The following is a 573,443-nucleotide window of genomic DNA, read 5'->3' as shown; positions in this document are numbered from 1 at the left end:
GAGCCACCCAGGCGTCCCCTGAATGACGCTTTTAAAAGGAAGAACACAACTCATTGGTCACCTTTGGAGGATGCATTTTTTTTTTTTTAAGAGTTTATTTGTTTATTTGTCAGAGAGAGAGAGGGGGAGAGAGCGAGCACAGGCAGACAGAATGGCAGGCAGAGGGAGAAGCAGGCTCCCTGATGATCAAGGAGCCCGATGTGGGACTCGATCCCAGGACGCTGGTATCATGACCTGAGCAGAAGGCAGCTGCTCAACCAACCGAGCCACCCAGGCGTCCCATGGAGGATGCATTTTTGAAGCATCTTTTCTTGCCTGGATCACTCCAACAATCTCCTACAGCCCTAGCTTGTTGGTCTTATGTCATGGGACTCTCCTGCTGCACAAGGCCATTTCAGTTACCACACAGCAGCTCCCACATCCTGAACATACCTTTTTCTGTCCCTCCATCTCTCTCTAGCCCCTGCTCCTGTCTCTCCCCGTGGAGGATGTTTTATTCTGACAACTAGCAACTGAAAGTAAAGAATTAAGCATGTATCCTGCCTTTCCTATATGAAAATGACCAAGTAAGTCAAATGGTTGATGAAGGAATGTTTCCCTTTATAGACATATTCCAGCTAAGAAATGAAGGGGGGAAAAAAAGAGAGAATTAGAACATCACAATTTTACAACCTCTAGGGAAATAACCAGTCTAGGCTATGATCACCAACAGCTGCTAACATCACAAACTGAGAGAGGGAGACATTATGTGACTCCTGAGGGATGGACTCAATATCTGTTTTGAACTAGTTGGGATTGAATTCCAAATAAATAGGGGCGCCTGGGTGGCTCAGTGGGTTAAGCCTCTGCCTTCCACTCAGGTCATGATCTCAGGGTCCTGGGATTGAGCCCTGCCTCCAGCTCTCTGCTCAGCAGGGAGTCTGCTTACCCCCTCTCTCTCTGCCTGCCTCTCCAACTACTTGTGATCTCTGTCAAATAAATAAATAAAATCTTAAAAAAAAAGAATTCCAAATAAATAGCAAATAAAGTTTAGTATAAATGTATCTCAAATAGGGGCGCCTGGGTGGCTCAGTGGGTTAAAGCCTCTGCCTTCGGCTCAGGTCATGATCCCAGGGTCCTGGGATGGAACCCCACGTCGGGCTCTCTGCTCATCGGGGAGCCTGCTCCCCTTCCTCTCCCTCTGCCTGCCTCTCTGCCTACTTGTGATCTCTGTCAAATAAATGGATAAAATCTTTAAAAATATATATGTATATCTCAAATATTCCATGAGACATAACAAAAACTATTTATTATTTCTCTGAAATTCAAATTTAACTGGGCATCTAATATTTTTATCTACCATAACTGGCAACCCTAGAAGTTGTCTAGCCAAAAAAAAAAAAAAAAAAAGAAAAAGAAATCAGACCTAAATCTGAGTAAGTCTTAAAAATCTAACTAAGGAGATAGAAGAATATGTTAAAAACTACACCACCATGGCAGTGTCATCAGCAGAATGCAGTGGGTGAGGACAGACCACCTAATTTTTTCAACATAGAGAGAGAGACAGAAAGGGGGGGAGGAGGGAGGGGAGCAGGGGGTTTTGTTTGGATTCTGGTTCAAAAGATCAAGGGTAGGGGCAGCCTCTACAAAAGCTGTCTGGCTTCCAAGAGCCATGTGACTCTGACTCCAGGCTTCCTCCCTGGTCTCCCACCTCCTGCCTTACACTTTGCTGTCCTGCAGACTCATTGGATCAAGACTCCCCAGTAGCAATCTTGAGAGACACTTGAAGTCAAGTCCTGTTTCACTAAGCCAGGTTGCAAGCTGGGGGATATTGTGGGGAGGAGAGAAAAGGCTAAGATCCTGCTTTCAGGGTGATGTGATGGGGCAAGCGGCAAGTGCAAGGCGAGCGGCACTTCAGAAAGCAAGCAGAGACACTTAGAAAGGAGGGTGAGGGGCACCTGGCTGGCTCAGGCCATAGATCGAGCGACTCTTGATCCTCAGGATCGTGAGTTCGAGCCCCACATTGGGTGTAGTCCATACTTTAAAACAAACAAACGGAAAACAACAACAACGAAATAAATAACAAGAGGGTGATTAAGGGGGCACCTGGGTGGTTCAGTGGGTTAAGCCTCTGCCTTCGGCTCAGGTCATGATCTCAGGGTTCTGGGATCGAGCCCCACATCAGGCTCTCTGCTCAGTGGGGAGCCTGCTTCCCCCTTCTTTCTCTGCCTACCTGTGATCTCTCTCTCTCTCTCTCTGTCAAATAAATAAATAAAATTAAAAAAAAAAAGGGTGATTAAGAAGTCTTGTCAGTGATGAGTGGTGTGTGCCTCTTCTTTGTCTGCTCGCGGAATGCTTTGCAGTGGGTGATTTGAATGCTGGGCTAGGTCTCCAAAGCATAGGAGGGCTCCATCCACTGAGCCGGCCAGGTGCTCCACCATAAAGGAGTATTTTAGACTTAGAGAGCTCACTGGGGCAGAAAATGGAGAATTGTTTTCCCAGGCATCTGGAGACATTTCTGTCCACGGTGGGAAGCCCAGCTTGCTTCTGGTTTTGATTTGTAGCTTCAGTTCTGAGTGTCTGCCATGTGCACGTCTTGTGACGTGTTATGGCAGCTGTGATGAGGTTTGCATCACTATCCTATCACCACCTTGGAAGGAGATCCCTGGTCAAGTTGGGCAATCCAGTGTCTCACTCTGTTTTTGAAAGACCTGAGCCTGGCACCATCTATTTACTCAAGAGTAAGATCAAAAGAGAGAAAGAAGAGATAAGAATCTTGCTCCCTCAGCTGTTCCCCTCTCCAGAGCAAAGAAAAAAAACAAAGAAAGGCAACTGAGTAGAGATCTCCGGCTTGAGTTGACAGGGTCTCCCTATATGAATAAGACATTTTATTTTATTTTATTTTTAAAGATTTTATTTATTTATTTGACAACAGAGATCACAAGTAGGCAGAGAAGCAGGCAGAGAGAGAGGAGGAAGCAGGCTCCCCGCTGAGCAGAGAGCCGGATGCAGGGATCCATCCCAGGATCCTGGGATCATGACCTGAGCCAAAGGCAGAGGCTTTAACCCACTGAGCCACCCAGGCGCCCTGAGTAAGACATTTTAAAAAACATTATTCTTCCACACCATCATCTTTTTTTCTTTCTTCCTTTTTTTTAAATTTTAAGGTTTTATTTATTCATTTGACAGACAGAGATCACAAGTAGGCAGAGAGGCAGGCAGAGAGAGACAAAGAGGAGGAAGCAGGCTCCCCGCTGAGCAGAGAGCCCGATGCGGGGCTCGATTCCAGGACCCTGCGACCATGACCTGAGCTGAAGGCAGGACCCTGCGACCATGACCTGAGCTGAAGGCAGAGGCCTTAAACCCCTGAGCCACTCAGGTGCCCCTTTTTTAAGATTTTATTTATTTATGGGAGAGAGAGAGAGAATGGGCGGGTAGAAGGGCAGAGGGAGAGAGGCAAGCAGATTCCTTGCTGGACAGGGAGCCTGATGCAGGGTTTGATCCCAGGACCCTGAGATCAGGACCTGAGCCGAAGTCAGACCCTTAACCAACTGAGCCACCCAGGCATCCTGCCACACATCATCTTATAAGTTATAAAAGTATCCCATTGATATTGCTGTTAAAATATTTTGGAATTTTTTTGGTTAGGTTTTTAGAGGAAAAACAAACTTTATTTTATTGTATTGTATTGTATTTATTTTTTTCAGCTTAATCACATGTCTTATTTCCCAGACATGGTTCTGAAGGACTCTGGGTGGTCCAAAAACTCGTGTCTTCCTTCAAAGATGGAGGTTTGTTAGCACTGGGAATATGCCGTAGTTAGGCCAGCGTTACTTGGGGAGGAGGCCTGGTGAGGTGTAGAGGCAGCATTGATGTAGGTGGAGTCGGGGAGTGGTGTGAGGCTGTCCCTAGGCTGGAGGCCCAGGGAGGCCAGAGGCCATGGCTGTTCGTCACTGACACGCTACAGGTGTGTGGTGGGGTTTGCTGAATGAATGAGCATGAGAAAGACTGTCAGTGCATAGGAAAGTTGTGAAATGTGTGTTAACAATTAGAAAAAAGAAGTCTAATTTTTTCATTGATTCATTCTCACCAAGAATCCGGCGAAAATGGCATTTCCAGCTGCTTCTCAAGGAAGCTGAGTCCACATCACAGGAGGAAGAGGTAGGAGAGAGAGCTCTAGATTCTCAAGAATAGCACCAGAGTCCCAGGAGATGTGACAAATAATTTTTATGGAAACAAATGCCAAAGGCTGCCCTTCAGATAAAGACTACAGGCTTTTTGTGCACACCGATAAAACCTCGGGCTTGGGAGTCTGTATGATTAGTTTCCTGGGACTGCTGGAAGTACCACAAATCTGGTGACTTGAAACAACAGAAGTGTATTGTCCCAGAGTTCTGGAGGCGAGGAGTCCAAAACCAAGGTGTCGGCAAAGTCATGCTCCCTCTGAAACCTGTAGAAGAGTCCTTCCTTCCCTGGTTTGTGGGGGTTTGTTGGCAATCCCTGGCATCTCCTGGCTTGCAGCTTCGTCTCTCCTCCCATCTTGGCCTCCAGCCTTCATATCGCCTTCTCCCCATGTGTCTGCCTACACATGACCATCTTCTTATAAGGACACCAGTCATATGGATTAGGGGTTCTTCCTACTCTGGTATGACCTCATCTTAAATAATCACATCTGCAATGACCTATTCCTAAATAAGGTCAGGTTCTGAGGGACTCAAGTTAAGATTTCAATGTAACTTTTTGAGGGGAAAATAATCCAATTCTTAACAGGGGCAGTTTGAGAACATGTCACAATTCAAACAGGATTCAGTGACCCAGTTGATGCAGAAAATCAAATTGTTGCCTGTTTGGTTGGTACCTTCTGAAAGTGGATAAGAAGCAGCAGGCTCCGGTTGGCCAAATTTCCCAATGTGTTAGCCAAGCCTGTCTGGCCAAGCCCTTCTGGCCGGGTGTTTTCTAGAACTCGAGTCCAAGGGTCATGCTAACTCTGGGTAACTCATTTCTGGGACACTCATTTCCTGCCTTTTCTTTCGGAGCAGAAGCTCAACAATCATTAGATGCATCATTAGGACAAAAAAGTTCTTTACTCATCAGCCGCTGGCCCTTCATGAGCCCCATGTCTACCAATGCCATTGCTGCTAAATTAAAGCTCCTCATTCCTATTTCTGTCATGGCACACGGAGGGAGAAAAGCTATCATTTGGAAAGCACTAGGGTGAAGGGACAGGCCTCCTCTAGTTAATCCAGGCCCTTCCCAGCTTTGTGAATGCTAAGGACATCACCATCTCAGTCCACCAGACACCTACCTACTGGGCCCTGGGAGGGATGCCTAGAGCTAGATGATTGTACCCAACCTAGAGGTAAGACTCTGACTCTACCACCCCAACCCCCCTTCAGTGGATCTCCACTTGGTGACTCTGGAGGTTTTCCTCACATACACCCAATTCACCCGTATGAAAGGAAACTACCAGCCTAAACTGGATCATCTCCATGAAGAACAAGCACAGTTCCTATTCCTTAGGAGAGGAAACTCTCCAGGTCAGGTCTAGAATAGATCTAAAGTGTGTAAGATCACAAAGCAGTCCAGAGACTAGTCCAGGATCAGAGATAAACCCGGGATCACAGTCTTTACCGGGTTCAAGTCCTTCCTCATGGAAGATGAAGGTTTCAGCCTAAGGACAGATGGCTGGCTTGTGAGCAGGGAATGGGCTCTTGTCTGGCTCTCTCTTGGGTTACCTGAAGAGATTTAACCAGCTTCCCGAGGTTGCAGTGTCTTGAAATGGTAGCATCTCCTCAAAGGCACAGATTCTTCTCAAGTACTTCCTCCTCCAGGCAGCCCTTCTTGACCACCTAGCATGAAAGTGGTGACCCTACTCTGTGCTCTGGCACCTACTTTCATCATTGCACCTACTGTACTATGGAGTAACTTACTGTCTGTCTGTCTTCCCAGGCTGCAAAGCTCTTGGCTCTTAGTCTCCTTTTATTGCCCATGGCTAGCACTTAGTAGGCACACCAGCTTACTGAATGAAACGAAGGTCACAAATCACTTTTTAAAAATTTATTTACTTATTTATCTGAGAGCAAGATCAAGAGAAAGAGAATGAGCAGGGGGAAGGGGTAGAGGCAGAGGGAGAACAGGGAGCCCCATGCAGGACTCAATCCCAGGATCCTGGGATTATGACCTGAGCTGAAGGCAGACGCTTAACTGACTGAGCCACCCAGGGGCCCTATCACAAATCACTTTGAAGACAATGGATGACTACTTCCACAAGTCACACACAATTTCTGCTCGGTGCCCTTACCATCTCCTCTGCTCCCAGCTGGTCCCAGGCGGTTATCAAATGTGCTGTGTTTTTTTCACTCAGGCAATATCCTGGTTGCTCCTCCTACTTTCACACCAATCCCTCTTGCTCAATTCTGGTTTCCTCAGTGTTCATGCCTTGCCACCTACCAGGATCTTCCCACTGACAAGGGCTAAGGGGCGTTGGTTACACTTCTGCCTGTGGGCGTCTCCGGATTGTTCTTCACTCCTTCCTTAGCAGCTTGTGTGTGGGCCAGGTCTGGTCACCCAATCCAGGTCAATACCTAGAGCCCCGGGCTCCTACTCATTAGGGAGAAGGGATCTGGTTCTCTGTGACCTTCATTCATTCATTTATTCACTCACTCACTCACTCATTTATGTCCCTCTTAACTTATTTATTTACTGTCATGGATTATTTGAGATAAAATTCACACCATAAAGTCCACCCTTTTAAAGTGTACAATTCAGGGTGCCTGGGTGGCTCAGTGGGTTAAGCCGCTGCCTTTGGCTCAGGTCATGATCTCAGGGTCCTGGGATTGAGTCCCACGTCGTGCTCTCTGCTCAGCGGGGAGCCTGTTTCCCTCTCTGCCTGCCTCTCTGCCTACTTGTGATCTCTCTTTCTGTCAAATAAATAAATAAAATCTTTATAAAAAAAATAAAGTGTACAATTCACTGGTTTCAGTACATTCACAGAATTGTGCAACCATCACCACTATCTAATTCCAGAACATTTCACTGCGCACCGCCCCCATAAGAAACCTCATACCCATCAGCAGTCCCTCATCAACCCCCCCTTGTCCTGGGCCTTGTCAACCATGAATCTCCTTTGTGTTGCTATGGATTTGCCTGTTCTAAATATGTCATATAAATGCAGTCATCCAATATGTGGCCTTTTGTGTCTGGGTTCCTTGACTTAGTGTAATGTTTTCAGGGTTCAGCTATGTTGTAACATATATCAGTAGTGCATTCCTTTCTTAGGGCTGAATAATATTTCATTTTCTGAACATACCACATTCTATTTATCTATTCACCAGCTGGTAGATGTTTTGGTTGTTTCCACCTTTTGGCTATTTGAATAATGCTGCTATGAACGTTCTTTTACATGTTTTTATGTGAATGCATATTTCCTACTATCTTAGGTATATATATAACTAAGAGTGCAGAATAGCTTTTTGTTTAACTTTTTGAGGATCAGCTGACTTTTTTCAAAGGAGCCGTACCATTTTAGGGCCCTACCAGCCCTGTATGAGCATCCAGTTTCTCCATATCCTTGCCAACACTTGGGGTTTTCTGTCTTTTAATTTTAACCGTCCTAGTGGGTGCGATGTGATATCTTGCTGTGGCTTTGATTTGCAATTCCCTGCTAGCTGATGATGTTGACTATCTTTTCATGTGCCTGTTGGCCATTTGTATGTCTGTTCAATTCCTTTGCCCAATTTAAAAACTGAGTTGTCGGGCGCCTGGGTGGCTCAGTGGGTTAAGCCACTGCCTTCGGCTCAGGTCATGATCTCAGGGTCCTGGGATTGAGTCCCGCATCGGGCTCTCTGCTCAGTAGGGAGCCTGCTTTCCCCTCTCTCTCTCTGCCTGCCTCTCTGCCTACTTGTGATCTCTGTCTGTCAAATAAATAAATAAAATCTTTAAAAAAAATAAAAAATAAAAACTGAGTTGTCTTGTTATTGAGTTGTAAGCATTTTTATGTATTCTGGCTACAAGTCCTTCGTCACATACAGGGTTTGCAAATATTTTCTTATAGTCTGTGGGTGGTCTTTTCACTTTCCTAATGGTGTTCTCTGAAGTACAAAAGTCTTAATTTTGGTGAAGTCCACTTTATCTGGTTTTTTCTTTTGTTGTTTGTGCTTTTGATGTGATATTTAAGAGACTGTTTTCTAATCCAAGGTCATGAGAATTTGCTCCTGTTTTCTCAAAGAGTTTTATAGTCTTTAGCTCTTACATTTAGATTCGTGATTCCCCTCTCTTATTTTTGGTTTATCATCTCCCAAGGTCAAAAGCATTTCATGGCAGTTTGTTTGGTACTCTTTTCTGCATTACCTGTTGCCTTTACCCTGGGATGGGACACTTCCTTAAAGAAGTTCATATTTAGTTGTTCTGTGAAACAGACATTTACACCTCCAGCAACCTTGGGCTTCTATCATGCCAAGAACAGACACTTATGTAATAAAATATGCTTTTCAGACTCCAATCAGGCTGGTATTCCAGACATTGACAATTTTGGAGGTGGTTTGAAGCTTGGTACTTTAAACCAGTACAGATAATCTGTGACCTCAATCCCAATCCCAAGGAAGGAGGAATATAACTGCAGAATTTGTCAGCGGGAGACCTTGATGCTTGGCAAGCTGTCACCTCGCCACAAGCCGGACCACCCAGGTCCCTTTCTACATCTGTGTCTTATTGTTCCTTTGGTTTCGGTTATTCAATTCAGCTATTGTCTGAGCCATTGTCTGCAAAGATGTTTGGGTTGGAAATCCTTCATTATGCCTCTGAGCAAATGATACCCCATTTTCTCTAAGCCCTGCATTCCTTGGTCTTTGAAAGTTGATGACAAAATTATTCTTAGTTTCCTTGGACGTTGGTTTTGTATGGTTGTTGGTCCTCTCCAAATGGTATGTTTTTTCTCCTATTTGTCAGCCAATCCTTCAGCTTTCTATTTATTTGAATCTCTTCCAAAACAAGAAATAAATTCATTTAAAAAAATCAAACTCTATTTTTCATCTGGCTAAGTTTCCTAGGATTTAGATTTCCCACAACTGGAAGAACAGTTACAGAGAGAGATAGTTTAAATCTGATATAGCTTTATATATGAAGCCATTATTTTATCCTTTTTTTGAACCAAACCTCCCCAAACAATATAATGAGCAAGGGCTACATTTATAACTTTATACAATGAGGTAGTCACCTTTCCTAGGGAGAAGCAGTTAGAATCTGGCCATCCAAAATCTTCACTTTCTAGTAAGCTCCAGGCCACACAATATACTGATAGACAGCTCAGCCACTCTTCCAAGAGAGATTCTGAAGCTGATCTGTGATCATCTTTTGTTATCCAATAAAGGGAAATCACATCCACCCTCCAGGAAGCCACTGTGTGGGGAAACCTACAAAAGATCACGGAGCATATAAGCTCTTGGCCGTCAAAACTCCATGCTGTTTAGAGGTGTCGATCCAAGGATGAGCTTGGCTTTCTGCGCTGCTGATTTGCTCCATGACACGGCAGGCTCTTGTGGTTAGACAACTTAACCAGAACTTAAGCCCAACAATGGCATGGGGTCTTGACCCATCTCACTCACTGTCAGAATGGCTACTTGTAATGGAAATAACAGGGTTAATAACATATATGTAAAATTCACTTAAAATTGAGAGTTTAAGAGGCGCCTGGGTAGCTCAGTGGGTTAAAGCCTCTGCCTTCGGCTCGGGTCGTGGTCTCAGGATCCTGGGATCGAGCCCCACATTGGGCTCTCTGCTCGGCGGGGAGCCTGCTTCCCCCTCTCTCTCTGCCTGCCTCTCTGCCTACTTGTGGTCTCTGTCAAATAAATAAATAAATAAATAATCTAAAAAAAAATTGAAAGTTTAAGAGATGGTTGAGATCTTATTGATCTAAAAAGAAGCAACTATAAAATGGTATCATGGCCCTGTTGGTAAACTGTTTATACGTGGTTTTTAAAATTATTTATTTATTTATTTATTTATTTACTTTTTAAAAGATTTTATTTTTTATTTGACAGACAGAGATCACAAGTAGGCAGAGAGGCAGGCAGAGGTGGGGGGCGGGAGCAGGCTCCCTGCCAAGCAGAGAGTACAATGCGGGGCTCGATCACAGGACCCCAGGATCATGACCCGAGCCAAAGGCAGAGTCTTTAACCCACTGAGCCACCCAGGCGCCTCTGTTTATACGTGTTTAAGTCTGAAAACGAGATATGTTAAAGTGTTTCTCCAAATAATAAAACTATAAGTCTTCCAATTTATACTTAAAAAATTAATAAAACAAATAAATATATAAGTAAATAATTGTAATGAATAGATTTTATTTCTTAATAAATAATTGGACAAATTCTATTTTTGGAAAAAAAAGAAAAAGAATTATGTCTTACCCTGAATTCAAATGCATGTTCTGAATTTTTAAAATAGGTAGCCAAGAGTACATATTTGAATTGGCTACTCTGCAGGAAAACTTAAAAATAATAAGCCTTTAATGGTGGAGAAGCAGTTGGCTGCTGGAGAAGGCTGGCCCAGCCCTAAATGCCAGGTGGGTCTCAGGGCAGCCGGCTCACGGTGCTTCTGCCCCCTGCTGGATAATTCTGGAAAGTGCAGGCTGTGGCCCCCGTGGTTTTCCCCGGAAATCCTGAGAGATGATGAGTATTTACAAATCGAGGGACCTTTAGAAAAACTGGCCTTATTGCTCAAAACTATTCCGAAGGTCTTGCCACAAGGACACTACTCCTGTAACAATCCTTTCATGCTCCCTGCCCCTTTTTAAAGACATATATTTGTTTTTTAAATGTCCCAGACTTTTGGGCATTTACATATGGATAGAGAATACAGATAAAACCGATGTTTTGGTGCCACCATCCCCGCCCCCCCCCATTTATAGTATAAATTGTATTGTATTGCGCTTTGTAAATTAATGCAATCATTGTATTCTCTGACCTACCGTTTTCACCTGTTGATATCTCCTGGCAGGTCCAGTAGCCAGGTGTGACAAGAGGGACCCGCATGACATTGAGAACGGCCTTCCTGCATTTTGTGGCCTTTGTCATTACCTCCAGGTCGGCCCCTTTCTCTGTGACCTCTGAATAGCGTTCCATTGTATGAATAGGTCACGATTAACCATTTCCCTTTCAATGCACCTTTAGGTCATTTCCAGTTTTTAGCTATTATTAAAATGCTTTGTTGGAATCCTTACAGATGCCTCCTTGGGCATATTGTTAAAATTACAATTTCATACATTTAGTTTGTGTCTTTTTTTTTTTTTAAAGAAATTTTTGTCTTTTTTTTTTTTTAAAGAAATTTTTTTTTAAAGAAATTAATTATTTATTTGACAGAGATCACAAGTAGGCAGAGAAGCAGGCAGGCTCCCCTCTGAGCAGAGAGCCCGATGTGGGGCTCGATCCCAGGACTCTGGGATCATGACCTGAGATGAAGGCAGAGGCTTTAACCCACTGAGCCACCCCACTGAGCCACCCAGGCGCCCCTAGTTTGTGTCTTTTACACTACCTGTTTAAGAGGGCTTCCCTACTCTGAAGTTATGATAGTGTCTTTCTATATTTCCTCCTCCTCCTCCTCCTCCTCCTCCTTCTCCTTTCCCCCTCATTTTGGACCTCTGGTGCAGAGCTGAGTTAATCACACTCCTTGGCTCCTCAGTATGAACTTTACAGAATCATCATGGGTCCATGTAAGACAGTTTTTGCTTTTAAACTCCCTTTTCCCTCTTCCATTCCCCCTGCCCACCATGGATAATCACTCTGATGTGTTAGGTATGATAGTATTTGTATGTTTCCTTATGAAGTACGTAGTATATATATGGAATATTTTTTATAGAATGATGCTGTGTCATAGACCTTATTGTATTTCATACTGTTTCCATTCAACATTGTTTTACAAACTATCCACGTGACCCTGGTACATATGGTTCTTGCTAACTGCCTCTCTCATCCCTTCCCCTGCTGCGGAGCTCCTGGAGCCTGCAACCCCCATAACCACAGTCGTGCAGTGCACAACCTCAGGGACTGTCAGTCCTATGTGAGAAGCTCTGTAGGGTGTGTTTCCAGGTGGCTTACATTTTCTTCAAGTACTTGCATAGGGTTTTTTTTTCTATTTATATGCCCGTCTACATCTGATCAATCTCAACCAGAACATTGAGCTTTTGCTATGATCTTGACTCTGTTCATTTTTGAGATTTTCTTAATTCCTAATTTCCATTTTGACTGTGTTTTTTCAAACACTATTTGAGCTATGGTTTGGGCAGGGGTTAGGTTTTTTTTGTTTGTTTGTTTGTTTTTTTGGTTTTTTTTTTTTTTGTATTGTTGGAATCTCAGCTCCCAAGTTCATGTTAGATGATACTAATATAACTTAGTTTGGACTCCTCAAGCGGAACTGAGGCGAGGACTTGGATGACAATCATTTATTGGTGAGGCTATCCCAAGAAGACAATGGAGAAGAACGGAGAGTGCCATAGGGAAACGCGGAAAAGCCCCCGAAAGATGCATTCCTGAGCTGGTTATCACTGTGGACAACTGACATAATCTTCCGAAGGCCCTTTGAAAACCCACATAAAAAAGCCACCTAGAAATGCCCCTCTGAAGTGTGGGAGGTTGGGATTTGTATCCATCCACTATCATCCTCCGCGGGTTGAGAGTTGCCCCTGGGTGGCACCCCCACACCCACATGTACCATACTCTCCTGCTGTGGCCGCCAGCAAGCCGACTGAGCAAGCTTCCAAGCTGGGAGAAATCCTGAGGCAAAAAAACTGCCTGACTCGGGGGTGCTCGACAGAGAAGCCGTCAGCGCGCATAGGAGCCATTGGCTCTTGGCTGCCCTGGGAGATGCCCATCCTTGTCTGCTGGCTGTTTGTGGTCTGACCAGCCCACTTCTCCCCCCCAGATCCTTACTATTTCTATTCTGACACTCCACCGACCTCTCTGTCTCTGCCGGGAGAGACCTGCCCAAACCTCTTCCTGGGCTGGACCTAACCTAGCTCCCACTCTGCTCACCCCTCAGGCCTGCCCGCCACGGCTCACCTCTGGAAACTGGGCCTTCTCCTCCCGCACAGCAGATGCGCTCCTGTCTTGTCTCTCTTTTGGCTTCAGCCCTACTTTCTTTCCCTCTTCTTTCGTGTCTACTGTCTACGCTTTAAGCCTCCATAGCATCACCGAACCCTGCTGAGATCATCTATTTAACTGTTCTCACAGAAGTGCCCACACTGGGCTTTAAATAATAAAAAGAAACAGAACCCTTCCCAGGGGCAAGCATGAAACGCAGCTCAGTCCTTTCCATACTGTGTCTTCACAACAATCCCATGGATTAAGTTCGCTTGTCATGTCAGTTTCACAGAGGAAACCAGCTTGGAAAAGACGACTCTCTGGTTGATGGAATTCGGCCTCAAGCATGTCCGGTCTTAAGGATTTCCTTTTCACCCCTCCAGGTAGCTTAGCCATTAACTGCCAACTGACCCTTGGAGAAGGCGGCTGACCCTTGAGGAAGCATCACCTCCTGTGTCTGGTTTCTGACCTTTCACATAAAACAGCCTCTATGGCTTTCCTTGTTTTCCATAAAAGATTCTTGAAAGTATGAGATAAGATTTTTTACAAAAATACTAAATGTAGGGGCGCCTGGGTGGCTCAGTGGGTTAGGCCTCTGCCTTCAGCTCGGGTCATGATCTCCGGGTCCTGGGATCCAGCCCCGCATCGGGCTTTCTGCTCGGCAGGGAGCCTGCTTCCTCCTCTCTCTCTCTGCCTGCCTCTCTGCCTACTTGTGATCTCTGTCTGTCAAATAAATAAAATCTTTAAAAAAAAAATACTAAATGTAACATCTCAGCTATATTTCTTTCGTTTGTTTTGTTGTGGTTTCGGTTTTCCGGGGTTTCGTTTTTTTGGCTCATGGCCTTACTGCCACGTGACACTTTTAACCCAGGGCCAACCCTGATGGATTTCTCCCTCAGCCTCCAGATACCTAAAATTCTACAGTTAGAAATTAATTCATTTTATGTCAGTTCACAGTGCTATGGGAGAGTCTTCACAGTACTTTTCAGCCATTTTTGTACCTTAGCATGAAGGAATGTATGATCTTTTCTGAGAGCTAGTTTTGAAAGAGGAGACAGGGGAAGTACATGAATATACTAAGCCTAGATTAAGAGGAAGCCACGCCAGGTCATCGCCCTAGAAAAGCTCTTGCACATGTACACCAGGGTTTATGTGCAAGAATGTTCTCGGCAGCATTGTTCATAATAGACTCAAACTGGAGACGACCCTATCCACCAAGAAGAGAAGAGAAAGACATGTTGTGGTGTATTCATATAAGGGAATACGATACAGTGATGAAAATGAGCGACCTCTAACTACACCAACTGACTCATTTGAATCTCACAAACACAGTGTTGAGGGAAATAATGTTGACACAGAAGAATGTATTCAGTGGGAACTCATACATGCGAAGTTCCGGTAGGTGGTGAAAGTACAAAGAAAATCAATATTCTGAAGGACAGGATAATAGTAGTGAATTCTAATGAGGAGGGAGAGGGTTGTGATGACTCAGGGGACCCACTAGAGGCTTCTTGGATCTGATACTTGCTACTTTTTTTTTTTTTTTAAAGATTTTATTTATGTATTTGACAGACAGAGAGCACAAGCGGGCAGAGAGGCAGGCAGAGAGAGAGGAGGAAGCAGGCTCCCTGCTGAGCAGAGAGCCTGACGTGGGGCTTGATTCCAGGACCCTGGATCATGACCTGGGTTAACCCACTGAGCTACCCAGGCACCCCGATACTTGCTACTTCTTGATCTAGGTGTTGGTTACACAGACGGTGGCTTTGCAATTATTTGTTACACTCCACAAATATGTTTTATGCAGTTTTATGTGTATATGTTTTACCTCACTCTTTTGAAAAAAACTAAAAAGAAGGGAGGAAAGAAGGAAGGGAGGGCAGGGAAGCCAGTCCCTCAAACTAGACCTCATTTCTTTGCATAGCTAATCCAGTCCAGGCCCAAGGATACCTGGAAGAGAGGGGGCTCAGATTTGGGACAGGTGGCACAAGGCTCTGTGCGTAGCATCTGGGGATCTTCATCTCTAATAGATACTGCCAAACAGGTTTCCAAAGTGATTGAACCAATTTTTTTTTTAAGATTTTATTTATTTACTTGACAGACAGAGATCACAAGTAGGTGGAGAGGCAGGCAGAGAGAGAGGAGGAAGCAGGCTCCCGGACGAGCAGAGAGCCCGATGCGAGACTCGATCCCAGAACCCTGAGATCATGACCCGAGCCGAAGGCAGAGGCTTTAACCCACTGAGCCACCCAGGTGCCCCTGATTGAACCAATTTATCTTCTACTGGAAGTGTGTGATATAGAGTTCTCATTGCTTTACATGTTCACTTCCATTTGATATTGTCAGATTTTTAAATTTTGCTGCTTTTATAAGATGTGTCGTGGTACCTCATTATTATTTACATTATCCTAATAATTAATGAAGTTGAGCATCTTTGTATATATTTTTTGTCTTTGTGAAGTGTCTGTTTAAGTCTTTTGCCCATTTTTTTCTACTGGGTTATTTGTCTTTTTTTTTTTTTTTTAAGATTTTATTTCTTTATTTGACAGAGAGAGACAGTGAGAGAGGGAACACAACCAGGGAGAGCAGGAGAGGGAGCAGCAGGCTTCCAGCTGAGCAAGGAATGTGATGCAGAGCTCAATCCCAGGACGCTGGGATTATGACCTGAGTTGAAGGCAGAGGCTTAATGATTGAGCTACCCAGGTGTTCCTGTCTTTTTTTTTTTTTTTCTTTGAAGTAGGTTCCACTCCAAGAGTGGAACTCAACATGGGGCTCGAACTCATGATCCTGAGATCAAGACCTGAGCTGAGATCAAGAATTGTTTGTCTAACTGACTGAGCCACCTAGGCACCCACCGGTGTCTTTTTCTTATTCATATAATGGAGTTTGTATACATTTTTTTAAAAAGATTTTATTTATTTATTTGACAGAGATCACAAGTAGGCAGAGAGGCAGGCGGGGGTGGGGGGAAGCAGGCTCCCTGCTGAGCAGGGAGCCCAATGTGGGGCTAGATCCCAGGACCTTGGGATCATGATCTGAGCTTAAGGCAGAGGCTTTAATCCACTGAGCCACCCAGGCGCCCCTGTATACATTTTGGATATATTTTGGATATATTTGTATACAGTTTGGATATTTTGGATATTAGGGCTTTGATAGTTAAAAATATCTATTCCCATTCTATGGCTTGTCACCTGCATTTTTGTAGGTGGGGGGGTGGTGGACAGAGGCAGCAAGGGTTTGCTGCCTCTGAATTCCTTTGCCGACTGCTTGGGTGCCTCAGGGAATTTGCTCAGCCTTCATGGGCATTGGCTGCCCTTTCTGACCCAACTTGGAGTTCCTGGCTCCACAACCACCGGCCCTGCTCTCCTCACCAGAGGCAAGCTGCACAGGGAGCAGATGAGCCCCCATGAGAATGATGATGTTAGCCCCAAGCAAATGGAATCTGTTTTGTGTTTTCTCTTCTCCTACCTTCTTGCCATTAGCAGAGAAAATGGAGTCTTGGCACTGTCTCAACCGTACAAACTTCTACTTCACACAACAGTGCCAAAAAGAACAACATGGGAGAGGACCCAGAGGTTGGCCAATTTCTAAAACCCTTTATACCAGCCTGGACTTTACTGTCTGGACGAGAGTCAGTGCTGCCTGAGAACTGTGAGCCTGGCTGGACCAGGGCAGACGGAGAGTGTGCATGGTGCCAAGGGACAGGTCACATCACCCACATCAGCGTTTCAAGCCAACAGAAACCACGCGGCTAGTAGGCTTGGAGGTCCTTAGCAACCCTTCCTGCAATACTTACTTGAACTCGAGACTAGCTTCCAGGGGAAGGGAGAGGTAATTAGGTTGTAGATGTGGTGTTACACTATGCTAATTCTTGCTGAGAGGAGGCCTGACTCTCCGGTGGGGAGGGCGTGGTGGATCCTGAATTATGGTCAATTTAAACGGTTCATTTTCACAGGTGACCTGGACAAAACTTTTTGAAGTACAGTTGGTCTGTCTGCCCCACCCCCAGCCCTACCCCTTCACTCATCCCAACCTCTTCGAGGGCAGTCTTGGTTTGTGTGAACATGGCTGGTGGGCCAGTGCATGCCGCTGCCCCCTGCAGCAGCCGGGAGCCTTTGGAAAACTGAAGATTTAGGCAACACCTTACAGGGGGGTATCTCTGGAGGCGGAAGAACTTGCAGTTCCTGGAACATGCTACCCCTTCCTCAAATGTCCTCTCTAGGAGATGTTTTATGCTAAAGGCATAGTGGCTTTTAAGGCTGCCTGGAGTCAGGCTTGAGTTTCTTTTGACCAGGACACAGTGTAAGGTAGGTCTCAAGGAAGGAAATGGGGGTGCGTGAGTCTCTCTGGGTCACACTCACATGCCTCTCTATCTGCACCAGCAGCATCCTTTGCACAAACAACACATACTACTGGATAGTTGTACGGGGTATAAAAGTCTTGAAAACCGGGGATCCTGGGGACCCCTGGACTTCCCAGCAGACATGATTGACAGCTGCTCTGGGGGCAGCCATGCTGGAGCAGTGATCAGAGTATCTCCCCTGTAGCCACTGAGATGTGGTTTTTGAAAATCTAGGACATGGGCACATGGGTGGCTCAATCCGTTAAGCAGCTGTCTTCTGCTCAGGTCATGATCCCAGGGTCCTGGCATCGAGTCCCACATTGGACTCTCTGCTCAGCGGGGCGTCTGCCTGCTTCTCCCTGCTGCTCTCCCTGCTTGTGTATTCTCTCTCTGTGTCAAATAAATAAAATCTTTATTAACAAAAGAAACTTAACAGGTTCAATCCATTCTTCCATCCAGTGAGGTCTGTTTTAGGTTGTTTTCTCAGAGGCCAGCCAGGGATGATTTTAATGCAAATTATTCATTTGGGAGCCATCCGGGGAAGCACCAGTGGAGCTGAAGGAACTGTGGGCCCAGCGGCTGCTCCCCAACCCCGCGAGGTGACCTCAAAGGTCCGTAAATGACCTCCAGAGCCTTGGGACTGCCGCTTCGCTTCCGCCTTCTGCCTTCCAAATCTCACGCGATCTTTCTCTTGTGGCTAAGCCCAACGACCATATAGGGGAGGGAGTTCTGAAAAATGTAGCACCAGTGACACAGTGAAAACCCTCTACAATCCTCCCAATGAATGTGCAGAGAAGATGATTCTCGGTTTACAAAGTCTGACTCGCAGCACAGCATTTTCTTTGTTTTCCACATCAATCGAGTTTCTGCCTCGAGCCCCATTCTGACAGACAGTCCTGCCTGGCTTTTCCCCTCAGGGATCTCATGAAGATTTCACAATCTTCCCCAATTCTCAGTTGGCGGTGCCTTCTGGCACTGGGTCATTCGTGATGGATGAGGTTTACCGTAGGACAGACATTGTGTCATTCCAGGCAGCACCCCCAGGTCCGGTGACACCTTTGCTTCCATGACCCAATTGGGATTTGTTTGACAGGCTGAGGGCCCCAGTGCTTTTCTTCTCTGGAGTTTGGTCACATCTCTGGGGCCTTGCCACAAAGCCAAGACTGAAGGGGGTTTGTTCCCTTCAACCTTCTTGGAGACGTTCCACTGTAAAACTGTCGAACCTTTTTCTTTTCTCTTCATTCTACTTCTGCCACAAACCTGCATTCTTCTAGGCCCTTGGTGAATGAGAAACCAAAGTCTCTGCTTTCTGCCATTTCATATACTTTCTCTGCGGCAGAAGAGCGTTAAAGCTCCCTGCTTATTGGGAAGAGAATATACCGAAACAAAACAAAACATAAATTAATCTTTTAAAAGACATACTGTCCAGGCACCTGGACCGTGGTGGCTCTTCCTTTGTGTTGGATGAGGACATTATGCGGGAACAGCAGCTATAGCTGGAAGCCAGCGTCCCCCTCGGCTGTCACCACACTGTCTGCCTGTCCCCTGTCCGGGCTACTTCTTCTAGTTGTGCTGAGGCGTTGTGGGCAGGGAGTGGCACCCCGTGGGGCCTTCAGCCCACAGGAAACTTCTGGAAATGCTGAGAGGCCAAGAGACACACGCTGTTGAGGACATGATGCATTTTGTTGCCCGTAGCAGTAGTCCAGACTTCCACCGGTGTGGCACGCTTTCCTGCCTCGGTGACCACCCCACCCTGAGACCTGCTGACCACTTGGCTTTGTGTTCCTTCCAGCAAAGAAAATACAGCCACTCAGTCAGCCACCGACTCAGGGCTTGGCAGAGGCGAGACCCACTAAGTGAAAAATGTGTGTGCAGATTATATGTGACAGAAGCATAGAGAAAAAAGATGAATTAAAGGGAAAAAACCATCTCAGTGGATCTCATACCAGTGGATACCTGACCCACCCAGGCCAAGCCCTGGATTAAGACAAAGCAGCTGGATTTAAGACAAGTCCGGGCAGACCTTACCTAAAGGTGTGGAATTAAAGTCAGCCCAGGGAAGACTCCAGGGGAAAAAAAGCAGCAAGCTTTCGGGTATTCTAATGATACCAGCATGCAATGAGCTGGATGTTACGCGGTTTACAGTAAGAGGTGATGCACTGTATTTACATATGTGATGTATTTACATATGTGATGTATTTTCACATGTGATATGTGGAGACTGTGTACATGGGCGTCTCAGATAGCAACCCTAGGAACTCTAGCACTGCGTGCACCCCAGAGCCTAGAGACCAATATGTTATGGCTACCTCATGTACTGACAATTAAAGAGCTACTTAGTTTCTTCTGGCTGAACCTTAAAATAGTCATTCATTCATTCATTCATTTAAGCAATCCCTCATGACCCAGAGATCAAGAGTTGCACGCTCTTCTGACTGAGCCAGCCAGGCACTCCTAAAATATAAAATTCTTCCTAATTTACACAGAATACTATCACTTCCAACACACAATGTTTAGGTCTTTATTTCCAGTTCACCTATCCACTTTTACTGTGGGTCTGTCATCTAGCTGTTGCTCGGGATGATGTGTACTCTGCTGCTTGGCAGTCCTTTTCCAACCGGAGTCTGAAAATAGTGGCTTAATGGAGTGTTCTCCCTGAGAGTAATTTCATACCGCGGCCAAGGATTTGGTTGCACGTTGTGTTTTAGACCAGTTGCCCATGGCACTCCTTTCATGCTATTTTCACCCCTGATTTTATTATCCACACCCTTTCCCCTTGCCCTTCCCTAGGTGTGTCCCCCACCCCACGCACAGCCCAGCCCATCTGCTCATGGGCATGGCGCTGTCAGAAGGGCTTCCCGTAATGCTGGCTTCCTGATTTTGCTCTCAGGCTGATTAAATGCTAAAATCAGTTAGAGAAGGTAGGTTTTACTAGTGGTATCAGGAAAAATGGGGGATGGCTGTAGTTGTAAACTGATAACTGATTAAAAACTCTTGAGTTTGCCACTCGTGTGATGTGCGGTTCACCTGGGCACAGTCAGCATCTCCTGCTCCCAGATCTTTTTCCCTCTTTTTTTTTTTTTTAAGATTTTATTTATTTATTTGACCGAGAGAGAGATAGTGAGAGCAGGAACACAAATGGGGGAGTGGGAGTGGGAGAGGGAGAAGCAAACTCTCCACCAGGCGGGAAGCCCAATGTGGGGCTCGATCCCAGGACCCTGATCACGAGCTGAGCCGAAGGCAGATGCTTAATGACTGAGCCACCCAGGCGCCCCACAGTTCCTTTTCCCTCGTGAATGATAATGTGCACCTTTCTAAAGAGAAAGACACTCCGTGATAACTTGAATACAATTGTCAACCATTCTTATTTCCCTATAATCTCGCCATCTTTACGTCTTTTAGGAAACCATCTCTTGCTGTGAGAGACACCGAAGCAGAGCGTTCGTGGAAGCACCATTGCGCCTGGGCCCAACGCTGCAGCGAGCAGGTGCTGATGTGTGGACCCGCAGCTGTTAGGGCAAAAGCCTGTGCCCGCCATTCCTTCAGCCGCCAGCGAGCTAGGAGGACTAGCCGGGGCCAGGGATTAGGAAGTCTTTTCTGGGGTATTGGAAGGTCCCTAAGAAGAGCCTCATAGGATTTGTGGAGCAGGTGGGGGAGAAATGAGAACCATTTAAAAGAAGTGTTCGAGGCTCTCTGACGCTGGGCCTCATCTTCTCCTAGCTTCTCACAAATTGAACGTGGAAATAGAAAAGGGAAAAAGATTATGCAAGCAAAAGCAATTAAGGTTGTTTGCAGAGCCTGTGCCTTTTCTCTGAAGGTCTCTCCTCTAGGCAGTAATTCAGCCGAACTCCCCGTTTTAAGATTCTTGTGAAAATGACAAAATCGCAGCGAGGGTGTTATCACTGCAATCACGTATGCTTCATTTTTCCATTACTGAAGGAGAAAACTCCCCGGGGAATGAAATTCAACACTCAATTTAACAGTAGCACTGCATACTAATTCATGTTGAAATGTAAAACCAATCCAGTTAAAACAAAACAAAACAAAATCCGGATAAAATGAAATGGGCCATGATAATGGTATGGGCTTTCGATTAGATGGATCTCATGTTATAAGGATTACAAATTCTTTTCTAAATTAAGATTCTCAATGTCTCTGGTAGTAAAGATAAAGGTGGTCACTCCGTGGCTGAGAAACTTGAGCCAAGAGGCTCTTTGACTGGCCCAGGGTGAACGAGAAGTTGCAGGGAGAATGCACATCTTGGATTCCTGGTTTCAGCTCTGGTCCTTGACTGCTTACCGGAAGCTTCAGACTCTGACCACAGAGTTTAAAGGTTTGGCTGAGAGACTAAAGACAACTTGAATTTGGAAGACAGCCCTCTAGACCTTTTATTCAGTCATAAATATATATTACACCTTTATATATGTCAGAGGCTATGCTAACCCCTTGGATTCTCAGCGTGAATAAGATACAATTTCTAGGTTCAAGAAGGTCAAGTCTAGTAGTAAGAAAGACATGTAAATAATTGTTAAATGTGCAACAATACTCTTATACAGGATGGAGAGGCCACAAATGCATTTTTCTGGTAATTACAAACAAGTGTCAAAAATTGGTACCATCTGTTTGCTCTATTACTGCAATCACGATTCATCATGCCATGAAATACTGTCACCAAGATCACCAAAGAGGTCCCTGTGGCTAAATGATCTGTAAGGGAGGAGCATTAATTTCCCCTCTATTCTTCTGGTTCTTAGCTGAGATGCCTGTAATAAGATTAACAAGAAAAAAACAGACAGAAGTGTATTATCCTGTATACCTCATGTATACTTAGAAGATGCCCAGGAAAAATGAGTAACTCTCCAAGATGGCTTAGAATTCAGGATTAAAAACCATCTTAATAGGGAAAGGAGAGAAGGGTCGTAGGTCTCTAGGGAAGATGAACGGGCCCTTAGACCAACAGATGGGAGGTATGATGGTTTGTGACAAAGTTTGTCTTGGTGTGGTGTCAGCTTCTAGTCTCCTCTCCTGTAATAAGCATCCGTCTTCCCTGGTTGATGAAACTCCAAGGGCGGGCATCTACAAGTCAGTTCCTTTAGAGGATCTGTCTTTAGGCATACAGGGGAGTTCAGAGAAAGGCCTTCTCTACATGTGCTCTTTTTCAAGTGCCTACAGCTCAGAATAACCCATAAACCAAAGGAGCCTGTTTTGCAGTGGCATGTGCTAAGCTCCTTTGGTCATATTTGGGGGTGACATATTCTGTTTCAAGCCCTTCAGATCTGAAAGTCACAGCTCAGTTTTCATGCACTTGGCTTTTCTGCAACCTTGGACACTGTTGACTTTGTCCTTTTTTTTTTTTTTTAATATTTTATTTATTTATTTGACAGAGAGAGATCACAAGCAGGCAGAGAGGCAGGCAGAGGGCGGGGTGGGGGGGGGGATGCAGGCTCTCCACGGAGCAGAGAGCCCAATGCGGAGCTCGATCCCAGGACCCTGAGATCATGACCTGAGCTGAAGGCAGAGGCTTAATCCACTGAGGCACCCAGGCACCCCCAAATTTGTCCTTATTTTTGAAGCCCTCTCTTCCCTTGACTTTTGTGGCATTTTGTTATTTTGGTTTTCCTTCCACCTCTCTGCTTCTGAGCAGACTCTTGCAAGCCTTTTCAGGGCTCTGTAGTGGGCTTTCTCCCTATATTTCTGTTACTCTTGTTGAGCAATCTTACCTCATCCCAGGAATCCTGACCATCTACTCTCTCTCTAGTTTAGTTGTCTGTTTTAAACTCCAGACAGACATGTGTTTCTCTACCTTTTGGCTATCTCCACTTCAATCTGTTATCAAGTCCTGTTGGTTCTAACTCCAAAATGTCCCATTGTCCATGCTTTTCTTCCCATTTCCAGAACGATTACCTTTATTTAGGTCACCACTATCTTTTATTTCGACTTCCTATCTCCAGTACCCCGCCATTTAAAATCCATTCTCCTGGGGTGCCTGGGTGGCTCAATCGATTGAGCTTCTGCCTTTGGCTCAAGTCATGATCTCAGGGTCCTGGAATCAAGCCCTGAGTCAGGCTCCCTGCTCAGCAGGGGCCTGCTTCTTCCTGCCTGTGATCTCTCTCTCGATATCTCTGCATCTCTCTGTGAAATAAATAAATAAAATCTTAAAAAAAAAACAACCATTCTCCTTCAAAATGTAAGTACAGGGGTGCTTGGGTGGCTCAGTCATTTAAGTGTCCGACTCTTGGCTTCGGTTCAGGTTGTGATTTCAGGATGCTGAGATCCAGCCCTGCGTCCCGTCAGCGTAGAGTCTACTCGTCTCTCTCCCTCTGCTTCTCCCCTTGTCTGCTCTCTCTCTCTCTCTCAAATAAATAAATGAATAAAATCTTCAAAAAAATGCAAATACAATCAGGTCCAAATCTTTAAAACAAAACAACAAATCTGTAAGAGTTCCTCCGTTGTTCTTAGGATAAAATTGAAATCCCTTAACACAGCTCACATGATCCCTTTTGGCTTCTCCTACTTCATTCCTTTCCATGCTCTCTCCTCAAACTCGTTCCCTTAGTCATACTAAAATTCTTTAAGTTCCCTGAATATGCTTTGTTGTCTCTTACCTCCAGACTTTAATGTGTAGTATTCCCACAGTTTCCATTGATTCCCATGGACACCCCATCCTGCTCTCCACCCACTCCTGGCCAAGATCTTTCCAATTTCAGTTTAGAGAGCTTTCCAGAAGCCTCAAGTCAGGGATTAGTTTTCCTCCTATGTGCTGCCACCGCATCCTGCCCTTCCCCAACGTTCCCTGGGCAGTGCAGTATTGGAAGTGCCCAGGTTACTTGTCCTAGTCCCCTCTAGAGGAAGCTTGGTGAAGGGAGAGTCTGTGCCGGGTTTTTCACCATTGCATACCACAGCACCTGCATGTAATGGGTGAGAAAGAAGTATTTGCTCAATGGATGAATGAGTGAAGCATTTATTGCCTAGCTCACTCCATGTGGCTCTTATCCTACTGCATATACTGTTACTTCCCTGCTTCCCAACTGGATTGTAAATTTCTGTGGGTCAGGGACTTGAACTTGCATGAGATGATAGACCATTTAGCACCTAAGTAGTGTTAAGCAGACAGTGGGCATCCATTCACTTGTTAATTAATTTAACAAGTATGTAGAGTGTGTTTATAATGTTAAAGGCAAATGTGAAGTTTGGGAGGAGGGAAGTCAGTGAGGAGAAAGCTGGAAAATAAGTCTGATTTAAACCCGCTATAACTATTGCAATTTTTAATATCATATAGTAGTTGTAAATATGGCCTTAATCACAGGGAAAACCTTATCTATTACCAGCTTAGTAAAGGAAATTTGTTATTTCCAGTTGCCAAGGGAGCAATGAACCAAGGTTTAAAAATAGATTAAAATTTTTTTTTAAGATTTATTTATTTATCTCAGAGAAAGAGAGGGAGCATGGCCAGGAGGGGCAGAGGGAGAGAGAATCCTAAGCAGACCTTGCGCTGAGCACACAGTGCCCGACTTGGGGCTCACTTCCAGGACCCTGAGATCATGACCCGGGCTGGAATCAAGAGTTGGTGGCTTAACTGATGGCGCCACCCAGACATCCCAATAGTTTAAGAAGTCCCTAACATAGAGGAGAAAAAAGAAGGGAGCAAGAGAAAAATACTAGGACTAAGTAATCCAAGGGGCCAGCATCTCCAGCCTGGAAGGAGCTCCCTCTGGTATTGTGCAATTCATGTGGTTTGGCAGAAATGAGGTAAAAGAGCCCTCTTCCCTCCAGTTAAAGAATAATTATTTTTTAAACGTAAAATCATGGGCGCCTGGGTGGCTCAGTGGGTTAGGCCGCTGCCTTCGGCTCAGGTCGTGATCTCGGGGTCCTGGGATCGAGTCCCGCATCGGGCTCTCTGCTCAGCAAGAAGCCTGCTTCCCTCTCTCTCTCTCTCTCTGCCTGCCTCTCCGTCTACTTGTGATCTCTCTCTGTCAAATAAATAAATAAAATCTTTAGAAAAAAAAAAAAAAAAAAAAAAAAAAACGTAAAATCATGACTCATAGAAATATAAAATTAACAGGTGTCTAAAATTTGATTTAATGCATCAGTTAATGAAAGAACCAATAAGATATTACAACTGATTCGAAAGATGCTCCGAAGAGCAGACACATGTATAGACAATCAGCAATGCTGAAATTAATTTGCTTCATAGACACAACACTGGTTTCTTGGGTGAGGAGGAGAGAGATCCGTTGTACTCTAAGAACACCTGGCATTTGCATTTTTATGGGCAAGAATCATCTGCATCGGTATCAGTTTTTTTGCAACCCAGAGTGGTAAAATAGCTCAAAGACAGTGAAAGGTGAAGATAATCTGCTAGACTGGGCATCCAGTCATCCTCTTCACCTGGTCTTTCCAAGTCTTTCACAAATTTTCCCGACACTGGAAGACCCTTCAACCTGTCCTCCAACGTAAGGGTTCATTGTGTGAACGCTGAGTGTTTTCCAAAAAAAGGGTTAAGGGGGAAAAAAGGGTTTTAAAAATTAACCACACAAAAGTGAAGTCTCCAGTCTCCTCAGATAAGACATTGAGTGGAGGGAAAAAAAAAATCTCAGTTCTATTTAGATGCTTGTAAGCTCCAAAAGTCAACTTGATCTTTTTCTTTGAAATGTAACTCTCATGGGACGCCTGGGTGGCTCAGTTGGTTGGACGACTGCCTTCGGCTCAGGTCATGATTCTGGAGTTCCAGGATCGAGTCCCGCATCAGGCTCCCAGCTCCAAGGGGAGTCTGCTTCTCCCTCTGACCTTCTCTTTGCTCATGCTCTCTCTCACTGTCTCTCTCTCAAATAAATAAATAAAATCTTAAAAAAAAAAAAAGAAATGTAACTCTCATGTCCTCCTTAAAAAAATACATCTGGGGGGCGCCTGGGTGGCTCAGTGGGTTAAGCCGCTGCCTTCGGCTCAGGTCATGATCTCGGAGTCCTGGGATCGAGCCCCGCATCGGGCTCTCTGCTCAGCAGGGAGCCTGCTTCCTCCTCTCTCTCTCTCTGCCTGCCTCTCTGTCTACTTGTGATCTCTCTCTGTCAAATAAATAAATAAAATCTTTAAAAAAAATACATCTGGTATTTAACTTTTTTTTTAGTTTGTTTTCATTAAATCTTTGATAAATACACAGTTTTTAGAATGACATAGCGAAGATCGAGATACTCACCACTCAGTGTAAGAAATACAGTATTTGTCTTCTCCTCCCTCATCTTATTTCTCTCCCTCTAGAAGTGACCATTCTCAATATGTATTGGGAGGTGTGTTTATGCTTTTACAATATACATTTTATTCATCAACAATACACAGTATTGTTTTGCATGTTTTTAAGCTCTATGTAAATGAAATTATACTGTTGTTTCCTTCTGTAACTTGCTTTTTCTGTCCATTGTTACATTTTTGAGATTTTAGATCTAGTAATGTTTTTGCGAAAAATGATGACTTAGAAACGAGCCCTTGATTGGTAACAAGAATGGGAAACCAGCATAGTTTAGATCCATTATTTATTATTATAAAAGTCCTGGTCATTGTAGCCATAGCAACAGTACATGAAAAGAAGGACAGCGGTGAACAACTGATGGCAATATATTTTTTTAAAGATTTATTTATTTATCTTAGAGAGAGAGAGAGAGCCGGAGAGAAAACTGGAGCAAGGGGAGGGGCAAAGGGAGAGGGAAAGAAATCACCAAGCGGATTTCCTCCTGAGCACGGAGGCTAACATGAGGCTAGATCCCAGGACCCCAGGATAATGACCCCCAGCTGAAATCAAGGACACCCTACCCAACTGACTGAGCCACCCAGGTGCCCTGAATTTAGCAAAGCCTTTAAAGCAGCTGTTATAAATATGTACAAAGAACTAAAGAAAACCGTTTAAAGAATTAAAGGAAAGTACACAACAATGTATTGACAGAAACAGATTCTCAGTAAGGATATAGAAAATTTTTAAGACAAAACCAAGTGGAAATTCTGGAACTAAAGAATACTATAACTGAAAAATTCACTAGAGGCCTCAACAGCAGATTTGAGGTGGCAGGAATGAACTGGAAATAGATCAGTAGAAATGACCCAATCTGGGCGCACCTGGGTAGCTCAGTCATTTAAGTGTCTGACTTGATTTTGGCTTAGTTCATGGTGTCAGGGTCGTGAGATCGAGATCTTTGTCAGGCTCTGTGCTTGGTGTGGAGTCTGCTTGAGATTCTCTCTCTCCCCCTCCCTCTGCTCACCCCTCAAATCTAAGAAAAAAGAAATGACCTCTCTGAATACAGAGAGAAAAAAAAAAATCAAAGACAAATGAACAGAACTTCACAGACCTGTGAGGTACTAGCATACTAAACATACATGCAATGGTAATTCCAGAAGGAGAGGGGAGAAGGGGGCAGAAAACAATATTCGAAGAAATAATGGCTGAAAACTTGAATTTGATGAAAAAGATTAATCTATACATCCAAGAAGCTCACTAAGGAAGTATTAAGAAAAATTTTACGTCAGAAGTTTCCCCAATCTATGGTGACCGGCATTGACTTTCTTTCTTGGAATAAAAGCCTTTATACTTACTGGTTGAATCTGGTTTAAGAAAAATTCAAACATGGGCGCCTGGGTGGCTCAGCGGGTTAGGCCTCTGCCTTTCGCTCAGGTCATGATCTCAGGGTCCTGGGACCAAGCCCTGCATCGGGCTCTCTGCTCAGCGGGAAGCCTGCTTCCCACTCTTTCTCTCTGCCTGCCTCTCTGCCTACTTGTGATCTCTCTCTCTCTCTCTCTCTGTCAAATAAATAAATAAAATCTTTTAAAAAATTATCAACACAAATGGGACGCCTGGGTGGCTCAGTTGGTTGGACGACTGCCTTCGGCTCAGGTCATGATCCTGGAGTCCCGGGATCGAGTCCCGCATCGGGCTCCCAGCTCCACAGGGAGTCTGCTTCTCTCTCTGACCTTCTCCTAGCTCATGCTCTCTCTCACTGTCTCTCTTTCAAATAAATAAATAAAATCTTTAAAAAAAAAAAAAAGAAAGAATCCCTCTCCTTACTTTAAAAAAAAAAAAAATTATCAACACAAAAATAATCACATTAAGATTAAAAGTCAATATGTTTGATTATATTCCATGCTCTGTGTGTATCTAATATCTTCTTAAAGAAGAGTTTTGTTTGAAATTTTTTTTAAATTTTTTAAAAATTTTAATTTTTTAAAAATTTAAAAATTAATTTCATTTATTTATTTGGCACAGAGAGAGAGATCACAAGTAGGCAGAGAGGCAGGCAGAGAGGCAGGCAGAGACAGAGAGGGAAGCAGGCTTCCCGCTGAGCAGAGAGCCCGATGTGGGGCTTGGTCCCAGGACCCTGAGATCATGACCTGAGCCGAAGGGAGAGGTTCAACCCACTGAGCCACCCAGGTGCCCCATGTTTTCTTTTTTTAAGATTTTATTTAGTTATTAGAGAGAGAGAGCATGAGCAGAGAGGTGGGGCAGAGGGAGACAGAGAAGCAGACTCCCCACTGAGCAGGGAGCCCCACATGGAGCTCAGGACTCTGGGATCATGACTTAAGCCAAAGGCAGATGCTTAACTGATTGAGCAACCGAAGCATCCCAATAAATGTTTTCTTCAAAAGATGACTTTGGGCAGCTTGGCTGGGTCGGTTGGTGGGGCATGCACATCTCGATCTTGGAATAGTGGTTTCGGGCCCCATGTTCGGCACAGAGATTACCTAAGAAAAAAGATAACTTAGATCACTTCTGTATCTAATACTTATACTCTACATCTAATACAGTATTTTGTAGCATAGTTTGAAATATACTGTAGTATACTTGATCATATCTAGAGCCGTTCAGTATACACCTGTCCTTCACTGGTGATGTTATTTATTTTTTTTTAAAGACTTTATTTATTTAAGAAAGAGAGAGAGCACAAGAGTTGGGTGAGGGGCAGAGGGAGAAGCAGACTCCCCGGTGAGCAGGGAGTCCCACGCAGGATTCAATCCCAGGACTCCAGAATTATGACCTGAGTGGAAGGCAGTCGCTTAAACAACTGAGCCACCCAAGTGCCCTGGTGATGTTAATTTTGATTACCTACTCACATTATTGTTCAATTTTTCTACTTTATGACCATGCAACTATTTTGTTCCTCAAGACAATGTCCTTGTTGTGTTGTGATTTATAATAAAAAATATATATTTGATCTTCTTCCATTTCTGGCACAGAGTTCCTAAAACCCTTGAACTTCCCAAGTGATGAGAATGGTCTAGGTGTTTACTGTTATGTTAATGAGGTAACTTCTAGGGGAGCCTGGCTGGCTTAGTCAGTGGAGTGTGCAATTTTGATCTCAGGGTCATGAGTGAGCCCCATGTTGGATGTAGAAATAACTAAAAATAAATAAATAAACTTGAAAACAGGGTGCCTGGGTGTCTCAGTCTTTGGGTGTCTACCTTTGCTCAGGTCATGATCCTAGGGTCCTGGGTTTGAGCCCAGTCTGGGACTCCCTGCTCAGTGGGAAGCTTGCTTCTCCCTTTCCCACTCCCCCCTCCTTGTGTTCCCTCTCTTGCTGTGTCTCTCTCTGTCAAATAAATAAATAAAATCTTTTTAAAAAAATGAGGTAACTTTTAGAAAGCCCCTAGGTAACCTAAAGATGAGAACTGGTTGCCAGGGCAACCACTTAAGTGATTAGAGGGTTGGAACTTTCAGTCCTCCCTCCACCCTACATCCAAGGAGGGGAGAAGGGCTGGAGACTGAGTTCCATTACCAATGGCCAATGATTTAATCAATCATGCCTTTGTAATGAAGCCTCCATGGAAACCCAAAAGGATGGGGGTTTGGAGAGCTTCTGGGCTGGTAAACGTGTGGAGATAGAGGGAGAGTGGGGAACCTGGAGAGGGCATGGAAGCTCCACATCCTTTTCCCAGTCTTTGCCCTATGCATCTCTTCCATCTGGTTGTTCCTGAATTATATCATTTCATTTTGTTATTTTTTATTTTTTAATTTTATCTTAATTAGGCGCCACACCCAGTGTGGGACTTGAACTCATGACCTGAGATCAAGAGTTGCATGCTCCACTGACTGAGCCAGGTAGGTGCCCCATGAGTTATATCATTTTATAATAAACTGGCAACCTAGTAAATAAAGTGTTTCTCTGAGTTCTGGGAGCCACTCAGAGCCCAGAGCCACTGGGAGCCACTTAATCGAACCCAATGTAGGGGCTGTTAGAACCTCCAGTCTATAGACATTTGGTCAGGAGCACAGGTCACAACCTGGACTTTCAATTGGTACTTGAAAGTGTGTGTATGGGAAGGGGGCAGTCTTGTAGAATTGAGCCCTTAACCTGTGGGATCTAATGCTATCTCCAGATAGACAACGCCAGAATTGAGTTGAATTGTAGGACAACCAGCTGGCGTTGGAACATTGCTTGATGGTGTGTGGAAAGTACCCATCTACCATTTGATTGGGTTCAGAATCTTAGTCCTCTAGATTTACTATCTGCTGATAATTCTGATAATGTCTGATCCAATCTTTATTATGAAAGCTATAAAATGATTTTCTTTCTTTTTTTTTTAAGATTTTATTTATTTACCTGACAGAGACACGGGGAGAGGGGGAACACAGCAGAGAGAGTGGGAGAGGGAGAAACGGGCTCCCCGCAAAGCAGGGAGCCCGACACAGGGCTCAATCCCAGGACCCTGGGATCATGACCTGAGCCGAAGGCAGATGCTTAACTGAGCCACCCGGGCGTCCCTAAAATGATAATTTTCCAACTTGAGGACTTTCCTTTACATTTATTAGCTGGCCCTCAGCATTCTGCTGTAAGCAAGAACTCTCCAGTCTTTCTTTTTTATTATTATTACAGATTCATGAATTTCTAGTTCTATGATTGTTTAGAAATCATTAATGTACTTAATTTTTTTTTTTTTTTTTTTTTTTTTGGTGCTCAAGTTGTCCCAGATTTGGCCAGTAGGATCCCCTTCAAGCTGGCTTCTGTGTCCCTGTGACATGCTCCATCATTTTTTTCAACACTTCCTTAATTTCTAGTAAAATAGATGTTCTAGGCTCATTTGGTACCTATCCTGCCCCAACCCTGGGCTCAGCGATTTCTTTAAGAGACCCTAATTCTCTTTTAGTGGGCAGATTAGTTATCTACTGCTGCATAACCAGCTACCCCCAAACTTAGCAGCTTGTAACACTAATTATTATCTCATACAGTTTCCGAGGTTTAGGATTTTGGGAGAAGTTTAGCTAGGTAGACTTGGGGTAAGTTTCTCTCCTTTCATGAGGTCATAATGTATGTATTTGTTCATTTATTTTAATATTTCATTTATTTGAGAGAGAGAGAGTGAGAGCATGAACCAGGGGAGGAGCAGAGGGAGAGGGAGAAACAGACTCCTCGTTGAGCAGGGAGCCTGATGCAGGGCTCAATCCCAGGACTCCAGGATCCTGACCTGAGCCACACAGGTGCCCCTATTTATTTATTTAAAAAAGAACATTTTATTTATTTGTTTATTTTGAGAGAGAGAGAGAGTGTGAGGAGAGGAGCAGAGGGAGAGGGACAAGGAGACTCAGTGCTGAGTGTGGAGCCCAATGTGGGCCTAGATGACACCATCCTGAGATCATGACCTGACCTGAAATCAAGAGCTGGATGTTTAGGGGTGCCTGGGTACTCGGTCAGTTAAGTGTCTGCCTTGGGCTCCAGTCATGATCCCAGTGTCCTGGGATTGAGCCCTGAATTGGGCTCTCTGCTCAGAGGGGAGTCTGCTTCTCCCTCTTACTCGCCCCTCCCTCCTGCTCATGCACCCTATCAAATAAATTAATAAAATCTTAAACAAACAAACAAAAAGAGTTGGATGCTTAACAGACTGAGCCACCCAGGCACCCCTCATGAGGTCAGAATTAAGAATTTTGGGGAACAGGAACTCATTCTGGGGAGAGAAATCACATTAATTACAAGGAGTTCACAGGCCCTAGAATCAAGAGAGTAAAAACTAATTTAATATTGTAGGGTTTCTTTTCTACTTTGAAAGATTGTTTCCTGGGGCACCAGGGTCTCTCAGTCAATTAAGCTTCTGCATTTGGCGCAGGTCATGATCTCTAGGGTCATTGCATTGAGCACCGTGTCCTCGGCCCCCTGCTCAGCGGAGAGTCTGTTGTCCCTCTCCCTCTGCCCCTCCCCCAACACATGCTTGCTCTCTCTCTCTCAAATAAATAAATACAATCTTTGAAAAAAAAAGTATTTTTTTAAAAGTACTTTTTTTTTTAAAAGATTGTATTTATTTATTTGACAGAGATCATAAGTAGTCAGAGAGGCAGGCAGAGAGAGAGGAGGAAGCAGGCTCCCTGCTGAGCAGAGAGTCCGATGTGGGGCTTGATCCTAGGACCCTGAGATCATGAGCTGAGCGGAAAGCAGAAGCTTTAACCCACTGAGCCACCCAGGCGCCCCAAAATACTTTCTTTAAAGATCAAATTCTAGACTACGTTTACTTTGCGCTATTACTTTTAGTCTGTTTGAGCATTTTTTAAAAATAAGGATTTTATGTATTTATCTGAGAGAGAGAGAGAGAGAAAGATCATGAGCAGGGGGCGGGATAGAGGGAGAAGCAGACTCTCTGCTGAGCAGGGAGTCCGATGTGGAACTCCATCCCAGGACCCTGGGATCATGAACTCAGCCAAAGTCAGATGCTTATTGGCTGAGCCACCTAGGTGTCCAGCATTTTCTTTTTCATTAGTTGGTTCAAGTTATGAAAAAAAGGTTTATTGAAGACCGAAAAGAGATAAGCTCCTGCCTGAGTTTGCAAAGTACTATAATCTTTCCAGTTCTTTCCTGAAACTTTCTCAAAGAAATAAAAGATTTCCGAGATGAGAGCCTGGGTGGCCCGGTCAGTTAAACATCAGCCTTCCGCCTGGGTCATGATCCCAGGGTCCTGAGACCAAGTCCTTCCTTGGGTTGATTCTCTGCTCAGTGGGGAGCCTGTTTCTCCCTCTTCTTCTGCCTGCTGCTCCCCTGCTTGTGCTCTGTCAAATAAATAAATAAAATCTTTAAAAAAAATTTTAAGAGAGAAAGCTACTGGAACCGCCAACCTGTTGAATGATTCTTACCCTCTTGCTCACTACCCCAGTCATCATTCTGCTTCTGAATAGCATGATTTATACTGAGCTATTAGCTTTGACGTGGATACAATATAAATAGCAATTCCTTCACGGCCTAATTCAGCATGGTCTCTCTTGGAGTTTATTGAAGTCCCTGGGGATCCAAGCTGTTTTAGGAATAAGGCTTGCTCAACCCAGTTCAAGACAAAAGGCAATTAACAATTAATGAAATTGAGAAATCAGTCCACACTGCAGCAGGGGCACGAGAGTATAAAGGCGCCTGGCTCTGGGGATCCCAGACAGACCTGGTTTGGCCACTTGCTGCTAATAAAATCCAAAGGCAGAGAGACAAATGGTTAAAGGAGAAAAGCATTTTATTTCAGTGAGGCTAACTTGGAAAACAGTGGACTAGTGTCTCAAAGACTGCCTCCAAAGTGCTGAAAATACTTCCAGGTTTATATAAGGAAAATGTGGGGCAGAGGTCATGGGTATATGCAGGTGGGAGGTAAAGGTCGTATCAGTCATTGAGGTCAGTCACTGGGGTCTTGCTGGTTCAGGGCAGTCCTTATTGCTTGAGGGGATGCTTTGCCTGCAGCATCTTCTGCTTGAGTTAAGAGATTGACTTGAAAGAATTTAATCACTTAGAAAGTTTGAGGTCAAAAAAGGAAGCAGTTGAATTCCTCTTTCAACATTGGGTAATCCATCTTTGAGGAAGCTGGGATTCTTTGTGAAAGAAAAAAGACAGCCCTGTTGTAAGGGAAAGCGTCCTAACTCAGCAATCTGGAGAGGCAATTTTAACCCCAGCATTGCCCTGAATCAGCGCAAAAGTGGGTGGTCCAACCACATCAGCTCTCCGAGTCTGTTTCCCTGCCTATAAAACCAGGGACAGGCTTCATGGCCTCTGTCTCGCTGTAATTTTCCAATCAGGCTTAGAGAGAAGTCCATGTAGCGAATTAAATTCCTTCAAGGACAGCTGGACCTGAACTCCGCGGTCAAGGCTGAACGATTTGCTCTTTGGGTCCAGGCAGTACACCGAGGCCATACGGTCAGATTATTACACAGTCTGCCCAGGGGCGCCTGAGTAGCTCAGTTAAGCCACCCACTCCTGATTCGGGCTCAGGTCATGATTCTCAGGGTGCTGAGATAAGTCAGGCCTAGGCTCCTCGCCTGCTTGAGACCGTCTCTTTCCCTCTGCCCCTCCCCCGTCAACAACAACAAAAACCCACAACACACTGCCCAGACAAGGGAGGATCCTTTAACACTCCGCAGCTTCCCCTCCTCTAGAAACGTGGGAACCCAGGAGTCCAGCCTAAACTGTAAAAGCCCGCCCCTGGAGGGGAGGGCGCGGAGGCGAGGAGCGGAGGTCTAGCAGTGCGCCTGCGTACTGGGTTCGGCGGGCTGAGATCGCGCGGCGCGCCCCTCGCCGGCTCCTCACACCGCGCGAGATTTCCTCCGCAGCTGCGTGGCGGTGAGTGCCGGGAGAGGGGCGGCCGCGAACCGGGAGCTGGCTGGCGTCTTCCGGGTGTGGGAGGATCTAAGGGCCGGGGTGACCTCCACTTTTTCTCCTGGAGCTGCGGCGACGGTGGCGTTATTGCCTAGGTCACTAGGTTAGGGAATGCTACAAAAGAAACAGAGGCAGGTTATTCTCTTTTTTGAACTGTGGGGATTAAGCAACCTCGAGTGTGGACGTAATTGTGTTTTTAAGGTGCGTCTGGGACGTTCGTTTAGCACATATTTATTGGGCATCTATCATGTGCCAGTCAGAGAGTGAACGTAAATCATTGACACAAATCCCTATCCTCTCGGCGCTCACAGGGGAAGCCAGTTTGAAATTTGGGCTGTGGACACAGGTTCTTATTCACTTCCATGTGAATGGTTGGTAGTGGGAGCCGGAGAGGACGGTGAGGTCGGTGGGATGGGCGAAGAGCCAGGCAGGAATCCCCACAGATTCGACTTGGGCAGAAGGTGAGGGAGCGACCAGCCAGCCAGAAAGAGTTAAGGATAGCCCAGAGATTTCCACCTTTTACAAGGCCGTGGTCAGCAGAGCCCTTTATGGCAGGATAATTGAAGGAGATCAGGATAGGGAAGTGTTTCTTTAGAAAGATATTAGGAAGCTCATGATTCGGAACTGGGATGTGTTGTGTTCGAGTGTCGGTTCCAGTGTCGGTCTTTACCAGTTGTGCTAACATGGGCAAGTTATTCGACCTCTCTGTTGCTCCCTTTCCTCGTCTAGAAAATGGGGGTAAAAGACAGTACCATCCTCACAGAGTTGTTGGGTGGAGGGGTTAAGCGAGACGATTATAAAAACTTTAGCCCAGTTCCTGGCACTTAGTAACATTCGGAAGACTGGGGGAGAGGAGTCTTTCCTAAGATCCCATGTGATTAGAACCCGGTTAGGTGATTAGAACCCGGCCAGGTACTTTGTCTTAGTTCAGTGCCCTTTTCCTAATACTAGGCTACAACGTAGACGGTCAGATGACACACTCTTTATGACCAGCACGGGAGTGAATCTTTCTTTCTTTCTTTCTTTCTTTCTTTCTTTCTTTCTTTCTTTCTTTTTTTTTTTAAAGATTTTATTTATTTGACAGGGAGAGAATACAAGCAGGGAGAGTAGGTGAGGAAGAAGCAGGCTTCCCTCTGAACAGGGAGCCTGATGTGGGGTGGGAGTGAATTTTTCAGTTGCATTGATCTGGTGTTATTTGGGATAATACTTAACATAATTGGAAACCCACTTAATATCATACCAAACAAACATGGTATGCTTAATGTGAGTCAATCAAGAGTTGAGTGTCTTCCCTACTCCTCTACGAGAGATGAATGTAATCACCAACACCTCTCTTTTCAGATCTACAGCTAGGTATGTCATATTTTAAGATTTTGATTTTGTGGGGCGCCTGGGTGGCTCAGTGGGTTAAGCCGCTGCCTTCGGCTCAGGTCATGATCTCAGGGTCCTGGGATCGAGTCCCACATCGGGCTTTCTGCTCAGCATGGAGCCTGCTTCCCTCTCTCTCTCTCTGCCTGCCTCTCTGTCTACCTGTGATCTCTGTCTGTCAAATAAATAAATAAAATCTTTAAAAAAAAAAAAAAAGATTTTGATTTTGTAACTAAATCAAGTTCTTTATATTTTAAATGTTTGTTGTGCTACCAAGGGATATTGTATCTTAGTTAATTTTATCGTATCTTAGTTAATTTTAGTATGTTTTAGTTGAAAACGTTGAAATTTAATACAGAGGGAGAGAAATTTGATAGTGTACTTTTCATGCTGATAAACAGTATTTGGACAAATCTGCAGTGTGCATATTTTAAAGAAAGCATGCACAAAGTAATCAGAGAAGAAGGCAAATATGAAACTTCATTTGGGAAGACTGAAAATTATGGTGCTGTTAGTAATCACTTCAGGGCAGTTATCTGTGGATACAGCCTCAAATTGGAAAATTTTGTTTTTTAATTTTCCATAGTTAATGCGTAAGGTTATTAAATGGAAAATTTCCTTTTAAAAATATGTTTAGGGGCACCTGGGTGGCTCATTGGGTTAAAGCCTTTGCCTTCGGCTCAGGTCATGGTCCCAGGGTCCTGGGATTGAGCCCCGCATTGGGCTCTCTGCTCAGCAGTGAGCCTGGCGCCCCACCCCCACTACTTGTGATCTCTCTCTGTCAAATAAATAAAAAAATCTTAAAAAAAAAAAAAAAAAGTTTAGTCCCACAAGACATTTTGGACTTCTTGACGTGATGAGATAGGATGCACATAGCACCACCTTTAAAGATTTTTGTCTAAAAACTGAACCTGCATCTAATCAAATCTCTAGATCTAACTACTAGTCAGGGATTGGGGTTAAGGGGTGGATGAGTAAGATAGAAGAATGAGGTAAATGACACATGAGGGAGCAGTCAAAGGGTATTTCATAGACAAAGGAATTAAGCAACAAATGTTTCTTCAACAATCAATGGCATCAAATAAAAGAGAGGAGACTCAAAATGGAGTATGTGGACCTTGAATCCTGGTTCTAATGAACCAACTGTAGAAGGACGTGTTTGACTGAGGGTTGCTGGAGGGGAGGGAGGTGGAGGGATGGGGTAACTGGGTGATAGATATTAAGGAGAGCACATGATATAATGGGCACTGGGTGTTACATGAGACTGATGAATCATTGATCTCTGCCTCTGAAACCAATAATACATTATATGTTAATTAACTGAGTTTAAATTAAAAAAGGGGGGGAATAAACTAAAAAAAAATAGATTGCCTGTAATTGGCAAAACAAAACAAAAAAAGACTTGTTTGAGACAGGGAATTTAAATATGTACTAGGTACTAGATAATGTTAAAGAATGATCTATATTGCCAGTTCTGTCGGGTTAATGGTATAGTGTTTGTATTTTAAATAATCTGTTACCAGAGATGCAAACAGAGGGATTTTTGGCAATAGGATGATGTCTGGGATTTGTTTTAAGGGGAAGCAGGGAAATGCAGTCTTTTAGCAGGGAAACATGCATGAAAGAGAGAATGGATATTGAGGGCTGCTAGCCATTAATGTCACAACCATTGAGATTGTAAAAACATACATTACAAAAAGTAAGAAAGCAATGTTTTTTCTTCTGTCTTACTGAATGTTCCTAACATCATTTAGTTAATTGGGAGTAGAATTCCCTTCCTCTAGGAAAGAGTACCTACAGGAGAGTTGGACATCATTATGTGGCTGTATATGTAAAAACTCTGTTTGGGGGAGAATGTGGGACAATAGTGCATAGAGTGAGGCATGTGAGATCTGGGATGAGAAGAGTATATACCTGTCCCAACTCCTTTGCTTACCTGCTGTGTGATCTTGGGTACTAACTGTATCTTTGCTTCCCCATAAAATGAGAATAGTAATACATTTATCTATATAACTTTGTTTTAAAGAATAAGTAATGGAATGTATGTGAAAGTTCCATATAAATTATCTCCATTTAAATATTATGGAAGCAAGATTTGGGGACTACCCTGTGATGATTATTTAACATACTTTGGAGTATGTATGAATATCAGGTTTATATAGGATACTCCGGTACCTTATAAGGTACAGAGAAAAATGAAGAAATTGAAATATCGTGCAAATTTAGAAACTGGATTAGTGGTAGAGTCATGCATGAACAAAATTACCCAGTGATACAAGGCAAGGGATTATTAAATGTCAAATGGATTTATAGATGGTTGTCAAATTTCTAAATGTGCTGCTGTATAAAATCTTTTACAATATAAAATAAAAAATTAGAAATGTAAAGAGCTAAATATGTTGCAATTGTTATAAAAAATAAGTGGTTGATACAGTTGTTTTCCTTTGGGCTTCTCAATGTTATGTACTAAAGATAAAATATCTAAGGAGAGAAGACAGAAGTGGTAAATACGTATATTGACTTTAAGAAAGATAATGTTTGCTTAGTATTTTAGAAGTCAAACAACTTAAACATACAGGATGGAAATTTTTATGTAGTAGTTAAGAGATTGGCTCTGGAATGTCAGGCAGGTTGGGTTTAAGTCTTAGCTCCACCACCTTAGGAAGGTGCTTAAACCCTTTAAGGGCCAGTTTCCTTCTGTAAAATGGAGATAATAACACTACTTAATATGATTGTTAGGAGATTAAAAGAGTATATATTTGGGGTGCCTGGCGGGTTCAGTCAGTAGAGCATGTGAATTTTTTTTTTTTAATATTTTATTTATTTGTCAGAGAGCGCGCTCGAGAGAGCCGCACAAGCAGGGGGAGCAGCAGGTCAAGGGAGAAGCAGGCTCCCTGCTGAGTAAGGAGCGGGATGGTGACCTGAGCCAGAGGCAGACCTGACTGACTGAGCCACCCAAGTGTCCCAAGCCTGTGACTCTTGATCTCCGGCTTATAAGGTCGAGCTCCACACTGGGTGTGGAGATTACTTAAAATCTTTGAAAAAAGAATATGTACGTTAAATATTAAATGAATGTGTGTGTGTGTGTGTGTGTGTGTAGATTTCATAGCACTCACAGTAGTACTTGGCATATAGTAGCATTCGCTAAGCTCAGGGCTGTTTCCCCCAAGTTAGATAGTGCCAGCGCTGGAACCTCATTTTGTTTCTTTCATTAGCTCAAATTGAAAATCCAGAATAAACTGATCCTTTACCTTCTTATTTTGCCATTCTGTATTACAGAATTTCCTATAAGGTGAGGATTTCAAATCTTTTAATGTTTTACTTTTTTTTTTTTTGTTAAAGATTTTATTTATTTATTTGAGAGAGAAAGAGAGTGAGAGAGAGAGAGAGCGAGCATGAGAGGGGGAAGGTCGGAGGAAGAAGCAGAACTCCCTGCAGAGCAGGGAGCCTGATGCAGGACTTGATCCCAGGACTCCAGGATCATGACCCGAGCCAAAAGCAGTTGCCCAACCAACTGAGCTACTCAGTCACTCTAGTGTTTTACTTTTTAAAAAAATGTTTGTTCCAACTGAGCCAGCCAAGCACCTCTGATGTTTTACTTCTTCTTCTTCTTCTTTTTTTTTTTTTTAAGATTTTATTTATTTATTTGACAGAGAGAGATCACAAGTAGATGGAGAGGCAGGCAGAGAGAGAGAGAGAGGGAAGCAGGCTCCCTGCTGAGCAAAGAGCCCGATGCGGGACTCGATCCCAGGACCCTGAGATCATGACCTGAGCCGAAGGCAGCAGCTTAACCCACTGAGCCACCCAGGCACCCCATCTTTTTTTTTTTTTTTTTTTTTAAGATTTTATTATTTATTTGAGAGAGAGAGAGTACATGAGAGGAGAGAGGTCAGCAGAAGAAGCAGACTCCCTGCCGAGCAGGGAGTCCAGCGTGGGACTCGATCCCAGGACTGTAGGATCATGGCCTGTACTGAAGGCCTGAACTGAATTAACCGACTGAGCCACCCAGGCACCCTGATGTTTTACTTCTATTATAAACAAAACTTAATTTCCATTTTAATGAATAAAATCATTTTTGAAAATTTGGTTACATTTCAAGCAGCTAGTGTTTTTATTTTGCTACTAGATCAACTGTTTAGTTCTAGAGGAATATATCTTGTTTTCATTTAATCAAGCCACAGTGGGAGGCGTAATCATAATGGTATAAAGATGAATGTGCTTGAATTACGAGGCCAAAAACATTTTGTCTTAGTCTTTTGAACTTGTTCCTGTTAGCCAAAAATTCTAATTAGATTTGGTCTTCCTTTATATATTTGCTTTAGGAGGCAAACTCTGACAGGAGATTATATCTTTTCTGGATCCTGAATATGACTTTCCCTCTCCTTCAGAAACACAAATATGCTCTTTTTAAAAATTGTTAAACATTTTTAGACTTTGTGATTTAAAAAACATTTCTGTTTATAGGAGTTATTTTATACAGAAATCTTCTGAGACCACTGTACATCGAGGTGATGATTGTACAAAGAGTGGTATTGAATTCCCGACCTGGTATGTATTTGTGATGAATGAACAGCTGTGGTCTTTGATAATTATTATTGTTATTTTTAAGATTTATTTTTTTAAAGATTATATTTATTTATTTGACAGAGATCACAAGTAGAGAGGCAGGCAGAGAGAGAGGGAGAAGCAGGCTCCCCGCAGAGCAGAGAGCCTGATGTGGGGCTCGATCCTAGGACCCTGAGACCATGACCTAAGCCAAAGGCAGAGGCTTTAACCCACTGAGCCACCCAGGCGCTCCATTTAAGATTTATTTATTTATGAGAGGGAGAGAGCAGGGGGAGGGGCAGAAAGGGGGGGAGAGAATCTCAAGCTGACTCCCTGGTGAGCAAGGAGCTCAAGGTCAGGTGAATCCCGTGACTGAGAGCAGGCCCTGAGCTGAAATCCAGAGTGGGACACGGAACTGACTGAGCCACCCAGGCACCCCAGTCTTTGATGATTATTAATGAAAATGAAGGAACAAAAGTAACAGTTGGGCGCCTGGGTGGTTGGCTCAGTCATTAAGCGTCTGGCCTTTAGCTCAGGTCATGATCCCAGTGTCCTGGGATGGGGGACCACATCGGGCTCCCTGCTCAGCAGGAAGCCTGCTCCTCCCTCTCAATCTCCCCCTGCTTGTGTTCCCTCTCTCCCTGTGTCTCTCTCTGTCAAATAAATAAATAAAATCTTAAAAAAAAAAGTAATAATGTGGTAAATTAAAGTTAGGAAGATATTAACCCTACTAGAGATGTTAGAAGAAACTAACTCAGTTTTTTTTAATGTATTTTTTTTTAAGATTTTAAAAATTTATTTGACAGAGTGAGATCACAAGTAGGCAGAGAGGCAGGCAGAGAGAGAGAGAGAGAGAGGGGGAAGCAGGCGCCCCACTAAGCAGAGAGCTTAATGCGGGGCTCCATCCCAGGACCCTGAGATCATGACCTGAGCCAAAGGCAGAGGCTTAAACCACTGAGCCACCCAGGTGCCCTGTAATACTCAATTTTTAAGTAATTACCTATCAAGGCCATTTGTTGAAGAAGAAAGTTATTTTGGAATTATTATATTTAAGAGGTTATATTACAAATATGGATGGCTCTTTTTCTTTCATTGTAGCATACATTGTCGATTCTTAAAACTTGCCTTTCTGTTTTATGTGAAAAGCCCTGACCTATGTCTGTGCTGACATTTAACCTGAATCATAGAAACTTAGGTGTGGAACTAACCTAGGAGCTTTGGGCACATGCTGCGTTGATTTTACTGTTTAGTGTGTGGCCTGGGGAAACCACTTACCTTGTCTGTTTTTTTTCCCCCCACTTACATTTTCTAACTTCAGTTTTAATAAAGTGAGTTGTTAGATTAACATTTTTACATCTATTCCCACCTTACACGTTTGATGATTTAATCAACAGAAAGTTTGCCTATGTTAAACATAACTGAATAAGAATACACTTTTAGTGATGGCGTTTTTTGCTTATAAATTTTTCTTTTTTTTTTTTTTTTAAGATTTTATTTATTCGACAGAGAGAGATCACAAGTAGGCAGAGGGGCAGGCAGAGAGAGAGAGGGGAGGAAACAGGCTCCCCGCAGAGCAGAGAGCCCGATGCGGGGCTCGATCCCAGGACCCTGGGATCATGACCTGAACCGAAGGCAGAGGCTTTAACCCACTGAGCCACCCAGGTGCCCCAATAAATTTTTCTTTTCAATCCTCCAATTTTCAAACTTTTAAAATTTATTTATTTATTTTAAAGTTGGCTCCACACCCAGTGTGGAGCTTGAACCCACAATCCTGAGATCAAGAGTTGCATGCTCCACCAACTGAGCCAGCCAGGTGCCCCAAGACTTTACTTTTTTAAAAAATTGTATTCATTTAAGTTTCCATTTCTTCTTAAAATGAGGAAGGAACGTTTACTTAAGTATTTATTTTGGCTGATGTGGTGTTTCTGCTACGTTATAAATTTTGAATTTTCGTAATTTAAACTGGCTGTGAGTTTTCACTTTTTGAAATCCTATAATTTTAAAACAGATGAAATGATTTATCTGTAATCATCTTTAAAAAGAAATTTTGAAGTTAGCAATATTCCACAGGAACTTCTTGGGGAAAATCAAGAGCAGTTGAAACTATTTAAAGAGGGCGCCTGGGTGGCTTAGTGGGTTAAAGTCTCTGCCTTCGGCTCAGGTCATGATCTCAGAGTCATGCGATCAAGTCCCACATGGGGCTCTCTGCTCCTCGGGGAGCCTGCTTCCTCCTCTCTCTCTGCCTGCCTTCCTCTCTGCCTACTAGTGATCTCTGTCAAATAAATAAATAAAATCTTAAAAAAAAAAAACTATTTAAAGAATTTATACTCTGTAACAGAGAAATTACAAAACAATGTAGACTTATTAGTGTCTGTATTAAAAGGGAGTTATCTGAATCCTCGAGTTACCTTCTAAAGAATAACAAATAATTACATGGGAAAGTAATGTTCTGATTTTATATTTTCCATAATATTTTAGGAAAAAATGGTAATCCAGTGGCAGAAAATTTCCTAGTAGAAGAAGTAAATTTATCAGACAATATTAATGAAGGACAAGTACAAGTGAGAACTCTTTATCTTTCTGTGGATCCTTACATGGTAAGAATCAGGATTTTGTGATTTGGTGAAAATTAATCTTATTTTCATATTTTTCATGTTGCATTTTAATATTGTGCAATCCTTATGATTAATAAACACTTGAGCAATTATATCTTGATACCTGGGAATTACAGATTGCCTTTGCTATTCACTAGTGTTCTGAAGGAATGTTGTAGAAGAATGTTTTCATAATAGTAGTACATGTGGTTAATCAGGTTTTCAAATGTCTAGATCACTTCCCAGTAGTAAATAAAGCTTGATGATAGTAGATTAAGATTGGAAATTCTCTCAGATTGATCGAGTTTACAGTGCAGGCTCTGTATAAGACCTTTATTCTAGTTAGTCTCTCTTTTTTTCTTTTTTAAGACTTACTTATATATTTTAGAGCAGTGGGAAGGGGCAGAGGGAGAGGGAGAGAGAAATTCAAGCGGACTTGAGATTGAGGCCTGACACGGGGCTCAGTCTCATGACCCTGCGATCACAATCTGAGCAAAAACGGGAGAGTCGGACACTTAACCAGCTGCACCACCCAGGCACCCCTCCAGTTGATCTTGTTTTGAAGGAACGACTCCTTTTTAGAGAAAGGAGATTTGTTGAAAGATACTGTTTAGGACTACAGCTGAAAAGCCCTCAGGCATATGGACTTAGACTCAATACAGAAATAGTTTTGCTTCTCCTTTTCCTACACAAACGCTTTTTATTTCATTTTCTTGCCTGATTAGCACCTCCAGTACAGTGTTACATAGAACTGGTGAGAGTAGAATCTTTGTCTTGTTCTTAGATCTGAGGGAGAAAGCATTCAGTCTTTTACCATTGAGTATGGTGTAGGATTTGGTAGTTGCCCTTTATCAGGCCCAGGAGATTTCCTCCTGTTCCTGATTTGGTTCCTGGTTTGTTGAATGCTTTTATCATAAAGGGATTTTGTTTATTGTGATAAGATACATATAACAAAATATGCCATTTTAACAATTTTCAGATGTATAATACAGCAACATTAGGAACATTCACAATGTTGTGCAGCTACCGCTTTCCATTTCCAGAAATTTTTCATCTTCTAAAACAGGAATTCTGTGCCCATTAAATAATAAAGTCCTCCTTACTCCTTCCCCCCAGAAGCAGTTTTAGATTTTGTCATATGCACTTTCTGCTTCTCTTGAGATGATCTTGGGGTTTTTGCTTTTTAATCTCTTGAAATGGTTTGTTACATTAATTAATTTTTAGATGTTAAATCACTCTTGTATTCTTCAGATAAATGACATTTGTCTCAGATGTATAATTCCTTGATATGTTGTTGGATTTATTTATTTATTTATTTATTTATTTATTTATTAAAGATTTTACTTATTTATTTGAGAGAGAGAGAGACAGGTAGTGAGAGAGATCATAGGCAAGGAGAAGAGGGAGAAGCAGGTCCTCTGCTGAGCTGGGAGCCTGACTCAGGGTTTGATTCCAGGGCCCTGGGATCACGACCTGAGCCTAACAAAGGCAGACGCTCAACGAACTGAGCCACCCAGGTCCTCCTGAGATTTCTTTTTTTGAGATTTATTTATTTATTTATTCGAGAGAGAGAAAGTGTGTGTGTGTGTGTGTGTGTGTGTGCGCGCGCGCGCGCGCAGATGGAAGGAGGAGCAGAGGGAGAGGGACAAACAGACTCTATGCTGAGTGCGGAGACCCATGTAGGGCTTGATTTGGGTGACTGAGCCACCTCTGTGCCCCGATATGTTATCAGATTTAGTTTGCTACTATTTTGTTGATTTTTTTTGCATCCATAAGGTTATGAGACTATATTCATGGTCTCTTGTTTTCTTGGGATGTGTTTGCCTGACTTTGGTATTAGGGTAATTTGGGCCTCAGAATGGGTTGGGAAATGTTCCCTCCTGTTTTTTTTCTTTTTTTTTTAAACTTTTTAAAAAAGATTTTATTTATTTATTTGACAGAGAGAGAGATCACAAGTAGGCAGAGAGGCAGGGAGAGAGGCAGGCAGAGAGAGAGGGAGACGCAGGCTCCCCGCCGAGCAGAGAGCCCGATGTGGGACTGGATCGCAGGACCCTGAGATCATGACCCGAGCCGAAGGCAGAGGCCCAACCCACCAAGCTACCCAGGCTCCCTGTTCTTCTTTTTTTTTTTTTTTTTTTAAGATTTTATTTATTTATTTGACAGGGTTCATAAGTAGGCAGAGAGGTAGACGGGTGGGGGGAAGCAGGCTCCCTGCTGAGCAGAGAGCCCAACGTGGGGCTCGATCCCAGTACCCTGAGATCAGGGTCTTGATCCCAGGACCCTGAGATTATGACCTGAGCTGAAGGCAGAGGCTTAACCCACTGAGCCACCCAGGTGCCCTATTTCCTCCTGTTCTGTTTTTGGAAGAGTTTGTGAAGAATTGGTATGCTTGAAAAGACTGGTAGAATTCACCAATGAAGCTGTGTGGCCTGGGCTTTTCTTTCTGGAGAGTTTAAAAATTACTAGTTCAATATCTTTGTTTTAGGCCTACTAGGATTTTCTGTTTCTTCTTGAGTCAGCTTCAGTAGTTTGTGTCTTTCTGGGAATTTGTCCATTTCATCTAAGTTGTGTAATTTATTGGCATACAGTTCTTAGTATTTCCTCATAATCCTTTTATTTCTGAAAGATAGGTAGTAATACCCTTTCTTTCATTCCTGATTTTAGTAATTTAAAGTTTTTTTTAAAAAATTTATTTATTTGGGAGAGAGCGAGAGAATGAGAGAGAGAGAATGAGAGGAGAGAGGTCAGAGGGAGAAGCAGACTCCCTGCCGAGCAGGGAGCCAGATGTGGGACTCGATTCTGGGACTCCAGGATCATGACCTGAGCTGAAGGCAGTTGCCTAACCAACTGAGCCACCCAGGCACCCCTGATTTTAGTAATTTAAGTCTTGTCTACTTTTTTCTTGGTCAGTTTAGCTAAAACATTGTCAGTTTGTTAATTTTTCGAAGGAACAACTTTTGGTTTTGTTGATATTCTGTATTTTTTCCTATTGTCTATTTCATTAATCTCTGTCTTTTGTACTAGTTTTACAGCTTCCTTTTGTTTATGTAAAATAAGTTAAAAGGAAATCAGGATAGCCTATTCAATAAGCTGTTGGATCAGTTGACTGTATACTTTTGGGAAAAAATTACGTTTTTAGGTCAACACTTCACTAGAATAAATTCCAAGAGATATTAAAAATTTAAAGAAAAAAATGAAACTATAAAGGGGCACCTGGATGACTCTTGTTATTAAGCATCTGTCTCTTGATTTCAGGTCATGTATTGCCTCTGCACTGGGCATAGAGTCTGCTTAAGATTCTCTCTCTCCTCCTCTGCTCCACCCCCGCCCCAGCACATCTTGAACTCTCTAAGAGATATATGTATATGTCTGGGTTAACAATTGAATGATGTTGGGGAATGAAAGACTTTATAAGAATGACAGTAAACCCAGCTAATACGAAGAAACATGATTGATGAATATGACTATTTTAAAAACACTGTCTTTTGTAAAACATAATAAAATAGCATGTACAAAATCAAAAGATAAATGGCAAACATAAACATTTGCAATATAATTAGGAAAAAAAAGATGATAATGATTGACATGCAGAAAGTTCCTATACATTAGTCTGTGAAAAGTAGAAAGTTGGCCAAAGAAACAAATAGGCAATTTTATAATCTCTTTCTATATTACTGTTTCTGTACTGTCTGCTTGCCTCCTTCTTTTGGCTTTTAAAGTGCCATAGTAAAGGATAAAGAAAATCCTGCCTTACCTCTTCTCGGGCTTCATTTACAGTGGATACCCCATGACAGTGCCATTTTCTGCCAGGAGAGTTGTAGCTTTGGGAAGGCTCCTCTTCTCTCTGATCCAGGAGTACAATTCAGCCTCTTTCAATGACACCAATCACACTTGATTGTACTAATAGTGGAAAGCAATTTGATGACTTCATTCAAGATTCTTCTCTGGTTAGGAAGAAATTTTTCTTTGTGGGCTAGGGAAATGAGGTGGTGATTGGTCTAGGACATTCTAAATAGACAAATGTTCAAGTTGATACAGAGGGTTAAATTAGGTTGCTGATTTCCCACAGACCTAAAGATGCTGCACCTTTCAGTGGCAGTTAAGACAAGCTCAGTCAAGCTATGGCCCTTGAACTCTAGACTGTGCTAAGCAAATCACGTGAGGAGAATAATTACCATTTTTCAGGAGAAAAATGACAGTGTGCTATTTATTTTTTTTTTAAAGATTTTATTTATTTATTTGACAGACAGAGATCACAAGTAGGCAGAGAGGCAGGCAGAGAGAGAGGAAGGGAAGCAGGCTCCCTGCTGAGCAGAGAACCCGATGCGGGACTCGATCCCAGGACCCTGAGATCATGACCTGAGCCGAAGGCAGCGGCTTAACCCACTGAGCCACCCAGGCGCCCCGACAGTGTGCTATTTAGTACTCAGAGTCAATTCTTGATGATGACTGGCTTGGATTTCTTAAGACTTAAACACTTCAATATGTAAGACCTAGCTCAGGGCACTAAGGATTATAAATGCCCTGATGAACAAAATGGAAAGCATATCATTGAAGCCCAGGATAATAAGTACAAAGTAAATTAAGAGGAAAAAATTCATCAAAGTAAAGCCAACGTTCAAGGTTAGAAGGGTTTTAAAAATCAAGTAGAGCAGTCCAAAAGGAATAGTTGAAAACAAGCAGAGAGGATGTGTTTTTCACAGTATTCTTTAAGTTGGAACAAACTTCCTATTCAGCAGAATTCCCTCTGAGAGTCTTATAGTGATAGAAATTTATGACCCAACGATTTTTTCTTTAAAGGTTTTATTTATTTATTTGACAGAGATCACAAGCAGGCAGAGAGGCAGACAGAGTGGGTTGTGGGGGGAAGCAGGCTCCCCGCTGAGCAGAGAACCCGATGTGGGGCTCAATCCCAGGACCTGGGATCATGACCTGAGCCGAAAGCAGAGGCTCTAACCCACTGAGCCACCCAGGGGCCTCTGACCCAAACGATTTTAGGAGAGATGATGAAACACCTAAGATTATAACATGGATTAAATTCATGACCACTTCTGAATACCCCAACCTCAAAACAACAAAAACAGAGAATGCCTGTTTCCTCCAGGGAAGTACATAGCTTCTCCATCCACTCATTTCATGCTACAAAACTGACTTTATCTTGAGAATTTTGTCTTTTCATTCTCAGTCAATCTCAAGTCCTGCGGGTCCTACTTCTAAGTACATCTCAATTCAGTCCACTTCTCCGTAAACTCCAAGGACATCTCTTTAGTCCAGATCACCATTGTTTCTCTCCCATTGGGGTATCCTTGCATATACTCCCGCTTACATGGTCTTTCATACTGCAGCCAGAACGATATTTTACAATAGTAACTAATCATGTCACCTTTATGTTTAATGGCTTTCCTTTAGTCTTGAGATAAAGACTAACTTTCTGGATGTGGTCTAAGATGCTTCATAGTCTGGTCCCTGTTTGCCTGCCCAGCCTTACCATCCCCTACTTTACTTCTTCCCCTTGTACCCTGGCCACACTGGGCTTCTTACTTGTGTAACACACCAGTGGTCCTTTTTGCTTAAGCTTTATATTAGTCATGTTTCTCCTTTTCTGTATTTTTTTAATTTGCAATTATTCTGTGCAGAATTTACTCCTGGGCCATAAGTTTTTGTTTTCTTCAGTTTCTTCTGGGATATCTTTTTCTTCTGTGCAACCTCCTCTTCTGGTTTAGGGACAGTTTGCTCTTTTTCAGGAGGGATCGTCTCGATGGGGCAGGGAGAGCTCCTGTGTGGGTTCATCTCACCAGGAGTCCTGTAAGTTTTATGCTGCGTCTTGGGGACTTTGCTCACCTGGCTGGGCTCAATGACCAGAGAATCGACATCTAAACCCTTACGTGCAGCATTACTCTCTGCATTGTTAAGCATGTGTAGTAAAAATGCATCACTCTTCTTGGGCCACCGACCCTGTGTCCAGCCCCACTCTGTAGCCTGGACACACCTACCAGCTCCACCACTGTAGCGACAGAATGGCACACACGGCTTCAGCGAAGTGACATCTTTTGGATACTTGGTGGCAGATACGCGTACGCTTGATGGCCTGGGTGGTTTCATGTGTGTTCTTAAAGTGAACACAGAGATTTGAACCTCTTGATTTGCATGATTTTGTAGCCTCTTTTGGGTCAAGCAAATAGCAAACCGTTTTCAGAGTTCACCTCAGGCTGCTTAGGGGAAGAGCCCTTTTCTGTATTTTTTAATATATGCTTTCATATCTTAGGGGTCTTCCCAATCTTGGAGAGACTGCCCCTACCAGCATATTTTTAGAGATAACAAACATCTTGCCTGAAACATAGCAACCACCTCCTTCTTCTAACTCTTACACACCAAGCTAATATTTTCCCTGGCCCAAATCCCCAAAGGGTCAGGTGCCAGACAACTAGGGACCACCCCTATAATCAGAGCCCACAGAAATTTTCCAACTGTCTAATCCTAAACTTACTCAAGTTTGTCCAGTCTCTCTTGCCTGTTTCTTACCCCTGAAACCACAGTAAAGACTCTGGGCCGTTTAAAAAAACAAAAACAAAAACAAACAAAAAAAACCCCTGGGCCATCCTGTCCTGTTGCTGCTTTTTCTTCCTCATTAACTCTAGTGCTTCCCCGTGTGGCCCTGTGTGGTATGGTGTGCTCCTCCTCTTGGGAATTATAAGTGATAAACTCTTCCTTCAAGAGTTTGTTGGCAGTTGGCCCTATGTCTGTCGTTTAACTATACCTGACTAAAAATCCTGAGTACAGATTAAAACAAGCCTACAGGGGGCGCCTGGGTGGCTCAGTGGGTTAAGCCGCTGCCTTCGGCTCAGGTCATGATCCCAGGTCCTGGGTTGGAGCCCCACATCGGGCTTTCTGTTCAGCGGGGAGCCTGCTTCCTCCTCTCTCTCTGCCTGCCTCTCTGCCTACTTGTGATTTCTCTCTGTCAAATAAATAAATAAAATCTTTAAAAAAAAACAAAAAAAAACAAGCCTACATACATATTCTCCCTCTGTCTTCCTCTCTCCCTGGCCAACTCCTGTTACTCCCTCAAAGCCTGCATTAAAAGGATTTGCTTTGGTAAATTACCTTGAACCCTCGGACTAGTCCTCTCTCTGTTACATTTTCTCAAAACAAGACCTTGATCTATAGCATTTATCCTAGTTGTAATGAAGAATTATTGGGGTAGTTATTAGATGTCTGTCTTTCCTCCCTTTTTTTTTTTTCTTTTAAAAAATATTTATTTGTCAGGGAGAGAGAGAGAGCACAAGCAGGGGGAGCAGCAGGCAGAAGGAGAAGCAGACTCCCAGCTGAGCAAGTAGCCCGATGTGGGACTTTATCCCAAGACCCAGGGTTCATGACCTGAGGTGAAGGTAGACGCTTAACCAACTGAGCCTCCCAGGCATCGCGATGTCTGTCTTTCCTAATACAGAGTAAACTTATGGAGACAGAGCTCTTATTTATCACTATATCTCCAGTCACTAGCATAGTGTTAATATTAAGTACTAATGAAAGGAAGGAGGGAAGAAAATCATCTTGGTTGCTTTTATTAGACATTGTTCTTAAAAAATATATATTCAAGTTCATAACTAATTTTAATCACCAGTGTACACAGTATTAAATGGTTGTATTTAATGTATATATACTACTTTGATTTGATATTTAAGTGACTTTATATCCATACTTAGATATGAAAAACCAGTCAAAATATCATTATTTTGGTGGTTATATAATATTCTATTGTGTTGACATCATTTGTTTACCTATGGAGAGTTACTTGCTCCTCTTTTCTCTGTTAGCCTCTTTTAAGAGGTCCTCGGCGGGCACCTGGCTGGCTCAGTTAGTAAAGCATGTGATTCTTGATCTTGGGGTTGTTAGTTCGAGCCCCACATTGGGTGTAGAGATTACTTTAAAAAATAAAAGCAGGAGCGCCTGAGTGGCTCAGTGAGTTAAGCCTCTGCCTTTGGCTCAGGTCATGAACTCAGGGTCCTGGGATCGAGTCCCACATCAGGCTCTCTGCTCCGCAGGGAGCCCACTTCCCCCTCCCTCTCTGCCTGCCTCTCTGCCTACCGGTGATACCTGTCTGTCAAATAAATAAATAAAATCTTAAAAAAAAAAAAAAGCAAAAAAAAAGCAAATTACCTTAAAAAAGGAGAGAAAGAAGGTCAGGTCCTTGGTCTGGCAGTATTCAGTGGCTGTTGCATTTGCTTTCCATGAATACTTGGGAGGGGGACACCAGGAGAAGTGTAGTAAGTATATTGTCATAGAAGTTTCTGCCTCAGATCCCTGTTTGGTCCTTTTCCCTGGTGAATTGAACTGTACCACATGAGGCGCCTTAATGAAGTACCGATCTATCTTTTCAGTCTCCCACACTGCCTCTACACCTTGGCCTTCATGAGTGGGCAAGAGTGAGCCACAGAGAAGAAGAGAGTCTTAACTGCTTCTCAGAGATATCTTTAGCTCTATTCCTGTGGAAAGGTGTGGTGCTTCTGTGACATTTTGTCTTCGTAGAATAAAGAGAACATCTACCTGAGGTTAGGCGGTATGATGTAATGCTTGGTCTGACTTGTAATGAACAACCGTGTAAAAATTGTTTCGTTTCTTCTTGGGTTATTTCCATGGAGGAAGCAGAATCGCTAGGTCAGTAGAAATGAGTAGTAATATGGTCTATATGTTGCCGGTTTGTTTTCTAGAAAAAATGTAAAGTTTTATAATAGCAACATGTAAGTGTATGTAATTTGACACAATCCATTGAAAGCCCTGATGCAGTATTTAGTATTATGTTTGCTAGTGTAATGTAATAGTACCTACTTTAATTGTTTAAAAATTTTAACAGCTTTGGGCGCCTGGGTGGCTCAGTGGGTTAAGCCGCTGCCTTCGGCTCAGGTCATGATCTCAGGGTCCTGGGATCGAGGCCCGCATCGGCTCTCTGCTCAGCAGGGAGCCTGCTTCCCTCTCTCTCTTTCTCTGCCTGCCTCTCCATCTGCTTGTGATCTCTCTCTGTCAGATAAATAAAATCTTAAAAAAAAAAAAATTTTAACAGCTTTGTTGAAATATAATTCATCTGTCATACAGTTTATACATTTCAAGTGTACAGTTCAGGGGCATCTGCCTGGCTCAGTCAGAAAAGCATGCAGTCTTGATCTGGGGTTCATGAGTTCAAGCCCCATGATGAGTGTTGAGATTACTAAAAATAAGTAAATAAGTAAATAAACTTAAAAAAAATAAAGTGTACTATTCAGTGGTTTTTAGTCTGTTCACAAAGTTGTGGACCTTTCTAATTATACTTCTTTACTGATTAGAGAAGGGGATACATCCCTTTTTCAGGATAAAAAATAACTGAAAGGAAGATAGAATTTAAGATAAATATAATTTGTTTGACTAAGACTTAATTTGACATTACTGACTATATACCTTTCTTTTAGTCATGAGGTAAATTAATAAACTGGCTGGTATTGCCAGGCAGAATTACCATAATCGTTTTTCTCTTTTAGCGTTGCAGAATGAATGAAGACACTGGTACTGATTACATAAGACCTTGGGAGCTATCTCAAGTGGTTGATGGTGGAGGTATTGGGATTGTCGAAGAAAGCAAACACATTAATTTTACCAAAGGCGATTTTGTGACTTCCTTTTATTGGCCCTGGCAAACCAAGGTTATTCTGGATGGAAATAGCCTAGAAAAGGTGATATATAATATGCAATATCTGGATTCTCTCCATCCCCCCCCCCCCGGTTTAATTTTTACTTTGTGCATTTGGCATTCAGTTTGTTATCAGGGAAAAATAATAAAAGCATGTATTTTCTTTTAGATAGCTTCCAAAATGTGGAAAACCTTTGTTTCTTTTCCACTGTTGGCCGTAACTATATGACAGTTCTTAGATTATTAGCGGATGGTGGTGTTTTCTGTCTTTTATTTCTCAAATTTTGCAACTATAAAATAAAACCTGAATTGTAAGCATCAAAAAATATTTTATGCCAAGAACCAGCAGGCCCCTTAGAGTTGTGTGCTTTAAAGTTTCCTGAGGGGGCGCCTGGGTGGCTCAGTGGGTTAAAGCCTCTGCCTTCTGCTCGGGTCATGGTCCCAGGGTCCTGGGATCAAGCTCTGCATCGGGCTCTCTGCTTGGCAGGGATCCTGCTTCCTCCTCTCTCTCTGTCTGCCTCTCTGCCTACTTGTGATCTCTGTCTGTCAAATAAATAAATAAAAATCTTAAAAAAAAAAAAAAAGTTTCCTGAGAAATTGCCATTTAACTTAAGAAGTGCATTTGGTTTGTTCTTGAAATGACTTTTTCTATCAAAGTCCTGAGTTCAGTCTCTGCTGTTACTTGAATCATGTGAAATTACCAATATTTGTCTGTTTTTCCCTATGAAACCTGGTAGCTTCATGTAATTCAACCTAATATATGTCATCAGGGAAGTTACTTCATGCCTCTGGCCCTTAGCTTCCACATGTGGAAGAAGAAAATAGTGTAGCTCTCTCACAGATGAGTGTGGACATTAAATGCTATGAGAAATATGACTAGGACTTTCTTAAAAGTTTTATACAATTTTAGTACTTTTTTAAAAAGAGTTTTTAATTTTTTAAATTTGAGAGAGGGAGAGCACAAGCGGGGCAGGGTAGGGGCACAGGGAGAGGGAGAAGGAGAAGCAGGGAGTCTGCTTTCTGAGTATCGTTGACTTTCACATCTCAATTACCTTTATGTATACAGTAGATTTAACTGGTAGTCGATTAAGACTACTGAATACAAACTGCCATTTTATTTATGACAAATCAAATCAAATTTATGACAAATCAAATTAAAGTACAAATCAAAATAATGTAGTGAATCTTAATTATTTTTGGTGAATAATTAAATTTTTAATTATTTAAAAATATAATTATATAATTATATATTATATATTGTTATAAAATATATTAAAGTATTTAAATTTTTATTTTAAATAATTAAAATATTATTATAAAATTTTTATGGTAGGGAGTCTTTCCATATCTTTTCTTTTTATCCAAATTCCCCCTAACTTTACAGATAAGAAAATAGACACAGAGAATGTAGAAGTATAATTAACTATTGAGAGGGCCTGGTAAACATATAAACATAAAATGCTAAAAAGTTGAGAGCCCTCATTTTATTCTGTAATTAAACTAAAAGAAATTATATTTTATGGTACATTTTAAGCATCAACAATGAGAACTCTTGGGGTTTGAGCTGATTTTTTTTTTTTTAAAGATTTTATTTATTTATTTGAGGGAGAGTACAAGCAGGGGGAGGAGGAGAGGGAGAAGGAGAACCAGGTTCCCCACCAAGCAAGGAGCTCAATGCAGGACTCCATCCCAGGACCCTGGGATCATGACCTGAGCTGAAGGCAGGCGCTTAACTGCCTGAGCCACCTAGGTGCCCCTGAACTGATTTTTTTTTTTTTAAGATTTTATTTATTTATTTGACAGAGATCACAAGTAGGCAGAGGCAGGCAGAGAGAGAGGAGGAAGCAGGCTCCCTGCCGAGCAGAGAGCCTGATGTGGGGCTCGATCCCAGGACCCTGGGATCATGACCTGAGCCGAAGGCAGAGGTTTTAACCCACCGAGCCACCCAGGTGCCCCCCTAAACTGATTTTTATATAGATAAATGCTTACTTTGGAATTATCAGAGATTTTATTTATTTATTAATTTATTTATTTATTCTCAGAGATTTTAAAACCTTCCAATTCTGCCTAATGTTTTCCCCTTAAATATTTCTTCTCTAATTTTTATATACTTGGGGCACTGATGAGAAAGAATGCTTAGTGTCTTTCATGTGAGAACTCCTTAAAGTTTTTGTTTGTTTGTTTTGCCATAAAGAGAAGTAATATTCATTTCTTTTTTACTTTGTACAAGTAAATTATAGAATTTTAGCAAGACCGAAGAATGGCTTACTGTTGTAAAAACCATATTGGGTTGTTTATTAGTCTGCTTGGAATGCCATCACAAAATACCATAGACTGGGTGGCTTAAACGACAGAAATTTATTTTCTCAAAGTTCTGGAGGCTAAAAGTCTGAGATTTAGGTGCTGGAAAATTTGGTTTATAGTGAAGCCTCTCTTCCTGGCTTGAAGTTGGCTGCCTTTTTGCTGTGTCCTCACAGGGCATTCAGCCTTTCATTTGTGCACACGCAGAGAAAGAGCTCTGGTGTCTCTTCCTTCTCTTACTAGGAAACAAGTCCTTTTGGATTAGGGTCCCTTCCCTAGGACCTTATTTAACTTTAGTTATCTCCCTAAAGGTCATGTCTCCAAATATAGTTACATTAAGGGTTAGGTCATCAACATAAGAATCTGGGGGGACACAACAGTCCATTAACAGGTTGTCTCTACATTGTTGACTTAAAACAGGAATTCCTAGTATTATTTTTTAAAGTTAATATTTTTTTTTTTTAGGTGGACCCACAACTTGTGGACGGACACCTTTCATACTTTCTTGGAGCTATAGGTATGCCTGGTTTGACTTCCTTGATTGGGATACAGGAGAAAGGTCACATAACTGCTGGATCTAATCAGACAATGGTTGTTAGTGGAGCTGCTGGTGCTTGTGGATCCTTGGCCGGGCAGGTAAAATTTCTGAGAATTAATTTGATTTTCTAAAATAAGTGGTCATAATCAAATTTCTGGATACATGTATATAGTTTAAAATATAAAATTGAACAAATTTATAATATTCATTTTACACATTTGGGTAGAAATGATGTTATTACGTGCTTAGACTCTCTTCATAACAACATGAAAAATGTAGATTTTTTTTTTTTTTAAGATTTTATTTATTTGACAGAGAGAAATCACAAGTAAGCAGAGAGGCAGGCAGAGAGAGAGGAGGAAGCAGGCTCCCCGCTGAGCAGAAAGCCCGATGTGGGGCTCGAACCCAGGACCTGGGATCATGACCTGAGCCAAAGGCAGCGGCTTAACCCACTGAGCCACCCAGGCGCCCCAAAATGTAGATTTTTGTATGTTGTTCTCTATTAACAAAAACAGACATGGTAAATTCTAGAGCATTGCTTTAATCAATATGAGGAAGAAGCTCATAGAGTACCTATCTGGAATTCATGAATTAAAAGGCAAACTCATATTTTTTTTTTTTTTTTAAAGATTTTATTTATTTATTTGACACAGAGAGAGAGATCACAAGCAGGTGGAGAGGCAGGCAGAGAGAGGGGAGGAAGCAGGCTCCCCGCAGAGCAGAGAGCCCGACGCGGGGCTTGATCCCAGGACCCTGAGATCATGACCTGAGCCGAAGGCAGCGGCTTAACCACTGAGCCACCCAGGCGCCCCCAAACTCATATTTTTGAAAAAAATCTTCAAATTAGCACTTACTGGGTTCTAGAAATATAATAAGGATTATGATAGAATTTTTAAGTAAATTTATGTTTTATTTATTTATGTTTTATGAATAACAGCCTTTATGGTGTGAAAACCATTGAAACAAAACATTTTATCATAGTAGTGATTTTAATTCCTCAGAGGCCTGAAAAATAATGAACTGCAAGATAGTGATGTTTTGAGTCTATTTCTTTTATGAAATCAGCTTTGAATTGTGTGATTGTAACATTAAAACTAAGTCTCATGTTAGTCAGTCTTCATTTTTTTAGGAGTGACCTTATATCTGGTCTCAATTCTTTTGGGTTCAAATTCCTTTAAGCCAGTAGCTCTGTAATCAAACCTAATTGTGATGAATACTGTCATATACTTGTCATATCTTGTGTGCTTTCACATTTTTACACTTAGATGTGGTAACAGAAAATTGTTTGATTTTTAAAATCTCCCCCTTAGATCGGCCATTTGATGGGCTGTTCCAGAGTGGTGGGAATTTGTGGAACACAGGAGAAGTGCCTCTTTCTGACCTCAGAACTAGGTTTTGATGCTGCAGTTAATTATAAAAAGGGGAATGTCGCAGAACAGCTCCGTGAATTTTGCCCAGCTGGAGTGGATGTTTACTTTGACAATGTTGGTGGTGTCATCAGTGATACAGTGATAAGTCAGGTTGTGTGCCGATTTGTTTGTTATAAATTTGAATACTGTATTTTATTTGTACCATCTTCTTACCTGATATCGAGAAAAAAAAATCTCTATAAAATTCTAGGGTTTATTGTGAGAAATAGTGTGATGGTCAGTATTGTAATTAAATGACCAAAAAGCTTGCTACAGCTACTTCCATTTGCTTGCAGAATTTGCACGTGAGTATCAGTTTCAGTTCTTTGCTAGCAGTAGTATATTTTCACCTGCAATTTATTTTTGTCAAGAATTAGTTGTAGGGATGCCTGGCTGGCTTGGTTGGTCAGGCATGCAACTCTTGATCTCAGGGTTGTGAGTTCTAGCCCCATCTTGGATATAGAGATTACTTTTTTTTTTTTTTAAAGATTTTATTTATTTATTTGATAGAGAGAGATCACAAGTAGGCGAAGAGGCAGGGAGAGAGAGTGAGAGGGAAGCAGGCTCCCTGCTGAGCAGAGAGCCCGATGTGGGGCTCGATCCCAGGACCCTGGGATCATGACCTGAGCCGAAGGCAGTGGCTTAACCCACTGAGCCACCCAGGCACCCCGGATATAGAGATTACTTAAAAATAAAATCACATTTGTATTGTTCAAATGGTGAAGTTTTGACCCTAACTCCCTATCACTTAAGTCACAGCCATGGCCTCTGGCTTTGGGTAGGGAAAGGATTTACATAGATTACAGGTATTTACATATTTTTATTGACAATGTTATAAAATATGAACATTGGCTATTAACACCGCATTGTCTTTTACTGTATATAAAATTATGTGCAGTTGAGGTTAAATTATTTATTTATTTATTTAATAAAATTTTTAAAAATTTTTTTTTTAAAGATTTTATTTATTTATTTGACAGAGATCACAAGTAGGCAGAGAAGCAGGCGGAGATAGGAGGAAGCAGACTCTCTGCTGAGCAGAGAGCCCGATGCGGGGCTCGATCCCAGGACTCTGGGATCATGACCTGAGCCGAAGGCAGAGGCTTTAACCCACTGAGCCACCCAGGCGCCCCTAAAGTTTTTTTTTTTTAAGATTTTATTTATTTATTTGACAGAGAGAGATCACAAGCAGGCAGAGAGGCAGGCAGAGAGAGAGGAGGAAGCAGGCTCCCTTGCTGAGCAGAGAGCCCGATGCTGGGCTTGATCCCAGGACTCTGAGATCATGACCTGAGCCGAAGGCAGCGGCTTAACCCACTGAGCCACCCAGGCGCCCCGAGGTTAAATTATTTAAATCCAAGGAAATTCTTTACTGCTACTACTAATAGTAGCAACAACAATGGCGACACAAGTGTAATTCTTGTGCACATTACCAAACTTTCATTTACCTCTATGTTCCTTTGGAGGGGACTTGTTTCCTAGCCAATTAAAACTCTTAAATACATATCAGGCATAAATCTTCAAAGCAAAAGCAATTAATTGCACCAAATGATTAAATAACAATAAGCAAGGAGGCATTCATGGCATTGAAGCAGCCATAAAATCAGTAAACATAGCAAAGGCATGTATCTTAGGGTATAATCCTCAGTTTTCTCTGAACAGATGAATCAGAACAGCCATATCATCCTGTGTGGTCAAATTTCTCAGTATAACAAAGATGTGCCTTACCCTCCTCCACTACCCCCTGCCATAGAAGCAATCCAAAAAGAAAGAAACATCACAAGGTATGGTCTCCGCTTTTCCCCTTATTACCAGATTCATGAGTTTAAAGATCATAGATGTATATGGAATGCATTGTTCTTCATATATAACTTTTCCTTATTTTTAAAAAAGATTTATGTATTTTAGAGAGTGAGAAAGCATGCTTGTGCACATGGTGGGGAGGGGCAGGGGGAGAAGGGGGAGAGAAGCAGACTCTCTGCTGAGCATGGAGCACAGTGTAGGGCTTGATCTCATGACCCTGAGACGATGACCTGAGTCTAAATCAGCAGTCAGACACTCGACCATCTGAGCCACCTAAGCGTCCCTATAATTTTTTCTTATTAAATAAAGCTTGAAAATATACATTTTAAGCCAGTTCAATATTTAGGTTTTTGCAAAGTAGCTCCCTAGCAGAAAAGTTTTTCTTTCTTTTTTTTTTTTTTTTTTGGCAAAAACTTTCTAAAAAATGCATCTGTCCTATCAATCTTTTGCAAGTCTTTTTTCCCCAAGTAATAGAAACTCACATTGGCTTCAATGCAAAGGAAATTTATTGGCTCATGTTTCTGAGAAGTCCGGTATTAGCATTGACTTCGATTTGGCTGGATAAAAGGTTGGCATGGTGGCATCACCACTCAGTTTTTCTCTACCTCTGGGCTGTTCTTTATTTTGGGGTGGCTTTGTTCCCTCGCAGGCTCTCTTGCAGCACAGCAAGAGGATGACTATTACCTCTAGTCCTATACTGGTTAGTAACCCAAGCAAAAAAGAGAACAGCTCTCTCCCGTTTTGTTAAGTCCCAAAGCTGATACTTAATTGGCTCAGACTGGCCTGGCTTTGGTCACAGGAGGGTAGGGAAAGGATATTACCCACAAAGTAAAATCACAGTGCTAATTACCAAACAGAGTTCTGGATGCCGGCCAGACAATAGAAGTCCACTATACTTACACCTGTAACTACACCAAAAATAACAAAACTGTATCTGACCAGACTCTGTGTGATTAAGTCCTAATGTTTGAAAGATTAACAGATATTAAAGTTCTGGAATGGTTTGGTGTTGGACTATTTCACCCTCTATAATTTCTGATCATTATCCTTTTCTTCTCCACTACAGAGAAAGATTTCTGGTGTTGAACTATAGGGACAAATTTGAGTCTGGCATTCTACAGCTGAGTCAGTGGTTTAAAGAAGGAAAACTAAAGGTAGAACTTGCTTCTGTTCTTTATCGCTATCATTTGTCTGCTACTTAAGATACTTTTTTTTTTTAAGATTTTATTTATTTATTTGACAGAGATCACAAGTAGGCAGAGAGGCAGGCAGAGAGAGAGGGAGAAGGAGGCTCCCCACTGAGCAGAGAGCCCGATGCAGGGCTCGATCCCAGCACCCTGGTTTCATGACCTGAGCTGAAGGCAGAGGCTTTAACTCACTGAGCCACCCAGGTGCCCCTACTTAAGATACTTTTATGTTATTTGAGTTTATGATAGCAAACATTAACTTCATAATGAAAATTACTACAAAATTGTACTAAATGTTGTAAATTAAGTTTTATTCCCAGGTGAGTATAACCTCCTAATTGAGAAACTCTCTCTGGTTAGTCCCTTTATCTAAGATTTCATTAACCTTTACATTTCTTAGACTGTATTACAAGATAAATATGTGTTTTTTTTCCAAATTTTAATATTCATTACTTTAACAAATATTTATGGAATGCTACTATGTGTTAGAAGCCATGCTTTCTCAAAAATCTTATAAGCACCTCTTTGTACCCCTAACCCTCTACCACCATACTTCTTTTGTTCCCTCCCCGATATTCTGAAAAATCTTGGTTGGTGGCTGAAAATCAAGAGTTATTAATCTGGGGTCTAGACCCTGACCTAGGATGTTCTTGAAGCTTACAAATCATAGGCAAAGTTATATGTGTGTGTGCTTATGTTTATGTACTTTGTTTTTTGGAAAGAGGTTGTATAGTTCATGATATTACCAATCCAAGATCAGACAATGGGAAAAGAGGATTTTATTTTTTAAAAGATTTATCTACCTATTCAAGAGAGAGAGAGAGAGAGAATCTCAGGTAGACTTCCTGCAGAGCCCAGAGCCTAGAGCTAATGCTAGACTCAATCCCATGACCCTGAGATCATGACCTGAGCTGAAATCAAGAGCTAGATGCTTCACTGACGGAGTCATCCATGAGCCCCAAGAGGACTTTATTTTTAAAAATCATTTTATAGGGAACTCTTCTGTGCTACCTCCAAGAAATGAAGAATGTCTATTTTTAGACAGAAAGTGCTAAATAGTATTGCTGCCCTTTGCAAAAATGAAGAATATTAAAATTGACCCTGAGCATCTCAGGGTTTAAAGGTGCTGACACCCTCCCCCTCCATGCAGTTGAAAATCATAGTGTATCTTTTGACTCCCCCAAAACTACTAATAACCTACTATTGACCAGAAGCCTTACTGATAACATAAACGGTTGATTACCATATGTTTTGTGTGTTACGTGTAATTTATACTGTATCCTTTTTTTTTTTTTAAGTTTATGTATTTGTTTGAGAGATAGAGAGGGAACACAAGCACGGGATTGGTGGGGGGTGTTGCTGGAGAGGGAGAAGCAGGTTCCCTGCTGAGCAGGAAGCCTGATGCAGGGCTCATGACCTGAGCCAAAGGTTGACGCTTAATGGCTGAGCCACCCAGGCACCCCTATACTGTATTCTTTATAATAAACTAGGGAAAAGAAAATGTTATTAAGAAAATCACAAGGGAGGGGTGCCTGGGTGGTTCAGTGGGTTAATAAGCCTCTGTCTTTGGTTTGGGTTGTGGTCTCAGGGTCCTGGGATCAAGCCCTGTGTCGGGCTCTCTGCTCAGGAGGGAGCTTCCCCTTCTCTCTCTGTCTGCCTCTCTGCCTGCTTGTGATCTTTCTCTCTGTCAAATAAGTAAAATCTTAGAGAGAAAGAAAGAAAGAAAATCATAAGGGAAAATACATATAGTACTGTACTGTGTTTATAAAAAAAATCTGTATAAATAGATATACACAGTTCAAACCCATGTAGTTCAGGGTCAACTGTAAATAGATACATTGAACTTGAGAATACTATATGTAGCTGTTTTGATTTACAGATCAGAGAGACTGTGACAAATGGATTGGAAAACATGGGAGGTAAGATGAATGTAGATTTATTTATTATATGCATGAGCTTAGCACAAATACTCCCTTTTTTCCTTGAATGCTACTTCCCTGGTGTTTTTTTCTTTTTAAATCATTTCTTTCCTTCTTGTAAAACCATTCTGCAGGTTTACTTAATATCTTAATCAAACTCCCATTAAAGTTCAGCATAGTGGTATTTAAGAAGTATTGTTTTCACATTTCAAATAATAAATGTTTCTTTGGTTTTGAAACAATTTATGAAAAAAATGTAACAATCATGAAAGTCATTTAGCTTCTAGGTAACTTTTTCAGGTTGAATGGTTTTATTTACTTATTTATTTGAGAGAGAGAGAGAGAAAGAGAGAGGGCAAGCATGCAAGTCAGTGAGCTTGAGGGATGGGGAAGGAGCAGAAGAATAGGGAGAAGCAGGATCCCTGCTCAGCAGGGAGCCCCAACCCTGGGCTATCCCAGGGTCCTGAGATCTTGACCTGAGCCCAAGGTAGACAACCAACTGAGCCACCCAGGTGTCCCCAGGTTGAATAATTCTAAGGCATCGTGAGATTATATTAAACACATTTTCAATATTTAGATTTCTTTCTTTTTTTTAAGATTTTATTTATTTGAAAATGAGAGTGAGCATGAGCTGTGGGGCGGGAGAGGGAGGAGAGACAGGAGAAGAGGCAGGGAGCAGGGAGCCTGCCCTTGGGCTCAGTCCCAGGACTCTGAGATCATGACCTGAGCCGAAGGCAGAAGCTTAACCAACTGAGCCACCCAAGCACCCCAGATTTCTATTATCTTTAATAGTTTTTTTTTAAAAAAGATTTTATTTATTTATTTGAGAGAGATAGAGAGCACAAGTAGGCAGAGGGAGAGAAAGCAGGCTCTCTACTTAGCAGGGAGCCTGATGTGGGGCTCGATCCCAGAACCCTGGGATCATGACCTGAGCCAAAGGCAGCCGCTTAACCTACTGAGCCACTTAGGCACCCCTATTTCTTTTTTTTAAAGATTTTATTTATTTATTTGACAGAGATCACAAGCAGGCAGAGAGGCAGGCAGAGAGAGAGGGGGGGAAGCAGGCTCCCTGCTAAGCAGAGAGCCTGATTCGGGGCTCGATCCCAGGACCCCGGGATCATGATCTGAACCGAAGGCAGAGGCTTTAAGCCACTGAGCCACCCACGCACCCCAGCGCCCCTATTTTTTTTTTTTAAGATTTTATTTATTTATTTGACAGAGAGAGATCACAAGTAGGCAGAGAGGCAGGCAGAGAGAGAGAGAGAGAGGGAAGCAGGCTCCCTGCTGAGCAGAGAGCCCGATGCGGGACTCGATCCCAGGACCCTGAGATCATGACCTGAGCCAAAGGCAGCAGCGCCCCTATTTTTAATAGTTTTTGAAAAATTGTTTTTGCTGACATTTTATCCTCATACTTACTTATTCTAGTCTTCAGACTCTAAACAGTGAATATTGAGGTAGATATGAACATTTCTAGTTTGGAGTAAAAAGCACATTTTTAAGATATAAATTGGGTTAGTTTATCTTGTAACTTTGTCAGTGTTTCACTTGAGGCTTCTTTTCATGACAGTTTCCTTCTAAATATTAAAATTATTCAAATTAATGTATGCATTTGTACTGATAAACATGTATGATAGCGATATTTATGTTTTCATATAATCTAGGTTTTTTTTTTCTTTCTAGCTGCATTCCAGTCCATGATGACAGGAGGTAACATCGGAAAGCAGATAGTTTGCATTTCAGAAGAAACCTCTGTGTAATCTGTATAAGCATCTTCATCAAGGAAATACACAGATTTCTTTCTGTTTTGTACACAGATTTTTTAAACTTTTTTTTTTAAGATTTTATTTATTTACTTGACAGAGATCACAAATAGGCAGAGAGGCAGGCAGAGAGAGAGAGAGAGAGGAGGAAACAGGCTCCCCGCCTAGCAGAGAGCCCAATGTGGGGCTCGATCCCGGGACCCTGGGATCATGACCTGAGCCGAAGGCAGAGCTTACCCACTGAGCCACCCAGGTGCCCCTTACACAAAGATTTTTAAGATACATTAAAAAAAAAATCTTAGAATACAGATAGCTTTTTATTTAAATTGATTATTGGTACTATCATCTAGTTGCATAACATAAACTTTTCCTATATCTTCAATATCATGTATGTTCTCTATGTCCAGCATGATTATTTACAGTAATAGATTGAAGTCAACATGACCTGTTTTTCTTTCTTTTACTAAAACTGAGACTATATTTGATATTTGATCAGATAGTCTGAAACCATTTGAGATTTGATACAACTGCTTAATGGATCATACTTTATAAATCAATTTTTACAATTAATAATTTTTATTTAAAATAGAATGCTTGAGAAGACGCATAGTAAATCTATGTTGACCTGAAAATGCTTTACATAATTCTTGAACTGTAACTTGGTGTAAGAATAGAATTGGGATGGCTTTTCTATATTGTAGTTCTATGGAAAAGGGATTTAATGGCAGAGCATATGTTGGGACTTGGGGTAATTCAGAGCTTTTGGAGCAGTTTTTAGGATAGGAGAGCAGAGGCTTTGTGTTGAGAAGGTACATAACAGGTCAGTCAGGTTGATGAAGAGACTAGTTTATCACAGAGGATTATCTGTGTTTTGCTAAATAATTTACTGTATAGCCTAAAAACTTAAATACATATTGATAAAAGTATGTTTGTTTTAGGGTAGCAGTTAATGTACTGTCAAATAGTGTAAAGATTTTGAGGGCAAATAGGTAGGTACAAATATCACTTGAAGTGTTAGGTGATTAGAAAGATTTGGCAACAAAGACAGCTTTAGAAAATGACAGGACTGACTGAGCAAATTAACAAATGGTTGTAAACATGAATGTTCAGTATCTAATGTACCTCTAAATAAGAGGGTTTGCTTCATGATTATAATCAACCCTTTACAACAATAAAATTGAGGATATTTTTCAAGTGTTGTGCTGGTTTCTGGTCACCTTTTTCTCCCTGTTGTATACTTTTGTCTGCAACATTTTTTTTTTTTTAAGATTTTATTTATTTATTTGACAGAGAGAGATCACAAGTAGATGGAGAGGCAGGCAGAGAGAGAGAGAGGGAAGCAGGCTCCCCGCCGAGCAGAGAGCCCGATATGGGACTCGATCCCAGGACCCTGAGATCATGAGCCGAGCAGAAGGCAGCGGCTTAATCCACTGAGCCACCCAGGCGCCCCCGTCTGCAACATTTGTAGGAAGTAGATTCAAACTGTTAGTAATCAGTCACTCCAGTTGACCTATGTCCTCTTTTTTTTTTTTTTTTTTAATAAAGATTTTACTTATTTGAGAGAGAGTGAGAACTAGAGAGAGAGAGCGCGCGCACAGAGGGAGAGGGAGACAGAAAAGCAGAGTCCCCGCTCAGCAGGGAGGCAAGCCTGGACTCCATTCCAGGACTCTGGGATCATGACCTGTGCCAAAGGCAGACGCTTAACTGACTGAGCCACCCAGGCGCCCCTCAGTGTCCTCTTCTTGCTTTATATACCTTTCCTGGACCTTTTCATCTCCAGAGAGCCCTTCTGTCTGTGGTCCGTACGTTGGTAACTCCCAAATCTGCATCTCTATTTCTGACCTCTTACTTGAGCTTAGGACCTCCCAAGTAAAATATCCTGTTGGCATCTAGGATAAACTGTTTTATCTAAAGAGGAATTACCTTCCTCTTACATATTTCTACTTTGTTTTTAACTAACCATTGTTTGCGCACCCAAACTAATACTCCCTCACTCATTCAGGTGCCTGTCATCAAGGCCTGTGTTTAATCTTGAAAATGCCTTTCTTAGTGAACTCAGAGCTTTAATTCCCACTGCCACTGTCTTAGTTGAGTTCCTCATCCTGTGGCACACAGCAAGTATTTAAAAATTAGTAATTTCAAAAAGTCTCAACTGCATAAAGCTCTAACATGTGGTGGCATCCAGCCTGGAACTCAGGAGTTCTAGTCCCCAGTGTGGGTATTCGAGAGCTCTTTCAGTCCTAATATAGGGAACCCAGACTCTAGGGAGTTCATTTTACAAGAAAAGTTGTACACCTGAGTTTCAATTCTTACCCCATCCTGATTGCGGCGCAGAACTAGATTCTGCAAGTTCCTTTCTCAGTGAAGCTTTAAGGTCCTCTTCAGTGAGAACGTCGATAAATGTTTCAGTAGTTCTCTCTTTCTCCATGGCCCCCACTGTAACTAGTTCTCATCTCAGCTGACAGGAAAAACTACCCCATCTGCTGCTGCAAGGAAGCCGTGACGTCACGGCTGGGACGAACTGACCCGGTTTTTTGGGTTTCGCAGACCGCGGGGCTCCAAGTGATGGAATGAACAGGAGACGGTAGACCACAGCTCCGGGGGTGCAGGGGCCCAACCTCGCCTGGCCCCCGCCAGCCCTGCCCTCTACGCCTGGGGCGGAAGCCCGCGCGGGCGGGGGAGCCGAGTCCAGCCTGCGGCGAGCGAGTGGGTGTGAGCGTTGGGGGCCGGCCAAGCTTCCTGTCCCGCGCTGCCGCTGCTTCCGGCGGCAGCCGGAAGACGCTGTGTGTGGACGGAATTCGGGACCGCCTGACGGCTAGCCGGCTGCCCGGGACGGGAAGGTGAGCTCGGGCTGGGCCAGGCCACACCCGCGCAGCTCGGTGGTCCCCGAGAGGGAGGGAGCCGGTGCGGGCTCCTCGGCGGCTCGGGACGAGTTCGCCTCCGGAGAGGACAGGGAAAACGCACCCCCACCCCTGACACCCTCCTCTCAGATCTGGCGGGCCCGGGAGCGGCCGGTCTGAAGCCCTAGGGCTTCGGCCCTAACCCTCGCGGCGTTGGGGCCGATGTTTCTGCTCTTTGCTTGGTTTTGGGGGCAGGGGCTTAGGAACAAGACAGTCCTGAGAAAGCTGGAGTCAGCAGCAAGTCCCTAAGGGCGGGGGCTGCTGGACTGCACCCGCACCCTGGCCCTGCCCGCGGGCTTTGGGGCCTTAAACTAAGGCTGTTGCAGAGGGAGAAAGAGGATGCCAAGAGGACTGTGCCCTGGCGATCTCGGCCCAGAGCTGCCGTCTTCTTTTGTACGTCCACTTACTTCCTGGGGAGGCTACGGGCTCTGAGGGGCTTGGCTGCTGGCTTCTCCTTAGCCTGTCATTGCAAGTCGAGGCTGTGGGCTGTGTTTACAGCCTGTGCGCATTCGCTGGTTGATTTTATCCTTTGAAGTTTCTTCGGAGAAAAGAATGCAATTAGTTTATTAAAGTTTATCCCACTTGCTCGTGAGGCCCTGAAATGCACCATTTGGAAGTTAAATATTACTAACCTGGGACTTAAGAATTTGTACTTTTTCACTTTGGCACATGGATCAACGTAACTTATTTGCAAGGAGAGTAAAAGAAACATTTTGAAATAGAGTCCGTGGCATTTTGTTGTTGTTAGGGAGTGGAAATTCCACATTGTGTTATTTTAGTGTAGACGGAGTAGAGTCAACCGAGCAGAAGATTTAGGTTCTAATTTTTAAAAAGTCTGCATTTAAGTAAATGTCTGATTTTTGACAAGTTACTTAATCTCTGGTGCTTTTTTTCCTCCCGTGTGGGTGAAGAGGCTTACCTATTTATTCAGCAGATAAATCCTGAAAGCTTAGTTTGTTCAAAACATCATACTAGGTTAATGAGAGTTAGAATGAATAAATTCAGCTACCTTAGTCAGTGAAAAAAATATGCAAGTAGACAACTACCAGCCAAGGCAGGATGGAATAATTGCCAAGGAGAGGTGAAACAGTGTGTTGGGAGCACCAAGGAAAAGACAGATTTGTTTTGCTTGGAGGGAAGGGACAAGTATCTTAGTGGAGGATAGCATTTGAATTGCATTTTTTTTAAAAGATTTTATTTATTTATTTGACAGAGAGAGATCACAAGTAGGCAGAGAGAGAGGAAGGGAAGCAGGCCCCTTGCTGAGCAGACAGCCTGATGTGGGACTAGATCCCAGGACCCTGAGATCATGACCTGAGCCTAAGGCAGAGGCTTAACCCACTGAGCCACCCAGGTGCCCCTTGAATTGGATTTTAAAGGCTGGAAAGGATTTCAGAAAATCGCAACTGGATTGGAAGTGTTTATTACTGGTCGAAGAACTATTCTAAGCAAAGACTTGAGCACTGAAATAGGCTGATGTGTTCATTCCAAAAGCCAGTCCATGTGGGCTGGAGTAAAGGGTTAATTGAAGAATACAGACAGCACTGTAACTGGAACAGTATTTGAGGATATATTGTAGAATATTTGAAATGCCATGCTTAGGAATTTGACTAGTGTTCTGAGGCGCTGAATTTTGAGTGAGCGGAGAAACACAAGCATTTCTGTGTTTTGGAAAGATAACTTAAGTGGCTGCATAAAAAGGTGGATTGAAAAGGGGAGTTTTTAGGGCATAGTGACCAGTTAGAAGCCTTTTTTTTTTTTCTCTTCTTTAAGATTTTTTTTTTTTTTTTTAAGATTTTATTTGTCAGAGAGAGAGGGAGAGAGAGTGAGCACAGGCGGACAGAATGGCAGGCAGAGGCAGAGGGAGAAGCAGGCTCCCCGCCAAGCAAGGAGCCCGATGTGGGACTCGATCCCAGGACGCCGGGATCATGACCCGAGCCGAAGGCAGCTGCTTAACCAACTGAGCCACCCAGGCGTCCCTCTTCTTTAAGATTTTATTTGACAGAGATCACAAGTAGGCAGGGAGGTGGGGGGTGGGGGTGGGCGGTAGGAAGCAGGCTTCCCGCCAAGCAGAGAGCCCGACATGGGGCTTGATCCCAGGACCCTGGGATCATGACCTGAGCTGAAGGCAGAGGCCTTAACCCACTGAGCCACCCAGGCGCCCCAGAAGCCCATTTTAATTGAGTAGTTGAAAGACAATGAGATCTAAACAGGGTATTACAGGAGGATAAGTTTAGGGGAATCATAACTCCTGGGATTATTTAAATATGGAGAATGAGAGACATCATTAAAGACCTAGAATTTGTGGTTGAGTGGGTAGAAGATTGGGCAATAATTGAAATGGATAATACAGGAAGAAGAACAGGTTTGGTGGTGGAGATGATAATCTGGATTATGGACATTGTTAGGTTTGAGATGGATATCCATGAGGAGATACTCAGCAAGCGGTTAGAAATAAAAATTTGGAGTTCAGAAGAGAGGTCAGGAGTAGAGACAAAAATTTTGGTATTATTTGCATGTCATTCATTCACTGTACAGATGTTTCTTCAGTGCTTACTAGGTGCTTGCAGGAAGTTTGTATGGAATTCCTTAAATCTCATAGTAAAGCAAACCTTAAGAGTGTCACAGTATCAGAAATGACTATGGAGACCTAAATTCCTTATGAATTACATACAGTATTTTGCCAGGCACTATGATAGGTAGTGGAAGGTAAAGTTGTGAAGAAGACAGATTAGTTCCTGCCTTTGTTTATGGAGCTTACAACATACAGGGTAGCCAGACAAAGAATGAATACTATATAAGACCAAAGGAATTAGAAATAGCAAGACGCCTAGGTGGCTTAGTCAGTTAAGTGTCTGCCTTCAGCTCAAGTCATTATCCCCGGGACCTGAGTCCCACTTTGGGCTTCTTGCCCAACTGGGAGCCTGCTTCTCCCTCTGTCTGCTTCTCCCCCTGCTTGTGTTCTTTCTCTTTCTGACAAATTTTAAAAATCTTAAAAAAAAAAAAAAAAAGGAATTAGAAACAGCAGAAAGCTAGAAACAGCAGAAATAGAGAAAAAAGTTGGAAGTTTGGGGAATCTTCCTTGGATAAGGTGATCAGACAAAGCCTTTCTAAATGAGTTAATAGTTAAACAGAACCCAGGAGAATGAAAAAAGAGCTAATCAAGTAGATAGAGGTGAAAGTGTTTCAAGGTAGAGGAAATGATATGTACACATCCCTAACATCAGAAAGAGCTTAATTTGTTCCAAGGAACTAAGATGGCTGAAGCTTGGTGAGCACATAAGGGAGACTGACTCTGGAGTGTGGTTGGAGATGCAGGAATGGATCACATAGTTCTTAGAGGCCAGGATAAAGAGTTTGGATTTTGTCTAGGTGCCTTGGGAAGCCACGTAGAGTTTCAGGCAGGTGAGTGATATGATAGGACTTGCATTTTAAGGTGATATTTACTCCTGTCAAGAGAATGGAATGGAGGGAAGCAAGAGTAGAAGCAGGGAGACCAGTGAGATGGCACTACCAGTAGTTTAGGAGAGGTACTGATAGGGCCTGCGACAGGATTGTGACAATAGAGATAGAAGTAGCTGGGTTTGCTGTCTCCATAGGACTTGCAGCTGGACTGGATATTGGGAGCAAAGGAAAGAAAGTAGTCAAAATGACTCCTAAATGGGGTGAATGGTGGTCCCATCTTTTTTTTTTTTTTTAAAGATTTTATTTATTTATTTGACAGACAGAGATCACTAGTCAGAGAGGCAGGCGGCGGGGGGCCGGGGTGGAGGGCGAGCCGGGGGCGGGGGGCGGGGGAGCAGGCTCCCTGCTGAGCAGAGAGCCTGATATGGGGCTGGATCCCAGGACCCTGAGATCATGACCTGAGCCTAAGGCAGAGGCTTTAACCCACTGAGCCACCCAGGCGCCCCATGGTGGTCCCATCTTGAGTGGAGGGGTGTAGTGAGTGGGGCTGGCAGGGCGTGATGGGAAACACGCTTGGGAGAGAATTCATTTTGGACATGTTAAAATTTGAGATGTCAAGTTAAAATGTTAAGTAGAGATGTCAAGTAAGCAATTGCATATATGTCTGCAGTCAGAGGAGCTATCTGGGCTGCAGATAAAAATTTTGGTGATGAACACGAGGTATTGCATGGAAGCGTTGAATAACTACTGTATGCCTGAAACTAATATTGCACTGTATGTTAACTAATTGGAATTTAAATAAAAGCTTAAAATTGGAGACTGTATCAACTAAAGCCGTAAGTTTGCACTAGGAAGAGAGTGTAGCAAGAAAAGAGAGCCTGAATACTATCCTGAGAAATAGTAATATTTAGAGGCTGAGCGCAGGAAGAGTACAGGAGCTGACAAAGAAAACTGGAGGTGTGGCAATGAGGTAAGAGTAAAATGAGGAACGTGTATCTTAGAAGCAGAGAGTGTAAGTGAAGTGTTGGAGGAAGGAGGCAGTGCCTCTAAGGGTTAATGCCACTTCCGGCTCTGGTTGCAAGTGACCAGTTTGCTTCAGAAGAAGAATCTGTGTAACAAGGATGTGGGCAGCCATGAGATCAAAGGAAACGATGAAGACCCTGGCTTCATCAAGGTCAGGAACGTGAGCAGCCCCAGGGGAGGCTGCAAGCAGCATTACTGGCATGAATGGGCCACTGCAGCCTTTTCAGCCCTTTGTTACTTCTTTTAGAATTCACATTCTGAGGGAAAGTGTCTGATTTGTTCAATAAAGGTCAAGTGTCCAACAGTTGGCCAGTGAAGAAAAGAACACCTTCATCTACAGTCTCACTGAAGGATGTATCCAGTGGGGAGAGGGGACAGACCCCCAGACAGGATGTCAGTCTGTCACCCGAGCAGGGGAACATGAATGTGGGATAATTGAACACAGTAGTTGTTCATTGCAAGGGTCAAGTAAGATGAGGGCTGCAAAGTGTCCCTTGGATTTGGTAACATGAAGATCTTCGGTGACCTTTACAAGAGACGTTTTAGTGAAGTGATGGGATTGGATAGTGATTAGAGCTTTGAAAGTAGAGACAAATGCAGAGAAATGCGGAGATGACTGGAATAAAAATGGGGGCCGTAGGAATGGAACACCTAAGCAGATCTGAGAAGGAAGAGGGAAGGCTCAGGGTGAATCCTATAGTTTCTTTTTTTTTTTTAAGATTTTTATTTATTTGACAGAGAGAGATCACAAGTAGGCAGAGAGGGAGAGAGAGAGGGAGAGAGAGGGAGGAGGAAGCAGGCTCCCCGCCTAGCAGAGAGCCTGATGCGGGACTTGATCCCAGGACCCTGAGATCATGACTTGAGCTGAAGGCAGAGACTTAACCCACTGAGCCACCCCAGGCAGCCCAATCCTATAGTTTCTAAGATTCATTCTGGTTTCACAGTTCTCCAGTTCTCCTCCATTCCAAATTTCTTTCACTAGTACCTGTTAACTGGTTTGTTAGAATTTAATCAGCTTCCATAGTATGCTAGATATGGATATAAAAAGTTATTTTTTTAAAGAGATTATTCCTTTGTCAGAGAGAGAGTGTGTGCGTGCATACAAGTAGGAGTGGCAGGGAGAGGCAGGAGCAGGCTCTCCACTGAGCAGGGAGGGAGCCTGATGCAGGGCTCAGTCCCAGGCCCCGGGATCATGACCTAAGCCCAAGGCAGATGCTTAACCCTAGTTGTCCCTAGTTACTTTTTCTTTTCCTAGGACTTTTTTTTTTTTTTTTTTAGATTTTATTTATTTGACAGAGAGAGAGAGAGAGATCACAAGTAGGCAGAGAGGCAGGCAGAGAGAGGAGGAAGCAGGCTCACCGCTGAGCAGAGAGCCCGATGCGGGGCTCGATCCCAGGACCCTGAGATCATGACCTGAGCCGAAGGCAGAGGCTTAACCCACTGAGCCACCCAGGCGCCCCAACTATTCTTTTTTTTTAAATTTTCATTTTTGATCATGGTAATTCTCTACCATTGGTAGAATTTTTGTTTTAGTTTTTCATCTTTAGTGAAGCATTGTTTGGGTCTGTATTTGTGGTCAGCCGCAGGTAGATATGCAAGGAACTGAGAAGTGGATTGGTTACTGACCGGCAGGACTGCAGTGTTTCTCAGTTTCTTCCCTCTTTTTTCTCACCCACTCTTCTTTCTGAAACTGGGTCAAGGTCAAGGCACTTTCTACCTCTCTAAAATAAGAGCAGTGTTGATATTCTAGGCTTTGTTTTCCTAGGGTGGAATCGCATTGCTTTTTAGAAATTGACACAATGATCTTCTGTTTCTTTCTTGAGGCAGAGCAGTAAAAGCCTCTGGTCATTTTTCCCTTTGGAATATACACCCTTCTGTATGGCAGTCAGGACTGAGGCAAGCTACACCTGTACCAGCTCTGTTCTCTTGCTTGTTTAGTTTATTTTGCCTTGGTTGTCCTGCCCAGTATTTCTCCTTGTAGCTTGCATTAGTTTTAGGCCATCTCTACCCTCCTAACATGGTGTTACACTAATTCCTGTCTTGTGTGAGGATTCAGGTAATTTCAGTTTTCCCAAGACTCTGATCAATGATAATTGCTGATTGTAATATATATTTATGGCAGGTTTATATCAATGGCTTTACGTTTTATGTCTGAGTATCTGTTTAACATATACATTTGAGACTTTTGAAGATACTTTATACTGTTTTTCAGTCTTTGGGATATAATCTGTTAAGTAGCTTTTGAGATCAGTTTAGTAAGTTTTATTTTTAAAAAATTCAGAGTGCACAAGATTAGTATAGACTAATTTTGTTTCATGAAAATGTGTTCTTTGTCTCAGTGAGTATTTCATTCTCTGGGGTATGATGGCAAATGTATCTTACTGTGATTTGCAGTCAAAAATGTTTGAAAACCACTGCTTTATAGGAAATTTGGACCCAGTAATAAGAAAATAAAATTTTTTTTTAAATTTCTTTTTTTTTTTTTTAAAGATTTTATTTTAAGTAATCTCTACACCCAACATGAGGGTCGAACTCCTGACCCCCAAATCAAGTGTCACACACTCTACCAACTGAGCCAGCCAGGCGCATTTCTTAATCTTTTAGAGTATACAAAGCATTTGAAACATTTACTTGTTTCTTTATTAAAAAGATATTTATTTATTTGAGCTAGAGAGCGGGAGTTGGGGGAAAGGGTGGAGGGAGAAGCATACTCCCCACTGAGCAGGGAGCCCAGTGAAACTTGATCCCAAGACCCTGGGATCATGACCTGAGCTGAAGGCAGATGCTTAACCAACTGAGCCACCTAGGCGCCCTATTTACTTGTTTCTTAAGCACTTATGCAGAGCCTTGTTTCTGAAGAATTTTGTAATTATTTCTATTGACTGATACGTAAATAATCCTAGGGTAAATTTGTTTCATCTGTATTTCAGATGAATTTCCTAGGGTCCAGAAGATGAGTAGCCTGCCTAGGTCTCAACCAAAAGGTCAGAGGCATAATTTAGACTTCTGTTTTAGAGACCTTGGATTTTTTTTTTTTTTAATATAGCTCAGCTTCCTTATTTACTTGTTCAGCTACTTAATGTTAATGCATAATTTGCTGGATGATATTGAGTGTACTGTAGAAGAAGAATGCAGTTAATCAGACTTCAATTCTCAGGATTTGTTTATTTGGTTAAAAACAGAAGGAGAATTGTTCTCAGGATGGTCTAGATCATAGAGATTGCTGTTGTCTTAAATCTGCTTTGCTTCTGTTACGAGTTTTTTGTTACCAATTTATAGAACTTTTCAGGGCTTTCTGTGTTCTTAGCTTTGGTTCATTGCCAAGATTTGTATTGCCTGCATTCTTTTTAACCTTTAGGTTGACTAAGGGATAACATATTAACATTTTCTTCTATTATTAGCTATTAACATAATAGCATTGTCAGGGTCCGTGGATTTCTAAAAAATAGAATTTCTGCTAGACCAAGGTTGTTTTTGTAAGCAGTCTAATGTGCTTTTGGTGGCCATAGGGAACCATGTACACAGTAAAAATTCTGTTGTTGCCAAGAGTAGAGGGAGAAAAGGGTCTGACTAGAACTACTTATTTCATATTTATTAATAATATCTTTTAGACCAATTGCTGAGTGTCTGAGATCATTTTGTTTTGTTGTGAGCTCTTTATCCGGAGACATGATGCCTTATTTATGATTTGTGGAAAGTATGATTTGATGGGCGTACCCTTGGTTGCTGACTGTTAAATGTCATTATCTTTTTTATTATTTATGGGGCTAAATTAGTAATTTTTCTAATTTGAAAGCAAATAAGGATATAAATTTTGCCTACCAGGTAAAGATACAAAAAAAAAAAAAAGAAAGAAAGAACAACTATTAGTGTTCACGTTAAAGAACTTGGGGTGACCACTCAGTATTGCATTTCTAGTCTCTTATCTTAATAGCATAAGAAAGCCTGGGAAGAAATATCCTTGAGATCCATAATTATTTAAAAATAGCTTCCTTCTGAGTAAGAGCAGAGCCTTTCACTCCACTGTCATTCACATTGCATTTAAAGGAAGAACACTGCATTGGACACTATATTGGTCCCCATACTGGCAATTTTTTATTTTAATTACTCTAAATATACTTTGACATAAAGCTAAGTAGTAATTCTTATCCTTCCTGTGCTGAAGCCCCCAGTAGCTCTTAATCAACTACAAAATCAAAACAAATTTACAAATAATTCAGTAATAACAGCGGTAGGGTCAGTGGATTTTTAAAAAATTAACATATGTTGAACCAAGATTGTTTTCTTTAAGCAGTCTAATATATATTTCTTTTTAATCCATGAATAACTGACATACAATGTTAAATTAGTTTCAGGTGTACAACATAATGATTTGACAATTTGATACATTACCACAATTTGAGACACTACTTAGTACCCACCAAGATAAGGGTAGTTACCATCTGCCACCGTACAAATTTATTATAATATTAGCAGTCTGATGTTTTGATGGCTCTAGGGAACCATGTAGGTAGTAGAATTTAGGTTATCAGGACTATATCAGTTGTTGCCATGGATTTATATCTTTATGAATAAGTATACAGTTGTAAACCGCACCCTAAAACAAAATTCAAAATAACATTCATATTATGGGGTAGAGATGTCATTCTACTGAAATGCAGTACTTAATGTAGAACTTAATAGTGGAAAGATTTAGCCTTGGGTTCAATAATATATTTCCTGTTTCTACATTTTAACTTGAGTAATACTATGCAGAGAATATAATACAAGGTATGTATTTAAAGTGTCAAGACATTGTAGCAGTGTGTGATAATGGGACCTCACATGTAACCAAAACTGACTAAAGTCCTTGAATGCCAATTTTAATGAGGTGTTGTTAGAGAACAGCAGAGTTAGAGTTGCCTTGTTCAAATGAAGATGAGATTTGTGTTGTGAATGAGAAAAACATACAGAATAGGAGAAAGTTTGTGCAAGTTGTATATCTGATAAGGGGCTTGTATCTAGAATATAAGAAGAACTCTTGCAAATAAGTAATAAAAAGACAACTCAGTTTAAAAAGTGGGCCAGTGATCTGAATAAGTATTTCTTCTGAAAAGACGTGTAAATGGTCTATAAGCACATGAAGAGATGGTCAGCATCATTAGTCACCAGGTAATGCAAGTCAGAACCACAGTGAGTTACCATTCACACCTGCTGGGAGGGCTGTAATAATGTGTTGATGAGGATGGAGAGAAATTCACTGCTCGTGGGATTATGAAATGGTGCAGACACTTTGGAAAATAGCCTGGTAATTCTTCAAGAGGTTAAACATAGACTTATCATATGACCTAGCAATTCCACATCTAGGTGTATATCCAAAAGAGTAAGAACATACGTCTACTCGGGGCGCCTGGGTGGCTCAGTGGGTTAAGCCGCTGCCTTCGGCTCAGGTCATGATCTCAGGGTCCTGGGATCGAGTCCCACATCGGGCTCTCTGCTCAGCAAGAAGCCTGCTTCCCTCTCTCTCTCTCTTTCTCTGCCTTCCTCTCCATCTACTTGTGATCTCTCTCTGTCAAATAAATAAATAAAATCTTAAAAAAAAAAAAAATACATCTACTCAAAAACTTGTACATGAATGTTCATAGCAGCATTATTCATAATAGCCAAATTGTAGAAATAATCCAATGTCCATTAAGTGATACGTGGATAAATAAAATGTATATCCTTACAATAGAATATTGCTGGTAATAAAAAGAAATTATGTACTGATTCATGCTACAAGAGGGATGAACCTTGGGAGCATCATGCTAAGCGATAGCAGCAAGCCACAAAAGATCACATGTATAATTCCATTTATGTGAACTGTTTAGAATAGGCAAATCCATAGAGACAGGAATTAGTGGTTAGTGGTTGCCTAGGCCTGGTCGGGGAGGGTTTGGGAGGAAATGGGGAGTGCTTTCTGATAGGTACAGTGTTTCTTTTTTGGTGTGATGAAATTGTTGTAAAATTGATTGTGGTTGTGGTTGCAAATTCACAACTGTGAATATATTAAAAATAATTTAACTGTACTCTTTAAATGAGTAGATTGTATGGCATATGAATTATATCTCAGTGAAGCTGTTACTTAAAAATTTGCATTGCGGTTTTTGAAACCTGTGAAATGATAATGGGAATTGAGAATAGAAACAAATTTAATTGCGTATTTGCCATCACACTTCCAGCTAATATACATGGTGAGTTGCTGTGTTAAAGATGAGGGTTACACAGCTTGATAAGGTACTGAGTGCCCCAGTGTCTTGAGGTCAGCCTGCCTATGCTTCTCTGTCCTACTAGTGTCTCTTTAGTTCATATAGTGCACATACAAACCACAAACATGGGCAGCAGATTTGGGCAGAACTCAGTTATAATATGGATACCCATTTGTTTCAGAAAATGCTCATGTTAACTTTTTGAAAAATTACCGCTGAAATGACACTAAAATAAAAAGATACCATAGATAACCACGGACCCTTGAGAAGTGGTGATCTAGAGGTGGCAGCTTTCTTCTTTAAGTTGTTATTACAGCTTTGCAAAAGTATCTAAGAACCAGTATATGATTTTTCCCTTGTTCGGTGCACATATTCATAATATTCGTAAACTTCATTTTTTTTTCATTAGGTGAGGATAATGGAAACGCAGCCAGTGTCATTGATTTCTAAGAAGCCTAACAAATATAAAGGGCAGCAAATTGTTGTCTAGTTTCTTAGAGATTTTACAATCTTGAAACTTAAGAGTTTGAGGAACCTTAAGAAAAACCTGAACAAATATTTGGTTATTTCTTGGCTTCTTGAGATGAACTGGAATTGGGGAGAAGTAATTCTTTTTTTTTTTTTTTTTTTTAATTTATTTGACAGAGAGAGATCACAAATAGGCAGAGAGGCAGGCAGAGAGAGAGAGGAGGAAGCAGGCTCCCTGCCCCGCAGAGAGCCCGATGCGGGACTCGATCCCAGGATCCTGAGACCATGACCTGAGCCGAAGGCAGAGGCTTTAACCCACTGAGCCACCCAGGCGCCCAGGAGAAGTAATTCTTAAACCCTGGTGTTTCAAGGTCAGATGTAGATAGATGTAAGTAGATAGATGTAATCGCTATTTATGCCAGCTGCTCTGTGGGTGGGAGTCCAGATTCTGCAGCTTAATAACTTGAGCACTGAGCCTTGGTTCCTTCCTCTGTGAAAAAGAGGGATGAATAAACAGCATTGAACTAGTATGTGTAGGATTAGAATAAGAAAAACATATGAGAAAGGAAAAGTCAGAGATTTATGATACTTGATTTTATGTGGGAAACAAAGGACACTTTCATTAACGTCTTGTGAATTGTTATTTTTTTTTAATAATGAAAATGAGGATTTCTGGAAGCCAGCAAGGGGGAGAAGAAGGAACCAACAGAACAATAAACATTTATTCAGGAACTTCTTAAATGCCTTTTTTGTAGAGTAAACCTACCTTAATCTAACTTTCCAGTCAACTTTGGTATTAATTGAAAACTCCCATCCTGGGTGCATTTTACACTGCACAATTATTTTGTGTATGGTAGTGGTCCCAATTTTAGCAACAATTGTACAAAAGATAGTGAACTCTTTTGTCAAAAGTCTGAAAAAAAATAAAGTGATAAGAAGGTAAGAATTTTAATTATGGGGTGAAAATAGCTACAGCAGGGGTCCGAAGGGTCCTACTTTTGGGAAACACATTCAGATTTTGACTCTGTAACCACTTTTAGAAAGATGAGGAGCTTGAGAAAAGAAAAATAAGTCATACCAGCCTGCCACCTAATATAGCTACTATCATAGTTGTATTAATTTCCTTTTATTTTTTCCTGTTCATATCTTAACTAGTTTTAATAATAACAAGTATATAATTTTGTATTTTGTTTTTGTAATTTAACATGTCATTAGCACTTCTTGTGGTTGCGTTATTTTTATAACCATATTTTTAAGTGACAGTGCTATAATCTAATTAACCATTCCCTAAGTGTTGGGTATATATGTGTATTTATATCTTGCTTGCAGTTGTTTATTATTATAGATGCTAACATGAAATTCTTTAGGCATATACTTTTTCTACTTTTAAGACCTTTTCTTAAAATAGGTTAGTAGAAGTAGAAATTCCACAAAGTACAACTTTTTTTCTTTTTCAAAGTACAACTTTTAATGGGTTTTGACATCTGTTGGGCTTGTTCTATTTTAAAACAAGTGTTTTGGGTTGAATTCTTTATTTGCTTGCTTGTCGTGATTTTCAGATATGTAGACTTACCTTTGTTTATTTAGCTACATTTTTCTACTCCTCTAATTCTCTCTCTCTCTCATCCTTTTTTAGGCTGAATTGACTACCCACCCAGCACAGCATCTTACAGGAAAAGAATAGCATTTCCTAGAGAATATGAGCATAACAGGAAGGTGTCATTGACTGAATTAAATTTTTAACCTGTCCCCTGAACAGCTACAGGATTTGGAAGCTGAATCAATGTTATCAGATGAGTTAGAATCCAAACCAGAGGTGAGCCCAGGCAGTGCTATTTATCTATCTATTTGTATTTTTTTGTGGGCTATCTTCCAAGGTTTGTCCTTAAGTCAGGAAGTCAGTAAACTTCTGTAATGAGCCAGATAGTAAATATTTTAGGTTTTGTGGGCCATATGGTTTTGGTCGTTAACTACTAGTTTATTATTTTTTTCTATCACTAAGTACTTTCTCAAAGATTTAAAAACTCCTTTTACCTATCGCTTTTTATGTTTCTTTAAGTAAGTATAAGTTATTATACATCTAGGTAATTATGTAATGACAGAAATTTTATATAACATGTGGATGTATATATACATATATAAATATTTACTACCATAACCATTTTTCAATTAATTTTATATATATCTGAAAGGATAATTAGAGGATTTAAACAGTATTTATTATTTATTTTATTTATTTTTTTAAGTGGGCTCCATGCTAGGTGTGGAGCCCATCACAGGGCTTGAACTCATGACCCTGAGATCAAGACCTGAGCTGAGATCAAAAGTTAGACATTTAACTGGCTGAGCCCCCTGGGCGCCCCTAAACATTTTTTGATTTTTATTCATTTCTCTTGCTTTAATTTTAGTATATCTGTGTCACATAGTGGAAAGGTCAGTGAATTTGGAATCAGATGATATAAGTCTGAAGACTTACTTCCCCTATTAGTCACATGACCTTAGATAAGTAGTTTGATGTCTTCAACTTGATTCTTTGTCTTTATTTACTTATTTATTTATTTTTGATTCTTTATCTTTTTTTTTTTTTAAGATTTTATTTATTTATTTGACAAAGAGAGTTCACAAGTAGACAGAGAGGCAGGCAGAGAGAGAGAGAGAGAGAGGGAAGCAGGCTCCCTGCTGAGCAGAGAGCCCGATGCAGGACTCGATCCCAGGACCCTGAGATCATGACCTGAGCCGAAGGCAGCGGCCTAACCCACTGAGCCACCCAGGCACCCTGATTCTTTATCTTTAAAATATGTGTTCAATCTTACTGGGTTATGATGAGGATTAAATGAGCCACTATAAGATAGCTTTTCTTTAGAACAGAGCACTTGATAAAAATAACTTCAAGTGTTATTTTGTAGTTAATGTAGTTTTTCTCTGAATGTGCTTGAAACTAGTAAGCAATAAAGATTTAATTACGCTGTGAACTTGTTGTAAATTCAGAGGTTTAGATTAATTCATAACAACTTATATTTTTCAATATTGTCTCTTCCTCCCCCACTCCCCAGCTCCTGGTACAGTTTGTTCAGAATACGTCCATCCCATTGGGACAGGGGCTAGTAGAATCAGAAGCTAAAGACATTACTTGCTTGTCCCTCCTTCCAGTGACTGAGGCCCCAGAATGCAGTCGGCTAATGTTACCAGGTAAAAATGAAGCATACAAGAAATAAGATAAGCAATTTTTAAGAGCTTAGCCTGCTCTATCATACTGGTGGGATGGGATAAATGACTTTATAACTGACTGGTAGAAACTGTAAAAACTAGGAATTATGGAGAATAAGCAACCACGGGAGTTACTTAATTACCAATTACTTAATTGGTAATTTAAGCCACAGTAATGGATAGGATCATTCGTAGAATGTGAGAGTGAGAAGAAAAGATCAATGTGGAGCTCCCTATTCAGGGTACAGGGTAAAGCAGGAGAGCCTATGAAGGAGGGAAAAAGGAAAGGCTAGAGTAGTGAGAGAAATATTCCTATAGAATGCGGGCATAGAACTCAGGAGAATAGTCAGTGTGTCAGATGCTTCTAAGAGGCCCGTGGGATAGGGACTGTCCCAATGAGAAAGGGCCAACAAAGCCATTGTTGACAATGGCAGGACCTGTTCCATGGAAAGGGAATGGAAAGCCAGGGTGTAGAGGGTTGAGGCGTCAGTGTAAGGTAAGGGTAGTTGAGGAAGGAACTACACTTTCTCAAGGCTCTCCTGCTATGGGAAGGAAAAAGAGAAGGACATAAGGTTGATGGCAGAATTCTTTTTTTAAGATCTGAAATATTTGAGGATGGTTTTATGCTAAGAGGAAAGAGCCAATTAGAGAAGCTGTGAACAGAAAGAGAGGCTAATTAGTGGGGAGGCTCCAGGAGAGGTAGGAGGAACTAGAATGCTAATCATGAGTTGTGAGATTAACTTTGGATGGGGAGAGGATGAGTCCTATCCCTTGACTGTTACCAAGGAGAACATTATTTTTGGGTGCAGTGAATTCTTTATTTTCTGGAAATTGGAATATTTAAAATTTGGAATATTGATGTTAAATCGGGGGAGGGTCACCACCTATTGGTGACTGGCGACAGCTCATAATAATGTCTTCTGGGTACTGTCCTCTATTGGAGGTGATTTTGAAGTGACTTTAAAATGTTTTTCAATGTTTAAAGATTCAAGAAGGCAGATGCATGCAACCAACCAGTGTTGACTTAAGGCTTCCCTGTCTAGTTCCTAGCTTTCACATATCTTCTGTCATTCAACTCCTGTTTTTCTACTGGTATGTTGGAGTTTTCCCAGATCCTTATGGATTTTCAGTATGTGTACATTTCCATGTGTTAATAAATTTTGATTTTCATTGGGCTTAAAATTTTCTCTCCCGATTTTAATTTGTTAAATAAATATTTTAACAGTATTGAAGTAAAAAGAACAAAATCATTAATCTTCTTTTCTACATTAACTTCAGTTGTAATTTTTAAAAAGATTATTTATTTATTTGACAGAGAGACAGCTAGAGAGGGAACACAAGTTGGGGTGGGGGGAGTAGGAGAGGCTGAGCAGGGAGCCCCATGCAGGGCTCAATCCCAGAGTCCTGAGATCATGACCAGCAGCCACCCAATGACTGAGCTATGCCGGCGCCCCTTTAGTTTTAATTTTGATTAAAAATATTTTATTTTAGGGGCGCTTGGGTGGCTCAGAGGGTTAAGCCTCTGTCTTCGCCTCAGGTCATGATCTCAGGGTCCTGAGATTGAGCCCTCATCAGGCTCTCTGCTCAGCAGGGCGCCAGCAGGCCCCCATTGTCCCCCCAATTGCCTCTCTGCCTACTTGTGATCTCTGTCAAATAAATAAAATCTTTTAAAAATATGTTTTATTTTATTTTTAAAAAGTTTTTATTTATATATTTATTCATTTAAGTAATCTCTACACCCAGTGTTGGGCTCACACTCACAACCCCAAGATCAAGAGTCTTGTGCTCTTCTGACCGAGCCAGCCAGGTACCCTGATTAAAAATATTTTATTTGGGGCACCTGGGTGGCTCAGTGGGTTAAGCCGCTGCCTTCGGCTCAGGTCATGATCCCAGGTCCTGGGTTCGAGTCCCGCATCGGGCTTTCTGCTCAGCAGGGAGCCTGCTTCCTCCTCTCTTTCTGCCTGCCTCTCTGCTTACTTGTGATTTCTCTCTGTCAAATAAATAAAATCTTTAAAAAAAAAATTTTTATTTTATCTTATTTTATTTCTTTTAAAGATTTTATTTATTGGGGCGCCTGGGTGGCTCAGTGGGTTAAAGCCTCTGCCTTCGGCTCAGGTCATGATCTCAGAGTCCTGGGATCGAGCCCCACATCGGACTCTCTGCTCAGCAGGGAGCGTGCTTCCTCCTCTCTCTCTGCCTGCCTCTCTGCCTACTTGTAATCTCTGTCTGTCAAATAAATAAATAAAATCTTAAAGATTTTATTTATTTATTTGAGAGAGAGAGCATGAGCACGAGCGGGGTGAACGGCAAAGGGACAAGAAGACTCCCCATTGAGCAGGGAGCCTGATGTGGGCTTGATCCTGGGCCTTTGGGACTGTGGCCGAAGGCAGACGCCCAACTGACTTAGCCACCCAAGCATCCCTGAAAATATTCTAGATATCCAATTATCAATAATAATAAATGAAATTATTTTACCAATAATAATAAATGAAATTCACATCCCAGCTCATGAAACATAATATTACAAACAAATGTATCTGCACATCTTTCTAACTTTATTCCTCTCCATCTTAAATATGTGTGTATCATTCCATGCATGGCGGGTATGTTTCCTTTTTAGTTGATATTTGTGATAGATATAGAAAAGTATAAGATCCTGTGCTTATACATTTCAAAGAGTTATTATAAAGGAGATACCCATCACCCCATCAAGAAATAGAACCTTGCCAGCAGCTAAGCCCCCATGGGGTCCCTCCCTGATAAAGACAACCTCTGTTCTTCACAGGTCACCACTACCTTCAATTCTCTGACCAATATTTGTTCCCTAAATTTCATCACAGAGATCTAAGCAATGCAATTTAAACTTAAGTGTTTTTAGACCTTGGAATCATACGAATGTATGTTGCTGTACCTTTCTTCTGTTACTGTATAGTTGTGAGATTCATCCTTGTTTGTGTGGCTGTGCTTTGTTCGGTTTCATTGCTGTGTAGTATTCTGTTACATGTCTGTAACCACAGCTTCTTTGTCCGTGACACTGTTGATGAATATTTAGTTATATTCATCATAGTAAAAACTATGATTTTTTTTACTATGATAAACAGTACTGCTATGAACTTCTTTAAAAAAATTTTTTGTGTATGATAATATAAACATAACTAAGGATTTGCCATTTAAACCAGTTAGCCATTTTAATAAATGTACTCTTTAACCAGTTCTGTGACATTAAGGACATTCATATTGTACTATTGCATTAGACTTTGAAATGGCAGTACTATCCCTAGGCATCTACTTTCATTCCTATAATCTTATCTGTCGTCTTACTTAAAAAAAAGGAAAACAAAATTATCTGCCTTTTATAAAGATGACTGAAACCCCTGCAAACATTGGATATGTTAGCTCTGCAGTTCAAGTCCTCATTTTACTGCAACCAAAATCTTTGGAATTTCATTTCTCCAGGGACACCTGGGTGGCTCAATGGGTTAAGGCCTCTGTCTTTGGCTCAGGTCATGATCTCAGGGTCCTGGGATCGAGCCCCGCATCGGGCTTTCCACTCAGCAGGGAGCCTGCTTCCCCCTCTCTCTCTGCCTGCCTCTCTGTCTACTTGTGATCTTTGTCTGTCAAATAAAGAAATAAAATCTTAAAAAAAAATTCATTCCGGGGCGCCTGGGTGGCTCAGTGGGTTAAGCCGCTGCCTTCGGCTCAGGTCATGATCTCAGGGTCCTGGGATCGAGCCCCGCATCGGGCTTTCCACTCAGCAGGGAGCCTGCTTCCCTCTCTCTCTCTCTCTCTGTCTACTTGTGATCTCTCTCTGTCAAATAAATAAATAAATAAAATCTTTAAAAAAAAAATTCATTCCTCCCTTTAGAATAAAGTTCTAGAGAGCAAGTCTTCCAAATTATTTCTTTACATTTCATTGTAAACTCATAAGTATAATGAAACATTTATGATTCTGTAAAATTTCAGTGATTTCTCAGGTTGTGGTTTTTTTTCCCCCAGTGACTCAATAGAACTGTCACATACATGCTATAAAAATTAAAGGGAGGGAATCTTTTCCCAAGACAAATAATTTAAAATTTAGAATCCTATTCTTGAGTTAATATTTGTTGTATAAATATATTTTTCAAGGGAAAAGTACTGATTTCTGGCCTTGAAAGGACAAAAGCCAATAATGTCCAAATGTGGATGGTTGGTTGGTTGTTACTGCCAAGTGTCAAATGAATCTGTCCCTCATATTTTGGCCGACTCCCTTTAAAACTTAAAGTTATCACTCTGTTTTCTTCTGAGGGAAATTTTGTATTTGTAAAATAAAAATGCTGCTGCTCCTATAAGGGCTCTTTTAAGGGTGCTGTGTATCAGAATGGTGAGCTCTGGATATAGGTGCTACATCAAGCTGTGATATTTTTCCCTTTGCTAGATGATACTCCAAGTCATACAAACTCCTCCAAGGAGGTCCCTTCCTCAGCTGTGTTGAGAAGCCTTCAGGTGAATGTGGGCCCAGACGGAGAGGAGACGAGGGCTCAGACTGTACAGAAGTCCCCGGAGTTTTTGTCCACTCCAGAGTCTCCGAGCTTGTTGCAAGATCTCCAGCCGAGCGACAGCACTTCTTTTATTCTTCTTAACCTAACAAGAGCAGGTACTCTATCCTTTTCTGAACTCTGCTCATGCTTGAGGACAAAAATTGGGGGTGGGGCATACCTAACTTAGTCATACCTAAAATGGAAAGAAGCCTTATTATTTTATAATTTTAGAGAATTGGTATAGTCTGGTGATAAGTTGAATGTGTAGAGGGAGAAGGCAGACTTTAGGATGACTCAGAAGTTTCTCGTTTAGGAAATTAGATTGTGCCATTCAGCAAGATAGCCCAAGAACTGGGTTGGGGGGAGGATGATTAGTTCCAGTTTCTGCTTGTTGATGTTGGGATTTCAGAGGGACATTCATGAGGAGGTGTCCTTTAGACAGTTAGAAACAGAGTTCTAGAAATGTCTTGTGGGAACTAAGTTGTTTTGGTGCTTATCAGCATTCAGGAAATGTATGAAACAGTGAGCATGGATTCTTTGATTCAGAAGCATAAACAGAAAAGAAGGCAAATCTGGGACCCTGGAAAAAACATTTAAGAGAGGAGCAGAAGAGTGAGGAGGAACTGCTAGAGAGGGATAAGGAAAACAGAAGGAGAGTGAAATGGGAGAAGCCAAGAGAGGGAAAATGTCTAAAAGAAGAAAAAGGTCGTTAAGTCATGCCACATACCACAGGAGAGGCTAGTGAGGGGAGGACTGGGAAGTTTATGTCTGGTGACCTGAGCAAGAGCAGTTGTTACTGAGGTGGTAGAGGTCAAGGCCAGGGTTCTAACCGTGACAGATGATAAAGTGGATACAAAAGTTGGGAGCTACACTTGGCAGGAAACTTGACTGTCAGTGAATAGCTAGAGAAGTACTTGGGATTTTCTCTTCTTTTTTAAAAATGAAGATGGGCGAGACATTTAAAGGCTCTGAGGGGAGGTTGTGAGGTGGCCAGTAGAGAGGAATGGCTTGCAGATGGCCGAGAGAAGATGACTGATAGGGTCAGGATCCTAGCTTGCTTGCCCTGGGGGGACAGCTTTGCCTCTGAAACCAGAGGAGGTAAGAAAGATAAGCCTGTCTGGGAGTAGAAAGTGAGAACCTCATGTAGTAGGAGAACAGAAGCTTGAGGTGAGAGGTGAAAATCTACAAGAGCGGATTCAGCTATTCCAGATACGAAGTATCTGAGCCAGGGCCGGTAAAAGGGTAACTTGGTGGGTAACTTTCACATATCCCCTTGTTTCTTCCAGGTCTGGGCTCTTCAGCTGAGCACTTAGTATTTGTACAAGATGAGGCAGAGGATTCAGGGAATGATTTCCTCTCCGGTGAGAGCGCGGACAGTAGCATTCCATGGTTCCTGCGGGTTCAGGAGTTGGCTCATGATAGTTTGATTGCGGCTACTCGCGCGCAGCTGGCAAAGAATGCAAAAACCAGCAGCAACGGTGAGACCCTGTGATGTTTGTCATTTCCAGTATTCTGTATGGGGATTTTGTAATGCAATGACTGTAATCGAAGTCATTTTATTGGTGAGAGCAGACAGCCAGAAATGTGTACATTGTCTTATTTTCTATAAAATAACTTCGCTCTGGCAGATTCACATGCAAAATCAACACCACTAGCATTCCCAGTCGTCAGCTTTGAATTATGTCCAGAGCATTAAAGGGAAAACATTTTCACGGATCAAGATGTTACCTTGAGTTGTTTTTATTGTACTGTTCCCTACACTTGGAGCTTTTATACCATTATAAAATCAAAACAGTATTACCAATTAATAGAAATAAAACTACAAAACCAGTGAAAATAAAGTTAATATTTTATTTTGGCAGACGATGGTGTTTTGCTGAAACTGAATTGCTACTCAGAGCAATTTAGCAATTTCAGTAGCTACCACTGCTTTTTTTTTTTTTTTTTTTTTTTTTGGGGGAACCCTTTCATCATATGACCTTAAATATCCAAACAGTCTGTAGTGCTGTTTCTTTTGAGTTCAGCATGCCTGTACTAACTCTGTCCCACTTTTCTCTGTCCAGTAGTTTTCAGGTGTAGTCGTTGGGTCATCAGCATCATCTGGGAACTTAGAAATACAAATTCTCAGGCCTCATCCTACTGAGTCAGAAACATGTGCTCTTTTAGTAAGCCCTCTCAGTGGTTCCAATACATGTTAAAGCTTTAGGACCACAACTCTATTTAAACCACCCCTAAAGCATGCACAACCTTTGCTTATGTAACATGCCATAATACTTTTTGTTTTAGAGCAGCTTCTATATTTTCTCTTTAATCTGTGACAGTTAAGGTACTACAACAAGTTATTAAGGTAAGATACACATTATCATTATCACAAACCAAGTTTAAAGTACTGAAATTTTATGTTGGTACATGACTGTTTGCAGCACATGTGGATGATCTAGAACGTGCTTATGACTATTCTGTGATTACGATACAAGTGAAAATAAAAAATTAGAAACTTTCTCAAGGATCCCTGAGAATATTTCAGAATATTCCAGTTTTAGAAACATTAACCTAAATCTTTTCTACAAGGGGAACTCCAGACTTCTTTTTTTTTAAGTTTTTATTTAAATTGCAGTTAGTTAACATACAGCTGAATTACAATATAGTGGTTCAACACTGGGTGCCCATCACAGGTGCACTCCTTAATCCCCATCACCTGTTTCACCCATCCCCCCCACCCATCCCTCCTCTAGTGACCATCAGTTGTTTTATATTGGTAAGAGTCTATATCTTCATTTGCCTCTCCGTTTTTTTCCCCCCTTTGCTCTTTTGTTTCTTAAATTTCACCTGTGAGTGAGATCATATGGTATTTGTCCTTCTCTAACTGACTTATTTCACTTAGCATAATAGTTTCTAGCTCCATCTATGTCACTGCAAAGAGAACTTCAGACTTTTCTTAGTTTCAGAATAATTAGTTCTGCTTTGACAACCATAGTGCTCCTTAGAATGGTCAGTTCTACCATTTTGGGGAGGCTGTAAAGTTCAGATTCTTCCTGAGATGCTTTTGCTAATCTCTGGATCCTGAAACCGTCTACATCTCCACTTTGCATTAAGGAAGTAGCATTGCATGTGCCAGAAGAAGCTGTGCAGGGAGGGAACTTAGGGCTTGGTGTCTTGAGATCTGGGATCCAGAACTGGTGCTGTCATGAACCAGTCCTCTGCCTAGGAGATTTAACCTTCTTAGCCACAGTATTCTCGTGTTTAGAACACAGAGATTGAGTAGTTTACCTGATGGGGTTGTTTTGGAGATTTAAATGAGAGTGTCTCTAGGAGAGCTTATAACCAGCAAAGCATTGTGTGGGTGTTTTTATTACTCTCAAAATATGTTACCTTACTACCTAACAACTACCTTGTATACTTGAATATAAAATGAGCCCAAATATATGAGAGTCTTCTATTTTGTCAATGAAATGATTCCATAAAACCTTTTCAGGGGGCTAACTTAGATATATAAACTGTTAGCCATTTAGATAAAAGTAAACACTGTAAGTTGTTTTTGAAAGTTTTATTATTTTGATTCCACACACATTTTTAAATCATGAAATACTTTAATATTGCTTTTTGCCCACTAACATAATGATTTTATCCAGTATTTAAATGCATCTTTTTTTTTTTTTAAAGATTTTATTTATTTGACAGAGAGAGAGAGATCACAAGCAGGCAGAGAGGCAGGCAGAGAGAGAGAGAGGGAAGCAGGCTCCCTGCTGAGCAGAGAGCCTGATATGGGGCTCGATCCCAGGACCCTGAGATCATGACCTGAGCCAAAGGCAGAGGCTTTAACCCACTGAGCCACCCAGGCGCCCCATTAAATGCATCTTTAACATAAATATCTTTGTTGTTACTAAAGCCATTTTGTGAGTCTTGCAGCAGTTTCTCAGAGCACATCTTCACCTCTATCTAAGTTGACTGAAATACGGATATATTTAAATTTTGTATATGATGCTTTATATAAGGGGTTAGCAAAGGGCCAAATAACCACCTGTTTTGTAAATAAAGTTTGGTTGGAATACAGGCATATCCATTCATTACAAATTGGCTGCTCCAGTGGCAAAGTTGAGTAGTGACAGAGACCATATGGTCCTTTAAGCCAAAAATACTTAGTATTTGGCCCTTTACAGAGTGAGTTACTGACCCATACTATATATGATACTCTTGCTGGAAATTTTATCCTGAATGCAAAGACCTCACATAACTGTGGGATCTTTAAAGTGTTTACAGTGTTATACAACATGCACCATATAAAGTGTTGAATTTCTTTGTCTTTCTCTTTTTGGGGGGAACCAGTTTGTCAGATCTCTAAATATCCAAAACTATCGTTGCTTGATGTCATTTTAAGCTAATCTGTCTTCGGCAAACAGTGCTCTGTGTTTTTTTAAGGACTAGTTTCATAAGGACTCAAATACAAAGCAATTCACTATTTTCTGAGCGGTTTTTAAATTTCATGATTATATCAGTGTTCTCATTGTATCTACAACATTGAATACACAAGGTCCCAAATGTCAGCTGTTTAAATTTCTATATTAATTTCTACTGATCTTTCATTAGAAATTAATTAGCTGGAGCTCTGGAGTTGGTGGGAAATTTCCTTTATGGTATATATAGTTTTGTACTGTTTAAAATTCACCTATGTGCAGCTGATTTTCAATTAAATAAAAACTGTGTGGGACGATATTAAAAAAGAAAAAAAATTAAAAGTAACAAAAGGCATCTTAGATTCTACTCTGACCTTGGAGCATTTAGTTTTATGATTAGCACTTGGTGACATGTACAGCAAGGAACATGTAGGACAGGAAGAGAATTAAGATTAATATTCGAGATGGAAACCTTGGTTCCAGGAAATATGATGGGTACCACATTTATTGTTCCTGTTCTTGGCTTTTGAGAGGGAAATTTGGAAATACAAATCTTATTCCTGAGGTATATGTCTTAGAAAGATAAACTCCATTTGCTTGTAGCAAAATTAAGTAATCATAAATATTTTTCTTTGTTGATGTCCAACTATATCTTTAAGAAAATTAAAGAAAAGGCGTATTACCTGCGAATCTGGGATTTTTATATAAAGCTTTAATTAACTGATTTTACTTAAATTTAAGGGAGGCACATGCTCTTCTTCCTTTTGTTCTGTTGAACAAAAAACTTCAGTTGATGTTGTTTCTAGCTTTTTAAAATGTGGTTAGAAATTATAAAATCAGATGAGCTTTTGCATTTTTAAAGAGAAATGGCACAGGAAATTGGAGGGTTGTTCTTATTCTCTAAAATGGTAGAAATAGCCAGACTGCCCTCAGAAGATAGAAATCTAAGAATGATCATTTAGCAGAGAAGTCACAACCATAAGCTCAGAACTAAGCCAGAATGGCTGCCTCTCCTAGAATAAATATAAGTTTACTAATACCTAGAACAAGAAGCCATCTTTAGCATCCCTCTCCGGGTGTTGACATATATGCTTCCCTGCCAATTTCTGTAATGCAGGATAGGTTTAACTCTTCTTTTTTATGTGAAACCATTGTGGACATTTCTTACATTGGCCAGAGAGGCCTGGTCTTGTGAAACGAAGCATGATGGCTTTTGATAATTGTCTGGCGTAAGGGGATGGGAACAAATTGTGTGCTCACTTCTGTTAAGTGGATATAAAGAGAGCGAGGGAAGCTGAAGAGAGTTCTCTGCTTACTGATCAGTAGGAGTAAAATATAGGAGCTTTATTGTTTGAACCGAAGTACCTCAGCAGCTTCCTTTCCTGGATTACAAATATGTGACTCTGTTACAGGAGAAAATGTCCACCTCAGTTCTGGTGATGGGCAGCCCAAAGATTCTGGGCCCCTTCCTCAAGTGGAAAAGAAGCTCAAATGTACAGTTGAAGGCTGTGACCGGACATTTGTGTGGCCCGCTCACTTCAAGTACCATCTCAAAACGCATCGGTGAGCATATCTGAGGTGCCATACTTGGAGCTCAAGAATGTTGATGCTTCTGGAAGAGCTTGTCCCCAAGTGGACAGATTAAAGGAAAGCCAGGGCTCCAGTTCACTAGTGATTAAGATGTCTTTTGTTTTTTTTAATAGAAAGGTTTGCATTGTCTCATTTACCTCATTTTTCATAAATATTTAATAAGACATTTGGCACCTAAGCATCTTAGAACAAGAGTTCTGGAATCTCATTATAAAACATAATTTCTTGGAAAACTTAAAATACATAAGCATGGGTGTCACTCATAAACCTGTGAAATCAGTATTCAAGAAGGTGTGGGGCACCTGGCTGGCTCAGTTGGTAGAGCATGCAACTCTTGATCTTGGGGTCGTGAGTTCAAGCCTCACGTTGGGCATAGAGATTATTATTTTTTTTTTCATAGATATTACTTTAATAAAAGAGGGTGGGGAGTAAGGCCTGGGGCATCTGTGGTTTTAATAAGCTTCAGATGATTCTGGTATATCCAGCTTTGGGATTACTGTCTGCTTTAAAAGGCAATACGAGATTTAATTTGTCCTTTCTAGAAAAGAGCATTTTCAGGTATTGTTGCTTATATGATGTTTTTCCCCCCCCAGAAATGACCGCTCTTTCATCTGTCCTGCAGAAGGTTGTGGGAAAAGCTTCTATGTGCTGCAGAGACTGAAGGTGCACATGAGGACCCATAATGGGGAGAAGCCCTTTGTGTGCCCCGAGTCTAGCTGTGGTAAGCAGTTCACTACAGCTGGAAATCTGAAGAACCACTTGCGCATCCATACAGGTGTGTGCAACCCCGCCTTCCTGTAGACGGTCTGCCCCTGGGCTCGGGGTTTGCGTGCCTGTCCTCAGGAAAGGCTTGGAGCTGGGAGTAGAAGTGAAGGTTTAGGTTTGTTGCTAGAACTCTGAAAATGGAGTTTCTTTTTTTCACATGCTTCGTGGCACTTTTCAGTTAATTCGGTAACCTTTGTTAACCTTTCACCTGCGTGTGAGGAATGGACAGTGTTGATTCCTGCCTGTAGGAGCCTAAAGTGTAGGAAGGGATGAAAGACCTTCTCTGATAACAATGATATGGTGAGATATGAACAGAATCAGTATTTTCAAATATCTTCGACAATTACATGGTTGTAATTTTGATCAGTAATATTTATTGCATCACACAAACCCTACAGAGCCTCTTCTAGCCACTAAGTGGGGTAAGGTGAGGGAGGAAGTACAAAAGCTGAGACACATCCCTGACTTTGAGGAGCTTGCTTTTTTGATGGAGCCTCAAAACATGAGAAGCAGAATGGGAAAGTGACTTGACAGGGTCAAATAGCATGTTAATATCAAAGGAACCAAATAAAGACACCCTGACTCTCATTCTAAGAGTTTAAGGGTGACTTACCAAGCCACTTGACCTAAAATGTACCAAGTTTCTTATCAGAGCTTAATCACTGAACCAAGACCAGTCTCTTAGGATGTGTAACTGTTCTTCCCCACTTTCTTGCCACTTTCTTTGTCTCTTCTTTCTTCTTGCATTGCTAAAATGACAGCAGGTATAATTAAAGGGCATTAAAAAGTGAACACCCCCCCTCCAAAAAAAAGTGAAACCCAAGCTGAGGCCCCATTCATTCCAGGTATCTCCCTGTGATACCTGCTAGATGGACATTACCACTGAATATGTTTTAGGGCAGAATAGCTCTTCCCAGCTTTTACTTGAGAGACTGAGCTATACTTAGTTCATCTCAGATGGCAGAAGTGACCACAGATCTTTATTAGTAGTGACAACAGTAATTAAAGCTACTGATTTTGGTGGCTTACCATGAGGGCTGACTGTGCCAGACACTATGCTGAAAGTACTTAACTTATAGTGTCTCAATTCTCAAAATAATCTTTTGAGATTGTATTATGTTAATTTAATTTTTTTTAAAGATTGATTTATTTCAGGGGCACCTGGGTAGCTCAGTGGGTTGAGGCCTCTGCCTTCGGCTCAGGTCATGATCCCGGGGTGCTGGGATCGAGCTCCACATTGGGCTCTCTGCTCGGCGGGGAGCCTGCTTCTCCATCTCTCTCTCTCTGCCTACCTCTCTGCCTACTTGTGATCTCTGTCTGTCAAATGAATGAATAAAATCTTAAAAAGAAAAAAAAAAGATTGATTTCAGAGACAGGGATAGCACATTCAAACATTGTGGAGGGGCAGAGGTGAACTCCCTGCTGAGCAGCATGGGGTGGGGGTGGGGGGACCTTGGTCCCAGCACCCTGAAATCATGACTTGAGCCAAAAGCAAAAGTTGGACACCCAGCCGACAGAGCCACCCAGGTGCCCCAGAATTCCTCCTTTTTCTGAATACTTAGCACATTTTTTTTGTTGTTGTTTTGTTTTGTTTTGTTTTAAAGATTTTATTTATTTATTTGTCAGAGAGAGAGAGGGAGAGAGAGCGAGCACAGGCAGACAGAATGGCAGGCAGAGGCAGAGGGAGAAGCAGGCTCCCTGATGAGCAAGGAGCCCGATGTGGGACTCGATCCCAGGACGCTGGGATCATGACCTGAGCCGAAGGCAGCTGCTTAACCAACTGAGCCACCCAGGCGTCCCCTTAGCACGTTTTTGTACAGGAATTTATACTAAAGTTATTTATGAATACATTTATTTCTCACACTAGTCTGTGACCTTTGGATAGGAACTACATCTCTGATTTTTTTTCACTTTTTATTTTGAAATAATAGTCTCATGAGAATTTGCAAAATAGTACAAAAAGTTATGTGCCTTACCCAGCTTCTCCAAAAAAGGGACATCTGTCGCCACAGTACAATATCAGAACCAGAAAGTTAATAGTACTCTCAGTTAGTCTACGGGCCTTATTTTTTAGTTTTTACCATGCATCTTTGATTTTTAAAATAATAATGTAATATTCTAGACAATAAAAATTACAGAGAAATACAAAGAAGAAAGGAAATCATAATGCCACTATCAGGCAGTAATTACTTTTAGCATATTATTACAGATTTTTCTTGTACCTCTGACTGAATATCTGTTTTTGTTTGTTTGCTTTAGACAGTGGAACTATGTAAAACTTATTTTATAACCTTTAGAAATCTGTACTTTTTAGCGGATTTAGAAACTGAATCATGGAAAGAATTAATATAAGATAAAAATCCCAAGAGCATATGTGGTGTTAATCTTGATACCCTCAAAAGGGATGGGATCACTGAGGAGGTAAGTCAGTGTAGCTGGGATCAGCGCTTGAAACCAGGAAGGAGGAGGAAGTGTGATGCTCAGAGGTACCCTCTCTAGAGAGGAGGGCAGGGCTGTCTGGCGGGTTGTTGGCTGGGAGACCACTGAGAGGCGACACCTGCTGGATAGATAGCCCCGCTGAAACTACACAGGCTGAATTCAAGAAATCTGAGCAAGTCATTGGAAACTGGATAATGTTAATGGGAAAAGAGAGTAATAGATCGTCATTTCATCAGAACACTGACTCTTTATCTCATTTTCTGTCTCTAGGAGAGAAGCCTTTTCTGTGTGAAGCCCAAGGATGTGGCCGTTCCTTTGCTGAGTATTCTAGCCTGAGAAAACATTTGGTGGTTCACTCAGGTACTAGAACCCATCCCAGTCACAGATTTCAGGGAAGGTGGAGAACCATAAGGGTAAAAGGATGGTGGTGGGGGGTGGGGGTGGTGTAAAGACCCTGGAAAGAAACAAGCTGTTCAACATAAAGTTTGCTCCTCATGACAGAATCAGAAATCAAAGCTATTGATAATTGCATGGGAATGCAAAGCAATTCAGTGGGAGTGAGGGAGTTAGAGAGGTGTAAGCAAGCAGAGATAGGAATTTCAGAGTTGAGCTCTTACCTGCTGACAAGTTCTAAGCAGAAGGTGACAACTAATAACCTGTGGGTTAGATGGGGACTTCAGGTACATTTTGGTTGGTTTGTAGAGTGTTTTTATCTTACTTAATTTTATTATATAGGGTACCTGGGTGACTCAGTGGGTTAAGCCTCTGCCTTTGGCTTGGGTCATGATCTCAAGGTCCTGGGATTGAGTCCCAGCTTTGGGTGAGCAGGGAGCCCCGCTTCCCCCCTCCCTCTGCTGCTCCCCCTGCTTGTGCTGTCTCTTCTTTTCTCACTCTCTGTCTGTCAATAAATTCTTTTAAAAAAAATTTATTATATAAAATTATGTCAGACGTACATAAGAGAGAAAATAAAGACATTTTCTTAAATAACAATACTGTTATCATACCTTTTAGAATTAACAGTTCCTTAATTTTATCTCATACCCAGTCCATGTTTAGTTTTTTTTTGCAATTGTCTCAAAAATGTCTTTTTTTTTTAAGATTTTATTTATTTATTTGACAGAGACACAATGAGAGAGGGAACATAAGCAGTGGGAGTGGAAGAGGGAGAAGCAGGCTTTCCCACTGAGCAGGGAGCCAATGCGAGGCTCAATTCCAGGACCCCAGGATCATGACCCAAGCCGAAGGCAGACGCTTAACGACTGAGCCACCCAGGCGCCCCTCAAAAATGTCTTTTACAGTGGATTTATTTAAATCAGGATCCAATAAGTTTTAATTATTATACTTGGTTTAATTTTTACAGTTAAGTCTTTATTTTATTTTTTATTTTTTTATTTTTTTTTAAAAGATTTTATTTATTTATTTGACAGAGAGAGATCACAAGTAGGCAGAGAGGCAGGCAGAGAGAGAGAGAGGGAAGCAGGCTCCCCGCCGAGCAGAGAGCCCGATGCGGGACTCGATCCCAGGACCCGGAGATCATGACCTGAGCCGAGGCAGACGTTTTAACACACTGAGCCCACCAGGCGCCCCTACACTTAAGTCCTTTAATCTAAATCTGTTTATACTCACTTTTTTTTTTTCATGCCATAGACTTACTGCAACCACAGAGTTAGTTGGTTTTACGGAATGTCTCACATTCTGGATTGGTTGGTTGCTTTCGTTTATGTTATTTAACTTGTTTCCCTAGATGTCCTATAGAAGAAAGTCAGCCCTAGAAGCTTCAAAAGGTTCAAAGACTTGGCAAGGATGTGTTATAAATGGTTGTATGTGTTTCATTTTGTATCATCATATCAGGAGGACACACAGTGCTTGGTTGCAGAATTTATCATGGGTTCAGATGGTAACACCTTGATCGTCACATTGTAAGTTCCCTAGCATGTTTTGCCGTATCTATGAGTGAGTGCCTGAATTAGTTATTTCATTAGATTGTAAAATGGTGGTTTTCCTAATTCTATCATTCTGTTCACATCAGCTGGAATTCTTCTGTGTATAATAGGTCTCTTCTCTATCCAGTAGGGCTGTTTGGTAATTTGCACAGGAAAGGCAGAAAAAAAAATGTGTGATCCTTTTCTTTCATTTCTTTTAATTATGAGTCTTCAAAATAAGAAATTAGAGCTCTTGTTTCTTCTGGTATAATTCATGGGTTTTCTGTGTAGGTCATTGCATATAAATCCATTGTAGTTCTCTTTTAACAGCTTTTTTGGTGTAATAATGCATATACCTTAAAATTCACCTATTGTAAACATACAGATCAGTGTTAGAAAATATGTAGAATTGTACAGTCATCACCACAGTCCAGTTTTCAAACACTTCTGTCACACCAGGATGTTCCTTTGTGCCTTCTGGTTGTCAGTTCCTGCTTCCACCCCCAGATTCAGGCAACCACTGGTGAGTTTTCTGTCTCTATAGATTTTCCTTTTCTGGAAATTTTCTGGCCATTTCACTTACTCTGGCCTCCTACTGATCTCCTATAGGCATGTGTTTCTGACCCCAGCTCTAATTGTGGTTGTCTGAGTAGTGGAAAGACGACTGAGAGCTTTGGGACTTGAGGGTACAGAGGATAGTTCAGATCACTGTGTAGAAGACCCACCAGTGTAAACACTGGTGACTCTGAGAGTGGTGGCAGGAAGTGGTGGGATAAGGGGGTATTCTGGACCCAGGGTTGGGATACTTGAGGATGGTACATGTTCCAGAGCTCCAGGGAATACTGTATCTGGAAGGGAAGGAAATATTCTGTGTGGCTGCCATGATCTGATACCAAAGAGGTGAAAGCAGCAGTATAGTAGGTCTGGAAAGAGTAGGAGTTGGGAGCAATGGCATGCTAAGCCCTCCTGGTGAACTCTTCCTGCCTTCCCTGGTGTATGAAGGTTCTGAGGCTGGGGACCTCCAAGGCTGGGTAGAGAATGGAGAAGGAAAAGCCTCTTCTGTTTAGTTGAATGTTTTGTGAGCTTCTCTCTCCAGGTCTTTTTTTTTTTTTTTTTTTTTAAAGATTTTATTTATTTATTTATTTGACACAGAGAGCGAGAGATCACAAGTAGGCAGAGAGGCAGGCAGAGAGAGAGGTGGAGGCAGTCTCCCTGCGGAGCAGAGAGACCGATGCGGGGCTCGATCCCAGGACCCTGGGATCATGACCTGAGCTGAAGGCAGAGGCTTAACCCACTGAGCCACCCAGGCGCCCCTCTCTCCAGGTCTTGAGTCCATTCTCTTGCAGTCAGAAATGTACCCTGTTCTTTGGCCATGCTGTTGTAACCTGCTCTGTTTCAGGAGAGAAGCCTCATCAGTGTCAAGTCTGTGGGAAGACCTTCTCTCAGAGTGGGAGTAGGAACGTGCACATGAAAAAGCATCACTTGCAGCTGGGAGCAGCTGGGAGTCAAGACCAGGAGCAAACCGGTGAGGAGAGAGAGTAGAGTGGAGGGCTGTATCTTCTGGGTTCAAAAAGCCAAATAACTGGCCTACCTGGTTATTTAGGAATTATCAGATTCTGTGTTGTGGGAAGAGACCTAGTCTCATTTGATGGGACTAGTGGTTTCCAAGTATAGCTCTACAGTGGAAATCTGTAAGCTTTCAAAATGTGCATGTTTGTATTGCCTGTCCACCCCTCATCCCCAAATAAAACAAAACAGTACAAACTGACAACTGAAATTATTGGGGAGTAAGATCCCCGAATCTGTATAGTTTCCAAGTTTCCCTAGTGAATTTGATGGTAACTTATGCTGATCCCTTAACCAGCACTTGAGTATTGTGATAAAGACTTCTTTATATCATAGAAGGGGAGGGTTTAAAACATTTTTTATAGTCAGTCCTGACTCCCTTTTTACCCTACTTAAATTTGATAACTCATTTTTATTATTTTTTTCATGTCTCACACTGTGATCAATTATTTCATTCCAAATACTCCTTTCCAAGGATGGACCCATCCCATTTCATATATTAATTCTCCACACGCTGCTCACAGGCAAAGATATTTATCTATGAGGCTCTGCCCTTCCCTTCTAGGGTTATCTTACTCCCCAGAAGTAGATAGCATCCAAGATACAGGTTAAGTTCCAGTTCTGAAAGGAAAGGCCAGCTTCCTGTGAAGGCAAATGGGGACCGCAGGCACAGCCTTGCCTGCTGCGTTTCTCTCACATCCTGTTCTCTGTGCAGCTGAGCCGCTAATGGGCAGTAGTTGCTTGAAGAGGCTTCAGGACCAGTAAAAACCTGGGGTCTATGAACTCCCAGCCCAGCCTTGGTGGAGAGTCCTTGAACCTACCAAATACCAATTCTATCCTAGGAGTTGATGATGGTAAGACTTTCAGCTCTCCTTTATTTGGGGAAAACGGGCTACAACTAGTGACTAAGGAATGGGGTTGTCTCCATAAGGGAGGTTTTATTAATTCATTTCTTGTGAGTAGCTGTGGTATGATTGTGTAGCATTTGTGTTCTTTGTCTCTGGGATGGATAAGTGAATCTGTTAAAAAATATGTATATATTTTTGTTGTTGAACAGATGATGTAACAAAAGAATAAAGAGAAAATAATTTTAAGAAGAAATTATCCATATCCTAGCATCTTAGCCCAATTATTTCTATCTTTCCTATTGCAGTTATGGAAGAACTTAACTTTTAAAAACATTTAAACAGAACATAACCAGGTTTTACAGAGGAGATATAAGCAATTTCTCCATACCTTCAAAAGCCATATCTTCTGGAGAAAAGAAAGGGCTGTCTAGGAAACAGTTGCTCCTCTCGGTATAGAAATTTCACCCAAGTACACAGGCCAGGCCCTCTTCTCTGAAAAACTTAACAGGTGAGGTCAGCATGCATTTATTCAGTGCCTACTGTGTGCCTGGCACCGTGGGAAAGACAAAAGTAGCAAACAGGGACTTTAAAATCCAGTTGAGATGTCAAAATTTACATATGGGAGACAACATGGAGTGAATAGAAGATAGTATGTGAGTAAATGCTAAATTACATGGTACTGTCTGGAAGAGCAGTATGTATTGAAAGCCCGGGAGAAGAAAGTTTTGATTTATTAGAGACCTAAGTGTATAAACTATTTCTAGAAGATTTTTACGGTGATTCCACTGATGAAGTCCGAGATCCTGTGTTTTAGTTACTCGTATCCCACTCAGTTTTGTGTATAAGTGACCATGTTTGTGTAAACTTCTGTGTGGAGCCTACAGAGCTCAGAATGTGCTTCCACAACACGCCTCCTCGGTTGCATAGTAGGATCCTAGTGGACAGTTGAAGTGTAGGTATGAGCCACAGCCGTGGCATGGAACTGCTTTGCCACTGTTAAGGAAGAAAGTCTTATGGGAGGAAGGGACACTGTATAAGAACTTTGAAGCCAGATTTAAGTTCCTGACTTCTGCACAGTATGCTGTTTATGTCGCGGCTGGCTGCTTTAAGTGTTGGCTGAGGTCCCCGACCTCCCGCTGCCGCAGCTCTTTTGCTCCATTTCATGCACAGCTAATTCAGCTGACAGTGCCAAGGCCGTACTGCTCTCTGAATTGGTACTTTGAAAACTGGTCAACTCTTGATATATATCTCAAGACTTCTTACCTTTTCTTCCCATCCCCCTTTTGTAATACTTTCCAGATCACTGGTAATGATTATCCTCTTCAGATGGGAGCTGATTTGGAAGGAATACAGGAGGTGTGGGTTTCAGGGAGCAGTTGTAGTGTTCTTCGTGAGAGGCTTGATAATGCAGGTAGGTTATCTGTGGATTCACTCTCCACTGAAACATTTTCTGCTGTTTCAGAGGTGCTTGCTGAAGGATCCCCGCGTCCCCTGTCTTCAGTGCCTGATGTGACACATCACTTGGTGACCATGCAGTCAGGGAGGCAATCCTATGAGGTTTCTGTGTTAACTGCTGTAAATCCACAGGAGGTAATTCTCTCTCTTGCCTTTACTTTCTTTCTGTGGAGACTAATGTGGACAGTGGTTGGGAATCTAGTTTAGATTATCTGAATTACTCGTTTCCCTTTCCTGGAAACCTTGTCTAGAATATCTTCCTTTAAGCTAAGCATGGATCCAGCTTAACTTAACTTAACTTAAGCTTGATTGTTAGGGTCTCCTGCATTGGGAGATTGGTCACTCATGACTGGGTCTCAGCTTTGATTTCCTTCATATACATACCTTACTGAATGATAGCTGCTCCTGTGTTCTCTGCCTATAACATGAGGATGCTGCTTTTATTTATAAAGAAAATAGTATCCTGGACAAAGTGGTCCTTGAGCAAAAAAGATAGTGACAGAACTCACTGAAAGTAATCATTGTTCATTTTATTAGGGTCATATGTCTGGGAGATACCAAGCTGAACCAACTGGGCCTTCAGGAATGTGTTCACTTGCTTGTTGATGAGAGCCATCATCTAAATCGGGGAAAGGTTTTAGGTTGACTCTAAGCATTCCCAACTCTATGGTCTTGGCTCTAACCCAGAGGAACAGAATGAAAACCAGTCAGGCTTCTAGAATCTAGGATATTTTATTGGCTTTTGTCCTGAGAGTAGATGACTTCATCATGAGCTCATTGCATATGCATGAACTTTTGCCAAAACCCATGTATCCTGGATCCCTTCGAATTACAGTAACTCTTTACAGTGCCTTCCCGGTCTTTTCCCTTGACCTTTTCATTATAACCTCATCCCACAGATCAGCTGTTCCAGTGTTCTGATGACTGCATCCCGTATAAATATTCTGTATTATTCTGTAAGACTCCTGGGGATGCCAAAATCACGGGTGCTCTGGACATGCATGTTAATGATTTTGCCAGAACCTTTCCTTGTATTCATTCATCATTGTGTCCCATTGTCTGAGCCTTGCTTATATTATATTGAATTTTTTTTTTTTTGCTATTGGTTTCATTGGTTCTTTGCTAAATCACCTTCTCCTGGCTACTGCTTTGGAACATATCTCACCTGTGAAGACTTCCTTTATTATTTCCCCTCTTCATTTATGTATTTAAAATTTTTATTATGAAAATTTTCAGGGGTGCCTGGGTGGCTCAGTTGGTTCAGACAGCTGCCTTTGGCTCAGGTCATGATCCCAGGGTCCTGGGATTGAGCCCCGCTTTGGGCTCCCCACTCAGTGGAGTATCCCCAAGAGGGGGAATCCCTCTCCCCCTGCTTATTAGTTGTCTGTCAAATAAATAAATTAATTAAAAAAAAGATTTATTTATTTACTTGACAGACAGAGATCACAGGTAGGCAGAGAGGCAGGCAAGAGAGAGAAAGGGGAGGAAGCAGGCCCCCCGCAGAGCAGAGAGCCCGATGCGGGGCTCCATCCCAGGACCCTGAGATCATGACCAGAGCCGAAGGCAGGGGCTTTAACCCACTGAGCCACCTAGGCGCCCCTAAATAAAATCTTTAAAAAAAAGTTTTTCAGGGGCACCCCCACATTGGGCTCTCTGCTCAGCAGGGAGCCTGCTTCCTCCTCTCTCTCTCTCTGCCTGCCTCTCTGCCTACTTGTGATCTCTGTCTGTCAAAGTAATTAAAAATCTTTTATAAAAATAAATAAATAAATAAAGTAGAAAATAAATAAAATAAAAAACAAATAAATAGGGGCACCTGGGTGGCTCAGTGGGTTAAGCCGCTGCCTTCGGCTCAGGTCATGATCTCAGAGTCCTGGGATCGAGCCCCGCATCGGGCTCTCTGCTCGGCGGGGAGCCTGCTTCCTCCTCTCTCTCTGCCTGCCTCTCTCCTGCTTGTGATCTCTCTGTCAAATAAATAAATTAAAAAAAAAAAAAAACCAAATAAATAGAGTGTAGTGAGAGAAAGTATAGTATAATTAACTCATGTACCTATCTCCTCAACTTCAACAATTAACTTTCTACTATTATTTATCTCTTCCCGCCTACTTCTTGTTGGTGCTGTTCTATTTGTGCTGGAGTATTTAAAAGCAAATCACAGATGTACCATTTCATTTGTAGATATTTCAGGACATACCGCTAACAGATAAGTATTTTTTCATAGCTATAATATCTTCATCATACCCAACAGAATTAACAGTCATTTATTGATATCCTCGAATTTTAGTCCGTGTTCCTTTTATTTTTTTCTCAAAATGTCTTTTAATGGTTGGTTGGTTTAAATTAGGATTCAAACAAGGTCCATTCACTCCATTTGGTTAATAATTCTCTTTATTTCTAACAGTCTTCCCCACCCCCCACTCTCTATTTCCGTTTTTTTCAGAATGACTTAACTATTTAATAAGAACTTCCCACATTCTGGTTTTGGCTGATTGACTCCTTTTGTTGTTTAATACATTTCTCTATCTACAGATATCCTCAAAACTGGTCGTGAGGAGCTTAGATCCATGTTTGGTTTTTTTTACCTCTCGGCAAGAACATGCTGTAGGTTCTGTTCTTGCTTTTCTGTGACAGCTCACAGCAGACACGATGTTTAGTTGTTCTCCTCTTACTGAGCTTAATGATTGACCAATGGGTTACATAAAAATTTTGGCAAACATTACTGATCATGGCTTAGATCAATTTTTTTATTAAGGCTCGCAAAACGGCGATATCCTAATTCCCTTTTCTTTCTGCTTTTTTGAATTGTGATTCTTCTGTAAAGAAATATTTTAGAGAAAATACTCTCATCAACTATCAGATTGCTCTGAAATAGTTCAGAAAGATCATCTTTTTTACCTAGTGGAAATTATTATTCTATAAACCAATCCACAACACTCAACCTTTTCCTTTTCTATATTTGAGACCTTGGAGCTTTTCTACCCTGTACTTTTACTTTTTATTTTTTTTAAAGATTTTATTTATTTATTTGACAGAGAGAGATCACAATAGGCAGAGAGGCAGGCAGAGAGAGAGGAGGAAGCAGGTTCCCTGCTGAGCAGAGAGCCCGATGTGGGACTCGATCCCAGGACCCTGGGATCATGACCTGAGTTGAAGGCAGAGGCTTTTAACCCACTGAGCTACCCAGGCGCCCCTCCCCTGTACTTTTAAGTGCCTTTTTTTTTTTTTTTTTAACTGAAGCATTTCAGGTTTCCTTAGATAAATGCCAGATGTATAAAAACTTAGTCAACAGATACTATGTACCTAGTGCAAGGCCCTCTGTTGGGTACTGAACAACAGTCTCTGCCTCAAAGAGCTTAGAGTCAGACTTCAAACCTCTGCCTTTTATAACTGTACAAAATTGTGCCCCCTGATTTACATGCTAAGAGAGAATGGGAAGGGGGACAGGCAAATAAACAGGCAATTTTTATACAGTGTAGTAAGTACTAGTGTTGGGGGACATCAGCGAGTAAGTTTCAGAGTTTAAGTTGAGGCCTAAGGGATGAAGAGCTGTTATCTTGATGAGAGAAGTGGAAGGGACTGGAAGAAAGTAACAGGCATAAAGGTAGCAAGGTGTACAGCGCAGAAGGTGTGGGAGCGGGCACAACTGTGGAACCACAAAGGGTTGAGGAGGATGGAGGGTGGAATGGAGAGTGGGAGCGGGGAAGAGAAGCTGGTTTCTCTGTTGAAGGCCTCACTTCAAGGACATGATTTTATCCTGGGACAGTGGGGAGCCACTGAAAGGTTTTCAGCCAGGTCTGACATGGTCAGATTTGTGCGTGCAGAGTCCAGTAACAGCACATTTGTTCTCTTTGGACCTAGCCACGTGGGTCTTGGAATTGGCTTCAGAGTGTCCTTGTCCGGATGATGCTCACTCACAGCCTCAGACGGACACGGTACCATGGACCACCTATAAAAAAACAAAACCTCGGCCTTCCGTCCAGGAGGACACTAAAGGTGTACAGGCCCTAAGCACCCAATTCATGATGGAAGCCCAGACACTCTTAGAAAAATATTAACAGTACAGGAGCGCTGGGTGGCTCAGTGGGTTAAGCCTCTGCCTTCGCTCAGGTCATGATCTCAGGGTCCTGGGATCGAGCCCCGCATCGGGCTCTCTGCTGGGCAGGGAGCCTGCTTCCTCCTCTCTCTCTCTGCCTGCCTCTCTGCCTACTTGTGATCATACTCTGTCAAATAAAGAAATCAAATCTTTAAAAAAAAAGAAAAATATTAACGGTACAAAGAAGAAAGTGCTGCCCTTAGTGTAGCTGAAAGTCCTGGATGATTACTTTTCCCGCATGGGTCATTACATATTTACAAACTCACCTTCTGTCCGAACCTCACTTCTGTTTCCTTCACTGTTACCTCTATTATTTTTCCTCTTACCACAGGCATTCCTGCCTGATCATCCCTCCTTTTCCTTATCATGGCAAGCTGACCACATCCTCTGATACCTTCATTTTTTTAACCTACCAGCCCCTCAAGACTCCAGGTTTAGTCCTCTTTCTCATCTAAGCTCCTGGTACTAACTGACCTCCCTCCATGACTGAGGAATGTTGGATTCTTCAAGGATTCGCAGAATAGAAGAAGGCTATTTCAATCCTTTTTTTTTTTTTTAAGATTTTTTTTATTTATTTGAGAGAGAGTTAGAGAGAGAGCAGGGCAGAGGGGGCAAAGTGAGAGAGGATCTTAAGCAGATTTACCTGAGTTTGAAGGGGCTTCAGTCTTTAGAACCCCGAGATCATGACCTGAGCCGAAACCAAGAGTCAGATGCTTAACTGACTGAGCCACCAGACATCCCGGCTGTTTGCAGTCTAACCAACACATGTGCATTTCAAACTCTGGCTTTGGAGATAATCACACATTGTAGATCAGACCTGAAAGAATTAATGATGCTCTTATACTTGGACTCCTGTAAATATGCTCTAAAAATAAGCTTATCAAGAATATCAGAGAATAACCAAAGCAAGCATCAGAAATTATCATGGGAGGGCACCTTGTTGGCTTAGGTCGGCAGAGTATGGGACTCTTGATCTCGGGGTGGTGAGTTGAGCCCTATATTGGGTTGTGGAGATTGCTTAAAAAATAAATAATGATTTTTTTAAAAAGCCTTATCCTCTTAAAAAAAATATCATGGGAAATATATCAAAACTACATCTTGTTCAGGTGGTTCAGATTAGACAATTTTTATTTTCCCTTCAGTGTTACACCGGTTCCTGCAATCAGACAGAGAACTTAACTGTGCCAGCCTAATTGGGACCCCAGGGCTTTCGGACCTCTGCTGACTAAAAGGCATCCCAAATGGGGTTCTGTAGTCACACTGTGCTGACATTCTTGAACTCAGGAGGCAGTGTAAATGATTGTCAGCTAGGCTTGAATATATCAGAATTTGTCCCCCCAAAAGATGAAAACAAATGACAAATTCAAGATTTTTCATAAAGTGCCATTACTAAATTTGAGTGTGAGCACCTGGGTCTTGGTGTAGATTAAAACGACATCATTCATACATACATCCCTACCACACAGCATCACATGAAATTCTGGTTTCTTTAAATTTTTAAACTTTTCTTTAAATTTTGTTTAAATTTCTTTGTATTCTGTCTTATTAAATTCTACTGTATAATAACCTTCATCCAATTGAGATCACCAAGTAAATCTATCATCATCACAGGAATTTATCTGGATATATTTTACTAAGCCAAATTGTTATTCTGAATTTCACTGTGTTATTCTTATCTCATTCTCATAATAAAATGGAACCGAAGTTTATCAGTTATTGTACAGAATCACCTGTCAACAGAAAGCCTTGGGTGTAGAGTAGAAAGGTCTGTTTTAGCTGCCGCCCTCTTGAGACTCCAGAGGTATCTTTTAAGCCCTCGGAATCCCTGGATTCCTTACAAGTGTATGTTCTAGCTCTTGTATGGAAACTCATTGGGAGCAGCTTCCCATTCCTCTTACTTCTGCTTGAGCGAGCATTCCGCCTGTACTTTGGACTAACACTGATTGACGTAAGATTTTTAGTTCCACCATTCTGATGAATGATGAATCTGTAAGTATGGATGCCTCCAGCACAGACAAGCAAGGACGTGACCACACAAACAATAGTTTGGCTTATGGACTCAGGATCTTCTATGCCATAGTGGAATGCCAGCATTGTGAAGTGGCCAAACGCTGTCCCAAGGCCAGGACATGAAGGAGATCTATCAGTCTACATGTGTCTCTTGCTTTGGAGCTAGACAGCCTTGACTCACCCGGCTGTGCATTTCCCCCCTCCCCACCTTTTCTGTAGTACGAATTCTTTTTTCCCGTTAGTCATTGGTAGCCTATTCAGATTGGTTTTAATACTTTTACAGTTACTAAACCAAGGAGAATTAACTGAAAGCCGGACATGAGCATGGACACCGACTCCTGGAAGAGGAGCTCTCTCTGATCCCAGAGTGCACATAGTGGGAAACAGGATGCTTCTGGCTCGTGGGTCTGCCAGAACTGAATGAATCTGTGAAGGACAGGACCCCGCTTCTGCCGTCTGTTCACCTTCCTGGACAGAGATGATGAGTGTGGGAGCGCTTCTTTTCAAACCACATCTGATCCAGACAAGGACGAAAGCAGTGAATGTGGGCTGGGTAACTGTACCTACCTCTCTTCCCACTATGAAATTTTGGGATGGACTTCTCCCAAAAGGGAATTTGATTATGTGTTGGCTGAAATTTCTTCGGTATGACTCTTAGAAAGGGATTTTCCTTTGAAGAATTTACATCCCAGGCTCAGCTGTCTTTTCATATGGATGAACTAAGTCCTGCCACCAACCACAAAACTTCACCAAGAAGTTGAGCTTTCAAGATGCCTTGTTGCTTTCGAGAAGGGAGGGATGTCAGTTCTGCTGTGGCATTCTCCCTTTAGCAACCTGAGGTAAGAGACTCTCTGCCCTGGGCTGCAAAAAAATAAATTACTTGAATTCCTACCTGGCCCGGGCTGAGGTACTATCTTGTCATATCCACTTACTTGGTCACTTTGCTTTGTTTATGGAATATACAGTAGCATGTTGAAGGTTTTTTGTTTTTTGTTTTTTTGTTTTTAAAGTTAAATACATGATTCACAGCTTTAGTTGTTTTCCCTTTAAATAAACAAGACAGCCCAGTCAGTTCTTTGGTTCCTTGTTTTGGACAAAACATATTTTCTTAGGAGATTAAGAAAATAGTTCAGGCTTTCCCTTTAAGAGAGGGCATTGATTGTCCCTTTGGATTCCATGCAGGAAAAACTGAGCCCAGGAGTCTTGGGGAACGGGACACGAGCAGCTTCCTCTCTAACTAGAAAACCTAGGTAGTAGTTATCATAGTACCGCTCTGTCGTCACCAGAAGGGGCCATGTCTGAGTCTAGAAAAATGGCAATAACAACAGATACTTCTGAATTTTTCCAGAAAGCTAAACAAAAACATGAGAAATGTGCTTCTTTTATGAGTAGGCACTCTTGCTATCATCCTGTCTCTACAGCTGATAGAGAATATCAATCAATCATTGGTGAGAAGAGTGTTCCAGAGATCACTTACTGGTAGAAAATCATGGCTGTCAGAGAATTTTCACATTTATTTAAAATGAACCTCATGCTGACACTTACATACCATGCACACAGTGGCATATTCTAAGCAAATAACAGGACAGAATTAACTGCTTGTAATAATATAGTTCTTAATTTGTTAATGACATGCATAATCATCCTTTGTTACGTAGATTGAGTTCATGTCAATTTCCTGTATTCTTAAATTACCAGTATTTACTTCCTGTGGCCTTACTTTTATACTATAGCATGGTTCTTAACTGGGAATATTTTTGCCTGCCCCCACATGTGGCAATATCTAGACTAGACACTTTTGTTCGTCACAACTAGGGGAGAGGGAGTTACTGGCATCTTGTGAGTAGGAGCCCAGGATGCTGCTAAACATTCTACAGTGTAAGGACAGCGCCCTCTCCCAACGCCCAACACAGACTCCTCTGGCGCAAAATGCCAAACAATAGTACTGAGGTTGAGAGACCCTGTAGCAAAAGTTGCAAGCGTGTCATCCTGCAGGTGTTTTGTTACTCCCACGCAATATTTCTAAGTAATTTTTAAATTAGTTGTCAACATGCAAATTTCTGGCTTCTGTTGAAACTGGGTTGATCTGGCAATTCTGGGCCTGTGTTCTAGCAGAGACTCTGGTCTCTACTGACTCCTACTATCTCATATGCAGCGCATGTGATCCATTGGTTTCCTAACTAGCCCCTTGTAGGCATTTGGGCTTGTGCCCTTTTTTTAAAGTAGGAGGCACAAATCAAGAATACTTAACTCAGCTCTGGTCCTCTGCCCTGAGGTTTTTTACTTTGATTTACTTAAACCATTCATTCCCTGTTTGTTACCTGCTTTCCCCCCTGCTATTTCTCTTTTCCCCATCCTCCAAGAGTAGCCATTGACTCAGAAGCCAAGTTTTGCCTGCCTTGACTCAACTCCCAAGTTAGCTGGTTAATATTGAAAAGCAGTAATTTTAAGTGTTACTGATTAAGCAAGTGATTTGCAATTATCTAGTAGTTCGTAAGACAGCTCTTCCAGTTCTTTCTTGGGGCTTGTAGGCTCTTGTAGAGATTCTTCTAAATCCTGCTGTGGATTTCTGGTGCTGAGTTTTGTAGTTTCATGGGTGCTACAGAAGAAATTAAAGCATTATGAAATAAAATGTTTTTAATTAAAAGCATTATGTAAGGCTGAAGGATGGTTTCAACATGTTCATTATTTTATATGGGGTGTAAAGGGAAATTTCTAGGGGGGAAAACTGGGATAGGAATTAAGGGAGGGGCCATTAGGATTTAAGAAACAAAACAAAGTTGAGAATAATGGTGATAGTATGCTTTTCTCCCCTTCACTTATATGATACCAAAGGAGGGGTGCTACTAATGAATTACTTTTTTTTTTTAATGAATTACTTCTTTAATGAGTGCTAGATTTTTAACAAGCCACGATGACCATGCTGAGGGGAAAAGAAAGGCTTTGATTGTTCAGGACAGTATAGCTTTTATTGTGGCTCAATACAGGTTTTACCTTCAGTTATCCAAACAAAATAAAAAGTGCTAGGAAAATAGTTTTATCATTTTATAGTAAGTAAAAATAAACATTGGGGCACCTTGTACACCCACAGACACCACATAACGTTTGTCCCTCAAAAGTAAGTGGAGATATTTTTGACTAATGGCCCTGGAAGTAGAATTGGAAAATGATCTGTTTCAAATTGAAGGAATCTACAGCCCATATAAATGGTTATATTTTATTCACAACTGCGCTATTCTCCCAATTTAAATGTGTTATGTGGGGATCTCTGGGTTAGTATTCCATATATACAGGATTGTGATCTCAAAACACATGAGTGGTGGCATCGGGAGGGATGGCGGTTCAAGAGCTGCGGATAACAAGGAGGATCTGAGATTACCTGGGACAATCACTGCTTTCTGACTGCCCCCGCCGCTGTTCATCCTGGCTGCCCTGACCCTTGCTCCTCACAAAGTCTTCATCGAGCCCAGCCTGCGTCAGGGTGTCTCGATACCGTTGTTCTGCAGCTTTTCTGGCAAGGTCCTGTGGAATGGAAATTAATCTGCTGTAGCTGTCTTGTGAATTATCAGGTAATTCGAAATCACTTGCTTAATCCGTATGCCTATAATTGCCCCCTAACCCAACCCCCCATTAATGCTGGGCACCAATGTGCATGAAAATTTCTTAGAGCTTTTTCTAGCCTTAAAAGTGCACAGGAGAGATGCCGGGTGGCTCAGTTGGTTAAGCAGCTGCCTTCAGCTCAGGTCATGATCCCAGCCTCCTGGGATCGAGTCCCACATCGGGCTCCTTGCTCAGCAGGGAGCCTGCTTCTCCCTCTGCCTCTGCCTGCCACTCTATCTGCCTGTGCTCACTCTCTCTGTCAAATAAATAAATAAAATCTTAAAAAAAAAAAAAAAGTGCACAGGAACTACCTGAAGGTCTTGTTATTAATGTAAATTCTCATTGGGTAGGTCTCAGATAAGGCTGACAGTTCTGTATATCTAACACTCCCAGCAGATGCCAACAGTTGATTTGGGACCCACCTTTCAGAAGAAAAGATTTAGATTTTTGGAAGATCAAGTGAGACTCAGATGAAAACATGGACTTAAAACATTTTAAGATTTGAAAACACCAGGGGTGCCTGGGTGGTGTAATTGGTTAAGCGTCCAACTCTTGGTTCTGGCTCAAGGTCATGGTCTCAGGGTCCTGGGACTGAGCCTCGAGTCTGGCTTCACACTCAGTGCAGACTCTACTTGAGATTCTCTCTCCCTCTGCCCCTCCTGCTCGTGCTCTCTCTCTGATTAGAGTAAATAAATAAATTAAAAAAAAAATAAAAACAAATCATCAACACTAAAATACATATGTAAAAAGAAAAACCCACTAAAATATAACAAAACACTCTTCAAAAAAAAAAAAAAAGATTTTATTTGACAAAGAGAGATCACAAGTAGGCAGAGAGAGTGGGGGACCAGCATCCCGCTGAGCAGGGAGCCCGATGTGGGGCTTGATCCGAGGACCCTGAGATCATGACCTGAGCCGAAGGCAGAGGCTTAACCCACTGAGCCAACTGGGGGCCCCTAACAAACACTCTTAACAGGATAGATCTGTTGTGATCTGAGGGTGAGCTTTGCTTGAAAAAAATTAACATAAAGAGGAAAGGGCATTATGAGAGATTTGAGCAATGCTAGTTGCTAAGTAAACCCAAGACCATCCAGCGTGTATGAGTCTGTGTGGTATATATGGTGGGGGGAGGAGTGTACCCGGGAAATGCCTAGATAAGATAACACACTGGCTGTAAGATGGGAGATGATGTCCAGCTGCTGGAATCAGGTCACTAGGAAACCCCAACTTTTATCTGAAACTGGAGAGAAGAGGGATCTGCAGAGCCTGATAGAACCCCAAATCCCTGGGGATGGCAGCCTTTCTGAGGCCGTTCATCCGAACCAGCTTCAGACACTCCAGAGCCTCCTTAGGGAGACCAGATCTCAACTGGGTGCAACTTCCCTAAAGGTCTAGAGAACACCTTAAATGATTCTTCTATCCTGAAAGCCACTTAATCTGAAAAGGACTTTCTGGGGTGCTGGTGAGCATACCAATGTCTGGAGACCCATAAATGGGCCACAGCTCTGGAGGTTGGGGATGCCCAGGGTAGCAGCACTGCAGGGGGAGAGACGCTGTTAGCAAGTTAAAGATCGTCATCACTGACAAAGCCAAACTGTCACTGGGTATGTGGGATTTAGCCCTCACCATTATTCAAACTGAAAGCCAGACCGCAGCAAACATTCCAGGAAGTGAAATCCTTTATAGATGCCTCTGGAGTCCTGTCTTGGATGAAATCAGTCCCAAGCAGCATTCACCACTGCACTATGTACTTGGGAGGGGAGGGGGATGGTAGTTAATAACAGGCCTAATTTAGAATCTTCCTGAGCCCAAGGAAATGTTTAATACCCAGATATTAAACTGTTCCATCATGGGGATGCCTGGGTAGCTCAGTTATTTAAGTATCTGCCTTTGGCTCAGGTCATGAGATCCTGGGATCGAGTCCCGCATCAGTCTCCCTGCTCAGAGGGGAGCCTGCTTCTCCCTTTCCCTCTAACCCCGCCCCCACTTGTGCTGTGCTCTCCCTTGTCTCTTTCTCTCTCTCACTCTTTCTGATAAATACAGTCTTTAAAAAGAAACAAAAAAACTGTTCCATCATTTTGAAGAGCCCTTTCATCCAAAACTGAAAGAAAATGAACGATGGTTTAGTTTTACCTTGCTAACTTGTTCAAAGAGGTAGGGCCTTGTCTGTATTCTCTTCTTCATTTCTTCCAATTCTTTCTTATACTCTTTTGCTCTTTTACGGTCATTGTTCCTGGAATTAACAAGGTTCTTAGAATGAATTGTTTTTTTTCCAATCTGGAATAGCCTTCACTCCAATTACGCAGAGTAATTCCCAAGGTCATTGTAAATTCCCAACTGTGCCTAGCAAAATCCTTGACTGTGTGCGATTATAGGAGTCTAATAACTCCATTTTGCCATTTTTCAAGGCTCATGAGCTACTGGGTCCCAAGACAGGCACCCTTTGACACACGGAGGACACTGACCGATTCTCTTTCAGCTTTGCTTTGAACACTTCCTCCAGGCTTTGATGGGGATCCATGGCTTTGGCACGCAAGGTCACGGATTTAGACATCGCTTGACACTTCTTTTTGTGCATCTCCAACCACTGAGTACTCTCATCTGCTTTGTCCTTTTTTTCAAGTGAACTTCTAAAGAGAGGAGGCAAAAAACCATACAGATGACCAACTTGAGTATATCTGAAAGCAATCTTAGTAACCTCTCTGGAAAGGAAAATGGTTGTTTTCCTATGAAGGGCATTTCAGAAAGAATAGGATTCTGAGATTGGCAGATGAAGCCTTCCCAGCACTATGGACACAGTAATCTTCTGCCCCACGAGAAGTTCATTAACTGAACTGAAAAGACATATGAGATTAAAATATCCTTGTACTCATGCTTCTGGCATGTCTGGAAATGAGATGATCCTGAGAGCTGCCGTTTGCTGAGCTCTCTACTCTGAACCGGTGGAGAAAGGAATCAAGTGCTTTATAATCCCTTATCTTCCTAACTGCCCTATGAGGTGAGAACTGTAAGCCCCTCTTTTTATAGGGCGAGGATATCGAGGTCAGAAAGGGTAAGCCACTTCCTCAAAGCCACCCAGCAAGCCAGTGGAGAAGCCAAGATCTGAACCAGGATGTCTGACTCCCAAGCCTCTGCCCTTGACCACTGTGCTCGAAGGTGCCTGGATTCATGGGCCCTTGGGAATACAAATCTGCATTTTCACAGAGAACTGAAAATAGGCCTCTTTCCCTGCAGTTGGGGTTAATTTACAGCACTTAGTTTGTGTAAGTATCATTTGACAAGGTGCTATGGAGAGTTCTAGAAAAGAAAAACAGTCAAGACTCTTGCATTTGGCTATTTACATTCAAATGAACAGATTAGGAAGGAAGGCATGAAAGTTGAGTCTGCCATGGTATCAAACTCCCTGTTGCTGGGAAGTAAATACAGACATCCCCTAGGGGTGTGAGCTTCCGTTCATAAGGCTTATCTTACTGGGTGCCTCAGGATACGGATGCACGTAGCCTTCACTCAGTAGCCCTAAGAAATCTGAGGAAGAAGGGAGTATCCCTTGGATTCTAAATACATTTCTTTCTTTCTTTTTTATTTTTTTTTTTTAAGATTTTATTTATTTATTTGACAGAGAGAGATCACAAGTAGACAGAGAGGCAGGCAGAGAGAGAGAGAGAGAGAGAGAGAGAGAGAGAGAGAGGGAAGCAGGCTTCCCACCGAGCAGAGAGCCCGATGCGGGGCTCGATCCCAGGACCCTGAGATCATGACCTGAGCCGAAGGCAGCGGCTTAACCACTGAGCCACCCAGGCGCCCCCCCCCCCTTTTTTTTAAAGATTTTATTTATTTATTTGACAGAGATCACAAGCATGCAGAGAGGCAGGCAGAGAGGGTGGAGGGGGAAACAGGGCTCCCTGCTGAGCAGAGAACCTGATGTGGGGCTCGATCCCAGGACCCTGAGATCATGACCTGAGCCGAAGGCAGAGGCTTAACCCACTGAGCCACCAGGCGCCCCCTAAATACATTTCTAAGATCACTGTTGCGTGTCCTAAAGAGCCAAGTAGGTCCCGAGTACTCCTCTCTGAGCCCCACAGGAAAGCACTAAGATGCTAGTCCTCTCCCGGAGCTCAGCCATGTGCGTGTTATTACCATGACCTTGCCTGCCAACTTCAGCTCAGAGGTCTAGCAGAGGAACTCTTGCCAGGGTGCTGGTCTGATGAGAGCAATACTACGACAGAGTCAGGTCAGTTAAAGAATTAAAAAGTAAGGAGGCTCCTGCTTCCCAACCAACTTCTGATAATTCCCCAAAGATGAACCTCAGACAGTTAAAGCTGCGTGGTAGATGCCTTCTCTTTGTGACCAGGTCCACCACCTGCCATCACGCTTCTCTGAATTCCTGTTCCTAACGGCTCCCTCTTTCATCTGTGGGTCTTCACCCATGTTCTCCTCTCTGGAACCTTCTTTCCAGCCTTTGGCTAATTCCTCATTCTTCAGAGATTAAAGAGACCCCTGCCCCAGGCTATCCAGTGCTCCCAAGTTTCCCTGTGTTTCCCCCACCAATGCATTTCTTACAAAATATGGTAACAACTTTGCTTTTCTGTATTTCATACTAGGTATACTAAACTAGAGGTTCCGGGTGCCTGGGTGGCTCAGTAGGTTAAGCCTCTGCCTTCGGCTCAGGTCATGATCTCAGGGTCCTGGGATCGAGTCCCGCATCGGGCTCTCAGCTCAGCAGGGAGCCTGCTTCCCTCTCTCTCTGCCTGCCTCTCTGCCTACTTGTGATCTATCTCTGTCAAATAAACAAATAAAATCTTTAAATAAATAAATAAATAAATAAATAAATAAATAAATAAATAAATAAATAAACTAGAGGTTCCATAAGGCATCTCCAGCCTTAACATTGTAACTGGCACAGAGTAAGTTCCCTGTGAGTTCCTGCTGAGTGATGGCCGGGTGTTCTCCAGCACTGCGTGTGGAGGGTCACGTGTATTCCTGTCCAGATCAGCGTTCCTTCCACCCCATAGGTCTCTCTGATAACCAGAGAGGAGGCCCAGCAGCAGGATGGTTTCTAGCACTAGGGTCAAGATCCAAGCGCTGACCATTGATCTCCATCCTAGGCCAAGGTCTCGGGCTCGAACACCTCACCTGACCGCAGATTCCCTCTCCTGGTGGCATCTGTGATGTGCACAGGGAGGGTGTTGGCAGAGAGGGAAGCAAGGCCACTCAGAGAACGGCTCCTTGGCAGGGGTGTGGCTGGTGGCTGCGGAGAGTCCTAGAAGAAACGAAGGTTGGTATTGATGGGACAGCAATGTGTGATGAGTTTCTATTCTAACTATGATTCATTTTCAGTGAAGGACTAGTCAGACCGAGAATCCTTTTTCTTCCCCCTGGGATTATGGAAAGAGTAATGAGTTTATTACTAGGCCTAGAGTTGGATATCATCCTAAAGTTTTAAGATCAGATGAGAAGTGAGGGCACCTGGGTAGCTCAGTGGGTTAAAGCCTCTGCCTTCAGCTCGAGTCATGATCCCAGGGTCCTGGATCGAGCCCCACGTCGGGCTCTCTGCTCAGCAGGGAGCCTGCTTCCCCCTTTCTATCTCTCTGCCTGCTTCTCTGCCTCCTTGTGATCTCTGTCAGATAAATGGATAAAATATTTGAAAAAAATCAGATGGGAAGAGTTCTTTATAATTGATATAGGGTTGTGAGCAATTGATCCCAACTCCCTACTTTCTAGACTTTCTTGGACTTATTTCTGCAAAATTTCTCTAGAAAAGTTCCCTCTCGGAAGGCAAGGAAAGGAAGTATTATTATGGTTCTAAGTTTATAGGAACTGTGGAGCTTACAGCGGTGCCAGTGTTTTATTTTAATTTTATTTTTTTTAAGTTTTTAAAAATTAAAATTCTATTGATTAACATATAATGTATTATTAGTGCAGGGGTAGAGGTCAATGATTTATCAGTCTGTTAAAAGGAGCCAGTGTTTCTTTATAATTTTTTAAATTTATTTTTCAAGATTGATTGATTTATCAGAGAGGGAGAGCGCGCTTGCACACATGCTCAAGCAGGGGGAGCAGCAGGCAGAGAGAGAAACAGACTCCCTGATGAGCAGGGAGCCCGATGCGGGACTCGAACCCACGACCCCGGGACCATGACCTGAGCTAAAGGCAGTTCCTTAACTGACTGAGCCACCCAGGCACCCCGAGCCAGTGTTTTTTAAAAAAAAAAAAAAAAAAACAGGAAAATGTCATGAGAAGTGCCTCCTATCGAGACTGGCCTGTGTGCTGGGTCCCAGGCCCCGACCCTCCTGCAGCTGCCTGGGCTCTCACCCTTCTCCCTCCAGATGTGGTGGCATCACAGGACCGCGGAGTGCGACGCAGGCTGCCGGTCCTCAGCAAGAAGGGCTTGTTGCGAGTCCCCTCTCTGGTGTCCCTTCTCTTGGCAGCTCTTCTCTGGAAGGCCTTGTAAAGGCCTTCGTAGTCAGGGACGGCAGGATTCACACGAGGCTGGAATCCAAAGTCCGTGTGCAGAAACGCAAGCTTTTCTTCTGGGTTCGGGTAGCTGCACGCAGCTGTGGGCTCGCCCGGCCGCCGGAGGGGGCGATAGGGGAGGCGGCCTTCTGGAGCATGTCTAGGGCTCTCATCTGGATGCGAATTTTCCTGAAGAGTTCCGCTTCTGTGGAGAAGAAGTCAGGGTGGTGATGGGTGAGAGGAGACCTGCCTGGGCTTGGAGAATGTTCCCTGTGAAACCCCAGCGGAGGGTGCCGGAGCCGACCGACAGCTTCTGCAGGCATTTCGGGCAGCAGCTGACTCCATACCGGAAGCTCCCTGTCGGCCAGGAGAGCTGTGCTTACACGACGGACAATGGCAAACACTACAGATCAGCTTGCTTTGTCTTTTCTGGAGAGTTTGTTCATAAACGTTGGCCAGAACACGGCTGCCAGGTACCAGCCAGCCGCAGAGGCAGCCACCACGGACACCATGGGTACCGACTGCTTTCTGTGGTTCCTTCTTCAGAGGTGGAGCTGGTGAGGCGGGCCGGTCACCCCCTTCTCCCAGGTCCCCCAGACTCAGGCCAAGTACCCGCTATCCACCCAGAGGCCCACACTGTTGCCCAAATCACTCTCGCCTGCTGTCTCTGGTCAGTCCCAAGTTCTGCAGTCTCTGCTCTTTAACCATGCTCCAGCCTGGCCTCTCCTCACCGTCCCTGCTCCTCATTTCACAATCTCTCCACTGAACTGTCCACACGGGGTCCTGCAGACCAACACCCTCCGGGGCTGTCCCTCCCCCCTTAACCGTCTCCACCACCGCATCTGAGTGGTCTTCCTGGGCTGCGGATCTGATCCCAAGCCCCTCCTTAAAGCCCTTCAGGGGTTCCCCAGTGCCCTTGGGAGGAAATCCAACCTTCTCCCACCGCCTACAAGCCCCCAGGTCTGCCCGGGGCCTGCCTCTCCCTCCCCACTCCTGCTTCTCTCCCCTGTCCTGTGACTGTGTTCTGCTTCTTCTGACCTCTGCCCTGTTCTCTCTGGTTCACTCTTCCTCACTCTTCCTCCCTCTCCCCTTCCTTCAGGGGTTGCCTCAGTGCTCTCTTTCCCCGGGACCTTCGCTTGCTGCTCCCACCGCCTCACCACATCTGAAATGAGGTCCCTGTGTCCTGTGCTCCGTGAGGGGGAAGGCTTTAAACCTTGTAAACCACTCACCACATCCGTGCGTTCTGTTACCTGGTATCTGGCTTCCTCGCGTGCGCACCAACTCCACGTCTGTCTATTCCACACACAGTAGTGCCTGGAGCTTGGCATGTTACTGAATGAATAAAGCCTGAGTCCTTTCACCGAACCTCATTTCTTGAAATGAGGCAGCGTGGGAGCTTCCCTCAGGAGCAGCTGGTAGAGGCACTGGCCTAAGCTGGCCCTTGGGTGTCTCACTGGTTCTGCCGATGCGTTAGTGTCCTGACAGCAGCTACAGGACCAACTTAGGGCATGCCAGGCCACCTCTCACACTCGCTCCTGCCAGGGCTCCCCCACGACACAGAGCCAGCCCGTGGCCTGCCCTGAGTGTGGCCTGGAGGCCGGGCCTCCAGAGCAATGAGTTCATCTCCCAGCCAGGCTGACCCCCGAGCCTAAGTCCCCCCAGCACCCCTTGGCAGCCCCAGGCAGCAGGCAGCATGGTGGGAAGGAGGTCTTTACCTTGGAGTTTGTCCCCGAGGGCTGGCTCCAGAATAGACTTGGGAATCCTTCTGGTGGCCTTCTGCTGGGGGACCTTGGCCTTGGCTGCGGCGGCCAGCTCCCTCTGTTTAGCGGCTTCCTTTCTCTGCTCCTCCTTCACTAGGAAGCTGAAGGGCTTCAAGGAGGAGAGGAGCAGTTCCTTCCTCTTCTGGATCCCCGCCTGCCTGCGAGCCTCGTTGCGCTCCGTGATCTCCTGGTAGAGGGGCAGGTAGACGTGCGCAGGCACCGGCTGCGCCCGGAACTGCCGGTGGCACTCGGCCTCCTCCTGCCCCTGCCGCTGGGCCTGCTTCCTCTCCTGCTCAAAGGAGGCAGGGGAGGCCAGCCACTGGGCCTTCTTCTGGGCCTCACGCAGTGTCATGCGGAACGGCCGGGGGACCGTGATGGAAGACACCCAGGAGCTGATGCTTCTGTGCTGCGAGGGGGGCCTGGAGCCTGGGGGTGGCTGGGGCTGACTCTTGGGATCATCGGAGAGAAGGCTGCTCAGGGAGCTGCAGCGCCTCGTGGAGCTGCACCTGGGGGGAGAAAGCAGCTGCATTGGGGGACACATGTAGGACACGTGGAGGACTGTGGCAGACGGGAGGCTGGCCCCTCCTCCTGCTCGTCCCTGTCCTCCCTCCCAGGAGGTGGCAGCTGGCTTCTCAGCCTGACATCCTGGCCCCACAGGCCTCTGAGCCTTGCCTCTCTGGACTGGGCCTCCCTCCTTTCCGTCAGGCCTTCTAGCAGCCCATTAGGAAGTCTTTTCTCACAACTGATTCACGAATTACCACTTTGCATTCTAATATTTTCTGGTTTTTGTTTTTTTTTCCTTGTAAAGATTTTTTTTTAAAGTAATCTCCACACCCACTGCGGGGCTCGAACTCACATCCCTGAGATCAAGAGCTGCACGCTCCACTGACTGAGCCAGCGAGGCACCCTGCATTCTGATATTTTCGTATGGGCAGGAGAACAGTGCAGTGGTACAGAGCCCGGCTTTAGACTCAGACCCAGGTTCAAATCTTGCTTCAAACAATTACCAGCCATGTGACCTTTAGCAGGGTTTGCTTGGAACCTCGATTTCCTCATCTGGAGAATGGCAAAAATAGTATCTACTTACAGGGTTAGTGGGAAGAGAAAATAAATATTAAATATTATATAAATGCAGCGTACACGCATATAGAAGGGCTTGGCCAACGTCAGTGTACCTCGTTGCTATTCTCGGGAGTGAGAAGGGCATCCCTTTAATCAATCCCAGTGCTTCGAGTGACTAAGGGTAACCAAAGTGATTTAGGATGGCTAGATAGGAATCAGAACACGTTTGGCTCCGAAGGCTGATTCTAAGCTGGAGCCTGGGTAAGGGACAACTTGCAGAATGGTCTTTACTGAGGAAGAGGATGAGGCCCAGAGTCACAAGGGACTTGGCCAGAGTTGGGCATGAAGTGCCTTACCTCGGAGACAGTGGGTCCTGGACCTGTGGCTTCCCCCTGCCTTTGTCTTGGAAGAAACTCTCCAGGTCCTCCTCATCTTCGGAGAAGTTCTCACCACTGTCTGGGTCAGACTCAAAAAGGGATTCCAACAGGCACCACCTGCCTTTCTGCTTTAGTACCTCCAGGGTCTCGGAAAAGCTCCCAGTTGAGTCGGAATCCGAAAGCGTCAAGTCCTCTGGGCTGAGGAAGTCATCCAGTTTGCCAGCCCTGGGCAAAACCAGTCCATCCCCAGACAGCTCCTCTTCTGTCTCCGAGTCCGAGGAGGATTTGGGGGGAAACACCTACAGTGAGAGAGAATAAATGGTGGGTCAACTATCATTTCAAATTTACTCAAAACATAACTGCTAACTTCACTTTGAATAAGTCTCTGTATACTAGGGACTGGGAAGGAAGAAAAATAAGATGTGTTCCTCGCTTTAAAGAAATTTCACAAATTGGTATATGGGGTATGCTTGGTTGAAGGGCAGGGAAGAGAAGCAGACAGGTGAGCAGTTACGGAGTACCTGCCCTGCGGCGTGCACTCTGCCCCGGGCACTCCAGGAACCCCACCCAGACCTTGGCCACACTCTGGGCCTTGCCCTATTTGGTTTTTACCTACTTGTTGCCAATCTTTTTCCCGCTCCTCCTGTCTGCACCTCTGCTTTCCTCCTATTCTACCTAAGATCTACCCCTTTACTAGGAATGAATAATTAACTGGACAGACAATGTGTTCAGGCTGAAAGAACAGTGTCCTAGAAAGTGGATTTCGATACTCCGTTCCTTTAGAAAATCTTTATTTGATGCCTAATGTGCACTGGGCATTAGGCTGAGAACGAGTCAAACAAGGTCCCTATTCACGAAGCTTATGCTGTAGAGAGGGGAGACAGACAATATAAGGTGATAATATAGTCAATAAAAGTCATAAACTGAGAGATTTATGCGGTGATGAAGTGGTTTGGGAAGCTGTTCTGTTGATAAAAGCCCGTCAGATAAAAATCACTGGGAATAGCACCTATAATCAGAGCTAGGTTTATTAATTTGTTGGAGTACACCATGAAAAATTAAGGGAACGTGCAGGGTGGGGGGATGGGGTGGGGGCTTTCAGTCAGAGGGTGGGGGAAGGGCTTTTCCTGGGGCTGGCTTGTCCCAATGATCCTGGGGAGGAGAGTGGATCCCTCTGTATCCACTCTGAATGGATGCTGTCGTGAAGAGGGCGCGGTTCCGTGAGCGAGTGAGCACTTTTGATTCCAACGGTAACTAGAACAAAGTGGGGCTGGGTAAGTAATTGATAGGTAAGCATCATCATTTAGAAGGAGGTCTTAATCGTTTTGCAGGTATGCTGTGGCCCGTGAAAAACACTGTTTTCTGCTCATCTGGCGGCTCACCTTAGCTGTGTCTGTTACAGTCTGCACCGTAGTTTCTCGGTCTTGGGCTGACTTTTACTTTCTCACTGAGGAGGGGTTTTCGACTGAACACCTCATTGATGAGAGGGAGCCAGCCTTGCTAAGAGCTGGGGTAGGAGGGCTCTGGGTCCAAGGAAAAGCAAATGCAAAGGCCTTGAAGCAGGAATAAACTTGGCTCTTGGAGAGAAAAAAGGAGGGCCAGGGTGGCCGGAGGACAGTGGTATGAGATATCCTTAGAGAAGCAGGTGTGGGGCCAGGATTGGGCGGGATAAGATGACTGCTTGCACCTGGAGCACAGGCTCCTACAGGCCTCCAGGTGACACTTGGGGATGATTCTCTAAGGTCCAGCTCTAATACTGAAAAGAACACTGGATTCTGAGTCAAAGAATGTGCTCCAGCCCTTGCGCTGCTACTGAGGACCATGTGATCTTGGGAAAATTTTTAAAAAATGACTTTATCCAGATATAATTCAGACACCATACAATTCAAACAATTCACTTACGGAAAGAGTACAATGCAATGGGCTTTAGTATATTCACAGAGCTGTGCAACCATCACCACCATCAATTTTAGAGCATTTTAATCACCCCAAAGAAAGCCCATACTGGCAGGATCCTGGGTGGCTCAGTGGGTTAAGCCTCTGCCTTCAGCCCACGTCATGATCTCAGGGTCCTGGGATCAAGCCTGGCATCTGGCTCTCTGCTCAGCGGGGAGCCTGCTTCTTCCCCTCTCTCTGCCTGCTTGTGATCTCTGTCAAATAAATAAATAAAATCTTAAAAAAAAGAAAAAAGAAAGAAAGCCCATACCATCTAGTAGTCACTCTGTATTTTGCTTAGTTTTTCCAACCCTTCCCTCGCTGCCAGCCCTAAGCAACCACCAATCTACTTTCTGTATGGATTCCGTGGCAAATTTCTTTTTCTATTTTTTTTTAAAGATCTTATTTATTTGAGAGAGAGAGAGAGAGAGCGTGCGCGAGAGAGAGCACACGAGTTTGGGGGAGGGGCAGAGGAAGAAGCAGACTCCCCGCTGAGCAGGGAGCCCGAAGTGAGGCTCCATCCCAAGACCCTGGGATCATGACCTGAGCGGAAGGCAGAGGCTTAATTGACTGAGACACCCAGGCGCCCCTCTAATTGCAAATCTCTTAGTCTCTCTATGCCTCAGTTTTCTTTTCTACAAAATGGGGACAACATCGGACTATCAGTTCTAGGGTAGTTGACAGGATAAGCGAAAACCAAGGGCCATCGCTGTGGTTCTAGGAAGGGCCTGACGTAAGGCTCAACCCCTTCGGGAGTCCGCCTGCGGGGCCTCAAACGCTGCGGATTTTAATCCCACGCCCCCCTGAGACACGCCCCTGCCGCCTGTCTCCAAGGCAACGTCAAGCAGTTTCCTCTCTTAGAGATTCCTTTCCGGGGCGCAGACCCAATTCCTCTCCTTCTCTCCTCACCTGACGGCTCCACTGAGCGCCTACACTGAGGGCTCCTGCAGCCCTCCCGATGGTCATCTTCTCCGCGGGGCAGAGACCGAGGCGGCGGTGACAGCTCTCGCGACGCGCTAATGCGCGGACGGTACTAGCTGCTAGATTAGGTTCCGCCCCCTTCTGGCTTTGGCCTCTGATTGGCTCCCAGGCGGATGCCTGAGCCAGTCCCTCTTCCCAGGAAGCCTCTGATCTTTCCCGCCCAAGTTGGCAAGAGTCATTTTCTGATTGGCCTAGTCTTTGCGCGTTCTATTTCCGGCTCTGAGGCCGGGGCGGAAGCAGCTAGTGATTGGAGAGCTCTGTTCCGGAAGAGCAGCAAAAGGAGGGCCTAGTGGTGCGCAAGTACGTTGCAGGTCAGCACCATGGCGGCCCGCCTGGCTGTGAGCCGTTGGAGGGCTGCCCCTGCAGCGGCTGGGAGAGGCCCGCTGCTGTCCTGCCGGAGGTGGTCCGGCGCCAAGGCAGACACACTGTACGATGTGGTGGTGTCGGGCGGAGGCCTGGTGGGTACCGCCATGGCCTGTGCCTTGGGTAAGCGGAGCTCCAGGCAGGTATTGGCGGGGAGGGCGGCCGTGGAGCAACTGTGAGGACCGTGGGAGCCCTGAGCTCCTGTGCTCTTTCCCCTGCCGAGAGGAGCCCCACGCCAAGCGCTTGGTCCTTCTGGGTTCCGAAGGGTCAAAAGTGGGAGGGTCCTTAGGAATCATGCTAAATCCCGCCGGTTGTTATTTAGGAACGGACACAGTTGTAAGTTATCAGGCATTGTATCGGGCTAGGCGTTTCGTTTCTTTCTTTCTTTTTTTTTTTTTAAGGTTTTTATTTATTTATTTGACAGAGATCACAAGTAGGCAGAGAGGCAGGGAGAGAGAGAGGAAGGGAAGCAGGCTCGCTGCTGAGCAGAGAGCCCGACTCGGGGCTCGATCCCAGGACCCCGGGATCATGACCCGAGCCGAAGGTAGAGGCTTTAAACCAATGAGCCACCCAGGCGCCCCAACGTTTCGTTTCTTTTAGAAAATAACTTCCTTGAGATGTAATTGCATACCGTAAGGTTCACCCCTTTAAGCATACAGTGGTTTTTAGTATATTAACAGGTTGTGCATCCATCACCACCATGAATATTAGAACATTTTTATCACCCCCTAAAGAAACAGGAACCAATTAGCATACACTGCCCATTTTCCCCCAAACCTCCTCAGCCCCAGGCAACCACTTGTGAACTTTTCGTCTCTACAGATTTGCTTCTTCCTGACATTTTCATATACTTGGATTCTGCTTAATGTCTTAAAGGTTCATCCAAGTTGTGTGCACCAGTGCTTTTTACGGTTGAGTAATTCTGCGTTGTGTGGATGTCCTACATTTGGTTTATGCGTTTATTAGTTGACGGATGTTTGGGTTGTTTCCACTTCCGGACTGTTTCGAATAATGCTATTAATTTGGTACAGGGTTTAGTGTAAACATACATTTTTGGTTACTTGGATATATCCATTTCTAGGAGTGGAATTGCTGGGTCACATACCTGGTAACTCTGTGTTTGGAAGAACTGCCAAATGGTATTCCAAGGTCGCTGCACCATTTTACATTCCCACCAGCTGTATGAGGGGGCCAGTTTCTACATATCCTGCACAGCACTCACTCTTGTACTTTTGTTTATAGTCATCCTGATGGGTGTGAAGTGGTGTCTCCTGGTTTGATTTGAATTTCCCTAATGACTAATGATGTTGAATATCCTTTCATATGCTTATTTGTTTTTCTTTGAAGAAATGCCTGTTCAGAACCTTTGCCATCTTATTTTGATTTTTTTTAAATCTTTTTTTTTTTTTAAGATTTTATTTATTTATTTGTCAGAGAGAGTGAGTGAGCATAGGCAGACAGAGTGGCAGGCAGAGGCAGAGGGAGAAGCAGGCTCCCTGCTGAGCAGGGAGCCCAATGTGGGACTCGATCCCAGGACGCTGGGATCATGACCTGAGCCAAAGGCAGCCACTTAACCAACTGAGCCACCCAGGCGTCCCTTATTTTGATTTTTTAAAGTAATTTCTTCTCCATTGTGGGGTTTGAACTCAGGAGCCCACGATCAAGAGTTGCATGCTCTGTCAACTGAGCCAGCTAGACACCTCCCTTTGCCCATTTTGGGCAATTTGTCTTTTTATTATTGAGTTCTAAGAGTTGTTTTTGTTTGATTGATTGTTTAATCTGGGGAGAGGTCCTTTAACAGCTAAATGATTTGCAAATATTTTCTCTCATTTTATGGGTGGCCTTTTCATTTTCTTGGTGGTGTCCTTTGAAACAGAAGTTTTTAGTTTTGATAATGTTCAACTTGTCAAGTTTTTACCACTTACACTTTTGGTGTCATATCTAAGAAATCATTAGCTAACCCAAAGTCATGAAGATTCATTCTGGTGTTTTAAGAGTTTTGTAGTTTTAGCTTTTGGATTTAAGTCTGTGATCCACTTGGAGTTAAACTTTGTAAGGTGAGGTAAGGACTTTGCTTATACTTGTTTACTTTAGTGTGGTTCACTTCGCTGTGATATAGATACTGTATTCATATTTTATGTGAGGAAACTTGCTTAGCAAGGTTAAGTAAGGACCAGAGTGTTTCGTTTTTGTTTGTTTTTTTTTTTTAAGATTTTATTTATTTATTTGACAGAGAGGGAACACAAGCCAGGGGAAGTAGGAGAGGGAGAAGCAGGCTTCCCGCTGGGCAGGGAGCCCGATGCCAGGCTCCATCCCAGAACCCTGGGATCATGACCTGAGCCAGAGGCAGACGCTTAACAACTGAGCCACCCAGGCTCCCCTAAGGACCAGAGTCTTAACAGCCAACTGGTAGCAGACGGAGAACTTGAGCACAGGTCACCAAACTCCAGATCTTATGCCGTTTTCAAAAAGCGTTTGCACGCATGGGATAGGGGGCGGATGTGGGGAGAGAAGAGGCAGAGGAAGAGGGAGAAAAGGAGATTTCCCCCTGAATGCAGAGCCTAATGCGGGGCTGGATCCCAGGACCCTGAGATCATGACCTGAGCCAAAATCAAGAGCCAGACGCTCAAGCTACTGACCCCACTCAGGTGCCCCCAGATCTTTTGGTTTTAACAATTGTATAGTGACTTGCAGAAATTGGATCTGAATTTTCTGACGTCACAAATTAAAGATCACTAATAATATAAAAGTCTTTGTTGGCTTAAGAATAAGGTGTGACAGCCACATCTCCCCTAGGGTGGCTCCCTTTTGGGATACTGGTGGGAAACAATGCTTTGTAGGAACTAATTGGCTTGAGTCTCAAAGTCATGAGAAACATCGTCATCAGTTATTGAGTACTTGTTATGGATAGGCATCTTTTAAAGTATTTTGCATAGGGGCACCTGGGTGGCTCAGTCGTTAAGCATCTGCCTTCGTGTCAGGTCATGATCCCAGGGCGCTGGGATCGAGGCCCCGCATCAGGCTCCCTGCTCCGCGGAAGCCTGGTTCTCCCTCTCCTACTCTGCTTGCTTGTATTCCTCTCTCGCTGTATCTCTGTCAAATAAATAAATAAAATCTTTTAAGAAAAAGTATTTTGCATAACATTTTTACTTAATCCTCATAATCTTTTTTGGGGGGTACAAAAAAGTGGTTTTATTGAAGCACGGGGACAGGACTCCTGTGCAGAAACAGCTGCACTGGGTCATAATCTTTTTTTCTTTTTTTTTTTTTTTTTAAAGATTTTATTTATTTTTTTGACAGAGAGATCACAAGTAGGCAGAGAGGCAGGCAGAGAGAGAGGAGGAAGCAGGCTCCCCGAGAGAGCAGAGAGCCCGATGCAGGGCTCGATCCCAGGACTCTGAGATCATGACCTGAGCCGAAGGCAGCGGCTTAACCACTGAGCCACCCAGGTGCCCCCATAATCTTTTTTAATTGAAGTCTGATTGACACGTGTTGCATCCACTTACTCTCTACAGTCTTGATTGTAAATTGTGCAGACAAGAACGTTAAAACTCAGGTTAAGTAGCTTGCACGCAAAAGTTAGTAATTGGGAGATCAAAAGCCTTTTTGAGACGCACAGCTCTCTGGCAGGTATACATACTTTTGCTTCCTGACAGCCATTTTGGTTGTACCTACTGGCCACTGGGCTAAAACAGTGGTTCTCAAGCTTGAGTGCAGTTAAGAATCAGCTGGAGTTTTTGTTTTCTTTGGAGGTGTTGAATAAGGCACGTACAGAAAATTCAAAGGGGGTTTTGTGTTCTGAAATACCAAGGGTATAGGGCATACACTGTAAAGGATATAAAGTGAGACTTCCATTTTTTACTTTTACCGCCTGGTTCTCCTTGAAGACAGTCACCCATTACCAGTTTGCGGGGCATGTTTCAAAAATGAGGATTCCAGGGGTGCCTGGGTGGCTCAGTGGGTTAAGCCTCTGCCTTCAGCTCGGGTCATGATTGCAGGGTCCCGGGATCGAGCCCCACATCGGGCTCTCTGCTAGGCAGGGAGCCTGCTTCCCCCTCTCTCTCTGCCTGCCTCTCTGCCTACTTGTGATCTCTGTCTGTCAGATAAATAGATAAAATCTTTAAAAAAAAAAATGAGGATTCCAGGTTTGGGTTTATCGAGGTGGGGCCCAGGAGCCTGGACTTCCGACAGATACCTGCAGAATGAATGCCGGGAAGCCACACTTTGAGAAAGAGAAGCAGCAGAAAAACTGAATTTTCTTATAGTGACTTGACTTCTTAACTTTTAAAAAAAATTTTTACCTATTTATTTGAGAGAGAGAGTGAGAGAGATCATGAGAGGGGGAAGGTCAGAGGGAGGAGCAGACTCCCCATGGAGCTGGGAGCCCAAAGCGGAACTCGATCCTGCGACTCCAGGATCATGACCTGAGCCGAAGGCAGTCGTTTAACCAGCTGAGCCACCCAGGTCTCCCCAACTTTTTATATAATTTTGTATGATATGTACCTGGAAAAATTTCTAGCCTTACTAAAACTTTAGTGTTAATATTTGTATTTAACTTTATTCCTTGTTTGTTCTTTTTTTTTTTTAATTTTTAAAAAAGATTATTTATTTATTTGACAGAGATCACAAGTAGGCAGAGAGGCAGGCAGAGGGGTGTGGGGGGGAAGCAGGCTCCCCGCTGAGCAGAGAGCCTGATGTGGGGCTCCGTCCGAGGACCCAGGGATCATGACCTGAGTTGAAGGCAGAGGCTTTAAACCACTGAACCACCCAGGCGCCCCCCCTTGTTTATTCTTTATCTTAATGCTCTTCAATGCCTCAAGGAGGGAGAGCAGCAGTGCTTTCTTTTACAAACTCAGAGAATTCTGTACTGCAGTTGTTCCTTTTTTCCATCTCTTCCACAGAAGTATAAGTCCTTAAAGTCAAGACTGACTTTTAAACAGTTATAATGCAGACTTCTTGGTATAAGTCTACAAAAGAAAAGTCAGGAGCCGGAGTGCACTGGGTTGGGACAGTTTCTGCTCTAAGTCAAAACTACCAAACACAGGTTAACAAAAGAAAATTCACACACGGGCCAATTTCCTTAAAAAGCAGAGAAAATAATAAATGTTAAATGTGAAAGTTAAAACTCTGGAAGGTTTGGAATCTTTTTTTTTTTCTTTTTTTTTTAAGATCTTATTTATTTATTTGACAAAGAGACAGAGGGAGCGCGCGAGCGAACACAAGCAGGGGGAGTGGGAGAGGGACAAGCAGCCTCCCCACTGAGCAGGGAGCCTGATGTGGGACTGATCCCAGGATTCCGGGATCATGACCCAAGCCTCCCAAGCCGGAAGGCAGATGCTTAACGATTGAGCCACCCAGGTGCCACTGGAATCTTTCACATGAATTATTCAGTGAGCAGGCCTCGCTTTTGTCCTGTAAAGCATCTGGGACCTTGGGTGGATCTCAGCCTTTCAGATTTCAGAGGCAGGTGTGGCATTGGGAGTGTTTTCTCTTGAGTCAAGTAAACTCTGAGCCCGAGATATTGTGTGTGTAACGTTTCCCCTTGATCATCACAGCCTGTATCCCAGAGAATATTGTCAGTAGTTTATATAGTGATCAACCTTACTTTTTATTCCAATGTCCACTTTATTTATTTTTTTAAAGATTTATTTATTTATTTGACAGAGAGAGAAATCACAAGTAGGCAGAAGTAGGCAGAGAGGCAGGCAGAGAGGGAGAAGCAGGCTCCCCGCCAGGCAGAGAGCCCGACGTGGGGCTCGATCCCAGGACCCCAGGATCATGACCCGAGCCGAAGGCAGAGGCCTAACCCACTGAGCCACCCAGGCGCCCCTATTTATTTATTTTTAAAGATTTTCTTTGACAGAGGGAGAAACAGCGAGAGAGGGAACACAAGCAGGGGAGTGGGAGAGGGAGAAGCAGGCTTCCCGCTGAGCAGGGAGCCCGATATGGGGCTCTATCCCAGGACCCTGGGATCATGATTTGAGCCAAAGGCAGATGCTTAATGACAGCCACCCAGGTGCACAGTCAGGGAGCACTTTAATTTTAGCAGCTGCTTTAAAAGTGCAAGTTTTTCAGTAGGCTCTCCTCATTTCCCCTTAAGTCAGTTTGTTTCCCTTGATTCTTCTACAAACCCACAAGAGTTTATGTTTCAGGCTTGAAACATCTGTATTTCCCTCTCACACTGTTACCTGTAAATTGCATTCTGTAGTATTTTTTCCTCCAGCTGAGTTTTCTAAAATGTTAAATAGCTAAAAAATAAAATAATTGAACCTGATTGTATTTGTCTTGTTAGTTCCCTTGTCTCTCATTTAACAAAAATGTCCGTTGGGTATCTCCGGATGGAGGAGATCGAAAGTTTGAGGCTGGGAATATTAGCCAGAGCAAAAGAAATGGTTCCTGTCCCCAGGGAATTTACAATGTAGCAAAAGAGATAGATTTGTAAATAGCCCCGCTGGGGTGGGGAGGAGTGAATGAGTAGGATCCAGAGGGAGGCGGAGGTCTGGAGGGCGTTCGGGAGGAGCAGACCCTGGAAGGGAAGAGGTGTGTGACGGACCAGAAGGCAGTCCTCTCCGGGGGGCGCGGCTGTTCCCATCCTCCAGCGCAGAACGGCGGCGCCGCATGGCGGTGGGGGAGGGGGGCATGTGAACATGGTAGTCTCGGCGCAGCTCACCGCCTGTTCACCAGAGTGACCTTGACTTTCACACTCCCTAGTTGCATCTTAAAATAATGCCACTCTTCTTTAGGTAACAGAAAATGTGGGGTTGTCATCATTACTAAGTAAAAACCTACATCGTTTCTCTCTAATAATCCCGTCACATTTTTTTTCTCCCTTCTTGGCTGCGGCACTTCCCTGCGTACCGTGTCCGCGTCTTTCCCTGGGACACGGTGGAGGGACTGTGTCTGGGCTGCACGCACCCAGTAACGAAGTCCCCAAGTCCCCTTTTTACTTCCCTATAGCAGTGTTTGAGGACCAGATTTATAGGTACAATTGATGTATTTGGGGGGCTCCTTTTCTTTTACAAATAATTCTTTATCTTTGATTCAATCTTGAGGCCACAACAAATTTTGCTTATTAAATAGTCCATTTTCCTGTTGAACACGATTTGTAATTTTTAGTGACTTAACAGTTTAAACATTAGAAATATCTGGTGTCCTGGACACTGGGCCCTGCCCTTCCCCCACTGTCTTCCCCCATGGCCTGTACCCTTTGGACAGGCCTCCCCTGAGAACCTTTGCTCGCCAGCAGGGCCTGCAGCGCAGGTCAGGCGCAGGTCAGTCTGCCGTGGGCCCAGGCAAACTGCGTGTCACTGGTCACCTGTTCGGGGCCTGAATAAACAGTTGGCAATTAAAAAAAAAAATCTGGTGTCTAAATACTTAAGCCTTTCACTTTTACTTCGTTCTTCCTTTCTAGGGAGTTCTGGCTCCTTGTGTTTTGTCATTATTTGCTTCTTTGCACATGGCCGGTGTTGGACTGTTAAGAGAAACCTGGGCAGGTTGATTCACATGGTTGAAACAGTGGTATAAGCTACTGATGAAGTTCTAGAACCTAGGTGAGGTTCGGTGGGCTGAGGTGTGGAGCCGATGACCAAGAAAGAATTCTTGAGACATCTTGGTGCAAAATGGTGGTTTATTAAAGCACGGGGACAGGACCCTCGGGCCGGAAGAGCTGCTGTCCCGGGTTGTGAGGGATGGCAGGTTCTGTACCTTGCGGTTGGGGGAAGGTGAGGGGAAGGGAGGTTCCGACGGAGCTTTCATATGCTAAAGAGGGCCTACAGGGTGCGGGGATACTGGAGGCCTCGCGGGCCTCATCAATGTTGTCTTTTGGCCAGCCATTCTGTTTCTGCTATCAGGCGTCTTTGTTAGTGAGATTTAGGTTCAGAAGAGATTTAACTATATTTACATTTCCTTCTAACTCAGCCTCCTTCAGTTTTGTTTATGGAGGGGAGGGTGACATTAGGGCTTGAGGAACTGAGTTATTTGCCTCTGGAAATTGTGCTATTGATAAGGTAACTTATTTGTTTGTAGATCTTCTAGGACCGTTTGTAAACCAAGGGAGACTCCTGTCTTGCAGGATTGTGATCTCTGCAAGTTAACTATTTGTTTCTCAATTATGGCAGTCAGGGGTGCCTGAGGAATGTACACACGTTACCGAGGGGAGCGGGTGGAGAGGGGTGCAAGGTGCCAGCTTTGCTTTGTCCTCAGCCAGCTTCCTGCTCCCTCATCACTACCGCTTAGGATTTTGTGTGGTGTTTCTTTTTGTGTGCCGCGTGAGAAACTTGTATCCTAAGGACGAAGCAATTAGTTAATCTCGTGCTTCTCTTAGAAGTGAGAAAGGGGGGACGCCTGGGTGGCTCAGTTGGTTGGACGACTGCCTTCAGCTCAGGTCATGATCCCGGAGTCCCAGGATCGAGTCCCACATCGGGCTCCCAGCTCCATGGGGAGTCTGCTTCTCTCTCTGACATTCTCCTCGCTCATGCTCTGTCTCACTGTCTCTCTCTCAAATAAATAAATAAAATCTTTAAAAAAAAAAAAAAGTGAGAAAGGGAAGAAATTCTAATTTTCCCACTATGATATAAAATGTTGATTCTCTCTCTCTTTTTTTTTAGGACATGATATTCACTTCAGTGACAAGAAAATCCTGTTGCTAGAAGCAGGTCCAAAGAAAGTATGGGAGAAATTGCCAGAAACTTACAGCAACAGAGTCAGCTCCATTTCCCCTGGCTCTGCAACCCTTCTTAGTAGTGAGTAGATCTTTAATAGAACCAACTTCTTGTCTCTCCTGGCTTTCTAGTGTGTCCCACAGGGCAGAAGCTCTGGAGCATCCTGTGAGGAGGGGGTTGGTGTGGTAATCTAGTACATCGTTGAAGATGAGGACCCCATTACAGTGTCCCCTCCCAGGCTGAGGAAGATGTCCTCGGGACATGTGGGTTCATCATGTGGACTTTGTTTGTGATGTTGGGTCATTATAAATTGGTGGAATTGAAACTGTATGAACTAATTATGACCATTGGTTTCCAGTAGGAGTACCCTCTTTATTCCCAGACTCAGCCCTCTTGGGATTTAGGGAGTTTGGATGCTAAATGCTTTTGAGTGTAAATCAGTGTGTGGACATGGAACTCATTAGAAAACTGTCTGTAGGTTTCTGCCGGAGGTTACTCCCCCGGGCTCTCCTATCTAGATCCGCCCTGTCAAAAATTAGACTCTTCCATCATTTTCAGCCCCTTATACTGCTTTATTTTTCTTTGTAGCACTTAGTACTAACTTGACAATGTATTACGTCTTTGTTTTTTTTTTTTTTTTTTTTTTTTTTTTACTGTCTATCTCTCCAACCAGAATATTAGCTGCAGAGGGGCAGGAACTTTGTTTGGTTTCACACTTTATGCTCCGTACCTAGAATTGTCTGGCCCACTAAATGTGTCCACACTGAATAAATCTGTTCAGTGCTGTTCAGGGGTTAAAAAAAAAAAAGTTAAAAGACTGTCTTCTAAAAAAAAAAATTTAAGATTTTATTTTTAAGTAATCTCTCCACCCACTGTGGGGTTCAAACTCAGAACCCCGAGGTCAAGAGTTGCTATGCCCTTCTGACTGAGCCAGCCGCGCACCCCAGAGAGTTTCTAACTTCTGTAGGATGATGAAAAAAATGTGGGTTTGGTTTCCTTTTTTATTTTCCCTAACTTTAATGTGATTTGACTTTTTTAAAAAAATATTTGGTGTGGGGGTGGAGGGAGAGAGACTCTCAAGCAGACTCCCCATGGAGTGCAGAGCCTGACGTGGGGCTCAGTCTCTCGACCCTGAGGTCACGACCTGAGCTACAACTGAGTTGGACATTTAACTGACTGAGCCACCTAGGCGCCCCAGATTTGACTTTTTGATCACGAAAGCTGGGTCTGTTTTCATGCTGTATAATCTGAACTTGGGAACAGAGTAGCTTAACTCCTAGCATCAAACAGGAAAAAATGAGAGAGTATTTTCCTGTCATTGGAGGATGCTGAAAACAATCTCTTACTTCACAGGTTGGAGAGACAGAGCCTAGGAGGGCTGTGTCGCATGAACTTGCTCTGGCCTATACATGGATCCTTTCTTTTGTAGGTTTTGGTGCCTGGGACCACATCTGCAACATGAGATACAGAGCCTTTCGGCGAATGCAGGTGCCTCCTTTATCACTTTGCCAAGATATCTTGCTTGTCCATCTTCTTTTCTGTATCTTGGAATCCGTATTCTCCACATTTCGTGTGGAAGCAGGAACTTCCCATTCAGTCTAAGGAAGTGGGGGGAAGCATTCTCAAGAGAAGTTTCTTCTCACCTTCGGTCTCCTACCGGGGGAACTGACATTGTGATTTTCCTGCTTCTGTCACTTGGGGAAGGCAGTGCTGTTTCTGATCGGAGCAAGACATTTTCTCTTCCTTGGGCTATAATACAGACTTTCCTTCGGTGTTTCCAGGTGTGGGATGCCTGCTCAGAGGCGCTGATAATGTTCGATAAGGATAATCTGGATGACATGGGCTATATAGTGGAGAATGACGTCATCATGTGCGCCCTCACCAAGCAGCTGGAGGCCGTGTCAGGTGAGGCTTCCACTTCTTACGTCTTCTTTTACCCTGCATGGTGAACTGCTCTAGAATTTTTCTGGGACTTACTGGAAAAAAGAATCCCTTTTATGGAGATTGAATATCCACTGTAAAGGAACCCTCTGTTAGATATCTTAGGGTTTTTTCTTTTTTTTAAAATTCAGGAATAAAAATAACGGTTTTATTCAGGAATAATTTATATACCATAAAATTCACCCATTTTAAGTGTACAATTCAGTGGTTTTTAGTATACTTACAGAGTTAGGCCACAGTCACGGTGTCATTTTAGAACATTTCTGTCACTTCAGAAAGAAATCTTAGGTCCGTTTACAGCATTCCCCCTTCCCAACCGCAGCCCCTGGCACCACTGATCTACTTTCGGTCTCTTGGGATTTGCCTCTTCTGGACATTTCATATAGATCGAAACATACACAGTGTGTTCTTTTATGTCTGCTGCTCTCACCGAGCGTATCTTTGATATCTATTCATGTCGCCGCCTTTGTTAGTAGTCCGTTCTTTTTTATCACCAGATGGTATTCCTTCCTGTGAATACACTGCATTTCGTTCATCTGTTCATCAGTTGACGGCCAGTGGGTTGTTCCCACTTTCTGGCAATTGTGAATAACGCTGTGAACACTTGGTACAAGTCTTTGCAGGGACGTAGGTCTCATTTGTTCTGGGTGCATACTTAGGAGTAGACTTGCTGGGTCATGTATTCTATGTTTAACATTTTCAGAAACTGCTGAACTTTTTCAGAGGCTGCAGCATTTCACTTTCCCACCAATAATATATAAGGTCACCAATTGCTCCATATCCTTGCCAACACTTACTTTCCTTTTATTTTTTTATTATAGCCATCCCAGTGACAAATAGTATCTTATTATAGTTTTCTTTTTTTTTTTTTTAATACTGTATTTATTTGACAGACAGAGATCACAAGCAGGCAGAGAGACAGGTAGAGAAAGGGATCGGGGAAGCAGGCTCCCTGCTGAGCAGAGAGCCCAAAGCGGGGCTCGATCCCAGGACCCTGGGATCATAACCTGAGCCGAAGGCAGAGGCTTTAACCCACTGAGCCACCCAGGTGCCCCTCTTACTGTAGTTTTGATTGTATTTCCCATCTTTTCCTGTGCTTGTTTGCCATTTAGTGAAATGACTATTAAGAGTCTTTTGCCCATTTAAAAACTGGATCATCTTTTTCGAGTTAGAAGAGTTCCTTATATATTCTGAATATAAATTCCTTATCAGATTATTATGAAATCTCTATACCCAGCATGGGGCCTGAACTCACAGCCCTGAGATCCAGAGTCCTGTGCTCTAATGACTGAGCCAACCAGGCACCCCACTTAATGTGCAACTTTAAAGATAATTTAGACCGAATATTTAGTCACTTAGAAACATGTTCCATAACATTGGCGGAAAAAGTAGGTCATATCCTGTGTGTGCATATGCATCTATATGCATAGGAAGTAATCTGGAAAGATATATGGAAAAGCTTTAATTGTAGTTGCCTCTTGAGTGGTATGATTAAGGGTAATGTTTTCCATCCCTTTTAAATCTTCCAATTTTAGTATATGTGCTGCCGAAGCGAGCACCCTTTTAAATCTTCCTTTGTTGGGGCGCCTGGGTGGCTCAGTGGGTTAAAGCCTCTGCCTTCAGCTCAGGTCATGATCTCACGGTCCAGGGATCAAGTCCCACATCGGTCTCTCTGCTCAGCAGGGAGCCTGCTTCCCCCCTCTCTCTGCCTGCCTCTCTGCCTACTTGTGATCTCCGTTTGTCAAATAAATAAAATCTTTAAAAAAAAAAAAATCTTCCTTTGTTGTTCATACTTCAAAAGCATATCATTTTTACGATTAGAAAAGTAAAATGATTTCCAATGGCAAGAAAAGTCTTAGGAAATCTAGAACTTTTTTGAGCCCCTGGCATTCCCACTCTGTTGATTCTGAAAGCATGTGGAGTCACTTAGGCACAGAGTGAACCTAGAAGAGCAGTAGTGTGGGGATGAGAAGAGAGAATTCCTGCCATGGGCTGGTCATTCAATGAAGGCTGAGTATTTATTTATTTGTGACACTGACTTATCCCTGTGGCCCTGCCATTTATCAGCTCTCAGACTGTAGCATTTATTATGGAGTTATTTTTTTAGATTTCACTGTTCTTGTTTAGGAGTAAACGATGAGAGACCATTATCCTGAGAGCCTGCTTTAGATTTAGGTACGATTTTTGCCTCAGCCCGTGTGGGGGGCCTTTCTGATGTTTTGTTTTCTTTCTCTGACCTCCTAGACCGGGTGACGGTTCTCTACAGGAGCAGAGCAGTCGGCTATACCTGGCCTTATCCCTTCACCATGGCGGACTCCAGCCCTTGGGTTCTTATTACCCTAGGTGATGGCAGCACCCTCCAGACTAAATTGTTGGTAGTTGAAAATTCTTGTTTTGCCAGGGGTCTTGAGTATCCATAGCTTATCCTAGACTCTAGGGTCTTTCGTTTTAGATTTAAGCTATAATTTTGGGCCAAGCTCTTGGTTATTAGGACCAGTACCCACTCAGGCCAACTCAAGGTGGTCTTTTAAATCTGGTATAGAGGGGCGCCTGGGTGGCTCAGTTGGTTAAAGCCTCTGCCTTCCGGCTCAGTCCTGATCCCAGGGTCCAGGGATCGAGCCCCACATTGGGCTTTCTGCTTGGCAGGGAGCCTGCTTCCCCATCCTCTCTGCCTGCCTCTCTGCCTACTTGTGATCTCTGTCACATAAATAAATAAAATCTTAGAAAAAAAAAATAAATCCGGTATAGGAAGCAGTCTCCTGGACCATCTTAGGTCTTGAAAGAAAAGGGACACAGGAACAGCAGCAGAAGTGGAGGTGGCTCTTGCCCTCACAGGGGTCCTGTAGTCCCTTCACCTCCCTACGTTTCCCATGTCTGTCTCTCTGTTCGCCAGCTTCCCCTTCTATTGAGCAGCCGTTCCTAACCTTCCAGCAGGACTGTTCAGCTCCAGTGCCTGCCTTGTTAACTTCTAGGTCAAATATCAAGAGAATCTGGCCAAGTTAACCTATGACTGGCACCTTACGGGGCTGAGGTCCAGCTTTGGTCCGTTAGTTGACACTGGGATTACCTGGGTAAGGCCGCCCGCTCCAGGGCCTGTGAGTGAGGTGGGCGCGATAACAAGTTGCCTGCCGCCGATGAGCTTGTGAACGAGAGTTGGAACTAGAGAGAACTTAAGGAGACAGAGACACGCTTCTGGAACAGTTTCAGGTATTAAGGAGTTGTAAGACTTGACAGACCCGTTTCCACGCAGATTGGTGCAGATGGTCACAACTCAGGAGCGCGACAGGCTGCTGGGATTCAGAATGTCAGCTGGAACTACGATCAGTCTGCTGTCGTGGCTACTCTGCATTTGTCGGAGGTGAGAGCCTGAGCCCACCAGCTGGGGCCCCGCTCGTGTTTTGTGGGTCCTAAGGACCTTTCGTGAGAACTCTTCCTCTGTCGTAGGCCACAGAAAACAGCGTCGCTTGGCAGAGGTTCCTTCCCTCGGGGCCCATCGCTCTGCTCCCGGTAAGAGGCCCTTCCAGCTGCTCAGTCTGCTTCAGCACGCCCAGCCTTCCTCTCTTAGGGCTTCACTTTCTCTCAGTCTTTTTCTGGTTTCGAGGGAATATGTCCAGGCTAACTTTGTTTCTCCTTGTTCCCTGTTACTCCCTTCAAGCCTGAGAACTTCCAAGAACAGAAGTCTTGCCCTTAGTATTGATTTTTTTTTTTTTTTTTTTTTTTTTTTGGAGCTGGCTGCTTGCAAGTGAGGGGAGGGGTGGAGGGAGAGGATCTCAAGCCGTCTCCCTGCTGAGCATAGAGCCCTGCCTGGGGCTCCATCTCCCAGCCCTGAGATCATGATCTGAGCCGGAATCATCTGACTGAGCCACCCAGGCGCTCTACTATTGATGTTCTTTTGATGCAGCTCTCAGACACCTTGAGTTCCTTGGTGTGGTCCACATCCCATGAACATGCAGCGGAGCTCGTCAGCATGGATGAAGAAAAGTTCGTGGATACCGTGAACTCTGCCTTCGTGAGTATGAGCATGTCCAGCTGATGCTGGGTTGCAGGGGAGATACAGAAAGGTGGTTTTGATGAAGGAAAAGGAATAACCAACCAGCAGCCCCTACAGTAACTGTAGGGTTTGATCTGGGCTACGTGGACGCGAGGGCATTCAGGGAAATGCAGAACAGTGCAAATTATTAACTTCTATGCTTTTTTGACGATTGTGGGCTGCTGCTGTGCTGACTGAAACAGGTCCCTGGGCAGTAGTTAGCATTGGCCCTTTTTTTTGAAGCTGTAACTACTTGGCTAATTCTGAATAGCTGTCCTAGGTTTGAAGTACCTGAACCTTTGAAGCCTGATTCATTAGACATGTTCTTGGAGGAGCTGAGCACAGTTTAGCAGGGAGCTTAAGAGAAAGTCTTGTAGACAGACATGGGTTCAGTACTGCTTCTGCCTGTTAATCTCCTAGGAAATGGAGATAGTATCACCAGCCTCTCAGGGTTTAATAACAGTAGTAAAAGTCTGAAGATTTTTTTTAAGATTTTATTTTTATTTATTTGACAGAGATCACAAGTAGGCAGAGCAGCAGGAAGAGAGAGGGGAAGGGAAGCAGGCTCCCCACCCAGCAGAGAGCCTGATGCGGGGCTCGATCCCAGGACGCTGGGATCATGACCTGAGCCGAAAGCAGAGGCTTTAACCCACTGAGCCATCCAGGCACCCCGAGTCTAAAGATTTTTCAAATGAGAGAATTGATGTAAGATGCTTGGAGCACACCTAGTACATTAATAGGTGCTCAACAAATGGTAACGATTATTCCGGGGTAGGCACAGCCTTCAGTGTTGGCAGCACTCATTTCGGAGCTTAAACACCACATGCATCTGAATTCACTAATAGTAACAATCAGTAAGATTCACTGAACGTTTACTGTGTGCCACGCACAGGTGAAGAGTCGCACCTGTCCATTTAATGCAGTGACCCGTCGAGGAGGGCACTGTTACCATGCTCGTAGCTATCTGCCCAAGGTCAGAGAGCCGGGGGTAAGGCTGGGTTTGGCAGTCAGGCTGGCCCCTCGAACCTGTGGTTTTAACCACCAAACTGCCACCTCACTAGTGACTTCCATTAGTTTCGACTGAAGAACTTAGGCTTCCCTGCTCTAGAGCAGCAACAGAGTGACAGGAACTGAACACACTAAGTGGCTTCCAAGGTAAATGGTGAAGGCTGCCCCGCCGGTCAGTTACATGTACTCCTGCCGCGGGCTTCTGCGGGGCGATCACGGACACGTCCCGCGCGCCTTCTAGGTGGGAAAGTCTGGAGGCAGACAGATGAGACACAGTCCTGCTTTCAGGAAGCTCACAGTCTAGTGAGGGAGGAAGCTACTGAAGCAACGATTGGTGAAAGTATTCACAGGATGTTAACGGAAGCACAGAAGAGGGAAACAGTGGAGGGTTTGGAGGGAGGATCACAGCTTCTTGGTGCTCCAAGGGGTCATCCCGGTGAATTAGAAGGATGTTCTAAGGGGCGCCTGGGTGGCTCAGTGGGTTAAGCCGCTGCCTTCGGCTCAGGTCATGATCTCAGGGTCCTGGGATCGAGCCCCACGTCGGGCTCTCTGCTCAGCGGGGAGCCTGCTTCCCTCTCTCTCTCTCTCTGCCTGCCTCTCCGTCTACTTGTGATCTCCCTCTGTCAAATAAATAAATAAAATCTTTAAAAAAAAAAAAAGATGTTCTAAGCACAGGGAGGAGTGGCAGGGGCGAGGATGTTGTCGAATGAGCTACGCTGCGGCTGCTGTATGGTTTTGGAGGGTTAAGGTGAAGTGCAGGGTGGACGCCCACAGGTAGGCAGGGGCCGCTCAGGGACAGTTTGGCTTGATTCTCAAACCTGTGGGGAAGGGTAGGAAGTTGTGGTTTTTTGCCTTTGTTTAGGGGGTGTGCCACCTGTGGTCTACATCAGTCTAGGCATGTTAGGTACTGTTAGTACTTGGCTTTAGTGATAAAATGGGTTTTCTTGCTGATTTGTTTACTTTTTAATCACTGGTGAATCTCCACTGTTTGCGGCTGACGCGGCTCAGTGGAGTGATGCCAACCACACGGACCTCGTTGACGCGGCGGGCAGCCTGCTGCAGTCCGCTGTTGGCTTTCTGAAGCCCACGAAGGTCTCCGCTCGCCAGATGCCCCCAAGTGTAGCCCGGGTGGATGCCAGAAGCCGCGTGCTGTTTCCACTTGGCTTGGGACATGCTGCTGAGTACGTCCGCCCGAGGCTGGCTCTTATCGGGTAAGATGACGACAGGGCAGGGCTGTCTTCTCACTGTGCTGCAGGCGGCCATACCTGAGCTCTGCTTTCCTCTTAGGGATGCAGCCCACAGAGTCCATCCACTTGCAGGACAAGGTGTCAACATGGGATTTGGGGATGTCTCCAGCTTGGTCCGTCACCTCAGTGCTGCAGCCTTCAACGGGAAGGACTTAGGTAAGGATTCAGGTGCCTCAGAGAAGTATCCGGAGGTCATACAGTTAGGGAAGGTCGGGCTCCAGAATGTCTCTCCATAGCCAGATGTGGTAGACATCAGTATGTCTGGCTTACTGGGAAACCACTTCATTGTAAGATCAGAGATTTACACCCTTCCTCCTTCCTCCAGGCTCTATGAGCCATCTCACAGGTTATGAAACAGATCGACAGCGTCACAACACTGCTCTTCTGGCTGCTACTGACCTACTGAAAAGGCTCTACTCCACCAGGGCTACTCCGCTGGTGCTGCTCCGGACATGGGGCTTGCAGGCTACAAATGCAGTGTCTCCACTCAAAGTAAGGTCACTCATGGCTCTCTAGGAGTCTTGCTCACTGAGGAAGGACTTGGTCAATGACTCTTAATTTCTTTGAATTAATTTTCTTGGCTGTAAAATTACCTTTTTAGGAATATCTCCCCCATTGGTTATGAGCAAAAAAGTCCTTGCTGGGCTTGTGGGTAGAGCCCACATCTAAGCAGTAACTTTACATGAGGGAGGACTTAAAATAGTGAATAGGAACTTTTTTTTTTTTTAAAGATTTTATTTATTTATTTGACAGATCACAAGTAGATGGAGAGGCAGGCAGAGAGAGAGAGAGAGGGAAGCAGGCTCCCCGCTGAGCAGAGAGCCCGATGCGGGACTCGATCCCAGAACCCTGAGATCATGACCTGAGCCGAAGGCAGCGGCTTAACCCACTGAGCCACCCAGGCGCCCCGTGAATAGGAACTTTTAAAGATAAAGATTGTTTAGGGGCAGCTGGGTGGCTCAGTTTGTTAAGCTTAGTGTCCCAACTCTTGACTTTGGCTCAGGTCATGATCTCAGGGTTGTGAGACCAAAAGCTCTGCATCAGGCTCTGCACTCAGTGCAATCTGCTTCTCTCTCAAATAAATAAATAAATACAATCTTTAAAAACAAACAAAAAAAAATGCTTAAACTCCTTTTGCTGCTTGGCCAGCTTCTTTCTTGAGAGGAGCATCTGTCTGGGACTTTGGGTATTTTATTTTTTTTTTAAAGGTTTATTTATTTATTTGACAGAGGGAGAGAGGGATCAGAAGTAGGCAGAGAGGCAGACAGAGAGAGAGAGAGAGGGGGAAGCAGGCTTCCTGCTGAGCAGAGAGCCTGATGTGGGGCTCGATCCCAGGACCCTGAGATCATGACCTGAGCTGAAGGCAGAGGCTTAACCCACTGAGCCACCCAGGCGCCCCTGAGTATTTTAAAGTAGGCTCCACTCCCAGCATGGAGCCTTGAACTCACAACCCTGATACCAAGACCTGAGCTGATATCAAGAGTTGGACACTTAACCAACCGAGCCACCCAGGCGCTCCTATATATTATTTTAAAGTATTTTTTCACTTGCCGTCACACCTTAACAGGGTCCAAGTATCATTCATTTTATTTCATTTTTCTCCAGGAACAGATTATAGCCTTTGCAAGCAAATGAATGCTCCCCTTCTGGACATTGTGTTGAAGAAAAATGAACATCTTTTCTGAAGACTATCACATATTTTCAAGATTTAATAAATTCGCTTTACATTAGATTTCTCTAGTCTCTTTTTCTTTCTTTTTTTTTTAAGATTTTATTTATTTGTCAGAGAGAGAGGAGAGCGAGCGAGCACAGGCAGACAGAATGGCAGGCAGAGGCAGAGGGAGAAGCAGGCTCCCCGCCAAGCAAGGAGCCCGACGCGGGACTCGATCCCAGGACGCCGGGATCATGACCTGAGCTGAAGGCAGCTGCTCAACCAACTGAGCCACCCAGGCGTCCCTCTAGTCTCTTTTTCTCCTCTGCTTTATGGGCCTGTGGACCCCCAAATCATGAGTGATAGATAATTTGCTGTGAGGAGGGCATATCAGTCAAGCTAACAAAAAAACCCCAAAGGAAGACTATTGTGATTTGGTTGAAAAGACTTTTTATTACTGAAAGAAAAATTGCTAAGGTGCTGTCTCATTCATTTTTGAGGGAGGATTTATAAAAGAGAAGATTTCTAAAATTAAGTTACTATCAACTTGAAACAGACTGTTATTTACATCACATATTTTATGTGAACCTCATGGTAACCACAAGGGGAAAATGTAAGTACACTAAAGAAAATGAGAAAGGAATCTGAACATAACACTAAAGAAAGCCATCAGAACACAAGGGAGAAGTGAAAGAAGATCAGAGAACTAAATAAACAGAAAACAATTAACAAAATGTCAGTAAGAATATACCTACCAATAATTAAATGAAAATGGACTAAATTTGCAATCAAAAGACAGAGAGTGGCTGGTTGTGTGGGTAAAAACATCTATGACTTATAAGAGATACTGCAGGACATACCCAGACTGAAAATGGAACGGACAGAAAGATACTCCATGGAAATGAAAAGAAAGCTGGATTAGCTATACTCCAGTCAGACTTTAAAACAAAGACTAGAGGGCACCTGGGTGGCTCAGTTGTTGGATGTCTGCAGATACTAATAGACCTAAAGGGAGATAAAGCAACATGGTAATAGTAGGAGACTTTAATATCCCACTCTTGTCAATAGATAATTCATCCAGACAAAAGAATCAATACAGAAACACTGGACTTTATACCACATGGACATAACATACATACTCAGAACATTCCATCTAAAAGGCAGAATACACATTCCCAAGTCTATGTAGAATGTTCTCAAGAATAAGGCCAAAAACCAAGACTCAACAAATTAAAGAAAATGGAAATTCTATCAAGCATCTCTGGTATGAAACTAGACCACAATGGTATACAACTATAACTTAATTACAAAAAAATGGGAAAAGGCACAAATATGAGATTAAGTAATGTGCTTTTGAACAACCAGTGTGTCATCAAAGAAATCAAAGAAATAAAAAACCTAGAGACAAAACCAAAATATGACACCAAAATATATAGGATGTAGCAAAAGCAGTTCTACGAGGGAAGTTCATGCCCACTTGAAGAAACAAGGAAAATATCAGATTGCCAACGTAACTTTATATCTAAAGGAACTTTCTAGAAAAAGAACAAAGCCTGAGAGGAGTGGAAGGTAGATTAAAGCAGAAACAGAGACAAAAGACAATTACAAAAAATGAATGAAACTAAGAGCTGGTTCTTCAAAAAGATAAAATCTACAAATCTTCAGTAGACTAACCAAGTTAAAGTAAGAGCAGACTCAAAATCGGAAATTAAAGAGTAGTAGTTAGTATAACTGATACCACAGAAATCCAAAGGATCCTAAAAGACACTGAGCAATTACATGCCAACAAGCTGGACAACCTAGAAGTGAATAAATTCTTAGAAATGTACAACCTTCCAGGGACGCCTGGGTGGCTCAGTTGGTTGAGCAGCTGCCTTCGGCTCAGGTCGTGATCCTGGCGTCCTGGGATCGAGTCCCACATCCGGCTCCTTGCTCGGCAGGGAGCCTGCTTCTTCCTCTGCCTCTGCCTGCCACTCTGTCTGCCTGAGCTCGCTCGCTCTCCCTCTCTCTCTCTGACAAATAAATAAATAAAATCTTTAAAAAAAAAAAATGTACAACCTTCCAAAACAATCATGAAGAAACAAAATATGAATAGACTGATTACTAGTAAGGAAATTTGAAACAGTAAATTAAAAATTTCCCAATAAGCCAAAGTCTAGAAACAGCTTCACTGGCAAATTCTACCAAACTTTTTTTTTTTTTTAAGATTTTATTTATTTATTTGACAGAGAGAGATCACAAGTAGGCAGAGAGGCAGGCAGAGAGAGAGGAAGGGAAGCAGGCTCCCTGCTGAGCAGAGAGCCCGATGCGGGACTTGATTCCAGGACCCTGAGATCATGACCTGAGTCGAAGGCAGCAGCTTAGCGCACTGAGCCACCCAGGGACCCCAAATTCTACCAAACTTTTAAGTAAGATTTAATACCTCTCACAATCTTCCAAAAGAAGGATTAGCTTCCAAGTGCAATTTATAAGGCCAGCATTACTCTCATAACCAAAACCAGGCAAAGATACCACAAAAAATGTATAGGCCAATATCCTTGATGAACACAGATGCAAAAGTCCTCCTCAACAAAATATTAACAAATCTAATGATACATTAAAAAGGATCATAGAGGGGCACCTGGGTGGCTCAGTGGGTTAAAGCTTCTGCCTTCAGCTCAGGTCGTGGTCTCAAGGGTCCTGGGATCGAGCCCCGCATCAGGTGCTCTGCTCAGCAGGGAGCCTGCTTCCCCCTTTCTCTCTGCCTGCCTCTCTACCTACTTGTGATATCTCTCTCTGGGTCAAATAAATAAATAAAATCTTTAAAAAAAAAAAAAAAAAGATCATACACCATAATTAAGTTACTCCAGGGATGCAAGGAACAGTTCAACCTACGGAAATCAATTAGGTTAACAGAAGGAAAGACAAGTCATTTTATCATCTTTTTTTTTTTTTTAAAGATTTTATTTATTTATTTGAGAGAGAGACAGTGAGAGAGAGCATGAGCTAGGAGAAGGTCAGAGGGAGAAGCAGACTCCCCATGGAGCTGAGAGCCTGATGTGGGACTCGATCCCGGGACTCCGGGATCATGACCTGAGCCGAAGGCAGTCGTCCAACCAACTGAGCCACCCAGGCGTCCCATTTTATCATCTTAATAGATGTACAAAATCATCTGACAAAATTCAATATCCATTTATGCTAAAAATTCTCAACAAAGTGGGCACATTAGGGAATGGGGAATGTACTTCAACACAATATAGGCCATATATGACAAACCTTTAGCTAGCATCATACTCAAAGGTACAAAGCTGAAAGCCTTTCATCTTAAGAACAGGAACAAGACAAGAATGCCCTTTCTCACCTCTTCTATCCGTCATAGTACTGTTAAGTCCCAGCTACAGAAATTAGGCAAGAAAGAAAAATAAAAAGCAGCCAAGTCAGAAAGGAAGCAAAACTCACTATTTGCAGATGACATGATACTATATATAGAAAGCCCTAAAGACTCCATCAAAAAACTGTCGGAACTAAAAGTAAATTCAGTAAAGTTACAGGATATAAAATTAATACACAGAAACTGGTGTTTCCAAACTAGTGTTTCCAAACACTAAGAACAAAGCGCCAGAAGTTAAGAAAACAATCCCATTTAAAAAACAAAATGAAACAATTCCATTTACAACTGCATCACAAAGAATAAAATACCTATAAATAAATGTCATCAATGAGATGAAAGAGCTGGACGCTTAAACAGCAAAGACACTGAGGAACTGAACACACAAATGGAAAGCTAGTCTGTGCTTATGGGTTGGAATAATATTACTAAAAACTCCACACTACCCAAATCTCTAGACTCCCTGCAGTAGTTCTCTAAATTCCAACAGCATAGGACACAGAATTAGAACAAATGATTCTAAACTCTGTATGGAACCACATTAAATCCTGAGTAGCCAAAGCAGTCTTGAGAAAGAAGAACAAAGGAGGAGATGTCACACTCCCTAATTTCAAACTATACTACAAAGGTGTAGTACTTAAAACAGTATGGTACAAAAACAGACACAGAGATCAAATGGAACAGAACTGAGAGTCCAGAAATAAACCCACACATATCAACGCAACTAACCTACCACAAAGAAGCCAAAGATCACATGTAATAGAGAAAAGTCAGTTTCACTTACATGGGGAATGTTCACAAAAGTCAGTTCACTTTTACATGGGGAATCTCAACAAAAGGACAAACAAAACAAAAACAAAACAAAACAAAAACCACCTCACAGAAAACAGACCAGTGGTTACCAGAGGAGGAGGTCAACTGCTTGATGACTAGATTTGTGGTGGTGATCATTTTGTAGTGTATACGGATGTTAAATTATAAAGCTGTACACCAGGAACTTATATAATAAAAAAAATTTATGTAATTCTTTTTAATGCCAGTCATAAACTTACACAATTGCCTTCTAGTGAAGATAAAAATTAAAAATACCAAATTCATGCATTTTTGTTAAAATTGCTGTTTTAAAATTCCTAACAATGCAGATGAAACATAAATTACTTTAACCTTTGTTAAAGTTGCACATGGGACTTTCTGGAAAAAAAAAATCTTATTAATGTTAATTATTTCCTTATCACAGCACCAGGTTTCAATTTTATTTATGGTTTCTCTCTAGGACACTATTGGCTGTTCTGTAATAAAACAATAAATTATTTAATTGCACAGGTCTGACAAAAGGAACCAGGTCAAAAAGGAAATTCAATTAGCAGCAGAATCTGTTCACGTGTGGTTGCAGACGGGTGGCTGACTTGCAGGGGAAGGGGTATCTTGCTTTGGGTTTTTGAAAAACCTCACCTCACAGTAGTAGAGAATCCTTTTAAAGAGATTTGCGCATCCACTGGATTTGTACACTGTAAAAAACACCTTGTCCAAAAGTCTGATTTGAAGATGAAATGAGAAGAAACAGTCTGCTTTTGGGCCAAACTAAGCTATTTTTAGAATAATTTTTGAAGGAATGAGAAATCTGTTACCACAGGGGTAGCTTTACAGGCAAAAGCAGAATATTTTCAAGATGCTAAAAAAGTCATGACAGTCATGAACCTTCCTGGGATCTCAGAAGAAATGTGCCCAGAATGGAATAGGGCAATTACCGTGAAAAGCCATGTGAGTACAGGCAGAGTCCAGAAAGGTCACTGTAGGGAAAAAAAAAAGGTAATTTTTAACAAAATATGGAAAGGTAGCCCACCGAGGTACGGATATCATGGACTCCGCAAGTACGCGAACCAAATCTGGCAAGACAGAAAGAATTTAAGGCACACCTTGCAAGGACCTCCACGACCCAGAGAGGATGTTCTTCATACGATAGTGATGGTAACAAAAACAGAACATCCACTCATGCCTGGCCATGTCCTTAGTATTAGAAACATTAAAAACACATTTACAGAGAGGGAACAACCAGCAATATTAGATTCTGTAGGACCCCTTAACAAGAGGCCCAAAAGTACACTAAGGGGAAATAAGGACAATTATAGAAAAATTGTTTTTTCTAAGAAATAAAAATTCTCATTCCAAACTGCTCCTAAAATGGATAAATTAATTCTCTAGATGTTCTCATCAAGATAATCAGAATATATGTAGATACACTTCTGGATTTTACTGCATCTACCCAAGATTTCTGAAGGTACCTGGGATGATCAAAGGAGTTGCTGAACAATACCCGACCCGTGTTCATAGGCTTCAGAGACAAGCTGTGCTGGTAAACGCCATGGGATCTTAGCTGTCTGGGCCCATCAAGCAGGACGAGTCCAGTGAACACAATTTACTTCTCAGAAAACAAGTTGGTTTCTACTAGAGGAAATGGTCTCTCTCTCCCTGATCATATGAAACAACATTTAGTGTATGATGACTAGTTCTAACACCCTATTTTTTTTTGGATAAAGATGGTTCTAGAAGCCATATGATATGTTAAAGAAGAGACTATAAAGGACTTGGGAGCTTTCTCAAAGGACTGAAAGGCTAAGGAGGGATTAGAGCAGAACTAAGACCACTAAGAAGATAGGTAATTTGAGCTCAATATAAAGGGGATTTTCTTTTAAACATCAGTGTAGTCTAAAAATGGAGTGAGCTTCTGAACACATCCCTAAACAGCAGCTGAATGATAACCAGTCAGATATGTTAAGGGAATTCTTCAATGGGCATAAGATTGGGTTTGAACTTTGGCTGTTCCTAAAGATTCTATTATTTCATTATGTAGCATTTTTGAGAAAGAACAGGTATTTTTTTTTTTTTTAAGATTTTATTTATTTATTTGACAGAGAGATCACAAGCAGGCAGAGAGGCAGGCAGAGAGAGAGGAGGAAGCAGGCTCCCCGCCGAGCAGAGAGCCCGATGCGGGGCTCGATCCCAGGACTCTGAGATCATGACCTGAGCCGAAGGCAGCAGCTTAACCCACTGAGCCACCCAGGCGCCCCGAGAAAGAACAGGTATTAAAGGTAACCTCAGTATAGTAAAAGTTGGAAGAATCTGAAGAAATTCCACAATGTATTTAAAAATAACTAAAATCCGGGGGATGAAGATATGGAAATTTGCCTAGTTACCTGCACATACCAGATGTCAAATACTGACTCAATGGAAAGACTAAAAAATAAGGTTCCCCAGGAGCTGATGTGAGGGCCAGGTGTATTACCATCTTTTTTGAAGGATCTGAAAGAGTCTACTGTGAAGGCTACAAGTTTGGGGAGATTTATATAAACTGTACTGGGAAAAAGCTGGAGGCAAGGAGCCAAGGCAAAAGAGCCAGATTTTAGAAAGATCTTTCAAGTCAAGAGCACTCGAGTGGGTAGAGAAGCAGCAGATAATGGTCATGTTAAAAAAAAAACAAACAAAAAACAAGATAATGACTTTTAGGGGAAATAATTCACAGAATCAAGAGTTCTGAGCACTCAAATTCAGAAAGAGAATCCACCGTACTGATGTGGGCCCAAATGTCCAACCAAATCAAACGTTAAGTACCACCAAGAAGGATCTCAGAAACTGTGGAACTAAGCAAACTATTTACAGGAAGTTAGCTAAAATGATCAGCACCAGGGTAGTAAGAGGTACTGCTAAATAATGGAGAATAAAAGGACAACCTGAAAGGAGCTGTGACCCAAATCTAGAGGCCAGATCTTAGAAATACAAAGAAAACACGTTTAGGATGAGAAATTAAATACATTAGCCTGGGAGGAGGTATGGGCGCTGAACACACACACAAGTCCTGTGAAGTTGGATGTGTTAATCCCAGGGTGTCTGATTAAAAGCTGATTAAAGAAGGTGGTCTATTCAAGGGAGCCACCCCTCCCAAACCTTGTCCTTAGAGACTGGCTGTCCTCTGTTTCTAAGATGGGGTCTGCACAGCTAGGAGCCGTTCTCCCATCTCCCATAGGACGCCTCTCAGCTGTCTGGCTGGAACTGGCAGAAAGCAGCATCACATGATTTCAGATTCGTTACATTTTTTTCCCCCTTGAGTTACACATGAAAAGCAAAACCAGGTATTTTTTTTTTCTTTCTCTTTTTTAGGGGAGGTGGGTGGAAATAAAGGTGGGACACAGCAATGTGTAGGGAGGGGAAAAATACTGGTGTTGACGGCTCATGAGACTGCAATCAGTGGGCTTAGTTTAACATGGAAGAGGAAAAGAGTATGTTCAAAGGAATGAGGCACTCAAAGGGCTGAAATGAGATTTTTCTTTGGTTCCCAAGGACCTGTCCCTAGGCTCTCCAAGGTTAAGTTCCAAAGCGCTTCCTTTTGGCTTTGTGACACACGAAGAATCTCAAAGCTTTAGATTCTGGTGCCAGCTGTGCAAGCAGAGTGGTTCGGTCAACAGTTCACATTAAATGTATAAAATTAATGAGTCCCAAATCTCTAGACTCAAGGGCAACACTTGCGTCCAAAAGCCCCTTCTACCTGATGAATCCAGCTGCGGGGCTTCAGGCCAGGCGATCCTCAGACTGGCTCAGAACACGATTGAGTCCTTTCTCCTACTTTTAGAAAGGTTGTTGGAGAATGCAGTCCTCAGAAGGGCTTGGCCTCAGTGGGAGATGCCCAGGGACTGCAGCAGGTGGAAGGTGGCCCCCAAGGCCCAGCCTGTCTCTATGTTGTTCACTTTCTTTGAGAGCTGTTGAGGAGGAAAAAAAAAAAGTTCACATTTTCATCAATTTTCAGCTCTAGCAAACACGACACAAGCAGAGAGTATCTACAAAGATCATCCACATGGCCAGACCAAGGTAAAATTTGGGGTGGCCAGTCTTGGGAGACTTCCCACTACCCACAGCGTAACAGTTTCCCTCCCGCCGTGGCTTGCACCTGCCAATCTGCTCTCTGGATCTTCTGGCCCAGGAAGGGGTCTCACCCAGGCCTTCCTGACAGAGGCGTCTGAATTCTTTCCCTACCCCAGAACTGAATACATGAGGAATTGGGAATAGATTTAGGGGTAGCAAAGGACATACAAAACTTCTCAATTCATACTCTGTAAATAACCAAAATTTCTTAAGCATTAATTAAAAACCAATCAAGGCATTTAAGGCATTCTAGCCAGGTGGTGCCTCAATTAGTTCAGCGACTTCGGGCTACTGTTTAGACCTGATTTCCTCCACCATGTAACAAACGGATTAGGTTAGTGTTTATAAAACTGTTTTCTTTAGAATCCTAGGAAATCTTGGAAGTGCTTTGAAAGAGTAAGGGAGGCCAAATGCTAAAGGAGTTCCAGGCCCCCTTTCTCGGCTTCCACCAGACAGCAAAACTTTGATCAGCTTTACTGGCCTTCCGTGTAAGCTTCTGTTGAACAATGATGCCACCACAGAGAACACCACACATGAAAGAGTCTGGAAATCAGTGAACTGGATTTAGTCTTTCTTTCTAGGACTAATTTCCTATGATACAATACTTCTGCTTCTGTGTTGACCTGATGAAATCTACACTAGGCACTGTGCCAAAAACTGGGAAGAAAGGCAGTGAACCACCATCTTGAGATTTAGTCTGTGACATGTGAGTCAGATTGGGAGTGCCCCCCACAGCCCCCAATGCTCCTCTGCCTTCAGGCCTGGGCTGATGGCCCAAGGGTGAAGAAGCTGAAATAAAGTGGCCTCTGGGCCAGAGAAATGCCTGTCACTGAATTTAATTCTGCCACCATTGAAATAACAAAGACTAAAAGGATGGCAGCACTGGAAATGACAGAAAACTGTCTTTAAATGACACGGTTAGGGCGCTTGGGTGGCTTAGTGGGTTGAGCCTCTGCCTTCAGCTCAGGTCATGATCTTAGGGTCCTGGGATCGAGTCCCACATCAGGCTCTGCTCGGCAGGGAGCCTGCTTCTTCCTCTCTCTCTCTCTCTGCCTCCCTCTCTGCCTACTTGTGATCTCTCTGTCAAATAAATAAATAAAATCTGTTTAAAAAATAAATAAATAAACGACACAGTTATTGTTGATCCTTAAGTAGAGGAAGTTAGCTTTGTATGTATTAAGGACTTAGGATAACCTTTCTTATCCACAAATCTATCCCCAACTGGTGTGAAATGCCTACACTGATAATACCAATATTAATAACTTTCTATGTGCCAGGCATTTTGCCTTACATACAGTATCTAAATTTTCATAACAGCCCTAGGAAATAGGTAAAGATCCCTAAGTTTGGATGAGAAACCTAAAAGTTAGAGAGGGGAAGTAAATCACTTAATGTTACAGAGGTGGTAAGCTTGCAGACACAGAACGTGAGCCCAGATTTGATGGACAATGGAGCCATCCTTTAAATACTACGTGATACTGACTCTTCTGGCAAGTAATTCTTTGGTAAGCACCTTAAATGTTGATATTCCTGTCAGATGCAACGCGTTAAATCCAAATACCTTTAGTGCAAAGTTCAAAGTTGCCTGTGCCATAGTTCTATTTCTGTCACATCTCTTCTAATAGACTATCTGCTATTTGAGGACAAGATTTTTTTTTTTTTTTTGAGGACAAGATTTTTTATCTTAATTATCTTGTAACCATAATGTATAGTCATTCAACTACGGTACAGGAGACAAGAAAGTAATTGGGATGGATGAAACATTAAAAGACGTGTTTAGAATAAATCACTTCCTACAGATAAAGCGGAGCCTGCACATGCTGAAACAAGTGGATAGAACAGGAAGACAAAGGGGGACCCACGATTCAAGAGACACTAAGTATATGCGGCACATATGAAGTAAGACATACTACATATACACAAGGCATTCAACGCCAATGAGAACCGGAATAACCCACTCACTGAGGACACCCTTTTGTCCTCTGCCAATTAAAACCATCTGATGGGCTAATAAGCGCATGAATGCTACCAGCCAGTGAACCTGTCCCTGTGCCTCTCCAAACTGAGCAAATTTATGTGACAGCCACAGGCATCTCCTGTCCCTGGGTCCCCCTGATCAGCTCTAGTACTTATAACCATACTGTCAGCAACAGAGAGAGGCAGGAAATATGAACCCAGGGTTTAAGAGTCCGGCACTTCCAACACGCCTGTACCCTATCCTATGTGTTCCTAGCCCATTGCCTTCCCTTTGCTTCTTGCCCTTGCCCTCTGAACTTGCTTTAATAAACCATGTGACTTGGGCCCCTTAATTCGGGATGCAAGCCTTCTGCTCTGTGACCCCTGGGATAGCTTGCCTGGGAATATACTTAGAAGCTACCATTGCATCAAGCTAATTTCCCACATTCATGATGTCTTGCACAGCGCCTCGCCCACAGCCTGCATAATTCCACCTGCAGCTACTCTGATTACCACACAAGTCCTTTTCTTAATTCCCAAGTCAGCAGACTGTTTTATGATCCTCTCTTACCTGTAAGACGGTGCTGTCTACAAAGCCAAAGCCGTCCTTCAACAGGGCTGTGATGTAACTGAGATCCATGCACAGGAACGGACTGCCTGAGGTGAAGTTTTCCAAGTTATCACACACTGAAAGGGAGGGAGAGTGAAGAGTGGAATTTAAGCTTGCCGCCATGTGGCAGGTGTACGATTTTCTCTCACTAGAGACTTAGGATAAGCAAAGCAGAATTCTCCATGTGGTTGATGCCTGGGAGTAGTGGAGACTGGAGCTGTGCGCACTGACGGAGCCTCTTGCAGGGTTAGGATATCCCATCTCACCCCCTCAAATGGACCTGGGATCATAGTTTACTTAGTTTTTAATTTATTTTTTAAAATCTTTTAAGATTTTATTTATTTCTTTGACAGAGAGAGACACAGCAAGAGAGGGAACACAAGCAGGGGGCTTGGGAGAGGGAGAAGCAGGCTTCCCGCTGAGCAGGGAGCACGATGTGGGCCTCGATCCCAGGAGACCCTGGGATCACGACCCGAGGTACAGGCAGGTGCTCAATGACTGAGCCACCCAGGCACCCCACCCCTATATATTTTTAAAATTTTATTTATTTATCAGAGAGGAAGAGAGCACAAACAGGGAGAGTGGCAGGCAGAGGGAGAAGCAGGCTCTCTGATGAGCAAGAGCCGGACACGGGACTCGATCCCAGGACCCTGCGATCATGATCTGGGCTGAAGGCAGACGCTTAAGCGACTGAGCCATCTCAGGGTTGTAAAATCGGGCCCCGCATTGGGCTCTGCACTGGGCATGAAGCCTCCTGCAGATTCTCTCTCTCCCCCTCTTCCTGTGCCTCTCCCTCTCTTCCCTCTCCTTTCCTGCCTCTGTCTCTCTCCCTCTCCCTCCTTCTCTTAAAAAAAAAAAAAAAAAATTAAAACAGTAAAATTTCTTTTTCTATGTTTTAATATTTCATGCAAAGTTGTACAAAAAAGTACAATTTGTTGATATTATCCACTGTAGGAAATAAATCTTTACTAAAGTATTTGAAAAAAAAAATGGGCGAAGGACCTGAACAGACATTCTCCCACGGCAAACTTATGGCACCCAACAGGCACAGGCAAAGAAGCTCAGCGTCACTCATCATTGGGGGATGCAAATCAGAACCACAATAAGGGGTCACCTCACACCCATCGGAATGTCTAGTGTCAAACAGAAAAGAAATAACAAGTGTTGGTGAAGATGTGGAGAAAAAGGTCCCTGTGCCGTGCAAACTGGTGCAGCCTATGGATAAGAGTACAGAGGATCCTCAAAAAATTAAAAACAAATACCATATGATCCAGTAGTTCTACTACTGCCTACTACCCCAAGAAAATGAGAACAGTAATTCGAAAAGATATAAACACCCCTGGGCTTATAACACTATTTAGAAGAGCCAAATTATGGAAGCAGCCCAAATGCCCACTGATAGATGATGGATAAAGATGGGGTGCGTGTGTATGTACACATAATAATATACGTAAACAATGTACATTATACATACATTATGTATTATGAGCACACACACACACACATCTTCTATATATATGTATTCATAATATACACACACACACACACACACAATGGAATATTACTCAGCCATAACAAAGAATGGTACATTGTCATTTGTTATGATGTGAATGGATCTAGAGGGTGTTATGCTGAAATTCAGTCAGACAGAGAAAGACAACTACCACACGATTTCATTTATATCTGGAACCCTCCCCCAAAAAACAAATGAACAAAGAAAAAAACAGACTCTTTAATAGAACTGGTGGTTGTCAGAGGGGAGATGGGTAGGGGGATGGGACAAACAGGTGAAGGAAATTAAGAGGTAAAAACTTCCAGCTATAAAATAAATAAGTCACAGATAAAAAGTACACCACCGAGTGTACTGCAACAATGTTGTATGGAGACAGGCAGTGACTATATTATTACAGCAAACACTGGGTAAGGTACAGAATAGCCCAATCTATATGTTGTATACCTAAAACTGATATAACACTGTATGTTAATTATACTTCAATAATAGAAAAAAAAAAAAGGAAGGAAGAAAGAAATGTAGAAAAGAAGAAAAGGTTTTCACCATCTCCCCAAAGCCTCTTGTATTCCCATGGATTTTTATGCCACTTAATGCTTTTAATTCTGGGCAAAAATGGGAAACTAGGCTTTCTGCTGACTGCAGTGCTCTGGGTCACTTTCAGGTCACTGGAGTTCACAGGCACAGATGCACAGACTTGCCTTCACGGCTTCCACTGGCACTTACCTTCCCTTGCTTTTCTTTCAAAATCTTCAACTTTTAAAACACCCCCCGTTTCATAATCTACAATGAAACAGTAGCTAATGTCAAAAAGCCTTCAAGGAAACAAGGAAATTCATCCTAGTGATATTTATAATAATGAAAAAAACCAAAAGTGAATTTTCTAACATTATAGAATGGGCTAAACAAACATGACATAGCCATACAATATAATCTGTGTAGTCTATTTTATTAATAATTATTCTATGTATATTTAATCACAATAAAAAACCTGACCTGCTAAAAAAAACAGAAAACAGGAAATTAATTCCTGTCTCAGGCCATCACAGAGCATACATACATTCACAGAGCTAACAAAAAGCATTACTATTGTGATAACGAAATAGAAGTTACCAAGGGGGAGGAAGAAACTTTTTGGGATAATGGATGTTTTATTTTGAATTTGGTGATGGCTTAATGGTATATACCTAGTCAAAACTTAGTAAATTATACAATTTAAATATTTGTATTTTATTTTATATCAATTATACCTCAACAAAAATGTAAAAAAAATAGACTTCATATGTATCTCTTTACACCACTTTCTAGCAAAAGGTTTTAAATCATATTCACCCTTCCAGTGCAGCAGCTAATGTCATTCAACAGCCAGCACTGGAGAAGAGTCGTCTGAACACTTATGACAAAGCTTTCCAAATACTCCTCTTCTCCCTTTCCCTTCCCCAGGACAGCTTTGCCCAGTCTCCTCCCCAGGCTGATTCCCGGAGTAAACTTACCGATCATGTCCGTGTCCACAGCACGATCGTAATAGTAAGAGAAAGCATAGAAGGAGCTCTTCCGGACCTCGTCTGGCTGGTGAAGTTTTCCTCGGACCACCCTCAGCACTTCAGCATAGCAGGGCTCGAAGCCCATCTCCCCTGCCAGGGAACCATGAGGAAAATGAGCGCTGGTTGGGGCACCTGGGTGGCTCAGTGGGTTAAGCCTCTGCCTTCAGCTCAGGTCATGATCTCAGGATCCTGGGATTGAGCCCCACATCGGGCTCTCTGCTCAGCAGGGAGTCTGCTTCCCCCTCTCTCTCTGCCTGCCTCTCTGCCTCCTTGTGATCTCTGTCTGTCAAATAAATAAATAAAATCTTTAAAAAAAAAAAAAAAGAAAGAAAAGAAAATGAGCACTGGCTGAGGCAAGCTGCCAGAGCCGACAGACAGCAGGAGGATCAAGGAAAGCAGCACGCTGAGGCTCAGGACAAAAGGCTGACAGATGAACGAGCTTGCACAGCCCTGTCACTCTGCAGGAAAGGCACCTGCTTCCCCACGGCAGCTTCCCTCCTGAACCTGTTCGCCAAAAATTGTCTTATCCAGCTTCAAGCTGCTGCCTAGCCTATGTTCCTTGGTATTTATGAGAAGCATCCAGAAGTCTCAACACTGGCTTCACTGGAAACACTGAGATTTTTCCTTGATTTTAAGGTCTTTGCTTTTTATAATATCTAAGATGAGGTATTCTTTCTAATGTCTCAGTTTTTAGTGTTTCTATAATTTAAAAAGCTAAACATTAAGGGCACCTGGGTGGCTCAGTTGGTTCAGCGTCTGCCTTTGGGTGAGGTCATGATCTTAAAGTCCTGGGATCAAGTCCCACATCGGGCTCCCTGCTCAGGGAGGAGTCTGCTTCTCCCTCTCCTTCTCGCTCTCTCTCATTATCTCTGTTTCTTTCAAATAAATAAATTTTTTTTTCTAAAAAGCAGCTAAATATTAACAATCTAAAATTTCTAGATAGAGTTTCTCCTTGCAGAGGTCAGAGACCCTTAAAGCATTAGGCCCAGGTTAAGAAGAGGTTACTAATGGATCCGCAGAGCACTTGGGCAGGAAAGAGCAGGACAGAGGGACAATTGCCTTGTTTGCTGTCATTTCACATTATTCCTTTATGGCATACCAAGATCTATCTGGAATGAGTCCCTGCAAAAGACAAGCTTCTCTTGAGTTCTGGAAAACATTTCCCACAGAACTTTTCCAGACTTCTACTGCAAAGGTAATTTCAACCAGTGAAAAAACATCACTTGCCTTCTTTGTTGCCACCATACTGGTATTTCACACCCCCAAAGATCCACTCTGCTTCCAGCCATCTTGGTAGACAGGCACTTCGGAAAGTGTGTCCATCAATCCCTGAAAGAAGCCAGACCACAGAGTAAGAGGCAAGGATGTGAGAGCGTGCGCGAGAGTAGAGACACGCACGCATACACACATGCAAGCGAGAAGCCAATCAAGCTGAAAGGAATTACCAAAAAGTAGGTAGTTCTGTGACTTCATCCTACAACAGGAATTCTTAACTCAGGGTTCACAGATGGGCTCTGTGGGGTTGGTGAACCCTCTGTAACTACAGATAAATTTTTGTGCATCTGTACATTGGGCAGAGGGGTCCATGGCTTTCAACATGTCTCAAAGAAATCCAAAACCTATAAGGCAATAAGTTCCCTCCCGCCTCAAAAAAAGGGGGAAAAAATACTGTTCTACTTTTCTCATTAGTTATTGTGAGGCTTAAATGAAATATATTTGGAGATGTTTTGTAAACTCTGAAATGCTATATAATCATTACCACAGTAAGAGTTTACTGTGAGCCAGGCACTGTAAAAAGTACATTAAATGCAAAATCTCATATAAGGTGAGGAACAGGGAAGAGAAAGGTTAGCTAACTTGCCCCAAATCACAAAGCGGGACTGAACCCCGTTCTGCCTGTAGCCGCTCGACCACGTCTGGAGAGAGGAATAAAGCTGCTCAGTCACCCCACCTAGCAAGCTGCACCGCCCATGAACAACGAAGGGTCTGAGCAAACTCCTGCCAAATTCACTCTTGGAGCTTTGAATTCTGCACACTGCAGCCTCCTGGTCACAGGTGTTCGCCCTACATATAGACTTCGTTCTAGAAATGGCTAATAACGTATGCCAAAACAACAGAATGCAACACGAAGTAGAAAAAGAATCTGCTATCATGTCCATTATACAACACATGCTACCTAAATGAGCAGAAGCCTTTCATCCACAGAATCACCGTCAAGGAAGAGGAAAGGCAAGCTGAGTATGGGGGTCACTCTCACCAACCAGCACAGGTACCCAGACGAACCTTCTGTTTCCAGGGCTCCCAGGGTTGCGAGTCTTGCAGCTTTCAATCCAAATCCCAAGTAACTGTAAAACACAGGATTGACTAATTTCATGCTGGTCCTGAAGTTCCCCAGCCTAAAGCTAACTCTTTCAAGAGCAGTGTGGATTCTCTCTCTCCCTCTGGCGGGAGGAAAGCCTTGTTCTCTGTGACCTCTTCAACTTGTGTGGACAAATGGTAAGTTCCGTCCAGTTCAGATCAAGGCCATCCAGAACTTTCCATGCCTATGATTTAAAGGCCAGAGACAGTGATGCTTTTTAGGGTCTCACCTTGGGAACCATATCCAGAAAAGCTCTCATTATTTTAGCTTCCAGCCCCACTGGGATCAAATCTAAGGATGGATTTTGAACATCTGAAAACAAACTCAAAAGGAGTTGGCACCGAGTTTTACCTGAAGATCCTTCAAGTGTCCTCTCTCTAGAGAAAACTTTTTTTTTTTTTTTTTTGGGAAGCATGTGGGAGGGACAGAGAGGGAGAGTGAGAGAGAATGAGTGGGCAGGAGCGACAGAGGGAGAGGGAGAAGTGGGACTCCCTGCTGAGCAGGGAGCCTGCTTGGGGCTCAATCCTAGGGCACTGGGATCATGACCTGAGCCAAAGGCAGACGCTTAACTGAGTAAGCCATCCAGGCGCCCCTCTCTAGAGAAAACTTTTGACTCCTTAAGTTATATACTTTTGAGACCAAGAATGGAGAAACCTCTTGGGTCCCTGGGCTTCGGTAAGTGGCTTTGGTTTCAGTTACCAGACCTCTGGGGGTTGGCAGAGACTTTGTAAGGCTAGTCAGATGCAATAACAGATGTGAAAATGCTTTGAAAAGTTAGAAGAATCATACAACAGGAAATATTACTCCGCTTTGTCCCCCTCCTCACCTGTGTGTATAGAGCTTATAAGTGCTGTTAAACATTTCAAATGAAGTGAGGTAGCCACTAGGGGTTTGTTCCAGGGTTTTCTGCAAATCGGAAAAAGCAAAAAGACTATTCAGGATCTGCAAATGTCTGGAGATGTTACCACCACCATCCCTGTCCTTCCCCCCAAAAAAACAGAGATGAAAGAGACAGACTAAGCTGCTGATCTCACAAGGCTGGAGGAATCAAAGGGACTGTGAACAGTGAGGGGACAATACCCAGTCATTAACAGACTCCACTCAACCCAGCTGTGGCAGAGCTGCTGTCTGAAAATGGGCCACCACTTTCTTGGCACCATGACATACCTGCCAAGTGGGCTGCCAACCAGGCCTTCATGTAAACAACTCACCTCAAACTGGGGTAGGAACGTAATTTGGGTGGAGGCCCCCCCCAGGTCCAGGGTCCCCACAGTCTCCTGGCTGTGGCCATGCAGCTGACCTGTGAATGAGAGCCAGCTCTGAATATCTTCTGCTTCCGGGAGAGCCCAGCACTCCTCTGTCTGCAATCTCTCTCCTGCTCCTGCATACGGCAGGTGTCCATAAACACTCCACTGCTCCCCAGCCCCGAAGGCTGTTATGTGTGCTAACCTATAAGGACGCCTGTGGCAGCTGAGGCCTTGAAGACAGGTTATAAACATTAACTTCCTAACTCTTCCTTTTTTTTTTTTTAAACACAATACAAGCAAACAAGGATATTTACCCTTTGACCCCGTGTGAAACCCAGTTAACGTCTTAGAATAAACTTGAGAATACATTACCTGTCAGAAAATTCACAGTAACCCAAGCTAAGATGCCTGAAAGAGAGAGAAAAACAGAGACTGTAACTCAGAGCATTCCCCCCTGATCTTCCTTGACCTCATTTTTGTTCTTTTTCTCTAAAATTTTGTCTAAAACACACATTTTCCTTTTCCCTATCCTTCCATTTCCTCTTAGCCCATTCCTCCTTATTTGTTTCTCCTTGTTTAGTTCCTTTTACTTCCACACCCTCATCCCCGTTCCCAGTTCTTTTATTCACATCTTTTATTAACTCTAGCCCTCTCCCCCCAGAACACGTATTAACACTTCTCCCACCTTCATAAGATCCATCCATGATGCTAACACTGTCATCTGGTACCAGGAAAGGTGACTTCTTGAAGATTTCTCTTACCTAGAGAAAAAGGGAAAAACTCTGGATTCCCCAAGGCAATAAAGAAGATTTCCATATTTTGGCTGTATCTTATTAAACCTTAGAAAACTATACTCTTTATTTCCCTAGATAAAATTTAATTTTTTTTAATTTTTTTTTAAAGATTTTATTTATTTATTTGACAGAGAGAAATCACAAGTAGGCAGAGAGGCAGGCAGAGAGGCAGGCAGAGAGAGAGGAGGAAGCAGGCTCCCTGCTGAGCAGAAAGCCCGATGTGGGGCTCGAACCCAGGACCTGGGATCATGACCTGAGCCGAAGGCAGCGGCTTAACCCACTGAGCCACCCAGGCGCCCCTCCCTAGATAAAATTTTAGCAGAACATTCCTTTTCCCTAAAAAACTAGAGAAGGAAAAAAAAAAAAAAACCTAGAGAAGGAACCACAAAAGCCATTCCTGGTTTCTTGTAAAAACAAAAAACATAGGGATTCCTCTGACTTTAAAATAAATCTCAACCAACTATTGAAATGTATAGGTGAACTGGACCTAGGAGAAGGCACATGTGACCCCCTCCAGCTCAAATCAGGATCCTGTCATTTTTTTTTTTTAAATACCTTATTAATACTGCCTGGGCAATGAAGCTAGGAGGACCCTTTCCCACTTGATTTCTTAGATGGCAAGATAAACGGATGGTAGAGAAGAGTTGGGCCTAGGCAGCTCCTGAGGCTACAGAAACATTTCTTCTACTTTCACACCAAATTCTTCAGGTCTTTGGCCTTGCTCATAAAGGGGGCTCATGTCCATAGGCTGGAGTACTCTGCTGTCAGCCCCTGCTAGATTCTGGCACACGGCTAAGGCCTCAAGAGTCCACAGAGATCCCAGTTCTAGATTTATTTATCCTGTTTTAGAAGATGGGAATGGACATCTCACCCACTCTTGACTCTCCATAAATATAGGTCAATGACATGGGTGTTATGTCTTATTTTTTTATATGATTATCATGAGGCGGGGGAGACTTTCCAAACAGAAATAGAAGAACTCTGGTCTGCTGGCTGTTCTCATTCCTGACAGGATGAAACAACTCCTGTGAGGACCTCTGGACCCTGTTTCATCCAGGAAAAGCCAGTCAAGTGATCTATAAATAAGCTTTAGAAGAGAAGACAGATAAGCAAACGGGAATAAACACAGCGAGAGAGTTTCCGCTCTTGCCCTCTCCACTCTTCTCCCCCTGCCCACAGTTTATTCTTAATACAGAAGCCAGAGTGGTGCTTCTTTACTTTTTTTTTTTAAGATTTATTTTTATTTATTTTAGAGAGAGAGAGTGCCCACGTGTTGGTGGGGGAAGGGGAGAGGGAGAGAATCTCAAGCTGACTCTGCACTGAGCATAGAGCCCAACGCCAGCTCAACCCCACAACCCTGAGATCAAGACCTGAGCTAAGAGCTGGACCCCTAACCAACCGAGTCATCCAGGCATCCCCAGAGTGGTGCTTTTAAAACAGATGTCATATCCTGCCTCTCAGCTCAAGACCCTCCAGTGACTTCCTTCTTAGAAAAAAACCCCAAAGTCCTTACACTTGCCTTTAAGATCCTACATGATAAACCCCTCATGTCTCTCTGACCTCATCATCTACTTCCCTTCCATCACTCACTTCCCCTCCAGCCGCAATGACCTTCAGGATGCCCTTCGTTGAACATACCATGCACATTCCATGCTTTAAGCCTTTGCACCTGCTATTTCTTTAGCCTGGAATATTCTTCCTACAAATGTCTTATATAGCTTGCTTCTTTATCCTTCTCAGGTCTCTGATCGAATGCATCTAATCAGTGAGGTCTTCCTTGACCATCCTGTTTAAAGCAGTATCCTTCCACACCAGCACCAGCACTCCCTAGCTGACATTCCCTGCTTTTTCTTTCTCCAAATCACCTACAGTACCTAACATACTTTGTAATGAGTTGTTTAATTTCTGTCCGCTTACAAGTAGAATGCGAGCTCTCTAGGACACAGACTGACTGTCAGTTTTTGCTCCCTGCAGCATGTCCCCAGGAACTTCACCAGTGACCAGAACATAGTAAGCACTCATGTGCTGAATAAATGAGTAAATGAATGGGGAATCAGGACTCAGATTCTCATGCAGACACAGTAGGCAGCTTGTCCTTGGATAAGGGACTTAAGCCCTCTGTGCTGATAGTCACAGAAAAATGGATTTTGAATCAGCACACATAATAATCAGTTTTTGCTGTTCTTTTAAAAAAAGATTTTATTTATTTACTTGAGAGAGAGCACACACACATGGGGAGGGGCAGAGAGGGAGAGAGAAGGAAAGAATCTTGAGCAGACAGACTCCCAGCTGAGTGCAGAGCCTTACTCAGGGCTCAATCCTATAACCCTGAGATCATGAGCTGACCTAATACCAAAAGTTGGACTCTCAGCCAACTGAGCCACCCAGGCATCCCCACTGTGATTTTTGTTATAATGGGATCCCACCTATAAATATTCTTCACAACATGTAATTTAAATCTTATTGTTTACATGGTTTTTTTTGTGAAATAAATGTTCAGTAATGTTAAAAATTTTGAGTTTAAAAAAGCTTTTGACTTAAATTTTTTATCTGAACAAGAAGTTGAAATGGACAAATGGCCAACAGACATATGACAAGATGCTCAACAACTCTCATCATGAGGGAAATGCAAATCAAAACTACAACGAGATATCATCTTGTCCCTGTCTGAATGGCTAAAATAAAAAAACACAAGAGGGCGCCTGGGTGGCTCAGTGGGTTAAAGCCTCTGCCTTCAGCTCAGGTCATGAAACCAGGGTCCTGGGATGGAGCCCTGCATTGGGCTCTCTGCTCTGCGGGGGGCCTGCTTCCCCCCCCCCCTCTCTGCCTGCCTCTCTGCCTATTTGTGATCTCTGTCTGTCAAATAAATAAATAAAATCTTTTTAAAAAATAAATAAATAAATAAATAAATAAATAAAAACAAAACAAAAAAAAAACCCACAAGAAACAAGTGTTGGGGAGGATGTAAAAAAGGGGGGGGACCCTCATGCACTATTGGTGGGAATGCAAACTGGTGCAGCCACTGTGGAAAACAGTATGGGCATTCCTCAAAAAAACAAAACAAAACAAAAAAACCCTACCCTACAATCCAGTAATTGCACTATTGGGTATTTACCCCCAAAATACAAAAAACACTGATTCAAAGGGATACAAACACCCTTATGTTTATTGCAGCATTATCTACAATAGCCAAACTATAGAAGTAGCCCAAGTGTCCTTTGACAAATGAATGGATAAAGAAGATGTGGTATACATAAATGATGGAATATTACTCAGCCATAAAGAATTAAATCTTGCCATTTGCAACAACATAGATGGAGTTAGAGAGTATAATGCTAAGCATAATAAGTCAGAGAAAGACAAAACATATGATATCTTACTCATATGTAGAATTTAAGAACTAAAACAAAGAGACAAACAGAAAAACATACTCTTAACTATAAAGAACAAACTGATGGTTACCAGAGGGGAGGTGAGGGGGCATGGGTGAAATAGGTGATGGGGATTAAGGGTGCACTTATCATGATAAGCACTGAGTATTGTTCAGAATTGCTGAATCACTATATTATACATCTGAAACTAGTATAACACTGTATCTTAACTATACTGGAATTAAAATTAAAAATTTAATTAAAAAAAAAAACTTTATGATGAGGCATCTGTGTGGCTCAGTCATTAAGCGTCTGCCTTCAGCTCAGGTCATAATCCTGGGGTCCTGGGATCAAGCCCCACATCGGGCTCCCTGCAGGGAGCCTGCTTCGCCCTCTTCCACTCCCCCTGCTTATGCTCCCTCTCTCACTGTCTCTCTGTGTCAAATAAATAAATAAAATCTTAAAAAAAAAACCTTTATGCTGAGAGGAAAAAAACACATAAATAAAGGAACATACACTGTGTAATTACATTTATATGAAATGTAAGAACAAGCAAAACTAATCTACAATGGTAGAAAGCAGATCAGTGGTTGCCTGACTTCAGGGGAAGGGAAAAACGACTACAAAGGGGTATAAGGAAACGTCTATATCTGTCAAAATTCATTTAATGGTACACTTAAAACATACACATTTTAAGTTCTACCTCAATAAAGTGGGCTAAACATAATTTGTGATTCTGCTTTAACAAGGTAGGAGAATCAAGAATATCATGGACAGAAAGTACTTTAAACTTTAGGAAAAGTTGTATAAATTCAAGAGCAATATTTAAATATGTAAATAAGCAGCTAGAATAAGAGCACAGTTACCCCAGTGCCTTAGCAATGGTGGAATACTGAAGGCAGCCGTCACACACTAAAGAGCTAAAAACCCACAAATAAAATATTCACACGGGGAAAAAGAATCATCCAAGATGCAAAAGACTTCAAAAGTTACCTCAAAAAGCAGAGCCTGGGCTTTTTGTTCAGGCAGTAAGCGCAGTCCTGCTGTTGCCTTCAGGACCACTGGGGTTCTTTTCCAGTGACTTCGGGGGATTGAGTCTTTCGCCACCTCTAGGAGTCCTTGAACAGTCTCAGCACCCTTCAAGAGAAGTGACCTACTCATCCAGTGAACAGTCATTTAGGGGCACTTGTCTCTTCCCTTAACATGTTCTGGGGGTATTAAGAGTGAGGCAGCAGAGGGCTCCAACCACTCTCTGCTCTGGAGGAGAAGAAACCCAGAGAAGTAGGCTTCTTTGACGGAAAATCCATTTAATTTTGAGTAATAACAAAAATGATTCTGTTACAGCATGGTCATTTTAACTGTTATTTTGTGTCTCATAAATTAGCTTGAGGCCAGAAAGTTGGGTATAGTAAAGAAAACACTGGATGTGGAGTCAGAAGGCTTGCTTGTTAGCCCTGTGGCTTAACAAAGGGGCTTGGTTTCCTCCATATATATATATGTGTGTGTGTGTGTGTATGTATGTATATATATATATATATATATATATATATATATATATATATGTATATGTATATGTATATGTATATATGAGGGAGATACACCTCAGACCACTACAAAACCGGTGAATGCATTAGATGAGGCAGGGTGTGTGTACTTGCCATGCAAATGCTGGTGTACAGAACACGTCAGGTTCATATCTGCATCACTAGTACCTACACGCACAGTACACAGCAGATACTCAATTTATGAAATTAAAAACCATTATTTTAAATCCACTGTTTCCCTGACTGAACATCTAATCTGACAACAGGCTGCCTCTAAATCATTCTAATTATTAGCAACCACAACACAATCTTCTCTAAATCTCAAATCAGTTTCTGATAATGTAGTTTGCTTTCAACAGCTCCTAATTTTCTGATGCATTTACCACTTCATAACAGTATGCTGAGAAAATAAACTTCTTCTCAGTTCTTCAAGTTCAAGCCACTTTTTCTTAGATTATATTCTTAAGTAATCTTTACACACAACATGGGGCTCAAACCCACAACCCCTGAGATCAAGAGTTGCATGTTCTACCAGCTGAGCCAGCCAGATGCCCCAAGGTATTTTTCCCCCCCAAGTCATTTTTAATATAAGGTTTTCCTTTGGTCAATGATTATGCTTGTAACACAGAACGATACCTTCACATTTGCTTCCAAACTTCAATATTCTGCTTTGTTCTATTTCAGTGTGGCCTCTGACACAGTGGGTGTAGCACATTATGGGTGCTCGAATGTGAAATACAGTGATGACAAAACTCTCCATTCATCTTCTAATACCAAAGATTTTTGCTTTCATGAGTTTTTTGCCTAATTTCCAGAGTTCAGGCATGCATGGTCTGCCCAGATCAGGGTACTTGGAAACGAAGTTCATTGGGTCCACGTTGCCTCAACCACCCTGCTGATACCTCACACTCAAAGAGAATTCCATGTCCGTCTTCTGCATCTACACTCATCAATGCAGTTGACAGCTTCAACTCAAAATCTTACACAGTGAATACAAAGGGAGCTATCTCTAAAAAGATGGTGTCATCCCTGCATGTCCACAGTCTATTCTAGCCTCCTTCTGCCTAAGCCCTGGTGAGCTTGGGGTGTATAATTTCTAGTATATAGCCGAGGACAGAAAACTGTCTTACACAGGGTCTCAATGTCAGCAGTGAACAGCACGAGATATTTAACAGCAGCTGTGCGGTCAAGTTATCAAAGGATTAAGAACCTAAACATCTAATTGTAAAAAACTCACCTGCTTCGGTTGATCTACAAAAGCAGAAAGTCCTGGCTTCACAGATTCAAAGATTTCCCCTTCCAGAATTGGAAGCTGTCCTATTTTGTCCATGGAACAAAACAGAAGTGAGATGGCTAATTTCCCAAAGTTAGGCTGCTTTTGATAGTGGGCTCTGTATCATATGACCCACTAGATTAACCTGCTATTCCTCCAAGCCATCCCAAGTAATCCCACCTGTGGGGAGTGGCTTGCAAGAGTACTGAGTAGGGGGACAGAAGATGACAGGCGATTCTCAAGAGTCCCTCTGGCATTTCTCAGGATGAACACCCAGCTCCTAATGCTGCCCCTAGGCTCTATGTGTAACTTGAGAACACTGGAAATTCAGAAAAAGTTCATCTTCAAGGTCCCCTCATCTCCAAGGATGGCAGTGATCCTCTCTCAAGACCACTTATAATATTCTCCATACTCTGACCCTAGAGCATCAACCACCTTTAAAGAAAAGGACAAATTAAAGCTATATTTCTTGGACATATGGGTTTCAGACTACAGGCAACCCAGATCTAATCTCACACTGAATTAAACCATATATTCAATGACAGCCCAAAATCTTCTCTGAAGAAAGACATTCAGTAGCTGTAAGTTACCATAATTCATATCACATTCACTCGGCACATTTATTTCTGGAAGGAGATGCTGAAGTGTGGATTAAGAGGCACTGGTGAGGGTACCAGTTGAACTTACCTGGTATTTTCTGCACAAAGGTGTAAACATGAATTCGCGTTCCAGTGCTCCCTGCATCAAACATAATTCCATACAATGTGCTGGCACTGACATTGATGGGGCACATGGAAGACAGGAAGACACCCTCAAACCAAGTCTGCTGGTCTTGGTGGAAGACAGTGCTGCAAACACAGGATGCCACCAGCATGAAAAAGGCTGCCCCCCAGGTAGTGGCCATTCTCTTCCCAAGATGTGGTGAGTCCAGGCTTTTGTTACAGAAGCAGTACTGGTCATTCACCTGCAGTGGCTTATAGGACAAAGAAACACATGGTTAGGCCAACTGGTCTTTTGTTTATACCTGTAAAGGAAGAAACACCCACTACAGAAATCCCACCCCTTCCCCCAAGGTGCTCCTTTCTCTATTTTTCCTAACCAGCACAACAAGCTAGACCAGGGTAAGAGGCTCCTAACACCTTGTTCTGAAGAGTATCTTGTTGCAAAAAGAAAAATGGGATTTAAAATATATTTCCCCATTCTCTCCTTTCAACTGTAGGGTGGGATCTCTCATACTCAAGGCTTTCTCTGCCACTCTGCTCTTATTGTTGAGTCTAATTGTCTTCTTTTCCATTTTGGCAATTTTGTCTCTAGATCATACACTAACTCTCCCTCCCTCTTTCCCTCACCTTTTTTTTTGTTTTTAGATTTTTTTTTTTTAATTTGACAGAGAGATCACAAGTAGGCAGAGAGGCAGGCAGAGAGAGAGGCGGAAGTAGACTCCCTGCTGAGCAGAGAGCCCGATATGGGGCTCAATCCCAGGACCCTGAGATCAGGACCTCAGCTGAAGGCAAAGGCTTAACCCAGAGCCACCCAGGTGCACCCCTTCCTTTGTTTTTGATTGATATAAGATGTTTCAATTTCTGAATTAAAGCCATAAAGTCACAAAGAAGTTAGAAAGTCACTAGCATTGGGATGTCTACAGCCTCTAAAATTCCGGCTACTGGACCACTACCTGTGACCAATAATATTGCCAGTGGCTTGTACATGCAATCGCATTTTAGGGAAATCAGCTTAATTTAAAAACACTTAAATAGACCATTGTGGGTTTTTTGTTTTTTTGTTTTCTTTTAGTTTATTTATTTAAGTAATCTCTACATCCAACATGGGGCTTGAACTCACAACCCACAGATCAACAGTTGCATGTTCCATCAACTGAGCCAGCCAGGCTTTTGGACACTATGGTTTTAAAAAACATCCTTCACAGGTTTCAGGCCATGTTATCCCAGTAAGAACTTAAGGCAGTTGGGGGTGCCTGGGCAGCTCAGTCAATTAAACTCTTAATTTCAGCTCAGGTCATCATTTCAGGGTTTTAAGACTGGGCCTGGCATCAGGCCCCATGTCTGGCGTGGAGCCTGCTTAGGATTCTCTCCCTCTCCCTGTACCCCATATCTTTCAAAAAAAAAAAAAAAAAAAAAAGACAAAAAAACAAAGCAACAACAACAACTACAACAAAAGCCCAAAAAAACACTTAAGGCAGATGGGCAAATTAAGCCAGAGAGGTTCAATGACTTGCAGAAAATCCAAAAGCTGGTCAATAGTGAAATCTTGATTAGAAATCAGTCTTCACTCTTGCCAACCTTTCTTCTTCTCTGATTCCAAAAGCCTCCCTTGTGGCAAGTTACTACTGCCTTTATTTCTTAATATGTTTTTAGCAAAGACAAAAATCTTAGCATTAGTGCTCGGCTTTAATTTTGATCTGTGTATGATGGTAGGCTGGATACAAATGATGCTGAAAACCTAGAGTAGGGTTACATGAAAAAAAAAAGTCTCCTGGATGAGCTATATTGTCTTTGCTCTAAGCTTCATTGCCTTTTGGTATTCATAAAGAATGCTACACCAATCCTCTAACATTTAAGGCTTCCTTAATTGCCCTTTATGTACTTTGTTCAAAACAGTTTTGAGTGTCCTGTTTGAGCTTTCATCTCTGGACTTCTCCTCATGTAAACAGGTGGTTAAACAAGATCTAATTCCAAAGTTCCCACTATCCAGTCCCTTGATTTCCAACAGAATAACTGAGTATATCTGGAACATAAACTGAGGATTCTCAGTCATTCTCAAGTTTGTCGACGTCCTTGGGTTCATTTTATCAAAATGTTTCTCTTCCCAAAGGTGAGATATTATATAAAATAATGTAAATGAAAGTTAATTGCATTTGGAGTTTAAACTATTTAAAATAACTACAGTAGTTCTGAGGGAGTAAAAGGCAGAGTTAGAATAATCAGTTGGAACACAATTCAAGGCTGGACTTCTACTTGATAGTTAAGAATAAAGGTTTTGGCTAGGAAAAAAACAAAAACCAAAAACCTTTTATAGAGTCTCAAAGGAAACTTTATCCCAGCAAAACAACACTGAAGTAGGGGAGCTGCTTGGGCAGATTCATACTCACATTTTATTTTATTTTTTTTTTTAAGATTTTTTATTTATTTATCAGAGAGAGAGGGAGAGAGAGCAAGCACAGGCAGACAGAATGGCAGGCAGAGGCAGAGGGAGAAGCAGGCTCCCCGCCGAGCAAGGAGCCCGATGTGGGACTCGATCCCAGGACGCTGGGATCATGACCTGAGCCGAAGGCAGCTGCTTAACCAACTGAGCCACCCAGGCGTCCCTCATACTCACATTTTAAATCACTCCCTTTGGCTGATTCTTCTTTCACAGCAAACAGGCTGGTCATGTAGATCAATCTAAATAACTGAAAACAAAAACTGCCCTTTCAGATTCTCTGAGTATTAATGGACCCTTGCTTTGTCCAGAGGTCAAGACATACCCAGTCTTTGGTCCCTTTCTCTCTCGGGAAGAACAGTTAAGGCCTTCCAGTCACCAACCTTCCTCTACCTGTGTCTAGTTCCACACAAGCTTCTCAGGGCTCACTCATATTTTCTCTATTATTGTGGTTTCTGAAAAACCTCTCCAGCTTCCATTTCCATTAAGCAAACATTTGTTTTTCTTCCAAAAGAGATTTCAAGGGGGAAAAAATGCATGCTAGGTATCTGTTTTCATGGAGTGAAAAAGTGCAGAGTCATACCAGGTGTTCAGAGTAAAATAAACAGTAGATTTTAGAGAAAGCAAAGGGTGAAAACATCCAGTACCTTCTGCTTTCAATCCCTATCTTCCAACACCATTTCTAATGTTATTTTTCTTTAAGATTCACTAAGAATGGTATTAGAAAGGCTTACAATTGAGAATATATAGAATGGCATCCCTTTTCATGTGACCCCAGCCCACAAAGTTTGCTCATTTTGTCAGTCTTTGCTCTAAATGTCACCTTCTAGAGAATTTCTCTGTCTACTTTATTTAAAATTGCAACCCACCGGGCCACAAGCACTTCTACCTTCCTTCCCTGTTTATTTTTTTTCCATAGCACTTTCCATCTTCTGTATAATTTATACTTTAGTGTTTTTGTTTTTTTCAGATTCCCTGCTCCCTGCCATCCTCAAGTGAGCTATCTATGGGTGGGAATTTTTGTCTGTTGTATACGCTGATGTGTTCCTGGCACTGGAACAGTGCTAGCACACAGTAGGTATTGAATAAATACTCTGAAAAGATGAACAGTGACCCAATAACTCAGGCACTGGCTCCTATCCTATCCATTTAACAAGAATATAATAGCTAACTTCTTTCCAACAGGAGATTAATTACCGACCCTTTGGAAGATCACGATTTCAAACTTCCACAAGGCAGGATTGTTTTCCCAAATGTGTCAACTATATGTTTTCTATGCTACTCAAAATAAAGCAGCTAGTCAAATTTACTTCCTACAGACTGGGGAGCATACACATTCGTGTACTGAAATTCACTCCTCTCAGAACTGGTCTTCTCAACATCTCTTGCTCACTTTCATCTCTTCACCCGAACAAAGTCCCCTCATCAATTCTTTTGAGACCTTGGTGCCAGCTACTGTTTGTCACTGTTCTCATTTCCTTCCAAGGTCTTTTCAATATACCTTTGTCTCTAGAGTAAACACTAATACTCCCTAGGCACCCTCCCTAGAGCTTCACACTCTGGAGTCCCTTCTTCGTGTCACCCACAGACAGACAATCCCACAGAACCTGGGTCCCATTTGGGTGCTCACCTGCTCATGTCTGCCTGTTCCCCCATGAATCCTTGCTTTCACTGTTGGTTGCCTTTTGCTCTTTGCCCCTATTTCAGCCCTTCTGAATCAAGCTAGCTTCATGAACCACATTCACCTTTGTGCTAGTTTGCAAATAACTACGTGGCGTTTTGTTAACTCATTCCATTCTTGATCCTTCACTCCTCCCTTAGTCACTTTTTTTTTCTGGGTACACATGATTGTCTGGTTCATCTACTTTTGTGAGAGTTAACTGCCAACTAGTAGCATTATTGCTTGTAGGGCCAAAGTTGCTCAGGAACTGAATTCTGTGTTTTTACACAGGACATTGATTATCTACTAATGTTTTTATATTATTAAATAACATTATATTTATAGTTACAAAATATGTAACTACATAATAATGTTATCAATTCCCTACTATTTCATGTTTTTACAACCTTAGCCCAAGAGAAGAAAGTTAACTGCATTCCTCGATAGCTTCTATCCTTGTGATGAATTTAGAAAGCTGGGTATTAAACTAATTAACAAGCATTTACTGAATGTCTAATGTACACCAGACACTGTGCTAGCTTAGATACAAAAGAGGAATCAGATACAGGCCCAGCTCTTGGGGCTTCAGCTTACTAGAAGAAAAAGACAAGTAAACCAACAGCTATAATATACATACTATGAGAAGTTCTCTTATGGGAATATGCAGAATATTACAGGATTGGACTTAAGAGGAAAGTAACTCATCTCAGAAGGGGAAGGGTGGAGGTAGGAAGGGAGAGGGCGGCTCCTTAAGGGATAAGAGGCCTAAGCTGAGTCCTAAATTAGAGGTAGGAATTAACCTGGTGAAGTGACACAAGGAGAACCCTGAGAAACTTTTAAGTATTAAACAGATGGAGTATAGAGGACCAGAATAGAGCACAAGTGTGAGAAAGGACCTGAGGGCACTGAATCAGACTTCAAAAAAGAGTGGACTTAATTTCATTTAACAGTTCCATGGTAACACCTGCCTGTTAATTAAATCTTTCTATTCCCTCCCAAAACAAATATTAATATTGACTGAACTGAATAAGATGACACAGTATTTCTCAACAGTTTAAAATAATAGAATGGGACAGATGACTTGAAAGTTCCACCAGAAAATCTTAGGGAAGCTCCCACTGCCAATTCTCCTGAGCCCCACAGAGAAGTTGGTTTTTAACAAAGTTAAAAATTAAACATAATTCAAGTTTAAAATGTAACCAGAATGAAAATTTTAAACAATAAGCTGAGCTACAGAAATGGATTAGCTAAACAACACAGAGCATAAGTTAGTCAAGCAAAGCAAAACCACGACTGGTCTAATTAGTTAAGTCTGAAACAGATTCAGCACAGTGAGGAATGCCTCATTTGGGAATATAAGTTAGGACCTACATACCCAATACCAGGGACCAGGGCCCTGGAACACTCTGCTATCTGAATGGTGACTAAGGTGAAGGTACATGATTGCTATCTTTTGTATATTGTATATCAATTGTATATCAATCAAACTCAAGTACTAAGCCTGGAACGTGTTAGATATCAGTAAATTTCTCATGAATAGACTTGGTACAATTGAGTTAATAATATCTGGAGACAAAAGCATCAGGGAAGGGGGTACCGCCTTCCCCAGTGTCTTACTATGGCTATGTATCACATACCCAGTTCCCCATTTGAATCTTATTTATTCACATATTCATTCATTTAGCCATTCCAGAAATTATCAGTTGCCCAGTGCTACTTACAAGTATGGCACGCAAAGATGAATCATCTTAGACCTGCCCTTTAAGAGAATACAGTACACAGGAAAAAAAAAAAAAACAAAACAAAACCATGTGTCCATTAACTACCTCTGTAAAGTTAAAATGTGACAAGTAGCTCAGTTACCACGCTCTGAGACTTCAAAGCAGAGAGAGATTATGTCTATCTGGAATAACTGAGAAGGCTTTGCAAAAGAAATAGCATTTGAAGAGGGTCCTGAGAAGGGGCATTAAGACAGGAGAGGAGTGGTTTTCATGAAACAATGATTTAAGACATGAAGGTAGAAAAGGGATGGAGGCCTCTGGGGAATAGCGAACATACCAGTCTGACTAACTGTGACAGGAAATAAAGTTGGAAAGGCAAAGTCAGGTCAGACAGTACAGCACACCAAATACTTGAGTTTAGACAAAACTCTGTAGACAATGGGAAGCCACTGAAGACAGTGAGTAAGGGAGTGTCACAAATATGAATCTGGCTGTTAGATGTAAGAAAGACTGAAGTGGGGAGACTTAGTAGGCTCCATTCCAGTGTCTAATTCTACAAATGTTCCCTGCTGCCCACTAAGTGCGAGGTGATGGAGAATTAAATGTGAATAAACGGACGTTTTGATTCAAGATGCCCAGTCTGGCAGGGGTGACATAGACACAAACAACTACACCTTCTTAAGTTAATCATAAAAACACTAAAGGAACCCCAAGTCTTAAAGGACTAACTACCTACAGGATTAGGAAAGGCATCATGAGATGACATTTGAACTGATAATGCACAATGACCAGAACTACATAAATAATACAGACATGTGGATAAAGACCAGAGGGACTACAAAAAGATGAAAAGAGGTAAGTACACTATGGATGGTTTGATTTCATTTTTTGATTTCCTCAAAAATTTCTGTCATACGGATTTCAGAAACAAAACAAAAACAAAAAGTAGAGTGTAGTGGAAAAGTATAGAAGAGAGGGTAAGCATTTAATGCAGAGGAAAGACTGTGGCCAAAGGAACACAGACTGAGCTAATAGTAATAGCGGCTGTGACCTTAATGCTTGCCAAGCACTGTTAAGTATTTTATATATATTATCTCATTTAATCTTACAAAACCACTCCGTGAGGTAGGTTCTGTTTATTAACATCCCCGTTCTAGAAATGAGAAAACTAAGGCATAAGAAGCTAGGTAAGACCACATAGTAGCAAGCAAAATTAGTCAGAAATCAAACCCAAACAGTGTAATTCCAGAGTCCACAGTTTTAACCAGTAGATCAGCCAGGGAAGGGTTATCTGGAACGACTCCAGAGAAAAATGGATGTGGGGATGGGAGAAGAAGGTAGAGCAGAGAAGAATGATCAGAGATGAAGCTGAGAAGTGAGACCGGCATTGAAATGCAGAAGTCTTGCAGTAGTTTGATCTCCTGCCTATACACGACCAAAAACTTTTGATCTCTGTTCTGCTGATTCTACCTTCATTACATTCCCAGAATCTGACCATTTCTTTTTTTTTTTTTTAAGATTTTATTTATTTATTTGACAGAGATCACAAGTAGGCAGAGAGGCAGGCAGAGAGAGAGAGAGGAGGAAGCAGGCTCCCCGCTGAGCAGTGAGCCCGATGTGGGGCTCGATCCCAGGACCCTGAGATCATGACCTGGGCCAAAGGCAGAGGTTTTAATCCACCGAGCCACCCAGGCACCCCAGAATCTGACCATTTCTGATCACTCATTGCTACCACCTTGGCCCAAGCCACCATCATGTCTCATGTGATATACTCTAATATTGTCTTAACACTTCTCTGCTTTTATTCTCACTCTCCTGAGTCTATTTTTAATAAGCAACCAAAGCCATCCTTTTAAAATGTTACAGCAGGTCTCTCCTCACAAAATCCAACAACGTCTTCCCATTTCCCCCAGAGGAGCAAGATTCTAACAACAGCTTTCATGGATCCACTTATTCTGCCTCCCCTGACCCCCCATTACCTCTGACCTTATCTAAGTTTTCACCTTATTCACTCCCCCAATACGGACATCTGCATGCAAGTCAAACTTGCTCCTGCCTAGGGTCTTGCCCTAGCTGTCCCTGCTGTCTGAAACATACATCCACTTGATGAATTCCTGCAATTCCTCCAAATCATTGTTCAAATGCTACTTTCTTATTGAGACCTAGCTTTAATACTAACCTCCCTCCCTCATGTGTCCCTTACCTCTGCCCGCTCTCTCAATATTCCTTACTCCCATCTTTTTCTTCTTTCTATTGTACCTTATCACACTCTAACATGTTAGTTTATGTATTGTCTATTATCTGTGTTCCTCTGATAGAATATAAGCTACTAGAGAGTAGGAATCTTTGTTTACTGATATAGCCCAAGCATCTCACTTACTCAATGGAAACTGACAATAGGAATAAATTGCAAAGTGACATAAAAAGGAAAAAATGGGGCACCTGGTTGCATCTGTCTTCGTCTCAAGTCATGATCTCGGGGTCCTGGAATCAAGCCCTGCATCGGGATCCCTGCTCAGCAGGGAGTCTGCTTCTCCCTCTTCCTCTGTTCCTCCCTCATCCTTGTACTCTCTCTCTCTCAAATAAATAAAATTTTTAGAAAAGGGGGAAAATAATATATACTTATATAAATAGATTTTAAGAGAATTAATGAATGTCTAATCTAGTCATACTGTTTTGGAGAAACTATAATTTTATTTTTCTGAATCTATTAGTTTTAAAGCTATATTGAATTTCTTTAATCAAATACACTTTATTAAAATTGTGATAAGCTGAAATAACTTACCCCCCCCCCAAATCTAAAGGACACTAAACATCATTTACACTGTCTAAGTTCTCTGCTATTTATCAAACCAGTAAGTATTTGGGATGCTGCACATTGTTACCTACTGCAGCACAACAAATAATCTCAAAACTTAGTTGCTTAAAACAATAATATACATTAATTATCTCACAGTTTCTGTAGTTCAGGAATTTGGGAGCGACTTAATTGGGTAGTTCTGTCTCAGGGTTTCTCACGATATTAGCGTCAAGATGCAGGCTGGGGCTGCACTCAACTGAAGGCTTGACTGACACTGAAAGCCCACCTCCGAAATGGTTCACTCAATGGCGGAGAGCTGATGCTGGTTGTTGGAAGGAATCCTCAGCTGCTTTCCAAGTGGACTCTCCAAAGAACCTTGAATATCTTTACAACATGGTGGCTGGCTCCTCCAGAGTAGGAAATCCAAGAGAGAGCAAGGTAGAAGCAGCGATGTTTTTTTATGACTTAGCCCTATAAGTCATACATTATTACTTCCCCCATATTCCATTGGTCCTACAGACCAACCCTGACGAAATGTGTGAGAGGACAGGCATGAATACCAGGAGGCAAGGATCAGTGGGGGCCATCTGAGAGGCTACTGCAAGTTATAACCAGTATTTGCATAATATTTTGTGTTCATCCCTTTTTTTTCAGTTTATAAGTATTTCTATTAACAGAGCTTATACTCTTCTTGTTTTAGGAACTACATGTTATTCTAATGATATTAACTCTAAAAAATTAAAAACAGAATAGACTTAATTTCTCTGAAAATATCATATCCTACCACTTGATGCTTTTCATTTTTTTGTTATAGACATGATTTTTTTGCAAAGATTTTATTTATTATTTGAGAAAGAGAGTGCGTGAACACAAGCGTGGGGGGCGGGCAGAGGGACAGAATCTTTTTTTTTTTTTTAATTTTTTTTTTTTAAAGATTTTATTTATTTATTTGACAGAGAGAAATCACAAGTAGGCAGAGAGGCAAGCAGAGAGAGAGGAGGAAGCAGGCTCCCCGCCGAGCGGAAAGCCTGATGCGGGGCTCGAACCCAGAACCTGGGATCATGACCTGAGCCGAAGGCAGCGGCTTAACACACTGAGCCACCCAGGCGCCCCTTTTTTAATTTTTTTTTAATTTTTTTTAATTTTTTTTTTAAAGATTTTATTTATTTATTTGACAGAGAGAAATCACAAGTAGGCAGAGAGGCAAGCAGAGAGAGAGGAGGAAGCAGAGAGGGACAGAATCTTAAGCAGACTCCATCCACTCTGAGCCTGATGTGGGGCTCGATCTCATGACCTGGAGATCACAGCCTGAGCCAAAACCAACTGAGCCACCAAGGCATCTCTCATCCCAATATTTTACTCAAGGAAAAGCATTAAAGTCAGAAAAACTACAGTTCATACAAGATCCTGCTTGTTCCTAAGGATAAAAGGAATCTAAATACTTCAAAAAAGTCAGATATATTTAGGAAAGAGTAGGGAGAAAATAAACGACCCACTATATTTGTTAAGATTTTAACCATCCATTAATAACTGAATAATAGGGGCGCCTGGGTGGCTCAGTGGGTTAAGCCGCTGCCTTCGGCTCAGGTCATGATCCCAGGTCCTGGGTTCGAGCCCCACATTGGGCTTTCTGCTCAGCAGGGAGCCTGCTTCCTCCTCTCTCTCTGCCTGCCTCTCTGCTTACTTGTGATTTCCCTCTGTCAAATAAATAAATAAAATCTTAAAAAAAAAAAAATAACTGAATAATAAACCTAACAGTGAAATGAAATGCTCAATCAAGGAAAGTATAGAGTGAAAATAATTAACAGAATAACAACTTTCTTCATGCTATATATAGAAAGAAAATTTCCAATGAGACAATGGTAGCATTAATACTTAGGTACTGAAGAGATATCTGGTAGAAAGGGATAAGACTGACAACTGGCACAGATACGAAAACCACTGAAAACCTTTATAACAAGTATTTTCCGAACATCAACAAAATGAAAAGGGGTTACTAAGTAATCAACTTGCTTTAGAATGCTGCCAAAGAGCTGTAATAAGACTTGTAAGCATGGAAACTACACGGGAAGAGGTGGAACAGGGAGAACTTTCCAACAGCAGGAGTTGTGCTGGCGGCGAGGAGAGGATTCTCGCCCCAAGGGCCCAGCTCAAGTCTGACGACATTGTCCCAGGCAGATTCACAGATCAGAAGGCTGGTTGAATGAGATCTCTTTTAAGGTCTCTCCAATCCTAAGATCAAATACTCCCAGTAAAGGAATCAGAGTTGGTACATTGGTAGTTACCAAAAAATATAAAATCTTTCCTATAAACAGATCACTTCTTTCTGTACTTCATTCCATTTTAATCAAAACATTAGACAAGTGTTGAAAAGGCAGATTCTATACAATGAAACTATTTGGGTGTTATACCAAAATGAGATCAGGCAGTGCCTGACTTCATTCTTCATTGTTCCAGGCTTGACTTAGCTACAATAATCACTGCCTGGGGAAAGAAAGCTGTTGCTCTTGCTATCTCTCTCTCTCTTCACAAGTCACAAGGCCTTTTCTTACCCATTCATTGGGTAAGAAATTCATTTTCATACCCTTTACACAGGAAGAAACTACCAGTCAGGAGAGGGTTAACATAGCTCCAGTGAGCAAATAAAAACCTAAAGTGACAAACTATTTCTGCCATCAAACCCGTATCTATTGTGGGAGGCATTCATGTGCAGAAGAGTAATTACAAGGATCAGCGCCCTTTGTCACTGTTTACACTGGAATTTGTGGGAAGAGAAGTGAAAACTCATTTTCCCTTTCTTGTTACCAACTGAAAAACGTCTACTGCTTCAAATATGTTAAATCAAAATGACAAAAGAGAAAGACTGAAGTATTATGATGATACCTGATATATAAAGCAAGGAATAGAACTACCACATAAGTACATTTCTTCAAATGTGTCTAAAATGCTTCCCCTTAAAATAACATAACACTTATTTTAACAATGTTGGCTACAAATACTTCTAAAGTGACTTATGATTCAGGGTGATGATTATGATCATCAGTTATATTTTTCTGCAAACCTGGGATGCCTTTAGGGGCTACAGTTCTATAGGACTATTTGCCTGTCTGCCACCAAATGGTCCCAGATTGCCACGCTTTCTGAGCTAGTTTTCCCTGACATCATGCTATGTTATCACTGATGAGTGTTGTCATACACTTTCTTCAACAAGCTGCCATCACGTACTTTTTTTAAATCTTTAAAATCAATGGGATGTAAATCAGAGAGCCATAATTATTAGACTTATGTCAACTTATGCAAATGAGAGCCTCTCCAAAAGAATAAGGGGTGTAGACCTTGTGACAGGTCTTTTAGTGGCTCAGAGATCCCTTTCCATTGACTATGAGCTCTCAGGAATAAGAGAGCAGAATGTGCAGAAATGTGACCTCTAGAAAAGTGGGGTATTACTTTATATTAGCTACTTACCAATATCTTCTTTTTCTTCTGGGCATTCCCCTTTGTTTCTTTCAACTAATGTGCCATTTTTTTCAACCTACAGAAGATGGACATGGATAATTGTAAGAGCAAAGTTCTCTCTTGTCAGTATGCTTATTTTTGAGGTAGTATTCTCTTTCCACATTCATTTCTAATCTGTTCAGTCTCTGGAAACCAGATCACCACACTCATCTCCTGACTGACAGTCTAGTACTCTTGGCCTCTTTCATACTTTCTTCTCATTCAAACTACGACCACAGCCACTCATAAAATGACTTGTTTATAAAATCAGTAACAGCAAAAGGAGGCAAGTCACATGTCCTCTAAAAGCTAGTGTACATTTTTGTATAAATGTGCATGTGTGTGTCAATGTATGGGGCGCAGTGACTAAGGAGCTAATCCATAAGCAAAGTGGATAAAATCTAGTTTATGCACTTAATGGGGTCTTTTTTAAATTTTTTTTTTTGGCTGTGAAGAACTCATATAACAAGTTGCATGTTCCACAGTGTGATCAAGAGGGGCCATTTACTATTACATGTATGAGTACATGGTTAAAAGGCACCAAGCCAAATCCTAGTCCTAGGTACATACCCAGAACAACTGAAGATAAGGACTCAAATTTATTTCTGCACCGATGTTCATTACAGCATTATTCACAACAACCAGCGGTGGAAACAACTTAAGTGTCCATCAATAGGTATGTAAACAAAATATGATACATATATTCAATAAATATTATTTAGCTATAAAAAAGGAACGAAGTTCTGCTGTGCCTGGCTGACTCAGCAAGAAGAGCATGTGACTCTTGATCTCAGGGTCATGAGTTCGAGCCCCACACTGGGTGTGGAGATTACTTAAGTTAAACAAACTTAAAAAAAAAAAAAGGAATGAAGTTCTAACACATGCTATAATATCGATGAACCTTGAAAACATTATGCTAAGAAGCCAGATACAAAAAGATATATGATTTCACTTATATGAAATGTCTAGAATAGGTAAATTCATAGAGACAGAAAGTAGATTAGAGGTTACCAGGGACTGGGGGTGGGGAGAATGGGAGTTATTGCTTAACAGACTGAGTTTCTGTTGGGGTGATGACAGAGTTTTGGAAATAGATAGTAGTGATGGTTATAAAACACTATTAATATAATTAATATTACTGAACTGCACACTTAGAATGGTTAAAACAGCAGTTTTTATGTTATATATTTTACCATAGTAAAAACTTAAAAAAAAAAAAAAAAAAGCAGATGCAGGGGTGCCTGGGTGGCTCAGTGGGTTAAATAAAGCCTCTGCCTTTGGCTCGGGTCATGATCCCAGGGTCCTGAGATCGAGCCCTACATCAGGCTCTCTGCTCAGCGGGGAGCCTGCTTCCCTTCCTCTCTCTCTGCCTGCCACTCTGTCTACTTGTGATCTCTATCAAATAAATAAATAAAATATTTTTTAAAAATAAATAAAAAATAAATAAAATAAAATAAAAAAGCAGATGCAGGGGGGAGCCTAGGTGGCTCAGTTGGTTGAGCACTGGACTCTTGATTTCATGAGTCATGATCTCAGGGTTATGAGACTGAGCCCCACATCAGACTCTGTGCTCAGCAGGGAGTCCGCTTGAGATTCTCTTTCTCCCTCACCCTCTGTACAGCCCCCTTGCACGAAGGTGCTCTTTTTATCTCTCTCTCTCAAATAAATAAATAAATCTTAAAAAAAAAAAAAAGGCAGATGGGGCCACCTGGCTGGCTTAGTCGGTTGAAAATGCAACTCTGGATCTCGTGGCTGAGTTCAAACCCCACATTAGGCATAGCGCTTACGAAAGAAAGAAAAGAAAGGAAGGAAGGCAGGCAGGGCAGGCAGATGGAAACAAATGTAAGATCATAAGAGGAAACACTTTGGCTATGATTTCAATGAAACAATGGTTATGCCAACACTCCATCCTTTGGATATCTAACAGGTACACAGCCAATTATGATTTAAAATCTGAAGGTAGTACTGACACTCAGAAAATATCTTTAAGCATTTGAACTTATACAGTATCTTCCATTCTCCCAGAATGTTAAACTTACCTATGCAACATAGATCTGAAAATTACACATCCAAGAGAGGATTCAAACAAGGTTATAAATTCTAACTATGCAGCCCCCAAAGCAAACATTTTCAAAATATTTTGTTCATTACAAAACACACTTCTCCCAGTATACCTTTGGAATTCAAGGATGGAATGAGTAATATCTACCTCTAAGCATGCAATCTTGACATTTCTATTAAGTTTTCCTTTAAAACACTTAATATTGTATGTCAATCATTGAACTCAAGACACTTTATTTTTTCTTTTAAAGATTTTATTTATTTTACAGACAGAAATCACAAGTAGGCAGGGAGGCAGGGAGAGAGAGAGAGAGGAGGAAGCAGGCTCCCTGCTGAGCAGAGAGCCCGATGCAGGGCTTAATCCCAGGACCCTGAGATCATGACCTGAGCCAAAGGCAGAGGCTTTAACCCACTGAGCCACCCAGGTGCCCCTCAAGATACTTTAAACTAGCATCTCCAAATGTCCCCTTTTCCTTGGCACCCATGCCCCCCAACGCACACACACATACATACACAAACACACACACACAGGCTAAATGGATTCTCTTTTTTATTTCCTGTTTCTGTAAGTGGCATCACAGAGTCCCTAATTCGTAACTCCAAATCCTTACCATCTTTGAATTCTCCACTTTCATACCTTCTGTATTCTCATCTGTTACCAAGAACAGGTGATTTTTCCTTCACAGTATCTTTCCCATCTCGTTCTTTTCCCACCCACCCCACCCCAGTAACCTATTAGCCCCTAAATCCTGGCCTTTATTGCTTCAGACTTGGACTGTTACAGCTTTTAAATGGTCTTCCAATTACCAATATCTCTATTCTCAAATCCATACACAACTTTTTCCATCATTCTCCCAGTAGATTTTAACCCAAAGCATGTCAGGAATTCATTTATCTTTGAACACTGTACAACCTGCCATATATGTTTAACTAATGTCTGTTGAATGAATTAATGAATGCATAAATCACGTCACTCTCTTTAAAGCTTCCATCAATTTGGGACACCTGGGTGGCTCAGTTCATTGAGCATCTGTCTTTTGATTTCAGTTCAGGTCATGATCTCAGGGTTGTGAGATGGAGCCCCATGTCCAGCTCCACACTCAGTGGGGAGTCTACTTGAGATTCTCTCCCTCTCCTGCCCTTCCCCACTACTCGTTTGCTCCCTCTCTCTCTAAAACAAATAAATATATCTTTAAAAACAAAATAAAACTTTCATCAATTTCCCAGTGTTCGTAACAGAAGGTACAAACTCAAATACCTAACTACTTACTGGGGCCAAGCAGGAAATATAAGTGAGTAAAGGTGTAAACCAACAGGAAGTGGTGGGGACTACGGCAAGCTAGAGTACATATCCCACCTAAACGGGCAGTTGCTTGGTGCTGCCACAGACTGCGGCTGTGATAAACTACAGCCCCAGTACTGCCAGGTCTTCTGATTTTTTTTTTTTCAAGACAAACTGAAAGCACAGATTCCTGTGTGGAATCTGGTTTTTAAATAGTGACAACTAATTCCACTTAAAAAAACCACAAAAGCCACTGTGTACACTGGCAAAACACATCTATGAGTCAAATCCAGCCTTCAAGTTTCAAGTTGGTGTCTCTGCTTTGTAGAACAAAAGACATACTCCCTGCCCAACATTTGAAGTCCTTCACTGTGAATTCCCAGGCTACCTTAACCAAAGCTTTTTTGCCCACAACTGCATTCTAGACTAGAATTGCTCTAGTCTAGCAATTCTCAAACTTCAGGATGTATCAGAACCACCTGGAGGACTTGTTAATACATAGGCTGGTGGGCCTCAATGCCAGCATCCTGATTTAGCAGGTCTCCAGTGGGGCCTGAGAACCTCCATTTCCAATTTGTAACAAGGTCCCAGGTGATGTTGATGCTACTGGTTCATGGACCACACTTTGGGAACTACTGCTCTAGTTAAACATCTCCTTGTCTCAAACACACACTGAATTTTGCTCACATGATTCTACCTTTCCAGAAAGCCTTCCCTCTTCCTTTCAGCCCACCTTCTATAAGCTTTCTCTATAAGAGCCTTTCATGTCCCCAAATTCCTGCAGCACTTATGCCATCTCCCCTTTATCCATCACTGCTTGGTGTTTTGTTTTTTTTTTTAAGATTTTATTTATTTATTTGAGAAAGACTGAAAGAGGATGAGACGGGAGAGGGTCAGAGGGAGAAGCAGACTCCCTGCCGAGCAGGCAGCCTGATGCGGCACTCAATCCTAGGACCCCAGGACCATGACCTGAGCCAAAGGCAGTGGCCCAACCAACTGAGCCACCCAGGTGCCCTGTTTGGTGTTTTTTATTGTAAACTGTTTGTATATTGGTGTAGTGAAGCTGTGCATTCTCACAGATCAATGCTCAGGTCAGTACCTTATATGCCTGACTATAAGCCACTTGAAGGCTTGTACTCCTCAAGCTGTCAGGTAGCATGGTATACAGATGGTACTCATTGACCTTTTTTTTTTTCAAGATTTATTTATTTGAGAAGAGAGAGCGAATGAGTGAGAGAAGGGGCAGGGGAAGAGAAGTAGAGAGTGGGAAGCCAGATGTGGGGCTCAATTTTACAACCCTGAGATCAAAGCCTGAACCCAAACCAAGAGTTGGACACCTAACTGACTGAGCCAGCCAGGCGCCCCCCTCACTAAACATTTCTTAAATGAACATCTGACAGATTCATGACACCGAAGTGCAAATATATGGGACTGAAATTTGAGTGTGTAATTTTTCTTAGAGAACTTTTAGTCCTGTGTAAAAGTTTTGTCAGAATGGACAGATAATAAAAATTGGATACCTTGCAAATAAATTGCTAGTGGTAATAATTATCTTATTATATATTAAAAATAAAACAATTAATGTTTTAAAAAAAACCATAAAACCCTACTTTTAAAATTGATAACAGTAAACCCTTGATCTCCAGGATTTCTTATCCCTTGCAGGGGTGTGAACTAGTCAATATCACAATATAATACCTATTTAAAAGAATTCTGTATTTGTACCAAGGACAATAAAAAGGAAGATGAAAGTAACCAACTCTCCATGATATCTGGAAACACTAATTAGTCCCTTCAGATACTGTTTGGATAATACATTTGTGCATGATTCAAAACCCTTTATGAAAACAAAAATCAAAAGTTGTTCACCTACTTTCCTCCACCTATAGAGTTGCATCTGCGATCAGGTGATTTCAAGGATGATTTATGAGTAGAAACTTGAGTCTCCAGGTGGAACAAGAATAGAGCCACAGATGACTTTACAGAGTAAACCCAATTTGGGAACTACTAAAAGAGACAATTAGAAATACTATATACTATGAAAAAAAAATCAGGAAATATATATTTTGATATGTAGTCCTAAGTTATCTGGCTTTTTGAACAACTCTACACTTGATATTACAATCAATAGGACAAGAGAAAAGTCATCATTTGGCAAGGATAGAGAATCCAATTCAGAAAAAAAAAAATCAACAAAATCCCCCCAGGAGCATATGAAGTACATTTAGAGCTTTAAGCTAGCACAGATGTTACCTTATATCAGGTTACTTGTCGTACCCAGGAGGACCATAACGACCTTGTCTGCATGAGGATTCAGCCAAGATACTCCACATTTCTATGTTGACCGGGAACTATACAAACTGGGGGGAAAAACAATTGTAAAGCCAAGTCAACAAAACACTTAAGTGGCTTATTCCCAGTTTTAAAAGCATTAGCATTCTAAAAAATAAAACAAAGCATATTCACTCAGCAAGATAATCCTGAAACTTCACAGTAAATTTACCTACCAGAAATTATGGAAGGAAATGTTATCAAATGAATTGCTAAATAGCAACTTCCTACTCTACTATCTGTATCATTAGCTGTTTCTCGCTAACAGATGACTAAATAATAATATCCAGTTCTTTGGCAGAAAATGTGAGGTTCAGAAGACTGCAAATTCTAGAACCCCTCTACTATAGTATAAATATGGGCATTTCTCTTAGCCATAGTCATATCACAACATTTTTAATTACAAATCAAACTTATGGTCAATATAAATGTATGATAAAAAACTATAAAGTATATGTAATTTAAAGTATTATGTGTACATTAAGAAATAATCTTGTTACAATCAAATTTTCATGTTTATAAATGAGTCTATAGGCCTGTGTTCAAACAAGGGAAGTCTTGGACTGACTTTCATATTATATAATAACCAATTTTAAGCATTCCAAATATATAGCCTGTATAGAAAATGCCTAACCTCTCTTTTCTGCAAGTTATCAATAGGGTGTACTTTCAGAACCTCAGACAAAAATCAATCCTAATTTTATGGATCCCGTATCAGAAGAAATTCTTCAAGTGTATGGTGATTCCACCATGGACCCACCAGAGTGTGACATACAAACAGAGGGTAAGTGCATCAGAAATACAGTAAGCCACCAGAGGGGAGGGGATGGAGGGTTGGGCAAAACAGGTGAAGGGGAATAGGAGATGCAGGCTTCTAGCTGTATAACTGATGTGGGAATCAAAGGCAAGAGAAAAAAATTAAATTTCCTTACTACTTACAGCCCATTGACAAGTCCTTGAAACAGGCAGAGTGACATTCCTCTAAGAAATCAGCTACTTCAATGTTGCTAAGGGCAAAAGGTAATCTTAGCCCAACCCCCCAGGATCCTGTGGTCTACTTTAATATATAAAAATTCCTTTGGAAACTTCCTTTATCTCTACTCCCCCACTAAGATGTATGTTGGCAACCATCCCCCAAGGATATGGCCCACTGATATACATCTGAAGGGTCTCATGACTAAGGGTTTACTAGATAGTAATAAATGACTTTTCCTAACAACATCTAGCCCCCTCAAGATCCCGGAAAGCTTGCTTCTGAAATTCCTTAGAGACTTAAGCTATCCCTAACCCCCTCCCAGCTTGAAAATAATGGGCCACTTCTCACAACTCCAGTGCAACTTTTTCTGGCCACAGGTCCTGTCCCCGTGCTTTAATAAAACCACCTTTTTTGCATGAAAGATGTCTCAAGAATTCTTTCTTGGCCATCAGCTCCATACCACAACATTTTCCTACATCATTTGATGTCTAATGTGAGCCTCAGTGCAGACTTGCTAAGTACTTTCACTTCTCTTCTACTTTCATTCCAAGGGCTTTTCAAGGGGTATGGTCTTCTTGGAACACTTTCATGTCAATTACTCAGGCTGCAATCTTCTAGCCCGTAGCTACGCTACGGGGAGAAGAAAGCCTGCCTTTTGGCTGAAAGTTAGTACCCTGGCTGGAATGGTAATAAGACCCAGAAACCTGATGCTCTCTCTTTATTCCTGTCCTTATACAAAGTTGTCTGTCTTGGGCACAGGACAGCGACCTAAGAGACTAGTATGGCTGCTGATCTTAAGACTCCAGCACCAGGTTTCCTTCTCACTGGTCTGTGATCTCTTTCATATCCCTGGTCTAGCTGCTTTTGGCCACTTAGAACTGGCCAAAACCAATACATATTGAATTAAAGTCCTACCGGGGATGGTTCCTAGAGAAGTTGGTGGTAAAGACTATATTTATTGGAATGTTGTTTAGACCATGATGGACTTCTATCTTTACTGTTTTTGATCAATATCCTCTAATAACTACGTAAGCTACAAGATTGGGTAACTTCCCCTTGTAAAACTTTCCTAATGTTTCCCATCAGTTAAAAACGGCAGGTTCTTCAAGGTAAAATAAAGCATGTCCTTCCTGGCATGACCTTTAAGACAAGGTAAAATAAGGTATGGTCCTTATAGCATGACCTCTAAGGCATGATATCTTGGTCCATACACTGGCACCCATTTTGCAGTCCAGAATATGATGGCGAAGAGGGGGGTGGGGGAAAGAACTCTAGCATCCCTCCTCCCAGGCCTTTTAACATCAGGGCAGTGATCATACGGATTGTGTTCAAGGGACATCTCAGGCCACTTTGACACCAGGAACATCTGATTCCACCCAGGAAACCAGGGGGGAAGAGGTATTTTCTTGGTACTGGATCTTCTCTCTTCAGTTCCCAAGGACTCTCCCTTGGGATCCCTTTTAACCCACTGGAAACAATTCAGATTGCAAAATTTAGCAAAGGACTGGCTGTCTGTAATACTGCATGGCCTCAGGAGGATCTCAGATCTGTTCTACAGGCAACAGGGCAAATGGAGCAGAGATACCCTAGGTCCAGGCCATCAAGGCTCTAAATCAGGACCCGGACCTAAGGGCCTCTTGCAGAACATGTTTGGTCAGTAACCAGGCTAGTAAACTCCCTTCTGATATATTAAATGATAATTATCTAAATAGGCCTCCTCCTGATAGAACCCAGGTTGCTAGAGGAAACACAGGCCATTCTTAATGAAGGGGACTGACTCTCTCGCTGTTCCCCCTCCTAATAAGAGGTAGAGGCTTCTCCCTCGTTTCCCAGGTTAATAGCTATAATTAGAGCCAGCTATGGACAGTCTACCTTAGTACCAGGACTTTAAGGAATATTCCCAAATAGCTCCCCAAACTCCCTTTGTTTTGGGGAAATTCCCTATCTTCTGTGGCCTGACATGGACTGCATATTTCCACTTTGGTGGGGAAAAAAACATGGTGTCAGCTCATCCCCTCCTCCTGTTTCTACACCATCTTGGGTGCCGCCTGGTTCCTATACCATCCTCAGTGCCTCTGGCATCACTGGCTCCTTTTCCTCCCCTCACTGCCAAGGATAGAAGAGCACTTCCCTGGAGTTACCACAGCTCACTTCAGATTTCTCCACCAGTGCCCCAGGTAAAAACTGACAGTGGGGAACAAATTGACTTTTACAGTGGACCCAGGTGGAACACAAATCGGTATTTAACTGATTTAAGTTCATTGGCTTAATTAAAAGACATGTCTTTAGAGTCACCAGCATTAAACATGCAACTTTCATTCTACCAGGGATTACTGAAGGTCAAATAAGCCGTGTTACCTCTGTTGCAATTTGTTAGCAAATAGATGACTTAAAATGGTTAATTTTGTCTGTCTCAAAGTTTTCAGGGGTAATTGTTAAGATAGCTTTCAAAGTCCTTCGGTAACCTGAAACTTTAATGTTTTGCTTGGATGATAAACTGGGATTGAATTCATTGGACATCTAGGTATTTTCCAAATAGGATAAAGTGCTAAAGCACTGATTACCAAACGTAGGTTTGTGCTCTGGATTTCTTATTGCAGAGAAACTATAAGAATATATGGGTCTGTGGTGCCTGGGTGGCTCTGTCGTTAAGTGTCTGGTGTCTTAAAAAAAGGATATTTGGGGGCGCCTGGGTGGCTCAGTGGGTTAAGCCGCTGCCTTCGGCTCAGGTCATGATCTCGGAGTCCTGGGATCGAGTCCCGCATTGGGCTCTCTGCTCAGCAGGGAGCCTGCTTCCTCCTGTCTCTCTGCCTGCCTCTCTGCCTACTTGTGATCTCTGTCAAATAAATAAATAAAAATCTTTAAAAAAAAAAAAGGATATTTGGGTCTGTTGGAAAACATGCTTTGTGCTTAGCTGATTCATAAATTCACTATCTAAAGAATTCTGGTGTAACAGTTCATGATTGGTTACTACTTAGTCTTCACTGGAGACTAAGTTTCTAAGAGTCAGAATTCTGCAAAATGTAATTAAGACTGAGAAATAAAGGAAGTAACTCTGTATGTGTAAGAAAGATAAAAGGAATAGAAATACATTTTTGTTGAAGGTAAAAGAAAGTAATTTTTTCCTAAAATGACACTGGTTGTTCGGAGAGACATGTCTTGGGACAAAATCTGAATGCAAGGGAAAGCTATAGAAGGGTTTCAAGGGAAATCTTTGAAAAGGAATTTTATGTGTGGTCAGGATGAACTAAAGTTGAAATGAATGGATTTTAAAAATACCCTGGTATAAGATTGAAATTCTGCTTTCCTCTGTTAAAAAGACAAGTTTTCTTGGACTGTCGGTCTGCCTTTTTTTTTTTTTTTTTTAAGATTTTATTTATTTGACAGAGATCACAAGTAGGCAGAGAGGCAGGCAGAGAGAGAGGAGGAAGCAGGCTCCCTGCCGAGCCCGATGGGGGGGCTGGATCACAGGACCCTGGGATCATGACCTGAGCTGAAGGCAGAGGCTCTAACCCACTGAGCCACCCAGGCGCCACGGTCTGCTCTTGATAAGAAAATATAAACAAAGTTGTTTTCTCTTTTGTCCGTCCAGACAAACCGTCCAGACAAACTGGTTTCTAGGTTTTGTCTTTATCAGGTCTTTAATGATCTGTAATCCTATTTAGGCTTGTGCTTTAAAATTTTCTAAGGTTTTAAACAAGATTCCCCAAGAATTAAATCATAAATGAAGTCTCTGACTAATTAGGCTTCTTTATATGGTATGTTGGTTCTGGTAAAAGGTTATCACTCGGGGCACCTGGGTGGCTCAGTGAGTTAAACCTCTGCCTTCTGCTCAGGTCCCCACTCAGGGTCCTGGGATGGAGCCCCGCATCGGGCTCTCTGCTCAGCGGGGAGCCTGCTTCTCTGTCTGCTTGTGATCTCTCTGTCAAATAAGCAAATAAAATCTTAAAAAAAAAAAAAAGGGTTATCACTCAATATTCTGATTATTGAAGTGTTCTTTGTCACAGAAATAACTGAATTTCCTTGTCAACTGCATTATAATGAACTCTCATCAGATCATTAACAATGTCCATTTCTGAGTTTTTGTCATTTCTAATTGTTCTTATTCTCTTGAAAAATAAGTTTTGGGGCACCTGGGTGGCTCAGCTGGTTAAGCGTCTGCCTTCAGCTCAGGTCATGGTCCCAAGTTCCTGGGATTGAACGCCACTTGGGCTGCCTGCTCAGCAGGAAGTCTGCTTCTCCCTCTCCCTGCCACTCCCCATTTGTGCTCTCATGCTCACTCTCTCTTTCTCTCAAATAAATAGAATCTTTAAAAAAAAATGAGTTTTGTCTTCAAGGAGATTCATATAAAGGACTTTTTTGACAAATAACAGATATTTGATATCTTTACAATCATAAAACTGAAATGGATTAAGAATTTACAGAACTAAAAAGCTAGATTCAAACTAAACAAGAATTGGTAACATGGGACTAAATGAACTGAAAAAGATTATGGTTTTATGATTCTCACTTGAAACTGCTGATTAATGTTTACTCTTCTGGATTAAGGAAACTTTCTCTTAAGATATCTATGACTTACAGAAATATGATAAAGTATTCATTTGTGAACACATTGAAGCATTTAACTTTTCTCTCTACCAGAACCCTGTGAAATTCAAAGGTCTCACTAAGTATTCTTTCTTTCATGGCAAGCATAGTCCTTTGCATAAGTTCAGTAAGAATCTATTCTCCTTGTAACAGAACACCAATGGAAACATTGGTTATTTTACAAAGCCTTTTAGAAAGGCTTTGACCAGAATGTCATATTTGAGAGACACATTCATAGACTCAGATATGACCAAAGAGTTTTCAGGAATTGAGGCTGACTTTATGAAACATGGAGCCATAAAGCCCCTTAGAAATGCTGGCCTGGGGGCGCCTGTGTGGCTCAGTGGGTTAAGCCTCTGCCTTCGGCTCAGGTCATGATCTCAGGGTCCTGGGATCGAGCCCCACGTCGGGCTCTCTGCTCAGCAGGGAGCCTGCTTCCCTCTCTCTCTCTCTCTCTGCCTGCCTCTCCGTCTACTTGTGATCTCTGTCTGTCAAATAAATAAAATCTTAAAAAAAAAAAAAAAAAGAAAGAAATGCTGGCCTGATACCTTGCTTACAGAGTTCCCAGCAGTCTTACCAGATGACTAAAGAAAGTCAATTCGTGGCAGTTGCAAGAACCTCAGGATACTTTGGGGGCCTCAGAAAGAGAAATTCACCCAAACCTACAGATATTGCAGGCATGTCTGATAGCAAGAACTTGGCTTGGCTTCTGGCCTAGAGAGTACTAAAAGTTCAATCTAGACTCCTTATGAAAAGTTTCAGCAGCAGATTTTAAAGATCTATATGGCCAACCGCTATTCTTGCTGAGCTTATGAAAATAGACCAAATTTGTTAAAATTGAACTTGTTTTACAAATTAACCTCAATGTATCCATCTCTGGAAATAATGGTGATTTTAGAGAGAAAAATTATTTCAATAACCCACCTTGTTAATCTTGTTAAATTCTAGTTCTGATTGTCTTTGAATGTTTGTTGTTTGCCTAAGCTAGACAACTTGAAGTAACTTCAGAGAAATTGCCACAATAGCTCATGTATAGACAATCCTTCCTGGTTATTCTGTGGGAATAATAACAGGATCCCATGAGCATATGATTATTGGAACAGCTGCCAAATGGGATTGATTCCCCAACAACTCCATAACTCAACTATCTCCCTGACCAATTCTGTGTGGCAGGGGTGACAAAATCATTCCTTAAAAGCCAGAGAATAGGGTGCCTGAGTGGCTCAGTTGATTAAGTGACTGCCTTCGCCTCAGGTCATGATCCTGCAGTCCTGGGATCCAGTCCCACGTCTGGCTTCGTGCTTGGCAGGGAGTTGGCCTCTCCCACTGACCTCTCTCCTCTCATGCTCTCTCTCTCATTCTAATAAATAAATCTTAAAAAAAAAAAAAAAAAAAGTCAGTGTATACCCCACTCTACAGGCTTAACTATGGACTTGTGGAGATAATGGATGACCCCACCTTCCCTATGACTGGATTAGGTGATCTGCTGCTCTCTCCCGAGACAACACTTCTCCCATTTGCCAGTGACTCCTCATAATTCAAATACTGTTAAGGACATACCTCAAACAAAGAGGGTTTCTAGATGGTTTTATTCCTTAGTTATATTTATCCCATGAGTTACCCCTATTGATATAAAATTGCAAATAAAGGCTTTAGCTGAGCATAGAACAGCTACCTTTAACCAGACCCAACTTGTAGTCACCCACAAATTCAAAAGGTGTCCTTCCAAAACCAAATGGCCCTTGATATCCTGACTGCAGAACAAGGAGGCCCAGAATTAGATGGCTGGCTCCTAACAGGGCCCACAGGCTATGCGGCTCTACCTTGTGTCCACAGCTTCCCCCGGGCTGGATAGGCCACAGTACCCTGAGTTTTGCCTGGATGCACAGACGCGTTATCAAAACCATTACCAACCCAGTTAACCTTCCAAATCTTAAGCAACAGTCAATACATTCTGCTATTTCATTGGTATGACCACCTAGCATCCATATTTGTTCCTTCTTTGGAACTAAGGGTGTTGTTTGGCACATGGAAGCTCTTAATAAATACACAAAGCCCTAAATGACCCTCAAAAATGGCATTTCTCTATTAAATACTCAAGTAACATAAATGCATAAAGCAGTTTTACAAAGTAGAATGACACTACATGTTTTAGTGCTACACAAGGTAGAACTTGTGCTGTTGTAAAAACAGAATGCCGTGTATACATTCCAGATAACCACAAATTTAAAATTTAAATTTAATTTCTGGGTTTCTGATATGAATACTCAAATTGGTGCTTAGAGACACAGTGAGAGAGGGAATACAGGCAGGAGGAGTGGGAGAGGTTGAGGCAGGCTTCCCGCCAAGCAGGGAGCCTGATTTGGGGCTGGATCCCAGGATACTGGGATCATGACCTGAGCTGAAGGCAAATGCTTAACAACTGAGCCACCCAGGCATACCTCAAATTGGTGCTTTAAATGATCCCTCTCTTTCCTTTAATGAGCCCTCTTGGACTAGAGAAGGATTTTGTCAACTGTCAAAGGACTCTTATTTGGGCTTTGTTATTCTAATCACATTTTGCTGTTTTCTCCCATGTCTCTCCACCTGATACAGAGACTCCATCACTGCCCAAACTTCAAGCCGATAGATGATCCTGTCATCAGAAAGAGACTCATACATGCGGTCTCCCTTGGATTCCGCTGCCTCTGCCTTTTGTAACTTCTCTGTATATAAGCCCAATGTTGGCCCATAGGTAGGGACAGCTCTACTTCTCTATTCAGCTGGAAGAAGTTACAGAAGATGAGACCTTCCACCTCAGGAACCTTAAAGATTTAAGGGTCAAAATTTTCCAGGGGGGAATGATGTAGAAAACAAAAGCAGAAAAAAAAAAAAAGAAAGAAAAAGAAATTCTCAAACTGCCTTACTACTACTTACAACCCATTGACAAGTCCTTGAAACAGGCAGAGTGACATTCCTCTAGGAAATCAGCTACCTAGATGTCGCTAAGGGCAAAAGGCAATCTTAGCCTGACTCCCCAGGATCCTGTGGTCTACTTTAATATATAAAAATTCCTTTGGAAACTTCCTTTATCTCTACTCCCACACCAAGATACATATTCGTAATCATCCCCCAAGGATATGGCCCACTGATATACATCTGAAGGGTCTCATGACTAAGGGTTTACTAGACAGTAAGTAATAAATGACCTATTTCAAACAACATCTAGGCCCCTCAAGCTCCTGGAAACCTTGCTTCCAAAATTCCTTAGAGACTTAAGCTATCCCTAACCCCCTCCCAACTTGAAAAAATCAACCACTTCTCATGACTCCAGTGCAACTTTTTCTGGTCACAGGTCCTGTCCCTGTGCTTTAATAAAACCACCTTTTTGCATGAAAGATGTCTCAAGAATTCTTTCTTGGCCATCAGCTCCAAATCCCACCATTTTCCTACATCGAATGAATAAATCATGGGAACAAAGGGGACTTAGGGAATACAATAACACACAGAAAATACAATGGTACTGTAATAGTATTTTACAGTGACATATGGTAGCTACACTTGTAAACACAGCAGAGCCTATAGAGGTGAATCACTATGTTGTACACCTGAAACTAATTTAACACAGTGAATCAACTACACTCAAAAAAAGCGGGGGTTGGGGGTGCCACCTGGCTGGCTCAGTCTCGAAGCCTAGGTCTTCCTCCCTGGGGTCATGATCCCAACGTCCCAGGACCGAACCCCACATCCGGCTCCCTGCTTGGCAGGAAGCCTGCTTTCCCTCTCCTACTCCCCCTGCTAGTGTTCCTGCTCTGGCTGTCAAATAAATACTTCTTAAAAAACGGGGAGGGGGGGGTAAGCTAAAATCATGCTAACGCACGCTGTATCTAAAAACATTTTCAGGGGCACCTGGGTGGCTCAGGTCATGATCTCAGGGTCCTGGGATCGAGCCCCACATCGGGCTCTCTGCTTAGCAGGGAGCCTGCTTCCCCCCCTCTCTCTGCCTGCCTCTCTGCCTACTTGTGATCTCTGTCAAATAAATAAATAAATAAATAATCTTTTTTAAAAAAGGCATTTTCAGCGCGCATTAACAAGTCAGCATGTTCTATCCACAGAATTAAAAAACACAAGCTACACAGCTAGAGGGGGAAAAAAAAGGAAGGGGGCATCAGGACAAAGACCTGGAGAAATGGAGAGGGAAGATGTACAAGGAAGTTTTCAAGGAAACCTTAAATTCAATTTGAAAGGTAGGATAACGCACAGCAGAGTTTCAGTCGCAAGTTTCCTAAGGCACCCAGAATTCTGTCACAAGTTTCCCAAGCATTGTTCTGGCACGCAGAATTCCCTCAATGACTAACTCTCACAGAATGAAGGCATAATCACAGAACTCCTCCTCTGAAACAAAAGAACAATACTTCTGAGTACGCCTTTTCACAGGTGTGCTCAGGGGAAAAAAAAAAAACAAAAACAAACAAACAAAAAAACCAAAGAACCAAAAACCGGAAAACCAAAAGGCCAAAAAGTTCCAACTTGCAGACCAGGGGGCTGTGGGCGAGTCAGGTATCAGCAAATGGGACTCCGGGGGCCGTACTGGGCGGGCAGCGTCGGACACACAGGACAGAATGGGCCTGTCCCCAGAGCTCTTCTCGTGGCCCCGCCGCCTTTCCCACCCCAGGTGACGACACTTTTGTCCTCGTCGGAGCCCCCTCCGACCCCAGCCGACAGCACTTTTCTCGGACGCCCCGCACGCGCTGCCCAGAGGAGGCTGCCAGCCGCACGCCCAACCACCGCTCTCGGAAAAGTCCTCCACGGCCTCACGAGAAAGTGTTTGGCCTGGCAAGTCCGCGGAATGCGCCATCCCTTCCAGAAGTAGCCTGAGTTAGAAACTAGGAGAGGGAGGCGGAAACCAAAAGAGTCAAGAGGGCAGCTTCGGGAGAGGACGAGGCGGAGCAGGGCAGCCTCGGCCACGCTGGCTGCGGCGTGAGGCAAGGGGGAAAACGCTGCAAAGTCGGTGCAGGGGGCGCTCGGCCTCCCGCGGCTGGGCGGCCGGACTCTCAGGGAAGCAAGCCTCCTGAGGCGAGGGCGTCCCGACCATCGCGCCGCCGGAAACGCCCGGCCTGTAGGACGCCGCGCCGCGGCCTCGGACCGGGCGGTTTCGAACCCCCACCTGCCAGCCTGCCCAACCGCGTCCCCGCCGCCCTCACACTCACCGCGCGCGCGCGCCGCCACGGCGCGGCCGCCCACCGCCCTCCGCCCCGGGCGCGATCTCAGCCCCGCCCCCGTGCCCGGCCCGTGGACCGGGCCCCTTGCGGCGACGGCGTCGGGGCTACGTCACGGGCGCGTGCGCTCTCCGCGCGCTCGGGCAACGACCGGGACGGAACGTTACCCGCTGGGCGTGCTGGTTTCCTTAGAAACGGAGCCGCCCCGGAGAGGCGGTGGAGAAACGAGGGCTAGCTTCGGGCCCCTGGTGAAGCCAGGATGCCGTCCAAGGGAAAGGATAAAAGGAAAGGCAAGAGTAAAGGCAAAGGCAAAGACAAGAAGTAAGGAGAAACCACGCTGGGGTCCCCTTTCCCTGAGCCTGCCCTTGGGGACTCGGGGCTGGAACAGGTGGGGCGCTGGGGATGGCCGGCTGGTCAACTGCCCTTCTCTTGCTCTCCTGGCTTCTGAACAGGACAGCCTCGTTGTTCCAAAATTCCCCAAATGCATACGAAACTGTACTGCTTCGATCTATACAATGGAGTGTGAGATTTGGGACCCTGAATAGTTTAGACACAGCCCCTGCCTATGTGTATGCATTAACTATGGAGGCAGATAAGTTCCCAAAGAATAAAATACAGGAGCAAATGAAATAGGGGATCGTGAAAAAAAACCACAGAACTGGGAATGGGGAGGAAGAGTTGGTTCTGACACTGAAGAACAGAAAGTCAGCATAACATTTCTTGGTATAATGAAGGTCCTCTAGACCAGCAATGTCCTGTGGGGTGTTGATCGGCATGTGTGGCTATTAAATTAAAATTAGAATTAAAAAATCAGATCTTCTGTTGTAGTAGCCACATTTCATACACATTTCAACATGTGGCTACTGTTTACTGTATTGGACAGCCAAGATATAGTACATTTCTGTCACCACAGAAAGTTCCATGGGACAGTACTGCTCTAGACCAGTGGTTCTCAACTGGGGGCGATTTTGGCTCCCGGGTACATTTGGCACTATCCAGAGACATTTTTGGTTCTCATCTGGGGATATGTACTACTGGCATCCAGTGGGTAGAGACCGAGGATACTGTTAAACATCCTGCAATGCACAGGACACCCCCTACCTGCCCTCCAAACAGAATCATTTGGCTCAGGATGTCAGTAGAGTCAGGGTTGGAAACCCCTGCTCAAGATTGTAAGCTTCTCTAGGCACTAAGCATATTCACCGTATCTCTAGGACCTAGCAGAGATCCTGGAACATAGTAGATGCTTATTATTTGTTAAATAAATTAAGGGGTCTGTATATGCTTCAACTTGAATCTTCTCTTTTTTCCATGGGAACTATGCTCTGGGTTCATTCTTTACCCTCCCACCCCAGCCTGAGAGATCACTGTGGTGTAGTTGAGAATATCTTAAACATCTAGAGAATGTCTGGGTGATTGAAGAAGTAGTTCCTTGGGTTTTTTGAAGGATTCCTTTTGGTTCAAAGGAAAACCTAAAAGATGTGAACAAATTGGGTAATTGTTCAGGTTTCCCCAAGCTGGTCAGAACATTGGCATTGCTCTAGCACTAACCCATTCCACGCTTGGAGTTGCTGCTAGATTGCCACTGAATCTATTGGGTGACTTTCGGGGTTTGTGGGAATCCCACATGGTGTCCAGCATCAATCACTATAAATGGGACCAAAAGGAAATCCCCCAAACTTGTAAAGTTTATAAGGTAACTTGTTTAAAGAGAGTAATACATGCTCAGTGCAGAAAGTTTAGGAAACATGGAAAGTCAAAATAGAAAACAAAAATCACCTGTAATCGTATCATCTAAAGATAACCACTACTATCATTTGGGGATATTCTTTTTCTTCTTTATAAAATGATAGCCCAGTGTACCTATTTATTTTTAGCTCCCCCCTCTATTAATATAAGTATTCTTCTGCAGTGTAATTTCTTTCTTTTTTACATACTTGCATAGTTAAGCACTTTTTAAAAAAAGATTATTTGAGAAGGAGAGAGAGAGCATGAGCAGAGTGAGGAGGGAGTGAGAAAGAGAGAATCCTTCAGCAGACTCCTCAATGAGCATAGAGCTGGGACCCTGAGATCATGATCTGAGCCAAAGTGAGATCATGACCGGTGCTGGGTTAGACAGTTAACCAACTGAGCCACCCAGGTGCCCCAGTCAGGCCCCAGTCTTGCACTTTTTTAAAGTGTCAAGGGCTTATCACATTCTCGGAACTCACTAACCTATGTTTTCTATTTTTGACCATGTATCAACAGTACATTTATCAACAATGAGGAACATTGAGGGTAACAGACCTTGTATTCCTTGGATTTTCCATGACTCATAGTTTGAGAAATCCTGCTTTGTTTTTACAGTCAGTGTTAGTGGTTGCTTTATGAGAAATCCTAGGTGCATGAACTATTCTGAGCAGCTTAGACCTGATACCTTCAGGGAGTAATTGGATGATTATAGCAAGGCAGCCTATCACTCCTGCCTAAATCATGCTGGAAAGGAAGGTCAAAGCTATAACAGGTTAAAGGGTTGGAGGTGGGGCTGGCCTTAATTTGAAGAGAACAGAAAGGAAAGGGATGGAGAACCAGGAGTTGGTGGGGATGGAGGGTGAGAGTATAGAAAGATCCCCACAGGGATGCCTGGGTGGCTCAGTTGGTTAAGCCGCTGCCTACCGCTCAGGTCATGATCCCAGTGTCCTGGGATCGAGTCCCACATCGGGCTCCTTGCTCATCAGGGAGCCTCCTTCTCCCTCTGCCTCTGCCTGCCATTCTGTCTGCCTGTGCTTGCTCTCTCTCCCTCTCTCTCTCTGACAAATAAGTAAAAATAAAATCTTTAAAAAAAAAAAAAAAGAAAGAAAGAAAGATCCCCACAAATCTGTGTGTGAAAATATTTAGAGTTCAAATACAGGTAAAGTTCTTATTATCTAAATATTTATGCATCCAGTGCCTATCATATATAAGGGACTTTTTTTGGTTAATCCTCATATAATAAAGCTTTTTTTTTTGAAAAACTTTCCTTTTGTCACTTTAATCCTTGAAGACATACTTTACTATTATTATTTTTAATTTCTTTTTACCTCTGTATAAATGATAATGATTTGTTTCTCAGCCATTCTTGAAGCTTGGTACATTGTGGCACCAGCCAGTAAAGCATTTAACATACTCGTCCTAGTGACTTGATCTTTTGTCCAAGGTCTAGCCAGGAAATCCACCCCCATACACACACACAACCTAAAACAAAACACAACTGGAGTTGGAGTACATGGAAATTACAGAACAATGGACTTAAAGTTACACTACAAATGTAGTATCATGCAGAAGGGGAACTAAGGTAATGGATTTGCAGGAGTGAGAACTAAGGTCTAAAACTGAGTGAGTAGGAACAGAAGTGACAGTTCAAATATGAGAAAAAGAAGTAAATGAAAAGATGTGAAAGATTTACGAAATGAATGTGACTTATGCCTCCCCTCCTTGTTTTTCCAGTCCTTTAGAGTAATGCTCCAAAGCTCCCCCTTCCAAGAAGTCGCCCACTTAACTCCCTTATCATAAACGTGTATTTCTTTTTTTTTTTTTTAATAAATGTGTATTTCTATTAACTCATTCACCCAACAATATTTGATCATATGTGCCAGGCAATGCCAACCAAACAAATAGTAGTAAAAGAAAGGTATAATTCTAATATAGTAAAGAAATGGTTATATATTGTCAATGTCCTCTTCCCATGCAGGAAGATAATAAAAGCTGATGAATCTGCAGTGGACAGAGCCAAGGCCAATGCCTCCCTTTGGGAGGCCAGGCTGGAAGTCACAGAACTCTCTAGGATTGAGTATCGTGATACTTCACGGAGACTGGCAAAAAGTAATGAGGACTTAAAGAAACAGCAGTATAAAATGGAAAAAGACACCATGTCTGTATTAAGTTACCTGAAGAAGCAGGATCAGGAAAAAGATAATATGGTAGGTAGGTAGAAACTCTCCTGAGCATCAGTAACTACCTCTGTCATACGTGAAGCAGTATGTTATTTCTGAATGGCTTTACTGTTAGAATTGGCTCTTTATTTTCAGCCCTTATCCCATTGTTTTCTTTTTTTTTTTTAAGATTTTATTTATTTATTTGACAGAGAGATCACAAGTAGGCAGAGAGGCAGGCAGAGAGAGGGGGGAAGCAGGCTCTCCGTTGAGCAGAGATGCTCATGCGGGGCTCAATCCCAGGACCCTGAGATCATGACCTGAGCTGAAGGCAGAGGCTTAACCCACTGAGCCACCAAGGCACCCCCCCCATTGTTTTCTTGTCTGAAATAAAGATTGATGGTCATAAGGGAACATTATGATCCATTTTATTTTAAGAAGAGCATAGGTTATGACCTATATGGGTTTTTTTGTGTTTTTTTTTTAAATTTTATTTATTTATTTGACAGATAGAAATCACAAGTAGGCAGAGAGGCAGGCAGAGAGAGGAGGAAGCAGCCTCCCCGCGGAGCAGAGAGCCTGATGCGGGCTCTATCCCAGGACCCTGAGATCATGACCTGAGCTGAAGGCAGAGGCTTTAACCCGCTGAGCCACCCAGGCGCCCCATACCTATATGTTTTTTAAAAGATTTATTTATTTAAGGGGGGGTGGAGAGATGGAGCGCTCACACAAGCAGTGGGGAATGGTCAGAGGAATAAGGAAAGAGAATTCTCAAGCAGACTCCCCCCTAAGCGCAGAGCCCAGACACAGGGCTCCATCTCACATCCCCAATATCATGACCTGAGCTGAAATCAAGAGTCCCAAGGCTAAACTGACTGAGCCACCCAGGTGCCCCTGACTGATATGTTTTTGTTTTTTTTTTTAAAGATTTTATTTATTTATTTGACAGACAAAGATCACAAGTAGACAAGAGAGGCAGGCAGAGAGAAGTGGGAGTGGGGGGAAGCAGGCTCCCCGCTGAGCAGAGAGCCCGATGCGGGGCTCGATCCCAGGACCCTGAGATCATGACCCGAGCCGAAGGCAGAGGCTTTAATCCACTGAGCCACCCAGGCGCCCCTGATATGTTTTTTGATATTGATAAATACTTTTTATGATTTATAAAGCAATTCATTAAAGACTTTTATTTTTTTATTTTTTTTAAAGATTTTATTTATTTATTTGAGAGAGAGACAGTGAGAGAGAGCATGAGCTAGGAGAAGGTCAGAGGGAGAAGCAGACTCCCCATGGAGCTGGGAGCCTGATGTGGGACTCGATCCCTGGATTCCGGGATCATGACCTGAGCCGAAGGCAGTCGTCCAACCAACTGAGCCACCCAGGCGTCCCCATTAAAGACTTTTAATAATCCCATGTAGCTACTATTATCATTGCCATTTTATAGATAATTGACTTTCCAAAGGACAGATACCAATTTATGCTTTACCTGGGTGACCCAAAGTCACACAGCTTATGGGTGTGAAAGTGGAATTTAGGTGCAACTCCAAATTCTTCTCTTTCCCATCTGCCTCTATGAGCTGCATGAATATTACTTATATATTTGCTTATTGTCTCTTTTCCTGATTAGAATGAAATCTCACAGAAATAAAGGATTTGGAGGCTTTATAAACTGTTGTTCGGTGCTACATCTCCAGCACCTAGCACAGGCATAGCACATAGTAGGCGCTCATTAAAATATTTTTTGCATGCATAAGTGAAAGGCTTGTGAGTGTACTGATACTTTGGAAAAGTTAATACCAATCAAAACTTAGTTTAAGATGAGCGTGAAAGCATATTACAGAAATCAGGTAACTGAACATTTGTTTTGATGTGAGTTTTGTTAAAGTAATTTTTATGCACTACTGTTTTTTTTTTACCTTCTTTTCTAGGCAACTTCCATTTTAAAAATTACTCTTTCAATAGTAGGCATTATTAAAATTGTCTTCTATAAAGTATTATTCTAAAGTAAGCTTTTAGGTCAAATAATTTTCCAAATACATAGAAGCTTTGTGGCCTGCATTAGCTGATTGTTCTTCATTTATCAGTGTCACTTGTATTTCCTGATTTTCATCTGCCTTCATATATCAGAAGTCAGCATCTGGTTATAGCAAATAACATAATTTTCTTATAATCGCAGATGCCCATTAAAACCAAAGAGACTATCTTGGAAGGCAGATGTAAAGTAGATTCAATATATCCTGTTTAACTAGCTCTCCTATACTTGTGTTACTCATTCTACTATATCCTAGAAATGTGTCATTAAGTTTTATTTAAACTGTTTATAGTCTTATGTTAATTATAGAAATATTAGAAATGAAACATGTTTTGGAAACATATCTTGAACAAAATTAGTGTTTTTGCATTTAAGGCTTTGTTCATGCACAAAATCTCATATTTCATACATGACTTACATGACTTAGAACTGTCACAACTTATATCTTAGAATTTTTAGGTTTTCCTTAAACTAGTCTAATTACAGCAATATTTCACTTATGTATCCTCTGATTCTATAACCATGTCAAGGAATTGTTAGTTTCAAAAGCTACTCAGGTTTCCTACTAAAACATACTAGGAGCCTTGGACAAATGATTGATTCCATGACCGGAGCAGGGAAAGTAAAAGATAAGCCTGGAATCATGTATGTAATCACCTGTGTAAGAGGTGAGTAAGAAAATTAAAAGGCAGGGTAACTGGCTAGCTCAGTTGGTGGATCATGTGACTCTTGATCTCAAGGTTGTGAGTTCGAGCCCCCATGTTGGGTATAGAGATTACTTGAAAATAAAATCTCAAAAAAAATTAAAGGGCACAGGTACTAGCTTGAAGGGGCTCCCACTGGCCAAATCTGAAACAATCAAAATAAATGATGATAGTAAAAGATTATAATCCACTGAATGAAATAAGTCCATGAGTGCACAGTGCTAATAAAACATACCTTAGTAAATAAATAAATAAATAATAAATAAAATTAATAAATACATTCTACTGCTTACAGTAGAATGTAGTAAATTATTAAATTTAAAGAATGGGGGAGTTAGGTACTGGCACAAAACCAGACACATAGATCATTGGAACAGAATAGAGAACCCAGAAATGGACCCTAAACTCTATGGTCAATGAATCTTTGACAAAATAGGAAAGAATATCAAATGGAAAAAAGACAGTCTCTTGAACAAATGGTGTTGGGAAAATTGGACAGCCCCATGCAGAAGAATGAAACTGGACCATTCATTTCCTCACACCATACATAAAAATAGACTCAAAATGGTTGAAAGACCTAAACATGAGATAGGAATCCATCAAAATCCTAGAGGAGAACACAGGCAGCAATTTCTTCAACCTTGGCCACAGCAACTTCTTGCTAGTCATGTCTCCAAAGTCAAGGGAGACACAGGCAAAATGAACTATTGGGACTTCATCAAGATAAAAAGCTTTTGCTTAGCAAAGGAAACAGTCAACAAAACCAAAAGACAGCCTATGGAATGGGAGAAGATATTTGCAAATGACAAAGGGCTAGTATCCAAAATGTAAAAAGAACTTATCAAACTCAACACCCAAAGAACAAATAATACAAGAAATGGGCAGAAAACGTGAATAGATATTTCTCCAAAGAAGACATCCAAATGGCCAACAAACACATGAAAATGTACTCAACAACACTTGGCATTAGGGAAATACAAATCAAAACCTCAATGAGATACCATGTCACACCAGTCAGAATGCCTAAAATTAACAAGTCCGGAAACAACAGATGTTGACGAGGATGCAGAAAAATGGGAACCCTCCTACACTGTTGGTGGCAATGCAAGCTGGAGCAGCTACTCTGGAAAACAGTGTGGAGTTTCCTGAAAAAGTTGAAAATAGAGCTACCTTACAACCTAGCAGTTGCACTACTGGGTATTTACCCCAAAAATACAAATGTAGTGATCCAAAAGAGGCACCTGCACTCCAATGCTTATAGCAGCAATGTCCATGATAGCCAAACTATGGAAAGAGCCCAGATATCTATTGACTGATGAATGGATAAAGGAGATGCAGGACACACACACACGAATATTACGCATCTATAAAAAATGAAATCTTGCCATTTGCAACAACATGGATGGAACTAGAGGGTATTAGGCTAAGCAAAATAAATCAATTAGAGAAAGACAATTATCATATGATCTCACTGGTATGTGGAGTTTAAGAAACAAGGAGAGGACCATAGGGGAAGAGAGGAGAAAATGAAACAAGATGAAACCAGAGAGGGAGACAAACCATAAGAGACTCTTAATCATAGGAAACAAATGAGGTTGCTAGAGGGGAGGAGGGGTAAATGGATGGGGTAACTTGGTGATGGACGTTGGGGAGGGTATGTGTTGTAATGAGCACTGGGTATTATATATGACTGATGAATCACAGACCTGTACCCCTGAAACAAATACTACATTATATGTTAATTACTATAATTTAAATAAATTTTAAAAAAAAGAATGGGGGAGTTAAGTCACCATTTGGCATCATGGTAATAATTGATATCATCAAGAATCTTCAGTGGATGCTGAAACTAATGGTAAAAGTTTGATGAGCAGAAGGGTACTTGCATCATCTAAACGTATCTTTCCATAAATTACTTAATAATTATAAAAGGAAAAGTTGTAACTTTTAAGTGGAAAAACCTAGAAGACATAGTCTAACCAACCGATGAAAATTAACATCAATTACCTCAGGATGTAATGCACTGAAAAGCATACATCATCACTTAGACAGTATATGCCTGCCAAAAATGCATAATCTGAATTCGCTCATGCAGAGACATCAGACAACCCCAACTCTGGCTGCTATTCTTCAAAACTGTCAAGACCCTAAAAGACAAAGTCTGAGAAACAGTTCCAGATTAAAGGAGACTAGGATACATGATAACTAAATGTGATGCATAATCAAGGATTATATCCTAGACCAGAAAAATATAAGTTGCAATACAGGACACTACTAGGACAATGGGCAAAATTAGAATATGGACTATATATGAAACAATAGTCTTATATCAATGTTAAATTTTCTGATTTTGATTACTGTGCTTCTAAAAGAATGTCCTTTTTCTTAGGAAATATATTCTAAGGTATTTAGGGGTAAAGAGGCATGATGTCTTAAACTTAGTCCAGGAAAAAATGTGTATCATTTATATATTCATATATTCATATTTTAGATAGATCTATCTATGCATACATAGAGAGGGACAACACATTGGGCAAAACTGGGTGAAAAGCATATGAGAAATCTTTGTACTCTTCTTGAAACTTTTTTTCAAAATAGCTACCCAGATAAGAGAAATGTAAATCAAAACTACAGTGAAGTATTACTTCATGCCTCTTAAGATGGCTACTACTGTCAGAAAAATAGAAAATAACAAGCACTGGGAAGGATGCAGAGAAATTGGAGCCCTTGTGCACTGTTGGTGGGAATGTAAAATGGTGCAGCCATTATGGAAAACAGTATGTAGGTTCCTCAAAAAATTAAAAATAGAATTACCACATGATCCAGCAATCCACTTGTGGGTAAATTTCCAAAAGAATTTAAAGCAAGATCTTGAAGAAATATGTGTGCACCCATGTTCATTGAAATATTATTCACAGTCAAGAGGTGGAAGCAACGCAAATGTCCACCAACAGAAGAACGGATAAAGAAAATGCGGTAAATACATAAATAGAATATAATGCAGACTTTCAAAGGAAGAAAATCCTGTTACATGCTACACATGGATGAACTTCAAGGGCATAATGCTAAGTGAAATAAGCCAGTCACAAAAGGACAAATACTGTATGTTTCTACTCAAATGAAGTATCTGACACACTCAAAATCATAAAAATAAAAAGCAGAAAGGTGGTTGCTAAGGGCTGGGGAGTAGGTAGGAGAAGAAATTAGCGTTTCATAAATATAGTGTTTCAGTTTTGCAAGAGGAAAACGTTCTAGAGATCTGTTGCACAACATTGTGAATATATGTAACACAGCTGAACTGTGTACTTAAAAACAGTTCAGATGGTAAACAAAATGTGTTTTTTAGAAAAGATTTTATTTATTTATTTGACAGAGAGAGAGATCACAAGTAGGCAGAGAAGCAGGCAGAGAGAGAGAGGGGGAAGCAGGCTCCCTGCTGAGCAGAGAGCCCGATGCAGAGCTCTATCCCAGGACCATGAGATCATGACCCGAGCTGAAGGCAGAGGCTTTAACCCACTGAGCCACCCAGGTGCCCCTGTTTTTGTTTTGTTTTGTTTTGTTTTTTAACACAAAAATATTGGTTATTCAAGCAACTCTGATGATAGCCAGGTTTTAGAACTGGCAATAGCAGGTTGAAGGCATGGAATATGTCCCCTTTTCTCTTCTCTCCAACTAAAACATAAGTTTTAATATCATGCAAATACTAGGCTACTTAATAAAGGTAAGATACAGGGCAATTTCTTTACCTTCCTGACTCTGTATTTCCAACTTCTACAGATTGAAAAACTGAAACAACAATTGAACGAAACAAAAGAAAAAGCCCAAGAGGAGAAGGAAAAATTGGTGAGTATGTAGGTACATTAATGCTTTCACTTACTGGGTGGTCAGGTTTCTGGCAAGCTCAGATATTTAAGGCACAGAAGAGTAAGGGAATAGGTCCTCCGAGTAGTTCAGTGACTTTAGCGCTCACACACTTTATTGTATAGAAGCTCAAAAATAACATAAAATTATGTTTTTGTAAAAAATGATCTGGTAGTAGTGGTGCTACTGAGTTTGTCCATTCTTTCTATGGCTTTTCAGTGGACAGAGGTAGGAAATATGTACTTTTAAAAGATTATATAATGAGCCCATACCAATGTTTTCAATTCAGATGCAGGAGTACAGGATTTATTACTTGATCTGAGTCTCCTTTCTCCCTCACCAAAGGTCCTGTTTTTTTGTTTTTTTTGCAATACAGTGATAGCAAATTAATTTATTTAGTACTTTTCCATTCCATATTACCAGGAGAATTGATTTCAACTTTCCTTTTGCCTACATCAGACTGGTTGGTATTCAAAACTGTACCACCAGACTCCAGAAATGATTTGATCATGGCACGTTTCACATCACCAGAACCATCTGGATAGATAGGCTGAAATAATTTGTTAAAAGCTGTGCCTCCCTCCACCTTCTCAATTTTTCTTCTTTGATCTCACTGACCAGTTTATCCCAATTTCTTGCATAATGAGATGATGATGGATATAAATTCCTTATGTCTGCTATGAACTGTTTTTGGTTTAGACACATCTCCTTGCCCCCTTAGCTTTTCCCATCTCACAGCCTCTGTCTTGATTTCATTTTAATTTCTTTTTTTTAAGTACTTTAAATGTGCTCTGTTCTGGTATTATAGGATGAAGAAGTCTCAGTTTCAAACTGTGATCCTCTCCAGAAGGGCGTCTCATCAAAGCAGACACCTCTTTTTTTGAAAATCCCACATTCATGTTATTCTTCTGAACATTCTTGATTTGACCATTCTTGATCCCAAGTGTAATGATTACTTGAGCTATTGTTTGATACCAGTCGTACTTGATTTTTGACTGATGAATCCTCTGGGACGCAGACACCTCGGATTGATCCATTCTGAGCTTCTTGACACCTTTTAATCCAGACAGCAAAATCAGGATCTGCCCTATCTAATTCCTATTCTAGAAAAGTTCTAGAACAATAGCATAGTTTTTTCATGGTATTCGCATATCCCTTTTCTCAGCATAGCAGTGGAATTATTTGGATTAAGTTCAAGAGATTCCTTTGCCTCAGCAACAACATCATGGTAATTCCCAAGAAGAGCGTGATAATAAGTTTGTTGACAATAATACTGTGCATCATCTGGTTTATGTTCCAAAGCCTTAGTCAGCTTCTCTAATGCTACCTGGGGGTCCTTATCAATCAGAGGATCTGAGAAGCTCCAGAAAAACTTCTGGGCTGGCAGGTCCTGTTGCAGCTGCTGCCATCCCTAATAATCACTGTTGCTGTTAGAGCTGCTACCCACAAGGTTATGAGCTCCCCCACTGCCCAAGGGGGATGCTTTTCCAAAACTCCTATTCTTAATGATATTGGTATAATTGAGTAGTTGCTTCAAACCTCAATACACCTAATACCAATATTACCACTAACATAGACTAGTGGAAACAGTTTTAAGATTTTAGGGGGTGCTTTTCCCCCTTAGGATATATACCAATAGGGATCTATGATCAAATTACATTACCATTTGAAATAATTCCTGTGAGGTTATGCCACCAACTCAAGAACACATTTTGCTTTTGACTTTTAGAATCACATTAAATTGTGCATCTAAAATTATATAATTACATAAACTATTTATATGGCTCCAAAGTCGAAATCTATCAAAATGCTGTATTCTGAGAAATCTAATTCCTATCCATGTCTTCACAATATACCAGAGTATATTGTCAGAATTGATTTTTGCCAGCATGATGGGTGAGAAAGGGTATTTCAGTGTATTTTAATTTGTATTTCTCTTATTATGAACTAGGTTGAGCATTTTTTCAGGTTTGAGGGTCATTTGCCTTTCTTTTTGGTATTTCATTCATTTTAAAAATTGTTATTGACCCTTTCTTCCTCCACTTCTTCCCTCCTTTTTTTCTCTCCTCTCCTTTTCTTCCTTTTCTACCCTTCCTCCCCATTCTCAGCCTTCTCTTCCTCCCTCTTCCCTTCCTTTATTTTTTCCCAACTTCTCCTCCTTTGTTGATTTATTAGAGATATTGTCCCTTCCTTTATCTCTTGGTTCACTAATTTTAATTTAGGGTTAGGGATATTATTTGTCTTACAAATTAAAGATGTTTTTAATCTTCTCACACCTCTTTTTAATAATTACCTGCATTTTCTGTGTAAGATCAGCTCATTTAAGAATTTTTTTCTTATTCAAGGCACTTGGGTATCTTCTAACAAAAAGTGGAACTTTATGCAAAAATAAAAAGGGAACATTTCTTCAAAGATAGACAAATGGCCCAAGGCTTCAAAGGGAACACAACTCTGTGGGGTTTCTGTTCTTTTTCCTAACTCTTTTATCTAACTCATTTCCTAATTCATTTTTGCATGCAGGAACAAAAGTATACTGTGCAAATAAATGAGCTGGAGGGACAATTCCATCAAAAAGCCAGAGAAATTGGCATGATTCAGACAGAGCTGAAAACAATAAAACAATTCCAGAAGAGAAAAATCCAAGTGGAGAAAGAATTAGATGACGTAAGTTTCTTTATTTCTTTAAATAAAGGCGATTAGCATTAACGACAAGCATACCTCGGAGATATTGCAGGTTCACAATAAAGTGAGTATCACAGTACTATACTTACGTGTGCAAAAGCCTTCATAGGCATTTACTCCTGTGAGATGGTAAAGGACTCCCTTTGACATTTTAGAGGTTATCTGAAAGTGGAAGACAAAATGAGTGTAGCACCAGGAGCAAGTCTTATTTCTAAGACTTTTCTTTTTTCTTTTTTTTTTTAAAGATTTTATTTATTTATTTGATAGAGAGAGAGATCACAAGTAGGCAGATAGGCAGGCAGAGAGAGGGGGGAAGCAGGCTCCCCGCTGATCAGACAGCCCGATGTGGGGCTTGATCCCAGGACCCTGAGATCATGACCTGAGCCGAAGGCAGCGGCTTAACCCACTGAGCCAGCCAGGTGCCCCTCTAAGACTTTTCTAAGCATTTTTTTGTGACTTTACCAAATCTTAGCCAACACACCCTTCCACATTAATCAGCAATTAAACTTTTGGAGTGATTTCAGTAAGAAACGAATTACAGGGGCACCTGGGTGACTCAGTCAGTTAAGCCTTTCTTTGCCTTTGGCTCAAGTCATGATCCCAGGATCTGGGATCAAGACCCAAGTCAGGCTCCCTGCTCAATGGGGAGTCTGCTTCTCCCTCTCCCTGTTTTCATGCTCTTTTTCTCTCTCTCAAATAAATAAACAAAATCTTAGAGAAAGAAAGAAAGAATGAATGAATGAAAGAAAGAAAAGAAAAGAAAAAAGAAGGAAGAAAGGAGGGAGGGAGAGAGGGAAGGAAGGAAGGAAGGGAGGAAGGAAGGAGTAAATTACTATCTTGGGAAACATTAGGGGCATGTAGCAAAGTCCTAAAGAAAAATAGGTTTAGACTGATGAAGGATGATTTTAGAACATTTTAGAAGACTCAATAGGTACTTTCTGAAAGTTTCTCTGACCTTGCTGTACCTTTTCTCTTTCTTTCCATCCACTCAGCTCAGAATATAGTTTTATTGCACTAATACCAATGTAATAAATGGCACATTTATGCTGGGGATAGTAGCTGAAATCAGCTTTGTGACTTTGGGCAAGTTACTTAACCTCTCTATACCTTGGTTGCCTGATCCGTAAAATGAAGATAATAAGGGTTACTCATAGGCTCATAGGGTTGTTTTAAGGACTAAATGAGTTCATATATTTAAAGTGCTTAAAATAGTGTATGTCATGTCATGAAAATTATATTTATAGTGGCATGTAGCTCTTTGCGGACAAAAGTCCTGATTTGTAGCATTTGCTGATTTCCTTAGTATAAATGCTTTTATTATAGCCAATTCCAAGCTACCAACACTTTAACAACATGCTAGCAAAATTTCTGGTATGAGCCTGCTCCAATGTGCAACTGAACATTGCTGCTATTACTAGTAATAGTAGTAATATTACCACCTAAGATAACCATATTTCATGTAGTGGAGGGGCTAAAATTTGGTGCTCTGAAGTCAGATGGCTAGAGTATACTGCGTTTACTCCTTGGATATCTTGTTAAATTTCCTCATCTAAACCATGGAGGTGAGAATAATGGTACCAACTTTAAACGGTCATTGTGAAGACTAAATGAAATAATCTGTTTTAAATTCTCAGCAATGTGTGGTAAATATTACTTGTTGCTGATCCTGCCACATTATTAGTATTGCTAAAATTATGATTATAACCATGAGTATTATTTAAGGCCCTTCCACCATCCCTTTCAGTGCCTCTCACTCTTGGGCATGGTGTTCTCCAAGCATGCACTACCTCTCAAGCCTCCTTGAGCTACCCAGAGCCCCATTTAACAAGAAGAAGCTTTGATGGGAAACCAGAGTTCCTGCATCATTTCTGTTTACCATTTAACTAATTGTCAAATCAAAAGGGTATATGAGAGGGACGCCTGGGTGGCTCAGCTGGTTAAGCAGCTGCCTTCGGCTCAGGTCGTGATCCCAGCCTCCTGGGATCGAGTCCCACATCGGGCTCCTTGCTCAGCAGGGAGCCTGCTTCTCCCTCTGCCTCTGCCTGCCACTCTATCTGCCTCTGCTCACTCTCTCTGTCAAATAAATAAATAAAATCTTTAAAAAAAAAAAAAAGGGTATATGAGAAATGAATAAGTCAGATGAGGCAATGTAGTATTTGAAATTGTGGACTTCGTGTCCTGGTTCTGCAGCTGATAGCTGTATGGCTTTGAATAATCTGTTAACTTCTCCTGGGTCTCAGATTCTCCACTTGTAAAATATAGCTGTAATATCATATGTCTCCTTTTAGAATGTTGTATGGAGGGGCGGCTGGATGGTTCAGTGGGTTAAAGCCTTTGCCTTCGGGTCAGGTCATAATCCCAGGGTCCTGGAATCAAGCCCCGCATCGGGCTCTCTGCTTGGTGGGGAACCTGCTTCCCCTTCTCTCTCTGCCTGCCTCTCTGCCTACTTGTGATCTCTGTCTGTCAAATAAATAAAATCTTAAAAAAAAAAAAGAATGTTGTATGGATTAAATAATGTAATATGTGTGAGATACTTAGCACATTCATTTCCACTAACCCTTGGTTAGAGTAGTAGCATAGTAGTTATGATGTTTATTTGTTTTTAATTACATAGCTTTAAAAATCTTAGTAGAGGGATGCCTGGGTGGCTCAGTCAGTTAAGTGTCTGCTTTTGACTCAGTCCCACATTGCATCCAGTTCCTTGTTCAGCGGGGAGCCTGCTTCTCCCTCTCTCTGCTGGTCCCCCTGCTTGTCTGCTCTCTCTCTCTCTCTCTCTCTGACAAATAAATAAAATCTTAAAAAAAATAAAAATCTTAGGAGAATACTCTTAAAAACTCTAAAGGGGTGAGTTGGCACATTAAGGCAAGGTAGGAAAGGAGAAGACACTTTCTTAGACTGGAGGAATGTGTTTTAAACTCTTTCTGTCATAATTGCAAAGTTATCTCAAAACCTTCCCATTAGGGCTTTGTTTATGAACTTGATAGCTTGTTGCTTTGTAACTGTTCTTTTTTTTAAAATATTTTATTTATTTATTTGACAGACAGAAATCACAAGTAGGCAGAGAGGCAGGCAGAGAGAGAGAGGAGGAAGCAGGCTCCCTGCCAAGCAGAGAGCCTGATGCGGGGCTCAATCCCAGGACCCTGAGATCATGACCTGAGCCGAAGGCAGAGGCTTTAACCCACTGAGCCACCCAGGTGCCCCTGTAACTGTTCTTATAACTGTTGTTTTAAAATTGTTCTTAATTTCTTTTTTTAAAGATCGTATTTATTTGGGGTGCCTGGGTGTCTCAGTGGGTTACTGCAGAAAGTCTAGAGCTTAAAACCATGATAAACATTTGTTAAAAGCACAGTTTCCACGAGTCAGAAATTTGGGATCAGTTTAACAGGGCAGTTCTGGTTCGGGGCCCTTCATGAAGTTGCAGTCAAGATACCAGCTCTGGCTTCAGTCATCTGGAGGCTTGATTAGAGCTGGAGGATCTGTTCCCAGGCGCCAATTCACACACTGTCAGGTTGGAGCCAGTAATTACTGGGTGGCCTCAACATCTTCCCATGGGGGCCTTACAAAGGTGCACTGAGCGTCCTCACAATTTGGTCGATGACTTTACCTAAAGCGAGTAATCCCAAAGAAAGCCAGACAGAAGCTATCCCTTTCTTGACCTAGCCTTGGAAATCATAGAAGTTGCTGATATATTTTAAAACCACCACAGGACCACAGTCCAAGGTATGTATTGATGCAGGAATGTTCTGATCACCTCTCTGAAGAATCTTCTTTAGTACTTCTCTATTGTAAAACCCAGTATTTTCCAGATGCCTTGGTGTTAAAGTCAAGACCCCACACCTACTTTGGAACATTAATTTTCTCCTTGTACCACACCTCCCCATGTGCACACCCTTTAATCCACCCAAACTGGATATTAACTCATACCTGAAGTCTTTTTTAGCCATTTCTACATAGTTCACAGTGTTTCTTTTAACTGGAATATATCTCAAGTAGATCTTTATCCATTAAAATTATCCATTAAACTATCCATTAAAAATTTACTTTATCCATTAAAAATTATTAAAATAAAAGCTCAGATCAAATTCATGTTCTCCTTAAGGTGGTCCCGAGAGTCATGTTTAAAAGTATTAACTTTCTTAAAAAAAAAAAAAAAAGAAAGGTTGGGGCACCTGGGTGGCTCAGTGTGTTAAGCCTCTGCCTTTGGCTCAGGTCATGATCTTAGGTTCCTGGGATCAAGCCCCACATTGGCTCTCTGCTCAGAAGGGAGCCTGCTTCCCTTCCTCTCCTCTCTGCCTGCTTCTTTGCCTACTTGTGATCTCTGTCAAATAAATAAAATCTTTTAAAAAAATTTTTAAAAAAGTAATGCTTTCGGGGCACCTGGGTGGCTCAGTGGGTTAAGCCGCTGCCTTCGGCTCAGGTCATGATCCCAGGTCCTGGGTTCGAGCCCCACATCGGGCTTTCTGCTCAGCAGGGAGCCTGCTTCCTCCTCTCTCTCTGCCTGCCTCTCTGCTTACTTGTGATTTCTCTCTGTCAAATAAATAAATTAAAAAAAAAAAATCTAAAAAAAAAAAAAAAAAAAAAAAAAAAAAAAAAAAAAAGTAATGCTTTCCTTCCATTTATGATAGCTTGGATGAAACTTGAGGGTATTATGTTAAGTGAAATAAATCAGAAGGATAAATACTGTGTGATATCACTTATATGTGGAATCTAAATAGAGCCTAACTCAGGGAAACGGAATAGACTAAAGGTTACCCCAGCTGGTAGGGAGAGGGATACAAGGAGATACTGGTCAAAGGACGTAAGCTTTCAGTTCTAAGATTGATGAGTTCTCGGGAATCTAATGGACAGCATGGTGATTACAGCTAATAATCCTGTATTATATATTTGAAAGTTGCTAAGAAAGTAGATCTTAAATGTTCTTACCACAAAAAAGAAATGACAATTAGGTGACAGTATGGAGGTGTTAGCTAATTCTATGGTGGTAATCATTTTGCAATATTTAAGTGTGTCAGATCAACACATTGTACACTGTAGATTTATACAATGTTATATGTCCCATTTACCTCATAAAGCTGGAGAAAAGGGAAAAAATAAAAAGATTATTAGCAAAAAAAGTAATAATTTTCTTTGTGTGTTTCCAAGCATTTTGTATCTCTTTTATACCCCTTAGCCCATTCTACCTTGATATATTTATCATTTGTCTTATCTCCCCTGCTAGGGTACAATCTTTGAGGCACGAACCAGGTTGTTTCTTTGTATTCATTGAAATGTAAGATACACAGTAATGCTCCATAAATCTTTGTTAAATGCTGAGTAGGTGTTTTCATTAAAAATGTAATTAAAGGAATATCAAGTTTTCTACTAACTAGATGGGAAGAATCCTTTCATAATATATATGCATATCAAATCATATTATATACTTGAAATACTTTACTGTTGATAATTCCTCAAAAAAGCTTAAAATTTGGGACGCCTGGGTGGCTCAGTTGGTTAAGCCGCTGCCTTCGGCTCAGGTCATGATCCCAGTGTCCTGGGATCGAGTCCCACATCGGGCTCCTTGTTCTATGGGGAGCCTGCTTCTCCCTCTGCCTCTGCCTGCCACTCTGTCTGCCTGTGCTCGCTCTCTCTCTCTCTCTCTCTGACAAATAAATAAAATCTTTAAAAAAAAAAAAAGCTTAAAATTTTTCTAAAAGGAATATAAAAAAATTATATGAAAATGTTGAAGACTGAATCAAGTTAAGATCCATAACTTTGTTTGGAACTCTCAAAATAGCTATCAGAAGTATAGGTATAGGTATACATTCTGAATCAAAGTGAATTAACTAGTGCATATTCTAGTGGGCTGCTGGTATGATTTCTTTTTTTTAAGAACAATATTGCCACCTAATGGAGAAATAGATTTTGGACTTTTCAAAAAGGGGCACAGGCCTGGAAGATTAAAAATTCAAAGGCAAAAGATACTGGGCTATGGGAAAAAATAAGGTGGTTCTCTGGAATCCCAAATATGGAAGAATTAAGGCAAGTATAGGGACGTGTGAACTTAAAATGGGAAGGAGGTGTATACATAATGGGAGAAAATTAATTATAGTGTATATATAGAATTCATTATACAAATTAAAAGAGGCTAATTAAATTTAGATTATCACAAGTTATTCAAAGCATAAATTTTAAAGAAAAAATGATTTCTATGTGATTAACAGAAGGAGTATACAATGGTAGGTTGCAGTTATTTTTAATAATTTGTTTTAGTTTTTTTTTCTTTTGACAAATCTAGCTGGTAAGAAAAAAGAAAATTAAGCCCTCCCCTGACAATTATGCTACCTAGAGATACCTGGTAAATATCTTGGTTTATTTTCTTCCCCTTTTTCTTCCTCTATTTAGAAACATTTGAAAATTGGAGTGCCTATGTGGCTCAGTGGGTTAAACGGCTGCCTTCAGCTCAGGTTATGATCTTGGAGTCCGGGGATCTAGTCCCACATTGGGCTCCCTGCTCAGAGGGGAGTCTGCCTCTCCCTCTGTCCCTCAACCTGCTCTCATGCTTTCTCTCTGTCAAATAAATAAAATAAATACATAAACAAATGAGGTCATTATGTACAGTTAACTCTTTTACTTTAATTGTGAACATTTTTCAATGCCATTACATATTTTTCTTTCTTTTTTTAAAAAAGATTTTATTTATCTATTTGACACAGAGAGATAATGAGAGAGAGAGAGAGAGATCGCACAAGCATGGGGAGTGGCAGGCAGGCAGGCAGAGGGAGAGGGAGAAGCAGGCTCCCCGCTGAGCAAGGAGCCCGCTGATATGGGTCTGGATCCCAGGATCCTGGGATCATGACCTGAGCTGAAGGCAGCCGCTTAATCAACTGAGCCACCCAGGTGCCCCAATGCCATTACATATTTTTCTATAAAATCTTTTGACTAGGTGCATAGAATTCCACTGGGTAGATGCATCATGATTTTTTTTTTATTTTTTTTAAAGATTTTATTTATTTATTGACAGAGAGGGAGATAGAGAGAAGGGGGAGGGGCAGAGGGAAAGGGAGAGGAGCAAATCTCAGCACAGAGCCACACACAAGGCTTGAGCCCATGACCCTGAGATCGTGACCTGAGCCAAAATCAAGAGTCTGAAGCTCAACGAACTGAGCCCCCCAGGGGGCCCAGTGTATCATGATTGGTTAATTGGTCCCTTGTTTTTGGACATCTAGACTGTTTTCTTTTTTCTTTTTAAAGTAACGTAACAATCTTTTTTTTTTTTTTTAAGAGTTTATTTATTTATTCGAGAGAGAGAAAGTAGGAGAGGTGGAAGGGGGCAGAGGGAGAGGGAGAAGCAGACCCCCCACTGAGCAGGGAGCCTGATGTGGGACTCAACCCAGGACGGTGAGATCATGACCTGAGCTGAAGGGAGATGCTTAAGTGACTGACTGGCCCAGATGCCCCTGGACTTTTTAAAATTTTCCACTATTATACACCGTTATGAACATCTAAGTAACAATATTCTTCTCTATCTGTAATTAGCATTTAGGATAACGTCTTAGAAATGGAATTTTAAAAAAATAATTATTTATTGGGGGTGCCTGGGTGGCTCAATCGCTAAGCGCATGCCTTTGGGCTCAGGTCATGACCCCAGGGTCCTGGGATCCAGCCCTGCTTGGCAGGAAGCCTGCTTCTCCCTCTCACACTCCCCCTGCTTGTGTTCCTGCTTTCCTGTATCTCTCTCTGTCAAATAAATAAATAAAATCCTTTTCTTTTAAAGATACTAACTAGCCTTTATATTAAATGGTTACTATTCTAGGTACTTTATGTGCATTGTTTGTTATTTAATCCTTCCCACACCCTATGAGCTAGTTACTATTATTATTCTTTTAATTCCTGGAAACCTGAGACTTAGAGAAGTGAAGTGATTTGCCAGGGTAAAACAGCTGGTAAGTGAGAAAGATCTATCTCATGGGGAAGCTCTTCTCTACTGCCTTTTTTTTTATGGCATTAAGATTAGATTGAGTATGCCTGTTTCAGCCTGACTGCCAGGAAATGTAGACTATAGCATCATAGCTTTAAATTCGTTAACCTTTCTTTGCCTAGAGAGTTTTATGTCCTTTTTATTACATGCATACACGTTTTGAGGACAGAAGGCTCTGTCTGTGGGAATCTTAGGGAAGTGTGTTTTAGATTAATTCTAGGAAGAATTTTCGAAAAATGGGAACTATGAAATACTAGTCTAATGAATTAATGAGATTTGAATTAGTGATACTTCTGTCTCTAGATATTTTTCTCATACAAGGAATCCTATATTAAGTGTGACTCTTAAGATCTCTTTCTATTCTAAAATACTATTTTTAAAAAAGTTTATTTATTTAAGTAATCTTTACACCCAACATGGGGCTTGAACTCATGACCCCAAGATCAAGAGTTGCATTATCTATCCTCTGACTGAGCTAGCCAGGTGCCCCAATTCTAAAATATTATGATTCTATCAGTCTACATGATATTTAAAAAATATGATTATGAGAACAACTTGTCTTGGGAACGGTTGCTCATGAATAGCTTTTATAAAAACTCAATACAGATCTTATAAGTCTGTAGAAGATTGGTCTGCAAGATGGTACTCATGAGCAGGGACATGGAGTTTTTCTGTGTTCAGGATTAAGAAATAATGTCTAACAGAAAATGTTTCTTTATTGAGACTTTTCCAGGAATGTGCCTCAATCCCCCCATTTCCTATTGATCTTTTGTTGTTTTAATTATAGCTGAAGGAGAATTTAAGGAACACAGAGAGGAAACATCAGGAGACACTTCAAAGACTGGAGGGCAGGTTTTTTGAAGAAAAGGTACGACATTTTGAGTTAATTAAGAAATATTTTATTTAAAAATATTTTGTTTACTAAAAGGATATAAGTATCTATATGCATTCTGAGACATGTGAACCTTTCCTTTGGATCTTATTAGAGAATTGTTTATCAAGTCACAGCAGAATTTAAAAAAAAAAAAAAAGGGAAAATAAAGCCTGTTCAGGATATCTCAATGTTTAGTCCTTTTCCCCCCTCTAGTTAGAGATTCTTTTTTTAAAAGATTTTATTTATTTTTGAGAGAGAGAGAGAGAGGATGAGCATGAGTAGGGGAAGGGGAAGGAGGAGAAAGAGAGAGAGAGGAAGATAGGGGAGGAGGGGAGAGTGGGAAAGAGTGGGAGGGGTAGAGGAAGGGGATAGGGGAAAGAGGCGGGAGGAAGGGGAGAGGCAAACTCCCTGCTGAGGAGGGAGCCCAGTCCAGGGCTCAATCCTAGGACCCTGGGATCATGACCTGAGTTGAAGGCAGATGCTTAACTGACTGAGCTACCCAGGTGCCCCTAGTTAGAGATTCTTGAAATCCTCAAGAGGGATTGTCATCTTACCAAGATTTCAGGACACACCCCCTGCAGCTTGGTGTTCCCCTGATGGGAGCCCCGTGTACCACATTATATAGGGGGGCTAGGATGGGAGAGGTCATTCTGGTACACATGAAGGTGTTTCCCTGGTTAAGCCAAGCTAAACTAAGGGTGTTAATAAAAGGGGGCTCAAAAATGTTCCTTAGCATATCACAAACTGCCATGTTTCTCTGTGCTTCTGATGTTAATTCTCCGCATTGTGGAAGTGCACTGGAACACTTCTCTTCTACACAGGCTTTTCAAAGGGACCATGGTTTTTCTTTAATTCTTCTAATTTTTCATTCTTGGGAAGAACTGAAGACATTTTTTCAGAAATCCGTAGGGATGTAGCAAGTTGAGAGTGGGGCTAATAAGTACTCATATCAGGTTTAGATAAAGGATTTGCTTCAAAAAGTGGCTCTAGATACCCAGTTGATGTAACCTAGGAGTAGGACAGGAGCAGAATCTTGGTGCTTCCCTCTGGGGCACTTCCTGGCACTGTTAGGAATGGAAGTCCTCAGGCATGGGCTGCTTTCAATTGCCTTTTCCAAAACTCTGTCCCGCCCTAAGCTTGATCTCTTCTCTGCTAACTGTAGCATTCTACAAACAAAGGTTAGGAGTGCTTGGTCAATTTATAGCATACCTGACTGTCAGTGCTTATATAAATAGGATGTTTATGTCTGGAAGTAGGTGGCTGCTGGCCTTTCCTTCATACATGCAAGATGGTTAAGGCAGCTCTAAGATTTGTCTGTGTTTAAGGCAGGAAGAAGGGGAGGCTCCAGCTGTTGTAGCTTTTCTTTTTGATCTGCAAACCAGAAAAGCTTTCCCAGAAGCTCTTAGCAGATTTCTTCTCACATCTCTCTCATTGGCCAGAACCATGTTATATAGGATGCTGGAAAAGTGAGTGTGTTGTTTTTCTAAACCCTAGTGGGAACTGGGAAGGAAAAGGGAGGATGGGAGTGAGTGCTGGGATGGCCAGCTGCAGCAGTAGCCATCTCACCATGTCAGGTGTAAACCACCTGATTAAGTATGGACTCCTGAGCTGGCATGAACCCCGTGCTGCTGGCTTATGGCAGCCGGCTTTCCAGTAAGCTTTTCAGACTGTAGCGAGCTCCATGCTCCACATGGTCATATGAAAGACTTCCCTCAGGTTATTGGTGTTTTGTTTTGTCTCCCCATTTAATCCTTTCTGTCCCCTGAACCACCAAGCCCTTTCCCAATGGCATATTTTTATACTTTGGTTTTCCTTTCTGGAATATTCTTCCTCCAGCTCTGGCTCTTCTCATTCTTCAGAGCTCAAATGTTATTTCCTCAGAGATAAAGTCCCTAAACCCCAATCTGAAAATCCCCCTCAATTACTGTCTGTGTCATTAACTCACTGACTGCATTGACAGCATTTATCACAGTCTATTCTCTTATTTGTTTACTTACTAGGGAGGTGGTACAGCGTCACCTTGCCTGCTATGAATCTCTGCTCTGCCACTTACAAGCTATCTGACTCTGGGCAAGTCACTAACTTCTCTTAACCCCTTTTGTTTCCTCAGTCCTTGTTTTTGGATAATAATGGTGTCTAGGGACGCCTGGGTGGCTCAGTGGGTTGGAGCCTCTGCATTTGGCTCAGGTCATGATCTCGGGGTCCTGGGATTGAGCCCCACATCAGGCTCTCTGCTCAGCGGGGAGCCTGCTTCCTCCTCTCTCTGCCTGCCTCTCTGCCTGCTTGTGGTCTCTCTGCCAAATAAATAAATAAAATCTTTAAAAAAAAATAATGGTGTCTAATTCTTAGGGTCGTTGTGAGAAGTAAATAGTAAATGTGAAGCTCTTAGAACCATGCCTGGCACATAGTAATGCTCAATGCATTTTAATTATTATGGTTGCTTGGATATCACCTAGAATATAAGGTGAGATTTTATCTGGGACTTTATCTGTTTTTTCACCACAGAGTCTCCAGCATCTAAAAAATCTGGTACAATATTAGTGACCAGTAGGAGTATGTTGCATAAGTAAATAAATGACTCTTGCCACTTGGTATTTAGCGGAAATTTCTCCCAGCTCTGCTTTCCAATACTGATGTGGAATTTTTGTTTGTTTGTTTGTTTGTTTTTGTATTTTCTTGTCATGTTGCTTCTTCAGCGGGGAGACCTGGAGGTACCCTGAGGTTCCTGTGTTCACTCACACGCTCCTCTCTGCTAGCTCCTCCACTAGTACTTGGAGTTCTCCACACTGGGTTATGTGACAGGAGTATTTTATTTCACATCATGAAATCAATACTTCACTTTTTGAACTCTGTGTTAAAATAGCCTATTTTGTTTTTTAGCACCGACTAGAACAAGAAGCTGAGAAGAAGATAATAATGCTGGCAGAGAGAGCTCACCATGAAGCCGTTGTGTAAGAGACTGCTGTCTCCTTTTCCTTTCTCATAGCCTCTCTGACCTCTTCGCTGGTGTGTTTTGTTATTACCATGTTGTCTTCCCCTTCTCTCTTGGTTTGCTTTCTTCAGATTTTCTTGTTTACTTTCCCTCACTGTTTCTCTTTGTGTCCCGACCCCTTTCCCACCCACCCTTTCTGTACCAGGGTTGCTTGGAGGAAAGAACTCCGGCTTTGAAGTTAGACTTTGGTTCCCAGTTTGTATACTGACCAACTGACTGACTGTCGGAATATTTCCTAACATTTTTGAGATTAAGCTTCTTCATTTAAAAATCCAGATAATCATAGCAACCGTACAGAGTTGTCATGAGGTATGTTAGTGAAAGTAACATTTCATTGTGTTATTAATAAATTAACTCTCAAGTCTCAATGGTTTAGTTCTTGCTCCCTTAACAATCCAATGGCAGTCCGATAGCTTTACTTGAGTGGTGATTCAGGAACCGGGGCTGCTTCCATCTTGGACTTCTTCACATCCAATCATGTGGACAGGAGAGAGCATGGGAAGTTCCTGTCTGCTCTTAACCGCCTCGGACTGGAAGTAACATATAACTTTTCACTTTTCCGTTGGTGAGACTTTAGTCAAAAGATCCCCACCTAACAGTTGAGTACCCACCATTAACTAAATAAGTGGTGGTCATTATTTTTAATATCGGGGGGATAAGGCAATCATTGTTCCAGTACTTAGCCCCATGTTTTGGGATCTTATGTCTATCTATTTCAGGCAATTGAACAATGCTGGAAGATCTGTTTTTAAAGAGAATGTCTATCTCCAGAAAGCTCTCGCATACCATCTGAAGGAAGCTGATGCTCTACAAAAAAACTCCCAGAAGTTGCAAGAGACTCAGACTTTCCTTCTACATCAAAAGGTTCCCACTCCATTTAGGCTTCATTTCCTATCTTTCTGCTTTTTGTTTGTTTGTTTAAGGATTGGGTGGTAAATATGAAAAACTGATGGGCGCCTGGGTGGCTCAGTGGATTAAGCCGCTGCCTTCGGCTCAGGTCATGATCTCAGGGTCCTGGGATCGAGTCCCACATCGGGCTCTCTGCTCAGCAGGGAGCCTGCTTCCCTCTCTCTCTCTGCCTGCCTCTCTGTCTACTTGTGATCTCTGTCTGTCAAATAAATAAATAAAATCTTAAAAAAAAAAAAGAAAAACTGAGTAAAATAAGGACAATGGGAATAATTTTTCTTCTGTCTGGATAATGTACCTTTCTCATCTGAAAGGATTAATTATGAGAATGACATAAGAAGCATTGGGCTTGGTTTTATAAAGGATGTATCAGAAACATAAATATCTCCGGGGGACGTGGGTGGCTCAGTGGGTTAAAGCCTCTGCCTTCGGCTGAGGTTATGGTCCCAGTGTCCTGGGATCGAGCCCCACATCGGCTCTCTGCCTGCCTCTCTGCCTACTTGTGATCTCTATCCATCAAATAAATAAATAAAATCTTAAAAAAAAAAAAAGAAACATAAATATCTCCTATCCTTCACCAACTTAGAATACTGGTTTTACTTTGCTTAGCTTAGAGTTGGTCTCTGAGTCACTTAGATATAGGTTCAACTGTAGCTGTCCTGACAACAATGGCTTTGCCATGTAAGGGTTTATTCTCTCCCCTATAGGACGTCTGGAGGTTAGCAATCCAGAGCTGGAATGCTGGTGCCACAAAGCCAACAGAACTCAGTTTCCTTAACTCTGCTGTGCAGTGTGTGGCTGACATCCCCAAAGTCATCTCATGGCCCAAAGCAGCTGCTGGAACGCTAACCATTACTCAAACAGCAGAAAGGAAAAAGGACAAGGAGGAAAAAAGTCTGCCCCTCCCTTTAGATGTCTTCCTGGAAGTCCTGCACACACTTCTACTTAAATTTCATTGACTCAACTTAGCTACATGGCTTTGCTGAACTGCAAGGGAGACTGAGAATTTTCAGGTGGGCTTCCTGCCCTCCTGAATAAAACTAGAGTTTTATCACTAAGGTGGAAAGGGAAAATGAAAAAGAAATAGGCAACTAGCCTATACCCGATGATAGGCAACAATTTCCAGTATATAGTTGTTAGTGTGTTACTATATTGTTTTACTGATTTTGAAATCACCCTTTTTGATAATACAAAATATTTAAAGTTTCAGAATTTTGGGGGAAGGACCGTTTCTTACTTAGCAAAAGTAATGGCCTTCACAAGCCCAGAGAAGAACAACTCTCAGATGTTTTTTACTCTCTGTACACAGAACACCAAATATCACCATCTCTACCTGGCATCAAATTTAAATCTCATGAAGTAATGAAAATTAGGAACTTTTAAGTTCTGAAATTGACTAAAAAAAACCTCTTACCTTTCTCCTCTTTGTTTTTAGGAGATCAATGACCTGTTGGTTAAGGAAAAGATTATGCAACTTAGCCAGCAAAGATTGCAAATCCAAACTCTTCAGAAGAAGGTGGTAAGCTTGGAGACTGCCCTGAGTTGTATGACCAGAGAGTTTGAGATTGAAGTTTGTAAAATACAGCAACAGGCAATGATAGAGAATGAAGCAGGGCAGGTTGAAATTGACAAGCTGCAGCAACTTCTCCAGATGAAGGACAAAGAAATGAATCGAGTAAAGAAGCTGGCCAAGAACATACTGGATGAAAGAACAGAAGTGGAAAGGTTCTTTTTAGATGCTCTACACCAAGTGAAGCAACAGATCCTATTTAGCAGGAAGCATTATAAACGGGTAGCACAAGCTGCTTTCAATTTTAAAATGAGAGAGGCATGTGCAGGAAGAACAGAATATCCCAAAATCCGAACGTTTGATGGCAAAGAGCACAGCACCAACAGTGTGAATCAAGATCTTATGGAGGCTGAGAAATGGTACTAATCATACCTTTACTACTTTTTTTTTCTTTTGTGCTGCTCTTTTTGTGCCCTTTAGAGAAGTAAGTTCAGAAGTTCAGTTTGCTAATATCTAGATATTGAATAGATTACTCAGTAAGTTGAGGGCAGGAACTATCTTACTCATCTTTATAACCCCTATGCTTAGCACAGCGTGTGGGGCTTAGTAGATTCCCTTTTTTCATCACAGATGCTTCTTAAAGAGACTAGATCATTTGTTCCACAGAATGTCATTGTAGTATCTTTTAACGTGTTCTTTTATTTTACTTTCTGCAAACTCATTACAAAGGTTTGTTCAGATTCAGTTTAAACATTTTTGATAAATGTACTTTCAAAAATATTTTGTAATATTTCCTTTACTATTCTGAGATGAAATTCATAGGTAATAATATCTAACTAAACATATAATTAAAAAAACCAATATAACAGTTCTTTGTGATAATTCTTTATTGTACAGAACTGTCCCATGGATTGGAGGACATCCAGTAGTGGGCCCCCATCATTGTTTTAACTGAAAGTCCCCACGATTTTCCAAAATATCCTCCAGAGATCTACTGCCACTGTGATAAAGGTAGCAGAATGCTTGAGACAGTTGTAGACTGGATACAATGATTGTTTCCTGTTAGCACTTTTGTCTGTCAGTACACTCTTAAGCCATGAATTATAGTGCATTTTAAAGATTATTCTGAAAAAAAAAAAAAAAAAAAAAAAAAGAAAAAGTCTTATATCCCAGGCTCTTCAAAGGCCTTAACTCACAAAACTCAAAAGGACTCCCTACTACTATGTACTAATATCTTATTAACAGTGCTTCCAAGTGAGTTTTCTGCTTTGGTTTATAATTGACTAATTTGTAGGTTCTTTTCAATTCTATAGCTGTTGGGAAGGTTAGACATGGTCAGTGGCTTTTGAAAGACAAGACTCTTCTTCAAAAATGTTCATGCTATGATTTTTAAAACTTTTTGCCATATTCAGAAGTCTGTTACTTCCATTACCAAGAGGTTTGCTATAATTTCCTTTTTTTTTAAATTTAGTATGTCAAGGGGCACCTGGGTGGTTCAGTGGGTTGGGCCTCTGCCTTCGGCTTGGGTCATGATCTCGGGGTCCTGGGATCGAGCCCCGCATCAGGCTCTCTGCTCGGCGGGAAGCCTGTTTCCCCCCTCTCTCTGCCTCTCTGCCTACTTGTGATCTTTGCCAAATAAATGAATAAATAAAATCTTAAAAAAAAAATTTAGTATGTCAAGCAAATTGAGCCTCTACCATACATAAAGGCAGTTTCTTTTATATTTTTGGCTCCAAAGTGGTAAGTTTTCAGAGGGTGGTATATAAAATGATTCTCCACATTGTTATTACAGAAGCCAGACTCTTCCTCTTCTGCCCTGTGTGACATTTTTGCTATTGAACAACTTCTCATCTTAACCTCAGTGTACTATTGACTGTACCAGCAGGGCAGAAATGGTGATTAGAATATTACATCATCTGCTTAAGAGGCAGATTGGGGAAGGAAAGTTGAAGTATACGGTGATCATAAGGCAAAACTTAAACTTTTAAAGAAAACTACCCCAATAGACCTGTATTTAAAACGTTTCTTACATTGTATAACATCAGTACTCTCTACAGTGCCAGCCAGCTTTCATAGATAGCAAATAGACTACAAATCCCCTGGGAAGTGATAGCATTTATGCCTGGAAAGCTTAGCTGCAGATTTATTTCAAGGTAAGAAAATAGGCTAGATAAGTTATGTGTAATTTTCTAAACATACCTCTTGTCACTCTGTTTTCATAGCAAAATATCTGGTACAAAAAAAATGTTAAAAGGAATTTAGGAATAATCTCACCTTGTAAATGTTTTTATTGTTGTATTGTTCCTTTTGTCTTTGTATCTCAATGCATGTTATACTGCAAAATTTCTGTTTTGCTTATTTGCTGAATGTTTGAGCACAAACCTTTTTATTATTACGGTTTTTCTTATTTTTATCTAAATGCCTATATAATATTTCAGAATGGCTAGCCTATTGATATCCATTTCAACTTTATCATTTTGTAACAGACACAGTTTGCTTTGTAGTTATTACATTTGGAAGCCTCTTAATATTCAGTTATGGTTTGGAAATTTTCTCATGTTTACATATTTCATATTTTTTCTAAAAAGATGAGATGCTTATTTGGCTATATATATATTTTTTTTCTTTGAAATTCTTTAGGACCGATATTCAAGGAAATGTGGATATTGGAGATTTGACCTGGGAGCAGAAGGAAAAAGTCTTGAGATTGCTTTTTGCAAAAATGAATGGTTTTGTTCCTAGGTAACTCCCTATTTTGTAGCAAATTGTTACCAAATCTAGAAACCATATAGGAACAATGAACTTATTCTCATTTAAAATTAAAGGAATGGGAAAGGACCAGAAAATATAAACCGGTCATACTGCTTAGCACCTGCCACTCCCAGAGATGAAGAATGGGAGATGAATGAATGAGCACAAAAATGAAAGATGAGTTAGAATGAAAGCGGGGAGAAAAGAGACAGCTTAGATGTTGAAGGGAATGCTTGCTGAGAAGGTACAATGTTGCTCGGCTGCATGAGTGGTCACTAAAGAGCAGCACAGTAATGTTAGGATTTTAACAATTTTTGCAAAGATAAGTAAATGATTTTTTTAAATTAACGTGTAATGTATTATTAGTCCCAGGGGTACAGGTCTGTGAATTGCCAGGTTTACACACTTCACAGCACTCACCATAGGCACATACCTTCCCCAATGTCCATAACCCAACCACCCTCTCCCAAGTAAATGATTTTTAAGCTGATTATTATTCAAGAGAACCTTTAATACCAAGAAGAAGACCTAGAAAAGAAAACAGAAATCCTCAGATATTCCAACTAATTATTTTTAATGATTCATTTCACTTTCTCTACTATGTTTTATCAGTGACTATAACCCTGGTAATGAACTATAAAGTGGCTAAAATAGATCAACCACTTATTAATTGCTTCCATGCATGGTACTATGTTAGGGACTATGGGCATTCAAAGGAATTAAGAGACATTGCCCTTTTCTTAAGATTTTATTTATTTGATAGAGAGAGAGAGATCACAAGTAGGCAGAGAGGCAGGCAGAGAGAGGAGGAAGCAGGGTCCCTGCTGAGCAGAGAGCCTGATGTGGGGCTCAATCCCAGGACCCCGAGATCATGACCTGAGCCAAAGGCAGAGGCTTAACCCCCTGTGCCACCCAGGCACTCCTAGAGACATTGCCCTTGATCTCTAAGAGTTTATAATCTAGTTGCCCAAACAAAACGAAACAGCAAAGAAAAAAGTTAGGTGGCACAATAAAGTATCATCGGAGTTCAGACAATATGTCAGTGGCCTACAGTAGTCACTGAAGACTTCAGTCAGGAAGACTGAAAGAGTATGTTTCATATATTTCAGTATATTTCAAAGAGTATATATCACCTGCAAGGTGCCTTGCAGGAGAGAGGAGTCCACAGGGTGGGAAAGGTACATCAGAGGGGCTTAGGCTGAAGCCCAGAGGTAGGAATGGAGGCGGGGTGTTTGGGGGATATCGAGGAAACACTTCCCAGGCTGAAGAAACCTGATGGTACTAGAGAGTAATTAGTAATTAGAAATAAGGTTGGATTTATAGATTAAATCATGATGACCCTTAAAATCCATGCAGAAAAAACCAAGTCTTAGGTCACTGTACATTCTAGAGTAGTGTAACACACTTTCCTTTTCTGCCTTGAAGGAATGCAAGAGCAGTAAGCCCTAGTCTCATACTGTCTCACTGGAAGGGTTCACAGGCCACTGTTCCCAGAGCTGACCTGAACCTGATGCACTGACATGTAGGGTGGACCACAGCACAGAAGTAGAGCTGGGAACAGCAAAAGCTGCCATGCTCCTCCAGACGTGTGGCAGTGCAGGTATAGGTGGGAATGGAAGCCATCAGAGAAAAGGGACAAACTGAGACACTGAGGAAGGAGAAACAGGACTTGGTGATAAAAGACAAAAGGAATAAAGAAAGCAAAGTGTAAAAGTTAAGGTGTTTAGCTTAGAAATGCAAGAATGGTGGTATAAAAGGCAAATGAAAAATCTGGAAAGGTAGCATGAAGGAAATGTTTAAATTTTATTTAATCTGTCCATTAATTCATGTAGCATATACATACTGGGTACCTACTACTTATTGAAGATATAGTGTTGAGCAAATAAAGACATCATTTCTAATCTCAGGGAGTTCATAGCTTACATGGAAGAAAAACATTATTCAAATCATCACACAAATGTAAAAGTAGGACTATGACATTGGCTCCAAGGAGTGGTTTATAATGGTAAGATAGCTTAGATTGGGGGAATCTGACCTGAGGAGTCTGGGAAAGTTACTGAGGAAGTAAAAGCTTGAGCTGGCCTCTAAAAGGTAAAGCAGTGATGTCCACAATCGCCAAACTGTGGAAAGAGCCAAGATAATCTTAAATAGATGAATGGATATTCATATGGATATGGCCCATATATACAATGGAATATTACACAGCCATCAGAAAGGATGAATACCCAACTCTTCTATCAACATGGATGGGACTGGAGGAGATTATCCTGAGTGAAATAAGTCAAGAAGAGAAAGTTATCATATGGTTTCACTTACTTGTGGAACATAAGGAATAACATGGAAAACATTAGGAGAAGGAAAGGAAAAGTGAATTGGGGTAAATCAGGGTGGAGGGAGATGAAAGATGAGAGACTGTGGATTCTGGGAAACAGGGTTATGAAGGGGAGGGAGGTGGGGGGATGGGTGAGCCTGGTGGTGGGTATTAAAAAGGGCACGTAATGCATGGAGCACTAGGTGTGGTACATAAACAATGAATCTTGGAACATGAAAAAAAAGATGTTAAAAAAAAATAAAAGGTAAATAGGAGCAGAGGGTGGAGGAAAAAACATTCTGGGCAGAAGAAATGGCAAGGAGTATTTTCAGTGTTGAATTGGAGATGATGCTAATATGTTGAAGTGAAAAATACTTGAGGCATTTGTAAATAGGGATTTGAGTACAGGTGAGCTTAGGAACGGAGATTTGAGCATTTTTAGTGAAAACTGGTAGTTGAGTATAGAGTGGCTGAAGGTAGATGAGTAAAGGGCTGAGGCTAGGAATAACCACTAAAATAAACAGGAGAACAAGTAAGAGGACAATGAAAAGAGCAGAGATTAAAGAATTATAGGTTAAATGGAAAATGGAGGACTTTGAAATGGACTTTGTGTCTCTGGTAGCCTTTCAAGTTTTGTTTGTTTTTTATTAAGAGGTGGAGGCAGAATCCAGACCACAGGTCCAGAATGTCTGTCTCATTGTGAGTTGACTTTTCTGTACCCCAAGAAACAATCAGAGTTCTAGTTCCATATTGTGTTGTTTTCAACACTGGAAAAACAAAGGAATTTGAGTAGAGATATTTCACACCAAAGCAATGAACTTAAATCTGGCTACAACGGAACAAATCTAAGCCTGTGAGAATCTCATGCCAGAGTTGGATGAAGGGAAAAGATGGGAACAGAATAGTGAAATGTGAGGTGAAGACGAATTGAATGAGAAAGCTCAAGCCAGAGGGGAGAGGAATTAGATGATGAATGGTCAAGGCAAAGACAGTAACTAGAAGTTTATGAGTTCAGTTGATTATATGATTGTGACTCTAACAGTATGGTATTTTTCTTTGTGCTTAAACAAAGTCAAGGAGTATAACCAATAAATTGTACTCTTTTGTGCATCAGCAATCACTGTGGCTACAACTCAGATATGAGTAGTATCCAAAGTATGTTGTTTTTATGTATCATTATTAGACTATTTAATGGGGCCATATTTTGAATGGGTTTGTCCTGCTTTCATATGCATCTAATTGAGGACCAGTTTTAGGAGAATAGGTGTCTTTATCTCCTGGCACATCAACTTTAATATACTTTGTATAATTCTGTTTAGCTTACTTTCCACTAGCATATTGAATTAGGATATGATTATTTCCTGTTCTTAAATCAGACTTTCCAATGTAAAAGAAATTTCATATTGGGTCTGTCTCCATTGGGTAATTTTTCTGTATTTGAGGTTCTTTTTGTGGGAAGGAATTTTTCTGGCCATGTTTCTGGTCAGTACTCTGGTTGAGTCTTTTTTTTTTTTTAATTTTTTTTTTTAAAGATTTTATTTATTTGACAGAGAGAGAGATCACAAGTAGGCAGAGAGGCAGGCAGAGAGAGAGGGAGAAGCAGGCTCCCTGCCAAGCAGAGAGCCTGATGCGGGGCTCGATCTCAGGACCCTGAGATCATGACCTGAGCTGAAGGCGGAGGCTTAACCCACTGAGCCACCCAGATGCCCCAAGTCTTAACCATCACCATTAATAGCTGTTCTATGTGTATCACCATCTTGATCATCTCCATAAATATTTCCATTTAAGTTCAATAGGTCTCGGGACGCCTGGGTGGCTCAGTTGGTTGAGCAGCTGCCTTCGGCTCGGGTCATGATCCCAGCGTCCTGGGATCGAGTCCCACATCGGGCTCCTTGCTTGGCAGGGAGCCTGCTTCTCCCTCTGCCTCTGCCTGCCACTCTGTCTGCCTGTGCTCACTCTCGCTTCTCTATGACAAATAAATAAATAAAATCTTAAAAAAAAAAAATAAGTTCAATAGGTCTCAATTTTAAAAGAAAGTAAGTTGTGCTCGCTTCGGCAGCACATATACTAAAAGAAAGTAAGTTTGTATTAACTTGCCTAACTTTATATTCACTCTATGTGTGTGTAAAGCTCAGTTTTGAAAATAAGCATCTCCTCCAACTGAAACATTTCATTTAGCACTTTAAGTGTAGTTGAAATACGGGGCGTGAGGAGACACAAACTCACTGTTAATTTTTACCTACCACAGGAAATACAGCCAGCATTCTAGGCCTCCAGTTCCAGACTATGTTGTTCTTGATGGAGAGAGAGAGGAATCTGGGTAAGAGCTCTCTTGACAAAGCAATGACCGTGAGCCTGATCAGAATGGTTGTGGGTACATTTTATATGTGCTAGAACTGTGTGGGAGTTATTGACAAGTCTACTGTTCTGAACCAAGTTCCATGTGTATGTGGTTGCTGACAGGTCTGTCATTTTGTTATTACTGCAGGGATGACAGTAAGCTTCAAGATCAAACCTTCATCACTCAGCAAGTACCAATCTCAGACTCTTCTGGTGAAGTGATGATACCCAGTATTCAGAAAGGATCCCGAGAGTCTGACATAGTAAGGAGTCTATAATCTAACCAAACAATACACACAGTTACTACTTTTCCCCTTGCAACTTCTTTCTAGGTCATATGCTTTTCTCTACTAATCAGGAGCTCTCAGGGATCAGTGAAATGAGTAATGACACTAATATGAGATTGTGGACATTTTTATAACATATCTACACTATGGCAGGCATATTATACTTAATGCAAATGCACATTTGTGCCTCTTTCAGTAAATGTGAAAAACCTATCCATTGCTTTGTGAAATATACAGGCTAGCCAAAGTATGTACTAACTTTTATGTCAGAATAAACATAATGACCACCTAACTCTTGGCTTTGAACAGAGCTGGGAAGTCTGAGTCTCTACAAGCTAGGGACAAAGGCAGTATTAGGAAAGGCATTATTAAAAAATAAAAAAAAGCCAGGTTTTCTTTTTGGGAGCTTATTTATAATTTGTTATTTATAATCAATTAGTACAACATAGGATCTCAGAAATTTCAAATGAGGCCACATCAGAGCAAAAAGAAAATATTAAATTTTGAAGTTGCTACTAGCATGAATATAACTGCAGATTTTTTTCCATCTAAGTAACAAGAAACTCTTGTAAGTAGCAAATAGCTAGCCAAATGAGTTGATTCCAATTAGAGCAACATAATTCTGATGAGTCAGTATTTTAAAAAAGTGATTTCCCTTAAATATAAGGAAAACTTAGGAATCTCTGGGATTATATTTAATTCCACTTGGAATTTAGACAATATGACCTTTCATTCAACCCAGTTTGCAGTTGTTGGATTGGATTAAATATCTATCAGTTGCAGCTGTGATAAGCAGAGATAAAAAGGGGTATTCTATTACCAAATTAGATATTTCTATTGACTCATGTTTAGGAAGGCAAATCCAAAAAAAAAAAAAAAAAAAAAGACCCATAAGGGTCATAAATGTATTTTATTAAAGTTCCAATCACCTTAAATGAAGATTCTGACATTCTATTCTGTAGTGGTAGTGATAAGCTTAAAATCCACTGAGTGCACAAATGTTTTCCAAGTTTTTACTGTTCTTAATTCACCAAATCACTGCCACAGGGCAGATTAACATTACCCAAGTGACTAATGAGGAAGCAGAAAAATAAATGACCTATGTCATCTGGCTGAGACCAGAGATTATTTTCTCAGAGTCAGGAGCCTTCCCCTAGTTCACTGGCTAAAAACTGTATCAGAAAAGATTGATTCAACTGGGAATCTATGTTTTTTTAGCTCATCTGTTTGTTCGGACTTAAAGTTTAGCTATATCAAAAGAAACAAAAAGCATAAAGACACTTGAATTAATGGTAGCAAAAGAATCCGTCGAAGCACTTCTGTTTTTACTATTTCATGTCATGAAGAGCCTTGGAATTTCTTAGGCCCCAGTCAATTACTCTACATTAAGAGTTCTTTCATTAAAAACGATCACTAATGAGAAATGCAGGCAAGAAGAAAGAACAACATAAAAAATTCGGCAAGTAGGGGCGCCTGGGTGGCTCAGTGGGTTAAAACCCCTGTCTTCAGCTCGGGTCATGATCCCGGGGTCCTGGGATCGAGCCCCACATCGGGCTCTGTGCTCGGCAGGGAGCCTGCTTCCTCCTCTCTCTCTGCCTGCTTGTGATCTCTGTCAAATAAATAAAATCTTAAAAAAAAAAAATCGGCAAGTAATATCTGGCTATACTTACTTAAGGCAAAAGTCTTGCACACTTTGATGGCTAGAATACTCCTTGATTTCTGGGCCTAAAAAACTTTTGAAATAGTTTTCTAAAAAAGAAACTTGATTTGCATCTGAATTAATGGCTGAAACATTAATGACTCTTGAAGCCAAATCTAAAATTGAACACTTAGTATACCCAACAAAAAGTTGATTTATCCAGTGCCAGTGCATACTGAGGTATCCTTGAGAAGAGATTTTAAGAAGCAGGAACAATGACAATGATAGAATGAGTGGTCATGAGTCACTAGGACAAAGTGGCATTCAGCAGAAAAGAAAGCAGTTGTCACAACTGTGGGATAAGTAGAAACAGAGTACGTCCTGTGTAGTGTGGGATAAATGAGAGGCTCAAGAAAGCTTGGCAGAGGGGTCTCCCCTACTGCCATTTATATAGGGCTGTGTTTGAGGATCAACTGAAGGGTGAATTATTTCTGCCTTATTTCCCCATCCAAGAGGTCCTCTTCTAGTTATTAGAAGATCTTTATATACACTCATCTTCCCTTCGAGTCATCAGAAAAGGGGAGAACATCTAGAAAGTAGGTCTCAGTTCTCATTCCATCTAAGCATTTCACAGTTAAAACAGTTACCTCAAAAACTGAAGAAAAGCAAGTGAAAATCTGGTTTCAGAGTTATACTAGGAATCTCCCTAGAGCAACCTGACAGGGGCTAATGGTCTTGAGAAAGATTTTAGTTACCAGGTATTCCAGTCCTAGGGATCTGATTTGAGCAAAGTTGGCAAATGAAGTTGGTCAAGAATACAGGGAGATTACTCAGGAACAGACTTGTTTCTAACGGCCCATGGTAGGCATGACTACCGCAGGCGAGGAAAGAGTAGCATCTTCTTCTTTCCACTGAGAAGTGATGGTCTTTAGCTGTGTGTAGAATTGGATGCCCTGAAGAGAACAAAGGGGAGGAAAAAAAAAAGAGTTAACATATATTCCTGGGGGTTTCATATTTCTCTTTCAATCAACTTTTGAAGGCAGTGGTATGAAGAGCTACTCACGTTCCCACTTGAGGAATTAGTGCAACCAAAATCCAACCTATTGTTCACAAGATAATTTAAAACATTTAGCATAATACCTCCCACATAGTAAATAGTCAAACCTTAGCTCTCATGTTGAAACTACTCAAGAGGATCTAAATGGAAAAACCGAACAATGTAATCTTTTATACTTGATATAGATTCTGTTCCTCCGGCTGAATATCATGTGCTCTGAGGTCTTGGGTCATGGCTCAAATCCTGCCTCTCCTTATTGGCTGCCATGTAACTCTGGGCCTTGCCTGTGACCTATTGCCCAGCACAGCATTACTGTGAGGGGAAAATGAAAGGATCTACAAACATTGTAGAGAAGTAATTGCTATTAGTTTTGCTCTCCTGCCTGAGAAGAAGAAAAAGGCATGAAGGGATGAGATACATATTAGGCTGTTTCTGACAAATGTCAGTGATAAATAGCTCTATACTGATGTAGTAAAATCCATAATATCATACAAATCTAAAGTAAAATGTCTGATATTACACACAGTCACTTCTAATTCACCTATAATGGGGATCAAAAAAAATCAGCACATTTGGAGTGCCTGGGTGGCTCAGTTGTTAAGCATCTGCCTTTGGCTCAGGTCATGATCCCAGGTCCTGGGATGGAGCCCCACATCAGGCTCCCTGCTCGGCGGGAAGCCTGCTTCTTCTCTCTCTCCCACTCTCCCTGCTTGTGTTCCCTCTCTCGCTGTGTCTCGGTCAAATAAATAATAAAATCTTTTTTTTTTTTTTTAAAGATTTTATTTATTTGACAGAGAGAGAGAGAGAGAGATCACAAGTAGGCAGAGAGGCAGGCAGAGAGAGATGGGAAAGCAGGCTCCCCGCTGAGCAGAGAGCCTGATGCGGGGCTCGATCCCAAGACCCTGAATGAGATCATGACCTGAGTCGAAGGCCGAGGCTTAACCCACTGAGCCACCCAGGCGCCCCTAAATAATAAAATCTTTTTAAAAAATTCAGCATATTTAAGATTATATATATAGTTTATTTTGTAAGAATAGGCTTGAGTAAAAAAGAATAGACTGTTCAGATCTGACACAAAAAATACTAACAAACTAGAGGCACCTGTGTAGCTCAGACAGTTAAGCATCTGATGTGCTTTGGCTCAGGTCATGATATCAGGATTGTAAGATTGAGCCCTACATGGGGCCCTTCATGGGGCTTTACACTTGGAGCAGAGTCTGCTTGTCGCTTTCTCTACCCCTCTGCTCTTCCCCTCTGCCTCTCAAATAATTAAATAAATGAAGTCTTAAAAAAATACTAGCAAGCTAGAAGATGCTGTTAGGAAAAAAAACACTAGCTTAATTAAAATACTCTTTTACAATTATTGGACAAAATCTGGGCCATGTTAATATATTTTTAAAAATTTGAGAGATTATAATCTACTTTCAAGTCTTTTTTCCAGGATGCAAAATAGCAGTTTGATTTCCTAAGAATTTAAGACTTCAAACTGTGTATGGGGTCAGTCTTTTCCTTTAAGAAACCTCACTTACCAGGATGACTTAAAGTAAACCAAGACAGGGGAGAAAAAAAAGAGTTTTACTCTGCTTCCCTCGAAAGAAATTTTTGTTAATAGTATCAAACTAGCCAATTCTACCAAACCTGTGACTAATGCACAAACTGAATAAGCTGCCTCTATAAATAACCAAACCATCATTTTAACATTCTGCTACGTGACACGCACTGTTCTTTCTTTTATTGAACTATGAAAGAGACCTGTATAGGAAACATGGTTTAATTACTGAAGGTTCCGAAATGGCTGCATCACTCTGGGGCTACAAAGAAGTTCCATTAGCCAATTTGTTTGACACATATTTGAGCACTTGCTATTTGCCAGGTACCGCAGTTAAGAAGTAAATAATTACGGTAGGATGAAGACTTCTCATCGTGGCTTACACAGCCTGACAGGACTTTCCCTCCTTACCACTGTCGTCCTCATTCACTCTCTGTGCCCCAGCCCATTTCTGCTACTATGTGAACCTGCTGTGCCTCTGCCTTAGGATGTGGTAATAGTGATGATTTAATCTTCCTGACCTTATGAATTACAGGTACTATTGTTATTCTCATTTTATAAATAAGAAACTTGAGACACAGGGTATTGCCCAAAGTCACACAGTTGGTAACTGGATGAGCTGGAGTTCGAAACCAGGCCATTCAGTTCCAGATCTGCTTTATTTTCCTTGTTCAGCGATGTAGTTTAGTGCCTAGAACAGGGTTTGGTACAAAGAAGGTGCTCAGTAAAATTTTTGTAAATGAGTAACATACAGGAGAATGCAATGGGAACACATGAAGGCATACCCAACCCAGCACTGAGGAAGGGGAGGGTGGAGTCAGAGGTGATTTTCTGGAGGAGTCCATGCTTTAAACTTAGACAAGACAGATAAATAAGAGTTAGATGAAAGAGGGGAGGCAGGAGGAGAGGATCTCAGGCGGAGGAAAGGATACACATAACAGCTTAGACTTCCTCTTGCTCTTGCTCCAAAACTTTGCTGCCTTGAGTTATTCAGGAAGGAGCAGCTTTGGCAAAATTTTGTTACCTTTTAAATCTTTTCTAGGGGACTTCCTGACAAGCCCTGCTGAACAACGTATGACCCCACAAAAGCTACTGGCAGGCCCTTCCCTGCAGAATCCTTGTTCCTGAATATGTTCAAGAAACTTTCTTAGAGGAAAAAACATTTTCTTACAGTTACCTGTTTGCCATAGAAATTGGTGTCTCCCCTGAAGGAAGATCGAGAGCCGGTGAATGAGAACATTGGCAAAGGCACTGGAATAGGGACATTCACCCCCACCTAAAGCAGAACAAATCCATGTCAAATAAAAGGACTCAAACAAAGGAACTCTCCATCTAGAAGCACAAATGCCTGACATCACAGAGACCAATTCCAAATACCCCAACTTCTACGCTCTCCTGCATCCCACACACGAACTTTGGTTCCTGAGGAAGAAATGGGGCATTATGGGAAATCAGAGGGGCAGCGACCAATCACTTCACCATCTCCCTTAGATTGTAAACAGTATATGGCTACAAGAATCTCCTAAAAATCCTGTACACAAACCTGTCCAACGTCCACCAGGTGGGAATATTTCCGAGCAGTGGCTCCATTGGTAGTGAAGATGGCAGTTCCATTTCCATACGGATTGTCATTTACTATCTTGATGGCTTCATCCAAAGTGTCTGCCTCCAGAACTACAAGAACTGGACCAAAAATCTCCTCTTTGTAACAGGTCATTGTTGGCTGTCAAGAGTTATACATCCAGAAAAGAAGTCAGTACTTGATGTTTATCTGGTACGTTATTACCCACTGCTTACATGGACAGCTTTCATGCTAGGAACCTCTCTTCATTGTAAACCACCTTTAAAAAAAAAAAGTCCGTCTTTGCTGTGTTCCAACTTCCAAGCTGCCAATCATATAAACGATCTGAAACTCCCATTAACAACAATTTCACTCCCGTCTTTTAAGCACCATAGTTTTAGGTCCCATGACCCATCATTAATTTCCTCTTTTATAACTGTATAACCTGTTTATACAATTGTTATGTTACTGAAAAGTTACATGAAAATTCATTTTTTATAAATCAAATGTATATTGGAAACACCACTGGAAGGTGTTTCTGTTTAAAGAAAACCTGTGCTAAGTTTTCCGTAACATAATTCATTCTCATTCACTCCTTTGCCTCCCAAATGAGTCTGTGCAATTATAACTCGATATCAGGTCACACTAAACATTCAAAACATCCTTCACCGCTGCAGTTAGCTGTGTTTGTGGCTAATAAGTGGATTTTTCCCCCTATGGTTCTGTGACAAGAGACTTCATGATTTCTACTACACTTACATTCAACTCTTAATTATTCAGGATTATAATAGGATTAGTGGGGACATAGGAATTTCCAAAGATTTAGTCATTAATTTTAGCTGTGAGACTTGCAGAGTTTCAATAAATAAAAACTGAGAGTCATACTTTTTCTTTCGTATCTTTTTGGTGAAGAGGCGGCACAGAGAAGGTACTCAATAAATACTGAGTGGAGGTTATATTGATGGAAACACTGCAAGAGCTATAAGCTAGATAACGAGGAGTGGGAAGAAAAAACTCGCATTAAATATGTAAAAAATAGGGGCGCCTGGGTGGCTCAGTGGGTTAAATATGTAAAAAACATAAGATAGGATTGGCAAAATACGGCCTATGGACTGAATGTGGTTTGCTGTTTGTTTCTGTACAGCTTACAAGCTAAGAATGGCTTCTGTATTTTTTATTTTTACTTTTTAAAAAAGATTTTATTTATTTATTTACTTGACAGAGAGATCACAAGTAGGCAGAGAGGGAGGCAGAGAGAGAGGAAGGGAAGCAGGCTCCCCGCTGAGCAGAGAGCTTGATGCGGGGCTTGATCCCAGGACCCTGGGACCATGACCTGAGCCAAAGGCAGAGGCTTTAACCCACTGAGCCACCCAGGCGCCCCGGCTTCTGTATTTTTTAAATGGCTGCAAAAGAAATCAATCATGACATGAAAAATTAACTTGAAATTAAAATTCCATTGTCCATAAATAAAGGTTTATTGGAACACAGCCACACCGTTACTGTGCTTTTGCACTAAAATGTCAAGAGTGAGTAGTTGTAACAGAGACTGTCTATCCTTGCAAAACCAAAAAGACTTAACATTTAGCCTTTTACGGAAAGTTTGCCAATCGCTGGCATAGTGAAAGGAAGTGGGGAGTCAGGATAGGAGACTCATTCAGCCTCTAGATAAAATAACTGAGGAATCCTGTCAAGGGTTGACGTCTCAGTAATTAAATGCCTTCCTTTATAAATTGGAAGGACGGGGTTCCACTGCCTCTAAGGTGACTTTAGTGCTCATGTTTGTGAGATAAATAATCCAGAGTTGTTCACCTTGACATTTGAGATGATGGTTGGTCCAACAAAGTTGCCATTTTCATAGCCCTTGACTTTAATTTTTCGACCGTCAAGAAGGATAGAAGCTCCCTCCTTTGTTCCACTGTCAATCAGATTACAGACTCGCTCTTTGGCCTGGGGGGTGATCAGAGGGCCAAGATCAGCTCCAGGCTGGTCTCCTGTAAACCAACACAAAAACATTTAAGGTCTTCATTATCACAAATTATGACTGTTAACTAAAGATGAATCCAAATGGTAAGTACGGTATAAAGAGAGGCAATGGTTAAAGAGTAGATGTGATTACTCCCATCGGTCAAGGCCAATGCTAAAACCAAGTGCTTAGTGCCACAGATGCAAAGCCTAAAGGAGCTAGGCAGATAACTGATTACCCGCATTGACTCTCAAGTTTTTGGCACGTTCCACCAGCTCGGGCAGCCACCTCTTAGCTTCTCCCACAAGGATCGCTGTGGAAAGAGCCATGCAGCGCTGACCGGCAGCTCCAAATGCTGCCCCAACCAGCTGGTTCAGGGTATTTTCCTTATTGGCATCTGGCATGACTACCCCATGGTTCTTGGCTCCCTAAGGAAATACAGAAAGTACATGAATCTTCCTTGGGAAATATAATGAGGCCCAGAAATTAAGCAAAGAATCTTGAGATTTCAAATGAGAATTTAAAATAGGGAGAATTTACACCTTGTTGCTTTGAGGCTAGATTTATTATTTTGATACTGCTGAAGTTGTGGTAGCACAGAGAAAGTCTCCAAGTTACTTTTTTTTCCTACTTTCTTAGCTGATAAAGTGGTATGTGTTTATTTGGATCAAAACCATTACCAAAAAAAACAAAATAAAACAAAAACTCCAGCCACATAATCACAGTCAAACTGACAGGCTAAATACTGCATCCGGGCACCAAGAACTCCTTTCTTTTTCCTAAGTTAGGTAGGAAACAATTTATTGTCTGCTGGGATTTCCAGTTATATGAACATCAATGTAAATAAAGAGCTGCTAGTAATAATGTCAGTGTCTAGCTGAAAGGCAAACTAGGTGGACCTCTTGATACACCATTTCTGGAAAGAGGTTCCCCAAACTGGCTTGCTTCTAGATACCTAGCCTCATCATACACAACTATGTAGGAAAGCATGGCCATTTCCATACATAGGTTTCCAGATACAGTAGTCCCTAGTTTCACTTTCCACAGTTTCAGTCCCCTGAGGTCAACTGAGGCCCAGAAGCAGATGTTCCTCCTAAAGCTATGTCTTAACGCCCACATCATTCACCTCACTTCATGTCCTAATGGAGGCATTTCATCATCTCACATCGTCGTCATCAGAAGGGTGAGTTAAGTATAAGATATTTTGAAAGAGAGGTCATATTGTTATAGTGATTTGGTAAAATTGTTCTATTTTATTATTAGTTACTATTCTTTTACTGTGCCTATTTCATAAAGTGTATCATACATATGTATATATGGGCAAAAATACAGCATACATGGAGTTTAGTACTACCTGCAGTTTCAGGGATCCACTGGGGTCTTGAAAGGTATCCCCCACCGATGAAGAGGGACTACTGTACAACTACAATGGAGTGCATGGATAGATACCATGTCTGTTACACAGAATACACCCAGTAAATACGATGGAGTACAGTGGGAGGGACTTAAGTCAAATTGGCCAAAAGACATTCAGCCACAAAAAGAAGTAAGCAGGCATATCAGAACAGTTTCTAAGCCTGTGCGTAGGTGGCTATCCTTTCTGCAACACTAACTAAAGGGTGAGAAAGTGGCCACTGGACTTTATATTCAGTATCAAAGAATTACTATGTATTAGGCAAGGAGCCAGTAAGAGAACAGCAAAACTATGCAACCAGGTAAACTGCACTCACATACAGGGATATTTGGCTCTTTCCAGTACCTTAAATAGCTCGGACTCTTAGGAAAAGCACATCTTTGACATTATAGTAGTTAGGATATGCCTTGAGAGGAACGAAGGATAAAGGGCTACAAAACATGGTATGAAGAGGGGCGCCTGGGTGGCTCAGTGGGTTAAAGCCTCTGCCTTCGGCTCAGGTCATGATCCCAGGGTCCTGGGATCGAGCCCCACATCGGGCTCTCAGCTCAGCGGGGAGCCTGCTTCCCCCTCTCTCTCTGCCTGCCTCTCTGCCTACTTGTGATCTCTCTCTGTCAAATAAATAAATAAAATCCTTAAAAAAAAAAAAAAAAACATGGTATGAAGAAAGATACAGGACCAGAACCAGAAGCTAGCTTTTACTGCAAAAGCCCAAAGAATCTGAATAACATTCATAGGGAGAAAGATGCCTTTTTTTTTTTTTAACCACGATTAGGTGTATAAGATAAAAAGGTAATTAAAGCGACTTAGCATAAAACTCATCGCAAGGTTTATGGCTAGAGGGAAGACATCCAGGATGAAATAGAAATAAAGACACACTGGCATTAGAGTGGCATAGTAGCCCCTCTGTTGAAGGGCTGTTCGTAGGTAATTTTTTTTAATACATATAACAGATTTAGGGGGAAAAGGAATAGGAAGTTACCATATTGGCTTGAACTCTCTTGCCATGTCTTGACCCTCTCTCGAAGATGTACTCTCCTGCCTGGTTGGATCCCACAAAGCTGATTGCTTTGATATCCGGATGATCACAAATAAAGTTTACAGCTTTAAGAAGAAAAGAAATAATTACCACAAAGGAACAAATGGCTATGGGCTTCTCAACATGGCAAATTTCCCCTTTCCCACTGCTATGAATGAGAAGTTTCCATACTTTTATTTTCTATCCTGGATTTCCAAATTGAAGTTCTTTTCATCTCTTAAATTCTTTTTTTTTTAAGAGATTATTTTATTTGAGAGAGAGAGGGAGAGTCTGTGCATGTGTGCATGCATGTGGATGAGCAGGTGGAGGAGGGTAAAAGAAGAGGGAGAGGGAGGGGGAAGAACCCCAAGCAGACTCCCTGATGAGCATGAAGCCCAGTACAGGACTCTATCTCAGGACCCCACGATCATGACCTGAGCCAAAACCAAGAGTTGGGGGGCGGGGCTGGGGGCAAGCCAGTGACATAGTCGGTTAAGCCTCTGACTCTTGGTTTTGGCGCAGGTCCTCAACTCGAGGTTCTCAACCCCCAGCCTCAGGGTTGTGAGATTAAGCCCAGCATCAGGCTCTGCACTAGCATGGAGTATGCTTGAGATTCTCTCTTCCACTCCCCTTACCCCTCCTCCTCATGCTTGCTCTCTCTCTCTCTCTCTCTCCCTCCCTCTCTAATAAATATATCTAAAAAAAAAAAAAAACAATAGTCAAGACACTTAACTGACTGAGCCACCCAGTCACCTCCATCTCTTAAATTTTTAAACTACTAATTCTATTTTGCCTCTTCCCTTTCATTGTTTTTCTCATTTGCTATTTCTTCTAATTCTGAAGGCTGCAACTCCTGTTCTCCAAAATACCAGGCTTTTAGTACTCAACTCTTCCTTTTATCAAGAATATGATATTTTCTTAACTGCCCCTATATACTGGGACTCTCAAATACTCTTGTACCCTCACGTGAATGGCAATATAACGTAGTATTTAAAAGTCAGCTTTTCTGGGTACTGACATTCTGGCTTTGATAGTTTCTAGCCTTGTGACTTTGGGCAAATTACTTAATTTCATTATGCCTTGGTTTTCTTATCTGTAAAATGGAAAAACAACGTTACTTACCTTGGAGGATTGTTATAAAGAATAAATTAGATAATATTTGAAAGGCCCTAGAAACAGTGCCTGAAACAGAAGTGGTTGTTTTTTTTTTTTTTTTTTTTTTTTTTTAAAGACTTTATTTATTGGGATGACTGGGTGGCTCAGTCTTTAAGCATCTGCCTTCAGCTCAGGTCATGATCTCAGGGTCCTGGGATCTAGTCCTGCATCAGGCTCCTGCTCAGTAAGGAGCCTGTCTCTCCCTCTGCCCTATCCTCTGCTTGTGTGCATTCTCTCTTTCTCTCTCAAATAAATAAATAAAATCTTTAAAAAAATATATTTTATTTATTTGACAGAGAGAGGTCACAAGTAGGCAGAGAAGCAGGCAGAGAGAGAGAGAGGAGGAAGCAGGCTCCCTGCTGAGCAGAGAGTCTGATGCGGGGCTCGATCCCAGTACCCTAGGATCATGACCCAAGCTGAAGGCAGAGGCTAGAAGTGCTTTTTAAGTGTTCGCTATTACTACGTGAATTAGAATGTCTTTAGTCTCTGTGAGATCTATAAACTCCCTCAGTACTGAAGAGAAAACTTTCTCTCTTATCTGTGTCTTCCCCTAATCCCTACTTCTTTGTCTCAATCTATTCTGTAGGACAAGAAGCATCGTTATTCTCCAGTTAGTTTACCTGAGCACACAGATGTACCCATAAACATTACCTCTGAAATGGAGCTCACTTTTAGTAAATCCCTTCCTCCCTCAGTTCCTCATCCTAAAACCACTCAACCTTCACCCCTCAACACCTTGATTTTTTTGGCACCCAGATTAAGTGCCATATACAGAAGGGCAGTTACCTTCATGTTGTCCGTGGACGATGTTCAGTGTTCCGTCTGGGGCACCAGAGTCCTGGAGCAACTTAGCAAGAAGCATGCTTGCTCCGGGAACTCGCTCTGATGGTTTCAATAGGAAGGTATTTCCACACACCATGGCCATGGGAAACATCCAAAGGGGGATCATGGCGGGAAAGTTGAACGGAGTGATGCCTGCACATACCCCCAGAGGCAGACGGTAGGAATAAAGGTCCATATCTTTGGTGATGGATGGCATGGTCTCTCCCAGCAGGAGGGATGTCACACTGCAGGCATGCTCGACCACCTCTGGAGCAGAGAAGCAGTCAGGCCACCAGCTCTCCACTGTGCACTACCTAGCTGTGTCATGCTCTAGTCATCCCTAAGGCTAGAGAATGGCTCAGGCTGATGACACAGGGAAGAAACACTGAGTGGCCCTTCCACGTGAAGGGGATGTGCAAAATGAGATTCTCCAAAGTGGGGGAGAAAAAAAGAGAGTGACATGCATTCACCTGCTGGAAGATCAAGTAAGATAAATGAAGGAAACTGATCTCCTATGTACCTGGGAAGGATTGCCATTTTCCATAAGTATTATAAAAGATATCATGGAATAGCAAAATCTACACAAAGGAAGAAGTAACCTCCCATTCTGAGATCTCTGTCTCCCATCTTTCTTTGCTCCTTCCCAGAGAGTTCCTGAACTCCCCCAGGAGGGACTCCCAGCTTACGAAGGCCTCGGAATACGTCTCCTTCAGCATCAGCGAGGGTCTTCCCTTGTTCCAGTGTGATTAACTTGGCAATTTCTTTCTAGAGAAAATACATATAAATAGAAACCAATGCAAGGATGTTCTTCCCTGTAGTTCCTAGGTAGCCAAGGAAGAACAAAACTGGGGGTGAGGCAGTACCAGGGAGGAAGCCATGATCTGTGTCTTTCTGGATTGCAGAGTTATGGAAGGCAGCTGACAGGGCCTTCTGTGGGTGTGACAAGTATCCTAGGCAACAGTTTGGAAAATGATACCATTCTGATTTCTTACCAAGTTTTCTTTAATGAGCTGTTGATAGCGGAGTAGGACCTGCTGGCGGCTTAACACTGATGTGTCTGCCCATGCAGGAAAAGCACGTTTGCAGGAAGCAACAGCTGCATCCATTTCAGTCTTGGTAGCCTGAGGAACCCGACCAATGACCTCATTGGTGGCCTGATGGGAAAAAGCAATACATCATCTTTTGCCCCTGCCCCGCCTTCTGCATTTTTCATCTAGTCACAGCAGCAGCCACTATGTATTTCATATGACAGACACCCAGGTCCCTCGTTTCCCACCATATTCCCGGAATTCTAGGCTAGCCAGCTTAAATCCCAAGGCAGCTTTGCTTACTGGGTTGTGGATGTCAATCCATTTGTCACTTTTGGATTCAACAAATTTCCCATCAATGAAGAGCTTTACAGTTGGCTGGAAAATAAGAACCCCACAAAACCTTGTATTAGTTCATTGCTTCTCTCCCTTTCACAAAGAGGAAGGAATTCAGGGTTGGTAGGTGAACCTTCTGTTCTCTAGAAATGTTACCACCAGGAAAGAGATACTTGTCTGTAGTGTTCATTAACATGTGGGTGAGCATCTCAATACTGTGATCTCTCTGAGAAAGGAAAATTCCCTACTAATGCACAATGTGGAACCTGATGTCACTGTGAGGCTTCTACTAAAAAAGTAGCAGTTTCTGTGTTAACAAAGATTAGCTAGTATGACTTGTTGGCCACCATGAGCAGGTATGACCTTTATGATCAAAAGATTTTTAAAAAAAATATTTTTGTGGGCGCCTGGGTGGCTCAGTGGGTTAAGCCGCTGCCTTCGGCTCAGGTCATGATCCCAGGGTCCTGGGATCGAGTCCCGCATCGGGCTCGCTGCTCAGCAGGGAGCCTGCTTCCCTTCCTCTCTCTCTGCCTGCCTCTCTGCCTACTTGTGATCTCTCTCTCTGTCAAATAAATAAATAAATAAAATCTTTAAAAAAAAATATTTTTGTGTGTAGTTCTTCTGAGAAGTAGCTTGCTTATATTACATTTTCAGAGGGGGTTGTGGACCAAAAAGGTTGATGGACTACAGTGTTACTTACAGTATATATTTCTAAATAGGAAGGACTTCGAGCACCTATCCTTATTTATTAATTTTAGGTACTACAATTTACAAATTAAAAACAATTTTTAAAAGATTGTGAAGAGGACAGCTACCTGGCAGGATCTATAAAACCTCTAGAAGCTATGAAAATGTATTTTTTGACACAGTAATCTTACCTCAGAAGGGAAATAATCTAAAAGAAGGAAAAAACTATATAAGTAAATGTTGGGTTTTTAATATTGAAAAACCGAATCAATCTAGGTGTTAGATGGGAACATTTTTAGTTAATTCTGGCTATATATATTTGATAGACTATTATGCAGCCATTAAAATCATAACTATAAAGAGCACTTTGCAATACTGAAAATGTTTATGACATATAATAAACATAACATTAGGTAAGAAAACAAAGATAGAAAATTTCACATATATTCTGATCACAATTATGTTAAGAAGTTAAATGGGAATACCCCCAAATTAAACCGTAATGCTTCTCAGAAGTCCAACTTTAGTGCCAAATAAACTTACCACTGATGAAGAGAAGGAGGATGCTGGATACCAAGTGGAATTCACTTTGGAAGAGACCTGTGGGGTAAAAGAATGATTATTTTGATAAATGAGAGCAGAAAATTATTGTATATATAGTAGCAAATGGCTACCATATACTTAACATTACACCAGTTGCTGTGGGTATATGGAAAAGGACTTGGTGTTTGCTCTTAAGGGTCATAGAGCCTTTTTTAAAAAAAAAGATTTTATTTACTTATTTGACAGACAGCAATTACAAGTAGGCAGAGAGGGAGGCAGAGAGAGAGAGAGAGAGAGGAAGAAGCAGGCTCCCTACTGAGCAGAGAGCCCGATGTGGGGCTCGATCCCAGGACCCTGAGATCATGACCCCAGCTGAAGGCAGAGGCTTTAACCCACTGAGCCACCCAGGCGCCCCAGGGTCACAAAGTCTTTGAAGAGAAAAGATACCAGACTATGAGGTACAGCAAACTATGAGAAAAAAAGAAGCCATAATATAAATCATAATATAAAATACTTTTTTTAAGGCCATATTTTCCTAATTTTTGGCCTGGAAATGGTAGTCACCACAAATGTTAATATGAAAACTCTTCAATGGTATCTGACACAATAGGTGTCAAATGTCAGATAGTATATAACCAAGTGTCAAATGTCAGGATAATAAGACCATATAAATACCTGAACACAAAGGCTCATAGCAGCTTTGTCATAGCCCCAAACTCAGCAACGACCCAAATGTCTGCCATTGGTTGGAACAGGGAAACTAATGAGGTATATCCATATACTGGAATAGTACTCAGCAAGGAAAAGGAACCATTACACAGGCAGTAACATGGATAACTGTAACAATTATACTGGGCGAAAGAAGTCAGACATAACAGTACACTGTACGATTCCACTTATATAAAACTAAAAAATGCAAACATAGTGTTGGAAAGCTGGTCAGTGGCTGCCTGGGGATGATGGCGGAAATGCAGAAGAAGGGGTAAGAGGAAATATTTTTGGGGTGATGGATAGGCCCCTATCTTGATTGTGATGATGCTTTCACAGGTGTATATTAATATAAGACTTATCAAATGGTATACTTTAAATATGTATGGTTTATGTCGATTTTATTTTAAGAAAGCGGTTTTAAAAAAATGCCACATGTAGGAAAAGAATGTGACGTATAGGTACATTGAATAGGATATAATCCAGTTGGAGGGGGGAGGAGCCAGTTACAATAAAATAACTCCTCATTTGTATATATGCTATAGAAGTTGATTTAAGAAATATTCAAGTCAAAGGGAGAAAACTGAAACACTTGGAATGGGATATAAAGGAAAACTGCAATCTAATAATCTTTTATTTCGTCTGAAGATAGACATGTTAACCAAAGGGTTTAGGGCTACCTGAAGTGGAAGAATTTGTGTTCCTGCGGTACTATCCAGGGGAAAGGATGCACGTCCTTTGGGCCAGCAAACAGTTCTTCCAAATGCCTCATCTACTTCCTCTCCCATTCCCCACAAAAACCATTTCAGACGAAACACTCTTCTGGAGTCCACCATGTCTTATTTATAGCCATATTCCCAACACCAACATGGTACCTGGTACCTAGCAGGTGTTTAATAAGTATCTACAGAACAAATGAAAGGTCCACTGGGTGGCCGACTGCCCCCACCCCAGACCAGGTTAGCAGCCAGTACTTCCCCTATCAGGTTTATCTGTGTTTTAATTGCCTGGGTACTTGTCGGTTGCCCAAAAGGCTTAAGTTTCACGAAGGTAGGCACTGCATCTGTCTTAGTCACTTACTTCACAGTTACTGTGATCAAGACTGTCCAGATAATGAAAAATAGCTAAGTTGTCGGTGCTCATTCAGTGTTATTCTTACACTTTTTGCTCTCACCCCTTGTTGTTTGGAAACTTCTCTTATCTCCTTGCATTCTCTATCTCCCTGCCACTTATTTGCTCTTACTCCCGGCTACTTAAAAGCTTATCTCACTTCTTGCTATTTCAAACCTTATTCTCTCAAAGCTTCCAACCCTGCTGCTTCCCCCCTCTCTCGCTCAGGAGCTGACCTTTGTTCTTCCTCCTTCAGAGGGAACAGAAACCAACAGATGAGAATGTCAACTTCTTACTAGCCAATCTACAAAACTGACTTATACCTATCATTTTTTCCTCCCTTCCTCTAAGAAGGGAGCAGATAGCTAGCAAGCTCTATGAGGATTAAGCGACTTCTGTGTTGTGCACAGAGGTGCACAACTATTACCTATGGACTGACTGACAAGGTTCCTCTCCTCCAACTGCGGGCCATCTCTGCCTGTGCTCTAAAGCCCACCGCAGACACTTCCAATTATCCTTTCCTGAAACTTAAACCTCTCTCCATCCAACAGCAAGGATTCTCTTTGCTAATGACCTTATTTCCTCATTACCCACTAACCCTTCAATCTACTCCAGCCTTCATGACTAAACACCAGTGATTTCCTACATCCCGTGTGCTTCCCGGTCCTCCTGTAATGGACTTTTTTGTGCCCTTTTCACTCGTCTTCAGGGATGTCCTGAAATCTCTTCTGCCACTTATCTGCCTTCTTTGCGGACTCATCCTCTGCTACCTGGCTACTAACTAATTAAATTCCTCAAGACTTGGTCCTAGGCCTTCTTGTCTCCTCATTCTGGGCATTCTCCTTGGATGATTTTATCAACTCCTGTGGCTTGGGGCTCTAGATTCTGATGGCGTCCAAATCTGTAGTTCTCAGCCAGCTCTTCTTCTTCAGGTAATACCCACCTAAGTGTCCTCATCACGCCTCAACATGGATGTTACTTAGGTGCACAATGAAAAAGCTGAACTTGGGGCACCTGGGTGGCTCAGTGGGTTGAGCCTCTGCCTTCGGCTCAGGTCGTGATCTCAGGGTCCTGGGATCGAGTCCCGCATCGGGCTCTCTGTTCGGCAGGAAGCCTGCTTCCCCCTCTCTCTCTGCCTGCTTCTCTGCCTACTTGTATTCTCTGTCTGTCAAATAAATAAATAAATAAATCTTTAACCAAAAAAAAAAAAAAAAGAAAGAAAAGAAAAGAAAAAGCTGAATTCATCTTTCTCTCACTAAGCTGCCCTGTTTCTATATCCCACCTTCAGAGAAGGGGGCCACTATTCACCTAGTTACCCAAAAGAAAACCTGAACATCATCACCCCAACTCCTCCCTCCCTCTCTCCACACTGAATCAAACAAATCCTGGCAATCTGCCCTCCTAGTAGTCCTTTGAACCCAGCCCTTTTTCTCTACCCCTCCTGCCATCACCATAGTCTCTATCATCGTTGTCTCTCTCCTGGACTTCAATAACTGTTTCTTAACAGATTTCCTGGCTCCACTCTTATTTTTTTTTAAGAGTTTATTTATTTATTTGACAGAGATCACAAGTAGAGGTAGGCAGAGAGAGAGGGAAGCAGGCTCTCCACTGAGCAGAGAGAACACGATGCAGGGCTCGATCCCAGAACCCTGAGATCATGATCTGAGCTGAAGGCAGAGGCCCAGCCCACTGAGCCACCCAGGCGCCCCACAGTCTCCACTTTTGTGCACTCTTAATCTGGTTTCCCAACCCATGGCTAGAGGGGTTTTCTAAAACACTAATCTGGGCAGATTACTCCCTTGTTTAAAGAGCTCCAATGGCTTTCCTGTTCTTAAAAACTAATCTTGATGCTGCTTACAAGACTTCACACAGCATCTTTACTAATCTAGTTTCATAGCTGGCCACGTCCTCCTTGTGCCTATGCTGTAGGCATCTGGAACACGTTTTGTGCTCTCTCTCCCTGTGCACGTGCTGCCCCTTCCTGTCTGCAATTGTTTCATCCCATCTGCTTGGCTCACTCCTACTCTTTGGCTCCCTATGTAGCCATCACTTTGGGCATCAGTGCAGGTCAGTTTCGTATGTTAGCTAGTAAGAAGCTGAGGAAATTCTCAACTGATGGTTTCTGTTGCCTCTGAAGTTGGAAAAACAAGGTTAACTTCTGAGAGTGAGGGGGAAAGAGCAGAGTCAGAAGCTTTTAAGTGAAAATCTCAAATCTAGGCCAAGCACCTGGTTATAGTGCTCATGTAACACCTAAATTCCTCTATTTCTTATACCACATTGTAGAATAATAGTTTAATTATTAAGTGTCTCTCCTCTCAGATCACTAGATGGCTGTGTTCTCTACCCTTGGCCCCATTCCTGGAATCGAGTAAGCATTCAGTAATATTTTTGCAGAATGAAAGAATGAGTATTCACTAAGCAATCATTTGCTATTAATTATGTTTCATGTTTACTCTCTTACAGAGCGGGAAATGTACAGATCAGCCAACTTGGGCATTTTGGGCCACTTAATTGTATTTTTTCATTTGCACGCAGTCTCCCTGACATCAAGAGGGCATGAAAGGCACTGCATCTGGCATAATAAAACATTAGCATATAGTTTTTGATAAGGTGGATCTCCTATCTTCATTTCCCAAGAAACACTCACTAGCACTGTTGCTAAAGAAACTATCCTTCAGTCAGTCACACCAAAATTCTTCCTCTCTTACTCTTTCCTCCTTTATCAGGCACTCCCTTTTCCTTTTAGCTGAAGGTCTGCTAGTTTTGCAAAACTCAAACCTGAAGCAAACTCCTTCTGGAATCTTTTCCTGAAATGTACAAGTTGAGTTTGGGATCGTTTTCCTACAGCCCTGCCGTACTCTGTGTACTCCCACAGTTAGCACTTACCATTCATTATAACAGAGGAGCCTTCAGTGAGAGTTGCACTTACCTCTCCTTTTCCCAAAGCCCAGGGACAGTACTTGACACAAAAAGAGATACCAAGTCCTGAAATCTCAGCCCCATCAGTTACTACTTGGGAGAACCTGGATCACCTTAACTATCAGGTAACTGACTTTATTATATTCATGAATTCCAGTCTTCACAAATTTTCTTAAAAATAGAAAGTGGTGGAGCTAGGTGGCGCCTGGGTGGCACATTTGGGTGAGCGATCTACTCTTGGTTTCAGCTCAGGTCATGATCTCACGGTTGTGAGATTGAGCTCTGCGTCAGTCTCCAACCTCAGTGTGGAGTTTGCTTGAGATTCTCTCTCTCCTTCCGCCCCTCCCCCTGATCATGCTCTCTTTTTCTCTCTCTGAAATAAATAAATCTTAAAAAAAAAAAAAAAAAGGTGGAGCTTGGAAAGAATGCAAGTATGATTGTAAACCCTGTACTCTTTAAACCAAATCACTGAAGGCCAGTCCTGTGTCTCTTTAAGACTGGTTTTCTTATCTCTCAATGCGAGTGATAAACCCACTATAAGTTGCAAATATATTTAATATAGCTAACCTACCAAACATCATCGCCTAGCCTAGCCTACTTTAAATGTGCTCAGGACACGTACATTAGCCTGAAGTTGGGCAAAACCAACTAACACAAAGACTATTTTATAATAAAGTGTTGAAGAGCTAATGTAATCAGCTGAATACAGTTCTGAAAGTGAAAAACAGAATGGTTGTATGAGTACAGAATGGTTATAAGTGTATCGGTTGTTTAACCTTGTGATCATGTGGCTGACGGAGAGCCGTGACCCCTGCTGAGGCCCAGTGTCCCTCAAGAGTATCATACTGCATTTCACTGGGGGATGGGGGGCATAAAAACTCAAAATTCCAAATACAATTATGTGTTGCTTTCACACCACCGTAAAGTGAAAAAGTTTTAAGTTTAGCCATTGAACATCAAGGACCAAATGTACTTAAAATTACTGAAAACACGAACTCTTTCCTTTACAGATCCTTTTGATGATCCTGTGAAATTCATGACTGCCAGAATCTAGACCACTCTTTATCAAAGTTTCTTTTCTTTTCTTTTTTTTTTTTTTAAAGATTTTATTTATTTGACAGAAACAGTGAGAGAGGGAACACAAGCAGGGGGAGTGGGAGAGTGAAAAGCAGGCTTCCAGCTGAGTCCCATGTGGGGCTTGCACAGGGCTTGATCCTGGGATCATGACCTGAGCTGAAGGCAGACGCTTAATGACTGAGCCACCCAGGCGCCCCTTATCAAAGTTTGGTGTTACAGTTACTCCTCTGTGGCTAAGGATTACTATTTCTGTTCTTTTCCAGGTCAACTCAGAAGTTTCTTCAAATGAATCAGAAAATAGTGTCTATTTCCACTATAAAGTACATAGGAAGGAAGACTCTTCTCCTTGATTTAAAGGACAAAATACTTTTTTTTTTTTTTTAAGATAGGGAGAAGGTGGGGGAGTGGGAGAGAACCTTAAGCAGGCTCCACCCCCAGCACAGAGCTTCCACCCCTCAACTCTGAGCCAAAATGATCTGGATGCTTAATGGACTGAGCTGCTCAGGTATCTCAAGGCAAAATAACTTCTTAAGGATCAGTGACTCACTAAAGGTGGGGAGGCAAAGGAAAAAAAGTTAGTTTTAGTAAAGGACTTCAAGGATAAGTTGGTAATGGAAAACACAGGGTGGAAACTTTGTATCCCTATTACTAAAAAAAAGATACTAGAAAAATAAAACTAGGATCACAGCAAGAAATAGCCAGATTATCTGACAAACTCTTCCAGCCCATGCTCCATGCTGTCCCATTAAATAGCATTTAAATACGAAACTTTGCTGACTTTGCTAAGAATCTTACAAATGTAAGTTTCTGCAGTAGAACTCACTGCAACCTGGTAAGTACTAATATTATCTAAAGGTCCAGCAATATAGAGGAAGAAGTTTCCAGGATGGCTGTAACAAGAAGGGCAATGTTGTTTCTTTTAGGTTGGAGAATGTTTCCCCGCAGGAAATCGCACCTTCTAACTCCATGCTAGGCAGTTAAAACTGGGGAAGGGCTATGAACAGAGTTAGAAACCACAGGCCTCAGGCATGCAGCTCCTGTAGCTCTACCACCTCTCCTTAGGCCAGCTTCAGAAGGGACCCAATCCCCACCATGGGCCATTGATGAGGGTGTGCTGTTACACTAGGCGCTGACTTTGGGTTAGGAACTTGGAATTGACACTTCCTGTTTATTTTCTATTACCTGTTGTAATAGATAGATATAATAGATGTTAATAATAGATGTTAATCACCTCATTTTCTTTTTTTTTTAAAGAGAATTATTTCTACATATGAAGCAGTTTTTTATTTTTTTTAAGATTTTATTTATTTGTCAGAGAGCGAGAGAGAGAGAGAGAGAGAGAGACTGAGCACAAGCAGGGGGAGCAGCATTTAGAAGGAGAAGCAGGCTCCCCGCTGAGCAAGGAGCGGGATGCAGGACTCGATCCCAAAACCCTGGGACCATGACTTGAGCTGAAGGCATATGCTTAACTAATCTAGCTCACCTCGTGTTCTATCATTTTTTAAAAAAGAGACGTTTAGTCCCTGGCATGTGCTTGGGTCATACTGGTAGCATAACTATGTGTCCTTATTTACCACCAACGTGAATCCTGAAACTTTGCTAAAAAGTCTAACTGAAAGTCTTGGCAAGAAAAGGGGCAGTCTACAGCCTGTGGAAAATGCAGAGACACAGCTAGGGAAAACAGCTCAGCAGACAGCTGCTTTTGGGGAAAACCTGGTGTAAGCTTTCTAGAAGGAGATTCAAAGTTCATTCACTGACCCTCCCCCTCGTGCGCTTCCTTCCTTCACCATAGATTAGACAGTGAAGTAGCGTGGGGGGAAGGGAACAATCTGGTAGCTCTGGGCAGGAGAAAGAGCTCTAACAAAGGTGACCAGGAAAGGGAATTTCTGGTGTGAGAGAGGTGACTGGCACAGAGGTGAGAGGGGACCACGAGGGGTGAGAGCAAGGGTGATTGACTGCAAGGACTAGGAGGGCTGGGGGAGCAGAGTGGGCCAGAGCTAGAGAAGGAGAACCTCCCAGAGTAAAAGGGCAGCGGGCCAGGGATGACAGTCCAGCACCTAACGAGGGCGCATAATAAGTAAAGGGGTGGGACCGGGCCGCAAGGGTCTGGTGGGAACAGGAAGGTCGGCTAAGAAGGGTTTTTTGGCTCGGAGGGGATGGAAAGGACGCAATTCCTAGCTTCGCGATCCCTCGGTACCACCCTCACTCGCCTGCAGGATCCGGGCCCGCATTGCCGCCGCTGCCACCACCGCCGCCGCCATGGTGCTGAGCCGCCTCCTGTTCTCCTCTACGTACCCCTACTGCGGGTGACCCCCCAGAAGCTCTACCGCCGCCAGGCCTAGCCCCCGCAATTCTGCCGCACTGCCTCATTGGTGGAGAAGACTATTTCCTCTAGCCAATCACTCGCCCTAACACCTGACTCCACCCCTTAGTCCCAGTCTTAAAGATATGCGATTGGTCAAAAGTGGAGGAGCCCTAGCCCCCTCCCACCTCAGCAAATTCTGTAGGCGGAGGCAGGGCAGTCGCCCCTGGCTAGGGTACTCCGTATTGAGCCCTCGGAGGAGACGCCCCCTAAACGGGAACCCCGATTGGCCACATGGACGACCGCGGCCCCACCCCCCCTTCCCGAGGAACATAAATAAGACCCTTCAAGAACTTTGCAGTCGCTCCACCTCATTTCCCTACGCGAGAGCACTGGGGGCGGGGCTAGGCAAAGATTGCCCTATAGGGCGGGGAAATGAGACGTGGCTGCGAGCCGAGGATAGGATTTCTTGGGGGGGGGCGTGGCTTATGGATCTTTGCTTTCCCGCCGACAGTTGGCCACGTCACGTGACATGGGTTGGAAGATGGCGTCTCCCACAGACGGTAAGAACCGGCTTAGGAATCTTTCCCCTGCAACCTCCTTCTTTGCTCTGCCGGGGACTTCCACTCTGTCTGCCCCGTAAACTAACGCTTTTTTTTCTTGGGCTCCAACACTTTGCTTTCCACTTTTTCTTTCCACTGCGAGTTCGTCCTCAAGCTCGGCGGTTCTTCACAGAAGCTCTGGAGGTGCCCGGTTTCCCCTCTGTATCAAGAGGGTGAAGGAGGGCACCCTCGTGGGGCGCATTCCAGGAGAAAGGACTGGGATCGCCCTGGCCTTGCCTTAGCCCCATTTGGGTGAGGCAGGGCCGAGGAGGAGATACTGCTGGGGTAAATGCGGTGATCTAGTGTAGCTTTCTCCTTCTCAGGCACCCCATTGAAGGGTCGATTTTCTTCTTTTGGAGCATCTGGAACGATTCTCTCAAATCCTAGCTAGGGTTGGTGACTGACCTCATCCCGGGATTAAGCCGCAAGCAAAACCTGATACTCTTCTGTCTGCGTAGATTGGCACCGTTTCCCTATCATGGCCCCTCCCAATGAAGAGTCCAGAGAAAGAAGAGAATTGAACACTTCAGTGTGGTCATATACTTATCTCATACACTCTTGCTTCTACTGTATATGTTGTTTCCCCAGGATGAGTGAGTGAATGATTTCTCTTTATATGCTAAGATGTAGGGCATTTCAGATAGCAGTTAAGTGGTTTTGGTATAACCACATTTTTTTGCGCGCTGTTCTGCCTTAGTTATGGTTTTGCAGTCATTTCTGAACTCATTTAAATTTTGCTTCTACCGCCACCATCCCCATGTCCATTTTTTTGGTATGTAGTTTTTTCTTCTCAAACACATTTTATGTTTGGAAAAAAATCTTGGAAGTTTATTTCAGGAATAAGGAAATTCAGGCCAGGAGAGCTATTACTGAGTTCCCATTATATGAAAGGCTTAATGCTAAGTTCTTTGGGAAAGGTAAAGATTAATCAATCATGTAAACACTTTTGCACTTTCAGGTCTTTCTTTTTCTTTTTTTAAAGATTTTATTTATTTATTTGACAGGCAGAGATCACAAGTAGGCAGAGAGGCAGGCAGAGAGAGAGGTGGAGGCAGGCTCCCCGCTGAGCAGAGCCGGATGGAGGGCTCCATCCCAGGACCCTGGGATTGTGACCTGAGCTGAAGGCAGAGGCTTAACCCACTGAGCCACCCAGGCGCCCCTCAGGTCTTTCTTATGTATTTATTTATTTTTTACCCTTTTAAAAAGAAAGAGAGAAGCGAGAGAGAACGTGTGTGGGAGGAGGGGGAGGAAAAAGGACCAGGAAAGAATCTCAAGCGGACTCTGCTCTGAACTTGAGCCCGATGCTGGACTCGATCTCACTATCCTGAGATAATGTCAGGTCTCATTTTATTTTTTTTTATTTTTTTATTTTTTTTAATTTTTTTTAAAGATTTTATTTATTTATTTGACAGAGAGAGATCACAAGTAGACGGAGAGGCAGGCAGAGAGAGAGAGAGAGAGGGAAGCAGGCCTCCTGCTGAGCAGAGAGCCCGATGCGGGACTCGATCCCAGGACCCTGAGATCACGACCCGAGCCGAAGGCAGCGGCTCAACCCACTGAGCCACCCAGGCGCCCTGTCAGGTCTCATTTTAGATGTCACCTCTCAGAGAAGGTTTCCCAAAACACAGTATCTGGAGTTGCCTGTTTTCACTATTATTTACTATTTCATACCTTCATTGTCAGCGTAGTTATTCTGTTTGCCCCTTTCATGCTGGTTTATAAACTCCAAATCTTGTCCTGTTAATAGTTGGATCCCAGAGTTTAGCACAGTGTCTGGCAAGCAGCAGATCTTTTAGAATATTTACATAAATAATAAATATATTAGCCTCAGGTTTCAAGCTTAACTTAGGTTTTTTGAGCACATGTGAATACTGTATAAGAAATTATGGGTGTTCAGAGTCAAAAGAGATTCCCTGGGGTGCCTGCTTGGCTCAGGCAGCCAACTCTTGATTTTTAACTCAGGTCATGATCTCAGGGTCCTGAGATTGAGCCATACCTAGGGCTCCATGCTCAGTGGGGAGTCTGCTTGAGGATTCTCTCTGTGCTCCTGCTCTCTCTCTCTCTCTCAAATAAATAAATCTTAAAAAAAGGGGGGGGGGTGGGGATGGGGGAGAGAGAGAGAGCAATTCCTTCTCCTTCCTGGATTCTGTCTTTTTTTTTTTTTTTTTTAAAGATTTTATTTATTTATCTGACAGAGAGAGATCACAAGCAGGCAGAGAGGCAGACAGAGAGAGAGGAGGAAGCAGACTCCCTGCTGAGCAGAGAGCCCGATTCGGGGCTCGATCCCAGGATCCTGAGATCATGACCTGAGCCGAAGGCAGCGGCCTAACCCACTGAGCCACCCAGGCGCCCCAGGATTCTGTCTTAAAATGTATTTTTTCTTGCCAGAAAAAAAGGATTATTTAAAAAGTTGGCTAAGGGAATGGGGAGTTACTATTTAATGAGTAGAGAATTTCAGTTTGGAATGGTGAAAATATTCAGGAGATGGATGATAATGATGGTTACACAGCAGTGTGAATGTTTTTAATGCCACCGAATTGTACCCTTAAAAATGGTTGAAGTGGTGAATTTTGTTATGTATATCTTGCCAGAATTAAAAAAAAAAAAATCAGCCAGGTGATGGGAGTAGAAGTAATTGCTATTAAAATTTTTAGTTTATTACTAAATTGTTTTTATATTTATAAGTTTTATAGGTTTTATTTATTTTTTTATAATATTTTATTTATTTGACAGGCAGAGATCACAGGTAGGCAGAGAGGCAGGCAGAGAGAGAGGGGGAGGGAAGTAGGCTCCCCAATGAGCAGAGAGCCCGATGTGGGGCTCGATCCCAGGACCCTGGGATCATGACCTGAACCAAAGGCAGAGGCTTTAACCCACTGAGCCACCCAGGCGACCCTAAGTTTTATAGGTTTTAGAGCTGTGTTCCTTGTATTAGATTTTTTTCGTGTCTTCTCTATTTCTTTTACTTTTTTGGCTAGGAAAAATATTGGAAACATTTTTCCCCCATTGGTCTTCTAGCCATCTCTGTACTCAACTCTGTTTGCATACTTGATTTTTTAAAAAAGGTTTCATTCATTTATTTGAGAGAGAGCACATGAACAGAGGGGGAGGGCAGAGGGAGACAGAGAAGCAGACTCTCTGCTGAGCAGAAAGCCCGATATGGGGCTTGATCCCAGGGCCCTGGAATCATGACCTGAGCTGAAGGCAGACCCTTAACCACCTGAACCACCCAGGCGCCCTGCTTGGGATTTCTTTAAAAAGGAAAACTTTGAAATTACTTAATGTATGAGAGTAACACTCATAGCAGAGTCTGAGTTATGCTCCAGACTTGTGGTATCATAAGACCACCGTTGTTTGTTATCAGATCCTATTCTCGATAGGTTCACTTTTGTTATGGTTGAGCTTCCCATCACTAACATTCCTAAGGAGTTTGAAAGTTGGAATTTTGTGTGTTACACACAGCTTTTCTTTGTTACCATTTTTGGGTGCTTTGTTAAGGCAATTTATTAGGGTTGAGTTCTTTCCCGATTAGAATATTGCTGGAAATTCCCTTAGACTATTTGGGGGAAAAAATTCAGGTTAGAGAAAAATACATGTTGAAAAATTTTATACGTATGTACAGGGAATGAGGCTGTAACTGCCCCCCCACCCCAGATTTCTGGAGATGTGACTCACCCAGAAAATGTTAAGAACCACTGTTTAGATCATTAATTAATGCAACTCGTTAGGATACTGAGCACAAAATATGTACTCAACAAATGTTAATTGTTAATAATTTTGAGCACTTACTGTGTGCCGAGGCAAAAGTGGCAAAGAATGGTATCAAAGAATTAGGCAAGGGCTGGATCATGCATGATTTTTTTTTTTTTTTTTTTTTTTTTAGGGCATGGGCAATATACATTCATGAAATTAGCTGGGAAGAAGTCCCTTACTCTGAAGAGTGACACAAATTGATTGACATTAAAAAAAAAAAATCAGTTCTGGCTACTTTGTGAAGAACAGATTTGGGTAGAGAGGGGAAGAGGTAAGAACAGAAGCAGGGAGAACTGTTGAGAGGCTTCTGAAGTAGTCTTCGAGAGAAGTGATGATTCTTTGGTTAATTCATTTGGTTTCATGGTGTGTTTTGGAGATGGAAACTACTGGATTTACTAATGGTTTGTAATGGAACGTTGAAGGAAAGGGAAGGCATGATGATTTCTAGGTTTTGATCTGAGAACTAGGGTTCATGGTGGTGCTATTTCTTGAGATGTAGGTGGTTTTGAATGTAATTATTGGACTCAGAAAGATTTTCACACGTGTAAATGGAGAAGGATGTTGAGAGTTATCAGAGTTCTGGCAGAGAAGTTTGTTAAGTAGCCTCTTAGCTATACTTCTGAAGTCCTGGGAAAGATAGGGACTGGAAATATAAATGTGGAGTCATTGACATATATATGATGGTAAAGGCTATGGGGCTAGATGAGATCTCTTTGGAGGCTTTTGGTAGAGAGTGAAACAAGCCAGGGGTGGGACCTGAGTGGAGGAAAGGAAGGAAGGAGTTGGTGAGGTAGGAGAAAAATCAATTTTACAGAAGCTAGAAGTGGAGTTTTTCTTTTCTCTCTCTTTTAAGATCTATTTATTTATTTGAGATAGAGAGAGAGAGCATGTGAGATGAGGGTGGGGGGAACAGAGGGAGAGGGAAAGTGGGAAATCTCAAGCAGACTCCTCGCTGAGTGTGGAGCCTAATGCAGGGCTTGATCTTACAACCCTAAGATCATGACCTGAGCCGAAACCAAGAGTCAGACACTTAACTGACTGAGCCACCCAGGTGCCCTAGAAGTGGAGTTTTTCAAGGAGAGTGGTCAGTGTGTAAATGCTGCAAAGAAGTCACAGACAACAGAGAAGTGACCACTGGGTTTAGCAACATAGGTCACAGATGACCTTGACCACAGCACACACCACAGTATAGGGGAGCAGAAGCCCAATTGTTTTGAGTTAAGGAGAGAATGTGAGGTGAGGAAGTGGAGACGTCAGGATAGACAACGCAAGACGTTTTGTAATGAAGGAGGAGTAAGGAGGTAATGGCGTCATGGAAGAGTTTTTTTTTTCAAAGAAGGGGAATTCTAGAACAGGCTTGCTTACTGTTGAGTATGAGCCAGGAGAGAAGGTAGAAATTGTGCAAGAGAGATTATTCAAGATAATGTCTTTGACAGAGCAAGAGAAATTGACATCCAGAGCTCTTCAGAGGAGTTTGTCTTAATTGGGGAAAGTCTAGGAGTCTGAGTGAAGGTGCAGGTGGGTTGGTTGAGATTTATTTTTCCTAATACCCCGCTCAAATATTGCTCCCATTTTCGAGATCAGAGACGTGAAGTTTGATGAAGGAGAATGATTTATTTGTATAATATCATACCCCAGGAGTGTCAGTGATTATATAACTCAGATTTCTGAAGCACCTGGGTGGTTCAGTCAGTTAAGCGTCTGCCTTCAGCTCGGGTCATGAGCCCAGAGTCGGCTTCTCCCCCCGTCCCTCACCCTGCTTGCGCTCTCCATCTCTCCGTCAAGTAAATAAATAAAATCTTTCTAAAAAAAAAAAAAAAGGACTTCCAAGTGAATGTTCCAGTTTGTTGTGTTCTTTGAGACTAAAATGCTCTAAGATGTAAATTAACGTGTTTTGTGTCTTCTTGGCTCTTCTTGGTGTTTTGTTCTAGGGACAGATCTGGAAGCATCTTTGCTAAGTTTTGAAAAACTTGACCGTGCCTCACCAGACCTTTGGCCAGAACAGTGTAAGTTTTTGGTTTCTTGATATCAGAATCAATACAGCAGAACCCAGTGCTACTTTGAGATTTTTGGTTATCATTTAACTGTAATGGTTAAAATTTTTACTTCACAGGGAACAGACTGAATTCTGTGGTCTAATGTTAAGAATAGCTGTCTGGTAGTTTAACTTTTTCAGGACACAGTGTGACTCAGGAAATGATAGAGGGCCTTAAAAAATTGAATTATTATGTAATAAGTTCAGACAGTACAGAGATACAGAAAGTAGTAGTTCCTCACCTCCTTCACTCACTCTTGTAAACTCACAATTAATAGTTTGGTAAAAATCCTTTTGGCCTTTTTTATGATTATATAGGTAAACAAATAAATATTTTTAAAGTATACAGCAGGGCTTCTTGGGTTTGTTTGGATTTTTGTTTTATTTTTGTTTTTGTTTTTTTGGTATAATGATGGGGTCATAGGTACATGCTTAAGCTAGTGTAGCTTAACTCATTCTACCTAGTAATTTATTAATGGCTCTTTCTATGTTAGTAGGTGTAAATCTACTTCATTTTCCTATTTTATTATAATAGATAAACTGTAGTTTATATATTCCTACCCTATTTGGATACCTTAGATCCACTGTTTGATATTACAAACAACTCAATATGTATCTTTGTGCGCAATGAAGAGGACGGCTGTGTGTGAGAGGGCCCATTTACCCACATACCAGCCAATATTGGATGTTACCAAAATTTTTTTTTAAAAGATTTATTTATTTATTTTAGAGGGCAGGGAGGGGTAGAGGGAAGGGGATAGAGGGACTCTCAGAAAGACTACATGCTGAGCACAGAGGCTGATGGGAGGGGATAGGGGTGAGAGGGTGTGCTCAGTCTTATGACTCTTAGATCATGATCTGAGCCAAAAACCAAGACTCAGAAGCTCAACTGACTGAGCCACCAGGTGCCCCTGGATGTTACTAATTTTTATTACTTTTTAATTCATATTTCTTTATTAGTGAGGGTGAACAGTATTTTATTTTTTAAATATCTGCCCTTTTTTTTTTTTGACAGAGATCACAAGTAGGCAGAGAGAAAGGGGGAAGCAGGCTCCCTGCTGAGCAGAGAGCCCAATGTGGGACTCGATCCCAGGACCCTGAGACCATGACCTGAGCCAAAGGCAGAGGCTTAACCCACTGAGCTACCTACGTGCCCCATGCCTTTTTTTTTTTTTTAACTTGACAGAGAGATAGAGCACAAGTAGACAGGGGGAGAAGGAGAAGAAGGCTCCCCACTGAGCAGGAAGCCCGATTTGGGGCTTGGTCCCAGGACCCTGGAATCATGACCTGAGCCGAAGGCAGCCTCTTGACTGACTGAATCACCCAGGGGCCCCTGAATATCTGCTTTTTATCTTTATGTTTTCTAATGTGATTCTTCCCTTGAGGCATTTAAGTAAACAATTACCCAATTAACAATCCCTGACAAGACAGAATACCTAAAAAAAGAAATTTAGGGACGCCTGGGTGGCTCAGTTGGTTAAGCCACTGCCTTCCGCTCAGGTCATGATCCCAGTGTCCTGGGATCGAGTCCCACATCGGGCGCCTTGCTCAGCAGGAGCCTGCTTCTCCATCTGCCTCTGCCTGCCACTCTGTCTGCCTGTGCTCACTCTGACAAATAAATAAATAAAATCTTTAAAAAAAAAAAATTTAAACTTTCTGATAAGAGATAGTGTATCTCCGCATTCTCTCATCCAGCTAATCCTGTCCTTGCAAGTTTGGTTGAGGCATTTTCTCTAGGAAACTTTCCTGCTCCCTCAATCTGATATAGATCCCATCGCGCCTGGTATCTTTCTTGGAGCACTTAACCAGTATTATAGTTACTGAGTTACTCTTTCTCCTCTTCCAGACTATAAGCCCCTTGAAGACAAGGCTGTTTTCTTATTATTTGGCTCCTCTCTGTCTGGGGCACTAAAATGTATATTAAATAAATGATGTGTTTTTTCTTTTCAGTACCAGGTGTCGCTGAATTTGCAGCTTCCTTTAAAAGTGTAAGTAATATTTCACTTACCTAATGAAGCTTATCCAGTGTTTTGCTCCTTAAAAGTTCAAATATCCCCTATTTTCTTATTCTCAAGAAAAATATCATAGGTTTCCAATCAGATTGTAACTAGAGCCCTGGAAATCTGTGTATATTATCATCATGTTGATAATAATGTCTTCCTCTGTTCAGATATTCCATTTTGGCATTTTGACTTTTGCTTATTAGCCTTTTTTCTTAGCTTAAAAGCTTTTAAGGTAAAGCCGTTGAAATCTTTAATGTAACATCAGTATTCTTTTTTGCCCAAACCATGATTTTGAAGCTTTTCTCTGTTGTTTATGGGATGCATTTCACCTTATCTTACACCTCTTTACTGGCTTTTTTTTTTTTTTTTTAATTTTTTTTTTTAATTTTTTTTTTTTTTTTTATCTTTACTGGCTTTTTGAAGTTTCTCAGTGGCTCATCAAAAAGCAAAGGAAGACATCCATTAGAGCCACAACCTTTGTACGTTCTGGGTGGCACACGCTGTGTTTGAGCTGTCCATATATTCTCTTACAGTCCCACAACCAGGAGAACGTGATTATAGTATCAGCTAGTGCTTACATAGTGCTTACCATATCCCTGGCACTCAGTTCTAAGTACTATATGTATATTATTTAATCTTCACAAAACCATGTGGGGTGTAGGTACTATTATTAGCCCAATTTTACAGACAAGGAAATGGGGATAGGGAGAGAGGTTAAGTAGGTTATCCAAGGTTATACGCTATGCATGGCAGAACCAGGCTTTGAATCCACTAGCTGATTATTAGCATCCATACTCTTAACACCATATGCAGAAGCATTTGAGTCCAGTGTTAAAAAAAAAAAAAAAAAAGCAGTAACTGAAAGAGAACCTTGGAAATTACTTACCCAAGTTCTAATGAGTGACAGACCAGGATTTGAATGCAAGTTACATCTATTACAGAGCTCATGCTCTATCTAGTAAACCATGCCATTGGGGATTTGTACTATAACTCTCATTTTTTAAGTGAGGTGTGGTAGTTTTAAATGTTTTTAAAACTACTTTTAAATTTTTAAAATTTTGTTTTTAAACAGACTGTAGAGGGGCACCTGGGTGGCTCAGTCGGTTAAGTGTCTGCCTTCGGCTCAGGTCATGATTCTGGGGTCCTGGGATTGAGCCCCACATCAGGCTCCTTGCTCAACAGGGGGCCTGCTTCTCCCTCTCCTGCTTCCCCTGCTCGTGCTTGTTCTCTCTGTGTCAAATAAATAAATAAAATCTTAAAAAATAAACAGAAAAAAATACATAGTAAGGCCCTGTGGCTTTCAGATTCCTTGAGAATATCTGCTCGGAGGTAGTTTAAACTTGGTAGCCTCCCATTTATTCAAGATCTTGGGTTGTATGAAAGCTGGCCGGTGCTCATTTAGCATTCAGTAAGGGCTAAGCATGAAGAGTTCAGGATGGTGTAGGGTTTTGGAGTCGACACACTTGGATTTGAGTCCTGAATCTGCTGCTTCACTCTCCATGACCTGAGCAAGTTTCCTAACATTTTTGAGCCTTAGTGGTCTTATCTGAAGCTACCTCATAAGAATCTTAGTGTAAAATGCTATCATGCATGTAAGATACTTTGCATAGTGCCTAAGACATAATAAACAGTTCTCAGTAGCTATTTGTATTAGATTAGCTTTTGTCTAATAGATTGAGTACAAAGTACCTAACATAATTTTCTTACATTCTCATTCATACTTACTTTTTAGGTCAGTTAATTATATTTAGTAACAACTAAGTATTTTGAGTTATAAATAGAAATAAGTTTTTAAAAAAAAAACTTTCATTAGGGGTGCCTGGGTGGCTCAGTGGGTTAAGCCTCTGCCTTCGGCTCAGGTCATGACCTCAGGGTCTTGGGATCGAGTCCCACATTGGGCTCTCTGCTTGGCAGGGAGCCTGCTTCCTCCTTTCTCTCTGCCTGCCTCTCTGCCTACTTGTGATCTCTCTCTCTGTCAAATAAATAAATAAAATCTTAAAAAAAAAAATAAATAAGGGGTGCCTGGGTGGCTCAGTGGGTTAAAGCCTCTGCCTTTGGCTCAGGTGATGATCCCAGGGTCCTGGGATCGAGCCCCGTGTGGGGCTCTCTGCACAGCAGGGAGCCTGCTTCCCCTGCCTCTCTCTGCCTGCCTCTCTGCCTGCTTGTGATCTCTCTGTCAAATAAATAAAATCTTAAAAAAAAAAAACCCTTTCATTAAAATATGTTTTTTTTAAAAGATTTTATTTATTTATTTGACAGAGAGAGATCACAAGTAGGCAGAGAGGCAGGCAGAGAGAGAGAGAGGAGGAAGCAGGCTCCCTGCGGAGCAGAGAGCCTGATGTGGGACTCGATCCCAGGACCCTGAGATCATGACCTGAGCCGAAGGCAGAGGCTTTAACCCACTGAGCCATCCAGGCGCCCCAAAATATGTTGTTTTTTGAAAATCTGATTATGTATCTACCTCTTTTCCCTAGAGGTATGCACATTCATTTTAAGTTTTGTTTCTAGGGGTTTGGGTCATCCCGGGACCCCAGGTTAAAATCCCCTGGTATAGTCTGTTTCCCTACTGGTGGCCAAAAATGGCAAATTTGACCAATAGCGTTCTAGGAAAGGAAGTATAGAATAGTGGTTTCTGTACTCAGACTTCCTGGGTTTAAATCTTGGCTCCAATAGCTGTGTATCCAGAAGCAAGTGATTTATAATCTTCCTGTACTTGTTTTTTTTTTTTCCTCCTTTGTAAAATGAGGATAATAATACCTGCTTCATAGGGTTGATTAGAAAATTAAGTCATATGATGCATTGGTCGCATAGTATCCAGCAAATGTTAATTAAGGGAAAAAAAGAGAAAAAAGACTGAAAGCTGAAATAATGTTTCTCAGCCATACCCCTGCCTACACAACAGAATCATCAGTGTGCAGTTGTGGAGCTTTTAAAAAATTCGTATGTACTGGTTGTAGCTTGGGATGTGTGCTGGGAGGCTGGACCTGTGAACATTACAGTGGGTGTTCACTTAGCTTCAATTTGTCATGTTTGTGTGATAGTGACACAGCATTCTGTTGCCTTTCTTACCTGTGGAAAAGGAGGGGGTCCACTGGTATGAGATGTGTTTGGATCTTTTTTAGTTAAGTGTAGGTTTCAACTTTGTTTTTAAATGAGCTGTAGAACTCTTCATTGTAAAGCAAAGAGCCACTGCAACAGTGAAAGTTCTAGAACTTTCTATACTAAACACAGTTTGCATTGTTCTGTTATCTGATTTGTATGTTTAAGATGCTAAAATGTTTTTGAAGTTAAATGGACAGTATTACATTAAAAAAAATATATATGTAACGTCCCTTGCTCTGTTCTCTCCAATGGACCCTCATTCCACCTCCAATATTCTAAATCAGTGCATCTGGAGTGTGTCCAGGGCATCGGTTTTTTTTGTTCCATAGATGATTCTCATGGGCAACTAGGATTGAAAAGTGTTGCCCAAAATTATTCCAAGAATGGGCTCTCCTTCATATTTTGTAACTTCACTTTTCAGAGATGAGAGGATGGGGCGCCTGGGTGGCTCAGATGGTTAAGCATCTGACTTTGGCTCAGGTCATGATCCTGGGGTCCTGGGATTGAGTCCCACACTGAGCTCCCTGTTCCTTGGGGAGCCTGCTTCTCCCTCTGCCTCTGTCTCTCTCTCTGTCTCTCTGTCTCTCATGAATAAATAAAATCTTAAAAAAAAAAAAATGAGAGGATAATTTAAAATTCTAAAGTTTTCTAAAATGTCTACAATAAAATGAAATTTGAAGTGATGATCATTGCAATCTTCTCACGTATTGAGGATTTCCTCTTTTTAAACATTTTAACTGAAGTATAGTTGACATATATTAGTTTTGGGTGTACAACATAGTGAATCAACAATTATATATATTACATTATTGTTTACTGTAGTCCCCGTGCTGTACTTTTCATTTCTGTGACTTATTTACTTTATAACTGAAAGTTTGTACCTCTCAATCCCTTTCACCTATTTTGCCCATCCCCCCCAACACAACCACCAGTTTGTTCTCTGTATTCGTGAGTCTGTTTCTGTTTTTTATCTGTTCATTTGTTTTGTTTTCAGTTTCACATATAGGTGAAATCATGTGCTATTGGTCTTTCTTTGTCTGACCTATTTTCACTTAGCATAATACCCTTTAGGTCCATTTATGTTGTCACAAATGGCAAAGATTTCATTTTTTTTTTTTTAAGATTTTATCTATCTTAGAGATAGTGAGTGTGGGTGGGGGGAGGAGCAAAAGGAGAGAATCTTCAAGCAGACTCCCTGCTGAGTACTCCCTGCTGAGTACTCCCTGCTGAGTACTGGGCTCAAACCCAAGATCATGATCTGAGCCAGAACTAAGGGTTGGCTGCTTAACCAGATGAGCCCCCCAGGTGCCCCGGGATTTCATTATTTTTAATGGTTGAGTAATATTCCTGTGTGTGTGTGTGTGTGTGTGTGTGTGTGTGGAGAGAGAGAGAGAGACATCTTTCTATGAATCTTCTCCTCTGCCAGAAAATGTTACTTCCTGATGGTCTCAAACAGTTCAGTTGGAGGTTTTACCAGAACTGAATTTCAAGTAATTTCTTTTATTGCTTTACTAACCTCTTATCTATGAAATAGTAGTAGTAGTCAGACCTTTCTTCTAAGATCATTTCCCCGAGACCAGCTGTAAAAATGAACAGAATTATTTTGCAAGGTCAATTATTTTGTAGGTCATATCTGAACCTAGAGAAATCTGGGTTTTTGAAACTGTAACTTGCCAGTGTTTTCAAACAACCTGAAGGCTGTGTGACAAGCTACTTTTCTGTAAGAAGGAAGATGATGGTCTCTTTACATTTTGTATGTATCTGAGTGGTTATATTCTTATATTCTGACAGCCTATTACTAGTTCCCCACCCAAATGGATGGCTGAAATAGAACGTGATGACATTGACATGTTGAAAGGTAAGCCGTGCTGGTGACCTCTAACTTTTAACCTGACATTTATGTTCCTCTCCAAACACCTTTCCAATTTTCTCTCACTGTTCCCTTACAAGTGTTTGCTGCAGTGAGACTGCCTACTTAACCAAGCTGATTGATGGTTCTTTATATCTGAATGCTTATCTCTATTTTTCCATACGTATAAATCCCTTCAATTCAGGACCCACTCATAATGATTTCTTCTGCTGCTAAATTCCTGTAATTATTCCTTTAATCCTAAAAATTCCTTTAATTAACTTTTTAATTAACTTAATTAAAGGAATTAACTTAATTCCTTTAATTAACTTTTATTTTGTATAATGCTATAGTCGACAAAAGATCTCACATAAATTTTCCCGTTTAATTCTTATAAAGGTCATGTACATTAGGTATCATGATATCCAAGGTTCAGAGGTTAACTTAGCCTAAGATTTATTAGAAAGAGTTAAAATTTAAACTAATATTTTAAATCCAGTCTCTTACCAGTTTAACACAAGTGCCTTATTTAGAAATTACTGCTATATATTGTTGTCAGTACTATTAATTGATAATCCCTTAGTGGGTTAAGACATGTCTTTTAGTTCTTTCTATCCCATCAATTTCTCCCATAAGGAATACTATAAGTAGTGAATATTGTTGTTTGATAAATGACTTGGAACTCAACCACAAAGTAGAAATTTAAATTAAAAAACATTAATTTTCCTTGATTTTGCTCTACTTTATTTAACTTTTACCATCTTTCCGGTGATAAGATTCATGATGGTTGTAAAGTAATAGACTGAAATTAAGGTAAAAATATGGCATTCTTGAGCTATTTAGGCAGCTGAACAAATCACGAAAGTCTACTTATGCCAGATATGGATAATGAGTGTGGCATCATAAGTGGGAGAAAATAACACCTTTATTTGACTTCAGAAGTAATTCATTGTTCTGCATGAAATGCTTAAATGCAGATCCCCTCCTCCAACCATGGAGAAATTAAGTCTCAAGGGCATCTCAGGTTCGTTGTTGTAATGTTCCAAATGGACATTTATATAATATCCCATTAGTGTGTATTTTCTAAGGAAACTTTAAATTTTTAATAAGGGATGATAGCATTATGTTCTATACAAACCGGCCTGTGCCTTAAACATAAGTTCATCTGAAGCATTTTGCAGTAGTAGGAAAAATTCACTGGTGTGTGTGTATGTAAGGGGAAGGATTGGATGAGAAGAGATACGGATCCATTCTCTGCTTACTAGGTAAGAATTACACTTGAAAATCTTTATAACAAGGATTTCCAGATTGAATGGATTGCTAACTAGAGAACAATAGAAAGATACGGTTTTGAAATAAATGATTCTGTTTCAGAACTGGGGAGCCTCACCACAGCTAATTTGATGGAGAAGGTACGAGGCCTACAGAACTTGGCCTACCAGCTGGGGCTGGATGAGTGTGAGTACCCAGATCACATTTTTTCAGGGTTGCATGTTGTGTATTTCATGATGAGTGCTAGCTATAATTCCGAAAGTGTCTTTACTAGGCGTCGTGAAGGTAAGAAGTCATCGTAATCTAGAGTTCCTTTTATGATGTAGTATACTAAAATAATTACTGAGTTTACTCAGTAACAAGTTATTTTTCTCTCTACAGTGAAAGTATATTGGAAACCCTTTCAGTTGAAAGCGATAGAATGTCAAGTCAAAGTAGCTTAAGCAAAAGAGGGACCTTATGAGTTCACATAAATCAAAATTTCAGGAGTAGAAATAACTTTGAAGGTATTTAGATGTTTGACTTTTGATGATGTCATTGAGATGTGCTCTTGTTTTGGCTTTTGTTTTGCATCTCAGGGCTCTTGGATTAGTCTTATTCTTTGAACTAGCATGGGGGGAGGGGGCCAAAAGGAGCTTCAGTTTATGTGTCTTTAAATCTGATAATCCCAAAATGAATGTTCTTGTCTGAACATTCCAAGAGAAAGGTCCTGGGGAGGACTCATACTGTACCATCTTGACTCAGATGCCTATCTTAGAACCAGTACTTCAGCCAGTTAGCATGGAGAACCCTGGTGGGCCAAGCCTGGGTCCAGGATGCAGACACAGATTAGAGGGGTTAGTCTGATTCAAGCCCATGGAATGGGAGGGAGGATTGGTTCCCCAATGGAAGGGCCATATAGCAGACCAAGAACATAGTCTGCTATGACGACTAAAATTTTAAAACTTCTCATTATATGTCTGCTCTCCATTCTTTCAGTGTACATTTATTTCTTTATAGATTATATTTCTTTCTATACTGTATTCATTATAAAATTGGGAAAGGAATTGTAGAAATTCTCACTTTGTAATTGAAAGAGGAACTCAGCATAAATACAGTGGTTAGAACTTTGTTGTCAGTGGGTAATTCTGACACCTTCCTGAATCCACAGTTGTGAGATGCTGCAGTAGCTTATAATTATCTTCAAACATGCAAGTTTTGCGCTGATTAGAACAACCCTAAAAACGGTTTTATAAATTGTTTCTTTATAGAGCATATAGAGTATTTGTTCACATTGTTTATCTAAATTACTGCCAAATTCAATATTTCACTCTAAAATTTCATTTAAAACTTCAAATTTTTGACTAATAGTCTGTCACTTTCTTAGACCTCTTTATCTTTTTATATTTCCATCATTGTCATTAACAGTTGGCTTTCTTTTTTTTTTTTTTTAAAGATTTTTATTTATTTATTTGACAGAGAGAGATCACAAGTAGACGGAGAGGAAGGCAGAGAGAGAGAGAGAGAGGGAAGCATGCTTCTTGCCGAGCAGAGAGCCCGATGTGGGACTCGATCCCAGGACCCTGAGATCATGACCTGAGCCGAAGGCAGCGGCTTAACCCACTGAGCCACCCAGGCGCCCCAACAGTTGGCTTTCTTTTACCAAAAAATGTTTTCTGGGCACCTGGGTGGCTCAGTTAAGTGACTGCCTTCAGCTCAGGTCATGATCCTGGAGTCCGGGGATTGAGTCCCGCATTGGGCTCCCTGTTCACCAGGGAGTTTGCTTCTCCCTCTGACTCTCTCCCTTCTCATGCTCTCTCTCTTACTCTCTCTCTCTCTCAAGGAAATAAATAAAATCTTAAAAAGTTTTTTAATCACTTCATGTATCAAGGAGCAAGAAACAACAGACCATGGTTGCTAGGTGGTCTGCTAGGTTCACCCATTGTTAGCTAACTCTCCTCTTTGTTACTGGTCATTTATTTCTCGTGATTGAAATTTATGTGTTGGCAAAATTAATACTGACCATGTATGTCATGGACTTCCAGTATTTGTAATGAAAAGGCAAATCTGTGATTATTAAATTCATGAATGCTAGGTTGGTATAATATAAAAGGTGATTCTATTACTAGCTCTGGATAGTAAATGGTGTAATAATAATACTCGTACTTTATCTCTGTGTCGATTTTTTTAAATGAAATAAATTTTATGCTCATTATATCAAGAAAGTGCTATATTGCCAAATGTGTTTATCAACAGTATTATCTCTAGTTAGTTGTAGTTGAAATTGCCATGTTTCCTTGGATTAGTATTTCTTTTTTTGCTTTCCTACTGAGAAAGATAAAATTTTTGCCCATTTTTTATTATGGAGAATTTTAAACATATACCAAAGTAGAGAGAATAGAATAATGACCTTATGTGACCATGACCCAGCTTTAATAGTCAGCATATGGGCCAATCAGTTTCACTTATACAGCCTCCCATAATTATGTTATTTATTTATTTTTAAATATTTATTTATTTATTTGACAGTTCACAAGTAGGCAGCGGAGGCAGGGCGGTAAGCAGGCTCCCCGCCAAGCAGAGAACCCGAAGTGGGCCTCGATCCCAGGACCCTGAGATCATGACCTGAGCTGAAGGTAGAGGCTTAACCCACAGAGCCACCCAGGTGCCCCAAGGCGCCCCTGTTTTAAAGCAAATCTTGGGTATTATATTACCTCATCGCCTAATAACTCCATATGTATTTCCAAAAGACAAGATCTGTCTTCTTCCCTCACCTTTTTAAATATAACCACAATGCCATTATTATGCCTAAATTTTTTTTTTAGGATTTTATTTATTTATTTATTTATTTATTTATTTTTTAAAAGATTTTATTTATTTATATGACAGAGAGAGATCACAAGTAGGCAGAGAGGCAGGCAGAGAGAGAGGAAGGGAAGCAGGCTTCCTGCTGAGCAGCGAGCCCGACGCGGGACTCGATCCCAGGACCCTGGGATCATGACCTGAGCCGAAGGCAGCGGCTTAACCCACTGAGCCACCCAGGCACCCCAAGATTTTATTTATTTATTTGACAGAGTGGCAGAAAGTGAGGGAACACAAGCTGCGGGAGTGAGAGAGGGAGAAGTAGGCTTCCCACTGAGCAGGGAGCCTAATGTGGAGCTCCATCCGAGGACACCAAGATCATGACCTGAGCCAGAGGCAGACACTTAATGACTGAGCCACCCAGGGGCCCCATGCCTAAAAGTTTTTAATAAGCTTGTGTAATATCGTCAGATAGCTAATCAGGATTCAGATTTCCCTGGTTGATTTATAATTGTCTTTATACAGTTGGTTTATTAGAATCAGGTACTGAGGGCGCCTGGGTGGCTCAGTGGGTTGGGCCGCTGCCTTAGGCTCAGGTCATGATCTCAGGGTCCTGGGATCGAGTTCCGCATCGGGCTCTCTGCTCAGCAGGGGGCCTGCTTCCCTCTCTCTCTCTCTCTCTCTCTCTGCCTGCCTCTCTGTCTACTTGTGATCTCTCTCTGTCAAATAAATAAATAAAATCTTTAAAAAAAAAAAAAGAATCAGGTACTGAATAAGGTTTATACACTGTATTTGATTGATATGTCTCTTAAGTCTATCTTCATCTCTCATAGTTCCACCCCCCTTTTATTTTCCTTTGCTATTTATTGAACCTAGTTATTCTGTAGAATTTTATACATTGTGGATTTTGTTGTTCACATTCCTATGGTAGTGCTTAATATGTTCATTTATCCCTTTTTATTTCCTGGTTGTTAGATCTTGTAGCTTTCACAGATACAGGTTGAGTCTATTTTTATTTTGGCTGTTTCCTGAATGGAATTGTATACATCCATCAGAAAGTACATCATGTCTGCCGATCTCTCTTTGTGATTAAAATTAATTAGTTGATGAAGGCATTGTTAGCCTGATTATTCATTATAAAATTCTCCATCAGCCTTACACAAGAGTTTTAGCAGCTTTTGGTAACTGCCTAGATCCCCTATTTTATTATAGGTTGCCAAATGGTAATATTCTAATTCTGTCATTTTTTTGTTATTAGCTAAAATTTTTCTATAAAGGATTTTATCTTATCAACTATTTATTTTACCTTGAAAGCTCTTACTACAGGATAAATGAGTCTTTCTTTTTATCAGTTTTTAGAATAAAGAGTTCCCCTAAACATCAGTAAAGTTTATTTTAGTGGCTTTCCACAGAGTCAGAAACTTGGTGTGGTTTGTTTTAGTTTTTAATCCACACAGTTAAAAATATTACCATTCAGTGTTTGTATTTCTGAAACTTAAGACATTGTAGGTGGGGATTTGCAGTCACTTAACTCAGCCACCTTAAGCACTTAACCAAAATTCTGTAACAGAAATGCTCATTTTTGCCATATGAGTCCCATGAGCACAGCTAAGATTTTTCACAATTATTTTCTGGTTCAAAATTCAGCCTTATTTCAATTTCTGTAGCAAAGCTTTGCAACTTACTGTCATTTTTCCCTGATTGCAACAAATTAACTGACATATAGAAAATAGTTTTAGCTAATAGAATTGGAAAGATTTATATTGATATGTATTAGACTTCTTGGGTACAGTCTTTCTTTGTTTTGTTGTATATAGTGTATTTGCATAAAAACAAGATCTTTTTTTTGTCCTTACAGATTATTCATCTACTCTAGGGGTTGACATTTACTTGACACCCTAATCTGGTGTTTCGATGTCTCAATCCTCTTTCCTGCATTAATTGAGAGGATGACATGGATGAAAAATAAGCAATAGGAACTGATGAATCCCCAAGGACCAGTGATCCTGTTTTCATGCAAATATCTGCACTGATAAAGATGATGGAAAGAAAAAAAGTGCAAAAAATATTTGTCCTCAAAACATGATTGTCACTTCCCTAGAGCATTGTTATATGTTAGTATAGAAATAATGTGTATCTTCTAGGGCTGTTAGTAACTAGATTGTGTCTTTTGGAAGATGAACTATGCCCTTTGATTTGGTACATGATTATGTCTCAGATAACCCTTTTGGGATTTTGGAGTGCAGTAATTTTTTGTATAGGCGTTTATAGCTTGTCATGACTGGGGTCCCTTGGCTTGACTTGAGCAGTTAATTAATATGAAATTGCCATGAAGTACCTAGAAATATGGAAAATTGTAAACTGCCTTACCATATAAAGAATTTTATTTTCATTGCTTCTTTCTGAGTGCAGTGTTCTTTCTGTTTTGCTGGAACTGTTGTAGACCAGTCTCCCTGCCTTTCAACCACCCCATTCCAGGCTGTCAGAATAATTTTTCTAAAGTATCATTTGCTTCTTTTGTCCTTTGCTCATAAGTCATTACGAGTACTTTATTGACCCTGCGATCAAATTCATATTCTAACATGGCATTCAAAATCCTCTTCACTCTGGTCCTAGCTTAATGACCACATTTCTTCCTTACTTCTTCCCTACCAAAACACCGTGTACGGTTCACATTTGAAATACTCGACACTTCGTGTAACACTTGGCTGTCTTCCTAATTCTGTCCATGCTTTCCTTTTTCTAAGAGAGCTCTCCTTGACCTATTTCTAATATTAGAACTCCTATTCATCCTTCACTCTTTAGTCCCAGATTTACCTCTTTCATCACCTTTCCTTTTCATTCCTTATCTGGAAAGTGAACCCTCCTGGCCTCCCAGATTGCTCCTAGAGCGGTTCATTTGTTTCATTTGTATGGCACTTTTACCATTCTGGGAGATTTTGGTACATGTCTTATCCCTTGATTGATTGTAACTCTTTCTGGTAAAAAATCATACTTTGTTCTGTCTTTCTAATCCATAGAGTACCTGGCATGTAGTAAATGCACAACTGTGTATTTGCTGATTAAATGAATGGTCAGCTGCTCATGACTTCGGGTGAAATGATAGAATTTTTCTAATAAAATCCATTGACTTTAAACTGAAGAGGTGAAAGTTTCTGGAAATTGTTCTTTTTCTGGATAGTTGGTGTTTTATTGATGAAAAGTAACATTTGCAGGTCTTGTAGCGTCTGCAAGTTTTCCTCTAGTGGTTGGATGATCAACCACACATAGTAAAAATAGGGTGAAGCCTGTTGATGATGGTTTTCTTTTGTCTTCTACTTGAATCTTATTCCATCATTGTTATGACCTGGACATGATCCTGATTTAGTCTTTTCAGTCGTCCATTGGTTGCTTTATTCCTAAGACTAGTGAAACTAGTGCCTGACTTGCTCAGTTGAAAGAACATGTGACTCTTGATCTCGGGGTTTAAATTTGAGGCCCATGTTGGGTGTAGAGATTACTTTAAAATCTTAAAAAAAAAAAAAAAAAAGGGAAAACCAATGGAACTATCATTGTGAATCCTATAGAACACTGATTCTCAACACTTTTTACCCTTTAAAAAAATGTTTTCCCTCTTGTCTCTGAGGGCTAGAAACCACGTAGATGAGCTAATTAATGGCTATACTCAAGATTTTTTTTTAAAAGATTGTAAATATTTATTTGACACACAGAGAGAGATACAAGTAGGCAGAGAGGCAGACAGAGAGAGACAGGGAAGCAGGCTCCCCGCTGAGCAGAGAGCCCAATGTGGGGCTCGATCCCAGGACCCCAAGATCATGACCTGAGCCGAAGGCAGAGGCTTAACTCACTGAGCCACCCAGGCGCTTCTACGTTCAAGATATTTTTAAATAGAATGGAAAATTGGGAAAGCAGAGGATCATGCCATTTGAAATTAAAGCTAAGCTTGGGACTCTGATGCACTTGTTCTTTTTTCTTTTTCTCTTCTTTTTTCTTTTTTTTAATAGCAGCTTTGTTGAGATATAATTCACACACCCTACAATTCACCTACTTATAGTGTGCAATTTGGTGACTTTTAATATATTTAGAGTTGTACAGCTATCATCACAATTGTAGAACATTTTTATCTCCCCCAAAAGAAACACTGTACCATTCCCTATCTGAAAAGTGGGAAGTACCCAAGCATTCATTCCTTATTTGCCTTCTAGGCCCACACGTCTAGGCCACTGCTAATCTGCTTTCTGTCTTCATGAATTTACCTATTCTTCTTCTTTTTTTTTTTTTAAGATTTTATTTATTTATTTGACAGAGAGAGACACAGCAAGAGAGGGAACACAAGCAAGGGAGTGGGAGAGGGAGAAGCAGGCTTCCCGCTGAGCAGGGAGCCCGATTCGGGGCTCGATCCCAGGACCCTGGGATCATGACCTGAGCCAAAGGCAGAGGCTTAATGACTGAGCCACCCAGGCGCCCTGAATTGACCTCTTGACATTTCATATTAATGGAATCATACAGTATGTGGTCTTTGTGACTGTTTTTTTTGTGTGTGTGTAACATGTTTTCAATGTTTATGTTGTAGCATGTACTTAATTTCTTTTTATGGCCAAATAATATTCTCTTGTATAGATATATTCACCAGTTATCCACATTGTACTTATCCCCCGGGTAATGGACATTTGTATCTTTTCTGTTTGGCTAGTGTGAATAATGCTGCTATAAACATTTATTTATAAGTTTTTGTGTAGATTTACCTTTCTGTTCTCTTGGGCTTTTAACTAGAAGTAGAATCCCAGGAATTATCATACGATAATTCTACATCTGACTCCTTTGCGGAACTGCCTTCTCTCCCATACTGGCTGCACCATTTTACATTCCCACCAACAGTGTATGAGGATTCCAGTTTCTCCATATTCTTGCCAGTAGTTGTTTTTGTTTTCAAAAAGCTATCATTCATCCTAGTGGATGTGAAGTGGTATCTCATTTTTTACATTTACATTTGACTAATAACTAATGATATTGAACATGTTTTCATGTACTTATTGGCCAGTTGTATATCTTCTTTGCAGAACTGTTTGTTTAGGTCCTTTGCCCATTTTTAAATTGGATTATTTATGTATTTATTATTGAGTTTTAAGGGTTCTTTAGATAATCTAGAAACAGATCATTTATTATATATCTGCTTTGCAGAAGTTTTCTCCCATTTTCATGGGTTGTCTTTACTTTCTTGATGATGTCCTTTGAAGCATAAAATTTTAAGTCCTATTTATCTATTTTTGTTGTTGTTGCTTGTATTTTGGTTTCATACCTAGGAAACCATTGCCTAATCCAATGTCCCAAAGATTTATGCCTATGTTTTCTTCTAAGAGTTTTATAGTTTTAGCTCTTACATTTATGTCTTTGATCCATTTTAAGTTAATTTTTGTACATGGTATAAGGTAAGGATCCAAATTCATTGTTTCGTATGTGGATAACCAGTTGTTTCAAACATTATTTGTTGAAAAGACTATTATTTTCCTATTGATTGTCTTGGCATTTTTGTTAAAAATCAATTGACCATAAATGCAAGGGTTTTTTCCTGGACTCTCAAATCTGCTTCATTGATCTGTATATCTGTCCTTAATGACACTACCCCGTTGTTTTGTTTTGAAATTGTGATGTGTGAGTTTTCCACCTTTGTTCTTTTTCAAGATTGTTTTGGCTACTCTGGGTTTCTTGAATTTCCGAAGAAATTTTAACTTGTCAATTGTTGCAAAGAAGTCAGCTGGGATTTTGGTAGAGATTGCATTGAATCTGTAGATCAGTTTGGGGAGTATTCCCATCTTACTAATATTAAAATGATTCATGAATGTAGTATGTCTTCTATTTACTTAGGCCTTTAATTTCTTTCAGGAATGTTTTGTGGTTTTCAAAGTATAAGTATTACATTTTGTTTGTTAAATCAGTTATAAATGGCATTGTCTTCTTAATATCATTTTCAGTTTGTTCATTGGTGCTTTATTTTTTTCCGAGTTTTTATTTATTTATTTATTTTTTTAAAGATTTTATTTATTTATTTGACAGAGAGAGATCACAAGTAGACAGAGAGGCAGGCAGAGAGAGAGAGAGAGAGGGAAGCAGGCTCCCTGCTGAGCAGAGAGCCCGATGCGGGACTCGATCCCAGGACCCTGAGATCATGACCTGAGCCGAAGGCAGCGGCTTAACCCACTGAGCCACCCAGGCGCCCCCGAGTTTTTATTTAAATTCCAGTTAGTTAACATACAGTATAATATTAGTTTCAGGTGTAGAATTTAGTGGTTCATCACTTATGCACAGTACCCGGTGCTCATCACAGCTGCCTCCTTAAATCCCCATCACCTGTTTAGCTCACCTCCCCTCCAGTAACCATCAGCTGGTTCTCTATAGTTAAGAGTCTGTTTCTTGATTTGCCTCTTTTTTCCGCCCTATGTTCATTTGTTTCTTAAGCTTATTAGTACTTTAGAGAAATGCAGTTGACCTTTGAATAATGGGACTTGAGGTGCCAAATCTCTGCACGGCTGAAGATCTGTTTATAACTTTTGACTCCCCAAAGCTTAACTAGGCTACTTAATAGCTTACTGTTGACATGAAGCCTTACTTATGAACAGTTGATTAACTCATATTTTTATGCTATATGTAGTATATACTGTATTCTATAATAAAGTAACCAGAGAAAAGAAAATGTTAAGAAAACCATAAGGAAGGGAAAATATATTTGTAATACTGTGTTTATCAAAAACAAATCTGCATGTAAGTGGACCTGCATGGTTTAAACCATGTTGTTCAAGGGTCAACTGTACAATTAACTTTTGTATGTTGATCTTCTATCCTGCAACATCACTGAACCCATTTATTAGTTCTAATAGAGTTTTTAGTAGGTTACTTAAGATTTTTTAGATACAGCAGTGCTTGGATGGCTCAGTCAGTTAAGTGTCTGATTCTTGATACCAGTTTAGGTCTTGATCTCAGGGTCATGGGTTCAAGCCCCACGTTGGGTTCCACATTGGGCATGGAGCTTACTTAAAAAAAGATTTTTTTTTCTATATACAGAATTATGTCATCTGCAAATAGAGATAGTTTTACTTCTTTATTTCCAATCTGGATGCTTTTTATTTCATTATCTTGCTTAATTGCCCTAAAAATTCCAGTACAGGGTTAAATAGAAGTGGCAAAAGTGGATATCCTTGTCTTCTTCCTGACTTTAGGGAAAAAACATTAAGTGTGATGTTAGTTGTGGGTTTTTTGTAGATGTCCTTTGTGAGTCAGGAAATTTTACCGTTTCTGTTGAGTGTTTTTATCATGAAGAGGTATTGAATTTGATGCATTTGTTCTTGATTATGCTTTATCTTATACTACAAAATAAATTAAAATCTCAATTTATACTCATTTACTTGGTCTGGGTTGAAATTTACTTAGTAGTATAAAGAAATAGGCTAGGGGCACCTGGGTTCCCAGGGTCCTGTAATCGAGCCTGGTGTCGGACACCTTACTCAGCAGGGAGCCTGCTTCTCCCTCTCCTTCTGCCTGCTACTCTGCCTGCTTGTGCTCTCTCTCTGTGTCAAATAAATAAATAAAATTTTAAAAAAGAAAAGATAGGCTAAATAGTTACTAATGTAAATAATTTCACAATGAGCATATTACTCTCTGAGAATAGCTTTATGAAATCTAGCTTGTTTTTGATACAGGTTTTTTTTTTTTTTTTTTACTAATTTGTAGTCTAATCCTGTATATTCTTTAGAAGTTTCACTGGGACTGTTATTTGGCTCAATTTAGTCATTTACATAGTTTTTAAAAGCAACATTGTATTTTAAAAAGATTGAGATGGCCCCATTCCTGCTATTTCATTCTGTCAGTGATGAAGTTGTCTGTACCAGAAACTGTTTGGTACAGCTTTCTTAGGAGGTGGTACCAAAGGAAAACTTCCAAGTTAGCCTGTGGTATAGTAGATTTCTCTACCCTCTAGGCGTATAATTTTTTGGAAAAAAAAAAGACCATTTATATCTAGAAATTATTTCCCATCTAGATAAAATTCTAAAGAACAGATAACTCTGGTCTTTAGATTTTTTATTTTAATTTATGAAGGAAGAGGAGGAGAGAAAATGTGGGACTCTTACAGCCTCGATATTCTTCTTTGTGGCCTGACAGCAGAGATATTTATCTGGCTTACTTTATAAGGCCTGTTGAGTCTCTATAATAGGAGTTAAAATCACTGCCTTTGATTGAGGAGGAAAATCGTCTATCCTTTAACCTCTAGATGGCAGCATGAGTCTTACTGTACTACCAACTTTGCTTCTACCCTCTCTTTCTTCAACTGGGTTTCTGATTTAGGTAAGACATTCTTGTGACTTTGCCAGACTCTTTGCCTAATTTGCTTGATTTTTTAGATTTTTGTTTTTCCTTTTCATCTCCCCAGTTTTTAAAACCCTTTTCAAAGCAATATGTATTCCTGATGCTCAGAGTCCTTTAATTTCTCTATTGTCAGAAGTAACATTTTGCTTTTGATTAGAGATTGGTAGAAAAGATTCTAAAAACGTGGTAGTTTAATTCAGTAGCTTCTGTATCTGGGTATAAGCCCCCTCAGAATGGGCTCAGTTCTCATCTCAGCCTACCTTGTTCTGTCCTTTCACTCTGCAGGTTACTGTGTGAGATCAGACACTGCTGTATTAAGTTAAGGCAGGAATGTTGGCTAAAATTGATGAAAGGAACTTGAACTCATTAGTCGTTCTTCAAGAAGAATCTAATTGTTTTAAAATAAAACTTGCAAATATTTAGCCATTTTGAGCGATGAGGAAAAGAAATACGTATTCAGTTCAGCAACTGTTTGAGTGCTGACCTCCTGTGAGGCTCTGCAGAGGCTATGAAGATGAATAAGACATAATTACTGCCTTGTGCAGATTAAAATTTAGTAGGAAAGGGAGATAAGACAATTAAGTAAATGATTCTTAATAGAAGGTGGAAGAGATAAGCTCTATAAGAGTACAACGACCTATGGGGTAGGGAAGAAGAGGGTAATTACATTAGATTACTATAGGAATCTATACCAACATGGATTGATTAGTTAGGATCGTCTAGGGCCATTGAATTGAGGATTTTGAGAAGGAGCCTGGATTCAGAGAAGTCAGTCAGTGTTATCTGCTATGCGCAAGAGGAAGGGGTGTGGTAGTATTTCCTATTTCTGGATCATTGAAACTAGACCTTAAAGAACACATAGGAGCTTGTTAGGTGGGAGTGGGAAGGGACCGTATTCCAGGTGGAGTGAATATTCAGAGCAAAACAGAGTTTGAAGGAATAGCTTGTGCTCAAGGAATGGTGGGAGTGATCTCTAATCTGGTTTTTAAGGAGCCCAGGTGACATCAAGGTCATAAGAACTAAGACAAGGAAGGAGACAGGGACTGGATTAAGGAGAGCCTTGAATTCTAGGAAGTAAGGAGTTAGGCTTAAAGGTAATGGAAGCAAGTGAAATCGTTTTTTAAAAGATATTTCAGGGGCATCTGGGCGGTTCAGTCAATTAAGCGTCTGCCTTTGACTCAGATCATGATCTTGGGGTCCTGGGATCGAGTCCCATATCAGGGCTCCCTGCTCTGCTCCCTGCTCATCAGGGAGTCTGCGTCTCCCTCTCCCTCTGCTCCTCTACCCTACTCATGTCTCTCTCTCTCTGTCTCTCTCTCACTCAAATAAATAAATGAACTCTTTAAAAAAAAAATAAGGTATTTTAATGGCTCTAACATTATCTATGTGTTCACTATAGATGGTTTATAGAGCCACTATAAGAGACTTTACCATAAATCTGTTACTGTAAAGATGAAGTAAAAACTGTATAGCCTTACCACTAAGAAAAAACACTGAATGTGTTTTTTGCCCCACTCTTTTCCCTTTGTGTATGGATGTTGTGTTTACGTTTCTGCTTGTGTCCCTACATATGCACAAACATGCTTTTTAACATAACCGAGACTATAGTATATATATACATAGTTTTAGCCTGTGCATTTTTTTCATTTATTCTATCTTAAGCACTTTTCTGTGTCACTAAAAATTCTATCATTGAAGATTTCTGAGTAGGGAAGTCACACCATTAGCAAGCATTGGTGCAGAGGATAGAATGGAATGGTAGAGCCAGGAGGCTGGAAGCCATTATGGGAGTCCAGCAAGAAGAGGTGAGGGCTTGAATGAATGGCAGCAGTGAGAATGGAAGGAGGTGCACTGACAGTAGATGTTTCAGCTCTATCACTTCCAGAACTAGGTAACTGTCTGGATGGATCTTAGGGGGTAAGCTGAAATTAGAGTCTAGCATGATGTTTGAATCTGACTAATTACAGGGACTTGAGAAGAAGGAGAGAGATCCAGTTACAGAAAAACATCACCAAACTCTCCTATATGTTTCTTAGGAGACAGGCACCTTAATTTTTTTTTAGAAATAAGTAAAAGCCATTTGCATAGGTGGATATTATTAATAGAGTGACAGCAGTGCTCTTGTCTAGTTTGGGCAACAGGTAATGTTTTGGGTAGATATTTTTCTTTCAGGGAAATAAACACGTGAAACAAGATATCCATAACTTCAGAAACTGGTTTGTGTAGTCCCTTTACAGTACTCTTTGGCAGATCATCAGGCCTCTCAGTTGAATAAATTACTTTTGTATAGTTTTCTTCCATAGTAGTGATATTTTATTCACTTAGCCTCCCTGTAGCAATTCAGGAACTTGGTGTGGCCTTTATATATAGTTGACGTCCAAATCTGTTAACTGGAAAACAATTTCAGAAGTACAGATTTGAGATGATGTGGTAACTACATTTACGTGTATATGTAGTTATTGTATAATGTATAGAATTGTCAGATCACCGTGTTGTATGTACCTCTGCAACTAATGTAACATTGTATGTCAACCATACTTCAAAAATAAATGTTTAAAATAATGGTAATTGGCCCCAAATATTTGATGTGGATAATCTGTTGATTAACAGATGTATTTGTATTATATCAGCAACAGGGGCGGGTCCTCCCAGAAGTGAAGGCAGCATTTTACAAGTAGCTGGAGGTTTGTAAGATCTCTGACAGAGAGGAAATCCACTGGCCAACTGTCTTCTAGAAGGGCACTTCCTACCCCTGCACCCTTGTGAACACAAAGTATTATAATTTTAAAGTCATTGCTAACTTGGTAGGCAAAATATTAATATCTTTAGTGTTTGTTCCTTGTGAGGATGAACTTTTTTCTTAATGTTTCTTGATTGTATCTGTTGACAGGGAAGTTCAAGAAGGTATAAATTTAAATTATTTTAACCTGAGTAATAAAGCCAGGGAACTTGATGCAAAAGCACCTAAAGACCGTGTTGTCATCTGCACTTCTCAAATACCAGATGAAATTTAGCTTTTGTTTTCTTTGTTTCAGACACTGCTGTACTGTTCTGTCATAGTCATTAGCATGGCATCCCGTTTAGGTAGTAATACAGTATAAAATCTAGAAATCCCACTTCAAAGGGATCACGGTTATTCCTCATAATTAGAAATTGTCAGTTTAGCCTTAAGTATTTTGTTTTTCAAAACATATTATGATAATGGGAAATAAAACATGCCATTATTTCTCATTTTTCCCTTGGTTAACAAATTAGGATACACAAAGCCTCAAATTACCTTTAAGGCTTATAAGCACTCATATATTTTGTCCATTAGTCATGTTGTCTCATAAACCCAATGTTGCCTCTGAAATGGCTTTTTGCACAAAGAGGATTTTACCATAAAATGCTTGTGGTATTCTATTCTATTCTCATTTGGGGTGGGGGTTGGGGCAGGCAAGGATAGAGGAAAGCAAGCAGGGCATACATTAATTTGGATGGGGTTGGTTTCAAAGTAACGTTGTGTTTAATTGTACAGCATGTATGGTAGGGAAATGTACATAGTGAAACAATTTAAAGTCCAACATTGGGGGCATAATCAAGTGAATTACAGTAGACAATGTGACCATTAAAAATGTTAAAACATTAAAGAGAATTTAATTACAGAAAACTGCTCATTATATGTAAGGATACTTGCAAGTGAAAAAGTCGTAATGCGAACACAAAATCAAGTTTTTTTTCCTTCTGGTTTTGTTTTGTTTTGTTTTGAGAGCATGGACATAGACAAATGATAGAAAGGAAATACACCAATATGTTTTTGGTTTGTTTTTCTGCCCTAAAGGAAGAGACACTTTTTTCTGTCCTGTAAGCACCAGAAATACACAAATGTGTTTTATTGCCTATCTCAAGTGATCTTTTTGTTGTCATTTAAAATTTTTTGAATTTTCCTTATTACTCACAATGAGCACATTCTATTTTGTTGAGTAGAAAAAGTAAAGAAATAGAGAAAAATTGTATACCACCTAGAAAGAAAATTATAGTTACTTGAAAGATCTACCTCCTAATTTTTCTGTGCAGTTAAAATTGTAAACTCTTTTATGGACTATTCCTAAATAAAAATGACTAGATCCATTAACAACAATTGATTACTTTAAGCAAGTGATGAATAGCAAGGGGAAAGTTGTGATACTTCATTTCCCATCCTTAGCACGTTCTTCCAAAAGTAGAAATTTGGGAATAAAAGTGGTAACCTGTTGGGTCAAGGGCAAGAGATGGTTTAGTTGGTGAAGGAGCTGTCTTTTCATGAGCAAACATTGGCCAAGATTTTGTCCAGCTTAATGCTTTCGGCTTTTCTCTCCTGTAGTTGGAGAACAATACTCAGTATTAACTTCTCAGTAGGAGCAAAGAACTATTTGAATGTGTATCAGTCTTAAATGAAATTGCAGGTCTTTGGTTGAGAAGTAAGATGAGACCTCAGATTCAGGATATGAAAATATTCCACTGTGACATTTTTTGTTCTTTAATCAACTTTTTTTTTTAATCAACTTTTTTTTAATAAAGATTTTTATTTATTTATTTGACAGACAGAGATCACAAGTAGGCAGAGAGGCAGGCAGAGAGAGAGAGGAAGGAAAGCAGGCTCCCCACTGAGCAGAGAGCCCTATGCGGGACTCGATCCCAGGACACTGAAATCATGACCTGAGCCGAAGTCAGAGGCTTTAACCCACTGAGCCACCCAGGCGCCCCTTTAATCAACTTTTTAAAATGGAAGTAAAATATACATAAAGAAAAGTACACAAATTACAGCTTAATGAATTTTCAGAAAATTGGTTCTTTCCCATGACCGTGACCCAGACCAGATGAAGATATAGAACCTTTCCAAAGGTTCTCCCAGTGATTACCTGCCCCTTTCCCAAAGGCAAGCACTATTGTGACTTGGTATCATGAAAGAATTTAGTTTGTCTTTGAACTTTATGTAAATGGACTCACAAGTTACATACTCTTTTGTGTCTGGCCTCATTTGTTCAACATTTTTTTTTTTAAAGATTTTATTTATTTATTTGACAGGCAGAGATCACAAGTAGGCAGAGAGGCAGACGGAGAGAGAGGAAGGGAAGCAGGCTCCCCTCTGAGCAGAGAGCCTGATGTAGGGCTCGATCCCAGGACCCTGGGATCATGATGCGAGCCAAAGGCAGAGCCACCCAGGCGCCCCATCAACATTTTTGATTACGATATCCACCCATTGTGTTTAGTAGTCATTTGTTTATTTTCATCACTGTGTAGTATACTGTTGGAAGAACATAACAGTTTTTCATTCTGCCCATTATGAACATTTGAATTGTTTCTAGCTTTTGGTAATTATAAATAAATACTCTGAGCATTTGTGGTATGTCTTTTTCTGGTATATGCTTTTTTGTTGTATATATAACTAGGAGTAGAATTGCTGGGTTATGGGTATATATATATATGTTTAGTTTTAATAGATACTACTTCCAAACAGTTTTCCAAAGTGGTTCTACCAGTTTACAAACACTTTGGCAATCTCACTTGCTCCAAGTCCTTCTTAACAGACATATGCTCAGCTTTTAAATTCTAACCATTGTAAAATAAATAAACAAGTTAATTAATTAATTATAACTATTTTTTAAAAAGATTTTATTTATTTATTTATTTGACAGAGATCACAAGTAGGCAGAGAGGCAGGCATAGAGAGGAGGAAGCAGGCTCCCCGAGGAGCGGAGAGCCCAATGCGGGGCTTGATCCCAGGACCCTGGGATCATGACCTGAGCCCAAGGCAGAGGCTTTAACCCACTGAGCCACCCAGGTGCCCCTAATTCTAACTATTTTAATAGACTGGTATCTCAGTGTAGTTTTTTTTTTTTTTTTTAAAGATTTTATTTATTTGTCAGAGAGAGAGAGGAGAGCGAGTGAGCACAGGCAGACAGAATGGCAGGCAGAGGCAGAGGGAGAAGCAGGCTCCCCGCCAAGCAAGGAGCCTGATGCGGGACTCGATCCCAGGACGCTGGGATCATGACCTGAGCCGAAGGCAGCTGCTTAACCAACTGAGCCACCCAGGCGTCCCATCAGTGTAGTTTTAATTTCCATTTTCCTGACGACTAATGAGGTTGAGCACCTTTTCATATGTTGACTGGCCATTTGGATAACATCTTTTGTGAAGTGTGTTTATCATATCTCTTGCCCATCTTAAAATTGGATTGTCAGTTTTTAAAAAATTGATTTGTAAGTATCGTTAACATTATCCAGATATGCATCCTTTGTCAGTTATAAAAATTGCAAATATCTTATCCCTCTCTATGGCTTGCCTTTTGATTTTTCTTTTCTTTTTTTTTTTCTTTTAAAGATTTTATTTATTTATTTGACAGAGATCACAAGTAGGCAGAGAGGCAGGCAGAGAGAGAGAGAGAGGGGAGGAAGCAGGCTCGCTGCTGAGCAGAGAGCCTGACGTGGGGCTCGATCCCAGGACCCTGAGATCATGACCTGAGCCAAAGGCAGAGGCTTTAACCCACTGAGCCACCCAGGTGCCCCTGACCTTTGATTTTTCTTCTTTTTTTTTTCTTTTTTATTTTATTTTATTTATTTATTTGACAGAGATCACAAGTAGGCAGAGAGGCAGACAGAGAGAGAGGAGGAAGCAGGCTCCCTGCTGAGCAGAGAGCCCGATGTGGGGCTCGATCCCAGGACCTTGGGATCATGACCTGAGCCGAAGGCAGAGGCTTTAACCCACTGAGCCACCCAGGCGCCCCAAGACCTTTGATTTTTCTTAATGGTATATGTTAATGAACCAAAATTTGTTTTTTTTCTCTGAATTTTACATTTTGTCAAGTTTCAGATCTCTTTAAAATGTTTCAAGAATAGGGGCATCTGGGTGGCTCAGTTGGTTAAGCACCTGCTTTCAGCTCAGGTCATGATACCAAGGTCCTGGGATTGAGCCCTGCACTGGGCACCCTGCTCAGCAGGGAGTTCTGCTTCTCCCTCTGCCTGCCATTCTGCCTACTTGTGTTCTCTTATGCATGCTTTCTCTCTCTCTCTCAGAAATAAATAAAATGTTTTTAAAAAAGTGTTTCAAGAATAGTACAATACTTATATAGCCTTCACCTGTTCACCAATTGTTAACATTTGTCACTTGCTTTATCTTTCCACATATATTTTATTATTTTATTCTTGAACAATTTGAGAGCTAGCTACAGAAACCATGACACTTCATAAGTACTTTAGCATTATTTTTAAAGAATGGGGACATTCTCCTACATATCTACAATATAATTTTAGCGCAGTCAAGAAATTTAACGTGATACAGTCATCTGACATACAATCCATATTGTGTATGTGACATACAATCCAGATTTCTCCAACTTTTTTAAAAGATTTTGTTTATTTATTTGAGAGAGAGAGAGAATGAGAGGAGGGAGGTCAGTGGGAGACAGACTCCCTGCCGAGCAGAAAGCCCCATGTGGGGTTCCATCCCGGGACTCCCAAGATCATGATCTGAGCTGAAGGCAGTCGTTTAACCAACTGAGCCACCCAGGCTCCCCAGATTTCTCCAATTTAAACAGAAGTTTTGGTTTTTAGTGTAGTTCATTTTAGCAGTATTTTTCCTTTTTGTTAATGTCATGCCTGTCATTTTAGTTTGGGTTATGATAATGTCAAAGCTGTAGTATCTTAGAACTAAGTATTAAATTACTTGATATGTGACTTGGACTGGTTGAATTCTTTCCTTCCCCCACTTCTCCCTCATGGGGATATCGGAATATCATTATTGGTTACATAATAGAAAAAATTCACACAAAGTGAGACCGTGTTTTCTGCAACTCACTGGTTTCCTGATTTGATGTGTAAGTTTTCTGACAACCTTATTGAGTGATGCATTTTTAAATGTGTTATCATTTGTCATGTGAAAATCCTTGGAAAACCACTTTCCTTGAAAAACCAAAGCTTCTTTAACTCTTTGTTGACTAACTTGGGCACCATGTGACAAAGATCTTGCATAATGAACTAATAGCCGAGTTGATGCATATAATTATTTTAGAATTGGAAAGGAAAGAATAAGGAAGATTTTAGTCTCACGTTAGTAATTAAAACTTCATCACTTTATTATAAAAGCAGAAGACATCTTTTTGAATGTGTATGGAAACCATTATGGCTAGTAGCATAAGAAATACAGAGTACATTTGTTTTTTTTTTTTTTTTTTAAAGATTTTATTTATTTATTTGACAGAGAGAGATCACAAGTAGACAGAGAGGCAGGCAGAGAGAGAGAGAGAGGGAAGCAGGCTCCCTGCCGAGCAGAGAACCCGATGCGGGACTCGATCCCAGGACCCTGAGATCATGACCTGAGCCGAAGGCAGCGGCTTAACCCACTGAGCACCCAGGCGCCCCTACAGAGTACATTTGTAATGTAAAATGGAAACAGCTGATCTAAGCAATGGAGAATTTTAAGAATAAAGTTGTTTGGGTGGGATGTGAAAACCATAGGGAATTATACTCGAGCCACTGATATCAGTTGGATTATTAATGTCTTATCTAAGTGCTGTGCTTTATAGACCTTACAGTTTGACCCTGAGTGGGAAATCTACCCTGTGCAGTGAATTATTTTTAGAAACAGTTGAGCCTACTAGATAGGTTTCTTTTGGGAAATAGTTTTAAAACTTAAAAAAGAAAAAGTAACTTCATGGGGATTGGAACTACATATTGTGAAAATGAATCCATGTCAAATTCCCCAGTCAACTAGAAAGAAAAGCCAGCGTGAAAAAGGAAGTGCATTGCTGTAAAGATGCCTGAGAAAAAAGAGCTGGTTTGGGCATCTTTGTCGTGACGGTTTAGGAAATCACTGAAGCACTGTACACAATCTTTAGTGGCTTACTGTCCAGCATAGTTTTTCTTTTTCAATTCATAGACCTTTTGTAGAAATGAATACCCTGTAGCTAACATAAAAACATGTGAGCAATGACTTTAAGTCCCTTGTTTCATGGTTCCAAACATGTCCCCTCAGAGAGTAGTATGATCATTGGCCTCCCTGTGGACATTTTGTGAGGTTTGGGGGGGGGGTGGTTTTGTATGTGTGTGTTTTTTTTGTTTGTTTGTTTTAAAGATTTTATTTATTTATTTGACAGATCACAAGGAGGCAAAGAGGCAGGCAGAGAGAGAGGAGGAAGTAGGCTCCCTGCTGAGCAGACAGCCCGATTCGGGGCTTGATCCCAGGACCCTGGGACCATGACCTGAGCCGAAGGCAGAGGCTTTAACCCACTGAGCCACCCAGGCACCCCATGTGTGTGTGTTTTTTTTAAAGATCTTAATCATTTATTTAAGAACGAGAACATGCATCATTTGGGAGGAGAGGGAGAAGCAGACTTCCTGCTGAGCAGGGAGCCCAACTTAGGGCTAGATCCCAGAACTTTGCAATCATGACCTGAGCTGAAGGCAGATGCTTAGCCAGCTGAGCTCCCAGGGGCCCTGTGAGGTTTGCTTTAAAAAAGAAATTCTTAAGAGGTCAGATTCAGGGAATTATAACTGTATTTGATAGGTTGAGAAGCTTAAGTTTGGTTTACAGAAAGCTTTAGAAGGGTATACTATCTTATTGTAGTGAACAACTTGTAGGAATTGCTTTTTCAAAATATAGCTTAAGAAGTACCCCTATTTGGGGCGCCTGGTGGCTCAGTCGGCTGAGTGTCCGACTCATGGTTTTCGGCTCAGGTCATGATCTCAGGATCCTGGAATCGAGCCCCACATCGGGCTCAGCACTCAGCATAGAGTCTGCTTGTCGCTCTTCCTCTGCTCTTCCCCGTCTCTCTCTCTCTCACTCACACATAAATAAATAAAAATCTTTTTTAAAAAGTACCTCTATTTGAAGTATCTAAGGTTAGTAGAAAGAAGTGATGGCCTGAATATGATATAAGAGAAAGAACATTAACTTGGAGATGAGTAGGTAGGAGCCAGATTATAAATAACTAACAGGTGAGGGCAATACAGTGATTAAGAGCTTGGGTTCTGGAATCCTACAGCTTTATTGTGCACATCAGTCCCACTTACTCAACTTTCTAAGCCCTAGTTTCTTTGTCTGTGGAATGGAGATAATAACCTTAGAACAGTGGTTCTCAAATGTTTTGGTGTCAGAATTTCTTTACACTCTCAAAGATTTTTTTTTTTTTAATTTTTTTTTTTTAAAGATTTTATTTGTTTATTGGACAGAGAGAGATCACAAGTAGGCAGAGAGGCAGGCAGAGAGAGAGGAGGAAGCAGGCTCCCCACCAAGGAAAGAGCCCGATGTGGGGCTCGATCCCAGGACCCTGGGATCATGACCTGAGCCGAAGGCAGAGGCTTTAACCCTCTGAGCCACCCAGGTGCCCCACACTCTCAAAGATTTATGGTGACCCAAAAGAGCTATTGTTTGTGTGGGTTAAATCTGTTTATATTTACTGTTTCAGAAACTAAAACTGAGAAAATTTAAAAATATTGGGGCACCTGGGTGGCTTAGTCGTTGGGTGTCTGCCTTTGGCTTAGGTCATGATCTCAGGATCCTGGGATCCAACCCTGCATCGGGTTCCCTACTCAGTGGGGAGCCTGCTTCTCCCTCTCCCATTCCCTCTGCTTGTGTTCGCTCTTGCTGTCTGTCAAATAAATAAATAAATAAAATCTTTTAAAACATTTATTAATAAATTTTAAAATAGGAATATGTCCATTACATATTAACAGAAATAACATTTTTATGAAGAATTACTATTCTAAACTAAAAAATATTGATAAGAGTGGCATTTTTTTACATTTTTTTTTCCCAATTTCCTTACTGTCTGGCTTGATAAAAGACAGCCTGAAAAAGATTTTCATATCTGCTTCTGCTTTCAAAGTGTTATATCTTATGTTAGGTAAGCTCTAGAAAACTGCACTGGTCACTTAGGAGAGAATGAGTGGAAAAAGGTATCTTAGTATTATGCATATAATTTTGGTTTCACAGACCCCCTGAAAGATGCTTAGTGATCTTTAGGATCTTTTCTGACCTCACTTTGAGAGCTTTTACCTGAGAGTGTTATTTTTATGATTTGATACAATATCATGTATACAACTTTTTAGCATAGTGTTGACACTTAAGTGCTTAAGAACAATCAACTGTTATCGTTGTGGGAACGTAAGAGAAATTTTAAGCATAGTAGGCATGTGATCATATTTACATTCTTAAAAAAATATCACTTTGCTAATATAGTAGAAGATGTATTAATAATAAAAGGAATAAGGTAGAGACAGGGAGAGACAAGTTAGGTTTCTTCAGGAAGCCAGACTAAAAAGGTAAGCCTTTGAACTAAGATAGTAGAAGTGGAAATGGAAAATGAAGGACGGGTTCTAGAAATCTGGGTAGTGGAATGGAATGTCTTAGTAACTGACTGGTTGTATTGGGTTGAGGGAGTTCTGGGAAGTAAGAATGAGGAGTCAAGAATGACTCTTAGGGGTGCCTGACTGGCTTAAAGTGCATGCAACCCTTGATCTCGAAGTTGTGACTTCAAGCCCCATTTTGGGTACAGAGATTACTTTAAAAAAAAAAAAAAACTTAAAAATTTTTTTCCCCTATTTAGCAATCTGGTAACTAGGAACATTTAAAAAAGAAAGAAAGAAAGAGATAATGACTCTTAGTGTACACCTTAAATTTGCACAGAGTTATATTTCAAGTTTTAAAAAAATGACAGGTTCCTGGCTTGGATAAATATGGGAAGAAGATCACCTTTGAGAAGAAAGATTGGAGAAGGGGGTGTCAGCTTGGCTCAGTCAGTTGGCAGTCTGCTTTCGGGTCAGGTCATGATCCCAGGGGCTTGGGATTGAGCCCTGCGTTGGGCTTCCTGCTCAGTCGAGAGTCTTGTCCCTTTCTCCCTCTGCCTCTCCTCTTGCTCGTGCTCACGCGTGCAGTCTCTCAAATAAATAAAATATTAAAAAAAAAAAAAGAAGTTTGGAGAATTCAGTTGTAAGTCTATGTGTAGGCAATTTATGAGGATCTACCCAGAAGATAGTTAAATGTATGGTTCTAGTGGCAGGAAATAAGAGTTTGAACATCATCAGTTTATAGGTTCTAATTAAAGCTATCAGTGAGAAAGAGATCATCCAGGAAGGATGTGTGATGTTAAAACAGAATTCTGGGGTGGTAGGCACATTCTGAGATGGTCTCTCTGATCCTTGCTACTGGTATTTATGCCCTTGCGTGATCTTATTATTCCCTTGAGTGTGGGCTGGATCTAGTGACAGCAGAAGTGATGGAATGCTACTTCTCTGATTAAATTACAAAAAAGACCATGACTTCTGTCTTGTTCTCCCTCGTTACCCTTTCAGAAAAGCAAGCTGCCATATTGTGAGTGTGGAGAGAAAAACTGGCTTGGGAATTATAAGAGCCTGGTCATTGGGAACAGACTTATTCTAATACTTACTAAACTTGACAGCTTATCTTTCTCTGACCTCATTTTCCTTGTCTATAAAATGGTAGTAATAATAATACCTATCTTATTGGGTTATTGAGAGGATTAAATTGGATGATGATTATAAAATGCCTAGTACAGATCTTCGTGACCTTAGATCTGGCCACAGATTCTTACATATGACACCAAAACATATAAGCAACAAAATAAAAAATACATGAATTGGACCTCATTAAAGTTAGAAACATTTATGCATCAAAGGACATTATTGAGAAAGTGAAATTTCAACCCACAGAATGGGAGAAAACTTTTGCAAATCATTTCTCTGATAAGAGGCTAGTACCTACACTATGTAAAAAACTCTTAAAACTCAACAACAAAAAGACAACCCAGTTAAAAAATGGGCAAAGGGCTTGAGTGGACATTTCTCCAAAGAAGATATACAAAAGGCCAATAAGCACATAAAAAGATGTTGAACATCATTAGTCATTAGGGAAATGCAAATCATAGATGCAATGGGATATTATTTCAAATGCACTAAGATGGCTATAAAATTTTAATAGTTTTTTAAAAACAGAAAATAACAAGTATTGGCAAGGATGTGGTGACATTAGAACGCTCCTACATTGCTGATGGAAACGTAAAATGATGTGGCCGCTGTGGGAAAATTGAGTGGTTCCCTAAAGGTTAAACAGAATTACCACATGACCCAGCAATTCTACTATTAGGTAAATACCCAGAAAAATTGAAGACGAATGCAAACAAATACTTGCACCTGTATGTTCGTGTCAGTACTATTCCATGTTAGCCAAAAGGTGGAAACAAACCAAATGTCCACTAACAGATGAGTGGATAAGCAAAATATAGTGTGTGTGTGTGTGTGTGTGTGTGTGTGTGTGTAATGGAATATTATTCAGCCATAAAAATGAATGAAGTACTGATACATAGTCCATCATGGATGAATCTCAAAAACATTATACTAACAAGGAAGCCAGATACAAAAATGTCACATATTGTATGATTCCATTTATATGAGACATCCTGGGTAGATAAACCCATAGAGACAGAGAGCAGATTGGTGGTCACCAATCAAGAGAAAGGACAGGAGATGGGGTAGAAATGGGGGTGACTGCTTTAATGGGTACAGGAATTTCTTTTGGAGTGATGAAGATGTTTTGGCATTTGATGTAATTGGTGATTGCACAATATTGTGACTATACTAAATGCCATTGAAATGTACGCTTAAAAATTTCACCTCAGTAAGAAAAAAGCATAGGATGGTGCTTGACACCTAGGAAGTTAGCCATAAATTCTAGATTTTATTATTGCCCAGTGTCACTTTCGTCATTGATTTGGATGAGTGACCTTGGGCATTAGTTTCCTCAGTGAAAAACAAAGTGGTTGGACTAGAAGACCTCTGAGATCCTTACAGCATTAAATTTCTATTATTTTAAGACATAGTATTTAATTCATTGTGTAAGGAAGACCAACTCTTAACTCTTCCTGGGTTTCTCCTTTACTCTCACGTTGCTGTCACACTGTACTGTCAAAACACTTTTTTTTTTAAAGATTTTATTTTTTTCTTTGATAGAGGGGGACACAGCAAGAGAGGGAACACAAGCAGGGGGAGTGGGAGAGAGCCTCCGCTGAGCAGGGAGCCCGATGTGGGGTTCAATCCCAGGACCTTGGCATCACAACCCGAGCTGAAGGCAGACGCTTAACGACTGAGCCAGCCAGGTGCCTTATCACAGCACTTCTGACACCACCTGAGAGTTTTTTTGTCCCCACACTAAGCAATTCTGTGACACCAGCTTGGTCTCCTACAACTGAACTCAATTCTGACTCGCTGGAGATACTGTCAGATCCCACAGCGAACGGGCTCAGTCCTGCAGGACTCCCCTCCCCCCCACTTCAGATACCAGTCGCAAGGCCCAGTTGTTAGTTGTGCATGTGACTGATCAAGTATAAATCAGATGTTCCCACAAACTCCTTCTTGGGATTGATTAACTTGCTAGAGCACTTCACAGAACTCAGGAAAAGTTTACTGTTAACCAGTTTATTATATAAGAATATGGTAGGGGCGCCTGGGTGGCTCAGTGGGTTAAAGCCTCTGTCAAATAAATAAATAAAATCCTTTAAAAAAGAAAATATGGTAAAGGATACAGATGTACATCCAGCTGGAAGAGGTGTATGGGGCAAAGCATGTGGAAAAGGCACAGAGCTCCCATGCCTTCTCTAGATGAGCTACTCTGCCAGCACCTCCTCGTGTTTACCAGCCCAGAAGCCCAACAGACCCTATACTTTGCTCATTTTAATGGAGGCTTTAATCACATAGCCACGATCAGTCATTAACTCCGTTTCCAGCCCCTCTCCCCTCTCTGGAGAGGGGAGTGGTATCAATGAAAATCCCAAGCTTCTAATCATGGCTTGGTCTTTCTGGTGAGCAGCCCCCATCCAGGAGCCCACCCAGAGTCACCTCATTAGAACAAAAGACACTGCTCTCTCCCAGAAGATGCCAAGGGATTTAGCAACTCTGTGTCAGGAGCTGGGGTCAAAGATTGAATATTAAAACAAAAGATGCTCTTAGGTTTCTTACCACTTAGGAAATTATGAGTTTTAGGAACTTTGTGCCAGGAACCAGGGGCAGGAACCAATATATATACTTTTTATTATCTCACATTCATATAACAGATATTTATTGTGTGCTTTCAGGGTACTGTGCTAGGCACCAAAGACTTAGCAGTAAATAAGAGAGATGGTTTCTGCTGCCACAGAGCTAACATTGTCGTGGAAAAGGCATTACACAAGTAATTGTTTGCTGATAAATTGTTTTAAGCACAATGTGGGGCAGAGGTCAAGTGGGCCATGATCGTTCTCCTGAGGAAAAGATACTTAAGTATGAAGAATGAATTGGAGTTAATTGAGTGAAGGAAAGGGAAATGAGCTTTCTAGAAGGAATAGCAATTCTGGTTGTGGGAAGGAATACTATAGGGTCCTTGCAAAGCTGAAAGAAGGCTAATATGCCTGGAATAGACAGTGACTGCTGAAGTAGACAAAGGCTGGATCATGTAAAACTTCTTGGTTGTATTAAGGATTTTGGACATTATCCTAAGAACAGTGGGAAATCATTGAAGGGCTTAAGCAAGCAGTGTTCAGCATCTGGCCACGTAGAGAATGGTATGGAGGGCGGCAAGAGGAACCAGGGACACCAAGTAGGAGTTCATTGCAATAGCCAAGACTGTGATGCTTAGAACTGATGCCTAGAGACCAGGGAGGGAGATCACGGAGTGTGACAGTGATTTAGGACAAAGTCTTGATTGATTTGCTCTGCAACATGAAAAAGGGGAGGGAGTTGTCAGCAAAGAGTCCCAGATTTTTCCCCTGATCAGGGAAATCAGTAGCACGTAAAGAACATTGGAAAGCCTTCTGATTTTGCTGAGATGGAATAGCAGGGACTAGATTCATGTTCCCACCTGGAACAATTTTTAATGACAAAATATATGAAACAGTGGTTTTAGGACACTGACAGCAGGCAACAAAAAACAGGGGTCTCTGAGAGATAAGTAGTAAATGAGATGAGCCCCATGATTGTCCCAGCTTACTGCTTCGAGAGTTTTCAAGATGTGCTTTAGGGAAGGGGATCCCAGGCAGAGATTGGCTAACTTCCTGAGTTGAAGAAACAGAGCTAAGAGTCTGGAGAGACCAAGGCAGCTGGCGTTCACGGGACAGAGTTCCAGAAAGGAGAAGGTTGCGCAGAGAGAGAATCCTGGAAATCTGCAGAGGGTCCTCTTAGAGGCTCTAACTGAGTACCAGTCAGCACATTCATGGGAGGAAACTACTTGAGGCTGAAGAGAGTACCATCTGAAGGGGTTGGGGCCAACAGTGGCTGACACCACAATCCAGGACTAGTGCCTAGTCCCACCAGCCAGACTGGGAAAAGCTCATCAGTCACAGGACTCAGAAGGGTTTTGCCTTAGTTGTGGTGAATGCATTTGTTGGAACTTCCCACACTGTACATTTCAAGTATGTGCAGTTCATATATGAATTATATCTCACCAAACCTCTAAAAAATAACAATGGAAGAAGAACAGATTTGCAAGAAAAGATGATGAGTTTGGTTTTTGACTCGGGGTTTGGCTTTCGATGTTAATTGGAGACATTGTGTAGGCAGTTGAATGTGTGGATGAGTGAGGTAGTTTTGTCAGGTGGCAGAGGCAGTTTGGAATGGAGTGAGGAATGAGTGGAAGATAGGAATTGTAAATAATGCTTTCAGAGTTCAGCAGTTTAGAGGAAGAGAAGGTGGTTGTCAAAGTGTATTGTTTGCTGTTAGACAGTAGACTTGTTTATGTTTAAATTCCGGTGGCAGAGGTGGGAGACACAGGTGAAAAGTGGTGAAGTATAAGTAAACATCCTGGGAAGGAGGGGCCAGGGTTTAGAACACAAGTGTGCTGGTCTTACGTTGGAAGGGAGAGCCACTGTGTTGTAAGCAGAAGATGGGGAGAACAGGTGATGGTGCAGGTCTGTGCATCGGTGGAAAGATGAGGGAGTGCCTGTGTGTTATATCAGAGCGTTTCCTTTTCTGTACCTCTCTAATTTAAATTGAATAAACATATCAGCAAGTGAAGAAGTAATTAAATATGCTTTTAATGTGAACAGCCACCAAAACTCCAACATGATTTAGGAATTAAGTTGTTTATTCTTGGAGTACCTGGGTGGCTTAGTTGGTGAAGCGTCCAACTCTTGATTTCTGCTCAGGTCATGATGTCAGGGTTGTGAGATCAAGCCTCATGTTGGGTTCTGTGCTGGATGTGGAACCTGCTTAAGATTCTCTCTCCGGGGGTGCCTGGGTGGCTCAGCGGGTTGGGCCTCTGCTTGATTCAGGGTCCTGGGATCCAGCCCCACATCGGGCTCTCTGCTCGGTGGGGGGCCTGCTTCCCCCCTCCTCCTGCTTCTCTTCCTACTTGTGACCCCTCTTTCTCTCTGTCAAATAAACACAATCTTTAAAAAAAAAAAAAAGATTCTCTCTCCTCTTCTGCCCCTCCCCCTTAAAAAAAAAAGTTGTTTATTCTTAAGGACACTGGTTTCTTCTTTGCCTACCCAGGCCATCCCACAACAAACAATCAGCCCAGATCCTGTCCCCGATCATCCAGTGTGTTTTGTTAAATACCACACTTGTGCTTTTCCTGGGTTCTGGCAATCTTAAATATATTCCTATTGTCAGCTTGGAATTCCTAAATGCAGCAGTGTTTCTAACTGAGATTTGGAGGATAACCAAGAATAAGATTTGTTTGTATTTACAAAGTGACTTATTTAAGAAGTAGACAGTGTTCTGGTCTTAAAGATCTTAGTTTGTGGTTTCTTATGCTCTTTAAAATAACATCTAATGTGGGGAAAATGGGTTCTAAAATGTAAATGCCCTGCTGGGTTTTCTTTAGGATAAAAACGGTCATATAGCATTGCAGAGGGATGAGAAATGGTGTGTGAAGTGCTTAGCAAAGGTCTAAGTAAAGAAAGTACACTGTCGTCCCAATGATGTAGCTGTATACACGGTTAGACGTCTGACCAGAGACTGTAAGAACCAGAGATACTGCTTATCTAACTGAAAATACTTGTTAAAGCCGCAGAGGTTTTTTTTGTGATGGGTATTTTTTTTTAAGACTTTATTTATTTATTAGAGTGTGGAAGAGAGGGGCAGAGGGAGAGAGATAAGCAGACTCCTTGAGACCCTGGAATCAAGACCTGGGCAAAGACAGACACTTAACTGACTGAGCCACCCGGGTACCCCTGTAGTGTGTATTTTTAAAAGTTAAATATGAGCTTTACTTTTTTTTTACCATTATAAAACAATACATATTCATTATAGAAAATATAAAGAAAGCAAAAATCCAACAAAATCACAGCGTCCCAAAATGGTAGTCACTTTTAACATTTTAGCAAACATTCTTCCAAGTCATCCAAACATCTCTAAGAGATATTATAGTCATGTACGTACACACACACACGTATGCATATAAATAGAAGTTTTACATGGATGGCGTCATGCTATTCTTGTTCTGTAACCTGCTTTTTACCTTAGTTCATTGTGGACATCTTTCAGTGTCCATGAAAACGTAGTAAAATCATTAGTTTTATGACTGTGCAGAATACCGTTAGATGGTTATTTACCTAATATTTTGTTAATTCTCTCTTAGTGGACTTTCAGGTTGTTTCCAGTGTTTCACCAAAGGAACTCATGCTGCAGTGAGCATCCTTTGCGAGATCAAAGTGAGTGGCGCATTTAGCACTTTTTTATACATATGGACAAAGTGACCTCCACACTTGTCCAAATAATATTTCTGAGAGCAGTGAATGAAAGCACTGTATTCCTCCAACTGAGCCAACCCCGGATATTGTTAAACTTTTTAATACTTGCCCATTTTATAGAAAAATTATGTTTCAGTATTTTTTACATGCATTTCTTTGATCTCTAATAAAGTTGTGTTTATTGGTCACATGTTTTCCTCTTGTATGAATTTCCTGTTATCATCCTTATCTATGTTTCTGTTGGGGTCAGGTTCCCATTTTTGAAGATTTTATTTATTTATTTGACAGATATCACAAGTAGGCAAGAGAGGCAGATAGAGAGAGAGGGAGAGGCAGCTTCCCTGCTGAGCAGAGAGCCTGATGCAGGGCTCGATCCCAGGACCCTGGGATTGTGACCTGAGCTGAAGGTAGAGGGTTTAACCCACTGAGCCACCCGGGTGCCCCAGCTTCCCATTTTTTAAGGGGAGGAAACTGAGGTCTAAAGAAAGGAAGTGACTTTCCCAGGGTCAGCCTGCAATTTAGGGAGAGATTTGGTAATCATAGCATGCTGGAGCTGGAGGGGGATTTTAGACATCAGTGAGTCCCAGCCCCCTGATGTTACAGATGCAGAGATAGGCCTAAAGATATTAGGTGACTTGACTAAGGACAGCTACACAGCTCAGGACTGACAGAACCAGGAATCTGAATGATGTGTCATGAAGAAGAGGAGGCAAGTAACATTTTTGAGCCTGCTGTGTTTCTTACATGTTTTCTCATTTAATTCTCACTATTATTTTAATATAGTTGACTCTTGAATAATGCAGGGGTTGGGGCGCCAAACTCTCCTGTGCAGGCAAAATCCTCATAGAACTTTCGACTCCCCCAAAACTTAATTACTAATGACCAATTTTTGACCTGAAACCTTAACCAATAACATAAAGAGTTCATTAACAGATATTTTGTATGTTATATTTAAATACTATAGTCTTAACAATAAAGTAAACAGGGAAAACAAAATGTTATTAAGGAAATCATAAGGAAGCAAAAAATACATTTAGAGTACTGTACTGTATTTGCCAAAAAGATATCCACAGGAAATGGGACGCCTGGGTGGCTCAGTTGGTTGGACGACTGCCTTCGGCTCAGGTCATGATCCCGGGGTCCTGGGATCGAGTCCCACATCGGGCTCCCAGCTCCATGGGGAGTCTGCTTCTCCCTCTGACCTTCTCCTCCCTCATGCTCTCTCTCACTGTCTCGCTCTCAAATAAATAAATAAAATCTTTAAAAAAAAAAAAAAAAAAAGATATCCACAGGAAAGTGTAGTTTAAACTCGTGTTGTCCCAGGGTCAGCTGTACTCCCATTTGAACGGATGAGGTGACCAAAGTTCTTCTGTTCAGAGAGCTTCAGGGATTTGCCCAGTCACACACCTAGTTATTTGCAAACCTGGACTGGAATTCAAGTCTTCTGATGCTTAATCCAGGGATATCATTTGCCTCATAAAGTTATAACAGTAGACATTTTTCTTGACTTCACTTAAATATTCATTTGATAACATATGATTTCCCTCTTGAGAACTTACAATACTCTGCCTCTGGGGGCGCCTGGATGGCTCAGATGTTAAGCATCTGCCTTTGGCTCAGGTCATGATCTCCAGGTCCTGTGACTGAGCCCAACATCCGGCTTCCAGCCCAGCAGGAAGTCTGCTTCTCCCTGTCTGCCTCTCTCCCTGTTTTTTGTTCTCTCTCTGTCTCAAACAAACAAATAAATAAATAAATCTTTAAACAAACAAACCAAAACTCTGCCTCTGTTTAACAGTTCTTATTTGATACTGGATACCAACCAAACACTTAGGAGCTAATTAAGGAACTTTTCGTTATAAGCAAAAACACATCAGAGGCCCCTGGGTGGCTCAGTCTGTTAAGCATTGGACTCTGTTTCAATTTAGGTCATGATCTCCGGTTCTTGAGATCAAGTCCCGCCTCAGCTCTGAGCTCTACGAGGAGTTGGCTGAAGTTTCTTTCTCCCTTACCCTGTGCCCCTTCCCGAGTGCTCGCTCTCCCACACGCGCACTCTCTCTCTCAAGTAAATAAATAAATCTTAAAAAAAAAAAAAAAAAAAAGGCAAAAACAGACCACGGTCCATGTCTTAGGGCTTATGGGTGAATAGATTTGCGATCCATGAGCTAGATATAACCTAAGTTTTTTATGGTAGAGATGTCTGGGTTGAAACTCTCAATATTTCCTTAGAACCATGTTTAGTCCATAGAGAGTAAAATCTTAACATGTAAAATGAAAATGACATGTGGATTCTCTGAAGTGTAAAATAGACATGAAATCATCAAGGGGTCAATAGGAACAAAATCGAAACCATGTCAGTTACATCCTCTGTATCTCCAAAAAAAAAAAAGTGCCTGTTAACTTTCATTTCTTGACAGGTCTCAGAATTTCAAAATCATATTAGAGCTAATTTAGTTGAAGCTTCATCCTACAGAGATGTACAGAGATTAGTATTGACTTCTGTATCTCTTTGCTGACACTGTTGGTTTGCTTCACTTGTGTAGAAGTTAGTTGGTAAAAATATGTGTTCTGCATTTCTACTTTCCAGAGAGGTCTTGTAAATGTTTGGGTTGATGTTTTTTAAACCTGCTAGTTTCATCTAACTCAGTTGGGGAGAAATGGAAGAGTGTAGCATCTGATAGAATCCTCTTTTTTTTTTCCCTTTACAGAGGATTTTATAGTCTTATAGAATAGGGGGGCCAACAATTAACTCATATTATTCTAGTCTTTAATCACAGAGCTCTGTTAAGTTGCATTATGTAAGAAATAGACATTATTTCTTTGATATTTTTTCTGATTTACTTTATTGGCGTAAGAGTTACACATTGATTAGCACTTATAGATTCTAGTAAAGTCAAGGGTTTTTGTTTCAGTTTGCCTTTTTTGTTTTTTCCCTTTTGTTTTTTCCTCCCCTCCTGTAGCTTTTGTGAATGGAAGAATATAAAAAAATCAAAGTTGGATGGTTTAGGGCAGTGGTATGGTTTAGCCACACCACGTTTCTGCCCATGCCAAGATGGCCATTAGCTCAGTCCACTCCTGAAAAACAAGTATCATCAGAAGTAATTCTTATTCTAGTATCAAACATAACAGTCCTTTAAAATCTCCTTTGGAATGTTGAAAAGAGATCAAATGAAACCTTCAGAATGGTTATTTACTGGGGAAGAAGAAGCCTCCAATTTCATTCACCCATTGTAGCTCCACTTTCTCATTTTAATGCTCGGTCCACAGTGGTGATGGTAAGAGATGGCAGTGGGAGAAGGGACATCACCTTTCCATTTATTGCTTGTTGCAATTTGGCCTGTTTACAGACAGAACTGCTCTGGGGGTTCTTCCAGTAGAGAGCGAAGGAAATCTAGGTAGCAGCAAGAAATCAGCATTTACACATGACCTGTGAATTGGCTAATTTTTAACCCACAGTTAGTTAAGAAATGATTACAGCCCGAGGAGTCATGACCTCAACTTTTCATCAGCTCCATTGGATTGTGCCTCAGTTTGGAAATGAAGGAGGTATGCGGGAAGTTTTAATTGTACCTGTGTGATTTATCCCTAGTCAGCTCTTTAATTTCTTCTGGCTGTCTGAGGTTTCCGACATGCTGTAAATTTCCCCAACTTTTTCATTATCTGCAATTTCTTTATGACTCGTGAATCGGAGTGGAGAGAGAGTATGGATTTACAGCGGAGATAAACATGTCCATAAAGTCTGTATCTGTGTCAGTAATTGTACTGCTGTCAGTGACTGTCCTGTTTTACAGACCTCTCTTGGGAAAGGAACAGGCTTCACTAACCAGCCACACTGAAATGCTTGCTTTGATTTGCATTAACTTGCTGGGAGATTAGGTAGGAATGGTGGGATAGAAATTGATACTGGACCTTGGCCTCTCTTGTTTATTTGTTTGTTTAAAGTCAGATGACATTGTGTTGGGTAACTGTGTATTGAAGATAGACCATGGACAATGCTCACTTCCCAAGTGAGATGCAACTTGATTGAGATGGTAGATGTGAAAAAAATCTCTTCTAACTTCTTGTTATATATTGCCTTTAAGATGACTTCCCATTTTCTATCACTGTTGATAATTAAACTTTCTATTTTCCTTTCATTAGTTCCCCCCCCACTAATGGTTGATTGATTGATTGATTGATTTACTTGACAGAGATAGAGAGCACAAGTAGGCGGGGGGGGGGGAGTGGGGGGGGAAGCAGGCTCCCTGCTGAGCAGAGAACCCGATGTGGGGCTCGATCCCAGGACCCTGAGATCATGACCTTAGCTAAAGGCAGAAACTTACCCCACTGAGCCACCCAGGTGCCCTTCCTTTTATTAGTTTTAAAGCACAGTATTTCTCTTAAAGAACATTCATTCCCCAAGTGGGGCCAGCTGGAGTTTTGGCAATGATTCCAACTGCCATGTCTTAATTCTCAGCTCTTAATGGCTCTTTGCTGATTGGTTGAAGTGGGGTGCCCTCAACCATTTGCTGTGAGAAAGGAAGTCTTAAATCATAGAGAAATTCTTAATATTCCGTCTTTAAAGACCCTTCAGGATTTCTCTAGTATTTTCTTAGAGGAATTGTGAAAGAAACCAAAGAGAAGTCCTTTAAAAATAGATGGAGAAGCAAACACACATATTTTTTCTTCTAGTACATTTTGTATTGGAGCACATCCCTCAAGAATCAGAACTGTCCTTGCGTACCCTGAACCTTCTGCGGGGCAGTTTAAAAGGATAGTAGGTGACACTACAGTTTAACAAAGAGAGGATAAGATGCAGCATGAATCTCAACCCTCAGTCAGCCCACGCATCTAAGTAATATGGAGAGTTATCTAGTTGGTTTTTCCGTACCTTTAACTTCTCTTCCTTCTTCTGCTTGCATTCTTTTTGCCATCTTTCTACCAGTAGGTGGGAGAGGGAAGATTAAAGGAGAAGATATGATACAAAATTGTTTGGCTTCTTTCCAGAAGCTGCGGTGAAAAGTATGGCTGGAGAAAATTGTGGCTAAAATGAAATGTGAAATTATCTGTGGTTTTAATTCTCTATCTCTCCTATTGCCATAATAGAGTTTCTTCTGACTCAGCAAGGGATAAACTACTTTCTTTGGGTGAGAGAAGTAAGCCCCTCAGGCCCCTTATTTGTCAGTCAGACTTTGACCTTTTTTAGAATAGGAGCCCTCTCCGCGCTCATTTTCTTCCTTCCCATCACACCAAGCAGTGTTCCTCACAGAGTACATGACATTTTTAACCCAATTCTAGTTTGGGAAACTTCTGGCATGTGGCTTCCTAGGTTTGATTTAACAAACATACATGATAACCTAAAAACGACCAAACAAACAAAACCCCAAGTTGTCTTCCTAACTTGGTGTTGTAACTTCTGGTTTTGTTTTATGAACTTAAAAAGTTTTCTTTAATGAATGCCTTATTGGAAGTGCTCAGCATCCATTTTGATGTAGACCTTCATTTTTTCTTTTGTCTTTTATCCGTTTTATGCAATCTGGTTGTCTGCACAAGTTTGGACTAGGTTAAGGAGTTTCATCTATATGCCTGCTCACTTGGTCAAAAGAATGAGAAGTCTAGGCCTGACTATAGAAATAAGCCTTCTGATTTCTCAGTTGAAAGGCTTGTTATTACTATGACTATCCCCTCTCAGAAAATAGTTTTGGAGGTGGGGAGAGTATAGTATTCTAGCTTTGCAAGGGAAGCACTTTTCTTCTGGTTGGAGGGAAAATAGTTTATGGTTGTCTGCTTCTGTTTCTGCTGCCGTCAGCTGTCAAATTCAGTAAAAACGGGTCTAATTAGTCAACAGTATCTCAGTGTTGGAGGATAATAGCATGGACAAAGAAAAGAGCAACACAATAAAACATTATTTGAATATGAATTTGTGTACCTGTTATTCGCTGAAATGGCTCCACAGCAGGAATCGATGACTTCGTATTAAAGGATTAATAAATGTAGGCACCAGAGAATGATTCTGGAACCTGTCTCCAGACTGAAAAACGACTTCCTCACTTTCCTCAATCAGGCTGAGAATGGAATCCAAGAGTAGCCAGGCTTGAAACTAAAGGGAGGGCTGGAGTATTGATCTGTTAACTGCTTGTAGAAGAGACCATTCTTGGGTGAAAAATCCTCAAGTGGTGTTTTACTTTTTAAGATCTCAGACTTCCTTGGCTTGTATAGATTAAAAAGTGTATTTCAGATTTCCAAGTAAAAGAATATTAATGCCACAAATAGGTCAAGAAAGAAGCTTCCTTTCACTAACTGAAGAAGATATGTCATTAAGCCTTTTTTTCTTCCACAGTTCTTTTTATGAAAACACATTTTAAATACCCCGTGAGCCTCCCACTGCCACACGTATGTATATGTATATATGTATGCATATACATGTGCAAAAATGTGTACTTTTAAAAATATTTATTTATTTGGGGCACCTGGGTGGCTCAGTGGGTTAAAGCCTCTGCCTTCGGCTCAGGTCATGATCCCAGGGTCCTGGGATCGAGCCCCACATCGGGCTCTCTGCTCCACGGGGAGCCTGCTTCCTCCTCTCTCTCCCTGCCTCTGCCTACTTGTGATCTCTGTCTATCAAAAAAAATAAATAAAATCTTTTAAAATATATATATATTTATTTATTTTTATTTTTTATTTTATTTATTTTATATTTTTTATTTATTATTTATTTATTTTAAAAAAATTTTTTAAAGGTTTTGTTTATTTATTTGACAGTCAGAAATCACAAGTAGGCAGAGAGGCAGACAGAGAGAGAGAGAGAGGAGGAAGCAGGCTCCCCGCTGAGCAGAGAGCCCGATGCGGGACTCGATCCCAGGACCCCGAGATCATGACCTGAGCCGAAGGCAGAGGCTTTAACCCACTGAGCCACCCAGGCGCCCCTATTTATTTATTTTTTAGTTTCTCCTTGAACTATTTGGACGTAAGTTTCATGCATCAGGCACTTTACCCCTCAATACTTCAGAACACATTTCCTAAGAATGAGGACAGTTTCCTACATAATAATACTATAAGTATTTTTTTAAAAGATTTATTTGTTTATTTATTAGAGAGAGGGAGAGATGGGGTGCCTGGGTGTCTCAGTTAAGAGTCTGCCTTTGGCTGAGGTCATGATCTCAGGGTGCTGGAATTGAGCCCCACATTGGGCTCCCTGCTTGGTGGGGAGCCTGCTTCTCCCTCTTACCCTCTCCCTTTGCACACGCGCTCTTTCTCTCTCTCTCACTCACTCAAATAAATAGATGAAATCTTTTAAAAGGGAGAGAGAGGGCAGGCGCAAGGGGTGGCGGGGAGAGGAAGAGGAAAGAGGGAGAAGCAGACTCCCTGCTGAGTGGGGAGCCTGACGTGGGGCTCGATCCCAGGACCCCAAGATGATGACCTGAGTTGAAGGCAGACACTTAACTGACTAAGCCACCCAGGTGCCCCAACAATACTATAACTATTATGTCCAAGAAATACTAACAATAATTGCAAAATATCTAATATCCTTTCACATTCAAAATTCCTGTTATTCCTAAAAATCTTGTGTAGCTTTAAAAAAAAAAAAATTATTTATTTATTTATTTATTTATTTATCTGAGAGTGAGAGAGAGAGAGAGAGACTGAGTGAGCAGGGGGAGGAGCAAAGGGAGAGGAACAAGCAGACTCTGAGCTCAGCGCAGAGCCTGATGTGGGGTTCATTCCCATGGCTCTGAGATTGTGATTCGAGCTGAAATCAAGAGTCGGTCACTTAACTGACTGAGGTAACGCGCTCTTTTTTTAACACCAAGATCCAGTCAAGATTCAGGCATTGCAAATGTCAGTACATTCTTTTTTTTTTTAATGATTTTTTAATTTATTCATTTGAGAGAGAGATTGAGAGTGAGAGCACAAGCAGGCCGAGGGAGGTAAGAGGGAGAGGGAGAAGCAGACTCCCTGCTGAGTGGGGAACCCCATACAGGGTTCCACCCCAGGACCTCAGGATCATGACCTGAGCCAAAGGCAGACGCTTAACCATGTCAGTACATTCTTGATAGGAGATAGAGCTGCACACCACCTCTTTTAATAAATATTTACCATTTTTTTCCTATGGTGAACATATATTTACTCAAATAACTGTCATTTTCCACTAGAATATTGAGTTTCAAGTTCTCCCTCTACAACAAGCCTGTTTTATCAAGCTTCTTTAATCTGTTTCTGGTATTCTCCCCTTCTCCTAACCAAATTAGCTGTAGAATTGTTCTCTCGCCAATAACTACTCCACTCTGCAGTCAGAGTAATATTTTTGGAACACATTGGACATGTGACTTCATTCCTTTCTTAAAACCCATCAATGGCTTCTCATTGCTCTTAAGAAAAAATAAGAAATCTTTAACTTGGCCTTACTGCTCTGCATGATCTGGCGTTTCTCACACCGTGCTTCCCTCTCTGACCATGGATTCTACAAATTCCTCAAGAGGGAAAAATGAGGTAAAGAATCTGGGGAACACCTTTTGGAAGAGATGAAACTTGAAGTAGGGCTTCATGACTAGTATTTGCATATCGGGGGAAGGAAGACACTTCAGACCAGAAGCAAGTTTTGAATATGGATTGGTTAGAGTACTAGAAACATCGTGTTATGGAAGGCATGAAGGACCAAGCTGGGGAATCATTTTCAGAAGCCTGATAGCTACCTCCAGGGAGAATTGAAGGGTGTGGTGATGGGTGGGAGAGACTAGCTAGGACACTGTTGGAATCCAAGAATGCAATGCTGCTTGTACTAGATAGGACAGAGTGAATGCAAGAGAGAGGGCGGTTGAGAGATCTTTGGAGGGAAAAGTAGATACGAAATTGTAACAGACTGGAAGGACACAGAGTCAAAATTATTTTAACATGTGAAGCCCTGTGACCAGGAGAATACAATTGAGGGTGAAAGTGGGGTACAAAGTGTTAAGGGGTCACTGAAATGAATTACTCAAACATCTGTCAGTATTATTGGCTCAAAAATTGTGGCTATCATGTCTGTTAGTTAGGTTGAGGTTCAGCTGTAACAAGAAATCCAAAATAATTGTGGTTTACACAGAGCAGAACTCTTTTTTTCCACAAAAAGGAAGGCTTGAAGTAGACAGGTTGTGCATATCACTTATTTTCCTGTAAGCAGCTTCCTGGAAGTGCCATAGAACTTCATCATCTGGACCAACCTAGCTGCGAAAGAATGTCATCTTTTATTCTGGGCTGTAATATTGCTGGCTAAAAATCGGGTTTTGTTAATAACAAAGAGGGGGATAATAGGTGTTGGGATAAGCAATCAGTATCCCCTGCTGCAGGTAACAGGAGGCCTATGCAAAGAGCAATGATGGGTCCGTAGAAGTAGAAGAATGTGAGGTGATGGTTATGTTGCAAAAGCTCAGAATTAGTGAGTTTAGAGGTGCATGGATGGTTGTTAATCTGTGAATTAGACTTCATGCTTATACCTTATTGATTATGTTGTGTGGATTATAAACAAAAGTAAGGGATTGATTTTCTTTACCATATGGTATGTTTGGTATTCCAAAAGTCAGTAAATGCATACCCAGTGAGTCCTTTTAAGAGATCTTGCAGTTTTTTTTTTTTTTTTTTTTTTTAGGGGGTGGGAGCTATTTTTCTAAGGAATTAAAATCTCAACTTAAAAAAAAAAAACTTGTGGGAGACAAACCACTCGAAAATGATTGGCTTTTACTAACTGACCCTTTTTTTTAATGGTCCGCTTAGGAATATTTATACCTACTCAGCAGGTTCTGGTTAGATATTTTTAGTTATGAAGTAAAACACTTGGGTTCTCTGATTTCTGTATATTTATCAAAGCAGATTCTAAGAGATTTTTTTAAATTGTTTTAGTAAAATTTTCTTTTATGCAGTTAGCCTGGACTAAACAACAGTGAATCCAAGGGCTGATTTTTATTTTCACTGTTTCTCACATAGCCTTCATTAAAATAGGGTATCAGTGTTATTGAGCCAATGGTTGAATTATTTCTGAAGCCCACTATGATGTAGGCTCTGGTAATATTTAGAAGTTACAGGCAGTCTTCATTGTTTAACGTAATCAAATTTGCTTTATAGCCAAAAAAACCTTTAATGTCTTTTATTAATATATATTATAATTAATTTTATATTATTGATATAATAAGCTATTTTTACAATGATTTTATTGCTAGTTTTAACAAAAACTGGCCCCTAAGAATACTTTTCAGCAAAATGCATGAAAATAGTTTCATTTAGAAACATTTGTTTAAAATAACCCAGAATGCCAAATCAGTCTTTCAGGTTTATGCTATTTAAAATGGTAAACAAAGGGGCGCCTGGGTGGCTCAGTGGGTTAAGCCGCTGCCTTCGGCTCAGGTCATGATCTCAGAATCCTGGGATCGAGCCCCGCATCGGGCTCTCTGCTCAGCGGGAAGCCTGCTTCCTCCTCTCTCTCTGCCTGCCTCTCTGCCTACTTGTGATCTCTCTGTCAAATAAATAAATAAAATCTTAAAAAAAAAAAAATAAAATGGTAAACAAAAACAAAAACACGGGCGCCTGGCTGGCTCAGTCGTTAAGCCTCTGCCTTCAGCTCAGGTCATGATCCCAGAGTCCTGGGATCGAGTCCCGCATCGGGCTCTCTGCTCAGCGGGGAGTCTGCTTCTCCCTCTCCCACTCCCCCTGCTTGTGTTCCCTCTCTCGCTCTGTCTCTGTCAAATAAATAAATGAAATTTTAAAAAAAGAAAGAAAAGAAAAACAAAAACGCATGGCATTTTACTTAATAGTTAAAGATGACTTCTTTACTTTCCTTATAGCACTTCGTCTCCTGCAGAATGTGTATGATTTTGCCCTGCTTCTGGTGACTGGATTCTCATCCTTTCAATAGGATCAATATTAAGCCAGCCTTCTTTACCTCCTCGATCCATATTAAACCTGTCTTGGAAAGAGTCTGTTTATTGGATAATATGGCTACATCAAGGATCTATGACAATATCTCTTGCTGCCTAATTAACTCAGGAGCATTAGAACAAGATAAAAATGCCCTAAAGCCTCTTATCTGATGTCTGGTGAAACCTGCTGGAAGCAGGAGTACCATTAGTTTATGTTAGAAATCAAATGGCTCTCTCCAGTGCAGGAAGTACTGATTAAACCTGAAGGGTCCCTGGAGGACTCTGCAGCTGTCACAGGGGTGGTGGCTGTCCCTCACGGAAAGAGAAATCTGGGCCAGAGGTCCCAGTGGGGTGGTGCTTTAAGAACTAGCACGTGGCTGCCCCAGCTGTTCTGCTTTGCCTAATGAATTGTTTTACAAGAAGAGGCTGGGTATTGTCATCACAAGCTGCTTTCCTTAGAGACCGGAGCAGGCCAAATAATAAGTAATGTTAGTGATGGTAATTGAAATGTGATGGCTCTCCCGGGATCTTCACGGCCCTGGAGCTGGTTGGCACTTGTGGATTGTCTTTCCTACCAAGGCCCTTTTGAAGTGTGCCTGCCTTTCTTTCTTTCGTTTTTTTTTTTTTTCCCCCCGTGTTACATAATAAAAATGTGAATTTTCTTCTCTCCTCCCCACCATAGAAATTCATTGACAGAAGCAGTCTTAGGAACATTGTAGTAGCTTTAAATACAAATAGAACAACTTTGACTTTTTTTTTTTTCTTTTTTGGTACAAAATGGTGGTTTTATTAAAGCATAGGCATAAGACCCATGAGCAGGAAGAGCTGCTGCCCCGGGATTGTGAGGGGCAACTGATTATATACTTTGTGGGTGGGGGAAGTAAAGACAAAAGGAAGTTCTGAAAGGATTTTCATGTACAGCTTTGACTTTTAAATTATCAATACTGCAAGAGTAAAGGAGAGCTACCGCATATCCTTAGTCTCTTGAAGACTACTGCGGAGATCTCTCTAGGCTTTAAAGGAATGCTTTACTTTTTTTTTTTTTTTTTATTTCTTTAAAATGTGATGATTATTTCAGAGAGTGTGCGGAGTGGGGGGGAGAGGGAGAAGAAAGAGAGAATCTCAAGCAGATTCCCCAATGAACGTGGAGCAGGGGGCTTGATCCCACCACCCTGAGATCATGCCCTGAGCTCAAACCAAGACTTGGACGCTGAACCGACTGAGCCACCCAGGTGCCCCTAAAGACCACCCTAAAGGAACGTTTTAAACTTACACAAGTAACTCACACTCTTGATTTAACATTCTTTAAAATAGCATAATAGGACAAAAAGTGAAAAGTTAAAAACCTTGCTTGCTGAACTTACTGGACATTTTCTACGCATAATCAGGTTTCTACATTACCACATACAGATGAGATCACAATATATGAACTGTTTCGTGACTTGCTTTTTTTACCCAAAGTGTAGTTTAGATATCTTTCCACAGTGATATAGATAGACCTACCTCATTGTTTCCCAATTGCTGCATAAAATTTTATTGTATTGATGTGCCAATGGTAGATTCTTACTAGATAGTTTGACCTGGACCTGTGAGTGGATGCTTATTGTGCGAATTGGTTGCACTCATGGATTTGTATTCTGTGGTTCACCCTTTTACCTCCGTGATTTTACTTTCTTTAGGAATGTTCCGAGACTTTTAAAATAGGAAACAGTGGAGATAAAACTTTTGGGGAAGGGTAGTGTGAGTCTTGTCGTACCACCAGCTGGACATCTGTGTAGTGATGTGTACCTACTGCGTGTCTTAAATTCTTTGCTTAGTCCAGATAGGTGGGGAAAACAAATAGCCCTTAATGGATGTTGTCTCAGGCATTAACTAGAGGCTTCCTCTCAAGTTGAATGAGTATTCTCTCCCCTAATTTTCTACTTCAGAAGTTCCAAGTATCAAGTTATGAATGCATTGATGGACTCGGGAAATGATTTGTCAGTACGTGAAAATGAGGACTTGGGTTTTTTGTGTTAACAGCTTGGCTAACAAAGCAAGTTTATACCTTGTGAACTTTAGGGGCCTTGCTGGGAGTGGCAGTGTGATGAATGAAGCAAAGCAATTTTCCAGGAGCATTTCAGGTCAGTGATGGGAGAAATCACTTGTCTTCTCAGGCAAACTAATTTTAGTTGCATCTGTCTTCAATAGGATCTATGCAGATAGAGTGATAGAAATTGTCACTTCCATCAAAAATAGGAACATTATATGTCTTTTTTTTAAAAGATTTTATTTATTTATTTGACAGAGAGAGAGATAGCAAGAGAGGGAACACAAGCATAGGGAGTGAGAGAGGGTGAAGCAGGCTTCCCACTGAGCAGGGAGCCTGATGTGGGACTCGATCTCAGGACCCTGGGATCATGACCTGAGTCGAAAGCATATGCTTAATGACTCAGGCACCCAGGCGCCCCACATTATATGTCTTTTAACTCAAAGCCCTTTAGATTCATTCTCTCAATACTTCAAAGGTCTGATTTGCCCAATCATTATTGAAAAGATGTCATACTGATAAGTTGTGAGATGATGAGTTTTTTTTTTTTTTAAAGGTTTTATTTATTTATTTGGCAGACAGATCACAAGTAGGCAGAGAGGCAGGCAGAGAAGGAGGGGGGAAGCAGGCTCCCTGCTGAGCAGAGAGCCCGATGTGGGGCTCGATCCCAGGACCCAGAGATCGTGACCCGAGCTGAAGGCAGAGGCTTAACCCACTGAGCCACCCAGGCGCCCCAGATGCCAACTAGTTTTGTTTCCAGTTTCTCCTGTGTTATTTTCCTCTCCTTGATGCATTTGAATTGATGCACAGTGCTTAACTTAATAATTGGAGGCTATTCTATTTTTTAAGATTTTAAAATTTTTTTATTTATTTGAGAGAGAGAGACAGTGACAGAGATAGCAAGAGAGAGAGAGCACAAGCAGGGAGGAGAGGAAGAAGCAGGCTCCCCTCTGAGCATGGAGCCTAACGTGGGACTCAATCCCAGGACCCTGGGATCATGACCTGAGCCAAAGGCAGATGCTTGACCTACTGAGCCACCCAGGAGCCCCTGGAGGCTATTATTAGTAACAATTCCTATTTACATCTTATCCCAGCATTCAGTAGATTCTTGAGACAACACGGGTATATCAGGGATTTCAGGGCTCTTGTGGGGTATGGAGATTCTTTAGACCTGTGCTCTTCAAAATACTAGCCACTAGCTGCATGTAGCTGTTTAAAGTTAATTAAAATAAAATAAAATAAATTTAATTCCTGAGTCACACTTGTAAATGCTTAGTAGCCACTTGTGTCTAGTGGCTGCCATATTGAACAGCATAGACAGAAAACATTTCCAGTAGATAGCACTACTCTGAAGGTTGGCAAACTTGGCCCATGGCCTGTTTTTGTATTCCCTGTGAACTAAGAATGGTTTTTACTTTTTAAAGGGTCATTAAAATAAAACAACAACAACAAAAACAGAAAATATGAGACAGAGACTGATTGTGGCCTGCAAAGCCTCATGTATTTACTACCTAGCCCTTTATAGGAAAAGTTTGCTGACCCTTGGACCTGTGCCTACTTCGCTTAATAACATTTCAGCTTTCTGATAAGTTAAGGTTAGGGGTTTCCCTACACCATCAGAAGATCATGAATCTATTAAGCAAGACAGGCCAATTTAGGAGTAAAGTTTTTTTTACTATAGATAAACCATGGAATGAGTCAAAGCTTATACAAATCAGTTCCCTGGAGCTAGCACAAGAGGGATGAGCTTTGAAATAGGAAAAGTTCTCAGGGCACCTGGGTGGCTCAGTAGGTTAAAGCCTCTGCCTTCAGCTCAGGTCATGATCCCAGGGTCCTGGGATTGAGCCCCACATCGGGCTCTCTGCTCAGCAGGGGGCCTGCTTCCCCCTCTCTCTGTCTCTGCCTGCCTCTCTGTCTACTTGTGATCCCTGTCTGTCAAATAAATAAATAAATAAATCTTAGAAATAGGAAAAGTTCTTTGTAGTATAAACGATCAACTTGCAACAGCTTTGTGAATAAAACCTAATGTAACAGAATATCATTATGATTTTATACACTATTTTGTGATTTTTAAGTATTCTATCCTCCCATCTTGCTCTGAAAGAAATAGAATGAGTGCATTTCAGCAGATGTACTTGAACTTTCAACAAAGAATTTACCATGAAGATTTTTAACTGTTCAGTTTTTTTTTTTTTAAAGATTTTATATTTATTTATTTGACAGACAGAGATCACAAGCAGGCAGAGAGGCAGTCAGAGAGAGAGAGAGGAGGAAGCAGGTTCCCTGTTGAGCAGGGAGCCTGATGCGGGGCTCGATCCCAGGACCCTGAGATCATGACCTGAGCCAAAGGCAGCCGCTTAACCCACTGAGCCACCCAGGCGCCCCTGTTCAGTTGTTTTTAACTGACAAATTATTTCAGCCAATCTCTCCTAGGAAGAATGAAGCAAATAGATTCTTCTGCTGGTAGTCTCAACATCTGAGAGATAATCTTCCTTTGCCAAGTGTAGCTAACAGTTTCTCACTAAATGTAAAGCTTATGAAATCTGCTTATAAAAGTGAGCATCTGGCACTTCTGTGGTAATTAGAGTCAACTTGTTGCCATCAAGATAGGACCTTGATATTCATGAGGGAACTTTGTGATTTCCCAGGTTTGTGCTAACCCATAGCGTATTATTTTTCCTCTAAAATGTAGTAAGGTACACTTGAAAAAAATTTAAGTTCTCCCTCTGGGTTTTTTATGTAAATTAGTTCATAATTAGAAGTAACTAAAGTAATTCCCCCACTAAAATGTTATACTATAATATATTGAATTATTAGTAGAAGCATTAATTTGAACTTCCCTGAATCTTCAGATTTAACATAGTGGTGTCCCAAATATTATGGACTATGTGGTGAGATCGTGAAATATACTGAACCCCCGAAAAAGTTAAATTTCAACATTAGCCTTGCAGAAAGAGGCAAGTGGTAGAGGAGATAAAGGGAGAGAATTGTGAGGCAGTATTTTGAGAGGGAACCGTCATGAAGTGATAGAGTCTTTCTAAAGAACAGTCAGAATGGTAGCTGTGTTGTGCTTTTATTCCCTGGTACAAAATCAGTGAAAATTTTAATACTCAAAAGTTTTATTCATTCATCATAACTGGTTATGGTTTCAATCAGCAAATTTCCCATGGTAGGACTTTGACTAAATTTATGAAAACCCCCCAAATTTGTTCAGGTCTTTCAGTTCCATCCTCTTTGCCATTCTTTTTTTGAAAGAAAACGTTAACTTTTTAAGTTTATTTTTTAGTAATCTCTACACCCAGTGTGGGGCTTGAGCTCACGAGCCCAAGATCAAGGAGTCCATGTTCTTCTGACTGAGCCAGCCAGGTGCCCCCTCTTTGCCAGGTCATTTATCATTCTTCTTGCTCTTTCAGTTGTCCCATGTACTTTTATGTGTGCCCTCCAAACCTTTGCCACCCTCTTGTCTCACTAATATTAATACTATTGCTTGTGAAAATAATCTCCTTGAAGTCATACATTGCCCTCTTCTCTAAGGGATGCCAGTAAGCATCCAAAGATTGCCCAGTCTCCAGTAAGAGATTTCATAACATTTCTTTTTTTTTTTTTTAAGATTTTATTTATTTATTTGACAGAGAGAGATCACAAGTAGGCAGAGAGGCAGGCAGAGAGAGAGGAGGAAGCAGGCTCCCCGCTGAGCAGAGAGCCCGATGCGGAGCTCAATCCCAGGACCCTGAGATCATGACCTGAGCCGAAGGCAGAGGCTTAACGCACTGAGCCACCCAGGTGCCCCAACATTTCTTATATTACCAAGGATGTACCTCTACTAAAGCTGGTGTAATCAAGTTTGAGATCTTTGCCCATGGCATTTTATGATGCCAGGCAAAGTATGGCAAGGTCATATACCTTGGGTTTGTATTTTACACCCAGTAGAAAAGTCAGAAACATTAAGAGGAAGGAACATCAACTTGAGATTTAAAGTTGCAAACCATAGCCATTTAGGTTCGTCCATGATGAGGAGAACCTGGAATTCAGCTTTGGAGAAATTAGGTATTTCTCTGTTTCTGACATGAAGTATTTATAAGACCTACCTTCCAAAAGTTTCCCAGTATCTGAGGTTCTTTTATTGACCTATCCATATTCGGAATATAATTTTTTTTATGTCCTGAGATTCTCAGTAGGGCAGACTTAATTTTTGCATAATGTCTGCACATTGCTACAAAGTAGGTAAGGTAGCCTGACCTTAAACTCCAAACACCTATAAGGATATCTGGGTATCTGGGTTTTTCACCACTGAATTCCCAACACTTCTTATAATTGGTACATGGTAAATATCTGTTGTCTAATAGATCCTGTTTTGACTTATATACAAAGGCATTTTCTTTTCATATCCATGTTAAAAAACTTTTTTTTTTTTTGAAGATTTTATTTATTTAGGGTCACCTGGGTGGCTCAGGGTTAAGCTGCTGCCTTAGGCTCAAGTCACGATCCCAGGATTCTGGGATCAAGCCCCATATTGTGCTCCTTACTCAGCAGGGAGCCTGCTTCTCCCTCTCCCTCTGCATGCCACTCCCCCTGCTTGTGCTCTCTCTGTGTCAAATATATAAATAAAATTTTAAAAAGATTTTAGGGTGCCTGGGTGGCTCAGTCGGTTGGGAGACTCCCTTCAGCTCAGGTCATGATCCTGGAGCCCTGGGATAGAGTCCCATATTGGGCTCCCAGCTCAGTGAGGAGTCTGCTTCTCCCTCTGACCCTCTCCCCTCTCATGCTCGCTCGCTCGCATGCTCTCTCTCTCTCTCTCTCTCTCTGAAATAAATAAATAAATAAATAATAATCTTTTAAAAATATTTTATTTGCTTCAGAGAAAGAGAGAGAATATAGACAGGGAGAGGGAGAGAATCTCAAGCAGACTCCCAGCTGAGCACAGAGCCTGATGCAAAGCTGGATCTCATGACCTTGAGATCATGACCAGGGCTGCAATCAAGAGTTGGAGGCTTAACTGAGTGAGCCACCGAGGTGCACCAGTTTCTTGTTATGACTGATAACTTCACATTTTCTCCCAGATCACATTGTGGTCATGAGTCCCGTGTTTCCTGTATCATCCTCACTGCCTTTTCAGCTTTCATTTTTCTCTTTTCTGATGAATATTCTTGGTAAAACTTGATGCACTTGCTAAAACATTCCCATACACTGCTGGATATGTGATGGAACTACTTGTGTTATAGATCTGAGATAGCCTCCAGAAATGTGTCCATCTTTTGGGGTGCCTGGGTGGCTCAGTCAGTTAAGCATCTACCTTCAGCTCGGGTCATGATCCCAGTGTCCCAGGATCGAGTCCCACATCAGGCTTCTTGCTCAGTGGGGAGTCCGCTTCTCCCTCTACCCTTCCCCCCCTGCTCGTGATCTCTCTCTTTCTCAAATAGATAAATAAAATGTTTAAAAAAAACAAACAAGTGAACAAACAACAAATAAAAGATGTACCCATCTTTTATTCCAAATTTGTAGAAACTTCTCGTCCTCACCAGTTGCTGTTGTATTATCTTTACTATGTGTAAAAGTACCACTAAGGAACATCACAGCCTCAGTGGAATGCTGGTGGTGAGTGGACTGCTAGGCTCACTAACTAGCTGAATGATTTGTTCTTTAGTTTGTATTGTTTGGATTAGTTCCTCAGCAAAATTGCAAGTAAACTCCTGTGGGGTTTTTTTTTTAAGATTTTTAAATTTTTATTTATTTATTTGACAGGCAGAGATCACAAGTAGGCAGAGAGGCAGGCAGAGAGAGAGAGAGAGAGAGGTGGAAGCAGGCTCCCTGCTGAGCACAGAGCCCGATGCGGGGCTCGATCCCAGGACCCTGGGATCATGACTTGAGCCGAAGGCAGAGGTTTTAACCCACTGAGCCACCCAGGCGCCCCAAACTCCTGTGTTATATTAACTTTCATGTCTTTATAGCTGAAACTCCACAGATATGAAAGACTTGGACTCATATACTGATAGCAATTATGAATTGTTTAGAATAACTTGTTTTCCTCCTTAAATAGAAATTATAGTAAAATTCAATTCTTGTGTAATGGAACTATTCAGTATTGTATATAATGCTGCAGTCTGATTTTTTGGGGAATATTTTATAACACTGTTAGAAGAAAAATAAATGGTTTTTGCACAAATGAGATCTAATAATTATTTAAATTAATAATTCTGTCCTTTGAGATTATATTCAATTTGTTTTTATTGTTCACCACCAGTGTGTGAAATGAATATATGCAAAAATGGTCTGTTATCACCTACATTTGCTTTGGTGTCTGGAGGGTGCAAGCAGTGAGGAGATCCCAGTTTGCATGATTGACCTTGTAAGGACTATGGATCCTTCCAAATGTAGGAACTACCCTGTACTTTATTTAGGTTAGGAATGAAGCTGGTTTTGCACAAATTAACAAGGAAATCCTTAAAGTCACATGAAAATACAAGAGAACCAGAATAGCTAAAAAATCTTTAAAAAGAACAAAGTTGAAGGACTCATAGTCTCAAAGTTTTCATACAAAACTACAGTCATCAAGACAGTGTGGTATCAGTATATAGGTATCTTTATAGATGAATAGAATTGAAAATTCAGAAACCCTCATATTTATAGTCAATTTTTGACCGGGGTGTCAGATCATTCAATGGGCAGGAAATAGTCTCTTTAACAGATGATGCTGGGGGGCGCCTGGGTGGCTCAGTGGGTTAAAGCCTCTGTCTTTGGCTCGGGTCATGATCCCAGGGTCCTGGGATCGAGCCCCGCATTGGACTCTCTGCTCAGCGGGGAGCCTGCTTCCTCCTCCTCCTCCTTCCTTCTGCCTGCCTCTCTGCCTACTTATGATCTCTGTCTGTCAAACAAATAAATAAATAATCTTTAAAAACAAACAAATGATGCTGGGAAAACACAATATATATAAGAACCCCAAATTAAACCCCCATGTTATACTATATACAATTATTCACTCAGAAATCCAGTATAGACCTAAATGTAAGAGCTGAAACTGTAAAACGTCTTAGAAGAAAACATAACCATAAATCTTTATGACCTTAGTAGGTAGTGGTTTCTTACATATGATTCCAAAAACACAAGCAGAAAAAGAAAATTAGAAATTGAACTTGATCAAAATGTAAAAGTTTTGTGCTTCAAAGACACCATTAAGAAAGTGAAGAGGCATGGGGCACCTGACTGGCTCAGTTGGTAGAGCATACGACTCTTGGGATTGTGAATTCAGGCCCTGTGTTGGATGTAGAGTTTGGTGTGGGGGTGGGGGGTAATTGAAAACATGGCTCACTGAATGGGAGAGAACTTTTGTAAATCATTTCTATATTGTTTGATAAGAGGCTGTATACAGACTATATAAAGAACTCATATAATTCAACAGTAAAAAGACAGCCCAATTTTTAAGGTGGGCAAAGGATTTAAACAGACATTTCTCCAAAGATATATAGATGGCCAATAGGCACATGCGAAGGTACTCAACATTAATCAATAGGAAAAGCAAATCAAAATCATGAGATACCACTGCATACCCACTGCCATGACTATAATGAAAAAGATGGACAATAACAAGTATTGACAAGGATGTGGAGAAATTTGACTCCTTGCACACTATTGTTGGGAATGTCAAAATGGTGCAGCCATTATGAAAAATAGCATGGTACTTCCTCAGAATGTTAAAAATAGAATTACCATATGATCCAGCAATTCCACTTCTGGGTATATACCCAAAGGAATTGAAAGCGAGGACTTGGACAGATATTTGTACACTCTCGTTCACAGCAGCATCTGAAATTGCCAAGAGGTAGAAACAACCCAAGTGTCCATTGATGGATGAAAGGATAAACAGAATGTGGTATGTACATGCAATGGGATAGTATTCAGCCTCAAAAGGAAGGAAAATCTAACAGGTGCTGCAACATGGATGACCTTGAGGATATGCTAAGTAAGATAAGCCAGCCACAAAAAGACAAATAACGTATGATTCTACTTGTATGCAGTACCTAGAGTAGTCTGATTCACAGAAGCAAAAAGTGGAATGGTGGTTGCCAAGGGCCAGGGAAGGGAGGGAGGGAGAATGGGAGTTATTTCATAGATATAGTTTCAATTTTCCAAGAGGAGAAAAGTCTGAACATAGGTTGCACAACAATATCAATATGCTAATGCCACTGAAATGTACACTTAAAAATGGTTAAGATGGTGGGACGCCTGAGTGGCTCAGTCGGTTAAGCGTCTGCCTTTGGCTCAGGTCATGATTTCAGGGTCCTGGGATTGAGCCCCGCATCTGGCTCCTTGATCAGCAGGGAGCCTGCTTCTCCCATCTGCCTGCTCTGCCTGTTCTGCCTGCAGCTCCGTGCTTCTGCTCTTTCTCTCTGACAAATAAATAAATAAAATGTTTTTTAAAAAATGGTTGGGGTGCCTGGGTGGCTCAGTGGGTTAGGCCTCTGCCTTCGGCTCGGGTCGTGATCTCAGGGTCCTCAGGGTCCTGGCCAGGGTCAAGTCTCACACCAGGCTCTCTGCTTGGCGGGGAGCCTGCTTCCTCCTCTCTCTCTCTCTCTCTCTCTCTCTCTCTGCCTGCCTTTCTGCCTACTTGTGATCTCTCTGTGTCAAATAAATAAATAAAATATTTTTAATTAATAAATAAATAAATGGTTAATAGGGTAAAATGTGTGTTATGTGTATTTTACCACAGTTTAAAGGGGGGATGGCAAATTTATGGTATATGAATTATATTTGAATTTTCAAACAAATTATATGAGAAAAAGAAGAAAACAAAGATATGAAACCGGTCCAGGAAGCCCAAAAGGATTCAAGGAAGTCCAGTGTATGCCTGTTCCACAGCACTTATTCATTCAGGAAAAAAAACTTTCCCTTTCCAAAGCAGTGAAATTATTTTTTGTTTTAGTGTCAACATGACTTTACAAAAAAAGTCTTTTATTTCTTTTCAGTGTTCCAGAATTCACTGTTGATGCACCATACCCAGTGCTCTGTGCAAGATACAGATGTAGTGAAAAGAAGGGCCATCTCTACCCCGCCAAAAATCTTTTAAATATAACAGAAAACATAAGCTAGAGGCATTCCTAGTTAAGAAATGATAAATAATGAAAAAGGAAAAAAAAATAATGAAAAAGACAAGCAGATAGGATTCAGGCATTGTTAATGCTATTACCTGATTATTATGGTAAGCCAGAGAAGGTAAAGCTATCCTGAAATTTTATTTTGTTCTCTTACCACTTTTCAAGATGGTAGGAGGGGAGTACATGCTCAGTTCAGTTCACAGGAGGGAGCATTTTCCCTCCTGTGCCCACCCTTCCTGCAGGATGCACAGGCTATGTACCAAATGCCATTGTGAAGCACATGCCCGGAGATATTTTTATTGATCCAAATCATCTAGCATTCACCAAAGGCAGGACTTGGACACTAATTAGGAAAGGTTGTTAGAAAAGGCAGGGACGCTAGGGTGGCTCAGTTAGTTGTTAAGTGTCTGCCTTTGGCTCAGGTTATGATCCCAGGGTCCTGGGATTGAGCCCCACATCAGGTTCCTTGTTCAGTGGGGACCCTGCTTCTCCTCTCCTGCTCCCCCTGCTTGGGTTCCCTCTCTCACTGTTTCTCTGTCAATAAATAAACAAAATCTTAAAAAAGAAAAGAAAAGGCAGTTTCCAAGACCATTCCATCTGTCCACTCGACTGACACAAATCAGAGTTGAATCCAGTCTGTGTTACTGAAGGTCTTTTTTGACGTATAATGATTTTTGTATTCTACTCCCTTCAATTCTTGAATGAGTCTTTTCTTTTTTTTTTTCTTTTTTAAAGATTTTATTTATTTGTCAGAAAGAGAGAGTGTGCACAAGCAGGCAGAGTGGCAGGCAGAGGCAGAGAGAGAAGCAGGCTCCCCACAAAGCAAGGAGCCTGATGCGGGACTCAACCCCAGGACCTAGGATCATGACCTGAGCTGAAGGCAGCAGCTTAACCCATGGAGCCGCTCACGTGTCCCTTGAATGAATCTTTTCTACCCTTCCTTTTCTTTTATTCTTTCCCAAAGTAGATTTGAAATAATCTCTTGATCATCATTGTTACTTATTGTAACATCTGACTCTACTAAGGGTTCACATCTGTTTCTTAGGATTTAGATATTATAATAAATAAACATTTATTAATGGCCTTCTATGAAAAGCAATGTGCTAGACCCTGGATGTCAAAAACACATAAACTCTTCTATTTATAATCTGATTAGGGTGACAAGACAAATATGTAAAAAGATCACAGTACAAAAGAGCATGTACTGATTGTCACTTGAGTACCATAGAAGTTTGGAAATGAGGGCTCATAGTGGGTTGAAGGTGGTTGGGTAGAGTCTTTTAAAAAAAAATTTAAACTGGAATGAAAGAAATAAATTTTATTTATTTTTTATTTTTTATTTTATTTATTTATTTATTTTTTAAAGATTTTATTTATTTATTTGGCAGATAGAGACCAGAAGTGGGCAGAGAGGCAGGCAGGGAGAGAGAGAGGGGGAAGCAGGCTCCTACAAGCAGAGAGCCTGATATGGGGCTTGATCCCAGGACCCTGAGATCATGACCCGAGCTGAAGGCAGAGGCTTTAACCCACTGAGCCACCCAGGCGCCCCTATTTTATTTATTTTTTTAAAGATTTTATTTATTTGAGAGAGAGAGGTGAGAGAGAGCAGAGGGAGAAGCAGACTCCCCACTGAGCAGGGAGCCGGATGTGGAGCTCTATCCCAGGACTCTGGGATCATGACCCGAACTAAAGACAGATGTTTAACTGAGCCACTCAGGTGCCCCAAGAAATAAATTTTATATATTATCATTGGCAAATTGGTTTCCTCCATAGTGTTAAGAGTCGATGTAAAATGTAACATTCAATTTAATAGTTACTATTTGATTAACCTGCACACATCCTCTTTTCTCGTACTCATTTCCCTCACCGGCAGCCCAAATTTGCTTAGGACAGTAAAAGGCATTGCCTGTTTGTCTCTTTGTTTACATATGGACAAGTAATTAAGTAGGGAGGCAAAGTGACCTTATATCATAATTTGGCCACTGAGCCATGCAGTCGCCTCTATCGGTTTTCTCTGTTTAGCCTGTAAAGTGATAACAAAGAGAGAAGAAAGTAGCCACTGTCAAGCATCTCTGGCCTAGGGTGAGTTTGACCTGCACTTTGATAATGATTTTGATTATTTCTGCTTTCTATGTTGAATGGATTTACTACCCATCAGAGTCTCAAAGACCCTTAACTTTAAAAATACATTGGTTTTGATTTTTTTTTTTTTTTTTTAGTCTTCTACATGCTGACTCCTTATGACATGTGGTAATGATTTCTGAATTTTCATTAGGCACAACTCATTGTTGAAGCACTGAAGCAGTTGGTTACTTTTGCAGCTAATTCTTGGTTACATAAACAAGAGTCCTTTAAAAAGGGTAGCCAGAACAGTTTTTTAAACCCATAGCAACACTGGTGTATATCAGTTCTGACTTGGTATACTTTGACCCATGACTGCAATGTTTTATTACCCTCAGCTGCATTAGGACACAGCCTTATAGGACCACTTTTGTAGCAGATATTTTTATAACTCTACAAAATGATTAGACGACATAGAGCAATTCTCTAAATACATGGATATTAAAATATTCTGGCTGCTGTTTCCTTTTTGCCTTCAAGTTGAGACATCATGATGAGATAAGACTCTACCAGTCCTAATCGGTACACAAGTGAAGTTAGGCACGGCATTCTCATATTATTGACAAGAGTCTTTGTCACCGTAAATAGGAGAAATCTTGGAGGAGGGGTTCCCATTATAGTAATTCTAATTCAATTCTGCTAATACTGTTTTTTAGAAACTACATTAAAACTCATTCCATGTAGTCAGGAAGGAAGTTACAGTATTTTTTTTTAAAGATTTTATTTATTTATTTGACAGAGAAATCACAAGCAGGCAGAGAAGCAGGCAGAGAGAGAGAGGAGGAAGCAGGCTCCCTGCTGAGCAGAAAGCCCGATGTGGGGCTCGATCCCAGGACCCTGAGATCATGACCTGAGCCGAAGGCAGAGGCTTTAACCCACTGAGCCACCCAGGCGCCCCGGAAGTTACGGTATTAAACTGAATTCTAGCTAGAACAATTTAGCTTGTGCTCAAAAACATACAATATGTTTATCTGGGAGTTTGAGGTATTGATTAGGGTTTAGACAGTGTTTAGGAGAACCTGAATGGGAGAAACCTTCTGTTAATTGGTACCAGGGTATAGTGACATGGGATACAGACTCAAAGAGGCTTCTAGCATCTTGTGGTCTATAGGTCATAGTCCTCAAGGGGGAACCAAGAGTCTGGGAAGGTCTCTAGTAATGATCCTAACAACTCTCTGACCTGTCTTCCCCTAAGTACTCCCAACCTGCTTCCAAGTGTCCCCAATTTTTCTAACTGGGAACAATTTCCAATTGAAAGGTTAGCTGAGAAATATGAGACTTTAAATAGCAAATGATTATGGCTACAACCATTTTGGAAAGCAGGCAGTATCTTCTAAGGGTGATCATACATATATTCTTTCCTATCATATACACCAATAAATATTTTAATACAATTCCAGTGCTAGGTATATACTCTAGAAATAGAAATGCAAACATTTGTATACCAAAAGATGCATACAGAAATATTCAGAATAGTGCTGTTCCTATAGGTCAAGACTAGAAATGATCTAAAAGTTCATTGACAGTAAAATGAACAGATAAATTCAGATATATTCGCATGCTAGAATATTATATAGTCCTGAAAATGAACAAACTATTGCTACATGAGACAACATGAATGGGTCTCAGGAACATAACATTGATAAATAAAGATAGACACAGGGGCACCTGGGTGGCTCACTGGGTTAAAGCCTCTGCTTTCGGCTCCGGTCATGATCTCAGGGTCCTGGGATCGAGCCCCACATCGGGCTCTCTGCTCAGCAGGGAGCCTGCCTTCCCCCTCTCTCTCTGCCTGACTCTCTGCCTACTTGTGATTTCTGCCAAATAAATTAAAAAAAATTTTTTTTAAGATAGACACAAAAGAGTACGTATTATACAATACCATTTATATAAAGTTCAAAAACAAGCAAAGCTAACCTATGATGATATAAATCTAAATAATGATTGCACTGTGGGTATGGTGGTGGCTGGGAGGGAGTGTGGGAAGGTAAACTTCGGGGGGGCTGGTAATGGTTCTCTATAAAGATGGATGTGGTTGTGTGTCCATTTTGTGAAATTCCACACATATACTTATGATTTGTACATTTTTCTGTCTATATGCTGCACTTTAGAAATTAACTAAAAATTTTTTTGAAGACAAATAGTGGCTGAGATAAAAAGTGAAAGTAATTCACTCTGAAGTTGAATAGCTAAGCTGTTGTTAAATTGAAATGCCAGTCTTTCGGTTTGATACTGGAAGTTCGCGAAAGAAAGTTGTCAGGCATTAATAGTATTCCAGCCAGATTTCAAAATACTGCTTTGAGCAGGTCTTGTATCATTGGATAAGAATAATAGGAATTATTTCTAGGATATTTTTGTCATGGGTAGCTGTGAATATATACAACTTTTTGTGCCTTAAAAGTTTGCTTTTAACATAAACGTCTTTAGTATTAAAAATTTTGTTCCAGAGAGCCATTAAATTAGGTATCCCTGTGAGAGAGACAGAATGGTGATAAATGTGATTCAGTAGATGGCAGTATTCCCTTTGAAGTTTTTAGTTAAAATGTGGATATGTGGGGGTAACTCTTAGCAACTTTCTTTAGTAGGAATGGTAAAGGGTCACCTGCTGGGACAACTAGACCAGAAAAAAACATTTTAATATTTTTCTTCATGTTACATGTTATTTCATGTATTGCTAAGAGCTATTTTGAATGAACCCATAAGATGTAGAGTCCACAAATGTAGAGGACAGGTTTTTCCTCATAATAGGCTAGAATGATAGACTGCAATAGAAAGTTTGTTTAATGTAGTATTACTTTAAGTATTATTTTAAGTGTAGAATTACTTTAATTCAGGAAGAATTTGAGCAGCATCCTTCCTCCCCGCCCCCATCTTGTATGTAGGAATATATATATGTCAAGATTGAGATAATGACTAACTGCCTTGGACAAGGATGTCAATGAAATTTATTGATGAGGAGATTAGGTGTACTTGAGCACAAATTAAAAGAAAAATTAAAGTGATTGACCAGTCTGTTTTTGTTGGTTATTTTAATACAACTCAGTTGTTTTTTTGAATAGTCTCTCTTTTTTTGTACTGAAATTTTCTTAAAATGGTAGTACTCGATGAAAGCAGTGGGGTTTAAGAAATCCTGTGGCATTATAGGACTTCTGGTAGTAAGGAATTTGACATGGATCAGAGTAATATGCCAGAGAAGTCAAGAGTTATCAGCCAAAGGACAGAACGTGCCTGTGGTGCAGAATGGGAGACCAACGATCAAACTAGACAGAGCCAGAAGAACTACATCAAAATCTGACTTTGCTCATTATTAGCTATTGACCTTGGACAAATCACTTAACTTGCCTAATTTTTCTTACCTGTGAAATACAGGTGTAAATGACTGCTTTGGCTTCCATATAAGTTGTTAAGTGCATCAAGTAGGTGCATTGTCTGTAAGGGTGCTGTATTAATATTAATGAACTCTGCGGATAGACTCTGATTTTTATTACTGTTCAATTAACTGTTTGTTTCCTCAGGTTTTTCTGCCTGTAGTTATCAGGAGCTAGCTGGGAAACGTTGATAAGCGTATCTTCAAAAGCCATCCTTGTATGAGTACCTACTAACAGGTACTGTGCTAAGTGCTTTAACCTCATAGTTTCCAAAGCCTCACAGCTACTCTAGGAGTAGGCTGAACCATCGACCCTATTTTGTAGTCTGCAAAGGTTTGGACTGACCCAAGAGCTGTGAATCAAGGCCATGTCATCTGACCACAGCCGGTTTGTAGTAGGCTATACCTGCCTGATGCACTTCAGTTTTTACTTTTTCCCTAGCTAGTATTTTAGAAGTTAGGGTCATATGTTGCATTTTTATGTATTGGGCAATTCACATTAAGACATTGGGCCTTAAAACTTTATTATGTTTCATTATGGAGTGATTGACAGAATCCTAATGTATGCATTTGTTAATTTGTGAATGGGGAGGGTTGGTCCTCCTGACTTGAGCCTGTTTCATCTTAAGTCAAAGCACACGCAAATCATTTCTTGATGACTCAAACCCAAGGAGAGGAACAGTAACATCAACACAACCTAAAGTCACAGTGACACAACCTGAAGAGTGTTAATATTTATTTTGAGGATATATTTTGATTTTCTTTGCCAAACACCCCTCCCAATTACCTATTTTTCCATATTACAACTGCTTTGCTTTTTTTCTTTTCTGTATATTTGTGTGTGTGTGTGTGTGTGTGTGTGTGTTTTAGGGGGTTTCCCATTTATTGTAATTATAATACTTACTAACATTTCGCATAGAGATAACATTTCTGGGAGAATACATTTAAAAAACTTTTTTAAAAAATTTTGTTTATCTATTTGATAGAGTGAGAGAGAGTACAAGCGGGGGGAGCAGCAGGCAGAGGGAGAAGCAGGCTCCCCGCTGAGCAAGGAGCCTGGATCCCAAGACTGGATCGGGACTGGATCCCAGGACCCTGCGATTGTGACCTGAGCTAAAGGCAGACGGTTAACTGTCTGAGCCATCCAGGTGTCCCCTGGGAGAATACATTTAAAACTGATAAAGTAAATATACTAATAACTAACTGTTTTTGCTGCTCCTGTCAGGTAAATACAAATAAATATATATGAAAATTTTCATTTATAAATGTGTTATTTTCACTATTCTAAAAATAAAAATTTTTAATAAAAAATTTTTAATTTTTTAATAAAAATTAATAAAAATGGCTTTTTTAAAATAAAAATGGCTTTTTGAAACTGTATCTTCAACCTTCTGTCGTAAAAATGTAAAAATTATTCATGTTTTGGCCACCTTGTAATTTAGTTTATGTATCGTCAGTTCTTTTTTTTTTTTAGTTAGATTTTTAAATTTTAGAACAGTTTTAGATATTTATGGGAAAATTATAAAGGACAATTTCCATTTAACCCATACCCAGTTTCCCTTATTATTATGATAGTACACATTTGTTACACATTTGTTTTATTTATTTATTTATTTGAAAGGGAGAGAATGAGTGAGAGAGAGAGAGAGAGAGAGCATGAGATGGGGGAGGGGTAGAGGGAGAATCAAATTCCTCACTAACCAGGGAGCCCGATGCGGGACTCCATCCCGTGAGACTCCAGGATCACAACCTGAGCCGAAGGCGGTTGCCCAACCCAGCCACCCAGGTGCCCTTATTACACATTTGTTACAATTAATGAACTTCATGAGCTTTTTTTTATTTGTTTAACATATTTCCTGTACTTTATTCAGCTTTGCTTAGTTTTGCCCTAATTCTGGAATCCCATTCAGGATATCATAATTACATTTAGTAATCATACCTCCCCATAGTCCACTTGGCTGTGACAGTTTGTCAGGCTTTCCTTGTTTTGATTACCTTGACAGTTTTAAGGACTAACTGGTCAGGTGCATTGTAGAATGTTCCACAATTGGGGTTTGATGTTTTTCTTAAGATTATGGTTTACCTTTCATTGCATACACTAGGTTATATGGGGAGGTTGCTCTAAATCATAGTGAACTCTGAGGAAGGCAGGTTGGGATTTGAAAATATTGGCTGTGGATCACCCACACAAAGATAAGCATTAACATTCTTTGTTGGCATTGAAACATTGGCTACATTCTTTATGTTTTTTGTATTTTATCGTTTTTCAGAAGAAGCTAGTCCTAATTCTGGCTGAAAAGAAGAGTGTAGGTTGTACGATCTGCTCATGTCCCCAAAACAGTTTCTTTTCTAATTGCACCTATTGGGGCAGTTAGCATGGGTTTTAATGTTACTCTTAAGAGCTTTATTTAATCTGAATTGGCCTTTTAATTAGTAATGGGCAATTTTGGGTGAATTGTTAATTGATTAGAGTTGTGGAAATCATCTGAAAAGCTGTTTTGTCACTGTAGCCTAGAATAGTAGAAGATTAAGACGGGATCTGGGTTAGTTACTATTCTAAGACAAATGTTTGCAAAGTATTATTTTCGTGGTTTGGGTTTGTTGTTCCAGCCTGGTGTCTTAACTCCACTGAGAATGATTGTCTTTTAACTCACCGAGGTCCTCAATTCTACTCCATTAAGGGCCACTTTTCTGCCAATCAAAAAGCAGCATCCCTGAGATTGATTTTTGTTAGAGTGGATAGTCATGGCTGCCGAGTGACAACATTTCCAACTCTTTTATGTAAACAGAAAGCAATCAAATAAGTACTAATCCAAGGATTATGTGGACCCAAATCCCGTGGCCAGAAGAAGAATCGCTGCAGTGTATGTCCCTGGCTCTTTGCCTTCTGGTCGCCCCTCTTCATCCTGGAAAGCTCGCTCGCTGCTGGTGCTGCCTGTTACATTGCAGGATGCGGCAACCAAAACACTCCTGCACCTCCTGAATGGAATTCAGAAAGACACTTACATTTCCATAAATAAATTAGGAATTCAGTGGTTTCTTCGGGCTAATCAGGGCAGGCTGATAAACCTTGCTAGCTGTTTAATAAATGAATTGTGACTGATTACCTATTAATATGGACGCCTCAGGAATTCACCCAGGGGGAAGCAGAGCAGTGAAATAGAGAGGGGCATGGCCCCTTGGGAAATCAGGGCTTCATGTTTGCAGCTTAAATATCTCTGTGAAGTATCAATAAGGAGGTAATTGAATTTTGAACACAAACATGAGCGCCGGATGGATGAAGGGGGGGGGGATCTGATCATCTCTTCTCTGCCCCTTCATTCTCCCCTCCCCTTTTCCTTAGAGACCACTCTAGTAAAGATAGATGCTAAATCCATTAAATAAAGATTAGACTCTGTCGTAGTAGAAAATGGCAGCTTAGCTAGATCCCTGGGCAAATTGGGGCCTTTTGCAATACAGAAAATTAAAATATACATTTTTAACAAGTGTGCTGTCTTCCTACCAATAATGCCAGGCTAGCTTGTGGGGTTTACTCCTCCTTCAGATTGGCTTTTGTTTGGACAGATCACTTTCTCTTGTACTAATGCCAATCTTTTCTGTATTCCTGGAGCAGAAGGGGCTGGGTTTATTTATTTATTTTTAAAGCTTCTGTTGAGGCCTTTCCTCTAGCATCCTGCTTGCTTGTAATCAGAGGAGTGGGAAGGAGATTAGTGTCCCATGAATTGACGGTAGATAAATGTTCCCTCCCCTTAACTGGTGGGTCCAGAAGAGCCCAATCACTTGTATTTCAGGGATGATTGGAGACTGTACAGCCAAGCAAGAAAAGGGCTTACAGACTGAAATAAAAATTGATATTTTAGATGCTATTTTATTTGGTATTATTGATTTGCTTTGTTTTATTTTCAGCCAGATAAAGTCTTATTAATGTAGAAAAAGAAGAATTGGCATCATTTGATTATAGATCATAATACCCCCTTTTTTTAAAATTTTTTTTTTTTAATTTTTTTATGTGACAGAGAGAGAGATCACAAGTAGGCAGAGAGGCAGGCAGAGAGAGAGCGGGAAGCAGGCTCCCCGCTGAGCAGAGAGCCCGATGTGGGGCTCGATCCCAGGACCCTGAGATCATGACCTGAGCCGAAGGCAGTGGCTTAACCCACTGAGCCACCCAGGCGCCCCCATAATACCCCTTTTTGAGCAACACCAAAACACAAGCATCAAGCGCTAAATACTTTTGTTTCTGTGTATGAATACGCAGTAGCGGCTTTTTGGACTAACCTTTGTTTGTCCGTCAGTCTACATGTTTTGATAATTGTTTCATAAGGCTTCAGTCAGTAAGTCTATCAACAAGTATTGAGCATCTGTTAGGTGTGTGGCATTTTTAGTTGCAGTGGTCAACAGCTAGAAAGTCTATCCTCTGCCACCACAAATATTTCTTTAAATATAAAAAAAATGAAGTTGGTTTTGTCATACTCCTTCTTATAAAAGTTCTTTGGCTCCTTGGGTCTTATTTGTAAGACAAAATTCAGATTCCTCAGGCTTTCACAAAGGACTTTCTTAACATTGACCTAGCTTTTCTCTCCAATTTTGTCTGGAAAACATACTTATCCTCCAAGGTGATTTCAAATCCCAGTCTCTCCATGTCTCCCTATTCCCGCAGAGTTACAATTTTGTTACCTTTTAGTGTGGGTTCTCCACTTGGTGGTTCTGAGGATTGCCCATGGGAGAAAAAATGTACTTCTTAGTCAATAATTAAGGGCTTTGTTTGCCAGATTGCAAACATTCCTAGTTCTTTGTTTCAACTTAAGAGGTAGCTTGATGGTCAAATTTTTAATTATTTGTCCTTATGTATTTCACTTTATAATTTAACTTTGATTTGTGTCGATCTTTAATGGTAAGAAAGAAAGAGTCTGTTTGCTGTCCCTGTCATTACTGCTACCTTAAGTTATGTTTCTCTAGAGAGCAGAAATCAAACTTATTTAAAATTTTTTTATTTTTTATTAACATAAAATGTAATATTAGCCCCAGAGGTACAGGTCTGTGAATCTCCAGGTTTACACACTTAACAGCACTCACCATAGCACACACCCTCCCCAATGTCCATAACCCCACCACCCTCTCCCTACCCCCACCTCCCCTCAGCAACCCTCGGTTTGTTTTGTGAAATTAAGAGTCTCTTATGGTTTGTTTCCCTCCCGATCCCATCTTGTTTCATTTTTTTCCTCCCCTACCCCCAAACCCCCCACATTGCCTCTCAAATTATTCATATCAGAGAGATCATATGATAATTGTCTTTCTCTGATTGACTTATTTCCCTCAGCATAATACCCTCTAGTTCCATCCACGTCCTTGCAAATGGCAAAGAAATCAAACTTATCTAATCTGATTGCCACAGTTCACAAATGACCCTTTATGATTTTGAATGCTAGTTCTCAAAGTTAAATACTGCAAATTTCAGAATTTTCTAGTCCCTCACATGTTGCACATTATATTCATGTTGTACTTAGATGGTTCTAGTTTTCCTTCTAGTTGCCCTAACTTTTGTTTCCTGCCATTTTTCTAGGCTCCAGAACTCTTTCCCCTTATTGACAATACAGGTTTGCTGGGGCCATGGAAGGCAACATTTTAAAGGCTCTGTATTCCCAGTGGTTGGATCTCAATTATTTTAAGTTTTAAGCCTTATTTAACACTAACAGATTTATGCAAATAAAATGTGTTTTCTTTTTGTACTAATAATTTTCAGTGTAGATTGTATATTTTCATTTAATTATAAAAAATTTAGGGGCGCCTGGGTGGCTCAGTGGGTTAAGCCGCTGCCTTCGGCTCAGGTCATGATCTCAGGGTCCTGGGATCAAGTCCCGCATTGGGCTCTCTGCTCGGCAGGGAGCCTGCTTCCCTCTCTCTCTCTCTCTCTGCCTGCCTCTCTGTCTACTTGTGATCTCTCTCTGTCAAATAAATAAATAAAATCTTAAAAAAAAAATTTAGTAGTAGAAATTCTGAGGTTATAAAAAACTTACCCAAATAATCCCTAAAATTTTAAATAAAGGATATTGACTTTATCCCTGTAAGAGAAGACTGTTGGTAACTTCCTTTCCTAAAGCTGGTGATCTTAGCATAACCTTCATTCAATAAAATATCTCTTTCCTTCCTTTGTATATATAACATAGTACCCTTAGAACTACCTGCAGTGTAATATTGTTACCTAGGCAATTACTAATTTTAGTTACTGTATGGGTAGAGTTAATGCTGAGGTGCATGTCTTGCTCAGGACGATACTGTAGCTATGGTTCTTAACCTAAGAGTCCATGAATCTCCTGAAATTTAAAGAAAATTGTATGTGTGTACTTATCCATGTATATTTCTCTGCAGAGAGTATTAATGGCTTTCATTAGACTTTTTTAAAGGTCTCTGTTAGAATTGAACTGCATGTGGTGCATAAACAATGAATCTTGGAACACTGGAAAAATAAAATAAAATTTAAAAAAAATTCAAAACTTAAACACTAGGAAAAAAAAAAAAAAGATTGAGCTGTATGGCCCTAAAAAGGATATGTCAGAATCCTAGCCCCTGGTACTCCAGAATGTGACCTTATTTGGAGATAGGGTCTTAACACAGATAGTGAAGTTAAAATGAGGTCAGTAGGATGAGTCCTAGTCTAATATGACTGGTATGCTTATACAAGAGGGAAATTTAGAGGGAGGATGGTGTGAAGATAGTCATCTTTTTTTTTTTTAAGTTTTTTTTTTTTTTTTTTAATTTATTTGACAGAGATCACAAGCAGGCAGAGAGACAGACAGAGAGGAAGAAGCAGGCTCCCCGCAGAGCAGAGAGCCCAATGCGGGGCTCGATCCCAGGACTCTGGGATCATGACCTGAGCCGAAGGCAGAGGCTTTAACCCACTGAGCCACCCAGGCGCCCCGAAGACAGTCATCTTGAAAGCCAAGGAGACAGACCTAGAACAGATCCTTTCCTCATGGGCCTCAGAAAGAAGCAACATTTTGATACCTTGATCTCAGACATCTAGCCTCAGAACTGTGAGAGTAAGTTTTTAATATTTAAGGCACTCACTTTGTGGTAGTTTGTCCCAGAAAACTAATAGACTCTCTATTGGTTAGGATGCTTTTGTCTGCAAATTACAAAAAACCCAACTACAGTGGCCTAAAGGATAAAGTTGTTCCATATAGGTACTTCATTTTTGCGGGGGGGTTAATTCACTTACTTAACATCGCCAGAGACCCCTGTTAGTTCCATCTTTCTGCCGTGTCACTTCAGTGTGTTGGATTCCCACCTCTCCTTAGGTTGGTTTCCATCATGTTTGCAAGATGGCTGCTACAGTTTTGGACATCATTGGCTGACAACACTATCCTAAGATAGAAAAGAGAATTGTTTTCCCCCACGCTTCTTCTTATCAGTGAGAAAAACCCCAGAAGATCTGAGGCAGATTTCCCTTGCATGCCATTGAACAGTGCTAGTCACACTCCTATGCCTAAATTAACCATTGTCAAGAGAAATTACACTACCTGCCATCATTGGATGGACTAAGACTGGTTCCTCCTTGGAACTAGGAAGGAGCCCTGTCTCCCCTGAGTACATGCTCACCCTTTACCCAAATAAAATCAGGGTTTTGTTAACAAAGATTAAGTGAGGAAATAGCTATGTGTAGACAACTATGTATGTCTAACCAGTCTGTGAGCCCTAAAAGGTTAAGAACTACTATTTGTAAGACAGGCAGTGTTTCTAAAGTGAGATACCTAGTCAAGGTTAAACTCTGTTCAGATATCAAAAGAGTGACCCATGTTTAAGAATTTCTAAGTTAATAGGGGCACCTGGGTGGCTCAGTGGTTTAAAGCCTCTGCCTTTGGGTCAGGTCATAATCCCAGGGTGCTGGGATTGAGCCCCACATCAGGCTCTCTGCTTGACCGGGACCCTGCTTCCCTTCCTCTCTCTCTGCCTGCTAGTGATCTCTGTCTGTCAGATAAATAAATAAAAATCTTAAAAAAAAAAAAAAAATTCTAAGTTAATAGTAACTGAAAGGGTTGTGTTTGTTTTTTCACTTAATCACTCAGTAAATAAGTGAGTTCCTCTTATGTGAACATACTCTGCTGAGTATGAGGTTATAGAGAAAAAGAACGTTCTTGTCCTTGAGATTACAGTTTACTGGAAAGCACTAGGAAAGTGTACTTATCTCAGACAGGATCAGAGGTACCTCCCCCCTTTTTAGGGTTTGGCACATTGTAGGTACTCATGACTCATAGACCACTAGAAGCAGGAAGATCAGTTTGTTTGTTTTTTTAAAGATTTTTTTTTTTTTTTTTTAACAGATCACAAGTAGGCAGAGGCAGGCAGAGGGAGACAGGAGGAGGAGGCAGGCTCCCTGCTGAGCAGAGAGCCTGATGCGGGACTCGATCCCAGGACCCTGAGATCATGACCTGAGCCAAAGGCAGAGGCTTTAACCACTGAGCCACCCAGCGCCCCTTTTTTAAAGATTTTATTTATTCATTTGACAGACAGAGATCACAAGTAGGCAGAGAAGCAGGCAGAGAGAGAGAGGAGGAAACAGGCTCCCTGCTGAGCAGAGAGCCGGATGCGGGGCTCGATCTGAAGACCCTGGGATCATGACCTGAGCCGAAAGCAGAGGCCTTAACCCACTGAGCCACCCAGGTGCCCCAGGAAGATCAGTTTTAAAAGATGCAGTGATGTAGGAGTTTCAGATAACTGTTTCTAATTTGAGTAGTTTTTAACTGGCTTTATTAACCAGAATAGAGAATGTGAGTAAAAGTACTGTTTGGGGCTGGGAAATACTTGCTTTCAGCCTGTTGTGTCTTACTTATTCATGGGATATTCTAAATATCACTTTTAGAGTTGCCTTGGTGGCTCAGTCGTTAAGCGTCTGCCTTCGGCTCAGGTCGTGATCCCAGGGTCCTGAGGCCACATTGGTCTCTCTGTTCAGTGCGAAGCCTGCTACTCTCTCTCCCACTCCCCCTGCTTCTGTTCCCTCTCTCGCTGTCTCTCTTTCTGTCCGATAAATAAGTAAAATCTTAAAAAATAATAAATAAATATCACTTTTATTTAGCTAATTATTGGTTTAATAAACAATGTAGGCATATGCGACTTAACCCATATCTAGTCCTTCTGCTACTTATATAGCCCATTACATTCAGATATAGTCTTGTTTCTTATTAACATCAACAACCTACATTTCCTGATATGTAACTGGTGCTCTGCCCAGCTCCTTCTCCGCATCTTGATACCGCCTCTGTGGGGGGTAACCACTGTTACTGTCCTCATTGGACAGATGAAGAAAGGTATTGAATGACAGTGTCAAGACTGCAACTCAGACCTGTGTGATTGATTCCAAAGCTTCTGCTCCTTAACTTGCTTGCTGAACATGGCCTAAGTGCTCTGACCACAGTAACTAGGGAAGGCTTCTGGTCTTGACCCTGAATGCTCTTCTGAGGAGTGCTTAGCACTGCCGCGAATGTCACTTCTTAAAGTCAATACTTGTCTTCCCTCTACCCAGCTAACTACTAGAAAAAAACATGAAGCATACTGTATCTGTACGGTATGGGTGGAGGAAGAGATTAATCCAGCCCTTTTCTAGCTAAATTATGACTTGCTAGCTTTGTTAGAGCCCTGAATTTCTCAAGAACAGATGTTGGGATGCCTTTTGACTGGATGAAGGCAATTTGAGAGCAAGCCTCAGACCATCTTCTGTCCCATAACAAGATATTAGCATTGACACCTCACTCCCTTGAGAAGGAGTCCACATAGTGACTAAAGCAAACTCCAGGCTTAGTTAAATGGTAGGTCCTTTGGAAGGCTATATGTGATTGCTAGACTAGATTATTCCTACTTGCACTCCTACGCTCATGATATACAGTCTACTGGCATAATCTGCTTCTCCCTCCTAGAGGTTTTTGTTCTCCACTGGGTCCCCAGTACCTGATGCACACATAGGCGCCAGGAACGTGCAGGGAAGGAGGGGAAAGGCCAGACAATTTCTGGGTTTAAGCCATCTCTTTATTATATATCTTTATATAATAAAGATATCTTATATATCTTTATTAAGGCATCGGTGATATCTTTAAAAAAAATTCAGTTTGGCTGCTAGTGTTACTGCTGCTCTAACTTCTTCTGTTTTGTCTCTGCCTTTGTGTATTTGTAAATCTACAAATCCACACAGAAAGGAAATTCTGGCATTAACTCAAGCTGCCGTATGATGTAGCTATGCAAAGGATTATTTATAGACCCAAACACTCTTCTCTCCATGAATTTATAATCTCTATAGAATGAAAGGAATTAGATCCCCCGAGGTGGATGCTGTTCTTAGTTAGCCCAGCTAAAAACCTCCAGTCCTTTTCTGTCAACTGTAGGTAGTCCCACTTGCATATGGAGGTATTGAGATCACTGCATGAAAATTACTTATTAATATTAATATACAAATATTAGTTACTTGTAATAAAGGGAAAGAGTTTACCTTCTATACATCTTTCTCACTTTTCTAAGTCTTTTCTACTTTAGACCATACTGGTTTTTACAAATCCCTTCAAGTGAATGTCTACTAAACATTAATTAACTTACTCTTTACTTTACCAAGCACTAATGGAAATACTGGATTATAACCAATCTAATACTCTCTGGACATTCTACCAGACACTTTCCTCCATGTGATTTAAGGCAGTTTATAATCACTCCTTGCGGTCTTGAGGCCAGTTTTCAATTCATGAGACTCATATATCCTGGCTGGTTTTAATTAATTTTGCAAGGAAGATGCCAGGAGAAGCACTATTAAATGCTTTCTTATAATCAGGTTCTTTCATCTATTGGGTTCTTGTCAGCCACTAATCTTGTAATTTTATCACAACAGAATCTAGAAGTTTCTCTGACATAGTTGGCCCTTTACTCTCGTTCTTCAGTGCTTAGTACTCAGGGTTTGGGTGACCTTATATTTATGGTTGTCTTATTCAGAATTGATGTTGGGGGTGCTCTAGATTTATAACAGTAACTTCTAGAATTCATTTTTTTTAACATTAAGAATTGGGGACTGTTTTTACTTGATATCATATGTGTTCCATTTGTTTGGTCTCTTTGGGTGACTGTAGGAGCCGGAGTCCAATGAGGAGGACTCTGAACAGGGGAAATTTGATATAAAGAGCTGTTGAATTGTTAACTGGGTGAAAGGGGTAGAAGACGACTCTGAGGGGTGCAGGGGTAGACGCTGCAGAGAGCCACTTCCGCCAGAGCTGAAGGAAGAGTGCGCTGCAGAGGAAGTTAGAAACTTAAAGGAGGTCCCACAAGGCTGAGATTCAGCCCTCTGAAGAGAGGACGCAGCTGCCAGCGGAACATACCGCCCACTGCCAGGGGTTACTCTGCTGGTGACTTTTAGGAGCTGCCCAGTGGTGGTGAATAATCCGAGCCAGAGCAAGCCCTGCCTCGGGACCCAGGGCCTCTGTGGGCAAGGTGAGCAGTGCAGGGCCCCCCAGATGCCAAACTGCTCATTCCTGTGGGGAAAACCAGACGCTGTAAAAAGGAAGAAAAGTTCTTTCTTTCTGCTTCGGCCTCGCTGTCTCCCACCAGTCCCCTCTCTGTTGGCAAACTTAACAGCAAGCCAGCTGACTGAGGAGAAATGGCGCCCGCTGCACAGTCCAGCCCATGTATCATACAGCAGGCAGAGGAAGGCGAGTTAGGAGTGGAGAGGCAGTAAATGAATAACTGGCACAGTGAGTAAAAGCTTTGTGTTGGGGCGCCTGGGTGGCTCAATGGGTTAAGCCTCTGCCTTCATCTCGGGTCATGATCCCAGGGTCTTGGGATTGAGCCTTGCATCGGGCTCTCTGCTCAGCGGGGAGCCTACTTCCCTTCCTCTCTCTCTCTGCCTGCCTCTCTGCCTACTTGTGATCTCCGTCTGTCAAATAAATAAATAAAATCTTTTTTTTTAAGATTTTATTTATTTATTTGACAGAGAGAGATCACAAGTAGGCAGAGAGGCAGGCAGAGAGAGAGGAGGAAGCAGGCTCCCCGCTGAGCAGAGAGCCCGATGCGGGGCTCGATCCCAGGACCCTGAGATCATGACCCGAGCCGAAGGCAGAGGCTTTAACCCACTGAGCCACCCAGGCGCCCCAATAAATAAAATCTTTTAAAAAAGAAAAAAAAAAAAAAGCTTTGTGTAAAGTTCAGTCTTGCAAATTAAATAATTTCATTTTACATTATGAACAGTTTGGTGTGGTTTCATTTTTAAATAGATGTTTATTTTTCTCAAAGCAGGTTACACCTGTAACTTTTGTGGTTGGCTGGGTAGCATTCACAGGCTTGACAGTCCCATCCCAGCCAGTGATTGACTTAGCTATAAATGTCCACCGAACTTCCGTTGGCTACTTCACGCAGAGGGCCTTATCAGATTTTTTTTTTTAAGATTTTAATTATTTATTTGACAGAGAGAGAGAGATCACAAGTAGGCAGAGAGGCAGACAGAAAGTGAGAGGGGGAAGCAGGCTCCCTGCCGAGCAGAGAGCCCCATGTGGGGCTCGATCCCGACCCAAGCCAAAGGCAGAGGCTTTAACCCACTGAGCCACCCAGGCGCCCCTAGATTTTTTTTTTTAAATATTTTATTTTTTTGAGAGGGCGTGAGTGAGCCTGAAAGGGGGAAGGTCAGAGGGAGAAGCAGACCCCCTGCTGAGCAAGGAGTCTGACCTGGGACTCGATCCCGGGACTCCAGAATCATGACCTGAGTCAAAGGCAGTCGCTCAACCAACTGAGCCACCCACACGCCCAACAGATGTTATTTAATTAGTAAGTTTTAACAAAGATTTAAAATTAAGGAAAAATTAGATTGTAATTAGAAGACAGAACATAAATATGGATAGAAGATGGCTCTCCTAACCTCTGAATCCCATTGAATTCTCCTAATTTCCTTTATGATTAATTCTGTCTTCTAACCATTTTATTGTTCTTGAACTGTTATTACTCTCTCTCTCTTTTTTTTTTTTTTTTTTTTTTAGCCACAACAAGGATTGATACTTGCTATTTATGTTTATCTTCCCAACTAAATTGCAAGACCCTTGCTGTTAGGAACCATGCTTTATATTATTTTTATATATTATAAAACAATATTGTGCAGGGGCGCCTGACTGCCTCAGTAGATAAGAGCATGGGACTCTTAATCTCCCAGTCGTGAATTTTAGATTGGGTTTAGAGATTGCTTTAGGAAGAAAGAAAGAGAGAGAAAGAAAGAAAAGAAGATCAAAATCAAGACCTGACTATATGCTGTCTAAAATAAATCCATTTTTGCCCGCCCCGCGGCGGTCATGATGCCGTAGAGACGCGGGTGCGGGGCTGGGCGGGGGCATGCTGGCCCCGGCGGCGGGGCGCGGGTGGCAACGCGTGGGGGCCCCAGCGGCTCCTGGCCCGGGGCGCAGGGGGGCCGGATGGCAGAGCCCACGCGTGCCGCGGAGCTGGGGAGGTTTGTAAAAATAAAAAATAAATAAAAATAAAATAAAATAAAATAAATCCATTTTTTAAAAAACCAAACTGTATTGTACAAATGTCTGTTAAATAGATGGGATCTTTTTATATTTACAGAATAAGAAATGGAAACAGTATTCAAGGTAATCAGAGAACAGATAGGTACTTATCCATTCTTTTCTCCATTGCTACTTTTTCAGAAGCTCTCCCCTGTTTCTTTCCCCTTAGAAAGACTATAACTAATATGACAAGTGTAAAGACAAAACCAAGGTGGAAGTGGGGAGTATGACAAAACAGTTAAAATCATGGAGAAAGCTGGAAGGTATCTATGTACAGTGAATAATAAACTTGGGGAGAGAGTGCTTCCAGGTTAATAATGATTTTATTTTATTTTTTTTAAAGATTTATCTATTTATTTTAGAGAGAGAAAGAGTATGTGTGTGTGTGTGTGTGTGTATGTGTGGAGGGGAGGGGCAGAGGGAGAGGGAGAGAAGCAGACTGCACTGAGCCCAGAGCCAGACAGAGGGCTCAGTCCCATAACTCCAAAATCATGGCCTGAGCTGAAGTCAAGAATCCAATGCTCAACCAACTGAGCCACCCATTGATGGTTTTATTTTTTTTTCCATTGATGGTTTTAATGCACACATGTGCTTTTCTTCCTTTCCCAAACCCCCAAACCCTACTAAAAAAAAATTTTTTTTTAAAGAAAGATATAAGCCCTCAAGGAGAGTAAGGAAAGAGGACAACAGTTATAAAATTTTGGAAGCTGGTAGATATGTGAACCTAGCAGACCTAAGAAAAATAATCCTAAAAAGAAGAAAGCCAAGAACCAAGCCACTTCATATCTCACAATCCGCCAAAGGACTAAAGATTGGTATCAGGTGGATGGGTGAGATGGTTTAAATAAGGAGAATTCATTGAAATCTGCTTAAGGAGGAGTCAGATGCCCAGATGCCCAGTCAGAGAACCAGCTTTGTTCTCCCCCACAGAAGAATGGAGCTTTATTTTCTAGAGAAGGTAGAACAAAGTGATTCCTCAACTGGTGGATACAGACCACCCGAGGGTGGGTTTCGGCACTGAAAATGTAGGGAATTATGTACACTCTGTGCTGAGCCCACCCCATCCTCCACAAACCAGGCTTTTACCCTTCAATCAGGAAGGTGGAAGAGAGGAATCGACCAGCCCAAGAAGAATAAAAGTACGGACATTGGAAGTTCTCCAACCCAACAGCTTGGTCATACTGCAGGGAAGCTCACAGTCACCAAGTCCAACTGCTATACTCTTAGACTTTTCAAGCAACTTCTTAGTCCCCCTGTTCTTACACATGAAAAAACAGTGAAGGATTGTCAACATTTGAGGAAAGCCCCTGACATAAAACATTTAAATAACAAAAGTAACAAATGGAAAAAATCAGCTCAGAGAAAAAAGACTATGCAAAACTTATAGAAAGAGAAGATACTGCAAACATAATTAAGAACAGGATGCTAGGGGTGCCTGGGTGGCTCAGTGGGTTAAAGCGTCTGCCTTCTGTTCAGGTTATGATCCCAGAGTCTTGGGATAGAGCCCCACATTGGGCTCTCTGCTCAGCAGAGAGCCTGCTTCCCTTCTTTAGAAAAAAAAAAAAAAAAAAGAACAGGATGCTATTAAAAATGACTATACAGGGGCACCTGGGTGGCTCAGTGGGTTAAAGCCTCTGCCTTCGGCTCAGGTCATGATCCCAGGGTCCTGGGATCGAGCCCCGCATCGGGCTCTCTGCTCAGCGGGGAGCCTGCTTCCTCCTCTCTCTCTGCCTGTCTCTCTACCTATTTGTGATCTCTATCCGTCAAATGAATAAATAAAAAAATCTTTAAAAAAAAATGACTATACAGAGAACAGGAAAGAGCTCATGGAAATTAAAAATGTGATGGGAATGAAAAATTCAACAAATATTTCAGAAGTTAAGGAAATAGAAAGGAGCAAAAAGACACCAACTAAGGGAAAAGCAAAGAAAAGAGAACCAGTCTGTGGAGCCAAAAATCTGAATAGTAGGAGTTCCAGAAAGAGAAAAAGGGAAATAGAAAGGAAATCATTAATGAAATACATTAAGAAAACTCAAAATTGAAAGACATGAAATGTGTTTCCAGTCTGAAAGGTCTTGATAGCTGCAACCAAAATAGATGAAAACAAACCTGCTCCAAAGCACACATCATTATGAATTTTCAGAACTCTGGAGAAGAAGATGAGGTCTTGGAAGCTTCTGGAGAAGAGAGACAAAAAACGGTTTCAGACAAAGGATGGGAATCAGGATGTCTTCAGCATTATTTTCAACCTAGACCGCCAACTCAAGTGAAAAGATGACATAAAGACACTTTGGACATGGAAGATCCAAAAAAATTGACCTCCCATAAACTCTTATGAACTATTGGAAGTCATGAGGGAATAAGCCTAAAAAGAAGACAACATAAGCTATAGAAAACAGGGGCTCCCTAAGGTGAGAGGGTAAGCTTCCCAGGGTGATTGCTGCATACCAGGCACGGAGGACAATTAGATGATACTGGAGACTTCTTCAGGAAGAGGAAATTGATCAACTACAGGATACCTCTCAATATCTTAAGATTTAGACAACAGGCAGGCATAGACTGTGGTTGAATTAGAGGTAAGTACATTGAAAACCACGCAAATTTAAAAACCCAAAGAAGGGGCCCATGGTTGGCTCAGTTGGTAGAGCATGCAACTCTTGATCTTGGGGTTGGAAGTTCAAGCCCCACGTTGGATTTAGAGGTTACTTAAAAATAATATTGTAAGAAAATAAAATTAAAAACCCAAAGAAAACACAAAGTATGCAAGAAAGGAAAGGTAATCATAGTTTAGTACAATGGCTTAGCTATAAATAGCATTTATATAATCATAATAATATAGAATATGAATATTGATCTAAGTAAAGTTAAAATACATGAGAGGATAGGAGATGGGATGCTTGCACATGTATTGGGAAGAATTTAGTTGGGGCTGGAGAAAGGAACTAAATCATTACCTTCTATATTTGAGGGAAGTCAATAGATAATGCCTCAAATGGAAAAATCAAGTGATAGTAATATAAGTGTGTTATTTAGTCAGGTAGAGACTAAAGAGGTAATACGAAATAATCAACTAAGCAGGGTCAAATGGTTACCACTGAGGAGGAGTTAAAGGTGAACTATTGTTTTTCTTAACCTCATAGAACTGATTTTTGAAACATGTACTTGTGTAACTTTAAGCTAAAAAAAAGAAAATAGGGGCGCCTGGGTGGCTCAGTGGGTTAAGCATCTGCCTTCGGCTCAGGTCATGATCCCAGAGTCTTGGGATCGAGCCCCGCATTGGGCTCTCTGCTCGGCGGGGAACCTGCTTCCTCCTCTCTCTCTCTCTCTGCCTACTTGTGATCTCTGTTAAATAAATAAAATGTCAAAAAAAAAAAAAAAGAACATCATTGTTAGGAACAGGTGAAATAGGTAATTAGAGGGACAGAGACTGGATCTCGTAACATTTAGAATGACAAAGCTTAATAATGTTTAATAGAAAAATAAATGGAAACCTAAACAGAAAATGTATATGGATAGGCCAAAATAAAAGATGTCTACCTCTCTTTATGAAAAGGAAACTAATTACTTTGAATTAAAATGTGATTTGCTGGGATGCCTGGGTGGCTCAGTCAGATAAGCATCTGCCTTCGGCTCAGGTCATGATCCCAGCGTCTTGGGATCGAGCCCTGCATCGGGCTCTCTGCTCAGTGGGGAGCCTGCTTCTCCCTCTGCCTGCCGCTCCTCCTGTTTGTGCTGTTGCTCTCTCTCTCTTTCTCTGACAAATAAAATCTTAAAAAATAAAATTAAAATGTGACTGCTTATGTATTTTCAGTTTTTGTGTTATAAAATCTGCTTGCCCAAACTTACTATAATACGAAATAAGTAATTGACAGTTTCTGGGTAGGAAGCAACTGTATTTCCACCCTGTGATAAGAAATAGAACCCCAGAGCAAGCCCTTAGCGATATACTGGTGACTGGATTTGATTAAGGAATTTCACTACCTCCATCTTTACTCCTTTGATATAAGTGGGCCTTTTCTTATATTTAGTTTGATTGCAAATCAGTTGGAAAAAAATTAAATGCTTTGCTCAGTTGACCTCTGGTAACTGGTAGGTTTTGGTGGATGGAATTTTGCTTTTTCACTTGGCACTCAACTGTACATTTACCACTGGGTCTGGGTGATCTCTCTGGGGAGAGTGGAATTGATAGATCCTTTTGCTGCTAGTCCCGGGTGGCCTGTCAGGAGAGCAGGTGTTGCTGGGATGGCTCATGCATTCAGGCGTCATAGTGCAAATCTGATCAAGGCATATATTTCCCAAACCACTCAGGCTAGTGTCTCTCATGGGGAAGAAGCCAACATTGGCCTCCTATGCTTTTTTTAAAAAAAAGAAAAAGAAAGAAAGAAAAACTAATTATCAACCTACAGCAAATGTCATTCAACTGAAATCCCTGAAGGGTAAAAGCGTAGGTGACAAATGTTCCTGGAGAGAGGGTTGAGCTGTCACTTGTCTTTTTAATGGATCGCCCATGTTTGGCTATAGAATCACATGCTATTTCTCCTTATTGTGTGTTTCATCTGAAGAAATACTGAATATCTGGCGGCACAAAAGAATTGTATAATTTCTGTAAACCCTCTGGGTTTGAGCAGAATCCTAGTGTCAAGGAAGATGCTAGGGCATTCATTTTATTGCTCTTCAAGTATTCAGGGGACTATTGTCTATTGACTTAGTTGTCCCTGATACTTCACTTTTTTTGCCTTACTTTTGATTAGAGCCTTTACATTCCATTTTGTCTGCTTCGACTAACTGTGGGCATTTATCTGTGCCCTGTTCCAACGGACAGCGTTAGGAGCAATGGGGTGAAGTTAGAGGTTTGTTTTTTGTGGTTTTTTGTTTGTTTGTTTGTTTTTTGTTTTTTGTTTTGCCACAGCATTAAGGAAGAACTTCCCAAATGTCCAGAAATTAAATGGATTCTCAAAAAGTACCAAAGTCTCTATCACTGGGAATGCTTAGGCAGAACTCTTCAGCCCTCTCTGGAATGTTACCAGATGCTGTTCGGGATTAGATGGGAGCTTAGATTAGGTGATTTCAAATATCCTTTTCAACCGAGAGAGTTAAAGAACCTATTCTTTTTGCTTTCAACAGCAAAATAAGTTGCTGGTGTCTATGTTCAGTTGCTGTAGTGTTGAGAATGTGAGAGAGTAAAGTTAAGACTGGGATATCAGTTAGGTCATCAGTCTGAATCTGGGGCACGATGGAGAAGACCTCAAGAAAGAAAGTGGTGAGGCAGAAAGTGTGGCTGACTGAGCTGTTTGGGCTAGAGACTCAACAAGATTGAGTCACTAGATGAAGATGAGAGTGAAGGGAAAGGACCCAGGATGGTCTTCCCAGGTTTCCAGGAGAGGTGACTCAGTGGTATCCTCCCGTTGCCTAGAACTGGAAGACAGACAGCGAAGCAGGCTTGAAAGGGAAAGTTGAATGTAAATAAAACCAGCATGGTCTCTAACTTCCTGTTGTGGCAATAACCATTCTGGTAGCCTTTCTTTGGATATAGATTCTAATTATTCCACATTTTTCTTAAAATATGACAATGAAAATTGAATACAGCACTCTGTGGACTGATACCTGAGCACTGTACTGTGGTTTCCTTTGATCTGGAAACTGCTTCTTTTAATGGAAACTAAGATTTGTGTTTGTTGGTTCGTACTTAACCTGTTCCAGAGCTAGCCCATACTGCACTTGAAAATCAACCAAAAACTCTAGGTTTTTCTGTTATCAAATGATGTGTCTCCTTTCATCCTGCATAGTCCTTCTTTTAAATTAAATATCATATTTTAGGGCACCTGGGTGGCTCAGTGGGTTAAAGCCTCTGCCTTGGGTTCAGGTCATGATCCCAGGTGGGATCGAGCCCCACATCGGGCTCTTTCCTTGGCAGGGAGCCTGCTTCCTCCTCTCTCTCTCTGCCTGCCTCTCTGCCTACTTGTGATCTCTCTCTGTCGAAAAAATAAATAAAAATAAAAATAAAAAGAATATCTTTTGTATTATCAAAATAAAGTCTTTGAAGGAGGAATCAAATGTTTATATTACTTGTCTTGGCAACTTAATAAGCTCTTGTAAAGGTAGATAAACAACTTTTCACACTTTGTGAAATCTTTATCACCTTTGTGTTCATTAAGGTTTTTACAGATTGTCCCAATAATTAGGTAGTAGCTTGAAATTCCATCATACCTTTCAAATAGGAGTTTTATTATACTGAAAAGCTTCTTGCTGCCCTCTTGTGAAAAGCTAGGTAATACTTCCAATTAACAATGTTCAGAAAAGTTAAGTATAGTTGACTTTTGAACAACACAAGCTTGAGCTGCCCAAGTGCACTTACACATGGATTTTTTTTACAGTACAGTACTGTAAATATTTTCTCTCTTATGATTTTCTTTTTTTTAAAAAGATTATTTATTTAATTGTCAGAGAGAGAGAGAGAGATCACAAGGAGGGAGAGAGGCAGGCAGAGAGAGAGGGGGAAGCAGGTTCCCCACTGAGCAGAGAGCCCGACATGGGGCTTGATCCCAGGACCCTGAGATCATGACCCGAGCCGAAGGCAGAGGCTTAACCCACTGAGCCACCCAGGCACCCCTCTTACAATTTTCTTAATAACATTTTTTCTAGCTTACTTTATTTTAAGAATACTGTATTTAATATATGTAACATACAAAATATGTGTTAATCGGCTTATTTATGCTATCTGTTATCTGTTAAGGCTTCTGGTCAACAGTAGGCTATTAGTAATTAAGTTTCAGGAGAGTCAGGGTGCCTGGGTGGCTCAGTCATTAAGAGTCTGCCTTTGGCTCAGGTCATGATCCCAGGGTCCTAGGTTTGAACCCCGCATTGGGCTCCCTGCTCAGTGGGAAGCCTGCTTCTCCCTCTCCCACTCCCCCTGCTTGTGTTCCCTCTCTTGCTGTCTGTCCCTCTCTGTTGAAAATAAATAAATAAAATCTTAAAAAAAAAAAGGCAGAATTCCTAAGCTTTATAAAAGAAAAGTTTTCGGGGAGTCAAAAGTTATATGTGGATTTTTGCCTGATATTGTTCAAGGGTCAATGTAATTTTCATCTACATTTTACTAAGACTAGCCTTTTCCACATTTTTAGGATTTTTTTTCATTTTTAGGGTTTTTATATCTTCTTCAGATTCTCAAGCCAATTCACAATTACTAATGAGCGTTTCTTCCCTTTTTGTGTGTATCTAAGATAAATATAAAATATTAATTTACTTGATTACCTGCCAGAATTTATAGTGCTACATTTTGCCAAATTACATCTGACAAAAGAAAAATAAAAATAATTCTTGGTGAGGTGAACTCCACAGTATCTTATTTAACATTTTACAAGTGGTTTTGGAGTTTGAATGTTCCATTTTCTTTCTGACTAGAAACAGATTAAAAAGATTGGGGGAGGGTTAGTTTGAATGAACTTGATAGTAAAAATAAAATGATGAGTAGTCCATACTATAAGCTGTGCTTCTCTTCCTTCCTTTCCTAAAATTGAGCAATCTTCAGTCCCTTTCCTTTTCTGAAAACCCATTCTTTCTGCTACAAATCCCAGGGAAGATACTAAGCATTCTGGACTTATGCCTATTGTTAAAATCTATATGATATACAAAAAACATCTGTCATCCTACTTAGTCATGAAAGACTGGATGTTTTCTCCTTGAGACTGGGAACAAGGCAAGGATGTCTGCTTTTAGCATTTTTATTTGATGTTGTACAAGAGATCATAACTGGTGAAATAAAGAAAGACAAAAAATTAAATGTCTACAGATGGGAAAAGAAGTGAAACTGTCTTTATTCAAAGATGATATGATCATTTACATAGACACCTAAGGAATCTACAGGGTGCCCAGGTGGCTCAGTCAGTTAAGCATCTCCCTTCAGCTCAGGTTATGATCCCAGGGTCCTGGGATTGAGCTCCAAATCAGGCTCCCTGGGAGCTTGCTTCTCCCTCTCACTCTGCCCCTCCCCCCCAAAACAAATCTTTTAAAAAAATTAACCTTGACCTTTACCTCACAACATAAAAAAATGAATGTAAAATAGGTAACAGATGTAAATGTAAAACCTGAAACTGTAAAACTTCTACTAGAAAGCACAAGAGGGACGCCTGGGTGGCTCAGTGGGTTCAGCCTTCGCCTTCAGCTTGGGTCATGATCCCAGGGTCCTGGGATTGACTCCCATGTCGGGCTCTCTGCTTGGCAGGGAGCCTGTTTCCCCCTCTCTTTCTGCCTGCCTTTCTGCCTACTTGTGATCTCTCTGTCAAGTAAATAAATAAGATCTTTAAAAAAAAAAAAAGCATAAGAGAAAATATTCACAGCCTTGGTATAGCCAAAGATTTCTTAGATAACAGAGGCAGCATGAACCATAAAGCAAAGCTTGATAAATTGTACTTCTTCAAAATTATAAACTTCTGCTCTTCAGAAGATACTGTTAAGAAAAACGAAAAGACAGGGGCACTCAGTGGCTCAGTCGGTTAAGCGTCTGCCTTCAGCTCAGGTCATGATCGCAAGGTCCTGGGATCGAGCCCCGCATCAGGCTTTCTGCTCAGCAGGGAGTCTGCTTGTCCTTCTACCCCTCCCCACTCTGTTGTGTGCTCGTGCTCTCTCTCTCAAAAAAATAAAGTCTTGGGACGCCTGGGTGGCTCAGTTGGTTGGATGACTGCCTTCGGCTCAGGTCATGATCCTGGAGTCCAGGGATCGAGTCCCGCATCGGGCTCCCGGCTCCGCGGGGAGTCCGCTTCTCTCTCTGACCTTCTCCTCGCTCATGCTCTCTCTCTCACTGTCTCTCTCTCAAATAAATAAATAAAATCTTTAAAAAAAAAAAGTCTTAAGAAAATGAAAAGACAGATCACAAAAAGACCGACAAATCAGCAGAGCCTGGGATAATATATTTGCAGCACATACTCAGTGAAACCTCATTCATAGATTCTGTGTTTGCAAATTCACTTACTTGCTAAAATTAAAACCCCAAAGTCCGTATGCATGGTACTTTCATGATCATTTATGGAAATGCACAGGGTGGCAAAAATTGTAGTTTCCCTACATGCATGCTCCCAGCTACTTTCAAACAAAGTGGTACTCTGCCTTCTTGTTTTAGTTTTCATACAAGTGTCACTTTTGTGGCCTATTCATTGATTTAGTGCCACATATTTTGCATTTTTATTCTTTTTGTTGATGATTTTGTGATTCAGAACAGGCCCCAAAATACAAAGCTGAAGTGAAATACATGTTCCTAAGTACAAGGTTGTGATAGTGCCTAGTGGCAAAATACATGTGTGAGGTAAGCTTCATCCAGGAATGAGTTATATAGTGTTGTTGGCTGGGAGTTTAATGTCAGTGACTCAGCAATATCTATTAAATTAGTTGTCTTTAAACAGAAACAAGGTTTTGTGTTGACTGGTTGACGAAAATGTTGTGACCAGAGGCTTTCAGGAACCTAACCTGTTATTTCCCATAGGAGCAGTGGCTCAGTATTTGCTAATTCACTGTTCATGGTGATATTATAGAACATAACTACCTAGAATAATGAGAATCAACTGTACTTGATGAGGGACTTTACTCAAAATATATTTTTTAATTTATTTGATAATAGAAAGATGAATAATCTAAAAATGGAAGATTAATAATGGCCAAGAAGCAGGTGAAAGTGTGCTTAACATCATTAGTCATCAGGGAATTGTGCAAATTAAAAACTACAATGAGATACTACTACATGCCCATTAGGATAGCTCAAATTAAAGATGCATGATAGCAAGTACTAGGGAGGATGTGGAATAACTGGAAACTTACACATTGCTGATGGGAATGTAAGGTGGTATAGCCAGTTTGGAAAAGTCTGGCAGTTTATTATAATGTTTGACATACATTCACCATCTAGCCTTACAGTTCCACTCGTAATTTTGTACTCGAGACAAATAAAAACATATGTCTGTATGAAGACTGTACAAAATATTCACAACAGTTTTTGTTTTTCATAGCCATAAGTTGGAAACATCCCAAAGGCCTATCAACAGGTGAATGAGTAAACATTTTATTGTATATACACACTATTGAACATGACTCAGCACTAAAAAGCAACAAACTATTGATACATACAACAGTATGGGTGAATATTTGAAACGTTATGATGAAGAGTACCTACTGTATAATTTTATTTAAATGAAATTTTGGAAAAGACAAATCTAATCTGTAGAGACAGAAAGTAGATTAGTGGTTGCCTAGGACTGTGGTGATATTGGGGTTGATTGCAAAAGGATATAAGGGAATGATTTTGATTGATATAAATATTCTGTATCTTGATTACATGACACTTATGCAATTTTAAATATCAAACTATATGATTAAAATGGGTACAATTTATTATATGTAAGTTAAAGCTCAAGAATTAACTTTCAAAGAATGTGTTAGTTGGAATTTATTTTGAATTTTGAGGGGAGGATTTGGGGTCTTCAAGGGAATGTCTACACATTTCCTGACGGGACACATTTTATAGAACCAGTACTTGAATAAATACATCTATCTCTCGGTTATCTTGAATGTGCTTCTGAAAAATTACAGAACGATTTTTATTGATTTTAGTAGGAAAAACTGTGGTGCATTCCATCCCAACCTAAGATATCCAATCAAATTTGGTAGGTAGAAAAATGTATAAATTGAACAATGACAATAGGTTTAAGTAATAAAATTTGAGTTTCACCTAGGTGGCTCAGTTGGTTAAGCATCTGGCTTTGACTCAGGTCATGACCTTGGTTCTGGGATTGAGCCCTGCATTAGGCTTCCTACTCAGCAGGGTGTCTGCTTCTCCCTCTCTCTGCCCCTCCCCTCCACGTGTGTTCTCTTTCTCAAATAAATGAATAAAATCTTTTAAAAAGGATAACTTGAAAGTATGTAAATACAGATTATATAACAAACATAATGTAATGAAACTTGATTGTGTTTACCAAGGGAAAAATAGAAGATTTGATAGGGGGCAGTAGTGGAGAGGAGTGTGAGAGCATCATCTTTTGGAAGATGCATTTTTTTCTTGCTGTACCATATTCCTCACTAATTTTTCAACCTTTTTGGGGCTCAGATTTTCTTGCACTCAGACTGCACTTAAAGTCATAGCAGAAACATGAGAATGGTTTAAATCGCATGGAAATAGTTCAAGTGCAAAGTAAAGAATTACAGATGATGTTATCCCATCATCTCTCTTTCTTGGCACACAAAGACAAAGCAGATGTTGGGTTCATTCAGATATGGGCACACAGCACAAATGTGGTACATGTGATGTTTCTGATTGGAGAACTGGTGGTATTGAATAGAATGCACCAATCTGAAATCACAGTTTTTATAAAATGATTACATAAAAACAGAAGTCTGTTGTGTTTTATACACCAGAAACAAGTAGAATATAACATAGTTTTAAAAGATAACTTCCGGGGTGCCTGGGTGGCTCAGTGGGTTAAAGCCTCTGCCTTTGGCTCGGGTCATGATCCCAGGGTCCTGGGATGGAGCCCTGCATCAGGGTCTCTGCTCAGCAGGGAGTCTGCTTCCTCCTCTCTTTCTGCCTGCCTTTCCCCCTACTTGAGATCTCTGTCTGTCAAATAAATAAAGATCTTAAAAAATAATAATAATAAAAATAAAAGATAACTTCCCAATTTAAGAAGAACTTAAGATACTTAAGGGTTTGATCTACCAAAAATTTTATAAAACCTTAATGGAGAAAATTGTACATTTTACTGAGAAACATTAAAGAAAACCCAAGTAAATGTCATGAACTAGAAAGAGAGCAAAAGCCATTATACTAAAAACTTTTTTTTAAGTTATCTAAAAAGTAGTAAACAGGTATTATGTGAGTAAAGAGTGCCTTTATGTAGACCTGGAAATACGAAAGTGAATTTAGATCCAGTATGCTCATATGTCTTTCACTGTAACTCTTTTTTTTTTTTTAATTTTTAAAAACTTTTTATTTAAACTATTTCCAGTTAGTTAACATACAATGTAATACTAGTTTGGGGTGTACAATTTAGTGATTCAACGCCTCCATACAGCACGCTGTGCTCGTCACAACAAGGGCCCTCCTTAATCCCCATCACCTATTTAGCCCATCCCCCCTGCCCACCTCCCACTGGTAACCATCAATTTGTTCTCTGTAGTTTAGAGTCTCTTTCTTGGGGCGCCTGGGTGGCTCAGTGGGTTAAGCCACTGCTTTCGGCTCAGGTCATGATCTCAGAGTCCTGGGATCGAGCCCCGCATCGGGCTCTCTGCTCAGCAGGGAGCCTGCTTCCTCCTCTCTCTCTCTGTCTGCCTCTCTGCCTGCTTGTGATCTCTCTGTCAAATAAATAAATAAAATCTTAAAAAAAAAAAAAAGAGTCTCTTTCTTGGTTTGCCTCGCTCTTTTCTTCCTCCATGATCATTTGTTTTGTTTCTTGTATTCTACTTATGAGTAAAATCATCCAGTATTTGTGTTTCTCTGACTGACTGACTTTGCTTAGCATAATACTCTCTAGCTCTATCCACATCCTTGCAAATGGCAAGATTTTGTTCTTTTTTATGGCTGAGTAATATTCCATTGTATGTGTGTGTGTGTGTATATATACACACACACACATACCACATCTTCTTTATCCCTTCACCAGTTGATGTTTCCATAATTTGGCTATTGTAAATAATGCTGCTGTCAACATCAGTGAACATGTATCCTTTTGAATAAGTGTTTCTGTATTCTTTGGGTAAACACCCCTACTGTGATGACTGGATTGTAGGGTAGTTCTATTTTTGACTTTTTGAGGAACCTCTGTGCTGTTTTCCAGAGTGGCCATACCAGTTTGCATTCCCACCAATAGTGCCAGAGGGTTCCCCTTTCTTCGAATCCTTGCCAACACATCTTGTTTCTTGTGTTGTTGATTTTAGTCATTCTGACCGTTGTGAAGTGATATCTCATGGTAGTTTATATTCGTATTTCCCTGATGATGAGTGATGTTGAGCATCTTTTCATGTGTCTGATGGCCATCTCTATGTCATTTTTGGAAAAATGCCTCTTCATGTGTTCTGCCCATTTTTAAATTGGATTAGTTGTTTTTTGGGTGTTGAGTTGTATATCACTAATTCTTTTCCCCAAAGATTTATTTACGTATTGGGGGCAGGACAGAGTGAGAGAGAAATCCAAGCTGACTCCACACTTAATACAGATCTGAACGTGGGGCTCAATCTCACAGCCCTGAGATCATGACCCAGGCTGAAACCAAGAGGTGGACGCCTGATCAACTGTATCACCCAGGTGCCCCTATATCACTGTAATTCTTAAGACAAATCTAATTCACATCTCTTGGGAAATTTTTTTTTCTCCCCATCATTTTTTTTCATTAACATATAATGCTCTTGGGAAATTTATACCTGGAATGTTTGGAAGACTGAATGCTGTTTCTTACCACTGGAATGCTTTGTCCCTTTTCCTAACCCTTTCCTGTGCTTCTGTACATTGCTGTTACAGCCAGTATAAAACTATTCAATAAATGATATCTGTATCTCTAGTCTGTGAATTCCTTTAGGTCAGAACCATAGGAAGATACTGTGGCAAAGTAGCTAAGAGTACAGGCTCTGGAGTTAAGGCATGTGGGTTCTAATCCTGCCTCTACCACTTACTAGCTGTGTAAATTTGAGCAAGTTAAGTCACCTTTCTCTGCCTCATTCGTAAAACGGGAATCATAAGTGGTACCTATTTGTTGTGAGGATTTTAAATAATGGTAACAGATGTTAAGTACTTTGAATAGTACCCAGCATATTAATCACCACTCAAAAATGATGGCGATCGAGGTCCCTGGGTGGCTCAGTGGGTTAAAGCCTCTGCCTTCGGCTCAGGTCATGATCTCAGGGTCCTGGGATTGAGCCCCGCATCGGGCTCTCTGCTCAGCAGGAAACCTGCTTCCTTCTCTCTCCGCCTCTCTGCCTACTTGTGATCTCTGTCTGTCAAATAAATAAATAAACAAAATCTTAAAAAAAAAATGTTGGCGATTGTAGTCTTAGCCATTTAGCAGCACAAACTCTTCACTGGGTGTGCTATACATTTTGAACAATATGTAATTAACAAATAAACATTACAGTCAGGCCAGTCAGATAAAACCTAGGACTGAGCAGGTTATGTGATTTGTGGAGCAGGATACAGCTTGTTCTAAGTAAGGTGTCAGAAGCATGATGTCACTTAGTTAACACCAAGGAAAGATGGTACTTACCAGAACAAGTGAAAACTTTGCCTCACAAATATATTAAGAATGGAAGAATGTATTCAGATCAGAAAATGATTCTACTCAAATAGCCACACAGGACTGAGGAACAACCAAGAGACTAGTGTGACAATTATGGAGGTTCTTAGGGACCCAGTGAGAAATTATACCATAGGAATGATTGTGTTAATTTCTATAGTGATTACCTGAATCTCTTAATCTCTTCAAAATGTGAATGTGGGGTGCCTGGGTGGCTCAGTGGGTTAAGTCTTTGCCTTTGGCTCAGGTCATGATCTCAGGGTCCTGGGATCGAGTCCCACATCGGGCTCTCTGCTCAGCAGGTAGCCTGCTTCCCCCCTCTCTCTCTGCCTGTCTCTCTGCCTACTTGTGATCTCTCTCTCTCTGCAAACAAATAAATAAAATCTTTAAAAAAAATATGTGAATGTGAACAGGTGAGCATTACTAATGTATAAAGCTATGTCCCATAAACACATATTGAATAAACCAATTTTTAAACAGAAACTATCAGCATTATTATTCTTAATATCTTCAGAGCATAACACTATAATGAGCACACAGTCTACAATTAAATGCTTTTGTGCAAATGAAGTTACCTACATTTCTCATGATGTGAGTAAGGATTGCTAATTCAGTTATTGCATTTAACCAATTATTTACATGTACTGAGGATTACTTAGTTTTCATAGCAACCTTAATCTTTCATTTCATGGATTTTGATGTGTTTAAATATATAGCTTTGTTCAATGTTTTTGCATTTAATGCATTTGCATTAATCTAATCTACTTATATTAAATCTAATTGCATTCTGACTTCCTGGGATGAATATTTAGTCATTAAACAAAAGGAACATTTTTCAAATAATTATTCATACTGTCTAAATAATCTAAGTACTGTAGTTATTTTAATTCAAAATATAGTTTCTTTGCTTTCTGAAAGTAAATCATAAATACAAACTCTGATGTTATCTGAACTTACACAATTGAATTTATGAAGTATATTTTCTCTTGAAGTGTATGGCAGTAATGTTCCAATGCCCAGATCTTTTATCAAAAACATTGATTAGTTAGATTTTCAATCACTTTTTTAGTAAGAACAAAGCCAGAAGGAAAGGGCTATTTTCCTTTGTGCTGTAGGTAAGAACTGGATGTCGGTGTCTTTAGGAGAGAAACTCAGGTTCTATTGCCTTGCATATTCTCTGTGTGAGGTCTTTTTATGAAGGATTTTTACTTGAGCCCAAGGAGCTTTTACACTTATGTGTTTAATTTTGACACAGCTGTACACATCTGCTTATAAAAGCAGATTTGCTGAGATATTTTCCACATCCTGTAAAATTCACCTGTTTAAAGTATATAAGTCGGTGAGTTTTTAGTATATTCACAGTAATGTGCAACCATCATGACAGTCTAATTTTGAAATATGTCCATCACCCCGAAAAGAAACCCCATACCCATTAATTAGCAGTCTCTCCCATCCCCCCGACTCCACTTCTCCAACCGGCTCTAAGTAATCACTAACGTACTTTTTGTCTAAGGGTTTCATTCCTTTTTTTTTTTTTTAAAGACATCTATTTATTTATTTGACAGAGAGAGAGAGAGAGATCACAAGTAGGCAGAGAGGCAGGCAGAGAGAGAGAGGAGGAAGCAGGCTCCCTGCTGAGCAGAGAGCCCGATGTGGGACTCGATCCCAGGACCCTGAGACCATGACCTGAGCTGAAGGCAGAGGCTTTAACCCACTGAGCCACTCAGGTGCCCCCCCCCTTTTTTAAAGATTTTATTTATTTGACAGAGAGAGACACAGAGAGAGAGGGGAGCACAAGCAGGGGAAGTGGGAGAGGGAGAAGCAGGCTTCCCACTGAGTAGGAAGCCTGATGTGGGACTTGAACCCAGGACTCCAGGATCATGACCTGAGCTGAAGGCAGATGCTTAATGACTGAGCCATGCAGGTGCCCCCCAGGGTTTCATTCCTTTTTATTGCCAAATAGTATTCCCTTATATGGATATACCACATTACTCATCAGTTGATGAACATTTGGTTATTTTCAGTTCTTGGATATTATGGTAATGCTGCTATGAATATTCATGTACAAGGTTTTGTGTCATCACCATTTTAAACTTTCTTTTGATGTGAGGAATGTATATTATATCTTAAGATTTGCATTGGAATTCCCTGGGTATAATTTTAACTTAGTATAACATATATCATCCAATGATCTAAGTACATTTTGCTAAACCAGTAGGTAACTCAACCATTTAGTAGTCTCTCCTTTGTCTTTTGGAGTCACTTAAAAACTGAGTGAGCAAAATGCCCTGTTTGCTTTCATCACTCTCTGTGTTGGATCCCATTTCAAAGGACTTTGGAGTTTGATATTTCATATCCTGATCTCAATTGGAGAAGAATGGCTTATTGTGAATTCATTTACAGTTGGTTGGCTCTTTGGGGGCATGAAAAGCTGAATGACAACATTAGGTCATATCCTCTGTTTTGTTAGTTTTAATCTTATATATTCTTGTTTTTGTTTTTCTGAAAGAATTTATAGACTTGGAGTGCTAAACAGCTTCTGGCATATAGAATTTAATTTCTGTGTTGACTTTAACCTCAAAGACATGTCATTGATTGTACAAATGAAGTGAATGTACCCAGTAACTTACGCTGAACTTGGGCAGTTATTAAGAAAGTAGTACAGAGAATGTGATTAATAGTAAGAATATTTAAGTATCTTATTCACATTGTCTTCTGGCCTTTGACTCAATTCTGGATCTGGAGGTTTATTGATTAGAAATAGGACCCCATAATCAAATCAGAGCTAGATTACTGGCAACTCACTAAGTAGTCTTTATTAAAATAAACTTTTAGCAAATTATGGGAGCTAGCTTTTAAGTCTCTCTACGTTTGAAAACATGAGGTTCAGTCAGATATGTTTGGGTACAGAAATGCTAGTTTATTGAAATCAACACGAGTATAGAGGAAAAAACTGATTTAAAATTTGGCGGTTTCACAAAATTAGATCAGGTTGATCTTAACAAGCTCAAGGATTTTTAGTTCATTAAGATAGCATTATCCAGCCTGGACTTTGTAAAGCATCTGTTTCTTTCAAATAAAAAATAAAAGTATTTGCGTAAAGCTTTTTATGTAAAAGCATGGTAGATGTCTCCATTTTTTGTAAATCCTGTGAAAACTTCAGTCTGGAGGGGACACTGGACAGATAACTTAATTGTGTTTTGGTTGTTGACTGTCACAGTTTTTTTGCTCAACAGAATATGATGAAGAATAGTTAAAATTACCTTAGTTTCTGCCAAATTTTAGATCGACCAGATTCATTATTTGTGGTTTAATTTCTTAAAAGTAGGGCCATGTTTTATACTACTTTGGTAGCTACAAGAAATCCCAAACAGTGCTGGGAATTAAGCAGGTACTTAGGACTTTTAAGCAGGTACTTAAGGGTTTTAAGATCTATTTCATAACATCCAGTTGCATTTCGCACCAGTGGCCTAGTGGAAAGCTTTTAAAAAGGAGTTGTCCTAAGCTTGTCTAGGTGTTCCTAGGTAGTACATTTCTAAAGGCTCAGTTCAAATATCACCCCTTTTTCTAAAGCTTTTTCTTGCCCGTCCAAAACCAAACCATGTACAGAATTAAGTATGCATATGTCTGTCCTTTTAATATGTTATAAGCTGCTCTTACAGCTTTCATGACATTGTTTGATAATTGTTTGTTTTCCAGTCTGTCTTCTGTCAAGATTCTCAAGATTAAGGATTGTATGGTAACCTTAACACTAAGCACAATCGTGATAGAGTGTATCAGAGATAGAGCTGAAGTCTTAGTAAAAATTCTAATCCCATGGGGGGCACCTAGTTGGCTCTGTAGAACATGCAGTTTGTGATGTCATGATTGTGGGTTCAAGCCCCAAGTTGGATGAGGAGCCTACTTAAAAACAAAGTTCTAATCCTGAGGCTGAATATTTTAATTTCTCCCATTTTTTGCTCATATTTTCTAAAAGATACTCTCTTCAGTTTTTAACTTGTAACTTTCAGATCATAACTTTCATATAATAAAACCATGCTTTCTCTTTTGGTAATGAATTAGAACCACAGAGAACTGGAGACAAAAATCAGAAAGCCTAGATAATGTAGATTGGCGGTAGTCATACTTTAGCGTCCATCAGAATCACCTGACAGGCATGTTAAAACATGGATTCTTGAGCCCAATCTCTTGAATTTCTGATGCAGTAGATCTGGGATGAGGACATAAGAATTTGTATGTCTGACAGGTTCCCCAGGTGATGCTAGTGGAGTCGGCCCAGGGACCACACTTTGAGAACCACTGATATAGGTTGCAGATTCTAACTAAGCTATCTGAAAGACCTCCAGTATATTGAAATGGTTCTGTTCTGATCTTCCCACCTAGCCCTCTTTTTAAGGTCTAGGGGAAAAAAAATACTCCATGATTCCAATGCTCTCTACAGGTATCTGCACGAGCACAGTTAAGCTGTTAATGAGCCAACTTTGGTCCCCACAGAAGCTCGGAGGGGTTTTCTGAGGAAGATTGGTTGATCTCTTTTGGTGTCTCATCATCTGCAATTGTAAGAGTATATGTGAGTGCACAGTAGGAACTTGTTGACTGCTTGATGAAACTAGTTTAGAACTCTAACCTCCTGGTTTTGAAACCAGGGGTCTAGCATCTATAAGATGCTTCTTTTGGGGGTGCCTGGGTGGTTCAGTCAGTTGAGCATCTACCTTCAGCTCAGGTTCTAATCCTGGTATCCTGCAGTTGAGCCCTGTGTCAGGCTTCCTGCTCTGCAGGGAGCCTGCTTCTCCCTCTCCCTCTGCTTCCTGCTCCCCCTGCTTGTGCTCTCTCTCCGTCAAATAAATAAAATCTTTTAAAAAAAAAAAAGATGCTTCTTTTCATTTTACTTCTGTATTGGTTGGAATGCAAATAAAATTAATGAAAAAAATATTTTAAATTTAATTATTAATCATTATGATATCTAATTAACCAGATCTCCCCATCATATTTTTTGAATTAATTTATTTATTTTTAATTTAAATTCAGTTGATTAACATATAATGTATTATTTGTTTTAGGGGTACATGTCTGTGATTCATCAGTCTTCCATAACACCCAGTGCTCACCACAATGCATACCCTCCCCAGTGTCCATCACTTAGCCACCAGTCACCCCATCCCTTCTACTTCCCTCCCCTCCAGCGACCCTTGATTTGTTTCCTGAGATCAAGAGTCTCTTACAGTTTATCTCCCTCTCTTGTTTCCTCTTGTTTCATTTCTTTCTCTCTTCCCCTATGATCCTCTGCCTTGTTTCTTAAATTCCAAATATCAGTGAGATCATATGATAATTGTCTTCCTCCGATTGACTTATTTCGCTTAGCATAATGCCCTCTAGTTCCATCCACATCATTGCAAGTGGCAATATTTCATTTTTGATGGCTGCGTAATATTCCATCGTATAAATATACCACATCTTTTTTTTTTTAAAGATTTTATTTATTCATTTGACAGACAGAGATCACAAGTAGGCAGAAAGGCAGGCAGAGAGAGAGGAAGGGAAGCAGGCTCCCTGCTGAGCAGGGGGGCCGATGCGGGGCTCGATCCCAGGACCCTGGGATCATGACCTGAGCCAAAGGCAGAGGCTTTAACCCACTGAGCCACCCAGGCATCCCCACATCTTCTTTATCCATTCATCTGTCAGTGGACATCTGGGTCTCCCCATCATATTTAACTATATTGATTACCCATAAATTGTGTTTTTTAATTTATTTTTTTAAAGATTTTATTTATTTATTTGACAGAGATCACAAGTAGTCAAAGAGGCAGGCAGAGAGAGAGGAGGAAGCAGACTCCCCGCTGAGCAGAGAGCCCGACATGGGGCTTGATCCCAGAACCCTGGGATCATGACCTGAGCTGAAGGCAGAGGCTTTAACCCACTGACCCACCCAGGGGCCCCAAATTGTGTGTGTGTGGTTTTTTTTTAAAGATTTTATTTATTTATTTGACAGACTGAGATCACAATTAAGCAGAGAGGCAGGCAGAGAGAGAGAGAGGAAGGGAAGCAGGCTCTCCGCCCAGCAGAGAGCACAATGCGGGCTCGATCCCAGGACCCCGGGATCATGACCTGAGCCTAAGGCAGAGGCCTTAACCCACTGAGACCCAGGCACCCCCCAAATTGTGTTTTTTTAAAGATTTATTCATTTAAGTAATCTCTACACCCCAGGTGGGGCTTGAATTCACGATCCTGAGATCAAGAGTCTTACGCTCTTCTGACTGACCCAGCAAGGTGGCCTACCCATAAATTGTTTTTAAGATACTAAATTATTACTTGTACTGTCAAAGTTTTTTTCATTTAATACGTGTTTATTGTATATTAACTATGTTTTGGTTAAGCTCTGGAGTTTCAGTAATGCAGACTATATAGACAGTAATATGTAATTTTCTGGTTGAGGATATTTTTGTGTTCTGATCATTTTAAATTAATAATTCATGAATATTGTAAATAAGATTGTTTAGAAACATTGTAACCAAGTATTTGGGGGGGAGGGGACCCAGAATGTTAATTAGCTGTTATTTCTAATTGGAAGGAAAATGAACCTACCATATTACTTTCCAAGTAGACATGCCATACAATCAAGTTCTTACCTGATTCTTAAGTGGTTTTAAAAGAAATTCATGGTCATATGAAGGCAGTAATTGTTGTACCTATGTGTTACTACATGATTTTAGAGGAAAAAGATTTTTTAAATGAAAGCCTACTGGATAGCTCCTGTATATTGTACATTTTTTCTAAGTCCATCAGGGAAATCATCTTAAAAGATCTCATCCATTGATGAATTTATTATCTGGTCAGGTTGAGAACATGAACCGTATGTACGTGAAACCACAGTGCAAACAATTAAAAATCAAATTATCAGCTAGAACAAGTAATTTGTTTTACATTGTGTAAATCATCTATGAAGTAAAAGGGTGTCCAAAGTGAAGTAGGATCGGTTAGGTCATCATTTATATACACGATTGTTGACAGTATGAGGGCAAACTAGTTGAAATTTCATTGGACTAGTGAAAGTTTAGATTAAGCTATCTCTTCGCAACTTGTTAACTGTTGGACTGACAGCTTGAAGTTAGTCTTGCTCCCGGCCTCAAAAGGTTTTCCTGAGAAGATTCAATAAATGAGTAACCAAGGACTCATTCTCTCCACCTCCCAGAGAATTTTGTAGAAGCAGAGTATCGAGGCAGAGAGCACCTCTCATGACTATTTTATGAACAAATTGAAAACCGTGCTCATAGATCTGTCAGTTTGATTTCTAAAATAATTGAGAGAGAGAAAAGTTGGAGGGCAGCTGCTCCTTAATATTAGGCTTAACTTGAGTTAGATTTGGTAGACTTTAAAATATATATAATCTGCTTTTGATTTCTCATTCATGTGTAATTTGTTCCTCATCCAAAGACTTTAACGATGGAGATAAACATTCATGACATGAAAAGTCACCCCCTTTCTAAAGCGTTCCGTGTCCATCCATTCCCAAGCCCTCTGCAGAGTGAACTACCCGGGTCTCTGTTCCCTGGCTTACTCTTCATTGTATTATGGTATGTGGTGACAATGAGAAAAGGCTGTATATCCAGAGAAGCATATTTTTATTGTGGAGATTTTCTAAGCATGTACTAACTAAAGTAGAGAGAATGCTATGATGGGCTCACATCCCCATCTTCAGTAATTCTTGTTTTACCCCTACTCCCTTGTATCATATTGCTTGTTATATTCCTCTTGTTGGCTGGAGTATTTTAAAGGAAATCCTAACAGAGAAGGCCTTTTTCTTTTCTTTGCCTTTTCCTTTCCTTGTTCTATCCCTCCCTCTCTTCCTTCCTTTCTTCCTTTCTTTTTTTAAGAAAGCTTTTTTCTTTAAAAAAGAAAAAAAAGGGGGGGCGCCTGCATGGGTCAGTTGGTTAAGCAGCTGCCTTCCACTCAGGTCATGGTTCCAGAGTCCTGGGATCCAACCCCATATCCGGCTTCCTTCTCAGCGAGGAGTCTGCTTCTCTCTCCCTCTGCCTGCTGCTCTGCTTACTTGTGCTATCTCTCTGTCAAATAAATAAATAAAATCTTTAAAAATAAATAAATAAGGAATAAAACAAAAACAAAAAACGACACTTTGGGGTGCTTGAGTGGCTCAGTGGGTTAGAAGTTAAGTGTCTGCTTCAGCTCAGGTCATGATCCTCGGGTCTTGGGATCAAGCCTCAAGTTGGGCTCCCTGCTCAGCGGGGCGTCTGCTTCTCCCACTCCCTCTGACCTCCCACCCCTGCTCTGTGCTCTCTCTCTTTCTCAAATAAATAAATAAAATCTTTTTTTTTTTAAAGATTTTATTTATTTATTTGTCAGAGAGAGATCACAAGTAGGCAGAGAGGCAGGCAGAGAGAGAGGAAGGGAAGTAGGCTTCCTGCTGAGCAGCGAGCCCGACGCGGGACTCGATCCCAGGACCCTGGGATCATGACCTGAGCCGAAGGCAGCGGCTTAACCCACTGAGCCACCCAGGCGCCCCAATAAATAAAATCTTTTTTAAAAAAACCCCACCGTTAATATGCTGAACAAAATAAAATAGTTCCTTAATAACATCTTATAGTCCATGTCCAATTTGGATCAAAATTTTGTGCTTTAAAGATTTTATTTAAAAAAATTTTTTTTAAAAACACAGATTTTATTTATTTATTTTAGAGAGAGTGCAGGGGGAGGGGCAGAGAATCTCTCTCTGCCCTTCTCTTGACACATGTACATGCTCTTTCTCTCTCTTTAAAATAAATAATTTTTAAAAATAAAATTAGTTTGTATGAATCAATCGCAACCAGATCCCACACATTGTATTTGTTGATATGAATCCTCAGTTTCTTAAGCTTCTCTGTAACCACACTCCCTACTTCCTCTAAGTTTTTCCCTCCATGCTGTTTAATTGTTGAAGAACTCGGTTGTTTGTCCTGCAGGATTTCCCACATTTTATTTCTTCTTTTTTTGCTTTCTTTTTTCAGTCCTCTACCCCACATTTTAAATTTTGATGATTTTATCCTGGTGGTAGTGTTCCACATATACTTCTTCTCTCCCATAATTCCTAGAATCTGATAAAGTTAGAGAAGAAATTGAGTTTGGATTCAGTGTCTTTAGTAAGAATGCCTTATAAGTGGTACCATTTGCCTGAAACTACAGCTTCACATCAGGAAGCACATCACTTCCATTTGTTCCAGTTTCAGTGAAGATCAGTGGTTTTAGGGGCGCCTGGTGGTTCAGTGGGTTAAGCCTCTGCCTTCAGCTCAGGTCATGATCTCAGGGTCCTGGGATCGAGCCCCGCATCGGGCTCTCTGCTCAGCGGGGAGCCTGCTTCCTCCTCTCTCTCTGCCTGCCTCTCTGCCTACTTGTGATCTCTGTCTGTCAAATAAATAAATAAATAAATAAATAAATAAATAAATAAAAATTGAAAAGGAAGCAGAGTTCCTTTTTCCTGATATATGAATATGTTATTTCATACATGAAGTAGATACGTAGTTGGCCGCCTACTGGGTGCCTGGCATTGTTCTAGTTGATGGTGATACAGCGGGAAGTTCTACAGAACTTCATGGAGCATGAAGGCAAATAAACAAAGGTAATTGCAGATTTGGGTAAGTGCCATGAAGGAAGTAAACGGGTCGATGGGAAAGAATAAGAGGACTCGCTTTGGATGGGGTAGTCAGGAAGACCTCTCTGAAAAGGTGACTTCTGAGCTGAGACATGAAGGATAAAAATGATCAGTGCTGCCATTTATTGACTTCCCTACTACATGCCAGGCAGTATAAAGGATTTTCTTGCATTATTTTATTCCATAGACTCTGCAAAGTCTACTTTATAATTCCTGTTTTACAGATCAGAAAACTGATGCTCAGAAAAGTAAATTACTTGCTCAAGACCTTGAAACTTAGGAATAGGGGCTGGGATTTGGACCAAATCTAGGCCGAATTCCAAAGCCAGATGAGACATACCCTTTTCCTGTGTTGCATTACCTCTTAGACAAAAAGAAAGTGGTGAATACTAGTTAGTGTAGTAAATAGTTTAATTTATTTATTACTGAATGGTTATAATTTTGGAGTACATATACTCATTTTATTTGGGAATATTTGTTATATAAGAAAACAGAACTTCTTGTCCAAACTAAATGAAATCATTTTAATATCTGTTTTTATTATTTTCAATTTAATAATGGTTCTATGTTTAAAATACCTTAGCAAAAATATCATCCAGATATTTCTAACCTATTAAAATGATACACCTTCTGAGTATCCTTTTTGCTTACTTTTTGTTTTGTTTTGTTTTTTACTTCACAGATATTTGTTAAAACTTATATAAAAGGTATTTTAAAGTGTCTGTTTAACTTTAGTAAGTGAAATAACCAGATTGTTCAGGGTTCTATAAATAACCATAAAATTAATCTTGGGAGGAAATTTTCTTTCTTATACCAGCACTTACTGAGCACTTAAATGTATTCTCTTAAGTATTACAACAACTCAGGTCAGTAGTGATCCCCATTTTATAGATGAAGGAACTGAGGCACAGAGAGGCTACCTCATTTACTTGAGATCACCTTCTAGTAAGTGATAGTTTTTAGACCTAAAGTTCAAATCCTACGCAGTCATTGGTTTTATATCCTAAGTATTAAAAAGGTCATCTCAAACAATAAGAAAGTAGGAAACTATTATTATATTCTTCCTTGCCAGTAAGTTAAGTCCATACTATTGTCCAGTGAACCATGCATAAAGACTCATAGACATTTGCTTTGGTGTCTTAACCTAGGACTAGTTTAGCAGTTAAAACCCAGATGCTAATTTTACAAACAAGGCCACCTCTAACAATATTAAAATAAAATGGTATTATTTCCTGGCTTAAAGAAAAATTCCCCAGTAACTATAGGAATGCTGTGGCATGAAGACAACATCTTAAATCTCTATGCAAGTCATACACAAAGTGTTATGGCAGTGAAAAACTGTGGCGTGAATAATACCTCCTCACAGCCCAAGACACATGATGTATCTTGAGCCTCAGGGTTTGTTGGATTTTGTAATTTCATGAGCAAGATTTGTATGTTTTTTAAAGTTCTGTATTTCTGTGTGTTCCACTTGATGTCAAATCTGTATTCTTAGATTGTAAGGTTCCATTAAAAAAAATAAATAATCTCAGCCCCTCCTCCCTCCACTCCCCCTCCCCCCCACACTCATTTTGTATAATATGGTAATGATATCACCGTTGCAGTAATTACGGGTCATCTTCATTTCTTTCATCTCTGCCTGTTCTGATGGCTTCATTCCTTTGACGGAAAAGATTTGGCTCTGGGTGCTATGATTATTTTGTTAAGCGTTATTCGAATAGACAGGAGTGAGAGAAATTAATCAATCCAAATGCAATTAGCATCATGTTTAACCCAGTGATGGACGTCTCAAGGTGAAACAGCTAGGGGAGTTTCAGACATTATTATTCAATCCAATGGTTCTTATCTAAATTATAATCAAGAGAGGTTTTTATTGGCTTCTCAGTGTGAAGATGTAACTCTTTCCCTGCCCTAGGGGTCAAGAAGACTGGGCCTTCATCCTCTGTAGACTTTAGTTACTGCCAGCATGTTGAAGTGGGGATGTTTCAAGCGGGAAAGTTGTCTTAATGTCCAGGTGATTTGAAATTTATCTATATGGTGATCTTGGTCTGATTTTCCTGAGAGTGGAATGTGGCCTATGGATAAATTACTCTAACTTGAGGCAAAATATTTTGTGTATTGATCGAGTCAGTTTGACTAGTTATTGTTTTCTTAACCTTACGTGATAGATTTATTGTTTTACTCACTTTATGGATGAAGAAATTAAGACTGTGTGAAGCTACTAGCCCTTGGTCATGAGAAAGGTTTCACCATGTTGTATTACTACCCATGCCCTGAAGCACAGGTGTTCTGCACAAATTTTAAGTGTTTAGTAAAAGTTCTCACCCCAAGAGTATTAATCCATTGCTTTGATCTCATTGCCTTTCATTTACTTGAGTTTACTCTTGAAACGGGAACCAAGCAAAACTATGAAGTGCTCTGAAAAGGTTACAAAATACAAATAAAAACTTGATAGCTCTCATTCCTGAACCAAATCTTCCAGGGTTTGATGTTGTTGTTTTGGTTTGTTTTGTTTTTTAGTAGGGAGAAGGATGATAAAGACTGAATATTTGAAAACTAGTCTTGTTTTGCTCTTGAAAGAAGGCAGGGCAAGGAGAGTTGATGGGAGAAACACAGGCTTTCACCTGAATACAACATTTTTCAAATGCCTGACAATTAAGATTCTTCTACTTCTGCTTTCAATCTTCAGGCATCATGCCTGACACTTCCCATATTTTATGTTCTTGCTTGATGTTTTATATTCTGAGAATAAATCTGTTGGCTGAATATTTCTATCCTTTTTTTTTTCTTTTTTGCTATGAAAAGCCATTAAAATTATTTTCCATATTGGAACTGTCCAAATTTGTTTACCTGTACATTGAGTCTTGGCTCTTCTTTTTTATATTACATCTTAGGTAAAACATTCTCCAGAAATGGGCCTTACCCTGAACTGAGGGGGAATGTTTAATATAAAATTGTCCTCCTCTGAATTCCGCGGAGGGAACACTGTTCTTAGCACCCCCACCTTTTGGAAGAAAAAAATCCTGTTAGAGAAACAAGACACCCAATAGAAAGAGAATCTAGAAAGTGTGCACCCCTCTCAAAAAAGACGGAAGATTTTCATAGTCAGTGATAGTTTGGTCACAGATGTAGCATCCAGACTGTATTTAGTCAGATACATGTTTTGGTCTCCTCTTGAAATGCTTATGCCCAAAGAACTTTAGGCAAAAGCCTCAAAGCTGTTCTGCTTACCTTCAAATGCTTCTTCTATGTAATTTAGAGAAAAGTGAGATTTCTACTAGAAACTCTCTCTCATGAACTCTCCCGTGAGTTCTTTAAGAATGGAGACCTTGTTACCATTACACCACCTTCTGAAGACCACCAAGTGTGTCTAAATGAGGCTCCAAAGTCCCCTCCTCAGTACCTCAGAACGGTACTCAGTTCATAGCACTTTCAGTTCTTGGTGGCCGCACTAGCACAGCTGCTCTTGGAATAGAGGCATGAAGAGGTGCTTCATCCTCAACTTGAATTATCCATCATTTGCTGGTACGTTTTGTGCGGAGGTCTGAGCAGGAGTGTGGGGAAGGATCCCAGTCTGGCGAGCTGCTCTGCTGAACTCCGGCTCTCTGCCAGAGTGACCAGAGACTTCCCCACGTTCCTGCGAGAGAGAACACGGATTTATAAATCACATCGGTTTCCTTTTGCTCTCCTCTAACACACCAAAATAGGCTGTGAACAACTAGCCCATCTCAAAGGCTGCTTCTCCTGTATCGGAATCTTCCCTAATATCTAGTACGGAGTGGTCACTTCGTGTGACTGACTTAACCATTCATCCAACCCCCTCGTGCTTCCCTTGCCCAGTGTACCGTGATGACTGCAGATCCCTCCTGTCACAGTTATTAGAATGCATTCAAGGTTGCCAGAATGAAAAAAGTAATTTTTAAAAGCGCCCAAACCATAATTGTAACCAATGGCTTCATTTTTACAAAACTATCTTTCAATGAAGCTAACTAAGTAAATCGCTTCTGAGTGTCCTGATGTAAACTAAACTAGGATTGTATGTGTTCTTCTTCGCTGGAAGCAGCTGCTGGTAGAGTTAAGGAAGGCGGCTGCCTCTAGTCCCTGACATTACTCTGGCAGGTCTGGTTCTCCAGGTGAGACGTTTTACGCGGACACAAGTCATTCCTGGTTCCTTTTGTTTCGCATTGGAGATTTTTTTTTTTTTAAGATTTTATTTATTGGGGTGCCTGTGTGGCTCAGTGGATTAAGGCCTCTGCCTTCGGCTCGGGTCATGATCCCAGGGTCCTGGGATCGAGCCCCGCATCGGGCTCTCTGCTCGGCAGGGAGCCTGCTTCCCTCTCTCTCTCTCTCTGCCTGCTTCTCTGCCTATTTGTGATCTCTGTCTGTCAAATAAATAAATAAATAAATAATTTTTTAAAAAACTGCTTGTTCAGTTCTTATCTCGTATTCTAGTAAGTTATTCTTCTCTCACTGTTTAACCAGAAAAAGAAATGAAAAACTCCTTGTGTACCTTGCTCATTTGGGAGAATTTTAATGTTTTTCATTTATCATTATAAAACCAAGGGCAGTTGTATAACTTTTTTGTACATAGCTGTTACATGTAGGGCATTTTGTCTTTAAATAGAAACAAATTGCTCTAAAAGAAATGAATTCTAGGGGCGCCTGGGTGGCTCAGTCGTTGGGTGTCTGCCTTTGGCTTGGGTCATGATCCTCAGAGTCCTGGGATTGGACCCCACAACGGCTCCCTGCTCGGCTTCTCCCTCTCCCATTCCCCCTGCTTGTGTTCCCTCACTCACTGTCTCTGTCTGTTAAATAAATAAATAAAATCTTTTAAAAAAAGAAAAGAATCCTAGATAGTTTTCCCATCAAGTGTCTCTTTGCTTAAATAAACGTCTTGTTTGAAATGGAAGAAGGAAAGATAGTTATACAGTAGCTAGTGTTTACTAAATGCCCATGTGACCTTTATGTTAATTTCACCTTGAACCAATGAGGGAACCAAGGGGCGCCTGGCTGGCTCAGTCAGTAGAGCATGCAACTGATCTCAGGGTCGTGAGTATGAGCCCCATGTGGGCATAGACCTCACTTTAAAAAAATAATAAGGGCGCCTGGGTGGCTCAGTGGGTTAGGCCGCTGCCTTCGGCTCAGGTCATGATCCCAGGTCCTGGGTTCGAGCCCCACATCGGGCTTTCCGCTCGGCGGGAAGCCTGCTTCCTCCTCTCTCTCTGCTTGCCTCTCTGCCTACTTGTGATTTCTCTCTGTCAAATAAATAAATAAAATCTTAAAAAAAAATAAAAAATAAAAAAATAATAAAAAGTTGTATTAAAAAAAAAAAAAAAAAGGAAACCAAACCTCGGGAAGATGTCTTGGGTGACTTGCCTCCATTGGTCCCAGGTCCAAGTAGGAGCTGGGAAGCAGCATCTCCAAGCCGGTCTGATGCTCAAAGCCCTGCTCCTTACACAGAGTATGCTATTTCCTTTGTTTCCTGCCAGTCGTATTAGAGTCTCCTAAAGACAGCCTCGTGTAACTTTTCTCCATCTTGCTAATGTTTTTAATTATGTTGAGGCACAGAAATATTTAAAGTAGTTTGCATTGGAATTGAAAACCAAACATTATGAGTTTCTCCCATTTCATTAAAAAGTTACTTAATCTTTACATTGTTCTCTACATTAAAGCCGAGCAGAATTTTATCAGGCAATTGCCTCAAAGTTATAATCTGGAAAATCTTTCTGTAATGAAACCCATATGTCATGGGCGAAAGGTGCAAAGCCCTGGCAGAGAGGGTTGGTCTCGTGAGAGAGTCTGCACCCAATCTCGTTAACCAGGGTGCCTCTGGTAATCCCTCATCCCCTCACTGGTGAGAAATCAATCTGTACCACTGAATCTTTTTCAACCAGCCACCAAGAAAATTTACAGCAGAGAAGGCAGTTTGGGGGTAGTCATTGTGGAAAGGGAGCCAGAGGCAAGGCTAACTGTAGATGGAGGAATTGGGGAATCTGAAGAAGAGATTGTATTAAACCACACAGCGAGCAGGACGGAGACCTCCCTTCAGCCCTGACCTCTCTAAGTAGACCCGGGTATTTACAGCTGCCGTGAACCCGACAGCCTTAGGGAAACGATGAAGGGGGCACATAGAAACTGCATAAACCTGGAAGTTGATTGTAGTTTCTCCATTTGCTGTCTTTGAGTGTGTACAAGTGGTCTCCTGTCCCACATTCTCAGCAGCAATTCACATGTTGCCCCTACGGTGACAGTCTGTATTGTGACTTAACTCCGTTCGCGGGCTGCGTTGCGTAGGAGGGCCTGTGATCATGACTTGGCATGGAGGCCGTGCCTCTCTTGTGCGCACAGATACTGTGGTGGCGGATCACCAGTGGATCCCTCTTGGCATACTTATTAGAATGTGGGAACATCGTTGCCTTCCTGTTCAACCTCAGAACCCTAGAGGATTAACCCAGAACTAGAAAATGGTTAAGCACTTTTACTGACTCTAGGTAAAACTCCAGCAATCTTATCGTCTCTAAGATTGTCTTCGAACACATGGTGGAAAAAAACCAGGAGAAAAGAGAGGAACTGGAAGTGTCAGGCTGGGGAGCATATAATCTCACCAGGGCCCTTAACCCAAGAATTGCACCAAGCCATAACTAGTGGGAACAAGAAGGGATGGAATGAGGCAGGGGAGTAGAAATGTCTTCCTCTCTTCTGTAAGCAAGCCAGAGATATCTCTAAAGGCTCTTCCCTGGAGAGATTTGAAATCCTTGGTGGGAGTTTTTTCATAAAATACATTTACATATAAAACCCTGCTGGAAGGGGTGTGTATGTGCTTGCGTGCAAGTGCACACGCTCGTGTGTGTGTGTGTGTGTGTGTGTAAGAGGAATACAGAATAGTAGCAGAAGGCTGTCTCCCTACTCCTAATGGGATTTTGTAGCAGCATGTGCGAGTTTGTTTCAGAAGTCAAAAATGAACAGATGTTGGTATAAATTACCTCTGTGTCTGATGTCTTGCAAATTAAAAGCGCGGTTGGCATTGCTAAACAATTTCACTAGGTTTAGGGGGTGCGGCTAGCAGGCGGCGATTACTGTCGCGGGTCGGTAAGAAACCTCGCACTACAGCAAAGCAGCAAGGCAAGGATAAAGAGATGAAGAATAAAATAAGGGGTTATGTGAATTAATCAGAGATGTTAACATCTCCGATAACAAGTGAACAGGAGGGCTCGAGGTCTGAAGCTGCCCCTGACCCACAGCAATTTCTCTGAGCACAAAGAGGGCTTGGTGCTTAGGAGGTGATTTATAGAGCACAGCCCTCTTTTAGGGAGCAGCTATGTCACGAATTCGTATATCTCCTATATGGGACTGGCGAGTAGGGAAACTTTCTCCCCTCCCATGTAGAAGATGAGGTCTTTGAATTACTTCTACTTTTACGGGGGTTTTCTGCAGCTCTGTGTGCTCAGATTAGGTTGAAGGGGGAGGAATGATTGAGTGGGGAAAGGGTTGTTAAAAAGGATTGGTTAAATTCAAGGAGAGCTTGCCACTGAGAGACTTTGGAAGAACGGTTTATTTTGCCTTTTAAATCCTTTTGATCCCTCAACTAGATTGGGTCTTTTTAAATTTGATGCCTTAAAATATTGGTCATTCTCCCATTTGGGGAAGAAAACAGTAGAGCGGGGACATGAAGGGAAGCAGGCAGAAATAATGAGTAAGATCAATACAGAGCTCCAGGCCCAGGATTTTTGGAGCAAAGCTCTGTTCCACCCAGAGTTTTGGATTACCCACGTCTGGTTTCCAAAGTACCTGCTTCTAGCCATGCTGCGGGATCATTTGATATGATGTACAACTCCTTAGTAAGCACCATAGAGGAGGCAGGAGACCCAACCAGCAGAAATAAATGATGAAACCCACTCTGGCCAAAAGTTTAAGTCAGAGGATTAGGCCGAGGGAAAAGCTTCCAAGGAATGGGATTTTTGAGGTTGTTAGCCTCCCTTATCATAGTTCATTCATTCATTCACTCAGGAAACACCGAGTGCGGGAGAAGCAGCAGACTACTCACCCTCCTTTGAAAGGCGGCGTGTTAATGGTACCACTCTACCAAGCATGTTCATTGCTGAATAGCCAAGAGAAAACCAGGGCAGGTGGCATTCATGTGCTACTCATTTTGCAGATAAAGAAACAGGCTCATAGATCTTGCCTATCCCAAAGTGTCCCCCCCCCCCCCCCCCCCCCGCTGCTAAACGCTAGAGCTGGAACCTAAACTGAGTTCAGACTCTGTCATCTGCAAGTCCACGCCACCTCCCCTGGGCAGGAAAATGCTTGTTTGGATTTCCTCTAGAGTAGTTAGTCCTACCTCTGTCTCTCCATTAATCTGGCATTACTTTCATCAAAGGAAAGTCTTTTTCTTGCCAAATAAGCAAGATAAATTTAGGAAAAACAACCCCCACCGGCAATGTAGAGAATGAAGCCCCGAGGGCCGTTAACAGTGTCTCTGCAAAGGAAGGCAACAGACATTATTGTGTTCCTGCTTGGAATCCTTTCGTATATTATCATTCATCCAGCCAACATTTATTTAGCAGATACTACCTCTAGTGTTCGTGATAGAAAGAATAATGAGCTTCTACCCTTGGTTCTTACCCTTCAGGGCAGGAAGACACGTATATAAACAGATAACTGCAAGTCTTACCAGAACTTTGTCGTATAGGGTCTGGTGCAAATCCACAAAGGAAAGGAACAGTCATTTTGACTTGAGCCCAGGTGGGGTTGTGGGCACATGCGGCAGCACTTAGCACTGGAACTTCCATTCCTAGTTAGTGGGATTTCCTTGCCCTTTGTTGGAGCTCCAGGATTTGAGGTGAAGAATATATGGACTACAGGTACCAGAACCTTCCCTCTGGTTTCAGAGTTTGTATTATTGTAGTTCTCTGTTGTACAAATGAACCAGGAGCTACTAGGGAGGGGGGAGGGGAGTCCACTCATCTAGCACCAGGTCTGGACTTGAGTCAGGCCACAGGAGGCGGGGTAAAGGTCCTTCTCATTCTGCAGGTGCCTTTCCAGCCATCTCACTCTTTGGCCAGGATGGGAACATACTCTTAGGAGGCCACAGGCGCAGCCTGCTGTGAGCCCACCGCCCGGTGCCAGGAGACTCCTGGCCTCTGGGACCAACGATTGGAAACTTTGAGCACTGTTAAATCTATTGAAGAGATCTGGGAAGATGATTTTGTCGGGATGAGGATGAAGGGGGTGTTATAATACATCCACTTCCTGCAAGTTTGCCCAGCAGAGCGGCAACAGCGGGCTTCTGGAGTGGCCCTTGTAATTGAGAAATGTTTTACTTTCATTTTGGAGCCTCATATGTAGGAAAGTAGCTGTATAAACCCTCTTGTAACCACAGCATTCAAAGATTGATAGTGCTGAAAGGCAGAGAAAGACACATAAACCTTGCCTGGCTGTATTAAATATCTAAGGACTGACAATGCCAAGAGAGAGAAGACCAAAGCTCTATAAACCCTACTTTATTACACCATCCACAGATGAGCAGCACCGAGGGAATATAAACCCTGTTACATTACAGTATCCAGGGACTTCCACTGCCGAGAGATGGGGTAAATGATCTCTGATTCTGATCTGAGATTATAAATGTCCAGAGACCAGCAACCCAGAGAAGACTCTAATCTTGGTTGGGTTGTAGTCTCCAAGAGCAAACCCCCTGACATGAGTATTTGGTTACATTCTGGAGAAAGAGAGAGGGAGGTTTGGGGGGATTCCCTGGGGATTTTGTTCAGGGGGGATGACAGTCTTCCCCAGTTGGCCTTTAGCAGTTGCTGGCTTCCTATAGTTTTCGTCGTCAGTGTTGGTTGGTTTTTCCCTCTTTTTGGAGGTTAGTGGTGATTTAGTCTGTTGTGGTAGCAACTGTTTTTACAATTTGAATTAGTTTGCATTTTTAAAACCTATTTACCTGAGATCTCTTGTGCAGATTGTGGGTTTTCATTGATCTTCCATTTGCTGTGATTGCAGCCAGAGAGATGACACGGGGGAAATTTCTCAACATTCTGGAGAAACCCAAGAAGTAGCAGCTGCTTGTGGACGGGATGTCCGGGGACTGGAACTGCGCCCTCCCTCCCAGTGGAGCTCTGATGATGTGCAACTCTCTGCTTTCCGGTGAGAGGCCGGAGGGTGCCCCTCCAGGACTGACCCTCCCCGCTGCTCCTGGCACTCTGCACCTCTGAGGACATTCGGCGGCAAGAGAGGAATTTGCTCTGTTGAGTCTCAACAGAAGGATGAGCACGGTTACTCAGTCAGCTTCCGGACTTTGACCATCTCAGCCTTGGATGTGGGTGACACCAGAGAGCACATCATTCTTAAAGGTCAAAGTTCTGCTCTGTCATTTCAGAAAGTGATGCAGGAGCCCCAGGATCTTACACCTGATTTGATTCGGTGATGGCAAAGTCAGCTGTGGAACGTTGAGTGGACGTGTTCTTCTGGCTTGTACTTGATATCTTAGGAAGTATTTATGGTGTGAGGAGACCAGAGAACAATTAGATTCTGAAACAGACCAGTGAACTGACCTGTGAACTCTCCGTTATATATTGGGTTCCAAGAATCCCCAGCTGGAGAAGCCAGAGTCTTCTTGACATGTATACCTGCTTTAACAATTCTGTACCTCTCACAATAGTCCCCATGCCCCAGTGCCTTTCATTCCCCACCATCAGTTCTGATTCCAGGAAAGAGGATCCCTGGGTATCGAGTCCCTCCTGGGAGTAAGTAGTGAAAGGCCCATGCAAGGTTGCACTGGGTTCTAGACCTCAAGACCAAGCTAAAGATGGAAGAAATGACTTCTGAGTTCCAGGAATCGGTTAAAGACCCACACTAGAAAGTCAGTATGGCTGAAAAGGTAGGAGAAGGGGATTGTTGACAGGAGTTCCCATTTGATTAAAAAGAAGAATCTCTAATTGACTGTGCTGTGGAATGGTGGCAGTGTTTTGCCCCCCCTTGTCCCCTCTCACAGCAGATATTTCATCAATGTAACAAATACACACATGCACGCACGCGGGAAAAAAGAATTTCCAGACTTAAATGCAATTCCTATGGAGCTCTTTGCCACTTATCTGTTTCTGTGTTAAAACCTGAAAACCTAACCCATGCGTAAAATTGGTTACACATGTTCTCCATATTTTGTCTTGTAAGCCAGCCCCCAGCCTCTGATGTTTCGAGAAGTACATGAGGCTTCCTAACCTTCATGCAAAGAACATCTACATGGCAGTTGGCCTATGGCGTTTGGTTACAAGGAAATTTGTGGTTAAGCTATTGGTCCTGAGTGTCCGTGCTAGGGTGCCACACTCTTCAGTTAAAATAGCTGGTCTGTTAACCATTTCTGACATGTGTGCCTTGTTTCCCACTCTAGAACTAATGTTGGGTTTTTCTCTCAATTTTGCCATCCACGTGATTTTACGTATTGATAAGGAGAAAACTTGAACACGAGTCACAAAGGATGGGTAAGTGAGAAAGAAAAGATTCTGCCTGGATGCGATATAGAAATTTAGGCTGGAGAGGCATAGATTTTAAGTTAGGCCTATTATAGACATTCCTTTTTCTCAAAATGCAGTTGGAGTGGGAGGGAAGGAGAGGGCAAAAAATAGTGCCACAACGTCAAATTTTTCCTTTGCTCGGTTTTTGAGAGTTGATGACATCAGGCACTTTCAAGTGTTTGGGGAAATTGAGACATACATGGAGAATATGAGGATACCTCCCCAAAACCAACTCAGGTCTGTAACCCAAGGCTGTGTAGTTGGTTTTCTGGTCTGCTTTGGCCTTTCTTTTATTGTTATCTTATTCACCAGCACTTAACATAAGTAGATGTTTTAGAATTGCAATATTTATTGGTTTTGTATTTGTCATCCTTAGAAATGTTAATGATGTATTTTTATATTGATAATATAAATGGATGTATAATGTGTGTGTACTTCAGGGTGTTAGAGGACTGTGCTTTGTACTTGATGGTTTCTGTGTCATCATAATAAATATGTCCCTTTCATAGGAGAGTGAGTTTTTCTTTTCCTCAAAGGGCCAAGTTGCATACTTAAAGCATTCATCGGAAAGTACAACTCTAATGATAAATAACCTGCTATTTTCCCCTTAATACCAGAGTGGGTGGTGTGGGGCTTTACGACTATCTACTACTTGGTCTCCCAGCTTCCAGTCTGTTCTACCGGCCATCCAACCTCATTACTGTTCAACTCCCTACAGTATTACTTAAAAACCTTTAATACCTCCTTGTGTCTAATAATAAAGTCTGGGTCTCTTATCCTGGCATTTAAAACACTCTGCATGTAATCCTCATCACCCCTCCTCTCCAGTATATGGAATCTGTTAACAGTTAATCTGAACAGTTCCATTTTCTCACTTAAGTACCTTTGCTCATGCCACTGAGTTCCTAGAGAGTCTCTTTTGCACATTTCAGACCTACCCTTCCTACAAACCCCTGATGAACCACCTGGAAACAATCTTTCTCCCTGCATTTCTACAACACGTACGTATCCCGTCCTTCTGACTTTTACCAACTCTACCTTATATTTAAGTGGTCTGAGTGCATCTCTCTCGTCCCACTGAACTGTAAGCTCCTCTCCTACGCATCTAATTACTCTTCTGTGTCTTCTTTGAGCTGGAAGGGTCCATACCTTCCAGTTAAATATGATGGAAGCAAATGTTTCTCTGCTGCCTACTAAAATCCTTAGTGTGACTTCCTTTTGGACTCTGCTCTAGAACTAGAGAAGAACAAGGATTAGTCCTATCGCTGTCCCCCACGGATAGTTTACCTGCCCTCGAGCAGAGCCTCATCCCCTTTCAGAGAAACATTCCATGTGAGGAAAGCCAATTGCTTGGCACCATTGGCTCATCACTGATTTCCAAGAAAACAACTGGGTGGGCAGTAGATTGTGACCTGGAAAAGCCCGGCCGGCCAGCTGCCTCCACAGGGACAGCGTCATCACCACGCTGCTCTAAATCTTGAGAAATTATTTTTCCAATAAATAATTATATATGACTTGCCCACAGGTTTCTTTGGCCTTCCCTTTGCCATTCTGAGTGCCTTCCTCACAGAAGCATCTGTCGGCTGAGAGGAATAGCACCAGGGCTTCGGAGACAATTTTCAGATTCTTATTCAAGTCTTTTCTCACCAGCAGTCTTGTTTCTTGCTCTCTTCCGTGTCTCGGATTCTTGGTTGGCCTCTGCTGATTCACCTGGCCTTCCTTCCATTGTCAGAGCACCAAAAGTTCACAGGCTATTAACTGTATTAATAGCAAGATGCCATTGTTAATTTTTCTGTGTCTTTTGGTGACCCACTTATATTTTTTAACTGGACGCTTGGGAACTGCTGCTCGTTTGTGGTTCTCTAGCTGCAGCTCCTGTCTTTTGGGCCGTGAAAATGGAGCTGGTGAGTCAATCCATTGCCTTTTCGGTTTTGTTTTGTTTTTTTAAAGATTTTATTTATTTATTTGACAGAGAGAGCTCACAAGTAGACGGAGAGGCAGGCAGAGAGAGAGAGAGGGGGAAGCAGGCTCCCTGCTGAGTGGAGAGCCCGACGCGGGACTCGATCCCAGGACCCTGAGATCATGACCTGAGCCGAAGGCAGTGGCTTAACCCACTGAGCCACCCAGGCGCCCCGCCTTTTCGGTTTCTGAAGGGTGTTTGGACTTCCATAGGAGCTTTGTGATGAAACCAAGAAATTTCCTTTCCGGGGGGTGCTCTGGGCCCTTCTGTTTCCTTCCTCCAGGATTAAGGGCTCGCAAAAAAAGAGAAACAGGCAGAACAGGAAGGGAGGAAATGGGCTGGTGGGCCAAAGTAGATGGTCCCAGAGGTCAGACAGCATGATTCCTTACTAGCTTTCAACTTGTACACAAAATCCATCTCCAACCATTTGGTTACGTTCTCCATTTTCTGTTTGCTTCATCTTGCGCCAACCAGACGGCCACTGCACGGGCTTCTCTTTCCCCAGAGAGCCTTAGAGCCTCCACCCCAAACGGTGGTTTGTAAACCGAGTTTGTAAGTTCCGACTGGCCTCTACCTGACTGTTAAGCCTCTATTGAGTCCTCTCTGGCCCTTGGGGGCTGTGTCCCCGACTCTGCCTAAAGAGGCCACTAGCCTTCCCACTCTCTGCCCCACACTTTTTCTTCATGATCAGGGGCATTTGGGGGCTTCAGGTGGCCCCAGGTGCAACCACGAGGCTCATGGTTGGCACAAGGGCTGGCAGAGCCTGTTAATTAGCACATGAACACCCCAGTGCTCCATTAGCCAGGCCAGGCATTCGGAACCTTCCCCTCCTGTGGGCCCCTTCCTCCTAATGAGAGCGGGAAGAAGGGCCCTCACAAAACACTGCCTCAGAAGAATATTCCGCTTTGTCCCCACCAGTAACCAGGGCTGACAGGATCACTCTGTCCATTTCTCTTCTAATTAGCACAATTCCAGCATGGCCTGAGCCAGCAAATGGAGAAAAGCGATCAAAAGCGATCGGACAACCGTACCGAATCACAAACACAAAGAGGGCCATTCCCTGTAATTAGGTGAGACAATTCCTCAGTCTTTTCTCGGCTGGAGTTTGCCGCTAAGACTCTTGCTGTTTGGGTCCCAGCAACACAAGTTACATGTCTCCCTGGGACACTAATAAGCCCCAAATTGTCTTCCGCTTCACACAACTCTAACCAGAGGACAGATGCCCGAGGGTGGGGGGGAACATATTGAGGGGAGAGGGTGTCTAAACAGCGAAGCAGCTGCGGCAATGTCTCCCCAACTCCAAAAGGCAGACACTGGGGCTGTGGGCAGAGAAGGAAGAGGCCATTCATTTGTTGGGAGAACAGCTCCGGGTGCGGCCTGGTCCCATTGCCTGAAGCCCTGAGAATTCTGGGACCTCAGGAGAGACCCACTCTCTGCTATTTGCCTCACCCCGTTCATTTGCCACCTCTGGCCAGTTGTCCCCTTCGGGTTCTCCTTGTCTCTTCTCCCACATGTCCATGCTGGGGGCATCGTGGGCAGCTACAACCGTGGCACCATCCTTGGACCTGCACCGAAGCCCTATACAGCCATAGTCAACGAACTTGAGGCTAGCTAACGTGCGGCACACACATGGGAATTCTACACTCAAAGAATTCGTGACCTGGAAGGGACACTTCCAGCACCCATTCACTTCTGGGTCTCTGGCTCTCTCACAAGCCTTGCCTTCTATCCCCATTCTCTCTCCTGGAAGATCCCTGTCTTTTTAAACAGAGCAGTGGCCCATCAATGGCTAGGGCAAGAAGCCACCACTGGCCACACTCCATGTGGCTCAAAGGTTGGCCACTTAATAAACGAGACACCGCTCCCTCGGGATTGCAGCCCATTACTGGGATTACTAGGGGTGACACAGCCATGAACTTGGTCATAGCCAGGGACAAAGGAATGCAGGGGAGAGTGGCATGTGGAATCGCAATTAAACTCAAACTCTGAGCTGAGTTGGACTCACACATATTTTCATCTTATCCTGTTCTCTGCCTTCTGTTTGGATCTCTACTTGATGCTTCAGAAAGGGACCCCCAATACCAGAAAACAATTATCTGGAATCCAAGGAGCCAGAAAGCTCAAGTAATAAGAATTGCTTTGTTTTTCCATCTTCCCTGTCTGAGACACACAGAAGTACCAATGAGGTTTGACTTTAAAATAACTTTTGGGAGATGTCAAAGAATCTGACCCAAATTCGTGCAGTCTCTTACAGTTTCTTTGGTTATAAACAGGGATTAGAATAGTACTTGCCACATAATAAGTGCTTAATAAGAATTTGTTGGAAGAGCTGCCCCATGACACTCAGTGTTCACAGCTTTCTTGCTAGTCTCAGTTAAGAGTGTGGATCTGGAGAGAGAAGCAGTGTGAGGTCATGCAATTCACTTCTCTCTGAACCACAGTGTCCTTGGGACATTTCCTACGAGGCAGGCAAGGGGCGTCTGGGGTGCTCAGTTAATCGCCCAATTCTTGGTTTCAACTCAGGTCATGATCTCAGGGCTTTTGTGAGATCGAGCCCTGCATCAGGCTCTGCACTGGGCATGGAACCTGCTTAAGATTCTCTTTCCCCTTCTCCTCCTGCCCCTCCCTCTCCTCAAAAAAAGAAAAAAAAAAAAAAAAGAGAGAGAGAGAGAGAGGCAGGCAAGCATCATGGATAAGGGCATAGATCCTGACGTCAGATTGCCTGGGTCCAAATCCTGTTTTTGCTGTCTGCTAGACATGTAACTGTAAGTAAATCACTTCACCTGTCTGTTTAGTTTACCCGTTTATGGGGTGGGCCCAATAGTAGTGTCGAACTGCTAGGGTAATTGTGGAGATTCAACTAGTACTTGCAAGTATTTAGAACAGCACATAGCCTATCTTACCCATTACATGAGTGCTTGAAGGATATAGCTTTTAAAATGGATTCAATGCATTATTTCATTATTACACTCACATTTGTTAAAAATTGGTAATTCTTACAGGGAAAATAGAATAACTTTCGGCTACCTAGAATAGTTGGAAGGGGTAAAGCAGAGAAGCCATTTCTCTCACTCTTTGCCGAGAGCTGACAGCTTCCTGGGTACCCCTGCCCTCCTCATCCCACCCTCCGGGGCAGCCTGTGCTGGCGTGGACATTCAGCAAGTATCACGGCTGACTCTTTGTTGCTCACAAACAAGGGAAGGAGAGGTGTTCTTTGTGACAGTGGTGGGTTTCTGAGCTGATACTGAGCTTGGCAGAAGCCTCAGCTCGCTGTACTTCCCTAGTCTTGATGGTCCTCCCATTTGTTGAGCATCCACACTCTTCCAGTCACCGCACAGGGGTGCTCTTCCCTGTTTTGCTGTGTCCTCCAGCCCTTCCCACCCCACCCCTACCCCGATCCCGCCATCCTTCTTCCAGATGCTCCCTTTCCAGGCCCAAGCAGGATGCACTTGGGCCTGGACTCCCCCCATCCCCACCCCAGCAGTCTCCTCCGGGCTTTGCCCTCCCTAGGAGCCCGAGGAGAACAGCCTGGCCTGCCTGTGCAGGCCGAGGGCCTCAGGGTCAAGCGGGGCTGAAGGTCACATCCCAGGGCTTTCCCGGATGCGGCCAAGCCCCAGGAGCAGAGCAGGCCCGAGCCAGCGGCTTCACACAAAGGAGCAGCTGAGAAGAGTCAGGTTGGAAAAGTCAGTGACTTCAGACGGAGCGGAAATGAGAAGCATTGGCTGCAGCCACCAGCAAAGCCCTGGGGAGGGCCACGAGGGTTGTATAGGGGTCAGAACCATAAGGGTCTCTGAGGAATAAGGAAAGCAAACTCAGAGAACTTCTTCCTTGGCCTCCTTTTCCCCTCCATTTGTCTCTGCTGTCACTGCCTCCACCTTTTTTGGGGAGGGAGGGAGGGAGGGGCAGAGGGAGAGGCAGAGAGAATCCCAAGCAGGCTCCACAGTCAGTGCAAAGCCCCAGGCTGGACCCAATCTCATGATCCTGAGATCATAACCTGAGAAAAAAATGAAGAGTCAGACGCTTAACCGACTGAGCCGCCCAGGCGCCCCTGCCTCCACCTTCTTCTCGGCAGACCCTCATCCCTTGCTTTTCTCGCAGGGCTGCTTACCTCAAGCCAACTGGTCCTTTGTACCTGGAACTATTGATTAAATTATGGTACATTCACATAGTGAACTATGATGCAGCCAGTTAGTATGTTTGCAAAAGGTTACAATATCATGGAAGAAATAGTTTGTCATAAGGGTAAGCAAAAATAAAATAGCAAGATATAAAATTACAAATGCGACATGATGTCCAATATGGGGGGGTGGGGCAGGATATTATAAGGAAATAGACCCAAGGTGTTAACGGTACTTACTGCCTGGTTGGAGGATGGGGGTGGGTAATTTTTGCTTTTTTCCTACATTTTCCAAACTCCCTACAGAATCACGTGTTGTGTTCATCATATGGGGGGGAAGCCTCTGGAGCTAAGTATATATAGGTAGGTGGGGCTTAAAATGCCCGATCAGTCCAACCTAGTATCACGCACGTGTGCGTGCGCATAGGCAGACTTCACCGGTGACATTTGTTTATGGTAATGAGGTTCATTCTTGTGTATGAACATGTCTATCAATCTGTAAACCTCTAAGTATTTACCAAGCACCCACTGAGCATCCAGCCCTGCCCCAGACCCTACTCCATCAGGTAGAGTGTGGATGAAATGACTTGTGCCCTAAGCACGCTCCTTCCCAGGGCCCCGAGCCTCCTCACATGCTACAGGGCTTTTGCTCAGGAACAGAAAAATGTTCTCTTGCTACATGTTCAGTTAGGGCTGCCAAATAGCTCTTTTTCCTCAGTCCATGCCCCCATAGAAAACTATATCTCACCTAATTTTGATGTTAACTCTTAAAGATGAATTTCCCCAGCTCGGGGGCACGCCAGACATTCCTCCAGATGTCGTGCTGTGAGAGCGTCCTTCACTGCTTTCTTCCTGTTTGTTTTCCCTTCCCAACCAGGAGAGAAGGGGAGGAAAAAAAAAAAAAAATAGAAGAACTTGGGGTCAGGGGTAGGCATGGGTCAGGGCGGCCTGGAGTGATACTCCTCTGTTTTCATCCCAGAGCCAGACAGAGGCACCGCACCCTCCAGAAAGAATGTGAGGTACCTTCTGTGCAAGCTGGGATCTGAGGGACACAAGGGGTGCGTGGGGGGGTGGTTCTCACCTTTATTGGGAACACGTGTGTGTATAGTCAGGGTCCCTGCGAGGTGGGAAGCAGGGCCGCGGAACTGATAAAGAAAGAGACGAGAGCCTCAGGGGCTGGTTCACATGGAATCATGCGGAAGAATGAACTCCATCCTCCGGGCCCCGGCACTGGAGTCTACAGGCCCAGGGATCTAACTAGGTCTTGGAGGGCCTTAAGGAGCTTTGCTCCTCCTTTCCCTCCAACAGAAATAGATGTCATGATGAGTAAGAAAAATGCTGTGCCTGAGACCCCTGCTCCCTCCTCTGGGTCACCGGAGGGATGTGTCCTTGTCCATCCTGTTGCCCAGAGAGGGGCTACTTCCTGCCCAGCTTGGGATAGCGAGACAAAGAGGAAATGTCAGCCACGCACGGCCCTGAAGCCTGCCTGACCCGCAGCCTGAAGAGCCGGGGCCCCAAGATCCGGGCCGCCCTCCCGGAGCAGCGAGGAACACGCCGGAACAGAGAGCTGAAGCCGTTGTTACAACATGAGGATGGCAGGACAGGCGACGACACCTCACAACATCACCAAAGATTGATGCAAATTGGTTTGGTTCTGACCCTGTCACGCCAGGAAGGATAATGATTCCTGCCGTGCGGGGGCCCAGGAGGGGGCGCGTGGTGGGGGCTGTGAGGTTGGGTGGCTCCCTACGCATCCTCATTAATGATCTGAAAGACAGGGGGAAACAGCATGCTAATGAAACCTGCAGATGATTGGTGTCCCAAACCCCAGAGAGGACAGAGAAATAGCACCGCGAGACCCAGAGAGCTTAGAAATATGGGCAGGAGATTGTCAAATGAGGTTCGTCTTGGGAAAATGAAAGTCGACGTGTCAGGCAGGAATGATGAAGGTGCCTCTGGGTGGAGGCCTCTGAACCTGGATAGCAGAGATGGGTGGTGGGGCAGGTGGTTGAGTGAGGGATAGGGTCTGGGGTGTGGTGGGGGGAGACAGAGGAGCTGGCCTTGAGGACCCAGGGGACAGATCCCCTGTATATTCCTGGCGGGCCTGACCACAGCCTGAAGACTGGAGCCAGGCTATGGAGCCAGGCAGGTGGCTGTGGCCCTGTGGCCTTGGAGAGCCGGGGCCCCTGGGCAAGGCTGGACTCTGGCTTCACAGCCCCAAGCTATGCCTATTTGCATTCAAGCCACTGAAGCTAAAAATGGCATTTTGACTTGAAGAACGAAGATGAAACAAGCCCAAACATATTTATTTTAAAATGTTGCCCCAAATTATTGAAAATAAGCTTATCAGGAGTAGGGGAGGGGCACCTGGCTGGCTCAGTTAGTAAGAGCACGTGACTCTTGATCTTGGAGTTGTGAGTTTGAGCTCCACGTTGGGTGTAGAGATTATTTAAAAAAAAAAAAAGAAAATTATGGGAAAGAAATATGTCCCCCATCTTCAGTTGTTTCCCATTCAGTAAACATTGTGTGGAGGTATAATTCATTTGCATTAAGCATACATACAAATATTAAACGAACAGATCAGTGAATTTTTTAAGCAAATCACTTAACCTCACCAAGTCCTGATTTCTTTGTCTAAACTGGGTACAACAGCAATGCATATCTCACAACTGTACGGTGACGATTAAATGAGATAGAATATGTAAGCCCCCTAGGACATGGTGTACACTATGTGGGTGATGATTATTACTATTTATTACTCTCTAATTTTATTCCCTAAGCTTTACTCCTAACTCTCCAAGTAAAGGATAAACTTCTTGAAGTCAGGGACTATCTTAAAATTCTTTTTCAGTGTATAGATGCTGAATAAATCTTTGTTTGAGGGGCGCCTGGGTGGCTCAGTGGGTTAAAGCCTCTGCCTTTGGCTTAGGTCATGGTCCCAGGGTCCTGGGATCGAGCCCCACATCGGGCTCTCTGCTCAGCAGGGAGCCTGCTTCCTCCTCTCTCTCTCTGCCTGCCTCTCTGCCTACTTGTGATCTCTATCTGTCAAATAAATAAATAAATAAAATCTTTAAAAAAAAATCTTTGTTTGATATGTTGGTAGTGCCAGAATTCCCTTTTAATAGGAATAATTTTGTTCTAACCCTACTCAGAACTACTTTCAATGAAATCTTTCTTTAAGGGGCACCTGGGTTAAGAGGTTAAGCCTCTGCCTTCGGCTCAGGTCATGATCTCAGGGTCCTGGGATCGAGCCCCGCATCGGGCTCTCTGCTCAGCAGGGAACCTGCTTCCTCCTCTCTCTCTGCCTGCCTCTCTGCCTGCTTGTGATCTCTCTCTGTCAAATAAATAAATAAAATCTTTAAAAAAAAAAAAAAAGAAACAAAGTCAAGAAAGGAACAAGGGGCCCCTGGGTGGCTCATTCATTTAAGTGTCTGCCTTTGGCTCAGGTCATAATCCCAGAAACCTGGGATCAAGTCCCTCATTGGGCTCCTTGCTCAGGGAGGAGTCTGCTTCTTCCTCTCCCTCTGCTTGCCACTCCCCCTGCTTGTGCGCTCTCTCTCCCTGACAAATAAATAAATAAAAATCTTAAAAAAGAAAAGAATAACATTAAAAAATGAAAACTAAAATGAAACAAAGCCAAGAAAGAAAGAAACAAGGGGTGGCTGGGTGGCTCAGTCGTTTAAACACCCAACTCTTGATTTCAGGGTATCAGGATTGTGAGTTCAAGCCCCATATTGGGCTCCATGCTGGACATGGAAACAAACAAACCAAAATAAAATGCTGATACCACACATTTTTTCAGACAGAACATTCCCCATAAGATTGTGCTAACAGCACAGCCACCGTTGGATGAAATCTTAACCCAAAGGAAAGGAACCTGGCTTTTGAGTCCAATCCAGATCTGAATTAGGGTAACTAACCATCCAGTTTGCTTGGGACTCAGGGGTTACCCAGGGCAAGGGATAGTCCCACTGATGGGACAGTTGTTCCCTCTAGTCTGGACCCAAGCTCTGCTACTTCATAGTTTTCTGGCCTCAGATAGTAATCCTGGCCTTGTTGAAACGTTTTCTCTTCAGTCAAGGGGTTTGTTGGAAGGATCCAAAGAGATGCTGTTTGATAGTTTAGCAGTGTGTTTGACACATAATAAATGCTCAGTGAATTTTTTTTTACTTTTCTTACTAACATATAATGTATTATTAGCCCCAGGGACACAGGTCTGTGAATCGCCAGGTTTACACACTTCACAGCACTCACCATAGCACATACCCTCCCCAATGTCCATAACCCAACCACCCTCTCCCTACCCTCCTCCCCACTGCAACCCTGTTTGTTTTGTGAGATTAAGAGTCTCTTATGGTTTGTCTCCCTCCCAATCCCATCTTGTTTCATTTATTCTTTTCCTACCCCCCCAGACCCCCCATGTTGCCTCTCAACTTCCTCATATCAGGGAGATCATATGATAGTTGTCTTTCTCTGATTGAGTTATTTCACTAAGCAAAATACCCTCTAGTTCCATCCACATCATCGCAAATGGCAAGATCTCATTTCTTTTGATGGCTGCATAGTATTCCATTATATATATATATATATATATATATATATATACATACACATACACACACATACTAATACCACATCTTTATCAATTCATCTGTTGATGGACATCTAGGTTCTTTCCATAGTTTGGCTATTGTGGACATTGCCACTATAACATTTGGGTGCATATGCCCCTTCGGATCACTACATTTGTATCTTTAGAGTAAATACCCAGCAGTGCGATTGCTGGGTCATAGGGTAGCTCTATTTTCAACTTTTTGAGGAACCTCCATGCTGTTTTTCCAGAGTGGCTGCACCAGCTTGCATTCCCACCAGCAGCGTAGGAGGGTTCCCCTTTCTCCGCATCCTCGCCAGCATCTGTCATTTCCTGACTTGTTAATTTTAGCCATTCTGACTGGTGTGAGGTGGTTTCTCATTGTGGTTTTGATTTGTATTTCCCTGATGCCGAGTAATGTGGAGAAATGCTCAGTGAATATTGACATAAACTGTCAGATTCCACATAAGCAAAGTGCAGAAACAGGCATAAACTAATTTATGATGACAGAAGTCAAAACAGCGGTTACCCTTGTCAGAGACCAACTAGAAAGGACCTTGCCTTCTGCAGGGCTAGACATGTTCAAGGTGCAAATACTGAGCTTTATCACCTCTGGGAAGCCAAACATGATATTTGGGTTACCAAAACCATTCTTCGATACTCTGTTGGTCATGTAAATGAAGGAAGAAAGAGAGAGGAGAACTTCAATTTGTTTTCAAAATGGGGCAAGTTAAATAAAAAGAATCCGCAGAGAACTTCAGTTCTTACTTCTCCCTTCTACATGCTCCATCCTACAAAACAAAAGCTTCTGTTTTGCTGTGCTCAGCTGTCCTCTCTGCCTCCACTCATGCAACACACTTCTAACATCCCCATCATATGGCCTCGATTTGAGAACCATGTTGTGCGGCTTTGCTTGGCTCTCTCCCGAACTCTTTCTTTTCTAATGGGAGCTACTGTCCCCTCCACAGCCAGTGGGGGCATTGGTTCCCCAAGAGGACTCTCAAAACTGACTCCCCTCCCCTACCTCAAAGCCTCCCTACCAGGAATGCGGAGTCACCAAGTCTACGTGACCTTGAGGAATATATAGTCTTTGTTCATTCCACTTCTAGGTATATCCCCAACAGAAGTGAGTGCTGGCATTCACCAAAGGACATGTGCAAGAATTTGAATAGCAGACATGCCTGGGTGGCTCAGTCAGTTAAGCGTCTGCCTTCGGCTCAGGTCACAATCCCAGGGGTCCTGGGTTTGAGCCCTGCATCGGGCTCCCTGCTCAACGTGCTTCTCCCTCTCTCTCTCCCTCTCCCTCTGTTATCTCCCTCACTCTCACTCTTTCTAGAATAAATTAATTAATAAAATTTGAAAAAAAAAGAATGTTGATAGCAACTTTATTCATGGGAGTCAAAAATTGACAAAAAACCCAAATGTCCATCAAGAGAATGAATAAATTGTCATATATTTATACACTGGAATGTCAGTCAGCAGTAAAAACACACTACTGTGCGTCACACAGTAACATGGGTGAATCTCACAAGCAAGAATGAGAGAATTCTTGTGCTTGTTATGGCAGTTATGTAAGGACATACCTGTGTGATTCTAGAATGGGCAAAACTCATCTAGAATGGTAGAGGCCAGAATAGTGGTTACCTTGGGGTGCTGACTGGGAAGGGGTACAAGGAGTCTTTTGGAGGGTAGGAAATAGTTCCTATAGTGAGCAGAGTAGTGGTTACACAGGGCTATATGCACATGAGCGTCTATAGAAACATCCATCGAGGGGCGCCTGGCCGGCTCAGTTGGTAGAGCGTGCAACTCTTGATCTCAGGGTTCTGAGTTCAAGCCCCATACTGGGTATGGAGAGTACCTAAAAATAAAATCTGGGCCACCCTGGGGCACAGTGGGTTGAGCATCTGACTCGTGGCTTCCACTCAGGGCTCAGGGAGTGGTCTCAGGGTCATGAGATCAAGCCCCGAATCTGGCCAAGTGCTCAGCAGGGAGTCTGCTTAAGATTCCCTCTCTGTTTCCCTCTGCCCCCTCTGCCCCCTCTTCCCCTCTGCCCCATGCTCACTTTCTAAAATAAATAAATCAATCTTTTAAAAAAAATAGAATCTTTGAAAAACAAACAACAACAACAAGAACATTCACCAAGCTGTGCATTTTGTAGTTCTATGTTCTACTGGGTGCTGTCTATGCCGCCATTAAAACAAGTGAATTTAGGGTCCTCTGTGCCCCTAAAGGGAAACTTAAGGAAAGCTCCCACAATGCCATGGAGTTGACTGTGGCAATAACACAGGAGAATCTAGAACATCTCAGACTCATCCTAGCTTCTAAACTAAAGAGTCAGAGGGAAGGATAGAGAAGGTTCAATATGTCCCTTTGGCAGCTACTTTCCATCCTTCACCAGCAAATGAGGCTAAGGGCTGGGGGGGGGGTCCCCGTTCTGTGCTTTCCCTCTGTGACCTTGGCACGGGGAAGGGGTGTGAGCTGAATGCCAAGGGTGATAGAAACCCTGATGCTTTGGCTGTCTTGTGAGGGATTATCAATCTCTATCTGCCCCTCCCCTGGGAACTCAGTCCCAAGACGGGCTGCTCGAAGGCCTAGACCTGGTCTGGCTTCCCTGTTCCTCCAGAGCTGACATTTCATAGGCGCTCGGTGCACAGCTGCCCAAGGGATGCCTGAATCCATGGCCTCCAGTCATATTAATTTCCTCCCACCTGGAGCAGACGACTGATCTCAAAGCTACAGATGTGCTCTTTGACTCATGGGTTTTAGGTGATCCTTCCTAAAAGAGTTGGCATCCTAGGTGAGCGCCTGGCATCTCTGACTTGCTTCTGTCCAATGCAGTTCTAATCTGCTAGAAAAGACCTCCAGTTCCCGCTCTAACCAAGTTTCCCAGGACCATTCGAAGGTTCCATCCCCACCCCCCACTCCTAGCAAAGAGCTGTGTGGATGGAGGCTAGGACGACAGTGTTCAGTCCCTTGCAGAGATTTCTGTACTATCCGAATAGGTAGCCATTAGACACATGTAGCTATTACATTTAAATTAAAAGTAAAAAAAATTTAAAATTTTGCTCGTTGCCCTAGTCAGGTGCTCCATAGCCACATACAGCTGCTGACTACCATATTGGACAGGGCAGAACTCCATACATCTCCATCATCACAGAAAGTCTGTTGGACAATACTGAATTCTAGATGATCTTCAGACCCTCTAGAACAGCCTCTGGAGGAGAAGAGGAAGGAAGTGAGGAGGACCGGACCCCTCCCCCAAGTTCCAAAAAGCCACCCTGCCTTATGAATTCAGATTTCAAGTTAGGTTTCATTTAGGGGGAAAAAAAGCTCTATTGCTTTTCAATTTTACAGTGCTTTTTGAAAAGACAATAAATACAAACCATATTTACTTACTTATAGATATATTTATATTTTTTAAAGATTTATTTATTTGTCAGAGAGAGAGAGCATGAACAGGGGGAAGAGCTGGCAGACGGAGAAGCAGGTTCCTCGCTGAGCAAGGAGCCCGATGTGGGACTTGATCCCAGGACCCTGGGATCATGACCTGAACCAAAGGCAGACAATTAACCAACTGAGCCACCCAGGCATCCCACAAACCATACTTAAAATAAGCATATTGTAAAACAACAACAACAACAACAAAAAAACCCAAAAAACAAAAAACCTCTCCCCATCCCTTGACTCTCAGGCCACGAGTCACTAGTTTGTGGGAGCTGCACCCGGTCCTACTGGGAGGTCTTGCTTTTGCTCCCACTTAATTCATCTTGGGTCTGGTTCATATTGGTACGTACAGATCGCACAGCAGCCTACGGTCCCAGTGTATGGATATACTGTAATTTATTTAGCTATGATGGACATTTAGGTTGTTTCTGGTCTTCTGCTGCTACAGACTTCACCGTAATGGACAAATCCCTTGTATGCATCCTTGTGCCCGTGCATAGATATCTGTAGAATGGATGACTAAGGAGGGAATTGCTAGGTTAAAGGTCACATGCTGAATTGTCCCCCTTAGGTGGTTGCAACAGTGAGTTCTTTCCCCACGCCCTCAGCAGTGCTATTTGCAGTCCTGCGGGCTTCCTGCAAATTAACCCTGGCTCCTCTCGCGAGAGACCTTCCGTTGCCTCCTGCAACCCATCCCACCCACCTTCCTTTTCTTCTTGTCCCTCCCTCCCGCAGCCGACCGTAGTTAACTTTCCCGGGCATTCACCAGGCTCCCGGGGACTGGTCTAAAACTCTGACTTCAATGCCTCATATATTCTTCACCAGTCTCAGGAGGTGTAGAAACTACTGTTGTTCCCATTTTACAGAAGAGTAGCCTGAGGCTTAGCGATTCACTAATTCATGGTCACCTGGCCGAGTCAATCCCAGGTCTGCCTCACTTCAAAGCCGATGCTTATTACTAGTCGGCTTCCCCACGCTCTCCTCTGCCCTTGCCCCTTCTCCTAGCTGTTCCCCCCATGAACAGCTACCTACCTCTCTTCAAGTGCCTTCCTTTGCCCCCATGCCATGAGCCCTCCGTTCCTGTTCACTCCCTCCTTCCTACGGTCAAGGCACACGCCTCCTCCTCCGCTGCCTTGGTTTCCTCTGTTCTTGGCCTTGGGACTGCCCTACCTGTACACTGGCTCCGCCCAGCCCTCCCCCAGGTGCTCACCTTTGCCCACAGGGCTGGGGAGGGAGAAAGCAACGGCTTCTGTCACCTGACCCTACTCAGCCAATTCACGAAGACAAGATGTCAAGTTAATGAGCCTGCGGGCCTCTAATTAGCTGTCAATTACCTCAAATTAATCAACTCCTCGCCTAATTAAGCATTATCGGCAGGTGGGCACAAAGCAGAGCATTGTGTGGGAGCCATGAGAAAAGCCGGGCTGGCAAACTTGGTTAGGATCAGCCCTGTGCACTGCGCCTGCCTCCCCACCGCTCTCAGCTACCCGCCTGGCACAGAGGCACAGGGGGCCCTCCGCCCACCATGGTCCCTACACCCCGGGTACCCCATGGACCTCCTGGGCAGCGGGCGGACTGTGCCTGACGAGTGGGAGGTGCAGAGCCTGGAGACAGGTGGGACAGCCGTTGGTGGAAACTGTGGCCAGGCCGAGGAAGGCCATGTGAAGGGGAGGTCAGCTCCCGGCGTTGGTTAGAGCCCGGGGCGAAAGCTGGGCTCTGAGCTGGACAGAGCAGGGGGCCGGAGGCAGGTCCTGCCTGGAATTTCAGGCCCGTGTGGGCAAGCAGACTGGTTTCCAGTCTGGCCTTGCCACTCGTGAGCTCGGTGACCCCAGGAAGTGACTTTACTTCTTTGATTCATCTCTGAGAAAAGTTGAGAATCATTTTTTAAGAGACCTTACTGGATCTTTAGGAAGATTAAGTGAGATGATGCCTGTGAAACACTGGCCCCATGTTTAGTGTTCAATGGTTTTTAGGAGTGACTGAAGCAGGTAGGTGGGTGCCTGATCAGAGAACCATTCAAATGGTGCCATGTGTCCCCAGGTTCTGCAGTACACCCCTGAAAAAGGTCAACGGGGTGCCGAGGACGTGCTGGGTGCTGGAAGCTGGGGTGTCCTGGCTATATCCTGCTCTCCACCCCTCATGTCCCAGCACCTTCAAGCGTACACACACACAGCCCTGGGTGCCATCCGGAGCTCCCCAGGTGTGGTAACCACAGGTCTCTAACTAGTGACCAGGAAGAAGAGAGCAAATGAGGGCCCCTTCCTACTTGGGTTTGGGGCTGCAGAACATAGAGAAAAGGGCGCATCCAGGCACCAAGTTCATGCCCCCAGCTGTGGTCCTAGAAATTGAATAGTGTGCCCTCTCTGCTTAGCACAGGACAGGTTGAGGCTGGGGACCAGCTGGCTAGATGTGTGCCCCCACTGATGGTCAAATGCCATCACACCCATCCGATTCTGTGCCCTGATTCCACTCCAATCGTCCCTTGAAATCAATGCACCCAATTTCTCATCTGTACCTCCTACCTTGACCCCGGCACAGGATGCCCTCTCCCTGCTTCTTGGGGCAGCAGAGGTCCTCGGCCTTGCTTCTGAGCTTGGAAACATCTTCCCCTTCCCTGACTAAATCACTAAGTCGTTTAGCAAATATTTATTGTGCCTACTAATTAAAGCTTGCAGTGTAAAGGGAAGATGGTTGGATAAACACTGACAAACCACTAAGGCACTCTCTGGAGATGTGAGCGTGATGAGAGGAGCAGAAGGGAGCTAGTATTGTGAAGTACCTAGCAGATGCTGGCAGGAGTGGCAAAGCCAGATGTGGGTGCCAATTCTTCTGAATCCTGTCCACTTCCAGCAATCAGGTCTGTGCCCAGAGGCGGGGATGGGGAGGAAGGGTAACCAGGTGGATGCTACCTCCACCTGGGCCAGGGCAGATGAGGCCTCCCATGGAAAGGGAAGCTTGAGTTGAGCCTTGAAAGAGGCAATGTATTCTAGACAGAGGGACCAGCAAATGTGAAGGCCCAGAGGCATACAAAGGACCTGGAGGGTTTGGGAAATAGATATTCTTTCCTGAGTACGTGAAGGAGCCTCAGTAAATGCTCACTGCCCAGGGACCAAGAGCAGGATCTCAGAGGCCTTCAAAAGAGCCATTCTAGTAGGGATTGGGGGACCCCTGGGAAGACTTGCCTAAACTCTGACCTGTCTTAGGGGAGCTGAATTCCACAGGGATCGGACCCAGAATTTCACTGAATGAAGCTGATTGAGTGTATCTCCAGAAGGAGAGGTAAGGATCTGGAGCAGTGGGACCTTCCTGAAACCCCTGAAATCACATCATTCTGTAGCCTGCCTCACAGGAGAGAAGCCCGCTTCCTCTCTGGTACCCCTACAACACAGCCCCCAAACCAATGCTGAGTACACGGTGACGCCTGTGAAACATTTGGGGGATGTACTTTGTTTCTCCCTGTCACATACTGACACGTACAAGCGTGCAGGAGCTTGCTTTAAGCCCAGACCTATTTATGCCTCTGGAAATTTTGGAGTTGAGAGGAAGAGTTCCACCAGGCCTGGAAGGGAGGAGACGTGCACTGGGAGCTGAGAGGCAGGGCCGTGTGAAGGAGGAGTCTAGGCCACCGGGCTATGGGCACAGGAGGCAGCAGCAGTCCTGTCTTTCTGGGACCATCCTATCCCAGATCCCATGACGCCCCACCTCCTTGTGATCCTTTCTTACTTCAGTAAGTTAGGTCTCTGGACCTGGACCCCACCCAGAATCCTCCATCCAAAGCACCTGGCACGCAGGTAGAGCATAGTCAGAGGAGTCCCGGCCCCTGGGGCGGGGGAGGGGGAAGGCATTATACAGACCAGCCAGGCCAGTGGTTCTGATGGAGCCATAAGAACACCCAACTGGAGGGACGCCCTCGCAGAGTTGGGGGCTGGATTTTATTATACGAACAGTACAGAGCCCGGTGAGAGCATCAGTGAGTACACAATACCTGGGTATACTGTTATGTTTAATGTTTAGGTTTATCAAGATAGGTAATGCATACACAGTTTTTATTTTTTATATTTTAAAAATTTTTATTTTTTTAAAGATTTTATTTCTTTATTTGAGAGAGGCTGAGAGTGAGCAAGAGAGAGAGAGAGCGCACAAGCAGGGGGAGCAGCAGACAGAGGGAGAGGGAGAAGCAAACTCCCCAACGAACAGGGAGCCCGAAGTGGGGCTCGATCCTAGGATCCTGGGACCAAGACCTGAGCTGAAGGCAGATGCTTAACTGACTGAGCCACCCAGGAGCCCCTAAAGATTTTATTTTTAAGTAATCTACACACCCAGCGTGGCACTCACACTCACAACCCCAAGATCAAGAGTCACGAGCTCCATCAATGGAGCCAGGTGCCCCACATAAACAGTTTTTAAAACCAAATTAAGGGCGCCTGGGTGGCTCAGTTGGTTAAGCGACTGCCTTCAGCTCAGGTCATGATCCTGGAGTCCCGGAATCGAGTCCCACATCAGGCTCCCAGCTCCACGGGGAGTCTGCTTCTCCCTCTGACCTTCTCCTCACTCATGCTCTCTCTCACTGTTTCTCTCTTCTCTCAAATAAATAAATAAATAAAATGTTTAAAACCAAATTAATAGGGCCGCCTGGGTAGTGCAGTTAAGCCTCTGCCCAGAGTCCTGGGATCGAGTCCTTGAGTGAGTCTTCTTGCCCAGCTGGGAGCCTGCTTCTCCCTCTGCCTGCTGCTACCCCTGCTTGTGCTCTCTCTCCACCTCTGAGAAATAAATAAAATCTTCAAAAAAAAAAAAAACTATATAGTTGTTGAGGTTAAGAAAGTATCCCTTCCTGTAAAAGCCTTACTGAATGCCTAATAGTGTTGGGTCACCATGTAGGTTTCCTGCTCAAACCGGAGCAGGAAAAGGACTGCCCTGAGCGACTCTGAATTGTTTTACATTTAAAAAGGTGGTTCCAGGGGCGCCTGGGTGGCTCAGTGGGTTAAAGCCTCTGCCTTCAGCTCAGGTCATGATCCCAGGGTCCTGGGATCGAGCCCGGCATCGGGCTCTCTGCTCGGCGGGGAGCCTGCTTCCTCCTCTCTCTGACTGTCTCTCTGCCTGCTTGTAATCTCTGTCAAATAAATAAATAAAATCTTAAAAAAAAAAAAAAGGTGGTTCCAGCCGAACAGGTGGAACCCCTGACCTGGCCCCCACTTACCGCGAGGCAACTGAGGCTGCAGAAGGCAATCTACTGGCGCCTGGTTCCAGAAGGTCCCCTTGGGTTCCCGGGCAGCCCCAAGTCCAGCCTGGGCAAACGCTCCCGCGTGCCTGGGCTTCGGGCTGGGTGAGCCGGGGTTAACAGGCCGGCACGCAAGCTAAAGGCAGGCCGCTCTCACCACGGGCGTCTAGTTAGAAGGGGGTTAGGACCCTTGCTGCCCGCCCCCCACCCCCACGCTGATGCCGGGACGAACGCTGCCCGGCCTCGCCACCCGCCCGGCCTGGAGGGGCTTTCGCGCCGTCACCGCTAGAGGGAGCCAGGGGCCGCCCGCCCTCCACGGCCTCTGGCTCCGCGAGGCTCCTTCGGGTCATTAAGCCTCAGGTCCCTGAACTTGGCCCAGGGTCCTGCACGGCGCCCCCTGACCCAACCCTCCCCTGCCGCGCTACTGCTCGCCTTGTATACATGAGGACAGAGAGAGGCTAGCAGACGAGCCCTGGGTGGCACAGCTAAGGCAGGGCAGAACCAGAAATCCAGGGCGTCTGGTGGGGACCCCTCCGTGCATCACGGGTTCTCCCTCAAGGTCTCAACCTTCCTCGCTGTAGCCTCCTATCCAGACGGGGAAACCGAGGCACAGGGCAATGCCGCGTTATACTGTGCGTGGGTGGCCCAGACTGTCAGGCCTAGGCAGGAGGCTAAAGCTAGGAGGCCAGCCCCTTGACAGATGATCGCAGCAGGAAAGGCTGTGAGGGGCAGAGGGTGCCAGCCTGCCTCAAGGTGGGGGGGGGACACTGCTAGTGACTCTCTCCTTGGGGTGGGTGACAGCTGTAGCCTGTGGTGGGAGGCCAGAGGCCCCACACGCTAATAACTTTCACTCACTGCCTGAAGGCTAATCCCATTACTCTGCCGGACCCTCTGGGACCACCCTCCCTAGCTCTCCTTAATCCCCTGCCTCCCTCTGGGAATGGTCCAAGGCCCTACTCACTGGCCCCCCGCCAGCCCCAGATACACACAGTCCTCACCCCCTCAGGTCCCATCAGACACCTGTGTCCACCCTCACGTGATTCCTGGGGTCCCAAAAGAACAGCCGGGAGGGCTGGAGGCCCAACCTTCTCGACCTGCCTCCCCTGTTGCCCTGCCCCTGTCTGCCTGTCCCCAGGGCGCCTTCCCCAAATGGCCTCCAGCGGGGCTCCAGGTTTTCGGAGCCTCCCGTCCCCTTCTAAGCAGGCTTCTGTTGTAGTTTCTGTTGCAGGCATTGTCCGTGGAGAGCTGAGGTCCCTGGTATTTTCATCTGTAGAGCAGACACAGCAGCACCCACGTCATGCAGTCTTCTGCTAATGTGAGACGCTACGTAGCAAGAATTGAGGGCCACCCCTGGCCCAGAGGGAGCACGCTGAGTGGTCCGTGGCTATCCTGGCTATGGGCCAGGCGGCCAGGTCAGATACATAAAGGAAGTAGATTTAGTCTGTGTTTCCAGAAGGAAGCCTCATGGCCTGCGGGGGCGCCCTGGACTCACAGAGTCCTCACGCTGAGGTGGTCGGAGCCCCTAGTCTGGCCAGGTATGGGCTCTTACTCTGCTCCTTCCCATGCTCCACCAGGAACCGAGCCCAAGAGCTCAGGGGTTCCAAGGCCTAGACTCCCCCTCAGGAAGCAGACGGGAAACTCAGGGGTAGAGACAGCTGCATGGGGGCTCCCGAGTGGCGGGGTCAGTTCAACCACTGACTCCTAGTTTTGGCTCAGACCATGATCTCACGGTTGTGAGGTGGAGCCCTGTGTCGGTCTCTGCGCTCCTCACAGAGTCTGCTTCTGATTCTCTCCCTCTCCATCTCAAATAAAGAAATAAAATCTTTAAAAAGAGTGAGAGAGAGAGCACTACACAGTGGTGGAGCTGAAATCAAATGAAGCTCTGACTCTGGAATTCTCCAGAACGTTTTACTGTTTCTCAGGATCCACTTCTAATGAGGAGGGCTGATGGGTCTGAGAACTGCCCCCCCAAGAAGTAGTGGGCTCCCCACTAGCCAGAAGCATTCAAAGTGATGCTGACAGACAATCTAATCAGGCAGAAACCCTGAGGTCCCATGACAGGCCCCAATCCCCTCAGCGCCCCTGTCACCCACTTCCAGCCTGGGCCAGCTCACTGCCCCCTCCCCAGCCTGGGCCCAGGGGGGTCCCCTTTGGCCCTCAGCCTCCCTCTCCCCTACCTTCTGCTGTTGCTCATTTACATAAATTATCTCTCCCCAATTATCCATCCAGCTGTCCCAACGGTGATCTGTGAATGAATTAAAAATGGAATATAATTTAATAATGGCTGATTAGAAGGAGATTAGTTGTTATATAAAAAGGAAAAGCCAAGAGCCAGCTAGTTGCCCTTAATCTGAGCCAATACCATCGTTATTCAGGGAAGACTACCCTGGCCACCATCAGGCTAGGCAGGCATTGGGGGGCAAGGGTTAGAGGCGGGCCCGGTGGGGCCAGACCACCCCAGAGAGGAGATCAGTGTGCTGAGGGCTGGAGTTTGAGTACCAACTCAGCTGTGGGGCCTGGGCAGTTTCTGTTACTTCCCTGGGCCCCCCTCCCTCCTTCCTTCAAAGTGGGCTTAGGTGGTTTCTGGGCTCCCTTCTTGCTCTAAATTCCAGCTGCTCTCAAATCAAACCTCTGGGCTTTCCCAAGGCCACAGTGAAAGATCCGGTCTGACCCCTGCTAGGCATAGTACCTGGGCAGTCAGGAGTCTGGTGTTCAGGCCCTGCCTCCCAGGAAAACACAAGAGTGGGGGACGTAGACCTCCCCAGGAGGGGGTCAGCCTGCCTGGGAGAGGCAGTCAGAGAAGAGACTGGGGTTGGTTACACCAGAAAGGCTCCATAGAGGAGAGTCTGGCCAAGAGGAAGAGGGGTGAGTGCCCAGCATAGCCTCTGGGCCCCCTTCAGCTCAGCTGAATGACCAACCTGGTGAAGGGGGCATGTCTCTGAGGTTCCCATTCATCGTTTCACCCTCTGCTCACAGGCACCTCATCCAGGAAGACTTCCCTGATCTCCCCTGCTTTGGCGTCTCCCCAGGGCTCCCATAATGCCCTGTAATTTCTCAGCGCTCTTAGCACATCTGCTTACAGGCATTCGTCTCCCAGCTTGTGAGCTCCAGAGGACAGGAACCATGGCTTTTTCATCTCGGCCTCACCAGTGCTGGGGACACAATAGTTGCTCAACAACAACATTGAATAAATAAAGATGCCTCCCCCAAAAAGCCTTCTGTGATTGCCCTCACATAGGTTTAGTGTTCCTTTCTATGCTCCCAAAACACTCTAAGATTCTGTCTTTAAAAACTAGGCAAGTCACTTGTGGAGAAGTAATATATATAGACAAATAGTTCCAGATAAAGACAGATAGACAATGAGCAAAGTGGTTTAGAGGACAGGCTCAGAGTCACACTGCCTGTGTATGAATCGCAGGCCCACTTAAAACTGTGTGACCTTGAGCATGTTATTCATTTCTCTGTGCCTCGGTTCCCTCATCTGTAGAATAGGTGTGTTTAATTTCCTACCTCATAAGGTTTTTATGAGGATAAGATGGGTAGATAGAGGAAAAGCACTTCGAACTGTGCTTAGCTCATAAGTGAGCGCTTAAGAAGCCCCCGTGGGTATTAATGGAGCTTGTCACACCATGTGGTTTTCTCCCCAGTGCTGGGCTCCCTGAGAACCAGGACAAGACTTTTCAGCTCTCTGTCGACAGTGTTGGGTGGACAGATGGACCCACATGGGGCTCTTTCAGCAGTCCCTGCTGCTGCTTTCACACCAAAGGTCCCAAAGGGGTACACACTGTGTGGGAAGGACCAGCCCATCTCCCCTAAAATTGACAGAGCCTTGGGGCCAGACTCAAAGTCCCCACCCTTCCTGAAGAAGCTCACAGCTTCCCAAGGAGTGACATGCCTCTACAGGTCTCTGTCTCCCACCACCTGAGTCTGGGCACTGTGTTCTGTGGGGCCGACACTGGGGGGATGTCTGTCAGGAAGGAAGGAGACGGGCCCACCGACCTGGGAGGGAAGGCTGAGGAACCCTGGAGCAGCAGCTGACTCGGGCGATTGGGGCCATCGCCGAGCAGTGGGCCAAGGGATCCAGGTCTGTGGTGCCACAGGCTGGGGATGGATGGAGTGGACGCCAGAAGAGACTGATTTCCTTGAAATAGGAGGAGGTACCAGTATGTGCGCATTAAGTAAGTATTTGCTGGTTGGCTAACTGAGCAGCTTCAGAATTTTTCAAGCTCTCCAAGTCATAAAAACCTTGATTTCTAATGTTTGGGGAGAGGCTTGGGAATCTGTATATTTGACAAGGCCCTCCCCCTCATCCCCCAGTTAAGTCTCATAAATAGAAATTTTCTACCTTCCTCCCATCTCCCAGGCCTGGGAGCTGCAGTGCTCTTGCCTTCCTCGGCACCCCCTGATGCCCCCTGGTGCCCCCACCCCATGCACAGCCAGCCCAGCCTGGCCCGGCCTCACCCACTCCCAGAACAATCTCACCGGAGGAGCCCAGAGCATGCCCTGCCCATGTTGCGGTAGGAGGCCTTCCAGGCCAGCCTGGGCTATGGGATAATTTGATATTCAAATCCTGGCAAAGACCTGCTTCAAGTTGCTGCAAATTAAGCTGATTTTGTCCCTCCGAATGAGGGATTTGCTTCTGTGGATCAACCCTTCCCAGGACTTGATGAGGTCAGGATTAGAGCCGGAGGGACAGGGAGAAAAGCATGAGGCGGGAGGCCTGATGTCTGGAGAGGTGGTGGGAGGGGGAGCCCAGGTCCCTTGGGCCTCTCACCAACCCTGGAGTTAAGGAAGCCTCTCAGGGTCTCAAAAATCATCTCTTCCCAGGGATGGCAGGGCCTCTGGGCCCCAGATGGCCTGGCCTCACCCACCCCCAATGGTCCCCAGGAGAACCCTCCCGCATGTCATTCCCAAGGCCACTTGTAGACCTCATCTAATTTTTCCAAGCACCTGTGAGGCAGGGCAGCACTGATCACCCCATCTCACTGATGAGGAAATGGAGGCTGCAAAAAGGGAAAAGAGGCTCCACCAGCCCAGGATGACCAGGCCTCAACCACTGCCACCAGCTTGCTGTGTGACCCTGAACATGAGGCCTCTCTGAGTCCGCTGGTAAGGATTACTGACGACGCATGGACGGCGCCAGGCATGCGGGGAGCCCGCCGCCCAACAGCAGCCAAGGTTACCACCCAGCACAGTAAGCCTCCTACCTACCAGCCAAGGTTACTGCTCGGAACAGGGTTTGGAACCAGGTCCTCTCTGGGCCTCACAGAGAGTCATGCCCTGCCTTCTCCTGGAGCTCGGTGCCTGCTCCTGCCTTCTCCCCTCCTGGCAGGACCCCCCTCCCTGGGGGAACCTCATTTCCATCTGTTTTATCAAGGCCTGAACTGTATATTGCAGCCATTTCAAATTGCACCATTAAAGATTTTATGCTGGAGACGTTAAAATTAAAAAGATCTATGTGCAAAGAGTCACAACGAATTTAATCAACTTGATTTAATAGAAAACAGCAAATGGAATTTATGATGCTCCAAAAGACAAGGGAATTTTTTTTTTCAACCAAAAATAATAAAAAGCACTTTGTGGAAAACAGAAAGTAGAGTAGAGTGGGGGGGGCTCCCCATCTGAGAGTTTATCAGAACTTAATCCGCAGTGAACAACCCCAGTTGGGGCTGTTTGCCCACTAATCCCAGCTGCCATTAAAATATTAAAGATAAATCTAATCGTCTCTTTATCCAAAATAAGCGACTTTTGTGTGGGGAGAAAACATCTAACCCTTTGGGAGGAGAATTAGTCCTAATGCATCAAATGGAATTCGGTCCAGGCTGGGGCGAAATAGGGTTTAGAGGCAAATGAGATGGTAATAGAAATAAAACCCAGAATAACAAATTAAAAACCCTCATTTACACGAATTAAAAGGGCTCACGAAAGCCCTGGAAGCCCAGCCCTACCCTTCTCAGCCCCCACCCACACCCCCGCCCCCCCACCCACACCCCCGTACCCCCGTCTCACAGGCTTCACGTGTCACCGGCCTGCAGGCCCAGGAAGAGGACCCACAGTCAGTTCTCATTCCCTCAACTTGTGCCTCACACCTTTCTTCAGCCTCCTCAGCTTCCCCCTCCAGGCCCAAGCTGGGCTCCTGAAGGCCGTGACTGAGTCACCCGGAAGTCACACCTCCCCCTTGGGCGCCTATCCCCTGGGCTGTCTCTCACTACATGGGGTCTTGGTTTCATTTCTTAAAATCTCTGGGCCATTGTTTCCTCCCTAAGAAAGTGGAGAGAACTCTAACCCCTCTCCCTCCCACAGTCTCCCCCCACCCACCCCGCCTTACCTCCTTCGCTGTTCCCTAGATTCAACAAGGTGACATCAGGACAGCCCCCAGCTCTGTGCCTGATCCCTGGTGAATATTCCATAGTCAGCTGTGGTCAAGCTCCCCCTCAATGAGGCTCCTTAGGCAGCTCGGCCACTTCAGGACTCTGGGGAAATCAGGCTTGTGCCCCCCCAACCCCTGAAGAAGGAAATCTTAGCAGTGGGACAGCCGGGGGAGGCAGAGATGGGCAGCTGACAACAGCCATTTTGAGTCACTAGGTGAGGTCATCCCCGAGTTGCCATTCAAGAGGGCCAAGGCCACCCCAGACCATTAGGCTTCTCACTAAGTGGCCCTCTGTCCCCTAAGGTTGCCCTAGTGTTGGCCTTGTGGCTCCTACTTCATGGCGGGATATCAGGGGTTCTGATATGTATCCTCCCCCACCCGGGCACACTAGCCCACCTTCTAGTCCAGGTCTGAATCCCCTACATTAAAATCATACTCTCTGCCTCAGTGGCTGGATGCTTATCAGAGGAGACAGAGCCTTGTTCCAGGGGGGTAAAGGGCCCCTCTGTGAGTCATCATGAGTTGACGGAGACAGACAAGTGTGACAAACTCCTTCCTGAGAGCCTGTCTGGACTGCAGTGGGGACGGGTGAGTAGGGGGCCCTCATGCCTGAGCCACCCCCCGACACAACCCACCAGTCTCTCCTCCAACCCCAGGAGAGCCAGAATACACCTCTGACCTCCCCCAGCCTTCTTAACAAATCCACTTGTACAGGAAACTCATGTTGACAGCATTTTATTATGGGATATTAAGTGGAATTGGATTGCAGGCTAAACCTTCCCTGGCTGGCTTTCTGTGCTCCGTCAGCCTCCTCCCTACTGTGCCCATCACTGTCCCTCCTCCCTCTGGGGAGTGCTGGAAAGGGGTCTCTCCTCCCACCTCCTTCAACATCTCTGCCCCCCCCCCCAACCTTGACCCTTGGCTGTGCCAAAGTGGTGATTCCAAGCAAGAGGAAATTAGGATGGGCTGGAGGGTACCCCTGGCTGTGTGGGAAAGAACAACCTTCTCCCCAGGATGACTGAAGAGAAACACAAGGAGGTGCTGGATGGGCTGAGATTTTTCCAGAGAGGTGCCCCAAACCCGAGTTTTGATGTGAACGCATTGAGAGATGGTCACAGGTGAAGGAATTGGGGGTGGGGGGTGTCCATGGCTGCGAGCTGTTTTAGGACATGGGGAGGGAGGTGGGTTCCTAGTTCCAGTTCCTAGAACTGCACGCAGTTCTGGGTCTGCAAACCAGAAGGCACCATTATACAGGGCTGTGATAAGGACTAGACGTAAATGTCACACTTTCGAGGGTCCACCACGAACCAGGCACCGAGCAAGTGCTTGGATTCTTTAATTTCCCTATTTACAAAAGAGGAGATGGAGGCCCTGGAGGCTTGTAGTGCTGGAACCAGGGTCTGACCCCAGCCATCTGACTCCAGAACTGTGCTTTTAGCCATTCTGCCATAATACTTCCTGTCTGGTGCTGTACTAGCCACTTATGACCAAATGGCCAAGGTGTAGTCTTTGGTGCCAGATAGTATGTGCATTTGTTCACAATTCTTCCTTCCTTTTCCACTCTTGGCATAACTTCCCTTTGTGTGTGTGGGGGGTGGGTATTTATTGCTCCACTCCATGGTCTTTGGTCTTGGTCACGTGACCAGCTTCAGCCAATGGGGTGTAAACAGATATGACCCAGGCAAAGACTTGGAATGTGCTTGTGTGGTTTGACTCTCTCTCTACTCCCCTGATCTCAGCCAGGAAAAGAGCACGTGTTGGTGGACACCAGTCCCAGAATGAGATGTACGAAGTCGACCTGAGACCAATGGGCAGTTCAAACCCAGCCTCACTGTGCCTGGACCCCAGGACCCTGAGCAAGAGATAGACCCCCTGAGATGCAGATGTTGTCTCTTATGCCATATTTGCAGAAGTTGTGGGGTTGCGCTGCGTGGATGTCCTTTCCAAAAAGACCTGCTATTCAGGAGCAGCAGTGACGTTAGTGGACAGCCTCCTGTAGAGCCTCTTGGAGACCACACAGTACTCTCTCCCTTCCCCACCCCAGCTTTATTGACATATCGGCGACACATAACATTACATAAATCTCAAGTATACAACATGTGATTTGATACATTTATAAATTGCAAAATGATCACTCCCATAGCATTAAGTACCACCTCCACCCCATCCCTTAGCTCCCCTTTCCTTTTTGTGGTGAATACATTTAAAATCTCTCTTAGTAACATTCAAGGACATGGTAGAGTATCGGTAGCTCTAATCAACCACTACGGTGTTTGAGCAAGTCTGCCTGGCAGGGTGGGGAGCCTGGGGCCTGGCTATTTTGGCTCAGCTCAAACTGGGCAATCTCTTCCAGAGCTCCCCCTTACACTGGCTGAGACTCTGTGAGATCTGCATTGTGGTCTGAGGCCCTTTCTGTTCAGCCCTCCCCCTTTACCTTTCACAGGTGTTACCCGCCACCCCAACAAATCTTGTACTCCTAACTCAGCCTCAGCGTCTGCTTCCTTAGAGTACTGGAACTGACACGGTCTTGTTGCCACAAAGCCTAATTTGGGTTCAAATACTGACTACACAATTCACTAGCTGCTTGACCATAACCATACTGTGACTCAGTTTCCTCATCTGTAGAAAGAAGATAACAGAACACCCATCTCCTAGGGTTTTTTTTGTGAGTATTGAGTAAGATAATTCAGGCACAGAGCTCAGCAAAATGCCTGGCACATAGTAAGCACTCGATAAATGTTAATGGGGATTGCCAGAGGTAGCTGTAAATCTCAATAAATAAATGCTATCTATATATGAATTATATATAGTAAAATACCAAGTCAACAGATATAAATCCAGGGTGGGTCTTTTTTTTTTTTTTTAAAGATTTTATTTATTTATTTGACAGAGAGAGATCACAAGTAGGCAGAGAGGCAGGCAGAGAGAGAGGAAGGGAAGCGAAGCAGGCTCCCTGCTGAGCAAAGAGCCCGATGCGGGACTCGATCCCAGGACCCCGGGATCATGACCTGAGCCGAAGGCAGCGGCTTAACCCACTGAGCCACCCAGGCGCCCCCAGGGTGGGTCTTAAAAGACTGAGGAGCGAGAAAGGTGGGCAGAGGAGTTGAATTGCGGACAAGTATAAAGTAGAAAAAATGAAAGCTTGCAAACGAGATGGTTAATATAGTCTGAACCATTGTTTGTAACCAGGGAAAAGATGACCACGTTTCTGTATGATCCTTCAACCGTCTTCTGAACACTTTCATGCATATTTTCCTTTGAGAGCTCTCTAAGAAAGCCAGGATAGGCATCAGCATTCCCATTTTACAGGTAAAGAAGTGAGGCATAGAGAAGCTAAAAGACTCACTCCACAGCACATGAGTAAGTACCAGAGGCAGGAATAGAACCATGTCCGTAGCTCTCCCTGGGCAGAGGATGCTGGGCAGCATGGAAAAGCACCGAAACAAAAAAGTAAGGGGCCTCCCTGTGACAAAATCAGGGTTAGACCACTGCAAAAGCTATTCAAGGGGCCACCACTCAAAATACTGGAGACGGTCATCTAGATGACAGGGGAAAGCAGAGATCAGTGAGCATCAAGGTCTATAAGGTTGGAGACAAGAGACAAATCCGAGATTCCCAGCTGTCAAAACTTGGGGGAGAGCAGATCTCTGCTGTGGTGGCAAGCCCTTCAACATTCCCCCAGGGGAAAGCATTTGATTTCAAATGTTCTGCAATGTACCAGTGAGGGATCGCTTATGGCCTCTAGTGACAGACCAGAAACCAGTGGTTTAAACACGGTGGAAGATGGAAATTTATTTCTCCCTATGTAAAAAACAAAAGCAAAAACAAAACAAAACAAAACCTCACTGGAGTGGATCAAGGCTGATATATATTACGGCTCTGAGTCTCCACGCACCCAGACTCCTTCTGTTCACTCCGCTCTCCTAACCTTGGCTTCCATCCTCAAGGTCACCTCATAGTCTAAAACGACTGTTGAGGCACAAGGCATCATGTCTGTGTTCTAGACAGGAAGCTAAAGGAAAGGTGGAAAGAGCAAAAGGCTCTGCAAAACGTCTTAAGATTTCTGTTCACACAGGGGCACCTGGGTGGCTCAGTGGGTTAAAGCCACTGCCTTCAGCTTGGGCCATGACCTCAGGGTCCTGGGATCAAGCCCTGCATAGGGCTCTCTGCTCAGCGGGGAGCCTGCCTTCCCCCTCTCTCTCTGCCTGCCTCTCTGCCTACTTGTGATCTCTGTCTGTCAAACAAATAAATAAAATCTTTAAAAAAAAAAAGATTTCTATTCACACATCTCATTGGCTCGAACTTTATCAAAGGGCCCCTCCTAGCTGCAAAGGAGGCTGGACAATGTAGTCTTTTATCTACAGACATCACCACTCCAAACCCACTTAGAGTTCTAATACTAAGGGAAAGAGAGAGAGTGAAAACTGAGTGGGCAACCATTAGACTCATCCATTTATGAAGAGATCTCTCTCCAAAGCCCTCCTCTTTGTAACCCCATATGAATCGCAACTCAAATTTGGCCCAAATAAGATTATTAAGGGAAACTAGTTGCCAGGTTGGATAGCACTGGGGAGTAGAGTTGGGTGCTATATTCACATCTTATAATAGCTCGGAATCTGGGTTATAAACAACCGTCTTATTTGACTCAAAGGGGAATTTACTGCCTCTCTCTCCTTCTCCCCACCACGTGGTGTGTGTAGTTGACGGTTTCTCGCCATGGCTTCTCACAAGACTCGCAGGCTCGAGTGGTTCCTGGCTAAGAAACAAAAGGAGAATTGTCCCATTTCACAGTGGATTCAGATGAAAACCGGTAATAAAATCAGGTACAACTCCAAAAGGAGACATTAGAGAGAACCAAGCTAGGTACACAAAGAATCACATGTGAGATGGTACACGTATTTAAGCTGTAGGGAGGTCACCTGTTCCTCCATATCACTCTGTAAACATCACTACTACCTGAACAGTCAGATGTGTTTTATTGAGAACATGATTTCTTTTCTGTTTCTGTGCTTCTGCACTAGTAGTTTGGTTCAGTAATAAATATATACGATATATTTTTAAAATATTTTATTTATTTATTTAGACAGAGAGAGAGAAAGAGCACAAGGAGGTAGAACAGCAGAGGGAAAGGGAGAAGCAGGCTCTCTGCTGAGCAGGAAACCCGACCTGGGACTTGGTCCCAGAACCCTGAGATCATGACCTAAGCCAAACCAAGAGTCAGCTGCTCAACCGACTGAGCCACCCAGGTGCCCCTCTACCACATATTTTTTTTAAAAGATTTTATCTTTATGTAATCTGCACATCCAGTGTGGGATTCGAACTTACAGCCCTGAGATCAAGAGTCACATGCTCTGGGGTGCCTGGGTGGCTCAGTGGGTTAAGCCGCTGCCTTCGGCTCAGGTCATGATCCCAGGTCCTGGGTTCGAGCCCCGCATCGGGCTTTCTGCTCAGTGGGGAGCCTGCTTCCTCCTCTCTCTCTGCCTGCCTCTCTGCCTACTTGTGATTTCTCTCTGTCAAATAAATAAATAAAATCTTTTAAAAAAAAAAAAGAGTCACATGCTCTACTGATTGAAACAGACAGGCAGCCCAAATATGTAGGACTTTTTGTTTGGGAAAAAAAAAGAAAAGAAAAGAAGGACTTTACTAGAAAGATACTGGGTAGTGCAGGTATTCTCCAGGTTTGGAGGCTGGAGTCAATGCCTAGAAGCTCATCACAGTACTGGTCTAGGGAAGAAGCCACTGCAGCTACTGTCACCTTCACTGGGCCCTAGGGACTGGAACTCCCATTGATGCCACCACTGACCCTGGGCAAGGAATTCTGCTGCCAACCTGGTACCCTGCAGCTTGATCTTACAGCAGCCACTGCTGCCACTGCAGGAGACTCTCCTGGATTCTCTTGCTCCTTTATGTCCCTGGCTCCCAATACAAATCAGTCAGGCACAGCTGCTTCTGACTGGTGGAGCTCAGGTCACGTGACCCTGTTCCAGCTGCAAGGAATGCTGGGAAAGCAAACGTCTGGCATTTCCAGTGTCATTGCAGAATCCAGGGCTCTGTCTTCCATCAGGACTCATAAGTTGGGGAACTCTCCCAAACAGGAATCAGGTCCAGATGTTGGACGGCTCACAAAATAATGAAGGTCTGTTACAGGACTTTAGATGTTTCATGGACTCTTCACAACAATTCATTTTATTTTTTGTAAAGATTTTATTTATTTAAGAGAGGGAGAGAGCACATGCTGGAGGAGGGGCAGACGGGGAGGGAGAGGGACAAACAGACTCCGCACTGAGTGTGGACCCCGATGCAGGGCCCAATCTCAGGACCCCAGGATCAGGACCCCAAGATCAGAACCTGAGCTGAAAGCAAGAGTTGGTCACCCAACCAACTGGGCCACCCGGAAGCCCCAACAAGTCATTGTACACACAGCAAAATCGAAGCTCGGAGAAGAAGAAACCTGTCCAAAGTCATGCAACATTAGTGATGGTCAAGGTGTCTGCGAGAGGGGGCCAATAAGTGAGGAATCTGGACATTTCTTCCTGAGATCAGCCCCTGGCGGTGTCTCTGCTCCCTCGCCGCTTGCCCTCCCTTAACTGGATGCGGTATTGCCATGGTTCCCTCTTCCCACCTGCCGCCTAGGTCTCCCGTCCAGCTGCCCACCTTCCCATAGATCCATGGCCTCCGTCTCCTCTTCCAGACTCACCTGCCTTTCCACCCATTTACAACAGCTTGACATTAATGGCTATGGCAGCTGCTCCACGGATCACTGGGACCTGCTTGGATCAGAAACTTGCCCCTGGAAGCCCTTCAGCCAGGTTTGCTACAAATCCCTACAGGAGGGCCCCAGCACCTGCTGTGTGCACTGTTGGGACTCTATGAGGAGAACGCAGAACCGGCTGTCGGAGAGCCTCTGCTGCTTTTCAATTTTTTTCATATTGTCCCAAATCTATCCTCTACTCTCTATCTCGATGGTCACCTTTGATCCCTAAACCAACCAGCGCTGTCTCTGGCCTGGACCACAGAGCTGCCTCCTGACAGCTTCCTTGTTTCATGATTCCTTCCCTTCATGCTGAGGATAATATCCTCAGTTTTTCTGGCCCTCGAGGCCCTACAGAGCCTCGCCCCTACCGACCTGCTGAGCTCCTTCCAAAGGCTCACTTGACCTTCAGCCATCCCCTCCAGCCTCCCTGGCCTCCTTGCTGCTGTTCCTCAGAAACACCTACCTGGTTCCTCCCCAGGATAGGAACACCAGCTGTCCTCCTAACCTTGCCACCTGCCCCAGCACCCCCACATGGCTGGCTTCTCTCCACTCAGGTCTCTTCCCAGACTCTGACTCCCCAGAAAGTCCTTCCTGTTCATCCAAAAAAGAGCCTCCTTCCGTAATTTGTCTGTAACCCCTCACCCTGCTTTATTTTCTCTTTAGTACTTTTGCCTTCTTAAATTATCTCACTGGTATATTTATTTGCCTGTTTGTTAACTGTCTCCCACAACCCAAATCTGAGTTCACGAGAAGAGGGGCTTCACTGTCTCGGACCCCACAGTATTCCCACCTATAGCATCTGCAGAGTAGGTACACAGTAACTACTTTCTGAAGATACCTGGTCAAGTTCTCGTGCCCTGTGGGATAAGACAGAACACATGCTCAGGACGTCAGGGATGTGGTCATTCCTACCACCTGAGAACGAAGGGAAACTGAGACACAGCCAAGGGACATGCGGCAGGCTGATCATGGAGCAAGTCCTCTACAGCTTGCTTTTCTCCATTGTTCCACACCGCCCACAGGTGAACACTGGGGAAGACAGAGGGCAACATGAGTGGAATGTTTTCCTTTTCCCTTGGGGGCTAAGGAAGAAAGGGTTCGTGCTAAGGGGAGGGCACAGGGGTTTCGGGCAGCTAAAGCTGGGCGGGTGGTGTTCTGCTGGGATAAGGTCCTTGGGGGCTCCAGGGGGCACCTGGGAGGGGACAGACAGAGCCAGGGCTTTCTACAAGGCTGGCTTGAAAGCATTGCCAAAAGTGGGTTCCTTTCTTCCCACTCCCTGAGGCCCTCTAAGAAAAGTCCAAAGAGGATTGATTGTTCCTTAGAGAACTAGGAGAAGGAAACGGGCCTAGATGTGTGAGATGTGTGGTGCTCTTAGCAGCCCTGGGCTCTGGGGATTCACCAGCATTCCCCTTCGTGGCCCTTCTCAATCCCTCCTGGTGCCCCTTCCTTTCCTTTCCTCCATTCCCGGTGGGGCAGGTTGGTAGCCGAAGCTCAAACTCAGGCATCCTCTGACTCCCTATATCCAAGGTCCCTTCCTCAGCTTGAGGCTCTGATTCTATCTTCAAGAAAACAAGAGGGGTGCCCGGCTGGCTCAGTTGGTGGAGCATGCAACTCTTGATCTCAGGGTCATGAGTTCAAGCTCCACGTTGGGCCCAGAGCTCACTTAAAGTAAGAAAGAGAGAAAGAAAATGAGAAAGCAGTGGGTCTAGACTCCTCTTGGCCCTTGGCCGCATGCTCCTGGGCAGGTCGCCTAGCCTCCCTGGGGTTGCTTCCTCATACGGAAAGCACGATGATATCTCTCTTTCATGATCGTTGGGACAATGCATTGAGACAATGTCAAAAAGTCCAGAACTTAGTACATGTTCATTTGTATGTAAGTTAAATGTGAACCAGAATCTCTCTTGTTTTTCTCCTGGTGGTAGTCCCTTGGCTAAACGAAGAAAGTGGAATGCCTGACCCAATGTCTGATGACGGAAGTGTGATAGAGGAGGGCCTTAGGGCTCTCTGAGGAGACCCTCAGGAGAACCGGCCAGTACAAAAAAGGAGAAGGCTTACTCTCAAGGGGGGAAGCCCCCAATACACAAGCGCATTTAAAAAAGTGAAACACGTTCATGGGTGACAGATTCATAATGGGATTATTGATTCAAACACGCATCCTTTCTCTCCCTTGCATTTCCCCCCTCCCACTCCAAAAATTGTCACTGAGGGCTGGGTAGTGACTCAGGGAGGAGGGTAGTGGGGAGAATGACTTGGCTGCAGCTGGTGCTGAAAATGGCCAGCACCAGACAGAGGGAGGCAGCCTCCTCCCTCGCCCCAGATCTCCCTCCTTGAGCCTCAGTGTCTTATTCGTCACGAGAAGCACAGAACTCCTGACCCGCTGGAGAAATGGAGTGGATTCAGTGTGGTGAGGAGTCTGGCCCCCATTAGGAATAACAGTACAAGCCATGACGTGAGGAGGGCCCGGGGTGAGGTACATGCCCAGTGCTCTAAAAAAATATCACCTCCTGGGCGCCTGGGTGGCTCAGTGAGTTAAGCGACTGCCTTCAGCTCAGGTCATGATCCTGGAGTCCCAGGATCAAGTCCCGCATCGGGCTCCCTACTCGGCAGGGAGTCTGCTTCTCCCGCTGATCTCTCTCCTCTCATGCTCTCTCTCTCTCTCTCTCAAATAAAGAAATAAAATCTTAAAAAAAAAAATCACCTCCTTCAGTCACTGGCCCAAACCCAATGACAGCTGGGACTAGATCTGTCCTGTTCCCTACATATTGCCAGTCCCAAATACCACATCCTCCTGCATGAGGTTAATAATAACCAACACTCACAAGAAATCTTATTTTGTTCCTAAAATATCATATAGTAAACTATGTCAATATTTGAAAGTTATGGGAAAAAAAGAACCTTATTTTGTATACTCACAGTAGAGCTTTGTGCACATTTCTCATCTTCCTGACAATCCTAAGGGGTAGGTACTACCATTACCCCCATTTTATGGATGAGGAAACTGAGGCACAGAAGGCAGAGAGAAGTTGGGTAACTCCCAGGGTCATTAAATAGGTGATAGAGAAGGAGTCTGAATGTGGAAGTCTGGCTCTAGAGTCCGGTTGACCACTTGACTGCAGTGCTAACTCAGGGGGTCAGGGGGTGTCCCCAAATCCAGTATCAGGCTGTTTTATAGGTAAAGCCATCAAAGCTAAGAGAGAATTTAATGGTTGACTCGAAGCCCCAAAGCTGTTAGGTAGCAGAACCAGGATTTGGATCCAGTGTGACCTAGCTAAATGTCTCCAAAAGGGGACATTTCACTCCCCCCATCTATAACCCAAATTCTTAGCACCCACCCCTGCCAGGAGTCTGTCAGGAGTTTAGGCCTGAGGGTTGATGCTGGGACACTCCTCCCACCCCGCACACAACCTGCAGTCTCTGGAAAGGTGTCTCTCAGAGGGCCTGGGGTTGCCCCCATCCCCAACCTCCTTGGTCAAGGTCATAACTATCTCCTTGGGGCAGGGAACTGGCAGCTTCAGATACTGGGTTTGGTTAAGAGATTTTTCATCCTCATCTCTTGGCAAGAGCCAAGATTCCATCACTCACACACTTGTTCTCCTTCACTCGCATCCTTGCCCCTTGGCTGGCATCTGGCTCATCATGGATGTCCCGTGATAAGTAAGCGACAGGACAGATGCCATAAACATAGCAACCCCATTCATCCTCCCAGGGTAGGCTGGCTTGGAGAGGAGGCCAAGAGAGGGAGGAAGTCAAAACGCAACAGCTTTTGACACCAGACTTGAGGTTGAGTCTGGCCTCTGCCACTTACTAGCTAGGTCATTTGGGACAGGTTACCTAACCTCTCTGGGCACTTAAGTTTCCATATTCATAAAATGGGGATAGAAATTCTTACCTGAAGGGCACCTGAGTGGCTCAGTCAGTTGAATGTCTGCCTTCAGCTCAGGTCATGATCTGGGGGTCCTGGGATCCAGCCCCGTGTGGGGCTCCCTGCTCAGTGGGAAGCCTGTTTCTCCCTCTCTCTCTCTCCCTCCACCTCTGCCCCCAGCTTGTGCTTTCTCTCTTGCTCTGCTCTCTCTCTCAAATAAATAAATAAAATCTTAAAAAAAAGAAAGAAAAGAAAAGAAATTCTTACTTGAGTCAAAGCCATTGGTTTGCACACCTCTAGGGGGTGCCCCTCACATTGTTGTCTATGTGAGTAGTGCCACATGGAACCCAGCCCCATAGACCGCAAGGTGAGGGACGCCTCAAGATTGCGTGTCCTCAAGTGGGCACCTTGCAAGTAAGAGTGGCTATGCCATATATGTCAACTATACTTAGAAAAAAAAAAAGAAAGAGAAGGAAAGGAAAAGAAAAAGAAAAAAACAAGACTAGCTATGTCAACTTTCAGATGCGGAACAAAGATATCAACAGGGTTCTTGTGAGGACAGAGATCATGCCACATAAAGGCGCTGAGCGACATAAGTGCACAGTACAAATGGCATTATTACCAGACAAGGAGGCAGCCCTCGGGGTGTATGGTGCACCTGTCCCAGACACCTTCTGCACAGAGAAGCCCCCCAGCCCAGTTCCATCTCTTGTGTGGACCCAGCCGGAGTGAGTGGAGACCTATTTCATACCAGCCCTGAGAGCAAGGCCTCAGTTTCCAGCCTCCCTGGGGTTCCCTCTCCTCTGTCAGTTTGGCCTCATGGCAATCGCAAAGGGTACCAGACACCTTGACGGCAGGCTGGGTGAGGAGCTTTCCATTCATTTGGGGGTTTGCTGCTGACTAGCCAAGAAATCCTCAATGGAATCTCTCCCCTAGTCTGGTTTTCCAGTCTTGGCCTAAAGCAACCAACCCTGTCTTTACCTTGCCTCATAGGGTGACTGTAATTCAAGAAATATTTAAAGCAATCAAATTAACCAAACTTATTTGTGAAACAAGGAAATAAGAGGTACTCCTCTTAAGAAACCTAGCAAGAGGAGTGCCTGGGTGGCTCAGTGGGTTAAAGCCTCTGCCTTCGGCTCAGGTCATGATTCCAGGGTTCTGGGATAGAGCCCCACTTTGGGCTCTCTGCTCAGCAGCGAGCCTGCTCCCCCCTCTCTCTGCTTGCCTCCTCTGCCTACTTGTGATCTCTGTCTGTTGAATAAATAAATAAAATCTTTAAAAAAATAAATACACATATAAAAGAAAGCTAGGAAGAAAGATTGATTTAAAACCTAGTGTGTATTAGAGATAGGAGAGAAGGGAATGCCAAGGTAAGTAAGACAGTCCCTAGCCCCAAGAATGTCACAGAAGAATTAGCTGAGCTGGTGGAATGCTGGTACAGAGAGGTCCACAGCAGGTGTGTGTGTAATCACCTTCACCTGACACATTTGGGCCCTAGGGGATCCTGCTCCCCGCAGAGCCCTCAAGCAGGACACCAGTGACTCCACTGCCCACTTTGGGAAGTCAGGCTTTTCTCCAGGTAGGGCCCTGTCTCCCATCACTTTTCAGCTGGCCCTGTTGGCTGCAATTCTGCAACTTCCAACACAGGAGTTAGTCAAGGGATCCTTCTCAACTGGGGACAGAAGGTCATCTTTTAATTGCCTCTAACACCCTCTCTCCAGCCTGCTCCCTCACATGGACAATCCCATCTTTTCCGTTCTGTCTGCTCAGTGAAGTCGGAGGTATTGCAGACCCCTTGCCTCATCTCTCTGATTTACAGCGGGTCCCCTAGCTCCCAGCTCAGAGCTGGTAAGGGGCTCAACACGCATTAGCTGAATGAATGGGTGGCAGAGTACATGAAGTCCTTCCACGAAGTTGGGAACACTCATGCTTACTCTTGGAAGATCTTCAGATGCCCATGGTTTTTCACCAAAAGAAATCACTGTTCTAGCCCGCCAGGAACCCCTACTCCTGATTCCTTTATCTTTCTTTTATTCATTGGGCCAATATTTACTGAGTAGTTGTTCTGAACTAGGCACTTTATCCTGTGCTGCAAGGCAAGTGTGGAGCTCTTCCCACCCATTCCTCTCCCTCTAAACACGCTGACCCCTTCTTTCTCCCCTTGCCACCACACAGCCTGTCCAGGGCACTTGCTCCCTTCCTTGTCTGTCTTTTACACAAGGATCCCATACTTGGTCTTCTTTGACCTTGTCAGTCTGTACTGGATTTAAGGGAGGGAGGGCTCCCAGTCTCTAACATTGGCCCTCCGCCCATCCTCCCACCCCACCCCAGGGACATGTCCCAGCCAGGCTCTCCCCAGAATCCCAAGCCACCCAGCCTCCTGGAACAGCCCTGAAACTTGTTGTCTCATTTCAGCCCCTGGGGTCCCTGCCCATGGGCGTCCTGCGGAGTCCACCCGGTGCCGGGTCCCCAGCGCCCTGGCCCCTCGGTGCTGCCTGCGGCGGGAGCTGCCAGCTTTTTGGAATTCCTAATGCTCCTGGCCCCGGTGATTGGCTGCTCAGCTCTGACCCCACTTGGGCTGCCGCCTGGTTGGATAAAAGGGGAATCTCCTTGGGGCTCCAGAGCATTAGACACCGGAGGGGGCACCTGGGACCAACTTCGCAAAGCGGGGAGCCCGGCGGGGGGGTGGGGGGAGCAAAAGACCTGCGGCCTCAGCCCCTCCAAAGAGCCGGGAGATGACGGGGAAAGCGGGGGAAGCGCTGAGCAAGCCCAAATCCGAGACAGTGGCCAAGGGTACCTCGGGGGGCGCACCGGCCAGGTGCACGGGGTTCGGCATCCAGGAGATCCTGGGTTTGAACAAGGAGCCCCCCAACTCCCACCCGCGGGCTGCCCTCGACGGCCTGGCCCCCGGGCACTTGCTGGCTGCACGCTCTGTGCTCAGTCCCGCAGGAGTGGGCGGCATGGGGCTACTGGGGCCCGGGGGGCTCCCCGGCTTCTACGCGCAGCCCACCTTCCTGGAAGTGCTGTCCGACCCGCAGAGCGTCCACTTGCAGCCGCTGGGGAGAGCGTCGGGGCCGTTGGACACCAGCCAGACGGCCAGCTCGGGTAGGTGAGGGCGAGGCTGCCCGGCTGCCCGGCTGCCCGACTGGGGGCGAGAGCCGGAAGCCCCACGCCGTCGGCTTTCGCTTGCACCGCAAGGCCTTCTCCCCGCGCAAAAGTTCGCGCCAAGGCCGAGGGGTCGCAGCTCCGGCCTGGGGCCGGCGCGCCCGGGGCAGGCGCGGGGAGGATGCTCCCGGCTCCCGCCTGGTTTCGGCCCCAGCGTTTCCGGCCTCCGCGCAATTCTCGGGTCCCAGCGTAGGGCCCCGCTCTGCCGCGGCACCCGGCTGGGGCCCCACCGGAAACCCAGCTTGGGATGTCGGAGCTCGTGGCGCGGGCTGGGGGCCCCCAGCTTAGCTGCTCCCCTGCACCCCGGCCTTCCGGAGGACCCGCGGTCCGGGGACCGATTCTGTTCTGTGAGCTGGTCGCCCAGGAAGCGGGTGTCCGCTTCGGCCCAGCCCTGGTATCCAAAGTTGCTGCTCCTCCCTCTTCTCTCCGTTCCACAAAGCCCATGTTGGTCAGCTGGGGTTTATTTTTCACCCCACGAGCTTGGACACCCTGGCCTCTGCGGCGGCAGGAGCGGCCACCATCCGATTCCACCTAAACGCCACAATCTAGCGGATGCCGGTGCCCGGCGGGGCCCCGGGACGACCCCACCGCGCACACCCCGAACTGCTTTCCCGGCCGCGCGTCCCCACCCGCTCGGCCTCCGGCTCGTGCTCGCCCTCGGCAGTTCCCCCGATTTTTCGTTACCTATGTATTTATTTATTTATTTTTATTTGGAGGGACAACGAAAAGTGGCGCGTCGCGGCCTCTCCAGTCTTGAGTGGGGGCGCATTCCGCAGGCACTGAAAAAGGGGCTCTGCCCGAGGAGACCCCACGCTTCCCGGAGCCCGGCTCCCTGAGTCCCGGCTCCTCTCCCGAAGCCAACTTTCGGGGCCCGGGGAGCCGGAGCTGCAGGCTCGGGGCAGGGCGCAGCGCCCGGATCCCCGCCCGCCGGCCCTGCGAGCCCCTGAGGCTGCCTCGCTCCGCCGCCACCCCTGCCCCAAACGCATTGGGGCCTTTGCCTCTCTTACAACGAAATCTGTGCAAAATCTCCGGATTGGGGAGCCGGCGTGGGTAGAGCCGGCCGGGGCTAAGTGATGGAGTCGACCTCTCGGAGGGCTCCCCCGAAGGGCCGAGCAGGTCCCCGCCACTCCCGCAGTCGGCCCGGGGTGGGGCCCTCGCGGGCTTCTGGCGCCTGACGTCCCCGGGCGCTGCCGAGCGCGCCCCCCATTCTGCCGCATGTGCCTCCGCCCGCTTTTCAGATTCTGAAGATGTTTCCTCCAGCGACCGAAAAATGTCCAAATCGGCTTTAAACCAGACCAAGAAACGGAAGAAGCGGCGACACAGGTAAGGCCCCTGCGGCGCTTTCTGTCACGTCTTCGGCTCACCTACTCCCTTGCCAGATCCTGTTTGGGGGGTGGGTCGTTCCAACCCTCTTCTCACAGACTCCTAAGTTAGAAGTCCAAGGCTGCGCCAGGGCCGGGGACACCGAACGTTGTTTGGGGATATCCGCCCGGGACCCTGGCGTCCAGCCACAACGGGTGAGGATGGTGTGTGGCCGCCGGGCTTTTTCCTTCTGCGGGAGAAAGGAAAGGCCAAAGCAAGGCCGAACCGGAGCCAGAAAGGGGCAGGCGGCCCCCAGATTCGGGGCAGAGTGACTCCCACCTCCCGCCCAAGCTGGCCCCTCTGCCCGCTGTCCCCGGGCCCCCATCCCGCTCCCGGCATCCCTGTCCGCTCTGCCACACCCTTGGCCTTCTGCTCCCACCGTGTCAAACACCTTGAGCGCGATATATGCGCTCGGATGGGAATTTTTCGTTAGGCTTCTGCTCTTTTGTGACCCTGAGAGGGTCTCTTTCCCTCCGCGAGCCTCAGTTTCCTTGTCTGTAAAATGGGGAGGGAAGGTGTGTGGACTGGATGACCCCACCAGCACCTTCTGGAGTCCAGTGGGCTGCATGGGGGTACCGGCTACGGAGAGAATTTATTTAACTGAATCTTCAAATAGGTATTACTGGTACAACTGTAAAATTCAGTAGGTGCTGAAAGGTATATCCTGAAAAGTAACGCCCCACCCCAGACGGCACATTCCCTTCAGCATCCGCGCCACACCTGCTAGTTCCTTGTAGAAATTTCTGAGGGGGGCTTTAAGGAAATAAAGAAGTGAGCTCCAAAAATCTGTCTGACTTTCTGCCAGTGCTGCTTCCAGACTCCTCCCCTGTGCTCACCGGGGAGATCTGTTTCCCCAAATCTCTCCCTGCACCCTAGTCCAGGTGGTGTGTCCACAAGATTCCTGCTGGCTGGTGAGACATTTCTCCCCTAGGAAGCTCTCCTAGCAGCCGCCCACCCCATCCTCTTCTCCCCAGTTTGTTCCCAGCCTCTTTGCACCCCTTCTCTGGGCACTTTTCTGCATTCCCCTCTTCCTTAGCTAGCTCTTGGAAACTCCAGTATTGGCTCCCACCTTTTGAAATGGCTCTTCCTGTCCTCTAAGCCCCAATAGGTTCGGGCTGGAATGAGGGTAAACTTTGACTTGGTTTCTCAATGACCTTGTTTATTCGTTCCCTTCAGGCAACATTTTTGTTGTGTTTCGCTTTGTTTTATTTTCAACGGAAACATAGATCCTGGGTCATTTTTTTACATTCATTCATCCAACAAATATTTATTAGAGCATCTTTTATGCCCCTCATCTCACGCTGATCCCAGGGTGGGTAATCCTGTCAGCTTCCCCTGAGCAAGGGCAGGGGCGGGGACCATAGAGGGAGGATAGGTCAGAGCCACTGGGGCTGAACCGCTTCTGTGCTGGTGCGGAAATGGGAAGAGGGGTTCACACAGCAAGGAGAGTCCAGGAGAAAGTATTCCCTGGGTACAAGAACAGTGTTTTTGCTCCAGGACATCTCCTTGTGTGGGCAGTTGGACTGGCTGATCCACAGCCCCAGATCTCTGCGTAAGGCTCCTGACTCCGTCCTCCCCAGATGCTCTCCCCACTGAGGAGACGTTTGGGGGTTCCGGGTGAGACAGCGCAACTCACCACCTGCCCTCGGTTTCAGCGGTTTCTGGTGTACGCAGAGAGCAGATTATTAGAGAGATCAGAATGGCTACTGATGGCTGGTGCAGCTTTTAATTAGTTTTTTTTTTAATGTTTTTTTCCTGAGCTTCTCTCATTTTGGGCATTTCAGGTAAGAGCCTCTGGAGTCTAGTAATGAGAGATGGGCATCTCTTTTTCTCCCAGAAACACGCTGGGCTTAGTCGGGGTTGGAGAGGGGGAACAGGGATGGAGCAGCCTCCTTGGTAGTCTGTGGGATTCTGCTCGTCTCTGCACCGGGAAAGCTCAGCTTCTCTGCAGACCGGATGCGGCCACACCTGAAGAGTCTGGGATTCTGCATTAAGCCAGGAGCAGGGTTTGGATCACATTTGTGGGATGCAGAAGCCTCCCTGGAGAGCACACCAGCATCAACACGAAGATTAGCTCTGAGGCAGGAATGAGGGAAAGTTTGGGGGATTTGAGGTTTGGTTTGGTTTTTTTTCAATGAGAGTTCTCCCAAGTGGAGGCAGGCACTTGAATGATTCTAAATAACCTCTCATCCCCTCCCTTCTTTGGCGTTGGCCAAGCCACAACACCTGTGTGCCTTGGTTTCCCTAGTTTTGAGAAGACTTAAAGACTTTGATTGTTTATTCTGACAATCTGTTCCGGGGCCCTTCAGTAAGTGGCAAGAGCAAAATAGAAACCAGCAGATCTTCAAAATTCTGAAGAATTCACTTTCTGTATACATAAACATTCCATTCCCTGCCTCCCAAGAGAATAGGAGAAACAATTTAGAATCAAACCAGTCATTTTCTATAAAGGGCAGAATCTTTCTTCCTCACACATCCCCTGCATCTTCCCTCAAGACATTAAAGCCAACAGCAGCACAAGGACCCAAAGGGGCTTCCACTGGGACTTTTTCCTGGTGTTTGGTGGGGGTGAGAATGAGAGCATCAGTGAAGGATTCTAACCCTCTATGCTGGTCCCCAGGGTCAGATCCCAGAGGCTCAGGCAAAGAACGTACCATCTTTACAATCTGGGTTTGTGGAATCGGGACTACATTGCCCATTGACTTGATAAGGGTACAGGATAAAGGTCACCTAGAAAAAAGTCTGAATAGAGAAGAACTGGTGCCTGTCAGCGGGTGTGTATGGTTTGTGGGGAAAGGGGGGGGGGTCTGTGAAGCTGTGATAATAGAAGTAAAATTTTGTTTTGGGGAATATTCATTTGGGTGATGTCCTAGGGCAAAAGGATGTAGCGTTTACCAGATTCTTAAAACAGATTAGGACCCGAATAGGTCAATGTAGACTGCTCTGTGGGGAGTGGGGGCTGTGTAGGTAGGTTCTCTCACAGTGACCTGGACGGAACCCTCCTGAATGGGACGCCCTCACCCCCACGAATGGCTGAGCCTGGGTGTTGGAAGGCGGTTGGAAGGTGCCTCCTTGTCTTCTGAGCACCGGAAGTGGAGGGGGGGATCTGCGGGCAATTCTGAGGAGCTACTAGTTCCGAGTTGTGGCAGAGGAAGGGGAGGTGAGGAGGAGAAAATGTTGGGATGCGTGAGGAGGTGGGAGATTCGGTTCTCAGCTGTTCAAACACTAGGGTTGTGGTTGCATTTGACCTTCCAGTGGGACTTTGAACGTGGGGGTCATTGAAAAGATCAACCACTGCCTGCGAGAGGAAACGGGAAAGCAGGTCCCAGAGGGCCTGAGGCATTTATTTATCTGGTGAGTCCCTCACTCTGTGCTTAGAAGGAAGAAGAAGGGCTTTCGACAGCTTTCTAAAATTTCTGTCTGAACATGCTTTCCCCCAAATCAATTCCAGAAAGATTCCCTGGTATGAAGTGTCACCGAAGGCTGAAAGAATAGGGGCGCCTGGGTGGCTCAGTGGGGTAAGCCGCTGCCTTCGGCTCAGGTCATGATCTCAGGGTCCTGGGATCGAGTCCCGCATCGGGCTCTCTGCTCAGCAGGGAGCCTGCTTCCCTCTCTCTCTCTGTCTGCTTGTGATCTCTGCCTATCAGATTAAAAAAAAAAAAAAAAGAGAGAGAGAGATTCTGTTTAAAAAAAAAAAAAAAAGAATGTCCTCCCAAGGAGGACAGTGTGGATGCTCAGACTTGAATGAAGGAGAACCTAGAGTGTTAAGCTACGAGCGTGTGTGAACATATGTGAGTGTGAGTGTGGTGTGTGTGTGAGTGTGGGTGGTGTGAACTCTGGGTTTGAGTTTGTGTCTGATTGTGCTGAGCCAGCCCTGGGTTTGGGGGTCTGTCTAGGAGGCTAGAGGAGGGTCATTCTGTTCTCTCTGAAACAGTCCTTTTTAGTTTCTGGGTCCTGAGTGTCTGGTTTTGCTCCCCTCAGGACAATCTTTACTTCCTACCAGCTAGAAGAGCTGGAGAAGGCATTCAATGAGGCCCACTACCCAGATGTCTATGCCCGGGAGATGCTGGCCATGAAAACGGAGCTTCCAGAAGACAGGATACAGGTAACAGAGCCCCAGGTCCTTCTCTCTCCACACTCAATGAGGTATTGTCAGCCCCAGGCTTCTGGATACCTGTGACCCCATCTCCCACCCCCTGCTTGTCCTTGTGAAGAACAGTTCGGTTAAGCTGACAGGTACTTGCTGAACACCTATCACGTGAGGTGGACACTGTTGTTGGGTGGGGGAGGGGACATGAGACTTGGATGGTGCGGCTGGTCTGCTGTTCCAGACTGGCTTCCCGAGGAGCAGGTCAGGCAGACCGTGAAGGGGCCTGTGGTGGGACGTGGTATTCTGGAGGGGGGGTCATCATGGGTCCTCATGGGTCCTCAAGGGGGGACTCTGTGGTGGCAGGTATCTCTTAGGTACAGCTACAAGTCTGCTCCAAGGCCAGAGGTGGGTAGAAGGAGAAAGTGGCTTCTAGTCCTGACCCCATTCTGTTTCCCTTCCTTCCACTCCCCCAACCCATGAAGAAAAGGTCACCTCCTCCCTTTCTGTCTACTCCCCACCACCTCCATCCACCTGAAACTCCTTCCTCTCACAATCAGACAGCTTGCCCTGCCCTGAGCTCCTGCTCAGGTCTGACCTGGGATGTGGCCGGGGACTCTTGCCTACAAGTGTGACTCATTAAGCCCTTTTCCTCTCCTACAGAGTTGTTTTTGTTTTTTAAGATTTTATTTTTAAGTAATCTCTACACCCAACACGGGGCTTGAACTTACAACCCCCAGATCTAGGGTCGCATGTTCCTCTGAATCAATCAGGCACCCCTCTCCTAGAGACTTCTGCGCCATAACCGACCACTGGTCTGGACTGGGATGTTCTCAGCTGTGCTGGCCGCAGAGCTCCCTTTCATCAGCAGCAAGACCTTTCCAAGGCCAGAACCCACCTCGCTAGGCAAGGGTGGGTCTGCTTAATGGTTTCTCTGGGAGATGAAGTCTGATGATTTTCTGGGCCGGGCCTAGAACAGTGGGTAGGAGGAACATTTCCAGAAGATTTGGGTTTGTCTTAACTGGATCACACCCTTGAGTGAAAGCTGTTTTCATCAGTAGAATGGTCCAGAGCAGTTCATAGCTAAGGCTGGGAAAAGTGAGGGGGAGCAGGGATCCCAACTTCCTGAAACCCCTTCCAGTAAAGAAAAGCCCTTGGAGGTAGGATGTGTGTTGGGGGGAAAGGGAACCAGATAAGTTATAGGTTGCTTTGTGTTCTCTCACTGGACAACCAGAGAACTGGAAATGAGACATGAGCTACTTTCCCAGAAGAGTCTTCCTCTCCCCTGGAAATCTATTAGGAATTTCAGTCAGTGGTTTTAGACATTGACACTTAACAATAAGCTCAATTATTCATAAGCAGATTATCTGTTTGGTGCCTTATCCGTGGTGGCCTGGATCCATCAGCCCCCTACCCAACTGGGTTCCAGTGGGGTAAGCCTGGGGTGTTGATTCTGAATCCTGTGTTCATTCTGAATCAAGACTGTGTGTCTGTGTGTCAGCCAACGCCAATCCAGTCGATGTGTCATGGTAACCCCTACCTGGCCTGTGTTTGCACAAAGTTGGCTATTACAAGTGGCCAGGGTGGGGTGGAGGGCTGAGAAAGTCTCCTGCTGGGAGGCCTCCCAGTGGCACTACTGACCAGTAGGAAGGAACAGCGGCTGCTTACATTGGGCTGTCCGAAAATCTGTTCGGCCGTGGCCGTGGTGGCGGTGGGTGGGGGCGCGTGGAGGATTCTGGGAAAGGCTCTCGCTCAGCTGTTACTGCATTGCCACAGACGCCCCAGTAGGCAGATGCCAGGCTTCTCTGAGTTGTCAGGGGGCGGGGGGCGGACATCTGTCGGGTGGTGTCTGAAGCTACAGGGGCCAGCAAGGAGGAGCTAGGTTGTGGAGTCAGTTGATTGCCCTGGGACTTCGAGGACTCTAGATCTAGGAGAACAGAGCCAAGAATCTCTTAGAGTCACACAAGGTTCTTTGGCTAAATGCTGCCTTCCAGAAGGTGTATGTGAGCTGTCACATAATCTGGCCCAGGTGGCCCAGGCAAAGTCTCCACATGTTTCAGCGATGATCACAGCTATCATTTACGGAGCAGTTTCCACGTGCTAGGTGTTCTGAAAACACAACACCCATGGGAGAGGCAAGAGGTACAGTGGTTAGGGACGCTGTTTCAAAGCCAGACACATCCTGGCTCCACCATTCCTGGGACTGAGTGACCGGACAAGTGGACTTCACCCTGCAGAGCCCCTGATTCCTCACCTGTAAGATGGGGGTGATGGTGAGCCCCGCCTTGGGTGCAGGTGCCATAAAGCCTCATGTCATGTATCCTGAGTGATGCCCGGCAGGTGCCCCGGGCTCACTCGACTTCAATGCTGATCTCAGTTAGTTCTGGAGACGACCAAGGAAGCAGAAGGACAGCCCCTGGCCCAAGGCCACACAGCTAGGTGGTGGGGGACACGGGGATCTAACTCAGGTCCGCCTCGAAAGCACACACATTCACCACCTGCCTCTTGAATCTGAAGCCTGTGTTTTGACTTGAAGCTGGGGGAGCAGAGACGGTTGGAGGTCAGGGGGGGAACCTGTATCAAACCTTCATAAAGATACTTCCTGAATTCCAGGCATTGTTCTAAAGAAAGAAACCTCAAAAACTCACTCATAAAAAATTATTTTTTGAGTGGGCAAATTCTTGTACCTAAGCTCATGGCCTGGCTCCTCTGACTAGTGTTGCTCACGTTGGCCTCTCTTAAAGGGACGCTGGCCCAAGGAAAGGGAACGAAGTTTGAAGGGATTCTATTCCAGATGTTAGAGGATATGCAGCCTGTCTCAGCCTGGAGTACTTAGTAGCAACACAGGGCAGCTTGTGAAAAACCCACGCGGGGCCCTCCTGCCCAGCCATTCTGACCTAATTACTTTGGTGTAGAGTCCTTGACATCTGTGTATCTTTAAAACTCTCCAGTGATTGTGGACAGCCGGCATAAAAATCCTGCGTCAGAGACTCTGGAAAGGAGTTTCTGCATTTCATGTGTGTTCCTATGAGTGGAAGGAAGTGTAGTTTGGGGGGGGGGGGGCAAGGCGGGATGAGGGACAAGATGACCTGTCAGGTGTGCCAGGAAGGATGCTGCCTGGGCTGCCAGGAAATGTGGGCAAAGCTGCCCCCTACTGGACATCAGAGGCTGCAGCAAGGCCCGGCTTCTCTGAGCCTGAAGACACTGAAATATGGTGTCAGGAATGCTGAGTGCATGTGGAGTGTTAAGTCATTAAATCACTGCTGCAATGAGCTCAAATTAATCAGCTTCCAGCCGGAGGAGAGAAAGAAAGCTGGGTGAATGTGATGGGACCCGCCACATGGCTGACAGAGCCAGGTCTGATGGTAGAAGGCAAGATCCGAAAGCAGGGCCTGGGGAGGCAAGCAACCAGAATGTACAAAGAGCATTCATCTTACGAGATGTCTTCTTGAGGCTGGCAATCCTGGGACGACCACAGAGGTTCTCCTGGGAGACCTTTGAGAGAAGGAGCCGGGGGTATGGTGTCCTGTGGAGATGCCAGGATGGGAGCTTACAGGACAGGAGCTGTGTGATGACAAGAGAGGCCATCTGTGGCCACAACTGTAGCTGTTCTACCCACACCATGAGAGAAATTGCTGGTAGGGTTGCTGGCTCTGCTCCCAGTGTGCTCTATAGCAAGAGAGCACCTGTTTGGCAAGTACCCCTCCCCAGGTCCTGTCTGTCCTTGGAGGAACAATCTCTTGGGACCCTCACTGCCAGCTGTGGAGGCTCCTGTCAGACCCGCTGTGGACCGCCAGAGGCATTCTGAGTGCTTCTAGGGCGACACCTCCGAGGGGAAATGCAGGAACACAGACCCTGGGTTCCCAAGCTGGAAGATCTCACCTGGGAGTGCCAGACCCGGTGATGCTTGCTGTCCCTTTTGGGCCCCTTCTCAGGCACTCAGAGCCCTAAGGTGTAAGGCAGAGCTCTGGTCCTCCCTGTGGCCTTGACACAGGTTCTGCTCAGGAGTTCCAGGCCCGACTATCACGTGAGAGGGCAGTCTCCTCTAGAAAGTGGGCAGCCAGAAAAGGGAAGGCGGGAGAGACTGAGAGATCACCAAGACAGTGAGAGGCAGGACAAGGAACTCCAGCCAAGGCCTTCTAGCTCCCGATCACAGCCAGCTCGCAGGGAGGCTTGGGCACTGCGTGGGTGCTCTCGTGCATTTGAGCCTCAAGGGCCTGGGAGACATTAGAGATGTGCTCATAGCAGCAGGGGTTTCCGTTGGGCCCTCGGGATACCTAAAGGGGAAACAGAGTCTAGCTGTATTAAAGTCATACAGCTTAAAGGTTAGTTCTGTCCCTCTGCCCCTCTCCTGGAGTTATTATTGTTTGTCAGTCCAGCCTTGCTAAAGGGCCTGCCGAGGAGGCCAGAGGGACAGGTTGACTAACCTGCCCTTGGTTTTCTTTGCCTCCACTGAAATAATAGTAAGTAGCACTTTTTGAACCTTCTATGTAATAAGCGTGGGTTCTGGGACCATTCTAGGGAAGTTCTAGGGACTTTCTAGGACTTTCACTTATTGCATTAATCCTCAAAACAACCCTGGAAAATAGGCATTATTTTATGTTTGAAGAGACAGACTGAGAAAAGGCAAGGAACTTGTTCAAGATCACACAGCAATTTTTTTCACAGCTGGGAATCCAGTTCAGGACTGACTTCAGTGCTTCTTGTAACCATCAAGTTCTGTGCACATGCTGGTTGCTTCCAGGAAGAGAAGCGAAAGGCTGATATGGGGAGTGGCTAGGGTTAATGCTAATCTCTTGTCCACTTCCCTCCAAGGCATCAAGCCACAGCTTCCCTGCCAACTGTCCTAAAAAGAAATTGTTTTGGCTGTCCGGGTCTCCTCCATAAATTGGAGCAGCATCTGGTCTTTGCAGAGAGCCAAGCATTCCAAGAGCCCATAACCGAGGGTCCGCATGACTCCTGGTTTGAACAACCAGCTGGCACCAGCTCCCCTGGGAATGGCTGTGGGCAAAGTCTGATCTCCAGACCAGTTATTCATGTGCCCAAATTAGGAGACCCAGGAAAATGGTTCTGTTTATAGACCCCAGAGAGCATCCGAATCCCAAGTCTGCACCCCGTTCTTTAGTGTTCCAGTAAAGATGTGGTTTCCACGTGAGAGCTCTGCCCTCCCCGACCCCACCCTCCCCCAGCCCCAAGCACCAATGCTCATGGAATCCAGGCGAAGCCAGGACAGCGGATCCTCCCAGGCATCCACACTGGGGCGGGTAGGGGATCTCTGCCTTTGTATACTCTGCAATCCTGTGTCCAGAATCCATTGATCCAAACCATGCGGAAAACACAGTTCTTTCCTAAGTGAGTTATCAGAACTCACGAGTGGCCAAACCCAGACCTGACTGTATGGTCTTTATCCCTTTCAGTGGGAATATGCATGTTTTGCCTCAAAAATCAAGATGAGTGAGCTTGGCTATGTTGGGCTGCAGCTGAGTGTCACGTAATGTGGTATGCGCATCACCTCTCCCTTCTAAAATCCCAACGTTGTGGAGTCTGGTCCCATGGGTTCCAGTTAAGGGGCTGAGGTCTTGCTATTTTACAATGCACTGTTTTCAAGCAGGAAGGTTATTTCCTGACCAGGAAGCAGATGTCTTACTTAGGTTCATAAAGAAAGCCTTCCCAACCCCCTGTGGTCACACTTGGTGCTGGGAATTCCATCCCCAAAAGCTTCACGCTTTTGTATTCTCTGAGAGGTGGATGAAACCAGAAGTCACATGGTTTTTTGTGGATCAGTCCTTCAGATTTTTCCTCTATGGAAGAAGGCAGCTTGTGACAAGTGGGTATTTATAGAGGGCCACCAAGTGCTACTGGGAAGGAAGATGGGATAGGGCAGAGGTCTCAGACAAACCGCAGGCGCTGGGTTTGGAGAGCCTGACGGACAGGCAGGTGGCGCTGGGGAGGGATCTAAACATAGCGCGGAGCCGGGCCGGGGAGATGGGCGAGTTAGCCTGTGCCCGCATCGCTCATCGTCTCTGCTCTGTAGTCCCCAAGGCGCAGCCATCTAGTGGCTTTCAAACTGCATAAACCCTTTCCTTGGCAGGGGTCCCCCGCGGCGGTCTGGGTCCGGACCAGGGAAAGGGCCCTGCACAATGGCTTCGCAGCTCTCCAGGTGGGCCTGAGCCGGAACGGCAGGTGCCAGACCCGGTGGGGGCAAAGGTGCAGCTCGCTGTAGGCGGCGCCACCCAGGGTAGACCGAGCGATCGTTTTCTATCGGAGGTGGCGAGGCCCGGGGAGTCTTGGGGCGCGTCTCTCCCGTTTTTGTGGGTTCCTGGTTATTTACAAACGGAGACATTTCAAAACAGGGATACACACATTTCGGTCCATTTAAAGGCGTGCGTGGACCGCGCGGTCTTAACGCAGCCAGGCAGAGCCAGTCTGCGGTCGCGGAGCTCTCCGAGGGTCCTCGGGAGGCGAGGCGGGGCTGCCGGGGCGCCCCCTGCTGGAGGCGTCCGGCCGTGCTCAGTTGCACACTCGGGGTTGCCTGGAGCCGCTGGGGCTCTCACTGCGCCACATAGCGGCAGCGGCGGGAACGGCGGGGGCGCGCGGATCCGAACCCCCGCCCGGGCTTCCCCGCAGCAGAGGCAGCAAAGGGTTAAACTGTCAGCGGCGCGATGTTAAACAGGTGTCAAAGGCGCCCCATATATCTGCAGATTGAAATCAAATTCTTTGCCGTATAAAAAGATAAATTACCCAGGCGCTGCCGCGCGTCCCACTCATCACGCCAGCGCCAGACGGCAAGCAATTTTTTTTTTTAATGTGCTAACGACCTAATCAAGCAATCAAGTCGGAGAAGATTGCAGAGTGACCCGGGCAGCCATCTGCCGGCGAGCCCCGCATTCATTTCCCGCGCCCCCGCGCAGAGTGGGGGCCGGAGAGGGAGCTGCCGGGGGGAAGAGGGGGAAAAATCCTAAACAAATTAACACCCAATTTTCCCCGTCTAATTAGTTAAATGAGAAGTGTTTGGGGTCCCCCGGGGAGGGGGAGCGGCTCGCGGCGCGGCTCGCGCTGCCTCCCCAGCATTAATTAGTGCGGGTCAATGCCGCGGCTCCCGAGAGAGCAGCCGCTTTAATTTCCCGTGATATTTCAGTGCCTGAGGCCCATCGATTCAAACAGAAATTAACTTATTTTTCAATCAGCCCAGGGCTGCCCCTGGGGGTGACTCTTCTTTTGCCGCCTCCTGAATAGAGCTGGAGCAATTTTTCATCAAAAGCTGAAACCTCCGCCTCCGGGGGCGGGGGAGGGGCCCAGAGGGAAGGGGGCGGGAGACCCGGCTGAGGCGAGGGAATGGAAATCGCAGAGGAAACTAATAGATTTTCCCCGAACCCGCCTCTGTTCTCCCCCTCATCTCCCTACTTCCCGGGGCGCCTTGGGCGTCTCGCCATTCCGGAGGTCAGGGCCCGGAGGGGCTGCGAGGGGACGGGAGGGGGCCGCTGGTCTGGCCTGGGATCCTCCCAGAGCCCACCGGTTTCTCGAAGGCCTTTCACCTGCCTGGGGACAGTGCAGCTGCCCCTGGCGCTGGCTCCTGTCAGCCGCCGGAAGTCTTAGGAAAGCTGCTTTGGGAGACCGAGAAATCTCCCTTCCCCCAAGCATGACAGGGATCGCTCCAAGCACGGGACTGGAGCTCTACCGACACCTCCAGGGTACCCCCGTGCCCTGCACCAGTCAGCTTTGGGGCCAGAGAAACATTCTCCAGGGTGTCCCCATGCAGGGGTGCAGGGCCCCCCACTGCACCCTCCTAGGTCCCCATGCCCCTTTCTCTGCACACCAGAAGAATTTTGTCTTCCTTGCCTGACTGAGGGATGGCTGCCCAGCTCCTCCGCATTATCATTCAGGGTTAGGGCCAGAACTGTGGGGAGCTGGTGAATGGAGGGCACTTAGAAAGGAGGGCTTAGAAAGGAGGCTGACTTGGGCCTCCTGGGGGTGTCCCCCAGGGTTCCTGCTACCTGGATGCCATGCCTTTTGATGCCTGAGTCCACACCCGCCTGGCTTCCAGGCCTGTTTGGCCCCTGGGGTTCTGGTGGAGAGGGAGACCGGAACAAGATGCATGGCTAGTCCAGCCCCTGGAAGGAATGTGTCCCTCTGCAAGTCAAAAACGGGATTCTGTCTGTATGCTGGAGGTGTGACCACTTTCAAGAGAGCTACCCAGGTGGGGCTTCTCGGCAGCAAACCAGTTCCATGCTGGGAACTGCCCATCTCAAGAGCCTGACCCAGAGGCCTCTGCCCGTCATCCTAGAACTGCTTTGATTTAAAAAAGAAAAAGAAAAAAAGGACCCATTTCACCCATCACGTTCTTATAGGCCTGAGTGACCTCCTTCTAGGCATTCTGAGCCTGGAGAATCCCCAGGGGGGTACCATGGAGTGGGGAAAGTTCAATGAGGGCACCCTGCTGGAGGAACTAGCAGTCCTGGGGATGCAGCCCTAGCAATCAAAGGAGTGGGGACCTGCACAGGGGGCCTCCGGGGTAAGGGCCTGGCCTCAGTGCCCCTCAGAACACACCCCTAGCCCTGTTCATCCTCACTTGCAGGTCTGGTTCCAGAACCGCAGGGCCAAGTGGAGGAAACGGGAGAAGTGCTGGGGCCGGAGCAGCGTCATGGCGGAGTACGGGCTCTACGGGGCTATGGTGCGGCACTCTATCCCCCTGCCAGAGTCCATCCTCAAGTCCGCCAAGGACGGCATCATGGACTCCTGTGCTCCGTGGCTGCTGGGTAAGAGCCCGCACCCTCCTTGGGGCCCTGCCCCTGTGGTGAGGAGAGCGGGCTCCCTGGAGGAGGAGGCAGAGCTCTGGAGCAGGGAGACCCGGCCACAGCGGGCCACCTAGCAGGACAGACGCACTCCAGAGCAGGTCTCCTAGATCCGCTCAGGAGGCTCAGCGGGGCAGGCTGGGCCCGTGGCTTGCTGTCTATGCCCTGGGCCCCTGGGTTCTTTTGTACTGTGAGAAGGGTATGGCTGTTGGCCCAGGGTCTGTACCCTTCTCTTCACTTGGCCAGAGGTGGGCTTGTGGTGAATGAAACAGCTTCTCTTGGGGCCTGAGGGGACCCCTCGGACCCTCTGGCCACCATTCTGGCTTTGCCCAAAGGACTTCTTCCCCCTGAAATCTCTCCACGTGCCATCTTCCCCCCACCTGCCCTCGGGGCCTATGTCTGGTAGCAGCACCAGCTTATCTTGGGTTTCTATGATCTAGAATCCCAGGAGGGAGGGACGGGGCGCACATGCTACGCTTGGGAAGGGGCAGAGCAGGCGGTGGCCAGGTGCCCAGGGACCTGATTGAAGAAGCCCTCGGCAGGCCTGGGGCCCAGCTGCTGGTCTGCAGCGCCAGCCCCAGCCCCTGGCCACCCTCCCGCTGCCCCGGCCCGGCCCCTGGGACTCGCGTGACTGCGGTGTGTGAAGTAAGGCTTTCTGCTCGTCCTTAATTCTGGCCTCTCTCTATCTTTGCCGTTTTCAGTTCAAGATGGCTTTCCCAGGCGCTTTTCTAAACCCGAATACCAACAATTCTTTTTAGGGATGCACAAAAAGTCGCTGGAGGCAGCCGCGGAGTCGGGGAGGAAGCCCGAGGTGGAGCGCCAGGCCCCGCCCAGACTGGACAAGATGGAGCCGGAGGAGCGGGGCCCCGACCCTCCAGCGGCCATGTCCCAGGAGGAACTGAGAGAGAACAGCATTGCCGCGCTCCGAGCCAGAGCTCAGGAGCACAGCACCAAAGTGCTGGGGACTGTGTCTGGGCCCGACAGCCTGGCCCGGAACGCCATGGAGCCCGAGGAGGAGGAGGCCATGGACGAAGACAGGCCCACGGAGAAGCTGAGTCCGCCGCAGCTGGAGGACATGGCTTAGATCAAGGGCTCCCAGATCCCGAGCCCCAGGACTCTGCTCTCCTCGGGGCCTGTGGTGTTGGGAGGTTTTCTTGAGGCAGGGCTCGGGCCTGGCCTCTGCCACCCTCCTCCTGCCCCACTAGGGCCCCCATGACCCCCGGGCTGATTTCAGGCACAACTCAGTTCTGCCCAAGGGTTTGGGCCGTGCTGAGACACCCCCTATCTAGTCTTGACCTCTCCGGCATCTTCCTCCTCATCCCAACATTCCTGCCTCAGAAGCCTTCTTGCTGCCCCAAACCATCCCCTCAAGCCACTTTCACTCAACCCCTTGGTGACGCTCAGTGTCCAGATCCACCCCTCACTGTCTGTTCTCTTGCTTGAAAGAGGCCCCCCACTCCTGCTCCCCAGCTCTCTACCCCCTGTGGATTCTGCTCTGCCCAGGCCCAAAGCCCGCTGCTGTCAACCCATTACCCGCCGCAACAGTACCAGGGAACGAGGACCTGCATTCTAGTACCAGTGTCCTGAGCTCCCCAGGCTTCAGCAAAACTGTGCTCCTTGGCCTGTTCCCTCCTGAGGGCCTGGGCCTCCACAGTGTGGATATTACCCCCCCAAACACACACCCATAGGCCCAGGCTCAGCCTCTGCCCCACCCCATCAATGGGGCCCAGATTCCAGGTTAAACTTGGAAGGTGTCCTCCTGAGCCCCTCAGCCCCCTCCATCTCATGTCCTCGTAGTCACCCTCGTAAACCTTCCTGCCCTCTCCACCACCCCCCCTGCCGCCGCCTGCCCCACCACTTTCCCCAGCATGAGGCCCCACGGACAGTAGTACCTGTAGAGTCCAGGGCCTGTGCCCTGCAGACAGCAGGCACCTGTCACAAATGCTGTGGTCAGGGCACTGTTGGGGAGGCCAGACTCTTACCCAGAGCCTTTGGGCCTGCGTTCTGAAGCATCCTGACCACCCCACCATATACTACCCACGACTCTGATTTGCTGTGCAAAGACACCCTTCTAGAGCTTCTTGCTGTTCATCGGGGCGTGTGTGTCCTGCCTGTCCAACCCGATCTAGCCATTAAATGAACACACGGGAAGCCACAAATCTTGGCTCAACTTGATCCAGGCCATCCCTGGGAGGTGAAGCCTGGAGCGGACTTGGAGTTATTACAGGCATCAAGGAGTGGCCACAAAAAGGGTACGAGAAAGGGCTCAAAGGAGAGCAAGGCAGGAGCCAGGATTAGACTCTAACTAAGCAACAGGTACACGCACCTGCCAGGTGTGTGCTGTGGCATCTGTCCGTAAGAATAGGACGGACACAGTGACCCTGGAGGAATAGGGGACTGGGGGCTTCTTCCTGTCTGGTGATGGGAGGAAATTCCACCTGGGATGTTCTCTCCGAAGCTGCCCCCTCCAACTCCCAGGCCAGGCCTGTGTCACCCTCATGCCCTTGACATTTCCCTCTACCGTCCCACCCACCTTTGCAGGGAATACCTCGCAAGAGAAAGGCCTGAGACAGTGAGTTTGGATTTTAATTCCGTATCAAAAGTTGATTTCTTCCTCATTCTGTTCATGGAACCCCCCTCTTCTCCATGTCTTTGTCCCCTGTTGGTTTGAAGTGTTAGAGACTTTAGCCCCCAGTGTGTAAATACTGTACATAGAAGTGGGAAGAAAGAAACTTGATATTGAAGTGTTTGAAATATGGAAATGTAATAACTCTAGGTATTCTAAACCTGTGATTTCTGTGCCATTTTCTGTAAAGATACAAGTAAGAATAAAATTGATGTAAAAACATCAGGGGAGGGATCCAGGAATCCTCCGTGGGTGAGGACGGTGTATGGATGGGTAGCATAAAAAGTAAATCCATGAAGACATTTTTAAATCAAAATTACCAGATTCCTATTTTGAAATGACTCCAACTTTAAAGGCATAGGGGCCTGTCTTTCTCCGCTGAGCTGACACCAACTTCCAATGACATTTGTCACTGTGATATGAGACCCTCCTCCACTGTAGACACAACTGAATTATCCCAGCCATGGAGCCCCTAAGTTATTACCTACGACTCCCCGCTGCTCCCCACACAACAGATTAGCTAACCTTTCCCTCTGGCATAATTTACTTATTAACAACCCTATTTCCTTCATGCCTCATCCCACCTTGGCCCCTGAGAGTCCTGACTCCCTCCTTTTGTGTCCACGTGTGCACTCTAGAATCTTGCCTACAACTCAAACACAACAACAACCAGTGGGAAAGGCAGTGGTATCTGGAACTGAAGTCAAACAGACCTATTAAGAGCCTGTTAAAGAGAAGGGAAGTAAACAGGAGAAGGCGCGGGGAAGGACTGCAAGAAATTGCCGGCAGACAGCGGAGACCCATCGGCTCCATGGTGTGTTGGACGGAATTACAAGAGGAGAGGGAGGGAGCAGACCAGATAGGTTATATTTGAGCTTTGGGCTCAAGAAATCTCATAAGATTGTTTCAGATTACCTCAGATGGGGAACGCCTTCTCAGAAGAGATTTTTCTGGCCGGCCGTCATCGGAGGAGAGTGACAGGTGATCAGCAGTCCCCGTATACTTCATTGGAAGCTGATCTAATCCTTCTGAACCCAGAACCTGGAGGGCCCATGTGGGACATCTCCAAGTGCTATGCGGTGAAAGGACAGGTCCAAGAACCTGGCTTCAAGTCCTGCCCACACACACTCCCGTATGCCTTCCCTGAGCATGTCAGGTCCCCGCAGGTGTCCCTGTTGGCTTAGCAATGCCCTTCCTCCCCACCCTGCCCATGGGCACCCCTCCAGGAGACACACTGACACTTCTCCCTCAAGTCCCTCCTCCCTAGAGCCTTCCTGATCCTCCAGGGAGAGTTTATAACCTCTGTTCTCCCCCAGCACCTGCGACATTCCACCATTATCGCATTGTGTGTGTCATGCTGTATGCTTGTAATTTACATGTCCATCTTCCTCATGAGACTGATTTCTTCAAGGGTGGGGATCATATCTTATTCATCTTTTATTCCCAGGAACCATCAAAGGGCCTGACAGTCTACTGTTGAATGAAGGAGTGAATGCTCTTTCTCTAACTTGTCCTTTCAATAATTTAGAAACACTGATTGAGCATCTACTGTGTACCAGGCAGTGAGGCAAGACACTGGGGATACAGTGGTCCCAAAGCATCTCACTTGGAGGGAAAGATAGACAGAATTCAAGTAAGCACATAAAGAAAACACAAAATTGCACGTGTCCTAAGGCCTTGGAGGCATGAGGTAGGGGCCATGAAAGCGTGTCCATGGGACTTGAATGAAGGTATTGACCTCTGTGCCTCTCCTGGAAATGATAACATCTGCCCCTCTGGTGTCTTTCCTCCAGAGAGGAAGCAGCAAGGATATTGGCCAAGGAGCCACATGAAGGAAGGTGGCCACACCAACATAAACTTCTCAAGTCCGGCACCCAACTTTGGCATCTGTCCCCCTCAGTTACATCTGGGGGACGACTTGGACACTGAAGGACTTGGGAGATGACAACCACCCCGGGGGTTGACCTTGGGAAGAGGCATGCTGCTTTCTGCAGGGGGACAGGCAAGCAAACCCACAGGTAATCAGTGAAGGGAGAGGTGGGGACACTGCTAAGGGAACACACGGGCCAGGAAAGGAAGGGCTTGGCCAGCTGGGAAATAAACAAAGGGAAATCTCCAGTGCCACCTGTACCCTGGCAAGGACTTCTCCCCACAGATCTCAGAACTCGGCATCTGGGAGGAGAGCTTTTTCCACACTTCCCAGGCCCAAAAGGCTGCCCAGAGAGGGCTACACTTGCCAGGACAAGCAAGAGAGTGATGCAAGGGCAGGGGGACTGATATATGTGGACTGCCAGCTGCTTGGAGCTGCTGAGCATGGCCAGGCATGGATAGATGACGAGTCTGCCTGGTGGCAGGAGGTGACAAGGGAGGGCAGGAGATTGGAGGGACCATGGGGATGGGTCCATTCAGCCTCCTCTGTCTCCTGTGCCCCCAGCTCACCAGGATCTCGGAGTCTTCCTCCTGCTCTCACCAGAGGGATAGTGCCATCTCCTCCCCAACTCCCCTGGGGACCTAGGGCTGTGACACCTGGGTCACCAGCGGTAGCAAAGGTACCATACTCGTGGGAGACGTTAATCATAAGGAAACCTGGTGAGGGGCTGATGGGAACTCTGTGCTAGCTTCACGATTTTTCTATAAATCTAAAATTATTGCAAAAAAATTAAGTTTACTTAAAAAAAAAAGATAAACCGGTTTGTTTTTTCGAGGGAAAATGACAGATGGCTTCTTTGGGTTAGAACAAGTGTCAGGGCTGCCCCTTTCCCTGCTTTACCCCAGGGCTCTGCTTACTGAATGTCCCTGTCCCCGATCTCCCCAAGATCACCCAGGCACCCACACCCCCACCCTGGGGAGCTGAAACAGGGTCTTCTGCTCTTTCCTCAACTCCAGCAGCAACGACATCTCTGGGTCGTCACAGCTGAGCGGGCCTAGCAGTGCTCTGCTCCCCTAACTTCTCACTCAGATCAATCCCTTCCCATGCTAACTCTTCTCAGTGGACCTCAGGCTCCTCCCCACTGAGCACCTCGCCTCTGAACAAGGGCCCCCTAGCTTTACCTGCAAGGCTCTGCTCCCACATTGGACTTCAGGAAGTTGACACAGGAAGGAGTCAGGGAGTGAGAAGCTGGCCTCCTGCTGAGCTGCAGAATGACAAAAGCTGTCTGTGTGCCCACAGCCTTGAGCCTTGATAACCACCACCTCCTACCCTCGCTTGGTACTCAGGAGGTCAGAGAACAAAGGTGGGTTGACCAGGGTGACCATGGTGAACCCATATGGGAGAGGGAAGAAGAGGAAAATTTGCCCTATTTCCTCCACACAGCCCCGGTGAGAAGAGACCAGTAGACTGCCCAGAAGTAGAGACAAAGGATTAAAAACCAAATCTGAGCTCAGCCAACAGACCTTTGCAGCTGAGTTGATGATCCAGGAATTTGGCTGATGGGCGCATTAATGAGCAAGCAGCTATTAAGACAAGTGCTGAGGGCGCCTGGGTGGCTCAGTGGGTTAAAGCCTCTGCCTTCGGCTCAGGTCATGATCCAAGGGTCCTGGGATTTAGCCCCGCATTGGGCTCTCTGCTTAGCAGGGAGCCTGCTTCCTCCTCTCTCTGCCTGCCTCTCCGACTGCTTGTGATCTCTGTCTGTCAAATAAATAAATAGAATCTTAAAAAAAAAAAAAAAAAGACAAGTGCTGAGCCGAACAGGGGTAGATAGAGGAGAACGTTGGAGGACCAGCATGCCCTCGAATAAGAGCACCAGGTTCTCCTCCTCACATACTTCTGTCTTCCGTGATGTCCTGTGAGCCATCCATGCAAGGGTTCCACGCAGGGGGAGCAAGAGCCCACAGCCCTCTTCGAGGCGGGGACCACCCCTGTTGGTCAGCCAGGCCCACCGCTCGGGGAGACACCACCAGGAGCAAAGAGTCACCAAAAAATGGAAGAACGTGTAGGTGGATCCAGGACCCCTGAGCTGAAGTCCGACCTCTGCTATCCTCTTGACTTCCTGGACACTGGTGCACTCATCCTCAAATCTGCAGTCAGAACACGACCTCACCACCTCACGGGGATGGTGAGAAGAGCGAAAGAGACAATGAGATTGTCCTCTACTCCATGGGCAACAGAGACAATCACCCCAAGCATCAGAGTCTGCTGCAAGGCAAGGGTTTACTCCCCCAGGCTCCGGCCTCCTCCAAAGCTGGAGGGCCAGGACAATTTAAAGGCAAACAGAAAGGTCTGGATAAAATATTGTGGCTGAGGGGAGTCCCATTAACCATTTAGTTACTGCTGTCGAGATGGTGTGCATTAAACTCTATTTCTTCTTTTAGTAAGTTTTTGTTTTTATTTAAAAATGTTTTTCCGGGGCACCTGGGTGGCTCAGCTGTTAAGCATCTGCCTTCGGCTCAGGTCATGATCCCAGGGTCCTGGGATCCAGCCCTGCATTCGGCTCCCTACTCAGTGGGAAGCCTGCTTCCTCCTCTCCCACTCCCCCTGTTTGTGTTCCCTCTCTCTCCTTGTGTCTCTCTCTGTCAAATAAATTTAAAAAAACATTTTAAAAATTAAAAAATTAAAAATTAAAAAAAAAATGTTTTTCCCAGGGGCACCTGGGTGGCTCAGTGAGTTGAAGCCTCTGCCTTTGGCTCAGGTCATGATCCCGGGGTCCTGGGATTGAGTCCTGCATGGGGGGAGGGGGCCCTCCCTCCCTGCTCAGTGGGGAGCCTTCTTCTTCCTGTCTCTCTGCCTGCTGCTCTACTTCTGATCTCTCTCTCTCTCTTTCTCTATATGTCAAATAAATAAAACTTTTTCAAAAATTAAAAAATAAAAATAAAATAAAAAATGTTTTTCTACCCTTTTTTGGGGAGTGGGGGATTTTGGCAAAATTCTTGAGTCGAACCCTTATTCATTTCTAATCTTTCTTCTTTACTAATACAGACACTTAAAATCAAATCATACACATCCAAGTTTTATTGTAGTTGCGTCTCCGAAGACTGTGGAGCTTTTACTGTTTTCAGTTTTACGTATTTACTTTTTTTTTTCACTTCTGACTATTTTAAGTGTTTAAAAATTTTCCAAGCATATGGGATTTTCGTGGGGAAAGAGGTTATCCTTGTTATTGACTTCTAATTTTATTATATTGTTATTAGAGATCATCATTTTCATCCTCTTGATATTTTGGTATATATTGAGACTGGGTTTAGATTAATATGTGGCTAATTTGTAAATATTCCATGTGTGATTAAACAGAATATGTTTTTTCCAATTTCGGAATGCAGTGGTTTGTATAGCTGTTAGTGGGGCTGTTTGAATTCTATATATGGCTATTTTTTTCTGTTTTGATTATGAAGAGAAATATATTAAAAACCTTCCACTCAGGGCGGGAGGGAAAATAAATAAATAAACATTCCACTGCCAATTTCTCCTTATAATTCTGTTTGTTGCATTTGCTGACTCATGGTATATTGCTTGTGTGTTTTGTAAGATGTGACAAGCTTTTCTCTCTTTTTCTTTGAGAATACTTGGATTGTTTAAGTGTTCTTTCCAGTCCTCACCTCAGTTTTGGTCTCCTGTGCTTGCATGGGCATCTAAAATGCAAGTTGCTCTCGCCTGTCACCTGCTGACCCCACACCCCCATGGTGGCTCTGGCTCTCACAGTTGGGATTTCCCTTTCTGGTTTCTTAGTTCAGTCCTGCAGCAGGCTTGTTTTTGCTGTTGTTTATTCATCTCTAGGTGTGATATGTAGTACATGTTTGGTTAGGCAGAGAAACCATGAAAACATGAAGTGTATTTTCTCCCAGTCTTTATTTCTGGCCGGTTGCAGTTACGTGGAAACATGCATGTTCTCCCACGGGCACACAGGCTGTATATCTGGTACCACAGTCAGGTAGTTGGGGAGCGGTGGGGAAGGACTTACTCTTTTAGTCGTTACTTGCTTTTAACTGAGTTTTAAAATCCTCATGTGATTTTTAAATTTTAAAATGAACAGTTTAAAATAAGTAAATAAAATCTTAAAAAAAATTAAAAAATAAAAAAATTAAAAAAATAAAATGAACAGTTTACAGGGCACCTGGCTGGTGCAGAGGAGCGAGAGACTCTTGGTCTTAGGGTTGAGTCTGAGCCCCACACTGGGTGTAGAGATTACTTAAGATAAATAAAATTGAAAAAATAATAAAATGGCCATTTTACTACATTGCCTTATTATTCTCTTGATATATATATTTTTACATTTTTTTCCTAAAGCATTTGAGAGCAAGCTGAGGACATAATGTCCCATCACTCTTTAATACTCAGTGTATACACTTCTTAAAATGAAGACACCCTCCTACATAAGCACTATATAACCAATAAAATCAAGAAATTGACACTGATTCAATACTTCATCCAGGTTGGGGCTCCTGGGTGGCTCTGTGGGTTAAGGCCTCTACCTTCAGCTCAGGTCATGATCCCAGGGTCAATCCAGCCCCACATCAGGCTCTCTGCTTAGCAGGGCTACTGCTTCCTCCTCTCTCTGCCTGCCTCTCTGCCTACTTGTGATCTCTGTCAAATAAATAAAATTTTAAAAAAATTTTTTTAAAAAGATTCATTTGTGGGGCGCCTGGGTGGCTCAGTTGGTTAAGCAATTGCCTTTAGCTCAGGTCATGATCCTGGAGTTCCGGGATGAGTCCCACATCGGGCTCCCTGCTCGGTGGGGAGACTGCTTCTCTCGCTGACTTCTCTCCTCTCATGCTCTCTCTCTCTCTCTCTCTCTGTCTCAAATAAATAAAATCTTTTAAAAAAATACTTCATCCAGTCCCCAGAACACTGAATTTTCCAACAACGCCCTTTATAAGTGGTGGATCCAGTCCGGCACCACACATTGGATTTAAGTTGCCAAGTCTCTGTGGTTCCCTTCAAGTGGGAACCGTCCTGGCTTTCCTTGCTTTCCGTGACTTTGACAGTTTTGAAGATTTCAGGCCAGTTTCTTGACGGCATATCCACAATTTGTGTCTGGTATTTCCTCACGATGAGGTGGTAAAACCTGAATCTAATCGTGAGGAAGCGTCAGACACAGACTCAGACCCCTTCCCAGCTCTGCTTGCGGTCCCCCACAGCCCCCCGCCGCCCCCCGCGGTCTGCACAGGGGCTCAGGACAAAGGGCGTGGTGAGCAACCTACTTCCAAGTCCGCCTCGTACCTCACCCCTGTATGCTCTGCTGCGCATGCCCCTAGGGCTGGCGGTGGCCCGGTCCTTCAGAACCGCAAGCACAGGGGGAGGACGAGATGAGACGCGGTGTGCAGAGTAAGGCAGCACCTCAGCCACAAGCTACAGGATGAGGGGCCGCAAGGGCCCAGACAAGCCTGGGCAGGACAGACTCCATTTGTTCCCTTGTCCGTTAGACATTTATGGAGCACCTATTGTGTGCCAGTGCTGTGACAAAGGGAGCAGGCACAACCCCTCCCTGCCCCTGCGGAGTTTATGGCAGGAGACAGAGACAGAGGAATATGCCAGGCTTCCCTAAAGAAGGGGGGTGTTTGGTTGGACACTTACCGAGAGCACCCTATGACTGAGTCCCCTGATTGATGACCGGGCCTGATTCTGGCAGGAAGCCAGAATGGGTTTGGGATGTGGCTGGTCTCTGGATGCGCAAGGCCAGGTAGAGGAGCAGAGCCCCCTGCAGAGGTGCCATAGGAGGCAGTGTGGGGGGCAAAGGCCAGGGTTCTGACTCTGCTGCTGGCCTTCCTATCCTCAGTGCCCTCCCTGCCATCCTGCACTCCTGGCTGCTGGACCAGTATCTGGAGGATTCCTGCCAGCCTCCAGACTTGCCCTGCCAGAAGCAGCCGGTGGCCTTTGTACATGGCAACCTGCCTGGCTTGGACCTGGAATGTCGTGTCCACCTTTTCCAGAACCAGCTCCAGTGCCAGCTGTAACCCCAGATCCAGAGCTAGAGATGCCTTTGGCCCTGTGTCAAACTGTTGACCTCCAGTGAGAGTGGACTGGAGAGCTAGAACCAGCACCAGTACCAGCTCCAGAGCTAGAGGCAGCCCCAGCCCAGATCCAGTGCTTGCTCTACCATAGCTCCAGAGCTAGAGCCAGTAAGAGAGCCACCGCCCAGAGAGAGTGAGCCCCAGCTCCAGCCCCAGCTCTACCATGAGGGCCAGAGCTTGAGTCAGTTGTCTGGCTAGTGCAAGGTTTGGGGATACAGCCCATTCCTGGACCAGCTTTAGCACCAGATACAAACCTAGAGCCGGTACCATCTCGAGCTGGAAGCAGTTCCAACACCAGATCCAGCCCTAGTCAGTGCTAGGTGCAGACCGAGCTGTTGGCTTCAGCACCAGGGCCAGAGCCAAAACAGCTCTCAGGTTTCCTTTGACGATCAGAGCATACTTAAGACCGTTGGTTTAAAGCTTTGTCTAGTAAGAGTATACAGACTTCCTCACAGATGGTTTCTGTCATTGCCACCCGCCCGCCCCCGCCCCAGCCACGTCCTTTGAATGGGCCAGAATCCTGTTTCTTTTTATGATTTGCTTTTGTTGAAAACTGGACATTCGAATATAATATAGTAACTAGAAACCAGTTCCTCCCCTTCCCCAGGGTTTGCTGTTTTTTATTACTGAAGGCTGCAGACATCTTTTTGGTCACTTTCTCAAACTAGTTTTGCAAGGACTGTCATCCTTATCACATGTGGTCACTTGAAGTCCCTGTTCAGTCAGTATTTTGGCAGAGATTTCCTTGAATACCAGGACCTCGAACAAACAAAACCTCCTTCTCTACCCAGCTTTCCAGACTGACTCCGTGCGGGGACTCTAACACTGAGCCAGCTTAACTCTTTCAACTCTGTCTTAGCCTTTATTTCCAGCTTGGACTGAGCCGAGAGGCCAGCCAGAAAGGAAAGCTCAGGATCTTCTCGGGTCTTTGATGAGCGTGCATCCTGTCCAGGCCATGCATGAGGCTTTCTAAATTCCCTTGTATATGAGGTCACTTTTGAACACTCTAATGTCCTAAAGAAACACTCTCCCTTATGTGAACACTGCCATGTTTTGATTACCATACCTTTGAAGTAATTTTTGAAACCTCCAACTTGGTTCTTTTTCAAGATTGTTTTGCCTTTTTGAGATCACTTGCAGTTCTATATGAATTTTAGGATCAACTTTCTCATTTCTGCAGAAATAGGCCAATGGGATTTTGATAGGGATTGCATTTAAATTGCAGGTCACAGTAGGTAGTATCGCTATGGTAAGCAGACATGTGATGGGGATGACAGAAGATCATTTTGCTCTGTGTCCCACAGCCCTAGGACTCCTCAGAAGGGTGACAAAGGGACAGACTAGCATTTCTGTATACCATCGACTGGGTCTGTGTAGTTCCCTGATTGGTAGAATGAGATGGAAAGTTATTTGCCTGGTTGATTTGAAAACATTTATTTTTTTTAAAGATTTTATTTATTTGACACACAGAGAGAGATCACAAGTAAGCAGAACAGCAGGCAGAGAGAGAGGAGGAAGCAGGCTCCCCGCTGAGCAGAGAGCCCAATGCGGGGCTCCATCCTAGGACCCTGAGATCATGACCTGAGCCAAAGGCAGAGGCTTAACCCACTGAGCCACCCAGGTGCCCCTGAAAACATGTAAAATAAACATTTTGCCCTTGTTCCATACTGAGGACACATAATTAGACTTCTATGCAGGTGTGTACGGATTCATCCAAAACTCTCAGTAGCCTCCATCTCTGAGATGAGTGATGGGCAAAGGCGGGGTCTGCCCCTAAGAACAGCTTTCTCCTGCCAGAGCTTCTACAAGGGAGAGCCCTGGGCACTCAGAACAGGAACAGCACTCGAAACATGTCTGAGGCGGAGGAAAAGCAAATACCAAGACCCGGAGTTAGGCACCAACTCGCTCTCCCAAGTCATCTGCTGGCAGCAGCCTCTGCAGGAAGGCTTGGGAGCTCGAGGGTCTAGTGAGGAGGAAGCAGGTCCGTAAGGCGATGCTGTCAACAGAAAGGCCAGGCGGAGCTTCCTATATTGAAAAAAAGTACAGAAATTAAACTGTTGGGGGGGGGGGGTCTGTCTACACCCTGCCCCCGCAATGTAACAGACACACACCCACGGGGTGGGAGTCTGGGGTGTCCTTAGTCCTCAGGGAGACAGGGTCCCTTTAACCTGAAAAAGAGCTTTCTTCAGTTAGAGGGGTCCGAGGCTGGGTGGTCCGCAGGGCTAGATGTGTTTGACTGGAGGCCAGAAGACGCTTGGCAGGATGCGGTTAGGAGATTCAAGGATGGGAGGGCTCCTGGAGCAGATGCCAACCTTGATGGTCCCTCCCAGCGCTGGGAGAGGGCTGGACACTGGCTGCAGGGCTGCCACAGGCCTTTGTGGACCTGATGTCCTGCAGGTTCCTCAGGAAGCTTCACCGGCGACGGGCCCTGCCATCAGACCTGGTCAGGTGGCCACCTGAGCTTTCTCGGCGAGATACCCGGATGCACCATGCTAGCAGTGGAACTGGGGAACAGGCTCCAGGGCTGCGGGGCAGCCAAGCCGGCAGGGGAGGCGCCTGCTGTGTAGCCCACTGCACCTCCCCAGTTTCCCTTTCTGCGGTTTCCCACCCCACATCTGGCATGTTCAGCGGGACCCACAAGGCAATAAATAACCTCAAGTCTTAGAGTGAGGAAGTGATTTCCCCAGCAGTTCCCATTCCAGGTGTCTAACTTCATTAAGGAGAAAGTTCTTACGTGGGTGCCAGTATGGCTAACTCTCCCCGCGACATCCCTTAACCTCCCTTTGTACAGAGAGCAAGCTTCAGGCTCAGACTCTCCAGGCACAGTACCAAACTGCAATTTCATAACATTGTTATGAACATGGTTCATTTTTACAGTTACATTCTATTTATATCAAGTACCTTTAAAAAAATCAATTAGGTTTAAAGAATGAGTTAATTTTAAAAATACTAGCTAGGGGCACCTGGGTGGCTCAGATGGTTAAGTGTCTGCCTTCAGCTCAGGTCACGATCCCAGGGTCCTGGGACCGAGCCCTATGTCAGGCTAGTCTGTTTCTCCCTCTGCTTGTGTTCTCTCACTCTGTCAAATAAATAAACAAAATCTTAAAAAAAAAAAAAAAGGTATTTCACAGTATAAGAAGTACAGAGATCTGGCAAAAATCATGAGCACGCTATCCTGACAACTAAACTCTGGGCAACACTGTTCTAGAATAAGGGCTTCGGGCTCGGTCGTTTTCCATCTCAAGTTTTTGTGATTTCTGGGTTTTGTCTGTTCCCTCTGGTTGTTGCTGTTTCCTCACAAAGATTATTTTTGAAGGATCTCTGACCTTATTTTAGTTGACTGACGGGAAAGAGATTTATTTTTATTTTTACCTGGGTTAGGACAAGAAAAACAGAAGGGCCCTAGAGGTTAGTGACTCAGGTACAACCGGCAAAGGGAAACTACAGGTGTGGAGTGAAGTGAAAAACCAGGCGTAGAATGTTCCAGTACAGTGGAAAGTGCATCTCCCTTCCCCTCAGACTTCCAAATAAAAGTCTGCAGATTCAATTTAAAAGGTCACCTTACAGTGGAAAAGAAAAAGGGAGAAAGCTACAATTTGTAAGAAATGCTTATTTTTTTTACAAAAAGTTATAAAATTTAAATAGTTGATTAAAGTTAAAAAAATCTTGTACAAAAATTAAAGGATTTAAAAGATTTCTGGATCTCTTGACTTTAAGCCCAATATTCTTTCCACAATGACCCAACATTTCTCATAGATCCCACATTTCAGGTTTTTGTTTAGAAAACACAATCTGAGGTTGTTTGTAAGCAATCAGCTCTCCAAGTGCTGGGAGCTCTGGCTGAGGCAGCAGGAGGCACCCTGGCAGGACAGAGCACCCCACAGAGAGCCACACCCCGGCTGGGCCCTTCTCCCAGAGCTCCCCACACGGGGCCCGGGAGGTGAGCCAGGGGTCTCCCTTGCCCCACAGGCCCCCCAGTCTCTCTGGGAGAATGCCAATCGGCCCCGCGCTGGGCACTTCTTCCCATGGCCAGCCACACCCTTGGCTTCACTCCGCCTTGATTCTGGTCAGTTCCCATCTTCCTTCTCCACAGAGTTTCAGAACCAAGGAGTGAAACTGCAAGAGGCCAGCACAGACGCAGATGAGGCTGTGCTGGCCGCACAACAGAAGGCCATCCCTCCCCTACCCTCTCCACACCCCCGCTCCTCATTTTGAAGGGCCCCAGGTCCTGGCTAGGGGCCTTTGGGCTCTTCCTCCTCCTCAGGCCACCTCCAGGAGCTTGGGTACCTTCTCGAGGCTACGTCGATGCCCCACACTGATGAACGTCATGCCCAGCTGCTGGCCAATGCGGTAGAGCTCGTCCTCCACCTCCTCGGTCAGGGCACTGGTGGCTTCATCAAGCACTGAGGGCAGAATCCGGCAGGAAGAGATCAGCTCCTGGCCCTGGCCCATCTCTGTTCTCCAAACCCGCTCACCTTCAGCTGGGACCCAGGGCGAGGCTGGCCGAAAGCTGCTCTGGCTTCCAGGAGCCCTGGCACGGGAAGAGAGTGGGCAGAAGAGCAGAGGGCGAGGCCCCATCCACTTTCCAGTGGCGGGACGAAATCCCCCAGCTTTCCAGAGTCCGCGCCGGCACAGCCTAGAACCTCACAGGCCAACGCTTCTCAGCTCCCCCAAGGACAAGGACATCAGCCCCTGAAGAAGTTCACACCTGTCACCCCTCTGCCAGGCACAGCTGGGGGTGCTGCCCACTTATTACCGGAAGACGCTGAGGAGCGTAAGAGTGCAAGCTTTCCAGGCTGGCTCCAGCTGCTGCCATGGCAGAATGCTCGAGAACTGGTGGTGTGACCTGTCCACAGCTGCTCTGGGGACATCAACCTTGCCGCCACAGGGGCAGAGCCCTGCCACCCTCCCATGTAGGGACAGAGGTGGCTGGCCATGCACAGGGGTGCTCTCCAACACGTCTGAATGCCCCGGTAGTGACACACACACACACACACACAAGCACACAATACTGGGTGTGCACATTTCCAGGGCACACCTCACCTGCATACTTGGGCTGTAGGTAGAAGAGCCGGGCAAAGGAGAGCCTCTGCATCTCTCCCGGGGACAGAACGTCGTACCTGAGGAACAGGAAGGAGAGGACCCCCAGAGGAAGGAGGATGGGCCTGGCTTTTGCACAGAATGGGTCTAAGCAAGAAGAGATTCTTGGGCAGAGAGGCTGGCCCAGGGACAGACGGACATCTCCCTCCCCTTTCAACCACAGTTCAGCCCCGCCGCCCGCGGGAGGTGAGGCCAAAACACCACTCCCGAGGGCGTGAACGTGCCCCTGACGGGCCAGCAAATACCCAGAACCCACTGTGTTTGGGGGAGCTGGCTCTGGAGCACCCCGACTCCCTTCTTACCAGTTCCAATCGACCTGCTGGTCCAGACCCTCTGTCCTTGTCACCAGACTGGACTGTAACACACCCAGAGAGAATGTTGTCCGTCAGAGGACCCACCCCTGCTCCCTGTCATCCCACCACACACGCCTCTGAGACAGCGAGGGCCCTGTGGTGCACACGCCGTGGCAGGGGCTGTGGGAGCAAGCAGCCCCCCAGCAGAGAGGAATATCCCATCAACTACACTGTCTACATCTGCTGGAGCAGGATGACAAGAGAAAGCAGACTTCATTTTATTAACATTTTAAAGCTCAATACAGGATCGCCTCGGTGGCTCAGTCATTAAGCCTCTGCCTTCGGCTTAGGTCAGGATCCCAGGGTCCTGGGATCAAGTCCCGCATCGGGGTCCCTACTCAGTGGGAAGCCTGCTTCTCCCTTTCCCACTCCCCTTGCTTGTGTTCGCTCTCCTCGTTTCTCTGTCAAATAAATAAAATCTTTTAATAAATAAATAAATAATAAAACTCAATATAGACAACGCACCCCCCGTTGCCTGTCTCTGGCCAGCTGCTCCCATTACCACTTTCTACTCCCACTCCCACAGTCCAGGCTCAAACTGCCAGTCCTGGGCCCCGGGCACTCCGCCGGCTCTGCGTAGTGCCCTTGTGGTCAGTGCTACCAGGTGGGCCTGGGTCCCGGGGTCCCTGCCCGCACTTACGAGGCCTGCCAACTCCAAGAACCTCAGGATCCGCTCATCATCAGTAGAACCTGCCAAACAGAGAAGCTTCTTCAAGAAGTCAGCTCCCTCTGGGCAGCCAGAAGAGACGGGGTACATCATGGAAGGGGGCAGGGGTGGGGGCACCAGAACCTGGACTAAGGTTCTGCAGGGTGAGGGTTACAGCTCCTAATACATAAGGGAAGGGCAGGCGAAGGAGCAGTCCCTTCCCTTCCTCCAGTGTGTGTCTCTCCTCAAGGAGGGGAAAACAGAACAAGACGAGGTCAGGGAACAGCCCCCCAAATAGTAAACACTTGAAGGAGGAGAAGAAAACAACCTGAAACCAGCAGCCTTGCTGGAGCCTCTGCCAAAAGGCATCGGTGAGGCCCCAGCCAGGCAGAGGAGGGATGATTTAGATGGGAGGATGCGCCCAAGGAGGGCCAGCTCACCTGAGTCTGGGTAGATTTCCTTCAGCGGGTAGATCACCTGATAAAACAAAACCACACAGGTCTAAGATGAGGGCCCATGAGAGGTGGTGCTGTACACAGCCTATCCTCCCCCAGCAACAGCCTCAGGAACTGCCAGGGGCCAGGCACCTCTCCACCTGAGGACAGGGAGGGACACCCAGGCCAAGGGCCAGTGGGGGAGTCTGGGCCAGCAGACAGGGGGGGCAGGGTCACTGCAACCTTCAGATGTGGGTCTGAGGGGAGAGTCTGTGAGCCTCCTAAGGCCAAGGCCTCCAGAATCCAGTCTGGGGGGCAACAAATGTATGTGATATTTGGTTTTGGCCTCCACAGGCTAACCTGCCCTCAGGAGCTGCTCTACTATGGGGGCCCAATCCTCAGAGGGGAATAAAGCATTCTTAGAACCAGGGAGTTCCTGGGCAGGAGCCGTTCACTGCCCCATCTTCTGGCCCATAACTTTCTAGAGCTGAGACCTGTCACACTGCCAGAGGTCTCCATTAGGGTGGAGGTAGAAGTGGCCCCAGGCTGACCTGCTCCCGAAGGGTCCCGTCAGTGAAGAATGGCTTTTGAGGCAGGAACAGCACCCCATGGGGTCCGAAGTCTGTCAGCATCTGCACCGAGCCTGCAGAACCCACAGAAACCTCCACTCTGAGATCTCCCAGAGAAAGTAACTGTCTCTCATTTCCTTTCCCCAACAAAAAGGCCTGGATTGGGGCACCTGGGTGACTCAGTGGGTTAAAGCCTCTGCCTTCAGCTCAGGTCACGATCCCAGGGTCCTGGGATGGAGCCCTGCATCAGGCTCTCTGCTCCGTGGGGAGTCTGCTTCCTCCTCTCTCTCCACCTGCCTCTCTGCCTACTTGTGATCTTTGTCAAATAAGCCTGGATTTCGGGGCACCTGGGTGGCTCAGTTAAGCATCTGCCTTCAGCTCAGGTCACGATCCCAGGTCCTGGAATCGAGCCCCGCGTTGGGTTCCCTGCTCAGCGAAAAGCCTGCTTCTCCCCCTCCCACCCCCCCACTTGTGTTCCCTCTCTTCCTCTCTGTCAAATAAATCTTTAAAAAAAAAAAAAAAAGGCCTGAAGGTTTATACACCCGCATCCCACCAGGCCAAGGCTGGCTCTCACCCCGTGTGCTTGCCCAGAGGCCGCCCAGAACCCGGAGCAAGGAGGTCTTGCCCGTGCCCGTGTTGCCCGTGATAAGCAGGCTCTGCCCCTCGGAGATCTTCAGGCTCAGATCCTTGATTAAAGGCTTGTTAGAGGTTGGGGCGCAGATGGAGACCCGCTCAAGGAGAAAAGCTGTGTCTGCTGGCTCTGCGACTGGCCACTCTGGGGCCCTGCGATCAGAAGACGAAGGGAGAGAAGTAGTGTCAGTCCTGCAGGGGCAGGGTCTTCTCCTTGGGGGGCCTCACCTCTGGACAGAGGAGTTGTTATGGGCTAAACTGTGTTCTCAAAAATCACAGGCTGAAGTCTCAACCCCCGGTACCCCAGAAGGTAACTGCAGTTAAAGAGAAGGTATTAAAGAAATGATTATGTTAAAGTGAGGCTATCAGGGTAGGGCTCTAACCCAATATGCTGATGGCCTTCTAAGAAGAGACACACCAGGCATGCTCGTGCACAGAGAAAGTGCCAGAAAAGGACACAGCAGGAAGACGGCCATCTATCTGCAAGCCAAGGAGAGAGGCCTCAGGAGAAACCAACCCGACCAGCACCTTGATCTTGGACTTCGAGCCTCCAGAATTGTGAGAAAATAAATGTCTTGTGTGAGCCACCCGGCCTGGGGAATCTCGTTACGGCAGCCCGGGCACACGAACACAGAAGGAGGGCTGAGGGCGCCTAGTCTGTGCCAGGCTGTGCAAAGCCCCACCGAGACTGATCTTAATCCACTTTAACACCCATGGATCGCAAACAACATCCCCACCTGGCAGATGAAGAAACCAAGTCAGGCGGCTAAGTAACTCCCTCGGGGTCACGGAGCTGAAACTCTAGCTTTAATCCTGGGGGGTATGCACAGCGTGTGTGACCAGCGGCTAGGACAGGACAGGCGTGCTGGTCGTAAAGGGACCTGGAGTTTCTGGCTCTGCACAGACGCCCCTCTCCCCCGGAGAACAGCACCTCCGGTGTCACTGCGCCCTCCCCAGCCCCAGGCCCTCGGCCGCATGAAGGCTGAATTCTAAACGGGGCAAGAGTTCAGACTTTAGTCGCTCAGAAGGCAGCTGCGTGTAGGCCCCGGAACTCAGGCTGTTTCCATTTTTGAAAGCTTACTCGGTGGCCACTGTCCAAGCACCTTCCAGGGACCGTGACAGTTAAGCCTCACAACTACCCTGAGAGGAAGGTTCCATTACTGTTCCCCTCACAGAGATGAAGAAACTGAGACACAGAACAGCTGAGTGACTAGCGAGCAAGAGAGCGAGGACGTGAAACAATCTTCAGTGCCCAGAAAGGTCCGAAACCTCACAACACATCAAGGAGGCACAAGTAAAGGGCGTCTGGGCGGCTCAGTCAGTTCAGCGTCTGCCTTCGGCTCAGGTCATGGTCTCAGGGTTCTGGGATCGAGCCCCGCATCGGGCTCCCTGCCCAGCAAGCCTGCTTCTCCCTCTGCCACTCCCCTCCACTCGTGTTCTCTCTCTCTCTCTCAATCAAATAAATAAATAAATATAATCTTTAAAAAAAAAAAAGAAAGGAGACACAAGTAAAGACACATGTGGAGGTGAGCGAGGCCTGGGGAAGAGAGAACAGGCAGGCCCCGAGGAAAGGGGCAGGCGGCAGGGCTCAGTGGGAGCGAGACCACTCAGATTTCTGTTTTGTCATCTCGTGCCCAGGTGGGAGGGTGCACCGGGCTTCCAGCAGCCGGAGGAAGGCGTAAATGACCATAACAGATGCCAGAACAGCCCCACTGCCTGCAGACACCTGCAGTGTCCCTTACACCAGGCATGGCATGGGCTCCGCCGCCCGGCCAGGGAAGGGCAGAGCTTCAGGCCGAAGCCAAGCTGGGCACACGCACCATGGCACCGCCCTGCCCGCCCGGCGCTCACCTGTCCGTGTCCCACTCGCTCTCGTCCGGGATCTCGCCAGCCCGCGACCTCAGGGACATGTCCAGCAGGGTCTCCTGAAGCTCCCCGATCCTGGGCAAGAAGTGAAAACCCGAGGTGGGTCTGGGGGCCCAGGGGAATGTGGTCTTCCTTCCCTCACATCCACTGGCACATGGCTTTTCTGTCCGTTCTCTCATTCAGCTCCTCCTCCCAGGAGCGCCCACTCTGCTCAGGATGCAGCCTCACCTGTGTGTGTAACCAGCCACATCGGAGAGCGTGCTGGAGAGGTCGATGAGCCCGCTGAAGCAGCTGATGAGGTAAATGCACACGAAGGCATTCTGCACAGCACAGCGAGCCGTGAGCGCCAGCCTGGACGCCGAGGCCCCGGACAGAGGGTACCGCGTGAGGGGTCCCCGGGAGGGAGCCTCACCTTGCTGACCAGAGTGCTGAGCTCTGTGGGGCTCAGGTCTCCATAGACACCACTGAAAATAGGGATGGCGATCACAACGTAACTCAGGATGCTGCCCAGATAGTCAAAGGTGTTGATGCCGACTGCAGGCGACAGAAACACCGAGGTTAGAGACCCGGGAACCACTGATGGCTCTGAAGGAAGACGCCGCCAGACAGGACCAAGCTAGTCCCTGGGGCCTCGTTCTCCCGAGGACACTCCTGGCAAAGGCAGTGGCTCCCCATGGTTGATTCCTTCATGCCAGCAAACTGATTAGTGCAGAGAGAAAGCGGGGGAAGGGAAGACTATCCCGCTCCTGAGGTTCCTGCCTCCCCCGGCTCCGTCCACCTACTGTACAGCCAGAGTTCCTTGGACATCAGCTCCCGCTGGGTCTGAAGGAGTCTCTGCAGCCTGCGGTCTGTCCTCATGTGCTCCACATGCCCAGCCCTGACAAGGAAGGCTGGGATATCGATGGGGCCCGCAAAGCCTCATCCAGGATCGGGGAGACCCTCCGGCCCTCACCACACTCTCCTCTGGGGACCAAGCCCATCCCAGTGGTCTTCATCTTAGACCCTTTCTGCCATGAGCCTCCATTCACTGCTTTACTTCCTCAGGACAGTGTTGTCTGGGGAAAGAACATGAACTCTAGACTGGGCAGGCCTGGCTCAAACCCAGGCTTTGGCCAACTGCCAGCTGGGTGACACTGATTAGTGCCTTAAGCCTCGGAGTCTCAGTGTCTTGTTCTGTAAAATGGGGCTAATCATACCTACAAAATAAGTTACAGAATTTCTTTTTTTTTTTTTTAAGATTTTATTGATTTATTTGACAGATAGAGATCACAAGCAGGCAGAAAGGAGGAAGCAGGCTCCCCGCCGAGCAGAGAGCCCGAATCGGGGCTGGGATCATGACCTGAGCTGAAAGCAGAGGCTTTAACCCTCTGAGCCACCCAGGCGCCCCAGTTAGAGAATTTCTAAATAGAAAGTTCCAGACAGAAGAGGGGCCCTTAGTAAGTAACAGCTGTTGTTACTCAGCAACTCCACATGGAGCAGTTGCTCGGTGGCAGGCTCTGTGCTGGTTAGCCAGTGAGATAAACAAGGGGATGAAACAGTCCCTGTCCCTGAGCTCCCAGGTTGGGGGGCAGGCAGACACACTGCATTCAGTACCTGGCACCTGGAAAGTGTCAGAGGGACAGAGAAGCCACAGAAGAACCCATCTAGGCTCCAAGAAGCAACCTGCCTTCCCCAGAGCCCAGAACTTCATGCAAAATTCCAAAAGCCCTCGACACAGCCCCGGCCCTACGGCCACACAACCAAAGCCCACCTCAGAGTCCTAGTATGCTTGGCGCCCCCAAGTGGCGGCAGCTGCAAACTGCAGCAAAGACCGACAAGGGCAAAGGTCCCGGGGCAATTAGCTCCAGGCGATCCAAGAGCCGCTTCCACTCCTTCAACACACACCTCTGGGGCCTGAGTTCTCTCTCTGGGGCCTAACTATGACTCCAGAGGCCTCACAGAAGGCAGGGCCCAGGGACCTACCCTGACCCTGAGGGAAGGAATGAGATTTCACAGCGCTGCTGTTAAATCAGATACTTCGTTCTACTTGGACAGTGTTTGTGGGGAGCGAGTCTCCTGATCTCCTGAGGCCTCCTTTCCCTCCCATCCTGCAGAGACAAAGGATCAGTCTTTGAGACTCTGATCGGCCATCAGGCACTGGCAGGAAGCCGTTTTACAGAAGGAAAAGTGAGGCAGAGGCAATGCCTTATAGTCATCACCAAGACAGGAAGCATTCACTCGTTTCAGTCTTGGAACAAATTTACGCCCCCTTCTGGGCCACTAGAAGGAATAAGCAGCTTCAGAAGCAAATCCCTGGATCTAAGGATGAGGCAGACAAGGACAGGGAGAGACACGGGGTGGGGGTCACAGCCCAGTGTAAGGGTGCTCAGCCCCACGGCTCTGTGACGGTGGGAGGGCCGGACAACTGGTCTTTCCTTTTCTGTCATCTCCACTATCAGCTCCGATGCGGCAGAAGGAAACCCGACTCACCTGAAAAAGGCAGCAGGCTCAGCATTCACCCGGATCTGCATGTGCTTGAACCTGGGCAGGTCAAAGGGAAACGAGTGCGGACGACCGGCGGTGCTGGCCCCTCTCCTTTCGGACGCCTGGACCAAGACCTCCAGACCTGGCTCCACCTCGAAAAGGCTCAGCCCTTCCCCGAGCTGTCGCAGGGCTGGAATCCCAGGGCCTGGGTGGGGTGGCAGGAGCCGTGCAGACAGGGGAACCCCTCACCTCCCCAGAGGACAGGTGCATTCCTGCCCACACCACCTCCTCCCAGGGCCCAACCTGAAGCAGGAGGCCAAGAAGCACAGCACAGGCCCTGGATCTACTGGCTGAGCCACGACAGGGAAGTTGGAACAGAAGCACAGGAGAAGGCCAAGGGACGATAATGGCCAACCAGACACGGTTCTCGGTGCTTCTCACCTAGAATCTCAATAATGCTCCTCACAATCCCCTCTGTGGACAACAGTACAATCCCCATTTTAAAGACGGGAAAACTAAAGTTAGTGAGGTTCAAGACCTCACCCAAGAGCACATGCCTAGCGACTAGTGCAGGCTGGGATTCGAATGAGGCGATCTTACTCCAGACCCTCATTCCTTAACCATGATGCTCAACCCAGAAACCTCAAGCGAGGGGAACATACCTAAAATCCCCCTCCAGCTTCTCCTGCTGCACCAGCTGTGCCACGATGGGCCCCATCAACATTTTGTTCACCAGGGTTCCCAGGATGAAATACCCGAAGATGCTCACAGGCCCGAGCCAGCCCGTGCTGGAAGGCAGAGAGGGGAGCGTGGGGGTGTCACACATTGTCACAGGCCTCAGCCCCGATTCCTGTTCACTTTCAAGCAGCCCTCGTCCAATTTCAGCCAGCAGTCCTGTGGGACCTCTGCTCCTGTGTGGGGGCAGCTGGCACCTGGTCTAGGTTGTCAGGGTCCCAGAACCCCTGTGACACTGAAACGCCCCATGTCCAAAGGGAGGGGAGGGGCCTGAGCACAGGACAGAGGAAGCCTTCCTAGGCTGCAGGTGAGAGGAGAGACCAGCATCTTCTGGACCCTGACCTGGGGGAGGTGAGTGGGTGGGTGAGAGACCTGGGGCGGGATGGGGGTGGGAACATCTGGTCGGGGTGGTGGAGGGGAGAAGGGAGAGGCTTCACCTTTGGAAGCACTGGTAGGTGTAGTAGATGAGGGTGAAGGGGGAGATGATGAGCTTGCTGGCCATGCTGCTGAGCTGCCGGCAGAACCGTTCCACGTCCTGGCTGATGCGCTGGTCCCTGCAGCCGACAACACAGAGCAACTGGACCAGGCAGCGGGGCGGAGGGCGGCGAGAGCGGAGAGGTTACCTCTTACTCTGACCTTGTCTTTCGGCGCTATTAGCCACGACCCCAGGGGGAGATGGACTCCGACAAGCACTGGTTTTCCTAGAGGCACTAAGGCCCTTAGGAGCTTTAAACAGGGTTCTGAAGAGCTGTTTCTTGGGGCGCCTCAGTTTACCGCTAAGGAAAAGTAGCAAATGAAAGGGCCAGTACCCAGGGGTCCCAAGCCTGTTCTGAGTAGCACCGAGAAAGACCAGAGTTAAAGAGCAGAGTTTCTGGATGAGCAGGAAAGCCGTCCTCTCTCTCCAGCTCCTCCCAATCTCTTCTGCGAGCCTGAGTCTGCCCCCATTTTAGCTATCTGGCTGCAGAAGCTTCACAGGGGTTGAGTCATGGAGGAGCCCAGAAGAGAAAGATAAGAGGCAACAGGAATCCCAAGCATCTTTGCTGCAAAGCTCAGCTTAAGCTGACAAAAGGTCACACCAGGCAAGAAAGGGCCTGGGGTGGTGAGTGGAGAGGGAATGTCTGTGAGGAGAGATCCCCACTGCACCACTGCACCCATTTCCAATGAGAGTCATGACCTTGGACAAGTCACTTGCATTTTCTGGCCCTCGGTTTTCTTGCCTGTAAACTAACCAGCGCTAACTGACACTGGAACACTTTCCACATGCCAGGCGCTGCGCAGGTGCACTGCGTGAATATCCTTTGAGGTATTCTTGAGATAGGAACTATCATCCCCATTTTCCAGAAAGGGAAACTGAGGCTCCGTGAATGGAGGCCTATTAACCGGGAGGTGAAAGAATGAAGGTCTGAGTCTTACACTGAGCCCTGGGCAGCAATAATTTTGCACCTTGAAAATCCAAGGGCTGGTTTGCTAGCAAGGACACTTTCTTTGGAGAGAAACCCGCAGCAGAGGTTGGGAAGCACAGGATATAAAATGGACAAAAGGGAGCCGCTCCTATCTTTTAGTTCCCTATTCTCAGCCCTGCAGCTGCTCAGAGGTGCCTCCATGGGGCTGCAGGCCCCTTGAGATCATCTCCTATGGTGCTTATCAACATTTGCAGAGACCTGGGGATGATCTCAAGGGGCCTGCAGCAGGGACTCTCCAAGGCCGAACCAGACCCACAGAAGCCTGCAGAGGGTAGGGAAGACGGAGAGGGGCGCCTACGGGTTATCGACGTCATCCCGCAGCACGTTGAGGGTGTAGTACACGCGGCCTCGGAAGTAGAAGCGGTGAAGGTGCTCGGTGAGGTCCTTCCTCCAGCTCACGTACAGCAGGTTGCAGGTGAACTGGTCAAAGCTCTTCAGCTGCGCAGTGGGGGAAGCGAGAGGCAGTGAGAGCGGGGGAGGGATGGCTTCTGCTCGTCTCAGCGAGGAGCTCAGGGCTAGCTAAGAGAGTGTCTGCTGACCGGCCCCAGCCCATTCCGATTAGTCTCTGTCCACTCAGCACTTCTGCCATGTTAAAGTGTCAAGTCAGGGGATTCTCCCCTCCCCCCTCCCTCCCATGCTCATTCCCTCACCAAGCACAAGCCTCTGGCCCCTTTCTATTGTACAGTCTTATCCTGAGAACCGATGAGCTTCTGGAAATTAGGGATGATATCTTTATTTTTTTTTAAAGATTTTATTTATTTATTTGACAGAGATCACAAGTAGGCAGAGAGGCAGGCAGAGAGAGAGGAAGAGAAGCAGGCTCCCCGTTGAGCAGAAAGCCTGATGCGCGGCTCGATCCCAGGCCCCTGAAATCACGACCTGAGCCGAAGGCAGAGGCTTAACCCACTGAGCCACCCAAGCGCCCCGGGGATGATATCTTCTATGCCATCTATGTTCTCACTTTTCTTTTCCCCAAAACTTGGAAGGGAGCTCTGTATACATAGGGGTTTCACTGCCAGAAGACCCATCCAGACTGTCTAAGTGTGATGAGAAGGGGCTTCCCCGAGAAAACAGGAGGCACAGGCAGACAGAGCATCAGGCTCGAGTCCAAGCGGAGACCTGACTCATTGTTCAGCACTGATGGAGCGCCTACATGCTAAGTCTGAGGCAACGACAATGAGCTCAGTCTAGCAAGGAAACAATTATAGGGTGTGAGGAGTGTTACAGCAGAGGCTAACTCCAAGTATTAGCGAAGCAGAGAAGAGGGCAGGTGGAGGAAACAGGAAGAAGGTTAAGGAGGACTGGAAGGAGGTGACAACAGCAGAACCTGGAAAAGCGAGCAGACATTAACCGCGTGAATGAGGGTGGGGACGGAGGCCATCTTGCAGGAAAGCAGAGGGTGCCGAGGCTGGGAGGTACAACATAGCGCCAGGCTGAACCATGGTCTCAGCCCCACAGAGAAGCAATAGCCCCCTGGCTGCTGATCCTAGTTTTCAAATGCTCGGAGTTCCCTGAAGCAAGAATAATGGGATTGGAAGGGACAAGGTCATTTCTGCTAAATGCTGACCAGAAAGTCATGGCCTAGTCCTGGGAGCTGGAAACATCCCAGGAATTGGGCCCAACAGCAAGATCAATGCCCTGCACAGGGTTTTGACCTTTAGTTCCCAGAAAGGGAGGGAACACACCCCACAGCCTGATTCCTGCTTCCTGGTGGCTAAGTCCCAGTCGGCATCGTGCTCATGCCAGGCTGGAGAGGAAGACAAACGCAGGGAGAAGACCTTACCATGGAGTTGAGAACGATGAGCACCACAGCCAGGAATGTCAGGCTCTTAAACCCATCCAAGTCTTTGTTTCCCAGGACCCCATAGTACTGACTGGGGATCAAGCCGACCTGGTAGATCACCAATTGTTCTAGGGTGGGGAGAGGGGTTCGAAGTCAGTGATGAAGGGGGAGAAAATGAAGAGAGAGGCTTCCCCTTGAGTCCTCGCCTTATCAACTCCCCAGAAAGAAGGGACCCCAAACCATTGCTGCCCTACCCCGGTAGCCTGGGCTCACTCACTCACTCAGTAGAGTGACGCACAACAGGGTCAGGAACATCAAGGCATTCTGTGATGACCAGGAGGGAAACAAAACCTTCTGTATTTGTAGGAACCGCTGGAGAAACTGCAGATCTAACCTGGGCCTGAAGAAGAGATGCAGGAGAAGCTAAGCAAGCCCTATGAGGGCAGGGAAGCCTTAGAGAGCAGTTAGCAGGTTGACCTACATCGTTCTGGGGAGGGGTCTGGCCCATGCAGGATGCATGGCCTCCCGATGCTGAAGGCGGTAGGCCTAGGCCTGGAACAGACCAGGGAGAGAAAGGAATTTCTCTAAGCTGGTAAATGCTATAAAAGGTCATTTACCAAAAATTGACAGCAAAGAAACATAGTTAATGAAGAAACTTTAGCCACATCCTCTTTATGGTCACAAACAGGACAAGAAAGCCCATCAAGGATTTTAAGGTCCTGGCTGAATCAATAAAGAAAAATAAAGGAGGTAAAAGAATTAAAAGGGGAGAGATTAAATTGTCTTTATTTGCAGATAATGTGATCATTTACACAGCAAACAGCAGATCAACAGACAAATGCTGGGAATAAAAGGAGCTCAGCCAGATACAAGGTTAACATACAAATATCAATAGTGTTCTATATCAACAATAACCAACTGGAAAATACAAAGAAGATAAGATGATTAAAACAATGGTAAAATATCCAGGAATTAACATTTAAAAATAATTTATAAGACTTTTTTTTTTTTAAGTAGGCCCCCACACCCAGCATAGAGCCCAGTGTGGGGCTTAAGCTCACAGTCCTGAGATCAAGGGTCAGAGACTTAACCGACTGAGCCAGCCGGGTGCCTCACATTTTTTTTTTTTTTTAAGATTTTATTTTTAGGGGCCTTGGGTGGCTCAGTTAGCTAAGCCTCCGACTCTTGATTTCAGCTCAGGTCATGCTCTCATGCTCTCAGGGTCATGAGATCGATCGATCTATCTATCTATTTAATATATATATATTTTAAAGGTTTTATGTATTTATGAGAGAGCGAGATAGAAGTGAGGGGAGGGGCAGAGGGAGAAGCAGACTCCTTGTGCCCAGCAGGGGGCCTGACACCAGGCTCTCTCCACCCATCATGGGGTTCAAACTCACAACCCCGAGATCAAGAGTTGCTAGCTCTACTGACTGAGCCAGCCAGTCACCCCAGGATAAGACATTTTAGAAGAAAAACAAAAGCTCTACTATAGGATGCAAAAGAAGACTTAGACAGAGCTGGCATGACTTAACATTATAAAGACCTCATTTCTAACAAAAACAGTCTATAACAAAAAAGCAGAGCTTCTCTGAGGAACTTTATATGAAAATATAAAGGCCCATGAGTAGCTGAGGGTAACTATGAAGAATGGGAAAGGAGGAATCGGAAACACAAACCCTCCTTTAGTAAGACAAATCAGGGGCGCCTGGGTGGCTCAGTCGGTTGGGCATCCAACTCTTTGATTTCAGCTCAGGTCGTGATCTCAGGGTCCTGGAATCGAGCCCCGCATCAGGCTCTCTGCTCGGCAGGGAGCCTGCTTCCCTGTCTCTCTGCCTACTTGTGATCTCACTCTGTCAAATAAATAAATAAATAAAATCTTTAAAATCTAGAGTATACGAGGAATTCCTGCACGTCAGGAAGACAGGAAATCCACGGAGAGTGGGAAAAGAATACAAAAAGGCAATTCAGAAAAGGGGAAACCCAAATGCTTAATACATGAAAACACAATGGGATGCCACTTTACAACCCATCGGACTGATAAAACATCAGAAAACCAAACAATACCAAACATTCCTGGAATGTGGGGAAACCAGAACCTTTATGCAATGCTGTTGGAAAGTATAAACTCAGATGACCTTTCCAGAAAACAATTCCACAGAATTAGGTATGTATGACCTAGCATCCTACCTTGGGGTGGATAATCCAGAAAAATAGTACCCATATCCACAAGGAGACAAGCGCCAGCATATTTGTGGTGGTTAAAAACTGGAAGCAATCTAGGTGTCATCACCAGGGGAATGTATAAGTAAGTGCGATCCAAAGTACATAGGGTAGTATCATGCAGGCCTCAGAAACAGAAACTAGATCACTACTGAATGTATGATCTCAAAAACACAACGCTGAGTAAAAAGGTTTTTTTTTTAATCACAGCATATTATCATTTATAGGAATTCAAAAACCACGATCTATCATTCAAGGTAGACACGCAAACTTATATAAACTGGGCTGTACACTCGGGTGGGAGTCGGAGAACGGGGGAGAAACGGGTTGAGAATAAGGAACGAAGAGAGGAAGACAGTAATGTAAAGCACAAGAGGGGCCCTGCGCTGGATCACAGCGTGCCAACAACTGGGGACGATTAACTCAATTCTGTGCACTTGGAGGTTCGGGGGGGGGGGATGGAAAAGCCAGTTCCAAGGGAGAGGATCCCACAGCCAGAGTGCTGGGGGCTGCCTCGGATCGCGCGGGAGGCTGGGCGCCCCTTCCCGAGCTCCTCTTTCGCGGGGGCGGGGGCTCTTGAAGCCACACAGCCCCAGAGAAGGCACCCAGGGGCCCGGCTCGCCTCCCCAGCCGCCCTGCTCACCTGGCGCCAGCCCCGGCCGCCGTCCCCGGGACCGCCATGGGGCAACTTCCACCTTCCTCGGGAGGACCGCGCTGCCCCGGACTTGGCTGCAGGAAGAGTCCAAGGGGCGGGCCCGCGGCGACCACAGAGACGGGCGGCTAGGCGGCTAGAGAGGAAGGGGCCGGGCTACGAGGCCACTCCCGGAAGCGACCCACCCCTCGAAAAGAACCAGAGAGTGCTGAGTGTTACATTCTGTCGACCCTGCGCCTACGGCGCCCACTGCTGGATCTAGGAGGTTTCCTTTTTGACAAGAACAGCGGAGAAAAATGGGATTATTTTATGACAAGTATTTCAGACGCGGAATGTAGATGTTTCATACATTCTCCCATAGAAGCCACCGTGATCTTTTACCAACAAAATCAGGCTTCCGGATTGCAGTTAGAATAAAGTCCAAATGTTTCCATGGCATAAGTGATGGCGCCTTTCCCTTAAATTTTCATTGAGCGGCCATTGTTTCCATCTCAGGGTCTTTGCAAGTGCAGTAGTCTTGGCCGGGAGCTCTTCCACAGATGGCTTGTTCTCAAAATTAGTTCCAATGTCACCTGGTCGCCCAACCTAGAATATGCCATCCTGCCCACATCATTCCCGATTGTATTACACTTTGTTTAAAAATAATCTCTGCACCCAGCGTGAAGCTCGAACTCAGGACCCCAAGATCAAGAGTTGCATGCTGGGGCACCTGGGTGCCTCAGTCAGTTAAGTGTTTGCCTTCGGCCCAGGTCATTATCCCAGGGCCCTGGGATGGAGTCTAGCATCTGGCTCCCTGCTCATCTGGGAGTTTCTTCTCCCTCTCCCTCTGTCCTCCCCCCTGCTCATGCGCCCTGGTGCTCTCTCTCCCTGTCACAAATAAATAAATAAATTCTTTAAAAAAAAAAAAAAAAGAGTTGCATGCTCTACCAACCGAGCCAGCCAGGTGTCCCACTTTTATTTTCTCCATGATAATTATCACTGTCTGAAGCCATCTTATTTCCTTGCGTATTGTTTGTCTTTCTCTCTGAGAATAAAATTTGAGCAGGGACTCTCTGTCTTGCTCATAGCTATATTCCCAGTACCTAGAACACTGCCAGTATTTAGTAAGTGCTTAGTAAATATTTGTTAAATGTTGGAGAATGCAATGCTTCATCTGATTACTGTGCCCAAAGGGAGATGGGAAATAATTCGGAGAACAAGCAGCTTGCGAGAAATACCATGTGATTTCACTCATATGTGTAATTTAAGAAACAAAACAAAAGAGCAAAGAAAAAAAAGGAGAGAGACAAACCAAGAAACAGGCTCTTAACAATAGAGAACAAACTGATGGTTACCAGAGGGGAGATGGGTGGGGGATTGGGTTAAACAGGTGATGGGGATTAATGTGTGCACTTATCTATCCTTATGAGCAGTAGGTGATGTAGGGAATTGTTGAATCACTGTATTGTACACCTGGAACTAGCATAACACCGTAAACAGGGACGCCTGAGTGGCTCAGTTCGTTAAGCGTCTGCCTTCCACTCGGGTCATGATCCCAGGGTCATAGGATCGAGTCCCATATCAGGCTCCCTGCTCATCAGGGAGCCTGCTTCTCCTTCTGCCTGCCTTTCCTTGTGCTTGTGCTTGCTCTCTCTCTCTGACAAACAAATAAAATCTTTAAAAGAAAAATAACATTGTAAATAAACGCACACAAAGAAAGAAATCAAGCAGCAGGATCCCCTGGGGCCCTAAGTTTGAATCTGGATGTACCTCTTCGCCTTCCTTTGATCCTTTTTTTTTTTTTAAAGATTTTATTTATTTATTTGACAGAGATCACAAGTAGGCAGAGAGGTAGGCAGAGGGAGAGGAAGGGAAGCAGGCTCCCTGCTGAGCAGAGAGCCTGATGCGGAGCTCGATCCCAGGACCCTAAGATCATGACCTGAGCCGAAGGCAGCGACCTAACCCACTGAGCCACCCAGGCACCCCTTTTTTAAAAGATTTTTAAAATTTATTTGAGAGAGAGAGAGAGAGCAAGAGAGAGAGCACAAGCAGGGGGCAGGGAGAAGGAGAAGCAGACTCCCCACTGAGCAAGGAGCCTGATATAGTGCTCAGTCCCACGACCCTGGGATCATGACCTGGGCCAAAGGCAGAGGCTTAACTGACTGAGCCACCCAGGCGCCCCTCTTCCTTCAATTCTTATTAAGCGTCAACTATATGCCAAACACCCAACAAGACAGATGTATCACCTGTCTTCATGGAGCTACCCTCTAGCTGGGAAGGCCAACCTGTTGACAATTACAGTTGTCTTCATGAAGACAAAGGTACCTACATCAAGTTTTCACAACCATGACAGCGTTGACTTTTGGGGCCGGATAATTCTTTGTTGGGGGAGTAGGGAGGCTATTGCGTGTATTGTAGGATACTGAGTGGAATCCCCGGCTTCCACCCACTGGCTTCCAGCAGCACTCTCCCCGATCCAGCTGTGCAACCACTAATGTCTCCGGACGTTGCCAAATATCCCTTGGTGGGTGGGTGTGGGGAGGAACAAAATCCCAGCGTCGCCCAGCGCCCGCATTTTGAGAACCACTGCCCCAGAGCCTCAGTGGGTGCCATCCAACTCAGGATGGGGGAGGGGAGTCCAAACTTTGTGCAGGAGATAACTGAGCATTTCTCAGCGATGGCATGAGCTTAACTTACTCCCAAGTGTAATTTCCAGAGTATGTCTTTGTCACTCTGAAAATCAAATAAACATGTCAGGATGCAATCTCTGAAAAATTAATAAGTCAGCCGAAATATTAAAGCAAGCAACCTCACCTGGCTAGGGCAATTCCGGTTTCCAGCTCTTGCCACCTTTTACACTCAAAAGTGTCTTACTTTGGAGTATGGTGGCATTACTGTCCTAGGGTCCCTCAACACTATGTGTTACTTTAAACTTTTAAAAAGTATTGTTCCAACACCGACTGGATTTAAATACGATCTCAACTATGAAAATATAGATATAAATATCTGCATAGGAAAAACTATAATGAGGCATAACAAATGCTATATGTATCATATCATTCATTAATATATTAGTTTACATTTCTAAATTATCTACCAGATAATTTCCAACTCTTTAAGCAGTGGGGATAGTGGAAAACCTGCCAGAATACCTAAAAAAATTTTTTTTAAGTTTTTTATTTTTATTTATTTATTTTTTAATATTTTATTTATCCATTTGACAGAGATCACAAGTAGGCAGAGCGAGAGGGGGAAGCAGGCTCCCTGCTGAGCAGAGAGCTGATGTGGGGCTCGATCCCAGGACCCTGAGATCATGACCTGAGCCGAATGCAGAGGCTTAATCCACTGAGACACCCAGGCTCCCTACCTAAACATTTTTTAAAATAGTTCCTAAATATCAAATATACTGTGTTCAAATTTCTAGTTGTCTCATAGATGTGATTTTTTTTTTTAAACAGCTAAAAAAAAAAAAAAAGTCAGGATCCAGGGCCGCGTAGCTGGCACAGTCAGTTGAATCTCTGACTCTTGGTTTCCGCTCAGGCCGAGATCTCAGGGTCATGGGCATGAGCATCACGTGGGGCTCTGTGCTCAGCCCGGAGTCTGCTTGGGATTCTTTCCCTCTGCCTCTCCCCCCTCTTCTGCCCCTCCACCCTTAATGTGAGGACACTCACTCTCTATCTCAAATAAATAAATAAATAAATAAATAAAATCTTAAAAAAAAAATCAGGATCCAAATGAAGTCCTCACCTGGCATTTTTGGAGACTCTTTTAGTCCACAGGCTCCTCTCCGCCACCTTAGGCAAGCCTCCTAGCCCCCTTCCCTACTTATATTCTTGTTCCTGCTCTGATCCAGTCCCTACCTGGCAGATGAGAATCTGCAAAAATGTAAATGAGATCAACACCTCACTTAAACCCTTCAGTACTTCGAAAGGCTCTAGGGCCCCCACCCCCCCACCCCCAAAAAGGCTCTAGGGCCTTGGCCCCACCTGCCACTCCAACTTCTTTAGGGGTCAGGAAACAGCCTTCCTCCCTTCAACTCTTCTGTTAATTTCGACTCTTCCTTCCATCCCCAGTGCAACGTCTCTTCCCCAGAAGGTCCTCCCCTGACCACCCTCTCTAAAGAAAGCGTCCATTATTCCCTCCCGCAGCACTCCATTTTCTCCCCCATAGCATTTCTTGCACACTGTTGTTATATTTTCACCCTGTGTTTACTTCGTTAACGTCTCTCTCCATAGACTGTCTGTCCCATGAGAGCATAGACCATGTCTGTGTGTGTGCCATGACTCTGTCTCCATTGTCCCAATGCACTCAGGAAGGGCACAATAACTATTTGTTGAACAAAGATGAGCTAGTTGACCTCACAGAGCACACAGGTCAGTGTCTCTGCTCATTCTCTTTTCATCTAGGACCAAGCTTCCCCTTTTCTAGCTACTGGACTTCTGGGCTACTTCCTCATTCTCATACATAGACAAGGGGAGAACACATTAGTGAAATAAAACAATGGGATGTAATTTGGCAATAACTACCAAATTTTATTTTATTTTTTTTTTTTAAAGATTTTATTTATTTATTTGAGAGAGAGACAGTGAGAGAGAACATGAGCGAGGAGAAGGTCAGAGAGAGAAGCAGACTCCCCGTGGAGCTGGGAGCCTGATGCGGGATGCCTGGGTGGCTCAGTTGGTTGGACGACTGCCTTTGGCTCAGGTCATGATCCTGGAGTCCCGGGATAACTACCAAATTTTAGACAATGCAGTGGTTTCATTTCCCAGACTTCTCTTATAAATGTACTTACCCAAGAGCACAAAATGTTAATCACAAGGGTGTTTCTGCAGCTGGGTAGGTAATAGTCAAGTCCGAGAAGCAACCAGAATGCATATCAAAGGAGGAGTGGTTAGATAAAGACAATCACTTGGTAGACTACACTTTGCAGCCTTTAATCTGGAGGAGAGCAGTGTCCTCACAGATGGTTAAGAGCTGGGACTTCAGACCCAGGCCCCATGGATTCAAATGCCTGTTCCACCACCTAATATCTGTGTGACCTTGGGAAAGTTGCCTCAGTTTCCTTATCTGTGAAATGGAATGATTGAGGGTTGTTGTGGGGCATAGTAAGTTAATACATGTGAACTATCTAAACAGTACGTGGCAATGAGAGTTATACTGTATATAATGTATAGTAACACAGGAAAAATGCCCAGGTTATGTTGTTTAGTTTATTTTTAATTAACTAGGTTTTTTTTTCTTTAAGTTTGTTTTTGTTAGTCATCTCTACACTCAGTGTGGGGCTCGAACTCACAACACTGAGATCAGGAGTCACATGTTCTACTGACTGAGCCAGCCAGGTGCCCCAATTAACTATATATATATATATATATATTCTTTATTTTTTTAAGTTTTTTTTTTTTTTTTGACAGAGAGAGAGTTCATAGGCAGGCAGAGAGAGGCAGGCAGAGAGAGAGGGGGAAACAGGCTCCCTGCCGAGCAGAGAGCCCGATGCGGGGCTCGATCCCAGGACCCCGGGATCATGACCTGAGCCGAAGGCAGAGACTTAACCCACTGAGCCACCCAGGCGCCCCACCGATTAACTATATTTTTAACTGAAAAATTTAAACTGAACACTTTCTATGTGCCAGGCACTAGTTAATTGGGGCACCTGGCTGGCTCATTCAGAAAAGCATGTGACTCTTGATCTCAGTGTTGTGAGTTCGAGCTCCACACTGAGTGCAGAGATTATTAAAAGGAAAAAAAAAAAGAAAGAAAAAAAATTTTAAACACCAGCAAAAAAAAAATTCACACAGGATTATACGGTAAATAATGAAAAATAAGTCTGTCTCCCATCCCAGAGAGAGTCACTGTTCATGGTTTCTTAGGAATTTTTCCAGAAATGTTTTATATATATATAAACTTATATGTGTGATTATTATTCTCTCTCTCACACACACATATACATATACCCATCTTTTCCTTTTAAAAACTCTGTCTTACAGCTTGCTTTTCACATTTTTAAAAAAGATTTTGTTTATTTATTGAGAGAGAGAGAGCACACACATGAACAGGTGGACGGGGAAAGGGAGAAAGAGAATACCAGGGGCGCCTGGGTGGCTCAGTGGGTTCAGCCTCTGCCTTCGGCTCAGGTCATGATCTCAGGGTCCTGGGATCAAGCTCCTCATCGGACTCTCTGCTCAGTGGGGAGCCTGCTTCCCCCCCACCCCACCTCCCGCCTGCTGCTCTGCCTACTTCTGATCTCTGTCAAATAAATAAGATCTTAAAAAAAAAAAAAAGAGAGAGAGAATCCCAAGGAGACTCCCCCCTGAGCATGGACCCCGACACAGGGCTCGATCTCACGACCCTGAGATCCCGACCTGAGCCGAAATCAAGAGTCCCCCAATTAGCTGACTGAGCCACCCAGGCGCCTTAGCTTTTTATGCTTTACCGTGTAGCTTGGAGACTGTTCCATACCATACATACCTATCTCATTTTTTTCCCCTGTCAAATACACCACCTAAAGAGAACTATTTATCCAGTTCCCTACTGGAGGACATTTTAGTGGGCTTTAGGGTCTTGTTAATACACAGGCTCCAGCAATGAATATCCTTGGATATAGCCAAAATATGGTTAACTTTAAAAGAAGTCAGAGTCCATATTTTATTTTATTTTAAGATTTTATTTATTTGACAGACAGAGATCACATGTAGGCAGAAAGGCAGGCAGAGCGAGAGGAGGAAGCAGGCTCCCCGTCGAGCAGAGAGCCCAATGCGGGGCTCGATCCCAGAACCCTGGGATCACAACCTGAGCCAAAGGCAGAGGCTTTAACCCACTGAGCCACCCAGGCGCCCCCATATTTTATTTTTATAAGGCATGTTTGTGTGCGTCTAAGTATACACCCATTGAAAATAATTGGAATCTGTAGGAATTAGGAATGCAAGGAATAGAAAGAACAAAAGAGCCAGCATGTTTAAAGTGGGTTTAAAAAAAAAAAAATGTGTCACCCACACAATAAAACCTTCCCAAAAGTTGTCTCCCAATATAGGAACAATCTCATCACCTTCTCTCAACTCTTGGTTCACACCTCGGTTATAGACAGAATATTCCTGCCTCTCGCTCCTGCATGCCTGCCTAGTGATCCTCCTGTCCGGCATGACCCAGCCCAGCACCTGGTACATAGAAAGTGTTCAGTAAACACTTTTGGAATGAAGTTAACCCTCTAACCCCCAGTTTCCCTGTATATTTGGGGTGCTGTGAATGTCCTTGAGAAAGACAAAATAGGTGCCTAGGCGGCTCAGTGGGTTAAGCCTCTGCCTTAAGCTCAGTTCATGATCTGAGTCCGTGGGTCTCCCTGCTCCATGGGGGATCTGCTTTTCCCTTTCCCTCTGCTTCTGCCTGCTGCTCCCACTGCTCCCACTGCTTATGTGGGTTCTCTCTCTGTCAAATAAATAAATAAAATCCTAAAAAAGACAAAGATGAAACAGTGTATAAAAATACTCAAGAATAGGGGCGCCTGGGTGGCTCAGTGGGTTAAAGCCTCTGCCTTTGGCCTAAGTCATGATCCCAGGGTCCTGGGATCGAGCCCCGCATCGGGCTCTCTGCTCAGCGGGGAGCCTGCTTCCTCTTCTCTCTCTGCCTGCCTCTCTGCCTACTTGTGATCTCTGTCTGTCAAGTAAATAAATAAAATCTTTAAAAAAAAATACTCAAGAATAATCACTTAATCTGAAATGTATCCTATGGGCTGACAAGGTCAAAATACCTGCAGTGTAGCCGGTTCAAAGGCCCAAGGCAGCTTCCCCGTATGACACCAGAATGTTCAATTTGCTTCCAGACAAAAAGAGGACAGAGCAGGAGGAACAGAGTTGTTAGCTGAGCAGAGTCCTGCTGTCATGTCTTCTAGATTCAAAACCATCTGGGCTTGTTCCCAATCAAGAAGTAAATCATTTTTGAAAGATTCTGCCCCCTGAGTTGCATGTCTGTTAAAAAGTTGGAGCCATGGGGCGCCTGGGTGGCTCAGTGGGTTAAAGCCTCTGCCTTCGGCTCAGGTCATGATCCCAGGGTCCTGGGATAGCGCCCGGCATCGGGCTCCCTGCTCGGCGGGGAGCCTGCTTCCTCCTCTCTCTCTGCCTGCTTCTCTGCCTACTTGTGATCTCTGTCAAATAAATAAATAAAATCTTAAAAAAAAAAAAAAGTTGGAGCCTTGGCGCGCCTGAGTGGCTCAATCCTTAAGGGTCTGCTTTCAGCTCAGGTCATGATCCCAGGGTCCTGGGGTCAAGCCCTGAATCAGACTCTCTGCTCAGCAGAGGAGAGACTGCTTCTCCCTCTCCCAGTCCCCTTGCTTGTGTTCCCTCTCTCACTGTCTCTCTCTCTGTCAAATAAATAAATAACATCTTAAAAAAAAAACAAAAAAAGGGCGCCTGGGTGGCTCAGTGGGTTAGACCGCTGCCTTCGGCTCAGGTCATGATCTCAGTGTCCTGGGATCGAGCCCCGCATCGGGCTCTCTGCTCAGCAGGGAACCTGCTTCCTCCTCTCTCTCTGCCTGCCTCTCTGCCTGCTTGTGATCTCTCTCTGTCAAATAAATAAATAAAATCTTTAAAAAAAAAAAAAACAAAAAACAAAGATTAAAAGAAAAAATGTTAGGGGCACCTGGGTGGCTCAGTTGTTAAGTGTCTGCCTTCAGCTCAGGTCATGATCCCAGGGTCCTGGGATCATGCCCCACATCCGGCTCTTTGCTCAACAGGGAAGCCTACTTCTGTCTCTGCCTCTGCCCCTGCTCATGTGCTCTCTCTTGCTCACTCTGTGTCTCTCGAATAAATAAATAGAATCTTAAAAAAAAAAATAAAGGATAATTCATTCAAGAGTGCCTGGCTAACTCAGTTGGTAAAGCATGCACTCTTGGTCTCAGGGTCATGAGTTCAAGTCCCACACTGAGCATGGAGCCTATTTTGAGTAAATTAAAAAAAAAAAAAAAAAAGATTACTCTGGTTGCTGCTATATGGAGAAGGAGGAGAAGAATGGAGGTAGGGAAACCAGTGAGGAGGTTACCTGGTAGGAGGGAATAATGGTTGAAACTAGGGAATGGTAGCTGTGGAGACATGGTTCTCAACCAAGGTGATTTTATCCCACCCTGTCCATCCCCTACTACCCAGGCCAGGGACATTTGGTGACAGCTGGAGACATTTTTGGTTGTCACAACCAGTAAGATGCTACTAGCATCTATTGGGGAAAGAGCACAGATGCAGCCGAGCATCCAGCAACAGAGCACAGGCCGGCTCTCAGAACAATGAATTGCCTAATCCAGAACGTCTGAAGTATGGAAGCTAAGAAACCATGCTTCGAGGAAGTGAGAAGTATCCGATGTGGGATGCCCTTTGAAACTGGAATGCATAGGGCGCCTGGGTGGCTCAGTCAGTTGGGCGACTGCCTTCAGCTCTGGTCATGATCTTGGAGTCCCAGGATTGAGTCCCACCTCAGCTTCGTGGGGAGTCTGCTTCTCCCTCTGACCTTCTCCCCTCTCATGTTCTCTCTCTCACTCTCTCACTCTCAAATAAATAAGTAAAATTAAAAAAAAAAAAGAAAGAAACTAGAATGAAAATAATTTGAGTTTGGGGGTGGGGAATGAGAGAAAAGAGGAATCAAGAGTGATTCTAAGCCTTTTGGCCGGGACAATCGAATGAATGAAGGTACTATTTACTGGGATGGGAAACTCTGAAGGAAGAACAGATTCTGGGTAGGGACAGGTGGTAAGTCATGAGTCTGTTTACAGATGGGCTGAATCAAAGATGCCTACTGGACACCCAGTGGTGATGTTACACAGGCAATGGGCTGTTTAGGCTTGAGTTCAGGAGAGATATGAGTGGGTGCTATCAACGTGGGAATCATCAGAAAAAAGGTGGGATTTTAAATCAGTAGACTACAAGAGATCACCTAAGAAGTGACTATAGACAGAGAAGGACTGAGCCCTGTGGACTTTCACATCTAGGAGTAGGACCAGGACAGGAGGAGGAAGAGGCAGCCAAGGAGATGGGGAAGCAGCAGCAGGGAAGGAGGAGGAGAAAACCAGGTGAGTGTGGTGCCTGGGAGCCAAGGGAAGCAAACACTACCAGCTGCATCGAATACTGCTATGGGGTTAAGGAGACAGAAACAGAATTGCCCACTGGAACTGCATTGTGAAGGTTAGCAGCAGCCTTGCCAAAGGCAGGTTCCATGGAGAGAGTTCAGGAGAGAGGAGGTGAGAAAGTAGAAATAGACAATTAGGAAAAGGTAATTCTGAGTTGTGCCATTAAAAAAAAAAAAAAAGGAACAGACTATGTACCAATAGTCAGAGGAGGATCGGAGGTTAAGGATGGAAAGATAATACAATGCATTTGTAGGCTGAAGGAAAGATCTAGAAGAGAAGGGGAAATTGTCAATGTGGACCTCCATTGTATCCTTACTACTTTTCAGGAGCTGTGGTAGGCATTATTTTTTATATGGATTCCTTAATTGTACACCAAACCAATGAGGAAGATAATGTTGTCATCCCCATCTCCCAGAAGATAAATTGAGGCACGGAGAGGACGGGTTAGTACATGGCCACGGTCTCATGACCAGTAAGTGGTGGAACTTGTATATAACCAAGAGGTCTGACTCTGGAGCCCTTGTGTTCATTTTCTCCTTCATCTGAATTTATCTCTTATGGCAAGATATAACCACTGGCTAAAATTTATATCCGTTATCCTGTGTTATATCCCTTCAGAGGAAAACAAAACTATGGACCCTTCATAAAATTTTTTTAAGATTATATTTATTTAGTTGACAGAGAGAAATGCAGCTAGAGAGGGAACACTAGCAGGGGGAGTGGGAGAGGGAGAAGAAGGCTTCCTGTGGAGCAGGGAGCCCAATGAGGGTCTTGATCCCAGGATCCTGGGATCATGACCTGAGCCTCCCAGGTGCCTCACTATGGACCCTTCAAGATTTGGCTGAAGCGAATCTTCTGGAATTTGTATCTGACTTCTCCCACCCCGACCCCCTCTGTTTTGGACCAAATACCTATCACCCACCACCCACCTAATGCGTCTGTTTACTTACCAGTCTGTGCTCCTCAAGAGCAGGGGCTGCGTCTAATTCATCTTTTTATCTCTGGCTGGCAGGACAGGCCCTCCAGCTGTAAATACTTGTCAGGGAGTTGAATGGATGGATGACTGAAGGAATGTGAAGAGTGACTAGGAATGTTGGCAACCTTAGACCGCAGAATATGGGCATCTAAATTTGCAAGCTGGGTACATACCAAAGTGCTCTCAAAAGTCAGAGCACAGGGGAGCCTGGGTGGCTCAGTGGGTTAAGCCTCTGCCTTCAGCTCAGGTCATGATCTCAGGGTCCTGGGATTGAGCCTTGCATCGGGCTCTCTGCTAAGCAGGGAGCCTGCTTCCTCTTCTCTCTCTGCCTGCCTCTCTGCCTACTTGTGATCTCTGTCTGTCAAATAAATAAATAATCTTAAAAAAAAAAAAAGACTTCTTTAAAAAAAAAAAAATTCAGAGTGCAGAGGACTCCCTGAGGAGTGGGGGCTCGTGGCTGAGGGTGCTTGCTAGGGATGTAACTGCCCCCAGACCCTTTACTCAGCATGTCTGAGGCGGAGCCCAAAACTTAGTATAAGAAGGTGCTTCCCTTTTCAAAGAATCCCATGTGCGTACTCTGTGGTCTTACCACTGGAAGGCGCCAGGCAATCAGGAGACTTGGATTCCAGTTCACATTCCCCACTTACGTGCGTGTGGATAGAGTTGCCAGATAAAATACTGCATATGCAACCTTTGAGGTCTGCTATATTAAAAAAATTACTCGTTTATATGAAATTCAAATTTCACTGGGCCCCTACACGTTTATTTGCCAATCTGGCAACATTCCAACTGGGTGACCTTGGCCAAGCTACCTAACAACCCCTTCGATCTTCAGGATCCTTATTTATAAAATGGAGACATTTTTGAGCTTTCCTCATGCTCATGAGGATTAAGTAAGGTCTTTAAAGCGCTCCTTCAGCGGATGGCACATGCGAAGCGCCCAATAAATGAGTTAGAATTTACAACATTTATTTTAATTTCCTTCTCTCCCAGAGCATTAAAATACAATCTATCAAATTAGATTTACACACAACTTCTCAGAAACGCATCAGGTAAATGGTCAGTTAATGTGAGTCTGGGCAAATGGCTGGAATGGGGACTATGGAGAGATCTAGTCAGCCCTGAGCCCCAAAGAGAGGGTTAATGGAGGACCTCCACAGTCTCATTCAGCTGCTAATTTCTCAGTCAGATCTTGGAGCTTTCCCAAATCAGCCAGCCAGTAAAAGAAAGCTGTGATCCTTCCAGAAACCAGTAGGTGGGAGTGTGTACATTTGGGGACAGAAGTAGGATTCGGCAGGACCGGTCAAACACCGCAGCCTTTTCCCGTTTGTTTAAAGAACAATGGAGGGTTTGAGAAAGCTCTGGGCCGGGCACTGGTCAAGGGGAGAGTCACTGCGGCCCCCAAAACTGCCAACTAAATCACCCTATAGAGGACCCCGCCCTTATAGGCAGATTTGGGCGTACACTGTGTAGAAAGAAAAACAGACTCTGTACGTTGAAAGACAGCAAAAAGCCCAAAGCGGGGCACCTGGCCAGCTTAGTCGGTAGAAGACTCCCTCTTGGTCTCCGGGTTGTTGTGAGTTCAAGCCCCACGTGGGGTGTGGAGAGGACTTAAAAATAAAATCTTAAAAAAAAAAAAAAAAAAGCCAAAGCAGGTAATGGGCCAAAAGAAAAAAATCTGCAGACTGTATTAACAAAGAACTTCAGAATGTATAAAGGTGTTCCACCAATTATTAAACCAAAGACCCCAAAAAAGCCCATAAAACCCTAAAAGAAAAGTGGATGCTCTGGGTGCCTGGGTGGCTCAGTTGTTAAGCATCTGCCTTTGGCTCAGGTCATGATCCCAAGGTCCTGGGATCAAGCCCCGCATAGGGCTCCTTGCTTCTCCCTCTCGCATTCCCTCAGCTTGTGTTCCCTCTCTAGCTGCATTTCTCTCTGTCAACTAAATAAATATAATCTTAAAAAAGAAGAAAAGAGAAAGATGGACGGCAGATATGAACAGACAACTCACATAAGATATGCAAATGGCCAATATACATACAAAAAAAGATTAATCTGTCTAGCAACAGGGAAATAGAAATCGAAACAAGACTGTAGGGAAGTTCCGCCTTACTTTCCTAGGATTGTTATGGGGAATAACTTAGTATTCATTGAGCATCTATTCTGTGCCAAGAATTGTGCTAAGAGCTTTCTAAACATTAACTCAGAGTTTAATTTGTACAAGAACCTTGAGAGGGAAAAACAAAGGGAATTTCTATTCTACCTACAGAACACTCAGGCTTGGGAAGGTTTGTGACTTGCCTTGAACACACTCAACTGGGACCGTCAGAGCAGGGTTCGGACTCAGGTTTGTGTGGTTCCAAGTCCTTCCTCTCCCCACACTGCTTTTTCTAAGAATTCGGTCCAAGCAACATCTAATGCTTGAATGTGGTGTTTTGGAGAAGGTGCTGGAAGCCAGAGAGGAGCAGACAAAGTAAAACAAACAAAAACCTCAGAAAATCAAACGGGCTTGGGAGGAGGCCTGGCGAAGCAGCGTTCTTTGGCAGAGCGAGCAAAGCTGGGATTTGGGACCCGGCGAGAGGGGCGGTTGGAGGCCAACTGGGGGGCAGGGAACCAGTTCACGGCCGCATTCAAAGCAGGATGGAGTCTGGCTGGCCTGAAGGTTCACAGCCTTAGAGGGAGAACCTGAGGAATCTGTTTGTCAGTCCACTGCATGCTGAGTTGCAATTCTTATTTCTAAACCTTCCAGGCCAGAGTCCGCATCTCCCTCCCCCATCCTCGCACCTGCTGGCAGCAGGGGGGCTCCGATGAATGGACAAGTTCCATGGATTCTTGCCCCTTCCCCCACCTTTTACATAGCCAAGACCAGGGACAAAAGGCGCCCGGGGTGTCGGGCTCCCTCCTTGGGCTCTTGCCAGCTCCTGAGAGTGCCAGACAGCTGGAGCCATGCTCCGTGCTGCACCATTTACATTTTTTACAGCTTCCCCACTGCCAACGCCACTCCCCTCTTTCCCACCGGGCCACGGCCAGGGCCACGGGTCCACGAGACCCCTGGACCCTCGTCCATGAGACCCCTGGACCCTCGTCACAGTTGAGGGTACGTGTCTGGAGGTTCAGGGTACTTGCCGGGGAAACGGGGCCAAGGCAGGAATAGCAACAGGGACACCAGGCTCAAGTCCCCAGGCTAGAATGCGGCGGAAGGAGCAGGCCCTTTGTCCAAGGACAGGATGTCCCACTCAGCAGCTGCATGCTAGTAGCCTCCAGCATCTCGGTTCCAGGCCCCACGTGGGGACTGCCCTGGAGGATGTTGGTCCCTATCTTTTTGCTAGGCTTCCTAATCTGCTCATAAATGCAGGCACTATTTATTAAGAACTGAGAACGGCGCTGAGTGCCTTTATATCTGGTCCCTCCGGTAAATCCCAAAACAACCCCAGGTGACATGAGTATGGGCCACATTTTCCAGGTGAGGCAAGGGCTCAGAGGCGAGGCTTGCCCCAAGCCTCCACACAGTCAAGGGCAGTCAGCTACCAGCAGCAGCGCAAAATATGAGCCCAGGTCTTCCCGCGCCCCCCCCCCCCGACTCCCTACTCCCTACCCCCTACCCCATACCTTGAGTATAAGTCTGAGGACGCTCCGCTCCGGTAACCCCTGCCTCACGTTCTCCTGCACAACTCCTCAGACTCTATTGTTTACATGTTTGCCAACTAGCTCCAAAATCAGGCCATCATCCTGACCCTTCCTGGGGCCTCAGGATTGACCCCACCTGAGCACCCCTTGCCCCCCTAAGACGGCCTCCTGAAGAGCCCACATTTTGTTTCCAACACTAGGTCAGCAGGGCAGGCCAGGAAAAGGGACAGTTCTTCCTTATCTCTTTGAGAAGCCCTGTCAAGATTCGAGCATGGCTCTCGGATTTGCTGCCCCCTGACCCTCCTTCATTTCTTTCAGGCCCTGCCTCTGTGGACAGGGCCTAGCTTCAGTCAAAATGAGAGCTGGTTGATCCTCACTGGCATGTTCCACCACTTCTGATAGTTCACAAAGTGCCTCCAGCTTCCTAGGTCAGGGGCCAACACATCAAAAGGCACCCTGCGGGGAGAGGAAGGATGACATAGCCCTGGATGTGGTGGCCTGCAGTAGACCGGCCAGCCCTCAGCCTCACAGGGCCAAGGATCCCATCCTCAGAAGCCACTTCAGTCACAATAAGTCCACGTATGCACCGAGCAAAAGACAACATGAGGTGCTTCCTTTGTTCATTGACCGAAACCCAGAAATAAATACATAAGTGTATAAATACTTACCTACGTATTATGTTCTTTGACTAAGCGATTTCACCTCATGAATCTTACAGAAATGTTTGCACAGTATGTGCAAATATGTCTCCTGTACTTGTTTATAATACAGAACTACTGGAAACAACATAAATGTCCAGTTCCAAGGGATTGTTTAAATCGATTAATATAATCCCTACGATGAAATATTCTGTAGCTGGTGCACCTGCGTAGCTCAGATGGTTAAGAGCCTGACTCTTGGTTTGGACTCAGGTCAGGATCTCAGCGTTGTGGGATTGAGCCCTGCCTCCTCCTCTGGCTTGGGATCCTTTCCCTCTTCTTCTTCCCCTTTTGCCTCTCCCTGACTCATGCTCGTGCTTGTGTGCACTCTCCCTCTCAAAAAAAAAAAAAAAAAAAAAAAAAAAATATATATATATATATATATATATACACACACACACATATAAATATACATACATATATATATATACATACATATATATATTCTGCAATTATTAAATGTGTGAAGTAATTGGGACACCTGGCTGGCTCACTCAGTAGAGCATGTGACCTTTTTTTTTTTTAGGATTCCATTTATTTATTTGAGAGAGAGAGAGAGAGAGAATGGGAGAGAGAGCGAGAGAGAGCAGGCATGAGAAGGGGGAGGATCAGAGGGAGAAGCAGAAGCAGACTCCCTGCCCAACAGGGAGAGACTCGATCCCGGGACTCCAGGATCATGATCTGAGCCAAAGGCAGTCGCTCAACCAACTGAGCCACCCAGGTGCCCGAGCATGTGACTCTTGATCTCAGGGTGGTCAGTTCAAGCCCCATACTGGGTACAGAGATTACTAAATAAATAAAGTCTTTATATATATATATATATAGTACATGGGAATAAAAAAAAAAAAAATCCAGAGGCCCAGGTTGTACTCCAGATTATATCACAATTTCTTAGGGTGGGAGGGTGTCACCTCTTTTTTAACCTCTTCAGGTGATTCCTCCGAATGGCCAACTTGGGAAATACCACCTTAAAGAAACAGAAGATAGGGGGCGCCAGGGTGGCTCAGCGGGTTAAAGCCTTTGCCTTCTGCTTGGGTTGTGGAATCGAGCCCAGCATTGGGCTCTCTGCTCAGCAGGGAGCCTGCTTCCTCCTCTCTCTCTCTCTCTCTCTCTCTGCCTGCTTCTCTGCCTACTTGTGATCTCTGTCTGTCAAATAAATAAATAAAATCTTAAAAACAAACAAACAAACAAAAAACCCAGAAGGAAGGAAAGGTTGACAAAGGAAAATGAGGTTGTAAATGCTTCACATGACATTTAAACAGATACTACCTGCCCTTCTTCTGGAAAAAGAAAGGGTCTGGGTCACCTGGAATTATTCCTACACTTCTGTCAGCATAGCCCTTAGCGATACCAAACTTTGTGATGGCACCTGAAGTATTCTGGAAGTTGATCACTTGACTTCTGGAGATCAAGTCTCCAAGGGCAGAAATGAAAGAAAAAGTCCGTGTTGCTGCTGCATTCCAGAGGCCATGAGCTGCCCCCTCGTTAGCCCACTGGCAGCACAGATAAGCGCTTTGCACAGGGCTTGACGCAGTAGAGGCTCTCAGAAACCGGTAGCTTATTCATTTTCAGGAACGGAAGGAGAGATGAGCCCCGAGCACCCAGCAGCTGGACATTCTATCGCACAATCCGCCCAAGGGAGCCCCAGTGGCAAACATTGACATCTCTCTCTCTCTTTTTTCAAGTAATTGCTCCACCCAACGTGCGGCTTGAACGCAGGACCCTGAGATCAAGAGTCAGAGGCTCTACTAACTGAGCCAGCCGGGTGCCCCCACACCGTCACTTCTTAGGGACATTTGGGGCTGGACGATAACTGTGATGAGCCCTCCCTGTACCATCAGAGGAAAGGGCTGCGGGACCAAAGTCATCTGGGGTCACTCTGCTTAGAGGCGATAGAACACGTTAAGAGATTGTGCCAAAATGTGGTTCTGGAAGACCTGAAGTGGAGCCCACACCATGAAGGAAAAGGAGACTTTATCTCTGAGACCAAGGAAAGTGTCAGAGGCTTTGGGCGTTTGCTGGGCACTGCAGATGGATCCTGGCAGAGGACCCCTCCCATTTTCCACTCCCAAATCTTCCATTCCCTCCTCCCTCAAAACGAGTGCTACTTAACCTGGTGTTCACAGCTGTTTCCCTGCCTGGCAGCCAAGTGGATCTTCCCACCTCACAGGATTGGGTTCGGGTCTTACTCTTTTTCCTTTCTCTTGAAAAAGAAAGGTGCCCTTGGGCATTGTCTGTTGTCTCTTCTTACCCTTTTCACACCCCTTGAGTTGAACTGACAAAAACAGGGCTTGACTGACACACACACAAACACACCCCCACTGTGAGACCTAGCAGCATGGGGGAGCACATCAGTCTCATCTTGGGTCATCCATGGCTCTCTCCACTTGGAATCCCTGCTCTGTCATCCGTGTTTCCTGGGCAGGGTGGCTCCCATGACACCTTCTCTAGGAAGCCTCCACAGGTCTCAGCTTCTGGGTCCTCCTGGCGCGTGCACACTTTTACTGAGTGGCTTACCATAGTCTGTACTTGGGTTATAGCTGTGGGTATGTGTGTCTCCCCGACTAGACCGAGCATTTCCTTGAAGACAGAAACAATCTTTTGCTTATCTTTGTATTCTTCAAGCACTGAACACAGTGACTGGCATATTAAAAATACATTTATGTAGTTGTTTGCTTGTACTCTTTTCAAAAAAAGATTTGAAGTCTCTTACTTAAAATACCTATACAGTTGCAGAAATGGGGCTGAAGAAATATGAGGGTAAGGCAATCCTAGAATGAGAGCCAATAATAATCATAAAAATAATGACAATACCAGGGCACCTGCTTTGGTTGGTTGGTTGAGTGTCTGACTCTTGATTTTGGCTCAGGTCATGATCTCAGGGTCGTGGGCTCTGCGCTCTGCGGGGAGTCTGCTGCTCTCTCTCCGCTCCCCCTCTGCCCCTCCCCTCACTCATGCTCTCTTAAAAAAAAAAAAATCTTAAAAAAATAACAATATAAATAATATTTGAGTGCTTAGTAGATGCTGAGTACTGTTCTAATTGATTTATTATTTAAAAAAAATTTTTAAGAAGTTTTATTTATTTATTTTTAAAGATTTTATTTATTTATTTGACAGAGAGAGATCACAAGCAGATAGAGAGGCAGGCAGAGAGAGAGAGAGAGGGAAGCAGGCTCCCTGCTGAGCAGAGAGCCCGAAGCGGGACTCGATCCCAGGATCCTGAGATCATGACCTGAGCCGAAGGCAGCGGCTTAACCCACTGAGCCACCCAGGCGCCCCTAAAAAATTTTTTTAAGATTTTATTTTATTTGACAGACAGAGATCACAAGCAGGCAGAGAAGCAGGCAGAGAAAGAGGAGGAAGCAGGCTCCCCGCTGAGCAGAGAGCCCTGTGCAATGCGGCTTGATCCCAGGACCCTGGGATCATGACCTGAGCTGAAGGCAGAGGCTTAACCCACTGAGCCACCCAGACGCTGTTGTAATAACTATTTTAAGGGTCAACTAATATTGACTGAGCTTTTTCCGTGAGCCTGCTGCTGTACTAAATGCTTTCTTTGCACTTCCTTATTTAATCCTTATCACAATCTGTGAGGTAATTATCATCATAATCACCATTTTACCAGTGAGGAAACTGAGCTTTGGAGAGGTGAATTTGTTCCTGGGGGTAGAGCTGGTTTTAAGCTCAGGCTTATTAGGTTCTGAAGTCAGTGACTTTTTTTTTTTTTTTAAGATTTATTTCTTTATTTTATTTTATTATTTTTTTTAAAGCTTTTATTTATTTGACAGACAGTGATCACAAGTAGGCAGAGAGGCAGGCAGAGAGAGAGGAGGAAGCAGGCTCCCTGCTGAGCAGAGAGCCTGATTCGAGGCTCGATCCCAGGACCCTGGGATCATGACCTGAGCCGAAGGCAGGGGCTTTAACCCACTGAGCCATCCAGGTGCCCCAAGATTTATTTATTTATTTGGGAGAGTAGAGAGGGAGAGAGAGAGAGAGAGAAAGAGAAAATGCGGGGGGGGGGGGGGCAGAGGGAGAGGGAGAGAAGCAGACTCCCCACTGAGCAGGGAACTGGCCCAGAGCTGGATCTCAGGAACCTCAGGAACCTCTCAGGAGCCAAAATCAAGAGTCAGAGACTCAACAACTGAGCCACCCACAAGCCCCTAAAGCCAGCACTTTTAATCTAAATCTCTACAGCCTCAGAAATTCTGAATACAGTGGCATCTGGCTGATTTGGTAGAGCCATGAATGAGATGCTTGATCTTGGGTCATGAGTTTGAGCCCCACAGTGGGCATGGAGTTTACTTAAATAAGAAAAAAAGAAAAATTCTTTAAAAAAATTATTTATTTATTTATTTATTTATTTGAGAGAGACACAGCAAGAGAGGGAACACAAGTGGGTAGAGCAGGAGAGGGAGAAGCAAGCTTCCCACTGAGCAAGGAGCCCGATGTGGAGCTCATCCTGGGATCATGACCGAGCCAAAGGCAGATGCCCAATGACAGAACCACCCAAGTGCCCCAGAAATTCTGAATATAGATGGCTCTAACCAGTAGTTTCTCCTCTGTGCTCTTGAGACTCCTGGGTGGCTCAGTGGATTAAGCGTCTGCCTTCCATTCAGGTCATGATCCCAGGGTCCTGGAATCGAGTCCCACATCAGGCTCCTTGCTCAGCGGGGAGCCTGCTTCTCCCTCTGCCTGCTGCTCCTCTTGCTTGTGCTCTGTCTCTCTCTGACAAATAAAGTCTTTAAAAAATAAAGGTACTGTGGTAAAAAGTGCTTACTGAACTGAAGTGAGCAAATTAAAAAAGGCACCTCTTCCCACAAACATGCTCACCAGGATTTCTCCCTATTAGTTTCTCTTTAATGTTTTCCAGACTTCTTTGTCCCCAAGACGTATAGATGGATATCGATCAGATAGATTTTTGCAAAAATGGGATCAGAAAATACATTTACTCTGAACTCCTTCTTTAACTTAGCTATCTTTCCAGGTGGGTTTATGCAGCTCTATTTACACATTAGAAGAAAGTATCACAACTGATAACTTACTCCTTTCTTCTTAAAATATTCTCTCTTGAGGGACACCTGGGTGGCTCAGTAGGTTAAGCACCTGCCTTTGGCTCAGGTTATGATCCCAGGGTTTTGGGATCGAGCCCTGCGTCGGGCTCCCTACTCCGCACAGAGCCTGCATCCGCCTCTCCCTCTGCCGTTCCCCCTGCTTGTAATAAATAAAATCTTTTTTTAAATTATTTTTTTAAAGATTTTATTTATTTATTTGACAGAGAGCACAAGTAGGCAGAGAGGCAGGCAGAGGTGGGGGGGAAGCAGGCTCCCTGCCCGAGCAGAAAGCCCGATGCGGGACTTGATCCCAGGATCCTGGGACCACGACCTGAGCCTAAGGCAGCGGCTTAACCCACTGAGTCACCCAGGTGCCCAATAAATAAAATCTTTAAAAAAATTTTTTTCTCTCTCTCAATTTTTCCATTGTTTCTTTGTTTCTCTTCTCCTGCAGACGCTGTGGGGGTGGTGCCTTTTCTTTCCTTCCTCCTGTTCCTCCTATCTTCCTCCATTATCTGTTATCCCTTCCACTCCCTCAGCTTTAGATCTTATCTACAAGGCAACAACTCCCAGACTTCGCTCTTTACCTGGAACTGGGCAATTTTCTGTATTTTCAATTTGCTTTGTTGTTAGTTTTAAGCCTGTTCAAAACACACTTGGAGGATGTGTGTTTGTATTTGCTTGTGCTTACAAAAAGAAACTCAGGAAGGAAACTAATGAAAGTGCTTACCTGAGTGGAGTGGTGGGAGTGGAGGGAATTGGAAATAAGCTAACCTAAACCAACTGCATGGGGTTTGAGATTAAGAACAGACTGATTGGGTGACCTTGGGTTCATCCTCTTTTCAGTTGAAACGGAGGCGATAGAAGAAATGCGATGAACTCGCCGCGAGAGGACCGCTGGGCCAGACTGTTCTAGTTGGGTACCTGAGCTTTTCCCTTTGGGGTCAGGGGAGGGGCTGTTATATACCAGGCTTCTTTGCTCTCCTGGTAAATTCGCTAAGGACCAGCTGCTGTGAAGTCTGTCACCAAGGGCACCTAGCAAAAGCCCTGCAAACGAAGTAAGTGTCAACCCCTGTGGCCAGTGACCTTGCCCACTAGGCACCTTTCCAGCACTGTCCTGTCTGCCCCCGCGCCTAAATGGGAATGCTGCTTGTGGCTAAGTTTCCTTCCTCTCTGCTCCTATAAAGTGATGCTCCCACTCCCCAACTCTAAATATTTCACTTTTTCTATTGTAAAACTTATGAAATACACCAAAATTGAGAGAATAGCATAATGAATCACCCAGAATGAACGGTAAAACAAACCCAATTCAGTAATAATTACCAGTACTTTGGCATTTGTAGCTCACCCTTTTCTCTTCTTTCCCTCCAGTTTTTAAAAAGCAAATACCTAAAAATAAATAAATAAATAAATAAATAAATAATAAAAAGCAAATACCTGAGGTCCTATCATTTCCTGCCTCAGTTATTACACATCTACCTGAAAATTTAGGACATATTTTACTCTTATCACTTTGTACAAATTAACATTAATTCCTTTGTATATGCTAAGCCACAATCTATAGTCAAACTTACCACCAAAATACATGACCTTATTAATTAATTTTTTAAAAGATTTTATTTATTTCCCAGAAAGAGAGAACACAAGCAGGGGGAGTGGCAGGCTGAGGGAGAAGCAGGATCCCTGCTGAGTAAGGAGCCCAGTACAGGACTTGATCTGGAATCATGATCGGAGCCAAAGGCCGGCGTTTAACCAACAGAACCACGCAAGCGTCCCAGGCGTCCCATGAGTTTATTTATTTATTTTTAAAGATGCTATTTATTTATTTGATAGAGAGAAAGAGAGAGGATGAGAGAGAACACAAGCAGATAGAGTAGCAGGCTGAGGGAGAGGGAGAAGCAGGGGTAGCCTGACGACAGGGCTCGAACCCAGGACCCTGCAATCATGACTTGAACCAAAGCAGACACTTAACCAACTGAACCACCCAGAAGCCCCAGTAAATGACTTTAAAGCTATAGATAATTCCAGATTGGAGCTGCAAATGAAACCAGAGAAGGCAGCAACAACCTCACAGCCTGCTTGGCACAGGTCTCTGAGCAAGTCCAGTGTCCAGGAGTGAGGGGCTCAAAAAACACTTGTTCCTTTCCTTGGTAATAGCAAGTAAGGGCCACTCTTCTGCAGCACTCTGTGTGTCCCCCCCTGGGCTGGGGCTTCTGACTGCAAGAGACTACCTTAGCCTTTTCTGTGTCTTCCACAGCACTGAGCATAATGTCTAAGAGCGTAGATGCTCTACCCGCTGTGATTTGAATTGATAATCATATCTCCCTGGTATTAAATGTTTCTTCACAGCCAAGGAGTGACATGCCTGTTTAATTCAGTCATTGGACTAAAGTGGATATCGTCCCCATTTCACAGATGAGGAGACTGGGGGTCAGCCCTTAACCAGGAAGTAGAGGAGCTCAGAGTCAACTCAGGTTGGCCAGACTCCAGAGTCGGAGTTGTTATGTGGCTTTGGTAATGCCAAGGGACTCTGGGCAGAGGCAGAGAGAGGGTAGAAGGGAAGAGTGGTAGGGAGGAAGGGGGGAGAAGAGGAGGAACAAAGAAAAAAGAAAGGCAACCAGGAGGTTATGATGTCATAGAGTAACAGTCAGCCGTTGGATGTAAGGTCTTCGTGTATAGTAAACACAGTAATAAGTATGGCGGCGCATGTAGAATGCGTGAGAAGATTTTTGAGCCTCAACCCTTGGACTCTAGAGTTGAGAGGTCAGTAGACATCCCCATGTCTTCAAGGCTAGCCCAGGACCTGGCCTGTGTTAGGAGCTCAGATCTCTGTGCCAGTGCATGAGTGAACATATGAGTAAATGAACAACGGAATAAAGAAATGATTGAATGAATGATGGACTAATATATAAGTTATTTAGTAAGGCACCAAGTGGATAAATTAATTGAATGGAGAGGGATGAATTCTTTAAATCTCTGTAGAGAATGAGTACTACAACTAAATGGAATAGGAGGGTTGTTGGCTGAGCCTTTATCATTGGACCTGTGCTAAGAATTTCATAAGCTGTTTTTCATTTAATCCTTGTAGTAAGCTCTCCAGTATTATTCTCATCATTTTTTAAGTGAGGAATTAGGCCTGGAGAGAGGAGAAAACTTGTTCAGCTGCACACAAGGCAGCGCTGGAATTTCAACTGAACCGTCACACCGCACAGATCAGGCTGCTCACTGCCCAGCCAGCGCTCAACAGATGCTCAAATATTTTTTGTAGGTGATGCAAATACAGGCGACCCCCCCCCACACACACACTTATACAAGCCCTGGACAGCTATACATTTAAACCCAGTTAATTACTTATCTCAGTTCATTATTTAAAGGAAGCTTTTCTATTGTATGTCCCTTTATAAGTGAAGGATTACCCCTGACTCATCTACTTCCTAAATCAGTCTTCAGATTTTTGTTCCAAGCAAGGTACATATTAACTAAAGATGTATACTTGTAGGATTTGGTTTAATTATTGCTGGGAATCTGGGATTTTTGGTGTTCGGACATCTGATGACTAAGATTTCAATTCTGTAATACCTAATTTTAACAGTTTAAATAAAGGTAAATTGAAATTTACCAAATCTAGAATCCATTAAAGAAAAGCAGGTATGGGGGCGCCTGGGTGGCTCAGTGGGTTAAAGCCTCTGCCTTCGGCTCAGGTCATGATCCCAGGGTCCTGGGATCAAGCCCCTCATCGGGCTCTCTGCTAGGTGGGGAGCCTGCTTCCCCCCGCCCCCCCTGCCTGTCTCTCTGCCTACTTGTGATCTCTGTCAAATAAATAAAATCTTTAAAAAAAAAAAAAAAAAGGCGCCTGGGTGGCTCAGTGGGTTAAGCCGCTGCCTTCGGCTCAGGTCACGATCTCAGGGTCCTGGGATCGAGTTCCGCATCGGGCTCTCTGCTCAGCAGGGAGCCTGCTTCCCTTCCTCTCTCTCTGCCTGCCTCTCTGCCTACTTGTGATCTCTGTCTGTCAAATAAATAAATGAAATCTTAAAAAAAAAAAAGAAAGAAAGAAAAGCAGGTATGGTCAGTATATGTAAACATAAAAAGATTTCTTCAGGATAAAAACTACCATAAGCGAAGTCCAATTATGAACCACAAAATCAGAAATAACATAAAAAAAAAAAAGATTTTATTTATTTATTTCACAGAAAGAGAGAGAGAGAGAGAGAGAACAAGCAGGGGGAGTGGCAGGCAAAAGGAAAGGGAGAATCAGGCTACCTGCTGAGCAGAGAGCCCAAAGTAGGGCTGGAACCCAGGACGCTGGGACCATGACCTAGGCCAAAGGCAGATGTTTAACTGACTGAGCCACCCAGGCGTCCCTATTTTTTTTTTTAAATCTATTAAAACTTTTTTTTTTTTTAAGATTTTATTTTTAAGTATCCCTACATCCAACTTGGGGCTCGAACTCACAACCCCAAGATCAAGAGTCAAGTGCTTTACTGACTGAACAAACCAGGTGCTCCCAAAAAAGACATTTTTTTGTAATTCCTACCATGGACCAAAGGTGATCTTTACACAAAATTCTCATAAACAGTAAAAGAAAAAAAGGTTGTAATCAGTAGCAAAATGGGCAAAGGATATTCATAGGAAACAAAATGTAAATTGTTCAAAAATATATGAAAAATGCCCTTACTCATAATGGAAAAATGTAAATTAAAAGCACATGGAGGGGGCGCCTGGGTGGCTCAGTGGGTTAAAGCTTCTGCCTTCGGCTCAGGTCATGATCTCATGGTCTTGGGATCAAGCCCCACATCGGGTTCTCTGCTCAGTGGGGGAGCCTGCTTCCTCCTCTCTCTCTCTGCCTGCCTCTCTGCTTACTTGTGATCTCTGTCAAATAAATAAATAAATAAAATCTTTAAAAAAAAAAAGCACACGGAGGAAGTAATTTTTCACCTATTAAACCGGTAAAGAAAAAAGTGCTAACGCATTGTGCTGGCTAAGGGGTAGGGAGACTGCCTCTCACACTTCGTTCTGGGGACAATATATTGGTACAACTTCTAGGGAGGGAAATTTTTTCAATAATTTTTTATTTTTTTATTAACATATAATGTATTTTTAGCCCCAGGGGTACAGGTCTGTGAATCGCCAGGTTTACACACTTCACAGCACTCACCATAGTACACACCTTCCCCAATGTCCATAACCCAACCACCCTCTCCCTACGCACCCCCCAACCCTCAGTTTGTCTTGTGAGATTAAGAGTCTCTTAGTGGTTTGTCTCCCTCCTGATCCCATCTTGTTTCATTTATTCTTTTCCTAACCCCCAAACCCCCCACATTGCCTCTCAACTTCCTCATATCAGGGAGATCATACGATAATTGTCTTTATCTGATTGACTTATTTCACTCAGCATAATACTCTCTAGTTCCATCCAGGTCATCGCAAATGGCAAGATTGCATTTCTTTTGATGGCTGCATAGTATTTAGGGAGGGAAATTTGGAAAATCTATACAGATTACGATAGTGCACTTGGGAAGGATAGCTATGCCCACATACATGCAAGATTTCCCATTGCAGCTTGGTTTAAGAGCAAAAGATAGAAATGACCTTAAAGTTCAATGGTAGAGGACTGGATAGGACATTATATTAATTCATAAAATGGGGTTCCTGCTCCATCTGGATATGTACTAGTGCATTTACTATTGGCCACACGTGGTTATAGAACATTTGAAAGGTGGCCAGTCCTACATGAGATTTGCTTCAAGTGGAAAACACACTGACTTTTGAAGACTTGGTACAAAGAAAGAATGTGAAGTATTTCATTAATAAATCTTTATATCAAAAATAATTTTTATGTTGATTTCCTGTCAAATTGGCAATATTTCAGATATGCTGGTTAAAATAAAATATATTGTTAAAATTAATTTAACATTATAAAATCAATAAAACCTGTCCAGTTCAATGATCCCTCTGTCCATTCAATTAAAGTCTTCTATCTTTAATGTGGCTACTAGAAAATGTAAAAGTATTATATGTGCCTCTCATTACATTTTGTTGGACATTGGTGACTCTCTGGATGAAAAAATAAAGGGAGAAAAGCAAGGTGTGTAAGAGGGTTTAGCATACAACCATTTGTGCTTCAAAGAAAGGAAAAAAGCACTGTCTCAGAGATTGGCTTGTTTATGCATATTTCTGGAATGGTACCCTAGAAACAACATTGGCTGCTTCTGGAGAGGGAAACTGTAGATGGGGCTGAAATTTGAATCCTGAATCCTTTTGTAAATTCCTGAACCAAAATTTACATGCACTTTGAATAATATGTTATTTTTTATGTATATAAAATAGACTATATATTAGTCAAAAGTAGTTTAAAAATGTTGAACCTAGAGCAAAAATATGCATCGAAAGATCAGAAATTTATATGTGTTGTAAATGCACAGAAAAAGAACTGGCAGATAAGCATAGTGAAGAGAATGTGTTAGGGACTGAAAGGGAAGACTTGCTCAATTTACTCTATTTTTTACTCTGTACCATTTGGATCTTTTGGAAAGAGAATATTTAATTTGTGTAAGTCTAAGAAAAAAAAAACAAATTAGAAAGAAATATACCAAGATGTTCACAATGGCTGTGTTTAGATAATGAGATTATAGGTAACTTTTTCTTCTTTCTACTTTAAAAAGTTTCCCAATTATTCTAAATTTTCCCAATTAGTCTATAAAAAAAGACTCGTACCTTGGTGATGGAAGCACCAACAAACCTTTAGTTTCTTTTTAAAAAATGCTTTTAAAGATTCCATTAGCCTTTTAAAGGATTTAAAATTACCTTCATTGCTTTTTGAAATGATAGCAAGTAAGGTAGACTCCTTATAAAATGTCAACACAGAAGGGTAATTCGGAAAAGTATCCAACTCCTTCTACAAGATAACCGCTATTCTCTGAAACTTTTAAAATGCTACATTTATCTTAAGAACTTAAAAATGATTTCAAATTAGCTGGAGAGGCTGAGGACCGCAACAGACTTGCTCCGTGCCAAGCACCGTCCTGAATGCTTTTAAGTGATCATCCGGTTGAATCCATGCCTCCGCTCTGCGGGAAAGGTTGTGCCCCAGTAACCTTTAAATCAGGGTTCCAAGGGTTGAAACAATTCGCCTAAGGCCATACTCTAGTAAAGGGGCAGGGGTGGCATTCAAATCCAAGTCCAGGGCACGATTAAGCCGCTGCCTCGGGCGGCTGCCATCATGATGGGTGGGGCTGGTGTGATTTTGATCCAGAGACTGGACTTGAGCTCACTTCGGGTGGCCCCCTCCTCCTCCTCCTGTGCTCCTGGGAACAGGGCGTTCAATAAAGGATTTTTGATCTAGGTGGTAAGTGTAGGGCTCATGATTGGCAGAGGAGGAAATGATCATTGTGAGCTGGGGCATAAGCGACACTGGGGGAAAGGGGTCTGCGGGTGGGGGTGCCATTTGACAGCGGTAGCCAGGGGTCAGGCCACAGAAGGGAGGTGGGTGGAATGTAGTCCGGGAGGGCAGCAGCTAGCCCCAGCACTCCAAAGGGTTAAAGCCGGGCAGGAAAGCCCCTGGGGGGAGCTACCACCAAAGGCTGCAATCCCGCGGCCTTCACCTCCCCCACCAGCCGGGACTAGACGGGCGGATAGGACTGGTTCCTCTGGGATTATCTGAGGCCCCTGGGCTGAGATGAGCTGCAGGAGGGACGGAAGCCCAGGTATCGCACGCCCCCGCCTTCCTGTGGGGCTCCGAAAACTAGGTGTCTTGGGATACTAGGCGCCCTGGCCCGGGACAGAAGCAATTTTGGCCCGGGCAGACTTGCAGAGTAAGAGGTGTTGAGTCCGGGCCTGCGGGATGCTCAGAGAAAGGTGGGAATGGAGCCCTTGGAGAAAGTGGGGCCTTTCCGGAAGGAAAAGGGGCCTGCAGCAAGGTGGGGGAAGTGAACTCTCCAGCCTCCCCGTCCAGGCACCCCCCCCCCTCCCCCGCGCGCGGGATGGGGAGCTGCCCCAGGAAGAGAAGCATCTTGGAGGCTCATTAAGCCCCAAAGTCTACACAGTCACCCAAGGCCAGTTTCTGGGCTCCAGCTCTGCTCCCCCACCCCTACTCTCAAGCCCGGCCATTGACTTTCTTTCCCCAGGTCTTTCTATCTGAACCTCCCCAACCCCTCCCCCCCCCAACTCTTTGGAAATCTTTCAGCTTTCTTTCGAGTTTTCCCTGGGCAGTTTGGGGTGTGTTTCAGGGCTAGGTGCGGGCGCGTCAACGCCCCCAGCTGGGTAGAGTGGACCAGACAATGGCCGCTATCACTTTACCATTGGAAGTGACCCCGGATTTGCACTCCTTTCATCTTGGGACCAGAGCACTCGAGGGTGGGCGATTTCCTGGGGGGAGTGGCTTCAGCGGCTTCTCCACCGGCCAGTTGGCTGTAGACGGTCCACGCTCCGTGGTCCACTACAGATACGGAGCCAGTTCTGGAGTGAGAGTGGCACTCGGCTGGGGACGCTGACGCAGGGTCACTTAAATGTCCCAAGCTGGAAGCTGGAGAAAGAAGTGGACGCCCCCAGGGCTCTGGGCCACCCTCGAGGTCAGTAAACTAGGAAGTTTCCTCCAAATTAGGAACGGTCGGTGCCCTGTGTGGCTTGGAGGCCCCAGGGGAGTGAGGACTGGCCTTGGGACAGTAAAGGGCCCAAGGGTCAAGGAGTGACTCCGCAAGGATGCTGCAGGCCTGAGTGTCTGCGGTCCTCTGTGGGTGGGTGGGTGGGGGTGTGTGTGTGTGTGTGGAAGGGGGAAGTGAGGCATTGTTTCCAGTTCTTTCTCCCCACCCCCACCTCCAGCCCCATCCCCACCCCCACCCGCCGGCCTATCTCCCCTCCCCACCCTACTCAATTGTTCGTCCTCGGCCCCTCCCCAGCCTCTCAGCGCTTCGGGGGTTGGGTCCCTCCACTCAGAAGCCCCAGGCCGGCCGGCACTCTTCTTCCCAGCCACCCGCTGGCCTTCCTGGCATCCTGAGGGGCGACCATTGGCCTGTGCTGCTTCCCCTCGTGGGCCAGACTCACCCTTCTCCTACCCCTCCAGACACGTGGTCCACAAGAGCAACTAAACTTGGGAACTCCCGAACTCCCCAGGCGTGGTTGACCTGGTGGCCTCAGGCCCACCCGGGATCCCCCAGGCACTCCTGTTACCCTTCCTTGGGAATTCACAGCTGATGGACTCGCCTGCCACCAGTCAGCCCCCGTGGCCGCCCCTGCCTTGCCGGGTCTCCTGGAAACCAGGGAGGGAGCCAAGATGGCTGGCGCTCCCTCGAGCCAGGGACCTAGCGTGGGCAGCTGGGAGGGCAGACCGGAGAGGCGCCGAGCCAGGCCAGGTGAGATGCCAGCCGGTTTACCGTGGTCTTATTGGGTCTTGCTGAGGGTTGAGGCCCATGTGGCGCTGTGTCCTACTTGGTGGGCCTAGTTGAGAGATGGCAGAGCCTACCTAATGAGGGATGGGGAGAAAAGGGGGAATGGGGAGGACATGGGGACCTTGGTGAGCAAATCCAGAGCCCAGGAGGAGGCTGGCAGAGGAGGAGTTTGTTCTAGAGGCCAGAGGAGACTTAAAGCAGTATTGTATTAGCAGGTTCATTGGCCTGCCCTTCCCTTGCCCTGCCTAGAACCCTGGCTGACCCCTTCTAAAATGGAAGGACCAGAGTCCAGACCTGGGCTCGAGACCCCATCTGCTTGAAATAAGGAGACAGAAGAAGGAGGAAAGCTGGCTTTGGTGAAGGCAAGGCTTGGCGTCTTTTGGCAGAGTTGCCCTGTCCCTTCATTTATTCTTGGCTCCAGAGCCCTTCCTAAGTGCTAAGATAGATGCTGGCTGGCTGCTTTTTGGATGCCCTGTTTTACCTCCTTCCAACCTCAAGCCAGGAGATCCTGTATGATCGGGGGTGCGGGGCTTGTCTCCTTGGTTTCTTGCCTTTTCCAATCCCTTCTAAGAGCTGTGGGGGCCAGGGAGGCCAGCTGAACAAAGCCCACAGATGAGCTCTGGCTTTTTTGCACTTCTGCTATGAATGCACCTGGCAATTGCCAGCTCTGCTTTGCATTGCACTTCCGGAGAGCTGCTGTTGAAAAGACTGTTGCACCTGAACCGCATCAACCACTTGTCTACTTAAGGATGATTGGCTTCCCCGCACAGCCCCTGGCCTTTTCCCCACTGTCTGTTCTCCGGTAGTCCAGACCTCCTTGGATGGATGTGGGGTGTGCGGCTCCAGGGAGCTGCTTTTTCTCCGTAAGCTTTTGAGAAAAGCAGAAGTGGGGTATTACCTACTCACCCCTCCTCTCACCTCTTTGGGGGAAGAGGAAAGAATGAGATAAGGGGGAGTGGAGCTGTGTGGGACTGGGACGAGGACTGGGACCGGACCGGGAACAGACGGGAAGAGTAGGTAGGGTGGGACAGGGTAGGGCAGGGTGGGGTGCGGTTTGTGCAGAAGGAAGTGCGGTATATCTGGACGTTTTGTTGGAAGATACCCGGATACTGCTGCCGGAAGTCAGGCAAGTCCTTTCTGGACCTCAATGTTCCTTATCTGTGAAATGGCCAGGTTTGTTTCAATGCTCCAAGAATCCATCTGTTTCTGGATCCTTCAGCTGATAAGCATTTTGGGTGATGTATTCCCCGGGGTGGTGGAATTACAGTGTTTAGGAGGGGCAGTCTGGAGTCACAGTGCTTGATTTTACAGCTTTAATAGTTGTGTGGTCTTGGGAAAGTTATGTAATTTAACCCCCCAGCCTCCATTTCTCCAGGTGTGAACTCAGAATAGCCATCCTAGCAATGGTGCAGGTGTGATGGAGTTGTAGTTCATGTGGAGGGGAGATGAGAACCACATACAAACAAAATTACCTCTAAAAAGCCTGAAATCCAAGCACTCGATCCTGGTAAAGCCCAAAGGAGCTTGCCATCACCCGAGGGAACACGATGCTTTGCTCTCAGGAAAGAGATGGGAGTGGCAGGGCAGGAGGAATCACCCAACAGTTTAAATTCATTGTCCCCTCATTTTTTTTTTTTTTTGAGATTTTGGCTGAATTACCTAATTAAATGCACAGAGTAAACAGTAAGTGGTGACTGTTTCCATAATTTTGTTTGCGAAGTATCTAGCAGTGGTACAGGTGATCTGCTGGTGACATGGAAGGAAAACCATCATCTTTGTTGGCTGCCAGGATGAAAAGGCTGTTCTGTGTGCTTGGTGTGTTTTTCAGGGCTCAACTTTTTTTTTTTTTTTTAAGATTTTATTTATTTATTTGACACTGTTTAGAAAGATCAAGGGAGAGATCAGAAGCAGAGGGAGTGGCAGAGGGAGAAGGAGCTCCCAGATCTTGACCCAAGCAGAAGGCAGACACTCGACTGACAGAGTCACCCAGACGCCCCAGGGCTCTATGTTTAAATTGAATGTGGAAGCGTGCTCTCTTCACCAAGGACTGCTGTGACACTGTTTATATCTCCTGAGCCCATTGAAGTTGAATCGGCTTTTTTTTTCTTTTAAGTGTACATAAAGTACATTCAAGAGGAATAGATTAAAAGCCCAACTCCAGGGTCAAATGATAGGGTAAAAAGAAAATCAGGGCGAGGTAAGATCAGATTTGTCACAGCATATGAGTTAAAAAATCTGCAGCCAAGAAGTTTTACCCAAAGGTGATTCTAGTTTTTAAGAAATTTATTTATTTAAAAGATTTTATTTGAGAGAGAGTGAGAGAGAGTTGAGAGGGGAGAAGGTCAGAGGGAGAAGCGGACTCCCTGTAGAGTGGGGAGCCCAATGTGGGACTCGATCCTGGGACTCCAGGATCACAACCCAAGCTGAAAGCAGTGGCTTAACCAACTGAGCTGCCCAGGCACCCAAGAAGTTATTATTATTATTATTTTAAGATTTTATTTATTTATTTTACAGGGAGATCACAAGTAGGCAGAGAGGCAGGCAAATAGAGAACTCGAGGGGGCAGGCTCCCTGCCAAGCAGAGAACCCAGCGCGGGGCTCGATCCCAGTACCCTGAGATCATGACATGAGCCGAAAGCAGAGGCTTTGTAAACCACTGAGCCACCCAGGCGCCCCAAAATTATTTTTTTAAAGTAGTCTCTCTGACCAGCATGGGGCTCAAATTCACGATCCCTGAGATCAAGAGTCTCCAGCTCTACTGATTGAGCCAGCCAGGTGCCCCTGATTACTAATTTTTGAAAAGCTTTCTTTTTTGTAATTATCAGGTAAGATTCTGGTGGTTCTCTTAGTGCTTTACAAACCTTTTTTTTCAAAACTTTACTGAACCCTGATTAACATTTCAGCATGTCCCCTGTAAGTGTGCAGTTAGGTTGGTGAGCTGACAAACACCTACACCCAAATGCAGTATTTAAACCTCAGGCTCATCGCAAACAATTTATTGAATCCTGAAAACAAAGCTCTGAGAGAGGACAACGGTCTTCTTTTTAATTTATGCTTTGCAGTGCAACACTGAAAATGTACCAGTAATTAGGATCATTCATTTATGTTGGTTTAAACAGGAGGTGAAAATCACAGATCCTAAAGCGACTGGGTTCAGGCATTGGTACTGGCCCCACCACTTGTGTGACCTGGGGCAAATTAGCCTACGATGCTTTTTCTCAGTTTACTCACCTCTCAACTGGGGATGAGGGTAGTGCCTACTTTATTGGCTGTCAGGCTTAAGACCGTGCCTAGTAAATACTGAACGCTCAGTACATCTAGTTACTAGATCTCTGTTAGCCCAGGGACTAGTCTTCTGCCGCCCCCTTTGAAAGGGCCGTTTGTACTAGAGCATTGGTTCTCAAACTTTTTGGTCTCAGGACCCTGGCGGAGCTTTTATTTATATGGGTTACATCTATTGTATTCAAAATTAAAATGGAGAAATTTAGAAAGTATTTTTTATTTATTTTTTAAAGATTTTATTTATTTATTTGACAGAGATCACAAGTAGGCAGAGAGGCAGGCAGAGAGAGGGGAGGAAGCGGGCTCCCTGCTGAGCAGAGAGCCCGATGTGGGACTCGATCCCAGAACCCTGGGATCATGACCTGAGTGGAAGGCAGAGGCTTTAACCCCCTGAGCCACCCAGGCGCCCCTAGGAAGTATTTATTAAAAAACAAGCCGGTTGGGGCACCTGGGTGGCTCAGTTGGTTAAGTGTCTGCCTTTGGCTCAGGTCATGATCCCAGGGTTCTGGGATCAAGTGTCTTGTCGGCTCCCTGATCAGCGGGGAGTCTGCTCCCCACCCCCCCGCTCATGTTCTCTCTTTTACTCTCAAATAAATGTCTTAAAAAAAAAAAAAGAGGGGCGCCTGGGTGGCTCAGTGGGGTAAAGCCTCTGCCTTCAGCTCAGGTCATGATCTCAGGGTCCTGGGATCGAGTCCTGCATTGGGCTCTCTGCTCCATGGGGAGCCTGCTTCCCCCCGCCCCCCACCTGCCTCTCTGCCTACTTGTGATCTCTGTGTCAAATATAAATAAACTCTTTAAAAAAACAAAAAAAGAAAACAAGCCAGTTATACAATAAAAAATAACTTTTTTTGGGGGGGGTGAGAAATAACTTTTCCAGAACAAAAAAGATGAGGTGAGAAGAATGCACTCTTATACACCCTTTAAGTTTCTGCAATATCGGATTTGAAAGGTATTCTCCCATCTCTATGTTTCAGTCTGTTGTGATACATTGTTTTGATTGAAAATCCAGCTTTGTCCAAATAGGTAGGTGGGAAAAGGAAGAGTATTTGCATAGCTTGTTCAGTGGCTGTCCTTTGATCAGTAAGTACACTAACACTTGACGAGTAGTAGTTTCTTAAAGCTTAGTTACAATGTAGAAACTGAAACAATATCCGTGATTTTTTTTGTACCCCATTATAGTCCAAGTCATTGCTTTCTTTTATACTTGAGGTGGATCTTTTACCCGTGTGTGGCTTTGCAACATCACCCATTGGTTTCTTTGGGGAACTTGGTTCATTGATTGATCTTCAGATGTCGACAGTTCCATTACATGGTATAAGAAGTTACATTTGTTAGTGTCACTGCTGATCCCATCAGAAGAGTCTTTAGGTATTGGAAGAAACTGTCAGGCTCGCTGTAGTAGATACAGGTTTTCCAAAACTCTAGTTTTCCAGTGAAAGCTCAAAATGTCACTGGCAGCCAATAGTCCACAATTTTCTTTGAGGTGACAGGCTCACCTTCTTCCTTTTTGGGGAAATTGCCCGGTATACCCCAGTCTAAACGAGTAATGTTTCAATTTTTCTTTAAAGTAAAAGTGAGATTCCATGATAAGAGCACCTAGTTCACCATAAAAAACAATTGTCATGTGAGACATTCAGAATGCAGCAGAAATGAGTACTCCCTATTTTGCCCCTCTCAAAACGGAAAACTCATGTATTTAAGGGCTGTGATTAAATTAAAACAAACAATAATAAAAACAAAAACACAAACCGAAAAACTTTACTGCTTCATCATGGACATTCTTGAGTGAAACTAGCGTTTTCCCCCATCCCCAACCGTGAGTACATGGTGGTTAAGAATATGATGACTTCCGGCATAGTTTGATTCATGCTAAGTTACCACATTTCTACTCACACATTAATATAATGAAAAAGGCAAATAATATCTTAGTCTTACATTATCTTAGTATATCTTAGAAAAATAATTTAACTTGCAGACCCCCCTGAGAAAGTCTCAGGGAAACCCAAGGTTCCACGGACCATACTTTGAGAATCACCGTTCTCGGGAAAGGCAGACCAGTTTTCGCTCTAGGAGTTTGTAAGTCTTTGGACAGATACGGAGTTACAGGCTTTATGGCTGTGTTGTGGAATGTGGAATGTGTCGTAGCTAACTAATCCTTTTTCATTCCTTCCCTGTGTGTTAGGCACTGTTCTAAGGATTGCGTGTGTGTGTATACCTGTATATCTCCATGCTTTCATTGTCTCATGCCCACAATAACGGGATACTTCCATCATCCACTTTACAGAAAAGGAACCAGAAGCCTGGAGAGCTGAAGTGACTTGTCTTGAACCAGGATTTCAAAGCCAGGTTCCAGAGACCAGGCTTGTCCTCCGTACCCCTGAGGGATTAAACCTGGGGAGGCCCTTAGCCAGTCTGCCCTTGGTGGGGGAACGGGAGTGGGTGGGCATTATCTTCGGGGGAGAAGGTACGAGTCCCCATTGCTGGGTATCTGGGCGCCTTGTCCTGACTGTGCCCTCTGCCCTTGGCCCCGGCAGGATGACCTCTCGGAGGGAGCTGGTACAGCAGGTGCTGCAGGAGCTGCAGGAGGCCGTGGAGTCCGAGGGCCTCGAGGGTCTGGTCGGCGCTGCTCTGGAGGCCAAGCGGGTGCTGTCATCCTTCACCCTCCCCACCTGCCGGGAGGGGGGTTCCAGCCCCCAGGTGCTGGAGGTGGACTCTGTGGCCCTGAGCTTGTACCCCGAGGACGCTCCCCGGAACATGCTGCCGCTGGTGTGCCGAGGCGAGGGCAGCCTGCTGTTCGAGGCAGCCAGCGTGCTGCTGTGGGGGGACGCGGGCTTCAGCCTGGAGCTGCGGGCGCGCACGGTGGTGGAGATGCTCCTGCACCGGCACTACTACCTCCAGGGAATGATCGACTCCAAGGTGATGCTGCAGGCCGTGCGCTATTCCCTGTGCTCCGAGGAGTCGCCTGAGATGACCAGCCTGCCGTCCGCCACGCTGGAGGCCATCTTCGACGCAGATGTCAAGGCCACGTGCTTCCCCAGCAGCTTCTCCAACGTGTGGCACCTGTACGCGCTCGCCTCCGTGCTTCAGCGCAACATCTACTCCATCTACCCCATGCGAAACCTCAAGATCCGGCCCTACTTCAACCGGGTCATCCGGCCTCGCCGCTGCGACCACGTGCCTGCCACGCTGCACATCATGTGGGCCGGCCAGCCCCTCACCAGCCACCTCTTCCGCCACCAGTACTTTGCCCCTGTGGTGGGGCTGGAGGAGGTGGAGGCCGAAGGTGCCCCCGGCCCGGCCCCCGCCCCCAGCCCCGCAGCCCCACTGCCGCCACCGGCCAAGACGCTGGAGCTGCTCAGCCAGGAGCCCGGCCTCAGCTACTCCCACCTCTGTGAGCGCTACAGCGTCACCAAGAGCACCTTCTACCGCTGGCGGCGCCAGTCTCAGGAGCACCGGCAGAAGGTGGCTGCGCGCTTCTCGGCCAAGCACTTCCTGCAGGACAGCTTCCACCGCGGGGGCGTCGTGCCGCTGCAGCAGTTCCTCCAGAGGTTCCCCGAGATCTCCCGCTCCACCTACTACGCCTGGAAGCAGGAGCTGCTGGGCTCTGGCGCCTGCCAGGCCCTGGCCCCCAAGGAGGTGCAGGTGACGGAGGGGCTGGAGAAGCTGCCGGAAGAGCAGGCGGCCAAGGGGCTGGGGTGCTCCGCGCTGGCAGCGGTGAGCCCGGGAATGGTCCTGATGCAGCGGGCCAAGCTGTACCTGGAGCACTGCATCTCCCTGAACACGCTGGTGCCCTACCGTTGCTTCAAACGCAGGTTCCCCGGCATCTCTCGGTCCACCTACTACAACTGGCGCCGGAAGGCCCTCCGGAGGAACCCCGGCTTCAAGCCGACACCTGCCCTCCCCACCACCGGGGTAACCCAGCCGGTGTCCGTTCCGGAAGAGGCCCTGATCCCTTGGAAGGGTGAGGGGGGAGAGGGGGCGGGCCAAGCCACGGCAGGGGGGCCAACTGCCGCCCACACGTTCCTGCCCCCCAAGGTGCCCCTGTCCCGTTGGCAGAGGCGCCTGCGCAGGGCTGCCCGCAAGCAGGTGCTGAGCGGGCATCTCCCCTTCTGTCGCTTCCGCCTCCGCTACCCCAGCCTGTCGCCCTCCACCTTCTGGGTCTGGAAGAGTCTTGCCCGGGGCTGGCCCAGAGGCCTGTCCAGATTCCAGATGCAGGACCCCGCCTTGGGCAAAGGGGGGCTGCGGGAAGCGGAGGAGAAGCAGGAGAAGGAAGCTGGCAGGGATGGGCCTGCTGCCATGGCCCCTCCTGGTGGGACCCCCGTGCCGGTGGGGGCTTCTACAGGAGAGGATCCAGGAAACGCCCAGGGGGAGCCTTCCGGAGAGGGGGCCATGGCCCAGGGCCAGCCCCACAGCAGGTCCCTGTCCAGCTGCCCTGGGGCAGAGGCAGCCGTGGGGGGCAGGGACGGCCAGGTGCTGGTGATGGACGTGCTCGGCACCACGAAGTTCAAGGCCCAGGCCAAGCTGTTCTTGCAGAAGCGCTTCCAGTCTAAGAGCTTCCCCTCCTTCAAGGAGTTCAGCGCCCTGTTTCCCCTCACCGCCCGCTCTACCTACTACATGTGGAAGCGGGCGCTCTATGACGGCCTCACCCTGGTGGATGGCTGAGGGGGTGGTGTGAAGGGGGTTGGGAAGGGAGGGGACCTGTTTGGACAGGCTCGGGGACCCAAGTTGACCCCTGGCTTTGGCCAGCGTGCCCTTTGCTCTGGCTCCCACAGCGTCCACCTTGAATCCCAGGGCAGCTCCGCACTGCTTCCTGGCTCTAAGGCCATTGGAGCTAGAGATGAGCTGTCTGGTCTTCCCAGAGAGCTGCAGGACCAGCGTTGTTCTTTTCGGTTGTTTGCCATTCTTGCTTTTTCTTGTCTTGGTTTTAATTTTTTGTTTTGATTTAAGTGGGTTGGCTGGGCCCCCTGACTGATGTTGGGAAGCAAATGCATGGGGGTCGTGAGGGGGTTTGATAGCTAAAGCTGCTTTCAACTTCTCGTGAGGACGAAGGCAGTACTGCAACATGGCTGGCTGTCCCATTAGGCGGAGTATATGTCTTCAGTTTATTTGGGGGTTGGTACCCTCCTTACTCAAAGATGTTTCCCAAAGGAATATTAGAAATCAGTTGTGGAGGTGGTCAGTGGCTTCTGCCTGGTGCCCCCCAGGGAGAGGGTGCCAGGCTTAGCATGACAAGTGAGGGTATATAGGAAGGACCTCTGAGGGAGGGCCCTGAGCTGGGTCACTGAGGTGCCGGCCTGTCCCTTGCAAGGAGTGTGGTAAAGGGCTTGGGGGAGGGGGCTTCGAGCTTCTGCTGGTGCTTGGTCCATCTGCTGTAGACCTTTCAGTCCTCTCCCAGCCTGGTTGGCTCTTGGGGATCCCATCTTTCTGTTGAGCCTCTCCGAGCCTGTGCCCCATCAGCGAGGGACCTTACGGTGGCCAGAAAAGCGAGTAACTGAATTCCCATTGTCCAGGAGTCAAGTTGGAAAATAAAGTGATGTGGTACCCACAGCCCTTGGACCTTACGGTGGCCAGAAAAGCGAGTAACTGAATTCCCATTGTCCAGGAGTCAAGTTGGAAAATAAAGTGATGTGGTACCCACAGCCCTTGGTCTCTGGTATTTGTTTACCTAGGCTTTGCCTGCTCATTCCACTCCGTTTGGTGTCAGGGGACGCTCCTAGGTCCAGGGCTTGGGGGAGGGTGGGGATGACTCTGGGATTCTGTTTAGCGTTGGGTGCACTTCCAGCTGGGGGCGGGGCTCTGGCGGCCTGGAAGGATCCTCCCACTATGGGAGAAAACCAGCCCACGATGGGTCCTCGCAGGCTAGGTAAGGCTTTCTTCATGCTGGTTGTGCACCCAAGCAGGCTTGGCCCAGGCCCAGGTAAGGACACACCACCAGCCTCATAGTAGCTAACTTGCAAACCCCCTCCAGTGGGCTGAGCTTTAAGGCCAGAACCTAGCTTATTGGGGTGTGGCATCATCGGGGAACTGTTGGTTTTCTGCAATGGCTGTCGTTTTGGGGAGTCATTCTCAATTCTGTTTTTTTTCATCCCCATAGCCTGTCAGCAAGTCCTGTTGGCTAACTCCAAAGTGTACCCAGAACCCTCCCCTTCATGCTGCTGGCGCCATCCCTACTGGCGCACGTCCCCGCTTCCCCGTCTATCTCCCTTCTATCCCTGCCCTGTACGATCCACGCTCCACAGAACAGCCAGAGAGTGCTCTAAGTGAAATTGTGTTCTTTCACTCTCCTGTCTAACCTGTGTCTGTGGCTTCCCTTCACCCTTAGAATTCCTCACACCACCTGACGGAAGCCTTCATAATCTGGCCCCTGACTGGCTCTCCCTGCTTGTCCCACTCATGCCCTCACCCACCATGCTCCAGCCACACTGGCTGCCTTGGGTCTTGGACATGCTACACTTGCTTTGAGGGCCTTAGCGTTTGTTCCTTTGGAATAGCTTTACAGGGCAGGCTCCTTACCATTCAGATCTGAGTCCCTATTGCATTGTCCCTTGAAATTCTCCATGTGCTCTTTATTCCCATCTAATAATTTGCTTGTTTCTTTACGTATTTGATTACCTCCTGCCCCTACCCCATTAGAGCACAAGCGCCATGTAAAGTCGGGCTTTTTCCTGACTTGCTTACACCCCTGTACTCCCAGCAGGAAGAACAGTTGCTGGCACATAGTAGGTGCTACAACTTGTTGAAAGGGGGAATGAATGTAATGGGGCCACTGTGCTTTTCCTACTATTGTCCTTTGGGGTTGGTGTTGTCAAATCGAATCAATCCTACTTCCTAAATATCTCTCATTGGCCATTTTTATTCATCCCACAGCAGCCCCCTTACTAGGTCAGTGCTTCTCTCTGATACAGACTCTGCTTTCAAACTCTCCCATCCTGACAAATGGCAGAATGATCTTGCTAAGTCTGGTCTGCGGTGATGACCAATAGCCAGCAGGTGGCGATCTGGTGCAGCAAGAGATTAGGCACCCAGACCTACTGATGATAGTCTTAGACATTGGAGAGGCAACATGCGCACCTGGGTGAGCTAAACCTCGCTGGACCTCACTTTTTCCATCTGTAAAATGGGATTACATAGTAAGTCCTGGATGAGCATTTGCTATTGGTAACAATCCTGTCCAGTTTGAGAGCCCCTGGGAATCTAATTCCTGTTTTCTAGGAGGAAGCTAATGGCCAGGGAGATTCTTACTCAAGATTGCCCTTAAAGTAAAGGTACTCCTGTCTCTGAACTGAAAGATCCTTTTGTCTAAGCCCAGCTCTAAGTCCCCAAGCCACAGGGAGATCCTTTAGCTTCTGCTGGAAAAAAAAAAAAAAAAGATAAAAATAATATGTCAGTATTTTTTGATTTGGGAAATATTATACCAGTATGATGAAATTATTCTGGTGTAGAAAAACCATTTCCTTTATAATTGCTTAGAAAGGCAGATTATACCTAAGCAGTGACTACCTTTGCTAAGAATGCTTCATGCCGATTTCAAGGTTGACATTTGTTGAAATTAGTTGTATGTTTTGCACCACTTTCACATGCAGATGTAGAGAGAAATTCTAGTGACACAAACAATGGGAGTAAAGGAAGAAAACAATGTGTGAGGTTGACTCCATGTCCTCCAACATTCTGTGCCATTGTAGAGTAGTAACTGGGTGTACAAATTTTGAATATAAAAACTCCTGAAAATCAATCAGGTGAAACGTGAATAATTAAACTTTTAAAAAAATATATGCATCCTCTGGGGGTAGGGGTCCTGTATCTTGGAGATTATCTTGTCTACCTTGGTGCATGAGGTTGCTTTCAAGTATTTCTTTGGAGGCCGACACTTAGGCTCTTGGGTGGCTCTTAGGTGGCTCTTAGGCCCCGAGCAACCAACTCACACTTCACCTGTACCCCCTCCCGGCAGGGGGGAGCAACACCTCATTCTTACTAACTGCCAGTCTGGGCTCATCCCCCACCAATGCCTTCTCTGAGTCTTTTTTAGCCTGGTTGCTGCCAGCATCAGCTTAGCTATTGAACTGGCCAGAAAGCTGGGCATCATCCTAGAATTTTCTCTCTCACATCTCTGTCTCCGCAGGACCCTAGGTACACTGCAGGCTTCATGTGGTTCCACACTGCGTGGGCATCACAGGCAAGGGAATTGGACTGGTCCAAGCCATCCTGAGCACAGCTCTCCTGCTGGTTCACCTTCAAGGCCAGTCACCGCCCAAGTCTGGTCCAGTTGTCTGGCTAAGCGGCTAGATCAGACCGGCTCACATGGGGTCTGGCCTATGTGATAGGCTCCCCTGTGCCGGGAGCTGAAGGTACGGAGCCAACTCTTGCCCTCGCAAAGGCTTCCGCTTACTGGCATATAATATGATGGAAGCTTCTATACAGGATGCACTACAAAGTGCAGTGAGTTTCCAGGGAGGCACATGTTGGCTTTGGCATCGCCTAGCTCATTCTGACCCCTCTAACTCCCAGGGTCAGCTTTGCTCAAATGTTGGCTCCCTGGGAGTCTCTGGGAAATGCCTCAATTGCTTCTCAGATGACTGCAGTCGCTGCTTGTAAACCACTCATCCCAGTGTGGTGTGTCCCGGGAGGATGGGGGACAGGTATCCAGCCGGAGGGCGGAGAGGCAAAGCCCAGGAGTGCCTGTGAGTGCAGGGGGAGCCTGCACTGGCCTCCGTGCCATCTGTCTCTCTTCCTGGCCTGACTCCTAACGGAGGTTTTAGTGTGACTTCTTCCCAACCTTGGCGAGTTACACCCCAGGACACCGTAGAGGATCACTAGCAGGTTCCCAAATGTTCCTGTTATTGGTTTATCTCATGGAAGAGGAGGAGGAAGCTTTTAGGCAGGTGACAAGAGCAGCAGAAAGTAGGTTTAATTGTAGAAAAAAATTTCCATGGAAGATGACTTTGAAAATACCAGGAAATCCTCTTAACTCGAGCGATTCCTGAGAGCTGGAGGGAGGCACAGGGGACCTAGATAGGAGGGCAGGCAGGAGGAGACTGGATGGGCAGCTGCTCATGTATCCTGCCTGAGGACACCAGGAGACGGCGGAGGACCAGAGGGCTGCAGGGGACCCTCCCCACACCTACCTATTCCAGACTGCAGCCCCCACAGTGCAGGCCGGTAGGAGGCCAGAGTCTGGGAGGAAGGAAGCACAGGCTGTTGGAATATTCCGAGAGCACCTGAGGGGCTTTGCCTTCCCTCCTCACCCCAGACCAGCTCTGCTTAGAAGGGGTCCCAGTGTAGTGCTGTGGCTCATGGGTGTTGCTGGCTAAGCTTAGCGTCTAGGCTCCCTGGCTTTGGGTTCGGTTATCTGTAGTCATCTCATTGTTGTTGAACATTACAATCACCTGGGTGGTTTTTTTTTTAAAGTGACCTCCACCCTCAACGTGAAACTCAAACTCACAACCCATAGATCAAGAGTCTTAGGCCCTACCAACTGAGCTGGCCAGGTGCCCCAGCACCTGGGTGCTTTTAAAACTAGGTTGATCCAAGCCCAGTTGCAAACCAATTAAATCAGAAATTCTGCATGATCTCATGAACCTGCCCTAGGATTTAACCTTCTAAATCTCTAAAAAAAATCTATCCACTCCTCCTTACTTCCATCATCGCCGATTGGACTACAGAAATGCCAAATGGATCTTCCCCACGTTCATGCCACTGTCAGGGACCATTGTTGAAATGCACATCTAAATGAGTCACCTGCTTAAAATCCTTCAATGCCATCCCTTTTCTTCTTAGGAAAAGGACCAAAATAGTAACTTTTTATAGTGGAGAAACCTGACAGACACCAATGGAATCGAGAGATCGAGCTTAACAATACTGGTAACAAGGCATATAACTTCTGCTGAATTCCTGCCAGAAATGTAGAACCTCGAACCAATCCCAAGAAGACACCAGACAAGCTAAAATCGAGAGGCATCCTACGTACATTCCATATAATAAATGAGCAGGACTCTCCAAAAGTCTGAAGGTCTCAGAGGATAAATAAGACTGAGGAACTGTTATGGGTTGGAGGAGACTAAGGGGACACTGCAAAGAAACACAGTGTGGACCAGGATTGGATCCTGGAACAGAAAAAGGATATTAGGGGGAAATGGGTGAGATCTGGATAAGCCCTGTAGGGAGTAGCATTGTACCCATTGTGATCATTACACATGCTCATGTGAGTTGTTAGTCTTAGGGGAAGTTGGGTGAAATGAGACACCCAGATTAGAAAGGAAGAAGTAAAACTATATTTGCAGATGACACTTTATATATAGAAAATGCTAAAGAACCCACCAGAAAAACGACCAGGGCTCGTGACAAACTCTGCCAAGTTGCAGGGCACAAAAACCAGTCGTGTTCCTATATACCAACGATGAACAATCTGAAAAGGAAGTTAAGAAAAACAATTCCATCTACAATAGCATCTAAAAGAATAAAATACCATGGAATGAGTTTAACCAAGAAGTGAAAGACTAGCACACTGGAAACTATAAGCTGAAAGACATTTAAAAAAAGACTTAAATAAATGGAAAGATACATCTTGCATTCATGGGTGGAAAACCTTAGTATTGTAAAGGTGGGAATATTCCCCAAAGCAATCTACGAATTCAATGAAATCCCTATTAAAACCCCATAGCCCTTCCCCTGCCACCGCAGAAATGGAACAGCTGATTCTCGCACTCGTATGGAATTTCAAGGGACCCTGAACAGCCAAAACAATAATTGAGAAAGAAAAAGTTGGAAGACTCACATTTTTGGATTTCAAAACTTATCACACATAAACAGTAATAAAAACAGTGTGGTACTGGGATAAGGACAGACACAGAGAATGATGGAACAGAATTGAGATTCCAGAAATAAATCCAAAATACCCGTAATTGGTTGACTTTCAACAGGGGTGCCAAGACCATTCAATGGGGGAAAGAATGGTCTCTTCATTGAATGGGGTCCTTATTCCATGTAAAAAATTAACTTAAAATGGATTAACAACATAAATATAAGAGCTAAAACCGTGAAACTATTAGAAGAAAATATATGGGCAAATCTTGATGACTTCAGATTTGGAAGTGGCTTCTTTAACATCAAAAGCATAAGCAACATGAAACACTGGGTTTTGTAAAAATCAAAAACTTTATTCCATCAAGGGACATTACAAAGAAAGTAAAAAGACAACCTACAGGGGTGCCTGGGTGGCTCAGTTGGTTAAGCGTCTGCCTTTAGCTCAGGTCATGACCTCAGGGTCCAGCGATCAAGTCCCAAGTTAGGCTCCTGGGTCAGCAGGGAACCTATTTCTCCCTCTCACTATGACCTTCCCCCCTGCTCGTGCTTCCTGTCAAATAAATAAAATCCTTAAAAAATAAAAATAAAAAATTAAAGACAATCTACAGAATGGGAGAATCTATTTTCAAATCATATATCTGATAAGAGTTTAATATCCAGGGTGCTTGGGCGGCTCAGGTGGTTAAGTGTCTGACTCTTGATTTCGGCTCGGATCATGATCTTGGGGTGTGAGATAGAGCCCCCCACATCGGGCTCCCTGCTCAGTGAGGAGTCTGCTTGAGATTCTCTCTCTTCCTCTCCCTTTGCCCTTCCCCAACCCTGCATGCTCGCTCTCTCTCTGTTTCAATAAATAAATAAATCTTAAAAAAAGGAGTTTAGGGGTGCCTAGGTGGCTCAGTGGGTTAAGCCTCTGCCTTCAGCTCAGGTCATGATCTCAGGATCCTGGGATCAAGTCCCGCATCAGACTCTCTGCTCAGCGGGGAGCTTGCTTCCCCCATCTTTCTCTGCCTGCCTTTCTGCCTACTTGTGATCTCTCTCTCTCTGTCAAATAAATAAATAAATAATCTTTAAAAAAAGAGTTTAATATCCAGAGAATATATTAAAAAGCTCTTACAACTCAACAGCAAAGAGACAACATAATTTTTATTTAATAAAAAAGGTTTATTTATTCCAGAGAGAGAGAGTGTGCATGTGTGCATGAGTGTGGGTTGCAGGGAGGCAGAGGGAGGGGAGAGAGAATCTCAAGCGGACTCTGTGCCGAGGTTGAAGCCCCATGTGGGGCCCAACTCCCCGACCCGCCTGAGCAGAAACCAAGAGTCAGATACTCATCAACTCTGTCACCCAGTGGCCCCCGAACAACATAATTTTTAAAAATGAGCATTTGAATAGACATTTCTCCAAATAAGAGACAAAAATGTCCAATAAGCACGTGAAGACATCTTCACCCTCATCGGTCATTCAGGAAATGTGGGTCAGAGTCACAATGAGATGCCACTGCACATTTGCTAGAATGCCTATTAAGAAAAAAGGAGGGGCGCCTGGGTGGCTCAGTGGATTAAGCCTCTGCCTTTGGCTCAGGTCATGATTTCAGGGTCCCTGGATCAAGTCCCGCATCGGGCTCTCTGCTCAGTGGGGAGCCTGCTTCCCCCCATTTCTCTCTGCCTGCTTGTGATCTCTCTGTCAAATAAATAAATAAAATCTTTAAAAAAAAAAACAACAACAACAAACCTCCAGTTAAAAAAAAAAGAAAGGAAACGAACAGCAAATACCAGGTGTTTTTGAGGCTGTGAAGAAACCGGAACCCTCGTACGTTGCTGGTGGGAATGTGAAGTGGTGTGGCCACTGTGGAAAACGGTTTGGTGCTTCCTCCAAAGGTTAATAGAACTGCCACGTCTCAGTGCAGGCTGCTGTAAAAATTTACTATAGACTGGGTGACTTAGACAACAAACACTTACTCTCACACTTCTGGAGGCTGGGAAGTCTGAGATCAGGGTGCAAACATGCTCGGGGGCTGGCGAGAGCACTTGTTCTGGCTTGTGGCCGGCTGCCTTCCTGTTGCTTGCTGCTGTGGCAGAGAGGGGAGAGCCGTCTTGTGTTCTTACGGGAGCCCTAATCCCATCACCGGGGCTCCACTCCTAAGACCTACTATTTCCCAAAATGTCCCCCATCCAAACATCATCCCGGTAGGGGAAAGGGCTTCCGCATATGACTTTTGAGGGACACCATTCAGTCCATAGCACCGTCTGACCCAGAAAATTCACTCCTTGGTGTATATCCAAAAAATCTGAAAACATACTCAAACATGCTTGTATTCCAGTTTTCAGAGCAGTATTACTCACGATAGCCAAAAGATAGAAAAGATCCAAATGGGATCATCAATAGATGAATGGATAAACAAAATGTATATTTCATATAATGGAATATTATTTATCCATGAGAAAGAATGAAGTTCTGATATTTGCTACGACATGGATGAACTTTAAAAACATGGTCCAATATCCAACCATAGCCCCTAAAAACCCTTCTTTGGGTCCTCAACGGCTCCTAGGGTCTCTTCCCTGATTCAGTGACATTTGAATTCATTCATTTATCAGGTCAACTGCTATGGCTCAGATTAGATCCTGGCCCTCAGGCTGCATAAAACTTGTGTGGGCCAGAAGATGGAACAGATCAAATACACAAACAAACCATAATGACATGCAACACTTACCTGGAGGGCTGTGCAAACTGGAAGGGGTCATTAAATGTGCCTGGGGGAGAGAGGCAGCCTCTGAATGGCGAGGAAGAGGAGGGAGAGTTCCTGATACGGAGAGGGTATCCTGGAGTCAGCAACAAAGGGCTGTGGCATGTGGCTCTTGGGAATGGGGAGGAGGTGGCAGAGGTTGAGACCACGGCAGATGGTGGGGGCCAGATTGTGTGTGGCAGGTGAGGACTCTGGGCCACGTCTTGGAGGTCACAGTGGATTGGTTACAGCAGGTTTCGTGATCTGGAGTGGCCTTCAGAGGCTCTGGGCATGGCTTGAAGCTGTGTGCAATAAAATTGTGTGTGCAAATGTGCCTTCTGCTGGGGAGGGTCCTTAGCTGTCATCACATTCTCCAAGGGGTCTGTCCCCAACAAGGTTACGAAGTTGACTGTTAGCCAAGCTGATATGGTTGTTCTCCCCCAGCATCCCCGGTTCCAGCCAGGCTGGGCTCCTCTCCACTCCCCAGCACGAGGCTGGTGCCAGGCCCAGGCTTACTGCCTGAAACACCTGTTCTCTCCTGGCCTCCTGGCACGCCCTTCCCACTCAGGGGGCTGTCCCCAGCAGCCTTTAGCCCCTGAGCCACCGCTGAGTCACTGCTGTTGGGCTCCCACGTTTGAGTCTGTCTGTCTCCTCTGCAGAGGGGGCCACACTTCCCTGCCTCCGTGTCTGAACCGGCTCCAGTCTCGTTCCAGCTTCGTCCACTCCTGATACAGCCCTCAAATGTCACCTATGCGTGAGGAGTGGCATCCCCGCTGCCAGATCTGAAGTACCCTCCGGGCACTGCCTCTTCCACTTCCTCCTCCTCATCTTCTGGAAAACTCTCCTCTTTGAACCTCCCTGACATTGCATCTGCGTGTTTGGGGTCTCTTCCTGCTTCTGCGATCACTGCTTTTTCTGTGTTTTGTTTTTTTTTTCTAACTTTTCTGTGTTTTTCTTTAAAGATTGTAGGTCTAAAAAAATAGGTAATTCATGCACCTGGGAAAAAATTCAAACAGAACAAAAGAACAGGGCGCCTGGGTGGCTCAGTTGGTTAAATGTCTGCCTTTGGCTCAGGTCAGGATCCCGGGGTCCTGGGATTGAGCCCCACATTGGGTTCCCTGCTCAGCAGAGAGCCTGTTTCTCCTTCTCACTCTCCTTCTGTGCTCTCTCTTTCTCTCTCGCTGTCTTTCAAATAAATAAATGAATAAATAAAAATCTTTTTTTTTTAAGATTTTATTTATTCATTTGACAGAGAGAGAGAGATCATAAGTAGGCAGAGTGGCAGGCAGAGAGAGAGGGGGAAGCAGGCTCCCCACTGAACAGTGAGACCGATGTGGGGCTCGATCCCAAGACCCTGAGATCATGGCTTGAGCCGAAGGTAGAGACTTAACGAACTGAGCCACCCAGATACCCCATAAATAAAAATCTTAAAAAAAAAAACAAAAAAAAAAAAACAGGGGCACCTGGGTGGCTCAGTGGGTTAAAGCCTCTGCTTTTGGCTCAGGTCATGATCCCAGGGTCCTGGAATCGAGTCCTGCATTGGGCTCTCTGCTCCGCAGGGAGCCTGCTTCCTCCTCTCTCTGCCTGCCTCTCTGCCTACTTGTGATCTTTGTCGAATAAATAAATAAAATCTTTAAAAAAACAAACAAACAAACAAACAACAACAAAAGGACATATAATGAAAGTTACTTCTTCCTTCTATAGTTTTAAATTCCCCAAAATCTTCTCCCAGGGGCAACTCTTATTACTACCTTTTGAAGTCCCATATGATAGCTACTCGCTATACATGACTACTGAACACATAAAATGTGGCTATTTGAATTTATATATATATATATGTATATATATATATATATGCACACACACACGCACACATATATATGTATATATATATATATAATTTTATTTATTTTTTAAAAGATTTTATTTATTTATTTGACAGACAGAGATCACAAGTAGGCAGAGAGGCAGGCAGAGAGAGAGGAGGAAGCAGGCTCCCTGGCAAGCAGAGAACCCGATGCGGGGCTTGATCCCAGGACCCTGAGATCATGACCCAAGCCGAAGGCAGAGGCTTTAACCCACTGAGCCACCCAGGCGCCCCTATAATTTAATTTTTTAAAAATATTTTAAAATTTGGGACGCCTGGGTGGCTCAGTTAGTTAAGCGGCTGCTTTCGGCTCAGGTCATGATCCCAGCGTCCTGGGATCGAGTCCCACATCGGGCTCCTTGCTTGGCAGGGAGCCTGCTTCTCCCTCTGCCTCTGCCTGCCACTCTGTCTGCCTGTGCTCGCTCTTGCTTCTCTCTCTATGTCAAATAAAAAAAAAATTTTAAATTTATTTGTTAGAGAGAGAGAGAGAGCACACAAGCAGGGGGAGCAGGCAGAGGGAGAAGCAGGCTCCCCACTGAGCAGAGCTCAATTCCAGGACCCAGGAGTCATGACCTGAGCTGAAAGCAGACTCTCTCTTTTTTTAAGATTTTATTTATTTATTTGAGAGAGAGAGGGAGAACATGAGTGGAGAATGGTCAGTGGGAGAAGCAGACTCCCTGCCAAGCAGGGAGTCTGATGTGGGACTCGATTCCGGGACTCCAGGATCGTGACCTGAACTGAAGGCAGTCGCTTAACCAACTGAGCCACCCAGGAGCCCTGAAAGCAGACTCTTAATGACTGAGCCACCCAGATGTCCCTGGAAAAAAAAAAATATATATATATATATATATATATATATACACATATTTTAAAGATTTTAGATTTAAAGATTTGAGAGAGAGAGCGAGCAAGCAAGCTGGGGAGGGGCAGACAGAGAGGGAGAGAGACTCTTACGCGGACTCTTTGCTGAGTATGGAGTTGGAAGTAGGCCTCCTCCTCACGACCCTGAGGTCATGACCTGAGATCAGGATCTGAACCTGAGCCAAGCCAAGAGTCGGATGCTTAACAAACTGTGCCACCCAGGCGCCCCTGAAGTCTGTTTTAAGTGTAAGATACATGCCAGATTTCAAAGACTTAGTACAAAAAAAAAGAATATAAAATATCTTTTTAATTATCTTAACATACACAATTATAACTCAATGAACTTGGAAAAAGTAATTTAAAACATTGATTAAATGTTAACATGATGCTAGTTTAGATATATTGGGTTGAATAAAATATGTTAAAATTAATTTCACTTGTTTCTTTTCATCTTTTAATGGGTATGCTGAGAAAAGTTAAGTTACATAGTTTGCTTCCATTTGTGGCTAACATAATTTATCCGCCTCCACTGTTCTAGAGTTAGACTCTGCACTTACAAGCATGGATGTATTTCTTTAAAGACACAATACATATGGGACCCCCTGGGTGGCTCAGTCGGTTTGGCTCAGGTCGTGATCCCAGGGTCCTGGGATCCGGCCCCATGTCAGGTTCCCTGTTCCTCAGGGAGTCTGCTTCTTTTCCTCTCTCTCCCTCCCTGTCCCACAGGCTGTTGTGCTCTCTCTCTCAAATAAATAAATACAATCTTTTTTTTAATTAAAAAAAATAAAATCTTTAATAAAAAAAAGATTTTATTTATTTATTTTTTAAATTAATTTTTGTTTATATATTTATTTATTTATTTTTATTTATATATTTATTTTATTTTATTTATTTGACAAATATTTATATATTTATTTTATTTATTTATTTGACAGAGAGAGAGACCACAAGCAGGCAGGCAGAGAGGGGGGGGAGCAGGCTCCCTGAAGAGCAGAGATCCCGATGTGGGGCTCAATCCCAGCACTCTGAGATCATGACCCGAGTCGAAGGCAGAGGCTTAACCCACTGAGCCACCCCGGTACCCCATCAAAATCTTTAAAAAAAGATTTAAAAACCCACAAAACCACAATACACAAATAGCATGATAAGTAGACTTCTTTTTGTACTCAAGCATCTTTCTCAGAGATTATATTGGTTTATCTTAGCCTACCTCGTTTTTGTAATGTCTGCATAGCATTCCCTTAGATGACTGCGTTAGCATTGCTGTAACCAGGTCTCTCTTGATAGGCACCTGGACTGTTCCTGATCTCTGAATGCTACCGCAGCACCATGAGTCTGTGAGTATACTAGAACCTACCTCTTTAGGCACATGGGCGAGGATATCTGCGGTGTGAATTCCTAAAAGTCGATTTTCTACCAGTGGGTGTTCTTGGAGTCCTGGGGATGGCATATCTCTGTGGGTCCTGCAGGACGGACCAGTCCATGGTGGATTATTTATTGAACAGGAATCGCAGATATGAAGTTCGGGGCTGGAAGGAGCCTCAGAGTTCACTACGCATTTGTTTACCTTACAAACATTTTCTGAGCTCCCTTGGGGCTGGGGGGTTGGTTCACAGGTAAGCAGATGGCGTCTCTGCCTTGAAGAGGGCATGGTAGAATAAGGAGAAGTGCACAGAGAGAAACAGATGATTGAAGTCAGGGGCTTTCAGAGGGTACGTGTGAAACGCAGAGGGAGCATTTTATAGAGGATAAAACCGAAGCCCACACACCAAAGTGACTTTACTGGGGTCACTGGAGTGGACCTCTTCTCCTCTTTAGAGCAGAAGCTTTTTGAGAAGCAGGAGCTTAGGTGTTTTCTGTCTGCTGCGAACTTGACCTCTTCTTCCTCTGAATCAATATATATTAGTCATTATGAATGCAATGGGCACCAAGATTGGCATTTTCATACCTGAGCTCATGTAAATGTCTCAACAGCCCTTGAGGTAGGTGGTTGTCCCCGACATCAGCGTCCCTTCCGCTCCTCCACTCAGAGCCCATGTCTGCTCCACTCCTCTAGCCCCTTGCTGGCATTTCTTCATGGTGAGGTGTGACCAAGAGGTCATCCGAGGGCTCCAGGCAGAGAGCACACTGGGGATCAAGGATTCATCCTCCAGATCCAGGATCCAGGCTATGGTGCCAACTCCAGGACCACTATTACCTGCACGACCTCGAGCAGTAAGTATCTCCGTTTCCTTACCTGCATGAGTTGTAACTATAGTCTCTACCTTAGCAAGGTTGAGGGTGAGGAGTGAAAAGATGAAGCATGTACCATGCCTCCACTGGGTCCTGGGCTGCTCTAAGTGTCCCCAGATGGAGGCTGTGTCTATGGGGCCGGTTACAGAATTGTGGAGTCAGGCCCTGGAAACCTCAAGCATTGCTTTTGTTATATGGTCCCTGTTTTATTGTGTTTATTTATTTATTTATTTTTAAAGATTTTATTTATTTGACAGAGAGAGATCACAAGTGGGCAGAGAGGCAAGCAGAGAGAGAGAGAAGGAAGCAGGCTCCCTGTGGAGCAGAGAGCCCGATGTGGGACTCGATCCCAGGACCCTGAGATCATGACCTGAGCTGAAGGCAGAGGCTTAACCCACTGAGCCACCCAGGTGCCCCGTGTTTATTTATTTTTTAAGATTTTCCTTATTTATTTAAGAGAGCGAGAGAGAGAGACAGTGTGGTAGAGTGGGGGGAGAAGCAGAGGAAGAGGGAGACGCAGAGCCCGACATGGGGCTTGACCTCACGACCATGAGATCAGGACCTGAGCCAAAACCAGCAGTAGGAGCCTTAACCAACTAAGTCACACAGGCGCCCTGTCCCTGTTTTATAAGCTTTTGTCTATCAAATGTTATTTTAGTCAGATGGTATGGTCTTTGGAAGAGCTTTTCAAAGTAGCTCATGGGGTCAACGGATGGAAGGATAAACAAGTTATGGTGTGTCCATACAACAGAATATTGTTCAGCCATAAAAAAAGTTAAGTACTGATGCAGGCTACTATGTGGATGAACCTTAGAAACATTATGTTAAGTGAGAAGCAGACATAGAAAGTCACACACAGTACGATTCCACATGTGAAATATTCCCAATACGGAAATCCATAGAGACAGAGCTCACATTGGTGGGGGCCAGGGGTGGGGGGAGGGGGCAAGGGGAGCAGCAGCCTAATGGGCATGGGATTTCATTTTGGGGTGATGACAGTGTTTTGGAACTGGATAGAGGAGGTGGTTGGGCAACACTCTCAATGCACTAAATGCCACCGAATTGTTCGCTTTAAAATGGTTAATTTCATGTTAGGAGAATTTCACTTCAATTAAAAAAAAATAGCTCGTGGGCCCTCCTTCCCCAGGGACTTAGGGACTCCAATTAAGACTGTATTAGAAACCACTAATCCTTTCGCATTTTAAAGGGCAGCCTAGGGAGATGGAGGGGAAAGGCTCTCCTGGGGACACAGAGCTGGTCCCAGCTAGAATAGAGCCAGAACGCAGATCCCATTCGCAGAACAGATCTTTACTGAGAATGAGTCCCTGTTCTAAGCACTGAGGATTCAGCCAGCCATGAGCAAGACTCAGGAGTCCTTATGGAGTTTGCATGGCAATGGAGGAAGGCTGACAAACACAGGTAATAAAATATCAGGCAGGGATAGAGCTGTGAAGAACAACAGGGTAGGTAAATGGTTAGGGGTGAGGTGGCCAGGGAGGGTCTCTAAAAGGAGGCGACATTTGTGTGAGCCAAGCAGAGCAGATATCAGGTGGAAGGACCAGGACCAGCAGGTGCAAAGGCCCCACCAGACAAGAGCGCCCTCGGTGTGGTAAAAGGACCAGTGGGGAGGCCATCTCTAGTTGCTTCCTTTCTGAAGAAAGGAGATTCATTCTGCCCTGGAGACCGTAGTAGACTGTTCCCTGCTTAATAGACGCTGAGTCAGTATTTAACTGATGCTCACTGATGGAGGGTGGTTGGGAGGCTGAGCAGAGTCTGGGGAGGGAGTGGGAGCGACACAGGCTTCCTGGCTGTTAGGGACGGCAGCAAAGCTCCCAGCTCACCAGCCTGGCTCCTGGCCCCCGACCCTTGAGTGGGGAGGTCCTGGCAGGCAGCTCCCTGAGGCTTCCTGGGCAGACTGCTAAGGTAGGGGGGGGGTGTTTTAAGTGGCAGGGAGCCCAGCAGCTCCCCCAGGATGCTTGTCTTTAATTGGCACCTCTGAGTGGGGCATCGTCCCTAGGCCACCCCAGGGAGGCCACCTGCTCATCACTTCTCCCTTGCAGGCTTGGGGCTCAGGGAAAGAGGGGGTCTGGAGCTGTCAGGGGGTGCTGGGTAGAGGGCTGGTGAGTTCTGAGATGTTTCTCTGCTCAGATAATGAGAGGCAGCCCCTGCCCACATTTGGGTAAAGGAGAGAATGAAGAATTGTCGCAGCCTCTTGGAGTGGAGTGGAGGCTGCTCTCTGCTCCTGTATATTTATTTTACTTTCCTACCCACCCTTGCTAGGACTTGACAGTTAATTTTAAGGTCCCCCAACTTCCCAGCTGGTGGGGTGATTTGCCTTCTCTCTCTGAGCCTCACTTTTCCTGTCTATAAAATATGGATTAATACAAGAAAGCATAGGCTCAGTAGGTGGGCCCGTGAGAGCATTCAACAATTTGAGTCTGAAACCTGAGGTCGTCTTTCATTTCTTGTCTGTGGTTGAGCAGATCCCCGCTTCGTCCCACCTAAGCAGGCAACCCTCCATGGGGACCTGTGTGCCCCAGCACCATCTCTCCCAACTTCCTTTGGTGACACGCAGTTCCCCTGCATGGGCAGGGTGGCCGCTGACCTGCCCCCTGGGCATGGGGCAGCATTTTGGGGAACAGAAGGGAAGCCTCATGCTTTCCTGTGTCTCTGGTGCTTCCACCAGCCCTGTCCATGACCACTTGCTCTACCTCTCAGGCCCTGGCAATTTTGTTTCCCAAGATTCCTGCTCCCTTTCTGGGCATCTGTTCTGGATCGCACCTAAGTGGGCTGTAGGGTCCTCTGGCTCTGTCCCCCCTGCCTCTCACTGGGCACGCAGAAGGGGCCAGAAGCTTGTTCTTGGTCTTCATCCACCAAGTGGCCTGACAGGTACTGGGCAGGTTTTCTGCGTTTCTTGAATTACAGGGAGTAAATAGTCCCTAAAATGCATGGTGGGTAAACACGTGGTTCTCTCTCCATGATCCTAACCCCTGCCCAGTGTCATTTAGGGAAGGGAAGAGGAAAAAAGCAATGGGAGAAGACAAGGGGGGGAATGGGTGGGAGAGATATATATCTGACTCTCGTGGCATCAGACTTGGGCAGGATGGGGTAATGGCCAAGGCACGTGGACGTCGAGCCAGACGGCCTGAGTTCTAGCTTCCTAGCTGCTAGCTTGGACCAAGGGCAGTTTCTTTATCTTCTTGGACATCAGTTTCTTTTATTTATTTTTTCTTTTTTTTAAATATATATTTTTAAATATTTTATTTATTTATTTGTCAGAGAGAGAGAGACAGAGAGAGAGCGAGAGAGAGTGTACAAGTAGGGGGGAGAGGCAGGCAGAGGGAGAAGCAGCTCCCTGCTGACCAAAGAGCCCATGTGGGACTCGATCCCAGGACCCTGGGATCGTGACCAGAGCCAAAGGCAGACGCTTCACTGACTGAGCCAGCCAGGCGCCCCTATTATTATGTTTCAATTTATGTAGTTTAATTTGTTTTTGTTCGCGTGAATTGTCCTCTAACTGGGCATCAAAATAAACTCTCAAAAGAGATTGAACAGATTTCTAACAGTATTAGAGTATTCCTTTACAATAATAGTTATTACTGGCTCTAGGCTTTTTAATAAAAATTATGGTACAAAACACATAATATAAAATCTATCATTTTGTCCACTTTGAAGCAGACAGTTCATTAGTGTTAAGTCTATTTACGACGTTGTGCCACCGGTCTCCGGAACTTTTTCATCTTGCAAAACTGAAACTCCATGCATGTTAGACAACTCGCCATTTCCTCTCCCTGCAGCCCTTGGCAAACCAATGTCACTTACTGATTCTGTGAGTCGGACGATTCTGGGTGCCTCTACAAGTGGCATCTTGGAGTACTTGTCTTTTTGTAACTGGCTTATTTCACTGAGCGTGATGTCCTCAAGCTCCTTTCACGTTGTAGCAAATGTCACAACATCCAGGAAGTTTTGCAGGATCCTGAGTGAGAGCTGATGGGGGATCTTGGACTGGGGTTTGGCCACAGAGATGGGGAGAAGTAGACAGATCAGGGAGATTTGGGGGAGGTCGAGTGGCAGGATCTGGTGAAGGTGAGATCTCCAGCCTTGACCTTCAAAGGTGGCAGTGGACAGTCCAGTGGCTCTGTGACGTGTGTGCTCCTTCAGAGGATGGGTGGAAGTGACCCAGGACCTGATTTGGGAGCACAGGAAATTGAGAAAGAACCTCTTCTCTCTTCTCTGCTCAGAGCTTTGGGGAAACCAGAAGGGATGAAAGCAAGTAGCCGTTCTGGCTTCTTTACCCCATTGCTTATATCTTCCTGCGGAGCGCAGACCTCACCACCGTCTTTGGGGCATCCCCGATGACAGGTAGGAGGAGGTGTGTGACAGTCCTATGCTCTGTCCCTATTCACCCCCGGGGGTCTATGCTGCCACTGGTCTGTGTTATCCTCTACCCGCCCACCTAGAGACACCACCGCCCCCTGCCCTGGCTCCTGTCTCCTCCAAAAAATGGTTGGTTCTCCCCTCTGAGAAAGAAAATGCAGCACAGAGAATCCTGACCCGGACCCTCTTTGGTCGGGTGGCATCTACTGAAATCAGGAGGCCCTGCACCTCACCCAGGGATGCTGGGATCTGACGTGAATCCCACTGTCCGAGGAGCAAACAGCTCCACGGATGTGGCCGTCTGAATGGTTGCCGTGGTGGTTCATGAGAGGGGCGGATAGTTCTATTTGGTTTGGGTGTAGGTGTGTGCATGTGAGGAGGGGTAGTTGCCAGAAAGGACTACAGGGAAGATGGGATTTTCTAGAACTGAGTCTTGGCAGATTTTCATCAGCTTGAAGGAAAAGGTCAGGGGGCAGAGGCAGATCAGGGAACCCAGGAGATAGGCCCGGGTCCTCAGCCTGCTACCAGCCGAGATGGGCTCAGGGGTCTACAAGGTCCAGGAACACCAGGATGATTGTGGGACAATATTTCCCACAGAGAACTGACTGGAAAGCCAAGGCTGCTTTAGGAAGCCAGTGTGCATTTGCACAGCAGACCCAGAGACCCCGTGGGGCGCTCACCACCAGGAGCCCAATTTTCCCGAGGGGAGAACACCCCAGGGGGCCCGGAAGCAAGGCTGTGAGCTGGGCAGTCTGGCTCCAGATCGGTGACTGTCATCCCCTCTGTGTCCCAGGTGGCTGGGACAGGGCTGGAGGGAAGAAGAAGGGAAGATGGCCAGGAGTCGGCCTCAGGAGTTGGGATGGGGAAGAAGTAGGGGCGCTGGGGGCTGATGAGGGAGGGTGTGGGGCAGTAGGCGATGGACAGGTGAGGGTGGGGCCCCGCAGTCTCCCAGAGGCCCGGGTCCCCCTCAGGGAACTGTGGAACTGGGAGGAAAGAGGGCCTGGCCAGCCTCAGTCTCTCCCCCCGGAAGGGACAGGAGTGTCATGGCCTGGTGCCCTGAAGATGCTGTCAGCACAGCCCGGCCCTGCTGCTTCACTCCGGGCTCTGCCCACCGCTGTACACATGTCTGCTATCCTCTCCGTCCCCTTCCTGGCCACTGCTCAGGCACCCTGCGCTCTGGCAATTTCTTTCTTATTTCCTCATGGAGCTAGAAGTGGCTTTGAAGCCTGCCTGGTTCTTTAGAGGGAGAGAGGTAAAAGCAGTTCAAGGGATGTAGGTTGGAAATGCAGATGGACGGCAGGAGTGCCTCCCAGCCACCCCCCAACGCCCGCTCAGAACATCTGAGTGTCTCCGTGGGGCACCCCCGCCCCGAGAGTATGGCCTCCCCTGCTTGCAGAGAGGATGTGAGAGCACCCGGGGGAGGGGTGTCTGCTGTGAGCTTGGGTCAGGGAGGGCGAGGCGAGACTGTCATCCTCCCGCCCCACCCCTGCCATTCCACCAAAATAGAAGGACCCAAGTGTCAGCCCCAGGGAGGGAAGCCTTTGAAGCAGGAAACGGCCCCGGAGGGAAGATTGAAGGAAGCAGGCGTGTTAATATTCACAGGGCAGCATCGGTCATCCGTGGGTTTTCTGTGTTTTCACGGCAGGCGGACAATCACAGCCTAGCTTAGCAATCCCACGGCCCGGGAGGCAAGGCCTGCTCTTGGCTTAACAAATTGTTGGGTGACCTTGGGCCACTCACCTCCCTCTCTGGGCCTCGGTTTTCTTGATTGTAGCATGGGGGACTGTGACTGGGTCCTTTCCTACTGTGACTTCCAGGATTTGCAACCGTGACAACTTGGGTCACAGATCCGTGTCTCAGCACGCTCTCACCCCGCCCCCCCCATCGTCTGGGTGGCCTGGGAGGTGCGCAGAGACGCTGCAGAGCAGCAGTGACAGGAGCGTAATGCTAAGGGAGGGTGGGTTTTGCCTAAAGCCCCCTTTCTGGGAGGCGGTCAGGACAGCCCAGGTGTGGACCAGGGCATTTGGGGTAGGGGGTGCTGCTAACCCTTTATTCCTGGGGAGCCAGCTGGGGAGTACTGTTGGAAGGGCTCAGGGGTCAGGAAAGGGAAACATTTGGAGGGCTTGGGGGCAGGGCCTATTTATTGACTAGTTCGGAAATGTTTCAACGTTTCGACAAGCCATGGGAACGTATGGGAGACCTGTGGACTGCCGGCCCTGTGGTGTGGACTGACTGACTGACAGGAAAGGCTGCCCGGGCCCCACTGGCAACTTTCTTGCTGTTTCCACCATCAGAAAAATTCCTTTCCCTCGGAACTGGTGGCAGGTCACTGTTTCCACTTGGCCCAGCCTCCCAAGGCCTGTGGCCACAAGGGAGGCTTCCCCCACAACCCCAGTCCACACACACAACACCGTGCTCCGTGGCCTGGCCACTGCACGAACTTGCCCAGCAGTGGCCCGCAACACGGGCCGGGCAGCCTGGCGCTAGGTCTGCTGTGGCCGCCTCCCTCAGCCATCTTCCCTCCCCCGTGGGGGCCTGCTTGGCCCCCAGGCCGCAGATGAGGACTTTCCCCTATGCTCTTCCTGACTAGCGGAGGAGAAAGCTGGGATGGAGTTGCAGGGCGGTGGGGGGGGGGGGGAGGGCGGTGCAGCCAGGAGCAGGTGCAGTTGAAGGGGCAGCGGGCAGGGGCTGGGGGGGGAGACCCCGGATTCTTCGTGCCGGGCTTCTTCTCTGCTTGCTGCCCTGACTTCCCTGTGCAGCAATTTCACTTTCTATTTTAAACAGTTTGGGTTGGTTGCTTCCCTGCCTTCCTGCTGGGTGTTTATAGTGAGGAAAATAATTGGTAATATTTGCACAGATGTGCTGGCGCTGCGGCTCGTCACGGGCACCTTTACCCAGGGGACCCTCCCTGCCCCCCCCCACCCCTGCCAGCCTGAGAAGTCAGTCTGGCAGGGGTGGTGGTGACAGCAAGCTCCCCCTCCTCCCGGGAGCCTCAGGCAGAGCTGGGAAGCAGGAGGCCAACCGTGCCCTAGGCGCGCCCAGAGGCAGGCCTCAGCAGGACGGGGAGGAGGCCCTGCCCCTGCTGCCGGGACTGATCCCAGACCCCAGGCTCCACGGGATGCGCCCTTCCTAGGGGGCTGTGTGGGAGGGAAGCCCCTGGGGGCTCTGTTTCTGATTTCATTTTCTCCTGCAGAGCCTGCATTTGCTTCTGGGGTAAAGGAGGGGGTACAAAGGCTGGGGAGCAGGACGGAGGTGAACACAGGAAATCATCTGGTTTCTTTGAACCATTCTGGAGGGCGGGAAAGGAGGCAGGTATCACCGGAGCCACGAGGCAGGGCCTGGACCGCTGTGTGTGCCGCACACTGCCCGTTCTGGGGCCCAGCCAGACTGGCCATGGGGTGAGACCGCACGGCGGGCAGGGCCAGGGGACACGCCTCAGCCACTGGGTCTCCTTCACCCCTTGCACGCGTGTGTGCTGCGTGTGTGGGCACGTCTGTGAATGTGGGTCTGCAGTATTTGTGTGCCTGTGGGCTGTACCGGTGTGTGTGTGCGCGGGGCTGCCTGCCTGGGCCTGCAGGGATGTATGTGCATGCGTGTGGGTACATGGGTGCGCACATGTGGCTACATATATGTACCCCCATACGTGGGATGCATGTGCCTGGGTTCGGGTGCCCCCAGAAGCCCACGCAGAGACAAGGATTCAATTGCAGGTAGAGAACCCCAGATAGCATGGTAAGGGGAGTGAGGAAGAAGGTCCAGGGAGGAAGGCAGCCAGGGAGGGCCATGGTCTCCAGCAAACCACTGCCATGGGCATCTGACAGTCAACCCGCGGGGGAGACACGGGAGCCAGAGGGCTCCCTTCCAGAGGGCAGAAAGCCCACCAACTCCCATCTGTCACCGGTTGACGCCTCTTGACTTGGCTGTTGGCTCTCTGGCACTTTGGCTTATCTTTGGCCTAGTGTCACAGAGTTCCCCGGGAGCAGCCTCCCGTGTGTGCAGCTAAGTGCTGAGGGGATCTCTGTACACCACCAGGCCCGCAGCTCTGTGGTGGGTGTGGCAGGTGCAGTGATGGGCCCCCCTTCAGGGCCCCTACAGCAATGATGGGCTTGGTCCTCTAGCTGCTACAGGTGCCTGGCAAACAGCCTCAGGGCAAGGCCCCCCGGGAGGCTGCCCCAGCTGAAGAAAGCATCTTCGCTCAGGCCATTCTCTTTTTCTGGGTGGCCCACATCCAACGACCATTTGCTGAGAGGGTATAAAGGCCTGGCCCTTTGTCCCAACTTGGGTCAACCCTGAAGGGTATCCTGGCTCAAGACCCCACTGCATTTGGGGCTGCCTTGCAGCCTGACCTCTGCTTGCCCAGATCTGCCTCCTTCTCCCTTCCCCAGACGATCTCCCAAGGGCAGCCGTCATACATGACTGGCACCGATCTCTGTCTCAGGGGCCTCCAGCCCACACAGCACACGTGTGTGTAAGTAAGCAAAGCTGCATCTTGCCAGCAGGCACGTGCAGGTGTGGGGTGAGCCTCTCATACCTTCCCCAGGACCGTCCGTGCACAGTCATTTAGGAACCATCTAGAGCTGGTCCCTCTGCCGGTCCAGGCGGGCTCCTGGGGGTCTGGAAGTGAGAGGGTGCTGGAGATCTGGTGTGGAGCCTGGGGCCCAAGGTGGAGGTGGCTTGCTCCCTGCACTGTCCCAGAGCAGTGCTCAGGAGGGGGAGTTCATGCAGGTATGTGGAGGGGGTACAGAGGGTACATGTACATGTACATGATGGGACTTAAGAATGGGCACCAGGGGACTGGGGCTCCTTGGGGCCCCCCCTGGGCCCTGCATCCCCTCCTGATAGCTGCAGGCAGCTCAGTGAAGCCTCACTCACCCCTCCCCCAACCTCTCTAGCCTAGAAGGGATTTTTGCTTAGGCATGGATGTTGTCTTGTCTCGAATGGAATCTGGTGCTGACTACCACTCTGCATCTGGGCTACTCTGAGCAGAGAGGTCCTGGGACAGGGGACTGGAGGGGTACCCTGACCACCCCTCCTCCTATGGCCTTCTGGAGAAGACTGCCAGGGCCCAGAGCAGCCACGATGGGGTTGGAGGTCAGTCTTGGAGGTCAGTGGGCTGTGGGTAAAGGTGGAGGCAGTCCGGGACACTAAGAGGCCCAGCGGGCACCCGGTGTTACAGAAATGTTTATTACAAGGATAAATATATACAACAATGGGATATTAAAACTGCTGATCCTGGGCCTGTGGGGCTTCAGGGGATGCAGGGAGTGGGAGGGGAGGGTGATGGGACCAGGTGGGTCAGTGGTGGATTCACAGGTCTGGGCTCTGGATGCAGCCTGGGAACGACTGGGTCCCCAGATCCAGCACAGTTGGGTCTTTTGCTTGAGCCTACACAGTCCTGCCCTCCTGGCTGCCTGGATGCTTCTAAAATTCTGGATGTTCCCTATTGGCTGGGGACGTTGAGAGTAGCTCTGGGTAGGGATGTCGGTGAAGAAAGCTGGCCAGGGGCTACCACTGACCCCCAGCATTCAGAAGTGAGAAGACATCACTGGTCTTTGAGACACATGCTGCCCAACCTCTTTCTCTGAGTGGGTGGAGCCCTCAGAAATGGCTGTAGTTTGGCTCTAGCCCAGATGCTCAAGGCAAAATCCAAACAGCTTGGAAGATTCCTGCCATGTCCCTGTTCATGAATACCAAGGGTTATGGGAAAACGAATTCCCTGGGAACATTTTCCTCATCCCTCTAGACCTTGCTCAAGGGACAGCTCTTCCAGGAAGCCTTCTGAGCACTGCTGGCTGCTCAGCAGCCATGTTAGTCCTGTATCCCTCCCCTCACTTATACTATGTCCCAGGGTCTCTCCTCATTGCTTTCTCAGAGGGCCGGATCCGGGACCCTATGCTTCTTGGCTGGTGGGCTGATGACACTCTCTCTCTCTGGGATGGCATTAGCTCAGGGCCACCCAGGAGGAGCCCCGAAGAGGATGATGGGGGTGGGGACTAGGGTTGGAGTGGAGAGGCCCATGTGGCCTGGCAGTGTTTCAGGACTTTGTCATCACATCTGCCTTTTGCTCCTATGCAAGGAAGTTCGGAGAACCTGCCTTCCTTGCACTTTACATGGCTGGCGCGCTTCTCTATCTACAATCTATGATGTCTCATAAACCCGTAGGGGAGAGCCAGAGAGAGCTAGGGGGCCCCTGTGTGTCTGTATATTTCCTTCTTGGTTGGCTGGGGTGTTGGCCTCAGCGGGCCAGAGAGTGGAGTTGGGGAAGCTCAGATAGTCCCCAGAGTGGAGATGCCTATTAGTGGGGAGAACTGAGTCAGATCCCCTGCCCGCAGGTGTCCTTTTCTCTTCCGGTAGCCTCCAGGTTTTTCTCTGCAGAAGAGGCTGGCCAAGCAGGGGAGTGGGCTGCTGGCAGGACAGGCGACCCTCTTGGGTGGGCAGAAGAGGCTGAGCTCCCGGCTAGCCTCAAGCCAGACGTAGGTCCTGCCTGGATGTCTTGGTGGGCAGCCCTACTCTCTCCTGCTTCCTGACATAGCCTGGGCTAGCGGGTGGTGGCCTTGGCTTTGCTCTGGGGCCGGGGGGCCAGGGACGAGAAGGGACAGCGGAGCCCTGCAGGTTGCAGCCTGGGAGGCCTCCCCCACAAGCTGGGGTGGCGGGTTGTCTTGAGGGGCCCTGGTGCTCCTGAAGGTCTGTGACCCCAAGTCCCATTGTCTCTTCAGACGGAGCCGGGGCGTCAGGATGCCAGGCCCTCCTGGCCACTAGCCATGGCCATTCTGGGACATGTAAGCCGCCAGCGCCACCACCACGGCCACATAGAGACCGGCGCCCACGGCGATGGAGAGTGTGGCCAGGAAGAGGGCCCTGCGGGAGGTGGTACTGGCCAGGCGGAAGTCTCCCTTGGAGATGGCCTTGCTGGTCTAGGGAGAGAGAGGCGCTGGTGAAAGGGGCATCCCCACCTCGGGCAACGTAGCCCCAGCCCACTGGGCTCCAACCCCCTCCTGCACAAAGGCCTCCCCATCCTCCCCCATCTTTGGTCAAGCCCTCCGGTGGAGGGAAGGGGCTGGAGCAGATGCCCTGTGCCCCTCTTGCTCTTACCCCCTGGGAGAAGTAGAAGGCAGCAATGCCCAGGGGCCAGAAGCAGCAGAGCATGGAGAAGATAGTAAGGCCCAGGTGGTCCCTGGGGGGCAGCGCCACGAAGTTGTCTTCACTTTCACTGTCCGTCGAGGTCATATCACTCTGCAAAACACAAGTGGGTTTTTGCAACCATAGCCAGGATCACGATGGCAAGCCTGTGGGGCCACGGGTAGTGTCGTCTGCTACGGCTGGAGTGACCGGGCTCCGTGCTTTCTACCCGAAGCCTTAACTGTGACCCACTGATTCCCTTCTTAGGAATTAGCACAAGCATACAGAGAAAGAACGCAAGTGTGTGCGTATAAGCACGTGCATCATCCGATAGTAATTGTGAAAGAAGGGGAGAGTCTCAGTGCCCAATGACCAGGAGATCAAGTTAAGAGTGATGGGAGAACGTACAATGGGACACCATGGAACCCTTAAAGATTGCCTTGTAGACAAATGTTAAATGACATGGAACCACACTGAAATATGTCGTCTAAAGAGAAGAATCTGGTGATAAAACAGTGTACAGCAAGATCTTTTGGGCAGAGTAGGGTGGGAGAAAGACATTGAATGGCAAATGACTAGAACATCATCTACTCAAATACTAATATTCTCTTCCAGGGGTTTTCTGTATTTTTAAATTACTTATATAATTAAGCAAACAAGATCAATAAATGCTATTAAAAAAATTCAGTCGCCAACCCAAGTGTGTGTTTCTCAAACCTGTGCCAAAGTACTTTTTCTCTGGTAACATACAGATTCTTGGGCCCCAAGCCAGGTTCACCGAATCTCAACCCTTAGAGCTTGGCCAGGGGATCTGCATTTTGAACACAGGCACTCACCTCCTCCTCCTCCTGGTTGTTCTCCTGGCCCTGCAGCTCCTCCTGAACCCCGTAGGACACCGTCTGGATGGTGATATCCTCTTCCTCTTGGTCCGCTTCTGTGGACCGCTCTGCGGGCCCAGCCTGGAGCTCCCTGTTCTCTGTGAAGCTGGTCTCACAGCTGCTTGCTCTGGGTTCCTTGACCTTGTCCCTCCCCAGGAGGCAGCTGGGCCTGTACCAGGCCTCCACGGCCAGCTGCAGGGACCCCGGGTCCAGGAGCTGGTGGGGGCGAGCGGAGCCAGCAGCACCCAGGAGGTAGGAGTAAAGCTTCTCTTGGCATGACCAGCTGGGCGAAGCCTCGCGGTAGGGGTAGGGGCCATGGAGCGGGGCGGGGCTCTGAGGCAGCAGAGGATTCTGCAGTTCGCTCAGACTCTCCATGGTTCTGGGCCAGCTCCGGGGAAGGGAGCCTGCGCCAGCGGAGCCGTCTTCAGAGAGCCTGCTGGGTGAGCAAGACAGACAGACGCTGAGACCTGGGTGTGCGGTGCGCGGCCGGAAATGTTTAAGAACACAGGCTTCCAGACCCTGCCTGTGGCATCAGCCAGCTGTGCGACCTTTTGCTGGCTCCTTCTCTTCTCAGGTGTCCTTTTCTTTGTCCACACAGTGGGCGCAGCAGCAGGACTTACCCCACAGAGCTGGCTCATTCGTCTAGCCTGCGAACACATAATGGTTGGCATCAGCTCCCTACCAGGCACTATGCAGGTGTTGGGGACACGGAGGCGAGAAAGCCCGGGAGCAGGGAGAGGCAGGAGGAGGCACATTGTCTCCACAGAGCTCATAGCGCTGAGGAAACCTTCCCTGAAGGACAGCAGGGGTATAAGAACGAGCAAGGGACAGATGGACGCAAAGGCACAGGGAAGGGTCTGACCCCGATGGCCGGAGAAAGAGGCCCAGCTGTCAAGGCAAAGGGAGGGGGAACACGTGTCCTGCAGAGGCCAGAGCAAGGATGGTCACTCTGAGAGCCTGGGAGAAGGCTGGTGCCTCTCAGGGTGGAGAGGGAGGGGTGAGCTGGGTGTGGGGTCAGGGCACATAGCCCTGTTTAGGCCTAAGGGGGCTTCAGGGGTCTTGGCAGGAGTGACAGGATGCGATTTGGGTCTGAAAGTCTTCCCGTGGCTGTGGGTGGGGAGTGGCTTGGAGAGGGCTGGGCTCACTGTGACACCTGTAGGGGGCTTTGCCACGGCTTCAGGTCAGCTGAGGACAACTGGAACTCAGTAGTGGGGAGATATTGACAAGAACTGGTAGCAGGTGGGAGATTGGGTTGAGGGAGGATTTGTTTGGGGGTTGGGTGGGACAGTGCTTAGCTCAGAGTCAGCACAGGGCAAGGGCTCACCGCCTTCCATTCCTCCCAGGGAAGGATGCTACTCCCCAGTTATAGTCTTAGGGGGATGAACCTTAAAATTATTTTTCCTCTAAGCAAATTGTGGCTTTGGGAAATCCTGGAGGTCTAAGGCAGGGCCTCCTGGGCACTGAAGTCTAGACTTGTACACCCCAGCTGGAAGCACAGATATGCTCATAGTCTAGTGTGTGGACGCCCTGTTGGGCTACCTCGTTCTCTTCAGCCAGTCCTGAGGACTTGGGAAGGGCACACAGTAGGTGCTCAGGGCTGGCTGAAGGAGGGAAAGGCAGCCTGTGAGTGTGTGTACCACAAAACTACACACACTCTGCGGTGTGGCAGATAGAAATGGGATGTGGAGAGAGGAAAGGGGCAGGCCAGGTGGCCCCAGGGACCCAGCACTCTCCTTCCCAGGTCCATAGTAGTTGAAGGGTGACAGAGTCATGTCTTGCCCTGGATTGGTAATCTGAAGATCGGAGAGTGGGTCCTGCCCTTGGTACTTTGGGAAAATAATCATGGCCTTCTGGGTTTCCCCAGCTGTAAAATACAGACGATAATTCCAGCCCAACAAGGTTGTTCTGAGGATCAGGAGATGGCCGAGACGCCTTTGCAGATTATAAGTGGGAGGGGCAGCTGCACTTACTTCTGGGCTTCAGTCTCTACTTGTCCAGGGTCATTTCTGGCCCGATGGTAAAGGGAAAAGCATGGGGAGGGATTTTGGCCCCCAGGGATGGGTTTGTCTCGGCCCTCTCCCCAGTCCCACACCCCATCAAGAATCCACAGCCAGAGGCTGGCCATTTCTCTTTCTGCCCCAAGAGAAGTGGCTGGATTCCAGAAAGCTGGTTTTTGGGAAACTTGCAGACAGAGGAGGGCCCCAGGAATAATGGGGAGTGGGACAGAGGGATGGGTGGGGAGGACCAGGCAAGACTGGAGAGGCCCATTGAGGGTGAGTTCATGGGGGTGGGCAGGGTCCCCTGGCTGGCCTGCTAGGAGGGAGGATGGAGTCAAAGGATCAAGAGGAGGCTGCCCAGGCCTCAGAGGCTCAGAGCCCTGACAGCAGTGGCCTCCGGGGCTGGGGCTCCAAGAATGTCTAACAGAATCATGGAAGAACCCAAAGAAGGGCTTGGGGCCCAAATGCCCAACTCTTCCCCCAGGGGGCAAGGTGGGGCTGGAGACGTTGGGCTGTGCTGCACTTGGGGGCTGCGTGTGTGAAGCAGTGACACGTCCTTCCTAGGCTGTCACCGAGCTGTGGCAGGAGTTTCTCCGCAGGCGCAGACTGGACATCCGTTCTCGGGAGGGGTGGAGCTCACACACGCAATGACTTCACTCCTTCTCCCTCCTCCTTCCTCTTGGCAGGGGTCAAACATGCAGGGAGCCCCAGGGACTACAGTGATGTGCCTGAGCTCCTCTGGGCAGATTCCCAGGAGGCCTGGTCTCTTCTGACCCCCGAGGGCAGCTTTTGAGTTCCTGTCCCAGCCTCCCCCATCCCTTCCAGCGGATGTGACTCAAAGATATGCTGTCGAAGGGCCTGTGACCCTAAGTGTCATGGGTCTGGGAGTCAGGTATACTGGGGTTCCATTCCTCACCCATCCCCATGAGCTCTCTGATCTGGCACCTCCATTTCCGTATCAGGAATAAGAGGGGTCGGACGAAATGGTCACCGATGTCGATGGTGGCACTAGCACTCCATGATCCCACAGCCTCAAGGAGCCCCACAGAAGTCAACTCCCCCTCCACTTGCTGCCATCCAGAGTCAGGGATAGATGAGCCTGCTCAGAACCCATTGAGGAACGACTTTCCCGTCATGGCCCCTCGAGCACCGTGAGTGAGGCAAAGGGAAGGCAAGGCATCTCCTGGTCCGAGGGACAGTGGAGCCATGACATCATCCCATGGCTTCCCAACTCCCCCTTGGCTGCCACAGTCTGGCCCTGCCCTCCACCTCACCCACCCTACGGGATTCTAGGACAGGGCTCCCAAAGCCTCCCTAGCCGCTCCTCCAACTGGTCTTAATTAATGTCCCCTCTGCTGATAGACCCAAGGGTCCTTGTCACCATCTCTGTAGCCAGAGGTATATAGGGGCCTTTCAGCGGGGTGCGGTGGGAAAGACCAGCCACAGGGCCCTCCAAGCAGACTAACGCATCAAAGTCACCCCTGCCTTATGCCTTGAAGGGGGGCTAGGAGGCCTTGGCCAGTGTCCTGTCCAATTCCCTAGAAGGAAAAGAGGGGCACTCGTGGCCAGGAATCAGGCCCCAGAACTCTGGAGACCTGGAAGCTCATTTGCAGGGCGCTGTCCAGGGCAGGTGGGGGCAGCCGGGTCCCCGCTCGTCCCCCTGCTCTTGCCAGCCATCCTCTCTTGGTCAAAGTGGACTCAGCCGAGCTACTGAAATCCGGCCTCCCAGCCTTTCCCGGATTACACTCCCCTCCACTGCACTCCGATTGTGCCTTCGGCAGGGTTTCCCAGCTTCCTGCACAAAGACATATGATCCTGGGTTTCCACAATAGGGACAGACTGAAAGCCACCCGAATGCCCAACAATGAGGGGCAAGTAAAATAAATTATGGTACAGCAATCTGGTGGTACAATGCCTTCGAACGAGTTTACAAAGAGGAATGACATGAGAAAAATGCTCCTTGCAGCTTGAGTGAGAGGGAAGAAAAGAAAGCGGTTCGGGCACATAATCTAACTCCGCCAAAACGTCCGCAGTGATTATCGCCAGTGGTGGCTGCACAGGTGCTTTTCATTTTCCTTTTTATACCGTGCCCCCCACCCCCATTTCCATATTTATTTTACATTGAGCATGTACTTCTTCTAAAGCAGAAAAAAAAAATTAAGTGCATAGATTTCTTCTGAGCCAAATTATCTAAAATTGGTTTTAAGCCTTTCCAGGCTTGGGGGTTCCTTCTGGGTTTAAAGGCTGAGCATCAAAGCCCACCGTGACACTGACAGACAGACAGACACACATATGCTCACATGTCCCTCCACTTCAATAAATCAACCAAGTTCTGGGCTCCAGTCCCTCCTCACAGTCCAGCCAAGGGTCACAGTTCTCGAGTAGGTCACGTTTGAGAGCACATCACGCCCCATAACCGGCTAAAGCCACATGAGAGTCCGCCAAGCTGATCCTGGGGATCCAGCACTGAGTGCTGGCCAGAAGGAAGGGGTAGCAGGTCCCCCAGGCCCAGGCTCCTCTGTTCTTAGCCTGGCCTGACATTTTGGCCTGTTGGTTAGGGCTGCCTCTCTCTATTCCCTGAAGTAAGAGACCAGAGTTCAAAGCAGAGACATTTTCATCTCCACTGCTGCCTGGTCTCACCTGGGCTGTGAGTGTCTGCTGTCTGTGCTGTACTGGGCGCCTGTCTCCTTGCTGGTGAGCATGTGTGTGTGTGTGTGTGTGTGTGCCCACACACGTGCACATATGTGCACACTGCTCCAGAGGGAAGACAAGAGATGTCTGGGATTCTGAAGCTCAGGAGATTGCTCCAGATCGTGCAGCTGGAGAGGGAGGAGAGGGAGAGGTAGATCTGGGAGGCCACAGCCCCTGGCTGTTTCCTTTTGAGCTGAGAACTGAGCCTGGCCCAGAGGTTTCCTACTTCCTGATTTAGAGATGGAGAGCACACTGCCACCTCCAGAGCCTGGACAGGAAGCCGTCCGGGAATTACAGCCTCCCACTGGAGTCTGACTGTTCTGGAGTCCAGTCCCATAGTATCATATCAGTTTGCTTATTTATAAAGTATATGGAAGGGTAGAAGGGGTTGATTTTTAACAGCTCAGCTCCACATGACCCTGGGATTCTCCTGGGAGAAGAAGAACAATAATTTAACATTTACTGAGCCAGGCGCTGCCCAGCTCTACACGCTCATCTGACGCTGTAGTTTCTTGTGGGGGAGTCGCAGGAGGGAGGGGCTTCCTCTTCTAGCCACGGCAGACTAACCCGTGTCGTACTAAACTGCCTAGAACCGTTAGAAAAACTAGGGAACGATAGGAAGGCATAAAAAATCACCATGGAAGCAAAATCCCAGAGGAAGGAGAAACCCTCTGAGGTGAGGCTGACCCTTGGCTCACTTTAGCTGTATCAGAGGCTGGGGAGGAAAACGGGAGATCAGGGCCTATTAAGGAGGGCCCCCAGGAAACACCCCTGGTTTTCAACTGGGACCTCTTCAGGGATATCCCCAAGGAGCAGGAGCCAACCAGCAACAGCCCAGTCCTCGCAGGCACAGAAACCAGGCTTCGAATCAGCTCCATCTTAATGGGATTAAGGTGATCTGCCCGAAGCCTCACTGCCGGCCAGAAGCTCAACTGGTCCGGGGCCTCGGGGCTCAGTCATTAGCCTGTGCTGACAGCACCTGCATTGTTAGCCCAGACTGCTGGGTTCCATCCTCACAGCAGATGGCTCTGAGATGACCCTGACAATTTACATCTCTAACAAGTTCCCGGGTGGTAGTGATGCCACTGGTCCAGGGACCACACTTTAAGAACCCTGCTCTAATCATCACTGAAAGAAGAGTTAAAAAAAAAAAAAAAGTAACCAGTAAGCTAATAGATGCAGACTATGAAATAATAAGAATACTTGTTTTATCCAAATGGGGTAAGATTTTAAAAGGAATATAGAACCGGTGAGACAAATAAAAAACAAATAGTAGGATGTAAGACTTACATGCAACTATATCAGTAATCATATTGAATGTAAATGGAATAAAATTGCCATAAAGAACAGAGATAGTCCACTGTGTATTACTCTATTTAGATGAAATTCTAGAAGACTCAGTAGCTGCTAAGAGCTGGGAGTAGGGGTAAGGGATTGGCTGCTAAGCGCCCCGAGGACTTTTTTCAGAGAGACAGAGCGGTTCTGTATCTTGATTGTGGTGTGGTTACGTGACTGTGAGCGTTTCACAGAACTCACTAAATTGTGTACTTAAAATTAATGCCTTTCGTTATGTGCCAAAGCCGATTTAAAAAAAAAAAAAAAGGTTGGATCTTTAAAACAACAGAAGCCAATTACATGCTGCTTATAAGCAATTCACCTTAACTATAAAAATGCACAAAAGCTCAAAGTGAATGAATGAGGGGCACCTGGCTGGCTCAGCTGGTACAGCCTGAGACTCTCGATCTCGGGTTGTGAGTTTAAAGCCCCACGTATAGAGATTACTTAAAAATAAAATCTTAAAAAAAATTCTTATCACTTAAAAAAAATACCCAAAGTAAAAGAATGAAATAATAATAGCTCCTCACATGAATTAAGTTCTTACTATGCTCCAGGCATGATTCTCCTTGTGACAAATTCTCTCATTTGATTCTTACAGTAGCCTACAGTATCCCTATGAAGTCTATGTCCCCATTTTACAGATAATGACACTGGAGCATGAGAAAGTTACAAGTGCCCAAAGGCACCCAGCTGGTGAGTGGTGAGCTGGACACACACCCTAGAAGCCAGACTCCAGAGTCACTGGGAGCTAGGGTCCCTATGTGTCTGCTCCCATTTATTGAGTGCTTACTTTGTCCTGACCGTCGTGTCAACTGCTCTAAATGCAGTGTCTCACTCAAGCCAACCTCTTTCACATGGCGGTGGGCAGGGGAGGGGGCTGCAGCTCACAGAGGTTAAATAGGTTTCCTGAGGTCACACAGCTGGAGAGTGGCAGAGCCCCATTGGACCCAGGTCTGTCTGACCGTAGCTTCTCCTGGCCGGAAGGCACCAGGTTCTCAGGCTGGCTGCAGGGGTGGGGGCCTGGAGTTGGTTTGTTGTGTGTGCTACCAGTGGGCTCTGAAGTGCTTGGGAAGATGCCTTGTACACGCTTAAAAGGAGGTCAAAGGGACAATGCAGTGTGTGGCCCAGAGTTCGAGCACATCCTTGGGATGGGACCCCATGGACTAATAACAGCACGGATTTACTGCGGCCCCGCGTGAACAAACCAGGTGCTTCATCGGCTTTATCTCAAAACTCTACAATGACCGGTGGAGCTGGCTGCTGATTATTATTTCCCATTTTTTAGATGAAGAAACTGAGGCTCAGAAAGGTCAAGTAACTTGTCCAGGATTCAAGCATGATGGGGACTGGAATTGAACCTAAGTTTAATTGAATCCATAGCTGGGGCTCACACTACACATTTCAGAGCCTACCTGCGTGCAGAGGGGAGTGATGAGCGGTGTGGGTGTGACAATGCCAAGGATCTTGTCTTGAGTAGGTTGAGATTGAGGCCTCAGTGAAGCGAACGGGAAATGGAAGCTTTACGAAAAGATAAGGAGATTTGGGGTGGTTTAGCAACCCAGGGGTGGCTGCCTAGAAAACCTCCAGGTCTGGATTCATAGACATGCAGAGCCATGGCAAGGACCCTCAGCTCCTGACCACTATCTCTCAGTGAGCAAGAATGATGGCGTCTAAACCGGAAAGATGAAAGCAAGATCTTCTCGGTAAGGCAGAGGATTAAATATAAATGATAAAAGCCAGGGAAAAGGTGAAATCTTTAAAACTAGGCGCCAGGTCACCCCCTCGTCAGATACTAAGTAAACCACTCTGCAAACAGGGGAGCGCTGTGACTATGGTGGCTGTTTATAGACGGCTTGAGGCTGGATTTGATGATCTCTGGTCCAGCGTCATGGCCGCGGCTTATGGCACATCTGACAATGAAGAGAGGAAGCCAGGGCTCAGGGGCAGGGAGCTGGGAGAGCCTGGCAGAGTCAGAGTCGAGGGAAAAATGAGAACTTGGCCTTCTTTGCTTCAGTTTGCCTCTTCAGGAAGCTAACACAATTGATTCTCTTTTCTCCTCTGCCTTCCACTGCTCCTAACCCCCGATCTTTCCTAATGGCACTTAAACGTATCATAGTCTTTCTCGGTTAAAAAAGAAATCGGTTGTGATGATTGTGAAACCCAGTTATAAGTACTCTGATGCTTCTCCCTTCGAGAGGTGGTGGTGGGGGGCGTCTGCGTGCCTCCTCTCTAATCTGAGTGGGCTTGTGACAGTTGCGTCAACCACAAAGCGCAGCAGAAGGGATGCTGGGTGACTTCAGAGGCCAGGTTATAAAAGGCCACGCAGCTTCCATTTCCCCTTGCTCGCTGTCACACTCACTCTCCGAACCCCAAGCCACCCTGTATGTAGCTGGACTTTTCTGAAGTTGTCACGCTGGAGAGGCCATGTGCGTAGAAGCTCTGGGTGATGGAACCTACGATCCTAGCCTTCCAGTCATGCCAAGATGTCAGACATGAGAGTGAAGCCATCTTGGACTCCTGAAACCAGCCCATCTGTCAGCCGGATACCACCAGGGGACCTCTGTCCATGCGCATGGAGTGCAGTAATCACACTGCTCAACCCTGCATGAATTGCTGGCCCTCAAGTTCATGAGGTATAATAAAATGTCTTTAGTTAAAAAAAAAAAGATTGTCCTGGGGCGCCTGGTGGCTCAGTGGGTTAAAGCCTCTGCCTTCGGCTCAGGTCATGATCCCAGGGTCCGGGATCGAGCCCCACATTGGGCTCTCTGCTCAGCAGGGAGCCTGCTTCCCTTCTTCTCTCTCTCTGCCTGCCTCTCTGCCTACTTGTGATCTCTGTCTGTCAAATAAATAAAATCTTAAAAAAAATTGTCCTTAGTTTTAGCCTAACTTTGGGAGGCAGTTAGGCAGCAACAGATACCTGGAACATCTTTCTTTAGCGCCATTTCCCTCCTATGGCTCCTGCTCTCTCTCTCCTTCACCTTACAGCTTCTCAGAAGCATCGTCTCCGCTCACATCGGAAACCTTTGGCTCTCAGCTCAGAAGTCAGTTCCTCAGGATTTCGGCTCCTTGGTTATCTGCTCTCCAGGCTCCAGCTCCTCCTCTCGGAGAGTTTATCACAGTCACTATTTCTGTTTGTGAGATTTGTTGATAAGCACCTATCTCCCTCTCCAGACGGGGAGCTTCAAGAGGGTGGGGAATGTGTCTTCCTCATCCCTGCAACCCCTGACGTGGCATATAGTAGGCACTCAGGAAACTGTGGATCTCATGAATAAATGGGTGAGTTAGTGCATGAGGGGGGCTAGGTGTGCTAAGTTTCCCCCATGAGAAAGTACTTTCTAGGATCTGCGATGGATGGAGCGTGTCTGCACAATTTCTGGAGCAGTTACCTCAGACCAACTCTTGGGATGCAAGAATAAATAAGAAATTTTACCCACTTTGAGGAGGAATATAGAGTAGGAAAAATGAAATTTCAGTACAATGGGGTAAGGTGTGCTATAAGCGCAACGGAGAGCTGGGGGTGCCCCAATAAAGGTCTCCTATCCTGGGACTGGAGTGGAGGCAATGGCAGGAACTAAGAAGAGGCTCGCAGAGCAGGTGACATCTGAATTGAATCTTGAAGGACAGATCTGAGCCATCCAGGTGAGACAGCTCGGGGAGGAATTTCCAGGTGAGGAAGCATCATGGAAACAATGAATGAGGTGGCGGAATGGAGGGGAAGCCAGCATGGTCTGGTATTGATGGAATGAGGCAGGCGAGGTGGGAAGGCCTTCTATTCTATGCAGAGAAGCTTTCTTCTGCGGGAAGTGAGGAGGCAAATAAGAACCGTAGCCAGGCATTGACATGGTCACACCTGGGTTTTAGAGTGCTCTGGCTGGCCTCGATGAAGAGGAAGGATGCGAGGTGAGTGAGAATGGAGGCTAGGAGACCTGTGAAGAGACCACTATAAAAGTTCAGGCAGGAGAACATGAGGACCTGACCTGATTTGGGGCAAAATGGATGGAGAGGAAGAGTCATATCTGAGGAGGAGTCAGGAGGCTGAACAAACAGGACTTTGTGGCTAACTGGAAGTGAGAGAGAGAGAGGAGCCAGAAGTTAGGGAGAGAGAGGAGCTGAGATTGACTCCCAGGCTTCTGGCTTTGTCAGCTAAGTAGAAGGTGTTGCCACCAGTTGAGACAGAAAATCCAGAGGGGAGGCTGCTGGTTCAGGAACACAACCTGAGCACAGATGACCACTTCTTTTCCATTTTAAGGGTTTAATAAAATGATGGGCATATATTTTTTAAAGAATGAAATCATAACAGAATTGGAAAACAACAAAGAATGTTATCAGCGGACCAGAAGCACTGAGGAATTTCTGGGAGATAAAGAGCAAATGAAATTCCTTGGCGAAGAAATCAGCACAGAGGCACCTGCGGCCCCGAACAGAATAAGTAAGAATGAGTCTCATTTAAGGAGAAGGTCTGTTAGGGAAACAAACTCACCCAACTTCAGAGGAAGACCGCACCAGCTGCCTGTGCTTGTCAATACCTTCCGTTATTTGTAAGTCTGACAGGACATTAAAGGACAGGGAAGAACAAGTATATGAAAACAGAAGAGAAGGATTAAATATACAAATAGAGCAAGCGACTCAATAAGATCTAAATCATTCAAGTTATAGAAAAGATCTTTAAAATTTTTTCAATTTATGTCTCTGAGAGGAAAAAAAGAGGACCTCACATCCATAAAATGAGAGCAGACTTCTATGAAAAAGGAACAAAGAACAGGACAGTATTTTGGAAAATGGAAACAACTGCCTAAATTATCGAAAATTTAACGGAGTGGGACGCCTCCTTGCTCAGTCGGAAAAGCATGTGACTCTTGATCTTGGGGCCATGAGTTCGAGCTCCATGTTGAGTGTAGAGATTACTTAAGTAAATGTAACTTAAAAAAATTTAATGGAGAGACTGGATAACAGAACGGACAGACTTAGAGACTAACTTTTTCATGTGAAATAAAAAGTTAATGAACTTCCCCAAGACACAGAGCAAAAAGACAAAAAGATGGAGCATAGGCAAGAAAGGTGAGAAGGAGGAGAGTCCTATAGGTCCAACAACCACCTAACAGGAATTTCAGAAAGACACAACAGAGAGACTGGATAAGAGTAACAATGAAAGGAATAGAAAGAGGAAGTGTTTCCTGAGCTGGAAAAAAAAAAAAAAAAGAATATTTAGATTGAAAAGGCCCACCAAGTACCAACCTAGTAAAATGAAACACACACCCTCCAGAAGGAAGAGCAGGATGGGAAGAAGTGGAAGGGGGTCTTAGAGTGCTGTTGGGATGTTGGAGCGGAAACTCTACCTGGCAATTAGATGTATGCAGTTGAAACCCTGGGTCATGGTCAGGGCTGGAGGGAGACTTGAGAATTGTCAAAGGACCTACGAAGAAGAACAGAGGAGAGAAGAGGGTGAAGGAGAGATAAAAGAGCCAGAACATTTCTCAGCTCCTAGGGGAGGCTTCCTAAGGCACTTCCAGGGAACATCAGTCTGCCTTTTTTAGTATCTGCTGCCACCCTGGGCTCCCATGGGCTGAACCAGCCTCTCCCTCAGAATGTAATCCATTGGGCTGGGGATGGGTTTGTAGCTGACAAAGGTGAAAATTGCTGGGAGGATTGGGAGAGTGGCACCACTCCTCAAATTAGTCCATTTTCAGACAGAAATTGAATCTTTATTCTTGCTGAAACAACCTGTCTCTTTACCGAAGCAGCTCGTTCCCAACCACTTAGAAGCAAACAGTGTATCTAATGGCGGAAGATAACACACCTAATGGAGAGGTAGAGCCTCAGATCCTCGCTCCCTGCTCTGTTTGCTTGGGGGAGGGGGTGGTGGGTGTTGGTGGCAGCTGCAGGCAGGAGGGAGAGGAGAGAATAAGGGAGGAGTAAAGAGAAGAGAGAACCTGAGTACAAAGAATGGGGATGAGATCAGTCCCTACCTTGTAGCAGAGGGGACCCTGCTGCAGGCAAGATGCCCACCAAGCCCCTGAGAAGAAAAGGGGGTTAGAAAATGCCAACGGTTTAGAGAACTGGGATGTTTCTTCTACTTTCTCCCGGGAATGGTGTTACTTCGGGACTGCAAGTCCCTCTAGGACAAAAGATGAATTAGCCTTTGAACTTGAAGGTAATTAATACTGTGCAGATGTCTCTAGATATTATCTTATTCTCTGCCTCTGTCATTTTGTATGTGAAGGGGAAGGGACTTGCATGTATGTATTTCAGTGTTTCAGGCTCACGCGCGCGTGCATGCACACAGACACGTACACAGAGATGTCATTTCTTAATGACCATGTGACAGGTATCTCTTCCTCTTCCTTAGATCCCCACTTACCCCTAGCCCCAGATAACCAAGATCACCTAATCACATGCCAGGGTTGAATCTCTTCTTCCCTTCAAGGCATTGCAGAGGGGGTCAGAGTAGGAGACTCAGCAGGGAGCCAGCAGGAGGGGAACACAAGGAGTAGTCAGTGGGTAGTTCTCCCTTGTTGAGAGAGGAACCAGATGTGTGTGTCTGGCTTACCAGAGACCTCCTGCACTCTGACAGCTCAGGGGGTGGGGTATCTACCCAAATAGCTTTGGAAGGTGGGGTGGCGCATTGTTCTAGCCCCAGCAGGAGGCCAGCACCCCCACAGACCAATCTTGCAGAAAATAAAGCCCCTTTCTATGCTTGCTGCGATGTCGCTGCTCTCACTTTGTTATAAGGGTTAGTGATTGTCCATTAACTCTGGAGGGCTGATTTTTGCCAGTGCTGCACCAACAGCTGGGAGCCGGAAAGTGCTGACATGAGGAAGGGGGGACGTGGCAGTCGTTCCCCCGACCCTGGTTGGGCGCTTGCAGGGTAAGTCAGGGAGGTCAGCAGCATGGCTAACTCAGCTTTAACCAAGTGCCAATTAGCTAAGGTTTTTCTGAATATTGGCTGGGCCTGCCACAGTTGAGGAAAATTATTGTCAGGGAAGCTCATTTTGTTTTTCTATAAAAAAAGCTCTCCCCAGAGATGGATCTTTCCTGACTGTCCCCTCCTCCAGTCTTCTTAGGAGAGGGGATCCAGCCAGGCAGGGTTCCTGGGAGGAGATGGCCACAATTTGGGTGTCTGGCCTTTGGCTACTCACAAGGGATGTTGGGAGGGGGGGCGTGCTTTCCTGGCCTCTTGGCCTGGACGCATCGGCCCTCTGGCCCAGCAACTCTATACACATCCATGGCTTTCCCAGGGAAATAAGAGGGGGAGGATCTTAAGGAAACATTAGAAATAGAGAAGGCTTTTTCAGATTCCTACTGCACCCTTCCACTCCATTCATAAAATCCAGTTCTTTGCTGAAAGGACATTAACTTACTCTGAAAACAGGTTAATGAAGCTGGTATGCTGTTCAAGAACCGAGGGATCTGTAGTCTCAGGATGGCCCTCAGAGAGCCTCACGGAACATCAGGAATATTAGAACTTGTCTAGTCCAACCCTCTTTTACAGATGAGAAAACGGAAGCCTATAGAGGGGAAGGGGTCTGTCTGAGTCAGTGGCGGATCTGGGGTCAGAATATAGGGCTCCCGACTTCCAGTCAAATGCTTTTATTTGGAGATATTTTAACACTCTAATCTCTTATTTTGCACCCAAAATAAGGGTCCTTACTATCTTCCAGGTGCTATGGGGGAGGGGAGGTGTGCAAGGAGGCAAAGAGATGAAAACAACACAATCCTTGCCTTCAAGGATCTGTTCCCCTAGACCTGTGATTCTTGGGGGGAAAAACAACAACAACAACAACAACAACAAAACACCAGAACTGTGAGTCAGACTCTCACCCTATATTATCTTCTATAGGTGATGATGAAAGAGAAGCGGGGAGGGAAACCTTTTGGCTCCAAGATTTATAAGTTGGGTTTAACTGGCTGCGACCCCAGGGAGGCCAAGGACAAAGGAAGCCATTGCTTGCCTGGGAGAAAAGGGGGTAGGGGTTACAATGATCAGGTCACTGCCAGCAGGCCTGGCTGGTGATGGGAACAGTGACAGCAGCTCACACTGGCATGGCGATGTACAGATGACAAGCCTTCAATAGGTACATTCTTTCATTGAGTGCCGAGATAGTTCGGGAGAGGAGCACAGCAGCTACATTAACCCCATTTTACGGATGAGGAAACTGAGGCTCAGAGAGTTCAGGTAACTGGCCTCAAGCTGATACATGATAGCGCCCAGCCAAGGACTTCCTAGTCTAATGCTCTTTCTATCACCAGGAGTGGTGGGGTGGTGGGGAAGTTGTGCTGGTTGAAAAGATGGGGAGAAAGCAGTGGTCAGCATGCTGATAGGCCGATCTTCCTCTATGCAGTTTTATTTTGATCACTACATTCTGCCACTCAGAGAACTCTGCTCTGAAGAATTGGAAGCACTTTGCAGGCCTGAATGAGCTCATTCAGCACACTCTTGCCAGAAAGAGGGAGGACTTCAAATGGAGGCTCTGTCTAGGGCAGACCAGCATTTAGGCACAGAATAGAAAACAAAGCTCAGGTTCCCCCACTCTTTGCCCTCATGCACCAAGCAGTATAATGCAAAACCAGCCTCCTTCCATTAGAGTCAAGAGGGCCACGGAAAAAAATGAAGGTATTTTCTGGTATCTCCTTCCTTCCCTGGAGAAATGGGTTAATCAGTCCTAGGGGCTTGGATCATCCTTGGCCCAAGGGCCATTTCCAGGGTGAAGAAATCTTGAGGGTGGATCAGGGGTGGGAGGAAGACCACAGCCACTCCAGTCACCCTAAATGAGCAGGTTGGGGAAGAGAGGGATCCTTAGCGAAGCTGGCTCAGATTTCCCTAGTGAGCAAAACCATGGTGGGGACAGGGGCACTGGAGTCCCGGACACTCTTCTTTGTGGGCAGAGTGTCTAAGAGCTCCCTCAGGTTGGGGTCAAGGCCTGGTGGTGTGGGGTCAGGGTGCCCAGGTGCCTACCTGGGCCCCAGTCCCTCAGGTCACTCCCAGCATCCCCAGCGTGTAGGGTGAGGGGTAGGGATAGACTTGGGGCTATCTCTGCGGGAGCGCCAGATGCAGTCAGTAGGGAGGCTGAACCCCCTTCCCTGAGAGAGGTCCCACTACCATCCCCAGCTCTATCCAGCCTCAGCGCCTAGCTCTGGGTTCCCGCTGCGCCCCCAGACGGCCCCTTACCTGTCCCGCCGAGGACGGTCCCGCCTCCTCCGCGGGGCTCGGGGGCCCAGCATGGGCCGGTGAACGACGGCGCCCCCGCCTTGCGGCCGCGATGGAAATCCCAGGAGGGTGCCTCTGCTCCCGGCCCCGGGTCCCTGCCGCCGCCGCAGCCGCCGCCGCTTCAGCACCGCGGACAGCTCCCGCCCGCCGCCCGCCGCCGCCGCCTGCCCCGCCCGGCGCGATCCCGGGAGCCCCGCATCCTGGCCCGGCCCCGCAGCCGCCACGCAGCCCTCAGCCCGGCCCGAGGCGGCTCCGCTCCGACTTGGGAGAGCAGCGAGGAGGATCCCCCTCCTCCCTGCCTCCCGCCGCCGCCGCCTCTTTCTCCCCTCCGTGCTCCCTTCCACGCTCCGGAATCAGCCCACCAGGCACTCCGGACCCAGCTCCGGGGCGGGGCGGGGCGAGGCGGGGCGGGAAGTCAGGGGAGCCCAGAGGAGGCGGTGGAGCGAGGGGCGCGCAGTTGGAAGGGCTCTCTGCTTCCAGGAGCCTAGCTCCCTTTCCCAGCCCTTCTCCTTACCCGACTTCCCCCTTCTCCCAGAAGCAATGGGCGGCCCTCGGGCTTCTTGAAGTATTTTGAAGCCTCTAGGTGCCCAAGCCCTGAGTTTTAATATTAAGCTAAAAAGAAAAAAAAAACCCAAGCAAACAAAAAGCATTTATTGAGCGCCTACTATATACCAGACCCCCTGCCAGGTTTTTATGTTTTCAAGCAATATGATCTCGTTTAATTTTCTTAACAGTTCTATGAGGCAATATAATCCGCCCCCTCACTCCCTCACCACCCCCCTCCATTTTACACATGAAGACGCTGGGTTCAGAGATTTAAATCTCCTGATTTGGAGACAACCGTGCTCTGCTGGCAAGTGCACAGGCTTTAAAGACCATGGGCCCAAGATTTGGTCCTAGTGTCCCACTTACTAACTGTATAACCTTGAACAAGTGAACCTCTGGAAACCTTGGGTTTTTCTCATCTGCAAAGGGGGAGCTGTATCCACAGAGGGGTCATATGAGGACAAAGTGAGATGACATATGTGACACACTGGTCCCAAATATGCCCTCAGTTGGTGTGCATTCCCCTCTGGGAGAACTGAGGTCTGAGCCCGGGGCTTCTGTCAGCTTTGTCTTCCCACTGTGCTGCTTTTTCTCTGTCCCCCACCCCCTCCATCCTGGTTTCCTTTCTTTTCTTCTTCTTCTTTTTTAATCATAAGGATACTCTCATCTTGCGTGTTATAAGTGGATGAGGCTGTTTTCCAAGCCCCCTATCAGGTCTTGAGTCTCACCATAGTACCAGGACCTTGGGAGGGGAGAGTATTTTCACTTTCTGAAGGCAAATAGGGGCAAAGTAAACCCCAGACCAAACTGAAGCTGGGGCTGGTGGTGGAAAGAGGTACTGGGGACCAGGATCTTGCAGTGAGAGTTGTCTCTTCCCCAATCTAAGGATGTCATAACACACTGAATGGGAAGCTACAGGACCCTCCACTCCTTACCGGACATGGGGCACCAGGAGCAGTTCCCTTCAGTGCCCAGCATGCACTGCAGGAGCCAGGAGCCTTTATCATGGAGCTGGGGGTCTCCTCCTCTCCACTGGAGAGAGAACTCCCTAAGCCTTGTGCTGGGTCTCAGGGCTGGGCTGATACTGTTGTTTTAACCTGTTGCGTACCAAATGTATTCTTGCTCTTCTTGCCCCTGCCACATTAGGGTGGAGACCCTGAGGCTAGGAAGGCTCTTGGGCCATGCATCTTGGGCCCACAAGGCATCTGCACAGCCCCTCTTCCCCCCACCCAAGACATTGTCCCTTGAGTCTATGCACCCTCTTGCACCTTTGCCTCCCTGCTGGCCTTCCTCTCACAGGGTCTCATGGCCCCCTACTTGGCCTTGGCTTCCCTTTGCTCCTTCCCTCCCTACCCTGGCTTTGCTCCATGCCTGGGCTGCATACCGAATTACTAATCAACAGGATAATAAAAAAGCCAGTGAAGCAAAAGCTGCATATAAATTCTAAATACTAATGTTGATAATTATATGCTGTTGCCCGGAGGGAAAAACTCTCAGAGGGGCCATTGGTGTCATGTCAAGGACCTTGGGCTTGGGCACTAAAAGACCGAGCTTCTAGGCTGATTCTTATCATGAACTGGCACAGCCCAATCTCCATGGACTTTTTGCTTCCTCAGAATTCTGAGCCTCCTCAGCAGCTTTGAAGACACTGAGGGGCAATCAGCACCACGTGAAATTTGTGACAGAACACTGGCTCATGCAGCGGTTAAGTGTTTCTTTTAGGGAGATTACCCTTGCAAGATATAGGGAGTGGTTCAGGAACTGAAGAATCTACAATTATGCAAAGTTTCCATTCCATGTTCCACTCCCTCCTTTTCTCCATCAGGCATGCCCTGCTATGTAACGAAGTTCTGCTCCCTAGCTAGACCCTGAGAATACAAAATATAAGCCATAGTCTGGATCCTTAAAGGAGCTGCCATGAAGGGTGATGAGGTAAACATGTTAACCAGCAATGCCAGCCCAGTGAAATAAATGCCATCATAGGGTGAGTGAAAAGTATACAGAGAAGGAAACCATTAACTCTGCCTGGGAGAAGTCCTAGTAGTCTTCCTGGAGGAGGCGTGAGTTTTATTAAGCAATGAAATATTCATCAGGAGGGCCAAGAGAGGAAGAAATTCTGGAGAGAAAGTCTGAAGAGAAGAGATGAGGCTGGAGGACTGGCGAGGAAGCTACAGCAAAGTCCTGGAAAGAGATGGTGAGGACTTGAACAAGGCAGAGTCAGTGCGTTGGGGAACAGGGAATGGGTTTGAGACACTTCTGGGGTAGAGCAGAGAAGAGGGATGGGTTGTGAGGGTGAGGCATCAGGGGCAATACTGGGGCCTCCTTCTTCTGGGTATCTGATGCTACTACCTAGAATCGGGCATTGGGAAGGAAACAAACTCTGCTTATCCAGGGTAATGCTGTGGGGTGCCATAAACTCCTTGCTTTCTAGGCTTTTATTTCTATTTTTTATTTAAAACTTTTTTTTAATTTAAGAATTTTTTAAAAGACTTTATTAATCTGGCAGACAGAGATCACAAGCAGGCAGAGAGGCAGGCAGAGAGAGAGAGGGGGGAAGCATACTCCCTGCTGAGCAGAGAGCCAGATGCGGGGCTCGATCCCAGAACCCTGGAATCATGACCTGAGCCAAAGGCAGAGGCTTTAACCCACTGAGCCACCCAGGCACCCCTAATTTAAGAATTTTTTAAAAAGATTATATATTTGTCAGAGAGAGAGCAGAAGCAGGTGGAGTGGCAAACAGAGGGAGAGGGAGAAGCAGTCTCCCCACTGAGCAGAAAGCCCAAAGCCAGATTCCATCCATGGACCCTGGGATCATGACCTGAGCCAAAGGCAGATGCTTAACAGACTGAGCCACCCAGGTGCCCCAGTTTCTAGGCTTTTACACTTTCAATTTTATTCTCCCTTTAGTTCCTAGGAAATGTTCTTAAGCCAAAAAGTCTTCCATCTTATCTTGATTGTTTTAGTAGGAAAGGGAATGGCCCAGACTTAGGCAGAAGAGCTCAGAGAGAGACGGAGCAACACAGGAAGTCTTCTTGGAGGAGGCAGCAGGTATCCTAGTAGGAACTAAAGCAAGGTTCATAGAGAAGGGAAGAAGTAGGCATTGGGTGAAAGCTTGGGAGGAAATGCCTTCATGTCCTGTTCTGCTTCCACCTCTCTGACATTCCCTAAGCAGAATCCGACACAGTGGATTTATGTTGGTATCAGCTCTGGTTGCTAATTTCTTTCCACTTGGGGATTTCTTTTCATAAGCTCGTTTATGAACAAACTCTTAGCAGCACACTCCTTATACAAGGAGTTGATCTGCTCACAGCATTCCCTAGGGAATGTAAATCAGCACCAAGAGTGGGGAGAGCTCCTTCATTCGCTCTATCAGTAGGCCACATGGTGGCAGAGACTCTCCCCATAAAGGGGAAGGCAAATCTCACTCCCAGCACAGTGGGCTCAGTACCTCTGAGTCAAACTCATTGTCAAAGCCACATAGCTGGACACACAAAACCCTGGGTAATGGGGTGGGTGGGGAGACAGGCTGGTAGAGTACAGGGACAAGTGAGTCTTTGGGTCCATCAACCAAAACCTGTTCCCATGGACATGGTTCCAGGATGACATGGTTCCAAGAAGGAGTTCATTTCTGGGCATAAGGAGGTGGTGGGAATGAATTCTTAACTCTGTCTCAAGAGAGAACCCTAGAGATCCTCACTGCTTCTGAGTCAGGCCCTTTGGTTAGAAGCATACCTCCACACCTCCAACAATGATGTCTTTAGTCTCTCTCTCTCTTTTAAAGATTTTATTTATTTGACAGAGAGAACACAAGTAAGAGGAGTAGCAGGCAGTGGGAGAGGGAGAAGCAGGCTCCCTGCTGAGCAGGGAGCCCGATGCTGGGCTCCATCCCAGGACCTCGGGATCATGACCTGAGCCAAAGGAAGACCCTTAACTGAATGAGCCACCCAGGTGCCCCCATAGTCTCTCTTAAACTTCTTTGGGGGCTTTGGAAATACCACAACTACCCACCTTTCTCCATAGGAGACTGTAAAACTTAAGATGAGGCAATGTCTTTAGCAGCACACCAATTCATTCAGGGAAAGAAGACAGGAGAGTTTTCAGCCCCAGTCCTGCCCAACCTCTTGCTCTCCCACCTGGCACAGGCTCACTCAAACCTGGGAAGGAGAACGGGTGTTCCTGCAGCTTTGAGAGGCAAAGCCAGAGCATAAGGTGGAGGAAAGCAGCAACCTCAGCTCGCCCAGCTCAGAACATCATCAGCACCAACTCTGGCATCCACAGGCTGCCTCAGGGGCATGTAAGCGTTTGCTTGCTGGCAGAGGAACCCGCACTGTTGGCACCTTCCCACTCTGCCAGGCAGGATGTGTGACTGTGTCTGTGTAAGGGGGGTGGGGGAGGGGCGTGGGGGGGTGAGGTTTATCAGACCGACCAGGTCTTTCCTCTGACGCAGGAATGAAAATGAAAACGAATGGAAGAGTAAGAATGCTTTATGTTTGCCCTCCCTTTACGGTTTTAGGAGCGTCTGGTCAGCCATGATCTCATTTGACTCTCATAAATGTGGGTCATTCCCAAGTGACAGATGAGGAATGTGAGTCCCAGAGAAGTTAAGTAACTTCCAACTAGGAAGGAAAAGGCAGAGATTAGTCCTGAGGTGAAGGAAAAAGAAATGAAACTGATACATGATTCTGCCTTTTCCCTGCTCTTGAAGCTATAGCCAGTGAGGTGAGGTCTGCACGGGGAGGCTTTCTTTGCCTTGACCCCAAACTCAGGCTGTGCAGAGTGGGTCCCAAACTCTTGCAAGGTCCTGCTGGGGAGCTCTCTGAATAGCTATGGTCCCGGACCCAGGACGGCTCCCATCTGGGAGCAAGTGTGGGGGATGTGGTGTGTGTGTGTGGGCTGGTGTGTGTTTGTCCAGGTAATTTTCTTTTCTTTTCTTTTTTAAGGTTTGTTTATTTGTTTAAGTAATGGCTATCCAATGTAGGGCTCAGAATCATGACCCGAGATCCAGAGCTGCATGCTTCTCCCACTGAGCCAGGCCAGTGCCCTGACCCCAGGGGTCACTTTCTGAGCTAGGAAGGACTTTCTTGCCTTTGTGTGTAGGAAGACACTTTTCCTCATGCCTCCCTGCCTCATGGGTCTGTGTGTCCAATGTATGGATGAGAGAAATGACCCTTCACTCCTTCCCCGATCAGGGTCTAGGGAGGCAGGGAGCTGGAAGGCGAAAATGTTCCCAGAGAAGCTGGAGTCCTTTTTATATTCTTCAGCTCAGGATAAGCAGGAGAGACCCATCCTGGATGCCTACGCTGTGTCAAACACTTACAGTGTAATCTTCAAAACAATTCAGTTAGGTTGTTTTTAATCAAGGCTCATGAAGGTTAAGTTAATGCGCCAGATGCCTACGCCCAGCAAATACAGATTTGAAGCCAGGTCTGTCTGATGCCAAAGCTGAGTCTTCTCCACTCTCTTCCCCGGCAACTCTGCTCATCTCCATCATTGTCCATGGGACCGGGACATTTCATGAGGAAGGAGAAAAAGAAACCTGGGGAAACAACCTCCAAATGTAAAAAAGAGCCCCTCTGGGTGTCCATTTCCCCCAGGTGGAATTGGAATGGCCTAAGGCCCCCAGCTCTCCGGTAGGTCAAGAACCTATACTTGCTAAGCTCTATGGCTGAGGATTTTCATGTGCTCATTTCTTTATTTCCCTTTTGTTCTTCCTTAATTTTTCTGTTGTTCCTTTTGAAGGTCCTGGACTGACTCAGCTGGGCTAAGAGGACCCAAGGGTGAGTGGGTGTGGGGGAGGAAGGACCAGTGGTAATGCAGCCCTGGGGGCTAGCAGGGTGGCCAGCAGAGAGGAAAATGACAAATTCCAGGGGGAGATGAAACACTCAGTCTGCTGATTGTCTCATGGAACACCCCTCCCAAGAGCCCTTCTTTTCTCCTGCCTTGGAAGGGACATGTGCTTGTGTGTGTGTGTGCACGTGTGTGCATGTGAGAAAGGGACAAGAGAGAAGTCCTCAGACCCCAGGTTACTTGCAGTTACCAGCTCCTTGATGCCTGGCCCCCATGGTCCCGGTAGCACTTGGGGCACCTACATGATGCTCTGCCCCACGGTGAGCACACATTTGGTTCCACTGTCGTCTATGTCCCAGCTGTCATCCACATCCCAATATTCAGTCCTCCCCCTTCAGCTCCCAAGCCTGTTATTTCAAGCACAAACCTTGGGTCCCGATTCCATCAATATGGCAGGGTTCTGCTGTGTCAACGAGAATGTTAACAATGGAGGTGGTGAAGGCACCCTGTGCCAGCTTGGGCACTGGAGAGCTAGTGAGAGAGAAATACAGTAGATGACAGAAAGAGAGCTGGACAGATGGATGGATAGATACACAGATAATAGACTGAGTGTCTGCCATGTGCCAGGAACTGGGCTAAGAGCTTTATATACATGATCTCAATGGTTATCTATTAAATATATTAAAGAGACATTCACTTTACCATATAATTTGTATTTATACTCAAATAAATTAACAGGTGCCAGGCATTGTGCTAGATGCTTTCTATGGTCTTAATGATAATCCCTTTCTTAGGCAGTAAGAGAACAACTACTGCAGGGATTCCTAGCACTTGCCTGAAGAGGTATTGTGGAACGTCTAGTAGGAAGAGCAGGAGCCTTGGCGTCAGTCAGACCAGAGTTCAAATCCTGACAGGTTTGTCAATACAGGTTTGTGGTGTTTTGTTTTTGTTGTTGTTGTTATGGAAAGCAATTTGGCACCATATATCAAGGGCCAAAGTAAATCCATTATTGGTGATCCATTTTAAGGTAATACTAACAGTTAATATTTATTGAGTAACTTCTACATGCGAACTGTTCTAACTAACTGCTTTACACGAATCATCTTATTTCATCTAACAGCAACCCCAGGAGGAAGGCACTATTGTCATCCCTATTGTACAGATGTGAAAACCAAGATCCAATGTACCCACCATTTGTAAGGGTGGGGCCCAGATTCCAATCAAGGTAGCTAGGCTCCAAAGCCTCCCTCATCCACCCTCCACCATAATAAAGACTGTATAAACTTTGCACATAAAACTGCCCGTCACAGTATAATTACCATTACAGGAAATTTGGAACACCTTAAATGTCCAAAAAACAGGGCAAAGAGCAAGCAAATTTGATTATAAAAGCAGGTTGAAAATTGTACATGCAATAAAACCATAAGTATGCAGAAAACCCAGAAAAATGTCTTAGGATGAGTTAAAGTAAAATACTATTAAGGGTTATCTCTGGATAGAGGCAACTATGGTTCATTTAAATATTTCTCTTTTTTTCCTTTCTAAATTATCTGCAATGTACATGCATTACCTTAAAATTATTTTAAGACTTACATAAAAATAAGTATTTACTGAATAAATGATTGGTCTGTTGGGTGCTTTTTGAAGACTCATCTCTTCTTTTAATCTCATTGCTCACAGCAGGAATAACGGTGGGGTTTGGGCGGGGGTGACCTCTACCTTTGGCTTGTGCAGGGGAGAATTATAGTAAATGAGGTCACATTTCTAAAGGGTTATGTTCCCCTTGCAGCTGGGTGGACTGAAGCTCTAGTGATCCTCATGGAAAAAGAGAAAGCAAAGAAGAGAACAGCGGGGAAGATGCCGAGAGCGGGAGACACAATGGCAGGAGAGAAGGAGGAGGTGGGGGAGACAGCTTGGGGGCCAAAGGGAAGAGATAAAAGAAAGCTGGAGTCCAGAGAAGGGTTGGGGAGCTGAGAGTGGTGAAAGAGCCTTGGTCGGGGGGCAGACAGAGAGAGAGAGAGAGACATGCCTGCACACATATACAGGCCTGCATACACATACAACATAGCAACCGGGTAAGAGACTTAAATTCTTTTCACCTGCCAATGTTCCCGCAAAACTGCAGTTGACTGCTCCAGTGTTACAGAAACCATTTTCTGCAGTTAAATGATGCTTCCATCTAGGGGAATCATTTCCCTGGGCTTGCAGCTTGAATCTCTTCCAGCTGCCTGGCTACTCCCCAGTCCTCAAGGCTCTAGCCAAGAAAGACCTCTGTACACCGTAGCCACTGTAATTTGCCAGGGACAACTAGACCTCTTCCTATTGCAACCATCCAGTCAATGCTGAGAGCCTTGGCCTTGGTACCCAATGGACATGAATCATGACATAAACATGGGCTTAACACCCAGAGGGCTACGTAAGGCTTTTAGTTTATAAACTGAGGTACTTTAAAAAAAAAAAAAAGACCCAAAAAACAAAGCTCCAAACCCATGGAACAATGTGAGATCTGTGATGGTTCTCTGTAGAATCTGCCACAGGGAAAGAAATGAGGCTGAGAGAGAACTAGAGTTGGCCAAGGCCAACGCCTAGTTGGCAGGGCAGTCTGGGCTTTCTGATTTCTTACCCAGTAGACCAAACACTCGTGAGTGATATTGCCTATTTTCAAAGGGCTTGCTGTGACTCTACCCTTCTTTTACCCCATAATATGCCCCTGAGGTAGGTAAGGGGAATCAGCTCTTGTTTTGTGGGTAGAAAATCTGCAGCTCAGAGAGGCCATGGAATGTTCCCAGGAAGGGCGCGGGGAGGGGGCTGATTGATGAAGATGCACGGGGCTCAAACCACATCTTCTCAAGGCATGAGTGCTAAGCCATACACTTTCTCGAGGAACTTTCTGCCATGGGAAGTCAGGAGCAACTTCCGTTTCTCCAGTTTGCTGGAGTCCTTGAGCCAAAGTTCCTCTTTGAGGTAACTCAGGAAGTGTTAGAGGAGGAGCGAGTGTGTCCCAGTTTCTGCTGAAGCATTCTTGTTTCCACCGTGAAATCATCTGCATTTACAGTTCTGATTACATTATCACTGATAACCATGGATCCGGCACTAATTGTGTACAGGGGACAGAGTAGGTTCTGGGGATACACAGAAATATAAGGCATGGCCCTGGTCATCAGAGACAAGATTATTTTAGTTTTGGAATAAGGCCAGATACATACAAAGACAACAAGATGACAAGTCTGAAGTCTCTCACAGTGGTCTGCCTTGGCGCGTACTGTTCTGATTCTCTGAAATTCTCTACTGCACCCACCTGCACAGCTCAGGTGTTTGCCTAGACTCCTCGGCCTGGATTGGATTCCCCTCTGCTGGCTTCCTGTACTATCCTCTATTTCCCTCTACCACAGCACTCAGCACACTGACTGTACTTTTAGGTCTTTCTTGTCTCTCTCTTCCATCTGACTCAAAGCTTTGGGGAAGAGGACGGGGCTTTATTTTCCATCCCTGTACCTAGTTTGTGCCTGAAACAAGCACATACTTAATAGATATTTATTTGTTGAATAAAGAAAAGTGGAGGCACCTGGGTGGCTCAGTTTGTTAAGCAGCTGCCTTCAGCTGAGGTCATGCTCTCAGGGTCCTGGGATGGAGCTCCAAGCCCCAGGCTCCCTGCTCAGCAGAGAGTCTGCTCCTCCGTCTGTCCCACCATCCCTGTTCATGCTCTCTCTCTCTCTCAAATAAAAAAATAAAATCTTAAAAAAAAAAGTAAAGCAGCCATTCTGCTTCATTGTCTCCAGCATATAAGCTCTAAGTCCCTTATGCTTGGCACTTGAAGCATTGTTTTTAGTGACAGCGGTCTCAATTTCATTGAGGCTGGATATGACTTCACTTAGTAGTGAAGGGAACTACCTCATTGTCCCCTCTTCTAAAGGACCCAATGATAATCGGTGCATGAGCAACAGTGGGAACCTGTGACTTATTTACTTCCCTTTTATTAGAATGACGGGGCCTAGCAAAATCCACTGGGAACTTTCTGTCCACTCCTAGCAAAGTCTCTGCCTAGTTACCTGGTTGCTGGGCAGGTGAGGCTGGGAAAATCCAGTGGCTAGGCAACACCAAACACTCAGGAAAGGAAACCAGCCAGAAATATTTGTAGATTAGAAAGGCCAGGAAAACTTGATGGAAACAAACATTCAAAGTACCTGCCAGGCTTTTAATAATGTCAGAGAAGAGCCTGGAACCAGCTGGAGGAAAAAGATAAGAAACACATTTATTTTCTGTGCCCAGACCACATCAACTGCCACCCCCGCCCCCATATATTGTGTTTTACTGTTAGAAAACAATGGTTGCATTTTTCAGGCAAGCTGATTGTGCCAATCTCTCTCTACTCATAGGAAAACTGAGTCTTAAGATTTTAGCAAATTTGTTGGGCAGCAACCTTGGGATGTGCTGCTGTCCGTGGTTCTGAGTTTCCATTGGGGCCCTGAGGCATCTGAGTTTCAGGCGGGTTCTTCTGCACCGACAGATGACCTAGCTGAAGAATGACAGGGAGAGGTTGGGGTGTGGACAAAAAGGACTTTAAAGCTTGTCCAGATGTTCAGGTCCACAATGTATTATCTGAAATCCTTGGGGTCAGATGTTTTTTGGAATTCTGAGTTTTTCAGATTTTTATCAAGGTAATATGATATGTCAACTGCAGATTATATAAAATCCTTGGTTAGGTCCGGGGCAGCACCATATAATTGAGCATATCAATATTTCCTCAGAAAAATGCATGACTTAGTCATCCCAAATGTGATCAATAAAGACATTAAAAATCCTCACGGCAATTCAGGGTCTTCCTCCACATGAGTTCATTAGCATTAGACTTGTGAAAAAGTTTTGGGTCCTAGACTGTTTTGGATTCAGAATTGTGGTCCCACAGTGGTACCAGCCCTTGGATTCCACCTTGCGTCAAACTGACCTGCAAAAATTCCTATGGCTGATCAAACTTGCTAAGCCTGTAAATTTCCGGATTGTGGGTTGCAGGTAGGGATGGATGAAGAGTGAAGAGGAGGATAATGAGAAGGATGAAGAGTAAACTAAGGAAAAGGAGCTTGAACCATCTAGTCCTTAAACCTCCCCACCCTCAAAGAATCACAAGTGTAATTTTCCACTCAGGAGAAAACTCAAAACTCTTAAAGTATGTAGCTGGAGATCCTGGAAACCCCATAGATGGCGCACAGACTGGGGTTGGGCGAGACCCACAAGACTGACTACTTCTTGATTCCGGGCAAGCTCACATCCCCCATCACACACGCATGAGCATAATTCGCATGCCTGTGATGGGGGAAGAAGGTTTTGTTATCAGTAAGTAATAATGATTACTAGCCCTATGGACTGCCTACTACCTGCTAGACTCAGTGCCAACTGCTTGACATGCATCATCTCTCTTATCCTTATCACTATCCTGTGAGGCAGGATTGTCCCCATTTCCCAGATGAGGAAACCAAGGTTCATAAAGGTTAAATAACCCATCTGAAATCGTAAGCTGGAATGGTGGCATCAAGGATTTAAACCCTGACCAGATTCTCATGTGCCTGCAATGCTTTTTACCTCTCTTCCTTTGCCTTCATTGTCATGGGCATTGGCTTGAGTGTGAATAAGGGGCTTAAATTGCTGCTAGTATTGAATCAGTTTAGCTTGTGGTGGGGTTGTAGTTAACTGTATTGTGAAATGATACATATTTACATTTATAGTATAACCTTTCAAGTTAAAAAAAATTGTACAAATACCTGAGCTGAGACCAAGAAGAATTGGATGCTTGACCGCCTGACCCCGCAGGTGCCCCTGGGCTTTTTCTGAAGTTGATTTGTGGGCACTTTTTACATATTAGGGAAATTGGTCTTTTGCCTGTAATGTGAATTGTGCATGTTTTCCCCTAGTTTTTTACTTTTATATCGTGCTCGTGGTCGCTTTGCCACGTGGAGGTTTTTGATTTGTGTAATTAAATGTGTTGGTCCTATGGCTTCTGGGTTTTGTGGCACACTTAGAAAGTCCTTCCATGCTTTGGAATTAAAACAATTCTTGCATGGTAAAAAAAAAATTGTACAAATAATAATTGCTCGGGGCACCTGGGTGGCTTGGTTGGTTGAGCATCCAACTCTTGATTTCAGCTTGGGTCATAATCTCGGGGTTGTGGGTTTGAGCCCCTGTGTCACACTCATGTGTTGAGTGTGGCACCTACTGAAGGTTCTCTCCCTCTCCCTCTACCCCTTCCCCTCCCCTCTCCCTCTCAAAATAATTTAAAAAGTAATAATTGCTCATGAAGTGGAGCAGGAAAATATAAAAGGCTGATTTCTTCTTATGGTCTTCCTAGGCCCACTCCCAACAAATTATGGTTTACTGTGTATTCTTCCAGAAGTATATTTGTACTTTTTAGTACATATAGGAGGTCATACATAACCTACCAAGGCATTTTTTTTTGCCTTAATAATACACCTTTCTATACGTGAACATATGGAATACCTGATGTTTATTATTATTAAACTACTTTTTCCCCCAGAGTGTTCTCCTCATGCCTGCTGTTTCTTTCTTTTCAAAAAATATTTTATTTTATTTTTTAAAAGTAATCTCTACTCAACATGGGGCTTGAACTTATGACCCCAAGATCAAGAGCTGCATGCTTTACTGACTGAGCCAGCCAGGTGCCCCTTATGAAACTAGTTCTTCAAACGAAATGACAAATGTACTAGGCAAACAATAGTGAAAGGAATGAATTTCTTTCTTTTTTTTTTTTAAAGATTTCATTTACTTATTTGAAAGAGAAATGGAGAATGAGCACAAGACATAGAGATAGAGAGAGAGCATCACGCCAGCAGAAGAGGCAGAGGCAGAGGGAGAAGCAGGCTCAAAGGCTGAGCAGGGAGCCGGAGGCAGGACTCCATCCCAGGACGCTGAGATCATGACCTGAGCCGAAGGCAGAGGCTTAACCCACTGAGCCACCCAGAATCCCCTAACAGCACTTATTATGTAAACGTGGGGTTAATAATAATACCTATCTCAAAAGTAATACTTACGCTTTTTGATCCTTTATTCTGTAAATATTTCTTGAGTGTTCACTGTGAGCCAGATGCTGTGCTAGGCACTAGAATACAATTAGGAGAAATAACCGATGGAACTTATAGTCTAGCATGGAACACAGACAATAACACAAGAACTATACTGAAAAATATAAAATCACAGTTGTGACAGTGTGGCTAAATTTGCAAAATGGTGTCGTAAGAACCTGTAACAGAGGGATCTGTTGCAATAATGAATTTGAGGTAAGGTTTTCCTAGGAAGGTGATGTTTGCACTGACCACTGAAGAGTGAATATAGATAACTAGGTAAGAGGGGAAACAGGGTGTGCAAATGTCCTGTAGTGGCAGATAATAAGGAAGAAGGCCAGTGAGGCTGGAGGGAAGAGAATAAAAGGGAACCAGGGACTAAGCAAGGATGGAAAGATAAGTGTCTCACAAAGTTTTGTTTTTAATCCTAAGATTAGTGGGAGGTCATCGAGGGTTTAAGCAGAGTGCTCCTATTATCATGTTTGCTTTTAGAAGAGATCTCTAGCTGAGAATAGATTTGGGAGAAGGTGGTAAAATGAGTTTAGGCACACAAGCTATGAGGCCACTACTGTGCTCTAGGTGAAGTAAGATGGTAGCTTAATATGGGTGGGAATAGAGGGAGTTAGAAGTAAACTAATTAGAGAGCTATTTAGGAAAGAAAATAAATAGGATTTGGTAATAAATTAGATGGGGTGGAGTGGGGGCTAGAGAGGGAGAGGACTTAGTCATGAATGATGCCCAGGTTTCTGGTTTGAGCAATTGGACAGCTAATGGTACCATTCTCCAGGAGAATGAAACAGCTATAGGGGAAGAGCCCAAGTGACTTTGGGCCTGTTGGCTTATGGTGCCCTTGAGACATTCAAGTTGAGTTGTCATGCAGGTAGCTGGATGTGTAGGTATAAATTGGAAATAAAGATTTGGGGAAAATTAGCAGAGACTACAATTAAAGCTGAGCACATGAATGAGATGTCCAAGGAATCATGTATAGTATTAGAAGAGCAGAGGTCCTGGGTCTCAAACCAAAGGAAACCCAACATTTAATTGTTGGTTAAGAAGAATGAACCTGAAAAGGTAACAAGGGGGCGGGGAAAGTGAAATAAGGCCTAGAAATTGTTGGCCATAGAAGTGAAGGGAAGAATGATTCATGAAAAGAGTGCTCAGCTATGTGGAAAGACAATGAAAGGCTAAGTAAAATGAAGACTGAAAGATACTCATTGCATTTAATAACACAAATCACTGGTGACCTTAGCCAGAGCTGTAGATATGGAGTGATGAGGTAAAAACCAAGGTTGAGAAGAGAGTGGAAAGTGAGGAAATGATCATAGTGAATATAGAATAGTGTTTCACAACTAGAGGGGAATAGAGAGATTGGGTAGTGATTAACCTGATTCTTGGAAGCTGTAAATTATGAGATAGGTATAAAATGCTTAGGGTAGTGCTTCATCCAGAGTAAACTGGGACTGAGGGTGTTTGCCTTGGAGAAAAATATGTGACTTCTTTGAAAGACCCAGATATTTGACTTTAATGCTTCACACATGACATTAGTGAAGCTTACGTTCTAGAACTACAAACTATACTCAATTTTCTTAAAAGGGAGACTTGGAGGACAGCTGTAAAGGGAAGAGATTAAAGCTACTTTCTTTAGGAGTCACAATGTCCCAGGGTCAGAGGCAGGCAGAACCAGTGACTGGTTAGGTGTGAGGGGTGGGGAGGGATGATTTCCCTATGAAAGTTCAAACCTTCAGGCATTTCTCCTTCAGTATATCTCAGTCAAAATCCATGAAACTTTCATCAACTACTTCAATTCACTGACTTCTCTGAACTATAGCACTTAGGGTCCTATATAATTTATCAATTGCTTATTAAGGCTCTAATAAGTCAGATAAAATAGAATTAGAATGAATTTATTTTATAAATTCAATTTTTACTTATTTTAAGATGAGTAAATGAGAAACATGAGGCTCTTTTAATAATAAAATAATAATATATAAATAGTACACAATATAAATATTAAAATTAAAATAAATAATAAATAAAAATAAATAATAAAATAATAAAAAGGGAAAGAAAGAAAGAAAAAAGGAAGAAAGAATGAGAAAGGAGGAATAGGGAGGAAGGAAGGGAGGGGAGAAGGGGAGAAAGGGAGGGAGGAAGGAAGTCAGGAGTTCTATTGGCCTCAGAAACCAACTTGTCTCTTTATTTTGACTATAAAAGAACTCCAAAATCTCAATTCATTCAGTAGTTGCAAATAACAACAGTTTTACTTTGCAATGCCAGGATATTCTTTAATTAACCAAAGAGGAAAGAAGGGGTGCCTGGGTAGCCCAGTTGGTTGGGTGTTTGACTCTTGATCTCAGCTCAGGTCTTGATCTCAGGGTAGTGAGGTCAAGCCCTAGTTGGGCTCCACACTGGGCATGGAGCCTGCTTAAAACGAAAAAAAAAAAAAAAAAGAGAGAGAAAAGGAGAATATTTATTCTAAGGTCTGCACAAAAATGAGCTAGTTCAGAGAACATGTTGGCTTCTAGCATGTGTGTGTGTGTGTGTATGTGCAAATATATACTGACATCAACTATTTTATGAATACTATATTATCCATTTTAATATATTTCTTCATTTATTCCTTAAGACAATCTTACAAAGTGATTATTATTATTATCCCCATTTAATGTACAAGAAAATTAAGGCAAGAGAGATTTCATTTCTGGAAACATGAAAAGTCTAGATATACTAAAAAAAACCCTTCACTGAAAACAACTAAAATTTTTGGGTAAAATGATTTTAAGGCAACAATGATCTGGCAAGAAAGTAAGAAATATATAGATTAAAAGAAGGAATTCAAATAATTAAGTGTACTACTGAAGCTGGCTATCACCCTGAGGATGTCTTCTCATCTTAGTAAACTTGAATTTGAGATTTTACAGACTTCCAGGACTCAGGAGACAAAGCCCAAGTGTTCCAAGCTTCTTGTATGGTTTGAGAAAAGGGTAAAAATAGTAATTTAATTTGAATCTCAACCATTTTAGCATTTAGAATTTTTCTAAGCTATCATTAAAAGAATAAGCCTAGAGAACATATCTTCCAAACTAGTACCAGAAACAAATGGAGTGAAAAAAAAAATTCAAATAATGCAAAAGAAGTCAAGTGAATGGGGGGCATATAGGAAGAGTAAGACAAATGGAGTGTACAAAATACAATGCAGAAATTAATCAAAATATTGTTTATTGCAATTACAATAAATATAAATGGAATAAATGCTACAGTAAAGGATTCTCAAACTAGATTAAAAAACCCCACTACATGCTATTTATTTATAAATATTTTATTTTTAAGTGACTACACGCAACACAGAACTCTAAGTCACAACCCTGAGATCACGAGTCACATGCTCCTCTGACTGAGCCAGCCAGGCACCCTGCAGCTATGTGTTATTTAAAAAAGACACACCCAAAACATAAAAATACAAAAACAAATGGAAAATAATATGCTAGACAAGCACTAACTAGAAGACTGTTGTAGCTGTATTAATAATAGTCAAAACAAAATTTAAGGCAAAGAGAAAAAAAAAACCCAGCATGATCATAGATAAAGGGAGTCACTGCATTAAAAGTTTAATTCATTAGTCAAACAACAACAGCAAAAATTCTAACTTATGTGCTCCTAATAACAAACATAGCCTTAAAAAACTGCAAAATTACAAGGAAAAATTAGACAAACACACTATTATAGTGGGAGGTCTTAATACTTACAAGAATTGCTAAATTAAGGATATGAAAAAGTCAGGAGAGTATAGGAAACTCGAAAAACACAAGTAACAAGCTTGGTTTAATGGTAAAATATAGAAGATTGCACCCAAAAATAGAGAATACAAGCGTAATAAAAAAATATTGTGTGAGGGGCACCTGGGTAGCTCAATTTGTTATAAGCATCTGCCCTCGGCTCATGTCATGACCCCAAGATTGTAAGCTTGAGTCGATGTTGGGCTCCTTGCTCAGTGGGGAGACTGCTTCTCCCTTTGCTTGCTGCTCCCTCTGCTTATGCTTTCTCTCTGACAAATAAATAAATAAAATCTTTATATATATATATATATATATATATATATATATATATATGGCATGATTTATAACATGCATAAGTAAAATGTATGATATGAATAATATAAAGGCCAAGAGTTAGGAAATACAAGTATACTATTGTAATTCTTTTTTTTTAAATTAAAGATTTTATTTATTTATTTGACAGACAGAGATCATAAGTAGGCAGAGAGGCAGGCAGAGAGAGAGAGAGAGAGAGAGGAGGAAGCAGGCTCCCTGATAAGCAGAGAGCCCAATGTGGGGCTCGATCCCAGGACCCCAGGATCATGACCTGAGCCAAAGGCAGAGGCTTTAACCCACTGAGCCACCCAGGCGCCCCTGTAATTCTTATACTCTATGTGAAGTGGTATAATATCACTTGGAAATAGATTATTTTAAGTTAAAAATGTAAACTATAAACCCTAAAACAGGCACTAAAGGAACAAAGCAAAGAGTTATGGCTAATAAACCAACAGAGACAAAAATAGAATCATAAAAATATTCAATTAATCCAAAACAAGAGAGGAATAAGGAAAAAGAAAATACAGAAGAGATGGGGCAGATAGAAATAAACGCTAAGATAAAAGCTTAAGCCTAATTATATTAATAATCATATTAAATATGAATGATCTAAACATTCCAATTAAAAGGCAGAGGTTGTCATATTGGATTTAAAAAAACAAGACTCAACTAAATAAAAAACAAGACTCAACAAAATAAAAAACACATTAACAGATAAATGCACACATGAATTAAAAGCAAAAGGAATGGGGGCACCTGGATGGCTTGGTGAGTTAAGCAGCTGCCTTTGGCTCAGATCATGATCTCAGGGTTCTGGGATCAAATCTTGAGTTGGTCTCCTTGCTCAATGGGGAGATTGCTTTTCCCTCTTCCTCTGCCTGCTGCTCCCCCTGCTTGTACTCTCCCTCTAACTATCTCTCTATCAAATAAATAAATAAAATCTTAAAGAGAATAAAAGCAAAAGGATGGAAAAAGATATACCATTAGTCAAGAGAAAACTGGAGTGACTATATTAAACAGATTTCACAGCAAAGAATATTAACAGAATGAAGGTTATTTTGTAATAATAAAGGAGTTAATTCATCAGGAGGACATAAAAATCTTAGACATTTATATACCTAAAGAACAGACCTTCAAAACACATAAAGCAAAAACTGATAGAATTGCAAGGAGAAATAGACAAACCCATAATCATAGCTGGAAATTATAATAACCTTTTCTATATCCATTCTTTTTTTTTTTTAAAGATTTTTATTTATTTATTTGACAGAGAGAAATCACAAGTAGGCAGAGAGGCAGGCAGAGAGAGAGGAGGAAGCAGGCTCCCTGCTGAGCAGAAAGCCCGATGCGGGGCTCGAACCCAGGACCTGGGATCATGACCTGAGCCAAAGGCAGCGGCTTAACCCACTGAGCCACCCAGGCGCCCCTCTATATCCATTCTTTCTTTTAAAGATTTATTTGTTTATTTGAGAGAGAGAAAGAGAAACAGATAGAGTGGTGGGAGGCAGACTCCTTGCTAAGTGTGGAGCCTGATCTGGGGCTTGATCTCACAACCCTGAGATCATGACCTGAGCTAAAATCAAGAGTTGGATGCTCAACTGATTGAAGCACCCAGGCACCCTATATCCATTCTTTTTAAGTGCACACAGACCATTTACTATGAAAGACCAAATTCTGGGCCATAAATGACTTTAATAAATGTAAAAGGATTCAAATAATAAAAAGTATGTTTTCTAGCTATAGTAGAAGTATTATTATGGAGTACAATATTGGAAATGAACAACAGAAATATCTCTGGAAAGTCATCAAATATTTGAAAACTAACCAACATACTTCTAAATAATCTATGGATTAACAATAATACACTTAAAAATAATCCAAGATTAAAAATTATTTTGAATTGAATAAAAATGACAACACAACATAACAAAACTTGTGGAATTCTGCTAAACCAATACTTAGAAAAAAATTTATAGTACTAAACACCTATGTTAGAAATTAACAAAGTCCTCAAAATGGTGACTTCAGCTTCCCCTTAGAAAAAGAAGCCAAAATTAAATCCAAAATAAACAGAAGAAAGGAAATAAAGATTAGAGCAAAAATCACCGAAATAGGGGCTCCTGAGTGGCTCAGAGGGTTAAAAAGCCTCTGCTTCTGGCTTGGGTCGTGATCCAGGGATCCTGGGATTGAGCCCCGCATCGGGCTCTCTGCTTGGCAGGGAGCCTGCTTCCTCCTCTCTCTCCGCCTGCCCCTCCCCCTACTTGTGATCTCTGTCTGTCAAATAAATAAATAAAATCTTTAAAAAAAAAATCACTGAAATAGAAAACAGAAAAACAAAAGAGAAAAATCAATGAAACCAAATGCTGGTTTTTTGAGAACATCATAAAACTGATAAACCTCTGGCTAGACTGGGAAAAAAAAGAGGGAAGACACAAATTACCAACATTAGAAATGTAAAAGGTAATATCACTACAAATTCTACAGATATCAAAATAATAGCTAGGAAATATTATGAATAATATTATGACATTAAATTTGACAACTTCGATAAAATGTAGTGTCCTTAAAAGACACAATGACCAAAGCTAACATGAGAAAAAAAAGTCTGACATGAATATCCTTCTATCTATTAGAGGAATTGAATTTGTAGTTACAAATCTTCCCACAAAGAAAACTCCAGCCTCAGAAGGCTTCACTGGTGAATTTTATCAAACATTTACTGAAGAAACAATACTTATTCTACACAGACTATTCTAGAACATGGACAAGAAGGAAACACTTACCTATTCATTTTATAAAGCCAGTCTTACCCTGATAACAAAAATCAGACAAAGACATTATAAGAAAAGAAAACCAAAGACCAATACCCAACATGAAAATAGATGAAAACATTCTAAATAAAATACGTTATTGAACAAGTCAAAACCAACGGTACATAAACAGGATGATACATGATTACCAAGTTGAGTTTATCCTAGGAATGCAAAGTTGATTTAACTTTCAAGAATCAATCAGTGCAATTCATATTAATCGTATTAATAAGCTAATAAAGAAAACCCATAAGATTTTCTTAACAGATGTAGAAAAAACATTGAACAAAATCTAATACCCATTCTTAAGGAAAAGTCTCAACAAACTAGGAACAGAAGGGAATGCCCTCAATCTGGAAAAAAAAATCTATGAAAAATCTATAGAAATACCACATTGGATACTAAAAAGACTGAATGTGTTCCCCAAAGATCAGCAATAAGAAAAAGTTTCTGCTGTCATCACCCCTATTCAACATTGTATTAAGGTTCTAGTCAGTGCACTAAGGCAAGAAAAAGAAATAAAAGATGTTTATTTTGGGGGCTCCTGGGTGGCTCAGTGGGTTGGGCCGCTGCCTTCGGCTCGGGTCGTGATCTCAGGGTCCTGGGATCGAGTCCCGCATCGGGCTCTCTGCTCGGCGGGGAGCCTGCTTCCCTCTCTCTCTCTCTCTTTCCCTCTGCCTGCCTCTCTGCCTACTTGTGATCTCTCTCTGTCAAATAAATAAAATCTTAAAAAAAAAAGATGTTTATTTTGGAAAAGAAGACATAAAAATGTCTTTATTTACAGGCAACATAACTGAAGAAAATCTGATGGAAGCTACAAAAAGGTAAATTCAAGTCATCTTAGCAAGATACTGGTACAAGATCAGTATACAAAGATCAATTGTATTTCTATATACCACCAATGAATAATCAGAAACTGAAAAAAAGGCACTTTACAGCATCATAAATGTGAAATGCTGATGGTTAAATCTGACAGAAAATGTGAAAGACCTGTATACTGTAAAATACAGGATGTTATTGAGGGAAACTAAAGAAGGCCTTAATAAGTGGAAAGTTATGCTTTCTTTATTGGTCAGAAGACTCACTGTTTGGATGTTAATTCTTCCCCAAATAGGTCTATAGGTTTACTGGGATTCTAATGAAAATCCAGCTTGCTCTTTTGGTAAAAACTGGCAAGCTGATTCTAAAATTCATATAGGGGGCGCCTGGGTGGCTCAGTGGGTTAGGCCTCTGCCTTCAGCTCAGGTCATGGTCCCAGGGTCCTGGGATCGAGTTCCGCATCGGGCTCTCTGCTTGTCAGGGAGCCTGCTTCCTCCTCTCTCTCTCTCTGCTTGCCTCTCTGCCTACTTGTGATCTCTGTCTGTCAAATAAATAAATAAAATCTTAAAAAAATAAATAAAATTCATATAGAAATACAAAAGGCCTAAAATAGCCAAAACAACTTTGAAAAAGAACAAAGTTGAAGAGTTAACTATCTGATTTCAAGACTTATAATGCTATAGGAATCAAAATAGTGTCATGCTGACATCAAGAAGAACAGAGCAATAGAATACAGAGTTCAAAAATATACCCAGACATATATGGACAGCTGATTTTTAACAAAAATGTAAAAGCAATTAAGTGGAGAAAGAATAGTCTTTTTAAAACAAATAGTGCTGGGACAACGGACTATCTATATATAAAATAAATAAAATTTCAACACATAGCTGTATATTATACACAAATTTATGGAAAGTGATCACAGGCTTAATTTATAAAACCTAAAGCTATAAAACTTCTAGATGAAAGAGGAACAAACTTTGTGATATTTTGCCAAACATTTCCCAAACACAACACCAAAACATGATCTGTAGAAGAAAAAATGATAAATTTACTTCATCAGAATAAAATTTGGGCTCTTTAAATGGCACTTTGCAAAGAATGAAAATTTAAGTCATGAACTAGGAGAAAATATTTTCAAATCCTATATCTAAGAAAGTATAATACATGGAATAAAAAGAAAAGTACTCAATAATAAGAGAGCGAATAACTCAAAAAGGGGGCAAAATATATATTTTTAAAGATTTTATTTATTTATTTGACAGAGATCACAAGTAGGCAGAGAAGCAAGCAGAGAGAGAGAGAGGAGGAAGCAGGCTCCCTGTTGAGCAGAGAGCTGGATTCGGGGCTCGATCCCAGGATACTTAATAGATATTTTACCAAAGAAGATCTAGAGATGGCAAGTAAATACATAAAAAGATACTCAACATCATTAGACATCAGGGAAATACAAATTAATACCACAATGAGTTACCAATATACTCCCATTAGAATGGGTAAGAATGACTATAGTAAATGTTGATGACATGGGTGAATGGAACTTCATACACTGTTGGTGGCTTATAAAATGGCACAACCACTTTGGAAAACAGTTCGGCAGTTTCTCGAAAGTTAAATATATACCTATCATGTAATACTAGCTATTTCACTCCTAGGTCTTTGCCCACGAGAAAAGAAAGCATAAGTCCATGCAAAGACTTATATTAATGTTCCAATCAGCTTTATTTGTAATAGCCCCCAACCAGAAACAACCCCAAACCTATCAACAGATGAACAGATGAATAAAATGTGGCATAGCCATACCATGGAATATCTGCCAGCAATAAAATGTGGAATGAAGCATTGATACACATAACATGGGTGAATTTCAAAATAATTATGCTAAGTAGAAGAGCCCCCCACCCTCCTCAAAAAGTGTATACTGTATTACTCCCTTTATGTAAAACTCTAGAGACTGGGGCGCCTGGGTGGCTCAGTGGGTTAAAGCCTCTGCCTTCGGCTCAGGTCATGGTCCCGGAGTCCTGAGATCAAGCCCTCCATTGGGCTCTCTGCTCAGCGGGGAACCTGCTTCCTTCTCTCTCTCTGCCTGCTTCTCTGCCTACTTGTGATCTTGGTCAAATAAATAAATAAAATCTTAAAAAAAAAAAACTCTAGAGAATGCAAGCTAATCTATTGTGACAGAAAACAGGTCAGTTGTTGCCTGAGGGAGTAGAAGAGAAAAAGAACAGAAAGTAAGGTTTACAAAGGGATAGGAAGAAACTTTTAGGAGTGGTGAGTATGTCCACTATTTTGAATATGGTGCTAGTTTCAAGGGCATATATTAAATATATTTATAATACATAGAAAATCAAATTGTATACTTTAAATACATGCAGCTTGTTGTATGTCAATTGTACCTTGATAAAGCTGTTTTAAAAAGAAGTTAGTAGGGCCTCTGGATGGCTCAGTCGGTTAAGCCTCCGACTCTTAACCTTGGCTCAAGTCATGATCTCAGGGTTCTGAGATCCAGACCCGTGTAGGCTCACGCTGGGTGTGGTGCCTGCTTAAGATTCTCTCTCTCCTTTTCAAAAAAAAAAAAAAAAGTAGGACAATTAAATAAAAACACAAAGAAAGAAATAGCAAATAAGTTAGTGAAATAAAATAAGTAACTTATCCAAGTTCACACAGTTAGAAAATGGCAGAACTGGTTCAAATTCAGATTTGTCTGAAACCAAAACCAGTGTTCTAAACATACGTTAAACATCATCACTGTTTTCCAAATTTCAATCATGAGGATACACTTACTGTTGTTTACTTAATGTTTTTCTTTAAAATAACTCCTTTGGGGTGCCTGGGTGGTTCAGTGGGTTAAAGCCTCTGCCTTCTGGCTCAGGTCATGATCTCAGGGTCCTGGAATCGAGTCCCACATCGGGATCTCTGCTCAGTACGGAGCCTGCTTCCCCCTCTCTCTCCCTCTGCCTGCCTCTCTGCCTACTTCTGATCTCTGTCTGTCCAATAAATAAATAAAATCTAATATATATATATATATATATATGTATATATATATATATCACCCTCCTCCAAAACCCAAATGCTCAGTTAGTGACTGAGTAAACCAATGGTAGCACATCCATATAATCAGTAATAATAAAACAGAATGAACTACTGATATACACAACCTCACAGGTGACTTTTAATAGCAGTACGTTGTGTAAAAGACTATATACTGTATGATTCCATCGTGACAATGTGGAAAAGGCAAAACTGTAGTGACAAAAAGCAGAGCAGTGGTTGCCAGCGGCCACGGGCCGGCGTGGCCGGGTCGCATCCAAAAGAGCACAAAGGAACTCTGGGGTCGATGGAGGTGTTCTAGGACTTGGTTGTGGTGGTGATGACACGACTGAACATATTTGTCAAAACCTACCCAATTGTGCACCTAAAAAGGGTGGATTTACCTGAACACAAATCACACAGTCCTCAGACGAACACCTTGAAAATGGAGATTCCTCTTCCTTGCACAAGACCCCTAAGGTACAATCAGTCGCCAAGCCCTTCCTGGGCTGTTTCCGGTTTCCGGTTTCCGGTTTCTGGTGCACCTGCGCACTACACACATCACATCCCCCATCTCTGAGCCTTTTCCTGGTCACTCTTCTTCCTGTCCATCCCCGTCGTAGCCCTTATTTATCCTTCGGGCTTCCCCTAACTCTTACTTCCCCAAGGGGCCTTTGTTCCCCTTTCCAGTTAAAATTTGGTATCCTGTTTTACTTGCTCTTCCTTCTTCTGTGGAAAGTAAGCTCCATGAGGACAGGAGCAATATTTTATTCATCTCCGCATAATTAGCACTTGGTGTGCTTCATTAAACAAAAAACATGGGGAGGATGTCTACATCTTCCTCTATAGTTCTGTATTGTACCAATTTGTATTTTCACAAGCATGTACCACTTTTTTTATATTTGTGTATTTTTAAACTACTTGCTGAGAATTGAAATGATTTTTTTTTTTTAGGTTTTATTTACTTATTTGACAGAGAGCGCACAAGCAGGGAAAGTTACAGAGGGAAGGGGAGAAGCAGACTCTCCTGCTGAGCAGGGAGCCTGATGTGTAGCTCAGCCCCAGGACCCTGATATCATAACCTGAGCCAAATGCAGTTGCCCAACCAACTGAGCCACCTAGAAGCCTCAAGAATTGAAATGATTTGAAGGTACGTGGAGTACAAGGTAAAAGTCCTATGCACACAGATTTTAAAAATAAAAGTAAGGTTCTGCCTTTCCCTGTTGGTACATAGAAATCTCACTCATTCTTTTTAATAGTTACATAATATTCCAAAGCATAGTTATACCATTTTATTTTATTATTTTCTTTTAGTTAACATGCAGGGCAATAGTAGTTTCAGGTGTACAATATAATGATTTAACACTTCCATACATCACCTGGTGCTCATCACAAGTGTGCTCCTTGATCCCCATCACCTACTTCACCCGTCTCCCAACCCACCCCCCTCTCCTCTGGTAACCTTCAGTTTGGTCTCTATAGTTCAGAGTCTTGTTTCTTGGTTTACCTCTCTTTCTCTCTTTCCCCTTTGCTCATTTGTTTTGTTTCTTAAATTCCACATATGAATGAAATCTTATAGTATTTGTCTTTCTCTGACTTATTTTGCTTAACGTAATACTATCTAGCCCTGCCTATGTTGTTGCAAATGACAAGATTTCATTCCTTTTTATGGCTGAGTAATATTCCATTGTGTGTGTATACACACATATGATATATACATATCATATCTATCTATATATATATCTCACATCTTCTTTATCCATCTGTCAATGGACACTTCAGCTGTTTCTATAATCTGGCTATTTTAAAAAAGATTTTATTTATTTATTTGGCAGAGAGAGACACAGAGGGAGAGGGAACACAAGCAGGGGGAGTGGGGGAGGGAGAAGCAGGCTCCCTGCCAAGCAGAGAGCCTGATGCAGGACTCGATCCCAGGACCTCAGGATCATGACCTGAGCCGAAGGCAGACACTTAATGACCGAGTCACCCACATGTCCCAATATAATTTGGCTATTGTTGATATTGCTGCTATAAACATTGGGAGCATGTATCCCTCTGAATTAATATTTTTGTATTCTTTGGATAAATACCTAATAGTGCAGTTGCTGGATAGCAGAGTAGTTCTATTTTTTTAACTTTTTGAGGAAACTCCACACTGTTTTCCAGAGTGGCTGTACCAGTTTGCATTCTCACCAAGAGTGCAAGATGGTTCCCCTTTCTCCACATCCTCTCCAACACCTGTTTCTTGTGTTGTTGATTTTAGTCATTCTGACAGGTGTGAGGTGATATTTCATTGTAGTTTTATATATCGATTCACTTTTAAAACTTAGACTTGTCCTAGGCAATAATATCTTAGAAATTAAGGCTTTGATAAGCATTTAGAATTTTCCAAGTAGACATTAAAATAAATACATATAAATTCAAAGGGGAAAAAACTCATCTATTGCGATAGTTTTTGTGTCAACATGGCTGGCCCTAGTACTCATTTACTCAATCAAATTCTAACCTAGGTGTAGCTGTGAAGGTATTTCATAGGTATGGTTAACATCTATAATCTACAGTCAGCTGACTTTAAATAAAGGAGATTAACCTCAGTAATGTGGGTGGGCCTCATTCAATCAGTAGAAAGGCCTTAAAAACAAAACTGAGGTACCCCTGAAGAAGAAGAAATTCTGTCTCAAGACTGTAGCATCAGCTCTGGCCTGAGACTTTCCAGCTTGCTAGTCTTTCCTACAGAATTCGGACTTGCCAACTCCCATAACTGCGTGAGCCGATTTAAAAAAAATAAGTGTTAGTATCTATGTATCCTCCTGTTCTGTTTCTCTAGAGGATCCTGACCGCTATGCCCGCATATTAGCTATTTCTTCCCCTTTTCTTCATAAAGTAGGGTGAGAATGAAACACGTGTTTGGGGAGGAAGAGAAGGAGAGGTGGTGGGTCAAGTGGGGTGAAATGAAGAACCTCGTGATAGGAGGAATGGAAATGCAGGAAGCAGAGAAGGCAAGACTCTCCATCTCTCGAGACTCGCTGTCTACTTGGAGGGGTGGGTGCGAGAAAGGGAAGCAAAGCGGTCCCCATGAGGGAGATCATTCCTAGAATCAGAGCCCGCGAGTGGTCCATGGTCGTTGGAGATCACCCGCCCTTCACTCCCTCTTTATTATTATTATTATTATTATTATTTTTAAAGATTTTATTTATTTATTTGCCAGACAGATCACAAGTAGGCAGAGAGAGAGGAAGGGAAGGAGGCTCCCTATTGAGCAGAGAGCCCGATGCAATGCGGGGCTCGATCCCAGGACTCTGGGATCATGACCAGAGCCAAAGCCAGAGGCTTTAACCCACTGAGCCACCCAGGAGCCCCTCACTCCCTCTTTAAATGGATGAAGCCTAACAGACTGGTGGTTGCCAGTGGGGAGGGGGATGGGAGGGATGGATGAAATAGGCGAAGGGGATGAAGAGGTACAATCTTCCGGTTATAAAATAATCAAGACATCGGGATATAATGTACAGAACAGGAAATACAGTCCATACTCTTGCAACAACTAACGGTTACAGATAGTAACTAGACTGGTCATGGTGACAGTTTTATAGTATACATAGATATCAAATCCCTGTGTTGTATATCTGAAACTAATACAATATTGTATGCCAATTATTTTTCAGTAAAAATAAAAATAAAAAGATGAAGCCTGAACGACGATGTCCCCTGCCCAAGGACCCACAGAGCGAGTGAGGGGCAAAGCCACGTGAACCCCAGTCTAGCTGTGAATCCATTTCCCCTGCTGTCCAGGTAGGAATATTGGAGCTCTCACCCAACCTTGTGGTCCCTAGGGATGGCCCTACCCAGGGAATGAGAGACACGAAGGATCCATCTGTCCCCCACATCCTCTCTTAGGCCTGGCTGTACATTACAATCCCCTGGGGGAGCCTTTACAAAATTCCAGTATCTGAGGCCTACCCCAGACCAGTCCTGTCAGGATCTCTGGGGGACGGGACCTGAGCATCAGTACTGCTGGAAGCTCCCCCAGCGGATTCCAGTGCGCAGCTGGACTGAGAGCTGGACTGAGCTCAGGAACTGCCCAATTGTAGCTTCATGTCACATTGTCACTTCACATTTTCCTCCCCCCATCCCTCCCTCCGCTTCTCTGTACTTTGCCTAGGATGAAAGAACCAGGGGGTGGGGGGAGTCTAGGCCTGGCCAAGAACACCTGCTCTGTGCCTACATTTGCCCTGGAATCTGGCACACCTCACCCCACTCCACGCCTTCCCTTCTAGAGCTGCTGCCCCACGGAAGCAGAAAATGCTAGTACCTTCCCTTTCCTCGAGGATGACCTGGCCTCTAAGACTTCCTGCCTCTTCAGCCTCTCATCCCTTCTCTACTCCTCCAGCCCCTAGCCTCCTTCCTTTCTCGGTCTTTATCAGAAGTTCTGAGCTCTTTTCTTGGTTCCCTTCCCTGCTTGCTGTCTTCCGTCCTGCATCAGTGGCTGAACTGTCTCTCTATGCTGCCTTTTCTTTAGGAGGGGACGCGATTCCTTTCAGCAGATGACCCGACTGCCCTGGCCCATCCCAGCAGGAGAAGATCCCTAGATGTCTGGCTCTCTCAGTGTCACTGACTTCAGATGGCAGGTGGGAGGCGTGACCACCTCTTGCCCTACCCTACAGCCCATGTCCCCTTTTCTCTTCCTTCACTGCCCTGCCTGAGAAAATTCCTAAAGAGAAAACTGCAGGAAGAGCCCCAGAGACCAAGGGCTGCTGCAGTGTTTTGACTGTATTTCAGAATCCTCTCTTGAGGCCCTACTATGTGCCAGGCGCTAGGATTACAAAGACGGATAAAGCAGTCCTTTCCCTCAAGGAATTTATGATCAAGTAAAAGATAGAATGTTTTATAGAAGGAGAAAGGAGGATGAGAGTGTGGTACAGGAAAAGAAAATTTCAGTATTTATTATGTGCTGGGCAAATGTCATCTTCTTTAAGTAAGCTCTGTGCCCAATGTGAGGCTTGAACTCACAACCCTGAGATCAAGAGTCAGTCCCATGAGCCAGTAGGCACCCCGCAGATGCTGTCTTTTTATATGATCACAAGATTCCATGCAGAGGATTATATAGATGAGGAAATGGCAGCAAACAAGGTTAAATAACTTGCTAAGGTTATACATCTTTTAAGGGACAAGATCAGGATTTGGACCCACATTTTCAGACTTCAGTTCCAGTGCCTTCTGGAAGTCTGATGGTTATGCCCTATCGGGCCCAGCAGTCTTCACCAGACTGACTCGTGGGGACAGCAGAAACCCCAGAGATGGAAGCCTGGCTTCTTGTCCTCGCTCTGCTGCTAACTAGCTGTGTGACACTGGGCAGTCTCGTCCCCTCTCTGGGCCTTGGGTTTCTTAGGTATAAAGTGAAGGAGGAACGCTAGGTAATTCAGAGGATGCTTTTCAACGCTATGCTTTTCTTGATTCCATTTCCTTTCCCCCGTGAGTTCTGTATTAAAATTTTGCTCCCATCTTATAAGAAGGGTCACTGGAGCTGAGGGGGTGGGGGCTGGGGAACATGCTATCAACTTCCTGCCAAGCTGGAGCGGAACCCACAGTCCAGCAGCCTGGTACACTGCAGTGTTCATCAGTCAGGGCTGGGTGAGTGCAATTAGACTTCTCTGGGAGGCACTAAGAGTCCTGGCCACAGGATCGTCAGAGCCCGGGCTCGGCCCCTGCATGAGCCGCCAGCAGTGACCACTCAGTCCATGAAATCAGGCTGAGGGAAGGAGAGGATGGCTCAGGACGAGTCACTGTAAAGCCTCCCCAGGCGTTTCACGCTTTTGAAAATGGCCCGGAGAGAGATGCTATCAGGAGGCGTATTTAATGGGTTTTGGAAATTGGCTAATTTTGTTGCAATCGTCTGGATGTGGCCCGATGCATGCTAAGTATCTAGGGCCAGCGTGGGCTGGTGAGTAGGGCCGAGGTGTCCAAGGCCTTCAGAGACATGTGGCACAGGGAGGGCAGTGCAAAGTGGCTAGTTGCCCAGAACATCCCAAGTGACCTCGGGTCACCAAGCCAGGTGTTGGGTCAGTGCCCTCTGCTGCCACACAAGGAGTCATCCCGATGTCGTCTGCCTCCACCTCAACCCCCTTTCCCATGGGCTTTCCCTCCCTGGGGCTTCCTCTCCCACCCCTGCCCATAGCCCCTGCCTCCCCCACTGCCCCCCAGCCAGCCCTGAGTGGAGTCCTCCCTAGCTACCTCTCCCATGCCTTGGGTCAATAAAGCATCAATATCTTGCACCGAGAAGGAACACACAGCTCTTTGCATGCCTGATTCACCAAGAACTGCTTTCCAGCTCCTCCCTGGGCCTCTGGCATGCTCTCTCCATCCTCTGGGCCCCGCTTTTCCTCCTCCAGAGACATTGTCATCCAGCAACTCTCTGCCTCACTGGTCACAGTTTCTTCTCTGGCGGGTCTTCAGCTGTCTTGTTTATTTTCTTCCTTTCCCACCTTCCTACTCCCTCTTTCTTTCCTCATTCCTGGATTTGGGTTTTCTGTGGGCTCCTTATCAGGGCTGTCCTGCAGAATGGGGCAGAAAAGAGGCCCAAAGCAATGTACTCATTTTCCCTTTCCAGTGACTCCTGGCCCTCTCCGAAGTTTAGGATCATTGAGAAAAGAGGGCTACGGAGATGCTATTTAAAGGGCCCCTGATTGGAAACCAGAATCCTCAGTGTCAGAACTAGTTCCAGGAGAGTTTGGGAGGTTCATTACCTTCTCTATGGCTTGGTCCTCTCCTTTATAACCTGGAGCTGTGATGGTCAAACAAGAAAGCAATAGTTATCATTTACCAATATGCTCTGTGTGTCCGGCCCCGTGCTAGGCACTTAAAAAAAAAAAAAAAAGATTTTATTTATTTATTTTACAGGCAGAGATCTCAAGTAGGCAGAGAGGCAGGCAGAGAGAGAGGAAGAAGCAGGCTCCCTGCTGAGCAGAGAGCCCGATGAGGGGCTCAATCCCAGGACCCTGAGATCATGACCTGAGCTGAAAGCAGAGGCTCGACCCACTGAGCCACCCAGGCACCCCCATGCTAGGCCCTTTTGAATAGGATTGTCTTTCATCGTGTTTGTGAAAGTGCTTTGTACATTAGAAAGTGCTGTGCAGATGCCAGTTATTATAGGGAAGCCAGAAAACCACAATGGTGGCTCTCCTTTGTTCCCAGAAAACACTTAACTGGCCACTTTTGAACAGTTCTAGTAACAGATTTATAAATACATCATCTCATTGATCTTCCCATGACTGCTCTGAAGTGGGTAAACAGATACGATTAGCCCCATTCTATGGAAGAGGAACCCAAGACTGGAACTCGGAGCCTGGAGAGCTCTGCCTGTTTTCTCCACTTGCCCCTGCACTGGGCGGTATACCTGTTCCATCTTCCCTGGTGGGAGGGGGGCGGGGGGGCAGTGTGGGAGCGTGCACGTGGCTTTGGCAGCATCTGGAAATCTGGAATGGAATGCCAGGTGGAGAAGTTATCTGGACCAGTCAGGGTGGACCTCAGAGAGCAGCAGAGTTTTCCCAGCTGGCCAGGGTGTCTCCACAGGGAAGCGGACTTGGTGGGGACAGCTCTTGGGGTCAGAGTGTTGACAAGTAGGCTGATGGCCTACTGGAAACCAGCAAGAGATGGGACCACCTAAGAGAAGAATGGTGTGTCGTGTGTGTGACCCGTGACTGAGCTTCTGAACATGGGCTCTAAGTCCGAGAGCCTAGCAGGGACTTGTTCTTTACTCTCTGCTAACCTCAGGCCAAACAGATCACCTCCCAAACCCAACTGCGCCTGGTATCTATGCTCTGGCCACAGAGCCAGACTCTGTCTGGGAGGCTGTGTGGGACCCTGCCGCCCCTTCCGGCAGCTAGTGTAATTATCCAGCCACCAAAGGTCACTGCTCATCCCTACAGGGGCTGAGTCATGATGCCAGACTGTGCGCAGGAAGCGGGGCTCCCTCAGAAGTAGGAAGAACAATCGGGGCTGTTGCTGACCCTTTCCGAGAAGCCCCTGTCCCCCCAGCCCCAATAACTCACTACATGGGCAGATTCCTTTAAAAACTACAGCCAGGAAAACCACCCGGCCCCAGCATATAGCCCCTTCTGCCCGCTAGACTTTTGATCACTCTTAATCCCCATTGCACTGAGCTTTAGCTCTGACCTCCCATGGCCCCCCTCCCTCCAAAATTTCCCCTGGGCTGCTGTGTTCCCCCTCCCCACCCCTCCCTGATGGCCTGATGGTATATGGCTCTCCCCTCAGGGGCATGGCTTCCCTTTGGACCCTCTTAGGTGGAACAGCCCTTCTCTCTCAGCCCTTGGCTCAGGAGCTGGAATGGGGGCCTGAGCTGAACAAACCATCAACCACCACCACCACCACCCCGCTCGTGAAAACCAACCTCAGGGGACTCCTGCCACTTTCTTGGCTTTTCTTTGATGTCATCATGCTTTTACCTCATTCATAGAAGATATTGCTCTCCCTCTTCTGGGGACAAGTCTGAATGTCATCGTCATCTGGGATGATATCACATTTCCATGGACAACCTCCTCAACAGCTTGGTCTCTCCACTGTAGCCCCCCCTACTCCTGAGCCTCCCCCACCTCACCCCAGTCATCTTGGAACGGCTCCTAGCTCTGTAATGTTAAATCCCAATGTCCTGTGGGCTGGCCACAATCCATAGCCTCTCCTGCCACTGTCGTGTGATACCATGGCTCCTCTGATTTTCTGGCTTTTTATTTTCTCCCGGTATCAGTCGCTTCTGCTTATCCCTCCAGCCTGGAGTCCCTCTTCTATTTCTTCTAATGTCCCCACCTCCATTGCCCCCTCATCTTTTCCAACACCCTTTTGGCAGAGCCCCGGCCCGAAGTTAATTAAATTATTCCTCTTCTCTCTCCCTCTCTCTAGGATACTGGGTGCAGTGGGAGAAAAAAAAATCACACAGCTGCAGACTCAGGGGACTCCACCATCACAGCCTCCATCACAAGCGCGCCTTCAGAGTGGCCCAGAATTTTCTTCCCTGCCATTGTCAGCTCTCTCCCTAGGGCTCAAGGCATCCACTATTTCAGACCCCCATTCTCCTCAAGATACCACCTTCCCCAGCATCTCTGTCCACACTCTCCACAGATAACCTGAGGAGAGATATTCAGTTGGCAGAAATCCTCTCAACATCCTGCCATCAAACAGATTTTATCATTTCCGTTTTTGTTTTTGCTCTCTGGCCACAATTGAAGAGATAGGGGCCCAGACAACTCTCCTCAGAATTTAGGCTAATCCCTTCAAGTGTTTTGGACCCTCTCCCTTTCCACTTCCTTGAAAAACCTCATCTGATTGATTTTCCATGCATTTCTCCCTTAGTTGACATTTCCTCCTCTCTCCTGGCCTCTCATTAGCATGTGACCATGTTGGAGATTCACTCTTTAAAAATAAAAGAGACCAAAATATCCTCTCCCCTAATCCCACACCCTTAATTCAACCCTTGTATTCAGTATCTATTGCTCATGCAACACATTTTCTCTAACATTTTGAAGCTTGAAACAACACACATAAAGTCATAAACGTTTATTTTCCCCACATGGTTTCTGAGGGTCAGGAAAGGGATCAGCTAAACAAGATGGCTCCTGTCTCTCCTGAGACCATAGTCCAGAGCAGGCAGGAAGTATCTGAAGGTCTGATCTGGGCTAGAGGACTGGCTTCCATCATGGTTCAGTCATCTGGCTGTTGGCAGGAGGCTTCTACTCTTCCTCTGGCAGCCTCAGGACATGGCAGCTAGCTTCCCCAAAGGGAGTGCTCTGAGAAGAAGTGGCTGCGTGCAATGTCTTTTTTTTTTTTTTTTTAAGATTATTTATTTATTTGACAGATAGAGATCACACGTAGGCAGTGAGGCAGGCAGAGAGAGAGAGAGAGAGAGAGGAGGAAGCAGGCTCCCCACTGAGCAGAGAGCCCGATGTGGGGCTCGATCCTGGGATCATGACCTGAGCCAAAGAGGCTTTAACCCACTGAGCCACCCAGGTGGCCCCACAATGTCTTTTTTAGTTGACTCTTGGAAGTGATAGTCTATCACTTCTGCTATATTCTATGGGTTCCAAGGACCACCCTGGTAAAATGTGGGAGGGGATGGACAAGGGTGAAACTACCAGGAGGTGGGATCTTTGGGCGCCATCTTGGAGGTTGGCTACCACACCTCATTTCACAGCCAGACCCATTCAAAGAGTTGTGCACGCTGGCTCTCTCCCCATTGTGCTCTCACCTCTTCACTTAGATTGTTCTCACAGTCTTTCTTCTTTTGAAATCTAATGGCTTCTTCTCAGCCCTCACCTTGCAATGTTGCACCACAGCGAGCCCTCCCTCCTTCATACTTTCTTGGCTCCTGAGATATTGCGAGCTCCTGATTCCCTTTACTTTTGGGCCCCTCCGTGGTTGTGTTCACATGCTTCCTTTCACCTGTTCGTCCATCCCATAGGGTTACAGCTTCTCAGGGCTCTGTTGGGGTTCCCTGCTTTGAATAGCATTTAACCTCATCTCCCATACTCCCTGCACCCCTGCACTCCCCAGAATGTGGTCTCTGCCCTCTTCCTACTACCATCCCTTTACAGCAGCCCCTCTGGGCTACTCCGTGCTCAGTCTTGGATTCTTCCACCAAAGGAGGCGGGGAGAGGTCTACAGGAAGTAAGAATCAGGCCATAAATTAACGCGGGCGGTAAGTGAAATTCATCGACCCCAGATGGAGAAGCCTGAGGGGTGATTTCATTACTGCTTTTAAGTCTACAGAGACCCCTTGCTTTGGGAAACATGACCCACTGCCTTGTCTTCTCCAAAGACCAAATAAGAACAGGTTAAGTTTTAGTAATAACAGAAATGACAGATCCAGGTTAGCGATAGAGAGGCGTTAAATGCCAGGAATTAGCTAGAGCAACTTGGAGTCTCATCAGCAGGTTTTTAAAAGTAGGTTAGGATTTTGCACATCTGAGATGATTCCTGCATAGACGGAGCTGAGGGTGAGCAGGCGGTGGATTGGGTAACCTGCTCCATCCCAGGATCTGCCCGTTCTGTGGCTATATGAGGGGCAGATCCGAGGTGGAGCTGAGCCCAGAACCCAAATCCTGTCTGTTTCCAGAAGTGGAGCATGACTGAGGCAACCCCTGGGCTGCTGGATGGGTTCGTTCTGGCCTGCAGACTTAGGGAGGTTCAGCTACTGCTGCTTGGTTGTGCCGGTCTTTCAAAGAGGCCAGAGGCTGATGTTATAGGCAGGATGGAGTAGAGTGAGGATGGGTGTAGGTTGGTGTTTAGAAGAGAGGCACAATCAGAGTAACCTTGGCTAGGGAGCTGATTAGAGCATCACCTCCTTCAGGAAGCCCACTCTGCTACCCCCAGGCTGGCTTAGGGCTCCTCTTCTGTGCTCCCAAAATGTCCTGTGCTGCCTTGGTCCTTAAATGAACCCTGTGATACTGAGATGTCCTAAGGGTTTGTCTCTCTTTTCGCCAAACTGGGAACTCCTTGATGGTCAGACTGTTTTGCTGATGGCTGTCTCTGGGGCCTAGCACAGAGCAAAGACAGAGAAGTGCTAGGTAAGTCAGTCTGGACTGATTGACCTGGGGGGTCAAAGCCCTCAGAGAACTTCGTACTACAGCCACATGTACCTCAAAAGTGACTTCAATATAGACCAGGAGAAAATCTGCCTTTTTTGGAACCCCATTGCAATGAGACATTGGAATTGAAGAGATGACCCAAGGAGATCTGGGTTCTGGTTTCTGCCCAGCCCCTGATTACCACATGACAGTCCCCTCCCCATGCCTCAGTTCCCTCACCTGTCAGATGGGGGTGACGACCCCACAGATGCACAGAGCTGACTTGAAAATCAAATGAGATCATGGGTGTGCAGGCAGTAAAAACATCTAGAGAAAGGTCTTTAAGACTTATACAGAGGTAAGAAGTTATTAATAGCCTCCTTATTATTCTTACCCAGAATGCCCATGGAAACGCATCATGTGGCAGTCCCAGCCCCCGCACCCCACCCTCCCATACTATTTCTGTCCCTGGAAAGCAGGTTCTTGGAGTGGTAGTCCCCGCTTTGTTACTGTGGGGAGAAGGGGGTAAACGTCGGGCAGAGCTGTGCCCCCCAGCTCTCCAGCCTGCCCCTCCTCAGGGGCTGTCACCAAATCCTTTGATTTAGAAAGCATGGCCGACATCGGCACACCAGCCATCTGCAGGGTTGCCCCCGGTGTCTTGTCTCTGTCCCTTCATTTGGTGCTGTGGCGGTGCCAGTGAGGGGCAGAGGTGACTCCCTAACAGACTCAGGTTCGAGGGGAGGCAGCTTTCATTCCCCTTTGCATTTCTGGGGAAGGGTCAGCAGCTCTAGGTGGCTCGTCCTTT

At 44.1% G+C, this 573,443-nt stretch overlaps 12 protein-coding genes, 2 long non-coding RNA genes and 2 pseudogenes across 49 annotated transcripts; 7 read left to right on the top strand and 9 right to left on the bottom strand.

Moving 5' to 3' along the window:
• Positions 1-33,825: 33,825 nt before the first annotated feature.
• Positions 33,826-66,620, bottom strand: LOC125103854 (uncharacterized). Its single transcript, XR_007128511.1, has 3 exons — positions 66,363-66,620; positions 47,235-47,488; positions 33,826-35,087 (listed from the first exon to the last, which is right to left on the bottom strand). It is a non-coding gene; the product is annotated as an uncharacterized LOC125103854 (long non-coding RNA).
• Positions 34,824-64,205, top strand: PTGR2 (prostaglandin reductase 2). Of its 4 annotated transcripts, none has more exons than XM_047735768.1 (10): positions 34,824-34,937; positions 40,806-40,889; positions 43,365-43,483; positions 52,987-53,178; positions 55,902-56,072; positions 57,285-57,494; positions 59,043-59,164; positions 60,250-60,337; positions 62,250-62,289; positions 63,970-64,205. In XM_047735768.1, the coding sequence occupies exons 2-10, from the start codon at positions 40,853-40,855 to the stop codon at positions 64,044-64,046; spliced, it is 1,056 nt and encodes a 351-aa protein (XP_047591724.1). In that variant the 5' UTR covers positions 34,824-34,937; positions 40,806-40,852; the 3' UTR covers positions 64,047-64,205. The 4 variants fall into 4 exon arrangements, with proteins under 4 accessions (XP_047591724.1, XP_047591725.1, XP_047591723.1 ...); XM_047735767.1 differs by lacking the exon at positions 34,824-34,937 and adding an exon at positions 35,019-35,174; XM_047735769.1 differs by lacking the exons at positions 34,824-34,937; positions 62,250-62,289 and adding an exon at positions 35,018-35,174.
• LOC125103853 (60S ribosomal protein L17-like) lies at positions 49,120-50,266 on the bottom strand (annotated as a pseudogene).
• Positions 66,621-66,750: 130 nt separating the features above from the next.
• On the top strand, positions 66,751-108,472 carry ZNF410 (zinc finger protein 410). The gene is given in 13 exon segments (XM_047735766.1): positions 66,751-66,889; positions 79,709-79,888; positions 81,126-81,261; positions 85,694-85,912; positions 87,083-87,274; positions 91,603-91,753; positions 92,374-92,555; positions 95,255-95,344; positions 98,306-98,431; positions 99,188-99,227; positions 99,229-99,326; positions 100,783-100,910; positions 107,159-108,472. Coding segments are annotated over 12 exon segments (1,434 nt in total). The 5' UTR covers positions 66,751-66,889; positions 79,709-79,855; the 3' UTR covers positions 107,198-108,472.
• On the bottom strand, positions 108,372-123,107 carry FAM161B (FAM161 centrosomal protein B). The gene is given in 11 exon segments (XM_047735765.1): positions 108,372-109,474; positions 110,255-110,397; positions 112,609-112,708; positions 112,941-113,105; positions 115,606-115,624; positions 115,627-115,732; positions 116,785-117,002; positions 117,005-117,130; positions 118,641-119,191; positions 120,104-120,423; positions 122,969-123,107. Coding segments are annotated over 11 exon segments (1,944 nt in total). The 5' UTR covers positions 123,026-123,107; the 3' UTR covers positions 108,372-109,335.
• Positions 123,108-123,313: 206 nt separating this feature from the next.
• Positions 123,314-142,021, top strand: COQ6 (coenzyme Q6, monooxygenase). Its single transcript, XM_047737982.1, has 12 exons — positions 123,314-123,526; positions 132,010-132,144; positions 133,493-133,551; positions 133,845-133,968; positions 136,249-136,379; positions 137,255-137,362; positions 137,449-137,511; positions 137,906-138,013; positions 140,051-140,253; positions 140,330-140,445; positions 140,615-140,781; positions 141,895-142,021. Exons 1-12 carry the CDS (start codon positions 123,361-123,363, stop codon positions 141,922-141,924), a joined length of 1,410 nt encoding a protein of 469 aa, XP_047593938.1. The 5' UTR covers positions 123,314-123,360; the 3' UTR covers positions 141,925-142,021.
• A 231-nt stretch (positions 142,022-142,252) lies between these two features.
• On the bottom strand, positions 142,253-144,524 carry LOC125104997 (uncharacterized). The gene is made up of 3 exons (XR_007128780.1): positions 144,343-144,524; positions 143,999-144,128; positions 142,253-143,772 (listed from the first exon to the last, which is right to left on the bottom strand). It is a non-coding gene; the product is annotated as an uncharacterized LOC125104997 (long non-coding RNA).
• A 4,977-nt stretch (positions 144,525-149,501) lies between these two features.
• ENTPD5 (ectonucleoside triphosphate diphosphohydrolase 5 (inactive)) lies at positions 149,502-195,751 on the bottom strand. 10 transcript variants are annotated; one of them, XM_047739360.1, is made up of 18 exons: positions 195,691-195,737; positions 184,861-184,967; positions 179,235-179,301; positions 176,056-176,176; positions 169,766-169,838; positions 167,117-167,402; positions 166,394-166,473; positions 164,606-164,749; positions 160,133-160,208; positions 159,820-159,855; positions 159,412-159,500; positions 159,027-159,106; positions 158,125-158,186; positions 157,069-157,170; positions 155,791-155,931; positions 155,024-155,080; positions 152,749-152,864; positions 149,502-150,058 (listed from the first exon to the last, which is right to left on the bottom strand). In XM_047739360.1, exons 6-18 carry the CDS (start codon positions 167,331-167,333, stop codon positions 149,972-149,974), a joined length of 1,287 nt encoding a protein of 428 aa, XP_047595316.1. In that variant the 5' UTR covers positions 167,334-167,402; positions 169,766-169,838; positions 176,056-176,176; positions 179,235-179,301; positions 184,861-184,967; positions 195,691-195,737; the 3' UTR covers positions 149,502-149,971. The 10 variants fall into 10 exon arrangements, with proteins under 10 accessions (XP_047595316.1, XP_047595320.1, XP_047595314.1 ...); XM_047739364.1 differs by having other exon boundaries at positions 167,117-167,393; XM_047739358.1 differs by lacking the exon at positions 176,056-176,176 and having other exon boundaries at positions 195,691-195,751.
• A 69-nt stretch (positions 195,752-195,820) lies between these two features.
• Positions 195,821-236,218, top strand: BBOF1 (basal body orientation factor 1). The gene is made up of 12 exons (XM_047739357.1): positions 195,821-196,020; positions 199,409-199,637; positions 206,097-206,162; positions 208,701-208,844; positions 217,607-217,687; positions 220,574-220,644; positions 221,405-221,549; positions 223,027-223,520; positions 225,742-225,843; positions 230,412-230,483; positions 230,652-230,766; positions 236,078-236,218. Exons 1-12 carry the CDS (start codon positions 195,959-195,961, stop codon positions 236,087-236,089), a joined length of 1,593 nt encoding a protein of 530 aa, XP_047595313.1. The 5' UTR covers positions 195,821-195,958; the 3' UTR covers positions 236,090-236,218.
• On the bottom strand, positions 206,499-207,589 carry LOC125105688 (protein SGT1 homolog; annotated as a pseudogene).
• ALDH6A1 (aldehyde dehydrogenase 6 family member A1) lies at positions 231,193-253,738 on the bottom strand. The gene is made up of 12 exons (XM_047739356.1): positions 253,587-253,738; positions 245,563-245,619; positions 244,300-244,374; positions 243,961-244,122; positions 243,655-243,733; positions 242,933-243,235; positions 240,956-241,077; positions 238,798-238,987; positions 238,406-238,587; positions 236,579-236,758; positions 236,213-236,311; positions 231,193-233,382 (listed from the first exon to the last, which is right to left on the bottom strand). Exons 1-12 carry the CDS (start codon positions 253,635-253,637, stop codon positions 233,278-233,280), a joined length of 1,605 nt encoding a protein of 534 aa, XP_047595312.1. The 5' UTR covers positions 253,638-253,738; the 3' UTR covers positions 231,193-233,277.
• A 328-nt stretch (positions 253,739-254,066) lies between these two features.
• On the top strand, positions 254,067-397,057 carry LIN52 (lin-52 DREAM MuvB core complex component). 11 transcript variants are annotated; one of them, XM_047737262.1, is made up of 6 exons: positions 254,067-254,241; positions 259,965-260,039; positions 262,019-262,056; positions 266,965-267,031; positions 268,397-268,480; positions 396,831-397,057. In XM_047737262.1, exons 1-6 carry the CDS (start codon positions 254,211-254,213, stop codon positions 396,902-396,904), a joined length of 369 nt encoding a protein of 122 aa, XP_047593218.1. In that variant the 5' UTR covers positions 254,067-254,210; the 3' UTR covers positions 396,905-397,057. The 11 variants fall into 11 exon arrangements, with proteins under 11 accessions (XP_047593218.1, XP_047593220.1, XP_047593222.1 ...); XM_047737264.1 differs by lacking the exon at positions 396,831-397,057 and adding an exon at positions 298,014-298,254 and having other exon boundaries at positions 254,068-254,241; XM_047737266.1 differs by lacking the exon at positions 396,831-397,057 and adding an exon at positions 311,052-311,092 and having other exon boundaries at positions 254,070-254,241.
• Positions 397,058-413,575: 16,518 nt separating this feature from the next.
• VSX2 (visual system homeobox 2) lies at positions 413,576-429,330 on the top strand. The gene is made up of 5 exons (XM_047735314.1): positions 413,576-413,945; positions 415,244-415,328; positions 419,349-419,472; positions 428,030-428,210; positions 429,005-429,330. Exons 1-5 carry the CDS (start codon positions 413,576-413,578, stop codon positions 429,328-429,330), a joined length of 1,086 nt encoding a protein of 361 aa, XP_047591270.1.
• A 13,079-nt stretch (positions 429,331-442,409) lies between these two features.
• Positions 442,410-457,826, bottom strand: ABCD4 (ATP binding cassette subfamily D member 4). Of its 9 annotated transcripts, none has more exons than XM_047737974.1 (19): positions 457,725-457,826; positions 455,140-455,258; positions 454,859-454,986; positions 453,374-453,513; positions 452,050-452,166; positions 451,540-451,665; positions 450,884-450,934; positions 449,197-449,291; positions 448,827-448,948; positions 448,643-448,734; positions 448,400-448,489; positions 446,493-446,701; positions 445,901-445,992; positions 445,356-445,392; positions 444,910-444,959; positions 444,219-444,271; positions 443,860-443,936; positions 443,104-443,219; positions 442,410-442,932 (listed from the first exon to the last, which is right to left on the bottom strand). In XM_047737974.1, exons 1-19 carry the CDS (start codon positions 457,760-457,762, stop codon positions 442,864-442,866), a joined length of 1,821 nt encoding a protein of 606 aa, XP_047593930.1. In that variant the 5' UTR covers positions 457,763-457,826; the 3' UTR covers positions 442,410-442,863. The 9 variants fall into 9 exon arrangements, 8 of the variants coding, with proteins under 8 accessions (XP_047593930.1, XP_047593932.1, XP_047593933.1 ...); XR_007128779.1 differs by having other exon boundaries at positions 442,907-442,932; positions 443,860-443,916; XM_047737976.1 differs by lacking the exon at positions 457,725-457,826 and having other exon boundaries at positions 455,136-455,252.
• Positions 457,827-486,570: 28,744 nt separating this feature from the next.
• VRTN (vertebrae development associated) lies at positions 486,571-496,245 on the top strand. Of its 2 annotated transcripts, none has more exons than XM_047737912.1 (2): positions 486,571-486,730; positions 493,363-496,245. In XM_047737912.1, the coding sequence occupies exon 2, from the start codon at positions 493,364-493,366 to the stop codon at positions 495,488-495,490; it is 2,127 nt and encodes a 708-aa protein (XP_047593868.1). In that variant the 5' UTR covers positions 486,571-486,730; position 493,363; the 3' UTR covers positions 495,491-496,245. The 2 variants fall into 2 exon arrangements, with proteins under 2 accessions (XP_047593868.1, XP_047593869.1); XM_047737913.1 differs by lacking the exon at positions 486,571-486,730 and adding an exon at positions 487,384-487,510.
• Positions 496,246-520,149: 23,904 nt separating this feature from the next.
• Positions 520,150-537,225, bottom strand: SYNDIG1L (synapse differentiation inducing 1 like). Of its 5 annotated transcripts, none has more exons than XM_047739335.1 (4): positions 536,877-537,225; positions 533,047-533,123; positions 521,643-522,331; positions 520,150-520,920 (listed from the first exon to the last, which is right to left on the bottom strand). In XM_047739335.1, exons 3-4 carry the CDS (start codon positions 522,057-522,059, stop codon positions 520,150-520,152), a joined length of 1,188 nt encoding a protein of 395 aa, XP_047595291.1. In that variant the 5' UTR covers positions 522,060-522,331; positions 533,047-533,123; positions 536,877-537,225. The 5 variants fall into 5 exon arrangements, with proteins under 5 accessions (XP_047595291.1, XP_047595290.1, XP_047595287.1 ...); XM_047739336.1 differs by lacking the exon at positions 533,047-533,123 and having other exon boundaries at positions 520,359-520,601; positions 520,780-520,920; positions 521,643-522,120; XM_047739334.1 differs by lacking the exon at positions 533,047-533,123.
• Positions 537,226-573,443: the final 36,218 nt, after the last annotated feature.

The sequence above is a fragment of the Lutra lutra genome, chromosome 7 (assembly GCF_902655055.1).
Source record: "Lutra lutra chromosome 7, mLutLut1.2, whole genome shotgun sequence".
Classification (NCBI taxonomy): domain Eukaryota; kingdom Metazoa; phylum Chordata; class Mammalia; order Carnivora; family Mustelidae; genus Lutra; species Lutra lutra.
The sequence above is the reverse complement of the archived record's forward strand: the minus strand, read 5'-3'. Positions and strand labels throughout refer to the sequence as shown.

Excerpts from the sequence above, each read along its gene's own strand:
- BBOF1 (XM_047739357.1), top strand. The coding sequence starts at position 195,959 with ATGCCGTCCAAGGGAAAGGATAAAAGGAAAGGCAAGAGTAAAGGCAAA. Across the intron at positions 217,688-220,573 it reads GCAGGTTTTTTGAAGAAAAG|CACCGACTAGAACAAGAAGC; the intron begins GTACGACATTTT and ends TTTGTTTTTTAG. Across the intron at positions 220,645-221,404 it reads GCTCACCATGAAGCCGTTGT|GCAATTGAACAATGCTGGAA; the intron begins GTAAGAGACTGC and ends TATCTATTTCAG.
- LIN52 (XM_047737262.1), top strand. The coding sequence starts at position 254,211 with ATGGGTTGGAAGATGGCGTCTCCCACAGACG. Across the intron at positions 262,057-266,964 it reads TTGCAGCTTCCTTTAAAAGT|CCTATTACTAGTTCCCCACC; the intron begins GTAAGTAATATT and ends ATATTCTGACAG. Across the intron at positions 267,032-268,396 it reads TGACATTGACATGTTGAAAG|AACTGGGGAGCCTCACCACA; the intron begins GTAAGCCGTGCT and ends ATTCTGTTTCAG.
- VSX2 (XM_047735314.1), top strand. The coding sequence starts at position 413,576 with ATGACGGGGAAAGCGGGGGAAGCGCTGAGCAAGCCCAAATCCGAGACA. Across the intron at positions 413,946-415,243 it reads CAGCCAGACGGCCAGCTCGG|ATTCTGAAGATGTTTCCTCC; the intron begins GTAGGTGAGGGC and ends CCCGCTTTTCAG. Across the intron at positions 415,329-419,348 it reads CGGAAGAAGCGGCGACACAG|GACAATCTTTACTTCCTACC; the intron begins GTAAGGCCCCTG and ends TGCTCCCCTCAG.
- PTGR2 (XM_047735768.1), top strand. The coding sequence starts at position 40,853 with ATGATTGTACAAAGAGTGGTATTGAATTCCCGACCTG. Across the intron at positions 53,179-55,901 it reads ATGGAAATAGCCTAGAAAAG|GTGGACCCACAACTTGTGGA; the intron begins GTGATATATAAT and ends TTTTTTTTTTAG. Across the intron at positions 56,073-57,284 it reads GTGGATCCTTGGCCGGGCAG|ATCGGCCATTTGATGGGCTG; the intron begins GTAAAATTTCTG and ends TCTCCCCCTTAG.
- ENTPD5 (XM_047739358.1), bottom strand. The coding sequence starts at position 167,333 with ATGGCCACTACCTGGGGGGCAGCCTTTTTCATGCTGGTGGCATCCTGT. Across the intron at positions 157,171-158,124 it reads GGGAGCCCTGGAAACAGAAG|GGATTGATGGACACACTTTC; the intron begins GTTCGTCTGGGT and ends GGCTTCTTTCAG. Across the intron at positions 152,865-155,023 it reads TGAAAGAAAAGCAAGGGAAG|TGTGTGATAACTTGGAAAAC; the intron begins GTAAGTGCCAGT and ends CCTCCCTTTCAG.
- ALDH6A1 (XM_047739356.1), bottom strand. The coding sequence starts at position 253,637 with ATGGCGGCGGCGGTGGTGGCAGCGGCGGCAATGCGGGCCCGGATCCTG. Across the intron at positions 243,236-243,654 it reads AGACGTATTCCGAGGCCTTC|AGGTGGTCGAGCATGCCTGC; the intron begins GTAAGCTGGGAG and ends TCTCTGCTCCAG. Across the intron at positions 238,588-238,797 it reads AAACTTGAGAGTCAATGCGG|GAGACCAGCCTGGAGCTGAT; the intron begins GTAATCAGTTAT and ends GTTGGTTTACAG.
- ABCD4 (XM_047737974.1), bottom strand. The coding sequence starts at position 457,762 with ATGGCGGTCCCGGGGACGGCGGCCGGGGCTGGCGCCAG. Across the intron at positions 448,949-449,196 it reads CAAGGAACTCTGGCTGTACA|TCGGCATCAACACCTTTGAC; the intron begins GTAGGTGGACGG and ends TGTCGCCTGCAG. Across the intron at positions 442,933-443,103 it reads ATCGACGTAGCCTCGAGAAG|TTTCACTCCTTGGTTCTGAA; the intron begins GTACCCAAGCTC and ends GGCCTCTTGCAG.
- VRTN (XM_047737912.1), top strand. The coding sequence starts at position 493,364 with ATGACCTCTCGGAGGGAGCTGGTACAGCAGGTGCTGCAGGAGCTGCAG.
- SYNDIG1L (XM_047739331.1), bottom strand. The coding sequence starts at position 536,929 with ATGCTGGGCCCCCGAGCCCCGCGGAGGAGGCGGGACCGTCCTCGGCGG. Across the intron at positions 522,121-536,876 it reads GACCGTCCTCGGCGGGACAG|CAGGCTCTCTGAAGACGGCT; the intron begins GTAAGGGGCCGT and ends TTGCTCACCCAG. Across the intron at positions 520,921-521,642 it reads ACAACCAGGAGGAGGAGGAG|AGTGATATGACCTCGACGGA; the intron begins GTGAGTGCCTGT and ends TGTGTTTTGCAG.
- COQ6 (XM_047737982.1), top strand. The coding sequence starts at position 123,361 with ATGGCGGCCCGCCTGGCTGTGAGCCGTTGGAGGGCTGCCCCTGCAGCG. Across the intron at positions 132,145-133,492 it reads CTCTGCAACCCTTCTTAGTA|GTTTTGGTGCCTGGGACCAC; the intron begins GTGAGTAGATCT and ends TTTCTTTTGTAG. Across the intron at positions 140,782-141,894 it reads ATGCAGTGTCTCCACTCAAA|GAACAGATTATAGCCTTTGC; the intron begins GTAAGGTCACTC and ends ATTTTTCTCCAG.